General features: G+C 40.6%; 3 protein-coding genes and 1 pseudogene across 3 annotated transcripts; 3 read left to right on the forward strand and 1 right to left on the reverse strand.

Annotated features, from left to right (window-relative positions):
* Positions 1 to 61,680: 61,680 nt before the first annotated feature.
* LOC137501031 (uncharacterized) lies at positions 61,681 to 260,289 on the reverse strand. The gene is made up of 3 exons (XM_068227888.1): positions 258,808 to 260,289; positions 66,822 to 67,093; positions 61,681 to 61,745 (listed from the first exon to the last, which is right to left on the reverse strand). The coding sequence occupies exons 1-3, from the start codon at positions 260,271 to 260,273 to the stop codon at positions 61,681 to 61,683; spliced, it is 1,803 nt and encodes a 600-aa protein (XP_068083989.1). The 5' UTR covers positions 260,274 to 260,289.
* On the forward strand, positions 193,767 to 195,651 carry LOC136874625 (uncharacterized; annotated as a pseudogene).
* A 6,609-nt stretch (positions 260,290 to 266,898) lies between the features above and the next one.
* LOC136874626 (gastrula zinc finger protein xLCGF3.1) lies at positions 266,899 to 338,396 on the forward strand. Its single transcript, XM_067148253.2, has 6 exons — positions 266,899 to 266,939; positions 272,534 to 272,663; positions 290,468 to 290,563; positions 319,956 to 320,026; positions 334,126 to 334,333; positions 338,160 to 338,396. Exons 2-6 carry the CDS (start codon positions 272,586 to 272,588, stop codon positions 338,394 to 338,396), a joined length of 690 nt encoding a protein of 229 aa, XP_067004354.2. The 5' UTR covers positions 266,899 to 266,939; positions 272,534 to 272,585.
* Positions 338,397 to 398,348: 59,952 nt separating this feature from the next.
* LOC137501032 (zinc finger protein 737-like) lies at positions 398,349 to 487,612 on the forward strand (the record flags this gene model as incomplete). The annotated part of the gene is made up of 3 exons (XM_068227889.1): positions 398,349 to 398,399; positions 485,021 to 485,136; positions 486,713 to 487,612. Coding segments are annotated over 3 exons (795 nt in total), but the record flags the coding sequence as incomplete, so codon positions are not given.
* Between the last annotated feature and the right edge of the window lie 89,104 nt (positions 487,613 to 576,716).

Here is a 576,716-nt window from a genome sequence, read left to right on the forward strand (position 1 = left end):
ACCTCTACTTTCATCACCTCCCCTAACAGGTAAGCGTACATCTACCTCAGCCTCTACCTCTACTTTCATCACCTCCCCTAACAGGTAAGCGTACATCTACCTCAGCCTCTACCTCTACTTTCATCACCTCCCCTAACAGGTAAGCGTACATCTACCTCAGCCACTATCTTCATCACCTCTCCTAACAGGTAAGTTTACATCTACCTCAGCCTCTACCTCTACATTCATCACCTCCCCTAACAGGTAAGCGTACATCTACCTCAGCCTCTACCTCTACTTTCATCACCTCCACTAACAGGTAAGTGTGCATCTACCTCAGCCACTATCTTCATCATCTCTCCTAACAGGTAAGTTTACATCTACCTCAGCCTCTACCTCTACTTTCATCACATCCCCTAACAGGTAAGCGTACATCTACCTCAGCCTCTACCTCTACTTTCATCACCTCCCCTAACAGGTAAGCGTACATCTACCTCAGCCACTATCTTCATCACTTCTCCTAACAGGTAAGTTTACATCTACCTCAGCCACTATCTTCATCACCTCTCCTAACAGGTAAGTTTACATCTACCTCAGCCTCTACCTCTACATTCATCACCTCCCCTAACAGGTAAGCGTACATCTACCTCAGCCTCTACCTCTACTTTCATCACCTCCCCTAACAGGTAAGCGTACATCTACCTCAGCCTCTACCTCTACTTTCATCACCTCCCCTAACAGGTAAGCGTACATCTACCTCAGCCTCTACCTCTACTTTCATCACCTCCCCTAACAGGTAAGCGTACATCTACCTCAGCCACTATCTTCATCACCTCTCCTAACAGGTAAGTTTACATCTACCTCAGCCAATATCTTCATCACCTCTCCTAACAGGTAAGTTTACATCTACCTCAGCCTCTACCTCCACTTTCATCACCTCCCCTAACAGGTAAGCGTACATCTACCTCAGCCTCTACCTCTACTTTCATCACCTCCCCTAACAGGTAAGCGTACATCTACCTCAGCCACTATCTTCATCACCTCTCCTAACAGGTAAGTTTACATCTACCTCAGCCACTATCTTCATCACCTCTCCTAACAGGTAAGTTTACATCTACCTCAGCCTCTACCTCTACATTCATCACCTCCCCTAACAGGTAAGCGTACATCTACCTCAGCCTTTACCTCTACTTTCATCACCTCCCCTAACAGGTAAGCGTACATCTACCTCAGCCTCTACCTCTACTTTCATCACCTCCCCTAACAGGTAAGCGTACATCTACCTCAGCCTCTACCTCTACTTTCATCACCTCCCCTAACAGGTAAGCGTACATCTACCTCAGCCACTATCTTCATCACCTCTCCTAACAGGTAAGTTTACATCTACCTCAGCCACTATCTTCATAACCTCTCCTAACAGGTAAGTTTACATCTACCTCAGCCTCTACCACTACTTTCATCACCTCCCCTAACAGGTAAGCGTACATCTACCTCAGCCACTACCTCTACTTTTATCACCTCCACTAACAGGTAAGTGTGCATCTACCTCAGCCACTATCTTCATCAACTCTCCTAACAGGTAAGTTTACATCTACCTCAGCCTCTACCTCTACTTTCATCACCTTCCCTAACAGGTAAGCGTATATCTACCTCAGCCTCTACCTCTACTTTCATCACCTCCCCTAACAGGTAAGCGTACATCTACCTCAGCCTCTACCTCTACTTTCATCACCTCCCCTAACAGGTAAGCGTACATCTACCTCAGCCACTATCTTCATCACCTCTCCTAACAGGTATATTTACATCTACCTCAGCCTCTACCTCTACTTTCATCACCTCCCCTAACAGGTAAGCGTACATCTACCTCAGCCTCTACCTCTACTTTCATCACCTCCCCTCACAGGTAAGCGTACATCTACCTCAGCCTCTACCTCTACATTCATCACCTCCCCTAACAGGTAAGTGTGCATCTACCTCAGCCACTATCTTCATCACCTCTCCTAACAGGTAAGCGTACATCTACCTCAGCCTCCACCTCTACTTTCATCACCTCCCCTCACAGGTAAGCGTACATCTACCTCAGCCTCTACCTCTACATTCATCACCTCTCCTAACAGGTAAGTGTGCATCTACCGCAGCCTCTACCTCTACCTTCATCACCTCCCCTAACAGGTAAGTGTGCATCTACCTCAGCCACTATCTTCATCACCTCTCCTAACAGGTAAGTGTGCATCTACCTCAGCCTCTACCTCTACATTCATCACCTCCCTTAACAGGTAAGTGTGCATCTACCTCAGCCACTATCTTCATCACCTCTCCTAACTGGTAATTGTACATCTACCTCAGCCTCTACCTCTACCTTCACCACCTCCCCTAACTGGTAATTGTACATCTACCTCAGCCTCTACCTCTACTTTCATCACCTCCCCTAACAGGTAATTGTACATCTACCTCAGCCTCTACCTCTACTTTCATCACCTCCCCTAACAGGTAAGTGTGCATCTACCTCAGCCACTATCTTCATCACCTCTCCTAACAGGTAAGCGTACATCTACCTCAGCCTCTATCTCTACCTTCACCACCTCCCCTAACTGGTAATTGTACATCTACCTCAGCCTCTACCTCTACCTTCACCACCTCCCCTAACAGGTAAGCGTACATCTACCTCAGCCTCCACCTCCACCTCTACCTCAGCTTCCACCTTTACCCGAACTTAAGCCACTACCTCAATTTCCACGACCACGTCCATTTCCATCTCCATACTCCTTAATGCCTCCCACAACTAAATTCCCGACATCTGTCTCTGTCAGCCATTATTTTAACTCTTCAAAAACTATGAAATAACTTGGAAATGTCAACTGAAATAAAATAGTTATCCTATGAATAGAAGTAAGTATATATGTCTGAGAGAGGAAATCATGTATACTTCAAGACGATTTCACAGCAATAACGCAAGCAAGTACTAAATGATAAAATAACAACACTACCGTACAATTATTCTACTTAGATATATCTTAATTATACAATAATAGGAATGACAGGTTAACTATCGAAATGTGTAGTTACACCAAATACATATGTACACAGATTATTATTATTATTATTATTATTATTATTATTATTATTATTATTATTATTATTATTATTATTATTATGTGTATTACTACTGCACGCAAACATAAGCCTATTCTAATGACAATAGGTTAACTGAAACAAGAGAATTCTGTTAAGAGATAAATTCCTAGAGAAACTGCTTCCCCAGTACACAAAATTATGCAATAATAAACCAAGCACGATGTTTTATAATAAAATTCCTACATTAAAACAATTTTAAACGGCGCGGAGTTTAGTCCTATCCTAATTACCACAGGTTAACTGAAACAACTGAAATGTAGATAAAACTAAATACTTGTTGGAAATTTTTTCTTTTTTCATGCTAACCGAAATTAGAACTGCCTTTAAATACTGAAAGATTGAAGGTACAAAGTATAACGTTCACCGGAGACCTGAACAACTCAGGGCTACAAACAAGTTATCGGAATACAGGAATCAACTGATAATTATGTTTGTTTCCTCGACTAAGCTATACCATTTGTTCTTTACTTTTTATTTATGATATTATTCTTACTCACGTATTTGAATTGTTTTGGAAATTATACAGGATTTGCTTAATGATCATTTATTTGGTTGGCTATTAAATCGGTAATTTTCCGTTACCTATCTCATATTCCCGTGCCGTCAACAACATTCCTGGTAATGTATTATGATTATTGTTATTATTATTATTATTATTATTATTGTTATTGTGTATTAAATCAATCAATCAATCAATCAATCAATCAATCAATCAATATTGACCTGCATTTAGGCAGTCGACAAGGTGGCAGATTCCCTATCTGTTGTTTTCCCAGCCTTTTCTTAAATGATTTCAAAGAAATTGGAAATTTATTGAACATCTCCCTTGGTAAGTTATTCCAATCACTAACTCCTCTTCCTATAAATGAAATTTGCCCCAATTTTTTCCCTTGAATTCCAAGTTTACCTTTATATATCTTTCCTACTTTTAAAGACGCCACTCAAACTTATTCGTCTACTAATGCCATTCAACGCATCTATCCGCTGACAACTCGGAACATACCACTTAGTCGAGGAGCTCGTCTTCTTTCTCCCAATTCTTCCCAGCCCAAACTTTGCAACATTTTTGTAACGCTACACTTTTGTAGGAAATCACCCAGAACAAATCGAGCTGCTTTTCCTTGGATTTTTCCAGTTCTTGAATCAGGTAATCCTGCTGAGGGTCCCATACACTGGAACCATACTCTAGTTGGGTCTTACCAGAGACTTACATGCCCTCTCCTTTACACCCTTCATAACCATGTGCAGAGATCTGTACCCTTTATTTACAATCCCATTTATGTGATTACCCCAATGAAGATCTTTCCTTATATTAACATCTAGATACTTACAATGATCCCCAAAAGGAACTTCCACTCCCATCAACGCAGTAATTAAACTGAGAGAACTTTTCCTACTTGTGAAACTCACAACCTGACTTTTAACCTCGTTTATCAACATACCATTGCCTGCTGTCCATCTCACAACATTATCGAGGCCACGTCGCAGTTGCTCACAATCTTGTAACTTATTTATTACTCTATACAGAATAACATCATCTGCAAAAAGCCTTACCTCTGATTCCACTTCTTTACTCATATAATTTATATATATGAGAAAACATAAAGGTCCAATAATACTGCCCTGAGGAATTCCAATCTTAATTATTACAGGGTCAAATATAGCTTCGCCTACTCTAATTCTCTGAGATCTATTTTCTAGAAATATAGCAACCCATTCAGTCACTCTTTTGTCTAGTCCAATCGTACTCATTTTTTCCAGTAGTCTCCCATGATCCACCCTATGAAATGCATTAAACAGGTCAATCGCAATACAGTCCATTTGACCTCCCGAATCCAAGATATCTGCTATATCTTGCTGGAATCGTACAAGTTAAACTTCAGTGGAATAACCTTCCCTAAAACCGAACTGCCTTCTATCGAACCAGTTATTAATTCCATTTATTTATTTAGCGTATGATGAATACAATATTATTTACAATATATACAACTACCATCTCCAGCTCGTAACTAAAGTTCCATGTCAAAATTTAATAGCCAGAGAAGAGCTTCGTTTGAGACACAGTTTAAGTCCTCAATAGAGCCTCTGTAACTACGCAAAGGACACTCAAATGCAAGGTGTTCCACTGTCTGTTCCCCTTGTCCGCAGTCACATTGCGGTGATGTCTTCCATCCCCATTTGAAGAGAGTGGCTCCACATCTACCTTGGCCGGTCCTAATTCGATTTAGCATCCTCCACTGCCGTCTGGGAAGAGAAAAACCATCTGGGCACTTGCATGGGTTCTCAATGATGTGGTGATGTGGTAATGCGGATTGCTGTTGCCATTGTTCTTTCCAGGCGTCCGATACATTAAAGGAGGTGTCCTGTAAATTCATTGCAGTACGCCAAGAAGGGTGTCTGGATTTCAGTCGTTTAGCTGGGGAAGCTGCTATGTCAGAATGAATAGGAAGGTGAGGATTGTTTTCAATTTTCTTCCACAAGTTAAGCAGTGACTGTGATCTTCTTAGGGATGGAGGTGGTATGTGGCTTAGGGTGGGAAGCCAGTGTGTGTTAGTTGGTCGGATGCATCCTGTAATGATACGCATTGCTTGGTTCAGCTGGGTGTCTACTAATCCAGTGTGAGCACTGTTAAGCCAGGTAGAGCAGCAATATTCAGCGACGGAATAAGAGAGTGCAAGAGCAGTGGTTCTCAGGACTTGGGCATTAGCACCCCAGGATGTACCTGCCAGCTTTTGGAGGATGTTATTTCTGGTCTTGATCTTGGCTGACACATTATAGAGGTGATTCTTGTAGTTCAAGGACCTGTTGCTCAAGTTCGTAACATTAATTCCATAAACATGTATAATATAATCAAAAAGAATGCTTTCCCAAAGCTTACATGCAATGAATGTCAAACTTACTGGCCTGTAGTTTTCAGCTTTATGTCTATCACCCTTTCCTTTATACACAAGGGCTACTATAGCAACTCGCCATTCGTTTGGCATAGCTCTTTCAAGAAAACAATAACCTAATAAGTATTTCAGATATGGTGCTATATCCCAACCCATTGTCTTTAGTACATCCCCAGAAATCTTATCAATTCCAGCCGCTTTTCTAGTTTTTAACTTTTGTACCTTTCTGTAAATGTCATTGATGTTATAGGTAAATTTTAATTTTTTTTTGCTAGTTGCTTTACGTCGCACCGACACAGATAAGTCTTATGGCGACGATGGGACAGGGAAGGGCTAGGAGTAGGAAGGAAGCGATCGTGGCCTTAATTAAGGTACAGCCCCAGCATTTGCCTGGTGTTAAAATGGGAAACCACGGAAAACCATTTTCAGGGCTGCCGACAGTGGGGTTCGAACCTACTATCTCCCGAATACTGGATACTGGCCGCACTTAAGCGACTGCAGCTATCGAGCTCGGTGTAAATTTTAATACTTCTTTAGTATTAGTCACTTCCTCTATCTGGACATTATCCTTGTAACCAACAATCTTTACATACTGCTGACTGAATACTTCTGTCTTTTGAAGATCCTCACATACACACTTCCCTTGTTTATTAATTATTCGTGGAATGTCCTTCTTGGAACCTGTTTCTGCCTTAAAATACCTATACATACCCTTCCATTTCTCACTAATATTTGTATGACTGCCAATTATGGTTGCCATCATGTTATCCTTAGCTGCCTTCTTTGCTAGATTCAATTTCCTAGTAAGTTACTTCAATTTCTCCTTACTTCCGCAGCCATTTCTAACTCTATTTCTTTCCAATCTGCACCTCGTTCTTAGTCTCTTTTTTCCCTATTATAATAAGGTGGGTCTTTACCATTTCTCACCACTTTTAAAGGAACTTTAATGTTTAAATAGGAAGAGTGGCAATAATCGATAACAATATAACGACTGTTAACTATTTGACAGGTAAAATACAGCATATTCTCTTGAATTCATTTCTTTAACCAAAATTGAGAAGGGCACCATGTTATTTAATGAAATGTATTACCTTCGTGATAGATGGAGTCGGTGAACCAGCTCTTGCGCTGCGAAGTATCCTGTCTAGTCACTACACCAATATAAGAGCTGCGGAATCTATTGTTTCTTATAATATTCTGTCTTTGTACGACTTCTATCAACAAACCTACTGATATTTAAATAGGAATTTAACATTATTTCTTCTTTCTCCAACCCAATATCGATACAGAACAGACCTCACGTACTTAACCTACCAAACACCAACGCAGCCACTCAATGTAAAATTTAAACGAATAGCACTAATCTTAATTACTACCAACAAACACTGAACATCAATATGTATAGCATTAAATGGATCACACACAGCAAATTAAACCAAATTTCAACATGTAACATTAAACTTTTCAGTCTGTCTAACTGTAAGTATAACACTATAACATACCTGTAAAAACACACTATTAAAGGAAGAATTTGACATATTTCATTCTTGGAAGGTCATCAATTTCTATCAACAACAAGGAGTCCAACAAGGAGAGCAAGGTGGTGTCATTGGCATCAGGCCAGTTCCGTCATGTTCCTGTGATGTCACTGCCTACTTTCATTTCTACCTTTTATTTATGACATTATTATTACTCACGTATTTTAATTGTTTTGGAAATTATACAGGGTTTGTTTAATGAGCATTTATTTGGTTGGCTAGTATATCGGTAATTTTCCGTTATGTCATATTCCAGTGCCGCCAACAACATTCCTGGTAATGTATTATTATTATTATTATTATTATTATTATTATTATTATTATTATTATTATTATTATTATTATTTTGTATTAGATAGTAAAGGAACGTTAATGATTGCGATGAAATAAAAGTTTGAAGTTGAATTAAAGGTTATCTTGTAAGACATTCTACAAAAACGTGGCTAGGATGTTGCGTAAATTCAGAAAATTTACAACTGATAAAAATATTCTAACCCACGTTGTGTGTGTATGTGCCTATATCGGTCCCTCAATCCTGAGGATCGTGACCTCTGAAAATATTTCTCTGTACCCGTTTCCATCCTCCACGGTCTTCTGCTATACGGGTAGATTGTATGAACGATGTCTTTGTTGCATGTTTTATGCCATCTGTCCAGGATATAGGTGCTCGACCACGCTTCCTCTTTCCAGGCACGTTTCCCAAGATTATGTGCTTTTAAAGGCTTCCTGCTCCACGACGCATAATATGACCACAGAATTGGAGAATCCTCTGTTGACATTTTGCCGATAACCTGGTACTGATGTTCAGCTCCTTGAGGATGGATTCGTTGGTTCGAAATGCTGTCCAAGAAATACGAGGTATTCTTCTCATGCACCACATCTCGAATGAGTTCATCGTATTCAAATCTGAAGCTCGTAAAGTTCACGTGTCAGCACCATAAGAAAGATAGACAAAACCAGTGTCTGTACTAGTCTCAGCTTTGGATTTACAGAAATGGAGGGATCCTTCCAAATATGAGATAACTAAGACATGATATTCTTGGCCATGGCAATCCTTCTCCTGATTTCTATTTCACAGCTATTGTTGCTAGTTATAATGGCATCCAGGTACAACATTTCTGAAACCATTTCCATTTCGCTGAAGGCATTGAGTTCGTTCAGCTTGCCAGGTCTATCAACTACCATAATTTTTGTCTTTTGCATGTTGATCTGCAAACCCAAACTGACACGGTCTAAAAGCTCTGTCATTTCTGCCTCATCCATAGCAATCAATACAGTGTCATCTGCATATCGGAGATTTTATATCTTTCTGCCACCAATAGGAAATCCTCCAGTCCATCCAGCCAATGCTTGATGTATTCACCATAAATATTAAAAAGCTGGGGTGACAATGTACAGCCTTGACGAACGCCCCTTTGTGTCTTGAAGATTTCAGATATCTTGCCATTTATCCTAAGAACTGCTGTGCTACACTCATATAGATTCTTTATGAACCAGATAAGATGTTTTGTAACTCCAATTTCCAATAACACTTGCCAAAGATTCTCCCATTGAACACAGACAAAGGCTTTCCTATAGTCTAGAAAGCAAATGATCATAGGAAGCTGGAATTACAGACATTTAAATTCGAGTAACCTCTTGGGGGACTCATTAAACATTAATGCAAAAACTGTGAAATGTTGCTGAGATCAATTCAGTAGGGCGTATAGCAGGCAGGAGGGGGGGGGGGGGAGGTGGTGGTTAAATGCATGTAGTCATTGAAGTTGGTTTGTTTAATCAGCATTTAATGGGCTGGTTAATTCACCAGTAATTTTCCTGTGATGTCACAGCCATTTCTGTATTGCATTTGTAGCTTTATCACACTGCCTGACATAAAAATTGAAGTATCCAAAAGAAATGATCAGATGTCAATGTAACTTTTTACACGTACATAATCGGTGGGTATGTAAGTGATTAGACATGTAGAACGGCCACCAGAGTGCATTAGTGTTGTTCGTGTATAGTGTTATCACCAGGTCTGGTAAGATATAAATAAAGGACGTGAACAGTTGAGAGATCACTGTGAAGGATAAGGAGATAACCGCATACTCGTGTGAGACAGCGTTATCAGCATCTGACAGAATTTTAACGGGCCTGATTGTGGGTATAATTTGGATAGCAGACCAAATCGTACAATATCCAGATGTGTGGGGCATTCGGATGTGACAACGGCCCGATGTTTGGTTGCATGTGAACGTGAGGACAGGCATATTCAACGTCAAGGTTTCGCTCGATAACGCCTGACACCACAAGGGAGGCACATCGTAACCCCTTCACATCTGCGCCTGCCTTCCGAGAATAACTAATGGACTCCCTGCGACATTCTACGTCAGCCGGACTATGGAATTACCGTCCACGGCTGCGTTTAGAGTGGTGCCGTGACCGGAAAGCATGGACTGTTGATGATTTGTGTCGCATTGTGTTCAGCGATGAATTATGGTTCAGCAGTACCCCACATGACCATTGTCTGCGAGTATGGTGGCAACCTGAGTAGAGGTCCCATACTTCCTTTGTTTTGGAGAGGCACAACGATGTCGTCATGGTGTGCGGAGCCATCAGGTATCATTTCAGGTCACGGCTGCTAATAATTGAGGGAACTCTGATGGCACAACACTACGTAACGGACACACTGCGTCCTCATGTGTTTCCTCTCATGCGACAGTATCGTGGTGCCATTTTTCAACAGGACAATTCTCGTCCACAAACGGCACGGGTCTCTATGAATTGTCTGTGTGATATTGACGTACTCCCGTGGAGAACAAGATCCCAGATCAGTCCCAGATAGAACACGTGTGAAATCAGTTCGGTCGTTAGCTCCGTCGCAGTGCCAGTATGCTGGATATCGAGCACTAGTTACAACAATGTCACAACAATTGTGGACCAGCTAGCCTCAGAAGAGGATACAATGGCTTTATGACACCCTTCCCAAAAGAATCGGCGCATGCACCTAGGCCAGAATGGGGGCAGCATCATACTGATAAGTGGGCCCGTACTGCCAAGTTCTTTATAATTTTGACTCGATTTTGTAATCACTGAAATAACATCACATACCTTCTCAACACGAGAACTTTAATTTCGTTTCCTCCTCCCCTTCTAGGTTCTTCAATAATTGTTCCAGGCAGTGTACTATTGTTGTTGTTGTTGTTGTGTATTGAAGATGAGTGCATGTTAATGATTTTGATGAAATAAACATATGAGATTGAATTAAAGAGTACAGTATCTTGTAAGACGTTTTTAGTGGTGAATAATAATCCACTGAAGTTGGTGAGACGCTGCATAAATTCAGAGAATTTACTACAGACAAGAATACCTCACCCAACATTGTTTGTTTAATTTGTGTGTTTAAAAGTATGTTTCTTTACAGATGTGTTATAAAGAGTGTTCAAAACACTGAAAAACTTCAGTTGCATTAGCTGAATAGCTGCTGAAAAGTATAGCTTCCTTCTTAACACATTTCCATGAGTATGAACTACTTTATTTCTACGACAGTACAAAGCTCTTAGAACAGCCGACCATTCATTGGTGCATTGTGTATCCAACAATCAAATATAAAGTAAGGAAGCCACTTTTCCCTTTACGAAAATCAAATGATCACAAATATGCCTCCCAGTCGTGGCTGTTCATTTCAGATGGCAACATTCACTCATACATACCTTCCATCAATGGTTACTATGGTTATGCTTCCATCACACATTTTTGTCGCGTTAAGTTACACCAAGTCATAAGCCATATTTACGGTATGTCAACATATGATGAGGGATCTCTTATTCTGTAAATTATGTTTGTACCTTTGTCAAGAAGTTTGGCAGACTTTTTCTTAGAGAAACTTACCCCTGTCTCCGCACCAGTCAAAATCTACGTAGGTTTGCAAATTGCCTCTTGGAACATTAAAACCTCAAAAAGGAGAGACTGAAATCCGTCAGAGAAATGAGGCTTCCACTGACCAGCTGCCTGAGTGCAGGTAAGCAGGCATAAGTAGTCCATTAATAATAGAAATATAGCCTATTTTTATACAGTAAATTGAAGTCGATAAACAGTGAAAGAATGCATACAATTTACGTTTAATAATAATAATAATAATAATAATAATAATAATAATAATAATAATAATAATAATAAAATTTACATCATATGCTTTGATGGGATCAACATTTTGGTGAGCCGTGTTGAATCATAATTCATGTATGGTGTACCTTGAATACATAAAATGGTTGTAGAACACTGAGTTGGATGATCCCAAAGACATTTCAACAAAATGTACAGTACATAGTTTCAAGAACTAGAGTATAAAAATGAGTTCACTCTTGAGAATAATATTAGGTTCCCTTATACTGTAATTGTCATACACATAAGGCCTACGGTTTCAAACTGTTCACAGTAAATTGAGTGTTACCGTGAACCCTCATCACTTTCAGTTTTACAATTTACAGTTCAATATTATATTATATAATTAAACTTAGATATTTTACACATTTGTGAGTGTGATAAGTCACTTACGTCATCTGAAGAGACAATTCTTCAACGTCATGGAAAGCTTTAGCCATTCTTTCACCCGTCCACCAGTCCCATATTATTATTTCACAGTCAGGAGCTTGTGACACACTAATTATATAGTGTGTTTCCGTGAAAGCTATATTCACTATATGAGCTTTACGTTGTTCTGCGTAGGTAAATTCGTTGTCATCTAAGCAAAAAATACAGCAATGAGTGAGATTTTATATCTTTATATCATAACATTCTACTTTCCTACAATATGTTCAGGGAAGAAAATTAAATGCAATTTGTAAATTATATTTCTCGACACAGTTACATATATTCCTACCTACTCATATGTAATACTACTACGGCTAGTGCCTGGAGGCATCTCCGAGCCATGGGCATAGGAAGAACACAGAACAGCTTCGGGTACCTGACATTCCACTCGACGATTTAAATGAGTATTTCACGGAAGAGAGAGCTCAGTCTAATCCGCTTAATAGACCACACGTAAATAACGTCCCAACACCTGTCCCACAAAATCGCCCTGCTTTGCCTTTCGTATCGTCAGCACTAATGAAGTTAAGACAGTCTTGTATTCTATTAAGTCCAAAGCAAGCGGTATCGATGAAATTCCTATTACTTTCACACATAATATTATTGGCGCTATTCTACCCATTCTCACCCATATTTTTAATTACTGTCTCAAAACCGGCACATTACCGACAATTTGGAAGTACGCCAATGTAATTCCACTTCCTAAAAACCCAGGTTCGAAACTCCTATCCCATTACCGTCCCATTTCGATTCTTCCTGCTTTCTCCAAAGCGTTAGAACGGTTGGTACATGCGCAAATATTGGAATACCTTCAGGCTCACTCTCTTCTTGACCCCCTGCAATCTGGCTTCAAGAAGGGTCATAGCACAGCCACTGCCTTGCTCAAAGTGACTGAGGACATCAGACAAGGAATGGACGAAAGACAAGTGACTATATTCACACTCCTTGACTTCAGCAGTGCTTTGACACGATAAACATCCATACATTGCTGATGAAGCTCAAATCGTTTTTCGGTAATGTTGCTTTAAAAATTTTCACCGCATATCTTACAGATCGTATGCAACGTGTTACAGTACAAGATACTGCTTCTCAGTGGCGACTCTGGAAGGCAGGAACCCCCAAGGTTCTGTTCTTGGTCCCCTTTTGTTTGTCCTTTATATAAATGACATCTCTAAAATAAAGTGTAATACATATCACCTGTTTGCCGACGACCTCCAAATTTACTGCCACGTTAATATAAATGATATATCGATTGCAATAAGAGATATTAACTCCGACCTTCAACAACTCAGTGTGTACGCCAGTGAAAACTCTCTCTCCTCAACCCCCGAAAAACTCAAACAATTATTATCGGTTCTCAGGAATGATTAAACATCATGTATAAAAATTATGCTATTCCTCCGGTGACATTAAATGCCACCATAATTCCGTTCAGTAAGGAATTGAAGAACCTAGGTATGACCCTGACCGAAACTCTTGACTGGTCTGCACACGTAAGAAATACATGTAGAAAGATGTACGCGACGCTAAACCCTCTGAAACAACATAAGGACATTTTGCCACAAAACATAAAGATAAAAGCACTCCAAACTTTGACACTACCAATACTTGACTACTGAGACATTGTCCTCATGGATGCAACCCGTGAACAAACTATGAAACTTCAACGAGCATTGAACTCTGGTCTTCGATTTGTTTTTAACTTGAGTTACGATGCCCACATAACCCCTAGCTAAACATTTCTTTCCTGGCTGAAACCCGACGGGCGACGGTAATTCCATGTACTTACGTTGATATATCGTGTCACAGATGAACAATGTAGTGGAAGTGGGAAAAGTTTATTGAAAACTTTATTTGTAAAGTGTGGTAGTATGTTTTATTTGTAATGACCTAACCTGTACTGTGTAATATTTGTAACATATGGTATTTGTAAACAGTAGATTTCAGTTCTGTACTTACTGGAAGTATCCAGAAATGTTACATAAATTTTTGAGCAGGTTGTGTTGTATTTTGTTGCTTATGTCTTCTAAAATATATTTTCTGACTGTTCTGGAAATGGAAGGTTCGCGAGCGTGTGTATTCGAGAATGTTATTAAACGTTCGCGACGGGAGTAGGAATTGTGATTGGTAATCTGAGTGACGATGGGCGGGCTCATGCGTTTTGATTGGCTACTCCAAAGCCAGGGTTTACCTATATAGAGAGAGTGAGGCAGCGTTCGTGATAACTCGGTCTGTCTTGTCTTGTCTTGGCCTGGTCTGACTTAGTCTGTCTTGGTCTGTCTGAAGTTTTACGTCGTGTGCGACGCCTCGTTTCCGGGATTGGCCCCCTTCGGGTAAGCACTCTTGAATTCGGTTCCGGCTAAAATTTCCGTAATGTTCGGTTACTATTTCGTATAGGAGTCTGCCCTAGCCTAACCTAGATTCGCCAAATTAATTTTTTATGATGCCTTAGCTTTTCAGCTGGGCTTGCCGGTTTGTTTTCGAGGCATTCCCATTTCTTGTTTCACGAAATATGTAGATTGTAGTTTAATATATTTACCTTGGAGTTTGCCTCTGGTAGTTCAGTGTCACTTGATGTACGCTAGAGTTTTGGAGAGTATGTTTACTTCACTGTAAATTGCATTGTACAACTGCATTGGTAACTAGATGTATAGTTGGTTTGAAATTTTGAACTTGCAGAAGAGCATTATCAAAGAACCTCTAAGTTATGCGTATCACAGAGCTTATAGTTCGTAAGTTGCAAGTTGGTGGATTTTGTTTCGGAATGTATTTGTAAAATTTCATTTGTAAATAATATTTTTCAAATTTAAGGATCACGGCGAATTATTTCGGAAACCGCAACCGAAGCCATGTCCATACCCTCGGTAAAATCCTAGCTCCTTCCACCTTCCTGGTTTACTGTCTACTAGTTGGCTCTACTGATATTTACGTATTATGTTGTTGTTGGCGGAGATCTGCTGATGTATTCTGACATTGTGTAGTAGTTGCTCTTACTTCCCCCCGTTATTGTGTTTAGTGCTTTGTTTTGTGTAACCATTCTAGTAGCGGTAACATATCCAACTCAGAAGGAAAAACTACCCAAATACATCTCTTCAAAATTCCATTTATTATCCTCATTCCATAATTGTAACACTAGATCTGGCACTTCCCTCGCTATTCCCGTCAACCACTCTTTAATGTATAACAGATCCTTCGTTGTGGCTGGGTCACGACTTTGGAATTCACTCCCAGCTGCTGTCAGGAACTGAAACTCAATATCGAAATTTAAGACTGCATGTGGAGATTATCTGTTGAATACCGCTGATTGTTTCGTGTGTATGATGACGTATAATAGGTTGTGTGATTATTATTATTATTATTATTATTATTATTATTATTATTATTATTATTATTATTATTATTATACTGTAATGTACATAATATTTAGCTTCTTACTCATGTACATAGATCACTTTTATGGCCATACTTATATTTCCATTTACTTTATTACTTATTGTGTTCCCTTTATGCATTGCTAATCAGGTACAAAATGGCGTCAGCGAAGGATGTAAGTGAAGATAGCTCCCAGTTCTCTTGCGAAATAATAGGGAATAAGTGTGATGTAAATAAGAAGCGAGTGAAGAATGATATCCAGTGTGAAAAGTGTTTAATTTGGTGCCATTTTGAGTGTATATCTAGTGCTGGTTTCGCTAAAAAATGAAGATACTTGGACCTGTGTGAGCTGTGGGGAGATCAATTTGAATAGCGGTAACAAACCTAGGCCTACAACGGTCAACGAATCGCTGGCGTCTCATTCCTTGGAGGATAAGGTAATGATAATGTACTTGTAATTCTCTCCTTATTGCAACAGGATTTACAAGCATTAAAAGCGGAGAATGAGATTTTAAAGGAGAAGGTACGTTTACTGGAATCGAAAGTACCGGTACCAGTAAACACTCAGAACACAGGTGGCTCTGTAAATTCTAGCGCGTGGTGTCAAGTTGCTTCAGATTCTAGGAGGAAAAGTGTACAGTTAAATAAGGACAACTTTGTAATTGACACCAAAAATAGATTTTCAGCCCTGAGGGAAGTAAGCGATACGAAAGGTATCCGTATGGGAAGCAGTCAAACGTATAGCGCAAAATCCGTTACGAGAAGCGGCAAAGTTAGGCCTAAAATCCCACACAGTGCACCGGCGAAAGTGTCGAACATTCTTATATTTGGTGATAGCCAGGCGAGGGGAATTGCGGAGAAAATGAACAATGAAGTTATTGCAGCATCAGCCGTCATCTATCCTGGGGCCCCAATCAAGAAAGTATTGGAAAACACCGAACATGCAGCAAGAAATCTCGGAAGTCGTGTTGCAGTAATGATCATGGACGGGACGAACGACGTAGCTCACAACGACGCTAAGAATGTCATTTCTCAACTTAAATGTACATTAGGTAAGCTGACTCACACTAACATATTTGTAGTGAACGTGCCCCACAGGCATGATTTGATTAGAGCCTCGTGTGTGAACACTGAAGAGGACAAAGTTAATACAGATGGTATGGTTAAAATTTGTAAACATTTTCGTAATACACAGGTAATTGATAGCAGCAGTTTCGAGAGACACTGTTACACAAAGCATGGTCTTCATCTAAACAATTCAGGTAAACGAAAGATAGCAAATATTGTTCTAGATTTTATTAATCTTAAGATATGTACTCTATAAAAGGAAACTCCCTTGAGTTATAATACTGACCAGGAAAACTAGTAGAAAGAGCCAGCTGTGCTTCAAGCTGGCTCAGTCAACTAGAAAATAAAACTCAGAAAAATAAGGAATTTCAAATTACCCAATTGTAACAGTCAAGTTTGAAGGAGGAAGGGGGTCTGAGATTGCTCTTGCTAAACTGTCAGAGCATAGTAAATAAACAATTAAAACTCGGTACATTGATGGAATCATATGAGACTGATGTGGTGATAGGAGTGGAATCGAGTTTGAGAGAAGGGGTGGGTAATAGAGAAGTATTTCCAGAAGGGTACACAGTCTATCGTAGAGACCGAGGAGATAAAAATGGAGGGGTGTCTATTCTGGTGAAGGAAACTTATTGTTCACATGAATGGTTTACCGATGAAAGGGATGAAATATTAGGGATAAAATTAGTTTGTGATAATATGAAGGAGGTGGGAATTACAGGAACATACAGGCCTGGAAGAGAGGAAAGAGACATGGATATATTTGAGAAAATAATAGATTATACTCATAGAAACAATAATAATGATATGGTAATAATTGGGGGAACTCTAAACTTGCCTGAAGTTGAAACGAATGGAGCTGCAAGTGAAGCCCATGAACAGAAATTGGCAAATAATTTAATTTGGGAGGGATGATTTACACAGGTAGTACAAGAACTGACTCGTCTCAATAACTTACTAAATGTATTCTTGGTTAAACCATGGGAAATTGTTGATAAAACTGACGTAATTGAAGGAATAGGAAACCATAAAGCTGTAATAATGGATGTAGGACTGGTACCAAAAAGGCTTAATAAGAGGATCACACAAGACAAGAAATTGTACAGAAAAACTAAAGTTGATGAACTTGGGACTTACCTTAAATCACAATTCAGTTGTTGGATAAGTGAAGGGAGTAATGTGGATACACTTTTTGCTACATTTAAAGGAACTATTTGGGAAGGAGAGAAGAGATTTGTACCTGTTAAGAAGGGTAAAATGACCTTAGACCCTGTTTATTACACAAGGGAAATAAGAAAATTAAAAAGAAAATAAAGAATAGTAAACAGAAAAATCAAATAAGGTAGGGTGAGTAGAGAAACTAGCAAACAGCTAATGAGGAAACTGAATAGAGTGAAAAAGGAAGCAAAAGAGAATTATATGAATGGCATACTTCAAGAGGGTAATGACCACAAAGGGAAATGGGAAAAGCCGTATTCATATATCAGGAATCAAAAAGGAAAAGGTATCCAAATTCCTACAATGGTGGGAGAAGGGGTGAACACTATTTAACAGATACTGAGAAAGCAAACCTATTTAGTAGGGAATTCAGAGATTCAGTAGATGACTGTCAGGAGTTGGAAACCGAAACAGAAGATAGAGAGTGAGAGAAACAGAGGGAAACAAGAAGCTTCTCATTCACAGATGAAGATATTTTCAGAGAAATCCAACTGCTTCAGCAAGGAAAAGCAGCAGGAAGTTATCAAATTACTGGGAGGTGTTAAAGACAATGGGGTGGTACATAGTGACATTTAAAATTTCTCTTTGACTATGTCATAAATAATAGTGTAATACCAAAAGAATGGAAGGAATCTATAAAAAAAAACAATTTTTAAAGGAAAGGGTGATAAAAGGAAACCGGAAAACTACAGACCAATCAGCCTGACCAGTATAGTTTGTAAAATACTGGAGAGTTTAAAATCAAAGTACATCAGAGGGATATGCGATGATAAAAATTGGTTCATGGGGAGCCAGTATGGATTTAGAAAGAACTTTTCTTGTGAGGCACAACTGGTGGGATTTCAGCAGGACATATCAAATCAATTGGATTCAGGAGGCCAGTTAGATTGCATAGCCATAGATATTTCCAAGGCCTTTGATTGAGTGGAGCATGGAATATTATTAAAGAAATTGGAGGGAATAGGATTGGACGCAAGGGTTACACGTTGGATAAAATCATTTCTAAATTCAAGGGTTCAGAAAGTCAAAGTAGGAATAAATATATTGCAGGAAGAGAAAGTTTGTAAGGGAATTGCACAGGGTAGTATAATCGGTCCGTTCCTTTTCTTAACATACGTGCATGATTTAGGGAATAATATAACATCCAAAAATAAGATGGTATGCAGATGACATAATTGTATATAGGGAAATAAATAACATTGAGGATTGTTCAGAATTACAAAGGGAGCTTGAGAGTATCCAACAATGGGTTGAAAGGAATAATATGAAGGTTAATGGAGGCAAATCAACTGTTACAACATTTACAAACAGGAGTTTTAAAACTGAATTTGAATATACTTTGGATGAGGTAATTATCCCAAAAGATGGCAAGTGCAAATACTCAGGTGTGAGATTTGAAAGTAATTTGCGCTGGAAGAGTCAAGTGTATGGCATTGTTTGGGAAGCATACAGATTGTTATATGTTATAATCAGGCTACTTAAAGGATGCAACAAAGAATTAAAAGAGAAAAGTTACGTAAGTATGGTTCGTCCATTATTGGAATATAAAAACAGTATTGGGATCCTCACCAAGAATACCTAATAAAACAAATAGATAGTGTGCAGAGGAAAGCAGCAAGATTTGTAACAGGGGATTTCAGGAGAAAGAGGAGTGTATCAGAAATATTAAAGGAACTAGGGTGGGAAACTTAAAGTAAGAGAAGGGAGAAAACTAGACTTATAGGATTATATAGAGCCTATACTGATCCCTTGAACTTAACATTCCATCGTTGGTCGGCCACGGGTGCTACAGTAGAACAATATAGAACTCTTAAATCATGGGTCGTTGCGGGAATAAATTCGGTCACGATCTTAACCAAACGATGGGGTTCAGAAGAGAGCCTAACTACTTGAAATGAGGAGCAAATATGTGCTTACTAATTTTTATTAAAATCGAAATGACACGACAACATTGTTATTTAATATAAATCCTTGAGATAAAAAAATTATAAATTATTTATTATTGAATGTTTCAAACGCAGTCACATTGCATATCGTTGATTTATTTCTCACAATATCGAAGAGTTGCTTCGGAGAAATTAGTACATTAGTGGGCAGCGAAACTGAAAACTGAAAATGGAATGACCTGAAAACCGGGCACCTCTTACTCCACACGAGAACTGAGAATTAATCCACACGATCCGTGGAAAATCTGACTTTCAACAAGTAGAACGCCTGATTTCCTCTCAATTAAGGTTATCCACCAGTCGAATACCCTTTACGGATACGGAACACCCGCCGAATGAACCCTTAATCGAACCATATTGACTATCAGTTGCTTTGGATAGGTTGCGAAATATTATGGGAAAGCATGGTGTTCACTACAAGTTAACAGCATCATTCACAATTGAAATAAAATTCCACCATGTATTTGTCCTTCATGACACCCTTAAGTGATAAGGTAATCCCGATGCTAAATGTGCATCACCCAAACAGCTGTTCGGAAGGAACCAACAACAGCATGATCCGCGAGGATCTTACGTTACGTCGTTCTAAAGGAACAAAACTGCGAAATGCAGGAAACACTTATTCATCACGCATTTAGAAGAAATGCCAAACACTGAAGTTAATTAAAAAGTGGTAAATCACTTGAAAAGTATTATTATCAAACCGATTTTCAGGCTAGAAATGGTTGTTACGCTTAATGAAATTACCAGTCCACATTGAAAAATATTACAACTTTAAGGAATACTTTCCTTAAGAAAACAATGACTACCTTTACAGATCCGTCTACTTATTGTCTGTCCCAACACACTACCTAGAAAATGATTACTTAATCGAATTCAACTACGAATAAAATGAAAGTACGACAAAGATTGAAAATAAAATAATATTACTGGCTGACGAATCGAAACCGCATTCGCAACTCAAGTCTCACACTAATACACTGAGTGTCAATATGCACACTATCAAAACGAAACGGACGCCAGAACGACAAAACAATCTGGGATGTGATGATAAAAATTGGTTCATGAGGAGCCAGTATGGATTTAGAAAGAAATTTTCTTGTGAGGCACAACTGGTGGGATTTCAGCAGGACATATCAGATCAGTTGGATTCAGGAGGCCAGTTAGATTGCATAGCCATAGATCTTTCCAAAGCCTTTGATAGAGTGGAACATGGAATATTATTAAAGAAATTGGAGGGAATAGGATTGGACGTAAGGGTTATACACTGACTGACAGAGCAAATGCAACACCAAGAGGGAGTGGTTCGAAAGGGATGAAAGTTGGAGGAAAAACAGAGACGGCACGGAAGAATAATTGATGTTTATTTCAAACCGGTATGCAGGTTACACAATGAGCACGGCATCGACTCAGTAGGATGTAGGACCACCGCGAGCGGCGATGCACGCAGAAACACGTCGAGGTACAGAGTCAATAAGAGTGCGGATGGTGTCCTGAGGGATGGTTCTCCATTCTCTGTCAACCATTTGCCACAGTTGGTCGTCCGTACGAGGCTGGGGCAGAGTTTGCAAACGGCGTCCAATGAGATCCCACACGTGTTCGATTGGTGAGAGATCCGGAGAGTACGCTGGCCACGGAAGCATCTGTACACCTCGTAGAGCCTTTTGGGAGATGCGAGCAGTGTGTGGGCGGGCATTATCCTGCTGAAACAGAGCATTGGCAGCCCCTGAAGGTACGGGAGTGCCACCGGCCGCAGCACATGCTGCACGTAGCGGTGGGCATTTAACGTGCATTGAATACGCACTAGAGGTGACGTGGAATCACACGCAATAGCGCCCCAAACCATGATGCCGCGTTGTCTAGCGGTAGGGCGCTCCACAGTTACTGCCGGATTTGACCTTTCTCCACGCCGACGCCACACTCGTCTGCGGTGACTATCACTGACAGAACAGAAGCGTGACTCATCGGAGAACACGACGTTCCGCCATTCCCTCATCCAAGTCGCTCTAGCCCGGCAGCATGCTAGGCGTGCACGTCTATGCTGTGGAGTCAATGGTACTCTTCTGAGCGGAAGCCGGGAGTGCAGGCCTCCTTCAACCAATCGACGGGAAATTGTTCTGGTCGATATTGGAACAGCCAGGGTGTCTTGCACATGCTGAAGAATGGCGGTTGACGTGGCGTGCGGGGCTGCCACCGCTTGGCGGCGGAAGCGCCGATCCTCGCGTGCTGACGTCACTCGGGCTGCGCCTGGACCCCTCGCACGTGCCACATGTCCCTGCGCCAACCATCTTCGCCACAGGCGCTGCACCGTGGACACATCCCTATGGGTATCGGCTGCGATTTGACGAAGCGACCAACCTGCCCTTTTCAGCCCGATCACCATACCCCTCGTAAAGTCGTCTGTCTGCTGGAAATGCCTCCGTTGACGGCGGCCTGGCATTCTTAGCTATACACGTGTCCTGTGGCACACGACAACACGTTCTACAATGACTGTCGGCTGAGAAATCACGATACGAAGTGGGCCATTCGCCAACGCCGTGTCCCATTTATCGTTCGCTACGTGCGCAGCACAGCGGCGCATTTCACATCATGAGCATACCTCAGTGACGTCAGTCTACCCTGCAATTGGCATAAAGTTCTGACCACTCCTTCTTGGTGTTGCATTTGCTCTGTCAGTCAGTGTACGTTGGATAAGAACATTTCTAAATTCAAGGGTTCAGAAAGTCAAAGTAGGAAATAATATATCACAGGAAGAGAAAGTTTGGAAGGGAATTGCACAGGGTAGTATAATCGGTCCGTTACTTTTCTTAATATACGTACATGATTTAGGGAACAATATAACATCGAAAATAAGATTGTATGCAGATGACACAATTGTTTATAGGGAACTAAATAACATTGAGGATTGCTCAGAATTACAAAGGGACCTTGAGAGTATCCAAGAATGGGTTGAAGAAAATAATATGAAGATTAATGGAGGCAAATCAACTGTTACAACATTTACAAACAGGAGCTTTAAAACTGAATTTGAATATACTTTGGATGAGGTAGTTATCCCTAAAGCCGGCCCCGTGGTGTAGGGGTAGCGTGCCTGCCTCTTACCCGGAGGCCCCGGGTTCGATTTCCGGCCAGGGCAGGGATTTTTACCTGGACCTGTGGGCTGGTTCGAGATCCACTCAGCCTACGTGATTAGAATTGAGGAGCTATCTGACGGTGAGATGGCGGCCCCGGTCTAGAAAGCCAAGAATAACGGCCGAGAGGATTCATCGTGCTGACCACACGACACCTCGTAATCTGCAGGCCTTCGGGCTGAGCAGCGGTCGCTTGGTAGGCCAAGGCCCTTCAAGGGCTGTAGTGCCAAGGGGTTTGGTTTGGTTTGGTTTAGTTATCCCTAAAGATGGCAAGTGCAAATACTTAGGTGTGAGATTTGAAATTAATTCGCACCGAAAGGGTCATGTTGATGACATTGTTGGGAAAGCATACAGATCGTTACATGTCATAATGAGGCTACTTAAAGGATGCAACAAAGAATTAAAAGAAAAAGTTACTTAAGTATGGTTCGTCCATTATTGGAATATGCAAACTTTGTTTGGGATCCTCACCAATAATACCTAATAAAAGAACTAGATGGTGTGCAGGGGAAAGCAGCAAGGTTTGTAACCGGGGATTTCAGGAGAAAGAGTAGTGTATCAGAAATGTTAAAGGAACTTGGTTGGGAAACTTTAAGTAAGAGAAGGGAGAAAACTAGACGTATAGGATTATATAGAGCCTATACAGGAGAAGAAGCATGGAGAGATATCCGTGAGAGGCTTCAGTTGGAAAATAATTATATTGGTAGAACTGACCACAAGTACAAAATTAGAAGGAATTTTAGCAGAAGCGATTGGGGTAAATTTTCATTCATTGGGAAGGGCGTGAAGGAGTGGAACAGTTTACCAGGGGTAGTGTTTGATCCTTTTCCAAAATCTGTACAGATATTCAAGAAGAGAATAAACAACAACAGAGAAAATAAATGAAATGTTAGAGGGCATTCGACCAGTGCAGGATATTGTAAATAAAAATGTGTGTGATTAAATTAATTCCATCCCCTGGTCTAAGGAGTTTGGACAGCCCAATTAGGGGACTGCCTGTAGGGGTGAAGTACAGTGGGGACTTCGAGGGCCCTGGGACCGCTACGGTAGCTGTGAAGGCCCTTCAGGAACTCTGAAAAGTGGTGGCAAAAGGGGCTCTGGTTAAGACGCAGCAGGTCGTTATGCTACTTAGGTTCCAAAATGGGTAAAATATAAATATGTAAATAAATTCAATGTTAATTTTAATCTTATACCAGTTGTATATTATTATTAGAAGTAATTTCACATACTGTATATGAGTTGTCTATGTTTGTAAGATATTATATAAGTAGAATTTTGTAAACAATATAAATTTATTAAGAATGATTATTAGCGTAAATTGTATAATATTGTATTCTAGGAAAAATTTCTTCATCTCTTGTTAATTTAAAATTTAGTGCTTGACAATAATGTATTTTAGTGTACCATTTGCCACCGAGGTAGACACCTCATTTGCAAATAAAGAGATTTTGATTTTGAATTAAGTCCGTAAAATAAAATAACATATCGAAGTCATTAAAACTCAACACGCATGGATAATTACAGTAAAAATATTTAATCTCCATCAGGTCGATATCCAATATTTGGGCAACCCTCATTCACCGATAACGGCCCCGTTATCTCAAGGAACACCCTTCAGCTGTTGGAGCTACGCACTAGTTGGCCTCATTGTTGTCGATTTAACCCTCTTCATATTTCATATTTTACTGTAGAGGCTACCTTCGCCCAGGTCACTTCGCAAAAAAACAAAAGAAACATCTAATCTGAGACTTGAGTATGTACAGCTGACAACCCAGACCTATCGTCGGGCTCACTTAAAATCTGTACATCCTAACACTAATCTCTATGTACATGATACCTTCCAAATTCTATCGTCGGGCGTGAATTAGGACATCTCATCATCAATAACTCCACGGATAACATGTGACGTCCAAAATCTATGGTCGGGCGTCAAAATGGATCGTACTACGTATCCCCTAGCATATCAGGCGAACTAACAATTTCAAACCAACTCTGACATTTCAATACACATGGGATCACGTCTCTTACTATTAAACGAATGCAAGTCGAAAAATGCAGTAAGTCTCCATCTCGTTACAATATGTGAACTCGAAAATAAATATACGTGACGAACAATTCTCCAACTCAAACACAATCTCAGCTTGTGCCATGAAGTTTTTAGGGAAGCAATGATAACTCCCAACACACGTCTACCATTTAGTGGATGTATTCAAAATAATAATCATCACTACTGCATTAGAAACTCTCAAATCGCCTACCGTCAATTCCAAATATTTATATCAATGACATATCCAGTGAAACGAAATTCAATACAACACCAGCCATGTATTCGAAATGCTCTTTTATCCTTGAGGTCGCATTACCTTAATATTCATACGGGCTTTACGTAACTAGTCACTTGACTTTTACTACCGAGATTTTTAACCTTTTACTAGAGTCGTTTTCACTTGGGATCTTACTAGAAATCTACGATGCCTCACACAGTAGTCGTCTCAAATTGCAGATTGGTAGCGGAATACTCTACAGCCTGTCACAATACAGCCTGTTTCACAAATACTTCCTCGGCAAACATAGCCTGTCTCAAACTCATTCTCCTCGCCTTATCCCAGCGGTATCACTTAAAATCCAGGCTTCATTTCATCTTCAATATTCCTATCCCTCTCATCTCCACATATATAAATTCTTCGCTCTCAATCCATTTTTCTTATATTTCCAAGACCCTTTTCCTTTTTCAATCCTCTAGTGAAAACAACAGCCATTATGAAATACACCTCTTTATTTTACTATTACTACGACTTTCGGACCTCGAGAATCCAAGAACACACCGCGACTTTCCGTATCACTGATATACACGATGTCCCAAAATTTTTACTTCCCATGAATAAATATAACTCTATCGAATTTCACTGAAATATTCTAAGTGCCTGTGATCCTTGTAAAATATACAGGTTAAATGCACTTTTAACATAGACAAATTTCTTTATCCCGCGGTAGACATTATTATTATTATTATTATTATTATTATTATTATTATTATTATTATTATTATTATTATTATTATAGTTATTATTATTATTATTATTATCGACAAACATTTCTGAATTCAACTGATATTTGAAATTAAGACACTCTTCACGACTATTTTACAATTATAGCTTTCCTAAATTTTCTCGCTTTGGACAATATTTCATACAACATTAACACCAGATTTAAACGTCGCATTTTTACAGTTTCTTGACGTGAAATTTTTCAAACTAAAATTTTCACACGCTGACCAAAGTTATAACACTTTTCGCCTGATAATTACAAATATCAACCCGACAATCATCTTGAAAAATTTGTTGGGACAGAACAAAAAAATCTAACTACAACATAATACAAATATAGACAGACCTGCAAAATTGCGCCATCCTCGGTATTCTGGCTACATTGTCGCCAGATGACCTCGTGCCTTTAGCCGTACATTTGCACAAATAACATCATCATTTCCAACATATCACTCTTACAAACACTGCCTTTTTCGCACGATATTAAATTACAACACAAATCACGAACCTCCCTCGTTCTGCAATCAACTGCTACTGTCTGCTTTCGTCCCAGAGTTGTCTCTCTCTGTCACCCACACCACGACAGGTGTTCAACAGATAACGAAATCAGAACTACTCTGACTAGCTTCCCAAACTCTCTTACCACTTTCAAACGCACATGAGGTGATACAGTAACATTTGCTGTGTACTTTAACAGACGCCTATACTTTCACAGTTTGTCGGTAATAGTTCAAAAATTTTCTTACACCTTCCCTTTCTAACCGACTATGTGGACCTTAGCCACTAACATGTATTAAGTTGTTTGTAGATCAATCTGGTACAATTTTCTGCTGACGACGGGCGTAAGCTACCGCCGCTTCAAGAACCAGATCGACACTGAAAAATATGCAATGGGGGGTTCCTCTTATAGTCTTAGGAGGGACGCTACACACACTACTAAGCTTGATTGCGTGATCTGCTAATTTCGCGTCTAATAGATCGATTTTTATGAGACTTTTCCCAGACTTCCGGACAGACTTGTAATTATTTTAGATGTTAATCTCATAATTTTACCACACTCACAACAGGTGAAATAAATTATTTCTGCCCGAACGTTTCGCGCGTTTTCTTCATCCATTGACCTTGGCACGTTCACTGATCTGACGCTGACTTGTACTTAGGCTTAACTGCATTTATAATTTACCCTGGGGGCTCTGTCTTCACGTAGGGTTTAAGAATAATTTAGATAATTTATTTATTTACTGTATTGCCAAAATCCCTCGTTACGCAGAATTCCGTGAATTTAAAGAATTATCGGGCACTCGAAGACCGCCGAGGTGTCACGGTATTTCACGAGCTTGCCGCGGGTGAGATCCTTCCCACGCGACATCGAGTCTCTTAGGAGCGCAACATGGCTGCCCTGAAAAATAAAAGTAGCTTGTTGATTTGAAATAAATATTGAGAAAAAAATATTTTTCTCATCGTAGAATTATGGGTTCAATACAGGAGAAGAAGCATGGGGGGGTATCCGTGAGAGGCTTCAGTTGGAAAATAATTATATCGCCAGGACTGACCACAAATATAAAATTAGGAGGAATTTTAGCAGAAGCAATTGTGGTAAATTTTCATTCATTGGGAAGGGTGTGAAGGAGTGGAACAGTTTACCAGGGGTAGAGTTTGATCCTTTTCCAAAATCTGTACAGATATTCAAGAAGAGAATAAACAGGAGCAGAGAAAATAAATTAAAAGTTAGAGGGCATTCGGCCAGTGCAGGTTAATGTAAATAAAAAATGTGTGTGAATAAATTAATTCCATCCCTTGATTTAAGGAGTTTGGAGAGCCAAAGTAGGGGTGAAGTACAGTGGGGATTTGTAGGGCCCTGGGACCGCTACGGTAGCTGTGAAGGCCCTTCAGGAACTCTGAAAAGTTGTGACAAAAGGGGCTCTGGTTAAGACGCAGCAGGTCGTTACGCTACTTAATTCCAGAATGAGTTAAAAATAATAAATAAATAAATAAATGTAATGTAAATATTAATCTTATACCAGTTGTATAGTACTATTTGAAGTAATTCCACATAGTGTATATCAGTCGACTATATTTGTAAGTAGTACAGGAGATATTATAAGTAGAATTTTGCAAACAATATAAATTTATTAAGGATGAGCTGTGTGTTTAATAGAAAAAAATTGTTAGCGTAAATTGTATAATATTGTATTATAGGAAAATTTTCTTCTTGTTAATTTAACATTTAGTGCTTGACAATAATGTATTTTAGTGTACCATTTGCCACCGAGGTAGACACCTCATTTGCAAATAAAGGGATTTTGATTTGATTTGATTTTTTGCAGTTTGTATCTTACTTTTTCATTATGACTTTGCCTCTTTTTCATTATCCATACGCTCCGAATTTTATTCTATTTTATTTGTTGAATTCTGCTTTCTTTCTTCATTATATGTTGTCCAAATCTGTAATTTTTAGCTTATCTTTGATTTTATGGTAGAATAGTACATTTCTTTTACATATGTATTATCTGTAGATTAATTATGTGGTTAAGAGTAAGAGAGGGCCACGAGCCCTAACTTCTCCACTGCTAAAGTCAATAAATAAATAAATAAATAAATAAATAAATAAATAAATAAATAAATAAATAAATAAATAAATAAATAAATAAATAAATAAATAAATAAATAAATAAATAAATAAATAAATAAATAAATAAATAAATAAATAAATAAATAAATAAATAAATAAATAAATAAATAAATAACTTTGTTGCCCCTTCCGAAACCACACGTCTTTAAAGCATTCAGTTCCGAATCTGACCACCATTTTCTACTCTTATATACATTTCGAATTTTTTTGGGTGATGTCTATTAAAAACCTATCCTTTTCAATTTGTTTCACATGTCTATCTAAACCATTCCAAGTGTACAGATTAGTGCACTGTTTTCATTGTAAACTTTGCCTTTAATTCCATTTTATAGTGTCTTCTGCCATTGTTCCCACCCGTTTGCTCCAGGGACCATTATCGCTTCAATAATGACATTCAGCTCTAGTTTATGAATAAGATGACCAATTCCCATTGTTTCCTATGCAATATCACAGGGTTGGTCTAAAATTAGATCAATGTAAGGTAATTCAGCTTGTGGGTGCGATCTCCAGTTCTTAAATTGCATTGGTACATTCTCAAATTCTGAATTTTTAACACGGTACTATTGCAACGGATATACACATGTGTAATGAATATTTATTATGCATCGTATGTGCAAGTGCAATTGCTTTGACAGAGTTTGTGTTTCCTGCTTTGAGTTTGATTAGAGTAGTGAGACAAGAGTCACTGAACAGTGTTTCCTACGTGTACTTTCTACTTGTAAGTGTCCCGCATGCACTATAGGTCTTTTCTGCTCTGATGGCGGGCGGCCAACATACTGTGCGGTGCGGGCAGTATGTAACTGCCCAATCAGGCAAAAGATCGCCTGGCGGTAGCGCTGAGAACTACTCAGTCTCCCGGGGAATTCGCCGCGCTCCGAACTGCTGTGTTGCCGAGTAGCCTTGCATTGTGCGTGTGGGTATTACAAAGAGCTTGCTTGACGAGTTTTAGTATAATTCTTGTTTTATGAGTAATTCTTGCCGCGTCCTTTACTGCATTATTCGACTAGCGTGTTCGTGGCATGTGATGTGACGTTAGTTTTTTCTGTTTGCATTGCTCTATGTTGTTGTTGTTGATGTCCTATGTAATAACTGCACTATACATCTTACAATGGCGTAGTGGAAGGAGATAAGGAGCCAGGGTAGAAAAATGATCAGCAATGTTCATGAACATTTTCAAAAGGAACCAGAAAATAATGGCCCTTTAGTGAGTGTGCATAAAGTGCAGCAGAGAGTGTCGGAAGCTTGTCAAGTTAGTACGCGAATCGTTCAGGGTATAGAAAAGGAAGGTAAAGACCGTACCCAGTCATCTGGTTCCATCCCATTTCAATTACTGCGCAAACGAATCAAAATGAACTGTATAACAAAGGCAATTGACGAATTCCGTGAAGATGTAATAAAAAGAACTCTCCTCAGTTATTACGTAAAGGGTGAATACCCGACACTGAACAAATGTGTTGTGTAACTCTGTGAATATAAACGAATTATTTTCCGGTCTGTTGTCAATGCACTTTTTATATGCATTATTAATTAAACTCGTATCGTACTACATCGAAGATATAATAAAATATTAAAAGTAAATAAATACATAAATAAAAATAATAAAACTCATCCACAGGCCATACTCGAACTATATTTCAAACTGTATTTCAAAGTTATGTGGATTTCAACACAACTTTAACACGCGCGGGCGCTCCTGGCAACGTTGTAATAGCGGCCTCTCACGTCGTGCTGGATTGGTCGACCACATGCTCCCCGCTTCCCCTGACGGCATGTAGGCCGCCCACCATCAGAACAGAAAAGACCTATAGTGATGACTGGGATGTCTAATAACTGATTACTGCTTGCAGGCAGGTTACGTCACAATATGTAGAGATAACCACCGGTCGACCGTTCGCCGCATGTTCCTCAGCGGTACCCGTCAAATGTGCCCCCATTTCGTTACTGAGCCTCAGTAACAGGCTGGTAGTTTGTTCAGCAACAACGAACACACAGACATATGGAGAATCTGGTCGGAATGCAGCCGAAGCTTGCAGACGGTTTCCGCGGAGTTTACACATAACCGCCTGCCTTCTATACACGTATTTCACCCGACAGAGGTGCAATTGAGAACTAACGGATAGTTCAAGGCCCATACGACGTACAAGCAACTTTTTGGCGGAGTGGAATGTCTATATGTGTATACTTTAATGAGTTATTAAACTATATTTTCTGCATCTTTGGCGTGTTTACAAATGCAACCTGTTACAGAACGTGTGTTTTAAAATGACTGCTATTTGTTTCAAACATGGCTCGCTGTAGCGCTGCTTTCTAAACCAGTGGATAGGCATCCCGTTCATCACTAGTGTATGCGGGACACTTATAAATAACGGGGCTGGAGTGCCACAACTATGAACTCGTAGTCTGATAACATTCTATTCACTGTATCATCACTTTGACTTAAAGACAATCTAGTTGTTGAAATGTTCTACCAGTTCCAATTTCATGTTTCCTATTGAACGGTTAATTTCCTTAGATATACCAGGTGTGAGAAGTGTGGATAGAGATGAATAATCGATCGTTTACGAGGTAAAGATTGATGATAGCCAGTGATGGGAACTACACTTACCTGAGAAATATTTTACTCAACTACAAATGACTGTTTCTACAAGTAATCAGTAAAATTACAACAATTACTAGTTTTAAGGAAATCACTGACTGCTACCAGAGATACAGCATTCTAGAAATCTGAGATGACCCTAACGGACGACCTTAAAGAGTTGATAAAGAACTTCAGTTGTGGAGACTTACACCAAATGGCAATAAAACAGAAGTATGTTGCTTCCATCTAAACAACAAGATGGCTAATAATTGCGGGTATACATTGGAAATCCATTACTGGGACATAATGCATTCCCTAAACATTTATGAGTCACCATGGATAGAACACACTCCTTTAAACAACACCTTCGTTACATCCAATTCAAAGTAAGAACTCGCAACAAAGTAATCCAAAAATTATGTGGTACAACTTGGGGTTAAACGGCCACTTTAATTCGATGCACAGTTTTGCTCCTTGTATTTTTGACTGCTGAATACTGTGCTACTTTTAGGATGAATAGCCCTCACCCCAACCAAGCTAATAGATTTGCAGCTCAACACCACGGTGCGTATTATCATCGACACAATAAGGTCGACACCCACATACTGTCTATCTAATCTCAGCCATAACTCCCCACCAGATCTTTACCATAAAACACTCCCCTCAGGGAGTTCAAGAATGTAATTAAAATCCCCTATTACTAATACTGCGCGACATCGCTGATATCTATCTATATTGTCCAAGGTCTCGAAATCAACCAACAAGAAGTGCAATAGAATTAAAAAATACCAAATTCAATGTAACTAAAGAAGACGGAGAAGACAAGATACTACGCCTGAGTCAACTGTGTCACAAACAGGTTCGTTGCTGCTACCTAGCAACTTTAGGCCTAATTGCAATTTTCTTTTCTATTTGTGCTTAATAATAACCCATTATAATTAGGATACATCTGAACGTAGTTTAAAAACTGTTGTAGTGTATTGGAGTGACTTAGTAGGATTTAGAGTGCTTATTCTATTATTTTGAGTAGTCTTGCGTATTTCAAATTTTAATTGTAATTTCCATTTCAGTTTGGCTTAATAATAACCTGTTGTATTTTAGGATAGGTCTGAACGCAGTTTAAAATCACTGTAGTGTATTATAGTAGGTATCTTAAATTAGTATGGTTATTCTATTACTGTGAAATATTTGTGTAGTATATATAGTATCTGTGGTATCTGTATTACCTCTCTTACTAGAATAGTGTTGCAGTAATTAGGTCAGACTTAACTGCAGTTTAGAATTAATAATAATAATAATAATAATAATAATAATAATAATAATAATAATAATAATAATAATAATAATAATAATAATAATAATAATAATAATAATAATCGTACGGCCTCAGCTACCGTGTGCAGACACTTCAATTTGACGCCATCTGGCTGTCTGCTCGTCGATTTCGACGTTCCGTTTTACTCTAGGCCCCCACTAGATGGCAGACCGAGTAAACCGAAACTCTCTTGGGCGTCTATGGCTGAGATTTAATGAATTTTGTCGGGTAAACACCAAATGTGTCACCAGAGATCTTTTACATGCCGACATCGTACGACATGGAGTGTCTAATGGACTTTCGGTTTTCAGCAATTAACAGCAATTTTCATTCTGTTAGGGTGTTGTAGAAACAAATTCGTACAACTATAAAGTATTGTAGTGTAGCAGTAGCTTATATTAATTACCTTGTCGTTGTATGATTTTTGTGAACTATCCTAGACAATATTTCTTCTCTTTCATTTTTATGGGCAATAAATCTTTCCTTCATCTTTATTTGCACAGAATAACAAATTTTATTTTTCCTTTTCTTCCCATTATTCCGTAAATAATGGCTAAACAGTGCAACTGTAGGAAATGTGGGTGTGGACAGGCATTAAGGAGTATGGGGGAGGAGTTGGAGAGTTTGAGGGAGATAATTAGGAAGCTCTCAGAGGACAGGAAGGAAAGTAGCCCTCCCTCAAATAATGTACAGGATACAGTAGGTGTAAAGGAGGGATGTGAAGTAAATGGGGAAATTGTAGGAGACAGGTGGTCTAATGTTTAAAGGGGAAGGATATTGCAGCCTGAGGACTCGGTTCAGGATCAGAATTCAGGACAGGTGTCTGTTAGAAATCGGTACGAGTTACTGCAGGTAGAACAACCCAGGGAAGATCAGGAACAGAGAACTATTGCTGAGATGTGTGGAAGTAGGAGGAAAGGAAAAGATATGAGAGGGAAATGTAGTTTATTGGAAAGAAAAAGACAGGTGGAACAGGGTCATGGGAGGGAGAAAAGGAAGGAGGAAGGAGCTTCTGCAGTTATCAGGAAAGATAGGGCTGACCAGGAGGGGAGGGGATCAAATGAGGTGGGTACGGTTGAGGCTCTGGTCATGGGGGATTCCATCGTTGGACACGTTGGGAAAGTGTGTGGAGGAAAGGGAACCAGGGTAGAATGTTATCCAGGAATTAGGTTGAGGCAGATGTTGAGGAAAATAAAAGAGGAGGAGGAGGGGAAGGAGAAGGTGGTAGTGCTTCACGTTGGTACCAACAACGTAAGGCAAGCTGATATAAGTACCAACATAGTTGGAAATATGTGGGATCTGGTAAATTCAGCACGGGTGAAGTTTAAGAAAGCGGAGATTGTTATTAGTGGAATACTGTGTAGGAGGGATACTGACTGGAGGGTGATTCGGGATTTCAACGAGTCTATGGAGTGGACATGTGGGAAACTGGGAGTGAGATTTGTAAATCCTAATGGATGGGTAGGAGACAGGGATCTGCGCCCAGATGGCCTTCACTTAAACAGCAGTGGTACATATAAGTTAGGAAACTTGTTTTGAAGGGTTACAGGCAGGTATATTCAGAGAAATGGAGTGGCCTAGGGAGCGGTGTTAAGCGAACAGGGAACTGGAAATCAAGTACGGATGAGATAAAAATGTTAGTGCTCAACTGTAGAAGCATTGTAAACAAAGGAATCGAATTATGTAATTTAATAGATATATACTTACCAGATATTGTAATAGGAGTTGAATCATGGCTGAGAAATGATATAATGGATGCAGGAATATTCTCACAGAAATGGAGTGTGTATAGTAGAGATAGCATAGGAATGGTAGAGGGGAAGTATTCATTCCGGTGAAAGAAGAATTCGTAAGCTACGAAAATGTTAAGGATGAAAACATGAAATTCTAGGTGTAAGACTCTTCTCTAAGGATAACAGGAACTTGATGACTTTGGAGTGTACAGACAGGGAAAGGGTAACGCTAACGCTGATTCAGAATTATTTGATAAGATAATCAGCTATGTTGGAAATGATATGGAAAGGAATGTGATAGTAGCAGGTGATCTCAATTTACCAAATGTCAATTGGGAAGGTAATGCGAACGACAGGAAGCATGACAACAAATGGCAAATCAGTTAATATGGGAAGGGCAGCTGATTCAGAAAGTGATGGAACCAACTAGAGGAAAGAATATTTTTGATGTGGTGCTGATAAAACCAGATGAGCTCTGTAGAGAAACCGACGTAATAGATGGTATTAGTGATCACGAAGCTGTTTCTGTCGTAGTCAAAAATAAATGTGAAAGAAAGGAAGGTATTAAACTTAGGACTATTAGGCAGTACAATATGGCTGATAAAACAGGCATTAGGGAGTATAAAAGAAGTAACTATGATCGCTGGAAAATGGTAAATACAGATGTAAACAGACTCTGGGATGGGTTTGAAGCAGTTGTTGAGGAATGTGAAAACGGGTTTGTTCCTCTAAAGGTAGTAAGGAATGGTAAGGATCCACTATATTATAACAGAGAAGTAAAGAGACTAAGAGGAGGTGCAGACTGGAAAGAAATAGAGTTAGAAATGGTTACGGAAGTAAGGAGAAATGGAAGGAACTTACTAGGAAATTGAATCTAGCAAAGAAGTCAGCTAAGAATAACATGATGGCAAGCATAATTGGTGGTCATACACATTTTAGTGAAAAGTGGAAGGGTATGTACAGGTGCTTTTAAGGCAGAAATAGGTTCAAAGAAGGACATTCCACGAATAATTAATGAACAAGGGGAGTGTGTATGCAAGGATCTTCAAAAGGCAGAAGTATTCAATTAGCAGTAAAGATTGTTGGTTACAAGGATAATGTCCAGATAGGGGACATGAGTAATACTAAAGAAGTATTAAAATTTACCTACGATAATAATGGCATTTACAGTAAGATACAAAAGTTGAAAACTAGAAAAGCAGCTGGAATTGATAAGATTTCTGGGGATATACTAAAGGCAATGGGTTACGATATAGTATCATATCTGAAATACTTATTTGATTATTGTTTGGTTGAAGGAGCTATACCAAATGAATTGAGGGTTGCTATAGTAACCCCTGTGTATAAAGGAAATGGTGATAGACATAAAGCTGAAAATTACAGGCCAGTCAGTTTGACATGCATTGTATGTAAGCTTTGGGAAGGCATTCTTTCTGATTATACTAGTCATGTTTGCGAAATTAATAACTGGTTTGACAGAAGGCAGTTTGGGTTTAGGAAAGGTTATTCGACTGAAGCTCAGCTTGTAGGATTTTTGCGAGATATAGCAGATATCCTGGATTCAGGAGGCCAAATGGACTGTATTGCGATTGACCTATCTAAGGCACTTGATAGGGTAGATCATGGAAGACTAGTGGCAAAATTAAGTGCAGTTCGATTAGAAAAAAGAGTGACTGAATGGGTGGGTATATTTCCAGAAAATAGAACTCAGAGAATTAGAGAAGGCGAAGCTTTATCTGACCCTGTAATAATTAAGAGAGGAATTCCTGAAGGCAGTATTATTGGACATTTATATTTTCTAATATACGGAATATCAATGATATGAGTAAAGAAGTGGAATCAGTGATAAGGCTGTTTGCAGATGATGTTATTCTGTACAGAGTAATAAATAAGTTACAAGATTGTGAGCGGCTGCAGGGTGACCTCGATTGTGTTGTGAGATGGACAGTGGGCAATTGTATTATGATAAACGGGGTTAAAAGTTTGGTTGTGAGTTTCACAAATAGGAAAAGTCCTGTCATTTTTAATTACTGCATTGATGGGGTGAAAGTTCCTTTTGGGAATCATTGTAAGTACCTAAGTGTGGTAATCACATAAATATGATTGTTAATAAAGGATACAGATCTCTGCACATGGTTTTGTGGGTATTTAGGTGTTGTAGTAGGGATGTAAAGGAGAGGGCATATAAGTCTCTGGTAAGACTCCAACTGGAGTATGGTTCCAGTGTATGGGACCCTCACCAGAATTACTTGATTCAAGAACTGGAGAAAGTCCAAAGAAAAGCAGCTCGATTTGTTCTGGGTGATTTCCGACAAAAGAGTAGCGTTACAAAAATGTTGCAAAGTTTGGGCTGGGAAGATTTCGGAGTCAGGAGACGAACTGCTCGATTAAGTGGTATGTTCCGAGCTCTCAGTGGAGAGATGGCGTGGGAGGACATAAGTAGACGAATAAGCTTGAGTGGTGTCTATAAATGTAGGAAAGATCACAGTATGAAGATAAAGTTGGAATTCAAGAGGAAAAATTGGGGCAAATGTTCGTTTATAGGAAGGGGAGTTAGTGATTGGAATAACTTACCAAGAGAAATGTTCAATAATTTTCCAATGTCTTTGCGATCATGTAAGAAAAGGCTAGGAAAACTACAGATAGGGTATCTGCCACCTAGGCGAGTTCCATAACAGCAGATCAGTTGTGATTGATTGAACCTGCATTTGTGCTTTCTGTTCTAAACATAAAGAAACTGGACATAAAGATATAGGCTAAGTAAATAAACTGACATGGGGCTTTTTGCAAGGACAGTATGCTATTCATTTTGTGTAGTTTCTTAAGCATAGAGTGCATCGCTGGGTGAGACTACACGTGATACACTACAACTTTCGAAATTAGGTTTCCTCTACTCCTTGGCTGAATGGTCAGCGCATACGTGTTCGGATCAGAGAACTCCGGGTTCGAATGCCCGCCGCATAGGAGATTTTGAACCTTCAATGGTTAGTTCCCTTGACTCAGGATCAACACTATCCTCCACTTCAATAACACGCAGTTTCCCTCTTCCTTACGAGTTCATTTTTATTTTAGTTGATGACTTGCAGCGTGTCAAATAATTTTCCATTTGTTTTAAACATAAAATTATATGTTGCCATTGATGCTCTCACAGAGCGTACTTACAGACAAGATACTGTATAGGCTTTTGGGCTTATGCCGTGTCAAGAAAATAAGATAAAAATTATTTACGTTTCGCAGAGAACTGTGCTTTGCATCAACAGAAGGATATCTCGATTGTCCGCGAGAAAGCTTTCTTAAACCATGAACTATGCAAATTTAGACGTTATAATAGAAGTAGAAAAATGTACGTTCACTCGTCACCAGATGGCCTTACGTACGCGGCACAGCGCTAGCGTACGAAGCGAAAGCTGACCGAATCATCAGAATCAGTCTAAGAAGGTCACGTAACGTGTGCACGTAACATATGATATTGACAGTTGACAGTTGTATGACATTGACACAAGCCTGGAATGAAACATCTGGCGATGAGGAGCGCACGAATTTGGAAAACAATGGGAAGAAATAACAATAATGAAGGGATAGGGAAGGAAACTACCTGCGTAAAGGCTTAATGGCTGGCAACCAGGCATTACTTAATTGATAGCCAGTGTCCCTGTTGAAATTGTTAGGATTTCTACGTATTTCCACAGCTTACAGTATAATCCTCGACCTGTAGTGTCTAGTGCGGGTAAGAGCTCGAGCATCTTGGAACATGACATCATGACCCGACGATAGAGAGTGCTCAGCTATTGCCGATTTGTCTAGCTGGTTGAGACGAATATTGCGTTCATGTTCCTTTATACGGTTTCAATGGACCGGCATGTTGGGCCGATGTATACCTTACCGCAAGTACACGGAATTTCGTATAACCCAGGATGTAAACGTGGGTACAATCCTAAGGAGCCGTACTATTTCTTTCTTACTAGAACATTCATTCAAGAAAGGGAGGCGTCCGTCCGACTCCATCTCCATAGTGAACTTAATTGATGGATGTTGAAGATTTAGGTGGTTAAGAAATAGATGAAGTTCCTCAGGACCTTCTGTCCAGACCACAAATGCACCATCAATATTCCTCCACTATCATAGGTTTGATGGGCGCCGAAGCAATAGTCTCCTCCTCAAAATGCTCCATAAAGATATTAGTCACTATGGGCAAAAGTGGACATCCCCTAGTCACTCCATCCGTCTGTTCGTAAAAATTCCCACCCCACAAGAAATAGCTGGAAGTCATGCAGTGGTAAAGCTTAGTAATGTCCTCAGGGAACAGGTGTTCAATGAGAGACATGACCGAGTCAATCGGCACTTTAGTGAACAAGGACTCCACATCGAAACTCACGAAAAGTGCATTAGGTTGAAAAATTATGGTTGACAGCTTGTTAACGAAATACCGAGAGTCCCTGACGTGTGATTCAGTACGTCCTATGTGTGACTTAACTCCATGACCTGGTCGGCAATCGAACCTGAGCCCTCCGGGTAAGAGGCAGGCAGCTACACCTACATCGTGGGGCCGACGCTTGTTGTTCACAGGGTCCAACATTTAGGTCACCCGCCCCTCATAATTGCATTAAGCACAGGCAATGCAGGTCCATGGTGCTCCTCATGTAGTGGTAATATTCATAGGTAAAGCATTTCAGCGCGGCGCACGGCAGCTCCTCCCGCACACGATAGTACTAATCATAGACAACGCCCAAACCAATGGTGTTCGTCACATAATGGTTCTAATCGCAAGTAACGTCGAACCATGGTGTTTCTCTCTTAATGGTAGTAATCACAAGTAACCCCATGGTTCCAGTTCCTTCATCACTTGGTCGACTCTTTTACTCGCCTCTTACGACAGGCAGGAAATGCCGCGGATATATTCTCCGTCTACGTCCCACGTTCACAGGGGGTATTGGTAGATTTACTGGCATCTAAAAGAACTCTTGCGGAAGAAAATTCCGGCACCTCAGCGTCCCTGAAAACCGTAAAAGTAGTTAATGGGACGTGAAACATTATTTTCAAAAGTGCCGCGGAGTATTTCTAACGGAAGACTTATTATTGGCCAGGAATTGCCGATATGGAAACTGATGACTAATTGATGGAGTCTTACATAATGTGAAAGTAGGATTTCTGGGTTCAACTATCTACTGGATACTGATTAGCACTCCTAGAAATGACAAGAAACATGCAATGAGGTCACGAATACTAATTAATTCTGAATTGTGACATAAGAGGAACAACACTATTACCATAAATTCTCTGCATACGGAGGTAAAAGGCAAAGAAATAAGCAAATTACAATGAGTCGCCTGAGGGGAGTTCACTGACCTCGCGCAGCACAAACCTCATTTAGAAAAGGATATACTCGAGGTTTGGCTATTAACATCATCTATCTTTCCATCGTTAATTTCATTGCTTCGGTCGATCAGATCGTGAAATTAGAAATGATGACCCCTACATAATACATTATATTCTTAGAACGTAATTAACTGGTCCCTACGCTACATAATCGATACGTGAGAAAAATATTTACATAACACAAACAGGAAACACAGAACACTGAGCAAGACTCTCCGTACGATTCTCTATTCTCTCGCCAGGACAATAGCCTGGCACCAAGATAGACAACGTTGAACATCGGTTATCTTTGAACTCAAAGAAATACACAGTAAACACTGAACACAATCGTATGTACATTTCCATCCATAAATGGTGCTATTCCTAAAAGAATAACATGGATATAACTTTCCTCTGCCCCCCGGCGAAAGCTTAAGGCAGGCTTGCGCAGGCCGACTAGTAGTATAATTGGATGATTCGGCGGCCACCACCGCCACCGGGCTCCCAGGGGCCTCCTCCTCCTCCTCCACCACCACCACCACCACCACCCGGGAGGCCTTCCCAGCGGCCCGCTCCGCCACCGCCACCCCAGGGTCCTTCCCAGGGGCCTGCTCCTCCTCCCGCGGGAAATTTGAATTGGTAAACAAAGCCACGTGCGTTTTGACAGCTATCATCGACAACAACGCATCGCTAACCTCAGTACTGCAATCTTGACGGGCCTAAACCTTAGTGGTACCAACTTAACCTAACTAGCGCGAGATTTGTATCGGTAAACAAATCCACGTGCTTTTTGACAGCCACGTGCTTTTTGACAGAAAACAACGCATCGCTAACCTCAGTGCTGCCATCTTGACGGGTCTAAACCTTAGTGCTGCCAACTTAACCTTACTAGAGCGAGATTTGAATCGGTGAACATATCTACGTGCAGCTGTCATCCGCCATCTTTAATCTACAGAGCACCGTGCTGCCATATTTATGGCTACTACCTTAAGCACGTAGTAGCGGGCAATTTGAAAAGTTCCGTCAGCTGTCATCAACCATCTTTAATCAAGAGAGCACAGTGCTGCACTCTTCAGCTACTTACCTTTGAAATGTGGTGACAGCAAATTCCACATGCTCTTGTTTGGAAACAAACCCACATGCTTTTTTGACAGCTGTCATCCGCCATCTTTAATCAAGAGAGCACCGTGCTGCACTCTTCAGCTACGGTACTTACCTTTGAAATGTGGTGGTGGCAAATTCCACGTGCTCTTGTTTGGAAACAAATCCACGTGCTTTTTTGACAGCTGTCATCCGCCATCCTTAATCAACAGAGCACCATGCTGCTATCATGCGGGCAATTTCGTCAGCTGTCATCCGCCATCTTTAATCTACAGAGCACCGTGCTGCTCTCTTTATCGTAGTAGTAGGCAATTTCTACGTCACAGCTGTCATCCGATATCTTTAATCAACAGATCACCGTGCTGCAATCATGCGGGCAATTTCGTCAGCTGTCATCCGCCATCTTTGAACTACAGAACACCGTGCTGCCCTCTTTATGGCATGTAGTAGCGGGCAATTTCGTCAGTTGTCATCCGCCATCTTTAATCTACAGAGCACCTTGCTGCCCTCTTGCGGGTAATTTTTTTAGTTGTCATCCGCCATCATTAAACTACAGAGCACCGTGCCGCACTCTTTAGCTAGATACCTTTTAGCGGGCAATTCCGTCAGCTGTCATCCGCCATCTTTAATCAAGAGAGCGCAGTGCTCCACTCCTTAGTTGAAATGTGGTGGCGTCGATACAACATATGATCAGAACATCGATTGATGTGTTTAGAACATGTCTGGGGGTACACCTTCGTTCTAAAAGAAAAATAATAAGACTACAGTTCTGAACAGCTTGCGTAAGATATTGATTGTTTGCTTAGCATAACTTGCACCTAACATGCTTTTGTAAATTAGCGAAAAAATAAATTCTAGTCTTGTTACATCAGGAAGGGTAACTGGCTAAATCCTGGTCTTTCAGCGTCAGGAAGGGCATGTAGCCGTAACACAATAGTTCATGATGTAAAGCACTTGATACTGTGATTTAAAATCCTGAAAGGGTATCCGGCTGTAAAAACAGATTCTTGCGTTAGGAAGGGGCATCCGGCTGTAAAACATGTTCTTACGACTTAAAATCTCATGTCAGGAAGGGCATCCGGCTGTAAAAACAGGACTAGGAGTAGGAGAGCAGCAGCTAGCTGCTTCCTAGTGTAGTTCAGGCGTTATACCTCGCGAGTAGGTATGTACTAGCACCGGGTTTCGAATAAGCAGACTTTAGATTACCTGAACAGGAAACAATATCTGGGATGTGTGTTTTTAGATGGAGTTTGAAGCAAGCCGACACACAAGCTACATCAGGCTGGCGAGCTGCCGTTGGAATGTCATGCATCAGCAGAGTACGTAGTTCACCGCACACGTCTGCATCTCCTACATCCGCTTAGTAACAAGCTGCATATTTACTCGGTGCAGCCTGTGTGAAGCGCTCCTCGCAGTTCTCTGTGTACGTTAATTGTGTACGTATCCTTTACTTGCTCACCTACCGTCTAGTAGTAGAAAGGAAGGTAAGATTAATTCCTTTATTATTATTATTATTATTATTATTATTATTATTATTATTATTATTATTATTATTATTATTATTATTATTATTATTTACGATTTCTTTTTTCTTTTTTTAGAAAATCACTGTCTGCTGTAAATATTATTCTCCAGTTTGCAGCCTTCCACTTAACGTAAGCCAAAACTGTTAGTTAGTGATTGAATAAAGGTCTTTGACTTAAAGATAGCTAGGTTAGCTGTTAACAAACCAAGTAACTTATGCAACCTTCATTGTTTGTAGCATTTTACGATAGGAGGATTAGAAGGCGTAGACAAGGAAGAGGTTAATCTTGTAACTTCAAACTCACAACAATGTCTGACCTCTATAGGTTGAAACTTGGTTCCTTCTAAACTTTGCAACTCTAGGTTAGCTGACTTATCCCTTCATATCCTATTATTACATTTGCTTTTACGCTAGGCAATAAAGGTCTTTGAGTTAAAGATAGCTAGGTTATCTGTTAACAAACCAAGTAAATTTAGCAACCTTCATTGTTTTTAACATTTTACGATAGGAGGATTAGAAGGCGTAGACAAGGAAGAGGTTAATCTCATGACTTCAAACTCACGACAATGTCTGATCTCAATAGGTTGAAACTTGGTTTCTTCTAAACATCGCAACTCTAGGCTAGCTGACTTGTCCTTTCATATCGTATTATTACATCTGCTTTCACGCTAGGTAATAAAGGTCTTTGATTTAAAGATAACTAGGTTAGCTGTTAACAAACCAAGTAACTTTTGTAACCTTAATTGTTTTTAGTGCATTATTACATCTGCTTTCACGCTAGGTTATAAAGGTCTTTGATTTAAAGATAGCTGAGTTAGCTGCTAACAAACCAAATAACTTTTGTAACCTTCAAAGTTTTAGCCTAGGCCAGCTGTTATCAAACTAGTAACTTTTGTAGCCCTTTCATATCCGATCATCACTATCTGCGATGCAAGTGCTAACGCTACATTTATATATTTTTGTTCTTTTCTAGGTACATCAAGAGTTATCGTCGACACTTATTCGAGTTACAGGCTTGAACGTACACATTTTATTTATCCGAGTAACAGTTTGCAGGTCTGAAACTTGAACATTTTTAAGTATGTTTCGATCTTTTTTAATTGATCTTATATGTTTACATTGTTTTTTAAAAAATTAAAAAATAGTATTCCGCTCTTTTGTAGAAAAACCATGGAGAAGATTAACCAGATAGGTCATATTTCAACTCCAACTACTAAACCGCTGACAAGTCTACCGCTAAATGAGCAATTTAAAGTGATTTCACTACGAAGATTAAAAACGAAATTTGGAGAAAGGATTTTATGCGTCTGCAAAGACTTTCAAGTTTTTTACCTAATAGATTTAGTGTGCTAACTGATTTAGAAATAGAAGAACTAAATCAACGTTCTATTTGCATTATATATCGCGGAATAGAGAACAAATCTTGTGTTATTAGTTTTGTTGATGCGTAATAAATTAGGAACCTACACCTGTTACACCTTGCAAAGCTCTTAATGCATAAATTACACTAAGCACATCGAAGTATTTCTACATATTAGTTATATGCACATACAATTTTAATACAAACATACATCTGTACCCCTACCGTTGTTAAAATGCAATAACTTTAGCTAACTTACGCTCTTTAGTTAAAATGTTGTTCTATTGCAGCAGCTTTAAATTATTGTAGTGTCGGAATTTTATCCTGCAAGCGTTGTTTTCGATATTAAGCGTGTAAGGCTATCTTGTCTTGCGAATATTACACTACACTGCTCGCAGAATAACATAGTAGATGCCTGATGTTTTTGATTTCATATGACGCGTGAGTCTGTCTCGTCTTGCAAATGTTTCGTTACACTGCGAGCAGGGAAACATCTGAAAAGAGAACAACCATTTATCAATGGAGATTAGGCGAAAGTTGTGATGTTCGGAAGAAACCAAGTTTTAACCTATAGAGGTCAGACATGATCGCGAGTTCGGAAAAACTAAAGCACTCTTGCAGATAACGTTCAATGAGGGTGTTACTTAATGTCCTTCTCTCGAGTCGCAAGGTTAAAAACTGATTGATTTAATTAGTTAATTGATTTACTATCAAACAGTCTAAGTTTTGTATCGCTCGGTTTTTAGTTATAGCATTGTTTACTACAGCAGAACATCAACTAAAACTCATACATACAAGATTTGCATTATTAATTGTAAGATAAAGCACGTACATACAAGAATTACATCGAGAAGGGAAAAGTACGCAAACATCACTACAAGTAAAATCATTCATGATAAAACTTGTACATACGAGATGTAAATAAATACTGTAGAATTGGCATATTCTTATTTTAGATTAGGTATTACCTTCTCCTCCTACTCCTTCCTCTCGAAGAAGAATAAGAGCAAGAAAGAAGGTGTTCATTAAATTCGTAAGTATGTTATCGTCTAGCACAGTAAGTATGTTGAGAAGGTATTTTTTTCTAAACAGTACTTCATTCTAGTCTTGCAATGCCGTGTTCTACAGCATCGGACTATAGTATGTATGTTTTTGAACGGTAGTATGTGTTCAAGTTTAAACTTGCACACTCTCGCTTTTGCAATGCATGTTCGATAAAGATGTACCTTGGCAGAGTAAGTAAAGGTAAAGGAAGTTATAAGAGTTGCTATCTTGCGCAAGCTGTTCAGAACTGTAGTCTAATTTTTTTCTTAGAACAAAGGTATACCCCAGACATGTTGTAAACACATCAACCGATGTTCTGATCTTATGTGTTGTATCGAGTACAGTGTTCGATTCTAGTTTTGATCACTTATTTAGTGATCTGAATACCTCAATTAATGTTCTGATCACATGTTAAAGTTAACAACATCGAGTGCAGTGTTCGATTCTAGTCTTGTTACGTTTCAATATGATTTTCTTAGAACAAAGGTATCCCCTAACATGTTCTAAATACATGTTGTATCGAGTACAGTGTTCGAATCCAGTCTTGATCACATATCTAGTGTTTTGAACACATCAATTAATGTTCTGATCACATGTTAAAGTTAAGAACATCGAGTGCCGTGTTCGATTCTAGCCTTGTTATGTTCCAACTGATTTTCTTAGAACAAAGGTATCCCTTAACATGTTCTAAATACATGTTGTATCGAGTACAGTGTTCGAATCCAGTCTTGATCACTTATCTAGTGTTTTGAACACATCAATTATTGTTCTGATTACATGTTAATGTTATCAACATCGAGTGCAGTGTTCCATTCTAGTCTTGCTATGTTTTAATCTGATTTAATGTTCTAATCACATGTTGAAGTTAACAACATCGAGTGCAGTGTTCGATTCTAGTCTTGTTATGTTTTACAATCTTGCTTTTGCAATGCATGTTCGATAGAGATGTACGTTGATAGAGCAGGACGAGTTCGATTCTAGTCTTGCTATGTTTTAACCTGATTTAATGTTCTAATCACATGTTGAAGTTAACAACATCGAGTGCAGTGTTCGATTCTAGTCTTGTTATGTTTTACAATCTTGCTTTTGCAATGCATGTTCGATAGAGATGTACCTTGACAGAGCAGGAAGTGCAGCTCAGTAAGTATGTTGAGAAGATAAATTTTTTTTTCTAAACAGTGCTTGATTCTAGTCTTGCAGTGCTGTGTTCTACAACTATAGTACGCGATTCTAGTTGTAATAGGTTTTAAACAGCAGTATGTGTTCAAGTCTAAACACGCATCACTGCAATTACGCGATATGTATAAAGGTATTCTCAAACATGTCGTATCGTGTTCTATTCTAGTCTTGATCACTTATCTAGTGTTTTGGACACATCAATTAATGTTCTGATCACATATTAAGGTTAACAACATCGAGTGCACTGTTCGATTGTAGTCTTGCTATGTTTTAATCTGATTTAACGTTCTAATCACATGTTGAAGTTAACAACATCGAGTGCAGTGTTCGCTTCTAGTCTTGTTATGTTTTACAATCTTGCTTTTGCTATGCATGTTCGATAGAGATGTACCTTGACAGAGCAGGAAGAGTTTGATTCTAGTCTTGCCATGTTTTAATCTGATGTAATGTTTTAATCACATGTTGAAGTTAACAACATCGAGTGCAGTGTTCGATTCTAGTCTTGTTACGTTTTACAATCACAGAGCAGGAAGAGCAGCTCAGTAAGTATGTTGAGAAGATAATTTTTTTCTAAACAGTGCTTGATTCTAGTCTTGCAATGCTGTGTTCTACAACATCGAACTATAATATGCGATTCTAGTTGTAATAAGTTTTTAAACAGCAGTATGTGTTCACGTCTGAACATGCATCACTGCAGTTGCGCGATACGTGCGCTGTCTTATGCATAAGATCGCGTTGTATGTTCAATAAAGCTATGCCTTGACAGAGCAGGGAAAAAGGGAGGTTATGACAATCGCTATCTTACGCAAGCTGTTCAGAACTGTAGTCTTATTATTTTTTCTCTTAGAAGGAAGGTGTACCCCCAGACATGTTCTAAACACATCAATCGATGTTCTGATCATATGTTGTATCGACGCCACCACATTTCAACGAAAGAGTGCGGCACTGTGCTCTCTTGATTAAAGATGGCGGATGACAGCTGACGAAATTGCCCGCTAAAAGGTATCTAGCTAAAGAGTGCGGCACGGTGCTCTGTTGATTAAAGATGGCAGCTTCTCAAATTGTCTGCCACCACATTTCAACTAAAGAGTGTAGCACGGTGCTCTCTTGATTAAAGATGGCAGATGACAAAAAGCACGTGAATTAGTTTCCAGACAAGAGCACGTGGAATTAGCCGCCACCACATTTCAACTAAAGAGTGGGGCACTGCGCTCTCTTGATTACAGATGGCGGATGACAGCTAACGAAATTGCCCGCATGATAGCAGCACGGTGATCTGTTGATTAAAGATGGCGGATGACAGCTGTGACGTAGAAATTGCCTACTACTACGATAAAGAGGGCAGCACGGTGCTCTGTAGATTAAAGATGGCGGATGAAGCGGACGAAATTGCCCGCATGATAGCAGCATGGTGCTCTGTTGATTAAAGATGGCGGATGAAAGCTGTCAAAAAAGCACGTGGATTTGTTTCCAAACACGAGCACGTGGAATTTGCCGCCACCACATTTCAAAGGTAAGTAGCTGAAGAGTGCAGCACTGTGCTCTCTTGATTAAAGATGGTTGATGACAGCTGACGGAACTTTTCAAATTGCCCGCTACTACGTGCTTAAGGTAGTAGCCATAAATATGGCAGCACGGTGTCTGTAGATTAAAGATGGCGGATGACAGCTGACGAAATTACCTTCAAGAGGGCAGCACGGTGCTCTCTTGATTAAAGATGGCGGATGACAGCTGCACGTAGATTTGTTTACCGATTCAAATCTCGCGCTAGTAAGGTTAAGTTGGCAGCACTAAGGTTTAGACCCGTCAAGATGGCAGCACTGAGGTTAGCGATGCGTTGCTGTCTGTCAAAAAGCACGTGGCTGTCAAAAAGCACGTGGATTTGTTTACCGATTCAAATCTCGCGCTAGTTAGGTTAAGTTGGTACCACTAAGGTTTAGGCCCGTCAAGATGGCAGTACTAAGGTTAGCGATGCGTTGTTGTCGATGATAGCTGTCAAAAAGCACGTGGCTTTGTTTACCAATTCAAATTTCCCGCGGGAGGAGGAGCAGGCCCCTGGGAAGGATCCTGGGGAGGCGGTGGCGGCGCGGGCCCCTGGGAAGGCCTCCCGGGTGGTGGTGGTGGTGGTGGTGGTGGTGGTGGTGGAGGAGGCCCCTGGGAGCCCGGTGGCGGTGGTGGCCGCCGAACCATCCAATTATACTACTCCGACTCATTCTGACCTGGTCTCGAACCGGGCTCCTTCTGACTGAGAGATACATATCTGAAATTCCCTATATAATCCGTGTCCTAATACTACAGGGTACTGGGGGATATATAATTTTGTATTACTGTCATCTAAATAAACGTGATATTATTATTATTATTTAACACAAGTGTTCTTAGCCCGAACCATTGAAAAAAGACACAGTGTGAGATTCAAGGGTCAATAACTTTTAAATTCAATAACATGGTATGCTGCTGTGCACTTATGGAAGAGAAAACGAAAGGGAAGGTTACCCTTCCACTGTACGTGACACGGTCAGTAGACCGGTCACTCCAATTCAGTGGTTGCAAGGGCTCCACGACCCTTCTGAATTACAGCGGCCAGTTCTCCTCTCAAGGATACAAATTATTATCTCCCAAGTCATTTGTTTATTCCGCTTATTTCACATTACCGCAGAATTTCCTAGAAATATTATTCACTTATTCTCTACTCTCTCACCCTTAATGTCGATTATCTTGGAGCCATATAAGACTCGAATTCCTCATTTCATATCTCATCGTAGACTATTTTGTGCGATCGGCCTTCTTGTTACTTCTCATACCGCGTATCCTAGTTCCTTGGACATAGGACCATCATTATTCCTTTCTCAGCCCTTCATATTTCTCTACGCTCACCATTAAGAATTCTGACCACTAAGCCTCCGGCATCTCCGCATTCCACACTGGTTACGTACAAAAAGAAGACTCCAGACAGACTCTGGTAATATAATCAATAATCAAGGTAATTTTCATATTTTCCTTAACATAATTTACGTAAATAACACAATTTTGTATTTCTCTCAGTCAGAACTCTTCTTTCTTGATGTTCATGCCTTGATTGTACGTATCAGCTAAATGACTCGTGAGCTCCTCCCGTCTCTTGCGACCCCCATTTTGCACATCAATAGCAAACTTTGGACATGGTATCCCTTGTTCATCACTCACTATTGTCTCCAACCCACCTTAGTGAACTCAAAATACTCTTCTATCCTTGTTTCTCAAACTTAGTAGGATATTATTCATTACTGACAATAAACCACTCCTCATAAAAGACGAATCAAAAAGAAAGAGATGGTTTGTCCGGAGAGTTAGCTCCCTAAATTTACGTTGCCATGACAAATGGAAAAGGGAAATTCCATGTTAGGACATGCATTATTTTCAACATTTATGTATTAACAAAAGAAAGCCTACCTTTATTACTCCGGTTATGCCTTAACTTGCTAATAAATAAAATGACATCAACTGATCTGTATGGTGGTCGTTTTTCCTTCCACGGGAAATCCATGGTAGAGTTTTACTCGTCCATCCTCTCGGCGCTGGAGACGAGAGTTTTAGCCTTCGAACCTGATCTGCAACAGTCCAACATCCTGGTTGGCTCCTTCAACTGGTACAATCTTAAAGTAATCCCATTGGTATCAGCTCCAGAACTCGTCACACGTTCCTTTGTCTACAACGACACATACTAGAATTTTCACAATATTTTCCCTTATGCAGGCAGGTCTTTCTAACCATGGTCTACACGCAGTCACAGAGTGAGTCGGCTGACTCATAAGGATTGAAGAACCCGGACTCTGAATAGCGGATTTTTTGTCGACGCTACTCTACCATCAATTTATTGATAGCGCGTACGGTACTAATTTATGCCGTCATTGTTCATAACCGACTTCCACTATTCATTAACGAATGATTCTAGCGGTCTACGCAATTGATGCACAGCACTGAGACACTTTCCTAGGCTCGTTTGGCTATTGTTCGACTCACTACATACAACTCACAAGATTTTAAAGTTTCCGGTCGCGACGGACACAATCATTTCGTCTTTGTAAGCGATCAACAGACTGGAGACGCTTCATTAAGGAAATCGGCTCCGTTAACCCCTCAGCGCCGACCTCTATACGTGGTATAGACCCCCTTTTCTTCCGTAGCCGCCGACCTCCAAACGTGGTATAGACCCATACATGGTTTCGCATTTACGGCTATAGCGCCAAGAGTTTTGGTGTTATGGATATGCAAATTGTTTTGTTTCCAAGAAGATATTTTCGGGTTTATCAGTGTTCTAAATAGAAATTGAAAATCGTTAAAGTGTAGTTGCTTTTGCAAGGATAAGTATTTGTCAATTATGTCTGAGCACCAATCCCTGCTTTTTTAATAGTCCGTTTGCTTCATTCTTTCCCACAGAATAAAATAAAGAAATGATGATCTGAGAAGTTTGTCTTTTCGTGTGATGTTCTTTGCTCTAATTTTGTATTAAGAGTGCGGTTTATTTATTATATTTGTCTTTATTTCTCAGTTTGTAGTCTTTTCGTAACTCTCCACGAGTGCTCTGTGTAGGCATCAGTTAGTGCTGCTTTCTGTGATACGACACGAGAAGCAGTTGTGCATGGTATATATCTCGTTTGAAAGACGATGTATCGACCTTTTAATCTGAAATATGTATCGAGTTGGTTTGATTCGTCATAAATGTTATTCCCCTCATTCAGTTTCATCCTGCCGCTTTCGGTCCCGCTGCAGCTTTATCAGCTTGTGTGACGCACCGCGCTCAATGGCTAGCTCCTGCTGAGAGTAAAGTGCTTGAAATATTGTATAATTCAAATGAAAGTTTAGTCGGAAGTAGTAATGGCAGTATTAGCAGTAGTGATAATGAAATAGATGATGTGGCTGTAGCCGATGCAGTGGTAAATGATGAGAGTGACGATGAGGAGGAACCAGTACTTGGAAATTTCGTGTAGGAGACTATAGATACGCATACAGGTCAAAGGGAAGTTTTCAAGAGTGAATTATGTTTCCTAGATTCTCCAATAATATTTAGACAAGTCACAGGGACAAACATTGAGCAGTTATCTTATCAGTTTCAGCTGATGGAAGATTTGTTTACGTAGTACAAAATACGCTTCTCGGGTGGGAAACGAAATATTCAACGATGGCGCGCATCAGATAATACAGTTCTAAGGTTGCAGGAAATACGTTTTATCAGGAAATTAGCACCCAAGGGTGAGAAATCCAAACCTCAGAGACGGTGTATCGCGTGTTCAAAACACGGTGAAAAGAAGACATCGGTGTACTGCTTCCTGGAGTGTGCCTTGGGTGTCTGTCTCGAAGAGTGCTTCGAACACTATCACATGGAACTAAATTACTAAGGAAATGTGAAACAATTATGTAATTATCTTCATGTACATAGTTCTACCATAAGGAATTCCAAATTTCGTGAATATCGGGCTACTCTTATACTAGTAGTAACGCTTTACGTGAATCAATGTATTTCAGTCGCGCGTAGTTGAAATCTCATCCGGCCGCGGGGAAGGAATCTCTTTACACGGCTGCGACGCTGAGGGGTTAATCACGGGTATTCAAGACATTTAAAGGGTGCTTATTTTAGCTTCACTTGAGCAAAGTTAGCGGAATTCTTAATTGATGCACAGCACTGAGACCCTTGCCCAGGCTCGCTTGGCTATTTCCCGACTTACTACATACAGCTCATAAGATTTTTAAATTTCTGGTCGCGACGGACATAATAACTTCGTCTTTGTACGCGATCAATAGACTGGAGACTGTGGATCGTAAACTGTTGACTGTCCTCAGCGAGGGCCGGGCTAGTCTTACACTGTCTCCCCGCTGGACCTTGAGGTCGGAGGGTATTTCACGCTTCATTTAGGAAATCGGCTCCGTTAATCACGAGAATTCAAGACATTTATAGGTCGTGTGTTGTAGCCCTTGATAACCCCTTCACTTGAACTAAGTGTGATTGCAATCCGATCGGCAGTTCTTACGTAATCAAGCTCTCGACATTACTTATATCACTCGCGTTCCTTTAAGGGAGGAGCTACATTTGAGCTCAATTCTTGGCTTGGGAGACGCTCTACAATCACACGTGTTGGCAATACATTACAACTGGACATCCGGTGACCTCAATTCACCCCGTGAATAAAGTATTCCATATTTTAAGTCTGGGATACGCAGACAATTCAGCTCTATTCATTGGCGTGCCTCTCATATTTTGCTATGTATGGATCAAAATATTACATAATTCTTCACACTAAAATTCGACGTTGGCACCCGTGAAACGTGCATAAAAACCAGAAGTATCCTCTGTTAGTGTGGAGCCCAAAATTGACTATTTTTATGATTTCCATCTGACTTTTTTGGGCAATTAGTACCTACAGCGAGGGCTGCTAAATTTATTGGACTAATTATTGACGAAATCTAACGTGGAAAAATCATGTCGAATCTATCTGTGATAAACTGATTCCAGCTATTGGCATTCTAAATAGAGAGAAATACAAATTTTCTCATGATTTATTGAAAAGTGCTTTCCAAGCGCTAATTGAGAGCCATATTACTTATATGATCCATACATGGGCATGTTGTACTAAATAATTATTAACTAGAGTTGTTATATTGCATAAAAGAGCGCTGAAAATACTTTTAAACTGACTCTGTTCACTCCTACTGAACAATTTTACAGACTATGCAATGTGCTCTCACTTGATAGCCTACGACAGAAATCTTCATTGGTTACGATGTACAAAACTATTCGCAATTTGGCACACTCAAATACATCATGTAAAACAAATTTAATAATTCATAATTATAATACAACCAATGGTCATAATATCCACTGCACTGTTATCCATTCAATTAAATATGGAAGTAATTCCATATGGCATTATTCTCTTAGTCTCTACAATAAACTACCGGAAGATAAAAAGAACTCCTCTTCAACACAAATGTTCAAAAATATTGAAGAATTAAGTAGAAAACGGAGAATTAATACATTTTGAAGCTGTCTGTTACATTTTCCGTCTTGTATATTTAGCCGTTTATCTGCTTGTTTACTCTTACAGTGTATCATTATGAAATAATTCAATTATATAAAGAAAAAACACGTACATATGATTACCTTTCTATTATTATTTTATATACTTACGTAACTTATGTGTGATGTGTAGTACTTACATCTACTTTTGTAACCAAAATTATTATTAACTAATTTGATATAACAGAGTTATAGTGGCGGAGTGCATTAATTTAATTTATAAATACTCTGTAGCCATAATACTATTAGAATGTACTGCAACTCAGTGAAATTTAGCTCAGGTGCCTCGTCTAATACATAAATAAATACATAAAAAATTTACAAATAAGGCACATATATTTCGCTGCATGCACAATAAACAGTTGATAACTTTTTTAAATGTTATAACGGATAATTGCTACAGAGTTTGATATGCAGTCATTTTCGTGGCGAATTACTGAGAGAACCCTTAGCGCAACTAATCATGAACGTTTGAGATATTGATTAACGATACTGACGAACCAATTTTGAAAGTAATGATAGAGGAGGTGACTAATGCTAAAGAAGTATTAAAATTTACATATGATAACAATGGCATTTGCAAAAAGTTGCAACATTTGAAAACTAGGAAATCGGCTGGGATTGATAAGATTCCTGGGATATACTAAAGACAATGGATTGGGATGTAGTACGACATCTCAAGTACTTATTTGATAATTGTTTGCATAAGTAGCTATACCAGATGAATGGAGAGTTGTTATAGTAGCCCCTGTGTATAGAGGAAATGTTGATAGACATAAAGCTGAAAATTACAGGCCAGTAAGTTTGACGTGCGTTGCATGTAAGCTTTGGAAAGGCAATATTTCTGATTATAATAGACATGTTTGCGAAATTAATAAATGCAGTTCAGGTTTAGGACAGGTTATTCCACTGAAGCTTAACTTGTAGGATTTCAGAGAGATATAGCAGATATCCTGGAATCAGGTGGTCAAATGGTCTGTATCGCGATTGATCTGTCTAAAGCATTTGACAGGGTGGATCATGGGAGACTACTGGCAAAAATGAGTGCAATTGGACTAGAAAAAGTGACTAAATGGGTTGCTATATTTCCAGAAAATAGATCTCAGAGAATTAGAGTAGGCGAAGCTTTATCTGACCCTGTAATAATTAAGAGCGGAATTCCTCAAGACGGTATTATCGGACCTTTATGTTTACTTATATATAAATGATATGAGTGAAGAAATGGAATCAGAGATAAGGCTTTCTGAAGATGATGTTATTCTGTATAGAGTAGTAAACAGGTTAGAAGACAGTGAGCAACTGCAAAATGACATAGATAATATTGTGAGATATACAGCAGGCAATGGTATGTTGATAAACGGGGTTAAAAGTCAGGTTGTGAGTTTCACAAATAAGAAAAATCCTCTCTGTTTACATTACTGCGTTGTAGGGGTGAGAGTTCCTTTTGGGGATCATCGCAAGTATCTAGGTGTTAATATAAGGAAATATATTCATTGGAGTAATCACATAAATGGGATTGTAAATAAAGGGTACAGATCTCTGCACATGGTTATGAGGGTGTTTAGGGGTTGTAGTGAGGATGTAAAGGAGGGGGCATATAAGTCTCTGGTAAGACCCCAACTAGAGTAAGGTTCCAGTGTATGGAACCCTCAACAGGATTACTGGATTCATGAACTGAAAAAATCCAAAAAAAGCAGCTGGATTTGTTCTGGTGATTTCCGACAAAAGAGTAGTGTTACAAAAATGTTGAAAAATTTGGGCTGGGAAGGCTTGAGAGAAAGAAGACGAGCTGCTCGACTAACTGGTCCGTGCTGTCAGCGGAGAGATGGCGTGGAATGACATTTGTAGACGAATAACTTTGAGTGGTGTCTTAAAAGTAGGAAAAATCACAATATGAAGACAAAGTTGGAATTCAAGTGGACGAATCGGGGCAAATATCCGTTTATAGGAAGGGGAGTTAGGGATTGTAATAACTTACCAAGAGAGATGTTCAATAAATTTCCAATTTCTTGGGAATTATTTTGAAGAAATCTAGGAAACAACAGATTGGGAATATGCCACCAAGGCGACTGCCCTAAATGCAGATCAGTATTGATTGACTGACTGATTGATCATTGATTGATTGATTGATTGAATTGCATCAATATATTGTGTAGGTGAACTAACTATCGGGCTATGCGAGGTGTAACATAACAACGATACCAGATGTTAGTTAGAAGAATGTTTATTCAACATCCCAACATCTCTGTAAACGTTCACTCATCAACAACTGTACACATCCTAATATTGTATCTCTACTACAGGTAGAAATGGAACTGAAACTGCAAGATCTGGAACTGGTGCCTCGTACAAGTGGTCCATATTCATATAGGCACACAGCTGATTCATAGAGTCTATACACTCTCACTGATTAAATGCCTCAACCAAAGAGTATACAATATGAGTGAACATTGACCCTCAACATTCCCCCCTCAATGTTAAACTAATATTTACATTTGTACATAACCTTAACATGCCTGTAACCTGATCGGACATCAACCTCTGACTGAAAAAATAATGCAAATGGCAGATCTTCTTCTTCTTTTCCTTCAACCACCTTATCCACATCTGTGACATAATCATCATAGCACACTGGTTCCCTCCTAATTATTTTCTCTTCTACAATATGATCTGACCTCCCTGCATTTCCTTCAACTTATTATATTACTTTATTAATTAATTCCAACGAACCAAATGCTCATATACAAGAATTGTACAATACAATTTGTTTAGCGTCTAAAATTAATATGATACATATACATTGGCTGCAAATAAATACATAAATTTGATATAATGAACGTTACTCTTATATATTTCCTTTACGTTACCATTACACAAAGTCTTATCAAGAAAGTCATCTACTTGCTTAGGTACTGATTCCATAGCACTTTCTTTAATTTAATTTTGAAAGATGACAGATTGGAAACTGATTTTAAATCTCTTGGAAGATGATTATATGATTGAATGGGTGAGAACTTAAAGCTACAGTTGCCATACTTATATGAGTGTACTTCAAAGAGAGCTATGTCACCTGTTTCTCGTGTGTTATAATTATGAATGTCTGAATTCAGGTTGTAGTTACTATCGTGCAGTACACTGTTTAGTTTAATTTCGTGAATTAATATTGATGATCTAAACGCAGTGCACATAGATAAGGGCATAATTTTACTATTAGCGTATTGAACTCGAGTGGGTGTGTCAAAAGGACGATTATAGATATTTTTGATTGCTCTATTTTGTATTACCATAAGTTCATGGACTGTCTTTCTGCAAGGAGACCAAATTACGTTTAGGTATTGTAGGTGACTGTGGATGAATGAGTAACATACTCTTCTCAAAAGCCCAGATACTGGAGTTTTCTTTTTTGCTTATATGTTTATCTATTATTAGACCCAGATATTTAAAGTGATCGACCTCACCTATTCCCGTATTCCCGTGTTGTTAATATATATCTTTGAATGATTAATATTTTGTATACTCGGCTTAGTTATTATCAAATTTTTAGTTTTATTGACGTTAATAGTTAATTTATTGATACAGAGCCACTTGTTTATTGCGATGATATCTCCTTGCATATTATTGATCACCGAGTCCACTTTGTCACCAGTATAGAATACATTTGTGTCATCAGCGTAGAGCATGATTTTACCCTTTAAATTTAGAATATTTTTTATCATTTATGTATATCAGAAACAATGTAGAACCCAAGATAGACCCTTGTGGAAACCCACAATTCACCTCCTTGTCCTGCTCTGATAACCATTGACGGAAATAAATTGCTTTCTTCCGCTAAGGTAGCTGCGAAACCACTTTAATGCAACAACACGAATTCCAGCCTCTTCTGATTCAGATAACAGAATTTCGTGATTTACCGTATCGAAAGCTTTAGCGAGATCAATATACAATCCGGCTGCAATCTGGTTACCGCCAACGCTTTCCTGAAGCATCGACACAAGATCAGTAACTGCGAGTTCTGTGCTGGAATTCTCCCTGAAGCCATACTGGGATCGAAAACAAAATCTGTGTTTTTTAAGAAAAGCCATTAGTCTTACTTTTATAATGCTTTCTAATATTTTGGAAATGATGTGTAGTATGGATATAGGTCTATAGTCCCCTGCGTTACTAGTGTTCCCTCCTTTGAAAATGGGGATAACTTGGCAATTTTTGAAGCTTGCGGTACAACCTCAGTTGCCACGGATTCATTAAGTAATGTAACAAGCTTAGTTATTAGCTGTTCATCAAAACATTTGATCATCCACAACTTCTTTTACTTTATAAATTCTTAATTATACATTTGACTTCCGTGTTATCTGTTGGATATAAGAAAAGGGAATCAAGCTGGCGGTTACTATTCAGATCTATGATATCATGTGTGGTTATCTGAGATGCACAATTATCGGCTATGCATGTAAAATACTTATTGAATTCATTAGCAATTTCTTGTTTATAATTAATTACCACATTCCTTATTGATAGAGTTTTGCAAGTTTCTGAGCTGTGCTTATTGTTATATATAATTTCATTCAAAATTTCCCACTTTTTCGTAGGATTTTTATCATACACGTTTAATTTTTTCGAATAATAATTTGGAATGTTTAGGAATGTTACTGAATTTCTACATTTAATGTATTCCTCCCTCAAAGGAATATTATCTTTGTGTTGCCCAATCTTAAGTTTAGAGTGAAGAGTGTTCCGTCGCTTAACGAGTTTTATCGATTCAGATGTTATCCAAGGAGCTGTCACATCTATTTTGAATGCTTTTTTATGCTTTATGGTATGGTGATTGCCTCTATTTGTGTTGTTTTGGATTTGAGTAATAAGGGAGTTGTACATGTGGTTTATATTAATTTCCTGGGCAGAATGTCTTGCAGTCTCTGGTAGGAAATTAGTGTTATTTAAATGAATGTTATCCCTGCATTTTAAGGGTAAAGTCAAAGTGTTGTTTTGGATATAGGTTCTTTTATGTGGTCATACAGTATCTGTGATAAGGATGTTATGGTCACTTATGTCATTATCTACATTCGAAACTGCGAAATATATTTTATCTGTGTTAACTGCTACATGATCCAGAAGAGTTGATGTTTTGTCAGTCGTACGTGTTGCATAAATTTTGTTACGCAGTGTGAACGCATAGCATGAAAGGATATTTCTATACTGCTTTTTAAATAATCTTCAGTAAAAGTGTCATACACCAATAAAAAACAAGGAGTATTGTCAGTCTGAGAAAGGAAATTTTCCAAAGATGTTAAAATGACGTTGCATTACCCCTCACAGGATTATATCCTCCAATTATATGCAGACTATCGGGATTGGAATTACCAGCTGAGATGTCTCCCCAAATCTCAACCCAGATCAAGCTATGTTTCATTTCACATTGTGCAGTATTTTAAATTTCCCCCTTTTTATGGATAAATATCCCTGACCCACCACTCCCTTATGTATCTCTGTGAGCAAACAAACATGAGTAGTTACTTAAATTGTAATATTTAGCCTCGTTGCTTTTAACCCAGGTTTCGAATATAACCAATTCATCAACTTCACCTAAGATGTGGAGCAGTATTTCTAATTCGTCTAGCTTATTTTTAACACTTCTACTGTTAATATGCAATATTTTTAGCTTATTACAGTCAGGAAGAATGATATTACTATGAATAGTGTAGTCATGCACACTCACAAATTTTAATTCCCTACAGTCGTAGGGATTAGTGTAGATAGTGTGGTCTGTCGGTATCGTCCCTCTCGTCATCGGCGTTTTACCGCCAATGCTACCTTGAATGTCCACGGAGATGTTGTTTCTAGTTGCTGCTAATACGGCTTCCATTGTTTAGTTCGTTATTTCGGGTTGGAGTTTGTACATGTAATCTATACTGGTAATAGGCGTAGTCCTTCCAGTGTCGTCCTTTTTTAACATAAATTTTGCAGTCCTTCGTCCAAACATACTTAAATCCGTGCCGCCGAAGATCCCTTGCCTTTCTGTGCAGATATTTATTCTGGGATGTCAGTTGTTCGTTGATATATATATTCCGTGACTTAGCTTGAATCTCGGCATCAGTGGAGGTCATTCTTGGTTTGCTTCTCTTTGCTGTTAGAATTTCTTCTTTCTTCAAGCGACTGCAAAATTTTACCTACAGAGGGGGCGGTAGTTCTGTTTTATTCTGAGGAAGTCTGTGGCACGCGTCAATGTCATTGGTGTTTATGTCTACTCCTAGACACTTGGCAACATCTTTCACGATTTGGACAGGCTTCTCATTGATAACCACAGGCAGCCCATGCATTTCTATGTTATTTATGCGAACATATTGCTGGAGCTCGTTATTTTCAGATCTAAGCCGCTGTATCTCGCTGTTAGTTATCTCACGCTCGTTTTGAAGTGTTTCAACATGGTTTCGCAGAACAGTGATTTCCGTCATAGCTTTGTTGAAATTATCGCTCATTTTGATTGGTTCAGCTTTCATTTCGCCAAAACTTGCGACACAAAACGATACAGACTTTTGAATATCTTTCTGTTCACACTCGATAAATTCAATTTTAGTGAGTCTATTGTTGATTTGGTTAATCACACTAGCCAGGTCCCTGAGGTAGGGACAGTCACTATTGTTCTTGTTGCTAATACACTCACTGTCGTCACAATCACCACAAAACCACTTACTGGTTTTAGAGGAAATAAGTTTTTTAAATTCTCTTCTGTTAAGCTCGACACGAGTTCTATGATAAGACTTACCACAGCCGTCACATATGATAAAGTCCTCTTTAAGTTGAATATTTTCATTCCAGCTCCAGTACACCGAATTTTGTTTAGACGCCATTTTTATTTTCAATACTGACTTTAACCGATTGAACATTAATATTTTGAAGTTGAAACTGGACTGATACAGTTACTGTATTCTTGTTTCCTAATTTATGTTCATCAAAAACACATTGCGACCTGGAACAATCTTTCTGTTTTTAGTATCCCATAATCTCCAACTTCCTGCTGGAGCATAACCTACCGTAACTAGCTTTTCACTTGTTGGGTCTAGTTTTCTCCTGAACTGTCTAGGCACATGCTCAAAAGCAATACTACCAAAAACTCTAAGATTACATAAATTATGTTTTCTACCTTCCCATAGTTCACTAAGAGTTTTGTTACAAGAAACAGTTGGACTTCTATTGTTAAATAAGTTAAACAATAAATTGCTTCTCCCCACATTTCTTTGGGTAATTCAGATTCAATCAATAAAGTTCTCGTGGTTCTATTCATTCTTTTTGACACTGGATTCATTTCTGGATTGTCTGGAACAGTATATTTTTAGCTTTATAACCTTAATTCTGCAAAAACTTTTCATATTATTACTAATACGAGTATATTCACCACCATTATTTGCTCTAAGTTTTTTGAGCTTTCTTGAAGAATTAGGGTTTTTTAATAAATGATTTGTTGCATAATTATAATATTCAACAAATTTGGCAAGTACTTCATGTTATTTCTCAATAGATTATTCTTCAGTAATATGTGTGAAGTCATCGGGAAATGTTACAAAATATTAATACCCATCTCATCTTAAAGGTTAATCGGATCACACACATCAGTATGAACAAGCTATAAGGGCTTACTCGACTTTTCTCTTCTACTACTAAATGGTTTTCTAGTCATCTTTCTTCCAAAAATGCAATTTTCACAACTATAATTTTCAAACCTAACATCTTGTATGGTACTTAATTCATTAACTAGCTCTTTCTTTGCTAAAATACACATACTTTTGTAATTCAAGTGTCCTAACCATTTATGCCATAACCCTAATTCTTCAATGGGTTTACAATTCTTCAAAGATTTACCATAGCTTGCATCAGATTTTTCAACTTTCATCTTAACAGTGTACAGTGAACCATATTTCTGTCCTGAAAGAAATTATCTTTATTCAAGAAAGCTTTGACACTACTCCTATGAAATATCACATTGCAGCTAACCTGCTCCAACTTTGATACTGACAATAAATTTTTTCTGAGTTCTGGTACATAATATACATTTTTAACAGTGCAAGGAATAACTGTTCCATTTGCATACATTTTAGCTTTGATATTCCCTATACAATTACTTCAATGTCTATGCCATTTTTGGTTACACATATCTTCTTTAGAAGTCTTAATTTCACATAGGTATCAAAAAGATCTAATTCAGACACAAAATGATCAGAACAACTTGAATCCACACACCAGAATAGATCACTCTGAGTATTACCTTGCTTATTTTTCTACATTATTGTATGCGCACCTTTTAGTGATAGATGGATAACCTAGTGCTGAATCGGTCGACTTCGGTTATCTTGGAGATTCGTATTGGTAACCTTTAAAACACAAACTAAGAATCGCTTAGCCAACTCTGTGCGACATCTGGCGTACACTTTACGTACTCGCACTCTTGTTGTTTACACAGCAAAACCAAAGTAGAGAATTCATGCTAGGAACAAGATTCGCATCGAGAAATGTTATATAATGTTATATAATGCGTGTGTGATACAGTTGTTGGCTTAAATTAATAAAGTTTTAGAAAATTCATATCGGTCGATCATATTATCGATTCAATTCAGATTTCATTTCCATTCAGTTGGCGGTATTACCGGAACCGGCAGTACTCCCTCCTTACTCCTCACGCCCTAACAAAAATCTATCAATAAAAAGTGTGCGAATAATACACACAATGTTATCAGAGTTACATGAATTTAAATTTTGCCCTAAATCACTTTCACTTTGAACTTCATTCTCATCTTCTGCATAAAATGACACTGCCATCATCTTCAGTGTTGTAATTATTTCCCCTGCTGTCCATTTTCCATGAAGTATTTCCACGATTCATGGAAACTGGAGTACGAGACTATACTCGACAATGACCTATTGACCTTGAAGACCCTGTTCCTCTGTCTGGGGTGAACGTTCCTCTTCCTCTGTAGAAGCTTCTAGATGAAGAATTGGAATGCACTTTACACTGCTATTGTTTATGACCTGGTTTACCATATCGAAAGCATAGAAAAATGTGATAACTTCTGGTAACAGAATTTTGAAGTTTCTTCTGTTTTTCTTCTTCTCCTAACAGATGATTTTTCACAAAATATAATATTAAGTCTGGTTGAGTTTCTAGAGCTGTCACAACTGAATCATAACTACGAGGCATTGGGACTAACAAATAATTTTGTTATCCTCAGATAACTCACTATCACCGTCCTTCAGTTGTCAGAAATAGTCCTACAATTTCATAATAGGTTCCGCTAATGAACTATCATATAATGTATAAATACAGTCATCAGTCAGTAAACACAATGCACCGTCCTGAAGCACCACAGTAATGAATACACGGTTTCAAATCATTTATTTAAACTACAAATTCCGAATTAAAACACATCAATTCCCAATTAGAAACACATTTTCAGAGAGAGCTGATCCCTATCTATCAACACCAGCGGCTCGTAGTGAAGGAACACTGTACATTTCTATTCGTCCTGCTACCGACATGAGAAAGCATTCTTTGTGATTATGTTACACACGTTACTAACTGGTTTTGATAGAAGACATTTGGGTTTTAGATTCAAGTGAGACTCAACTTGCAGTAATCCAGTAATATATAGAAGATATTTTATATTCAGAAAGTCAAATGGATTGTATTGCCATTGACATATCCGAGGCTTTTGATGTGTATCAAGGGAGATTACTGACAAAAATAAGGGCTGTAGAAACCGAAGAATGGTTTAATTGGTGGCTAAATTCCTCGAAAATACATCTCGGAGAAACAGAGTAGATGAAATGTTATCTTATCCTGTGATGATAAAGAGCGGGTCCCAAGTGGCTGTATTTTTGATCCTTTTATGTGAGTAAAGAACTGGATGTTGTGTTATACTGCATAATAAGTTACAGGATTGCGAGTGGCTATGAAAGACGTAGAGACCGGGATGAAAAGTCAAACATATTAGTTTATAGGAAGATGAGTTAGTGATTGGAAAACTTACCAAGGGAGATGTTCAAAAAATTTCCAAATTAATTGCAATTATTTAAGAAAAGATTAAGTAAACAAAAGATAGGGAATCTGCCACCTGGGTGACTGCCTCAAATTGAGATCAGAGGTGATTCATTGATTGGTTCATCCAGAGGAAAAGTCCTGTGTTGATGGAGTGATAGTACCTCGTGAGGTGTATCTTTGGGGTAAGCACATTAGTGAGATTAGAGATCTATCAATGGTTGTGAAGGTACTTAGGCGTTGTATTAAGGATGTAAAGGAGAGGGCGTATAAATCTCTGGTAAGACCACAATTCGAGTAAGGTCGCAGTATATAGGAACCACACCATGATTACTCGATTTGAGAACTGGAGTAGATCCAAAGGAAAGCAGCACAATTTGTTCTGGGCGATTTCCGAGTAGTGTCACCAAAATGTTGCAAATGTTGGGCTGCGAAGATTTAGGAGTAAGGAGACAAGATGCCCGACTATGTGGTATGTTCCAAGCTGTCAATAGAGAGAGGGTATGGAATGACTTTAGTAGACGAATAAGCTTGAGTGGAGTTTCAAAAGTAAGAACTATGAAGTTAAAATTGGAATTTAAGAGGACAAATCTAATTCAAAATCAAATGAAATTTGTGGGAAATTCATAATTTACATATTTTGGATATTGTTATTTCTGACAGCTGTGGTCAAGGGATGCAACTAGATACCAACTATTCCTACTTATGCATGTTTCTCTAGATATTTTATAATTCTGCATAATTTTCTCTCTTTTCTTTTATCTGAAGTTGGGAACGGCATAATTTAATAGCTTTTTAAAATGTTCCAAAGAGGGAGAAATAGATTATTATTATTATTATTATTATTATTATTATTATTATTATTATTATTATTATTATTATTATTATTATGCATTTAATTTATATCACATAGGTCATATCATTAAAGAATGAATCCAAAATCGTAAGCAAGAATTAGAGAGCAGTATTTTAGAAATTGGCATAATATGTTTAAGGAAATAAATTTCAGCTATTTAAGTTAAGGTAATATTAGGACTGTGTTGCAGTCATCGGTCAGGTTTTGAGGTTTGCCAGTTGTCACTTCCACACAACCCTGACGAGACTAGCTCCAGTGGAGAGTTGCATGCGCTGTAAACCAATCTTACCATCAATGACACAAGAAAATGGAAGAGAAGAATACGATGGATAAATGAGAGTGCGACTGCCCTAAATGCAGATCAGTAGTGATTGATTGAATGTTTGATTGATTGATCGATTGATTGGTTGATTGATCGATCGATCGATCGATTGATTGATTGATTGATCGATCGATCGATTGATTGATCGATTGATTGGTTGATTGATCGATTGATTGATTGATTGATTGGTTGATTGATCGATCGATCGATTGATTGATCGATCGATCGATTGATTGATTGATTGATTGATTGATTGATTGATTGATTGATTGATTGATTGATTGATTGATTGATGAGTTATTTTACGTGTCAGTAAATACGAGTAAATCTATCAATATGAGGCTGACGTATTTGAACACTTGTAAACAGCCTCGGACTTGGACGGAATCGAACCCGCCAAATTCGACTCAGAAGGATAGCACTTCGACCATCTGAGCTAAACAGCACGGCATATCTTAAGTCACTGAAGGCGATAGCTGATCGTTTTTCGAATTACGAATTTATTTTCGCGTGTTACATCAAAACGAAATTTGTGTTCACTACTGGTGGATGGAGAGAAAACGGCTAATGTCGTATACAAGAATATTTTATAGGTCGTCGGCTGAAACTACTATCGCCTTAAATTAACAACTGCTCTCGTGCGAGACTGGGGTGAGTATTTATAGTTGTGGTTTGGATGTAATTATGTCGAAAGGCCCACGTGATATATGATCGGAAACTGGCTCCATTATTTAATGTTTTAACTTGCTGAGATAAGAGATGCTGAAACCCCATTGTGGCGTGAAAAGTTGAAACAGCGTCGGCTAAAGTTTTTAATAATTAGTAATGCTTGTGTCGGCCTGTGACTGATCCATCCGACAATTATAGGACAACATGTACAGAATAGTGCTCCAATTCCATTTTCGAGGTATATGGTGGCTTTATAGCAAATTAATTTTGTACGAATATACTGTACATCAAAATCGTATCTCATCAAACAATAATTATTTCCAGTACAGAACCTTTGCCTGCCCATACCCTTGCGTATAAGTATAACCGTTGCCTGCGAGATTAACTTTGGGCTGGGAAGACTTGGAGAAAGGAGACGAGTTGCTCGACAAGGTGGTATGTTCCGAGCTCTCAGTGGAGATATGGCGTGGAGTGACATTAGTAGACAAATTACTTTGTGTGCTGTCTTTAAAAGTAGGAAAGATTACAATATGAAGATAAAGTTGGAATTCGAGAGGACAAATCGGGGTAAATATTAATTTGTAGGAAGAGAAGTTAGGGATTGGAATAATTTACCACGGGAGCTGTTCAATCAATTTCCAATTTCCTTGAAATGATTTAAGGAAAAGCTAGGAAAACAACAGATGGGGAATCTGCCACCTGGACGACTACCCTGAATGCAGATCAGTATTGATTGATTGTGAGATTTAAATTGCAACCTCACTAAAATAGGGTGGATCATGGGAGACTACTGGCAAAAATGAGTGCAATTGGACTAGACAAAAGAGTGACTGAATGGGTTGCTATATTTCTAGAAAATAGATCTCAGAGAGTTAGAGTAGGTGAAGCTTTGTCTGACCCTGTAATAGTTGAGAGGGGAGTTCCTCAGGGCAGTGTTATCGGACCTTTATGTTTTCTTATATATATAAATGATATGAGTAAAGGAGTGGAATCGAAGTTAAGGCTTTTTGCGGATGATGTTATTCTCTATAGAGTGATAAATAAGTTACAAGATTGTGAGCAACTGCAACGTGACCTCGAAAATATTGTGAGATGGACAGCAGGCAATGGTATGTTGATAAACGGGGCTAAAAGTCAGGTTGTGAGTTTTACAAATAGGAAAAGTCCTCTCAGTTTTAATTACTGCGTTGATGGGGTGAAAGTTCCTTTTGGGGATCATTGTAAGTATCTAGGTGTTAATATAAGGAAAGATCTTCACTGGGGTAATCACATAAATGGGATTGTAAATAAAGGGTACCGATCTCTGCACATGGTTATGAGGGTGTTTAGGGGTTGTAGTAACGATGTAAAGGAGAGGGCATATAAGTCTCTGGTAAGACCCCAACTAGAGTATGGTTCCAGTGTATGGGACCCTCACCAGGATTACCTGATTCAAGAACTGGAAAAAATCCAAAGAAAAGCAGCTCGATTTGTTCTGGGTGATTTCCGACAAAAGAGTAGCGTTACAAAAATGTTGCAATGTTTGGGTTGGGAAGAACTGAGAGAAAGAAGAAGAGCTGCTCGACTAAGTGGTATGTTCCGAGCTGTCAGCGGAGAGATAGCGTGGAATGACATTAGTAGACGAATAGGTTTGAATGGCGTCTATAAAAGTAGGAAAGATCACAATATGAAGATAAAGTTGGAATTCAAGAGGACAAACTGGGGCAAATATTCATTTATAGGAAGGGGAGTTAGGGATTGGAATAACTTACCAAGGGAGATGTTCAATAAATTTCCAATTTCTTTGAAATCATTTCGGAAAAGGCTAGGAAAGCAACAGATAGGGAATCTGCCACCTGGGCGACTGCCCTAAATGCAGATCAGTATTGATTGATTAAAATGGATAGTATTTGTTCGCTTCTCTCCTATTTAATTAACTTACTTCCTCTAATTAACATCAGGTATGAAGTTTGAAATACATATTTAGAATGAAGCTGAGGTAGCTAACAGCTAGAGAGGAACTTCTTTATTGAAGAATACAAGCGTTAGCTTGATGTTATTCGTAATAAAAGACTTACACGAACAATCAGTTTAAAATATACTCCAAATTAAGAGCATTTGCAAAAGACATTAAAACACAAATTCCTAAACCAATATATTTTATGTACATAAAGATGTTAATGAAATGGGAAGCTTACCTTCTGGTAAAGTGATAATACCATTACAACTTGGAAAATCACGAACGTATATTAATGGTGCAGAACGTTTCTCAGCATAGGCAAATACATTGTGTTTTGGATGGCATGCTATGCATGCAACACCATATCCTTTATCAGGGTCATTAGCTTGATACACCATGGACCTCCCCAGTTCCACATTGTAGAATGTGATATGCATTTCAGAACCAAAAACCAAATACCTGTCATTGTCAATGGTATGTATGTCTTCGATGCAGCGATATTTCACCCACCTGCAAAAATGAATAACAGGAATACAGAGAAAAGTAATACCGAGCACAATCCAAAGAATATACAAGATAATAATAATAATAATAATAATAATAATAATAATAATAATAATAATAATAATAATAATAATAATAATAATAATAATAATAATAATAATAATAATAATAATAATAATTGTACCGGGAGATACACCTCAACGCCGCGCATTCAACATTAGCGCCTAAATAAACTCCCCTATCGAACAAAAGTGGAAACTACTACAACAGGAACTTAGAACTTTAATCAGAAGATGTCATCACTGCAAAATTAAGTACCGGTAATTGTTTAGTTGTAAAGTTTCCTAAACTGAGCGAATTTCTCTTTGTTTTGTTTGCCATTAATTAAGAAGTCTGGACATTCTTCCATAGGTGACACTACCAAGAAAACTATGATCATGCACCCTGGTGCGATGTGTAAGAAGTTATAATTGAAAGAAGTTTTGTATTTCTAGGTTTTTGTAACTGATTGATGTTCATTTATTTTTGGTTGGCAACCCTCCTTTTTTCCTTTCCGCCAGTTTTGAATCTGGCCAATCAAAACTTTCTGAAATTAATTTTCAACCTATCACAGGCTTCTTGTTCGATTCTGAGTGTAACTTTGTGATTAACCAATTAAATCGAGAGGGTGCAGCTGGTTTAGTCTTGAAAAATCTCGAACCTTCCCTTAGGCTTTATAAACTGCGGCTTTTCACGTTTCATGGCCAATTGATCGTCGTCTATCTGTGTGTGTGTGTCAAGCAGGAGGCGGGCGGCCTCTTTCGTCGGCAACCAGAACATCTATAAGGTAATGGCCACATAACTTTATTCTTTCTTGCTACCTTCGCAGTTTAATCCGAGGGAACGGTCCGACTCTTTAGTTAGGTAACAATTTTTCTAAAATGTGAATCTTCTTTCGGGTTTCTTTCGTAAACCCTTTAATTGTAAATCGGGGATAGAGAGTGACTTACGCTCTCGAGCTCCCCTTCATCTTGGTTTGAGGTGACTACGTTTTGTAACTCTTTTCCTTCGGTATGTGTTAAAGTAACTTCTATACGAGTCACCTCAGTAGTTTGGGAATAGTCCCTGTTTCCTCGGCCTAGAGCCCCTTAGGTTTTTAAGTGTTCATTATCTGTGTGTGCAGTGTGCCTCCCTTCACCTTGTGTTTAGGCCAGTCATTTTAGCCTATTCCTTTTCAATGAAGGCCCCATAGGTTGGGTATTAAATACCCCTGTCTAAATTATTTTCAATTTGTAAGTGGTGCCTTGAAAGGCCAGAGATTGTAAGTTGATGTTGCCTTGAGTAGGCTTGAGAAATTGAGAGCCTGTTAGCATTTTTCCAAAATGTTGTAAGTGTAACGAATGCCTCTTGAAGGCTAGATGTTGTAATTTTGGAGGCAAGTGCTTTTTGAATTAGGGGAATTCTGCCCTTGAATAAATTTGTGCTCTTTTGTAAATTTGAGCTAGGAGCTCAGGAATTGTAAAACGAGGGGCTTGAAGCCAGGAATCTGTCGAGTTCACTAATCTTGTATTTTCCTTGACTTGTTTTAAGATTGTCAATTTACCTGATGTTTCATTATTATGAAAAATTGTTTAGTTTGAAGTTCTGAAAATATAACCTTCAGTTTAAGTTTTAAAGTAATTTTGATATTGTAGTTAGTCTCATTCAAGCCCGCGCCATCTTTTACCTCTTTCTGCTCCACGGGTAACCCCGTAACAATAATAATAATATTAATAATTGTACCAGGAGTACACCTACCCCAGTTACTTAAACTGCGCGCCTTCTCTACGGCCATCTGTGTTAGTGAACACGAACTTTTAAAAATATCACAAACTTTCTTCTTTGACGGTTAGATGGCTCTGCCGTCTATTTCCTAGTGACATCTAATGACTAGATACAAACTAATTGCTGAAGATATTTTGTTTTTGTAGTCGGTAAACCTTTTTCCTGAGGATTGCTTTTTTAATGTACTGAAGTTCCAAACACTTCATCTGGTTCCTCCTTCGTTGTAATTTGCCTATCACACGCTTGTGACTATGGTCTCTAGCCAATAAAACCCGGGTATATGTATGGAGGTTTAGCCTACGAGCGTATTGTATTTTAATTTAATCTGGAACTTTCCCCTACGGGACTATTTAAGGAGAGTACTTTAGAGCCATCTTGTCTGATTTGTTTCAGTTATTGAGAGTGCGACTTGCGGAGGTTAGATTGGGCAGGAGGCAGGGCGTGGCCGGCTTGAAGAAGATCCAGAATGGCAGAATTTACCTAAACATGTGATTGTGCCTGCGGGTAGTTTGAGAGGAAGGTTTCAGCAGGTTTTTTTTGGGTTGGCATGTAGGATCTTATGCGCAGTCTTCGGACTCTATTTCTATTCCCTACCTGGAAAACATTTATTGGTGGTGGCCCTCAGATATCTCCCCTTCAACTTTTGAGCTGGGTGATTAAAGTTTTCAACCTTTACATTTTGGAGATCTTGTCTTGGCTTTTAATTTTCCCACTTTAGCCACCCTTTTTAGTATGGGATTAGCCCCTGCATCATTGGGCCTTAAGCCTACGTAGGTTCTCGTATCTTCCAGAATGTTCAATAAGGAGTTGTGGTGTTTCGCCTCCTTCCGTGTTGCTTGTGTGTAACCTTTCCCTTTTACCAGGTGTATGGATAAGTTTCTGCCGGCTTTTTGGTAAAGAAAACACGTAATTTTTTAGGGAAATTATTTTTTTGTTTATTCAAAATATTAGTCATCGGCTTCTACACACTTCGCCCATCTTTCAGGTAAGTTATGAATACCATGCCAGAAAACCTGCTTGTCTTTTGCGGCAAACCATTCGTCGAGTCATTTTACAACTTCCTCGAAATTGCTGAAGTGCTGCTCTGCGAGCGCGTGCCCCATTGATGCGAAACGATAATTGACAGATGGCGCCAGGTTGGGGCAGTACGGCGGGTGCGGAAGGATGTTTCATCCAAGCAATTTCAAAGTATCCTTCACCGGTTTTGCTGTGTGAGACGGCGTATCGTCGTGTGACAAAATAACCTTGCCATGTCTTCTGGCCCAATCCGGCCGTCTTTCGATCAATGCGTGATTTAAATTAATCATTAGTTGGCTATAGCGTTGTGCATTAACGGTTTCACCGGGATTCAAGAGTCTTCGCACTTTTGTGGTCTGCACATTGAAATCACCACGTTTAAATCGTCTCACGTGTCTCTACCAGCAAACGATGAGTTTCCGCAGCCTTTTAATTTTTATTAAATAAGAAAAGAAAAATAAGATCAAACATCACTGAACGATACAACAAAGATTAGCGGACTAAACTTGTGTGTGTTGGTAGGTTAATGTCAGACGAACAACCTGACGTATATGTCAAATTCATATGTTGCGTACTCTTCGCTGGCGCCTCTCCTAGCGAAACCGGCAAATACTTACGCATACACCTTGTAAGACCTTGTAGTATGGGTAATTATGTCCCTGTTTATTCTTTGTAGTTCTTAGGATCAACGTGTCTATGATTTGGTTCCCTTTGGGAACAATACTTAAACATATTGCTGAATTTGGTAATAGATAAGCCCACGGTGTATGAACACTATGAAGTGGGATCACCCTAGGGGTTGCCGACTGTAGCTAACATTGTGAAAAGCAACTGGTTGCCTAATTGAGTCTAGCCTCTTTTATCTTGGAGCTGAGATTCCTCTAATATTGTACTTGTCAGGAGCAATTATGCTCTTTCCAATGTAATTTAACGACTGGCAGGTTCTCCCAATTTATTTTGAACCTGATTTATCACTTTGTAAGTCCAATGAATTGTTAGGGCTGAAGAGCTCGTTGTTAATATTGTCAATTGTTCTTTGTTACGTTACTAAATTCGTCTCTCTAAATTTTAAGAAAGGAAAGAAATAAAATTACCAAATTTGTTAAAGTAAAAATTGCTCTAAGTAATCCGCTGTTCAGCCATTCAACTCAGGTGCTTCCTATTCCTCGGTGAGACTCGGAATATCAGTAATAATAATAATAATAATAATAATAATAATAATAATAATAATAATAATAATAATAATAATAATAATAATAATAATAATAATAATAATAATAATAGGAATTAAAGATAGACTATTAAAATCAATCAAAGTCATTTATGTTGACAATTGGGCTTCAGTGAGAATTGATGGTAGAATGAGTTCTTGGTTCAGGGTACTTACAGGAGTTAGACAAGGCTGTAATCTTTCGCCTTTGCTGTTCGTAGTTTACATGGATCATCTGCTGAAAGGTATAAAATGGCAGGGAGGGATTCAGTTAGGTGGAAATGTAGTAAGCAGTTTGGCCTATGCTGACGACTTGATCTTAATGACAGATGGTGCCGAAAGCATGCAGTGTAATATCTTGGAACTTGAAAATAGGTGCAATGAGTATGGTATGAAAATTAACCTCTCGAAGACTAAATTGATGTCAGTAGGTAATAAATTCAACAGAATTGAATGTCGGATTGGAGATTCAAAGCTAGAACAGGTCGATAATTTCAAGTATTTAGGTTGTGTGTTCTCCAAGGATGGTAATATAGTGAGATTGAATCAAGGCGTCGTAAAGATAATGCAGTGAGTTCGCAGTTGCGATCAGCAGTATTCTGTAAGAAGGAAGTCAGTTCCCAGACGAAACTACCTTTACATCGGTCTGTTTTCAGACCAAATTTGCTTTTCGGGAGCGAAAGCTGGGTGGACTCAGGATATCTTATTCATAAGTTAGAAATAACAGACATGAAAGTAGCAAGAATTTTTGCTGGTACAAACAGGTGGGAACAATGGCAGGATGGCACTCGGAATGAGGAGATAAAGGCTAAGTTAGGAATGAACTCGATGGATGAAGCTGTACGGTGGTGGAGTCATGTGAGGCGAATAGAGGAGGATAGGTTACTAGGAGAATAATGGACTCTGCTATGGAGGGTAAGAGAAGTAGAGGTAGACCAAGACGACAATGGTTAGACTCAGTTTCTTACGATTTAAAGATAAGAGGTATAGAACTAAATGAGGCCACAACACTAGTTGCAAATCGAGGATTGTGGCGACGTTTAGTAAATTCACAGAGGCTTGCAGACTGAACGCTGAAAGGCATAACAGTCTATAATGATAATGTATGTATGTATGTATGTATGTATGTATGTATGTATGTATGTATGTATGTATGTATGTATGTATGTATGTATGTATGTATGTATGAGTTTATTTGTAGCATAGAAAATCAGACCCTCCAGCATCTGTCATGTAGAGAAAACTGTTTGTTTATGTGGAGTTGTATATGGTGAAAAATCGGAGGAATGATGGAGACACCACATGTGCCCAGTCCCCATGTGCCAAGAAAATTAACAATTTAAGAGTAAAATCCCTCGACTTTGCTGGGAATCGAACCAGGGGACCCGAGAACCAAAGGTCAAGGCTTTGAGCATTTAGTAGTGCAGCCAAACAATATTCATGATGATACTTGGAGGGCAATGAGTGAATGCACTGAAGTAATATACCGGTACTCGTAAGTGGGAAGTTCCATTCCCCCTGCAGAATAGCTCCATTCCATGAGCATAAGAGTTTCCAACAAGGCAGTCTTGTGGTCGATTCCTTGCTCTGTGGCAAATTTCTGACAGGTTTAAGTATCTGCTAGTTGTTTTACGTCGCACCGACACAGATAGGTCTTATGGCGACGATGGGGCAGGAAAGGACTAGGAGTGGGAAGGAAGCGGCCGTGGCCTTAATTAAGGCACAGCCCCAGCATTTGCCTGGTGTGAAAATGGGAAACCACGGAAAACCATTTTCAGGGCTGCCGACAGTGGGGTTCGAACCTACTATCTTCCGAATACTCCCGAATACTGGATACTGGCCGCACTTAAGCGACTGCAGCTATCGAGCTTGGTTTTAAGTATCTGACATGTTATGTAATCAGCCTTGAAAGAACATTATTTTGAGATGAACAGTTGCTTGAATCCCACTCTTGGCCTTGCTAAATGTTGTGTATCAGGAATCCCGTAAGGAAAGCAATGGCAAACTACCTCACTCCTCATCTTGCCTAGTATGCCTCATTTTGGTGCTGCCATTGGTTTTTGGGGTTTCCTTATAACCGCATAACCTTTGGTGGTGTTATTTGAGGAACCAACCAGCCTCTGGGCAGATGACCTAACAGGAATCCCAACGTATTCTTACTTGAATGCTGAGATGGTAAATATAAACACCATGACCACATCCACCCTATCCCAGTATCAACTAAATAGGTGGGTGTAACCAAACATACAGGATACATTCCTCACATCTAGAAGAAGATGAGTTCGGGAACACTTTCATTGCTGTAATGCGGCACTGAGTCATACAGTGTTTTCGCACAGCATTTTCTGTACTTCATGAAGGTATTATGTATATAAACACATTCACATAATGAAAATGGCGTCGGAACAACTCAATGAGCGCTAAACACATGAACATTCGACTAAACTGAACCTTATGCATGGCTTTTATGCGGTGCACGGTTTTGCTTTAACTCAACCAAAAGGAAGAACAATCGGAGTGTCATGTGTGTTTAAATCGGAATTTTCTCCTTTCACAGTTGAAATTAAATAGTCAAACATTGTTGTTGTAAGAACGAAATTGTGTACTATTTTCGGCATTTATATTCAACCTGAATACAAAGAATGCGATATATTAGATCTCATTAATGAAGGTCTAAGTAAGACTAACCGTGATGAATGAGTAATTGTTGCAGGAGATCTTAATTGTCGTATAGATGTTATGTCCAACAAATCGGAAATGGTGCTTGAGTTCTTACAAGCAGAAGGTTTGACCTTAATAAACAAACAAGTCCCAACGGAAGCAGCACAATGGACCTGATGCTGTTTAATCTACACTCTGTTCACTCTGTCAACTAGCAACAACCGTTCTATTTAATCAGAAGCATATTACCCCTCGTAAGATAACCTCCAGATCCAGGGTGTTGGATACGGACCTTATGAATTCAGATAAAGAATGCGTCATTTCAATGAACAATCTATTAGGAGATGGTCATATTAATATAGCGACACAAGAAATGGAGACAATTATTCACAATGCAACGACGATAGTTAAAACTGACAGGAAGGCAAAGCCATGGCTCGATACTAGCTGCTACAGAACTCGACAGGAGGTCTTACACTATCTTCATGTTGTTAGATATTCCCCAACAGATGTTACTCTTCATGATTATGCTGAGAGACGAAAAGAATATAAGAATCTCATTAAACTCAAAAAGGCAGAATACTATTAGAAAATATGTAAGGAACAAACTGAAAAGGCTAAAAGTCAACCATATAGTGTACTCAGACCAAGAATACCGAAATTCCCTCGTGGAAACCTGGGTTGAACACTTATCCAAGGTCCTCGGACCTAACGATACAAGACCTGCTAAGAGATTTGACAAGTTATTGGAATTTGATAACTCTCCTAATCACACAAGACGAAGTAAAAGATAAAATCTACAAGCTGAATATGCAGAAAGCTTGAGGACCAGATAACATTTACAATGAACACATAAAGAGAGCTGCTCATGTTCTTCTGGAATCGTGGACACTTCTGTTCAATGAATGCCTACAACAGGGTTGTATTCCAGATTATTGGAGAACCTCTACTCTAAAGCTCTTGTACAAAGGGAAATGAGATCCTTGTGATCGTGATACTTACAGGGGTATCGCCTTGGAATGTACTCGTTTGAAACTATTAACCCAACTTATAACTCCAGTAGAAAGTCTTCTTCCTGAGGAGCAATTTGGCTTCAGCAAAGATCGATCGACTATTCTTGCAGTTCAGTGTTTACAATGTAATATTCACGAGGCTCTCCGGTTTAAAGGAAGTTCGTTATGTTGTTTGTGGACTACACTAAGGCTTTCGACTCAATTAACCGAGTAAGACTGATGGATACATTAACAAATTTATTGGGTGAGAACAACCCTTTAGTTCGTATAATTAATATCGGTACCATTTTGGCAGAAAACAGACTTCAGATTGACGACCCTTTATCCATATCTACAGGAATTGATCAGAAAATTGGGGTATTACAAGGGGATCCCTGAGTCGTATATTATTCAACATTGCGACCCATGATGTGATGCAAGCAATTAAGACGAATGGAGTACAAACTTACATCTATGCATTGCATCAGCTCCTAGAGATACACTTCAGCAAGCCTTCGACAAGTTACTAGTTTGGGCTCGAATCAACGAATCGAATATAAACAAAAAGAAAACAGTAATGGTGACATTGAAACGAGGTGGGAGACGCAGTGAGTCTGAGACCATTACGTACGAGGGTGAATAGATAGAAACAGTAAACATATTTAAATGTCTAAACATAACGTTTCAAACTCACGGAACAACTTTCATTATATATATTAAGGAGAGGTTGTCCGCAGCGATTCTTGCTATTCATGATATTCAGCACCTGCAAAAATTATCTCTGAGAACTACACTAGAGTTATTTCAGATTAAAGTAAAACCAATAATAACATATGGACTTCATTTAATATGGGAACATTTCACTATTTTTAAATCAAATTTGAAAAATATCGAGAAGCTTAAGGCTACTTTTCTGAAAAGGGTGCTTTGTTTTTCTAAGTGGACACCATCCAGAATGGTCTATGAATTATATCGAGAACCAATGTTCTTAGAAGACCTGAGATTCAGCCTGTCACTACCATCTACGACGCCTTATCACGAACTACTGCAAGAGCATTATCGGAAGAAAGCAGAGATTTGGAGTGACTTTTACTCTACTGACGCTATGATCAGCAGAAAATGGTCAGTTTCCATCTACGAATTACGTCCTCTTGTTAATAGATTCGCGGTACATGGTTTTGACCATAAAGTTTCCCGCACAACCAAGTTTCATACACCTAACGTGAACTGTGCATGCTCTCTCTGCGATAATACTTGTGATCGATACCATCTCGATAAGTGCCCGAAGAAGAAGTCCTTGAAAGAATTATGTGACTAGTTATTTATTCCTTATTTATTGTAACATGTGGTCATTGGCTGCAGTAAATTCTATATGCTGTTAAAACTCTCAATAGACCGTGAAGAAGTTGAAATTGTGGCGCCTAGAAGTGCATTACAGCAGCGTGCTTGGCGGGAGACAAGCTTGCAGCGCTCGTGGCCAGGCGAATGACAATCCCCAAGATAAAACATTGTTCCTGTATGTGCACTACTTCAGACATAAAAGTCATCCAAGTTATCATCCAGACTTTACATTCTCTTAATCTGTGGGGCAGATGACCATGGTATTTCTACTTCCCAAAAATAAACCAATAAGAAAACTTTCAAGGTACTTGGCAGCTTCTACAGAGTCCATGTTAGGTGCTGGTGTAAAACAAGGTTAAAATTTAGCACAACGGCATTAAAGCAAGTAACTTAAGTCCAACTCGACCCATGCATTGTTCGACAGCTGTATTATACATTTGTTGGGAGCCTGTGGGTCTTTCACAGAACTCAGTATATCTCTGATAACATCTTTACAGTAGCAACTGATCATCCAAACGACGTATGTAACAGCTCACTTTCGACTGGAACATTCTCTGGGAAAGCGAAACCCTGGCTAATGAAAGGGGAGGAAATATTTGCTTTCAAATTACAGACCAGTTTGATCTTGTTGAATCAAGAATGTAAACTGCAGTGTATGTAAAAAAAGGAAACTTAAGAAAGGTAGGAGAAATAGCAAACATTTACAAGAGCCACTTAGGTCATATCTTGTGTGTATCTTCACCTGGGTTTGAAGACCCTTTATGACTGCCTGTCTCTGTTTTTGTCACAGGCACTGTTTTGTTATAGTTCTTGTATTGGCAAGCATTTGTGGGTATAACCAACCAGATACATACAGCCTTGTTTTAATAAAGATAATTTCCAATGGAATATTATCTACTATAAAGATGAATGCAATTGTGTTGGAAGTTGAACAGTTCTCTAAGACTCTTCCAGTAAAACCAAGTTTAGTCACGAACTGCACAATCCTATTATCATACCGTACTACACAGTCTGTCTACTCATTGATGCCCTTGGTGGGTAATGAAGAGACTTTCCCTACTTGATGAAGATAATAAAATATCTACTTATTGAATCATTGTACTATACAATTCACAGGTTAATGTATTACGGTAATACATCACATAGTGCTTACTAGGTGGAAATTAGGACCCCATCTCACACATATTTATGACATGGCACTCTAGAGACACAAACTGGATATCATCCGAATCATCCTTATTCATGCGTATCGACTATATATCATTTAAAAATTCCCTTGTGAAAAGAGGAAGGAAACTTGAGTAGGTAAATTGATTCTCTTCTTGCGAATTCATATCACTCCCCTCCTCAATCGTTTGCCCTCGAGGGGATCAATCAATCAATCAATCAATCAATCAATCAATCAATCAATCAATCAATCAATCAATCAATCAATCAATCAATCAATCAATCAATCAATCAATCAATCAATCAATCAATCAATCAATCAATCAATCACTACTCATCTGCATTTAGGGCAGTCGCCCAGGTGGCAGATTCCCTATCCGTTGTTTTCCAAGCTTTTTCTTAAACGATTGCAAAGAAATTGGAAATTTATTGAACATCACCCTTGGTAAGTTATTCCAATCCCTAACTCCCCTTCCTATAAACGAATATTTGCCCCAATTTGTCGTCTTGAATTCCAACTTTATCTTCATATTGTGATCTTTCCTACTTTTAAAGACACCATCCAAACTTAATCGTCTACTGATGTCCTCCCACGCCATCTCTCCACTGACAGCTCGGAACATACCACTTAAAGATAAAAAGTTGATTGTTCCGTATTGAAAAGTATCACAGTTAAATTGAAATAAAAAATATGGTAGTTCTACCTATTCAATACAAGTAAATAAGAGATGTAGAGATTACATTCTCATTTAATTAAAAGTGGAAATGGTACCGGTTTCTACCCCAGTCTGGGTCATCATCAGCCGATTATAACTCGAAAAGCAATGCATAAGTAAGAAAGAAGTTAACGGTCAAGTCCACACAATATCAGTTGAAGAGACGATTTAATAAATGACGGGGGTAGGCACTGTAAAATTCAGACGAAGTGGAATATAAGTCACTTAAAAGAAGTAATACATAATCTTCCGAGCATCAGCACGGCACACGCAATGTGTGGCACTGTCTCACAATGTTCACGAAAAGCAGAGAACAGTTAAATGAGCCAGACTGCATACACCGTCAGGCACAAAGTCACAACACAATCCAAATATGAAGATCTAAAGTCATGAAGAAGCCGAAGACGAGCAGCTCAACCGAAGTAACTTGCAAGCTCCAGAAGATCGGCGCGGTGTTTACAACGTCAAGTGCTGTAGTTTCATACGCTGACGGAGATTGAAGGATAGATTCATGATCAAGTATTTGCTTAGTTCACGAAAATGTACCTATATATATATACCTATAATACGATTCAATATAATTGAATACGTAATTATGATCTTGAAGATGTTTAGAACAGTTGACGTGAAAAAACAATAGTGAATAGAAAAAAGGGTAAAAAGCGCAATACCGGAAACAAATGAAAACGTGTATGCACAGTGCGCTATTTCTTGAATATATAAAAAAAAATCAGGTCGTGATTGAAATAGTCAAAGTTGGCGGACGCAAGGCATGAGTTTAAATTTGAAAGTGAGGGCCCAAAATGAAGGTGGCAATGTAGTTTATATATATATATATATATATATATATATATATATATATATATATATATTTACTTGTATTGAATAGGTAGAACTACCATATTTATATATATATATATAGAGAGAGAGAAAGAGGTGAAAAGAAATATAGGATAAGTTAATATAGAAAGAAGATTAGTGGATAATAAAAGATTAAAAGGGTTTAAAGTTAAAAGGTTGTAAGAGAGGATAAGATAGGGATGAAGGAGGGGTAGTTTAGGGTGGGTTATGAGGGTGGGTTACTTGAGGTAGAAATTGTGGGTAGGAACTTTGTAAGGCATGGAAAATTGAATTCAGGTTTTGAAATTTAGAATTTTTGGGAAGAAGAATTAGGAAGTCAAATAGGATGTTGGGTTTTTCAGAAATGTCGTTTAAGTTGAAATTGGGGTTGAAGTATTGGTCAAGGTGAATAAAACAATTTTCAGTAGTGTTTAAGAGGGGGCCTTTGTTAATGATTTTAAGTATTTTCATGTCTTTTTCAATATTGGTGAAATTGTGCTTGGAGTCATGTATGTGTTGTCGTATGGTGGAGAATCTGTTGTATTTAATGGCGTTGATATGTTCCTTCATTTTGGGCCCTCACTTTCAAATTTAAACTCATACCTTGCGTCCGCCAACTTTGACTACTTCAATCAGGACTTTAATTTTTTTTTATATATTCAAGAAATAGCGCACTGTGCATACACGTTTTCATTTGTTTCCGGCATTGCGCTTTTTACCCTTTTTTCTATTCACTATTGTTTTTTCACGTCAACTGTTCTAAAAATCATCAAGATCATAATTATGTATTCAATTATATTGAATCGTATTATAGGTATATATATATAGATATATATAGGTACATTTTCGTGAACTAAGCAAATACTTGATCATGAATCTATCCTTCAATCTCCGTCAGCGTATGAAACTACAGCACTTGACGTTGTAAACACCGCGCCGATCTTCTGGAGCTTGCAAGTTACTTCGGTTGAGCTGCTCGTCTTCGGCTTCTTCATGACTTTAGATCTTCATATTTGGATTGTGTTATGACTTTGTGCCTGACGTTGTATGCAGTCTGGCTCATTTAACTGTTCTCTGCTTTTCGTGAACATCGTGAGATAGTGCCAAACATTGCGTGTGCCGAGCTGATGCTCGGAGGATTACGCATTAATTCTTTTAAGTGACTTATATTCCACTTCGTCTGAATTTTTCAGTGCCTACCCCCGTCATTTATTAAATCGTCTCTTCAACTGATATTGTGTGGACTTGACCGTTAACTTCTTTCTTACTAATGCATTGCTTTTCGAGTTATAATCGGCTGATGATGACCCAGAATGGAGTCGAAACCGGTACCATTTCCACTTTTAATTAAATGAGAATATAATCTCTACATCTCTTATTTACTTGTATTGAATAGGTAGAACTACCATATTTATTATTTCAATTTAACTGACATACCACTTAGTCGAGCAGCTCGTTTACTTTCTACCAAGTCTTCCCAGCCCAAACTTTGCAACATTTTTTGTAACGCTACTCTTTTTTCGGAAATCGCCCAGAACAAATCCAGCTACTTTTCTTTGGATTTTTTCCAGTTCCTGAATCAAGTAATCCTGGTAAGGGTCCCATACACTGGAACCATACTCAAGTTGAGGTCACACCAGGGACAAATATGCTCTCTCCTTTACATCTTTACTACAACCCTTAAATACTCTCATAACCACGTGCAGAGATCTGTACCCTCTATTTGCAATCATATTTATGTGATTACCCCAATGAAGATCTTTCCTTATATTTATACCTAGATATTTACAAAGATCCCCAAAGGGAACTTTCACCCCATCAACGCAGTAATTAAAACTGAGAGGATTTTTCCTATTTGTGAAACTCACCACCTGACTTTTATCCCCGTTTATCATCATACCATTGCCTACTGTCCATCTCACAACATTATCGAGGTCATTTTGCAGTTCCTGACAATCTTGTAACCTATTTATTACTCTGTACAGAATAACATCATCTGCAAAAAGCCTTATCTCTGATTCCACTTCTTTACACATATCATTGATATATATAAGAAAACATAAAGGTCCAGTAATACTGGCTTGAGGAATTCCCCTCTTAATTTTTACAGGGACAGATAAAGCTTCACCTACTCTAACTCTCTGAGTTCTATTTTCTAGAAACAGAGCCACCCATTCAGTCGCTCTTTTGTCAAGTCCAATTGCACTCATTTTCCAGTAGTTTCCCATGATCTACCCTATCAAATGCCTTAGATAAATCAATCGCAATACAGTCCAACTGACTTCCTGAATCCAGGATATCTACTATATCTTGCTGGAATCCTACAAGTTGGGCTTCAGTGGAATAACCTTTCCTAAACCGAAACTGCCTTCTGTCAAACCAATTATTAATTTTGCAAACATGTCTTATATAATCAAAAAGAATGTTTTTCCAAAGCTTACATACAATGCATGTCAAACTGACTGGCCTGTAATTTTAAGCTTTATGCCCATCACCCTTTCCTTTATATACAGGGGCTACTATAGCAACTCTCCATTCCTTTGGTAAAGTTCCTTCATGCGAACAATAATGAAAGAAGTACTTCAGATATGGTACTATATCCCAACCCATTGTCTTTAGTATATCCCCCGAAACCTTATCTATTCCAGCTGCTTTTCTAGTTTTCAACTTTTTTATCTTACTGTAAATGTCATTGCTGTCGTAGGTAAATTTTAATACTTCTTTACTTTTACTCACCTCTTCTATCTGGACATTATCCTTGTAACCAACAATCTTTACATACTGTTGACTGAATACTTCTGCCTTTTGAAGATACGTGCATAAATACTCCCCTTGTTCATTAATGATAGCGGGAATGTCCTTCTTGGAACCTGTTTCTGCCTTAAAATACCTATACGTAGTCTTCCATTTTTCAATAAAATTTGTATGACTGCCAATTATGCTTGGCATCATGTTATCCTTAGCTGCCTTCTTTGCTAGATTCAATTTCCTAAGAAGTTCCTTCAATTTCTCTTTACATCCACAGTCATTTCTAACTCTATTTCTTTCCAGCCTGCACCCCCTTCTTAGTCTCTTTACTTCTCTGTTATAATATAGTGGATCATTACCATTCCTTACCAACTTTAAAGGCACAAACCTATTTTCTCATTCCTCAACAATTTCTTTAAACCCATCCCAGAGTCTGTTTATATTTTTATTTACTGTTTTCCACCGATCATAATTACTTTTTTTAAACTCCCTCATGCCTGTTTTATCAGCCATATGGTTCTGCCTAACAGTCCTAATTTTAATCTCTTCCTTTCTTCATATTTATTTTTAATTACCACAAAAACAGCTTTGTGATCACTAATACCATCTATTAGTTCGGTTTCTCTATAGAGCTCATCTGCTTTTACCAGCACCACATCCAGAATATTCTTCCCTCTAGTTGGTTCCATCACTTTCTGAATCAGGTGCCCTTCCCATATTAACTTATTTGCCATTTGTTGGTAATGCTTCCTGTCGTTTGCATTACCTTCCCAATTGATATTTGGTAAATTGAAATCACCCGCTACGATCACGTTCCTTTCCTTATAGTTTCCCACATAGCTGATTATCTTATCAAATAATTCTGAATCAGCATCTGCTCTACCCTTTCCTGGTCTGTACACTCCAAAGACATCTAGTTGCCTATTATCTTTAGAAATGAGCCTTACCCCTAGAATTTCGTGCTTGTCATCTTTAACTTTTTCGTAGCTTATAAATTCTTCTTTCACGAGAATGAATACTCCCCCTCCTACCTTTCCTATCCTATCTCTACGATACACACTCCAGTTCCGTGAGAACATTTCTGCATCCATTATATAATTTCTCAGCCATGATTCAACTCCTATTACACTATCTGGTAAGTATATATCTAATAAATTTCTTAATTCTATTCCTTTCTTTACAATACTTCTACAGTTGAGCACTAACTGTTTTGTGTCATCCCTACTTGATTTCCAGTTCCCTGTTCCCTTAACACCGCTGCCTAGCGCACCCTGTTTCCCTGAATGTACCTCCCTATTTTTGCTTGCTCCAAGTCTAACTGTGTGTCTCTATACGTGTACCCTCCACACCAGGGGCTGCAGCTGGTCCTACCATCTGATTGGGGTTGCTTACCATTAAACTTTCCCTCCAATATAAGCTTCTCCAGGTTGCCTGTTCTTCTGGCAATGTGTCCAAAGTACCAATATGCTCACAAAGTCTAGTTCTTCCAGCACAGACATATTGGTATGATGTTCAGTCACAGAAATAATAATAATGTTACTGGGTTTACATCCCACTAACTAATTTTATGGTTTCTGCATGCGCCGAGGTTCCGGAAATTAGTCCTACAGGTATTCCCTTATGTGCCAGTAAATCTACCAACACAAGGATAACATATTTGAGCACCTTAAAATATCACCGGACCAAGGCAGGATTGAACCGGAGAAGGTGGGGTCAAAAGGACAGCACCTCAGCCATCTGAGCCACTCAGCCTGGTACAGAAATGCATATAATGAGCTAGTAACACACATCTCAAATGTCTCAGTTTTCTACTTATATATCTGTTTGACTGCTGAGCCCTCTGTCCTCCTCAGCTTTACACTGGTTGCTCTAGATATGGCCATTCTTCTCTTGATTTTGCCGGACTACTCTCCTGTACTGGATATCATGGAAACCAAGTTAGACAAATTTCTGGGTGAGCTGAAAACGAAGAGTCTTCCTCTCATTGAGTTAGTTGTCTTTCTATCTGCCAATAGTTGTTACATTTGTGTTCTTTGTGTTGATTTCCCAGGCCATACTCCCTGCTTCAGCATTATGATCTGTAGTTCCTGCAGCTCAGGTTGGTGATAATCTTACTTCTGCTAGAAATTGCTCCTTCCCATCCATCAAGCAATTTTCACATTATGTGCTTGGTGTAGATATTGAACAAGGTAGGTGACAGAATAATGCTCTGCCTTGTACAACCTTTCACACTGAAGTTTATGGACATTGCTGGGTTGACTTATGCAACCACTGCGTTGCTATGATAAATATTTTGCACAAGTGTCACCAGAGGCAGTGGAACTCCCATAACAGCTGTGTTGCTGTGGTAAAGCATCACTAGGTGCTATGGGACTCCCATAACCACTGCAACACTGTGGTGAACATACTGCACAAGTGTCATGAGATGCTGTGGGACTCCCATAACCACTGCAACACTGTGGTGAATATACTGCACAAGTGTCATGAGATGCTGAGGGACTCCCATAACCACTGCAACACTGTGGTGAATATACTGCACAAGTGTCATGAGATGCTGTGGGACTCCCATAACCACTGCAATACTGTGGCGAATATACTGCACAAGTGTCATGAGATGCTGTGGGACTCCCATAACCACTGTGTCACTCAGTTAAAGCATCACCAGGTGCTGTGGGACTCCCATAAATACTGTGTTACTCTGGTAAAGACACTGCACAAGTGTTACCAGATGCTGTAGGACTCCCATCACCACTGTGTTACTGTGGTAAAGCATCACCAGATGCTGTTTGACTCCCTTAACCAGTGTGATATTGTGGAAAATCATCACCAGATGCTGTGAGCCTCCCATAACTGGGGCCGATGACCTTCGATGTTAGGCCCCTTTAAACAACAAGCATTATCAAGCATTAGCTCCCATAACCAGTGTGTTACAATCAATCAATCAATCAATCAATCAATCAATCAATCAATCAATCAATCAATCAATCAATCAATCAATCAATCAATCAATCAATCAATCAATCAATCAATCAATCAATCAATCAATCAATCAATCAATCAATCAATCAATCAGTCAATCAATCAATCAATCAATCAATCAATCAATCAATCAATCAATCAATCAATCAATCAATCAATCAATCAATCAGTTAAATGATTGCAAAGAAATTGGAAATTTATTGAACATCTCCCTTGGTACGTTATTCCTATCCCTTACTCCCCTTCTTATAAACGAATATTTGCCCTAATTTGTCCTCTTGAATTCCAACTTTATCTTCATATTGTGATCTTACTTTTTTAAACACACCACTCAAACTTATTCGTCTCTCCACGACAACTCACATCATACCACTTGGCCAATAAGCTCGTCTGCTTTCTCCCAATCTTCCCAGCCAAACTTTGCAACATTTGTAACACTACTCTTTTGTCGGAAATCACCCAGAACCAATTGAGCTGCTTTTCTTGAATCAAGTAATCCTGGTGAGGGTCCCATACATTGGAACCACACTCTAGTTGGGGTCTTACTAGAGACATATATGCCCTCTCCTTTCCGTCCTTACTTTTCCAATCTGCACCTCCTTCTTAGACTCTTGAATACTCTATTATATTGAGGTGGGTCTTTAACCATTCCAAACCATCTTTAAAGGTACTGTGTTAAAGCATCACCAGATGCGTGGGACTCATATAACCAGTATGTTACTGTGATCAAGATACTGTGCAAGTGTCACCAGATGCTGTGGGACTCCCATAACCAGTATGTTACTGATATCAAGATACCAGGCAAGTGTCACTAGATGCTATGGGACTCACATAACCAGTGTGTTACTGCCATAAAGATACTGTACAAGTGTCACCAGATACTGTGGGACTCCCATAACCACTGTGTTACTTTGATAAAGATACCGTACAAGTGTCACCAGATACTGTGGGACTCCGATAACCACTGTGTTACTGTGGTAAAGCATCACCAGATGTTGTGGGACTCCCATAACCACTGTGTTACTGTGGCAAAGCATCACCAGATGTTGTGGGACTCCAATAACCACTGTGTTACTGTGGCAAAGCATCACCAGATACTGTGGGACTCCCATAACCACTGTGTTACTGTGGCAAAGCATCACCATATGTTGTGGGACTCCCATAACCACTGTGTTACTGTGGCAAAGCATCACCAGATACTGTGGGACTCCCATGACCACTGTGTTACTTTGATAAAGATACCGTAAAAGTGTCACCAGATACTGTGGAACTCCCATAACCACTGTGTTACTGTGGCAAAGCATCACCAGATATTGGGGGACTCCCATAACCACTGTGTTACTGTAGTAAAGCATCACCAGATACTGTGGAACTCCCATAACAACTGTGTTGCTGTGGTAGAGCATCACTAGATGTTGTAGGACTCCCATAACCATTGTGTTACTGTAGTAAAGCATCACAAGATACTGTGGGACTCCCATAACCACTGTGTTACTTTGATAAAGATACCGTACAAGTGTCACCAGATACTGTGGGACTCCCATACCCACTGTGTTACTGTGGCAAAGCATCACCAGATATTGGGGGACTCCCATAACCACTGTGTTACTGTAGTAAAGCATCACCAGATACTGTGGAACTCCCATAACCACTGTGTTGCTGTGGTAGAGCATCACTAGATGTTGTAGGACTCCCATAACCATTGTGTTACTGTAGTAAAGCATCACAAGATACTGTGGGACTCCCATAACCACTGTGTTACTTTGATAAAGATACCGTACAAGTGTCACCAGATACTGTGGGACTCCCATACCCACTGTGTTACTGTGGCAAAGCATCACCAGATATTGGGGGACTCCCATAACCACTGTGTTACTGTAGTAAAGCATCACCAGATACTGTGGAACTCCCATAACCACTGTGTTGCTGTGGTAGAGCATCACTAGATGTTGTAGGACTCCCATAACCATTGTGTTACTGTAGTAAAGCATCACCAGATACTGTGGGACTCCCATAACCACTGTGTTACTTTGATAAAGATACCGTACAAGTGTCACCAGAAACTGTGGAACTCCAATAACCACTGTGTTGCTGTGGTAGAGCATCACCAAATGTTGCAGGACTCCCATAATCATTGTGTTACTGTAGTAAAGCATCACCACATACTGTGGAACTCCCATAACCACTGTGTTACTTTGCTAAAGATACCGTACAAGTGTCACCAGATACTGTGGAACTCCCATAACCACTGTGTTACTTTGATAAAAATACCGTACAAGTGTCACCAGATACTGTGGAACTCCCATAACCACTGTGTTACTTTGATAAAGATACCGTACAAGTGTCACTAGATATCGGGGGACTCCCATAACCACTGTGTTACTGTGGTAAAGCATCACTAGATGTTGTGGGACTCCCATAACCATTGAGTTACTGTAGTAAAGCATCACCAGATAATGTGGGACTCCCATAGCCATTGTGTTGCTGTGGTAGAGCATCACTAGATGTTGTGGGACTCCCATAACCATTGAGTTACTGTAGTAAAGCATCACCAGATACTGTGGGACTCCCATAACCAATGTGTTGCTGTGGTAGAGCATCACTAGATGTTGTGGGACTCCCTTAACCACTGTCTTACTGTAGTAAAGCATCACCGGATACTGTGGGACTCCCATAACCACTGTGTTACTGTGGTAGAGCATCACCAGATGTTGTGGCACTCCCTTAACCACTGTGTAACTGTAGTGAAGCATCACCAGATACTGTGGAACTTCCATATCCACTGTGTTACTTTGATAAAGATACCGTACAAGTGTCACCAGATATCCGGGGACTCCCATAACCACTGTGTTACTGTAGTAAAGCATCACCAGATGTTGTGGGACTCCCATAACCACTATGTTACTGTGGTAAAGCATCACCAGATATTGTGGGACTCCCATAACCACTGTGTTACTGTAGTAAAGCATCACCAGATGTTGTGGGTCTCCCATAACCACTGTGTTACTGTAGTAAAGCATCACCAGATATTGTGGGACCCCCATAACCACTGTGTTGCTGTGGTAAAGCATCACTAGATGTTGTGGAACTCCCATAACCACTGTGTTACTGTAGTAAAGCAACACTAGATGTTGTGGGACTCCCATAACCACTGTGTTACTGTGGTAAAGCATCACTAGATGTTGTGGAACTCCCATAACCACTGTGTTACTGTAGTAAAGCATCACTAGATGTTGTGGAACTCCCATAACCACTGTGTTACTGTGGTAAAGCATCACTAGATGTTGTGGAACTCCCATAACCACTGTGTTACTTTGATAAAGGTACCGTACAAGTGTCACCAGATATTGTGGGACTCCCATAACCACTGTGTTACTGTGGTAAAGCATCACTAGATGTTGTGGAACTCCCATAAGCACTGTGTTGCTGTGGTAAAGCATCACTAGATATTGTGGGACTCCCATAACCACTGTGTTACTGTAGTAAAGCATCGCCAGATATTGTGAGAATCCCATAACCACTGTGTTACTGTGGTAAAGCATCACTAGATGTTGTGGAACTCCCATAACTACTGTGTTACTGTTGTAAAGCATCGCTAGATGTTGTGGAACTCCCATAACCACTGTGTTACTGTGGTAAGGCATCACTAGATGTTGTGGAACTCCCATAACCACTGTGTTACTGTGGTAAAGCATCACTAGATGTTGTGGAACTCCCATAACCATTTTGTTACTGTAGTAAAGCATCACTAGATGTTGTGGAACTCCCATAACCACTGTGTTACTGTGGTAAAGCATCACTAGATGTTGTGGAACTCACATAACCACTGTGTTACTGTAGTAAAGCATCACTAGATATTGTGGAACTCCCATAACCACTGTGTTACTGTGGTAAAGCATCACTAGATGTTGTGGAACTCCCATAACCACTGTGTTACTTTGATAAATATATCGTACAAGTGTCACCAGATATTGTGGGACTCCCATAACCACTGTGTTGCTGTGGTAAAGCATCACTAGATGTTGTGGAACTCCCATAACCACTGTGTTGCTGTGGTAAAGCATCACTAGATATTGTGGGGCTCCCATAACCACTGTGTTACTGTAGTAAAGCATCACCAGATATTGTGGGACTCCCATAACCACTGTGTTACTGTGGTAAAGCATCACTAGATGTTGTGGGACTCCCTTAAAATCTGTGTTACTGTAGTAAAGCATCACCAGATACTGTGGGACTCCCATAACCACTGTGTTACTTCGATAAAGATACCGTACAAGTGTCACCAGATATCGGGGGACTCCCATACCCACTGTGTTACTGTAGTAAAGCATCACCAGATATTGTGGGACTCCCATAACCACTGTGTTACTTTGATAAAGATACCGTACAAGTGTCACCAGATATCGGGGGACTCCCATAACCACTGTGTTACTGTAGTAAAGCATCACCAGATACTGTGGGACTCCCATAACCACTGTGTTACTGTAGTAAAGCATCACCAGATATTGTGGGACTCCCATAACCACTGTGTTACTGTAGTAAAGCATCACCAGATATTGTGGGACTCCCATAACCACTGTGTTACTGTAGCAAAGCATCACCAGATGTTGTGGGACTCCCATAACCACTGTGTTACTGTGGCAAAGCATCACCAGATACTGTGGGACTCCCATAACCACTGTGTTACTTTGATAAAGATACCGTACAAGTGTCACCAGATACTGTGGGACTCCCATAACCACTGTGTTACTGTGGTAAAGCATCACCAGATGTTGTGGGACTCCCATAACCACTGTGTTACTGTGGCAAAGCATCACCAGATGTTGTGGGACTCCCATAACCACTGTGTTACTGTGGCAAAGCATCACCAGATACTGTGGGACTCCCATAACCACTGTGTTACTGTGGCAAAGCATCACCATATGTTGTGGGACTCCCATAACCACTGTGTTACTGTGGCAAAGCATCACCAGATACTGTGGGACTCCCATGACCACTGTGTTACTTTGATAAAGATACCGTAAAAGTGTCACCAGATACTGTGGAACTCCCATAACCACTGTGTTACTGTGGCAAAGCATCACCAGATATTGGGGGACTCCCATAACCACTGTTTTACTGTAGTAGAGCATCACCAGATACTGTGGAACTCACATAACCACTGTGTTGCTGTGGTAGAGCATCACTAGATGTTGTAGGACTCCCATAACCATTGTGTTACTGTAGTAAAGCATCACAAGATACTGTGGGACTCCCATAACCACTGTGTTACTTTGATAAGGATACCGTACAAGTGTCACCAGATACTGTGGGACTCCCATACCCACTGTGTTACTGTGGCAAAGCATCACCAGATATTGGGGGACTCCCATAACCACTGTGTTACTGTAGTAAAGCATCACCAGATACTGTGGAACTCCCATAACCACTGTGTTGCTGTGGTAGAGCATCACTAGATGTTGTAGGACTCCCATAACCATTGTGTTACTGTAGTAAAGCATCACCAGATACTGTGGGACTCCCATAACCACTGTGTTACTTTGATAAAGATACCGTACAGGTGTCACCAGAAACTGTGGAACTCCAATAACCACTGTGTTGCTGTGGTAGAGCATCACCAAATGTTGCAGGACTCCCATAACCATTGTGTTACTGTAGTAAAGCATCACCACATACTGTGGAACTCCCATAACCACTGTGTTACTTTGCTAAAGATACCGTACAAGTGTCACCAGATACTGTGGAACTCCCATAACCACTGTGTTACTTTGATAAAAATACCGTACAAGTGTCACCAGATACTGTGGAACTCCCATAACCACTGTGTTACTTTGATAAAGATACCGTACAAGTGTCACTAGATATCGGGGGACTCCCATAACCACTGTGTTACTGTGGTAAAGCATCACTAGATGTTGTGGGACTCCCATAACCATTGAGTTACTGTAGTAAAGCATCACCAGATAATGTGGGACTCCCATAGCCATTGTGTTGCTGTGGTAGAGCATCACTAGATGTTGTGGGACTCCCATAACCATTGAGTTACTGTAGTAAAGCATCACCAGATACTGTGGGACTCCCATAACCAATGTGTTGCTGTGGTAGAGCATCACTAGATGTTGTGGGACTCCCTTAACCACTGTCTTACTGTAGTAAAGCATCACCAGATACTGTGCGACTCCCATAACCACTGTGTTACTGTGGTAGAGCATCACTAGATGTTGTGGCACTCCCTTAACCACTGTGTAACTGTAGTGAAGCATCACCAGATACTGTGGAACTTCCATATCCACTGTGTTACTTTGATAAAGATACCGTACAAGTGTCACCAGATATCCGGGGACTCCCATAACCATTGTGTTACTGTAGTAAAGCATCACCAGATATTGTGGGACTCCCATAACCACTATGTTACTGTGGTAAAGCATCACCAGATATTGTGGGACTCCCATAACCACTGTGTTACTGTAGTAAAGCATCACCAGATGTTGTGGGTCTCCCATAACCACTGTGTTACTGTAGTAAAGCATCACCAGATATTGTGGGACTCCCATAACCACTGTGTTGCTGTGGTAAAGCATCACTAGATGTTGTGGAACTCCCATAACCACTGTGTTACTGTAGTAAAGCATCACTAGATGTTGTGGGACTCCCATAACCACTGTGTTACTGTGGTAAAGCATCACTAGATGTTGTGGAACTCCCATAACCACTGTGTTACTGTAGTAAAGCATCACTAGGTGTTGTGGAACTCCCATAACCACTGTGTTACTGTGGTAAAGCATCACTGGATGTTGTGGAACTCCCATAACCACTGTGTTACTGTAGTAAAGCATCACTAGATGTTGTGGAACTCCCATAACCACTGTGTTACTGTGGTAAAGCATCACTAGATGTTGTGGAACTCCCATAACCATTGTGTTACTGTAGTAAAGCATCACTAGATGTTGTGGAACTCCCATAACCACTGTGTTACTGTGGTAAAGCATCACTAGATGTTGTGGAACTCACATAACCACTGTGTTACTGTAGTAAAGCATCACTAGATGTTGTGGAATTCCCATAACCACTGTGTTACTGTGGTAAAGCATCACTAGATGTTGTGGAACTCCCATAACCACTGTGTTACTTTGATAAAGATATCGTACAAGTGTCACCAGATATTGTGGGACTCCCATAACCAATGTGTTGCTGTGGTAGAGCATCACTAGGTATTGTGGGACTCCCATAACCACTGTGTTACTGTAGTAAAGCATCACCAGATATTGTGGGACTCCCATAACCACTGTGTTACTGTGGTAAAGCATCACTAGATGTTGTGGGACTCCCTTAAACTCTGTGTTACTGTAGTAAAGCATCACCAGATACTGTGGGACTCCCATAACCACTGTGTTACTTCGATAAAGATACCGTACAAGTGTCACCAGATATCGGGGGACTCCCATACCCACTGTGTTACTGTAGTAAAGCATCACCAGATATTGTGGGACTCCCATAACCACTGTGTTACTTTGATAAAGATACCGTACAAGTGTCACCAGATATCGGGGGACTCCCATAACCACTGTGTTACTGTAGTAAAGCATCACCAGATACTGTGGGACTCCCATAACCACTGTGTTACTGTAGTAAAGCATCACCAGATATTGTGGGACTCCCATAACCACTGTGTTACTGTAGTAAAGCATCACCAGATATTGTGGGACTCCCATAACCACTGTGTTACTGTAGTAAAGCATCACCAGATATTGTGGGACTCCCATAATCACTGTGTTACTTTGATAAAGATACCGTACAAGTGTCACCAGATATCGGGGGACTCCCATAACCACTGTGTTACTGTAGTAAAGCATCACCAGATATTGTGGGACTCCCATAACCACTGTGTTGCTGTGGTAAAGCATCACTAGATGTTGTGGGACTCCCATACCATTGAGTTACTGTAGTAAAGCATCACCAGATATTGGGGGACTCCCATAACCACTGTGTTTCTGTGGTAAAGCATCACTAGATTTTGTGGGACTCCCATAACCATTGAGTTACTGTAGTAAAGCATCACCAGATACTGTGGGACTCCCATAACCACTGTGTTGCTGTAGTAAAGCATCACTAGATGTTGGGGGACTCCCATAACCACTGTGTTGCTTTGATAAAGATACCGTACAAGTGTCACCAGATATCGGGGGACTCCCATAACCACTGTGCTACTTTGATAAAGATACCGTACAAGTGTCACCAGGTATCGGGGGACTCCCATGACCACTGTGTTACTTTGATAAAGATACCGTACAAGTGTCACCAGATATCGGGGGACTCCCATAACCATTGAGTTACTGTAGTAAAGCATCACTAGATGTTGTAGGACTCCCATAACCATTGTGTTACTGTAGTAAAGCATCACCAGATACTGTGGAACTCCCATAACCACTGTGTTACTTTGATAAAGATACCGTACAAGTGTCACCAGATATTAGGGGACTCCCATAACCACTGTGTTGCTGTGGTAGAGCATCACTAGATGTTGTGGGACTCCCATAACCATTGAGTTACTGTAGTAATGCATCACCAGATACTGTGGAACTCCCATAACCACTGTGTTACTTTGATAAAGATACCGTACAAGTGTCACCAGATACTGTGTGACTCCCATAACCACTGTGTTGCTGTAGTAAAGCATCACCAGATATGGGGGACTCCCATAACCATTGAGTTACTGTAGTAAAGCATCACCAGATACTGTGGGACTCCCATAGCCATTGTGTTGCTGTGGTAGAGCATCACTAGATGTTGTGGGACTCCCATAACCATTGAGTTACTGTAGTAAAGCATCACCAGATATTGTGGGACTCCCATAACCACTGTGTTGCTGTGGTAGAGCATCACTAGATGTTGTGGGACGCCCTTAACCACTGTGTTACTGTAGTAAAGCATCACCAGATACTGTGGAACTCCCATAACCACTGTGTTACTGTGATAAAGATACCATACAAGTGTCACCATATACTGTAGAACTCCCATAACTACTGTGTTACTGTAGTAAAGCATTACGAGATACTGAGGGACTCCCATAACCACTGTGTTATTGTGAGACTCCCATAACCACTGTGTTACTGTGATAAGGATACCGTACAAGTGTCATCAGGTACTGTAGGACTCCCATAAGCACTGTGTTTCTGTGGTAAAGGTAAAAAGGGCACTAGGAAAGGTTTGCAATACGCATAAACGTTTGGCTGGACACTATTGTTATGGTGAGGGGTGAAAACTGGTCTAGAAGACAGCAAGGCCCGACCTTCCCACCAGTTGTTTACCAAGCAGTGGGATTGAAAACAAGTTAAGATGTCAGTGTGGTCTAAACTGTTGACCAGTGCATGGAGGAAATGACTCCGGTGCTGGGGAAGGACTGTACACATCGAACAACAATGTTCCGATGATGCAAGGAGTTCCAGAGGGAAAATTTTGGGGTTGAAAACGATCCTCGTTCTGGGTGACCGTCTGAATCAGTGACTGAGGAATTCATTAAAGCTGCGAGGAAAATGTTGCAGCAAGAGAGGCGGTTGACATATCGGCAGATAGAAGAGACTCTCCACATCCCTCCACCAGCTTTTCATTCAATTCTACACGATCATCTCCATGTTAGAAAGGTTTGTTCCTTTTGGATGCCCCATTCACTTTCAGAGGAACAAAGGGCACATCGAGTGAAATGGTCCCTAAAAATTCCAAAAAAAAAAATTCAAAATGGGACTTCGCGTAACGTCAATAGCATCGTTACAGGTGACGAAACTTGGCTTTATTATTACGATATCCCAATAAAATCCAAGAACAAGGTGTGACTGTGCGAAAGTCAATGTCAGTGAAGAAAAGGATGATTGCAGTATTCTTCACTAAACGGGGCATCCTGACTCGGGTTGTGCTAGAAACACAAAGGACAGTTACTGCGAAGTGGTACAGTGAGACTTGTCTGCCTCAGGTCATCCAGGCTCTCAAGCAGCTCCGTCCAAGGCCACAGCTCAACACTTGGCTCTTGCATCTGAACCATGCTTGTTGCATGTTCATTTATTTGACACTTCTTAATGCAAATGGCTTCTATCAGCCTCATTTTTCCATATTTACCTATGTATTGTACAGTAGAGCGCAGCTGACAGGTCGATCGTTTTGCAAGAGCGGCGATTCTTCTCTGTGTATATGTGGCAGATAACAACAATGGAAGCCACGATGTTTGAAGTAACGTTTTTGTGTCATAAATATTCATTTAACGTCTTCAAGATTGGATTATTTACGCTTATCTTTTCTTATTTTATCTATTGATAACTGCAGGTATGTTGGTACCTTTTCCAACTGTCACGGTTGATTGACATGCAACATTTTTCGCTCCGTTGTATGATATGTTATTGACCATGTAAAACCTACAGATAACTGACGAATACCGAGGCAAGAGAAGCAAGGTTTATTTTTATTTCATGATGCAATTTGTATGCGGCACATGGAGACTTACAACATAAGTATACGATTCCGCTCTCGTGCAACGACTGTCAGTGGCAGTTTCTCACAGTTCAGAAAGCTGAAAAAGCCACTTGTGAGTGGGATTGCAAAATATAATGTTTCTAGCAATGTTGTAAATATTGTAGTCTAGTCATTCGGAAGGTAAAAACTAACTCATGATCCCCTCATGGCAACATTTCTGCAGGTAGAGGGCAGTTACGAATTAAAGTAAAGTACAAATTATTATTATTATTATTATTATTATTATCGAATACGCCGAGGATCCTATTCCCATACCGTGTTAAGGCCCTTCCTGTTTTATTTACGGCGAGTGCTGAGCTGACACATAGGCCTACTGACGAACAACCAAACGAGCAAACGTTTTTTATCACATAAATGTGGCATGCAGCTTAGTTCAGTGACATTTGTTTTGATTTCCTATTTAATTGTGTCCAGTTTCGTCAGCTTTAAAGCATTTCACAGGGAACTCAAGCGAAACAGCATCGCACACGTGTTGCTCACAACAATTGGCAGCCACTATTGCGAACAGTTTTCTCGGATCCATCTTCAACGTCGCAAATATTATGCGAACTTATCAGCAATGGAATGAACTCGAACAAAGCTTACTAAGTACACAGTGCAATAAGATATCAACCTCAAATTAAATGTTGCTACATACACCACTGAGAACAGTAACTATTCATAGCCATCTACGTATGAGATATAAGAGGTGGTAACGAACCCGAATAACATACAACCTGTGATATATTTTCCATATTTATACGGGGCAAAAGTTTTTAATTCGTCAAGTCAGTTCACCAGAATATCTAACCAAACTGAAGGAAGCTCCTGACTTCAGGAACAAATAACAAACCTAGGGCATTATTTAACGCTGCGGAAGCCTTTTCATGGACCAGAAGTCTGACTAACATCAAAGGGACCGCTTAGGTCATGAGTTGACTCTCAGCAGTTGCTATCTCAGTAAATAAGTTATTCGTTGATATGTCAATAAATTAGTTACTGGTTGCTGTCTAAGTAAATAAGTTATTCGTTGCTATGGTAATCGATAAAAACATAAATTCCAAAGTTTAGTGACGTGTTACATTAATCAGGCCAAATAACAAGGCAAAGAAAACGTGAAAAATGCGGGCATAGCACAAAACAGAGTATTAGACGAGGGAACTCCTCTCCATTTAGGTGTGTACAATTTTGCTACATTGTTTCTTCCATATATGCTAGACTTTGTTTATGTGTGAGTATGAAATATTTTTTCAGCATTCGTTTCCCCTGGACCAATAGGCCTATTCATTACAAGATTATGGCTATCCCTTGACCAACTCATTGTGTGTTATATATACGTTACACTTTGTTGACATGTGAGTATGAAATATTGTTTGAGCATTCGTTTCTCCTGGACCAATACTCCTACTTATTACTCCCTGTATCATTCAAACTGTTATTATTCTTAATACCAATGTAAATGATCCGTTATTGGACATTATAAATTTTCTAGCTAACTCATTCCTGGTTGCCAGCGTTTCGTGTGCTAACGGGGGAGAAACGCTGGCAACCAGGAATGAGTTAGCTGGAAAATTTATAATTTCCAGTAACGGACCATTTATATTGGTATTAAAATGTACTCATTCGGGACAGATATTTCTGGTTCCCTATGGGAATCAACATATATACATGTAATTATTTCTCCAGCAAAAATATATTATTGTTCTTATCATTTCTCTCGTGAGAATAGGGATGTAGGCAGAGAAAGTTCGCGCCAGATAGCGCTCGTGTACTACCGGGTAAGCGCAAGGCGATCGTCTTATTTTTCTCCCAGTCAGCTGCGAGTAATGTATAGAATGTGTTCGAGTTTTCTGAGCTAAAGCCGATTTTATCTTCTCTAATTTTACTCCAAGACTATATTAATTAATTGTATATGTATATCCCCAGTATATTACGTATGATTTTCAGCTTTTAAGCGTTAAACAGCTGCAATATGAGCTACGGACCAGTGACACTAAAACTAGCGGGAGGAAGGAAGAATTAGTACAGCGGTAATTAGAAAATTCTAACACGCTTTATTACCCAAATAATGAATAGGAGTCTTTTCGCAAAGATTACAATTACTTGAGTATTGTACATTGATAAATATATAAATATACCTCCGCAAGACTTAAATCATAAATAAAATTTAAATACGCACTTGCTCCCCTTGCTTATAGACTTCGATTCATGTATTTTCTTAAGGTTGATTGATTGCATGAAACTGCAGATACAGCCTTGTCCACCACCAAAGGCATGTGAATTTCTTGAGTTTTCCACTGCCGGTTCCTTTGAAGATTTGACTATCAGCCATAAGGTGAAGATCACTATCACAAATTTGCATTTCATGGATTGTTTCGTATTTAGAAAATCGGAAATAGATGGAGCACCTATTTCCATCTACAAATTATTGTGTTATGCTGCATACAGACTTTACAGTGAAAAGTTTGCTTTGTTTATAAAAGGTTAATTTCAATCGGACGAAATTCTAAAATGCAGTGCTGTGAAATCCGAGTACAGAAAATATTAGACCTATAATGTGAAGCTTATTTTAGGGGTACCTGGTGACATTATAGGAGGGGAATATGAATGTTTTGCTGGAGCAGGCCCCAAGGCATGTTGTAAGCATATTGCAGCTGTAAGCTATGCATTAGAGCACTTCTCCAAGACTGGTATTATTCAGTGTTCAGAAACATGCAGCCAAAATGTATAAACTTTTCAGCATTCCCCTACCGAACGGTTGAGGCCAGTTAGCCCTATGAAAGTGGAATGTTTGCCCTTGGAACAAGTTTTGCTACTATAATCTCAGTTGCACCAGTTATAATAATAGTCGAGGGGTATTTCTGTCTAAAAGCAGGGGGGCTGTTTTCAAGGACATTTTCTCTATCAGGCCAAATGTTCAACTCATTAAACTGACAGTACATGAAATTGATCCAAACATTAAATATTCTCCAAACAGCAGTTTTATGGATTCCGAAGTTAAGGCCTAGTTCCTTGTCAGATTTGTCGGTCCGTAGCCTCATAACTTTCAAGAAGAAACACAGTTTGGGTTCAAGAGGGAATATCTGTAAATTGTATCTATTTTCTCCCAGAACAGCAAACACCAAATTACAATGTTGGACGTCTACGAACCCTGTATAAAGCAGTATGGAATCAGGATTACGCAATGTTTGCTCAACGACCAAATTACCTGTAGTATTTGTTTGAGTACTGATGTCGTTGAAAATGGGAGTCACAAATTTTACATTAACTTCTTCGGGTATATTCATGATTTCTTCCCGTACTTCAAAGGAGGTGATTTCTTCATATTCCGATAGTGTAGGCTTATCGTGGTAATCCGAAAATTTACTGGTGTATGTCCTCTTCCTCGTTTTTGTTTTGTTCGTGGTCCACGAAAAAAGCGATGGAACAGTGCCCAGTTTTAATCTTGCTCTCACACTTTTAAATACAAACGCATAAATTCGATGGTTGTTATCGAAATGCCTAATAAGTTTATAGGTAGAAAATAGGAGTTATTTCCCTTCGTAAATCGCACTTACCCAACAAAATTTTCGTGAAGTCACCGGGTTGAAAGTAATGGGAACACACTTTAATATTTTCGGTCAGATTCTCCTCACCAAAATTTTTCCTTCTAATAGCATGTAACCATTTATTCCTTATTCCTTTATTTTGTGGAAACTGGTGAAGCGAAAACGGGCTTCCCTAATATTTACAAAGAAGAACATTGCAATAGCTCGGCATAGTCACGAAAATAACAATTTAAACAACTTAAATTCGTGGATATTTAGTGGCATGAGCACACAGGAGACATATGAAGAGCGCATTGCGCTTACCCAGTATAACAGCAGTCCGCTCTATCGGTGCTAGTTCTATACATCCCTATTATAAGGGTTACATCATCGCAATGTATGCTTCATAGCGTGAAGATTTTCAACTGCTCACACGCTTCGTTTCCCATGGACCAAACATTATGTTTCTCATTTACCTACTCATACACTTATACTTCCTGCCACCTAAAATGATGATTAGTCTGTCTGCCATATTGCCTCATCCCTTTTGTAATAATATCACGCTGTCTTGAATTACGGGAGTGACGTTACATTTTCAACCGATGGTAGGGCCCATTGGCACCAGCCATTATTAACACAGCCGGTAGGTATCACGCGCAGCCGGCCAGAAGCATGTGACGTCAGTGGACTCCAGCCTACCAGGCGCAGTGTGCTGAGCGCCACGATTGTCTTCCTTAACACGAATACGTTTACGTTCTAATATGATATTTTCATATGAAAACCACGAAGATATTGCATAAAACTATTCGTTTTATTATTTTGTTTGTGTGCTTTTGTAAATATTGCAGACCTACTTTGAAAGCTAGAATAGTGAAGGAAACCTTTTGCTAAATATCTTTTTGAGTATTACAATATACCGGAAATAGTTGTATTTACAGCTCCCAGTTACATGAAAGAGATTAAAATAAGTACCCTACGCACGTGTATTTATCTCTGAATTTTCTCTTGAATCAGAAAGTATGGTAATGTTTTGGGAATGAACTGTTCCTTTTTTCAACAAGTGCCTAACAGTTCATCTTTCTTTTCAAAATCAGAGGGAAGAAAATGTCTGGAGCATACACATGCGATTTCACAGTTTATAAACATCTTTTATTTTACAAAAATCTACCCACTGTTTGCGCAGAGTTGGGTTTGTACAGCCTGCAATCGCACAGCACGACATTTTAACAGCACAAACACGACATATATACTCAAATTCACTTCACTCACGAACGATATGCACGAGTTCACGACTTTCGCAAATTTCGAAGGTAAACAATTAAAGAAACAATGTACAGATCACAGCCGAACAGCAATGCAACGAACTGCACTGCTTAGAACGAAAACACTGATACCACGCCAGTCTCGTGATACCTACGTCCCTTTCCTAGTTACCGTGATTATTAACATGTGAGAGTTTCGTGAATCGACTGTACTGTATTGCAACTAATGTGACCAATGGTTCATAATGGGAGACTACTGAGAGTACTATTGGTAGTGCTTAGTAGTGACATACCGTATCGGTATTGTAATTAGCATACGTCTGAACATAGTTTAAAATTATTGTATAGTACTGTAGAGTAGTATACGAGTAATATCTTATTAGAATTTAGCGTGCTTATTTTATTGTAAAATATTTGTGTAGTATAGTAGAGGTATCCGTAGAAACTCTCTTACAAAAAATCTGTTGTAGTAATTGTTCTATAATTGTAATTAGGATAGCCTTAATTGCAGTTTAGAATTGTGTAATTCTTGTATATTCCTTTCAGTATTCAGTAATTAACAGCAGTTTTTTATCCTCTTAAGAGTGTTGTAGGGTAAAAATAGAGTACGACTAAGTAGTATTGTAGTAGTATATTAATTATCGTATTGTCGTGTGATCTTTGAGTACTATCCCAGACAATATTTCCCTCCGTTCACTGTTTTGCACAGAAGTTATTTTATTTTTCATTTTATTTACATTTTTCTGTAAAGAATGGCTAAGGAGTGCAAGTGTAGGAAATGTGGGTGTGGCGAGGCATTGAGGGGCATGAGGGAGGAGTTGGAGAGTTTGAGGGACATAATTAGGATTCTCACAGAAGACAGGAATGAAGATAGGCCTTCATCAAACAATGTACAGGTTACAGTAGGTGTAAAAGAGGGAGGGAAAGGAAAGGGGGTATGGTAGAAGACAGGTGGTCTAATGTTCTAAGGGAAAGGAGATTGCAGGCTAAGGGTTTTATTCAGGATCAGAATTCAGGTCACGTGTCTGTGAGAAATCGCTACGAGTCACTCCAGGTAGAACAACAGAGGGGAGATGAGGAACAGGGAACTGTTGCAGAGATGTGTGGAAGTAGGAGGAAGGGAAAAGGTTGGAAAGGGAAATGTGCAGTAGAGAATAGGAAGAGACAGGTGAATCAGGGTGAAGGGAAGAAGAAAAGGGAAGGAGGAAGTAACTTCTGAAGCTATCAGGAAAGATAGGGCTAACGAGGAGGGGAGGGATCAAGTAAGGTAGATAGGGTTGAGGCTCTGGTCATGGGGGATTCCATCGTTAGACATGTGAGGAAAGTGTGTGGAGGAAAGGGAACCAGGGTAGAGTGTTATCCAGGAATTAGGTTGAGGCTTATGTTGAGGAAAGTAGAAAAAAAGGAGGAGGGGAAGGAGAAGGTGGTAGTGTTTCACGTTGGTACCAACAACATAAGGCAAGCTGATATAAGTACCAACATACAGTAGTTGGAGATGTGTGGGATCTGGTAAATGCAACACGGGTGAAGTTTAAGGGAGCGGAGATTGTTATCAGTGGAATACTGTGTAGGAGGGATACTGACTTGGAGGGTGATTGGGGATTTTTATGCTATTTGCTTTACGTCGCACCGACACAGATAGCTCTTATGGCGATGATGGGAGAGGAAAGGCCTAGGAATGGGAAGGAAGCGGCCGTGGCCTTAATTAAAGTACAGCCCCAGAATGTGCCTGGTGTGAAAATGGGAAATCACGGAAAACCATCTTCAGGGCTGTCGAGCCAACAGTGGGGTTCGAACCACTATCACCCGGATGCGAGCTCACAGCTGCGCGCTCCTAACCGCACGGCCAACTCGCCGGGTGATTGGGGATTTAAATGGGACTATGGAGTGGGTATGTGGGAAACTGGGAGTGAAAATTATAGGTCCTAATGGGTGGGTAGGAGATAGGGATTTGCACTCAGATGGCCTCCACTTAAACCATAGGTATAAGTTGGGAAATGTCAATCAATCAATCAATCAATCAATCAATCAATCAATCAATCAATCAATCAATCAATCAATCAATCAATCAATCAATCAATCAATCAATCAATCAATCAATCAATCAATCAATCAATCAATCAATCAATCAATCAATCAATCAATCAATCAATCAATCAATCAATCAATCAATCCTGATCTGCATTTACGCCAGTCGCCCAGGTGGCATATTCCCTATCTGTTGTTTTCCTAGCCTTTTCTTAAATGATTTCAAAGAAATTGTAAATTTATTGAACATCTCCCTTGGTAAGTTAATCCAATCCCTAACGCCCCTTCCTATAAATGAATATTTGCCCCAAGTTTTCCTCTTGCATTCCAACTTTATCTTCATATTGTGATCTTTCCTACATTTAAGGATGCCAGGGAGGCACATTCAGGGAAACGAGGGGGCTAGGGAGCGGTGATAAGGGTACAGAGCTCTGGAAGTCAAGTAGGGATGACATAAAATGTTAGTGTTGAACTGTAGAAGTACTGTAAAGAAAGGAATAGAATTAAGTAATTTACCAGATATTGTAACAGGGGTTGAATCGTGGCTGGGAAATGATATAATGGATGCAGAAATTTTCTCACGGAACTGGAGTGTGTATCGTAGAGACAGGATAGGAATAGTGGGAGGGGGAGTATTCTTTCTGGTGAAAGAAGAATTTGTAAGCTACGAAAATGTTAAAGATGACAACATTAAATTCTAGGTGTTGTAGCAATCTTAAGTGAATAATAGCTCCCTGGTAAACCTTTTCGGTCTGGTATTATTACCACTGGAATTCGTATCAACGGGCTTTTGCCGATGAACACCTGTTATTTCTGATTTAGAGTGCAATATCTTGCCATCTTCGTACGGATTTTTCTATCTTATTTACTCGGTCTACGCGGTGCTGCGCTCTTGTGCCTAACTATTGAACTCTCGATGGTGCGTCAGGCAATCTGCGCCAGCGCGCTGTGAGCAGCAGAGTTAGCGAAGCTTGTCGGCGTCGGAACGCTCTAAGTCGTAGCCGAGCTGCCATGAAGAATGGGTGTGTGATAGAGATTTGCTGCACGATGGCGTGGGTTTGTAATGTAGATCCAGGTTGAAACCGTTCTTCGCTGGGCATTGTAGCCCATTGAGGATGTGAAGTTGTCCTTCCTTTTATTTATTTCATCAACGCTGGTATTCCTGCAAATTTCTTGTTTTCGTCAAGTGGAAAGTAGCGTCCTTCGGCCTCGTGTATGGTACATCCACTATTCTGCAAAAACTGTAAGTTTATCTGTTCTTTCCTTGTGAAATCCATCAAGAGTGTGTTTCTTGAAGAAGAAAAAAGGATTCGTTGTTCTGCCGAACTCTAAATTGAACCTCTGATACATCGCATGTCGACAATAATAATAATAATAATAATAATAATAATAATAATAATAATAATAATAATAATAATAATAATAATAATAATTTTGGTGTTGACATTGCTGTTGTTTGGCTAATAACTTAAAATGGTTTGACCAAGCAAACTTCATCTAGGCCTTTGGAAAATGATCTTTACCCACCGTTATTCAAAATTTTAAGTTCATTTTAATTAGTATAATTATAACATTTGTGCAAACTAATTGTTAAAATTTGAGTTGTGAATCAAGGATGGTTCACGCAAGGACCCGTTTTAATCTGCCTAACCTTTTCTAAATTTTCTTTTTCGTTGGGCTTTAAGGTTTAGTTTTTACGTTATTCTTCTCTGCTTATTTTTGGCATTTATATTTTTAACTTTGGGCCGGATCTGTTTCGCTTCGCCTTGGGAGGACATGTTGTTGGTTGTTGTTGCTATAGCAACGTGTTGTTGTTGGGATTGTTGTGGAACCTTGTAATGGATTGGGTTCGGAAGTTGTGATTTTACGTTCTTGCCTGTGAATTTTTTTGTGGATTTCTGGTTTTTCTGTTTTTATTTGTACTAATATTTTCCTGTTGCCCCCTACTTATCTTCGGTGCGATTTTTGGGGGGAATTTATGTTCTTGTCTGATTAATTATTTTACGTCCTTGCGCCGACCAGCTTGGTGGAATTAGTTGTCCAGCCACATAATGACTTAAGGAATCCGAATTGAGAGTTACTTTAAAAAGTTATACTTTGTAATTGTTGCTAATTAGGAGTAAGTTTGAAAATTAAATATTTTATGACAGATGACCGGTCATGTTTTTGAGAGTAACGTAGGTTGAATCTTATTAAGTAATTTCTTGGAGGACAACACAGTTTTTAATTTATTTGCTGTCCTTTTTAGTGAACCTAATTTAATTGAACATTAATTTATTTCTGTTTGCTAACTTCGGGTTACCGTAATTAATTGGACGATACATTTAGCAAATTATTTTATACCTTTGCGTTTCCCTAATTAACTTGATAAATTAAAATTTTTAAAATTTCTTCCTTTGAGTTGTGCCAACCAATTTATCCTTATGAATTAAAGTTACCTTGTGTTACAAGAATGATGTTGATTTCCATTTCATTGGATCAATGGAGCACTGTCACTGTTTCTTTTCTTGATTTTGACCATGACCTTAAGCTAAATCCTCCCGCTTCCCAAGGTATGTGTTTGTTTTCTCCTACTTGTTGGTTACTGTTGTTTGTTTTCACCTTTTGTGTCTTTTATCCCTCCCTTGCGTTCGCTTTAACTCCCTTCTGGGGCGAATACACCTGGTGGCCTCACCTATGGGTGTGTAAGGTTAATGCCCATCTTCTGAAGTGTTATTTGGGTTACTCTGAGGACGGTATCGGTTTGAGTGTAAGGCTCATTTCAAAAGATAATAGGCAACTTGATGTCCTTGGAGTGTACAGATCGGGAAAGGATAGCGCTGACACGGATTCAGAATTATTTGATAAGATAATCAGTTATGTGGGAAACGACATGGAAAGGAAGGTGATGTAGCGGGGGATCTGAATTTACCAAATGTCAATTGGGAAGGAAATGCGAACGACAGGAAACATGACCAACAAATGGCAAATAAGTTAATATGGGAAGGACAGCTGATTCAGAAAGCGATGGAAGCAACTGGAGGGAAAAATATCCCGGATGTGGTGCTGGTAAAACCAGATGAGCTATATAGAGAAACCGAAGTAATAGATGGCATTAGTAATCATGAAGCTGTTTTGTCGTAGTTGAAAATAAATGTGATAGAAAGGAAAGTCTTAAAAGTAGGACTATTAGGCAGTACCATATGGCTAATAAAGTAGGCATGAGGCAGTTTTCAAAAGTAACAATGATCTGTGGAAAACGGTAAATAAAAATGTAAACAGACTCTGGGATGGGTTTAAAGCAATTGTTGAGGAATGTGAAAAGAGGTTTGTACCTTTAAAGGCGGCAAGGAATGGTAAAGACCCACCTTATCGTAATAGAGATGTAGAGAGACTAAGAAGGAGTTGCAGATTGGAAAGAAATAGAGTTAGAAATGGCTGTGGAAGTAAGGAGAAATTGAGGAACTTAATAGGAAATTGAATCTAGCAAAGAAGGCAGCTAAAGATAACATGATGGCAAGCATAATTGGCAGTCATACAAATTTTAGTGAAAAATGGAAAGGCATATATAGGTACTTTAAGGGTGAATGAGGTTCCAAGAAGGACATTCCAGGAATAACTAATGAACAAGGGGAGTGTGTATGTAAGGGTCTTCAAAAGGCAGGAGTATTTAGTTAGCAGTATGTAAAGATTGTTGGTTACAAGGATAATGTCCACAGAAAAGGAGACTAATGCTAATGAAGTATTAAAACTTATATATGATAACAATGACATTTACAATAGGATATAAGAGTTGAAAACTAGAAAAGCAACTGGAATTTATAACATTTCTGGGTATATACTAAAGACAATGGGTTGGGATATAGTAGCATATCTGAAGTACTTATTTGATTATTGTTTGGTTGAAGGAGCTATACCAAATGAATGGAGAGTTGCTATAGTAGCCCCTGTGTATAAAGGAAAGCGTGATAGACATAAAGCTGAAAATTACAGGCCATTAAGTTTTACATGCATTGCATGAAAGCTTTGGGAAAGTATTCTTTCTGATTATATTACACATGTTTGCGAAATTAATAACTGGTTTGATAGAAGGCAATTCGGTTTTATGAAATGTTATTTAATTGAAACTCAACTTGTAGGATTCCAGCAAGATATAGCAGATATCCTGGATTCAGAAGGTTCAATGGACTGTATCGCGATTGACCTGTTTAAAGCACATGATTGGGTGGATCATGGGAGACTAATGGCAAAAATGAGTGCAATCGGACTAGACAAAAGACTGACTGAATGGGTTGGTATATTTGTAGAAAATGGATCTCAGAAAATTAGCATAGGCGAAGCTTTATCTGACCCTGTAATAATTAAGAGGGGAATTCTTCAAGGCAGTATTATTGGACCATTATATTTTCTTATATTTTAAATGATATGAGTAAAAAAGTGGAATCATAGGTAAGGCAAATTGCAGATGATGTTATTCTGATGAAAGGGATGAAATATTAGGGACAAAATTAATTTGTGATAATATGAAGGAGGTGGGAATTATAGGAACATACAGGCCAGGAAGAGAGGGAAGAGAGGTGGTGGTGGTGATTTTTGTTTTAAGAGGAAGTACAACGAGGTAATCATCCTCTCTGAACAAATAAGTGGAAAAGAAATTTAAAATATAAAACAAAATTATTTATTCATCAATGGAATTTGGAAACGCAGTACAAAATAAAACAAAAATAATTATAAAACTAGGCCAAAAGGATTACTGACGTATCAAAAGGGAACGTACGTTCCCTGAGTAACAGTACACTTGTAATTTACATACCCTTGATAAGTCCACTGTCGCACATAAAGCGGATGACGAGATCAGCAGTAGTCGCGTCATCGGCTAGTATGCGTTCGAGTGTTTCCTGCAGGCCGAGGCTCTGTCTTAGGCCAGAGAGATCGGCGCACTCTGTGAGGATGTGGGCCACGGTGAATTCGGCACCACAAGAACACACTGGGGGGTCTTCCCTCTTTAGGAGATAAGAGTGCGTGGATCGTAAATGACCTATCCTCAGCCTGCACAGTACTATGGCCTCTCTCCGTGAAGGTCGGAAAGAGGACCGCCACACGGTAGTTGCCTTATTAATTGCTCTCAGCTTGTTGGGAGTTCGGATATCTAGCCATTCCGATTCCCAGAACGCCAAGATGGTTCGACGTAGCTGAGAACAAATATCCTTAGCACGTACATTGACGGGTCTTGGAGGTAAAAGTGCAGCTTCCTTTGCTGCTTCATCCGCAAGTTCGTTTCCCGCAATCCCAGCGTGGCTTGGAAGCCACGCGAAAGTAATTCTGGTGCTAGCATCGCTTAACCTGGCTAGAAGGTCATGTATCTGCTGCACCAGTGGGTGTTGCGAGAAACAGGTTTCAATAGACTGCAGAGAGTTTAACGAATCGGTACACAACAGAATGTGGCTTCTTTCATCACGCAGTGCAAACTGCAGAGCCTCTAAGATGGCGTAAAGCTCTGCAGTATACACGCTACATACTTTAGGGAGCGAGATCTTCGTACTCATATCATCAGTGACAAAAGAGCAACCAATATTATCTCCGATTTTAGAACCATCCGTGAAGATAAGTCTCGCGTCCGGATATTGGTGAACAAAGTCCTGGAAATACCTCCGATGAACGGAGGAATCCGTGTTCACCTTGGGTCCACGGAGCAGATCTAGACGTATATCCGGTCGCGGAACCAACCACGGAGGTACCTCGCTATGAGTTCGTTCAAGACAACCACCGATATCAACATTCAAATCATGACACAAGCTATCAATCCGAAACCCAACCGGCCGTGTGGCATTCGGCCGGTCTTGGTACCGCTGGTGGTATTGGGTACGATAGATGCATTGATAGCTTGGATGTAGCGGCATTTCACGAATTTTGGCAGCGTACGTTAGGAGTAACTGCTGCCTCCTTATCCGTAAAGGTGGAACTCCCGCTTCAGCGAGCAGGCTGGGAATGGGGCTAGTACGGAAAGCACCCGTTGCCAGCCTTACTCCACTATGGTGAATACTGTCTAAAAGGCTCAGCGTAGATTTTGATGCTGAGCCATAAGCCGCACTTCCATAGTCAATCCGGGAGAGGACCGTCGCCGTGTAAAATCGTAGCAGTACCGCACGGTCAGCCCCCCACGAAGTGCCGCTGAGAAACTTAAGCATTAATGGTTATGAATTTCATGTTTTTGGTCCGTATTGAACTGAGAATAATATATAAGTAATAATAATAACAACGTAAACGTTTCCACCTTTTCAATACTAAAATATATTCACAAAATTATAAATTACACGGTACTAGTTTCGACCCATCTAGGGGTCATCATCAGCCGTATTGGAGCAAAGATCACTTTTGGCGAAATCCTAAGAAAATGTTATTTTAAAGAATAACAAGTGAAATGAGATATTATGGTAATAGTTAATAATACAAGGAATATACATACTAAGAGGTTTTTAACAAAGAATAAAGTATAAATGGGGTGTTGTAAAAATTATAATCATGGAAATCAGTAAGTTCTTGTGTTGAAATGACATATATAAAATTATATATGGCTTAGGAAGAGGGCTTAAACTCGGGCTGAAGGGTGCGGGAGAAAGTGTAATTGTCTTGGAAAAGTACCTTTGATTAAATTTAGGATTGAGTTTAGGTTGGCTGCATTATTGTTTCTGAGGAAAGTGATAAATAGGTCGAAGATTATGTTGGGTTTCTCTGAGATTTCATTGAGATTGTGACTGGCATTAAAGTATTGGTCTAGGTGTATGTAGTAATTTTCCATGATGTTGAGTAAAGGGCCCTTGTTTGCTAATGCGAGGATGTCCATGTCTTGTTCAATATTGGTGAAATTATGGTTATAATCTTGCATGTGTTGGCCGATGGCTGAAAACCTGTTGTATTTTATTGCGTTAGTGTGCTCGTGGTATCTGATAATGAAGTTTCTCCCGGTTTGCCCGATGTAGGTTTTTTTACAGGTGGTACATTTGATCCTATAAACTCCTGATTTAAAAATAAACTGCTGGTCTTGTTGATGTGTGAAGTATTGTATAAAACGTTCATGTTCTTATTGTTGGTTTTGAAGGCTATTTTAACGCCTTGTTTCTTAAAGATGTTGGTTAACTTGTAGATATCATTGTTGAACGTGAAGGTGGAAAATGTTAGAGGTTTGGTTATTTCTTTTTTGAGGGTAGTTTTTGGGCGATGTTTGTGTTTATTGATTATCCTTTCTATAAAATGATTGCTGAAGCCGTTGAATTTTGCGATTCCGCGGATTGTGTTGAGTTGGTTTTTTAGATCTTTATTGGACATAGGTATGCTGAAGGCTCGGTGAACTAGACTGTTGTATGTGGCTCGTTTGTGGGACTGGGGGTGCACTGAATCTTGGCGAATGGTGGAGGCTGTTTGAGTGGGTTTTCTGAAAATTTCATAACTGAAAGAATCTGAGTTTCTAGTGATGGTTAAATCTAGAAAGTTGATTTTTTGATTTGATTCGGATTCTAGTGTGAATTTGATATGAGGATCAATATTGTTGAGTATTAAGAGGGTGGTGGGTGCGTTAATTGATTTCTCATTCATGATTACAAAGACATCGTCGACATATCTGGCCCAAAAGAGAATGTTTTCGAATTCGTTGTCAATTTTGGTGTATTCGAGGAAGTCCAGGTATATTTCTGCTAAGATGCCTGAGGCCGGTGACCCCATTGCCAAACCATTTTGTTGATATATGATATTGTCAAAAGTGAAGAAGTTATTGTCGATGATAAGTTTTAATATTGTGATAAAGACTTGTATCTCTAGTTTGCTTAAGTGGCTGTTTTTGTTTAAATTGTTTATAATTATCGGAATTAATTTTGATACTTGTATGCTTGGGTACATGTTTAAAATATCGAAAGAGTGGATGGAGTGATCCGGTTGCAAATTGAACTTGTTTAGTTTTTCTACTAGCTCAGATGTGTTTTTAATAGACTTTTTGGATAAGAATTGATAATTTTTTCTTAAGAAAACCCACTCAAACAGCCTCCACCATTCGCCAAGATTCAGTGCACCCCCAGTCCCACAAACGAGCCACATACAACAGCCTAGTTCACCGAGCCTTCAGCATATCTATGTCCAATAAAGATCTAAAAAACGAACTCAACACAATCCGCGGAATCGCAAAATTCAACGGCTTCAGCAATCATTTTATAGAAAGGATAATCAATAAACACAAACATCGCCCAAAAACTACCCTCAAAAAAGAAATAACCAAACCTCTAACATTTTCCACCTTCACGTTCAACAATGATATCTACAAGTTAACCAACATCTTTAAGAAACAAGGCGTTAAAATAGCCTTCAAAACCAACAATAAGAACATGAACGTTTTATACAATACTTCACACATCAACAAGACCAGCAGTTTTTTTAAATCAGGAGTTTATAGGATCAAATGTACCACCTGTAAAAAAAACCTACATCGGGCAAACCGGGAGAAACTTCATTATCAGATACCACGAGCACACTAACGCAATAAAATACAACAGGTTTTCAGCCATCGGCCAACACATGCAAGATTATAACCATAATTTCACCAATATTGAACAAGACATGGACATCCTCGCATTAGCAAACAAGGGCCCTTTACTCAACATCATGGAAAATTACTACATACACCTAGACCAATACTTTAATGCCAGTCACAATCTCAATGAAATCTCAGAGAAACCCAACATACTCTTCGACCTATTTATCACTTTCCTCAGAAACAATAATGCAGCCAACCTAAACTCAATCCTAAATTTAATCAAAGGTACTTTTCCAAGACAATTACACTTTCTCCCGCACCCTTCAGCCCGACTTTAAGCCCCCTTCCTAAGCCATATATAATTTTATATATGTCATTTCAACACAAGAACTTACTGATTTCCATGATTATAATTTTTACAACACCCCATTTATACTTTATTCTTTGTTAAAAACCTCTTAGTATGTATATTCCTTGTATTATTAACTATTACCATAATATCTCATTTTACTTGTTATTCTTTAAAATAACATTTTCTTAGGATTTCGCCAAAAGTGATCTTTGCTCCAATACGGCTGATGATGACCCCTAGATGGGTCGAAACTAGTACCGTGTAATTTATAATTTTGTGAATATATTTTAGTATTGAATAGGTGGAAACGTTTACGTTGTTATTATTATTACTTATATATTAAACTTAAGCATGTTAAGTCTCTTCATGCAGGCAACCTTTAACTGACGGATGTGGGGCTGCCACGTAAGTCCCTTATCAAAATGGAGACCCAGGAATTTGCAGGTGTCAACCACTGGTAAGACACTGTTTCGCAAGCGGAGCTCTGGTTCGGGATGCACAGGCCGACGTCGACAGAAGTGTACAACTGAGGTTTTCGCTGCTGAAAATCGAAAACCATGTTGCAGGGCCCATCTGTCGACTCGGTTAATAGCTTGCTGTAGCTGTCTCTCTGCAAACGCCACCCTTCCGGAGCTGTAATGTAGAGCTAAGTCGTCTACATACAGCGATGGAACGACTGCGGGCCCAGCAGCGGCAACTATGCCGCTGATGGCGATTGCGAACAGCGTGACACTCAGTACCGATCCCTGAGGTACACCATTTTCCTGAACGTAGTATTGAGAAAATGCATTCCCTACTCGGACTCGAAAGAGACGGAGGGACATGAAGTTCTCAATAAACGTTGGCAAATTTCCCCGAAATCCCCACTGGTGTAGAGTGGAGAGAATCCCATATCGCCAGGTAATATCGTAAGCTTTTTCCAGCTCAAAAAACACGGCGACTAGGTGTTCCTTCCGGAGAAAGGCCTCCTGAATGGCGCTCTCCAGTCTGACCAGATGATCAGTGGCAGACCGATGAGAGCGAAAACCACACTGGTAGTTAGACAAGAGGCCCTCCCTTTCCATGGCCCACACAAGACGCCGGTTAACCATCCTTTCAAATAGCTTACAGAGGCCATTTGTAAGGCATATTGGCCTATAACTATCCAGAAGTTTTGGATCTTTACCTGGCTTGGGAATTGGTATTACTATTCCCTCGCGCCATAAAGATGGAAACACTCCCTCACTCCATATTCTGTTGAATAGAGTGAGGATATCCTTGAGACATCTGTCACTCAAATGCTTAAGCATTTGATTATGGATTTTGTCCGGTCCAGGAGCCGTATCTCTGCATAGCGCAAGTGCACTTCGCAACTCCCACTCCGTGAAGGGCACGTTGTAGGGATGCGAAGCACTAGAGGCAAGAGAGAGATGGTGGGCCTCTGCTTCGCGCTTAATTGGAAGAAATGCAGGGTCGTATCTCCTAGAGCTGGACGTATCTGCGAAATGTGACGCGATGTGGTCTGCAATGACTGAAGGAATCGTAACTATATCTCCATTAATGGAGATTCCGGGTACTGAGGGCACATTCTGTACTCCGACAATACGGCGGAGTTTTGTCCACACTTGTGATGACGGAGTATGTGCCGTGATGGATGACACATACTTTTCCCACGTAGCTTTCTTACTTTCTCGAATCAAAAAACGGGCCTTCGCGCGCAGACGCTTAAATGCGATATGATTGGCCATCGTAGGATTCCGACGATAATGCTTAAAAGCCCGTCGGCGATCACGTATGGCTGCTGCAATTTCGTCCGTCCACCATGGGACCTGTTTCCGGCGACGAATACCGGACGAGGAAGGAATTGTTTCCTCTGCAGCAGCCAAAATTCCAGTAGTAATGGAAGAGACGTGGTCGTCAACAGACTCCAGCATATCATCAGCCATCACTGTGCGTTTTTTAATTCTGGCCAATTTGCCCGCCGAAGTAACCAGCGCTTGGGTACTTCGGACTGTCTTTGAATCAAGAGAGACAGAATTATCGGGAAGTGGTCACTATCACCGACGTCGTCGTGAACATGCCACCGTAGCAGGGGAACTAGCGCACGGCTACACAAAGTGACATCCAGGTGTGAGAATGTGCCATGCGCGCTACTGAAATGTGTCGGTTCCCGTGTATTGAGCACACAAAGATCAAATAGGTTGATCATTCGCTCGAGCTTCCTCCCCCTAGAACAGGAAGACGGAGAACCCCATAAGTGTTACGGGCGTTCACATCCCCCAGCATGAGGAAAGGAGGAGGCAACTGAGCGATCAAATCTTGTAGTGCATGCATATCAAGGTTATAATCCGGTGGAAAGTACACGTTGCAAACCGTTGTCATTACTGGCAACGGAGTGCGAACTGCAACTGCATCTAGCTGAGTACGGAGCGGTACTTCTTCGCTGAAGATGTCGGAGCGAACTAGGGTACAAAGGCCCCCAGTTGCCGCGCCATCCACAGCTACTCTGTCTTTGGAATAAAGACGATATCCTCTCATAGTCGTGTCGTGTCCAGGTCTCAAACGAGATTCCTGTAGACAGACTATGGAGGCCGCATAGACGGATATCAGTTGACGTAACTCAGCTAGGCGACAGTGGTAACTACTGCAGTTCCACTGCAATAGTGCCATTGTGTGGATTGGTAGTGTTGCGAAATTAGGACAATTGCTTGCCCTTCTTTTTGTCAACTACCTGCGATTTTCCGCCGTTGTTGTCGGTATTGTCGTCAACATCCACGACAATGAGTGGTTCAGTCTCCATTGTCTCCTCAGAAGAAGGAGGCGCAGTGACTGGACCCTCCGCGGACGGTGATCTCATTGGTCTGGAACAGTGGGCCTTCTTCCTGGGAGAACTAGGTTCTCCAGAAAGTGATCGAACAAGAGGGCGTCGGGGCCTCTCGCTCTTGCCCACCGTTTCTCTCTTTTTGGGAGGAGAGCCGGCAGATGGCTTGCCGGATTTCTGCGGTGATCCTGTGGACCCCGACTGAGTTGGAGAAGGCTTCTTCTCCAATTTTTTGAGGGAGCTCTGTGGCTACACCTTCTCCTCCTTTATGATCTGGGCATTGGAAGGAGGGCTGGACTTTCCAGCCCTATTTGGGGAAGTCTTTCCCCCGCCCTGTTGGGGGAGGAATTCCTAGCCGAACGTTCTCGGGAAGGGCCCTTCCCAGGCAACGTCGACAGTAACGCTCTTTTCAGTGCTTCACATGCTGAATCTCCAGTTTCTTTAGTTACTGAATTTTGTTGCTGGCTTTGACTTTTCAATGCATTTTCAGTACCGGTGTTCTGTACAAAACTCTGTGGAGTGATCCGTACGTTTGCGACCTTTTCCGCGAATGAGATGGAGAACTCCGGAGCAGCCATGGATTTGAACTTCCTCCGGGCGTCTGGATAAGATAGCTTATCCAGCGTTTTTATCTCCTGGATCTTCTTCTCCCGCTTGAATATGGAGCACTCCTTGGAGATTGGAGCATGCGTACCCGGGTAGTTGACGCACACAGGTGGTGGTGTGCATTCAACCCCAGCATGCTCGCACTTCCCACATATTTTGCAGGTCGTCGAACCTGTACATCGCAATGAGGTGTGGCCAAACTTTTGACAGTTATAACACCTCATTGGTGCCGGAATGTACGGACGAACAGTCAGGCGATACATTGCTACCTTTATTCGTTCAGGTATGGTCTCAGCGTCGAAGGTAAGGATGAAAGCACCCGTATCGAGTAGCTTATCACCCACACGCCTCTTCAACCTCTTCACGTCGGTTACACCCCGACGTGCTAGGTACCGGATCATTGTATCATCGGAAGACTTAAACCAAATCCCTGTGGAATATAACTCCCTTGCAGGAGTTAAGGGTTTGGTGCTTCTCGATTTTCACCTCTACCTTACCGAATAACTTGGCTTTAAGTAGCCGTCTGGACTGTTCAGCCGTAGATGTCTTGATAAGTACGGATCCATCTCGGAGCTTGCGCATCTCGTCGACCTCACCAGCAACGATTTCTTCAATTGAATTACTTATCATAAAAGGACATTCGTCAAGGAAACTTTTACCATCGACCCTGGAAGCAACCAGGAATCGAGGAAGACGTTCGTCACTCATGTAGTCTACAGGAACTGGAGTACACCGCTTACGTTTTTTACCAAATTTGACGCTGTTTTTGAAGGGTGCCACCCTTTGTAAAAGAAGGAAGAGAAAGAGGTTCCGTCTTTTGTCCCACGAATACTCACGGAAATATGAGGTCGACCTCCGGCAGAGCCAAGGAGATTTACCGGAGGCAAGGCTATATAATCCAGAGGGCGCCCGGTATCTGGAGGGGGTCGCTTGGAACTACTCTCCCAGTAGCCATGCATCACCTCGCCACGACCCGAAACTTGTGATTGGGGGAGGATAAAACCTCCGTACTAACCTAATTATTTTTTAATTTTTTAATTTATTTTTTAATTTTTTAATTTTTATTTTTTTATTTTTCTGTAATGTCTAACCTAATCTACCCGAGGCAGAGAGGGTGGCCAGACAGGAAGAGGAATGAAATTAAAGATGGTGAGAATAGAAGGGTAGAAATAGTGATGAAGAATAAAGAGCACAGACACCTCTCAAGCAACTCGAGGGATACCTTGTTAGTCTGGCCCTACACCAAGGCCTATCCAGCATGGTAACCCTGAGCTGGCACAGCCCTCGGGATCAACAAGCACACAAGCCCCCACACCGACTTCAAGGTCATGGTGTCCCTAGAGGGGGAGAGGAAAGAGACATGGAAATATTTGAGAAAATAGTAGATTATACACATAAAAACAATAATAATGATGTGGTAATAAGTGGGGGAGGTCTAAACTTGCCTGAGGTTGAATAGAATGGAGCTGTAAGTGACGCCCATGAATAGAAACTGGCAAATAAGTTAATTTGGGAGGGAGGATTTATATAAGTAGTACAAGAACCGACTCGTCTCAATAACTTACTAGATGTATTCTTCGTTAAACCATGGGAAATTGTCGATAAAACTGAGGTAATTGAAGGAATAGGTGATCATAAGGTTGTAATAATGGATGTAGGACTGGTACCAAAAAGGCTTAATAAGAGGGTCACACAAGACAAGAAATGGTACAGAAAAACTAAAGTTGATGAATTTGGGACTTACCTTAAATCACAATTCAGTTGTTGGATAAGTGAAGGGGGTAACGTGGATACATTTTGGGCTAAATTTAAAGGAATCGTTTGGGAAGGAGAGAAGAGATTTGTACCTGTTTATTATACAAGGGAAATAAGAAAATTAAAAAGAAAATGTAGAATAGTAAACAGGAAAATCAAAGAAGGTAGGGAGAGTGGAGAAAGTAGAAAACAGCTAATGAGGGAACTGAATAGAGTAAAAAAGGAAGCAAAAGAGAATTATATGAATGGCATTCTTCAAGAGCATAATGACCACAAAAGGAAATGGAAAAAGCTGTATTCATATATCAGGAATCAAAAAGGAAAAGGAATCCAAATTCCTACAATGGTGGGAGAAGGGGGTGAACACTATTTAACAGACACTGAGAAAGCAAACCTCTTTAGTAGGGAATTTAGAGATTCAGTAGATGATTGTCAGGAGTTGGACACCGAAACAGAAGTTACAGAGGGACAGACACAGAGGGGAACAAGAAGCTTCTCGTTCACAAATCAAGATATTTTCAGAGAAATCCAACTGCTTCAGCAAGGAAAAGCAGCAGGAAGTGATCAAATTACTGGGGAGGTGATAAAGACAATGGGGTGGTACATAGTGCCTTATTTAAGATTTCTCTTTGACTATGTCATAAATAATAGTGTAATACCAAAAGAATGGAAGGAATCTGTAATAATAACAATTTATAAAGGAAAGGGTGATAAAAGGAAACCAGAGAACTACAGACCAATCAGCCTGGCCAGTATAGTTTGTAAAATACCGGAGAGTTTAATATCAAAGTACATCAGAGGGATATGTGATGATAAAAATTGGTTCATGTGGAGCCAGTATGGATTTAGAAAGAAATTTTCTTGTGAGGCACAACTGGTGGGATTTCAGCAGGACATATCAGATCAATTGGATTCAGGAGGCCAGTTAGATTGCATAGCCATATATCTTTCCAAAGCCTTTGATAGAGTGGAACATGGAATATTAATAAAGAAACTGGAGGGAATAGGATTGGACGTAAGGGTTACACATTGGGTAAAAACATTTCTAAATTCAAGGGTTCAGAAAGTCAAAGTAGGAATTAACGTATCGCAGGAAGAGAAAGTTTGGAAGGGAATTGCACAGGGTAGTATAATCGGTCCGTTACTTTTCTTAATATACGTAAATGATTTAGGGAACAATATAACATCAAAAATAAGATTGTATGCAGATGACATAATTGTTCATAGGGAAAAAAATACCACTGAGGATTGTTCAGAATTGCAAAGGGACCTTGAGAGTATCCAACAATGGGTTGAAGAGAATAACATGAAGGTTAATGGAAGCAAATCAACTGTTACAACATTTACAAACAGGAGTTTTAAAACTGAATTTGAATATACTTTGGATGGGGTAGTTATCCCAAAAGATGGCAAGTGCAAATACTTAGGTGTAAGATTTGAAAGTAATTTGCATTGGAAGGGTCATGTGGATTATATTGTTGGGAAAGCATACAGATCGTTACATGTCATAATGGGGCTACTTAAAGGATGCAACAAAGAATTAAAAGAGAAAAGTTACTTAAGTATGGTTCGTCCATTATTGGAATATGCAAAGAGTGTTTGGGATCCTCACCAAGAATACCTAATAAAAGAACTAGATGGTGTGCAGAGGAAAGCAGCAAGATTTGTAACAGGGGATTTCAGGAGAAAGAGTAGTGTATCAGAAATGTTAAAGAAAGTAGGGTGGGAAACTTTAAGTAAGGGAAGGGAGAAAACTAGACTTATAGGTTTATATAGAACCTATACAGGAGAAGCAGCATGGGGAGATATCCGTGAGAGGCTTCAGTTGGAAAATAATTATGTCGGCAGGACTGACCGCAAATATAAAATTAGAAGGAATTTTAGCAGAAGCGATTGGGGTAAATTTTCATTCATTGGGAAGGGTGTGAAGGAGTGGAACAGTTTAGCAGGGGTAGTGTTTGATCCTTTTCCAAAATCTGTACAGATATTCAAGAAGAGAATAAACAGCAACAGAGAAAATAAATGAAGTGTTAGAGGGCATTCGACCAGTGCAGGTTATTGTAAATAAAAAAATGTGTGTGAATAAATTAATTCCATCCCCTGGTCTACAGAGTTTGGACAGCCAAAGTAGGGGACTGCCTTAGGGGTGAAGTACAGTGGGGACTTCTAGGGCCCTGGGACTGCTACGGTAGCTGTGAAGGCCCTTCAGGAACTCTGAAAAGTGGTGGTAAAAGGGGCTCTGGTTAAGACGCAGCAGGTCGTTATGCTACTTAGGTTCCAGAATGGGTAAAGAAAAGAAAATTTAAATAAATGCAATGTAAATTTTAATCTTATACCAGTTGTACAGTATCATGTGAAGTAATTCCACATACTGTATATCAGATGACTATTTGTAAGTAGTACAGGATATATTATAAGTAGAATTTTGTAAACAATATAAATTTATTAAGGATGAGCTTTGTGTTTAATAGAAAAAATTGTTAGCGTAAATTATATAATATTGTATTATAGGAAAATTTTCTTCTCTTGTTAATTTAATATTTAGTGCTTGACAATAATGTATTTTAGTGTACCATTTGCCACCGAGGTAAACACCTCATTTGCAAATAAGGAAATTTTGATTTTTTTTTTGTATAGTGGAATAAATAAATTACAAGATTGTGAGCAACTAAGAAATGACATAGATAATGTTGTGAGATGGAGAGCAGGCTATAGTATGTTGATAAACGGGGTTGAAAGTCAGGTTGTGAATTTCACAAATATTAAATATCCTCTCAGTTTTAATTACTGCGTTGATGGGGTGAAAGTTCCTTTTGGGGATCATTGTAAGTATCTAGGTGTTAATATAAAGAAAGATCTTCATTGGGGGTAATCACATAAATGGGAATATAAATAAAGGGTATAGATCTCTGCACATGGTTATGAAGGTGTTTAGGGGTTGTAGTAAGGATGTATAAGAGGGAGTATATAAGTCTCTGGTAAGACCCCAAGTAGGGTATGGTTCCAGTGTATGGGACCTTTACCAGGAGTACTTGATTCAAGAACTGGAAAAATCGAAAGAAAAGCAGCTCGATTTGTTCTGGGTGATTTCCGACAAAAGAGTAGTGTTACAAAAATGTTACAGAGTTTGGGCTGGGAAGAACTGGGAGAAAGAAGACGAGCTGCTCGACTAAGTGGTATGTTCCCAGCTGTCAGCGGAGAGTTGGCGTGGAATGACATTAGTAGACATATAAAGTTTGAGTGGCGTGTTTAAAAGTGGGAATGATCACAATATGAAGTTAAAGTTGGAATTTAAGGGGACAAATTTGGGCAAATATTCGTTTATAGAATGGGGAGTTAGGGATTGGAATAACTTACCAAGGGTGACGTTCAATAAATTTCGATTTTCTTTGAAATCATTTTAAAAATTCTAGGAAAACAACAGATAGGGAATCTGCCACCTCGGCGACTGCCCTTAATGCAGATCAGTATTGATTGATTGATTGATTGATTGATTGATTGATCGATCGATCGATCGATTGATTGATTGATTGATTGATTGATTGATTGATTGATTGATTGATTGATTGATTGATTGATTGGACGTGACAAATGAGTGATTCAATCTGTGGCTAATTTTCTGGAAAATAGAACTCGGAGAATTAGAGTAGGTAGAGCTTTACCCTATCCAGTAGTCATTACAAGAGTGATGGGCGAGCGAGTGTCATACGACCTTTAGGTTTTCTTATATGATACGAGTAAAGAACTGGAATCACAGGAAAGGTGATGAGATACTGACAGGATAGTGTGCGACTGCATGGGCAGTAGACAATAGGGTGAAAATTTAGATCTTAAGTTTCATCAAGTCCCCTCACTGTGTTGACAGGGTAAATGTGGATCACTGAAAGTAGCAGTGGAGGGGGGGGGGGTTAGAACCCCCATGGAACTTCTGCAATAATATTAACAGAAACTTACCATAAAGTAAATAATAAACATTCAGAAACACTGAACATATTTTCTAAGAAGCCTCGAAAGTTGATTTTTAGATTCTAAACTGGACATACCATTCGCTGATCACATTGCTCTTGTTCTGTACGGCAATCTGAATATCAACATAGGAGCTTGTAGATCTCTTCATATGGTTAATGAGGGTATTTACGAGTTGAAGTAAGAATGTAAACGAGAGGGCATATAAATCACCGGTAAGACTCTAATTATGGTCGGTAAGATTCAAGCGTTTATTACCCTCACCAAGATTACTTGATTCAAGAACTAAAAGCAGTGAGATTTGTTATAAACAGCAGTGTTACGAAAATGTTGCAAACTTTTACTCTGGGAAGATTTGGGAGTAGGAGACGAGCAGTAGGCTATGTTCTGAGTCGTCAATGGAAAAATGGCAGGCGAATAAGCTTGAAAGGACTTTTTCAAAACTAGGAAAAATCATAGTGTGAAGATAAAGTTGGAATTCACTTACAGGAGGAGGAGTTAGGGAATAGGATAATTTACCAAATGAGATTTTTGATAAATTTCCAACTTCTTTTAAAACATTTTAAACCAGACTAGATAGAGAATTGACAGATATATATTAATTTACGATACGTAATTTTTTAATTACAGACATCTTCATTTTGTGTTGGAGGCAAAACATTTTATAAAAAGTGTTATGACATTCAATTTTGCTGGCGAGACCTAGTGTTTACAGTGGACTATGTCTTCTGGCACAGGCTAGAGCAATTGTGTTACCTTCATTGATCTATCTCAGTCTAATCCTTGGCTTTGACGATATGAAAGTGACCGAGGTATGAAAGATGCTAGCAACGCCAACTTCCTGCTATGAATGGTGTGAAAATGTTGATCATAAGATCGGTTGGTGCAAGCATTCCAATGGGCTTGACAGAGAGATGTGTAATAGCAACACCTGGTACAGTGAGGAAAGCACTTTGCATTACTTAGTATGCGTCTTCAGTGACGGCTAGGCTGCCTATGGCAGCTAATGGTGCAGCTGTTGAGGATCCAACCAGCCTTCGTCAGAGCACTGAATAAACAAACGTATTAGTGCCAAGTCAATGCCTGGCGACTGGATGTAGATCAAATTCGTACATGTATGGACAAAAAGGCGCACTGCACCCTCTGCGCAATTATAGCAACAAAATTCTACTTTCCTGTGAAATCTAGAATCAATCAATCAATCAATCAATCAATCAATCAATCAATCAATCAATCAATCAATCAATCAATCAATCAATCAATCAATCAATCAATCAATCAATCAATCAATCAATCAATCAATCAATCAATCAATCAACCAATCAATCAATCAATCAATCAATCAATCAATCAATCAATCAATCATTTAATCAATCAATCAATCAATCAATAAATCAATCAATCAATCAATCAATACTGATCTGCAATTAAGGCAGTCGCCCAGATGGCAGATTCCATATCTGTTGTTTTCCAAGCATTTTCCTAAATGATTTCAAAGAAATTGAAAATTTATTGAACGTTTCCCTTGGTAAGTTATTTCAATCCCTAACTCCCCTTCTTATAAATGAATATTTGCCCCACTTTGTCCTCTTGAATTCCAACTTTATCTTCATATTGTGATCTTTCCTATTTATATAAACGCCACTCAAATTTACTCGTCTGCTAAGTTAATTCCACGCCACCTCTTCGCTGACAGCTTGGAACATACCACTTAGTCATGCAGCTCTTCTTCTTTCTCTCAATTCTTCCCAACCCAAACATTGCAACATTTTTGTAACGCTAATATTTTCTCGGAAATCATCCAGAACAAATCGAGCTGCTTTTCTTTGGATTTTTCCAGTTCTTGAATCAGGTAATCCTGGTGAAGGTCCCATACACTGGAACCATACTCTAGTTGGGGTCTTACCAGAGACTTATATGCCCTCTCCTTTACATCCTTACTACAACCCCTAAACACCCTCATAACCATGTGCAGAGATCTATACCCTTTATTTATATTCCCATTTATGTGATTACCCCCAATGAAGATCTTTCTTTATATTAACACCTAGATACTTACAATGATCCCCAAAAGGAATTTTCACCCCCATCAACGCAGTAATTAAACTGAGAGGACTTTTCCTACTTGTGAAACTCACAACCTGACTTTTAACCCCGTTAATAACATACCATTGCCTGCTGTCCATCTCACAACATTATCGAGGTCACGTCGCAGTTGCTAACAATCTTGTAACTTATTTATTACTTTATACAGAATAACATCAACTGCAAAAAGCTTTACCTCCGATTCCACTTCTTTACTCGTATCATTTTTATATATAAGAAAACCTAAAGGTCCAGTAATACTGCCCTGAGGAATTCCAATCTTAATTATTACAGGGTCAGATAAAGCTTCGCCTATTCTAATTCTCTGAGATCTATTTTCGAGAAATATAGCAACCCATTCAGTCACTATTTTGTCTAGTCCAATTGCACTCATTTTTGCCAGTAGTCTCCCATGATACACCCTATGAAATGCTTTAAACAGGTCAATCGCAATACAGTCCATTTGACCATCCGAATGCAAGATATCTGCTATATCTTGCTGGAATCCTACAAGTTGAGCTGCGGTGGAATAACCTTTCCTAAAACCGAATTGCCTTCTATCGAACCAGTTATTAATTTCGTAAACATGTCCAATATAATCAGAAAGAATGCCTTCCCAAAGCTTACATACAATGCATGTCAAACTTACTGGCCTGTAATTTTCAGCTTTATGTCTATCACCCTTTCCTTTATACACAGGGGCAACTATAGCAACTCTCCATTCATCTGGTATAGCTCCTCCGACCAAACAATAATCAAATAAGAACTTCAGATATGGTACTATATCCCAACCCATTGTCTTTAGTATATCCCCAGAAATCTGATCAATTCCAGTCGCTTTTCTAGTTTTTAACTTTTGTATCTTATTGTAAATGTCATTGTTATCATATGTAAATTTTATTACTTCTTTGGCCTTGGTCTCCTCCTCCATCACGACATTATCCTTGTAACCAAAAATACATACTGCTGACTGAATACTTCTGCCTTTTGAAGATCCTCACATACACACTCCCCTTGTTCATTAATTATTCCTGGAATGTCCTTCTTGGAACCTCCTTCTGCCTTAAAATACCTATACATACCATTCCACTTTTCACTAAAATTTGTATTACAGCCAATTATGCTGGCCATCATGTTATTCCTAGCTGCCTTCTTTGCTAGATTCAATTTTCTAGTAAGTTCCTTCAATTTCTCCTTACTTCCACAGCCATTTCAAACTCAATTTCGGGGCCGATGACCTCGATGTAAAGCCCCTTTAAACAAGCATCATCAAAGTCTATTTCTTTCCAGTCTGCATCTCCTTCTTAGTATCTTTATTTCTATATTATAATAAGGTGGGTCATTACCATTCCTTACCACCCTTAGAGGTACAAACCTGTTTTCGCATTCCTCAACAATTTCTTTAAACCAATCCCAGAGTCTGTTTACATTTATATTTACCGTTTTCCACCGATCATAGTTACTTTTTAGAAACTGCCTCATGCCTGCTTTATCAGCCATATGGTACTGCCTAATAGTCCTACTTTTAAGACCTTCCTTTCTATCACATTTATTTTTAACTACGACAAAAACAGCTTCATGATCACTAATACCATCTATTACTTCAGTTTCCCTGGTTTCATCACCACCACATCCAGGATACTTTTCCCTCTGGTTGGTTCCATCACATTCTGAATCAGCTGTCTTTCCCATATTAAAGTATTTGCCATTTATTAGTCATGCTTTCTCTCGTTCGAATTTATCTCCCAGTTGACACCTGTCAAATTCAGATCTCCCGCTACAATCACATTTCTCTCCATGTCGTTTCCCACATAGCGGACTATCCTATCAAACAATTCCGAATAACCTGTGCCCTTATCACCGCTCCCTAGGTCACACCGTTTCCCTGAATGTACCTCCCTATTATCCTTACAAACAAATTTCATAACTTATACGTACCACTGCGGTTTAAGTGAAGGCCATCTGAGCGCAGATCCCTATCTCCTACCCACATATTAGGATCTAGAAATTTCACTCCCAGTTTCCCACATACCCACTCTATATTCTCATTTAAATCCCCAAGCCCCTTCCAGTCAGTATCCCTCCTACAGAGTATTCCAGTAACAACAATCTCCGCTTTTTTAAACCTTACCCGTGCTGCATTTATCAGATCCCACACATCTCCAACTATGTTGGTACTTATATCAGCTTGCCTTACGTTGTTGGTACCAACGTGAAACACTACCACCTTCTCCTTCCCCTCGTCCCTCTCTTTTACTTTCCTCAACATCTGCCTCAACCTAATTCCTGGATAACATCCTACCCCGGTTCCCTTTCCTCCACACACTTTCCCCACTTGTCTAACGATGGAATCCCCCATGACCAGAGCCTCAACCCTACCCACCTCATTTGATCCCCTCCCCTCCTGGTCAGCCCTATCTTTCCTGATAGCTGCAGAAGCTACTTCCTCCTTCCTTTCCTCCTTCCCATGACCCTGTTCCAGCTGTCTTTTCCTATCCTCAAGTCTACATTTCCATTTCCTACCTTTTCCCTTCCTCCTACTTCCACACATCTCAGCAACAGTTCCCTGTCCCTCATCTTCCCTCTGTTGTTCTACCTGGAGTGACTCGTACCGATTTCGCACAGACACCTGTCCTGAATTCTGATCCTGAGTAGAGCCCTTAGCCTGCAATCTCCTTCCCCTTAAAACATTAGACCACCTGTCTTCTACAACTCGCGCCTTTCCTTCCCGTCCCTCTTGTACACCTACTATAACCTGTACGTTGTTTGAGGGAGTCCTATCTTCCTTCCTGTCTTCTGTGAGAATCCTAATTATGTCCCTCAAACTCTCCAACTCCTCCCTCATGCCCCTCAATGCCTCGCCACACCCACAGTTCGTACACTCGCGCTCCTTAGCCATTCTGTACGGAAAAATGAAAATAAAATAACTTATTTGCAAAAAATAAATGAACGGAAGGATATGTTGTCTGGGATAGTACTCAAAGATCACACAACAATGAGGTAATTAGTTACGGCCACACTACAATACTACTTAGTCGTACTCTATTATTTATCCTACAACCCCTAACAGGATAAAAACTGCTGTTAATTACTGAATATCGAAAGTAATAGCCTACACAAGAACTACACAATTCCGAACTGCAATTAAGCCTATCCTAATTACAACCACAGAATTTTAGTAAGAGTTTCTACGGATACCTCTACTACACCAGTACTAGAAAATTATTTTACATAATAAAATAAGCACACTAAATTGTAATAGGATATTACTCGTATACTACTGTACAGTACACTACAGTAATTTTTAAACTACTTCCAGGCGTTTCCTAATTACGATACCGATACCGTATGCCACTACTAAGCTCAATGAAATTTGCAAGAACTGCTGTACCGGTACTCAAAGATTAACAACAAAGCTAATTGCTTAGACAAATTATTATTAGTACTACGCTCCTATAGATACACACGTAAGATAACACACGAATTTAGCAGGCAAGATACGGCACTATCTAAATAAGTAGTATAATGGGATGGTTCTGCGGCCACCGCCACCGCGGGCTCCCAGAGGCCACCTCCACCGCCACCACAGCCAGAGGCCTCCCAGATGCCTCCTCCACCACCACCACATCCAGGGGCCTCCCAGAGGTCTCCTCCACCACCCGCGGGAAATTTGAATTTGTAAACAAAGCCACGTGCTTTTGGACAGCTGTCATCGACAACAACGCATCGCTAACCTCAGTACTGCCATCTTGACGGGCCTAAACCTCAGTAGTACCAACTTAACCTAACTAGCGCGAGGTAAACAAAGCCACGTGTTTTTTGACAGCCACGTGCGTTTTGACAGACAACAACGCATCGCTAACCTCAGTACTGCCATCTTGACGGGCCTAAACCTCAGTAGTACCAACTTAACCTAACTAGCGCGTAGTAAAAAAAGCCACGTGCTTTTTGACAGCCACGTGCTTTTTTGACAGCTGTCATCCGCCATCTTTAAATCACAGAGCACTGTGCTGCCCTCTTTATCGCAGTAGCTGCAAATTCGTCACCTGTCATCAGCAGTGCTGCCATCTTGGCAGCCTAGGGGGTGCTCGCACAAGATGGCGGCTACTCTTATGAAGAAAGCTAGCTTAGAGGCTACTGCGCAAGATAACGGTTGCTGTTATGCATGCGGTGGAGAGCAAATTGAAATTCTATGTGCTTAATCAACAGAGCACCCTGCTACCCTCTTTAGCTGAAATGTGGTGGTGGATAATTTGAAAAATTCTTTTGACAGGTGTCATCTTTAAACAATGACGACTATACATAGGCTGTTAAGACCTTATCATTCTCCTCCTCCTCCTTCTCTACCTCCGCCTCTTATGTCAAGGCATAGCTTTACCTATCGAACAAGTTTAAACCTGCATCGCGAAGGCAAGCGTGTGCAGCGATAACATTATTGTACATGTTTAGACTTGCGAAACATAAGAAGAGTAGAATCAAACGCTGTACTCGATACAACATGTGATCAGAACATTGATTGATGTGTTCAGAGCACAAAATAAGTGATCAAGACTAGAATCGAACACTGTACTCGATGTCGTTAACAACATGTGATTAAAACATTGTTAGGTGTGTTCAGAACACTACATAAGTAGAATCGAACGCTGTACTTAATACAACATGTTAGGGGATTCCTTTGTTCTAAGAAGATCAGATTGAAACATAACAAGACTAGAATTGAACACTGCACTCGATGTCGTTAACCTTAACATGTGATCAGAAAATTGATTGATGTGTTCAGATCACTAAACAAGTAGAACCGAACACTGTACTCGATACAACATGTTAGGGGATACCTTTATTCTAAGAAAATTAGATTGAAACATAACAAGACTAGAATGGAACACTGCACTCGATGTCGTTAACCTTAACATGTGATCAGAACATTGATTGATGTGTTCAGATCACTAAACAAGTAGAACCGAACACTGTACAACATGTCTTTTTTTTGCTAGGGGCTTTACGTCGCACCGACACAGATAGGTCTTATGGTGACGATGGGATAGGAAAGGCCTAGGAATTGGAAGGAAGCGGCCGTGGCCTTAATTAAGGTACAGCCCCAGCATTTGCCTGGTGTGAAAATGGGAAACCACGGAAAACCATCTTCAGGGCTGCCGATAGTGGGATTCGAACCTACTATCTCCCGAATGCAAGCTCACAGCCACGCGCCTCTACGCGCACGGCCAACTCGCCCGGTGTACAACATGTCAGGGAATAACTTTGTTCTAAGAAAATTAGATTGAAACATAACAAGACTAGAACCGAACACTGTACTCGATACAACATGTTACGGGATACCTTTGTTCTAAGAAAATTAGATTGAAACATAACAAGACTAGAATCGAACACTGCACTCGATGTCGTTAACCTTAACATGTGATCAGAACATTGATTGATGTGTTCAGATCACTAAACAAGTAGAACCGAACACTGTACAACATGCTAGGGGATACCTTTGTTCTAAGAAAATTAGATTGAAACATAACAAGACTAGAATCGAACACTACACTCGATGTCGTTAACCTTAACATGTGATCCGATACAACATGTTAGGGGATACCTTTGTTCTAAGAAAATTAGATTGAAACATAACAAGACTAGAATCGAACACTGTAAGAACATTGTTTGATGTGTTCAGAGCAAAAGTACAACTTCAATGATTTACCTAGTGTAAAAATCAAAAACACACTCTGTGCACATATCGCATAGCTATCTCGCCTATCACTTGCCTAGTACGAAAATCAAAAACACACTGTGCGCATATCGCATAGCTAACCCGGCAACACTTCAAATGATTTGCTTAGTGCGAAAATTTAAAAAATATATACCGCGTAGCTAACTCGTTCACCGCAATGCTAAGACGCTTAGTAATTGCAAATACACTGATATATGTCATGCGACAATCAAGAAAGCACACTGCGTAGCCAACTCGCTCGGTCACTCGCTTAGTAATTGCAACAGGACTAGAACACTGATACACGTTACTCTTTTTTTCTCGAAACACACACACACGCACACGGATAAGAATGTTGTGAGATACTACATACTTACATGTTTTTTTTAAAAAAATAGGGGGGATGAAAGATCATAAATTATATGTACACATGTTGTCTCCTCCAAGTTGTAAGACGAAATAGACGCAGTACTGCGAGTTTCCGCTATAGCTGGCGAACGGAAGTAGCATGATATCTCAGCAAAAAAAAAAAAAAAAATACGCGTGAGCTTGCATACATGCAAGTCAGACACAATGATGGATACCGCGATTCAAATCCAGGCAACGTATGCCGTCAGGAAGGGCATCCGGCGAGCATCTAGCTGTAAATCCCCGATTCTCATGTTAGAAAGGGCAACTTGTTGCAAAACATTCTTAATCCCAGTTCTTTGACGTCAGGAAGGGCAACCGGTCGAAAACAATAGTGTATGATGTAAGAGGCTAGATACTGCCAGTTTTGCGTCAGGAAGGGTAACTAGTCTTAAAACAAATTCTTGCGATTTAAAATCTTAGTTTTGCGTCAGGAAGGGCATCCGGCTGTAAAACAATAGTTTGTGATACAGCGATTTAAAATCTTAGTTCCTGCACTAAGAAGAGCATCTAGCTGTAAATCCCCGATTCTCGTGTTAGAAAGGGTAACTAGTTGTAAAACAGATTCTTAATCCTAGTTCTTTGAAGTGAGGAAGGGCAACCGGTCGAAAACAATAGTGTATGATGTAAGAGGCTACATACTGCCAGTTTTGCGTCAGGGAGGGCAACTAGTCTTAAAACAAATTCTTGCGATTTAAAATCTTAGTTTTGCGTCAGGAAGGGCATCCGGCTGTAAAACAATAGTTCGTGGTACAGCGATTTAAAATCTTACTTCCTGCACTAAGAAGAGCATCTAGCTGTAAAACCCCGATTCTCGTGTTAGAAAGGGCAACTAGTTGTAAAACACATTCTTAATCCCAGTTCTTTGACGTTAGGAAGGACAACCGGTCGAAAACAATAGTGTATGATGTAAGAGGCTAGATACTGCTAGTTTTGTGTCAGGAACGGCAACCAGTCGTAAAACAGATTATTGTGATTTAAAATCTCGCGTCAGGAAGAGCAACCGGCCGTACCGTGAAACAATAGTGTATGATGTAAGAGGCTAGATACTGCTTTTTAAATTCTAAGAAGAGCATCTAGCTGTAAAACCCCGATTCTCGTGTTAGAAAGGGCAAATAGTTTTAAAACACATTCTTAATCCCTTTGACGTTAGGAAGGGCAACCGGTCGAAAACAATAGTGTATGATGTAAGAGGCTAGATACTGCCAGTTTTGCGTCAGGAAGGGCAACCAGTCGTAAAACAGATTCTTGTGATTTAGAATCTCGCGTCAGGAAGGGCAACCGGCCATACCGTGAAACAATAGTGTATGATGTAAGAGACTAGATACTGCTTTGAGCATCTAGCTGTAAAACCCCGATTCTCGTGTTAAAAAGAGCAACTCGTTGTAAAACAGATTCTAAATCCCAGTTATTTGACGTCAGGAAGGGCAACCGGTCGAAAACAATAGTGTATGATGTAAGAGGCTAGATACCGCTATTTAAAATCCTAGAAGGGCATTCAGTTGTAAAACAGATTCTTGTGATTTAAAATCTCACGTCAGGAAGGGCAACCGACCGTAAAACAATAGTGTATGATGTAAGAGGCTAGATACTGCTATTTAAAATCCTAGAAGGGCATCCTGTTGTAAAACAGATTCTTGTGATTTAAAATCTCGCGTCAGGAAGGGCAACCGGCCGTAAAACAGATACTTGCGATTTAAAATCTCATGTTATGGAAGGGGGTACTCGGCTGTAAAACATATTTTTAATCCCGGTCCTGTTATGTTAGGAATTACATCTAGCTGTAAAACAGGAGCTCCAAACATTTACAGTGTTAAGCTTTAGTAGCATGCTATGGGTTACATTTTTTGTTCTACCGCATAGAACACTATCTTTGAAGTTGTATCGGCGCAGTCATTCAGAGCGATGTGCGGAATGCATGTGTTGACTGAAATTGTACACGCATCTTCCGGCTGCACTAACCTTGAACGGGGACACTGCGTGCTGATAAGCTACTTGTAACTCACGGAACCTCTTCTTAGCTGAGTAGCATTTAGCCCGTGTAAGTTCCTAACATAAAATATTATGATTGTACGGAGAGGTTAAAACACAGTACCAGCATATAGCCTACCCCTATCGAAAGAGCCTGCACGGCGCCGGCATGTAGGCTTCTCCTGTTGAAGGAGCCTGTACAAGGTTTAACACCCGCCATCAACAGCCCTTACTTAATACTGGCTTTTTTGCACACCCTCGAAACTGCCTAAGAATGTAATATACTACCGTAGGGAGAGGGTAAAACTCGGTGCCAGCACATAGCCTACTCCTACCGAAGAAGCCTGCACAAGGCTTAACACCTCCATCCGACAGATGAATCACCCTCAACATCTTGTACTCACAATCAGTTTCGGGGAAGCCTGCACAAGGTTTAACACCCCCATCAACAGCTCTTACTTAATGCTGGCTTTTGTCACACCCCGCCTCTTAGATCATACACCATAGTTTTACAACCGGTTACCCTTTCTGACTAGGATTTTAAATCGCAGTATACGCGATAAATTTGTTATAACGGGTTTTATAACTAGATATCCCGGTACCGGCACATAGCCTACTCCTGCCGAAGAAGCCCACACAAGGCGTATTGCCTCCATCCGACAGATGAATCACCCTCAATGTCTTGTACTCACAATCAGTTTCGGGGAAGCCTGCACAAGGTTTAACGCCCCTTATCAACAGCCCTTACTTAATGCTGGCTTTTTTGCACACCCCGCCTCTTAGATCATACACCATAGTTTTACGACCGGTTACCCTTCCTGACTAGGATTTTAAATCGCAGTATACGCGACAAATCAGTTGTAGCGGGTTTTATAACTAGATGTCCCGGTACCGGCACATAGCCTACTCCTACCGAAGAAGCCTGCACAAGGCTTATCACCTCCATCCGACAAATGAATCACCCTCAACACTCTTGTACCCGCAATCATTTTCGAAGGAGTCTGCGCAAGGTTTAACGTCCACTTCTTGCGCTAGATTGTGCTGCTATCTTAGCATAACCTGTACGCATGAACTTCAAGTACAAAGAATAGCCTTGTTTCAAAGCGTGTACACATTACCTAATGATTTTGCATGAAACGACTTTCATATTAAACTTTTTCCACTAGATTGTGCTAAAATCGTGTAAGTGTGCTGCTATCTTAGCATAACCTATCGATTTTACATGCATCGACTACCGTACTAGACTTCTTCCGCTAGAACATGTAGCAATCGTTTTTGTGTATCCCTAACCCATGTGCACGAACTTAAAGCACAAAGAAGAGCTATGTTCCAAAGCGTGTACACATCACCTATCGATAATGTATGTATCGAATATCGTACTAAACTTCTCCTGCCAGAGCGTACGACTATCGCTTGTGTGTGCATGAACTTAAAGCGTAAAGAATAGTTATGTGTAAAAAATCTTGTGAACATAGCAGAATGTTTACTACGTAGGTGTAGACATTGAACTTTGCATGCTGAGGCAGCATACTACGTGACCGTGACGTCACGACCACGTGCTCTTGTTTGGTAAACATAGCCACCTGCTTTTTTGACAGCTGTCTTCTTGACGAACCCTAACCTCACTTTGAAGGACAATAGAGCGTCGTTAACCTCACTGCTGCCATCTTTACGGCAGTAAACCTCAAGGCTGCCACCTTATGCATGTTATAGCGCGGAATTTAAAATCCAACAACGGAACATAGTTAACCTCACTCTTGTCATCTTTACGGCAGTAAACATCAAGGCTGCCACCTTATGCATGTTGTAGCGCGGAATTTATAATCCAACAACTGAACATTGCTAAACTCTCTGCTATCATCTTGAAAAGTTCAGTGTTCCAAACACTAGTTCGAAAACGTAACTCATCGCACTTCGGGGATTTTATTAGGTAAGACGTAACCCCTAGGTTCCATTCCTTGTTCTGAACATGAAACCATTTACAAATAAAGATTAATTTTCTACACTTAACAAAGTACAAGCGTTCTTGCTGATAGCGATCGATGAGGTTCTTGCTCCTTTAGCCCTTTAGCCCATTAGCCCTTTAGCCCTTTAGCCCTTTTGCCCATTAGCCCTTTTGCCCATTAGCCCCTTAGCCTATTAGCCCTACAAGGAATGTGCGGTAAACTAATCTTCTTAGAACAAAGGTATCCCCTGACATGTTCTAAACACATGTTGTATCGAGTACAGTGTTCGGTTCTACTTATTTAGTGTTCTAAACACTTCAATCAATGTTCCGATCACATGATAAAGTTAACGGCATAGAGTGCAGTTTTCGATTCCAGCCTTGTTACGTTTCTTCTGTGATTTGCAAGTCTAAACATGCTTAATGACGTCATCACTGCAGCACGTGCTTACTCTAGCTATTCCGATGCAGGTTTAAAATTGTTCGATAGAGCTATACCTTGACATAAGAGGAGGCCTTAACAGCTTAAGAAAAAGCACGTCGAATTTTTCAAATTACCTGCCACCACATTTCAAAGGTATGAGGTTTAGTGCTGTAAAGATACCAGCACGATGCAAAGCTAGCTTTCTTCATCAGATCAGCCACCATCTTGTGTGAGCACCTCTAGGCCGTATCATAAGGAGCTGTGTATAGTCACCGTCTTGTCGCTGCTACCTTGCGCAAGCACCCCTAGGGGTCTCATAAGAGCAGCAGCCATCTTGTGCAAGCGCTCTTAAGCTGTCTCATAAGAAGCTATGTATAGCCGTCATCTTGTAGAATTAGATAGCTACCAATGCCAAAGGGCCTAAGTAGGGATCGAACCGTCGATCTCATCATTAGACTATGTTTTTCTTATTCCTGATACTGCAAACCTAGGTATCAGGTAGAAAACTTTTATCCGTTTTGCTCTACGATGCACCGTTTTCGAGATATTTAACATTTTGCATTTAAGCCCCAAATTTAATGAATCAAACCTGCACGGCACGTTATACTCTCTACCATAGCTAGACCTGATCATGTTACGAAGACTTGCTTCAATACAAGCTAAAACAGAGCGAATGTCAAAGGGCCTAAGTAGGAACCGAACAGTTGATCTCATCATTAGACTATGTTTTTCTTGTTCCTCATACTGCGAACCAAGGTATTGGGCAGAAAAATTTTGTCCGTTTTGCTCTACGGTGTACCGTTTTCGAGATATTTAACATTTTGCATTTAAGCCCCAAATTTAATGAATCGAACTAACACGACCTGTTAGCCTCTAAGCTAAGAGCAGCAGCCATCTTGCGCAAGCACCCTTAAGGCGTCTCATAAGGAGTCGTGTATAGCCGCCATCTTGCGTCCGCCATCTTGCGCAAGCATCCTTAGGGCATCTCTAGCTATCTTGTGCAAGGATCCTTAAGCCGCCTCATAAGAGCAGCAGCCATCTTGCGCAATCACCCTTAAGTCGTCTCATAAGGAGCTATGTATAGCCGCCATCTTGCGCAAGCATCCTTAGGGGGGCGTCTCTAGCCATCTTGTGCAAGGATCCTTAAGCCGCCTCATAAGAGCAACCACCATCTTGCGCAAGCATCCCTAGGGTGTCTCATAAGGAGCCTTGTATAACCGCCATCTTGCGCAAGCATCCCAAAGGGGTCTCATAAGAAACTATGTATAGCGATCATCTTGCATAAGCACCTTTAAGGAGTCATGTATAGCCACCATCTTGTGCAATTAGCGTCGAGAGATGGCTGCTGTAGAATTTTTCTTTTTAAATTATCCGCCACTATTTTTCAACTAAAGAGTGTAGCACTGAGGTTTGCGATGTAAGATGGCGGATGACAGCTGACAAAAAGCGCGTGAGTTTGTTTACTAAACAAGAGCACGTGGAATTTTTCAATTTGCCGCCACCACATTTCAAAGGTATCTAGCTAAAGATGGCAGCACGGTGCTCTCTTGATTAAAGATGGCGGATGACAGCTAATAGAACTTTTCAAATTGCCCGCTACTACAGAGAGCAACACGGTGCTCTGTAGATTAAAGATGGCGGATGACAGCTGACGAAATTGCCCGCATGATAGCAGCACAGTGCTCTATTGATTAAAGATGGTGGATGACAGCTGTCAAAAAAAGCACGTGGCTTTGTTTACTAAACAAGAGCACACAGAATTTGCCGCCACCACATTTCAGAGGTATCTAGCTAAAGAGTACAGCACTGAGGTTTGTGATGCAAGATAGCGGATGACAGCTGTCAAAAAGCACGTGGAATTTGCCACCGGCACAAAGAGGGCAGCACGGTGCTCTCTGGCGGTTGACAGCTGTCAGAAAAGCACATGGGTTTGTTTCCAAACAAGAGCGCGTAGAATTTACCACTCCCACATAGAGGGCAGCACGGTGCTCTCTGGATTAAAGATGGCGGATGATAGCTGTCAAACAAAGCGCATGAGTTTGTTTCCAAACAAGAGCATAAAGAATTTTTGAAATTGCCGCCACTACATTTCAAAGGTATCTAGCTAAAGAGTGCACCACTGAGGTTTGCGATGCAAGATGGCGGATGACAGCTGTGACGTACCACATTTCAAAGGTAAGTAGCTAAAGAGGGCAGCACGGTGCTCTCTGGATTAAAGATGGCGGATGACAGCTGCACGTGGCTTTGTTTCCAAACAAGAGCATAAAGAATTTCTCAAATTGCCGCCACTACATTTCAAAGGTATCTAGCTAAAGAGTGCAGCACTGAGGTTTGCAATGCAAGATGGCGGATGACAGCTGTGACGTACCACATTTCAAAGGTAAGTAGCTAAAGAGGGCAGCACGGTGCTCTATGGATTAAAGATGGCGGATGGCAGCTGCACGTGGATTTGTTTACAAACAAGAGCATAAAGAATTTCTCAAATTACCGCCACTACATTTCAAAGGTATCTAGCTAAAGAGTGCAGCACTGAGGTTTGCGATGCAAGATGGCGGATGACAGCTGTGACGTACCACATTTCAAAGGTAAGTAGCTAAAGAGGGCAGTACTGTGCTCTGTAGTTTAAAGATGGCGGGTGACAGCTGTCAAAAAAGCACGTGGCTTTGTTTACCATGCGCTAGTTAGGTTAAGTTGGTACTACTGAGGTTTAGGCCCGTCAAGATGGCAGTACTGAGGTTAGCGATGCGTTGTTGTCGATGACAGCTGTCAAAAAGCACGTGGCTTTGTTTACAAATTCAAATTTCCCGCGGGTGGTGGAGGAGACCTCTGGGAGGCCTCTGGCTGTGGTGGTGGTGGAGGAGGCATCTGGGAGGCCTCTGGCTGCGGTGGCGGTGGAGGTGGCCTCTGGGAGCCCGCGGTGGCGGTGGCCGCAGAACCATCCAATTATACTACTTAAATATACTGTATCTATACTACAATGTATCTACACTACAATTTTCAGTTGGTGTGTGGTTATATAAATTTTTACCGCTGGTGGATTAGTATTATTTTCCCTACTACGCGGGACGGAGAATAAAAGTGTCCTTAAATGCTGAGAATAAGAGGTTGTCTACTATAATTTCTGTCAAAACCACGCCGGGGGCTTGAAGTGCAATATTATTGGGATATAGGAATTTGATTATGAACTTTTACTTGATGAATAAACGAAGGTGGAAAGTAGAAAGTATGCAGGGAAGTAAGACTTACAAATTATCGGAATAATGAATCAGCTGACTTTGTATTTATTTACACTACTATCATGTGCATGTAACAACAATCGTCAAAACTCCAAAAAAATGTTGAGTACCGTAATTATCCAGTGAAATTTACCGTGAATTCTCTTTAACTTCTCTTTAAATCGATGTTTACTGGCTTATCGTGTTATTTAATGTAACCATGTGACCTTGCCGCGGTGGGGAGGCTTGCGTGTCCCAATGATGCAGATAGCCGAGCCGCAGGTGCAACCATATCGGATGGGTATCTGTTGAGGGACCAGACTAACGAATGGTTCATCGAAAGGGGGGTAGCAGCCTTTCGGTAGTTGCAGGGGCGGCAGTCTATGTGATTGACTGATACGGCCTTGTAATAATACTTAACATGGCTTAGCGGTGTTGATACTGCTACACGGCTGAAAGCAATGGGAAACTACAGCCATAACTACTTCCCGAGGACATGCAGCTCTCTCTGTATGAATGATGTACTGACGATGGCTTCCTCCAGGGTAAAATATTCCGGAGGTAAACTAGTCCCCCATTCGGATCTCCGGGTGGGAACTACACGAGAGGGGGCGATCATCAGGAAGATGGATACTGACATTCTGCGAGTCGGAGCGTGGAATGTTAGAAGTTTGAATCGTTGTGGTAGTTAGAGAATCTGAAAAGGGAGATGGATAGGCTAAAGTTAGATGTAGTTGGTATAAGTGAAGTACGTTGACAGGAAGAACAGGATTTTTGGTCAGGCGGTTACCGAATTATCAACACGAAATCAAACAGGGGAAATGCAGGAGTTGGTTTAATAATGAATAAGGAAATAGGGCAGCGGATAAGCTACTATGACCAGCACAGTGAAAGCATTATTGTTGTCAAAATAGACACCAAACCAATGCCCACCACAATAGTGCAGGTCTATATGCCTACTAGTTCAGCGGATGATGAAGAAATTGAAAGAATATATGAGGAGATAGAAGATTTAATACAATATGTAAAAGGTGACGAGAATCTAATTGTGATGGGAGACTGGAATGCAGTGGTAGGCCAAGGAAGAGAAGGTAGTACAGTAGGCGAATTTGGATTGGGACAAAGGAACGAAAGAGGAAGTCGGCTGGTTGAATTCTGCACTGATCATAATTTAGTCCTTGCCAATACTTGGTTCAAACACCACAAACGACGGCTGTATACGTGGACGAGATCTGGAGACACTGGAAGGTATCAAATAGACTTCATTATGATTAGGCAGAGATTCAGAAACCAGGTGTTGGATTGCAAAACTTTCCCAGGAGCAGACGTGGACTCTGACCACAACTTGTTGGTCATGAAATGCCATCTGAAGTTGAAGAAATTGAAGAAAGGAAAGAATGCAAAAAGATGGGATCTAGACAAGTTGAAATAAAAGAGTGTGAGGGATTGTTTCAAGGAACATGTTGCACAAGGACTAAATGAAGAGGCTGAAGGAAACACTACAGAGGAAGAGTGGAGAGTCGTGAAAAATGAAGTCAGTAGGGCTGCTGAAGAAATGTTAGGAAGGAATAAAAGATCAACTAAGAATCAGTGGATAACTCAGGAGATACTAGACCTGATTGATGAACGACGAAAATACAAGAATGCTAGAAATGAAGAGGGCAGAAAAGAATACAGGCGATTAAAGAATCAAGTGGATAGAAAGTACAAGGTAGCTAAGGAAGAATGGATGAAGGAGAAGTGCAAGGATGTCGAAGGCTGTATGGTCCTGGGAAAGGTAGATGCTGCATACAGGAAAATCAAGGAAACCTTTGGAGAAAGGAAATCTAGGTGCATGAATGTTAAGAGCTCAGATGGAAAGCCACTTCTAGGGAAAGAAGACAAAGCAGAAAGATGGCAGGAGCATATCCAACAGTTGTATCAAGGTAAAGATATAGATAATTTGGTTCTGGAACATGAAGAGGCTGTTGATGCTGATGAAATGGGAGACCCAATTTTGAGGTCAGAGTTTGACAGAGCTATGAGTGACCTAAATAGGAACAAGGCACCTGGAATTGATGATATTCCCTCTGAATTACTGACTGCCTTAGGAGAAACCAGCATGGCAAGGTTATTTCATTTAGTGTGCAAGATGTATGGGACAGGAAAAGTCCCATCCGATTTTCGTCAGTATGTTGTTATACCTTTTCCCAAGAAAGCCGGTGCTGACAGGTGTGAAAACTACCGCACCATTAGTTTAGTATCTCATGCCTACAAAATTTTAACACGTATTATTTACACAAGAATGGAAAAACAAGTTGAAGCTGAGTTGGGAGAAGATCAATTTGGCTTCAGAAGAAATGTAGGAACACGTGAAGCAATCCTGATTTTACGTCTGATCTTAGAGGATCGAATCAAGAAGGACAAGCCCACGTACATGGCATTCGTAGATCTAGAAAAGGCATTCGTTAATATTGATTGGACCAAGCTATTTATGATTCTGAAGATGATAGGGATCAGATACCGAGAACGAAGAATTATCTACAATCTGTATAAAAATCAGTCTGCAGTGATAAGAATCGAGGGCTTTGAAAAAGAAGCAGAAATCCAGAAAGGAGTGAGGCAAGGCTGCAGTTTGTCCCCTCTCCTTTTCAATGTTTACATAGAACAGGTAGTAAAGGAAATCAAAGAGAAATTTGGAAAGGGAATCACAGTCCAAGGAGAGGAAATCAAAACCTTGAGATTTGTCGATGTTATTGTTATTTTATCTGAGACTGCAGAAGGTCTCGAGAAGTTGCTGAATGGTATGGATGAAGTCTTGGGTAAGGAGTACAAGATGAATATAAATAAGTCCAAAACAAAAGTAATGGAGTACAGTCGAACGAAGGCAGGTGATGTAGGAAATATTAGATTAGGAAACGAAGTCTTAAAAGAAGTAGATGAATATTGCTACTTGGGTAGTAAAATAACTAACGATGGCAGAAGTAAGGAGGACATAAAATGCAGACTAGCACAAGCAAGGAAGAGCATTCTTAAGAAAAGAAATTTGCTCACTTCAAACATTGATATCGGAATTAGAAAGATGTTTTTGAAGACTTTCGTGTGGAGCGTGGCATTGTATGGAAGTGAAACATGGACGATAACTAGCTCAGAAAGAAAGAGAATAGAAGCTTTTGAAATGTGGTGTTACAGAAGAATGCTGAAGGTGAGATGGATAGATCGAATCACGAATGAAGGGATACTGAATCGAATTGGTGAGAGGAGATCGATTTGGCTAAATTTGAAGAGAAGAAGAGATAGAATGATAGGACACATCTTAAGACACCCAGGACTTGTTCAGTTGGTTTTTGAAGGAAGTGTAGGTGGTAAGAACAGTAGGGCTAGACCAATGTATGAATATGACAAGCAGATTAGAGCAGATGTAGGATGCAATAGTTACGTAGAAATGAAAAGGTTAACACAGGATAGGGTGGCATGGAGAGCTGCATCAAACCAGTGTATGGACTGATGACTCAATAAATTATTACCTTCGTGATAGTTTGAACGGATATCTGTACGAAATATCGGAAAAGTAGCGGCGGAAATTACAATGAATTACAACTCCTTATGATAATCTGCCTTTGTAAGTATAATACCAACGAACCTGTAGATATGTACAGATATTGCTTCAAAAGTTACTATTATTAACTAAAATATTTCCTAAACCTAAATTCAAAACAAAGTACACCTAGCTAGCCTACTTAACGTAGAAAAAGTAATCTACTGAACACCAAATGAATTACTTGTTATAAAATTCAAATAAATAACACTACTCTCAGTTTCTACCAACAAGCACTAAACACCAATATACAAATAGTACTAAATGGAACGCACACACACAAAATTCAAATAATTTCAATAGGTTTTAACTACTTTTTCACTACAATAATGCAGGAGTTCTCTCAACAGCCAACCGTTCAAAAGCGCATCCAACAATGATCCCCCTACCTACTCGTTTAGATAAGGACATCACTTATCCCAAGTAGAAGCCTTGCCACACCATCTAGCAGCCACTCACAAGATACATTCCCTTTGCTATGGACTGCCACAATGGATGAAAGACAAGAAATAAACATATATTGACAGATATAATTCCAAAGCAAAAAGTAGCTAAGTTACAGAAATAGATGAAAGGTCAAGGAAATCGAAATTATGTACATCATTATAGGCCTATGCTTGAATTTGAAAGCTTGGTTTTTAAAATGGATAATGGAACTATGGCATTATGACATTCCGAACTACAAGCGAAAATTGTATACAATTGTCTTGAATTACCTTTCCAGAATTATACCCGTCTTAACGATTACAATTCTGATTTAATATCCTCTAATTTATATATTAATTTAAATTTGTCCCGGGTTGCGTACGGCACGCTAAATGATCTCCTCGTCATCGAGAAATGAAAGCAGTCCTGTCTCCCGGCCTGTCGTAAGGGGCCCAAGGAGCTCTCAACTTGGCCACGGGGTCCTTAGCTGAGAACTGGCATTGCCTCTAATCACTTGTGCCAGGCTTCTCACTGTCACTTACCCTATCCGACCTCCCTTGGTCAATTCTTTTTTTTCGACCCGAACGATATTACGTATGAAGGCCTAGGGAGTATTTCATTTTCATGCCCTTTGTCATGGGCGTCCATACCCGGGGGCAAGGATGGGACGCGCCCCCCCCCCCCCCTAGCTCTCAGGGAAAGGTAAAAATCGAATATAGTCAGCTGTTTTTCTTTCAAGAAAATGGTTTAAAAATCGGTATTACGTAGAAGTGGTAGGGAATACCGTGTGTGGTATTCTACTGTGGAATACAAGTCGACATTCATCTTCCAAAATATTAAAAATACTATATTCCCCCAGGTCTAGCCCCCCCCACAAACTATCCTATGGGCGCCGATGCCCTTTGTAGCTCTTGTCTTTCTTTGGCCGATATCTTCATTTTCGAAGTGTCGGATCCCTTCCATTTTTTCTCTCTCATTAGTGTTAACAGAGGATGGTTGCCTAGTTGTACTTGCCCTTAAAACAATAATCAACACCACCATCACAACAACCACCACCACCACCACCACAACCACTACCGCCACTTTGATTTGTGAAAGCAGAGGATGGTTGTCTAGTTATACTTCCCCTTAAAAAAATCACCACCACCAATCTTATTTGTGTTAGCAGAGGATGGTTACCTAGTTGTACTTCCTCTTAAAAGAATTATCATTACCACCACCATCACTACTCTAATTTCACTAGTCAACAGCCATTTTGCATCTGGAATGTGATACATCAACTAGTATGTATTTTGGTGTGTAGAATCCGAATATACCTTTCAAAATGTTCTAGCACGTACCATTTTTGTGTTTTTAAAGGTTTTTGTATTTTTGTATTCAGTATTTCGCTTTTTGCTGTTCTTCTGTTTTGATGTCTAATTGTTTCGTATTGATTTGCAGAGGAGAGCTAGAAAATCTACAAATCGTCAGTAAATGGTTGGTGTGGTAATCCAGTGGTGTGAAAGAGATCCTCAGTGAGTGTTTCCTGTGAAAGATAGTGCAAACTTTTTGTGTTTAAAACTTACACTAAGAAAAATGCAGCACGGGCGAAGTTTAAGAAAGCGGAGATTGTTATTAGTGGAATACTGTGTAGGAGGGATACTGACTGGAGGGTGATTGGGGATTTAAATGAGACTATGGAGCGGGTATGTGGGAAACTGGGAGTGAAATTTCTAGATCCTAATGGGTGGGTAGGAGAAAGGGATCTGCGCTCGGATGGCCTTCATTTAAACCGCAGGGGTACGTATAAGTTAGGAAATTTGTTTGGAAGGGTAATAGGGAGGTACATTCAGGGAAACGGGATGGCCTAGGGAGCGGTGATAAGGGAACGGGGAACTGGAAATCAAGTAGGGATGACATAAAATTGTTAGTGTTGAACTGTAGAAGTATTGTAAAGAAAGGAATAGAATTAAGTAATTTAATAGATATATATTTACCAGATATTGTAATAGGAGTTGAATCATGGCTGAGAAATGATATAAAGGATGCAGAAATTTTCTCACGGCACTGGAGTGTGTATCGTAGAGATAGGATAGGAAAGGTGGGAGGGGGAGTTTTCATTCTGGTGAAAGAAGAATTTATAAGCTACGAAAAAGTTAAAGATGACAAGCACGAAATTCTAGGGGTAAGGCTCATTTCTAAAGGTAATAGGCAACTAGATGTCTTTGGAGTGTACAGACCAGGAAAGGGTAGAGCAGATGCTGATTCAGAATTATTTGATAAGATAATCAGCTATGTGGGAAACTATAAGGAAAGGAACGTGTTCGTAGCGGGTGATTTCAATTTACCAAATATCAATTGGGAAGGTAATGCGAACGACAGGAAGCATGACCAACAAATGGCAAATAAGTTAATATGGGAAGGACAGCTGATTCAGAAAGTGATGGAACCAATCAGAGGGAAAAAATATTTTGGATGTGGTGCTGATAAAACCAGATGAGCTCTATAGGGAAACTGAAGTAATAGATGGTATTAGTGATCATGAAGCTGTTTTTGTGGTAGTTAAAAATAAATGTGATAGAAAGGAAGGTCTTAAAGTAGGACTGTTAGGCAGTACCATATGGCTGATAAAGCAGGTATGAGGCAGTTTCTAAAAAGTAACTATGATCGGTGGAAAACGGTAAATAAAAATGTAAACAGACTCTGGGATGGGTTTAAAGAAATTGTTGAGGAATGCGAAAACAGGTTTGTACCTTTAAGGGTGGTAAGGAATGGTAAAGACCCACCTTATTATAATAGAGAAATAAAGAGACTAAGGAGGAGGTGCAGACTGGAAAGAAATAGAGTTAGAAATGGCTGTGGAAGTAAGGAGAAATTGAAGGAACTTACTAGAAAATTGAATCTAGCAAAGAAGGCAGCTAAGGATAACATGATGGCAAGCATAATTGGCAGTCATACAAATTTTAGTGAAAAATGGAATGGTATGTATAGGTATTTTAAGGCAGAAACAGGTTCCAAGAAGGACATTCCTGGAATAATTAATGAACAAGGGGAGTGTGTATGTGAGGATCTTCAAAAGGCAGAAGTATTCAGTCAGCAGTATGTATTGTTGGTTACAAGGATAATGTCGTGATGGAGGAGGAGACTAAGGCCAAAGAAGTAATAAAATTTACATATGATAACAATGACATTTACAATAAGATACAAAAGTTAAAAAATAGAAAAGCGACTGGAATTGATCAGATTTCTGGGGATATACTAAAGACAATGGGTTGGGATATAGTACCATATCTGAAGTTCTTATTTGATTATTGTTTGGTCGGAGGAGCTATACCAGATGAATGGAGAGTTGCTATAGTTGCCCCTGTATATAAAGGAAAGGGTGATAGACATAAAGCTGAAAATTACAGGCCAGTAAGTTTGACATGCATTGTATGTAAGCTTTGGGAAGGCATTCTTTCTGATTATATTGGACATGTTTGCGAAATTAATAACTGGTTCGATAGAAGGCAATTCGGTTTTAGGAAAGCTTATTCCACTGAAGCTCAACTTGTAGGATTCCAGCAAGATATAGCAGATATCTTGGATTCTGGAGGTCAAATGGACTGTATCGCGATTGACATGTCTAAAACATTTGATAGGGTGGATCATGGGAGACTACTGGCAAAAACGAGTGCAATTGGACTAGACAAAAGAGTGACTGAATGGGTTGCTATATTTCTAGAAAATAGATCTCAGAGAGTTAGAGTAGGTGAAGCTTTGTCTGACCCTGTAATAGTTGAGAGGGGAGTTCCTCAGGGCAGTGTTATCGGACCTTTATGTTTTCTTATATATATAAATGATATGAGTAAAGGAGTGGAATCGGAGGTAAGGCTTTTTGCGGATGATGTTATTCTCTATAGAGTGATAAATAAGTTACAAGATTGTGAGCAACTGCAACGGGACCTCGAAAATATTGTGAGATGGACAGCAGGCAATGGTATGTTGATAAACGGGGCTAAAAGTCAGGTTGTGAGTTTTACAAATAGGAAAAGTCCTCTCAGTTTTAATTACTGCGTTGATGGGGTGAAAGTTCCTTTTGGGGATCATTGTAAGTATCTAGGTGTTAATATAAGGAGATCTTCACTGGGGTAATCACATAAATGGGATTGTAAATAAAGGGTACCGATCTCTGCACATGGTTATGAGGGTGTTTAGGGGTTGTAGTAAGGATGTAATGGAGAGTGCATATAAGTCTCTGGTAAGACCCCAACTAGAGTATGGTTCCAGTGTATGGGACCCTCACCAGGATTACCTGATTCAATAACTGGAAAAAATCCAAAGAAAAGCAGCTCGATTTGTTCTGGGTGATTTCCGACAAAAGAGTAGCGTTACAAAAATGTTGCAATGTTTGGGTTGGGAAGAATTGAGAGAAAGAAGAAGAGCTGCTCAACTAGGTGGTATGTTCCGAGCTGTCAGCGGAGAAATGGCGTGGAATGACATTAGTAGACGAATAGGTTTGAATGGCGTCTATAAAAGTAGGAAAGATCACAATATGAAGATAAAGTTGGAATTCAAGAGGACAAACTGGGGCAAATATTCATTTATAGGAAGGGGAGTTAGGGATTGGAATAACTTACCAAGGGAGATGTTCAATAAATTTCCAATTTCTTTGAAATCATTTCGGAAAAGACTAGGAAAGCAACAGATAGGGAATCTGCCACCTGGGCGACTGCCCTAAATGCAGATCAGTATTGATTGATTGTTTGATTGATTGATTGATTGATTGATTGATTGATTGATTGATTGATTGATTGATTGATTGTTTGATTGAAAATGGCAACTAGTAAATCTCGTTGCTGTCTAAACCACCCCGACAACTTTTGTTATGTGTGTGGAAAATTCACTCCAAAAGCCCAAAGAAAACCAATCACTGATTTGGTTAAGAAGGCATATAAATTGTATTTTGATTGTCCTGTTGGTGATCAAGATAAAAATTTTGCACCTCATATTGCCTGCATAACCTGTACTACAACCTTAACCGAGTGGTTGAAAGGAAAACGCCGAGCCATGCCATTCGCTGTTCCGATGGTGTGGTGTGAGCCTAAAGACCGTTATTCAGTCTGTTACTTGGGTCTTACACATATTTCGGGATATTCAAGCAAAACTAGACATAAAATAAGGTATCCAAATGTATCTTCAGTGCATTTGCCTGTGCCCCATGATGAGGGGTTGCCTGTTCCTGTCTGTAACTTGAAATCCACGGAACCAGACACCATGTCAAGTGAATCAGAAAGTACTGAACATATAGAAGAGTACTTTCTTCAATATCATGACACTTCACCTCAGCTCTTTAATCAAGAGGAATTGAACGATTTGGCTCGCGATCTAAAACTTTCGAAACAGCAAGCTGAACTCTTGTGGTCGAGACTGCAGCAACGGAACCTTCTAGCTCCAGGGACAAAAATTTCCTGTTTCAGATCAAGAGGTGCTTCCTTCGCTCAATATTTCGATATGCAGAATTTAATGTGTGTATGTAGAGATGTCAATGGTCTGATGATGCAGCTAGGTGTACAACATAATCCACAGGAGTGGCGACTATTTATTGACTCCAGTAAAACCAGCTTGAAAGCAGTACTGCTGCATAATGGCAATGCATTTCCATCGGTACCTTTGGCTTACGCAGTAGACATGAAAGAAACTTATGAAGCCATGGCTTTGCTGCTAGAGGCAATCAAATATAAGGATCATGAATGGCAGCTTTGCTGTGATTTAAAAGTTGTTGCACTCCTTACAGGTTTACAGGCTGGATTCACGAAATACTGCTGCTTTTTGTGCCTTTGGGACAGCCGTGACACGAAGAACCACTATACAGTCAAGGAATGACCTATAAGGAAGTCATATGTTCCTGAAAACGTAAATGTGAACAATACCCCATTGGTTGAGCCCGATAAAATCATTTTGCCTCCCCTTCATATCAAGTTGGGCCTTATCAAGAATTTTGTAAAAGCTCTGGATAAAGAAGGTGAGGCCTTCAATCACTTAAAAGAAAAGTTTCCCAAATTAAGTGAGGCAAAGCTGAAAGAGGGTATATTTGTTGGACCACAAATAAGAAAATTGCTGAAAGACCCAACCTTTGATACCAAACTCACAGATATCCAATTAGCCGCTTAGTCTTCTTTTAAAGCAACTGTGAAGGGATTTTTGGGTAACAGGAAAGACAAAAACTATGTTACCATTGTGAATGATCTGTTGGACAACTATAAGTGTAGAATGTCGCTTAAAATTCACTTTTTACATTCTCACCTTGATTTCTTCCCGGAAAATTTGGGAGCCGTAAGCGATGAGCATGGTGAACGCTTTCACCAAGACATTCTTACCATGGAACACCGTTACCAAGGCCATTGGAACCCTTCGATGATGGGTGACTACTGCTGGGGTCTTGTTAGGGAGAGTGATGAAACGGCAGAAAAAAAGAAGAGCTCCGTCGTCGCATTTTTCAAAAACCAAAGACGATTAAAGGCGAAAATATCTTTGAACTAATTTGGACCTTTTATTGACATTATGCCCATATATACATACAAAACAGTATTGATTTCAAACGTTCTGAATGTGTATTTTTGTTTGACTTAATTGTGTCAATTTTCACTATTGCCGTTTTTTATTCTGCTGTATATATAGGAAATGTGACGTCATAGAGAAGAACTGATTTTATCAATGTATTCAGCACCCAAAAATTAGGTAAATCCACCCATTTACAAACCAGATGAAAAAAAAAAAATGTTTAGATTTGTTAACTAGTGTTTGTGTTAGCAGAGGATGGTTACTTACTGTAGTTGTACTTCCTCTTAAAACAATAATCATCCCCACCACCACCCTCACTCTGATTTGTGTTAGCAGAGGATGGTTTCTTAGTTGTACTTCCTCTTAAAAGAATTATCATCACCACCACCACCCTCACTCTAATTTGTGTTAGCAGAGGATGGTTAGTTAGTTGTACTTCCTCTTAAAACAATAATCATCACCACCACCACCAATACTCTAATTTGTGTTAGCAGAGGATGGTTAGTTAGTTGTACTTCCTCTTAAAACAATAATCATCACCACCACCACCACCACCACCACCACCACCACCACCACCACCACCACCACTACCACTCTGATTTGTGTTAGCAGAGGATGGTTACCTAGTTGTATGTTGGGTATTCAGCCCAAAGGCTGGTTTGATCCTCTACAGCTCCACCAACAGCTGTCATAGATAGCCTAGGTGTGACTGAAGAGGCATACTACGGAAATGAGGAGTGAGATAGTTTCCCGTTGCTTTCCTCACTAAGTCAGAAGTTGCTGTTACATATCAGTCCGCCATGCCCACTGAAATGCATGCACCAACCGACCCTATGAGCGATATATTCACACCATTCATTACAGGGACTGGCTGCATAAGGAACGGTGTTACTAGAATCGCTCATACCTCAGTCACTTTCATATTGTCAAAGCCAAGGATGAGACTGAGACAGATCAATGAAAGTAACAAATTTATTCTAGCCCATACCAGAAGACATAGTGCACTGTAAACACTACATCCTGCCAGCAAAGGCATCCCTAGTTGTACTTCCTCTTAAAACAATAATCACCACCACAAACACCCCAATTTGTGTTAAAGAGGATTTTTGCCTAGTTGTACTTCCTCTTAAAATAATAATTATCGACATCAACACTATGATTTGCGTTAACTGAGGATGGTTGTCTAGTTGTACTTCTGCTTAAAACAGTAATCACCACCACTACCACGCTGTTTTGTGTTAACAGAGGATGGTTGCCTAGTTGTACTTCCTCTTAAAACAATAATCATCACCAGCACCCATACTCATACTATACAATTTTATAGTGAGATATTTTGTCCAAACTCTCAGCGTTCATTGTCGAAGGTTGTTATCTACCATTGATTAAAGAATTGATTTCCGTACCATGACAACAAAATTCATCCGGGATACTTCGTCAGCACTCAATTTTGCAACAAAGTCGATATTGAATTGTTGATCACCGGTACCATGACAACAAAATCGATGAACCTGGCTAATGGTTGTCAGCTTGCATTCGAGAGACAGAGGATTCGAACTCCACTGTTGGCAGCCCTAACATGGTTTTCCGTGGTTTACCATCTTCACGCCAGAAAAATGCTGGGGGCTTTATCTCAATCAACGCCACGGTCGAGTCCACTCTCAGCCCTCTCCTATCCCGTCGTCGCCATAAGACCTGTCTGTGCCGGTGCGACGTAAAGCACAGTCGTGAAAGGATTCGATAGGCCTATATGCATATACGAATCAATACTTTGTGAGGACTCGAGAGACACGACAAATCCTCAGATTGTGCTGTAGAGCAATATTATTTCTACTAACACAAACATTTCTTGTTTAATCCTACGAGCTTTTTATTCTGGAGTAGTTGGTAGTTCCGCGTGAACGACTAAATACAGGTAAGAGTAGTCTGCATAACCATATGACCTTATAGTTCAACAACTCACTGGATTGAGATACGGTACTTACGGAACTGTGCCTTTTGGTTTACCCCTGTCTGCGGGATCATAAATCTCCTCGTCGTCGAGAAACGAAAGCAGTCCTGTATCAAGCTTCATTTCAATGTACGCAATGTTAAAAGACTCATTTCGAGATGATGTGCGTTCCTTGTCCAAGCTTGTTGATTGCCATGGTAACGAAGTCGATATGTGAATCGTCAGCACTCAAATATGCAAGTAAGTCGATACATGAGTTCTTGATTACCATCGGAAAAGCACGGAAAGGTTAGTTGCATACAGAGCCCTGTCAGCACTCAATTGAGGAAGGGAAATATTGAATGTGGAGACATGTCGGTCAAAAGACAGTTTTGAAATCAAAGGGTAGGCGACCTTTGAAAGGCTATCTAAATGATATACCTTTCATGAGGCGATAGCTAGGTAGGTACTACGTATTTACGAGTTGCTGATCAACACCAGTAATTAACAAATGAAACAATGTAAAATAGTACGAAAATAAATGATTTGCCCGTTACAGCGAGCTCAGTGGACATGATATCTACCGGTAGAAGAACTTTTGGTTTGCCCCTATCTGTGGAGTCATAAATGTCCTCGTAATCAATCACCCTGTGGATGGGGGTGGTGATATAACACGAGATGATGTGCGTTCCTTGTCCAAGCTTGTTGATTGCCATGGTAACGAAGTCGATCTGTGAATCGTCAGTACTCAAATATGCAAGTAAGTCGATACATGAGTTCGAGTCCCGTTGCCCGAAAACAGGCTTCCCCTGCCTGTCGTAAAAGGTGACTAAAAGGGGTTCCAGGGGGTCTGAATTTTGGAGCGTGGGTTGGCGACAACCCGACCCATAGCTGAGTACTGTCATTGGTTCCACCTACGTGTGCCAGGCTCCTCCTATCCGACCTCCCTTGGCCAACTCCGGTCCCGACGGTATTAGATTCGCGAATTGTAGGGAGTCTTTCATTTTCACGCCCTACTTGGCCCTTGTCTTAAGACAATAATCACCACCACACTTCCTCGTCGTCAAGGAAAGAAAGCACTCCTGTCACGGGCTTCATTTCAATCCATATTATAATGTTAACATGCATAATTTTATTCAAGCTATTGTTGATTACTATGGTAACAAAACTGTTACTTCGTCAACTTACTCCCAGCGAGAAATATTGTGACCGAAAAGGTGAGCCACGTGTCTGGCAAAGTAAATATCGATTTGCATTTCCACAAAACGCCACTACCTATGGAACGCTTCATCGTAGTCTGTAACTGCTCTCGAGGAAATCCCACCTGAATCACTTACACCGTAACGTAATTTGGTGCCCATCGGTGCAAAAATAGGCCCCCGTATACTGGATCCAAAAATAAATTTGCACGTTTTGGGTATTTTCAGATCTCACAGAAGTTCACTGTTTTGGAACGCCTGGTGGTCATGATCGTTAACGCGTCTGACACCGAGGTTAGTCGGTTCGAGTCCCGTTGCCCGAAAACATTTTCACCATCTGAATACATTTTTTTCTTTGCTAGTTGCTTTATGTCGCACTAACACAGATAGGTTTTATGGTGACGACGGGACAGGAAGGGGCTAGGAATTGGAAGGAAGCAGCGGTGGCCCTAATTAATGTACAACCCCAGCATTTGCCTGGTGTGAAAATGGGAAACCACGGAAAACCATCTTCAGGGCTGCCGACAGTGGGGTGTGTTACGGGGTATCTGTAGAACGCAGAGGTGAAAGAAAGTGCCGGCATGAATGGGTCTAACTACAAGGTTAAAGTTAATTAAAATTTTTTAACAAAGGTTATATTTTCAGAAAAAAACAACAAAATTATAACAACTTTTCACTGAGTGAAATAACAATTTGGAAACAAGACTTAGAAGGATCCAAGATTTCAGAATTTTAACACTCTTGGGCTACACGCCCCTAGTTTCACAATTTTGAGCTCCTAGCTCGACATTACAACACACTAATTTGTTCAAAGGGCAGAAATCCCCTAAAAAATGGAGTACTTGCTCCTAATTACAATATCGAGCCTCCCAGAGGCACTTTTACAACACTAGAAAAGAGCTCACCCGCTGTCAGTTTCTCAAGCTTATTCAAGGCAATTACAATTACTCGCCATCAAGGCATAACTTACAGAAATGAAACAGGGCTATCTTGTACCCAACCTACTGGACCGTAGCGAAAAAGAACAGGTTAAGTAAATGGCCCGAAACACCAAATTGAATGGAGGCGTGTACATGCACTCTCAGATCTGCATTCAAAAACCTAAAAGGCATTAGGCCGATGAAACAGGGGCTATTCCCAGACTATGGAGGTGAATCGTATCAGAATAATTTAAAACATTACGGAAGGGAGGAAAACCAGTTACAAAACGAAGTCACCTCAAACCAATATGAAGGGGAGCTCGAGAGGGTAAATCACTATCTATCCCCAAATTACAGTTGCAGATTTTAGGGAATTTTCCCATTAGCCGGCAGAAACTTACATTTTATAGAAGTAGGTTACATATTAAAGGTTTGAACCTAACCCTCGGGTTATACTGCGGAGCGAGCAAGAACAAAAGATGTTACACGGCCATTACGTTGCTGAAGGACTGCTGCCTGATAAAAGAGGCACCTCCCGCCTCCTGCTTCACGAACATTCACTTAGTTAGATGTTGATCAAGTGGCCATGAGACGTGAAAATCCGCAGTTTATAAACCCTCGGGGAACGTTCGAGACCTTTCATGAATAATCAAGCCACACCCTCTTACTTTTATTGGCTAGCGTAAAGTTACACACCAAATCGAAGAAGAAGCCTGTGATAGGCCGAAAATTAATTACAGAATTTAGGGATTGGCTGAATTCAAAGCTTGCGGAAAGAAAGATCAATATTGCCAACCCAAAAATGAATGAACATAATTTAGTAAAGAACAAACTTATGAATACAAAATTTCTTCAAATAAGGTTCCTTCACTTCGCACCAGGGTGCATGATCATAGTTTTTGTAGTGACATCTGTTGCAGAAAGTCCAAATTTCTTGATAAATGGTAAACAAAACACGTAGAATTTTATACAGTACTGGAAACTTCACAATCACAAAATTAAGCTGGTGACATCTTCTGAGTAAAAGTTTAAGTAGGTCTAATTTCAAGTTCAGTGTTTCTCCTGTAGAGGAGTTCTTTTAGGCGCAACATTTAAATGTGCGGCGTAGAGGTGTACCTCCCGGTACATCCCTCCCCCCCAAATGTCCTTCCAAGGGGTGACACAGAAGAATTTTGAGAAAAAAAACATTATTTAACTTGAAGAAAGAAAAAAGTTTCTAATTCTTGTTTTTGAAGTAGACAGGTGGAAGGTAGATTACCTCCAGCTTTAGAGTGTCTTTGTCGCTTTAGAATGTGGATTACATATGAATAAATTTGACGGTAAGTCCTGCCGCCGCTGCCGATATCCAGTTGAGGTCGCCCGGACCCCTCAATTACCCTCAGATACACCTCTCCCGCTACTATGAGTGGGGTAGTCGTCGCGAAGGACGCCGCAGATCAGAAGTGTATTAACAGTCCCCTGGTGAGTTGGCAGTTGGTGCGTCGCACTTCAACCTTTGCCGGGGCGCACCGTACACAGGAAGACATCATGGGAATGGAGTGGGCCCATACCCCACCTCAGTGGCGGTACGGCGACGAACGGCTGCGGGGCACTGAAACAGTAAGATCTCGGCGACAGAAAAGTGTTGCTGGAGACTTGAGAATAGAGGGTACGATCTTAATTGGTGATGCTGAGGACTAGGCGACGTGGAAAGCTTTTCGTGCCAAAGTGTGGATCTGCAGGAGGCGGGGGCTTGGTAATGGCCACTCAGGAATGAATAGCAGGTAAACCGGAGCGAAAGATCGTACATTTAGTATGCCTACAGATAAGACAATACAACCAAAGTGCAGAAGGCCTTAGATTTAAAGAATATAACCTTCTAAGCTCCTGGTAAAGTTTAGCGGCTATGAACAAGAAACGAATTTTAAAAGTTTTAATTGGGAGATGTGGACCCTAAAGATCTTCTCGGTTGCTGGATTGCTCACCAATAATGTAACAGGAGTCAGGAAATCTAAAATGACGCACGGACCATGAAATATGGGGGCAAGCTTACCCGCGGGAACGAAGTTTTTTACCATGACTTGATCTCCTACTTTTAAATTGGTGGGCCTCCGTCCACGATCATATCTTTCCCTAACCTTTTCATGAGAAGCTTTAAGATTGGCCTTAGCCTTCTTCCAAAGATCTCTAATATTATCGGGATCTATTGACTCAGGTAGAATATCACTAAGAGACCAAAGGTTAGAGAGTGGCGTGTTAGGCAAAAATTTAAACATCAAGGAAGCAGGAGTGAACTTTTGGGACTCATGAACACCCGAATTCAAAGCGAAGTCCAAACATTGCAGGGAAGTATCCCATCTGGAATGATCTTCATGATAATAGGCAATTAGAGCCGATCTCAGATTACGATTGACCCGCTACGCCAGACATGGTTGAGGATAATACGCCGAAGTAGTTACATGAGAGAAGGACAAATCAAAAGAGAATTTACGGAAGAGATTGGAAGTAAAGGCTTTAGTATTTTCAGAAACTAAATATTGACACGGACCAAAAGGAAGCAAAGATGGAATTTAAACAAGCAATGGTGGACTGAGTGGTAGCCTGCTTAGTCGGAAATAACCAAGAAAATCTGGTGAAACCATCTACACACACAAGAATGAATTTGTGGCATTCCCCTTTGATTGGGGGAAGGGTCCTACGTAGTCGATGTAGAGTCGTTCCATGGGGCGCGACGCTTGCTGAGAAGATAATAGCCCTAGCTTAGTGGACATGGTGGACTTACTAAGCCAACAAGATTTCAATCAATCAATCAATACTGATCTGCATTTAGGGCAGTCGCCCAGGTGGCAGATTCCATATTTGTTGTTTTCCTAGCATTTTCCTAAATGATTTCAAAGAAATTGGAAATTTATTGAACATCTCTCTTGGTAAGGTATTCCAATCCCTAACTCCCCTTCTTATAAATGAATATTTGCCCCAGTTTGTCCTCTTGAATTCCAACTTTATCTTCATAATGTGATCTTTCCCACTTTCATAAACGCCATTCAAACTTATTCGTCTACTAATGTCATTCCACGCCATCTCTCCTCTGACAGCCCGGAATATACCACTTAGTCGAGCAGCTCTTCTTCTTTCTCTCAATTCTTCCCAACCCAAACATTGCAACATTTTTGTAACGCTACTCTTTTGTCGGAAATCGCCCAGAACAAATCGAGCTGCTTTTCTTTGGATTTTTTCCAGTTATTGAATCAGGTAATCCTCGTGAGGGTCCCATCCACTGAAACCATACTCTAGTTGGGGTCTTACCAGAGACTTATATGCCCTCTCCTTTACATCCTTACTACAACCCCTAAACAACCTCATAACCATGTGCAGAGATCTGTACCCTTTATTTACAATCCCATTTATGTGATTATCCCAATGAAGATCTTTCCTTATATTAACATCTAGATGCTTACAATGATCCCCAAAAGGAACTTTCACCCCATCAACGCAGTAATTAAAACTGAGAGGACTTACTACTTGTAAAACTCACAACCTGACTTTTAACCCCGTTTATCAACATACCATTGCCTGCTGTCCATTTAACAATATTTTCGAGGTCACGTTGCAGTTGCTCACAATCTTGTAACTTATTTATCACTCTATAGAGAATAACATCATCCGCAAAAAGTCTTACCTCCGATTCCACTCCTTTACTCATATCATTTATATATATAAGAAAACATAAAGGTCCGATAATACTGCCTTGAGGAATTCCCCTCTTAATTATTACAGGGTCAGATAAAGCTTCACCTACTCTAATTCTCTGAGATCTATTTTCTAGAAATATAGCAACCCATTCAGTCACTCTTTTGTCTAGTCCAATTGCACTCATTTTTGCCAGTAGTCTCTCATGATCCACCCTATCAAATGCTTTAGACATGTCAATCGCGATACAGTCCATTCGACCTCCAGAATCCAAGATATCTGCTATATCTTGCTGGAATCCTACAAGTTGAGCTTCAGTGGAGTAACCTTTCCTAAAACCGAATTGCCTTCTATCGAACCAGTTATTAATTTCGCATACATGTCCAATATAATCAGAAAGAATGCCTTCCCAAAGCTTACATACAATGCATGTCAAACTTACTGGCCTGTAATTTTCAGATTTATGTCTATCACCCTTTCCTTTATACACAGGGGCAACTATAGCAACTCTCCATTCATCTGGTATAGCTCCTCCGACCAAACAATAATCAAATAAGAACTTCAGATATGGTACTATATCCCAACCCATTGCCTTTAGTATATCCCCAGAAATCTGATCAATTCCAGTCGCTTTTCTAGTTTTTAACTTTTGTATCTTATTGTAAATGTCATTGTTATCATATGTAAATTTTATTACTTCTTTGGCCTTAGCCTCCTCCTCCATCACGACATTATCCTTGTAACCAACAATACATACTGCTGACTGAATACTTCTGCCTTTTGAAGATCTTCACATACACACTCCCCTTGTTCATTAATTATTCCTGGAATGTCCTTCTTGGAACCTGTTTCTGCCTTAAAATACCTATACATACCATTCCATTTTTCACTAAAATTCGTATGACTGCCAATTATGCTTGCCAACATATTATCCTTAGCTGCCTTCTTTGCTAGATTCAATTTTCTAGTAAGTTCCTTCAATTTCTCCTTACTTCCACAGCCATTTCTAACTCTATTTCTTTCCAGCCTGCACCTCCTTCTTAGTCTCTTTATTTCTCTATTATAATAAGGTGGGTCTTTACCATTCCTTACCACCCTTAATGGTACAAACCTGTTTTCGCATTCCTCAACAATTTCTTTAAACCCATCCCAGAGTCTGTTTACATTTATATTTACCGTTTTCCACCGATCATCGTTACTTTATAGAAACTGCCTCATGCCTGCTTTATCAGCCATATGGTACTGCCTAACAGTCCTACTTTTAAGACCTTCCTTTCTATAACATTTATTTTTAACTGCCACAAAAACAGCTTCATGATCACTTTTAGTTTGTCCAACCCTTGTCCCGTTTCCCTACGGGGTCGGGTATGAGGTGAGATGAATTTGTCGTGGCGGTTTTTTTATGACCGGATGCCCTTCCTGACGTCAACCTCATCAGAGGAGTTAATGAGAGATGAAATGAATGACGTGATATATGATAGTAGGGAGAGGGTGAAACCCGGTGCCGGCACATAGCCTACTCCTGTCGAATAGCACCAAGGGGTCTGCTCAAGGCTTAACGTCCCCATCCGACGGACGAATCACCATCAACAGCGTCATATGCCCTCACTCCATATGAGCACTGCGGAGAGGTTTGGAATTTAATCCAGGCTTTTGGCACGCAATCTAGTGATTAGAAATTGTATACCACCACCTCCCCTACCCTGCCGGCCAACATTCTGATGGTGAAAATTTTTTCGACCAACGGGACTCGAACCGGCTAACCTCGGTGTTAGACCGTTTTTAGACTTCAGCGCCTTAACGATCATGGCCACCAGGCGGGCCAGCTTCATGATCACTAATACCATCTATTACTTCAGTTTCCCTATAGAGCTCATCTGGTTTTATCAGCACCACATCCAGGATATTTTTCCCTCTGGTTGGTTCCGTCACTTTCTGAATCAGCTGTCCTTCCCATATTAACTTATTTGCCATTTGTTGGTCATGCTTCCTGTCGTTCGCATTTCCTTCCCAATTGACAACTGGCAAATTCAGATCTCCCGCTACAATCACATTTCTTTCCATGTCGTTTCCCACATAGCTGACTATCCTATCAAATAATTCCGAATCCGCGTCAGTGCTACCCTTTCCCGATCTGTACACTCCAAATATATCAAGTTGCCTATTATCTTTAGAAATGAGACTTACACCTAGAATTTCATGTGTCTCATCTTTAACTTTTTCGTAGCTTACAAATTCTTCTTTCGCCAGAATGAACACTCCGCCTCCCACCCTTCCTATCCTATCTCTATGATACACACTACAGTGGCGTGAGAAAATTTCTGCATCCATTATATCATTTCTCAGCCATGATTCAACTCCTATTACAATATCTGGTGAATATATATCTATTAAATTACTTAATTCTATTCCTTTCCTTACAATACTTCTACAGTTCAACACTAACAATTTTATGTCATCCCTACTTCATTTCCAGTTCCCTGTTCCCTTATCACCGCTCCCTAGGCCATCCCGTTTCCCTGAATGTACCTCCCTATTACCCTTCCAAACAAATTTCCTAACTTATACGTACTGTTACCGTGGTTTGGTGGATTAGCAGAGGTGAAAGAAGGTGCGGGGGTGAACAGGTCTCAGGCTACGAAATTAAAGTTAATTTAAAATTTTAACAAGGTTATATTTTCTTTTAAAAATTGAGAAATAACAAGAATGGCAGGTACAGAGTAGCAAGGCAACAAAAGTACAAATACAGTATTTACAGGATTTGGGCTTCGAGCCCCGAACTCACAATTCTTGGGCAACTAGCCCAACTTTACCCCAAAACAAGATTTAACAGAGGGGCAGAAAACCCCATTCAGTCCCAGGAACACTTGCTCTAAATTACACAGAAAAGCCTCCTCAAGGCATACATACTCAATTTTCAAGAAAGAGCCACTCGCTCTCAACTTAAAGCCTATCAAAGGCCACACCAAACTCCACCTTCAAGTTGTCCTCTAAGGACATAGACACGGGGGTAAAATACCCAACCTACTGAGGTCTATTAAGTGAGAAAAAGGTTAATTACATGACCTCCAAAATAACAATTTGATAGGAGGCGATCTGCACTCCTAATACCTTTTGTTTAAAACCTAATCTGGCTCTAGGCCGCTAATGCAAGGGCTAATCCCATACTAAAGAGGTGACTTTAGAAGGAAACAATTTACATTACGTTAAGGAAGAATCGGTTATGACAAATAAGTTCACCTCAAAACAATATGAGTGGGAGCTCGAGAGGGTTAAGCACTCTCTATCCCAATATGTAGCTTTAAAAGAGAATAGATGCTAAGAGTCTTTACATTTTAGGGAAAGTTACATGGTGGAAACGCTTCGGACCCGCCCCGAGAGTTAAACTGCTGAGCTAGCAAGAAAAGAAGTTATTAAACGGCCATTACCTTGTTGTTGAACTGCTGCCCGAAGAAAGAGGCGCTTCCCGCCCCCTGCTACGTACTTTACACTTTGAAAATCAGCAGTTTATATACTCTCGTGGAAAGTTCGAGGCGTTTCGGAAATGAGAACACCCGCCCACAAAAACTTTATTGGCTAGGGTTAAGCAAGATATTCAAATTGGAGAAGATACATCTGATTGGTCAGAAATTAATTAAAGAAATTCGGGATTGGCTAAATTCAAAACAAGGGGAAGGAAAGGGTTATACAGCCAACTTAAACAATAACAGAAAGAAATTTAACAAAGAACAAACTTTTGAAATAAAATTTTCTCCAAAGAACAGTTATTTTTCTTCGCACTAGGGTGCACTATTGTAGTTCTTCAGTAGTGTCCTCTAGAAGAGAAAGTTCACACTTCTTACTACAGGTAAAACAAAAATACATCGAAAACGACCCAGTTCAGAAACTCCAACATTTCCAAGTAGTGACATCTTCTGAGAAACTTCAAAATTAACACAGTAGATTAAGTTCAGACTTCCTCCAGCAGAGGAGTTTCAACTGGCGCCAAGTTTGAATTAGCGGCGTGGAGGTGTACCGCCCGGTACACGTACCACTGCGGTTTAAATGAAGGCCATCTGAGCGCAGATCCCTATCTCCTACCCACCCATTTGGATCTAGAAATTTACAAGCTTTTACCAATTCACGAATTTCACCGTCCATACCTTTCCAAATGAACATCTCTCGGATCTTCTCTCGGGTTTTGTAGATGCCTAAATGCCCCCTAATGTGGTCTCATGGTAGTACTTGAAGATCATAGGTACATGAACAGCTGGAACCACAACTTTCATCTTTTGATCACGCCTCGACGGGCAACATAAAACTCCATTCCTCAACACATAAGGGACGACAGGTTCCCCAGAAGAAAGAGTTTCAATAATAGGGGCCAGCACAGGATCTTCACGTTGATATTTTTCAATATCTCTAAACAACATGGGGGCATCAGTTATAATGGCATTAATGCCCGAAGGTATGGGCGTGAGAAGGGAAGAACAATCTTCTAATTCAGAAGTCTCCCCATCATCAGAAAACATACGGCTTAGTCCGTCCGCCACAACATTTTCAGATCCTCTTATATGCTTAACATCGAACTGGAAGGCCAAAATCCTGATGGCCCATCGGGCTATACGACCAGTACGACGCGGTCAAGCTAAGACCCAACTTAAGGCTTGGTTATCTGTTTCCAAGTCGAACTTGACATGTTCCAGGTAGAGGCGGAACTTCTCTAGAGCAAATAAGACTGCCAATCCCTCAAGTTCGTAGATGGAATACTTGGCTTCTTGAGCCGATAGTGTCCTAGATGCATAGGCGATGGGTCGCCTTCCGAGTTCAGTCTCTTGAGGAAGCACTGCAGCCACTGCCGACGACGACGCGTCGGTTTGGACGATGAATTTCTTCGAGAAATTAGGCATAGCAAAAACAGGGGCATTATAAAGAGCTAATTTCAGGTCTTCGAAAGCGGCTTGTTGAGAAGGCCCCCACTCAAATTTGACGCCTTTCCTATGAAGTAAGTTCAGGGGCGCCGCTCTGTTATCGAAGTTAGGAATACATTTCCTGAAGAAATTCACCATGCCGATGAATCTGGCAATCCCTTTGATGCCCTTACGAGGTTTGAAATCACGGATGGCCTGTGTTCTAGAATGATCAACAGAAACACCATCGGGCGACACAATATGCCCTAGAAATGACATGGAAGGCTTAGCGAAAGCGACCTCAGATAACTTTACGGTTAACCCTGCCTTAAGAAGGCCATTAAGGACCTCTGTTAGATGATCTAGATGTTCTTCAAAGGTCTCAGAAAATACGACGGCATCATCAAGATAATGGTATAAGTATTCAAATTTGATGTCGGAGAAGACCCTATCTAGCAGTCTCGTTAGCACAGCTGCTCCCGTGGGGAGCCGAAAGGCACGCGGTTGTACTCATACAAGTTCCAATCCGTTGCACAAGCTGTTAGATGTTTGGATTCCTCGGCCAGAGGGATCTGATTATACGTCTGATTAAGGTCTATGATGGTGAAGAACTTAGCTTTCCAAAACCATGAAAAACAAGAGTGAAGGTCGGGAAGTGGCACAGATTGTAACACACCTTCCGATTTAAAACCCTACTGTCAATCACAGGTCTGAAGCCACCTTGGGGTTTCGGAACTAGGAAAATAGGCGATGAGTACGCCGACATGGAGGGTCGAATTATACCATCTTTTAGCATTTGATCGATGATCTCCTTCAGAGCCTTCATTTTAGGCGGAGATAACCTATAAGGTGGTAACCTAACGGGGATCGAATCCGTAACCTCAATCTTGTACTCAATAAGGTCAGTAACTCCAAGAGTATCAGAAAAGACATCAGGATACGACTGACATAACTTACGAATACTATCAGCCTGCTCCTCAGGTAGATGTCTAAGGTCTAACAACATCTCATCTTGAGTAGGCGAAACAGATGAACATGACACAGAATTACATTTAAGCAAGGGAATTTTAGTTACTAGCAAATTTGAAAGTGCACGATTTGCTCTGAATGTCGAGCACTACACCGGTGTGAGACATGATATCCGCTCCTAATACAATGGGGCAAGATAAGTGCTTTGCCACAAACAGTTTTATTTTCCAAGTGAATTTAGAAATCCGAATTTTGGCAAAGATGAAACCTAAAATTTCTAATGGAGAAGCGTTACCCGAGACGCACTGAACCGAAGACGAACAATAATTAGAAAATTTACAGACAGATTTTAATTTTGAGTACCATTCAGCCGAAATAACGGAACACACACTTCCAGAGTCTAATAGAGCAGTCATCGGTTCATTATTCAACTCAATTTTGAGAAAAGGTACAAGTGCGGGGGACTCCGCCGCAATCCTAAGACATTCTTTGGGGCATTCCAATACGGAGTTAGAAGAACTGCTACCCTGTTCCGAGCTTTCAGAGGCTTTAACCGGGGCTGAGCCTTGAAAAGATGAACACACTGACTCAGCCGATGCCACTAGTCACTTTCGATTATTTGCGTTGGTGGAAATTGCACCAGAAGTTGAACAGGAGAGGGTGCTATTGGAATCAGGGGCGAAGCGTCAGGGGAGACAGGGTAGACAGCGTGTACCCTTAACATTTTGTGAAAGAAATATTGTCTAGTTAATGCAATTCGTTTTTAGAACATTAATTATTTCCACATTCGTGACGTTATTGTATTCCCCGCTTTACTTATTTTCGTCTCATTTCGGCAATGCTAAAGCTCGTGTTAGTTACTCGAAACACGTAGGCGAAAGTAGACGCTGTCCATTCTGTGTATTTTCCCTTTGATTTTCAAAGCTTCAGATAGAGCAACACTAACGCTATCTGTAGGCACTGACTGTGGAACTATGACTTTCCTATAGCGAGATGTCTCCGCCCAGTAGACAGACTTACCAGCGTCTCTTCTTGCTCTCATTGGCTAGTACTTGGATCTCTCTTGTAAAGGTGCTCTTATTGGCTACCATCTCAGACATGCTTTTAATGTAATTAATTTGAATTTACTTTATTATAAGACACGTCTAAAATAAAATAATAATATTCAAATACAAAGTATAGTAAATTTACACCTAATAAATGAATGACAGCATCAAAACCCTTCACGTACGTGCATTTTCTTGCCCGCCAATATTAGTTGCGGTATTATAACCCCAACAGCTATTGGCTTCCAGTTTTAATAAGGTATTCTAGAGTACACATACGGAAAAAATTGCTTAACTTGATGCTGTATATTCCGTTAAAGTCAGTTTCTATTGAACGCGCTATGGGTGGCTTCCAACGAATTAAAACGTATTTAAGGAATAGGATGACCAACCAGAGACTGTCTAACTTGGGAACTCTAGCTATAGAGAAGGAATTTCTGTGGAATCTTAGCAAGACGCCCGACTTCAAAACGAAAGTAATAGATATATTTGCCGAAATGAAGTACAGGCGGATTAAACTCATTTACAAGAGTATTGTTTAAGGTGACTTGTACGAACAACTATGTATTTCTTATTTCTCTTATTAAATCTACACAACAATGAAATATATTGCTATTTATTATTTTAAAAGTATGTTGTTATTTGACAACTCCCGCGGCATATTTCGTCTATATTTAAAAATAAATCAAGTTCACGTAGGGTTATAGGTTGTTATAGGGTTTGTCTTATTTTCAGTCATTAATATACTACTGAATACAGATGTATGCGTCGAAAACAAAATTCCTTATTGTAATAATATGCTTGAGACAGATTAAATAAAATAAATCTCTGTCTACCCCCTTACTTAGTTCACGCTTCGCCACTGATTGGAATTAGGGCAATTCTTGGCAATGTGATTATATGAGCCACACTTGAAACAGCCTTGGGATGACCCTGCTCCGTTCTTTGTCCACAGGATTTAATCAAAGGGCACTTGTTCCGGAGATGATCTGCCGACCCACAAGCATAACATTTGCGGGTCGTGGAAGTTCGGCGAGGTGGAGGCCGAAAATTACTCGAAGACGGAGGGGGCTCCTTAGCGACACGTAATGTGTCGGCATACCTAAATCCTTCGGCTGAGACAGCCATTGCTTCTAACTCAGCAAAAGTTTGCGGGCGCGACGCAAACCACAAGTATGACCTGTAGGCTGGGGAAATGCCTTCCACAATAGCCTGCACAATTTGATCTTCTGGGAAATGAAGAGCAAATACCCTTGTGTAGAATTTAATGTCTTGGATGAAGTCGGCAAGATTTTCATCCAGTCGCTGTACTCTGTAATAATACTTTTGTATTAATGAAGACATTGCTCGAGCGAGAATGAAATTAGCTAGCAGATGGGCGTGGAAGTCTTCAGTAGATGATTGTTCCGCAATTGCTCTTACTATTTTGTCCGATAGGACACCTATGGAGTAAGGGTAAATAATTTGAAGAATTTGACAAGGAGAAAGAGAAAACACTAGCGCGTGATCTTGGAATTCAACTAAAAACCTTAAGAATGCAATTACATAATTAGTGGAATTAGTGGAAAACTTAGCAATACCCATAAGCAACATCGCCAAAGGATGAGGCAAACTACTGAACCCAGGTGACATAGTAGGCAACGGTCTAGGGGGTGAAGATGTTTCAGAGACAGCATTGTTCAAAAAGAGTGGTGGAATGGATGTACGACGCTCAGATTCATTTCCTAATGGGGCAGAAGTTTGTTGAGTAGCTACCGATTTTCCGCTTTCTGCATTCTTGGACGGGTCTTCTTCCCTTATGATGTTTACAACAGTGGCTTGATCGGTCTTGGGGGTAGCAGACCCCGTTAACAATTGACTAACTTTACTGGACATATTAGAAAGGTGTTCAACAAGATTACTTGCCTCCTTACCCTGAACTTCGTTTAACTTAAGAGACAACAGATCGCTAACTGTATGGTAAATATAGAACAGTCTAGCTTGCACTCTTTTAAGTTGATTGGGCGATGGATCACTTACTTCAAAAAACTAACTACAGATGCTAGCTCAGTAGTGTTGTCCGTGATCGTGGAGAAGGCCTCATCAATATCCTTCTCTCCCAAAGTTGGGATACTGATTGGCAATTCAAGGGATTCCTTAAGCTTGGTGGTATCGGCCGTAACCGTGCCTCCAGATTGAACATTTCTGATAGCTAATTCATAAATCAATTTCTCATTGCGCAAGTAGCCAGGATGGAGGACTTCACGAGGGCCGGACATGGTGACAGAAATTTACAAATTTAGAAAATAAGGGGGGGGGGGGAAATTTCCAGCGACTGAGAAAATTTCAAATCGAATCCAATGTTTAGCCGGCAAAAGGGGCTTAATTGAGAGCCATTCAACCACGCTCTGCAACCAGTTGTTCCGGGGTATATGTGGAACGCAGAGGTGAAAGAAGGTGCCGGGATGAATGGGTCTAACTACATGGTCAAAGTTAATTAAAAAATTTTAACAAAGGTTATATTTTCAGAAAAAACCAACAAAATTATAACAACTTTTCATTGAGTGAAATAACAATTTGGAAACAAGACTTAGAAGGATCCCAGATTTCAGAATTTTAACACTCTTGGGCTACAAGCCCCTAATTTTACAATTTTGAGCTCCTAGCTCGACATTACAACACACTAATTTGTTCAAAGGGCAGAAATCCCCTAAAAAATGGAGTACTTGCTCCTAATTACAATATCGAGCCTCCCAGAGGCACTTTTACAACACTAGAAAAGAGCTCACCCGCTGTCAGTTTCTCAAGCTTATTCAAGGCAATTACAATTACTCGCCATCAAGGCATAACTTACAGAAATGAAACAGGGCTATCTTGTACCCAACCTACTGGACCGTAGCGAAAAAGAACAGGTTAAGTAAATGGCCCGAAACACCAAATTGAATGGAGGCGTGTACATGCACTCCTAGATCTGCATTCTAAAACCTAAAAGGCATTAGGCCGATGAAACAGGGGCTATTCCCAGACTATGGAGGTGACTCGTATCAGAATAATTTAAGACATTACGGAAGGGAGGAAAACCAGTTACAAAACGAAGTCACCTCAAACCAATATGAAGGGGAGCTCGAGAGGGTAAATCACTATCTATCCCCAAATTACAGTTGCAGATTTTAGGGAATTTTCCCATTAGCCGGCAGAAACTTACATTTTATAGAAGTAGGTTACATATTAAAGGTTTGAACCTAACCCTCGGGTTATACTGCGGAGCGAGCAAGAACAAAAGATGTTACACGGCCATTACGTTGCTGAAGGACTGCTGCCTGATGAAAGAGGCACCTCCCGCCTCCTGCTTCACAAACATTCACTTAGTTAGATGTTGATCAAGTGGCCATGAGACGTGAAAATCCGCAGTTTATAAACCCTCGGGGAACGTTCGAGACCTTTCATGAATAATCAAGCCACACCCTCTTACTTTTATTGGCTAGCGTAAAGTTACACACCAAATCGAAGAAGAAGCCTGTGATAGGCCGAAAATTAATTACAGAAATTAGGGATTGGCTGAATTCAAAACTTGCGGAAAGAAAGATCAATATTGCCAACCCAAAAATGAATGAACATAATTTAGTAAAGAACAAACTTATGAATACAAAATTTCTTCAAATAAGGTTCCTTCACTTCGCACCAGGGTGCATGATCATAGTTTTTGTAGTGACATCTGTTGCAGAAAGTCCAAACTTCTTGATAAATGGTAAACCAAACCCGTCGAATTTTATACAGTACTGGAAACTTCACAGTCACAAAATTAAGCTGGTGACATCTTCTGAGTAAAAGTTTAAGTAGGTCTAATTTCAAGTTCAGTGTTTCTCCTGTAGAGGAGTTCTTTTAGGCGCAACATTTAAATGTGCGGCGTAGAGGTGTACCTCCCGGTACATGGTGAGTACTGGACACTGGCCGCACTGTAGCTATCAAGCTCGGTAATTTCTGAATGTTGACCGGCAGGGCAAGGTCAGTCTAGGAAGGTCAAGTCACGAATGAAACTTATAGAGCCGCCATATTGGGTCTTTAAGCGACCGTAACCAAAGGCAAATGTATTCGAATTTAGAGGATTTCGGTACCGTACATTGAAATAAAAACAAAATACCAACTATTTTCCATAAGTAACTTAATTCGGAATCTACTGTTCATGTATATATAACTGTATAACACTAGTATGATCAAATCAAATCAAATCAAATCAAATCAAATCAAGTCAAATCAAAATCTCTTTGTTTGCAAATGAGGTGTCTACCTCGGTGGCAAATGGTACACTAAAATACATTATTGTCAAGCACTAAATATTAAATTAACAAGAAGGAACCTTTCCTATAATACAATATTATACAATTCATGCTAACAATTTTTTCTATTAAACACACAGCTCATCCTTAATAAATTTATAATGTTTACAAAATTCTACATTTAATATCTCCTGTAGTACTTACACATATAGTCAACTGATATACAGTATGTGGAATTACTTCAAATGATACTATGCAACTGGTATAAGATTAAAATTTACATTGCATTTATGTACTTATTTATTATTTTTTATATATTTTTGCCCATTCTGGAACCTAAGTAGCATAACGACCTGCTGCATCTTAACCGGAGCCCATTTAGCCACCACTTTTCAGAGTTCCTGAAGGGCCTTCACAGTTACCGTAGCGGTCCCAGGGCTCTCGAAGTCCCCACTGTACTTCACCCCTACAGGCAGTCCCCTACTTTGGCTGTCCAAACTCCTTAGACCAGGGGATGGAATTAATTTATTCACACACATTTTTTTATTTACAATAACTTGCACTGGTCGAATGCCCTCTAACACTTCATTTATTTTCTCTGTTGCTGTTTATTCTCTTCTTGAATATCTGTACAGATTTTGGAAAAGGATCAAACACTACCCCTGGTAAACTGTTCCACTCCATCACACCCTTCCCAATGAATGAAAATTTACCCCAATCGCTTCTGCTAAAATTCCTTCTAATTTTATATTTGCGGTCAGTCCTGCCGACATAATTATTTTCCAACTGAAGTCTCTCACGGATATCTCCCCATGCTGCTTCTCCTGTATAGGTTCTATATAAACCTATAAGTCTAGTTTTCTCCCTTCCCTTACTTAAAGTTTCCCACCCTAGTTTCTTTAACTGATACACTACTCTTTCTCCTGAAATCCCCTGTTACAAATCTTGCTGCTTTCCTCCGCACACGATCTATTTCTTTTATTAGGTATTCTTGGTGAGGATCCCAAACACTGTTTGCATATTCCAAAAATGGACGAATCACAGTTAAGTAACTTTTCTCTTTTCATTCTTTGTTGCATCCTTTAAGTAGCCTCATTATGACATGTAACGATCTGTATGCTTTCCTAACAATGTCATCCACATGACCCTTCCAGTGCAAATTATTTTCAAATCTCACACCTAAGTATTTGCACTTGCCATCTTTTGGGATAACTACCTCAACCAAAGTATATTCAAATTCAGTTTTAAAACTCCTGTTTGTAAATGTTGTAACAGTTGATTTGCCTCCATTAACCTTTATATTATTTTCTTCAACCCATTGTTGGATACTCTCAAGCTCCCTTTGTAATTCTGAACAATCGTCAATGTTATTCATTTCCCTATAAACAATTATGTCATCTGCATACAATCTTATTTTGATGTTATATTATTCCCTAAATCATTTACGTATATTAAGAAAATAACGGACCGATTATACTACCCTGTGCAATTCCCTTCCAAACTTTCTCTTCCTGCGATACATTATTTCCTACTTTGACTTTCTGAACCCTTGAATTTAGAAATGTTTTTATCCAAAGCGTAACCCTTACGTCCAATCCTATTCTCTCCAATTTCTTTAATAATATTCCATGTTCCACTCTATCTAAAGCTTTGGAAAGATCTATGCCTATGTAATCTAACTGGCCTCCTGAATCCAATTGATCTGATATGTCCTGCTGAAATGCCACCAGTTATGCCTCACAAGAAAATTTCTTTCTAAATCAATACTGGCTCCTCATGAACCATTTTTTATCATCACATATTCCCCTGATATACTTTGATAGTAGTATAATTGGCTGGCTCTGCGGCCACCACCGCCACCGGGCTCCCATGGGCCTCCTCCACCACCACCACCTTGGAGGCCTTCCAGGGGCCCGCTCCACCACCACCACCCGGGAGGCCTTCCCAGGGGCCCGCTCCACCTCCCGCTGAAATTTGAATTGGTAAACAAAGCCACGTGCTTTTTGACAGACAACAACGCATCGCTAACCTCAGTACTGTCATCTTGACGAGCCTAAACCTTAGTGGTGCCAACTTAACATAAGTAGCGTGATATTTGAATGGGTAATCAAATCCACGTGCTTTTTGACAGCCACGTGCTTTTTGACAGAGAACAACGTATCGCAAACCTCAGTGCTGCCATCTTGACGGATCTAAACCTTAGTGCTTCCAACTTAACCTTAGTAGCGCGAGATTTGAATCGGTAAACAAATCCACGTGCAGCTGTCATCCGCCACCTTTAATCAAGAGAGCACCGTGCTGCCCTCTTGCAGGTAATTTCGTCAGCTCTCATCCGCCATCTTTAATCTACAGAGCACCGTGCTGCCCTCTTTATGGCTACTACCTTAAGCACGTAGTAGCGGGCAATTTGAAAAGTTTCGTCAGCTGTCATCAACCATCTTTAATCAAGAGAGCACAGTGCTGCACTCTTCAGCTACTTACCTTTGAAATGTGGTGGCGGAAAATTCCACGTGCTCTTGTTTGGAAACAAACCCACATGCTTTTTTGTACAGCTGTCATCCGCCATCTTTAATCAAGAGAGCACCGTGCTGCACTCTTCAGCTACTTACCTTTGAAATGTGGTGGCGGCAAATTCCACGTGCTCTTGTTTGGAAACAAATCCATGTGCTTTTTTGACAGCTGTCATCCGCCATCTTTAATCAACAGAGCACCATGCTGCTATCATGCGGGCAATTTCGTCAGCTGTCATCCGCCATCTTTAATCTACAGAGCACCGTGCTGCCCTCTTTATCGTAGTAGTGGGCAATTTCTACGTCACAGCTGTCATCCACCATCGTTTATCAATAGAGCACCGTGCTGCTATCGTACGGGCAATTTCGTCAGCTGTCATCCGCCATCTTTAAACTACAGAACACCGTGCTGCCCTCTTGCGAGCAATTTCATTGGCTGTAATCCGCCATCTTTAATCTACGGTGCACCGTGCTGCCCTCTTGCGGGTAATTTCGTTAGCTGTCATCCGCCATCTTTAATCCACAGAGCACCGTGCCGCACTCTTTAGCTAGATACCTTTTAGCGGGCAATTTCGTCAGCTGTCATCCGCCATCTTTAATCAAGAGAGTGAAGTGCCGCACTCTTTAGTTGAAATGTGGTGGCGGCAAATTCCACATCCGTCATCTTTAGTCTACAGAGCACCGTGCCGCACTCTTTAGTTGAAATGTGGTGGCGGACAATTTGACAAGCTGCTGGCTTTAATCAAGAGAGCATCGTGTTGCCATCTTTATTCTTTGATATGTGGTGCTAGGTAATATGCTTAGCAGCCATCTTTAATCAAGAGAGCACCGTGCTGCGCTCTTTATCGTAGTAGCGGACAATTTAAAACAACATATCAAGGAATACCTTTGTTCTAAGAGAAAAATAATAAGACTACAGTTCTGAACAGCTTGCGTAAGATAGCGATTGTTATAACCTCCTTTCCCCTGTTCTGTCAAGGCATAGCTTTATCGAACATACAACGCGATCTTATGCATAAGACAGCAGACATATCGCGTACCTGCAGTGATGCATGTTTAGACTTGAACACACATACTGCTGTTCAGAAAATCTGTAGTTCGATGTTGTTGAATACTGCATTGCATGACTAGAATCAAACACTGTTTAGAAAGAAAAAAAATTCTCTTCACAACATACTTACTAAGCTACTCTTCTTCCTCTGTCAAGGTACATCTCTACCGAACATGCATTGCAAAAGCAAGAGTGTGCAAGTTTAGGCTTGAACACATACTACCGTTCAAAAACATATATACATACTAGAGTTCGATGTTGTTGAACACTGCATTGCAAGACTAGAATCAAACGCTGTTCAGAAAAAGTAAAATTCTCTTCTCAACATACTTACTGAGCTAGACGATAACATACTTACGAATCTGCTCAACACCTTCTTCCTTGACATACTTACACTTCTTCCTTGAGTGACATAGTATTGAACAAAACTCTATCTTGCAAATAAGGAGCGGGAGGAAGGTAATATCTAATCTAAAATAAAATAATATGCCAATTCTATATTATTTATTTACATCTTGTATGTACAAGTTTTATCTCGAATAATTTTACCGTAGTGATGTTTGCGTACTTCTCCTATTCTCGATGCAATTCTCATATGTACAAGTTTCAACTTGAATCATTTGCTGTACTTCGCTCACGGCGTACCTCTCCCTAACTTTATACAATATGTACAGTAAATTGCGATGTAAGACAGCTTAGGGTATATATTACAAAGTACACACCTCTAGCATAATGTTTACACACACACACACATCTGCCTTATGTAAAGTAGTACCTATCAATACTACTATGCCCCCAATCAATCAATCAATACTGATCTGCATTTAGGGCAGTCGCCCAGGTGGCAGATTCCCTATCTGTTGCTTTTCTAGCCTTTTCCTAAATGATTTCAAAGAAATTGGAAATTTATTGAACGTCTCCCTTGGTAAGTTATTCCAATCCCTAACTCCCTTTCCTATAAATGAATATTTGCCCTAGTTTGTCCTCTTGAATTCCAACTTTATCTTCATATTTTGATCTTTCCTACTTTTATAAACGCCATCCAAACTTATTCGTCTACTAATGTCACTCCACGCCAACTCTCCGCTGACAGCTCGGAACATACCACTTAGTCGAGCAGCTCTTCTTCTTTCTCTCAATTTTTCCCAACCCAAACTTTGCAACATTTTTGTAACGCTACTCTTTTGTCGGAAATCACCCAGAACAAATCGAGCTGCTTTTCTTTGGATTTTTTCCAGTTCTTGAATGAGGTAATCCTGGTGAGGGTCCCATACACTGGAACCATACTCTAGTTGGGGTCTTACCAGAGACTTATATGCCCTCTCCTTTACATCCTTACTACAAACCCTAAACACCCTCATAACCATGTGCAGAGATCTGTACCCTTTATTTACAATCCCATTTATGTGATTACCCCAGTGAAGATCTTTCCTTATATTAACACCTAGATACTTACAATGATCCCCAAAAGGAACTTTCACCCCATCAACGCAGTAATTAAAACTGAGAGGACTTTTCCTATTTGTGAAACTCACAACCTGACTTTTAACCCCGTTTATCATCATACCATTGCCTGCTGTCCATCTCACAACATTTTCGAGGTCACGTTGCAGTTGCTCACAATCTTGTAACTTATTTATCACTCTATAGAGAATAACATCATCCGCAAAAAGCCTTACCTCCGATTCCACTCCTTTACTCATATCATTTATATATATAAGAAAACATAAAGGTCCGATAATACTACCTTGAGGAATTCCCCTCTTAATTATTACAGGGTCAGATAAAGCTTCACCTACCCTAATTCTCTGAGAGGCTAGAGTGTTGGTATAATTTGGAATGACAAACCGTTTGCAGTTATCATTGTTAAGGGCTACCTTACTAATAAAATGAGTGTACAATTGGTGCTTCTTGCTTCTAATGACAGGCATTTGCTTATGTAAAATAGGTGGATTACTTTTAATACAAGTGTTATAGTTTTCAAAACTTAGCTGATTCTGAACTACATTCTTTTTAACCCCTTCAATCTCTTTATTTGTAGTTCATTTAAGAGTTTTATGCAATATGACTTGGATTTAATACCTACAAATGAATCGATAATATTTCCAGCACATTCATCTTTCATTTTACCTAGAACCTTTTTTGTTTACTAGCGGTAAATGATATTGATTATTTTCAGGATAGTTACTAGTTTCAAACCTACACAAGTCAGGCTTTATATCATTGTAATAGTCATCAGTTTTGATTTGATAAATAAACGAATCGGTATCTGTGTATAGCAATTGCGTATTATGAGCGTACTTCTTCATCTTATAATCGTAATGGAATTCATACATGAGTGTTTTAGCCAATTCAAGTACTGCAAAGCCGACGTAGGTAGGTTTGTCGTACTTAACCTTAACACGATTCATCTGTATAATAACTAAATTCTCATGTATGATGGTGCAGCTGTGGAAATTTGGTTTACTTATTAAATAGTTAGCACCATACCTTTTCTTAATATTCTCCCAGTTTGTAATCAATTTTACATCAACGCGTTTGTCAACATTTTCCATAGTCTTACCAAACACACTGTTATTCATGAGCTTGTAGAAATCTTTCTCAAACTCGTTAACCGCATTTGTTCTTAAATTATTATTGAGATCGATATATGGCTTTAGCCATGGTGACTGATTAAATTCTAGTACGCGATGAATTTTGGATAACTTCAAACCATGCTGCAAACACTGTTTTAAATTTCGGTAATGAAAGATATACTTAGATTTATCGCACAAATTAGCAATTAGCATTTTTGTCGTTGATGTGATGTACGGGGGCTTAATATTTTCAGGGCAGAACGGTAAGTCATTTTGAGAAGTGTATAACTCTTTAGGATACTGTAAGTCAACTTCGAGGAAATAGCCTTTGTCAGCTTCATCGCCTAGGGCGTGCAGCTGTAAATCATCAATTTCGCATTGCGTTAGCCAGCGGAACCACTCACCGGTAGATGCTGACGTATCGCCCATCCATACTGATTGTTAGCATCGAGATAAACAATATACTGAGATTCCTGACTAGAATCGAAACTCGGCATGTACTTATTATTTGCCTTAGAATATCGCCCGCTACACTGACTTAGACCGCCTGGGATAGAAGATTGTACCATATCAATATCAGTTAGGAGTTCCAAATTCACCTGCGTGTATTTTAACATGGCATCCCAACTTAACCCAGGGGCTGTAAAATACTGACATGGGTCAAGGCTGTAGGTTTTCTTGCAAACACAGCGAAAATTTTCGAAAACATCAGCTAACAAAAGTACATCCGTCTTTAAATATAAGTCAGAGTATTCACCTAGCGTTTGAATGTGGAACTGCTCCCAGATATATTGCGCATGTAAATAGTCATCATCACTAATATCCGCTGAATTTAGCGAGCTGTAAAATGATTGTTCTGATGGTAAAGCACGTTCTTCGAGGCATTCTAAGCAGTCAAGATATTCATAACAAAAGACACCCTTACGCCGAAGTAAATTAAACTGCGCTTCTTCAGGAAAAACGCGTCGAATTTCTGTAAATTGTCCTAGCTGCAAATTGCTAGAAAGTGTATCGAGGCTACTCGCCATAAAGCGAAACGAGTCAAGGAATCTCAGTTTTATAGAATGCTCCTCATGTACTTTTACACACTTTGTAAATGCAATGTACCGCTCTTTGTTTTGAGGGATTATATCTACTTTTTCATCTGAAGCTCCAAATTGTGAAACGATAAAATGTGAGTCGTAACCAGATAAGTTATGAAAAATTACAGGGATAAATTTTGGAACTCTATACTTAAGATTACAGCTATTATGAGCGGGACATCTGTACAAACCAGTTAAATGACTATGATCGGAAACTTTAGGGTCATTTTCGGAAAATTCCCCATCACAAGTACTACACTTTGTAACATGTTCATGTTCATGCAACTGAATTTCGGTGAGCGGTTGCATAGGAGCATTAGTATTTAGAATACTACCAAGACGTACTGCATCACTTTCAAATGTTTCTAAAAATACTTTAGCAGCATCAGGTCCTCGATACAACTCTAACTTGTTAAGCGTACTATCATAACTACACTTGATGTAATACGCGAAGCTATACGGGACATGCATATGTGTAGTATTAGTGAAAGAGTTGTCAGGATTAGGCGAGCATGTGTTGCATGGCTTGAGGATGGCTTCAAAGTCTGCGTAAATCACGAAAGGTACCAACATCTGCTTGTTATAATTTGTAAATTTTAAAACATTATTGCCTGTAGTAGGTATCTCTTACGTACACGATTGCAGTCATTCTTGGAATGATTCGTTAACTGATCTTCAGTTCTAAAATACTGCAAGCATCCATCGCATAGCCGCTTTTTGTTACACATGTTTGACAACTGACTACCGACCAACAAGTCTACTCAAATTTTTAATCCAACAAAAGTGACTATTCTCACTGTTTTCGATATAGAGTAATTTAACATGTGTACTCTTCTTATGACATGTGTAATACAGAGGACCTACTACAGACTTTTTGTCTACACCATACACATTAATGCTAATATTATTTAGTTATTTAGTTCTTCAAAGCGTTTAATGTCCTTTAACTGCATAGGAAATTCTATACTATCTAAATTTAGTTGCGTTGAATAGTATGGATACGATGACGTTCTTTTAGCTACGTCTTATTTTGCAGGATTTAAAGCCGACATCACGGCCAATGCAAAACACGCCTCGTCATCGTTTTGGATGTTTACAATAGTTTTTCTTCGCTGAATCCATGTCGGCAGCTCGATGTACGAAGATCCTCGCATGGGATTATACTTATTGATGTTAACTTCTAGATATAACATTTCAACTAAAGCCCACCCTAATTCCCTTTCCCGAAATTCCTCGCTCTTAGTTGAAATAATGCTCGAGGCATCCCTAAGTACATCACCAAAATTAGTCGACTCACTTACTACAAAATTGTTCGTATTAAATTATTTAATATCAGTTATTTCGGATTTCGGATTCATCTGTGCTCTTAATATACAACGCAAAAAGTTCGAAATTAACTTTAAATAAATTATGATTAGACAAAGTTTTGTCAAGAAGCTGTTGCACATCCGGTTGAACACAATTTAGAAAGTTTTCAGTACTTTGAAACTTCTGACTAGCACGAATTCTGCAACTAGAAATCCTACTTTTAAATGCAGTATTAATTTCCTCGATGTTTGTATTACTACCATTTCTACAGGCATTATTTTATGCGCATTACTCCGTAAGTGTCCCTCAAAATGTAAAGATGGTACATCAATGTTACAGTGTTCGCAGTGAATAGTGTGAAGTTCTCGATTTTTCCTTCGTTTTTACTACTACTCTCTAAGGCTACAACCGTATTTACACGCTTTTTTCCTACTGCCTGAGTGTTATAGTTGTAAGTAGATACCTGATGTACCTCTACTAAGCATCTAGTCTTGTAAATGTTAAGTTACACTGCCCGCAGTGTAACGTATAGCAGTGTAACGAACCGGTTGCCTCGTGTTTGGTTTTAGATGGCGTGCGAGGCTATCCCGTCTTCCGAACGTTTTATCACACTGCGAGCAGGGGAACGTCGTATCTTCAAGTTCTGAAAAGAGAACAACGATTTATCAATGGAGATTATCTTAAAGTTGCAATGTTCGGAAGAAACCAAGTTTCAACCTATAGAGGTTAGACATTGTCGTGAGTTTTGAAAAGCAGACAGAGAGAGATGAATATTCTATACCTAACAAAGTAGATGCACTCTTGTTGTTAAAAATATAGTAACTCAATGTCCTTCTCTCGAGTCGCAAAGAAAGAACGAAAATTCAATTAATAACGATCAACCACCATGAAGGATTGAAGAGAACAACTATTTATCAATAGAGATTAGCCTATGTTCGGAAGAAACCAAGTTTCAACCTATAGAGGTCAGACATTGTCGTGAGTTTTGAAAAGCAGACAGAGGGAGATGAATGTTCTATACCTAAAAAGTACAAGCACTCTTATTGTTAAAATTATAGTAACTCAATATCCTTCCCTCGAGTCGCAAAGAAAAAATTGGAAATTCAATTAATAACGATCAACCACCATGAAGGATTGAAGAGAACAACTATTTATCAATAGAGATTAGCCTAAAGTTGCAATGTTCGGAAGAAACCAAGTTTCAACCTATAGAGGTCAGACATTGTCGTGAGTTTTGAAAAGCAGACAGAGAGAGATGAATGTTCTATACCTAACAAAGTAGATGCACTCTTGTTAAAAAATATAGTAACTCAATGTCCTTCTCTCGAGTCGCAAAGAAGGAACGAAAATTCAATTAATAACGATTAACCAGCATGAAGGATTGAAGAGAACAACTATTTATCAATAGAGATTAGCCTAAAGTTGCAATGTTCGGAAGAAACCAAGTTTCAACATATAGAGGTCAGACATTGTCGTGAGTTTTGAAAAGCAGACAGAGGGAGATGAATGTTCTATACCTAACAAAGTACAAGCACTCTTACTGTTAAAACTATAGTAACTCAATATCCTTCCCTCGAGCCGCAATGAAAAAACGAACATTCAATAAATGACGATCAGCCAGCATGAAGGATTGAAAAGAACAACTATTTATCAATAGAGATTAGCCTAAAGTTGCAATGTTCGGATCAACCTATAGAGGTCAGACATTGTCGTGAGTTTTGAAAAGCAGACAGAGAGAGATGAATGTTCTATACCTAACAAAGTAGATGCACTCTTGTTGTTAAAACTATAGTAACTCAATATCCTTCCCTAGAGTCGCAATGAAAAAACGAAAATTCAATTAATAACGATCAACCAGCATGAAGGATTCGAGAGAACAACTATTAATCAATAGAGATTAGCCTAAAGTTGTAATGTTCGGAAGAAACCAAGTTTCAACCTATAGAGGTCAGACATTGTCGTGAGTTTTGAAAAGCAGACAGAGAGAGATGAATGTTCTATGCCTAACAAAGTAGAAGCACTCTTGTTGTTAAAACTATAGTAACTCAATATCCTTCCCTAGAGTCGCAATGAAAAAACGAAAATTCAATTAATAACGATCAACCAGCATGAAGGATTCGAGAGAACAACTATTTATCAATAGAGATTAGCCTAAAGTTGTAATGTTCGGAAGAAACCAAGTTTCATCCTATAGAGGTCAGATATTGTCGTGAGTTTTGAAAAGCAGACAGAGAGAGATGAATGTTCTATATCTAACAAAGTAGAAGCACTCTTGTTGTTAGAACTATAGTAACTCAATATCCTTCCCACGAGTCGCAAAGAAAAAATTGGAAATTCAATTAATAACGACCAACCAGCATGGAGGATTGAAGAGAACAACTATTTATCAATAGAGATTAGCTTAAAGTTGCATTGTTCGGAAGAAACCAAGTTTTATCCTATAGATGTCGGACATTGTCGTGAGCTTAGAATTACAAGATTAACCTCTTCTATGTCTATGCCTTCTAATTCTCCTATTTTAGAATGCTAAAACAATGTAAACATATAAGATCGATAGAAAAAGTTCGAAACATACCTTAAAATGTACGTGCTGCAAACTGTTACTCGGATGAAATGCACGTTCAAGCCTGTACCCCGAACGATGATATTCTTGTTGTACCTAAAAAGAACAAAAATATATGAATGTAGTGTAGGGATATGAAATGGTAAATCTGCTAGCCTAGCTATCTTTAACTCAAAGATGTTTATTACCTAGCGTAGAAGTTGCTTTGCAAACACTAACTAACACTTTAGGCTTACTTTAAGTTGAAGGCTGCAAACTGAAGAATAATATTCACAGCAGTCAGTAATTAGACGGTAAGTGAGAAGGTAGAGGATGCGCAAACAATAAACGCACACGGAGAACTGTGAGCGCTTGACACAGGCCGCACTGAGTAAATATGCAGCTGGTTACTAAGCGGATATGGAAGTTGCAGACGTGTGCGGTGAAATACGTACTCTGCTAATGCATCATATTCCAACGGCAGCTCGCCAGCCTGATGTAGCTTGTGTGTAGGCTTGCTTCAAACTTCTTCTAAAAACACACATCCCTGATATTTTTTCTTGTTTAGGTACTCTAGAGTCTGCTTATTCGAAACCAAGTGCTAGTACATACCTACTCGCGAGGTATAACGCCTGAACTACACTAAGAAGCAGTTAGCTGCTGCTCTCCTACTCCTAGTCCTGTTTTAAGACCGGATGCCCTTCCCGACATGAGATTTTAAGTCGCAAGGACCTGTTTCACAGCCGGATGCCCCTCCCTAACGCAAGAATCTGTTTTTACAGCCGGATACCCTTTTAGTGTTTTACATCTTGAACTATTGTTTTACGGCTAGATGCCCTTCCTGACGTTGAAAGCCCAGGATTTAGCCAGTTACCCTTCCTGATGTAACACGACTAGAATTTATTTTTTTCGCTAATTTACAAAAGTATGTTAGGTGCAAGTTATGCTAAGCACACAATCAATATCTTACGCAAGCTGTTCAGAACTCTAGTCTTGTTAATTTTTCGCTTAGAACGAAGGTGTACCCCCAAACATATTCTAAACACATCAATCGACGTTCTGATCATATGTTGTATCGAGTACAGTGCTCGATTATATTCTTAATAATTTCTTTTGTAATATAATCTTCAGGTATTCCTTCAAACGTTCTTTTAAATTGTAAGCCACCACATTTCAACTAAAGAGTGCGGTACGCTGCTCTGTAGGTTAAAGATGGCGGATGTGGGATTTGCCACCATCACATTTCAACTAAAGAGTGCGTCACGGTGCTCTGTAGATTAAAGATGGCGTATGGGGAATTTGCCTCCACCACATTTCAACTAAAGAGTGCGGCACGGAGCTCTCTCGATTAAAGATGGCGGATGTGGAATTTGCCGCCACCACATTTCAACTAAAGAGTGCGGCACTGCGCTCTCTTGATTAAAGATGGCGGATGACAGCTGACGGAATTGCCCGCTAAAAGGTATCTAGCTAAAGCGTGCGGCGCGGTGCTCTGTGGATTAAAGATGGCGGATAACAGCTAACGAAATTACCCGCAAGAGGGCAGCACGGTGCTCTGTAGATTAAAAATGACGGATGTCAGCTGACGAAATTGTCTGCAGGAGTGCAGCACGGTGTTCTGTAGTTTAAGGATGGCGAATGACAGTTGACGAAATTGCCCGCATGATAGCTGCACGGTGCTCTGTTGATTAAAGATGGCGGATGACAGCTGTGACGTAGAAATTGCCCACTACTACGATAAAGAGGGCAGCACGGTGCTCTGTAGATTAAAGATGGCGGATGACAGCTGAAGAAATTGCCCGCATGATAGCAGCACGGTGCTCTGTTGATTAAAGATGGCGGATGACAGCTGTCAAAAAGCACATGGATTTGTTTCCAAGCAAGAGCACGTGGAATTTGCCGCCACCACATTTCAAAGGTAAGTAGCTGAAGAGTGCAGCACGGTGCTCTGTTGATTAAAGATGGCGGATGACAGCTGTCAAAAAAGCATGTGGGTTTGTTTCCAAACAAGAGCACGTGGAATTTTCCGCCACCACATTTCAAAGGTAAGTAGCTGAAGAGTACAGCACTGTGCTCTCTTGATTAAAGATAGTTGATGACAGCTGATGGAACTTTTCAAATAGCCCGCTACTACGTGCTTAAGGTAGTAGCCATAAAGAGGGCAGCACGGTGCTCTGTAGATTAAAGATGGCGGATGAGAGCTGACGAAATTACCTGCAAGAGGGCAGCACGGTGTTCTCTTGATTAAAGATGGCGGATGACAGCTGCACGTGGCTTTGTTTACCAATTCAAACTTCCCGCGGGAGGAGGAGCGGGTCCCTGGGAAGGCCTCCCGGGTGGTGGTGGTGTAGGAGACCTCTGGGAAGGCCTCCCGGGTGGTGGTGGTGGAGCGGGCCCCTGGGAAGGCCTCCCGGGTGGTGGTGGTGGAGGAGGCCCCTGGGAGCCCGGTGGCGGTGGTGGCCGCAAAACCATCCAATTATACTAATTTTGATATTAAACTGTCCAGTATTTTACGAACTATACTGGTCAGGCTGATTGGTCTGTAGTTCCCTGGTTTCCTTTTATCACCCATTCCTTTATAAATTGGTATTATTATAGATTCTGTCCATTCCTTTGGTATTACACTATTATTTATGACATAGTCAAAGAGAAATTTTAAATAAGGCACAATGTAGCACCCCAATGTCTTAAGACCTCCCCAGTAATTTGGTCACTTCCTGCTGCTTTTCCTTGCTGAAGCAGTTGGATTTCTCTGAAAATATCTTCATTTGTGAATGAGAAGTTTCTTGTTTCCCTCTGTGTCTCTCCCTCTCTATGTTCTGTTTTGGTTTCCAGCTCCTGACAATCATCTACTGAATCTCTGAATTCCCTACTAAATAGGTTTGCTTTCTCAGTATCTGTTAAGTAGTGTTCACCCCCTTCTCCCACCGTTGTAGAAATTTGGATTCCTTTTCCTTTTTGATTCCTGATATATGAATACAGCTTTTTCCATTTCCCTTTGTGGTCATTACCCTCTTGAAGTATGCCATTCATATAATTCTTTTTTGCTAACTTTTTCACTCTATTCAGTTCCCTCATTAGCTTTTTTCTAGTTTCTCTACTCTCCCTACCTTCTTTGATTTTCCCGTTTACCATTCTACATTTTCTTTTTAATTTTCTTATTTCTCTTGTATAATAAACAGGTTCTGAGGTCATTTTACCCTTCTTAACTAGTACAAATCTCTTCTCACCTTCCCAAATGATTCCTTTAAAATACTTTAGATCAATGTGTATTTACATTACTCCCTTCACTTACCAAGAACTGAATTGTGATTTAAGGTAAGTCCCAAATTCATCACCTTTAGTTTTCAGCACAATTTCTTGTCTTGTGTGACCCTCTTATTAAGCCTTTTTGGTACGAGTCCTACATCCATTATTACAGCCTTATGGTCACCTATTCCTTCAATTACCTCAGTTTTATCAACAATTTCCCATGGTTTAACCAAAAATACATCTAGTAAGTTATTGAGATGACATGGTTCTTGTACTACTTGTCCAAATCCTCCCTCCCAAATTAACTTATTTGCCAGTTTTTGTTCATGCGCTTCACTTGCAGCTCCATTCCATTCAACTTCAGGCAAGTTTAGATCTCCCCCAATTATTACCATATCATTATTGTTGTTATGAGTATAATCTATTATCTTCTCAAATATTTCCATATCTCTTTCCTCTCTTCCAGGCCTGTATGTTCCTATAATTCCCACCTCCTTCATATTATCACAAACTAATTTTATCACTAATATTTCATCCCTTTCATCAGTAAACCATTCATGTGAACAATAAGATTCCTTCACCAGAATAAACACGCCCCTCCCTCTAATCAAATCATGCCTGTGGGGCACGTTCACTACAAAGATGTTAGTGTGAGTCAGCTTACCTAGTGTAAATTTAAGTTGAGAAATGATATTCTTAGCGTCGTTGTGAGCTACGTCGTTCATCCCGTCGATGATCACTATTGCATCACGACTTCCGAGATTTCTTGCTGCATGTTCGGTGTTTTCCAATACTTTCTTGATTGGGGCCCCAGGATAGATGACGGCTGATGCTGCAATAACTTCATTGTTCATTTTCTCCGCAATTCCCCTCGCCTGGCTATCACCAAATATAAGAATGTTCGACACTTTCGCCGGTGCACTGTGTGGGATTTTAGGCCTAACTTTGCCGCTTCTCGTAACGGATTTTGTGCTATAGGTTTGACTGCTTCCCATACGGATACCTTGCGTATCGCTTACTTCCCTCAGGGCTGAAAATATATTTTTGGTGTCAATTACAAAGTTGTCCTTATTTAACTGTACACTTTTCCTCCTAGAATCTGAAGCAACTTGACACCACGCGCTAGAAATTACGGAGCCACCAGTGTTCTGAGTGTTTACTGGTACCGGTACTTTCGATTCCAGTAAACGTACCTTCTCCTTTAGAATCTCATTCTCCTCTTTTAATGCTTGTAAACCCTGTTGCAATAAAGATAGAATTACAAGTACATTATCATTACCTCAATCCTCAAAGGAATGTGACGCCAGCGATTAGTTGACCTATTGACCTATTGAAATAGCATAATTTTGTGTATATCTGATTCATTTAGTGCTGTTTATATAGTGGTGTTTAGTGCTTGTTGGTAGAAATTGGGAGTAGTAATAATTATTTAAATTTTGTAACAAGTAATTCAGTTGGTCTTCAGTAAATTACGTTTTCTAGGTTAAGTAGGCTAGCTAGGTGCACCTTGTTTCGAATTTAGGTTTAGGTAATACTTTAGGTAACAATATTAACTTTAAAAATATTTGTCAATATCTGTAGGTTCGTTGGTTGTAGTTACAAAGGCAGATTATCATAAGGAATAGTACCGTAACTTCTGCAGCAACTTCTCAGTATTTCGTATAGATAAACGTTCAAACTATCGCGAAGATAATAATTTACTACATTAAAAAACACGATACGCCTGTAAACTTCCATTTAAAAAGAAGTTAAAGAGATTACACGGTAATAGTTAACAGTCGTATTGTTAATGATTATTGTCGCTCCTCATATTCAAATATTGCATTGTTGGCTACAGTCTTGAACAAAGAGTGTAGTGTAGTCAAGTACATATAAATAAAAATCAGCTGACCTTGTATTCCATTATTTTTGTACTTCTGAGTAGGTAGTTAGTATCTGTAATTTATATTTCACTCCCTCGATCTTTCAGTATTTATGAGCGGTTAGCTAATAATAATAAAGTTCATATATCCCAGTAATTGCAGTTCAAGTCCCTGGAGTAGTAGTAGTAGTAGTAGTAGTTTTGACAGAAATATTTGAGAAATTATTGTAGACAACCTCGTATTTTTCAGTAGGCCTAATTAAGGACACTTTTTTTTTCTCTCCCGTGGAGTAGGGAAAATAATAGTAATCCACCAGCTGTAATAATCACATAACCACATTTCAGTAGAATTGTAGTGAAGATAAGGTACAATATATTAGAAAGTATCTTGCCAATTATATTCGTGTTTTTCTTCGTGTACGGCAATCCTTTTGATACTTAAGCATTTAACCAAACGCAGTATAGTGTTGTGTAGATACATTGTAGTATAGATACAGTACGGTACATTTAGATAGTGCCGTATCTTGCCTGCTATATTCGTGTGTTATCTTTCGTGTGTATCTATTAGACCCTAATACTAATAATAATTTTTCTAAGCATTTAGCTTCGTTGGTAATCTTTGAGTACAGTAGTTCTTACAAATTTCATTTCTGTTGTGCTTAGTAGTGACATACGGTACGGTACCGGTATCGTAATTAGGATACGTCTGAAAGTAGTTTAAAAATTACTGTAGTGTACTGTACAGTAGTATACGAGTAATATCCTATTAGAATTGAGTGTGCTTATTTTATTATTGTAAAATATTTGTGTAGTACTGGTGTAGTAGAGGTATCCGTAGAAACTCTTACTAAAACACTGTTGTAATTAGGATAGGATTAATTGCAGTTTGGAATTGTGTAGTTCTTGTGTAGACTATTACTTTCGATATTCAGTAATTAACAGCAGTTTTTATCCTGTTAGGGGTTGTATGATAAAAGAATAGAGCACGACTAAGTAGTATTGTAGTGTAGTCGTATATTAATTACCTTATTGTTGTGTACTATCCCAGACAATATATCCCTTCGTAAAGAATGGCTAAGGAGCGCGAGTGTACTTATTGTGGGTGTGGTGAGGCATTGAGGGGTATGAGGGAGGAGTTGGAAAGTTTGAGGGAGATAATTACGATTCTCACAGACGATAGGACTCTCTCAAACAATGTACAGGTTACAGTAGGTGTACAAGAGGGAGGGGAAGGAAAGGCGCGAGTTGTAGAAGACAGGTGGTCTAATGTTCTAAGGGGAAGGAGATTGCAGGCCAAGGGCTCTATTCAGGATCAGAATTCAGGACAGGTGTCTGTGCGAAATCGGTACGAGTCACTCCAGGTAGAACAACAGAGGGAAGATGAGGGTCAGGGAACTGTTGCTGAGATGCATGGAAGTAGGAGGAAGGGAAAAGGTAGGAAAGGGAAATGTAGACTAGAGGATAAGAAAAGACAGGTGGAACAGGGTCATGGGAAGGAGAAAAGGGAGGAGGAAGTAGCTTCTGCAGCTATCAGCAAAGATAGGGCTGACCAGGAGGGGAGGGGATCAAATGAGGTGGGTAGGGTTGAGGCTGTGGTCATGGGGGATTCCATCGTTAGACACGTGGGGAAAGTGTGTGGAGGAAAGAGAACCAGGGTAGAATGATATCCAGGAATTAGGTTGAGGCAGATGTTGAGGAAAGTAGAAGAGAGGGAGGAGGGGAAGGAGAAGGTGGTAGTGTTTCACGTTGGTACCAACAACGTAAGGCAAGGTGATATAAGTACCAACATAGTTGGAGATGTGTGGGATCTGGTAAATGCAGCACGGGTGAAGTTTAAGAAGGCAGAGATTGTTATTAGTGGAATACTGTGTAGGAGGGATACTGACTGGAGGGTGAATGGAGATTTAAATGAGACTATGGAGTGGGTATGTGGGAAACTGGGAGTGAAATTTCTAGATCCTAATGGGTGGGTAGGAGATAGGGATCTGCGCTCGGATGGCCTCCATTTAAACCGCAGTGGTACGTATAAGTTAGGAAATTTGTTTGGAAGGGTAATAGGGGGTACATTAAAAATAATTGCGATAGAAAGGAAGGTCTTAACAGTAGGACTGTTAGGCAGTACCATATGGCTGATAAAGCAGGTATGAGGCAGTTTCTAAAAAGTAACTATGATCGGTGGAAAACGGTAAATAAAAATTTAAACAGACTGGGATGGGTTTAAAGAAATTGTTGAGGAATGCGAAAACAGGTTTGTACCTTTAAGGGTGGTAAGGAATGGTAAAGACCCACCTTATTATAATAGAGAAATAAAGAGACTAAGAAGGAGGTGCAGACTGGAAAGAAATAGAGTTAGAAATGGCTGCAGAAGTAAGGAGAAATTGAAGGAACTTACTAGAAAATTGAACCTAGCAAAGAAGGCAGCTAAGGATAATATGATGGCAAGCATAATTGGCAGTCACACAAATATTAGTGAAAAATGGAAGGGTATGTATAGGTATTTTAAGGCAGAAACTGTTTGCAAGGACATTCCAGGAATAATTAATGAACAAGGGGAGTGTGTATGTGAGGATCTTCAAAAGGCAGAAGTATTCAGTCAGCAGTATGTAAAGATTGTTGGTTACAAGGATAATGTCGAGATAGAGGAAGAGACTAAGGCCAAAGAAGTAATAAAATTTACATATGATAACAATGACATTTACAATAAGATACAAAAGTTGAAAACTAGAGAAGCGGCTGGAATTGATCAGATTTCTGGGGATATACTAAGGACAATGGGTTGGAATATAGTACCATATCTGAAGTACTTATTTGATTATTGTTTGGTCGAAGGAGCTATACCAGATGAATGGAGAGTTGCTATAGTTGCCCCTGTGTATAAAGGAAAGGGTGATAGACATAAAGCTGAAAATTAGAGGCCAGTAAGTTTGACATGCATTGTATGTAAGCTTTGGGAAGGCTTTCTTTCTGATTATATTAGACATGTTTGTGAAATTAATAACTGGTTCGATAGAAGGTAATTCGATTTTACGAAAGGTTATTCGACTGAAGCTCAACTTGTAGATTTCCAGCAAGATATAGCAGATATCCTGGATTCTGGAGGTCAAATGGACTGTATCGCGATTGACCTGTTTAAAGCATTTGATAGGGTGGATAATGGGAGACTACTGGAAAAATGAGTGCAATTGGACTAGACAAACGAGTGACTGAATGGGTTGCTGTATTTCTAGAAAATAGATCTCAGAGAATTAAAGTAGGTGAAGCTTTATCTGACCCTGTAATAATTAAGAGGGGAATTCCTCAAGGCAGTATTATCGGACCTCTATGTTTTCTTATATATATAAATGATATGAGTAAAGGAGTGGAATCTGAGGTAAGGCTTTTTGCGGATGATGTTATTCTCTATAGAGTGATAAATAAGTTACAAGATTGTGAGCAACTGCAACGTGACCTCGAAAATGTTGTGAGATGGACAGCAGGCAATGGTATGTTGATAAACGGGGCTAAAAGTCAGGTTGTGAGTTTCACAAATAGGAAAAGTCCTCTCAGTTTTAATTATTGCGTTGATGGGGTGAAAGTTCCTTTTGGGGATCATTGTAAGTATCTAGGTGTTAATATAAGGAAAGATCTTCACTGAGGTAATCACATAAATGGGATTGTAAATAAAGGGTACCGATCTCTGCACATGGTTGTGAGGATGTTTAGGGTTTGTGGTAAGGATGTAAAGGAGAGTGCATATAAGTCTCTGGTAAGACCCCAACTAGAGTATGGTTCCAGTGTATGGGACCCTCACCAGGATTACCTCATTCAAGAACTGGAAAAAATCCAAAGAAAAGCAGCTCGATTTGTTCTGGGTGATTTCCGACAAAAGACGTTACAAAAATGTTGCAATGTTTGGGTTGGGAAGAATTGAGAGAAAGAAGAAGAGCTGCTCGACTAAGTGGTATGTTCCGAGCTGTCAGCGGAGAGATGGCGTGGAATGACATTAGTAGACGAATAGGTTTGAATGGCGTTTATAAAAGTAGGAAAGATCACAATATGAAGATAAAGTTGGAATTCAAGAGGACAAACTGGGGCAAATAATCATTTATAGGAAGGGGAGTTATGGATTGGAATAACTTACCAAGGGAGATGTTCAATAAACTTCCAATTTCTTTGAAATCATTTCGGAAAAGGCTAGGAAAGCAACAGATAGGGAATCTGCCACCTGGGCGACTGCCCTAAATGCAGATCAGTATTGATTGATTGATTGTGATTGATCAGTAGTATGCCTAGGTTTGTTACCGCTATTCAAATTGCTCTCGCCACAGCTCACACAGATCCAAGTATCTTCACTTTTAGCGAAAGCGGCACTACATATACACTCAAAATGGTACCTAATTAAACACTTTTCACACTGAATACCATTCTTCTGTCGCTTCTTATTTACACCACACTTATTCCCGATTATTTTGCAAGAGAACTGGGAGCTATCTTCACTTACATCCTTCGCTGACGCCATCTTGAAATCTTGATACATTCACAGCTATTTGAATAGGAAGATAATTAACAGAGCCTGATTTTTTTTTGAAACAAGAATCAAAGAAGAGCTTATGCCCTACTCTTTCACTTCCGTACAACTTGGTCTTACTGTGTTTCTTATTAATATCATCTGTTAAATACGTAATGTTATTGACAGAAACATAGAAATCTGTACAGTACCTGTGTCATATTGTGATTACCGGTACATGAAATACTGAACTGGAATTACTGTACTTAAAGCTCTAAAAGACAGTTGTAATAAATTACCTTCAACGTTTTCTTTATTAAAAAATAAATTGCCGATATTGCTTTTCCAAAAGGTTACCTCAGTATGTTGACAAACACTGAATGCCTCTTGAGCTGTGTGCATTAAATTATGCATGGTAACAGTTGTTATCCATTCGTGTGGTATTTCTTTGGGTTCTAAGGCAAAAAGAAATTGAGCCTCCGTGGCTCAGGCGGCAGCGCGCCGGCCTCTCACCGATGGGTTCCGCGGTTGAAATCCCGGTCACTCCATGTGAGATTTGTGCTGGACAAAGTGGAGGCGGGACAGGTTTTTCTCCGGGTACTCCGGTTTTCCCTGACATAGTTCATTCTAGCAATACTCACCAATATCATTTCATTTCATCTGTCATTCATTAATAATTGCCCCAGAGGAGTTCGACAGGCTTCGGCAGTCTGCACAATTCATATCCTTGCCGCTGGATGGAGCTTCATTCATTTCATTCCTGACCCGGTCGAATGACTGGAAACAGGCTGTGGATTTTCATTTTTCTAAGGCAAAAATACTCTGCACATACGCAACAAGAGTGATGTTCTTAGTTACTCTTAACTAGTTTATTGATAACCCATGCAGCTATATAGTACAAAGTGGTGGTGGTGATTATTGCTTTAAGAGGAAGTACTAGTAGGCAACCACCCCCTATAAACACTAATCAGAAGAAAACAAATGCAAGGGGTCCAACACTTCGAAAAATGGAGGTATTGGCAAAAGAAAGATGAAGGCCACAATGTGCGTGGGAATGAAAATTTTCCTAGGTCTCGAATGCGCTAATGCCGTCGCGGTCGGAGAAGAACAAGTGGTGACCATGGGAGTTCGGATGGGATAGAATAGGTGAGACACAAGTAAGTGAAAGCAATGTCAAGACTCAGCTAGGGGCCTTGTGGTCACAACCCAGAATAGGTTTCCCCTGTGGGTGGGGGTAATAGAATAACACTCACGGTATCCCCTGCCTGTCATAAGAGGTGGCTGAAAGGGGCGTCAGGAGCTCCTAACTAGGGAGCGTGGGTTGGCAACCACGGGGCTCTTAGCTGAGTCCTAACATTCATGCCTATAGGCCTAATAATAATAATAATAATAATAATAATAATAATAATAATAATAATAATAATAGTTAAGAAAATTAAAGCCATTGATAGACACAATTCCATAAGAAATAGAAATTCAGTCACTATTAAATTGAGTTAACCTAGGTTAGGTTATTTTAGGGATTACATTAGATATTATGTTCTGTTTTTTTGCAAGTTGCTTTACGTCGAACCTACACAGATAGATCTTATAGCGACGATGGGACAGGAAAGGGCTAGGAGTGGGAAGGAAGCGACCGTGGCCTTAATTAAGGTACAAACCCAGCATTTGCCTGGTGTGAAAATGGGGAAACCATGGAAAACCATCTTCAGGGCTGCCGACAGTGGGGTTCGAACCCACTATCTCCCGAATACTGGATACTGGCCGCACTTAAGCGACTGCAGCTATCGAGTTCGGTGATATTATGTTAGGCTACGGTACACAAAATTACAGTAGTTGGTTAGTGCGAGGGAAGCGAGTGATGTCTGTAAGTATTTGTCCAGCCATTGAATTCACTCTAGAGAGCATTTAAGATGAATGAAATATAGGTGTAAATAATAACTACAGTACCTCATAAGACTGCTATTAACAATTGTAATAATGGCAAGCTGGACACAAATTGTTGGTCTGAAATGATAGGCCTATTGTTTGTTGCGATTGTAATTGGTAAATGAACAGGAACAAGCATTTCAAATATCTGTGAAACATTTCTACATTGCATGTAGGGTTAGAAAGATACTGTCTGTAGGTTACATGAAAAGGAATGGAATGAAATGGCATATGGCTTTTAGTGCCGGGAGCGTCCGAGGACAAGTTCGCCAGGTGCAGGTCTTTTGATTTGACTCCCGTAGGCGACCTGCGTGTCGTGAGTAAGATGAAATTATGATGAACACGAAACACACACTCATTCCCCGTGAAAGCGAATTAACGAATTATGGTTAAAATTCCTGACCCTGCCGAGAATCGAACCCAGGACCCCTGTGACCAAAGGCCAGCACGTTAACCATTTAGCCATGGAGCCGGACACATGAAAAAGAAATTTTAATAATCATCAATTAATTCTCCGTCCCGTGTAGTAGGGAAAATAATACTAATCCATCAGCGGTAAAAGTTCATATAACCACACTTCAGCTGAAAATTGTAGTGTAGATACATTGTAGTATAGATACAGTACATTTAGATAGTGCCGTATCTTGCCTGCTGTATTCGTGTGTTATCTTACGTGTGCATCTATTAGAGCGTAGTACTAATAATAATTTGTCTAAGCATTTAGCTTCGTTGGTAATCTTTGAGTACAGTAGTTCTCGCAAATTTCATTTCTTTTTGTGCTTAGTAATGACATACGGTACCGGTATCGTAATTAGGATACGTCTGAAAGTAGTATAAAATTACTGTAGTGTACTGTACAGTAGTATACGAGTAATATCCTATTAGAATTTAATGTGCTTATTTTATTATTGTAAAATATTTGTGTAGTACAGGTGTAGTAGATGTATTCGTAGAAAATCTTACTAAAATACTGTTGTTGTAATTAGAATAGGCTTAATTGCAGTTTGGAATTGTGTAGTTCTTGTGTAGGCTATTACTTTCGATATTCAGTAATTAACAGCAGTTTTTATCCTGTTAGGGGTTGTAGGATAAAAAATAAGAGTACGACTAAGTAGTATTGTTGTGTAGTCGTATACTAATTACCTCATTGTTGTGTGATCTTTGAGTACTATCCCAGACAACATATCCTTCCGTTCATTTATTTTTTGCAAATAAGTTATTTTATTTTCATTTTTCCGTACAGAATGGCTAAGGAGCGCGAGTGTACGAACTGTGGGTGTGGCGAGGCATTGAGGGGCATGAGGGAGGAGTTGGAGAGTTTGAGGGACATAATTAGGATTCTCACAGAAGACAGGAAGGAAGATAGGACTCCCTCAAACAACGTACAGGTTACAGTAGGTGTACAAGAGGGACGGGAAGGAAAGGCGCGAGTTGTAGAAGACAGGTGGTCTAATGTTCTAAGGGGAAGGAGATTGCAGGCTAAGGGCTCTATTCAGGATCAGAATTCAGGACAGGTGTCTGTGCGAAATCGGTACGAGTCACTCCAGGTAGAACAACAGAGGGAAGATGAGGGACAGGGAACTGTTGCTGAGATGTGTGGAAGTAGGAGGAAGGGAAAAGGTAGGAAATGGAAATGTAGACTAGAGGATAGGAAAAGACAGCTGGAACAGGGTCATGGGAAGGAGGAAAGGAGGGAGGAAGTAGCTTCTGCAGCTATCAGGGAAGATAGGGCTGACCAGGACGGGAGGGGATCCAATGAGGTGGGTAGGGTTGAGGCTCTGGTCATGGGGGATTCCATCGTTAGACAAGTGGGGAAAGTGTGTGGAGGAAAGGGAACCAGGGTAGAATGTTATCCAGGAATTAGGTTGAGGCAGATGTTGAGGAAAGTAGAAGAGGGGGAGGAGGGGAAGGAGAAGGTGGTAGTGTTTCACGTTGGTAAAAACAACGTAAGGCAAGGTGATATAAGTACAAACATAGTTGGAGATGTGTGGGATCTGGTAAATGCAGCACGGGTGAAGTTTAAAAAAGCGGAGATTGTTATTAGTGGAATACTGTGTAGGAGGGATACTGACTGGAGGGTGATTGGGGATTTCAATGATACTATGGAGTGGGTATGTGGGAGACTGGGAGTGAAATTTCTAGATCCTAATGGGTGAGTAGGAGATAGGGATCTGCGCTCAGATGGCCTTCACTTAAACCGTAGCGATACGTATAATTTACGAAATTTGTTTGTAAGGATAATAGGGAGGTACATTCAGGGAAACGGCGTTGCCTAGGGAGCAGTGATAAGGGAACAGGGAACTGGAAATCAAGTAGGGAAGGCATAAAATTGTTAGTGTTGAACTGTAGAATTATTGTAAAGAAAGGAATAGAATTAAGTAATTTAATAGACATATATTTACCAGATATTGTAATAGGAGTTGAATCATGGCTAAGAAATGGTATAATGGATGTAGAAATTTTCCTACAGCACTGAAGGGTGTATCGTAGAGATATGATAGGAATAGTGGGAGGGGGGTATTCATTCTGGTGAAAGAAGGATTTGTAAGCTACGAAAATGTTAAAGATGAGGCACATGAAATTCTAGGTGTAAGTCTAATTTCTAAAGATAATAGGCAACTTGATATATTTGGAGTGTACAGACCTGGAAAGGATAGCAATGATGCGGATACAGAATTATTTGATAGGATAGTCGGCTATGTGGGAAACGACATGGAAAGAAATGTGATTGTAGCGGGAGATCTGAATTTGCCATATGTCAATTGGGAAGGAAATTCGAACGACAGGAAGCATGACCAACAAATGGCAAATAAGCTAATATGGGAAGGACAGCTGATTCAGAAAGTGATGGAACCAACCAGGGGGGAAAATATCCTGGATGTGGTGCTGATAAAACCAGGGAAACTGAAGTAATAGATGGTATTAGTGATCATGAAGCTGTTTTTGTCGTAGTTAAAAATAAACGTGATAGAAAAGGAAGGTCTTAAAAGTAGGACTATTAGGCGGTACCATATGGCTGATAAAGCAGGCATGAGGCAGTTTCTAAAAAGTAACTATGATCGGTGGAAAACGGTAAATAAAAATTTAAACAGACTCTGGGATGGGTTTAAAGAAATTGTTGAGGAATGCGAAAACAGGTTTGTACCTTTAAGGGAGGTAAGGAATGGTAAAGACCCACCTTATTATAATAGAGAAATAAGACTAAGAATGAGGTGCAGAATGAAAAGAAATAGAGTTAGAAATGGCTGGGAATATAAGGAGAAATTGAAGGAACCTACTAAAAATTGAATCTAGCAAAGAAGGCAGCTAAGGATAACATGATGGCAATCATAATTGGCAGTCATACAAATTTTAGTGAAAAATGGAAGGGTATGTATAGGTATTTTAAGGCAGAAACAGGTTCCAAGAAGGACATTCCAGGAATAATTAATGAACAAGAGGAGTGTGTATGTGAGGATCTTCAAAAGGCAGAAGTATTCAGTGAGCAATATGTAAAGATTGTTGGTTACAAGGATAATGTCCAGATAGAGGAGGAGACTCAGGCCAAGGAAGTATTAACATTTACATATGATAACAATGACGTTTACAATAAGATACAAAAGCTAAAAACTAGAAAAGCGGCTGGAATTGAGATCAGATTTCTGGGGATATACTAAAGACAATGGGTTGCGATATAGTACCATATCTGAAGTACTTATTTGATTATTGTTTGGTGGAGGAGCTATACCAGATGAATGGAGAGTTGCTATAGTTGCCCCTGTGTATAAAGGAAAGGGTGATAGACATAAAGCTGAAAATTACAGGCCAGTAAGTTTGACGTGCATTGTATGTAAGCTTTGGGAAGGCTTTCTTTCTGACTATATTAGACATGTTTGTGAAATTAATAACTGGTTCGATAGAAGGTAATTCGGTTTTACGAAAGGTTATTCGACTGAAGCTCAACTTGTAGGATTCCAGCAAGATATAGCAGATATCCTGGATTCTGGAGGTCAAATGGACTGTATCGCGATTGACCTGTTTAAAGCATTTGATAGGGTGGATAATGGGAGACTACTGGAAAAATGAGTGCAATTGGACTAGACAAACGAGTGACTGAATGGGTTGCTGTATTTCTAGAAAATAGATCTCAGAGAATTAAAGTAGGTGAAGCTTTATCTGACCCTGTAATAATTAAGAGGGGAATTCCTCAAGGCAGTATTATCGGACCTCTATGTTTTCTTATATATATAAATGATATGAGTAAAGGAGTGGAATCTGAGGTAAGGCTTTTTGCGGATGATGTTATTCTCTATAGAGTGATGAATAAATTACAAGATTGTGAGCAACTGCAGCGTGACCTCGAAAACGTTGTGAGATGGGTTTAATGCAATTGTTGTGGAATGTGAATATAAGTTTGTTCTTTTAAGGGTGGTAAGGAATGGTAGGATCCACTATATTATAACAGAGAAGTAAAGAGACTACGAAGGAGTTGCAGACTGGTTAGAAATAGAGTTAGAAGTGGTTATGGAAGTAAGGAGAAATTGAAGGGACTTACTAGGAAATTGAATCTAGCAAAGAAGTCAGCTAAGGATAACATGATGGCAAGCATAATTGGTGGTCATACAAATTTTAGTGAAAAATGGAAGAGTATGTATAGGTACTTTAAGGCAGAAATAGGTTGAAAGAAGGACATTCCAGGAATCATTAATGAACAAGGGAAGTGTGTATGCGAGGATCTTCAAAAGGCAGAAGTATTCAGTCAGCAATATGTAAAAGATTGTTGGTTAAAAGGGTAATGTCCAGATAGGGGATGTGAATAACACTAAAGAAGTATTAAAATTTACCTAAGATAACAATGACATTTACAGTAAGATACAAAATTTGAAAACTAGAAAAGCAGCTGGAATTGATAAGATTTCTGGGTATATACTAAAGGCAATGGGTTGGGATATCGTACCATATCTGAAATACTTATTTGTTTATTGTTTGGTTGAAGGAGCTATTCCAAATGAATGGAGAGTTGCTATAGTAGCCCCTGTGTATAAAAGAAAGGGCGATAAACATAAAGCTGAAAATTACAGGCCAGTCAGTTTGACATGCATTGTATGTAAGGTTTGGGAAAGCATTCTTTCTGATTATATTAGACATGTTTGCAAAATTAATAACTGGTTTGGCAGAAGGCAGTATGGGTTTAGGAAAGGTTATTCGACTGAAGTTCAGCTTGTAGGATTTCAGCAAGATATAGCAGAGATTTTGGATTCAGGAGGCCAAATGGACTGTATTGCGATTGACCTATCTAAGGCATTTGATAGGGTAGATCATGGAAGACTACTGGCAAAAATGAGTGCAATTGGACTAGAAAAAAAGAGTGACTGTATGGGTGGCTATATTTCTAGAAAACAGATCTCAGAGAATTAGAGTAGGCGAAGCTTTATCTGACCCTGTAATAATTAAGAGGGGAATTCCTCAAGGCAGTATTATTGGACATTTATGTTTTCTTATATATATAAATCATATGTGTAAAAAAGTGGAATCAGAGATAAGGCTGTTTGCAGATGATGTTATTCTGTACAGAGTAAAAAATAAGTTACAAGATTGTGAGCGGCTGCAGGGTCACCTCGATAGTGTTGTGAGATGGACGGTGGACAATGGTATGATGATAAACTGGGTTAAGGCTGATGACACACGGAGCGGTTTTTGCCGAGTCGGCAGCCGAGTCGGCGCATGTTTGTATTGTATTAGATGGGATGAAACTGACACAGCAGTGCTCGCCGACAGGCGGCAGATTTTCCGACTCGGTCTGTCGTTTAGCTGGCGGTGCAGCGAGCGTTTTGAAGACTTTGTGCGCGCTATAGCGCCATAGATTTAATACATTCAGCTGAATCACGTCCGACTTGATGCGTCGCTGTAGCTAGGGATCCAGTCGGGCGTGGCTGAATTTACGTGGCGATTGCATCATTAGTAGGTATTCCTGTATTAGATTTCATGAAGTATCTTGGAAATTCAATAATATACACGTAAAAGGACAAAAAGAGTAAGTAGACTTTTGGAATAAGAATAAGAACAATAATTTATTTTTATATAATGTTATTGTATTATTCTTGTTCACATACAATGCCAAAGGGATATACGAACATTCTTCTACGTTGTTCTATCTCTTCTTGACAGGATCATGGATATTAGGATTGACATAGAAAAATTAATCAGTGAGTTCCATGCCCGGCCAACAATATGGGATATGACTCATAGTGATTACATGGGCAAAACACAAAAGAAAATCTCTTGGGAAGAGATTGTGAATCAGTTTACGGGACATGACACGCCTGTAGAAGAAAAGAAGACCTTAGGTAAGTTTGTGGCTTAAGTACAAGATTCTGTTCGATTTCGTAGTCACGAATAAAATACAAAAATAACTTTAAATTTTCACATTCTGCCATTCAAATGGAGCAATTTCTGAAAAATACTGAGTGAACTTATCTCTAACATTTACAGCTCTCGGATTTCCTCTGCTTATTCTGTCGAACTTTAAGTTCTGCATATTACATTGTGGGAAAGTGTCTTCAGGTTTTCCATCCTTTTGTCTTACAAAATTATGTAGTACACAAGCAGCCTTAATTATAACTTCAGCAAAATCAATATCTACATTCAGTGGTCTGTGAAATATTCTCCACTTATTCGCTAAAATACCAAAGGAACATTCTATATGGCGCCTGACTCTAGACAGTCTGTAATTGAATATTTTCTTCGTATCAGTTAGATGCCTGCCACCATACGGTCTAAGTAAGTTTGTTGACAATGGGAAGGCCTCATCACCAACTATCACATACGGATAATGTGAAGATGAATCTGCAATTGGCGTTGGTGGAGGAATTCCCAACGAACCATCAGACAGCTGTACAAAGAGTTTTGAGTTTTTGAATATTCCAGAATCACTTGACTTTCCATATGATCCTACGTCTCCGTATGTAAATAAATAGTTAGCATCACACATGGCAAATAACACAACTGAGAAGTAGTTCTTATAGCTATAATACATAGAACCACTATTTGCAGGTTGTACAATTCTCACATGCTTTCCATCAATTGCACCTATACAATGAGGAAAGTTAGCACACTTTTCAAATCCGTCAGCTATTTCTAGCCATTTTTCTGTAGGTAATGCATGATTGGCTACACATGTCCATATTGCTGTTGATCTTCCCACTCGGAATGTGTAGTGCAAGTCCATCAGAGAGCATCCCGTTGCCAGATACCTGAAACTATTCGAAACACACCAATTAATGATATATGAATTTCTCCTGAATAATTCCGTTTAAAGTAACACAATTGTTTTATTATTTTCTTTTAGGTGAAATACTTCACAAGAAGTGAAAAAACGTGCGAGACAGATTTACCAGAGAAATGCAAGCAAGAAAAGGGAAATCTGGTAGTGGAGCTGGGAAGAAAATGGCATACATGTATGCGGAACAACTGTCTTTCAGGATACGGTATTACCAAGCAAAACTACCAGTTCCTTACATCTGGAAGTAGGAGATAGCAATTCTGAACCTTCCACTGAAGCTGAAACTCCTATTGAAACAGTTCCTTCACGACGTCCACAATTAGAGAAAACGAGGAAACTACATCCAGTGGAGGCCAAGATTTTCCAAGCTCTGGAGAAAAATCGAGAAAGCAGGGAGAGAATAGAAAAAGCTGAAGATGATGATAATCGTCATTTCTTATAATCACTCCTTCCCACCCTGAAAGCTTTACCCAGGGCTTTAAATATGAAAGCCAGAGTGTACATAATGCAATGCATTATGAAATATGCACATGAAAAGCTTGATGACCTTCCACAAAATCAACAGCGACAGCAGTATCTTCAAGTAAACGCGCAAATGCAGCACCCACGGCAAGAAATAATAGCACAGAATGTTCTGGTTCAATCACCACAACATCCAAGTTTTCGTCAACATCAACACTTTTATTCTTTGGATTCCTCGGTTCCTACACAACACGAGAAACAACAATACGAAAATAGCAGTCAAAACAGTCCCCATGTTGTTCACGCACAATAGCAGCAGCTCCGTCTCCGGAAAATTCCCTTTCTACATGTGTGTCCAGTTTCAGTCCAGATGGAGAAGACTCAGATATCAGTCTCTTTTAAATGTTGCAGTTCTTTAATTTTTCATGTGAAGTGATTGTGCTTGTTTTCTAAACAATTGAACATATGTATTCTAATAATAATATGCTATACTTACCTGAGAGTTATCACCAGTTTTTCTTCAGGTGGAATACCGCTCCTCATAGGAGTGTCTTGCTTTCTCAACTTTTCATTTAAGATGTTCAACAGTTCGTCGAAACATTCACTAGACATACGAACGAAGTTGTAAAGTTTTTCTTAATCCTGCCGTGCTTGATTAAATAAGGTGTAAAATAGGCCTTTTGAAGTTCTATCTGCAACTATTGGATGAATCCATATTCTCCGATGTTTCCTTCTCCGCCGCCACCGTAAGTAAATTAGTGACAAAAGTACTGCACGTTCCTCATGAAGATCCATCTCTGCTACGCTAGCTTCCTCACCTAACGTCGCACTCGCTCGTGTGTTTTGTCCACTGCCTGCTCGATACGCACCCGATGACTGCTTATAAGCAGCCGCTTTAGATGCAGATCGAGCAGGCAGTGGTTTCGTCACAGTCGGCAAAAACCGCTCTGTGTATCAATCACAGGCAGCGGCCGACTCGGCTGCCGACTCGGCAAAAACCGCTCCGTGTGTCATCAGCCTAAAAGTCAGGTTGGGAGTTTCACAAATAGGAAAAGTCCTCTCAGTTTCATTACTGCGTTGATGGGATAAACGTTCCTTTTGGAGATCATTGTAAGTACCTACGTGTTAATATAAGAAAAGACCTTCATTGGGGTAATCACATAAATATGATTGTTAATAAAGGGTACAGATCTCTGCACATGGTTATAAGGGTATTTAGGGGTTGTAGTAAGAATGTAAAGGAGAGGGCATATACGTCTCTGGTAAGACCCCAGCTAGAGTATGGTTCCAGTGTATGGGACCCTCAGCAGGATTACTTGATTCAAGAACTGGAAGAAAATCCAAAGAAAAGCAGCTCGATTTGTTCTGGGTGATTTCCGACAAAAGAGTAGCGTTACAAAAATGTTGCAAATTTTGGGCTGGGAAGATTTGTGAGAAATGAGACGAGCTGCTCGATTAAATGGTATGATCCGACTGTCAGAGGTGAGATGGCGTGGGAGGACATCAGTAGACGAATAAGTTTGAGTGGTGTCTTTAAAAGTAGGAAAGATCACAATATGAAGATAAAGTTGGAATTCAAGAGGACAAATTGGGGCAAACATTCGTTTATAGGAAGGGCAGTTAGGGATTGGAATAACCAAGGGAGATGTTCAATAATTTTCCAACTTCCTTGCGCTCATTTAAGAAAAGGCTAGGAGAACAACAGATAGGGAATCTGCCACCTGGGCGACTGCCCTAAATGCAGATCAGTATTGATTGATTGATACTATCACACATTTCCTATTACTTTTCTTGCTTGTTTTGAAAGACAATTATTTTCTTTCTTTGGGAGGTTTCTTATTATATGTCAAAGACTTGGGTGGATTGGGGACGTTGAAAATTGGTGGTATGGGATTCCACTTGAATAGTTTCCGTCCATTTGCCCTGTTTAGTTCAAATTGCGATTCTTCAAAATGATGCTAGAAGAAAATACATAATAAGACCTATTCATATAAAACATCGTTCATATAAACATATTATTATTATTCAGGAATAATACGAATGTATAACTTCACTAACATCGCACAAGACGGAATTATCTGTAGGTTGCCATTTGTCACGCCTACCGTTTTGTACCCACTGATCTCTCCTTTGCTTATCTCTCGGGAAGCGAAACACTCTAATTCAGTCACTTATCTTATTTTGACAATTTGGTGCGGCAAAGTATCCCACTTTCCTTCAAAATACAAGTAATAACTCACATCATTACATCGGGCACGCCCACATAACAACGATATTTAAGACCCAATATGGCCGCCAGCGCAAAGGATTGTGGTAGCGTGATCAGACCTCCCTAGACAGACCTTGCGGCAGGGTAGGAAAGGTGATGGTGTACTAACCACTCCGCAGTGCTCCTATGGGCATATGATGGCGACATAAAGGTTAGGTGTTATTTGATAGGAGAAGGCCACGTGCCTATCCTCCCCCTACATCATCCCGGGCGAGTCGAACATGTCCTCGGACACTCCTGGCACAAAAAGCCATACGATAAATAAATAAATAAATAAATAAATAAATAAATAAATAAATAAATAAATAAATAAATAAATAAATAAATAAATATTTAGAACCCGTGGCGGATCCAGGGGGAAGGGGACTTCGACATTGAATTCTGGTGGATGTAAACATTTGGTAGAAGTCAGGGCAATCGCAAAAAATAATTAACGTTACACTTTGAAGGCCTAGATACGTGAACGTAAACCAATCAATATACTTTATTTGCAAACCGTAGGGGTATTAGCCCCGATGGGAAATTTAGAAGAATAATTCATGGCCTCACCTACCAGGTGGAGCCATCTAGGCCACCTCTGACAGACTGGATTGGTGGTCAATCGCTGACAACAACGATCTTTTTAACATGCCGAAATCGTAAAACATTCGGTGGAGATCCTTCAAAAATCGACTACCACTGCCAGTTTTTGAACCCGTGGTGATGGGATCAAGAAGCTGACACAATGCACAAACAAAATGGACTCCGCAAAACAGAAGCTAAATATGTACGTTACATAATTTACTTTAAAAGTACATAGAAATAACTAATCTAGATCACAAAACTGGATAACTAATTTTAACAAGATAAAACATAAACCAGAGAAATATTAATGAACTAAGAATGAACCAAGAAATGAATGGCGTAAAGATCGTGAAAGCAGTGTCGACTTGTCGACTGTCTGATTTTCGTTTATCCAGTGTTCGTGGAAGATTCGTGACCAACTGAGATGCCCTGGATAAATCAAGTGTTTCTTTATGAAGTATAACACTTAGCGGAAATGTCGCTAATATAGATGCTTTCCCAGCGGGTATTTCATTTTTCCGTTCAGCATTCATGTTCAAAGCTAAGACCATGTCGGGAAAGAACTCCACCATGTCGTTCCAGAAAGAATAGAAATGAATAGTGTGACGACTCCCTCTGAATCACATGTTAACAGACACGGTGTACATCTCTCCGCCACCTAGAGCGCTGCCGTCGATAAAAGTCCAAGTACGTGCGCTTTTTGTTGGCTTAATGTGGAAGTGTGTGAACAGTTTGTGGTCTTTTTTCGGTAGTTTTATACGTTCAAAATATCTGGTGTTAACTTTTCGTGAACTGAAAAGTGAAAAAGATTAAGCATTTGAGAAGTAGGACGTATACTTTGGCATGTGCATCAATTTACTAACGCATGTGAATTTGCATACAACTTGCTACGTCCCGAGTTGCAAGTCGGGTTACGATAAACATTCGAATGAAAATCAGCATTTTCTTCACACAAAAAAGATCCCACTCTTTTCTCAAAGTGATTGAAGGCTATCCCACATCAAGATCTGCCTTCAAGTGATAGTACCCTTAACATCATTTTTCAATCAGATTAGAGCCATGGCAAAAGCTGGTGTCAAAGAGAATGCCAAAATGATAAATACAGCTCAGGAAAAAACTACAGCAAACTTACATTTGATGAGCCACTATTATCAAGTTGGGAAGTAGTTCCTTTCAGCAATTCAAAAATGAATGTTATTCATCACTTCTGTGCGAGTATTGTTAAACATGCAAGCAAAGTGGCAGATTTTACAGCATGTATTGTTACTCTGCACAATAATACAGAGGAGTCCGGCTCCATGGCTAAATGGTTAGCGTGCTGGCCTTTGGTTACAGGGGTCCCGGGTTCGATTCCCTGCAGGTAATTCACCAGAAGTGGTTAATTTCGCTGGCACGAGCTGGGTGTATGCGTCGTCTTTCATCATCATTACCACCACCACAACCACCACGACGGGCAGGTCGCCTACGGGAGTCAAATCAAACTACCTGCATCTGGCGAGCCAACTTGTCTTTGGACACTCCCGGCACTAAAAGCCATACGCCATTTTATTTAATACAGAGGAGGCAAAAGGCTGTCCGGTTTTAGACCGAACAAGTCTGCCAGAATATAATAAATCACCCAACTATCCCATTTATACATCGAATTAATTATTTATGTTTTCTCATGTAGAGGAAGTTGTGAGAAATGTTAGTGTTCAAGAAGCATTGTGGGGAGAAATATTTCAAGAATGCCTGGATAGTTTACCTCCAATTACTGTTTCTCATGGACGTGGGTGCTGTACTGAACACTGCTCAGGACTTGGTACCAAAATTAATTTTCCATTACAATACAATGCCGAATTTATTTCCGAATACAAGAAGTAAGGAAAGAAATGCAAGCTCGTACGACCTCAAAACATACCCGGAAAATGTCAAAGATGTTCAGTTAACTGACTGATGGGCTGAAGTGCTGGCAAGATTTATTAAGTGAAACATGTTAATATATTTTTAAGTAGTTACTTAGGAATTAAATGTGTATGCCATACCGGTACGTAACAATCATGTGCGTGCCTGCAGAGTTATAATATGTTTATATTATGTAGCATGGACACTAACAGTTGAACATGGGTTTTTATGGTTATAATTGATAATTTCAACTGGGTTTGATTTCGGAGTCAATTAATGAAAGATTACTTAGCTGTATAGAGACATACACGTTTGAGATATTCGTTAAGACACCGACGAACCAATTTCAGAAGTAATGTTATTAAATCATTAATAAAGGCAAAATACTTCATACGTATTTTTCACTTATTACTTTCAAAACAAGGAACACTATATCTTAATTTGAACGAAACACAGATCGCACATAAACACAGTCATCGCTCAGTAAACAGAATACACAGTCCTGAAACATCGCAATAATTAACACACGGTTTTAAATAATTTATTTAAACGATAAATTCCGAATTAAGTCACATCAGATCTCATTTAGAATCACATGTTCAGAGACAGCTGATCACTATCTATCTACACCAGCGCCGCGTAGTGTATGAACATATCAACCAACAGAAGTCGTCACACTATGCATTTCTATTCGTCCTGATCGTTCACTCCATCTTGTTTCACATAGATGAGAAACGAAATCACCTCTTTTAACACACCCATAGTTTTTCGATGAGGGTCGCTCTAGAATATTTTGTGGCTATAGCAAGGTGTCATAATCGTATTAGTTGCCACTTTTCTGAATTACTCGCACTGCCTCTCGTTCATCAAACATTACTCCGCACCCATCCTTTCCACAACCTACACACTGCGAAGGAGGCAAATTCAATTGATGAATTGTTCTCAGTATAATTTGGTCCAGAGGATTGCTATTTAAACATATCTCTTTCTAATACCAATATAGTTGGTCCGTTATTGGATATTATACATTTTCCAGCTGACTCATTCCTGGTTGCCAGCGTTTCACCCCATTGTGCCAAATTGGGCTCATCTGTCTGAACGTCATCACCTTCTTCTTAAAATACATCATCTGCTTGTTGAAGATCAGCTTTGAGCATGTCCGTGGAGGCATCTCTGAAGGTAATGGAGTCTTCCTTGATGCTGGGTTCTTCACCAAAGTGTGCATAACGAAGTGGGTCTTCTTCGAACAATCACTGTTTTCATAAAAAAATTGAACAAGTCACAGATGGAGATTATCTTCTGACAATCACATAAGTAATTTCTTTCTTACCGGAGTTTATGATTTCATTCTGGGTGAACTTACTCAGATATGTAGCCTGTCCTGAGGATGTAGCCTCTAGATGATTTTGAAAAACTATTTTCACATGCGTATCTCTGAAATTTCCTTCGTTGGAAGTTGCAGGACAGTTTGCATGAATGGGGCCACGCAGAGGTACGTTTTGTCTTCCAAGCATTACTGCTCCTTTCACAAGAGGGAAAAGCCTCTCTCGATTTAGTTGTGCTTGGAAAAGACGTTCTTCATTAATTAGATTTCGTATTTCCATTTTAGGAGTGTGGAAAGTCAGAAGGAAATGTTTCTATCACGAATGGCATCTTTAAGGTATTGGGTATTTATATGTACTTCCAGATCATCTGTAGATCCAGTGAGTCGGAGGTTCTGTGGCAACATCTTACATTATTACAAAATACTCTTTCATTTTAATTAATAAACCCAGGAGAAAAGAGCCTTTCTTGATATCTGACAGCACAATGATTCTGCAGATGACTTAACCTGACATAATTTTTAACGAATCTTCCCTATAGAGTTCTTGAGGAAAACAGGAAGCTGTAGTTAACGGGTGGAAACCAAGGTTCCTCTAGGGAAGTCAGCTTCGTTTGCTTTGGCCAGCTTAATATCCTATGTGAAGAAATGAAGAACTAACCGAGCTACGTGCTTCTGTTGGCCAAGCAGGTTGTAGATTGAGACCCCGTAGCTGCCAGTGCTGCAGAACACGAAGGAATTTGAAATACCGGTACTGATGTTTCAAACGGGCTGTGAGTGCTCAGTTACTTCCTAATTCTGATCTATACGACTGCCCAAAGAAAGAGGAGATCAAACTCTGACTGGGCCAACGAGGCTGGAAGCACAAAAGTATGTGACAGCTCGAAAATGTCCTGACCCCTGGTATCAGCCCACACTCCACCAGGACAGACCTCCATTCTCGTGAACGCAGGTAGACACCATGGACTGTGGGGCGTGATAGTTCGCCAATCTTACATGTTTTATAAGAGGGGTGGTATTTTAAATAACCCTACGTATTGGGATTACAAGGCCCCACAAGAGATATTTTATATAAATGAAGTCAAATCGTGATCATAAAATAAAATTGACACAGGTTTAGGTACTAATCGAGCGGCTTGGAGTGTAGTGGTTAGCATAGTGGTTTGAGTTAGAAAATTTCCTTCCAGTACATTCGAGAGAAAGACGTACAACATGTGGTGGTGACGTCACCCGCAGGTTCATTGCTCGTGACGTGTCTAGCTCGCCACGAGGAACTTCGTATCGCGCTCGCACAAGATGTCGGGCATAGGAACACATATTATTGCCATCCCTTTTCCACATATTCCGGCAAGTATAAAAATAATGTACCGGGCTGGAACAGTTCCTCGTACAATATGTGTATAAAATACATTTCCAATGACGTACACTCGAACATTATTTCGATTATATAACGTATATGTGATTCTTATGTATGTTAAAACATAACGATAGTTCATTAACGACGATGTTCAGGAATAGTTCCAAGCATGTCGAAGTGCATTCTTGATAATGGAACCGAGAATACCGACATTTTGCCTCTTCGGTAAAAGTTGACACCTCGTGTCCAGATGTTTCTGGCATTACAAAGAAGGAGAAATTCGTGAAATCTTACTTGGAATGATTGCTGGATGAGTAATGTGTTCATTGTGATGTCCAGGACCCCATCATCCCGTACACCTGCTCCGTACATTTAAACTGAGCGCCTTTTAGAAGGTTATCTATAATGTGAACCCTGAACTGTGTATTGGAAGGAGTTTAGACTTTAATATTCAGATGTCCCTACTATCTGGTGGGACGATGACCAATTGAACATCTCCCTTGGTAAGTTATTCCAATCCCTAATTCCCCTTCCTATAAATGAATATTTGCCGGAGTTTGTCCTCTTGAATTTCAACTTTATCTTCATATTGTGATCTTTCCTACTTTTATAAACGCCATTCAAACTTATTCGTCTACTAATGTCATTCCACGCCATCTCTCCGCTGACAGCTCGGAACATACCACTTAGTCGAGCAGCTCTTCTTCTTCCTCTCAATTCTTCCCAACCCAAACATTGCAACATTTTTGTAACGCTACTCTTTTCTCGGAAATCACCCAGAACGAATCGAGCTGCTTTTCTTTGGATTTTTCCAGTTCTTGAATCAGGTAATCCTGGTGAGGGTCCCATACACTGGAACCATACTCTAGTTGGGGTCTTACCAGAGACTTATATGCACTCTCCTTTACATCCTTACTACAAACCCTAAACACCCTCATAACCATGTGCAGAGATCTGTACCCTTTATTTACAATCTCATTTATGTGATTACCCCAATGAAGATCTTTCCTTATATTAACACCTAGATACTTACAATGATCCCCAAAAGGAACTTTCACCCCATCAACGCAGTAATTAAAACTGAGAGGACTTTTCCTATTTGTGAAACTCACAACCAGACTTTTAACCCCATTTATCAACATACCATTGCCTGCTGTCCATCTCACAACATTTTCGAGGTCACGTTGCAGTTGCTCACAATCTTGTAATTTATTCATCACTCTATAGAGAATAACATCATCCGCAAAAAGCCTTACCTCCGATTCCACTCCTTTACTCATATCATTTATATATATAAGAAAACATAAAGGTCCAATAATACTGCCTTGAGGAATTCCCCTCTTAATTATTAGAGGGTCAGATAAAGCTTTGCCTACTCTAATCCTCTGAGATCTATTTTCTTGAAATACAGCAACCCATTCAGTCACTCTTTTGTCTAGTCCAATTGCACTCATTTTTGCCAGTAGTCTCCCATGATCCACCCTATCAAATGCTTTAGACAGGTCAATCGCGATACAGTCCATTTGACCTCCAGAATCCAAGATATATGCTATATCTTGCTGGAATCCTACAAGTTGAGCTTCAGTGGAATAACCCTTCCTAAAACCGAATTGACTTCTATCGAACCAGTTATTAATTTCACAAACATGTCTAATATAATCAGAAGGAATGCCTTCCTAAAGCTTACATACAATGCATGTCAAACTTACTGGCCTGTAATTTTCAGCTTTAAGTCTATCACCCTTTCCTTTATACACAGGGGCTAATATGGCAACTCTCCATTCATCTGGTATAGCTCCTCCGACCAAACAATAATCAAATAAGTACTTCAGATATGGTACTATATCGCAACCCATTGTCTTTAGTATATCCCCAGAAATCTGATCAAATCCAGCCGCTTTTCTAGTTTTCAAGTTTTGTATCCTATTGTAAATGTCATTGTTATCATACGTAAATTTTATTACTTCTTTGGCCTTAGTCTCCTCCTCTATCTCGACATCATCCTTGTAACCAACACTCTTTACATACTGCTGACTGAATACTTCTGCCTTTTGAAGATCATCACATATACACTCCCCTTGTTCATTAATTATTCCTGGAATGTCCTTCTTGGAACCTGTTTCTGCCTTAAAATACCTATACATACCCTTCCATTTTTCACTAAAATTCGTATGACTGCCAATAATGCTTGCCATCATGTTATCCTTAGCTGCCTTCTTTGCTAGATTCAATTTTCTAGTAAGTTCCTTCAATTTCTCCTTACTTCCACAGCCATTTCTAACTCTATTTCTTTCCAGTCTGTACCTCCTTCTTAGTCTCTTTACTTCTCTATTATAATAAGGTGGGTCTTTACCGTTCCTTACCACCCTTAATGGTACAAACCTGTTTTCGCATTTCTCAGCAATTTCTTTAAACCCACCCCAGAGTCTGTTTACATTTTTATTTACCGTTTTCCACCGATCATAGTTACTTTTTAGAAACTGCCCCATGCCTGCTTTATCAGCCATATAGTACTGCCTAACAGTCCTACTTTTAAGACCTTCCTTTCTATCACATTTATTTTTAACTACCACAAAAACAGCTTCATGATCACTAATACCATCTATTACTTCAGTTTTCCTATAGAGCTCATCTGGTTTTATCAGCACCACATCCAGGATATTTTTCCCTCTGGTTGGTGCCACCTTTCTGAATCAGCTGTCCCTCCCATATTAACTTATTTGCCATTTGTTGGTCATGCTTCCTGTCGTTCGCATTTCCTTCCCAATTGACATCTGGCAAATTCAGATCTCCCGCTACAATCACATTTCTTTCCATGTCGTTTCCCACATAGCTGAGTATCCTATCAAATAATTCCGAATCCGCGTCAGTGCTACCCTTTCCCGATCTGTACACTCCAAATATATCAAGTTGCCTATTATTTTTAGAAATGAGCCATACACCTAGAATTTCATGTGTCTCATCTTTAACTTTTTCGTAGCTTACAAATTCTTCTTTCACCAGAATGAATAGTCCCCCTCCCACCCTCCCTATCCTATCTCTACGATACACACTCCAGTGCCGTGAAAAAATTTCTGCATCCATTAGATCATTTCTCAGCCATGATTCAACTCCTGTTACAATATCTGGTGAATATATATCTATTAAATTACTTAATTCTATTCCTTTCCTTACAATACTTCTACAGTTCAACACTAACAATTTTATGTCATCCCTACTCTATTTCCAGTTCCCTGTTCCCTTATCACCGCTCCCTAGGCTATCCCGTTTCCCTGAATGTACCTCCCTATTACCCTCCCAAACAAATTTCCTAACTTATACGTACCATTGCGGTTTAAATGAAGGCCATCTGAGCGCAGATCCCTATCTCCTACCCACCAATTAGGATCTAGAAATTTCACTCCCAGTTTCCCACATTCCCACTCCATAGTCTCATTTAAATTCCCAATCACGCTCCAGCCAGTATCCCTTCTATACAGTATTCCACTAATAACAATCTCCGCTTTCTTAAACTTCACCCGTGCTGCATTTACCAGATCCCACACATCTCCAACTATGTTGGTACTTATATCAGCTTGCCTTACGTTGTTGGTACCAACGTGAAACACTACCACCTTCTCCTTCCCCTCCTCCCTCTCTTCTACTTTCCTCAACATCTGCCTCAACCTAATTCCTGGATAACACTCTACCCTGGTACCCTTTCCTCCACACACTTTCCCCACGTGTCTAACGATGGAATCCCCCATGACCAGAGCCTCAACCCTACCCACCTCACTTGATCCCCTCCCCTCCTGGTCAGCCCTATCTTTCCTGATAGCTGCAGAAACTACTTCCTCCTCCCTTTTCTCCTTCCCATGACCATGTTCCACCTGTCTTTTCCTATCCTCTACTCTACATTTTCCTTTCCTACCTTTTCCCTTCCTCCTACTTCCACACATCTCAGCAACAGTTCCCTGTCCCTCATCTTCCCTCTGTTGTTCTACCTGGAGTGACTCGTACCGATTTCGCACAGACACCTGTCCTGAATTCTGATCCTGAATAGAGCCCTTAGTCTGCAATCTCCTTCCCCTTAGAACATTAGACCACCTGTCTTCTACAACTCGCGCCTTTCCTTCCCCTCCCTCTTGTACACCTACTGTAACCTGTACATTGTTTGAGGGAGTCCTATCTTCCTTCCTCTCTTCTGTGAGAATCCTAATTATGTCCCTCAAACTCTCCAACTCCTCCCTCATACCCCTCACTGCCTCGCCACATCCACAGTAAGTACACTCGCGCCCCTTAGCCATTCTTTACGGGAAAAGAATGAGATTTAAATAATAACTTATTTGCAAAAAATAAATGAACGGAGGGATATATTGTCTGGGATAGTACACAACAATAAGGTAATTAATATACGACTACACTACAATATTATTTAGTCGTGCTCTATTTTTATTTTTATCCTACAACCCCTGACAGGATAAAAACTCCTGTTTATTACTGAATATCGAAGGTAATAGCCTACACAAGAACTACATAATTCCAAACTGCAATTAAGCCTATTCTAATTACAACAACAGTATTTTAGTAAGATTTTCTACGGATACCTCTACTACACCAGTACTACACAAATATTTTACAATAATAAAATAATCACACTAATTAATTTTAAAAGAAATTATTGTAGTTTCTGGGTTCCCATAACTGAAATTTTTGTAGATTGGTTTTGTGTTCTAAAGTTACTATCACTGTTATCCCTTCCCTCTTCATGAAATTATCAACCAATCAGAAATTTTGGATGTTTATTAAATTAGCCAATCAGAATTGAGGGTGTGTACACGGCATCGGCCCTCCGTTATGAAAGCTGAGACCTTTTGGGCAATGTTGTCTTTTCCATCGCTCTAGTAAAGAGGTTTAGTGGAGGCAGAAAGGCTCACCAACTCAAGGTAATTGCAGACTTGAGGGGAAGGTTTCCTAATGTAAAGTTCAACATCATCTTTTAAATGTAAATTCTCAAACAAACTGAGGGAATAAAGATTGTTCTCCCTCTTTTAATTCCCATTCAAATTGCTACTGGGGTGGCTATGATTTTGTGAAACTTTGAAGTTTACCTCTTATTATTTTACTTAATTATTTTCCCCATCTGTCACCCTCCGTATTATGGGCTTAGCCTCTGTAACTTAGGGCCATAAGCCAAAATAAGGTTTTAAGTGTTTCAAAGTGTATTTTCAAACGCGTGGAAGTGTTCGCCTCCTAGCATTTTCGTTTACGGCCGATTTCTTGAACCTTCTCTTTGTGATCACCAAGGACATGTAGAATGGGCACTTGTTGCTTCTGTTAAACGTTAACTAATCATAGTTAAATGTAAATCAACCTGCCGAGTGGGTAAGGCAGTATAACTATTTTGTAATGATCTTTTTGTAAAATGTGGATTAGAAAATTGTGCCTTGGATAGGCTAGATTGTAATAAGTTTTGGAGGGCAGTCTCCTTGAGTATTAATTGAATGGAGCAATTGTGCTCTTTTGAATCATGTAACTTTGGAGGTACAAGCTCATTTCTACAATTTATTGTGTATCTACCTGAACTTTCATCTTTATTGTTATTTGAGCCAAGGAGCTCCTGATTTGTTGTTGTTTACCAAAGTTTAAAATCTGAAAGAAAAAAAGGGAAAGAAATAAAATTTCCAATTTTAGTGTTTTAAATTATGCCCTTATCTTTTCTCTGTCCACCCATTCACACCCGCACCTTCTAACACCTATCCGTTCCACAGAATCCCCGTAAAAATAATGAAAGAGTCCAACTCAATATTGAAGAGGAAGGAGACGAAAAAGAAGAAGAATGTAATTGTTTGACAAACATACGAAAAGAATGGTATATTGAAACAAATATGTTACAGTCATACACTTGCGTGTTTCACGTTATGTTCACTATTTACTTAGCTGTTTTGAAAGTACTTAATTATTGGCGTATTTATTCCGACTGCTCACCAACAGTTACGGATCGTGACGTCACCGTGCAGTAGTAAGCACATGTCAGTGTTCTGTAATATAATGTATTTCATGTCGGGGTGTCCGAACTCGAGTACTTCGCACGGGTTACTAGGAGATGCTCGGAATCACCAAGTTGAATGGGAATTAAAAGAGGATTAACATTCTTTATTCCCTAAGTTAGAACAAGTCCTTAGACTTGTTTGAAAATTTTAAATGACGTCTAAACAGAAGTCGGTGTATGGGAGCTGCAATGAAAGCATTCAACTTAAAAAGGACTTCATCATATGTGACGGCTGTGGTAAGTCTTATCACACAAGTTGTGTTGAACTTAACAGAAGGGATTAAAAAACTTATTTCCTCTAAAACCAGTAAGTGGTATTGTGGTCATTGTGACGACAGTGAGTGTGTTAGCAACAAAGACAATACCGGCAGTGCAAGTCCTAACCTCAAGGACCTGGCTAGTGTGATTAACCAAATCAACAACAGACACACTAAAACTGAATCATAGAGTATGAACAAAAAGATATTCAATAGTCTATATTGTTTTGTGCCACAAATTTTGACGAAATGAAAGCTGAACTAATCAAAATGAGCGATAATTTCAACAAAGCTATGACGGAAATCACTGTTCTGCATAACCACTTCAAAACGAGCGTGATGTACTGTAACTAACAACGAGATAAAGCGGCTCAAATAAATCACATAAATAACCTCGAAATTCATGGGCTGCCTTTGGTTATTGTTGTTGTTGTTGTTGTTGGAGAGGTTATGGGCTCTATTATTTCACCCAGCCACTACACTTATTATCGTGATATTACACTTATAATGCGAAATCACACGCAATTATTCACACTACAAAGGTCACACGCAATGAGTCTCACTACGAAGGTCACAAGAACAAAGTTGAGCATCATGTCTATGTACACATCCTAAGTAGCCCGTAACATAACAAAGGAAGTGCGTAGAAGTAAAAAACAGTGGAAGCAGGAGTATGTAACGGTGCGAACGATAAAAAGACAGTAATTTACAAATGAATATGAGAGTCATCCAAATATTGATTGACAGCATGTATTATAGCAGGAGACATATCGGTAAGCAAGCAGGAGACATTGGTGGGGAGAGCTTTCTGAAGACTGATAAGACGAGAAATAAAAGCCGGACGAAGAGAATCATACACAGGGCATTGGAATAATAAATGATTTACATCAGCACTCGGAGTACCACATAGACAGGAGGAGTGGGGGGAGAGGTTAAAACGATGTTTATACAGAGGAGTAAGAGCATGGTTAAAGCGAAGACGAATAATGTTGGTAATGTGGTTACCCTTCAAATACCAAGGATAGGGAGGAATACAAGGCTGGATATTGTAATAATAGCGACATTTATAAGAAGCTGATCGAGTCCAATCTTCTTGCCACTGACGATAAGCGGAATGTTTAAGAACAGGGTAAAAATCGGGTAGAGGAACTGCAAGTAGGGATTTTCCATCACGAGCGGCTCGCTTAGCGAATAAACCCACCTGTTCATTCCCATAGATACCTATATGACTAGGGATCCAGACAAAAGTGAGAACCACTCCATATTGATGCAAGGAATAAATTAGACTTTTAACATAATACAAATACCAGTTAAAAGAAAGATGAGAGGACATGGGCGACTGAACGGCACTGAGAGAATCCGTATAAATAGCTGCTTTAGTTATAGAATGGTGCTTAATGTACATGAGAGCTTGACGAATAGCAAAAATTTCCGCAGTGTAGATAGAAAAGTCACTAGGTAAACGATAGAGTTCAGCAACATTGGTATTGACAATATAGAACGCTGCTCCAACAAAAAAAAAGAGTTTTTTGAGCCGTCTGTATATATGTTGACGCCAGAATCACTTAGTTTTTTAAAAGGAGGGCCAGTCAACGAAGAACCAGGAATAGAAGAGGAAAAAGAAGATGTAGGGGAGATAATGATAGAAGGGACAAAAAGTAAACAGTCAAAATGTACTGAATAAAAGGGAGAAGCAGTGCGTAAGATAGTCGGTTATCAATGAGAAGCCTGTAAAAATCGTGAAAGATGTTGCCAAGTGTCTAGGAGTAGACATAAACACCAATAACATTAACGCGTGCCACAGAATTCCTCAAAATAATACAGAACTACCTGTTGGTAAAATTTGGCAGTGGCTTGAAGAAAGATGAAATACTAACAGCAAAGAGAAGCAAACAAAGAATGACCTCCACTGATGCCGGGATTAAAGCTAAGTCACGGAGTGTGTATATCAATATCAGTATCATGTGATTGTAAGATCTGCGGCCGTGAAAGCCATTTTTGATATTGTAACTCCATGGGGAGTAATATTTTTTTGGAAACGGAGAATGAACTTCTCCTTTAGCAGGTTAGCAATCCCTATTTGCTAACACGGCGGGACCATGCGCTTGGTCTGCCACTGCTAAGCAGAGTCCTGGAGGGGCGTGCCAATCCAGCTGATGAGCCCAAATGGCGTGTCTGGGCGAAACTCTGAAAAATGCACACGGCCTAACCACCCAAAAGCAGGTTCTATTCATGTGATTGTAAGATCAATATATCGCAGAATACATATCTGCACAAAAAGGCAAGGGACGTTCGATTGCACGGATTTAAGTATGTTTGGACGAAGGACTGCAAAAAGGATGACACTGGAAGGACTGCGCGAATGACATCTGCAAACTTTAATCTGAAATAACAAACAAGACATCTTACCAAGACCATGGAATCTTACCAAGACCTTGGAATCCCCGTGGACATTCAAGATGGCCTTGACGGTGAAACGCCCAAGGCACCACACCGCTGGCTGCACATAAGCGCGTGACTGGGGAAGACATGTCCATGCGCGTACCGCCATGTTGCGGGCGTTCCTCAGCTTGACAAGGATATCGTAGTATGCAATTCATGCATTAACTTACACTTCGCACATATCAAAACACCCGCCCTAGTAAATTAATGACAGCCTGCACCGACTACCGTGTAAACACGCAATAAATATACATACTATCTAGACTGTGGTAATATCAAAAGATAATTTTGTATTAAAACTGAACACACTTTGCATTGTACTAAGCAATCTACACAAATCCTTTGGATAGCCATAAAAAAGAACTTTAGCAGACTGAGTAAGAAGACTGAACAATACACTACTAAGGTAGGGTATACACTACTAACAAAAATAAATATAAATAAACGCATATTTGAAATTCAGTTTCCGAAAACAGATAAAAAGCAGTATATAGGCCTATACTGAGAGTCAACTCAAGACCTTAGCGGTCACTTTGATATTAGTCAGACTTCTGGTCGGTGAAAAGGCTTCCGCAGCGCCAAATAGTTCCCTAGGTGTTTTAATTGTTCCTGAAGTCAGGAGCTTTCTTCAGTATGGTTAGATTTTCCGGTGAACAAACTTGACGAATTAAAACTTTTGCCCTGTATAAATATGGAAAATATATCAAAGGTTGTATGTTTTTCGGGTTCATTACAACTCTTATATTCCATACGTAGATGGCTATGAATAGTAATTTTTCTCAGTGGTGTATGTAGCAAAATAATAATAATTAAATATGATATTGATATCTATTTGCACTGTGTACTTAGTAAGCTTTGTTCGAGTTCATTCCATTGCTGACAAGTTCGCATAATACGTGCGACGTTGAAGATCCAAGTAGAATGTTGGCAATACTGGCTGCAATAGCGTGTTCAGTATTCATAATGGCTGCCAGCTGTGAGCAAGACGTGTGTTATGCTGTGACGCTAGAATCCCGTGTGAAATACTTTAAAGCTAACAAAAGTGGAGAAAAATTAAGTAGGAAATCTAAACCAATTTGTTTTAAACGTTTAAAGTAGCCTACGAGATTAGAATCCGCTGTGGAAGACGTGAAAAAGACCGCGCAGCTGATCGGCATTTCTGTGTACAGTTGTTGGGAATGCACTTCGAAAACGATAAAACACGGGTACAATTCCACAAAAATCGAACACATTTATTTTAATACACATATATACATGGAAGCCATCTTGCGAACTACAAAAATGACACCAAACTAAAACTTGAAGTGTGTTTCTTTGCTTATTTCAAAGCTCTCGTAAACAAATCTCAAGAGTAACAAGAATCAAAGAGGTTACACTAACTGATCTCACACAACATCCTCCCACCTAAGTCAAATGAATGTTAACATGAATTGACTTACACCCTTTATGCACAAATTGCCACTTTCATAAAATAGTCCTGAAACAATTACAAAATGATGAAATTCAATAACATAAACACAAATAAATATGTTAATTGACACATATCACAAATTTAACTTTTCTGGCTTGTGAATCAATCATCCTAGACGAGTTATTTTCACTGTCTGCTTTGAAACTTGAGGACCATCTTCAGCAGGAGTAGAAGAGTCACGTGTTCCGGCCTCGTGATTATCCTTTATATTTTCCTCACTTGGAACAAAGTCTTTCCTTAGGTGGTTTCGGATTTCCTGGGTATCCTCAGGTGGTTGAAACTCGAGTTCTAGTGGGTATATTCTTTGAACTGGCCTTATAAGCTCGCCTGAAGCAGTGATGACACGAACTACTCTAACATTGCCATCCTTTCCCTTAACAAGCTCGACAACTCGTCCCAATGGCCAATCCATTCTTCTAGTGTCATCATTGCCAACCAAAACAATTTCTCCCAGTTTGAGATCATGTGGCTTATCCTTGCTGGCGAATAACTTCAACTGACCTAAATACTCAGTACGAAATCTTTCTCTAAGATTCTTTTTCAACTGAAGGCGATACTGCAGTCTTTTCCGAAGATCAGTTGCTTCGAACAGGTCATACTCAGGTACTCCTACTTCTTCTATGTCGTGTAGAAACATGTTTGGAGTTAGAGCAGCCAGATCTGATGGGTTGTCAGACAAATAGGTTAATGGCCGAGAATTTATAACGGTTTCGCAGTCACAGAGGATTGTCTGCATCTCTTCATAGTTGACAGATGATCGACCAAGCACTCGACGGAGAAGAGTTTTGAGCATTCCTACTAGTCGTTCCCACCAACCTCCCCACCATGGCGAAGCTGGAGGATTAAAACGCCAATCTATCTTCCGCGCTGAACTGTATTGTGAGATTGCATTCCAGTCCAGTTTGTGACAGGAGTTCTTAAACCCAACAAAATTGTTCCCTGGTCACTGTAGACAATGACAGGTCTTCCTTGTTTGCTGCAGAAACGTCTGAAAGCTTGTAGAAAGCTATCTGTTGATAACGAAGATACCAGTTCCAATCGAACTGCACGGTAAACTCCACAAGTGAATAAGCAAACCCATGCCTTCTTCGAGGTTCCATCATCGGCTTTGATGTAGAGAGGACCAGCAAAATCAACTCCAGTAACTTCAAAAATTCTTGCGTCACGCACTCTACTCTCAGGTAAAGGTGAAGGATGAGCTGCCAACTTCTTTGAACTATGACGTTTACAAACCATGCAGGAGTTAATAACAGCTCTAATTGTTTGTCTACCTCCTAGAATCCAATACTGTTGCCTCAGAATTGACAAAAGCATTTGCGTACCAGCATGACAGTTGCTAAGATGGGCGTCCATAATCAGACGCTGAACGACTGGGTGATCAGCCTTTGGGAGCACAATGGGATGACAAAAGTCCCTGACATCATCCCGGTTTGATATCTTGGTCATCAAACGAATCAATCCCTGTTCGTCAACAAACGGAAGTAAGCTCTTCAGTTTGGAATTGAAAACATCTATGAACACTTCCTCCTGCACCCACCGTAAAATCTTCCTTTCTGCCGTGACAAATTCCTCACTTGTCAGGTCACAATGTATGCGTTGAGCTTTGCTGATGCGACAGTTGTTCAGAAAGCGGAACATGCAGCCTACCATCCTTACAATTTTCTTGTACTGAGAAAAGTGTTGGTAATACCAATCTTTACCGATGTCTTCTGAATTACTTGATATCAATGAAACGACATTCTTCCTTCTCTCCGAATTTATCTCTTCCTCATTATAAGGAAAGTCAGTTTGTGGCCAGCAGTCTGGATTTTCTCTCAACCAACCAGGGCCTTCCCACCAACGGCATTGTATCAACTTCTTCACAGAACATCCGCGTGATGGAAGATCTGATGGGTTTTCTTTTCCAGGAATATGTCGCCATTCGCAACCAACTGACAGTTCTCGTATCTCTTTAATCCTGTTCATGACAAAAGCATCCCATGCTTCAGTTCACTGAATCCAAGCGAGAACAGTTGCAGCATCTGTCCAAAAAATTGCCTTAATATCGGGAATACAATAATCCTTTACAATCGATGCATATAATCTCGTTGCTATTGAAGCTGCTAAAAGTTCTAACCTGGGAATGGTCAATCCCTTGCCTGATTTTCCAGTTGGTGCAACTCTTGACTTGGCAGCCACCAAGTGAACACTCACTTCACCCCCTTGCTCAACACGCAGGAATACAGCTGCTGCATATGATGTCTGACAGGCATCTGAAAAAATGTGAAGTGTCCAGGAGTCGTCTGGGCTGTTGCAGTTAGACAACCAACGAGGAATCTTGACTTGAGCTAAAAGAGGAACTTCTTCAAGCCAACTCAAGAATTTCATTTTGATCTCTTCATTGACTTCTTCATCCCATGTCAAACCTTCTCTCCAAGTCTGTTGAAGCAACAATTTTCGTATTAATGCTACACTACATGTGACACCCACCGGATCAAAAATTCTATGGGCAGCACTCAAAATAACTTTCTTTGTTATTTTCTCGAAGCTAATCGAAAGAAGGTTATCTATGTTGATTGCTAGGGAATCGTCGGACTTGTTCCATAGGAGTCCTAACACATTGGTAGGTCCGGAAACATCATTACTTCCGGTCAACTCCCACCCTCGAAGACAAAATTGCCGTTCCCTCATGACACCTGAAGCTACATCAATAAACTGTTTAGCTTGTTCTTCATCGTCCAAACTGGCAAGGCAATTATCAACATAGAAGCTATGGGTAAGAAGTTCCACAAATGACTTGGGCCATGGTGACTTCCCTTCCTCACACAGTAGGCCTACTAATGTATTTTCAAGGTGAAGTTTGATGCATGATTCTAATAGAAAAGGACTTGGAGAGACTCCAAATACAACACGACAATGTCTGTATGTCTTGAGACTTCCATTTCTGTCTAACCACAAGAATCTCAAAAAATGTATGTCTCTCTCACGAATGCTGATCTGGAGAAAAGCTCTTCTTATGTCTCCATTAACTCCCACCTTCTTCAGTCGGAAACGAGCCAACACGGAAGGTATTTTCTCAATTAAATTAGGGCCTTTCTCAAGACATTGATTGAGGCTGGGCTGTTTATCTTCTTTAGACGAGGCATCGAACACGGGGCGCACTGGTGTTGTTGATCCAGGTTTCCCAACGTGACGATGAGGCAAATAGTGGCCATGAACATCCATTTCCTGAGGAGGCACTTCTTCTGTCACCCCTTCCCTCAGCCAATCATCTAGTACTTCCTGATAAGCATCATAGTAACCTTCAGTCTTCAATCTCTTAACAGTAGACATCAGTCTCTTCAGTGATAATTGGTAATTATCAGGCAGTGGAGGATGGTTCTCAACCCATGGGAGGTGAACTTCAAACCGCTCTTCTTCATTGACTGATACTGTATCAAGGAAATGTTGCTGTGTAGTAGACTCAATCTCAGATCCGCTGCGTTTCTCAGATGGATCGCTAATCCCTAAAGTATCTAGAGTCCACAAATCTGTGATGGTGGCTTCTCTTGTTAGCATAGCAGTCACCACCATAGCCATACTTTCCTCATTCCTATGTTCTGAAGGTACTCTGCCCATTAAAATCCATCCCAAACGAGTTTCCATGGCCACTAGTCCAGTACTTAGTATCTTGTGGCCTCCTGTAAACAATTTGCCTGCAACATCAGCTCCAATTAATATTTCTATTGGTCCATAAGATTCGATGTCACTCAAAACAATGTTCTGACTACTTAGTTCTTCAATCCAAGGACCTTGCTGTACTGAAGGTATGGCACCACAAATTCTTGTTTGGTCTAATGCTTCAAAGTGACAGTTGTAGCTACCATCCAGACTAGAGAGATAAATAGTGTACACACAATGATGGTATACTCCAGTGGTTGTACCTCCAAATAGCGAGTGTTGGATATTTTCCTGTCTGCCAGTTTGATATCCCATTTCCGTGGCTGTACTCTTCAAAATGTAGGAACGTTGTGATGCTGAATCAATTAATGCTCTTACAGTCCGCTCAACTCCTTGGCCCCGAACCTTGACAACTAGTGTTTGCATCAGCACCCCACAATGGTTCGACAAACTAGCTAAAGCTTCATCTTTCTGGACTTGCGCACTAGAAGCCATCTTGTCTCCTGTTGAGTTCAGTCTCACTACGGCTGAGTCTACCTGGGTTTGTGGCAACTTATCACACATAACCACAAAGTGTCCTCGACTACAAATGATGCACCTAGGCCTATTTCTACATTTCTTCGCTGGATGTCCGACCTTGAGACAAGAAAAACAGCATCTTTTAGTCTCAAGTGCAAGACGACGTTCTTGCAAAGTCATCTTCTGGGCCTTAATACAGTCTTGAGACTTGTGATTAGACGAACAAAAGACACACCCTGCTGTTTCTCTACCAGATGCAGTAAGGAGACCTGCTGCTGTGGGAATGTTCTCATTCGGATTAGTGGTGTAATTCAAGCTCTTTTCCTTCTTCTTTGGACCTCCCTTGACAGCTACCGAAGACAAAACACCAAACCCTGACATAGCCAAAGTAATCTTCTGTTCCTGTTCTACTTCACATCTAAGAAATTGCATCAAACTGTCTAAACGCTTCTTGGAATTCACACTCTGGTCACCGACACTAGCCCCCCGCCCCTGGTTCAACAGCTGAATTTGAAGAAGACTGGCCAATGAGCGCGATTGAAGAAGTTCTCTCCCAAGTTCTTAGAATGTCCTCAGGCAAACATGACTCTACTAGTGGTAAAAGCATGGAATTACACTTGTCCGTTGTGACACCTAAGGTTCCTAGGGCTCCTATATGGCTCTGAAGCTTATCATAGAGGGATGATAAACACACCTTATTAGGGCTCACAGCATTCTGTAAGATTAAACTTAACAACTCCCTAATGTACACTTCTACCAGCAAATCATCCTTCCCATAGCGTGCTTTGAGACTTGATATTGCTTTACAGTAATTTTCTCCGGTAGCAGGAAAACTCTCAACTAAATCTCTTGCTCTGGATCCAGAAGTGGTGGCCTGTACGAGGTATTGGAATTTATCACTAGGGTCTAAAAGAGGGTCCTCATCAATTTTCTTAAATTGTGACCAGAGAGGAAGCCAATCTTTTAGTTCACCTCCGAACTTTTTCAATTCCAACAAAGGTAGTTTGTATGAACGCTTAACTTGGAGTGACGAGTTAGAATTAACTGATACTGCAGTAGCTTCTGAGTTCCGGTCTTCATTTAATAATTTCGTAACAACAGTCTTAACCTTATAAAATTTGAACTTATACTCGTCAGCCATACTGATTTCTTTGTCTAACTCGTCATCCCTAACCTCCACGTTCTCAATCATATTAGTGAAGATAAGAGTATCCATACCTGTTAATTCATGAAATTTTGTTTCTAATAGATCCATATGTGCACTAATACTTTCCGTATCTTTCTCCGGCATCTGTAGTAACGCGTCGAGCTCATTGTAGATCTTGGTTATTGATCGCCGTAATACCGCTCTTGATTTCTTTGTCACAGCTATATTCACTTCCATGCTTGAAATACTACGTATGAAACTGTTTATATGATTATATAACTGTCTAATGTCCTGTCACGGTCGCCAAATGTTGGGAATGCACTTCGAAAACGATAAAACACGGGTACAATTCCACAAAAATCGAACACATTTATTTTAATACACATATATACATGGAAGCCATCTTGCGAACTACAAAAATGACACCAGACTAAAACTTGAAGTGTGTTTCTTTGCTTATTTCAAAGCTCTCGTAAACAAATCTCAAGAGTAACAAGAATCAAAGAGGTTACACTAACTGATCTCACACAACAACAGTGTTTACGCCGCTCGCGTGGAATTTAAACTCCACGGAAAATCCAAGTCTCCGGCGTAAGGTCGATGTGTCAGCTCAGTTCAAACTAGCCACTCGCCGTAAATAAAAAGGAAGGGCGTTAACACGGTATGAGAATAGGATCCTTGGCGTATTCGATAATAATAATAATAATAATAATAATAATAATAATAATAATTATTATTATTATTATTATTATTATTATTATTATTATTATTATTTGTACGTTACTTTAATTCGTAACCGCCCTCTACCTGCAGAAATTTTGTCATGAGGGGAACATGAGTTCGTTTTTACCTTCCGAATGACGAGACTACAATATTTACAACATTCCTGGAAAAATTGTATTTTGCAATCCCACTCACGGGTAGGTTTTTCAGCTTTCTGAACTGTGAGAAACTGTCACTGACAGTCGTTGCACGAGAGCGGAATCGTATACTTATGTTGTAAGTCCCCGTGTGCCGCATACAAATTGCATCATGAAATAAAAATAAACCTTGCTTCTCTTGCCTCGGTATTCGTCAGTTATCTGTAGGTTTTACATGGTCAATAAAGGAATAAATATGTATGGTACGTAATCAAAGTAGAGCTATGTGAAAGGAAGTGATTTCGTTTGATGCTTCACTATTTCAGAATGAAGTACTTGTGAGATAGACGCACGGCGGAGATGGAGAACGGAGACGGGAAGGACAGGGGACGTGCTCACATGCGGAAGGATACTTTTCCTAAGGTCTTGAGTTGAATTTCAGTATAGCGGTACCTCAAAAATAATCATGTTGCTCACTTTAATATAAGGGTCATTTTGTAACTGATATGTTTGAACATTCGGATTAGATATATGTAATTGAAACCTAGGATCTACACTTTAGCTTTATTGAAAATACGAAGACATGTTCAAATTAATGACAGCAGTCTACAATTTAAACATGATTACAGATCGTGAAATAAAAGTACCTGTCTACCAGTGGACTGGCGACAACCATAATTAATTAAATATTTTAAAACTTCTGTACCGATAGCAAGAATTTTCAAAATCAACAAAGAGAAAACCTGTGAAAAAAATCTTTCTATGACTTATCATTCCTCTTTGATAAGTCATTAGAGCTAATTTTACTCAATTCTGTGAGCAGATTGTTTAAAAATTAAATGACTGCATAAATATTTTTTTTAAATCTGATACATTTTTTATGACTTTATCCCTGGTCAAGTGAGAGATTTTTACCTGGAGCTGAGGGCTGTTTCGAGGTCCACTCAGCCTACAGGATTAAAATATTGCGGAGCTATCTGGCTGAGAGGACCACATGACACCTCGTAATCTGCAGGCGTTCAGGCTGAGAAATGGTCGCTTGATAGGCTATGACCTTTCGGGCCTCTTATGTCATCTTGTTTGGCTTGTTTTGGATATGAAATAACGTATTAGGGTGAGTAGAACTTAAGTGATCATTTCTGTGTGATTTGGATTTAGGTAAATGCTGCCTGACATTCATTATCTGATGTAGCCTGCCTCTATTGTGTATTTCTAAAAATGAAATGAATGTGTAGGGTTAGTTTGATTTTCTCTGAGCGGTTTAGGCTTAAGTACGAACGTTATAATTTAAGATGTAAAACCCTCCTCATAATATTATCATTTTAAATATTACTGCTTTTAAAAACTCAAACTGAATTAACATTATCTGAGCACACATAAAAATTGAAAGGGCGTTCTATTTTTTCCCTAATATGAGCACCATGATTTACGCCAGAAAGAGAATAAATTAAGTTGAATATAAAGCACTTGCAAAAAGATTAATATTATAGTTAAACAGTTATTTTGATTAGAATTTTCTAGGATTGGCAAGATTGTAATGAGCTTTATTCAAACTTTATATTGCCAGATGATTCCGGAATAGCGTATTAACAATTGTATTCTTTTATTATAAAGCAAGTGTGAACAAAATCGAGAACATAAGACGTACGATACCAATAAATCATAGTTTCAGATAATTGATAATAATTTGATGATGCTATAATTTGCTTTACGTCCCACTAACAACTTTTACGGCTTCCGGAGATGATAATAATTTGGAGCAAAACATTACCCTAATATTATCCTGCTCCATGGCTAAATGGTTAGCGTGCTGGCCTCTTGCCACAGGGGTCCCGGGTTCGATTCCCGGCAGGGTCGGGAATTTTAACCGTAATTGGTTAATATCGCTGACACGGGGGCTGGGTGTATGTGTCGTCTTCAGCATCATTTCGTCCTCATCATGACGCGCAGATCGCCTACGGGCGTCAAATAAAAAGACCTGCATCTGGTGAGTCGAACTTGTTCTCGGACACTCCCGGCACTAAAAGCCATACGCCATTTCATTTTAATTTCACTCCGTCATATAACAGATATTATTTGATTCGAAAACATGCACGGAACTGTAAACATTACCACGGGCTAGCCATGCACTCGAAGCTGAAGCGCCTACTACATGGCGATGCGTGAAAGTGTTCAATATTCCGCATAGCATGAGTGCGCTCTGTGGGTCTAGATAAGTAAAGTCTGTGGAAACGCCGATGACGACAGGGACGATATCGATAGATCCTGCTGTAGGGAATAGGAACTTGTGAGTGTGCGTGACTACAATATTCATAGTAATAACATCCTGCTGACTGTAATAAGCTACAGATATTGCATATTAACAGTAGAAGTGTCAAAAATAAGTCAGACGAATTAGAAATACTGCCCCATGTCTTAGGTGGAGTCGATGACTTGGTTCAATCAATCAATACTGATCTGCACTAGGGCAGTCACCCAGGTGGCAGATTCCCTATCGGTTGTTTTCCTAGCATTTTCTTATGTTATTGCAAAGTAACTGGAAATTTATTGAATATCTCCCTTGGTAAGTTATTCCAATCCCTAACTCCCCTTCCTATAAATGAATATTTGCCCTAATTTGTCCTCCTGAATTCCAACTTTATCTTCATATTGTGATCTTTTTTACTTTTAAAGACGCCACTCAAACTTATTCGTCTACTAATGTCATTCCATGCCATCTCTCCGCTGACAGCTCGGAACACACCACTTAGTCGAGCAGCCCGTCTTCTTTCTCCCAATTCTTCCAAGCCCAAACTCTGTAACATTGGTTATATCCGAAACCTGGGTTGAAAGTAACGAGGCCAAATATTACAATTTAAATAATTACTCATGTTTCTTTGCTCACAGATATACACAAGGCGTTGGTGGGTCAGGATTATTTATCCTTAAAAAGTGGACATTTAAAATACTTAATAAATGTGAAATGAAACAGCTTAATCTGGGTTGAGATTTGGCGATACATCTCAGCTGGTACAGTAATTCCAGTTCAGATAGTCTGCATATAATTGGAAGATATAACGACATTCTTAACATCTTGTAAAATTTCCTTTCTCACACTAACAATACTCCTTGTTTTTGATAGGATTACAAATATTGACACTTTTACTGAAGATCATTTAAGAAAGCAGTATATAAATATCCTATCATGCGATGTGTTCACACTTTGTAACAACATTTTTGCAACACGCACGACTGACAAAACATCAACTCTTCTGGATCATGTAGCAGTTAACACGAATAAAATCTATTTCACAATTTCGAATGCAGATAATGACATAAGTGATCATAACATCCTTTCACAGATACTGTATGGCCACATACGAGAACCTATATACAAAACAACACTTTGACTTTACCCTTAAATTGCACGGATAAAATAATTTAAATAACACTAATTTCCTGCCAGAGAACGCAAGACATTCTGACCAGGAAATGTACAGCTCCCTTACTGCTCAAGTTAAAGAAAACACAAAAAGAGGCAATCGCCATACCATAAAGCAGAAAAACGCTTTCAAAACAGGTGTTGCAACTCCATGGATAACACCTGAATTGATAATACTTGTTAAGCGACGTAACACTCTAAACTTAACATTGGTCAACCAAAAGATAATATTCCCTTGAGAGAAGAATATATTAAATGAAATTCAGTAATATTCCTAAAAAGAAAACTTAAGACAAATTATTATTCGGAAGTATTAAATGTGCATGATAAATATCCCATGGTTCATGGTGTGGATTATTGTAGTCACGTCCTAGTTCGTGAGCCATGGGACGGCTGAATAACCTAGTAAGTGGTCCTGAGTGTCGGGATACTAGTTGCTATGGAATGGGAGTGGACATCTCGGACACATTCTGAGTCATAGCCTTCCTTGTGCTCAGGCGGCTAGGTCTATACAATCCACTGGTGGTCCCTAACCCGTTAGAGGAGAGATCCTCACTTAGACTATGTGTAAGTAGGGTAGCATCCTGCTTCATTAATTTACTGAACTCGGAACATTTTAAGCAAGCCTCGGACCTATGGGAGTAACGGAGTCCCACTCCCATTTGACAGGCGAGGGACTCCTTGGAAATAACTTGACGTCCACCGGCAGAGCCTGTTTGAGTAATATTTAGAGGACGTACCTATCATCTTCTTCGGAACCTACGATAGAAGAACATACTAATGACGAGATTAATTTCTTCACCTGAGACACTACCGGGATTTTTCCATACTCCTACTTGGTCGCAGGTGGGGTGGAGTACATTCAAATTGAAGAAAAGCAGTAATTGCATCTATCTATAAGCAATGGAACAAGAAGGATTGCTACAACTATCGAGGTATCTCATTGATTAGTATACCAGGCAAAGTATTCGCTGGCATCTGGGAAGGGAGGGTGCGATCAGTGGTTGAGAGGAAGTTGGATGAAAACCAGTGTGATTTCAGACCACAGAGGGGCTGTCAGGACCAAATTTTCAGTACGCACCAGATAATTGAAAAATGCTACGAGAGGAATAGACAGTTGTGTTTATGTTTCGTAGATCTAGATAAAGCATATGACAGGGTACCGAGGTAAATGGTGTTCACCATACTGGGGGACTATGGGATTAAGACTAGATTGTGAAAATCGATCAATGGCATTTACTTTGACAATTGGGCTGCAGAGAATGGTTGGTAGAATGAGTTCTTGGTTCAGGGTACTTGCAGGTGTTGGACAAGGCTGTAATCTTTGACCTTTGTTGTTCGTAGTTTACATGGATCATCTGCTGAAAGATATACAGTGGCAGGGAGGGATTCAATTAGGTGGAAATGAAGTAATCAGTCTGGTTTATGCTGACGACTTGGTCTTAATGGCAGATTGTGCCGAAAGCCTGCAGTCCAATATCTTGAAAAAGGAAAATAGGTGCAATGAGTGAGGTATGAAAATTAGCCTTTCGAAAACTAAACTGATGTCAGTAGGTAAGAAATTCAACAGAATTGAATGTCAGATTGGTGATAGAAAGTTGGAACAGGTAGATAATTCCAAGTATTTAGGTTGTGTGTTCTCCCAGAATGGTAATATAGCAAGTGAGATTGAATCAAGGATCAGTTAAGCTAATGCAGTGAGCTCGCAGTTGCGATCAACAGTATTCTGTAAGAAGGTAGTCAGCTCCCGGACCAGTCTATCTTTACATCGGTCTGTTTTCAGACCAACTTTGCTTTACGGGAGCGATAGCTGGGTGGACTCAGGATATCTTATTCAGAAGTAACAGATATGAAAGTAGCGAGAATGATTGTTTCTACAACAGGTGGGAACAATGGCAGGAGGGTACACGGAATGAGGAGATAAATGCTTTCAATTTTAAATGTTATTTATTTGTGGCGTCGACATAAGACGATCTTTTGCTCCTTAAATGATAAGTTAGGAATGAAATCGATGGATGAAGCTGTGTGCATAAAAAAGCTTCAGTGGTGGGGTCATGTGAGGCGAATGGAGGAGATTAGACTACCTAGTATCATAATGGACTCTGTTATGGAGGGTAAGTGAAGTAGAGGTAAGCGAAGACGACTATGTTTAGACTCAATTTCTGACGATTTAAAGATAAGAGGTATAGAACTAAATGAGGCCTTAGCACTAGCTGCAAAATTGTGGCGATATTTAGTAAATTCACAGAGGCTTGTAGACTGAACGCTGCTAGGAATGACGGTCTATAATGACGTATGTATGTATGTATGTATGTATGTATGTATGTATGTATGTATGTATGTATGTATGTATGTATGTATGTATGTATGTATGTATGTATGTATGTAAGTATGTATGATAAACATCCCAAGAAAACGTGGGACATTTTGAATGGAATTATATATAAGCACAGCTCAGAAACTTGCAAACCTCTGTCAATAGGGAATGTGGTAATTAATGTTAAACACGAAATCACTAGTGAATTCACTTACTATTTTACATGCATAGCCGATAATCTTGGATCCCAGATAACCACACATGATTTCACAGAACTGATCGAATCACTCTTTAACAAGGAAGTCAAATGTATAATTAAGAATTTAAAAATGTAAAAATGATGTGGAGTAATGTGATTACAGCTACTTTGGTCAAAATGTTTGCTGAACAGTTAGTATCTAAGCTTGTTACATACATGGCAAGTGGGGTCCGGTACCGCAGGCTCTAAAATTGCTAAATTAATCCCGATTTTCAAAGGAGGGAACACAAGTAACTACCCATCATTATAAAGGTAAGACTAATGGCTTTTCTTCAAAAGAACAGATTCCTTTATTGAGCCCAGTATGGTTTCAGGGAGAAATCCAGTACAGAACTCGTAGTTACTGATCTTGTTTCGATGTTTCAGGAAAGCGTTGACAGTCACCAGATAGCGGCCGGATTATTTATTGTTCTCGCTAAAGCTTTCGATATGGTAAATCACGAAATTCTGTTATCTAAATTAGAAGCTGCTGGAATCCGCGATGTTGCATTAGAGTGGTTCCGCAACTACCGGTACCTTAGTGGAAGAAAATAATTCGTTTCCGCCAATGGTTATCAAAGCACGGAAAAAGGGGTGAATTGTGGGGTTCTACAAAGATCTATCTTGGGCCCTACATTGTTCTTGACATACATAAATTACGTCAATATTCTAAATTTAAAAAGTAAAATTATTCTTTACGCTGATGATACAAATGTATTCTACACTGGTGACAGAGTGGACTCGGTAATCAATAATATGCAAGAAGACATAATCGCAATAAACAAGTGGCTCGGTATCAATAAATTAACTATGAACGTCAATAAGAAAGACAGTCCTTCATGAACTTATGGTAATATAAAAATAGAGCAATCAAAAATATCTATGATCTTCCCCTTGACACACCCACTGGAGTTCTGTATGGTAATAGTAAAATTATGCCCTTTAGTATGGCAACTGTAGTTTTAAGATCTCAGCCGTTCAGTCACATAACGGTCTTCCAAGAGATTTAAAATCAAATTTCAATCTGTCATCCTTCAAAATGAAATTAAAGAAAGTACTATGGAATCAGTAAGTAGACGACTCTTTTTGAGAAGACTTTGTGTAATTATAACGTACAGAAATATTGGAATATTTAGAATAACGTTCATTATAACAGATTTATTTATTTGCAGCCAATGTATATGCATTATTGCGCCATGGTGGGGATGTGATAGGCGTCATTCAATTGTAATTAATTATTGTGGAATATATATTTCAGTTTCAGAGGCAAGAATATCTTACTTTATGTATTGTAAGTACGAGCCAGGCAGAAGGTGTTGTGAAACCTGCCACAAAATGTTGTCTCCACTAAGATTAAGAAATACAATGGCCAGCAGAATTAGAATTCTCAGAATTGGTGACGAAGGGGAAAGAGAGAGGCGAGAGTTGTTGACAACTTAGTGGAAAGATTCACCGCCGCGAGCGAAATTTACAGTGACAACCCCGCAAGAGCCGTGTGCAAAATTCATAGAAAAGACAAGGGAGCTCCAAGTTACTAGCAGGAGCTGAGCGCAAGGTTGACACTTGAAGAAAAACAATATGAAACTTCTCTGTCCCGCGCTAGCTTGGACCAATCGTGAAATTCGCAGGCCAGAAAGCAGGCACGACAACTTCGTATTGTAAAACGCACTAGCAACCTTAAATCCACGGATTAAATTTACAGAAGGAAGTGATTAATAAATTCGGAATAAGATGAATTTTAGAAGCCTAACCATATAATAAAAGTTATATTGCAGTCTTGAACAGTCTACTAGCAGGAAGAGTTCCAATATTTACATAACTAATTAAATTAAAACCTACGGATTGGAGTGTGAGATTCTACAAAAAGAAATTAGGAAGTACATGGCGTGAGAATGATCACGGGTGTTCGACGTATTTCATCCAGTAAACAGTCAATCATCAACTGATGCCTGATCAGCTGCGCGAACGTGTGACGGGAAATGGGGTGCGCACCCGGGCCGTTGTAAAGGGGATCCCGAGGTATCCCATGTTCCTAGTGTCCGGGAAAGGAACGAAGAATGTATATTTACATTACGTGGGCTAGATAAAAGGCCAGAAATGTAAAGTTTCAGTTCAATATTAGTGGGTGTAAAATTGTTAAAATTTTAAAACTTGAAATTTCATATGTGCAAATCTGAAAAGTGCATTGGATTACCTCTTCAAGCTGGCATGAAAACTAGTAGGATGCAGTGCTAAACTGGACGGGGCCTGTGCTTCTCGTCCGGTTTAGCAAACTACAGGCTGAGATGAGTACCCATTAATATATATTTGTAGATTGCTATCGTTAGCGGGAGGAAATCATATTCTTTCATTACGGTAACTTGATTGTGAAACGAACCGTTTCCGGCTCGTATAAATTCAGAGATAGATAGACAAAGGGACAAATTAATATGTACATAATTAGATCAAGCTCTCATCATAAATTTGATTAGTTAATAGAGTAGGGTGGATTTGTTTATTCAAGTGCTTGAATTGTTTGAAATTATATGGAGCAGGTTTCACTTAAAGATTAATATTCATTCTAGAAGTGCTCAACTGTGGTTTTCAGTTATCGGAAACTTTATAGATATTAAGGCATGTTGTAAGATTTTCCGGAAGTAGAGGGTTGCCAAGTGACTTTAATGGTTGTGGGACGGAATGATGTCCATTGAGTTGTCTGTAATTATCGATGATTATTTGTGCCGCGAAGTTTCGCCAGTGGACAGAAATAATAATAATCAGTAGAAGTGTCGGAGTAATCAATTAATTTGGGTAATGTGTAAATGCGTGTTTAATAATAATGCTTTCCGAATAATGGCACGGGCTTAAGTTGATGGGATGACTGCAAGTTAAAGTAATTTCAATGTCGAAATAACATATGGCGTGGAAGACTTTAATTCAGGCAGTAAATTTGATTTTGATCTTAATTGTAGATTTAACGTTTTTTGGACTCCATAATAAGGATAAATAATTTTGTAGAAACGATATAGAGGCAATTTCATAAGATGGTCACGCTATGTTGGAAGCCCAGAGTGATTTGAGCAAAAAGTTGAGGTCGGAAGTCGTGTGGGACAGAAATCCGGTACGAGATGAAAGTGAATTGTACTGATGTTGATGAAGAAATAGATGTATCTTAAGGCCGACATTGAGGTCGTATGGCGAGACCGGTGTTATGAGTGGCAGAATAGAGTCCATGAACCGAGGGTTAATTAATTAAATGTTTTGAACAGTTCCAGTGGAAAAAGGGCTTCAAAACGAAAATGGAAGGAATAATTTAGCACTTGCAGAGATTGGATGTATTTGCCCAACTGCGAGGTGCCATGGGATTTGAGATTTGTCTTGGGAGGATAAGGTGTTCCCGTAAATTAACGACAGTACGAAAATAAGGTTGCGGGTTCGAATACCGTTATTTTGTCCCAACCGATATGAAATCGGATCTTGGTGGTTCATATTTTGGAGTTAACATATGTGACTAAGTTCTAAAGATTGAAATTAAAATATACCTTTTCGAAATAATAATATTCCAAGTAAATCATGTTTTAATTGATTAAGTGCCAAACTAGACCGGAATTGTAAAAGGGGTTATGCTTTAAACCTAATAATAGTGGACTTCCGTGTAACAAGCGAAAATAATTTATTATAAAAATATAAATAATAATAATAATTGTTACCGTGTTTTTGTGGTAGTTATACGTGAAAGAAGGTGCGGGTGTGAACGGGTCTCAAACTACGAAAGTAAAATTAATTTAAAAATTTAACAAGGTTATATTTTCTTTTCAAAAACAAAGAAATAACAAGCATGGCAGGTACAAAGTAGCAAGTCAAAGGGGTAGTTACAATATTTACAGGATTTGGGCTTCGAGCCCTGAAAACACAATGCTTGGGCAATCAGCTCAGTTTTACCCCAAACACAAGTTTCAACAGAGGGGCAGAAAACCCCATTCATGCCTAGGAGCCCTAGCTCCAAATTACACTGAAAAGCCTCCACGAGGCATACAACACTCAATTTACAAAAGAGCCACTCGCTCTCAACTTTAAGCCTCTCAAAGGCCACACCGAACTCCACCTTCAAGTTGTCCTCACTGGACATAGACACAGGGGTAAAATACCCAACCTACTGAGGTCTATTAAATGAAAAGGGGTAATTACATGACCTCTAAAATAACAATTTGAGAGGAGGCGATCTGCACTCCCAATACACTTGTTTTTAAAACTTAATCCGGCTCTAGGCCACTAATGCAAGGGCTAATTCCATACTACAGAGGTGACTTCAGAAAAGAACAACTTGTTTTACGTTAACGAAGAATAGGTTGAGAAAATAAGTTCACCTCAAAACAATATGATTGGGAGCTCGAGAGGGTTAAGCACTCTCTATCCCGATATGCAGTTTAAAAGATGGGATAGATACCAGTTTCTTTACATTTTACGGAAGGTTACATAATGGAAAAACTTCGGACCCGCCCCGAGAGTTAAACTGCTGAGCTAGCAAAGAAAGAAGTTATTAATTGGCCATTACCTTGTTGTTGACCGCTGCCGAAGAAAGAGGCGCTTCCCGCCCCCTGCTAGGTACTTTACACACAGAAAGATGGAACAGAATTGGCGCAGAGACCCTAAAATCAGCAGTTTATATACTCTCGCGGAAGGTTCTAGGTGTTAGGGGAATGAAAACACCCTCCCACAAACTTTTTATTGGGTAGGATACAGCAACATATTCAAGTTGGGGGAAGATACCTATGATTGGTCAGAAATTAATAACGGAAATTCGGGATGGTTAAATGCAAAACAAGGGGAAAGAGAGGGGTATACAGCCAACTTAAACAATAACAGAAAGAAATTTAACAAAGAACAAACTTTTGAAATAAAATTTTCTCCAAAGAACAGTTATTTTTCTTCGCACTAGGGTGCACTATTGTAGTTCTTCAGTAGTGTCCTCTAGAAGAGAAAGTTCACACTTCTTACTTCAAGCAAAACAAAAACACATCAAAAATGACACAGTTCTAAAACTCCGAAATTTACAGGTAGTGACATCTTCTGTGAAAGTAGAAAATTAATACCGTCAATAAAGTTCAGACTTCCTCCAGCAGAGGAGTTTCAACTGGCGCACATTTTAAATTAGCGGCGTGGAGGTGTACCGCCCGGTACAGACCTCCCCCCCCCCCAAAAGTTCCTCCAGGGGTTACACATGAAATCTGTTTGAGACAAGGTCCAAGTTATGATGTGGATATGAAGATTAATTGCTGAAGAATTTATAAGATTTTCGTAATGAGGTTTGATTCAGTTTCAAAATTTTTGTTGTAACTGGAGAAGTACAGTTTTTATGTTTGTAGAAGTTGAATTCAGAAAGAAAACTTTAGTTTTTAAATTTGTGGAAAATTTTCTAAGTCCACCAAAAATTGCCGTAGAATACCCAAGAAAGGGTAGTAAAGTTGATCTGGGATGTCCATATAGTTGATGTTGATTAAGTTGGATGGCCAGACCGGCCATTGCAGCTTGCGTCCAGAGGAGGCCGCCCGGACCCCTCAAGTACCCTGAGATACCGCTCGCCCGCACTATGAGGGGAGCAGTGGTTTTGAAACACGCCGCGCCCGCGGTGAACATATACAGGCTGCGGGCAAGTAGCAGGTCGTGCGCCGCACATCAGCCTTGGCCGGGAGGAGAGCTCCGGCTCGCCGTGCACAAGTCGTCCTCGCTGGGGTCGAGGGGGCCCTTTCTCGAGCCCAGGCGCGGCACGGCGCCACGCGGCTGCGGGGGCACTGAAACATTAAAACTAGGCGGCAGAATTGTTGGACCATCATCATTTTTTGAGGGCACAGGCTTGGTGGAGAAGTTGAGGGGCCAGCGGCGTGCAGATATCCATGGCATTTAATATACGCAAGCCACAGTGTGTATAGCAGGAGACGGGAGCGTGGTAATGGCCGTGGTAAGGACAGAAGGGCAGTTTAACGGATCGGGGAAGGTCTTACAAAAACTTACATATAAAACAAAATATAATAGGAGGAGCAGAATGCCTTAAAAGTGAAACTCAAAAAAAAATAAAAATATAACCTTCATATTCCTTTCAAATTATATGAAGCAAGTTAACACAGAAATTACACCGGTTTCACCTGGGACAGGTGAACCCTAAATATCCTCTCGGTGGCTGGATTGCTTACTAACAATGTAACCGGCGTAAGAAAATCGAGAATGATACAAGGCCCATGAAATCTGGGGGCAAGCTTGCCCGCGGGAACAAAGTTCTTGACCATAACTTGGTCACCTACCTTCAAAGGGGTGGGTCTCCGTCCACGATCATACCTTTCCCTAACCTTTTCATGAGACACTTTAAGATTGGCTTTAGCCTTCTTCCAAAGATCTTTAATGTTGTCCGGATCTATTGTCTCGGGTAGAATGTCACTCAGAGACCAGAGGTTAGAGAGCGGCGTGTTGGGAACAAACTTGAACATCAACGAGGCTGGAGTAAATTTATGTGATTCATGAACCGCCGAATTCAAAGCAAAAGCTAACCAATGCAAGGACGTGTCCCACCTGGAATGATCTTCATGATGATAGGAAATAAGCGCGGACCTGAGATTACAGTTAACCCGTTCAGCCAGCGATGGTTGAGGGTAATAAGCAGAAGTAGTTACATGAGAAATAGACAAGTCAAAACAGAATTTACGAAAAAGGTTTGATGTGAACGCCTTAGCATTATCAGACACAACATATTGGCACGGACCAAAAGAAGCAAAAATAGAATTTAGGCAAGTAATGGTGGACTGAGCGGTAGCCAGCTTAGTCGGAAATAACCAGGAAAATCTTGTAAAACCATCTACACATACAAAGATGAATTTGTTGGCATTTCCCTTCGACTGGGGGAAGGGTCCTACATAATCGATATACAGGCGTTCCATGGGGCGCGACGCTTGATGCGAAGACAGAAGGCCTACCTTGGTGGACATGGTGGGTGTACTAAGCAAACAAGATTTACACGCTTTTACAAGTTCACGGATTTCACCGTCCATACCCTTCCAGATGAACATTTCACGAATCTTTTCACGAGTTTTAAATATTCCCAGATGCCCCCCCAATGGGATCTCATGATAGTATTTGAAGATCATAGGCACAAGAACAGCTGGAACGACAACCTTCATCATCTTGTCATGCCTCGAAGGGCAACATAAAACACCATTCCTCAGAACATAAGGGACGACATGTTCCCCAGAAGAAAGGGTTTCCATTATCGGAGCCAGCGTCGGATCTTCACGTTGGTATTTCTCAATATCCCTAAAAAGCATGGGAGCATCTGTTAAGATGGCATTAACAGCGGATAGTATGGACTCGGGAGGTGATGAACTGTCGACCGGTTCCTGGGTCTCGACGTCGTTAGAAAACATACGGCTGAGTCCATCAGCAACAACATTTTCGGTACCTCTGATATGCCTGACATCAAATTGGAAGGCAGAAATACGGATGGCCCAACGGGCTATACGACCAGTACGACGCGGCCTACCTAAGACCCAGCTTAAAGCTTGATTATCTGTCTCCAGGTCGAATTTGACGTGTTCCAGATAGAGACGGAACTTTTCTAAGGCGAATAAGACTGCCAAACCTTCGAGCTCATAGATGGAATACTTGGCTTCTTGAGCCGATAGAGTCCTAGATGCATAGGCGATGGGTCGCCTCCCTAGTTCAGTCTCTTGAAGAAGGACTGCCGCAACAGCTGACGACGACGCGTCGGTTTGGACGATGAATTTCTTCGAGAAATCAGGCATAGCAAGTACTGGGGCATTACAGAGAGCTAATTTTAGATCTTCAAAAGCGGCTTGTTGAGAAGGTCCCCACTCGAATTTGATGCCTTTCCTACGAAGAAGGTTTAAGGGCGCCGCTCTATTAGCGAAGTTAGGAATAAACTTCCTGAAGAAATTCACCATACCAATGAACCTGGCGATACCTTTAATGTCCTTGGGAGGTTTAAAATCACGGATGGCCTGTGTTCTAGAATGATCGACTGCTACACCATCAGGTGACACAATATGCCCTAGGAATGACATAGAGGGCTTAGCAAAGGCGACCTTGGACAACTTAACGGTTAACCCAGCCTTACGAAGGCGATTGAGAACTTCTCGCAGATGATCTAGATGTTCTTCAAAAGTCTCTGAAAATACGACGACATCATCCAAGTAGTGATATAAGTACTCAAATTTGATGTCGGAGAAGACCCTATCTAGTAGCCTAGTGAGTACAGCTGCTCCCGTGGGGAGCCCGAAAGGCACGCGGTTGTATTCGTATAAGTTCCAGTCCGTGGCAAACGCTGTAAGATGTTTAGACTCTTCGGCAAGGGGAATTTGATTATAGGCCTGATTCAAGTCCAAGATAGTAAAGAACTTGGCCTTACGAAACCATGAAAAGCAAGAATGAAGGTCAGGAAGGGGCACAGATTGCAACACCACCTTCCGATTGAGAGCCCTATAATCAATGACAGGCCTGAAGCCTCCTTGGGGTTTCGGGACTAGAAAAATAGGCGAAGAATACGCCGACTTAGAGGGCCTAATAATACCATCCTTCAACATTTGGTCGATGATTTCTTTCAATGCCTTCATTTTAGGTGGAGATAGCCTATATGGTGAAAAACGGACAGGAATCGAATCCGTGACCTCAATTTTGTATTCAATAAGGTCAGTAACACCAAGAGTATCAGAAAACACCTCTGGAAATGACTGACATAATTTACGAATACTATCAGCCTGCTCCTCAGGTAGATGTCTAAGGTCTAACAACATCTCATCCTGGGTAGGCGAAATAGATGAACATGACACAGAATTACACTTTAACAAGGGAATTTTACATTTGGACGCAAATTTGAATGTGCACGACTTACTCTGAAGATCGAGCACAAGACCAGTGTGAGAAATGAAGTCCGCTCCCAGTATGATGGGGCAAGACAAGTGCTTAGCCACAAACAGTTTGGTTTTCCATGTAAATTTAAAAATACGAATTTTGACCAGTAAGGAACCTAGAATTTCTAATGGGGATGAATTAGCCGAAACATATTGAACAGGAGAGGAGACATAGTCAGGTAGTTTACAAACAGACTTAAATTTTGAATACCATTGGTCCGAAATAATTGAACAAACACTACCTGAATCTAATAGAGCGGTTATAGGCTCGTTATTTAACTCAACCTTAAGAAAAGGAATAGGTGCGGGGGTATCCGCCGCAATCCTAAGACATTCTTTAGGGCATTCAAAAGATGAATTTGAAGACTGCTCGTTCCCTGAATTTACAACCTGTTTACCAGGGGCTGAGTCCCGGGAAGATGGATTAGTCGACTCAGCCGAAGCCACTAGTCACTTTTTATTATTGGCATAGGTGGAATTTGCACCAGAAGTTGAGCAAGAGGGGGTTCTATTTGAGTTTGGGCAATTCTTGGCGATATGTGAGAAAGCCCCACATTTAAAACAGCCTTGTGATGAACCAGCCCCATTCCTTGTCCCACTCGACTTGATCAGTGGACACTTATTGCGCAGGTGGTCAGGCGACCCACAAGCATAACATTTACGAGGGGTGACTGATCGGCGAGGTGGAGGCCGAGTATTACTAAAGGAAGGCGGGGGTTCTTTCGCTACACGCAAAGAATCGGCGTATCTAACTCCTTCTGCTGAGACGGCCAATGCTTCAAGTTCAGAGAAAGTTTGCGGGCACGCCGCGAAACACAAATATGACCTATAGGGAGGTGAAATTCCCTCTACAATAGCCTGTACAATCTGATCCTCCGGAAAGTGAAGAGCAAACACCCTAGTATAGAATTTAATATCTTGGATGAAGTCAGCCAGGTTTTCATCCAAACGCTGTACACGATAATAGTACTTCTGAATCAGAGATGACCTCGCGCGGGCGGGAATAAAATTTGCAAGCAGATGTGCATGAAAATCTTCAATAGATGACTGTTCGGCTATGGCTCTTACTATTTTGTCAGAGAGAATACCAATTGCATAAGGATAGATAATTTGCAAAATTTGACATGGAGAAAGAGAAAACACAAGGGCATGATCCTGAAATTCAACTAGAAATCAAAAAAATGAAATTACGTCACTGGTGGTGTTAACGGAAAATTTAGAGATACCTCTGAGCAACATTGCCAATGGATGAGGCAAGCTACTGAACCCGGGTGACATAGTAGGCAAAGGTTTCAATGGCAAGGAAGTTAATTCCGAATGGATGTTACTCAACGATGCACGGCGTTCAGATTCGTTGTCCAATGGGGCAGGGATAGTTTGAGCAGCAACGGTTATCCTATTGACTTCTCCCTTGGGAGGCGCTTCCTCACTACCTGCATTCACTGTGGTGGGTAGGTCGCTTTTGGGAGGAACTTCCCCAGTTAACAATTGAGTGACCTTGCTAGATAATTCAGACATATTTTCAAGCAGCGTACTAGCTTCCTTCTTCTGAACGTCATTCAACTTTAGAGACAACAGATCGTTAACTCTATTTGAAAAATGAAACAGCCTAGCTTGCAAACGCTTAATTTGATTGGGAGAAGGATCATTTTCATCAAAAAACTAACTACAGAAGCTAGCCCAGTAATATTCTCCGTGATCGTGGAAAGAGAGTCGTCAATTTCTTTCTCTCCCAAATTGGGGATGGAAATGGGCAAATCTAGGGACTCTCTAAGCTTGTTTGTGTCTACTGCAACCGTGCCTCCAGATTGTACATTTCTGATAGTTAACTCATAGATCAACTCCTCCTTGCGCAAATAATTAAGATGGAGAACATCGCGAGGTCCGGGCATGATGACAGAACAATTTTGAAAAACTCAAAAAAATTCCAGCAACTGAGAAAATTGTTAGAGTTCGGAACAAAACAATGTTTAGCCGTCAAAAGGGGCTAAATTGAGACCCATTCAACCACGCTCTGCTACCACTTGTTACCGTGTTTTTGTGGTAGTTATGCGTGAAAGAAGGTGCGGGTGTGAACGGGTCTCAAACTACGAAAGTAAAATTAATTTAAAAATTTAACAAGGTTATATTTTCTTTTCAAAAACAAAGAAATAACAAGCATGGCAGGTACAAAGTAGCAAGTCAAAGGGGTAGTTACAATATTTACAGGATTTGGGCTTCGAGCCCTGAAAACACAATGCTTGGGCAATCAGCTCAGTTTTACCTCAAACACAAGTTTCAACAGAGGGGCAGAAAACCCCATTCATGCCTAGGAGCCCTAGCTCCAAATTACACTGAAAAGCCTCCACGAGGCATACAACACTCAATTTACAAAAGAGCCACTCGCTCTCAACTTTAAGCCTCTCAAAGGCCACACCTCACTGGACATAGACACAGGGGTAAAATACCCAACCTACTGAGGTCTATTAAATGAAAAGGGGTAATTACATGACCTCTAAAATAACAATTTGAGAGGAGGCGATCTGCACTCCCAATACACTTGTTTTTAAAACTTAATCCGGCTCTAGGCCACTAATGCAAGGGCTAATTCCATACTACAGAGGTGACTTCAGAAAAGAACAACTTGTTTTACGTTAACGAAGAATAGGTTGAGAAAATAAGTTCACCTCAAAACAATATGATTGGGAGCTCGAGAGGGTTAAGCACTCTCTATCCCGATATGCAGTTTAAAAGATGGGATAGATACCAGTTTCTTTACATTTTACGGAAGGTTACATAATGGAAAAACTTCGGACCCGCCCCGAGAGTTAAACTGCTGAGCTAGCAAAGAAAGAAGTTATTAATTGGCCATTACCTTGTTGTTGACCGCTGCCGAAGAAAGAGGCGCTTCCCGCCCCCTGCTAGGTACTTTACACACAGAAAGATGGAACAGAAGTGGCGCAGAGACCCTAAAATCAGCAGTTTATATACTCTCGCGGAAGGTTCTAGGTGTTAGGGGAATGAAAACACCCTCCCACAAACTTTTTATTGGGTAGGATACAGCAACATATTCAAGTTGGGGGAAGATACCTATGATTGGTCAGAAATTAATAACGGAAATTCGGGATGGTTAAATGCAAAACAAGGGGAAAGAGAGGGGTATACAGCCAACTTAAACAATAACAGAAAGAAATTTAACAAAGAACAAACTTTTGAAATAAAATTTTCTCCAAAGAACAGTTATTTTTCTTCGCACTAGGGTGCACTATTGTAGTTCTTCAGTAGTGTCCTCTAGAAGAGAAAGTTCACACTTCTTACTTCAAGCAAAACAAAAACACATCAAAAATGACACAGTTCTAAAACTCCGAAATTTACAGGTAGTGACATCTTCTGTGAAAGTAGAAAATTAATACCGTCAATAAAGTTCAGACTTCCTCCAGCAGAGGAGTTTCAACTGGCGCACATTTTAAATTAGCGGCGTGGAGGTGTACCGCCCGGTACAATAATAATAATAATAATAATAATAATAATAATAATAATAATAATAATAATAATAATAATAATAATAATAATTTGATGTAGCAGAAGAAGAAGAATTTATTGTTTATATTTCTGAACATAATAATGATGGTGGGAGTTGAAATGAAAATACTGAAATTTCCAAACTACTATAAAATAATAATATTTGAGGAATCAGAAGAAGAAGAAGAAGAAGCAACTTTTTTACTTCAGATAATAATAATACGAGTGAGAAGTTGAAATATTAGAGCGAGGATGATTACGGGTTACGATAATCATGATCTCCACTATTAACGATAATGTTGATAATCATAATAATAATAATAATAATAATAATAATATAATCGTAATAATAATATTTTTTATTATTTCGGATGATGATGATGAATGATACTAGGGAAGTCAGCTGGCGAAATAACGTAATAATGTCAAGTTGTTGTAAATAATAAGTTAATATTTGTAATATGAAGCCAAATCCCTACATCTGGACCATTAGGTTGGAGACGCTTTGTCGATTCCTTCAGTTACGTAAATGTAAATGCCTATATATTCCTCCGATCTACAGCATTGAAGTCTTATTGATCTACTAAGGAGAAAAATAATAATGCCCAACCTAGGCAGCTTAATCTAACATACACATATAATAATTCCTGTAAAATAAACATATCTGACACCAAAGTAAGGAAAAAAGCCATATTGATATAAATGATAATAATCAAATGGCAACGAGGCAGAATGGTCCTTAGTATAAGACAGTATAGCAGAATGGCAATGAAAAACTATCTGGTAACATATTGCTATGTAGAGTACGATATTGTGTCAGATTTGCATCTGCACTTTAAACAAGACAGTATGACAGTATGGCAATGAGAAGCTAAACTGGTGACATATTGCTATGTAGAGTACGATGTTGTGTCAGATTTGCATCTGCACTTTAAACAAGACAGTATGACAGTATGGCAATGAGAAGCTAAACTGGTAACATATTGCTATGTAGAGTACGATGTTGTGTCAGATTTGCATCTGCACTTTAAACAAAGTGTATATCACTTCCGGCCGGGTTCACACTCAGCATATTCTTTCTTGAACACTGACCTCTCTGGTTTTCCACTTAAGTTGCAAACCTGGCTTCGTATTTCCTCCACTGTAATGCTGGTGTGCAATTATTCACCTTACGTTTCGTTACTGCTGACCAATATTTGATCTCTGTTGTCTCACTATATTTATTATCTTTAGAATCCAGACAAATCACCATCTTAACTGAAACCATATTCACTCACCATTAACTTGGACCCTCGGCTCATATACCAACCATCTCCACATATTAGCTTTATCCTTAACACCTATCCAATTTAAAATCACTCTCTTCCTCATTCACTGCACACTTTACCGCCTACGAATTCAACTATTTAATCACTCATGTCATAGTTACGAATAACGTAAAAACTCCGCTATTCTCATGTGTACACTAATTTACTTTCTACTGCAAATTGCCTTTTCTGCTTCTTGTCACTATGCCTTCGTCCAATTTGTTCTTCTTACCCCATATCTCCCTTAGGCTCAAACTTCTCCCTTTCACCAGGGTACCTCTTGCTTCTCCTTCCTGCCTCTCAGCCGTAATTTCACTTCCTTTGTGTGGTCTTGTCACATATTGTGTTTCCGCCCCCACAATCACTTCCTGTATCTTCTTTCTTCTCTCCCACAGTCCTTCGTCCTCAGCTCCTTAAATAATGCCCTGGTCTCGCTGGTTTCCTTCCTTATTTCCCTCCTCATCGCAGCTGTTACCTCTCTGGTTCCTTCTTCGATCGATTTGTAAATAGCTTCTCTCAAGTTAATTTCTTCTTGCCGCGAGCTTTGGTCCAGTGTCTTATTTTCTTTGGTTCTTTCTTTATCTCCAGGTCCGTATTCACCCACTTTACTGTCTCTGACTTGCCTTTCTTCCACTCTCCTCCCCACTACCCCTTCGTTCTTCCTATTCTCTTCCATTTCCTGTAATTTCTTCGCTGTCCACACTCTGGTCCATAGTCCGTTGGATACTACTAGTTGTTGCCCCTTAATGCAGGCTCTTAACCCTTGTATTTTAGCCCTAACTAAGTGTTTTTTCAGGGTGTTTATATTCTTTACCCCTTCTCTTCCCATGTCTCTTTTAATTCAAATTTTTGTGCTACGTATATTATCTGCGCCTCTTATCACTACTTCCGCCATCAGGGTGGAAACAAATTCAGTTTTATCGGCCTATCACCCCGTTTTTACCTATCCTTTCCACATCATCAATATCAACATCACTAAAGTTAATTTTCATCATTTTCTGAATAACTTCCACAACTTTGTAGGTTGTCAGCACTTTGTCTTCCCCTTTGTCTTCCGGCACTCCATAGGCTATATAAATAAGCATTTCTTCCTGCGTTCTTGGTTGCTGTCTTCAATTTCTGCTTTCAGCTTCACCACCTCTTCCTCCATCTCCTTTATTTTTGCCTTTAGTGATATCATTTCTCTCTCGGTGTTTTCCTCTTTGTTCATTGTCTCGTCTGTTTCTCCCTGTAACCAACGCCTCATATGTTCAAATTCCTTCATTTGTTCTTTCATCATATTTTTAATCTGCTCAAACGGACATACTTCTTCCACCACTTCTTTCACCACTCTTCTTATGACCTCCACGTCTTCCCAGTTCATGTTGCCACTGGAAGTCGGGCCGGAGTTCACCTCCACACCTCCTATGGCTAACAGTACCATAATCACCGCTGCCACCAGTATCAGCTCGCCCATCATTCTTGTTTCCACTTTACCTTCTTTATTACTATCTGTTTCCTTTTTCCATCTCCCCTGCCATCTTCCAATAGCTGCACGATATTGATCCACACCAATCATCTTCCTCTTCTCTCCCGTCTTACTTTTCCACTCACCGGTCACACTTCACACCGGCTCTACCGGCACCTCACTCAGCACGTGTGTCACCGAACGCTGACTAGGTTAGACTGCTTCAGTTAACGATTAGCATATCTTGGTTAGGAACCCGGAGAGAAATTGTGGTGTCCCGGGTTGGTCTCATCTCAATAAAAGTGGAGGCGATGACATGGGTCATGTGATCGCGCCCACTTGGCCAACAGGTAATTGGTCCATGACCAATAATGGTCATTGTGTTAACGAGGGTAAATCTGATACCTTCAGATATCAATGGTTCCACCACCCAAATTGATGGGTAGTCAAAAGTGTCAAATATTGTGTAAAAAATTTCAGGAATAATTTGCTAATACCGGCAAATTAAGGATCAACAGATTTTGGTTGTGTGTAAAAATTATTTAGTTTTACTTAAATAAAACGCTCCTTTAGCATTTGCAAGGAAACAGTTCCAGGTTTTTGTTCTTGTAGACTATCAAATTCCAAGTTCGCAGAATGTCGTACTTGCCTGCTAGCTATAACTTATCTCATGTTTGTTTGAGTCCGGTCTTATGCAAGATACGGTCCACAATACGCACAATGGGGTGATAATGTCGCTGGTTTACCTCTTAAAATATTACGAAGAAAATAAAAACGCGTTTACAGTCTGGCACTTTCGTCATTACTCCTTCTTATTACAATGTAGTATTAATAGAAATATTAAGGGAATTAGATTTTACAAAAGTTTACGAGCTTCTGATAAATTCACCTGCATACACCCTACCGTCAGTGGGTAGTGGTGGTGGTGATTATTGTTTTAAGAGGAAGTACAACTAGGCAACCACCCTCTATCTAACACTAATCAGAGGAAAAAAGGGGAAGGGGTCCGACACTTCGAAAAATGAAGATATCGGCCAAAAGGAGACAAGGGCCACGAAGGGCGTGAAATTGAAAGACTCCCTAGCCCTCGCAAACCTAATAGCGTCGGGGTCGGAAAAGAACAAGTTGACCAAGAGAGGTCGGATAGGATAGACGAAAGTGAGGAGCCTGGCACAAGTAAGTGGAAGCAATGCCACGACTCAGCTGAGGGCCCCGTGGTCGCCAGCCCACGCTCCAAAGTTCAGAGCCCCTGGGGCCCGTTTTAATCGCCTCTTACGACAGGCAGGGGATACCGTGGGTGTTATTCTAGCACCCCCACCCACAGGGGGACGTCAGTGGGTAGGGCCTGACACATCCCACTCTGATGAGTGTAGTGTCACGCGTAAGAAAAAACACTGCTTTTATAGAGTAAACACTTGAAAAGACTAACATTATAATATTAGTTAGTTAGCGTTCTATAATACACGAAAAGTTGTGGGAATTATACACGGGCACTGATATATAAATACTTTATCTACACACAAAATAAACAATGTCTACAACATAAGGCACAACGAATCACACGCACTTGGAGCGGAGTAGCAAAATCATGTCATCACATGGTACCGTAACCGACACGAGATTACGGTACTGTATTCAGTACGCATAGGACATCTTAAGATGAGATAACATATGCTAAAATTGTTCATACCACATACTGGAAAAGGCTCATAAATTTCAAGGTGCCCAAATACGACAGTCGCTTGTCAGAAGATTTCCTGTGCACTTAAAAGAACTCCTGCGGGATAGAATTTCGGCACCTCCACGTCCATGGAAACCGTAACAATAAATGAGGGCCGTTAAACAGTTATTACTGTTCAGAAATAATAGACGCTCAACCCTTTTTCCTGTGAGACACTTTCTATTCTCGGTCACTATCTGTCCTGTCCCATGTGTGTTGTCCCAAGTCTAAAATGAGATGTATTTAGTAGTGGTGAAAATTAAGTGGTGATCGATAGAAAACTATAGAAGTTCATAATTTCAGTCATTACTCCTTCTTATTACAATGTAATATTAATAGAAATATTAAGGGAATTAGATTTTACAAAAGTTTACGAGCTTCTGATAAATTCACCTGCATACATCCTACCGTCAGTGGGTAGGGCCTGACACATCGCACTCTGATGAGTGTAGTGTCACGCAAAAGGAAAACAATGCTTTTATAGAGTAAACACTTGAAAAGACTAACATTGTAATATTAGTTATTTATTCAGGAAATTCCTTATTAACAGGACGTTACCACAGGATTCGTCTTCTGCAGCTCTTTAACAGCTAAAAAGGACAATTATCATATTAGAGAAATATTTTCCCGTGGATAAAACCGGTAAATAGCTTCTCTCTCAAACTCAAACAGCTGATTCATACACCCCTCGAACCGCCGAGCTGTAAATAGCGTGGAGTGCGCTCGAAGTCTATTTGGTTTGCCGTTCATATTAAGGTAGGACAAAGACCTAAGCAAGCACCATCTATCGTAAAATGTACATACTAGTTCGCGCCGCTATGCTGTTGCTAAGATGCTCATAGGGCCGGTTACATAAAATTTAATCTGAGTTCAACCACCTGAAACTGATGTCCAGTCAAGCTAAACTTAGAATTTTGGATATACAAACATTGATCCAAGAACATGTCTTCTTGATGGAAGATCAAATACGACTGGCGAATTTTCTCAGATTAACCTGGTTGATCTAAGTTAAGCAGAAGGGACCTGGTAAATGCAGCACAGGTGAAGTTTAAGGAAGCGGAGATTGTTATCAGTGGAATACTGTGTAGGAGGGATACTGACTGGAAGGTGATTGGGGATTCAAATGAGACTATGGAGTGGGTATGTGGGAAACTGGGAGTGAAATTTCTAGACTCAACTGTAGAAGTATTGTAAAGAAAGGAATAGAATTAAATAATTTCATAGAAACATATTTACCAGATATTGTAGTAGGAGTTGAATAATGGCTGAGAAATGATATAATGAATGCAGAAATTTTCTCACGGAATTGGAGGGTGTATCGTAGAGATAGGATAGGAATGGTAGGAGGGGGAGTATTCATTCCGGCGAAAGTAGAATTTGTAAGCTACGAAAAAGTTAAAGATGACAAACACGAAATTCTAGGGGCAAGGCTCATCTCTAAAGACAATAGGCAACTTGATACCTTTGGAGTGTACAGAGCAGGAAAGGGTAGCGCAGGTGCTGATTCAGAATTATTTAATAAGATAATCAGCTATGTCGGAAACGATAAGGAAAGGAACGTGATTGTAGCGGGTGATCTCAATTTACCAAATGTCAATTGGGAAGGAAATGCGAACGACAAAAAGCATGACCAACAAATGGCAAATGAGTAAATATGGGTAGGGCACCTGATACACAAAGTGATGGAACCTACTAGAGGGAAGAATATTCTAAATGTGGTGCTGGTAAACCCAGATGAGCTCTATAGAGAAAACGAATAGATGGTATTAGTGATCACGAAGCTGTTTATGTGATAAATAAAACAACTGTGAAAGAAAGGAAGATATTAAAATTGGGACTATTAGGCAGTACCACATGGCTGATAAAACAGGCATGAGGGAGTTTATGTAACTCTGATCGGTGGAAAACGGTAAATAAAATGTAAACAGGTTCTGGGATGGGTTTAAAGCAATTGTTGTGGAATGTGAAAATAGGTTTGTACCTTTACAGGTGGTAATGAATGGTAAAGATCCACGATATTATAACAGAGAAGTAAAGGGACTAAGAAGGTGGTGCAGGTTGGAAAGAAATAGAGTTAGAAATGGCTGTGGAAGTAAGGAGAAATTGAAGGAACTTACTAGGAAATTAAATCTAGCAAAGAAGTCAGCTAATGATAACATGATGGGAAGCATAATTGGCGGTTATAAAACTTTTACTGAAAAATGGAATAGAATGTATAGGTACTTTAAGACAGAAACAGGTTCCACGAAGGACATTCCAAGAATCATTAATGGGACAAGGGGAGTGTGTATGCGAGGATCTTCAAAAGGCAGAAGTATTCAGCCAGCAGTATGTAAAGATTGTTGGTTACAAGGATAATATCCAGATAGAGGAGGTGACTAATACTAAAGAAGTATTAAACTTTACCTATGACAGCAATGATATTTACGGTAAGGTACAAAAGTTAAAAACTAGAAAAACAGCTGGAATTGATAAGGCCTCGGGGGATATGCTAAAGACAATGGGTGGGGATAGTGTACCATATCTGAAATACTTGTTTGATTAATGTTTGCATGAAGGAACTTTACCCAATGAATGGAGAGTTGCTATAGTAGCCCCTGTATATAAAGGAAAGGGTGATAGACATAAAGCTGAAAATTACAGGTCAGTCAATTTGACATGCATTGCATAGAAGCTTTGGGAAAGCATTCCTTCTGATTATGTAAGGCATGCTTGTGAAATAAATAACTGGTTTAGTAGAAGGCAGTTTGAGTTTAGGAAAGGTTATTACACTGAAGCCCAACTTATAGGACTCCAGCAAGATATAGCAGATATCCTGGATTTAGGAGGTCAATTGGACTGTATCGCGATTGATCGCGATGTATCGCATTTGATAGGGTGGATCATAGGAGACTACTGTGAAAAATGAGTGCAATTGAACTTGGCAAAAGTATGGCTGAATGAGGGGCTCTGTTTCTAGAAAATAGAACTCAGAGAATTAGAGTAGGTGAAGCTTTATCTGTCTCTGTAATAATTAAGAGGGAAATTCCTCAAGGCAGTGTTATTAGACCTTTATGTTTTCTTATATATATCAATGATATGTGTAAAGAAGTGGAATCAAAGGTAAGGCTTTTTGCAGATCTTCTGTACAGAGTAATAAATAAGTTAAAAGATTGTGAGCAACTGCAAAATGACCTCGATAATATTGTGAGATGGACAGTAGGCAATGGTATGATGATAAACGGGGATAAAAGTCAGGTTGTGAGTTTCACAAGTACGAAAAATCTTCTCAGTTTTAATTACTGCATTGATGGGGTGAATGTTCCCTTTGGGAGTCATTGTAAATACCTAGGTATTCATATAAGGAAAGATCTTCTTTGGTGTAATCACATAAATATGATTGTAAGTAAAGGGTACAGATCTCTCCACATGGTTATGAGGGTATTTAGGGGTTGTAGTAAGGATGTAAGGGAGAGAGCATATCTGTCTCTGGTGAGACCCCAACTAGAGTATGGTTCCAGTGTATGGGACCCTCACCAGGATTACTTGATTCAGGAACTGGAAAGAATCCAAAGAAATGCAGCTCGATTTGTTCTGGGCGATTTCCGACGAAAGAGTAGTGTTAAAAACTGTTGCAAAGTTTGGGCTGGGCAGCCTTGGGAGAAAGGAGACGAGCTATTCTACTAAGTAGTATGTTCCGAGCTATCAGTGGAGAGATGGCGTGGGAGGACATCAGTAGACGAATAAGTTTGAGTTGTGTCTTTAATGGTAGGAAAGATCACAATATGAAGATAAAGTCTGAATTCAAGAGGACAAATTGGGGCAAATATTCGTTTATAGGAAGAGGAGTTAGGGATTGGAATAACTTACCAAGGGCGATGTTCAATAAATATCCAATTTCTTTGCAATCATTTAAGAAATGGCTAGGAAAACAACAGAAAGGAAATCTGCCACCTGGGTGACTGCCCTAAATGCAGATGAGTAGTGATTGATTGAATTATTATTTTTGTGAGAAATAAATCTGTTTAGGTGTCTATAACATAATAACAAAGAAAAAGAGTACATAGGCCTACTCTTGATTAAAATAAAATGGTAAGTAATGCTATTTGTCATTATTTGAACAATAATCCTACTATTAACAAGTTGTTTGTTGTGCACTGTTTTATGCTTAGTTCCTATAGGTTACGTTATTTTCATATTTCAGAATACTCTGATGTTTCATCCGAGAATGCAGGGTATGAACTCCAAAGACCTTCTCGCGTATTTCAACATAGAAGGAATCCCTTTTTAGAAATAAATGATTGACAATTTAAAATACGGTTTCGATTAGGAAAACGTTTAGTTGAAGAACTAGAACAAAGATTACATCTACAATTAAGAACACAAACCAAACTAAATCATGCACTGAGTCCAATGTTCATGATACTTCTCACACTAAGATTTTACGCAACTGGAAGCTTCCAAATAGTAATTGGAGATGTATTCAATATAAATAAAGGAACTGCATGTAGGACTATATACAAAGTCACTAGAGAGATAGCAGCTCTAAATCCTCATTCATCAAGATGTATACTGAGGAGGGTGAAGTAAGAAGGGTAATGCGAAACTTCTATAACATTTGCAACTTTCCTGGAATTGTAGGTGCAATAGACTGTACACATATACTAATCATATCACCTGGTGGCAGAAATGCAGAAATATACAGAAATCGCCATGGTTGGTTTTCCTTAAATGTACAAGCTGTCTGCGATTCAAAACGTCGTTTTCAAAATATTGTTGCCAGGTGGCTAGGTTCAGCACATGACAGCAATATTTTTAGAAATTCTAGAATTCATGGTAATAGAGAAGTATTTCCAGAAGGGTACACAGTCTATCGTAGAGACCGAGGAGATAAAAAGGGAGGTGTTTTATTCTGGTGAAGGAAACTTATTGTTCAAATGAATGGTTTACCGATGAGAGGGATGAAATATTGGGGATAAAATTAGTTTGCGATAATATTAAGAAGGTGGGAATTATAGGAACATACAGGCCTGGAAGAGAGGAAAGAGACATGGAAGTATTTGAGTAAATAATAGATTATACTCATAAAATGAATAATAATGATATGGTAATAATTGGGGGAGATCTAAATTTGCCTGAAGTTGAATGGAATGGTGCTGCAAGTGAAGCCCATGAACAGAAACTGGCAAATAAGTTAATTTGGGAGGGAGGATTTGCACAAGTAGTACAAGAACAGACTCGTCTCAATAACTTACTAGATGTATTCTTGGTTAAACTATGGGAAATTGTTGATAAAACTGAGGTAATTGAAGGAATAGGAGACCATAAGGCTGTAATAATGGATGTAGGACTCGTACCAAAAAGACTTAATAAGAGGGTTACACAAGACAAGAAATTGTACAGAAAAACTAAAGTTGATGAATTTGGGACTTACCTTAAATCACAATTCAGTTGCTGGATAAGTGAAGGCAGTAATGTGGATACACTTTGGGCTAAATTTAAAGGAATCATTTGGGAAGGAGAGAAGAGATTTGTACCTGTTAAGAAGGGTAAAATGACCTCAGAACCTGTTTATTATACAAGGGAAATAAGAAAATTAATGTAGAATAGTAAACAGGAAAATCAAAGGGGGTAGGGAGAGTAGAGAAACTAGAAAACAGCTAATGAGGAAACTGAATAGAGTGAAAAAGGTAGCAAAAGAGAATTATATGAATGGTATACTTCAAGAGGGTAATGACCACAAAGGGAAATGGAAAAAAGCTGTATTCATATATCAGGTATCAAAAAGGAAAAGGAATCCAAATTCCTACCATGGAGGGAGAAGGGGGTGAACACTATTTAACAGATACTGAAAAAGCAAACCTATTTAGTAGGGAATTCAGAGATTCAGTAGATGATTGTCAGGAGTTGGAAACTGAAACAGAAGATAGAGAGGGAGAGACACAGAGGGAAACAAGAAGCTTCTCATTCACAAATGAAGATATTTTCAGAGAAATCCAACTGCTTTAGCAAGGAAAAGCAGCAGGAAGTGATCAAATTACAGGGGAGGCATTAAAGACAATGGGGTGGTACATATTGCCTTATTTAAAATTACTCTTTGACTATGTCATAAGTAATAGTGAAATACCAAAGGAATGGAAGGAATCTATAATAATACTAATTTATAAGGGAAAGGGTGATAAAAGGAAACCAGTGAACTACAGACCTATCAGCCTGACCAGTATAGTTTGTAAAATACTGGAGATTTTAATATCAAAGTACATCAGAGGGATATGTGACGATAAGAATTGGTTCATGAGGAGCCAGTATGGATTTAGAAAGAAATTATCTTGTGAGGCACAACTGGTGGGATTTCAGCAGGACATATCCGATCAATTGGATTCAGGAGGTCAGTTAGATTGCATAGCCATAGATCTTTCCAAAGCCTTTGATAGAGTGGAACATGGAATATTATTAAAGAAATTGGAGGGAATAGGATTGGACGTAAGGGTTACACTTTGGATAAAAACATTTCTAAATTCAAGGGTTCGGAAAGTCAAAGTAGGAAATAATGTATCGCAGGAAGAGAAAGTTTTGGAAGGGAATTGCCCAGTGTAGTATAATCGGTCCGTTACTTTCCTTAATATACGCAAATGATTTATGGAATAATATAACATCAAAAATAAGATTGTATGCAGATGACATAATTGTATATAGGGAAGTAAATAACATTGAGAATTGTTCAGAATTACAAAGTGACCTTGAATGTATCCAACAGTGGGTTGAAGAAAATAATATAAAGGTTAATGGTGGCAAATCAACTGTTACAACTTTTGCAAACAGGAGCTTTAAAACTGAATTTGAATATACTTTGGATGAGGTACTTATCCCAAAAGATGGCAAGTGCAAATATTTAGGTGTGAGATTTGAAAGTAATTTGCACTGGAAGGGTCATGTGGATGACATTGTTGGGAAAGCATACAGATCGTTACATGTCATAATGAGGCTACTTAAATGATGCAATAAAGAATTAAAAGAAAAAAGTTACTTAAGTATGGTTCATCCATTGTTGGAATATGCAAACAGTGTTTGGGATCCTCACCAAGAATACCTAATAAAAGAAATAGATAGTGTGCAGAGGAAAGCAGCAAGATTTTTAACAGGGTATTTCAGGAGAAAGGGTAGTGTATCAGAAATTTTAAAAGAACTTGGGTAGGAATCTTTAAGTAAGAGAAGGGAGAAAACTAGACTTATAGGATTATATAGAGCCTATACAAGAGAAGAAGCATGGGGATATATCTGTGAGAGGCTTCAGTTGGAAAATAATTATATCGGCAGGATTGACCACAAATATAAAATTAGAAGGAATTTTAGCAGAAGCGATTGGGGTAAATTTTAATTCATTGGGGAGGGTGTGAAAGAGTGGAACAGTTTACCAGGGGCAGTGTTTGATCCTTTTCCAAAATCGGTACAGATATTCAAGAAGAGAATAAACAGCAACAGGGAATATAAATGAAGTGTTAGAGGGTATTCGACCAGTGCAGGTTATTGTAAATAAAAAAATGTGTGTGAATAAATTAATTCCATCCCCTGGTCTAAGGAGTTTGGACAGCCAAAGTAGGGGACTGCCTGTAGGGTGAAGTACAGTGGGGACTTCGACGGCCCTGGGACCACGACGGTAGCTGTGATGGCCCTTCAGGAACTCTGGAAAGTGGTGGCAAAAGGGCTCTGGTTAAGACGCAGTAGGTCGTTATGCTACTTAGGTTCCAGAATGGGTAAAAAAAGTAAATAAATGCAATGTAATGTTTAATCTTCTACCAGTTGTATAGTATCATTTGAAGTACTGTAATTCCACATACTGTATATCAGTTGACTATATTTGTACGTAGTACAGGATACATTATAGGTAAGTAAGTAAGTAAGTAAGTAAGTAAGTAAGTAAGTAATACGTAATACGTTTTATTTATCCTGGCAAAGTTAGGGATGTACTCCCTTTCTTACACTTAACCAGTCTTAACCTAGAAGACTTAATAATAACTACTGATGACAATAATATGATAATATGGACAATAGTAACAGTAATACCATTAACAAAAGTAACCACACTTTAAAAAAAAAGATCATATCATCTATACAATATAAATCGTACGTAAAGTAGAGTTTTGTAAACAATGTAAATTTATTAAGGATGAGCTGTGTTTTTAATAGAAAAAAATGTTAGCGTAAATTGTATACTATTGTATTATAGGAAAATTTTCTTTTCTTGTTAATTTAATATTTAGTGCTTGACAATAATGTATTTTAGTGTACCACTTGCCACCGAGGTAGACACCTCATTTACAAATAAAGAGATTTTGATTGGAATTTGAAAATGGAGAATTTCCCCAAGATGTGCTCTTGGGAGAGAGTGCATACCGCTGTTGTCACTATTGACTTACGCCTACAATGCACGAAGAAAGCCGTGCAGAACCAGCATATAAGAGGGCACACAGGAAGACAAGATTAGTAATTGAATGGTCTTGCGGTGTTGTCAAAAGGTGATTTCTATGTTTAAGAATGAAACTAGCAGTATAGTTAATTCGAGTTCCACCTATCACAGTGGCAACATTTGTATTGCATACATTGGCCATTAATGCAGATGATGACACTCCTGATATTGATGATGCTGTTTTCAGAGAAAGGATGATTTATCAGAAACTGTCTGAACATGCTGTAAATCAGGGAAATGAAAAATAAAACACATCACTTAGAACTGCACTGATTAACAACACTTTCAGGTATTTCTGAACTTTTAATTACACTATAATTTGTTATTAACCCTTTCTGAACTTTTAATTACACTTGAACTTGTTATTAACACATACATTTTTTCTGAATTTCTTTAATTTTTATTTCTAGCTCCAAGTTCAATATCATTATCACTGCATGCTCTTCCTCAAAACACTCGAGCCTCCTCTCATAAAAACTCTTCCTTATGTCTTCTTTCTTCCTCTTTTCAGGCAGTGAAGTTGAAGGCCCTGGATTGGAACTACACACGGCCTCTCCATTTCGCTCATCTACTTGAAATTCATCACCTTCAGTTATCACTAAAAAACTTAAAGGATATTCGGGATCTGCAGTGATGACTTCCATATCCTTAACTTCGGTGATAACTTCCGCATGGAAGCCAACATCATCGTCGAACTCGCTGACGATAGGATGAAACTGCGGCTTAAGTGCAGCAATAAGTTTTTGCCCACTTTCGTCTAACGAAGGCGCCACATAGTGACCGACCCCCGTTTTGTGCAACTGTGTCATATCTTCGGCATTAGCCTCTTTTGCCGTCTTCTTCAAGTTCTTATAACATAATTTGAGACACTTGCATTCCTGCTGGACCACGTTCCTGGAATTGTACTCCAATGTTATTCGTTTCCAGGCTTCCTCCTTAGACTTCGTAGTGGAGCTGTCGGTCTTTTTATTTTCTATAATTTCCTTGTGTTCTAACGCAATATCAATTAACATATCGTTCTCCTCTTTCTTAAAATTTGCAGTACGCGTCTTCTTACTACACTCTTGTTTATCCATTTTGCAGCTTTGTTTACGTATCGCAGACAAATGAACGTCGAATGGCGTAGAGAATTATCGATCGTTTCTATCTAAATCGCAATTTCGATACAACTCGATTCGATATAATCGCAATTATCTCTCTCATTTAGCGATGTTGTCAACTCTGTTTCGTCGACCTTAGTTCAACACTGAACTTGGTTCAGTGATCTGACATTAGTGCTATACAACTCACACAGAGAAAATAACGAAGTTCATTTCTGATCTTCGATAAAAACTGTACTACAGTTAGCGATTTTTATGGAACCGGCCCATAATACACTACCCCATTCATTTGAACAGCTTCAGTGCCGTGTGAGCTGTTTCCATGTAAACAGCACAAATGAACTACGTCGTTCATTTGAACGACTTCGTTCGAGTGTCACAACAGCTGTTTCCATGAAGACAGCACAAATGAACTACCTCGTTCATTTGAACGACAAAATAAGCTCGCACATACATGGCCAATGGTGTGCCGTGTTAATGGTCACGTGACAGCACATCTCTCATGCTTCTCAACAGGGGGGGGAGTTATACTAAATTAGGAAGCTTATCTGTCTCTCCCTCCTCTGCGAACCATGTGACCTTGCCGCGGTGGGGAGGCTTGCGTGTCCCAATGATGCAGATAGCCGAGCCGCAGGTGCAACCATTTCGGATGGGTATCTGTTGAGAGACCAGACTAACGAATGGTTCATCGAAAGGGGGGTAGCAGCCTTTCGATAGTTGCAAGGGCGGCAGTCTAGATGATTGACAGATACGGCCTTGTAATAATACTCAACATGGCTTAGCTGTGTTGATACTGCTACACGGCTGAAAGCAACGGGAAACTACAGCCGTACCTAACTCCCGAGGACATGCAGCTCTCTCTGTATGAATGATATACTGATGATGGCTTCCTCCCGGGTAAAATATTCCGGAGGTAAACTAGTCCCCCATTCGGATCTCCGGGTGGGGACTACACGAGAGGGGGCGATCATCAGGAAGATGGATACTGACATTCTGCGAGTCGGAGCGTGGAATGTTAGAAGTTTGAATCGTTGTGGTAGGTTAGAGAACCTGAAAAGGGAGATGGATAGGCTAAAGTTAGATGTAGTTGGTATAAGTGAAGTACGTTGGCAGGAAGAATAAGATTTTTGGTCAGGCGACTACCGAATTATCAACACAAAATCAAACAGGGGAAATGCAGGAGTTGGTTTAATAATGAATAAGAAAATAGGGCAGCGGGTAAGCTACTACGACCAGCATAGTGAAAGAATTATTGTCGTCAAGATAGACACCAAACCAATGCCCACCACAATAGTACAGGTCTATATGCCTACTAGTTCAGCGGATGATGAAGAAATCGAAAGAATATATGAGGAGATAGAAGATTTAATACAATATGTAAAAGGTGACGAGAATCTAATTGTGATGGGAGACTGGAATGCAGTGGTAGGCCAAGGAAGAGAAGGTAATACAGTAGGAGAATTTGGATTGGGACAAAGGAACGAAAGAGGAATTCGGCTGGTTGAATTCTGCACTGATCATAATTTAGTCCTTGCCAATACTTGGTTCAAACACCACAAACGACGGCTGTATACGTGGACGAGACCTGGAGACACTGGAAGGTATCAAATAGACTTCATTATGATTAGGCAGAGATTCAGAAACCAGGTGTTGGATTGCAAAACTTTCCCAGGAGCAGACGTGGACTCTGACCATAACTTGTTGGTCATGAAATGCCATCTGAAGTTGAAGAAATTGAAGAAAGGAAAGAATGCAAAAAGATTGGATCTAGACAAGTTGAAAGAAAAGAGTGTGAGGGATTGTTTCAGGGAACATGTTGCACAAGGACTAAATGAAAAGGCTGAAGGAAACACTATAGTGGAAGAGTGGAGAGTCATGAAGAATGAAGTCAGTAGGGCTGCTGAAGAAATGTTAGGAAGGAAGAAAAGATCCACTAAGAATCAGTGGATAACTCAGGAGATACTAGACCTGATTGATGAACGACGAAACTACAAGAATGCTAGAAATGAACAGGGCAGAAAAGAATACAGGCGATTAAAGAATCAAGTGGATAGAAAGTGCAAGGTAGCTAAGGAAGAATGGCTGAAGGAGAAGTGCAAGGATGTCGAAGGCTGTATGGTCCTGGGTAAGGTAGATGCTGCATACAGGAAAATCAAGGAAACCTTTGGAGAAAGGAAATTTAGGTGTATGAATATTAAGAGCTCAGATGGAAAGCCACTTCTAGGGAAAGAAGACAAAGCAGAAAGATGGCAGGAGCATATCCAACAGTTGTATCAAGGTAAAGATGTAAATAATTTGGTTCTGGAACAAGAAGAGGCTGTTGATGCTGATGAAATGGGAGACCCAATTTTGAGGTCAGAGTTTGACAGAGCTGTGAGTGACCTCAATAGGAACAAGGCACCTGGAATTGATGACATTCCCTCTGAATTACTGACTGCCTTAGGAGAAACCAGCATGGCAAGGTTATTTCATTTAGTGTGCAAGATGTATGAGACAGGAGAAGTCCCATCCGATTTTCGGAAGAATGTTGTTATACCTATTCCCAAGAAAGCCGGTGCTGACAGGTGTGAAAACTACCGCACCATTAGTTTAGTATCTCATGCCTGCAAAATTTTAACACGTATTATTTACAGAGGAATGGAAAAACAAGTAGAAGCTGAGTTGGGAGAAGATCAATTTGGCTTCAGAAGAAATGTAGGCACACGTGAAGCAATACTGACTTTACGTCTGATCTTAGAGGATCGAATCAAGAAGGACAAGCCCACGTACATGGCATTCGTAGATCTAGAAAAGGCATTCGATAATGTTGATTGGACCAAGCTATTTATGATTCTGAAGATGATAGGGATCAGATACCGAGAACGAGGAATTATCTACAATCTGTATAAAAATCAGTCTGCAGTGATAAGAATCGAGGGCTTTGAAAAAGAAGCAGCAATCCAGAAAGGAGTGAGGCAAGGCTGCAGTTTGTCCCCTCTCCTTTTCAATGTTTACATAGAACAGGCAGTAAAGGAAATCAAAGAGAAATTTGGAAATGGAATCACAGTCCAAGGAGAGGAAATCAAAACCTTGAGATTTGCCGATGATATTGTTATTTTATCTGAGACTGCAGAAGATCTCGAGAAGTTGCTGAATGGTATGGATGAAGTCTTGGGTAGGGAGTACAAGATGAAAATAAATAAGTCCAAAACAAAAGTAATGGAGTGCAGTCGAACGAAGGCAGGTGATGTAGGAAATATTAGATTAGGAAATGAAGCCTTAAAGGAAGTAGATGAATATTGTTACTTGGGTAGTAAAATAACTAACGATGGCAGAAGTAAGGAGGACATAAAATGCAGACTAGCACAAGCAAGGAAGAGCTTTCTTAAGAAAAGAAATTTGCTCACTTCAAACATTGATATCGGAATTAGAAAGATGTTTTTGAAGACTTTCGTGTGGAGTGTGGCATTGTATGGAAGTGAAACATGGACGATAACTAGCTCAGAAAGAAAGAGAATAGAAGCTTTTGAAATGTGGTGTTACAGAAGAATGCTGAAGGTGAGATGGATAGATCGAATCACGAATGAAGAGATACTGAATCGAATTGGTGAGAGGAGATCGATTTGGCTAAATTTGACGAAAAGAAGAGATAGAATGATAGGACACATCTTAAGACACCCAGGACTTGTTCAGTTGGTTTTTGAAGGAAGTGTAGGTGGTAAGAACGGTAAGGGTAGACCAAGGTATGAATATGACAAGCAGATTAGAGCAGATGTGGGATGCAATAGTTACGTAGAAATGAAAAGGTTAGCGCAGGATAGAGTGGCATGGAGAGCTGCATCAAACCAGTCTATGGACTGATGACTCAAACAACAACAACATCTGTCTCTCCGTCTCTCGTAGATACCATTTCTTTACTTAGGCAGACTGGCGGCAGCATTATGTAGCAGTTTTCTGTTCGTGCTCATGAACTAACTCGTTAATTTGAACGAAGTACCGCGAGGGCTGTTTCTAAGACATCACCTCATGAACTAGTTCATTTGAACAACTCAGGGCTATGAACGTTATATAATGAACTAGTTCAACCAAATGAACTAACTTGATCCATCCCTGCAGGCTTTCAAACATAGACAACTCTTCTTCTTCCTCCGCCTCCACCATCAACAAATTGAGAAGCGTGACATGTGACCACTACAAGGCACGCCATTGGCTAGTTTTGTATTGTATTGTATTGTATTGTATTGTATTTCGTCCAACTGATCATACAGTGATATGGGACACGTCAATAATCATATTTACAGTAACAAAGGATAAAACAGTAATATACATGCCATGATAAATAAAGAGAAATATACAATGTGGTAAAGAGGCACAGATTTAAAAAAAAAAGTGATACATAAGTTAATTTTCAAGAGCTAAGTATTCTTCAATAGAATAAAAACAATGGTTAGAAACAAATTTGAATAATTCTTTCTTAAATTTTGAACATGGTTTTATCTGCTTAATGTAGTCTGGTAATTTATTAAATAAATGTACTCCTGCATAACTCAAACTTGATTCATATAGCTTAGTTTTGTGTGGTTCTATGTGGAGACTGTGTTTATTTCTAGTATTATACCTATGTACATCAGAGTTTATGGTGTAGCTGTTTACATTCTCCTTCATATATACAAGTGTATGGAAGATATAAAGGCTAGGCAATGGTAAAATAAAATAAAGTTTAAAGTATTTCTTGCAGCTTGTCCTCCTGCCGACACCGGCCATTCCTCTAATTATTTTCTTTTGTAACTTAAAGATGACTTCGCTATATCGTGAATTCCCCCAGTAAATGATTCCATAGGTTAGTATGGGATGGACATATGCAAAATACATAATTTGGCAAGCCTTTAAATTAAAACTATTTTTCAAAGATATTAACATGAAATAAATTCTACTAAGCTTTTTCCCTATAAACTCTGTATGTTTATCCCAGGTTAATGATTCATCCATCCACAAGCCAAGAAACTTTGTTGATGATGAGTACTCAATTATGGTCTCTCCAAATGATATTGGACTAACTTCCATATTGAAATTAATCTTATGGTGAAATCTAATCACAGAAGTTTTCTGTTTACTTAAAATTAATTTATTATCTTCAAGCCAGCTCAGGATATTACTCACTATATTGCCTGCCTTCAATTCCAACCCTTCAGAACTTTCATCAGCTACAAAAACAGTAATATCATCTGCAAACAAAGTTAATTGCACTCCTTGAATTTCATCAACAATTTGGACGATATCATTAATAAATACTAAAAATAATAATGGTCCTAAAACTGACCCCTGTGGAACACTATGATCTATGTTTCTGGCACAGGAATACACATTCTTAATTACATTTTTGCTCAAATCAGTACCGGTATATGATATTTCAACAATCTGTCTTCTATCCCCTAAAAATGATTTGAACCAGTCATAAGCCATTCCCCGAACTCCATACATGTATAACTTTTCTAAAAGCAAGCTGTGGTCAATTATATCAAAAGCTTTTGTTAAGTCCAAGAAAATACCTAAACATGCACCCTTCCCATCTAGTGTGTCATATATCCGTTCAATAAAGTTAATGAATGCTGTGGTAGTTGATCTATTTTTACGAAAGCCATTCTGGCAACCAGCTAATATATTATGCTGCTCTAAGAATGATAACAGTCTATCGTACATAATTCTTTCCAGTATTTTGGAGAATACAGAGGGGAGGCAGACAGGCCTATAGTTACCAGAATCTTCTTCACTACCCTTTTTATGTATCGGAACAACTTTGGTTACCTTGAATTTGTCTGGAAATTTACCAGTGGTTAGTGACAAATTTATCAAGTAACAGAGAGGCTTGACTATGTATTGGTAACAGCATTTAATAAGGTAGTTTGAATAACCATCTAATCCAGAAGACTTCTTTTTACCCATCTGTTTTATTACCTTATCTATCTCTTGCTCAGTCACAGGAGTAAGAAACATGGATGATACATTCCTGTGAACTGTATTCAAGTTTGTTCTTGTCACTGATGTTTGAAAATTTTCTGTTAACCTCAGAACTGCTTCTATAAAATAGTTACTAAATATTTCTGCAACTTCTTCTGGATCACTGATTTCTTTCCCTGCATCTGTAAGAGTAATATTATTTTTTAATGGAACTAGAGTACCTTTCTCCCTTTTTATAATGTTCCACATACATTTAGACCTGTTTTTAGAATTTTTTAGCTCATTTTCATTATGCAATCTTTTGGCAGCCTTCAAAACTTCTTGATATATGTTCTTATATTTCTTATAATAATCCTTCAGTTCAGATGAGGTGTTACTCCCTTTCACACATTTGCTTAAAAACCTTAATCGTCTACTTGAATTTCTAATTCCTGTTGTAATCCACCCATTCCTATAATTCTTTACAATTACCCTTTTGACTGGTATTGCCACTTGATAATAATAATCGAACAAACCCAAAAACTCATTGAAGGCCTCATTAGTTGAGTTATTTCTATATACACTCTCCCAAGTTTCCTTGGCCAATAACTGGTTAAAATATGAAATATTTTCCTTGTTGCACATTCTAGTTTCCCTGTAAATTACATTGTTATTTTTTAAATTATGGTTTCCTGTTACCCTAAAATTTAGATGCACAATTTGAGCAGAATGATCTGAAAAACCTGTATCATAAACTTCTATTTCATAGTTCCACATTTCCTCATTCAATACAACTTGATCTACTGCTGACTTTGTATCCCCAGATATTCTAGTTGGTTGATTTACAACTGCCTTTAGACCGTACAAGGAAAACAACATTTCTAGCCTTTACTTATCTCGCCCACCATTATTCCCTAAAAAATCTACATTGAAGTCACCCATGATTATTACATTTTTGTTATGATTCTGTAGGTCATCTAAAATAATTTCAATATTATTATAAAAAGTTTCAAGATTACTAGAAGGATTTCTATAAATGCATATAAGTATTAACTTATAATCCACTAGTTCAACAAAGCTAGCCTCGAAATGCTCCTCTACATTCAGATATTCAAATTTATCCAACTGCTTACATTTGATATTATTATTCACATATATACATGAACCTCCACATTTCATTTTCTTTCTACAAAACTTACTTGCAAGAGCATAACCTTCTAATACAAAATTTGAAATCTCATCCTCTATCAACCAATGTTCAGTTAAGCATAAAACATCATACCCTTGTAGGTTATCTGCCAACAGAACCTCCATACTTAGAATTTTATTTCTTAAAGATTGAACATTCTGGTGGAACAAATTTAGCTCTCCCTTTAGATTATAACTATTGCTACCTTTTACCGTAAAAAATCCTGCTCTAGTAATACTGGTCGTTTCCTTGTCCTACTTGACGTTCTTATTTCTGGTTGTTTAGCTTGCCCTCCTTCAGTTCGTCCTGATGGTGCTCCAACATCCAACTTCTCCAGTAACTCCTCTCCTCGTTCATCCAACTGACTGCTACTGACGATCTCAATGGTTTCCTCACAAGTTTTCCCTGAGTACTCAGTGCTTTCTGGTATTGCTGTCTCTGATGATTGTGGTAGAAGCACATTAATCCCTTTCAGCTGATTTTCTTCTCCTAGGCATCCTTCTTTAGTGGTAGCACTCACCTCAACTACTTCCTCAACTCTTCTTACTTTCATTACCTGCAAATGTTCTGCAACTTCCTCATCTTTATCGAACAGCAGTGGTATGGCATTAGTTGTGATATTTGTTCCTGAAGTCTGTTGTATTTTCTTTCTTATCATATTACATTGCTGCTTTTTCCCTCTTCTGCTAAGATGCATGCCATGATTTGTGAAATATCCTCGATCCATATTGCTCATATCAATTATTTCTGTATTTTGAAAGCATTTGACAGTTTTCTGTAGCCGCCTGTTTGTATCATCAACTAACTTATTTACACAAGACCATTCAATTAAATCATGTCGATGTGGAATATTACATAATATTACATTGGTGGTCTTTAATTTGCAAAGTGCTTTCTTCACCCCAGAAATCACATTTGATGCTTCATTTCTGGCAATATCATTCGCCCCTGCTATAATAACCACGTAGTCATTCTCATTAAGTGTTCCCATCTCTTCCATATCTGACTGAAGAACCTCTTTGAACAGAGCACCTGGCTTGACAAAACCTACAACTTCAGTCTCCGGTAGCATATCACCAAGTTCGACAGCAATACCCCGACCATGGCTATCCCCGTACACAACTACCTTACATTCTTTCTTCTTCAACCCCAGTGCAGGCTTCCTTGTAATGGCTGGAATGTTATTAATCTTTACACATTCTTCTTCACTAGAGGTAATTGATTCAAGGACCTGGAACTTATTCCTTAATTCAATACCTAGGCCTACGCCCCGATCATGATTAGTTTTAGGCCTACTGTTACAACACCTCGTACTTACTTCCGACCATGCCTCAGTTTGCACTTCAGTCACACCATTTAAACTAAGTCTATTACGTTTAATACTTTCAATGTCTTCCCTTAACATTCGAATAATTTCATCCCTTGAGGCCAATTCGGATAATAAAGTAACACAGTCAACACACTTTCCCGCTTCCGCATGCACGATGCGTGCGTCACATACACAAACACTTCGCGAATTATTTTTCCTTTGGCCTATGACCTGATCCACACTTCCACTGGTATTTGACACCTTCTTCTTCCCGTTGTTAAATTTTATGCACTCACTACTTTCCATTACACTATTACGTTTCTGAAAATTCTCAACAGCTTGAGGAGCAACACGACCGGCAGGCGCCATTTTGCGAATTAAGTTTGTCGTTGTATGTGCTGCTTTCATGTTTCGTCTGTGCTGCGTGCTCTCGTGAACGACCAGTTCGAAATATTTGAACGAACTCGTATCAACTCTTGTAATGAACTAGTTCGTTCATGAACGATTCACCTCTACTGCCACTGTTTTATGAATCGAACCTTCGAACGCTTTCTGGTAGTCGACGTAGGCATTGCGGGATATTGCGCTTTTCCTTCTTCTTTTTTTTTTTTCCAACAAGTTTCCGTATACTCTGAAGGTGATCAATGGTGTCTTACTGGCTGATAGATGTCAAATTTGTTCGTCAAGTGATTTGTTTAAGCGACAGAAGATTTTAACGGATACTAACCTACATATCTAATACCGGTGGTTTGGTTTCGAAGTGGTGAGTTTGTTGTTAGTTGATATTGTTTTGTAAGATTGGTATTAGATATAGTGCATACCAGTCTTGATTGTACACCAACTTATTGCAACGAAATAACGGTTAAAGTTTTGTATACAATTATTGTGTTGTATTTTATTGCCCATATCGTAATAGATACACTAATAAACAACGTAAATAATAAAAAAGAAGATCTGTGGTCTTAAAATTTAATAAAAATACAAGCAATGTGCCAAAACCGGGAGTTTCATCCTGCAACAATCTTGTTTGTACACTTACAGAAGAAAATGAAAAGTTCATTCCAAAACACGTGTTACCTTGGATTATCCTGATGAGTATCCTCTGGCCTTGAGAACTGCCTTGTACCTTCGCTGCATGGAATGAACCAGTTTCTCACATCGTTTGGGTCTGTTTTACCTCATTCTTCGTTGAATATCGGCCTACTTCTTAACTGTTCAAGTGATTGAGGTTTCCCTGCATGAACCCTTATTTTTAGATCTTCCCCTAAATGTATTGAGCAGGAGTTCGCAGTTGCGTTGGTACGTTACATATCAGCCACTGCTTGCAAATGTCATCCGTGTGCTTGGGGTAATTGTCCTGCTGAAAGATGTACCGAGACCCCAAACCCCATTTTTACTACACTCTGACGTAGTTTTCTAAAAATGTTTAAATAACCCCATCTGTCCATGATGCCATTGATGTTTTTGATATTTCTCACTCCAGATGACAATGTGCACCCCCAAATCATTACTGATCCACCTCCATATTTTACGGTGTGTAGCGTATTTGCAGGTTAATTGTTAACTGTTTCCATCCGAACCCTATATAGATATTTTGATGTAAGATATCAAATAACTTTGTTCCTGTACGTAAAATCCGTGTTTTCATACAAGTGTGCAAAATTTCATTCTGGCTTGTCGATTTTTCTTAGTAACAAAGATCCGTGGTCGTCTATTGTGATAATCATATTTCCATAATACCCTACGAATTGTCTGACTTGACATTTTCTTCTTCGTACTTTCTTCCAGCATTACGCGGATCTTAGGCGCACTTAATTGAGGATTCTGTTTTTCTTGTTTCACATTATAACGTTCATCTCGTTTATTCAGTATATTTTCTTTTGCTTTTTTTGGCAAACTCTTTGTGGTTCCTCTATATCTTAACTCTTTCAACACACAGTGTATTGTGGAATGCGGTTTATTTACTTTGCGTCCGATTTCACACAGAGACTACCCTTGCAATCCGAGAGATACAATTACATTTTTTAGTTTGTCACTTAACTCTGTTCATTTACCCATTATGTAACACACGGCCTGGTGCACTAACAGCGAAACTATACACACTAGCACAGCACATATACACACCATCTAACTAGGAGTGCTCCCGAGAGAATACACGGTAGTGAACGTGTACAAACAAGACTGGTGCAAACAAATAGGCCACTACACAACATACTTCACTCCTTTTCTTTTAAAATGATGTACCGAGAATTTTGATCGCTAATATCAAGTTCTCAACACCTTGTGCAATACCTTATCCAAGTCTTGTGCATTGGTTATGTACTATTTTGAAATTATAAAGACATTATATCTGCTAATTAGGGTGTACAAACAAGACTGTTATGCTCTGTATATTGCGATAAATTGTACACCGTTTATTCCCTTAACTATGTTACTTCTGTAAAATGTTCTTCATAAAGCAAAAGCAATTGTGTTTTCTATTATTTTATCAATTTCTTGTGAATTATTGGAATCCGAAAGAACTTCCTCACAACTAAATTCTGGCTCTGGAAATCGTGGTACCGGTAGGTAGTTATTTATGTGTATAACAGATTATATATAAATATATTTAAATATATAAATCTGGTACAGTTACACTTTTGTAAAGCCTCCCCCACGGTGAAATATAAGTCATTCCGGTGTCTTATAAATCTTACCTCATATTACAGGTGGGAGAAACTGAAGAGCTGGGGACCAGTACCCGTGCTTCACTGTGGAATTCTGTGTTTTATAGGGTACAGAGTTCTAGGTGCACAATGGGGAGATTTCCATGTGTTGTTTCCCACATGCAGACCGTGTTAGAGAGTTGCCTCTGTAATGGCAGGCCCCCTTGCCTACTGCCAGTGACAGTTGAGTAGGGGCATTTTCATTATGATGGCAGGCCTCGTTGTCTACTGCCAGTCATAATAAAGTTAGGATGTTTCCATTAAAATGGAGCTATCCACCTGCCTGTTGATATCGTCAGAAAGACTGCCTGTGTCAATCAATCAATCAATCAATCAATCAATCAATCAATCAATCAAGCAATCAATCAATCACTACTGATCTGTATTTAGGGCAGTATCCCAGGTGGCAGATTCTCTACCTGTTGTTGTCCTAGCCTTTTCTTAAATGATTGCAAAGAAATTGGAAATTTATTGAACATCTCCCTTGGTAAGTTATTCCAATCCCTAACTCCCCTTCCTATAAACGAATATTTGCCCCAATTTGTCCTCTCGAATTCCAACTTTATCTTCATATTGTGATGTTTCCTACTTTTAAAGACACCATCCAAACTTATTCGTCTACTGATGTCCTCCCACGCCATCTCTCCACTGACAGCTCGGAACATACCACTTATAGTCACACCTTCGCAAACAGTTCCACCTCCAACTCAAACATATAGTTACAACACTCGCAGTAAGAAGCAAACAGATGACAACAACGTTCAGTTAATAACGTAACAAACTACCCTCTTTTAGTCTAATGGTAAGTGTATACAATCTTCATTTCAACATTTCTTTACGATCTTTCACTCAATTAATACCACGTTTTGTTTCCTTTTACAGATACAACTGTAACACTTCTGTTTCAACTTGAATGTCAATCATCCACATATTCTTAACAACATTGCAGCATTTGCAACAAATTGAGATGGTCCATAAATCGGCCCTATTTAAACATCGTTATTCAACTTTGTATTTTATTAACTGAACCATGTCACCATATGTCATTGACTTTCAATTTATCTCTAGTCAACAAATATTGACAGTCACATGACTATATTTCACCTTTATTTTATACTACATTTTTAAAAAATACGATTATCATTGTTATTTTTGTTGTAACCGCTGGTCGGCTAACGTAATTTTTAGCAATCCTATCACTCGTTTATGACAGACTGTTGCTTTATTTTTATTTTTAATTATAGTAGAAGCCTTCTAATGTCATATCACCATTACTTTCACCAATTGTAATTTTACTCACTCATTGTAATATCTTTATAACCAACTTAACTTTAATTCTTTTACTATACGTTAATTGTAACTCTAGTCTCTCCAAGGTTTTTTGTTTTATTTCATGTATATATAAATCAGGTGCCTGATTCCATTTTAAAGTTAAGATAATGGCTGATGATGCCTGAATTCAAGGTGAAACATGTACCATTTTAGTTAATATGCCAAAGTAAACCAACTAAAATAAGACATTTTGTATTGATTAGGTGGTAAATTCAATAAATTAACTTACTGATATTATTCCATTACATACCACTTAGTCGAGCAGCTCGTCTCCTTTCTCCCAAGTCTTCCTTGCCCAAACTTTGCAACATTTTTGTAACGCTACTCTTTTGTCGGAAATCACCCAGAACAAATCGAGCTGCTTTTCTTTGGATTTTTTCCAGTTCCTGAATCAAGTAATCCTGGTAAGGGTCCCCATACACTTGAACCATACTCAAGTTGAGGTCTCACAAGAGACAAATATGCTCTCTCCTTTACAACATTACTACAACCCCTAAATACTCTCATAACCATGTGCAGAGATCTGTACCCTTTATTTACAATCCCATTTATGTGATTACCCCAATGAAGATCTTTTTTTATATTTATACCTAGGTATTTACAATGATCCCCAAAGGGAACTTTCACCCCATCAACGCAGTAATTAAAACTGAGAGGACTTTTCCTATTTGTGAAACTCACAACCTGACTTTTATCCCCGTTTATGATCATACCATTGCCTACTGTCCATCTCACAACATTATCGAGGTCATTTTGCAGTTGCTCACAATCTTGTAACTTATTTATTACTCTGTACAGAATAACATCATCTTCGAAAAGCCTTATCTCTGATTCCACTTCTTTACACATAACATTGATATATATATATATAAGAAAACATAAAGGTCCAATAACACTGCCTTGAGGAATTCCCCTCTTAATTTTTACAGGGACAGATAAGGCTTCACCTACTTTAATACTCTGAGTTCTATTTTCTAGAAACCGAGCCACCCATTCAGTCACTCTTTTGTCAAGTCCAATTGCACTCATTTTAGCCAGTAGTCTCCCATGATCTACCCTATCAAATGCCTTAGATAAGTCAATCGCAATACAGCCCAGTTGACCTCCTGAATCCAGGATATCTGCTATATCTTGCTGGAATCCTACAAGTTGGGCTTCAGTGGAATAACCTTTCCTAAACCCAAACTGCCTTCTGTCAAACCATTTATTAATTTTGCAAACATGTCTTATATAATCAGAAACAATGCTCTCCCAAAGCTTACATACAATGCATGTCAAACTGACTGGCCTGTAATTTTCAGCTTTATGTCTATTACCCTTTCCTTTATATATAGGGGCTACTATAGCAACTCTCCATTCATTTGGTAAAGTTTCTTCATGCAAACAAAAATCAAACAAGTAGGCCTACTTCAGATATGGTACTATATCCCAACCCATTGTCTTTAATATATCCCCCGAAACCTTATCTATTCCAGCTGCTTTTCTAGTTTTCAACTTTTTTATCTTACTGTAAATGTCATTGCTGTCGTAGGTAAATTTTAATACTTCTTTACTTTTACTCACCTCTTCTATCTGGACATTATCCTTGTAACCAACAATCTTTACATACTGCTGACTGAATACTTCTGCCTTTTGAAGATCCTTGCATACACACTCCCCTTGTTCATAAATTATTCCTGGAATATCCTTCTTGGAACCTGTTTCTGCCTTAAAGTACCTGTACACACTCTTCCATTTTTCACTAAAATTAGTGTGGCCACCAATTATGCTTGCCATCATGTTATCCTTTGCTGACTTCTTTGCTAGATTCAATTTCCTAGTAAGTTCCTTCAATTTCTCTTTACTTCCACAGCCATTTCTAACTCTATTTCTTTCCAACCTGCATCTCCTTCTTAGTCTCGTTACTTCCCTGTTATAATATAGTGGATCTTTACCATTCCTTACCACCTTTAAAGATACGAACCTATTTTCACATTCCTCAACAATTGCTTTAAACCCATCCTAGAGTCTGTTACATTTTTATTTACCGTTTTCCACCGATCATAGTTGCTTATTAAAAACTCCTTCATGCCTGTTTTATCAGCCATATGGTACTGCCTAACAGTCCTAATTTTAATCTCATCCTTTCTTTCACATTTGCCAGGCTGAGTGGCTCAGACGGTTAAGGCGCTGCCCTTCTGACCCCAACTTGGCAGGTTCGATCCTGGCTCAGTCCGGTGGTATTTGAAGGTGCTCAAATACGTCAGCTTCGTGTTGGTAGATTTACTGGCATGTAAAAGAACTCCTGCTGGACTAAATTCCGGAACCTCGGCGTCTCCGAAAACCGTAAAAGAGTAGTTAGTGGGACGTAAAACAAATAACATTATTATTATTATTATTATTATGATTATTATTATTATTATTATTATTATTATTTTCTTTCACAATTATTTTTAATCACCACAAGAACAGCTTCGTGATCACTAAAACCGTCTATTACTTCGGTTTCTCTATAGAGCTCATCTGGTTTTACCAGCACCACATCCAGAATATTCTTCCCTCTAGTTGGTTCCATCACTTTCTGAATCAGGTGACCTTCCCATATTAACCTATTTGCCATTTGTTGGTCATGCTTCCTGTCGTTTGCATTACCTTACCAATTGACATTTGGTAAATTGAGATCACCCGCTACGATCATGTTCCTTCCCTTATTTTTCCCACATAGCTGATAATCTTATCAAATAATTCTGAATCAGCATCTGCGCTACCCTTTCCTGGTCTGTACACTCCAAAGACATCTAGTTGCCTATTATCTTTAGAAATGAGCCTTACTCCTAGAATTTCGTGCTTGTCATCTTTAACTTTTCGTAGCTTACAAATTCTTCTTTCACGAGAATGAATACTCCCCCTCCTACCTTTCCTATCCTATCTCTACGATACACCCTTCAGTTCCGTGAGAAAATTTCTGCATCCATTATATCATTTCTCAGCCATGATTCAACTCCTGTTACAATATCTGGTAAGTATATATCTATTAAATTACTTAATTCTATTCCTTTCTTTACAATACTTCTACAGTTGAGCACTAACAGTTTTGTGTCATCCCTACTTGATTTCCAGTTCCCTGTTCCTTTAACACCGCTGCCTAGCGCACCGTTTCCCTGAATAGTTTTCTGAAAGTCTTAAAGGATCTGAAAGTGGTTAGAAGACCAACATGACAGCATTGTTAATGCGAAAAAGTGGTTTTTAATATGTACCTGCATTGGTACAAAATAAAAACAACTATTGATGATTAGTATTAATGTTTCATTATTGGAATACATAAGTGATAATCAGCCTGCACACCAATATTGTGTAAAACTGTTCCCTAAAGGACATCATGTTTCCAAGGCATATCAGTAAAATTTGTTATAATAACTCGGAGAATGATAAGAATCAGGTAGGCTGTGACTGTGCGCGAGGTGAAACTATCTTTGTTATATTAGTGGAGCATATTGCAGTGAACCTCCATGCAGGTATAGCTGACCAAATGTGTTCCTGTTTTTGTTATGTCACTTTTTTTAGGCCTAAACCCTTCATGTTCCTTGCCAATTAGCGGCATTTAACATAAGATAGACTCACACATGGTGCTAGTTTTTGGTCCTCAAATTGAAGTGGATGCAGTTGTGTATGGTTTGTAATTGGTTACTGCAGAAAGTAAAGAATAGGTGAGAGCGTGAGTGGGCGCTGGAATCACGCATGAATGTGTGTAACTCTTCTTGAATTAACTGGGGCAGCTTTCACCACTCTGTGATTTATTATATTCACTCCAACTATCAATTAGCTAATCATGTCATAATTGTGTAAATAATCATCTTCCTCATCATCACCACCACCATCATCATCATTCTCCTATTTTTTCCTATTTTTATTTCTTATCATAAATATTGTATTGTCTAGTAGTTGCAAGATGTTTCAATGTAAGTGTATTTATTTCAACTTTGCACATGTAGAAACTGTATTTTCTGGTTAGATGGAAGAGAGGGTCTGATGGCCTTAATCTTGCCTGACAAAATAAATCTATTGTATTGTAAGTGTATGTTAAAACACATATTTCTCTTTTATTAAAAATGATTACTTACAAAGAAAATTCATATATTTTTTGCTGAAAAATCATATTTTAAATACACATGCTCCACTTTAGTGTTTAATAGGACTAACTGTTCAGACAGCTTGTTCACTTTGAAGTACATCTGCTCCACTCTAGTGTGTAATAGGACTAACTGTTCAGACAGCTTGTTCACTTTGAAGTACATCTGCTCCACTCAAGTGTGTAATAGGACTAACTGTTCAGACAGCTTGTTCACTTTGAAGTACATCTGCTCCACTCTAGTGTGTAATAGGACTAACTGTTCAGACAGCTTGTTCACTTTGAAGTACATCTGCTCCACTCTAGTGTGTAATAGGACTAACTGTTCAGACAGCTTGTTCACTTTTATGTACATCTGCTCTGCTCAAGTGTTTAATAGGACTAACTGTTTAGGCAGCTTGTTCACTTTTAAGTAAACCTGATTCTCTCCAGTATTTAATAGGACTAACCGTTCAGACAGCTTGCTCACTTTGAAGTACATCTGCTCCACTCTAGTGTGTAATAGGACTAACTGTTCAGACAGCTGACCAATGTATGGCTTCCGTTTGAGATAGCTAAAAATAAAATTCAGGAAACTCAGTCGTCTCTCCCCTAGTACGTTGGCACTGCATTGTACTTATCATATGTATGGCTTGCAGTGGTGTCGCTACTGGCGTACTAGCCAGCCAGTGTCTTGGAAAAGGTGCGGTATCCAACTGATGAGCCCATGCCACACTCTGGGCGAAACACTGGTAATTTTTGACGGTTGAGGTTCCTGAATTTAATTTTTGTTCAGACAGTGTTCACTTTGAAGTACATCTGCTCCACTGTAATGTTTTTTTTTTTTTTGCTAGGGGCTTTACGTCGCACCGACATGCTGTAATGTTTAATAGGACTAACTGTTCAGACAGCTGTTTACTTTGAAGTACATTTGCTCCACTTTAGTGTTTAATAGAACTAACTGTTCAGACAGCTGTTCACTTTGAAGTACACTTGCTTCTCTCAAGTGTTTAATGGGACTAACCGTTGAGACAGCTTGTTCACTTTTGCTCCACTCTAGTGTTCAATAGGACTAACCATTCAGACAGTTTGTTCACTTTTAAGTACATCTGCTCTGCTAAAGTGTTTAATAGGATAAACTGTTGAGACAGCTTGTTGACTCTTACGTACATCTCCATCTCTCCAGTGTTTAATAGGACTAACCATTCAGGCAGGTTGTTCACTCTTAAGGGTCCCAAGCATACGTTTTCCTCTTACGTGCTAAATTTTCTGTAGCTACATATCCCACTTAAAATATAGTATGATTGTAATTAGTCTTTGTTTTAGCCAAGGGTATCAGCTATAAGCTTGCCAAATTTGAGTTCCATTAGTCAAGTAGATTTTACATGAAGTAACACAGAGAGGCAAATATTCAAACTTTCAGATTCATTATTGCTGCCATTTTGTCCTTAAATCACTGTTCTTGCAGGAACCCTTTGATATTCTGGGATGGTACATAGCCTGTATGATATAGATGTTGATTCCCACAGGGAATCTGAAATATTTGTCCCAAATGAGTAAATTTATAATACCAATATAAATGGTCTGTTATTGGACATAATCAATTTTCCAGCTAACTCATTCCTGGTTGCCAGCATTTTGCCCTTGTGTGCTAGGTTGGGCTCATCAGTTGGTACCTAGCACACCTACCAATACGCTGGCTAGTGCATACCGTGGAGGCCACTGTGTAGGCTACTTGGAGCCACCGGCAGTGCCAATGCACTATGAGAGACTGTCTCTTTACCAAAAATTGATGCCTGCTTGGCTCTCAGATGATATAGATGTTGATTCCCATAGGGAATCTGAAATATATATTTGTCCCGAATGAGTAAATTTATAATACCAATGTAAATGGTCCGTTATTGGACATTATAAATTTTCTAGCTAACTCATTCCTGGTTGCCAACGTTTTGCCCTCGTATGCTAGGTTGGGTTAATCAGTTGTTACCTAGCATACCTACCAAGATGCTGGTTAGTGCATACCGTGGAGGTCACTACGTAGGCTACTTGGAGCCACCGGCAGTGCCAAGCAGGCATCAAATTTTGGTAAAGAGGCATGCCTAGGTTGAGTCACTTGAGATATGCACAGTCCAACAAAGGAGTGCATCAGTAAATGTTAGTAGCATTGTCAGTGCAGGTGAGCAAGGCATCGTACATTCTGCACTGTACTCTCGCATTGTAAGCCTTTCATAAAGAAAAACATTCTCACTTAAGAAATATTGTTTTAAAACAGTTAATGAGGCCTGATAATTTGTAAGGCTGAACATATGAGACAACACTCAGACAGATGTGGGAGTAACAAACGAGCTATCTGCATGCATAAAGTTGAAATAACCTGATACCGGGCGAGCTGGCCATGCGGTTAGGGGCGGGCAGCTGTTAGCTTGGATCCAGGAGATAGTGGATTCAAAACCCACTTTCGGCAGCCCTGAAGATGGTTTTCTGTGATTTCCCATTTTCACACCAGCCATATGCTGGGACTGTAGCTTGATTAAGGCCACAGCTCCTTTCTTTTCACTCCTTGGCCTTTCCTATCCTGTCATTGCCATAAGACCTATCCGTGTTGGTGCAACATAAAGCAAAATTGTAGAAATAAGCTGATAGCATTTTATACATTTTAATGTTAATTATTTGTACACAGACTGTGGAGTATGTAAGTGAAACATGGTGCCGAGGAAAGCAGAATTACCCCCTGCGGGTGGGGGATGCATATGTAGAATACACCCACGGTATCCCCTGCCTGTCATAAGAGGTGACTAAAAGGGGTCCAAGAGGCTCTCAACTTGGGAGTGTGGATTGGCGACCATGGGGCCCTTAGCCGAGTCTTGGCATTACTTCCACTTACTTGTGCCAGGCTCCTCACTTTCGTCTATCCTGTCCGACTTCCCGTTGTCAAATCTTGTTCTTTTCCGACCTCGACGGTATTAGGGCATTCGAGGCCTAGGGAGTCTTTCACTTTCACGCCCTTCGTGACCCTTGCCTTTCTTCATCCGTTACTTCATTCTTCGAAGTGACAGATCCCTTCTTTTTATTCCTTTTTCACTCTCTCTACCCCCTGTGGGTGGGGACGCAGAAGGAAAATACACCCACGGTATCCCCTGCCTGTTGTGAGAGGCGACTAAATGGGGCAACCAAGGGATGATTGTCTTAGAACCATGAAACTACTTTTGATTAGTACCATCATGCGGGTAATACCATGGGTCGCCTTTACTTGTGAGTAGTACCACTATATTAGGTACAAAATAGGTTTGTGCTTAGTAGCAGCAATGGGTGTGGACTGTGGGTTTCCAGTACCCGTGAGTCGTACCCATGTGAGCAACACCACGGGTCTGGGCATTGCCTGTGATTAGTACCACTATATGAGCGACACTGTGGGTCTGCATAGCCTGTGATTAGTACCTACTGTGTGAGGAACACCATAGGTCAGCGTTACCTGTACGACGTACAATTGTTGTGTGTAGTACCATCATGTGTTGAACACCGTGAGTCTTCACTCCTTTTGATTAGTACCCCAACATGACACATACCATGATTGTACTTTACTAGTGATAAGTACCATTCTGAGGGTCCTTTGACCTGGATTTTGGACCTCTTTCAACATCAAGCATCCCCAATTCAGGATTGTGCTTTAGAAGTGTTCCCTTGGTCAGTAATACTATTAGTTATGATAGTTTTTTGAGTCGGATCCACTGATTGTTTTAAATTCATGTACATCCATTCATTCTTTATGTCATTTTTTATTTTGGTCAGTGGATGATTTTGAACTTTTACTTTGTCACTTCATTTCGTACCATCAGGGGCCGATGACCTTGATGTTAGGCCCCTTTAAACAACAAGCATTATCATCATCATCAGAAAACAGAATTGAAAACTTTGAAATGTGGTGTTGTCCAAATTGTTTAAGCTCAGATGGCTAGCAAATAAAAGAGTGAATAGGAAAACAATTTGATCCTAGGAAGGGATAGGTTGATAGATCACATCTCAAATCACTGGTTTTGAAGGGAAGTGAATAGGATGTTGTAGTAATGTGGAAATGGCGATATTGGCACAGAGTAGAATGTCATGGACCTGGGTGTTCATGTAGTCTAGTCACTGGCTCTTCATCAAGTTTGCTACAGTTCACTGCTGATCAGTGTTCATGGGATTTTTAAATGAAAAATCGTGCCTCTGTGTTTTTAGTTCTATGTAAAACTGGACATCTTGTGGCTGTAACCATGATATCAACTGTCATGTAAAATTAGAGGTCCTATGACTGATACTGGCATCAGCAGTAAAAGGCTTTATATCCTAAAGCTATGATCATGATATTGACAGTCACATAAAACTTTGGGTCCTTTTGCTGTGATCTTGATATTGACAGCCATATAAAACTACAAGCTTGTTGCTTAGTCTATGGAGTAATGACGTAAACAACAACAACAACGAGAAGGATAAAAGTAATATATATTTTCTGGCTCATGTTTCAGAGCAAGTTCATTGGAAGTAATTTACAACCCTAGCACCTTCTAACAACTACAAATGCAGTGTGAAATGGATCTGGAAGTAGAGGTCAAGGAGGAACCAGTCTGGTTCGAAGGAACAGCAGATGCTTCACTTGTAAGTGTCAGTTGAGATAACTTTATAGTAATTAAAATTTCATCTCTCAGCGATGGGGAACATTTGAGTGCTGCTTTGCCCAGGAGATGGCGGTAATTCATACGTGAGCACTAAAAATTGCGGTGATCTGTTTATAAATTCACTGTTACAGCAGTTTTGCTCAGATCATTTTAAATGTTTTCATTATAGAACTCAAAAGAATGTAGTTTACATTCATTAACTTGTAGTTTAGTAATGGAGGAGAATCCTTCCACATTTTGTATGGAATGAAAGAGACGTTCTTGTATTTGCCTGGGTTGTTTCACAATGCAATGAAAACTAGGGTAATCATTGCCTTGGGAACTTTGAACGGAAGGACCAGGAACAGGTTAATGGGATGATTAGTTTATGGGGCAGAGGGGTGGCGTGTTTCGTCGTCCATTACTCAGCCTTGCATGTGGTATACGTCCACTCTCGCTTTGCTCACTTCAGTCTGGTGTAGTGCTGTTATCATCTGATTTATTAAAATTGCACCATGCCATGCTTCTGCGTCATGCAATATTGTATTTCAAAGACAGCATGCCAAGTAATTATGAGTCATAAGAGGTTACAAGGCATTGAAAGAATTATAGTAATCCTCACCAGATCATGTCAACATTCATATCAGATTTATACTGTCAATCTACATAAGCAAACATTATGTACTACAACATACATCCGCTAGAATGCAGCAGAAATTTAACCCTATGTGTTCTCAAGCGGAAAGAGGTAAGACTACTTCAAATATTTTAGAAAGAAAAAGAAAACTCTGATTTGGGCTGATTCATACATACAAGGAAGGCAGAAATCTTCATCTTTAAAGATATACCATTTCCATCTCGACAAGTTTAAAACTTTTCAAGCTAGAACAAAATGAAGTTAGGCTTACAAGGTCTATACAATGCATGGAGATCAGCAGCATGTGAAGGAAAGGAAGACTATATGACGTATGGAGTTTGGCAAGTTTCTGTCAGTATAGCATATCTCAAAGCAAACTGATGAAGGCTGAGATTCAGGGAAGGTTTGCTCTGTCTGTTGCTACACTTAGTACAGTCTTTTGATTGAGCAGTTTGCAGTTCAGTGGCTTTTCATCTTGACGGGCAAGATGTGAGTTCAAGTAGTTCACATGGTGAACTGATGGCTTCCTAATTTTATGGTGGTGAGTTTGATCAAGGTTCAGTCAAATGATATTTGAAGATGCTGAAATATCCCAACACCTGTCAGTTGTTACATTGGCATGGAAGTGGACTTCAACTAGACAATGTTGTGGCTCCTCAGTGTGTTTGGCGACCCTAAAATTTGGTAGAGGAATGTTAAACTAATAACTATGACTTTACAGTAATAATCTATTTCAAAGTCAGTGAACTGCCTCTTTACAAATGTGATATTCCTCAAGAATTGCTAAAAACTAAAGTTCTGCAATTCATTTATTCTATTCTCAGAATATATGTTTACTGGACGAGTTCCAAGGAGAGAATGGTGTTTGAATATATCTGACATACAAGCATGCTCTTGTTTAACAACTCTAGGTCTGATATTTCATATTGTAATACTTGTCAAAATTCAACAAATATCAAACGAAATCAAAGAAATTATTTCCAGTATCTGAATTGAAATCCTATGTCGTAATGGTACGTATAAGTTAGGAAATTTGTTTAGAAGGGTTATGGGGAGGTACATTCAGGGAAACGGGGTGGTCTGGGGAGCGGTAATAAGGGTACAGGACCGGGCGAGTTGGCCATGTGGTTAGAGTCGCGCAGCTGTGAGCTTGTATCTGGTAGATAGTGGGCTCAAATCCCACTGTCAGCAGCCCTGAAGATGGTTTTCCTGGTTTCCCATTTTTACACCAGGCAAATGCTAGGGCTGTACCTTAATTAAGGCCATGGCTGCTTTCTTCCCCACTCCTAGGCCTTCCCTATCCCATCGTTGCCTTAAGACCTATCTGTGTCGTTGGACATAAAGCGCAAAGCAAAAAAAATAAGGGTACAGGGATCTAGAAGTCAAGTAGGGATGACAAAAAATGTTAGTGTTGAACTGTAGAAGTACAGTAAAACTTCATTGATTCAAAGTCGTTGGGACTCAGAAATCAGACTTCGAATAACGTGATTTTGAATTAACCGCAAATTCGTAATTCAGAAGTGCCAACCCTTGCGCGTTACAAAATATTCTAAGGCCCATTACTGGATGCAGTTAACCTTGATTCACAGTTTAAACCTTTCAAATACTATGAAAAAAACCTACTTCCAAAATGCATCCAAGAAAGTGCATTTAGAGTATTATAACAATGCACTTGGATAACTCACTGACAAACATAACCTCCCGCAATGAAAGAAAGAAAGCAAGAAAAAATGCACGATTCAAAGATGAGGAAAAATTTATGCTGGCTCCCATGTGCAAGTGCTTTATTCCTTGGATTACTTTACTGTATGCATTTTAGATGCCCTGTACTTGCACAGAAAGTTGCCATTCAGTACTATGGTTCTCAGGTATCAAGAAAAGGTTCACGTACTATACCCGGTGCCCTTGAAACATCATGACTAATCAAACTTTCCTGTGACGAGGGGTGAACAACACAATAGCCACTCTATCCTTGCACGATTTCCCGCCATGGCACTTCTCTCATACTTCAGAAATGTAAACGCTTGCCATGTCTCAAAGTATTCTAAAACCCATTAATGCATGCATTCATCTTGATTAACAGTTTAAAACTTTCAAATGACATGGAAAAACCTTCCGAAATGTATCCAACAAGGTGCATTTACAATGTTCAAATAATGCACTTCGTTAAATCAGTAACAAACATAACCTCACACAACAAAATCCCATGATTCAAAGACGAGGATAAACAATGCTGGTTCCTGTACTGTTTGCATTTTTAGATGTGTTGCACTTGCTCGGAAAGTGTCCGATGCCCTTAAAACATTGTGGCTTATCAAATTTTCCTATGATGAGGGGAGGAATTCTCTCTCTTCTGTGTGCATTGCAATACAGTATAATGACCCCCACCCCCACCTTTATACGATTTCCTGGCTGGCACTTCTCCTTTAAAACCATAAGACCGCTTGGGCTTGGCATTAAAAGAAAGCAATGCAGTTTCATCGGCAATGACAATATTGTTCAGTGCCTATGAATTGATTACATCAGACACTTTTTCGTCAACTGTTGGATTCTGTTTCTCCGCACACTGCCTGCTGCATTCCTTAAAACGTTGAATACATAAGAATTCCGATTTCACTCAAACTTGGCAATTATGAAGCACACTGTAGACACACCGAAGTGAAAGCTACCCCTGCACGTTCCGGAAGATGTGTTCTATCAAGATGCAGATAAATTTTGAATTTAAATAACTCTGTAACTTACTATTGTTTTAAAATATATAGGCAGTTTTGAATTAAAAGACTGAATTTCGGTAATGGGGTCGACATTGTACTTCGAATTACGAATTATCCCTATTTCGAATTAAACAATTTAAATAACAAACTAAACCGTATCTCATGTTTCTAGGAACGTGAGCTTCTTGGAATTAAGCAGCATTTTGAATTAACCGATTTCGAATTATCGAGGTTCTACTATATTGTAAAGAAAGGAATAGAATTAAGTAATTTAATAAATATATACTTACCAGATGTAATAGGAGTTGAAACATGGCAGAGAAATGATATAATGGATGCAGAAACTTTCTCATGGAACTGGAGTGTGTATCATAGAAGTAGATTAGGAATGGTAGGAGGGGAAGTATTCGTTCTGATGAAAGAAGAATTTGTAAGCTATGTAATAGGTAGAGGTCAAATATGAAATTCTAGGTGTAAGGCTGATCTCTGAAGTTAACATGCAGCTTGATGTCTTTGGAGTGTACAGACCGGGAAAGGGTAGTGCCGATGCTGATTTGAAATTATTTGATAAGATAATCAGGAACGATGTGGAAAGGAAGGTGATGCACACGCGAGATGCTGTCACTTGTGTACACTGTTTATTTACACACACGTTAATGAAACACCACCTTGAATTCAACTGTATCAAAGAAGAAGAAGACTGCCACATTAGAATTATAACCAACTACAGAACACTACCAACACGAAATGATTTTACATACTCGACTAACGACTTTCACTAACAACTCCACACAACAACCAAGACTGCCTATTTATATACCTTGCCTGGCCAGGCTTCTAGAAAAGTATGACACAACATGCTTTCTCGTGTCTTATCGCATCTGCAATAACTTATGTACAAATGAATAGAACATTCTGTAAAACTCGAGTGACAAAGGCACGTTAATCTGGAATGTTACCCTGTGTTGCACAACGTTACATTGGATTTATACATCGTATTTACAGGTAATAATTATATACTATTAATTACATGTTCTTACAGTAAGTAAAGTTGTATTATTATACATACAGCAGAAGTACCGTGGCATAACCTCACATGTTTTGTCACTCAAGACAGATCATACATACAACACACAAATAATAAATGATACGATTACGATTTATACCAAATAAAGTTTGCACTAACAACCTGTCGTACATAACTACATAGATAATAATAATAATAATAATAATAATACATGTAAACAACTTCATAACCACACCTCGCAAGTCATAGTGATGATAATACTAATAACACCTACTAATTGAGCTCAATATTTTCACATTTACCCATGGATTTAGGGAATTGTTTCCAAATTATATTAGTCAATTACACATTTGTATCAATATCCCCCCTATAACTTGAAACAATTTCAACAGTCTATCACACTCATCGACTTTTGTCTTGGTCGTAGTTTATATCTTCTTTCTTCCTTGATGTCACTAGACATCCTCTTCTCCTCTTGACATGTTGGGGGTTGGTGTTGCCTCGCTGCCAGTCTCTCCTTGGTGGTAGTCGATGCGTTCTCGCCCTCATGGCCAGATTGTGGTGTGTCATCAGTAGCCTCTCCTCCAGATGGACCTGTGGCAGTATCAGGCTTACTCTGTATGCGCAGCGTTTGGGTGATTCGCCGCAATTCTGACACTTGGACCTTGACAGGAGGGTTGGTCTTTAGTAAGTTGACACCATGGCCCAGCCGCTTATCAACCTCGATGGGACCAACCCACTTAGGTGCGAGACCTTTGTAAAACCCTCCAATCTTATTACTAACTTGGTGGTTATGTCGCAGTACTTGTTGGTCTGGTAGAAAGATCTGGGTCTCTTCGACACCTTGAGCCTTGCCCTGGGTAAGGGATCTCTGCTCGGCCAATGCTTGCTTTTCCTTGATGTCCTGCTGCTGCTTATGCTGCCACTCTGCTAGGGAAACAGCTGCATCATCTTGACCAGAAGTGAGTGGTCGACGAATCTCCCCTCCCCCGTGCCGTATAGTTGTCGACCAAGGAACAGCTCCACAGGGGAATAGCCAGTGATACGGTTGATGCATCATCACGGGGCAAAGAGTGACTGCAGTATCTGACGGTCCCATAGTTGATGTTCCTTGTCTATTAGGTGGACCCGTAGCATCCTTTTTAGCTCTTGGTTCCATTGGATTGGCCCTTGGGTTGTAGATAGTGGTGGTCCAGTGCTCCACACCCCGTTCGTTCATCATTTGCTACCACTTCCTTCATGTGAAATGACTCCCGTTGTCTGATAAAATGCACCGTGGATAACCTTAGCGGCTAAATACCTCATCCTGTAGAAGACTGGTGATGCATCCTGTTGTTGCTTCTGGTATCAGAGAGACTTCAATCCATCTGATGAAGAGGTCGGTGAATACTAGGAGTCCTGTTTTACCCCTTGATGTTCTAGGGTATGGACCCATCAAGTCCACGGCTATGACCTCCCAAGGGTGTTACAGCCTTCTTCCTCGCTGACTGGAATCTGCCTTCCTGTTGGTCACCTTGGTGCAGATGTAGCACTCTTTCACATAGTCAAGGATGTCATTTCACGTGTTGACCCAGAAGAATCTTTGTTAGATAGGCTGATATGTCTCTTTACCTCCTGGATGTCCAGTTTCAGTACTGTCATGAAACATCTCAAGGATGTCCGTCATGTGATGTTTAGGGATCACCACTACTGCAGGCGTGTCGGAGAGGTGAGATCTGTACATAAAGAATCCTCCGTCAATGCGGAAGTTCTTGTAGCAAATCTTGAATTCCCTCTGGACAAGTCGACTATCGGTGTTCTTTCTCCTAATTCACTGCGTCATGGTCCTACATGGCTTGTGTTGTTCTTGCCATTGCTTGATTACTCCCAGATCAAGTTCCTTCTTGATGATCATAAGAACAGGTTCATTGGTTTCGCTCTGGTGTTTTTGTGGAAACTCCACCACAACAATGGTGCTTCTAGCTTCAGGTTCCATCGCCGGGTGCCTAGATAAATTGTCTGCTCCTATGTTCGTCAAACCTGGGATGAGACACACATCAGTATCAGATTCTGCGATTAACAGAGCACATCACGTCAGTTTAGATTTTGAGCCAGAGACGGAGTTCAACCATTTGAGAGCTGCATTCTTGGTGTAGAATTGGAACTTCCTTCCCTCCAAGTAGCCTCTTAATTTGCCCATGGCCCACACCATGGCTGAGGCTTCCCTCTTGGCAGTGCAGTAGTGTTGTTTGGTGGGAGATACCTTTCTGCTGGCATACTTGATGATATCCCTTCCGCCATCACTCCTCTCCAGGAGTAACACTGGATTCGCTGGTGTCTGTCTTCAGGCACATCTTCCATTGTGAGTCGGATGGGCTAGACCAGGAGTGTTGCACATAGCAGCCTTAATGCCTCGGAATGCTGTCTCTTCCTTGCTGGTTCATCGGAACAGCTAGTTGTTGTTGAGTAGATCGCTGAGTGGTATTGCCTTCTCTTCTAAGTGTGGCACAAATCCTCTATACCATCTACACGAGCCAAGGAAATGATGTGCTTGTTGCTTGGTCCACGGACATTCAGCTTCTTCAGAAGCTCGATTCTTCTCCGGTTGCCTCTCTAAATCTTCAGATGTCAGGACATGGCCAAGATATTCTATGCAGGGCTGGACGAAGTGCACTTCTCAAGTTGGCAAGTTAGTCCATAAATTTTTAGATATACAAGGTGTTCTTTGAAATTCTTGCTATGGATTAAGATGTCATCAAAATACACTTGGCAGAAATCTCCAACATATCCTGACAATACCTTATCCATCAGTTGCAGGAGCATTCTTCAATCCGAAAGGCATTACTGTAAACTGGTATAGTCCTCTCAGTGTCATTGAAGGTTGTCAGTGGCCTATAACTTTCCTTCACTTGCCAGTATGCAGTGTTTAGGTCCAGTTTGCTGAAAATCCTAGATCTACTTACTTGTTTCAGTGAGTCCTTCAGGTCAGGCACGGGGTAGGTGTCACTTACAATCTTCTCATTCGACTTGTGGAAGTCCGCACACAGTCGATACTCCTAATTCTTCTTCAATAGGACGATAGGCAAAGCCCAACAGGACATAGAGGGTTCGATGTGACCTTGCCTTTCCATCTCTTGTTTTGTCTGAATGACGAAGTTTCGCTTATCCGGGTTTATTTGATATGGGCGTTGCTTGATGGGTGAGGGAGTGCTGCATTCAGTGCTGTGCGTTACAGTGGTAGTTGTCCTATTTTATTGATGATGACTTCTGTAAAGTCCTTTAAGGCATGTCTCAGCTCCTCTTCTTCGCTTGGTTGAAGATGCGTTAACTGGGTACCGCCCAGGTCGACGTTGACTTCCACATCATTGTGAGTCTGGAGATTTCCATCGTCTCAGGCAGCCCTCAGACGTCTGTCTTTTCCGAAAATGCCTTCATGAGCTGCATAGTCTAGGATCCCCTTGTTTTCTACCAAACAGTCATGAGCTAATATGGTGTCAAGTATTAGTTTCTGAATCACTGCAACGTTAACTACAGTAGGCAGATCCATGCATTTAGCGGTTAAGTTAGTCTGTCCTTGGATGAAATAGGTTTTTTTTTTTTTTTTTTGCTATTTGCTTTACATCGCATTGGCACAGATAGGTCTTATGGCGACGATGGGACAGGAAAGGCCTAGGAATGGGAAGGAAGTAGCCGTGGCCTTAATTAAGGTACAGCCCCAGCATTTGTCTGGTGTGAAAATGGGAAACCATGGAAAACCATCTTCAGGGCTGCCGACAGTGGGGTTCGAACCCACTATCTCCTGGATGCAAGATGACAGCTGCGCGCCCCTAACTGCATGGCCAACTCGCCCAGTATGAAATAGGTTACCTCGTCTGCTGCTCCCACTACACTTCAGAGATGGTGAGACTTCATGGGTGGTAGTAATCTGGCAACCATCCCATTTACAAATGAGTGGTTTGCTTGGCTGTCGAGTATGGCTGAAAAATTCTCATTGCCTATCCTTAAGATGATAGCTGGGCGAAGTTGGCGTGTTCTGTTCACAATCTGACCAATCCCTTTCCTACTTGTCCAGGGCTGCTTTTCTGTTTTGTCTTGAGGCGTATTCCCATTCGTGGTCCCTTCCCCCCCACTATCCAGAATGGGCCGGACCTAGTTTTCTGATGCCAAAGTTGGGCATTTGTTCTTCAGTTGTCCTGTTCTTCCACACTGGTAGTATTTTCTAACCGAGCTGGTCTCTTCCATGTTCTTCTTGCAACTGGGTGATGATTCTATGCTGATCTTCAAAGGATCCCAGTTGCAATACCTTCACTAGGGGTCTAATCTTATCGTGGACTAGCTCTGCATTGTCTGGTAAGATCTCCTTCTCATTTCCTTCATGATGCAGCCAATTGAAGAGCTGGTACTTTTGGAGGGCAAACGCGGTTGATCTCATGCCGATGGGTTATGCGTCAGTCAATGGCTTCCTTTTTCAGAACTTTTCACCTCTTTGGAATTAAACTTAGCAATGAATTCCATCTTGAAGTCAGTCCAGTTTAAGTTTAAGCCCTTCAGGTTATTCCACCAAGTATCAGCTTGTCCCCTCAACTGAGCTGTGACGAGTTGAACGAAGATGTCCTCCCATAGATTATACCTTCCTTAGTAGACTGACTGATCCCTCATTGAAGCTAGTCAGGTTGTCTTCCAGTCTCACATGGAATTCTAGAAGGTTCTCTTTAATCACCTTCGGGTATAGGTGTCCTGTATTGCTGGTTAGGTTTGAGTGGGTTGAAGGCAAGGTGATAGGACCTGTTCGATTTAATCTATCTTCCACCACATGAAGGATGGTCTCTCTCATATTCTGAACAACTCCCTTGGTGCTTGAAATCCGGTTTCCTAACGTTCCTTCAATGGCCGAAATATGGCTCCCAAAATTTCCCTTGGCGGTAGAAGTTCTCCCCTTAACGTGTTGTTTGATGCAGGAAACCGGGATTTCCACCTCCTCCTTGAGGTTTGAAATGTCACCTCCAGCTGGTTTACCCTATTATCGATCTGCTCAACCTGCCCGAATTTCAACCTGATATCCGCTATCTGCTGTGCTAATTGATTAAATGTAACAAAGGCATTTAACTATGTCAACACTGGAAAACATGGCTTCGTTCTTAACAAAAATAAACGTTAATTGATTGGCGACGTTGCTAATTTGGGAGTTGATCTGGAAAATTTTATCATCTACGGTTGAAATTGAAATTTTTTATTCCAGGCACTGTTCTACTTTGTAAACCTGCTTGTACACTTGAGATATTTGTCTGGTTAAAACTGCATTAGCTTGGGAAATCTTGTCATCCACCTTCAAAATGTTGTCGGAAATCTACTCCATTAAGGCGGAATTGACGTCTAAAATTTTGACATTTGCTTTCGAAATGTGGTTGGAAGTGTGTCCCTTTAAGGCGGAATTAACTTTTGAAATCTGTTCTGTTAAGGTGGAATTGAGTGTCCATATCATGCTCAATATTTTGGAAAACATTGTAGTCATATTTACCTCATCTTCTGATGATGAATCCGGTTGTTCGTCCAATTCAACGGAAAACCTTTCAGGATCATCGCACTGTTCTTAATGAGGTTTTCTTCTAGCCTTGTCTTCAGTGTTCTCTTACAGCTGTTCGTCGTAAGATTTCGTTTCGCGAGTTCGTCTTGAAGTTGTTTTACAAGCATATTTTCCAGTATCTCTTTAATTTCCTCCTGATTTCCACTTACACTCTTATTCACTACCGAAAATGTTTCTTCAGTCCTGTCACACGGTTGCCACTTATTGAATTCACAAAGACACACACATGAGATGCTGTCAGTTGTGTACACTGTTTTATTTACAAATTATATACACATTATATACTTAAACAAACCACCATCTTGAATTCGACTGTATTGAAGAAGAATAAGAAGAAGATGACTGCCACATTAGAATGTCCAGCAATTACAGAACACTACCAACATGAGTTCACATACTCGATTAGTGATTTTCACTAACAACTCCACTCATTAACCCAAGACTGTCTCATTATATACCTTGCCTGGCCAGGCTTCTAGAAAAGTACAACACAACCTGCTTTCTTGTATCTTCTCGAGTCTCCAGTTACCTATGCATACCTGCCAACTTTCCCGATTTAGGCGGGAGACTCCCGATTTTCGACACTTTTTCCCGCCTACTGATTATTCTATTATTTCTCCCGATTTTAGCTTTTTTGGTGAACTTTAAACATTTGTTTTCAAATCCTGCAATTTCAGATTTTTACGCAAGTGACCGGAAGTCCTCGGCTCATTGGCTACTTTCAAATTAAATATCAACGTTTATTAATTCGAGAAATGCGCGCGAATGTGCGATGTTTATTGATACCTGTATATCGCGACGCGTATATCGATTGTCATCTCTCGTTCTCACGTGCTATGTTTGTGTTCGTTCACATCAGTCTAGTCGATTCTAGAGACTAGTCGCTAGATTTGGAGTCCTTTTAAGTAATTTAGTGGCAGAATTTCAAAGATAGCAACTAGTGACTTTTCTAGAGATTTTAGGAGCCATTTGGAGACAATTCTGGCGAATTTTAATTTATTACTTGATAAAAATAACATTGCGCTCGCATAATCGCGCGGGCGCTTGATGCAATATATTAATGTATGAATTTGCTAAGTAATGGCATCTGTGTGCATGTCTGATTCACACATGTGAGCATGAGTTCATACTATTTTCAGAAGACTTATCAGACATGATTATCTCACATACTTCCTGTGAGGGAATAGAGAAGTGTAATTTTTAAGCCTTGTAGCCTCGTATGGAAACCGTCGTGTTTTGAGACAATAAGTGTTATAATAGAGTCTACCACAGTACTCCTGTATTGCGCAAGACATGTAGAATAATCATTTTTGACCAGTTGTATCTCCTGATTCCTCCCGATTTTCCCTGATTTTCGAATCTAAATCTCCTGATTTTTGGTTTTGTAAAGTTGGCAGGTATGCCTATGTAGAAATGAATAAAACATTCTGTAAAACTCGAATGACAAAGGTGTGTTGTTCTACAATTTTACCCTGTATTACACAACATATGGTTCATGTTTGTGGGTTACTGTAGTCACGTCCTAGTTCGTGAACCACGGGCAACGGCTGAGTGGCCTAGTAAGTGGTCCTGAGAGTCGGGATACCAGTTGCTATGGAATGGGAGTGGGCATCTCGGACATATTCTGAGTCGTGGCCCTCCTTGTGCCCAGGCGGCTAGGACTACACAATTCACCGGTGGTCCATAACCCGTTAAAGGAGAGATCCTCACTTGGACTATGTGCAAGTAGGGCAGCATCCTGCTTCATGAATTTACCGAGCTCAGAACACTTTAAGCAAGCCTCGGACCTATGGGAGTAACGGAGTCCCACTCCCATTTGACAGGCGAGGGACTCCTTGGAAACAACTTGGCGAACGAAATGGAATTCGATGGGGAGCTATCAATATTAATGGGGCTTATGGAAGAAAGAAGGTAGAACTTGCTGAGTCAGCGAAGAGGATGCATCTGGATGTGCTAGGAGTAAGTGATATTCGGGTAAGGGGAGATAAGGAGGAAGAGATAGGAGATTATAAAGTGTACTTGACGGGTGTTAGAAAGGGAAGTGAGCGAATGATGTGGGTAGATTTGTCAGTGGGAGGAATTAGGACAAGAATTGTCCGTGTATTCACCATGTGAGGGTGCAGATGAGGATGAAGTTGACAAGTTTTGTGAAGCATTGAGTGACATCGTGGTCAGGGTCAACAGCAAGGATAGAATAGTGCTAATGGGCGATTTCAATGCGAGAGTTGGGAATAGAACTGAAGGATACGAAAGGGTGATTGGTAAATGTGGGGAAGATATGGAAGCTAATGGGAATGTGATGCGTTTGCTGGACTTCTGTGCTAGTATGGGTTTAGCTGTTACGAAGACATTCTTCAAGCATAAGGCTATTCACCGCTACACATGGGAGGCTAGGGGTACCAGATCCATAATAGACTATATCTTAACAGACTTTGAATTCAGGAAATCTTTTAGGAATGTACGAGTTTTTCGGGGATTTTTCGATGATACAGACCATTATCTGATCTGTAGTGAACTAAGTATCTCTAGGCCTAGGGTAGAGAAAGTGAAATCTGTCTGCAAACGAATAAGGGTAGAAAATCTCCCGGACGAGGAAATTAGACAGAAGTACATGGATATGATTAGTGAGAAGTTTCGAACAGTAGACAGTAAGTAGGTTCAGGATATAGAAAGTGAATGGGTGGCATACAGGGATGCTGTAGTAGAAACAGCAAGGGAATGCCTAGGAACAACTGTGTGTAAAGATGGGAAAAGGCGAACATCTTGGTGGAATGATGAAGTGAGAGCAGCCTGTAAACGTAAAAAGAAGGCTTATCAGAAATGGCTCCAAACAAAGGCCGAGGCAGACAGGGAATTGTACGTAGATGAAAGAAACAGAGCGAAACAAATAGTTGTTGAATCCAAAAAGAAGTCATGGGAAGATTTTGGTAATAACCTGGAAAGGCTAGGTCAAGCAGCAGGGAAACCTTTCTGGACAGTAATAAAGAATCTTAGGAAGGGAGGGAAAAAGGAAATGAACAGTGTTTTGAGTAATTCAGGTGAACTCATAACAGATCCCAGGGAATCACTGGAGAGGTGGAGGGAATATTTTGAACATCTTCTCAATGCAAAAGGAAATCATCATGGTGGTGTTGCAAACAGTCAAGCTCATGGGGAGGAGGAAAATGATGTTGGTGAAATTATGCTTGAGGAAGTGGAAAGGATAGTAAATAAACTCCATTGTCATAAGGCAGCAGGAATAGATGAAATTAGACCTGAAATGGTAAAGTATAGTGGGAAGGCAGGGATGAAATGGCTTCATAGAGTAGTAAAATTAGCGTGGAGTGTTGGTAAGGTACCTTCAGATTGGACAAAAGCAGTAATTGCACCTATCTATAAGCAAGGGAACAGGAAGGATTGCAACAACTATCGAGGTATCTCATTGATTAGTATACCAGGCAAAGTATTCAAAGGCATCTTGGAAGGGAGGGTGCGATCAGTCGTTGAGAGGAAGTTGGATGAAAACCAGTGTGGTTTCAGACCACAGAGAGGCTGTCAGGATCAGATTTTCAGTATGCGCCAGGTAATTGAAAAATGCTACGAGAGGAATAGGCAGTTGTGTTTATGTCTTGTAGATCTAGAGAAAGCATATGACAGGGTACCGAGGGAAAAGATGTTCGCTATACTGGGGGACTATGAAATTAAAGGTAGATTATTAAAATCAATCAAAGGCATTTATGTTGACAATTGGGCTTCAGTGAGAATTGATGGTAGAATGAGTTCTTGGTTCAGGGTACTTACAGGAGTTAGACAAGGCTGTAATCTTTCACCTTTGCTGTTTGTAGTTTACATGGATCATATGCTGAAAGGTATAAAATGGCAGGGTGGGATTCAGTTAGGTGGAAATGTAGTAAGCAGCCTGGCCTATGCTGACGACTTGGTCTTAATGGCAGACTGTGCCGAAAGCCTGCAGTCTAACATCTTGGAACTTGAAAATAGGTGCAATGAGTATGGTATGAAAATTAGCCTCTTGAAGACTAAATTGATGTCAGTAGGTAAGAAATCCAACAGAATTGAATGTCAGATTGGTCATACAAAGCTAGAACAGGTCGATAATTTCAAGTATTTAGGTTGTGTGTTTTCCCAGGATGGTAATATAGTAAGTGAGATTGAATCAAGGTGTAGTAAAGCTAATGCAGGGAGCTCGCAGTTGCGATCAGCAGTATTCTGTAAGAAGGAAGTCAGCTCCCAGACGAAACTATCTTTACATCGGTCTGTTTTCAGACCAACTTTGCTTTATGGGAGCGAAAGCTGGGTGGACTCAGGATATCTTATTCATAAGTTAGAAGTAACAGACATGAAAGTAGCAAGAATGATTGCTGGTACAAGCAGGTGGGAACAATGGCAGAAGGAAACTCGGAATGAGGAGATAAAGGCTAATTTAGGAATGAACTTGATGGATGAAGCTGTACGCATAAACCGGCTTCAGTGGTGGGGTCATGTGAGGTGAATGGAGGAGGATGGGTTACCTAGGAGAATAATGGACTCTGTTATGGAGGGTAAGAGAAGTAGAGGGAGACCAAGACAACGATGGTTAGACTCTGTTTCTAACGATTTAAAGATAAGAGGTATAGAACTAAATGAGGCCACAACACTAGTTGCAAATCGAGGATTGTGGCGACGTTTAGTAAATTCTCAGAGGCTTGCAGACTGAACGCTGAAAGGCATAACAGTCTATAATGATAATGTATGTAATGTATATATGTATGTTACACAACATTACATTGGATTTATACATCATATTTACAGGGAATAATAAATTACTTACCATTAATTATGTGTTTTTACATTAAGTAAAGTTGTATTAATATACATTCAGCAGAAGTATCGTGACATAACCTCACATGTTTTGTTACACAAGACAGATCATACATACAACACACAAATAATAAATGATATGAGTATGATTTATACCAAATAAAGTCCGTACGGACTACCTGTTGTACATAACTATGTAGATAATAATAATAATAATAATAATAATAATAATTGTGGAATTATGGTGGACTCAGGCTGAAGTTACTTTGGTAGAGCTTAAGCCCTAGTGAACCTCAAATGTTTTCTTTAGATTTTTCTTTCTCGCCTGGAATTTGTAGTATATTTTAAGGATTTCCTCTACTATATGATATGATGCTGGAGCGACCTCACATGCTAATCTGTAAGTGTTTATCCAACTCATCTTATACCGATTCTATGTGGCGAACTGAACACGATGTTGTTTTGCGTCATCTAAAACCTACGTTTTTGTCTTGTGGTATTTGAATATTTTTCGGGTTATTAAAAGGAACTTACAGTATATGTAAATGACGTTTGTTTACTTGGAACTTGCGTGTACTGTAAACGAACAATTGTGGTTTTCTTATTCTTCGAGATTGTAAATTCAAAACTTTATGTTTGATTATGCTTCGAGGCCTAATAAGTAGGTGGTAAACGCAATGTTTTAGCTGGATTACTAACCAAGCGAGTTGCTACAAGGGTGTGGGGATTACGTGTGTATTCTGTTTCCGTTCTAACTTTATTTCCGACTTCTTTTTTTTTTTTGCCTATTTGCTTGGTATTTGGGTGGTATTTCAGCGTCCTGTTTTTCTCTTGTCTCTTAAGATGTTTTCGCCTATTGTTGATTTGCAGCCTGTGATTGGCCCTTTCCCTCGACTGACCTATCATGGTTTTGTTGCTATGGAAATGCAAAAGATGTTGATATTGTTGATGAATGTTGATGAAGATGAATTGAGGTCCCTGTTACGAATTTTGCTTTGTGGGCAGTTTAACCTGTTTCCCTTTAGTTGATTTTGGCATTTTTCTCTCCCTACGAGCATATTTTTCTACCCGGTGTTGCGGATCTTATTATTATTACTACTATTTTGGGTATTCTTGGAAACTTGATCGTAATTTCCCACCCATCCTTGTAGGAGCTCCTTTGGAAATACCTTAAAGAACATTTCAGTATCAACAAAATAACTGTTTAATTCAAATTGATGCTAGGTTGAATAAGATGTGTGATAGAACTAAGTACTTGTCAAGGTCATTTATTGGTATTTAAAAGATACCTTCAAGTTGAAGAGGCGTTTCAGAATTGTATGTAGTCTGGTTAATTTTCTCATTCCTTAATTAATTAATTAATTAATTCATTTTTTTCTTTTATGAGCGGTTGACCGTAGGTTTTTTTGATCTTTGAGCAGTAAGTTTTCAAAATTTAATTTTCCAGCGAGGATATACCTTTATTAATTTGTAAGTTACATAGTTTGTCATTAAATCTCTCTTTGTTTCCAAGTAAGTGTTGGTGTTTCTTTTAAGGGGGTAATTTTGAGAAGACCAGGTCTATATTTAATCCACCCCTCTGGTGTCACCGGTTGATTAAGTGGTGAGCGTTTTTTTTTACTTCATAAGTGTTGGTCTCGCACATTTCCATGACTCTGATCTGTGCCTTGGCTGCATGGTCAGAGCATTTGTGCTGTCACTTGGGGTGATTGTGTCATTAATTGCTCTAAGTGCTACAATGTCCACGATAGGCTGGAATCTCAGTCGCTGACAGTGTGGAGCCCCGCAGTGTAATGCACCTTGCACCTGACAACATGTGCAGGTGTACTTGTGTTACTACTTGCCATTCTCTTGGCAACCGCATCAGCAGCCTCGTGCAGATTTGGATGGTGTGATTGTGGCCTCTTGAGATTTAAAAGTGGCAGGTCCCTGTGTACGGATAGACAAGAATTCGTAGAGACCTTATGGGAAGTAGACCTGCACAAATCAGGTGGCAGTGGAAGCCATTGAACTGGAGTTGATTGGTGTTATTGCACCAAGTAATGGGCCACTTACTCCTTCAGCATTTCCTTCTTGGTGATACCTAGGTTCCCTGTGGCAGCTCTTTCAGCTCGGGACTTAAAATACATCAGGTGAGGTGGAAGAAGTATATTTCATGCTGCGCTGTACTTGTCACTGTGAAATTAAGTTTGGTTCTGTGAAATTTGAAGTTATTTTGTTTAGGATGAGAAATAACTTAATTGTCAGATTTCTGTACATTTTCCTGTAACAGTAATACGAGGTGTGCTTTTTAAGTAAGGGCTGTGTTATTGTAGACACTAATAGCTTTCTCGCATGCGTGCGCTGTGTGCCGGCATATCTCGGGAACAACGGTGCTTTGTTGCAGCTCTGTAGCTAACCTGTACAGTTCTCTTCTGTGCTTGCTCAAATGTTCAAGATTATCGACTCGCCTGCCCCGTGCGTGGTCCGGTCAGTGATATGGTTTTGGTCAGTGAGCAACCTGTCTGCTGCAGGCATTCACCGACAGATTCGCGAAGTGTATGTAAGTGAGTACGAGACTTTAAAGATGGCGGTGACAGTATCCATGACGAGGCCCCCTCCGGTCACACGATTTGGTGGCTTCAGTTGACAGAAAGTTCACAATAACAGCTCTCTCAAGCACCTAGGCCGTGAACTCTTGGTTATCAGAGCAGGTGGCAAGTTTCTATGAAGAGGGTGTTCAGGACTTAGTTGTAAGGAATGATTAGTGTTTAAACAAACTTGGTGGCTGTGTTGAAAAATGGATAAAGTAGGTGGTATTTGAAAATAATTTTTCATTGTGTAGTTATTTTCAAACGGCCCTTACTTAAAAAAACACGCCTCATATTTTAATGTGATATCAGCTCCACAACAAAAAAGTATGCTGAATATTCAAACAGAATGCTTTTCTTCTCCTGACATACACTCTGTGAGTTTAAGTATCCCTTATGTGTAGAAATTGTCCCTAAACATTAGTGAAACTTTTGAAATTTACTCCAGTAATGACAGGTAATGGATTATCATACTTAATGTATATTCTTTTCCACAGGAAAACTTTGAACTTGTATCAGAAATGATACCTCTGAAACAAGAAATAAAATTAGAGTTAACGGAGCCAGGACCAACACAGGAAAACACATTTGAGGTAATGTACTTAATTTGATAAGCTACAGTATTTCATGAAATTAGTAAGAAAGTACCTGAACAGATTTCAGTTGGAAACCTTTCTTTACAATGCATACAATTTGGAGGTCCTTCGAAAATATACATTTTTATATGTTTGAAAGTTTTCTTACCTAATTTTCAGTTTTCATTCAGGTACCTGCTTCAATGATGTTGCACTAGAAGTCATGATTTAGCTGATATAGTTCCAAAGCCCTCCACTACATTGCCCTGCTCGATTAGCACTGGGAGCACTCTACACTCAGGGTCTTAACAGGTTCTTCTTGTTGTGGGGCTATTTCAGAGAATCGCAGGACTTTGGGTGTGCCGCAGCTAGCTAATGTGTTCAGATGAATACGTGTCGCGTCTGTGGTGTAAGATAGGATTTGGAATCCTATTGGGTGACCTAGTTTCTGAATCTCTGCATTGAGGTTCTCAGTCCGTCGCTGTTCGTTCTGCGTTATCTATTTTTGTGATTTGTACCATGCATGTAACGACCATGACTTTGTTTTGGGTTAAAATTACTCATATTTCAATATGACCTTGAGGTTTGAATTAAGTTTACAGATAAGGTTGTTTACATCAGTGTTATAATGAAAGGATGGAGATATTCTGGATTGAATTCTGTTTATTGATTTAAATGATCCTACCTAACTAAGACGAAACCAAAGCGCGATCTTAAGTTTAGATATTTGAAATCATTGATAATGACACTAAGGCGGCTGATGTAATTCAATTAATTTAGACCTATTTCAACATAATGCAGTGATCTTGAGTTAATTAATCTTCATTTTCCAAGAGCTATTCGAAATTACGAACACATGTTTACATTTATTCATTAACCCTCTCCCGCCCATAGCGTAGTAATGCGTAGCGTGAAAGCTTAGGGCCTCCCGCCCATAGTGTAGTAAAGCGTACTTGTACTTCTAGTCGCATGTATGAGCCATCTATCGGCCGATAGACAAATATAACTTACTGTTACTAGCATGTGCACTTCCTAGAGACCAAAGATATTGGTTATTTTCTTTTAAAATCTTAGCCGGCGTATTAGAACACGAAATACGGAAGGCAGTGACATATAGTAAACAAACACATCGAAGTTTAATTCGCGTGAAAATATTTTATGCTATAATGACATTGAACGTTTGGTGAACGATAATTCTGACTGTGAAACTGTTAGTAGTGGCTCAAGTGAACTCAGTGAAGTGGAAAGTGAAAATGAAAGTGACTATATTTCAGGAAATGACGACGTACACATGTGTGATGACATAGATTGCAGGCCTAACTTTCAGTGGACAAATACATTGTCTTACATCGAACTGGCGGACTTTACTGAAGAGGCAGGACCTTGCCATTCTCTTCCTATGGTTAGTACAGCATTAGAGTATTTCTCCCTTATATTTGATGAAAACATTTTCGATTTAATTGTTCATTAGTTTTTGTACAATATACATTTTTATAAATATCTGCATTATCATAATGATGGCTGAAAAGAATTGCTTTAATTCTGGGGAAAACATGCATTTTAATATGGGCAGGAAAGGGTTAATATACCTGAACCTTGAAATTAATAATTATTTTTCGAGATCTCGTTTCTAACCTGTTCTGTTTGCATGTATCACCTATCTGATCATACTGCTTGTTTACTTTCATTGTTTTGGGTACCCCTTTTTGTTTTACTTTCATACAATGTTTACATTACGAGAAGTTCAATCTTACTCTCGTCGAACAAGTCCAGCTAATAATAATGCCTTTTTATGTGATACCTATCCTATCTAAAATCAATAATCATCTCCATCCTAACTAACTTCTGCTGTCCTGATGAGGCTTGTCTCGACGCAACAATAGTTACACGCCCAGCCTCGCACATACCTTCGAGGATTGTATTAACTCAATACTACTGCATAAAATGAATAATAAGAAACAACACATGTAAGAACAAGAAATATGTACACTCAAATGTCAACAAAGCGTCACATGATATCTCTACTACTTAAACTTAACTACTATGTCCATGACGTAAAACACCTAACCTAACCGATATCATGGCATGTGTCCTCGTAGTTATCTGCATAACAAGCTTTCTACACGCCGCAAGCGTATCGCTATCATACCAACTGAAAATCCTAGTAACCGAACGTAAATTCCGAATATGGCATCTGTGATGTCGTGGTAATCGATTGAATAACCGTGGCTGACATCGCATTGCAATTAATAATCATCAACATCACCATCTTAGCCTACACTTACATATGAACATTACAATCTTAGCATTCACTCATGTATGAATATTACAACCTTAACATTCACTTACACATGGGTATTACAATCTCAGCATTAGCATGTACATGAACATCACAACTCCATTTGCATGATCTAACTTCACAGTAACATAACACAGTTAAATAGCACGTTTTACATAACATATTTAGGATGAATTTTCACTGTCACATCTCAGCTTATTGTATAATTCTCATGGCGCAGCACTTTTCACTATTTCAATAACTAAACCTCACGTGAGCTCGCCCACGCATCAATAGCATATCACGATATCACCCTACACTATATTATTTAAACACAATAACTATCACCATCGCAGGCACTCAGTACACTTGGCACTCACATTATTATTATTATTATTGTTATTATTATATTTATTTCACTTCGACTCACATTAGTATCATCACTCGTAACTTCATTACATTTGTATCACTTACCTGCAGAACATCTTCATTGATACCTCGATATGCTGTTGCTTCATGACCATTCTCGTAATTATAGTAAACCTGCTGCAATTATCATTCGAAGAACAACGTACCCTTGAACTTACAACGTTCGTTGTCTGCGTACTTGTATTAAATCACGTATCCACTTACCTGCGTTACCTGTGTTAACTTCACAATAAATATGCTCAGATTCTATGCTAACGCATGTTACATATGCATACATAAGCTCGTGCCTTTCAGTAATCACGATACCACAACATAATATAAACAATGCCGAAGTCGCCTACTGACATAACTAGTCGTTCGCTTACATGATACCATAGAATTTTGAATACCGTGTCGCCAAACGCGTATATGAATTACTGCAGGCCAAATTAACATATCACGTCACTCATTGTGCAAGTACTATTACGTTTTGACGAACTACTTCAGGACATGTACTGTATATACACTACTATCTACATTGAGGATACTATTAAGTAAAATAGAATGCAAATAAATGCTGCATAAAATAAAATGCAGAAGGCATTATTATTATTATTAAAGAGAGTGTAAAAGTACTGACTTGGATGGCCGGGGTATTGGAAAGCGCATGGCCTATGTTATTCTTCCTCGTAACCAGGCCATCGTCTCAGCTGGACGTGCTTGTGTCTGTTTAGCTCTCCATACTCTCTTGTGTACTTGTACTTCCTGGATATCTTTCTGATATTGTTATTTTACTTTCGTGCAGATTATACGTGAAAAACGGCTAAGAAGATGTACAATATTCAATATGGGACGATCATGAAGTTTTTAACTTTAAATGAAAAACGGCTAACGTTAGATTATTCAATACACACACAATCACTATTGAACCAACAATGCATATACTTTCAATTATACGTAGATGTTTGCAAGATACCGACAATTTCTATTATGTATCGCGTTGCTTTCCTTGTAATGGCTTTGCCTTGTATGACTGTAAGTATTTCGTTGTTATTTCACACTATTTGCATTCATTTACTGCATACATATCACCTAATAACTTCTTTTCATATTCAATTTACATTCACTAATAGTATGCTCATTTAGCAACAACTTTTCTTAAGCTTCCGTGTATCAATTTCACACTACCATTACTTCGACACCAACAGTGAACAATGACCAGGGTTTGTATATCCTCTTTTCGGTTTTTTAAAACAAGACATGGAATAACAGAATTACACACTAGATGTTGCCACCATCCTTATTAACAGCTATCGATGTTTTACATTGCATAACATTACCCTTGTATGTACGATATTTGGTTTTGTCTTATTTTATACATTTTATATTTAAGTTAATTTTAACGTTATTTACATATATTTACACTACTTTCCACTCAAAGATGAAAGCAAAGTCTCTCTCTTCACGAACACTTCTTCGCTTATTAAACGCATGTACTTGAGTTCTCGCCTAGACTGTTCCGGTACCATGTTTCCGGACCTCATGCTGGCTGTTTTCACTCGCGCTGTGGTGCATGTTCCACATGGAAACGGCACAACATATCATGTGGCAGCTGGTATAGTAATAATATAATAAATGTAAGAAATGTATTTTACTTCCACCTATTCAATACAGTTCAAAATGTTGACATTTGAGTGAAAACATAATTAAAATAAGAGTTGGGACATGTTTCGCCCTTTCCTATTGGGGCATCATCAGCCATATCAATACCTCAAATCCTACCAGGTACCTGGTTGAAAATTGTTCTAAAATCTGCTGTGAAATTGAATATATTAAAAAACTTACAAACCATAACTTTAGTTATGTATAAAATTGTAAGAATGATTTTCATTACTTGTAATGTTAACGCCAACCAGTCTAATACAAATAAAAATAAGTATCAGAACCTCAAAACAAAAATCAGCAAAATCTCGAAGGATATCCAATTCTTAAAAGAATGTTTAAGGCTTGGTCTAATACCTAAGTTTTAAAAATCAACTCAAACGAAAAACATTCCAAAACACAAATCTAGAGACATCCAAAACAAAGTCAATAACATCTGGCTCAGAAATGAAATAAAACTATTGTATAGGAAAAAATCACTATTAAACCTGCAACTTCACCGAGAGCTTTTCACCATCACACAATTATTATCACTTCTTGAATGAAACTCATATCAAAGACACACTACATATAAATTACAGATTATACTAGACAGAAAGCAAAAAACCTTAAATCACAAGTTAACATACCTAAAGGAAGAGAAAGCTAAATCATTAAACCAGAATAGAAACACGGATACATCTACCTCCTCATGGAACTTATCCGACACCACATTTTCAGATAATGAAATACATTTATTCAACCAAGGCCTAAAATACAATTGGCCTAACCCACGGAAAGCGGAGGACATAATTACCACAATAGCTACCGTATTTCCCAGCTTAATCGTCGCCCTTTTTATACCAACATTTTCGAAAAAATAGTAGGGTGTGACCATTATACGGAGAATTTTCAATACCAGTATTTGTATTACTCAAAAAATGTATTTATAACTAAATTGTATTTGATACAAATTTAAGATGCACGTAATACTCGCGTTTATACATCAAACTAATTAAAATAGTATAAAACAAAATTCATAATTATTCGCAACAATTCGGCAAACATTTCCCCAACCTGAAAATAAAAATGAACATATTAAGTCAATTGTCATTAATTTGAGTATTAAAGTTAAAATATTACACTTGCAAAAATTTATTGCTTGTTGTGAAATACGGACTTACCGGTACACAATTTGTTCCAAATCTTCTTTGTCGCTATCACAGGTTTTGGTATCTGATACGCCGTCCTCACCGCTGTTAATACCAGTATCAGATTCGTCTCTCTGCCACACTGCGACATCTTCGGATCCATCTAGTGCATTCGAAATCCCAGTTCTTTTGAAGCTCTTGGAGACTAGTTCAGGTGGTATAAGATCGCAACTCTTCATCACTCACGAGCATAACCAGTCCAAGGGTGGACGCCTGATATTTCTAGCGGGTGTCAATTGCTGATTGCCGCTCATCATCCACTCATTGAAAAATCGACATAAGTGGTCTTAAAAGGGTTTATTAATATATACGCCTAGTGGCTGCAAAGCAGACATTAGGCCACCAGGAATGACTATCTGTCGTGTCTTATTTTTAAGTTGCTTAGTAGTGCACCGGGTCTTCTATCCCACACAGTTTTATCCCAGTCCAGCATGAGTTCTACATCCATCCAACCCTTTGGTTGCACTCGTACATGAATTCCACGGGGAAACTATATTCTTAGGCATCGTTTTCCTCTTGAAAATGATGTAAGGCGGCAACTTTCTTCTGTCAGCTGTAATGGCTAGCATTGCCGTGCATCGCAACTTCTTACAACCGCTGGTTTTCATTAATACACTCCGTGATCCTTTTAGCGCAATAGTGCTGTTGTGAGGCATATCAAAAAAGATTGGAGTCTGATCGGCATTACCGATTTGAGAAAGCAGGTACAAAGTTTCCTTGCGCAAGCGTATGACAAATCGATGAAAATTTACAATCTTGTCCATGTAATCAGCAGGCAACTTTTGGCTAGTGTTGTTCTTCTTCGCACTGACAGATAGTGTCATCGCATGAACCCCTTAATCCACCCACGACTCGCCTTAAACTGAGTTATGTTGTGTTTACGCGCTACCTCCCGTCCCTTAATTTGTAACATTTCATATGATACACCGCAGCCATTGCTACATATTTCATTGACGTACATAAACACTTCTTTGTCAATTATAAGAAACTTCCCTGTTTTAGGGCCTCTAAACGTACGTCTAGAAGGGTTTGTGCTTTTTAGCTTTTTTTTTTAACTTCCACCAGTCACGCACCAACTTTTCCCTCACTGAAAATTTTCTTTCTGCAGCTCTGTTCCCGTAGTGTTCAGCGAAGGCAATTACGCTTAGCTTGAAGCCCGCAGAATAGTTTCTATATTTGCCCATAATCGCTTATAAATGCTTCACACGTTAATGTTTTGCAATATAAATGACTTTCCGTAATTGTTCACTATTAAAACAAATTATTTCTACAAACACCCCAAACACAAATTAAAAACTTAAATTCTCATGCACACATGTCTACAGTAATCACGTCAGTCACAAACAAATAAATGCATCTGTGATCTGTCCATTCCACAGCAGCCAATACTGTTAGGCAGCAGGAAAGCATGCAGCAATTTGTTATCAGTTAAGCTCGTTGGTTGCGACACACTAGTGCGCTTGCGCAAAGCTCGCGAACCTGAGCACGGACGTCTTCATACCTACATCGCTCTAGCTGGCGCGGTGTAGATCTACTGTAGTTGACCGTGTTCCAAGACGTCAGTAACAAACATTCACTTTTGCAATTTCTTTTAAACATACGGTAATTAGGTTAATATTTCTTCCCAGTTATTGGTGATTTTACATTACATTACTGACAAGTTTATAAAATAAACTTTAATACCATTGGATAATAATTATCTTGACTGCTTGGGTAAAATGCCCGGACACTTATGACGTAGTAGTAAGATAAGAGTCTAGCGATGACAACTGAGACATTGTAAATAATTCGGCTGACTGTGAGCTGAATAATTCCGTGGAAATCTGCGTTATCGTCTTGGATTTCACTTTGTGCGCAATAACGCAGGAGCCGGCTCCATGGTGTAGGGGTAGCGTGCCTGCCTCTTATACGGAGGCCCCGGATTCAATTCACGACCGGGTCAGGGAATTTTACCTGCAGCTGAGGGCTGGTTCGAGGTCCACCCAACTTACGTGATTACAATTGAGGAGCTATCTGATGGTGAGATGGCGGCCCCGGTCTAGAGAGCCAAGAATAACGGCCATGAGGATTCGGCGTGCTGACCATATGACACCTCGTAATCTGCAGGCCTTCGGGCTGAGCAGGGGTCGCTTGCTAGGCCAAGGTCCTTCGTGACTGTTGCGCCGGGGGGTGGGTGGTTGTAATAATGCAGAATTCTATCAGACCTCTTGTCTACTAGAATACAAGTGTGTTGGCACCGGTATTTCCTGGCGACGTTGCTGATAAGCGATAACTTAGAGCCTTACGTATTTCAAATGAGAACTCATAATATGTAGGTGAGGCGACCACGTTGTCAAACTGCCGATAGCCTACCGGTAAGCCATGCGTTGTACATATACCGGTATTATTTATTTATAAGTTGAGCAACATCTCACAAGTGTGACTGTATTGCCAAATTGCTCATAAACCATACACGTATTTGCAGTTCCATTTACCTTTTAACCAGATTGGTGAACAAAATTTGGACATGGGACGATGATACGATTAAATGTTTAAAGTCTGATTTTTGTATTGAAAATAAAGGACGCGACGATTACGCGGTGGCGACAATTATGCCAGGAAATATGGTAAAGCCGAGTCAAACATAAACAAACAAAATCCCTTTAGATAGACAGAATGACATGAGATATGAAATTAAAAAGAAATTACCCACTCTTGTAAAAGAAGTTTGTAACAATAATAATTTCACCTCGCTAAAATAGACCCAAGAATTAAGAAAAAAATTGTGGACACCAATAATGTCATAGTAACTAAAGCCGACAAAGGCAGCACCATAGTCCTAATGAATAAACAAGATTACATTAAAAAACAGAAGAGTTCTTTTCCACTAAAACTCGCTCAATAAAATGGATATTGCATATGGCTTTTAGTGCCGGGATATCCCAGGATGGGTTCGGCTCGCCAGGTGCAGGTCTTTCTATTTGACACTCATAGGCGACCTGCGCGTTGTGATGAGGATGAAATGATGATGAAGACAACACATACACCCAGCCCCGTGCCATTGGAATTAACCAATTAAGGTTAAAATCCCCGATCCGGCCGTGAATCGAACCCGGGACCCTCTGAACCGAAGGCCAGTACGCTGACCCTTCAGCCAAAGAGTCAGAGACTCACTCAATGATCTCTAAAGATCCCACTACAAAAACTCAACTTAGTTTAAAACCACTCCTAAAAGTCTTACCATTCTTATTCAGTGAACACGAATATCAAAAACTCATCAATATGAATCCCGAACTACCCACCGCCAGATCATTGCCAAAGATGTTCCTATTTGACCTGTATAAAACTTCACAATTCCTTCAAAAATTTCTCAAGAAACACTTTAAATTCCATAACACACACCCCATAAAAAACTCAATAGAACTATACGAAACCTTAAATAAATTTAATTTACAACCTAATTACACAAGTGCTCATTTGACATCACCATCATATACTCGAACATTCCCGCGAAAGAAACTATAGAAATTATATTATTATTATTATTATTATTATTATTATTATTATTATTATTATTATTATTATTATTATTATTTTAAAAACTTGAATGTATGAATAGTAAGGATTGGTGCAGGGTGATTATTAGTGTTACAATGATTAGTTAAAAAGGAGGAATTTTCTGGGGGAAATATTTTTTTGATAAAGTGCACATTTTATTATTATTATTATTATTATTATTATTATTATTATTATTATTATTATTATTATTATACAATACAACTGCAGGTTGCCCAAAGACAAAGAGTACCTTAACTACAATAATGGACACAGTAGATAATGTGATTGTATGATGTTAAGTGTAGGCAGGCGAGTGAGGCACTTCACGTTCAATAGAAATAGAAGAATTCTTAAAATTACTAAATTTTGTCCTGCATAAGAATTATTTCACTTTCAACAACAAGATATACAAACAGGTTGGTCTAGCCATTGGAAACCCCATCTCAGGAATACTCTTCAAAATTTACATGGATAACCTTGAAAATAGTAAAATAATAAAAAAACATTAATGGATTATGTCTTTGGCTACGCTATGTCAGTGACACATTAGCAGTAATCAACTAAAGTTGTAACAATAGTGAAAACATACTAACCTATTTAAACAGCCTAGACAAATGCATCACTAAAGAGGACGAGGACCATAATTCAATTAATATTCTCGATATTACAATCACAAGTACTTCAAAATTAATTTGATTTTCAAATCTATTGAAAAGCTTCTTTTACTCCCACAACCATAAAACAAAATTCTCTACACCCACAGTCACATACACAAGCTTTATTTTACAGTTTAGTGTACAGAGCGCTAAAAATTCCTCTTTCAACTGCCAATCTAATGAAGGAAATAAATACCATAAAAGAAATAGCCAGCTTATAATCCCTCAATCATACATAAAGTAATTAGCAAAGTGAAATTAAAACTAGCCACAAACCTCTCCCCAATAGAAGTAAACAAATCAAAGCATGGAACCTTTACCTATACCAATCCGATCATACATCAGATTGCCAATCCTTTAAAGAAACATGAAACGAAAATAGCCTATAAGACCCAAAACTCAAATCAAAAGTTCGTTTTCAATGACAATACGATAAATTCTGATAACAATAAATTTTCTGGTTCCGGCATTTAAAGACCTAAATGCACCGAGTGCAGTAGTTCGTATATCTGTCAAACCGGAAGAAGATTTACAACCAGATATGCCGAATATTTCAATGCTCAGAAGCATAACAAACACTCAGCAAGGAGTAATCACATGAAGGATACAGGACATAGCTTCACTATAATTGAACAACATCTTCAAATTTAAAAAAGAATTAAAAACCAAGCTCGATAGCTGCAGTCGCTTAAGTGCGGCCAGTATCCAGTATTCGGGAGATAGTGGGTTCGAACCCCACTGTCGACAGTCCTGAAGATGGTTTTCTGTGGTTTCCCATTTTCACACCAGGCAAATGCTGGGGCTGAACCTTAATTAAGGCTACGGCCGCTTCCTTCCCAGTCCTAGCCCTTTCCTGTCCCATCGTCACCATAAGACCTACTGTGTCGGTGCGACGTAAAGCCAGTAGCAGAAAGAATTAAAAAAGGCAGACTCATGACCGAGTTTGAGAATTTGTACATTTTCTTGGGTCAAAAATACAACATAAGTAAAAACCTAAATTATCCAATAGACAACAAAAGCCCTCTATATGATGAAATAATAATTTTGTTTAATAAGTTAAATCTTGAAGGAAAAAAATCTTGGAGGTTTTTAAGACAATATCAATAAGCACCCCCACTAAGCCGATAAACATATCACGCCCCTCCTTCTCTCCCATTAAACACAACTTCCTCCCATGCGCCAGCCACAAACCCACAGCCCTGCCTTCTCAGGTCCACACTCCCTTCCACCAAGATGTCACACGTACAATGTGAGGAGCAGAACGTTATTGACTGCCAGTGTTCCAAAAACCAGTTAAGTAACAAGATAACAGCCCAACAACGCTAAAGGTAAGCGTTAACATCACAGACTCAAAATTTAAGTGTAAACCTCCTCTCTTTTCCTTCATTCTTTCAACTCACTTAATTATGGATTACTCCTTCCTTTCGGAGCTCATATACGAGCTTAAATCGTACCACAACTCGACAGCCCCTTTCAACTAATAAACCATCATCCGAATACTCCAACAACAGAAGCACACTATCAACATTAAAATATTAGTGAACAGAAGAAGATATTAATGACACTTCAGCAGTCCTCATCAAGTTATTAACTTAATAATTCAACATAGGTTCGATTTGAATTATGACATGAAACCATCCTCTTTCTGCGCTAGGCACATCACTAATACAGAGAATGCTCAGCGGAGGTGAATAGTCTAACGTCATTTCGGCAAACTCTTTTGGTTGGTCTACAATAGAGTTGCTCAACACAACTGCTCGGGTAGAATTGCAATGTGAAATTAACGTCTTTCTGGGCTAGTCACAAACTAAAAAATAAATGTTATAACTTGTTCGCTATTCTTGAATAGACTGCAGCAAGTATGACGTGCCAAGGTCAAACAATACAGAAATTCGCACAGTTTTGGAATGCTTTTCCACATCATCTCGTACATAAATATTTGCAATGTTCTATACCTATTTCCACTATTTTGTAATAATATTTTTAAACTTCCATTAATATTTAGTATATCAATTTGATACATAGGTTTGTAATTTTTTAATGTATTCAATTTTGTAGCAGATTTTAGAACTGTTTTCAAGCAGGTACCTGGTAGGATTTGAGGTATTGATATGGCTGATGATGTCTCAACTCTCATTTTAATACTGTTTTAACTCGAACATCAACATTTTGAATTGTATTGAATTGGTGGAAGTGAAATAAATTTCTTACGTTTATTATAAGTTACTTTCAATAGGGATTTGCAATGATTTTCATTGCTTGTAAAGCAAGCTGCTTTACGTCGCGCCGACACAGATAGGTTTTATGGCAACGATGGGGCAGGAAAGGGCTAGGAGTGGGAAGGAAGTGTCCATGGCCTTAAGTAAGGTACAGCCCCAGCATTTGCCTGGTGTGAAAATGGGAGACCACGGAAAACCATCTTCTGGGCTGCCGACAGTGGAGTTTGAACCCGCTTGTAAAGCTGGTATACTTCCAAAGATCTCTACTACATATCATGTGGTATATTTCCACATACCTCTACTACATATCATGTGGCAGCTGGTATACACTGCTGTTTGTAGAAAGTAAAACACCAAGACCGAGAGCTGTGATCACAATGCAATTTATTTCACATATTAGGGACATGACCAGACACAAATTGTGTCAGTGCGACGTAAAGCCCCTAGCAAAAAAAAAATACACGAATGATTACAATTAGAGGACTGTATATGCACGGCGACCATCGGAATGCAGAATGGCGTAGCATCACAACGTGCAGCAATCAGAGCCACTAGATGTCGTGGCATGGAATCAAAGAGCACCTGAATATGCTGCTGGGGAATACTCTGCCATGCGGTTTCTAGGTGCGTCCATAAATCATCAACAGTGGCTGCAGGAGGACCTGACCGAACAAGGTGTCGACCGAATATCCCAGACATGTTCGATGGGTGACATATCTGGCGAACGGGCAGACCAGGGAAGCAGTGGTGTTCATCGTTCTTCCAAGAGGGCTTGCACATTCCTTGCCGCATGCGGCCGGGCATTGTCCTGCCGGAATATGGCGTCTGGAATGGCCTGCAGCAGGGGTAATGCCTCGGGCTGTATAAACTCCCTGATGTAGTGGTAGTTATTCAGATTGCCTTCAAGACGTAGGAGGCGAGATCGCATGTTATAGGCAATTGCGCCCGAAACATCACACTTGGCGTTTGTCCGCTATCCTCCTCAACAATACAGTCTGCACGGAGGTGTTAATCACAGCGACGTCTAACGCGTATGCAGCCATCACTGTACGACAAGTTGAAGCGGGGCTTGTCCGAAAACACTACATTTTGCCACTCAGCACTCAGCATGCCAGTGTCGGTGGTCACATTGTCCATTGCAGTCTGCAGCGTTGGTGGTTGCTGCTCAATGGAAGCCGGCGCAATGACATGCATGCCATCAGTCCGGCCCTACGAAGATGGCATCGAACCAGCGATGCAGACATCCCAACACCCGTTGCAGTGCTCCAACGTCGAGCCAACACCGTGGACGAAGCTGTTCTGTACGTTGCAGCCAAGATGGAGGATATCTCGTGCTGTGGTCGCATTATATCGTCCAGTACCCTCTCGGCACTGTGTACGGCCCTCTTCACTCCACTGGTTACACATACGCCTCACTGTTGAAGCAGCGTACCCTGTATGAGCCGCAATGTCACGGAACGCCAAACACATCTACTGGAGCCCTATCATTCTGCCCCGTTCGAACGCATTCATATGCTGATATTCCCTCCTGTGATGTTGGCGAGGCATAGTGTCACTTAGGGACATGTTTCCACTTCCTATGATGGCAACACACTGACTGAGCAGTGCGTAACACTGCCCTGGCCAGTTACACACAAAAGGGCACTGCTGGGCCTAGGTGCACGCTATCTCTCTGCAATTTAAAACCCTTATTATGGTTCCACTGTTCTACACGCCCTCTGATTTTGGCATGTTTCAGACCATGGCTTCTGAGTGTTTCACTTTCTACAAACTGCAGTGTATTCCAAAGTCCTCCAGTACATGTCATGCGGTATAGTTCCAAAGACCACCACATTCTATCATGTGGCAGGTGGTATAGTTCCGAAGACTTCCATTATATATCAAGTGGTATAGTTCTACAGACCTTCACTACATACCATCTGGCAGCTGGTATTGCTCCAAAGACCTCCACTACATATCATGTGGCAGCTGGGATTGCTCCAAAGACCTCCACTACATATCATATGGTATAGTTCGAAATACCTCCGTTACATATCAGGTGCTATAGTTCCACAGACCTTTACTACATATCATGCGGCAGGTGGTAAAGTTCCAAACACCTTCATTACATATCATGTGGAATCAGGTACAGTTCCAAGGACCTCCACTATATATCATGTGGCATCTGATATAGTTCCAAATACCTCCACTACATAATATGTGGTATAGTTCCAAATACCTCCACTACATAATATGTGGTATAGTTTCAAAGACCTCCACTACAAATAATGTGGTATAGTTCCAGAGAACTCCACTACATAACATGTGGCATAGTTCCAGAGAACTCCACTACATATCATGTGCTATAGTTCCTGAGAACTCCACTACATAACATGTGGTATTGTTCCGGAGAACTCCACTACATATCATGAGGTAAAGTTCTGGAGAACTCCACTACATATCATGTGGTATAGTTCCAGAGAACTCCACCACATAACATGTGGTATAGTTCCAGAGAACTCCACTACATATCATGTGGTATAGTTCCAGAGAACTCCACTACATATCATGTGGTATAGTTCCAGAGATCTCCACTATATATCATGTGGTATAGTTCCAGAGAATGCCTCTACATATGATGTGGTATTGTTCCAGGCAACTCCACTACATATCATGTGGTCTTGTTCCAGAGAACTCCACTGAATATCATGTGGTATAGTTCCAGAGAACTTCACTATATATCATGTGGTATAGTTCCAGAGAACTCCACTACATATCATGTGGTATAGTTCCAGAGAACTCCACTACATATCATGTGGTTTTGTTCCAGAGAACTCCACTACTGTTATGGTAGATGAGGCATTCCTGAGTGTCATTGGTCCGAGTGTATTCCAAGACGAAAATAACCCTCGTGTACCTTCACCAACTGTCCCCAACCCTCAGCCTACTGAACTGCTATTGAAACAATCTCTGTCTCAGTTCTCACGAAGTCTACAGTGTTGCCATATCAATTCTCTCTCACTCCTCAGTGACATAGATGAAGTTTTTTCGTTAATATCAACCTGTAACATGCATATTATGTGTATTACTGAAACCTGGTTATCCGATAAAATTAGCTCTAACCTTGTAAATCTAGAAGGATATACTCTCTGTCGGCATGATCGCACTGCCAGACGTGGTGGTGGTGTAGCAGTTTATTGTAGAGATGATATTAAATGTAGAATAATTATCAGATCATCATCTGGCATCACTCCACATGCAGAATATATGTTTGCTGAGACCATAATTAACCGTCAAAAAGTATTGATAGGAATTGTCTATAAACCACCGAATGTTACTAATATCTCTGATTTTGAATTTGACCTTCTCAAACTAGTACCAACCTAGGAGCATATAATACTTCTTGGTGACTTTAACTCAAATATCTCAGCCCCGACTGGCTTATCAGAACGAATCAGCAACCTACTTACCTCCGTCGACATGACGATCTTACCGCTTGATGCAACGAATCATGTTCATACACTTAAATACACAAGCCATACTGGAATTGACCTCTTAGTTACAAATAACCCGCAAAATGTTCTGAAGTACGGTCAATTTCCTGTACCTGGCATATCAACTCATGACTTAATTTACCTGTGCAACTCTCTACGTGTACCAAAATACAGAGCTAAATACATTAGTTATAGGGATCTGAAAAATATCGATCTACAACAACTCCAAAATGATGCGTACAGTTTACCTTGGGAAGATATAAAGCAGGTGCAGGACACAGACATGAAAGTGAGAAGATTTAACTCTCTACTCATAGGACTATATGACAAACATGCTCCAGTTAGGCAAGCTAGAGTCACTCGCTCGCCTGCACCTTGGAACAAGTGATATAAAAGCAACAATGGCTCGCCGTGACGCAATGTATCGCCGATACAAGGAAACAAATAATGAATTAGATTTTGAACAGCATCGTCTTTTACGTAACAGAACAAAGCAATTAATTCGCAATAGCAAATTTAATCACATTAAGAATGTAACACGGAACGTAAATGCACGTGAAACCTGGAACGAACTTCGAGCTATGGGTGTTGGAAAATGCAAAGAACCACATATGCCAACTATACCTCTCGATACACTTAACTCTGACTTTGTAACTAACCCAATAAAGGAATCCCAACCTCAAAATCATATCAATCTAAATAAAATAATGAGTGACTTTACAGAAAACGAAAATAATTTATTTTTTCACTCTGTCAGTGTAAATGATGTAAAGCGTATTTTAAATTCAGTTAAGTCACAAAGACAGGGCGCCCCACAGTTGAAAGTACAGCAGACGACCTTCAACGAAAGACTTCAGCAACTGGAAGCATACGACGAGTCGGACCCCACACACGAGACGACTGTTATGGAACACCAGCACTTCGAAGAGCTGCCTCTGTGGATCAGCGGTAGAGTGTCGGCCTCCGGATCCCAAGATAGCGGGTTCAAACCCGGCAGAGGTAGTCGGATTTTTGAAGGGCGGAAGAAAGTCCGTTCGACACTCCATGTCGTACGATGTCGGCATGTAAAAGATCTCTGGTGACACATTTGGTGTTTACCCGACAAAATTAATTAAATCTCAGCCATAGACGCCCAAGAGAGTTTCGGTTTACTCGATCTGCCATCTAGTGGGAGCCTAGAGTAAAACGGAACGTCGAAATTGACGAGCAGACAGCCAGATGGCGTCAAATTGAAATGTCTGCACACGGTAGCTGAGGCCATACGATTATTATTATTTAGCACTTCGAAGACCCAGCTCACCGTGCAAATACTCCGCAGCACCCAGCTCCAGCATCCCCATGGAGACAACTTCGTCCAGCCGATTTGACCACCGGTTCGACTACCCCGGATCCGAACAAAGACCTCCAATTGGCTCGATTTCTCCAGCAGCACCTGTTACTGATGCCCGCCGGAAGGGACAAACACGACATAGACTCGGTCCTCTGGGGGCTATCCGCCTGAGACCATCTCGACGACGCCCAGAAAGTGTACTTTGCTACCCGCGCCAACTTACTCTACATAGCAGTCAACAAAGGATGGGCGCAAGCGATTCAGCTCGACCAGGCTAGATCAGAGACGCTGGCCTGGGTCCCAGAAGGCTTTAGATTTCAACCAGTGGCACGCCCAGCTACGGTCAGTCGTGGTCGGACTCGAGGACGGGGCCGCGGCGCACGTGGGGCGAAAGCCACCACAGCTACAACATGACTCCGAAGGGATTGGAGAGAGAGCGCCGCAGCGAGCACAGGAGCCCGTTCCCTTCGCCAGCCGGTCCTCTCCACAGGTCTCTAACAGGACTCCTTCCATTAGGGACCACCATTCCTCCGGAGATGAGCAGGGAGAAAGTGAGCGAGGCACCCTCAGCACCAGTCAACCAGGCTCACGTGTTCGAGACAATGCAAGCTATAGCAGCATGGCATATATCAACCTAGGATGTTTTCTTGTATTCTTTGTAATTTCTGTAACTGTGTCTTTTGTTATGCTTATTCTTGCCTTTAGGCCTCGCCATTAACTGTTTATACATGTAACCACTTGTAATATATATATAAAGTACAGGCTGGAATGAGCCTCACTCACCCTGTCGCCTTTTCTCCCACGCTGGCTTGCGGGCTGCGCCCGGTGCTCTCCCTATTACACGCGCGCCATCGATAGCTATAAAAGGCGTGGGGTAGGGGAGCTCCGGGACAGTCTTCGTGTTTAGTTGCCTTCTCCCTCCCTGGCTCGAGACTGTCCCGGAGCTCCCCTACCCCACGCCCTTTATAGCCATCGATGGTGCGCGTTGTTAGTTGTGACGACTTGTCTCCTCCATCCGTCCAATCCTACTGAGCCCCGTCCCTTGGGCGCACCCCGCTTATATAGCCAACTGCGGGTGTGCGTGTAAAGAAGTCAGAATTGCCCGGGACGGGGCGTCAGCCGGATTGTTGGCGGAGGCGACAGGTCGCCACGAGAGGGAGATGCCCCTCTCTATAGCTGTTTTTATTAAATAAAGATACATACAGAGCAAATAGTTATGTACATGTAACACTGGTCCGCGCCCTGTGCGCAGAGTCCACAGGGCGACAGCACTATCGGTATATACAACAATGGTTCGATACATAGGTTCCAAGTCCTCCATGGCCCATGTAGCGGCAATGACCGCTGCTGTAGTTTCCGCTGCGTGAATAGGCGCAGGGATGCCATATGCCTGCGCCCATCCTTGGTTAGCCTGAGGGGCTAGAGCAGCAATGGATCTGGGGGTTGCGTCTGAATTCACTATCACTTCTGGAAGTTGAGTTCCCATGCGATGAGGAGTAGCGATGATGTTGGGGTCTAGAAGTCGAACCCAGAACATTTCCCTAGATAAGATGTGTTTCGGGATGAAGCGTGGCCAGTTCATCACGTAAACTACCCAGCTGAGGTAACCGGCGATCTGCGACAATTCGTCGCCCGTAGCCTGTGGCACCAGGCGGAGAAGCTGCTGCACCCGTTGTTGAGCGGAATAGTGTAGCGTTAATTCTTGCAGAGGAATGTCAATGGTCAAGATAGACGTCGGTGTCAGTAGGGATTTCTGGTGGTTAATAGTAATCCCTAGAATCACATCCAGATACAAGAGGATGTCGTCCACGAGGTCCTGGGAAAGCTGAGGTCCATGGAGCAGCCAATCATCTAAGTAAGTGATTATACTGATGTTGAACTCTTGATGTAGAAGTTCCGCTAAAGCGTCCGCCCACCGGTGCAATACCGACGGGGCCAAAGCGTGGCCCATCGATAAACGTGTCCAAAGATACGCCTTGCGGCGGTATCGAACTCCATAGTGAAACATTGAGTGACGATTGAGCGGGAGTTGATAGAAACCGCTGCAAAGGTCAATCTTGATCGCTAGATGGTGTTCCAGTATTCTGGCAAGTGCTTCGCTGGTCCTTGGAGATGGAATCGTGGCTTCTTGATAAACGGAGTCCAAGGCGAGAGGTTGTAAATGACCCGAGCCGACCCATTTTCTTTTGGAACCAAGAAAAGTGAGTAAGTTGCCTTCTCCCTCCCTGGCTCGATACTGTCCCGGAGCTCCCCTACCCCACGCCTTTTACAGGCATCGATGGCGCGCGTGTAATAGGGAGAGCACCGGGCGCAGCCCGCAAGCCAGCGAGGGAGAAAAGGCGACAGGGTGAGTGAGGCTCATCCCTGCCTGTACTCTTTATTTAATATATATATATATATACACACAAGTGGTTACATGTATAAACAGTTAATGGCGAGGCCTAAAGGCAAGAATAAGCATAACAAAAGACACAGTTACAGACATTACAAAGAATACAAGAAAACATCCTAGGTTGATATATGCCATGCTGCTGTAGCTTGCGTTGTCTCGAACACGTGAGCCTGGTTGACTGGTGCTGAGGGTGCCTCGCTCACTTTCTCCCTGCTCATCTCCGGAGGAATGGTGGTCCCTAATGGAAGGAGTCCTGTTAGAGACCTGTGGAGAGGACCGGCTGGCGAAGGGAACGGGCTCCTGTGCTCGCTGCGGCGCTCTCTCTCCAATCCCTTCGGAGTCATGTTGTAGCTGTGGTGGCTTTCGCCCCACGTGCGCCGCGGCCCCGTCCTCGAGTCCGACCACGACTGACCGTAGCTGGGCGTGCCACTGGTTGAAATCTAAAGCCTTCTGGGACCCAGGCCAGCGTCTCTGATCTAGCCTGGTCGAGCTGAATCGCTTGCGCCCATCCTTTGTTGACTGCTATGTAGAGTAAGTTGGCGCGGGTAGCAAAGTACACTTTCTGGGCGTCGTCGAGATGGTCTCAGGCGGATAGCCCCCAGAGGACCGAGTCTATGTCGTGTTTGTCCCTTCCGGCGGGCATCAGTAACAGGTGCTGCTGGAGAAATCGAGCCAATTGGAGGACTTTGTTCGGATCCGGGGTAGTCGAACCGGTGGTCAACTCGGCTGGACGAAGTTGTCTCCATGGGGATGCTGGAGCTGGCTGCTGCGGAGTATTTGCACGGTGAGCTGGGCGCCCCACAGGGTAGGCAACTGTGAGCACTCTTCGAAGCCCTAGGATTTAGAGAAAAATATAACCTTTTGTGGTTCTTACAAGATGTTAAATATCCAAAGAGCAAGTAATTTACACAGGTTTCACCTGGGACAGGTGAACCCTAAAGATTTTCTCGGTGGCTGGATTGCTCACTAACAATGTCACCGGCGTTAAAAAAAATCCAAGACGGTGCACGGCCCATGAAATCTGGGGGCAAGCTTGGCCGCGGGAACAGAATTCTTGACCACAACTTGGTCTCCTAGCTTTAAGTTGGTGGGCCTCCGTCCACGATCATATCTTTCCCTAACCTCTTCATGAGAAATTTTAAGATTGGTCTTGGCCTTCTTCCTAAGATCTCTAATATTATCTGGATCTATTGCCTCAGGTAGAATATCGCTAAGAGACCACAGGCTAGAGAGCGGGGTTTTGGGTACAAACCTGAACATCAATGAAGCAGGGGTGAATTTATGAGATTCGTGAACCGCCGAGTTCAAAGCGAAGGCTAACCAATGCGGGGACGTGTCCCACCTGGAATGATCGTCGTGATGATAGGCAGTAAGAGCCGACCTCAGATTACGATTGACCCGTTCAGCCAGAGATGGTTGAGGATAGTAAGCAGAAGTTGTTACATGTGAGATAGATAGATCAAAACAGAATTTACGAAAGAGATTAGAGGTAAGGGCTTTAGCATTATCAGATACAATATATTGACACGGACCAAAAGAAGCAAAGATAGAACTTAAACAAGAAATGGTGGACTGAACGGTAGCCAGCTTATTCGGAAATAACCAAGAAAATCTTGTAAAACCATCTACACACACACAAGGATGAATTTATTTGCATTCCCCTTCGACTGGGGGAAGGGTCCGACGTAGTCGATATAGAGTCGTTCCATGGGGCGCGACGCTTGGTGGGAAGACAAGAGCCCTTGGTTAGTGGACATGTGGGTTTACTGAGCCAACAAGTTTGACAAGCTTTTACCAATTCTCGAATTTCACCGTCCATACCCTTCCAGATGAACATTTCACGGATCTTTTCACGCGTTTTGAAGATGCCTAAATGCCCCCCCCACCTAGTGGGGTCTCATGGTAATACTTGAAGATCATAGGTACGAGAACAGCTGGAACCACAACTTTCATCTTCTTATAATGCCCCGACGGGCAACATAAAACACCATTCCTCAATACATAAGGGACTACATGTTCCCCCGAAGAAAGGGTTTCCATGATAAGGGCCAGCGTCGGATCTTCACGTTGATATTTTTCAATATCCCTAAAGAGCATGGGAGCATCAATTAGAATGGCATTAACCTTAGGAGGTATGGACTCGGGAAATGAAGAACTATCAACCTGTTCAGGGGTCTCTATATCATTGGCATACATACGGCTTAGACCATCTGCCACAACATTTTCCGTTCCTCTTATATGCCTGACATCAAATTGGAAGGCAGAAATTCTGATGGCCCAGCGGGCTATGCGACCAGTACGACGCGGCCTGGCTAAGACCCAGCTTAAGGCTTGGTTATCAGTCTCCAAGTCGAACTTGACATGTTCCAGATAGAGGCGGAACTTTTCTAGAGCAAACAAGACAGCCAAACCCTGAAGTTCATAGATGGAATACTTGGATTCTTGGGCCGATAATGTCCTAGATGCATAGGCGATGGTTCGCCTTCCTAGTTCAGTCTCTTGAAGAAGGACTGCTGCCACCGCCGACGACGACGCGTCGGTTTGGACGATGAATTTCTTCGAGAAATCAGGCATCGCAAGAACAGGGGCATTACACAGAGCTAATTTGAGATCTTCAAAAGCGGCTTGTTGAGAAGGTCCTCACTCAAATTTGACGCCTTTCCTACGAAGTAAGTTCAAGGGCGCCGCTCTGTTGGCGAAATTTGGAATAAATTTCCTGAAGAAATTCACCATACCAATGAACCTAGCAGTACCTTTGATGTCCTTGGGAGGTTTGAAATCACGGATGGCCTGTGTTCTAGAATGATCTACAGCGACACCATCGGGCGACACAATGTGCCCTAGAAATGACATATAAGGCTTAGCAAGAGCGACTTTGGACAGCTTAACTGTTAACCCTGCCTTACGAAGACGATTAAGGACCTCTTTCAGATGATCAAGGTGTTCTTCAAAGGTCCCAGAAAATACGACGACATCATCAAGATAATGGTATAGGTACTCGAATTTGATGTCGGAGAAGACCTTATCCAGCAATCTCGTCCGAAAGGCACGCGGTTGTACTCATACAAGTTCCAATCCGTGGCAAACGCTGTAAGATGCTCAGATTCTTCAGCCAGAGGTATCTGATGATAAGCCTGATTAAGATCTAAGATGGTGAAGAACTTAGCTTTACGAAACCATGAAAATCAAGAGTGAAGGTCTGGAAGGGGCACTGATTGTAACACCATCTTCCGATTGAGAGCCCTATAATCAATCACAGGCCGGAAGCAGGAAAATAGGCGATGAATACGCCGACTTAGAGGGCCGAATTATACCATCCTTCAACATTTGATCTATGATTTCCTTCAAAGCCTTCATTTTAGGTGGAGACAGCCTATAAGGTGGAAATCGGACCGGAATCGAATCAGTCACCTCAATCTTGTATACGATAAGGTCAGTAACACCAAGAGTATCAGAGAACACCTCTGGAAACGACTGACACAACTTACGAATACTGTCAGCCTGCTCCTCAGGTAGATGTCTAAGGTCTAACAACATCTCATCCTGGGTAGGCGAAACCGATGAACATGACACAGAGCTACATTTCAATAAGGGGATTTTACAATTAGCAGCAAATTTGAACGTGCACGACTTGCTCTGAATGTCGAGCACTAGACCAGTAAAAGACATGAAATCCGCTCCCAAAATAATGGGGCAAGACAAGTGTTCAGTCACCAACAGTTGAACCTTCCAAGTAAATCTAGGAATTCTAATTCTGACATACAGAAAACCTAAAATTTCTAATGGGGATGAGTTCGCCGAAACATATTGAACCGAAGTCGAACAAAAATCAGGAAGTTTACAAACAGTTTTCAATTTGGAGTACCACTCGGCCGAAATAATGGAACACACGCTGCCAGAATCTAAAAGAACAGTTACCGGTTCATTATTCAATTCAATCTTGAGAAATGGAACAGGTGCGGGGGTATCCGCCGCAATCCTAAGATATTCTTTGGGACATACAAATGGGAATGTAGAACAGTTCTGATTTTCCCCTGAATTTTCGTCGGATTTAACCTGGGCTGAGCCTTGAAAAGATGAATCTGCCGACTCAGCCGGAGCCACTAGTCACTTATGATTGTTGGTGGAAGTTGCACCCGAAGTTGAGCGGGAGGGGGTGCTGTTAGCATTAGGGCAGTTCTTGGCAATATGTGAAAACGCGCCGCATTTAAAACAGCCTTGTGATGACCCTGCTCCATTCCTGGTCCCATTGGGTTTAATCAAGGGGCACTTGTTCCGAAGATGGTCAGGTGACCCACAAGCATAACATTTGCGGGGTGTTACGGTTCGGCGAGGTGGAGGCCGAAAATTACTAGAAGACGGAGGGGGTTCTTTCGCGACACGTAAGTTGTCGGCGTATCTAACTCCTTCCGCTGAGACAACCATAGCCTCTAATTCGGCAAACGTTTGAGGACGCGACGCAAAGCACAAGTATGACCTGTATGATGGAGAAATGCCTTCCACAATGGCCTGTACAATCTGATCTTCAGGGAAGTGAAGAGCAAACACCCTGGTATAGAATTTAATATCTTGGATGAAGTCGGCAAGGTTTTCATCCAGACGTTGTACACGGTAATAGTACTTCTGAATTAGTGATAACCTAGCCCTAGCCGGGATGAAGTTTGCTAATAAATGGGTGTGGAAGTCTTCTATTGATGATTGTTCAGCAATTGCCCTAACTATCTTGTCTGAGAGGACACCAATGGAATAAGGGTAAATTGTCTGAAGGATTTGACACGGAGAAAGAGAAAATACAAGAGCATGATCTTGGAATTCAACTAAAAACCTTAAGAATGAAATAACGTCACTGGTAGAGTTAACAGAAAATTCAGAACGTGCATTATTCAAAGGGGTACGGTGTTCAGACTCATTGTCTAATGGGCAAGAGGTTTGTTGCGCTCCGACTGATTTCCTATTTTTTTTTCTCCTTTAGGAGAGTCTTCCTCGCTAACTACGTTTACCGTAGCGGGTTGGTCGGTTTAGGGAGGGACTGCCACAGTTAACAATAGGCTAACCTTACCGGACAAATCAGAAAGGTCTTCGAGAACAACACTAGCTTCCTTTTTTTGAATGTCATTCAACTTTAGAGACAACAGATCGTTAACTCTATTAGAAAAATTAAACAATCTAGCTTGCACACGTTTAAGTTGATTAGGTGATGGATCATTTTCTTAAAAAAAACTAACTACAGATGCTAGCTCAGTAGTAGTATCAGTGATCGTGGAGAGAGCATCGTCAATCTCTTTTTCTCCCAAAATGGGGATGGAAATAGGCAAATCAAGGGAATCTTTAAGCTTGTTAGTATCTACCGCAACCGTGCCTCCAGATTGCTCATTTCTAATTGTTAATTCATAGATTAATTTCTCCTTGCGCAAATAGCCGTGATGGAGGACATCTCGAGGGCCGGGCATGATGACTGACACTTTAAAAATTTAGAACAATGGAAAAATTCCAGCGACGGAGAAAATTGTTAGAGTTCAAATCAAAAGCAATATTTAGCCGTCAAAAGGGGATAAGTTGAGACCCATTCAACCACGCTCTGCTACCACTTGTTACCGTGTTTTAGTGGATCAGTAGAGGTGAAGGAAGGTGCGGGCTGGAATGGGTCTAACTACAAGTTCGAAAGATGAATTAAAATTTCAACAAGGGTTATATTTTCAAAACTTAACAATGGTAACATAGAATTTGAAAACTTAACAAGTCAACAACAAGCCAGAATCAGATACAAAGAAATTACAAGTGTTAGGGGATTATTACAAGGTCTGGGCTTCGAGCCCCACAATCACAATCGTTGAGCTATTAGCCCAACTTTACCAAGGTACAAAATCGAACAAAGGGGCAGAAAACCCCCTCATGCCAAGGAGCACTTGCTCCAAATTACAATGTTAAGCCTCCTAGAGGCACACAGAAATCAAATTTAGGAAAGAGCAGACCTGCTCTCAAAGTTCAAGCCTATCAAAGGCCACAACGTATTTCACTTCTATCTGCCCTCAAGGCACACAAGGAAACAGGGGTATTTAATACCCAACCTACAGGGCCTTCGCAATGAAAATAAAACATCAGGTTAAGTTACTGGCCCAAAGTACAGAGAGGACTGGAGGCGTGAACTTGCACTTCGAATACACCTTTTAAAACCTAAATGGTTCTAGGCCGATACACAGGGGCTAATCCCAAGCTAGGGAGGTGACCCGTATGAGAAAACTTTAGTACGTTAAGGAAGCGTAGAAATGGTTATGAAAACGTAGTCACCTCAATTTCAAAATGAAGGGGAGCTCGAGAGGGAAAAGCACTCTCTATCCCCGCTTTACAGTTAAAGAGATTTGTAGTGTTTACATAGACACAAGAGGAATTTACATTTTAAAAGTGGTAGGTTACATATTAAAGGTTTCGAACCTTCCCCGGGAGTTAAACTGCTGAGCTAGCAAGAAATAAAGATGTTAAAAGGCCATTACCTTGTTGAAGATCTGCTGCTTGAAGAAAGAGGCGCTTCCTGCCCTCTGCTACATATCCACACACAGAGTTAGATGTTATACGAGTGGCCCCGAGACAAGAAAATCAGCAGTTTTTATACCCTCGTGGAAGATTCGAGACCTTTCAAGAATGAGTAGACACACCCCCTAAATTTAATTGGGTCGCTAAAAGTTATACATCAACATCGAAGAAGAAGAAGAAAGACACTATTGGTCAAAAATTAATTAAAGAAATTCGGGATTGGCTGAGTTCAAAACTGGCGGACAGAAAGATTAATATTGCCAACCCAAAAAATAAAAGAACAAAATTTAGTAAAGACGAAACTTAAAGAATACAAAATGTCTTCAAGAGAGTTCATTCCATTGCGCCAGAGTGTATTACCATAGTTTTTTTGGTAGAGACGTCTGTTAGAGAATGTTCACACTTCTTGATCAATGAGAAACAAAAGCAAATCAAAAACACTCAGTGACCTTTTCTGATAACTAGTAGAGTTAGTTCAGTGGTTAAAGTTCCGGGTTTCTCCAGTAGAGAAGTTTCAATTGGCGCAAGATTTGAACTTGCGTCGCGTAGAGGTGTACCGCCCGGTACAATTAGTATTATTATTATGGCCTCAACGTACCAGTGACAATCTTTCAAGATCTTAAGTAACACACATATACCATCAATGAACTAATAACATATCGTCGTTGCCAGGACGAAACCCCCTATGTGATAATATTTTTGGAGATATACTGACCGACAGCACTTACATTATGAAAAGCGAGAATGCCTTGACTATATTCACACAATATTGCACCTCAGATGACTGAAACTTACCGGCGAAAGTTCTAAGCTAGAATATTTCACATAAGAGGCTTTGTCCTGGCAGCGACGATATGCTCTACTCAACCAACACTATAGTGAAAGAAATTCAAATCTAACTAATAGCAGAGAAATTAATCAATCAAGAATACAATCTTGGGAAAATCTACAGAAAGATATAATAAGGTTTAATGGGAACTCATGGTTTTCATGTAGACTGATTCATCTGTGACGTGTAGACATGAGGACAGGTCTCTTCTCTCGATTACGGTAGATCGTACATGATCATTGTGCTGGCGCACACAATTTCAGCTTAGAAGTCCATGATGTCATGCAATACGAAGTTGTGGCGATAATTCCTTGAGGTTCTCGTGGAAATCCTCCTTTGTTGATCCATAACTGAAGGTCTGGCTCTCGTAGTCAGGCTGAAATTAAAATTTAAATTAAAGGTTTGCTCCACTTGTATCACCTCACTAAATTGTGCACTGTCATACTTGTCTAACACTCGATGCAGCGATTTATAACATTAGATGTCCTACAGTTGCTCAAACACATCACTTGACTCACACCCTGTATTAGTCTATGTCGTACGTTTCACAAGTTCACTCGTTAAATAAGGTTCTCTTCTCAATGGCTTAAATTGTTCCAAGTGTACTTCGGAATGAAATAGTCCACATGAAGTGCTGGAAAATTCTGAAATTCAAAGACAAAGCACAAACTCATTAGGATATTCCAGGAAGTACTAGAATATGTGACCTAACAAGAAGAATACTGTGTTCTCGCTCTCTTATACTGCTTCGCTCCTTTACGTCACTCGACCAACGAACAAGTAAATGTGACATAATCTACAGATTATGATTTCTTTTTGTCGAAAATAATGCCTAAATGTGATTCGTCCTCTCTTGTGAGTGTACGGATGATTCCAGAACTCTCTTACCCCTTCTCCAACTTTCCGCTGCATTATGAGCGCACCGCTGTGACATAGCTCAAGTGTCTTTGACCCCTCGACCCGGTTCTGTCTCTCTGCTCGCAACGAAACTCCCTGTCTATCAGCTGATACCTGGTCCGTGCGTATGCATGAAAATTCGTGCATATTAAAGCAAATTTTCATTTATTCCTATATGGTACCATTTCGACGGGTACACTACCAATTGTAACGTACGAACTAGAAGCATTGGTAACTAATAAGAGACAAGATAGTAAGATCCAAGCAACAGAAATGAAATTTCTAAGAACATCAGATAAAAAGACAAGAAGAGATAGAATTCAAAATATTAAAATCAGAGAAGAGCTATTTTTTTTTGCTATGGGCTTTACGTCGCACCGACACAGATAGGTCTTATGGCGACGATGGGATAGGAAAGGCCTAGGAGTTGGAAGGAAGCGGCCGTGGCCTTAATTAAGGTCCTCAGTATTTGCCTGGTGTGAAAATAGGAAACCACGGAAAACCATTTTTTGGGCTGCCGATAGTAGGATTCGAACCTACTATCTCCCGGATGCAAGCTCACAGCCACGAGCCTCTACGCGCACGCCAAACTCGCCCGGTCAGAGAAGAGCTAAATATAGAACTGTTAGTACAGAAGATACAGAAAGCAAGATTGAGATGGTTTGGACATGTAAAAAAGAATGGGAAAGAAACTGCTAGCAAGAAGGGAATTGGAATTAGAAGTTAAGGGAAAGAGACCAGTTGGAAGACCAAGAAGAAAGTGAATGTATCAGATTTGGAAGAACATTAGAGAAGCTGGATTGGATGTGGGAGAAGTAATGGAGCAGGAAAAGTGGAAGGACAGAAAGGAGTGGAGGAGGCTTGTTAACCACACCCAGGCGACTGGAGTGGAACGTTCATGATGATGATGATGATGATGATGGCAGTGATCAGTAAGGAAGGTGATAAAAAAGGAGTTGTTTTGGGTTGCTGACGTGAACAGTGCTGAAAACTGTTTGGAAAAGTTACAGAGTGCCACTGTTAGGAGCTTTCAGTATAGTGTAGCTTTTAAATTGGCAATGACAGAACATACCAACAGGACAGCGGAAAGACACCTTGGGCCACCTTCTAGAGAAAATTTGATTTTCCAGTAACAAAAAGAAGACTGTTAGGTGTAGGGAAGTGAAAATCTGGACAGCAAGATGAGTAATATGTAGGACTAAAAATGAGTTTGTCTGGTTTCATTTTGCAATGTTATATTTTGTGTCCTTGCTTTAAGTGTAACATTCTGTGATAAATTTGTAGGTGAGAAATTCATATAAATATTTTTTCCTTAAATTTCCTTCCTAAAATCAAGGCATGTTTTATGGTCTGGAGTAACTTCTGGTCCAAAAAATATGGTACATTTTATTCCAGTACAACTGATTTGAGGCTTGGGATTTTATTGGCTGTGCAAGGGATACCTGTGTCACTTTGTTCTTTTTGGAATATTGCCTTAATGTGGTGTGAAGAGTAATGCTCAGTAATGTCCACTTCTTGATAAAAAGTACTGTGGTATTAACTAGTAGTACAGTAATGCATTTTGGGGAAGAAAGTCTGGGAAAATATTATAATGGAGACATTGTCTTTGGAAAAGAATCATTAGGAAAACTGTTTGAGAATGATTGCATCAACCAGCAGAGCATGTTCAGAATGAGGAGAATGTTTATGATGGAAAAGAACAAACAGATCATAGGGACAGGGAAAAGTGCACATAATAGAAGAAAGGGAGCAACAGAAAGAGAGAACAAGGGATGTGGCGATTGTCTTTATCCTTTCAAGTTTCTCTTTTCCTGTTGCTACTTCTTCTAGTGCTATCCCATCATTGTGTGTTCCTGTCTGTCTGTATAATTATGACTTGTTCCTTTCCATTCTTGTATTTTTACGTTGGAAGAAAAATGTGTCAATGTGAAATTTATTTTCTCAATTGTTTCTTATATATTTTTGTTCTTCACCTCTTTACTTTAATTTTGTTATTTCTTACTTACAGCCTTCTGCAGACATTAAGGAAGAAATATTCAGAGAACAACGTACAGTTGATCAGGTGCTCCCGCATATCAAGTAAGCACTCCACAAACCCTACACAGTATGGAAAATGTTTTTTACCTACTCACTGTCATCTTGATGAACTGACCATTTTCGTCAATTTACTCCTTTCTCTACTAGATTACATTTAAACTTTAATATCTTTAAAAATATTAAGTGTTCATGAACTTTAGTCACATTTTTAATCTGTTTCTTGCGTTTGGTTTTATTGAATACAAATCAGAAAAAATATTGGAGGCAGATTGCTGAATTGGATTCATGATAATACCTTTGAACAACCGTGAAAGATTTCTTGATTTTTTTCACTGTCACTGGAGCTACTATATTTTGCCGCATAATTGTCGCACTTATTATATCAACATTAATAAAAAAATATTAAGTGCAACCTGTATGTGAATAATTTTTAATACAATATTTGTATTACACAAAAAATAATTTATAACTAAATTGTATTTGATACAAGTGTAAGGTGCATGTAATGCTCACTTATATGCATCAAAATAATTAAAATGGTCCAAATCAAATGTATAAATAAATCTATATATATATATATATATATATATAAAGTAAGAGTTTTGTCTGTACATTGTTCAGAATTGGAAGAGAATGGTATTTCTGTATCGGTTGTGTCCACAGTAGCAAGAAAATGCACTTTTTACTTTTCCATAATTTCCGTCTGTATGTATGTACACATTACGAGAAAACGATTGAAGAGAATTTAATGAAAATCTGTTTGTAAAGTATAGGGATGAGCTACTACAATCTAGGCTATAAATAATTTTATTCACGCTGACGACATTTCAACACTGCAATTTACAAATGTTCTTCGCCTCCCGGCATGTGCTGTGATACAGCCAATCAAAGAGCATGCACACATGGCATGAAGACTTTAAATGTTTCTCCACTATGCTTCTTGTGAAGAGTTTTAAATGATGGACATCCTAATTAATGCATGTCCATAATTTCACATGTTCATGATAGATACGCAACCATTCCTTCTTTGTACAATCCTTTAAAAACAAGATCTGCTCTTAACAAATGAGTGTTGATGATCGTAGCTAGAAAGCGATGTGGTATTTCCTTTTCTTCCTACTGCACACTTAATTTTTTCTAACCATTGTGTCTGCTTTTTGGCTTCATCTGTTTGCATACAGTAGGGGAAAGGTATCTGGAACAAATGCTCGTGATCTAAATCCAACCCAGAAAATGATTGGATTCGACCTCCCAAGAAAACTATGGTGTCGCCTCAACAGACTGAGAGCTGGGCATGGACGCTGCAATTTCTTATACCATAAGTGGGGTTGGATGGATTCTCCAATGTGTGAATGCAGTGAAGAGGAGCAGACCATGGACCATGTCATCCTGCGCTGCCCTCTTCAGGCCTACTCCGGAAGCCCCAGCGACCTGTTTCATCTTTCAGAAAGTGCTGTAGAGTGGCTGAAACACTTGGACACTTTGTAGTTATAATCACCATAAGATTAAATAAATAAATAGGGGAAAGGTGGGCTAAATACTAAACTGGCGAGATTTAGCGACCACAACACAGTGCAATCCAACACAGCCACCTCTTTAAAATCAAATTTGTTCCCGTTCACTTTAAAGCCTTGTACATCAACTATTAATGTTCGTGTCACGATGGAATAAAGCGCTCTACTCTCTATCACAGCATCTTATACACTGTAGCATATATATAATGACTTGAGTTTACTAGAGAGTGACCTTGATAACGAAAAAGTCTAAACATGCATAACCATGTCGACGTAATCGCTGCTTGTTAAAACGGAATTTTTAAATCGCCCATGCTTATTACGTCACAGCTCTGTCACTACTCCAAGGGGTGGATTAAGCCAGATGGGGAGGAGGTGGGAAGGACACCTGATCGTAAAACTGGGCGCAAGGTGGCGGCTGTATAGTTAGGTCCCTCCAAAATGGCGTCTGTAAGGAGGGAAGGGCATCTGTCCGTAAAACAAAGCCCAAGATCGTGACGATGTAGTTAAGCCCCTCCAAAAATAGCGTCTGTGTGAAGGGAAGGGCATCTATCCGTAAAACTGGGCCCGAGATGTCGACTGTAGTTAGGCCCTCCAAAACGTCGTCTGTGAGGAGAGAAGGGCATCTGACCCTAAAGCTGAGCCCAAGATGGTGATGTGTAGTTAGACCCTCCCAAAATGCCGACGGGAAGGGCATCTGTCCGTAAAACTGGGTTCTGTGTAGTTAGGCCCTCCAGAATGGCGACGAGGAGGGCATGTGACCTTAAAAGTAGGTCAAGACGGCGACGGTGTAGTTCGGCCCCTCCAAAATGGTGACGGGGAGTGCATTTGACCGTAAAACTGGGCAAGTTTTACGGTCATATGCCATTCTCGTCGCCATTTTGATCTCCCCACCCATGATGGCGACGCTGTAGTTAGGCCCCTCCAAAATTGCGTAGGGAGGGGCATCTGACTGTAAAATTAGGTTCTGTGTAGTTAGGCCCCTTCATGAAGTTAGTCATGCTTTCTTACGCGAATCCCCATTGCTGTACTAAAGATGGCGACAGCACAATCCGCTAATCCCCATTGTCCTACTGTACAAAATGGCGTCGGAAAGTGCAACTGGACGTAAAAGTGAGGTTGGGCCCCTCCATGAGGTTAGGCTTGCTCCCTTACGTGAATCCCCATTGCTCTATTACTCAATATGGCGTCGGCACAATCCGCGAATCCCCATTGTCCTACTTTTCAATTTTATGTTGTAAGTCCCCATTGCCCTACTAAGGATTGCGTCGGGAAGGGCAGCTGGCCATAAAAGTGAGGTTAGGCCCCTTCAAGATGGCGACTGTTGCCGTCGGGAAGGGCATGTGACCGTAAAAGTGAGGTTAATTCCCTCCAAGAAGGCGACTGTGAGGTTAGGCTTACTCTGTTATGCAAAATACGTGTCGGTAAGGGCATCTGGCCGTAAAGGTGAGGTTAGGCCCCTCCAAGATAGTGACTGATGTTAGGCTTTGTCTTTTATGCAAAATCCGGCAGTGAAAGTATGTATGTATGCTAGGGTTTAATAACCTTGCCAGGGGTCAATGACCATGTGGGAAAATGCTGATTCAGCACCCATTGTTTCTGAATCCCCCTTGCTACACTACTGAGGGGATTGAAATTGGCCGATTATATGTAAAAAAAGATGTGTGTGTTCGTATATTTGTCTTTGCAGCCACAACTACCCACCGCAATCCGTTGGTGTTTCTGTATGGTATTAGCCTCGAGTCTTCCGTCGTGCACTATAGTCGTTGCATGTCTGTAGATTTGGGGTTGAAAATGGCCAACTATATATAAATTATATGTTTGTATATTTCACCTTGCAGCCACAACTTCCCACTACAGACCACTGATTTTTCTCTTTGGTAGTAGCCTCGAGTCTCCCGTCATGCACAATAGTAGTTGTGTGTAGGTGGTTGTAATGATGTGGGGGTTGGAAGTGACCGACTATGTATAAAAATAGTCGTGTGTATTCTTATAAGTCACCTTTCATCCATAACTACTTATCTCAGACTACCGGTATTTAAATGGATAGTAGCACCGAGTCTTCCATTCTTCACTATAGCGGTTGAGCGTCGGTACCTATGGTGGTGTGATCAGTGTGGGGGTTGGAAGTGACTGACTATATTTAAAAATAGACGTGTATGTTCTTATATTTCACCTTGCAGCCACAACAATCCATCGCAGTCCACTGATGTTTGTGTGTGGTAGTAGCCCTTAGTTTCCTATTGTGCACTAAAGTAGTTGCGTGTCTGTAGCCGTGATGGTGTGGGAGATGTGGGGCTTGAAATGGCTGACTCTGTCATTGAATTTATAAACCCATTGGGTAGGCGATGCGGCGAGATCCGTGGCTACAAGTCGCTTGCTCGGCGGGGTATGCGGATATATCCGCCAATCCTAATTATATTTTTTTGCTCATTTGCCTTCCAGCAGAGGTTTATTTATTTTACACCAGCGTATTCTGGATGTGTCTGCCCTCCCAACGTCAATGTGTCATCCACGAGTTACATCATAAAGAACGCAACTTATGTCCGGGCAAGAACGACCTAAAGCCCTATAGCCTTGCGCTGAAGCTTTAGTTCATCGCTTCATCGTCCCTCGGATGCAATAATATTGCTGTAGAAGGGATTTCTGGATATTGTGATACTAAACAGACCTCTCTGATGACATATTAGAACTGTGACCTGATTTATTATCCCCAGTCTTGAGTTCTTCCTTCACGACTGGAGTGTGCGTTTACCGCTAGTTACACAACATTTATTATCGCACAAATGTGTTCTGTAATACGGGCACAATTCATGGTTCTCTTCCACACTGCAGAGACCATGGTTCTATTCCATTCTATTTCTTACATTTTTTCCGCTAGAATGTCTAAAAGCAGTTACCGGCCCCCACCGTTAGAGGAAGATAATTTACGGGTCATAACAAACGAAATGGAGTTTAGTGGAGAGCATAGTGATATTTATTATTATTGCTATTGGCTTTACGTCGCACCGACACAGATATGTTTTATGGTGACGATGGGACAGGAAAGGGCTAGGACTGGGAAGGAAGCGGCCGTGGCCTTAATTGAGGTACATCTCCAGCATTTGCCTGGTGTGAAAATGGGAAACCACGGAAAACCATCTTCAGGGCTGCCGACAGTGGGGTTCGAACCCACTATCTCCCAAATACTGGATACTGGCCGCACTTAAGCGACTGCAGCTATCGAGCTCGGTCATAGTGATATTAGTGAAGTAAATTTTGCCGGAGGGAAATTAGTAAGTGACAGGAATTTACCTAGAAAAAGTACTGCTGGCTGGAATGTACAGGGTTCGGGCCCAGCAGATGCGAATGTTCAGCAGCCGCGAAAGAGACAACACGTGTTCGATTCCGGTTCAAGTAGTGATCATGACAGTGACAATGGTGACGATAATACTGATAATATTCCAACCAGTACAACTTCTTCGTCAACTTAGACTAAAAATGGACAAAGAAGGTCCTGCTTTGATCCAGATTTCCGTCATGATGTAAAGGGAGGGTTTTTAGGGAAAACAAAACCGAGCAAAATATATTAGTTATTTTTTGATGACGAGATATGCCAGAACATAGCTGAACAGGCAAAGATGCCAGCAGAAAATCGCACATAAAACCCATGTTAGTAAGATGAAAGGAGTCGAAATCAAGAACGGGTCTGGTAAATAAAGACGAAATAAAGCTTCTTATGGGCATACTGTTGCCGCAGGGGATTCTACAGAAAGCTAAGTTAAGATATTTCTTGCAATTGCTTGTTTACTACGCCTATTTTCTATGAGCTGATGACGCATTTATCCTTGCCTGGCTGATTGGCTCAGACGGCTGATGCGCTGGCAGGCCTTCTGACCCCAAATTGGCAGGTTCGATCCTGGCTCAGTCCGGTGGTATTAGAAAGTGCTCGAATACATCAGTCTTGTGGCAGTAGATTTAAAAGAACTCATGTGGGACTAAATTTCGGCACCTCGGCATCTCTGAAAACCGTAAAAGTAGTTAGTGGGACATAAAGCCAGTATTATTATTATTAGTTTTTCCTCCACTGCTTTTATCATTTCTCAGTCAATGAGGCATATAATGGACAAATTCCTCCCAAAATATTCAAGATTAAGTCAGTATTTGACCACTTGGTAGCGAAATTTTCGGAAGCTTATAACCCTGATGGCAAAGTGTCAATTTATGTGAATCTCTTTTCACGGTGGCTAGGGTGGAAAGCTTACGTACCAAGAAAACGATCGCGTTTTGGAATGGAATCGTACAAATTATGTGAAGCCAGGTCTGGGTATGTAACGCGATCTGCTTTCGTGTGTTTCATAATGGACAGCTCCGAAAGACATAACACTGTGAAGACTGTAAATACTGTAAATATTACCTGTAGTGTAGTATAATATAGTCCATCTTTGTCACCTGTGAATTGTAGGTGTATAAACTGGATCCCTCAAAAGCGCAGAACATTTAGTGAGCATTATAATTGATTCCATTATAAATCGTTTAAGTACATGTAAACTTCGTAAATCTACAATTTACATGTACAGAAAAATTCATTTCCATGCATAGATTGTTAGTATACTGCACAAAATATTTAGGTTTAAAACTAGAGCTATGTTATTAGGAAGAAACAAGCTCGGTATCACAGTGTGAAAGCACTTAGTACGTTCTTGCACAAAGTATTGAAAAAATTAAAATAACAGGATTTTTCAACAATTAAATACACTGTATTCAAGTAAACATTTCTCTTAGGGCCCTGGTATAGTTTATTTTAGTCTACGATTGTTTTAAGCAAGTAATTAAACGTTTTCCTCAATCAGGGAAATCGCTCCCCACCCGGGAGTGAGCTGGTGTGTACCGAGCTCCCGTTTAAGGGGTCAAAATCAATGTAATTGTATTCTGGAAGGCTGTGATTGATACTGCTTTGTTATATACCATCTATGATTCATCTGGCAGGAGTCTGTTGATCTCAGATCCATAACAGTCTGCTGGTTGAGTACAGCTGTGACTATTTTCTGTAGTTCTGGACTATAAATGAGATACTTACTGAAACAGGTCCAGTCCCAACCAGCAAAGAAAGAGGAAAATCGGTCTTCATGCCAGGAATTCCATTAATATAGAATGATGTGTCATTTTGCTTCAAATGATTACAATTTCCGGTGAGATTAGCTTATAGTTTGACTGTCAATAATGCTTGGGGTTGAACGTTCCACTAATGCGGAGTTAATTTGAAAGATTCCTGTTTCTCACATGGTCAGCTTTCTCACATGTCGGACAAGCAGAAAATCGGTTTGTGCATGTGCCAGACACAAAGACATGAAATGCAGTGTCTACGAATGTATTTTAGGGAAATTAGTTAGGATATAAGATAATAATGTACCCCCAAAAGAATAAAAATGAAAGAAGAAACAGAGTGGTCTTCTAATGCATGTCTTCTGTATTATATTGAGAAAACTGTACAGATGTACAAAAGAATCCAGCTAAGCGGCTTGTCTTCAGCTAGTAATCTATATAAATTGCATCTATGTGTGGATTTATTAGGAACAGGATATGAAAATAATGGAAAATGTGTTGAATCAATAGATAATGGAATCGCTGAGATGAATAGTGACACTCCATGTTCAGTCCTCCCTAGCGTGAAGGGTAACAAGGGGGTGAAAAGGAACATGTACGAAATGACCGAGATTATGGACATACATTGCTCAACACATATGATTTACTAACTCTGGGGATGAGACACCGCTAGGGAGGGGGTGACACGTTAAACGGCCCATATTAATGTTGAATCCATAGTTTTGGGGTCACTGAGATGAATTGTGACATTCTGGATGCCGTTTAAGTGCTAGTTCAGCCTCCAACATCAGGAGAGTTGAGAAGGGGTGAAAGAGGAAATGTCAAAATGACTGACTTTGATGTTGAGTCCATAGTTCTTGGGGTAGCTAAGCGGATTGGTGACAGTTGGAATTGTGTGCGTATCTATAACACAGTTATAACTTACTTTTGTCATTTATTCGAAAGGACCAACTATGTACTTTCCAGACTATCTGGCTACCACAGGGTTAAAGTGTAATGCAGAACTATGTTATCTCAAAATTTAACTTATATTGAACACACAACAATTACTGTATATCTACCAAAGAGTTCCTCAAATGTCCTTCAGTGGGCGAGTTGGCCATGCGGTTAGGGGTACGCAGATGTGAGATTGCATCCAGGAGATAGTGGTTTGGAACCTCACTGTCGGCAGCCATGAAAATGGTTTCTAGTTGTTTCCCATTTTCACACCAGGCAAATGCCAGGCCTGTACTTTAATTAAGGCCATGACCGCTTCCTTCCCACTCCCACTCCCAGTTCTTTCCTATCCCATCGTCGCCATAAGACCTATCTGTGTTGGTGCGACGTAAAAGCAGGTTGCAAAAAATGTCGATCAACATCACAATAAAGAAGGTGTATGAAATTCACTTCAAGCAGGTAATGATGCAACTGTCACCCTACCCCTCAGTGATCTCAGGCATTTTCGTCAAGGTGATATCCTGGATTATATGGACTGGAAGGTCTAGATTGTGTATAAAAACTTAAGGCCCATGTAAAGGTCAGGAAACGGGTAGCATGTACTACTCCTGGTGATGATGGGAAATGAAACAAGGATAAATAACACTAACTGGAATTAACATAGGCCTACAAATATTAACATGTTCGCCAGACCTTCATCACAAGGTTTCTTCTTCAGAATGGAGTTCATTAACCTTTATTTTAGGTAGTTGTGAGTTCATTTTGTTAGAAAGCTAAAGCAAGATGAAGTTTACTGCAGTAACTATGTACACAATACACATCATTTAAATAGTTCCATAAACACTGCAACTATATTACATAAACCCGTTTTAAATAATGCCATCTGAAGACACAGGAAAACTCAAAAATATCCTGGTTCGGACTTGAACCCAGTTCACACATTATTTAAAAACACAAACAGAACGTGCGTCACCGATCAACCCACAAATCTACATGCATCACACAGCAATACACATATAATAGAATGAATCCAGTTGAACATACAACCACTCTGTGTTTATGGCTTCTTCGAACAGGTAATATCCCGCACTGAAAATGGTTCCTGAAAACCCTACTATCATGGAAATACGTGTAGGCACCCAAATTACTATGTTAATAAAAAGTTTATTCCTTATCCGACATAGAAACAAACTACACCAAAGTTAAGCTTATTTTATTCTACATGTAATTATGTTGAGTTGAAATGTTTATCGTACGCAGTTTAATGCAGGTTGAAAATAAGTGTCGGTATTTTTTCCATTTCCAACAGAGCGCTCATTTAGAAAATTCATGACTTTAAAAGTATTGAGCTGGTGGTTACCAAACTTAAATACATCTTAAAGTAATTCTTAATACTTATACCAAGTTTTAATTTCATAGGGATGATAGGAATTGCCTCTTATAATCTTCAAACTCCAATAAATAAAGGAATCAAAGTCTGTAAGTTCTAGTCTACCGCCAACCTTGTATGCTTTATCCTGTGTATGCTTATGCTCTCATTGCATGTTCACGGGCTGCATTAGAATCACTAAATTATGTGTTTGTATATATTAGTAATAGAATTACTGAGCTTCTTTTTCTCAATTTTATTAATTGGTGCCTTAATAAATACATGTGACCAAATCTTATCATTTCTGTCATGTAGACTAGTTTATTGATGCTTTGCGTAGGTCCTAAGAGCCTGGGTCCGGACGATTTTTGGTCCGTTCTGAACCATAATCACGGCCATTTTATCTAACAATTTAGGTATTTGGGTACACTCCAAGTTACTAATGTACAAGTTCCAAAGTCTCAACCTTAAACATCCAATATTTTTTTGCTGCTACCTCGCGGATTGCTAGCAACGTGTATCGATAGAAAAGATGTACTGAACATTCATAAACAATCAGTGGGTGCCCACAGTGATCTGTTCTGGGTCCACTTTTATTTGTTAATAGGGTGAATGATATAGAGTTTTCATTAAATTATAGTTGGTATCACATCAATGCTGATTGCCTTGATATTTATTATAACGTTTATTCACAAGACATACATTTAGCCCTTCATAGATTCAGTTTTGACTTACTACAACCCAGTGATTATGCTAAAGATAACAGTGTATTAATAAATCCTAACAAATCTCATATTACAATATTTGGTATCAGAAGAAACATGAACAAAGTGGACATGTATCACATTTATTATAAATAATTGTGTATTCAGTAAGGAACTCAAGTGTTAAAATGACTGAGACATTAAATTATATTGAACAAGTGACAAATACAAGTACCAACATTCAGAAATCTGTTTTGTTTACCAAACTCTACTGTACTATTTTTCTAAATCACCTTAAAATACAAGTGATTACCTTACTGTTGTTATAACTGCACTTGCAGTAACATAACTTTCTAATCACGGCCACAGTATTCAGAGCTTGAGCACAACAGTGTCACACTCTTCACTGTTCCTTGCTGATCCCACGTTGACCTCTCACAGACTGTCTCCTCAAGTCAAGCTGTCACTGTTCACAGCAGCACACACTCTTACACTGAACTGACTACTCTTACAGACTGTCTCCTCAAGTCCACAGCAGCACACACTCTTACACTGAACTGACTACTCTTACAGACTGTCTCCTCAAGTCCACAGCAGCACACACTCTTACACTGAACTGACTACTCTCAAAGCCTGTCTCCTCAAGTCCACAGCAGCACACACTCTCACACTGAACTGACTACTCTTACAGACTGTCTCCTCAAGTCCACAGCAGCACACACTCTCACACTGAACTGACTGCTCTTACAGACTGTCTCCTCAAGTCCACAGCAGCACACACTCTCACACTGAACTGACTGCTCTCACAGACTGTCTCCTCAAGTCCACAGCAGCACACACTCTCACACTGAACTGACTGCTCTTACAGACTGTCTCCTCAAGTCCACAGCAGCACACACTCTTACACCGAACTGACTGCTCTTACAGACTGTCTGCTCAAGTCCACAGCAGCACACACTCTTACACTGAACTGACTACTCTTACAGACTGTCTCCTCAAGTCCACAGCAGCACACACTCTCACACTGAACTGACTACTCTTACAGACTGTCTCCTCAAGTCCACAGCAGCACACACTCTCACACTGAACTGACTGCTCTTACAGACTGTCTCCTCAAGTCCACAGCAGCACACACTCTCACACTGAACTGACTGCTCTTACAGACTGTCTCCTCAAGTCCACAGCAGCACACACTCTCACACTGAACTGACTGCTCTTACAGACCCTCTCCTCAAGTCCACAGCAGCACACACTCTCACATCGATCAGACTGCTCTTACAGACTGTCTCCTCAAGTCCACAGCAGCACACACTCTTACACTGAACTGACTACTCTTACAGACTGTCTCCTCAAGTCCACAGCAGCACACACTCTTACACTGAACTGACTACTCTCACAGACTGTCTCCTCAAGTCCACAGCAGCACACACTCTCACACTGAACTGACTGCTCTTACAGACTGTCTCCTCAAGTCCACAGCAGCACACACTCTCACACTGAACTGACTGCTCTCACAGCCTGTCTATGCAGCTCGAGCTGTCACTGTCCACAGCAGCACACACTCTCACACTGAACTGACTACTCTTACAGACTGTCTCCTCAAGTCCACAGCAGCACACACTCTCACACTGAACTGACTGCTCTCACAGCCTGTCTGCTCAAGTCCACGGCAGCACACACTCTCACACTGAACTGACTGCTCTCACAGCCTGTCTATGCAGCTCGAGCTGTCACTGCCCACAGAAACACACACTCTCATTGAACTGACTGCTCTCACAGCCTGTCTATGCAGCTCGAGCTGTCACTGTCCACAGCAACACGCTCTCACATTGAGCTGACTGCTCTCACAGCCTGTCTATGCAGCTCGAGCTGTCACTGTCCACAGCAACACGCTCTCACATTGAGCTGACTGCTCTCACAGCCTGTCTATGCAGCTCGAGCTGTTACTGTCCACAGCAACACACTCTCACATTGAGCTGACTGCTCTCACAGCCTGTCTATGCAGCTCAAGCTGTCACTTTCCACAGCAACACACACTCTAATTGAACTGACTGCTCTCACAGCCTGTCTATGCAGCTCGAGCTGTCACTGTCCACAGCAACACGCTCTCACATTGAGCTGACTGCTCTCACAGCCTGTCTATGCAGCTCGAGCTGTCACTGTCCACAGCAACACACACTCACATTGAGCTGACTGCTCTCACAGCCTGTCTATGCAGCTCGAGCTGTCACTGTCCACAGCAACACGCTCTCACATTGAGCTGACTGCTCTCACAGCCTGTCTACTCAGTTCGAGCTGTTACTGTCCACAGCAACACACTCTCACATTGAGCTGACTGCTCTCACAGCCTGTCTATGCAGCTCGAGCTGTTACTGTCCACAGCAACACGCTCTCACATTGAGCTGACTGCTCTCACAGCCTGTCTACTCAGCTCGAGCTGTTACTGTCCACAGCAACACGCTCTCACATTGAGCTGACTGCTCTCACAGCCTGTCTATGCAGCTCGAGCTGTCACTGCCCACAGAAACACACACTCTCATTGAACTGACTGCTCTCACAGCCTGTCTATGCAGCTCGAGCTGTTACTGTCCACAGCAACACACTCTCACATTGAGCTGACTGCTCTCACAGCCTGTCTATGCAGCTCGAGCTGTCACTGTCCACAGCAACACGCTCTCACATTGAGCTGACTGCTCTCACAGCCTGTCTATGCAGCTCGAGCTGTCACTGTCCACAGCAACACACTCTCACATTGAGCTGACTGCTCTCACAGCCTGTCTATGCAGCTCGAGCTGTCACTTTCCACAGCAACACGCTCTCACATTGAACTGACTGCTCTCACAGCCTGTCTATGCAGCTCGAGCTGTCACTGTCCACAGCAACACACTCTCACATTGAGCTGACTGCTCTCACAGCCTGTCTATGCAGCTCGAGCTGTCACTGTCCACAGCAACACACTCTCACATTGAGCTGACTGCTCTCACAGCCTGTCTATGCAGCTCGAGCTGTCACTGTCCACAGCAACACACTCTCACATTGAGCTGACTGCTCTCACAGCCTGTCTATGCAGCTCGAGCTGTCACTGTCCACAGCAACACACTCTCACATTGAGCTGACTGCTCTCACAGCCTGTCTATGCAGCTCGAGCTGTTACTGTCCACAGCAACACGCTCTCACATTGAGCTGACTGCTCTCACAGCCTGTCTATGCAGCTCGAGCTGTCACTGTCCACAGCAACACACACTCTAATTGAACTGACTGCTCTCACAGCCTGTCTATGCAGCTCGAGCTGTCACTGTCCACAGCAACACACACTCTAATTGAACTGACTGCTCTCACAGCCTGTCTATGCAGCTCGAGCTGTCACTGTCCACAGAAACACACACTCTCACATTGAGCTGACTGCTCTCACAGCCTGTCTATGCAGCTCGAGCTGTCACTGTCCACAGAAACACACACTCTCACATTGAGCTGACTGCTCTCACAGCCTGTCTATGCAGCTCGAGCTGTCACTGTCCACAGCAACACACACTCTCATTGAACTGACTGCTCTCACAGCCTGTCTATGCAGCTCGAGCTGTCACTGTCCACAGAAACACACACTCTCATTGAACTGACTGCTCTCACAGCCTGTCTATGCAGCTCGAGCTGTCACTGTCCACAGCAACACACTCTCACATTGAGCTGACTGCTCTCACAGCCTGTCTATGCAGCTCGAGCTGTCACTGTCCACAGCAACACGCTCTCACATTGAACTGACTGCTCTCACAGCCTGTCTATGCAGCTCGAGCTGTCACTGTCCACAGCAACACACACTCACATTGAGCTGACTGCTCTCACAGCCTGTCTATGCAGCTCGAGCTGTCACTGTCCACAGAAACACACACTCTCATTGAACTGACTGCTCTCACAGCCTGTCTACTCAACTCGAGCTGTCACTGTCCACAGCAACACACTCTCACATTGAGCTGACTGCTCTCACAGCCTGTCTACGCAGCTCGAGCTGTCACTGTCCACAGCAACACACTCTCACATTGAGCTGACTGCTCTCACAGCCTGTCTATGCAGCTCGAGCTGTCACTGTCCACAGCAACACACTCTCACATTGAGCTGACTGCTCTCACAGCCTGTCTACGCAGCTCGAGCTGTCACTGTCCACAGCAACACACTCTCACATTGAGCTGACTGCTCTCACAGCCTGTCTATGCAGCTTGAGCTGTTACTGTCCACAGCAACACGCTCTCACATTGAGCTGACTGCTCTCACAGCCTGTCTATGCAGCTCGAGCTGTCACTGTCCACAGCAACACACACTCACATTGAGCTGACTGCTCTCACAGCCTGTCTACGCAGCTCGAGCTGTCACTGCCCACAGAAACACACTCTCATACTGAAGTGACTGCTCTCACAACTAAACTGCTTCCAGATCCTTCAAGAGGAAATTCCTCCAGAGCCGTCTTGAAGGCGAATACAGTGCCACTGTATTGTGTTTGTGTTCCATTATTCTTGACAGACGTATCCGCTTTCGTTACAGGGTGGAGAATCCTGCTGTATCCGGGCAATTTTCATGTTCGATCTGTGAAAGGAGTTTTGAAACTAAGGCCAGTTTAGGAAAACACAGTACTACACACAGTGATGTTCGTCCATTTCGGTGCGTAATTTGTGACATGACATTCAAAACAAAACGTGATATTAAACTGCATAGCATTACGCATACTGAAATTAGGCCATTTCAATGTTCAGTTTGTAAAAAGTCTTTCAAAAGAGCTAGAAACCTTTCAGAACATAATATCACACACAGTGATAGTAGGCGCTATTCTTGTTCAATTTGTGGATTAAGTTGTAAAACGGCGAGGACTCTGCAAAGGCATATTTGGGGACACAATGAACACCGGCCATTCCCTTGTTCTATCTGTGAAAAGAAGTTTAAAACTGCCTTTAATCTTAGTAAACATCAGAGTGTTCATACGAATGATCGGCCATTCTGTTGTTCTCTCTGTGGAATGAATTTTAAAACAGCTAGGGATCTTAAAACCCACACCGTTAAACATAGAGATGATAGGCCATTTTGTTGTTCTATTTGCCCAATGACTTTTAGAAGAGCAAGGAATCTTCGGGAACACAATATCACTCACAGTGATGATAGGCGCTTTTGTTGTTCTGTTTGTGGAATGAGCTTTAAAACAAAGAAAACAATGGACCAACATTGTAGTAGACACAGTGATGTTCGGCCTTTCTCCTGTTCGATTTGTGGAAATACTTTCAAGACCTCGTCTAATCTAAGCTCACACCGATTGACACATAATGATGATCGGCCATTCAGTTGTTCTATTTGTGGTATAAGTGTTAAATCTATGGCTAACCTTAGATCGCACAACCTTCGGCATAGTAATGGTGATGGCTCTTTCTGTTGTTCTATTTGTGGAATGACTTTTAAAAACGCTGGGAACCTCACGCAACACAGTGTTATACATAGTGGTACAGTGTGTTGACCATGACTCTCGCCAGCAATTGGCGCGGCTGCATTAAGTTCTAGTGAACGCCTCGAGGGTTTAATATTCCTATGGTATTGTATTACACAGAAATGGTCTACACAAAGCAACTTGAAAAGATGTGAAATGTATGCCTACTGATTGTTCACAGTAACTTTATACATATTAAGGTTCACTTTACTTCTCGGTGTTCTACGTGCTGTAAAGACAGATACGCCAATTTGCTGTGCTTAGTTTAGACGCATTCTTAAGGAGCTTATCGGAAATATCCAAACGTTTCTCTTCCGTTAAATTACGGCACATTAGCTACAAAATTTACTTATCAGTATGCGATAAAATGGTGTCCGGAAACCGTTAGCAAAATCATCTTTTCAATGCGTCCTGTTTGTGGCACCTTCCCGTAAAACCTACTTCACTATAAACTCCTCTGTCGTAAACATGTTTGGTCACGCACGCTACCGACCTTCAGTTGAACAGCATTGCATCCCGCTCAGCTGGACCGTTTCAAATATACCCTGCCAAGATTACTGCAGGGACCCATTTCCTTTGTAGGCCATTTCCTTGTTCGAAACGGCTTTAGAAAACCGCCAGAACTGATATTACATGAAAGTATACTCGGTTAAATGAACTTTCTCTTGTTCGTTGTGTTGGCTTGGTCTAACGAACGCTCAGATATAGGAAGTTCACATCACAATGCACACACGGGTTGTATACTGTAAAATCGTTCTTCTTGAGTGGGTGCATTGTCAAGTTTGTCTAGTTTTACTTGGTCTTGGCGAAAGCTGATTCTTCTCTTGAAACACCTGAAATGTGCCCCCACTTAAATTAATATACTTCATTGTTTGTCCGTTTTGAACCAAGATTACAACTTTTATTATAATTTGGGCCCACCTTATTCATTACATAAAAATTGTTGTATAGATTTAATTAGGTACAACATATATTTCAATCAGTACTTGTTTCATCTCCCCTCTGCGTCATCATCAGCTGATAGAAGTTTGTAGAAAAATTGACAGTCACATAAGTTTATCAACATCAAATTGAACGCAATTTAAAACCATATTAAGAACATGAGACTGTAAGAAATATACTGTCTCTAATTTCATAATTTCTGCAAGTCCAAGACTTACAAGTTTTATGCCATAAACTGATAAAAACCTATGCAAACCGGTTTGCTCACTTATGATATAAAGTGGATTTAAAAGAACAACAAAGTAAAATAGAGTAGTCTTGAAGCACTGTGCTTAATTTATCGCATTTCTTAAATTTGACGTAGTATCGTAGTAGAAATAATTCAATAAAACTACAGTGTCCCTTTAATAGAGCAATCCTAATGAGGTGGAAATGAGCCATAAGTCCTTTGAGATGTTATCAAGAACAACGTTCCCAGTTCAGTGCGGACCTGTAATAATAAGAATGTAATAAACTATCACTTTACCGAAGAGGCAAGATATAAAATTGCGTCTTATAACGTAATTGTTTTTACGTGACTCACCTCAAAAGGTCGCTGTCCTTGCAAAGTGCAATGAAGCACATCAAGCAGTGTTATGATAAAAATCAAGTGTCCAAGGTTGGTTGGGACTGAAGAGGGGAAATTGTGAGGAGCAACTGAGGTACGGCAATTTGCTGGAGCTCTGGAGGGCGTGGTCGTAAGAAGCAACTAGCAAAGCTATTACGCATATTATGAAACACCGAACTATTGACCGGGACATGTACGTTTTTAAAAATCACAATAAGGAAATCAAATAGAATATTTGGTTTTTCAGAAATCTCATTTAAATTAAGGTTTGGATTAAAATACTGTTCCAGGTGTACATAGCAACACTCCGTAACATCCAGCAAACTTCCTTTTTCTAAGTTTGCCAAGACCTCGCTGTCCTGCTCTATAGATGTGAATTTATGCTTTAGATTGTGCACATGCTGGCCTATCGCAGAAAACCTGTTATATTTTATGGCATTAGCATGTTCCGTATATCTAATTTTTTAGTTTCGTCCTGTTTAACCTGGATATATGCACCCATAGTCGTTACATTCAAATCTATACATACCCGATTTGGATTATGGGTTCGATCTATTGACTGAGGCTGAATTATGTAATACAACTGTATTATTATTATCGGTACGAAACGAAACCCTGACATTATGCTTGTTGAAAATATTAGTAAACTTATATCCTTATTGTAAGTAAATATCAGGAACGCCTTTTGATTAGGTTTGTCTTTGAGCAAAGTGGTTTATAAACGGCACGTAATTTTGTTGATCATACGTCCAATAAAGCAATCGCTAAACCCATTAACCTTAGCCATTGAATGGATTATGTTAAGTTCTTTATTCAAATTAGCATTTTTCATGGGGATCCTAAAAGCCCGTTCTACTAAACTATTTATAATTTGTTTATTCTGTTGGTGCTTTGAGTCTTGTCTAATAGTAACTGACCTTTGTGTAGGCTTTCTAAAAGTACTGTAAGCAAGAGAGGAATCAGATCTGTTGATTTTTAAGTCTAGAAAATTAAATGATTTATTACTTTCTCTTTCCAAGGTAAATTTTATCTGTGGGTCAGTGTTATTAAGTAGATCGAGAGTAGCTGTTGCGTCCCTACCATGTTTGTCTAAAATTACTAATGTGTCTTCTACATATCTAGACCAAAACAGAATGTTGTCAAATTCCCTAATGCTCTCCATCATATATGTTTCTAAAGAGTCCAAGTAGATCTCCGCCAAGATTCTCGAGGCCGGAGACCCCATTGCCAATCCAACCTGTTTATAAATAACCTTGTCAAAGACAAAGTAGTTATTATTTATAAGTAACTGAGTAATTTTCATGAAATCTTGTATCTCAATTTCACTTAGTTGACTGTAGTACCTTAGATCTTGAAAATAATAGGAAGCAGCTTATTGGTTCTAATGATCGGAAACATGTTGACGATGTCAAATGAATGTAAGGTATGGTGAGCTTGCAATTTAAAATTGTTTAATTTATTAACCAATTCTGTGGAGTATATTATGGACTTATTTGCAGTAAACCTATCGCGTTGTTTAAGAAAATTCAAATTGCAACCTTCCTCTTTACCGAACAGGAGAAGCAGAAACTAGTAAATATGAACCCGGGCTTTCCAACAGCGAGGGCACTCCCCAAGGCCGGAGTCCCCATACGACCCACAATAAATTACAGACCCAGTCCTCTATACAAATTGGCTAAGTTTATTAAAAAATTTGACCACTTTTTCCACATCCCTGGAGTCCATGCGGACCACAAGGCGGACACCCTTCTTCTCCTCCTTGCGGTCGTAAATTCTCCAGCTACTGGGGTTTAGACCATGGTTTTTCTCGAAAGGACATCGTCCTTTGGTTTTCCTGGTATCCAGACCATAACTCTCTTGTAGAAGAGAAGTTTATCCATGCCCACAATCGTGAGCCTGGCTCCCTCCCATGGATGCATATCTGTAACAAGACTAGAGAGCCATGCTACAGTCTCGTCGTTCTCTGCAATGATGATGGCCGCACCTCTCGACAGATTGCTGTCCAAGAACTGAGGCTTAATGGGCCCCTTCTCCGGAAGCTTATCTATCAGATTGGTGACAGCCTCCTCTTCAGACTCCACCTGTTTTTCAGTTAGCTGCTGGTCAGGTTATCCTTCAGGCTCTATGGCCCTCCTGATCCTAGCTTTAGCTATCCTGGCATACTCAACCTTAGGTCTTTTGTGGGCTTGCCGACCTTCTTCTGGGGTTGCCCCCGACAGGAGTCGTTTTCCCACTGTCGTCTTGGTGGGAGGAGTCCTGTGTGCCCTGGAAGCAGAGCCCTTTTTGAGGGTCCCGTCCCGCATTCGTCGTTGCCATGGCAGTAAAGGGCCTCTCAGCTCCAGGAATTAGGCCCACTTTGGCCTGCTCCCCGGCCTTTAAAGCCTTCTTGTACCTTTTCTTCTCAGCGCCGGAACGCTGTTTCTTCTTCTTCCTCTGAACTAGAAGATTGCCCACCTCTAGAGTGGGCTCTATTACAGTCGATGGTATCTCCGAAGAGTCCACATCGGTTGTCGTCGATCTAGAGTTTCAGAGGCCCCAGAGGAGCTCTCCGGTTTTGGGATTGCTACAGTACTCATGTAGGTCCCACGTATAGCTAGAGAAATATGATGTCCGCCCAGGCAGAGCCCCGCATACCCGGGTAGGGCTACTTATTTCGAGAGGGCGCCAGGTATCTCGAAGACACTTCTCCCATATGCCATGCGCCCCATCGGCACGGGTCGCGTTACACCTTAGGGTTGGGTGGTGTTTTAGCTTCCTCGTTGTATACCGAATGGTTACCCAACAGGGCTCCATTCAGCATCTCAAGAAAGGAGCTACTAGTCCCCCTCACCACGCAGGCGAGGGTTACCAAGGTTAGCCCCTACAATGGTAGAAGCACACACGAGGGATGTTCGTGCCGTACTTAGCACCCTAATTACTTCCTGGTTTGTTATCTCCTCATCTAGTATCTGGGTTCCTACTTCTAGTTCTCTTACGATATATGTCTTGCCCATTTCCCCATGCCAGTTTTCTCCTCCTAAAAGCCCTATAAAGTATCACCCACTCATTTCCCCCCCATTTATTTGTCTCCTTCCCCATTGGTTTCGCTCTCCTTATCTTATTTATAGATTCCCAAATCCTCTCAAATCTCTTCTCTTTGCAATATCCGTTTATTCTTTCTGCTCCCGCCTCTTTCTAGCCTTTTTCTGTCATTCAATAACTTCTTGTAATCTCGTCTTAATTCACAATATTCCTCCCTCTTTTATTGTTTCCCCTCTCTTCTTAAACTCCACTAGAGCTGTCATTACAACCTCTCGTTTCCTCCTACAGTCTTCATCAAACCACCCCATGACTCTGTTCTTATTTCTCCCTTCTCTTATCTTCACTCTCTTTCCCACACTCCATACTGGGAGTTCAATTAATTTTAGAACCTGATCCGTGTCATTTCCTTCCAACGCCCTTTCAATATCTACCCCTAAAATATCTCCCCACTCTTTTAGCTCTAATCTCATTTTTTTTCTCTCGTAGTTTCGTTCCAGATATACTTCCATTCCTCCTTCTTATTCCTCTAACTTTTTCCTACCCCTCTCCTCTCTTCATCGTCCTCACCTCTTAGTTTTATCTTAATGAGCATGTGTTCTGTTGCCCCACATTCTGCCACCTCTAAAGTTATTCTCTTTAACGCTCTCTCCGTGATTACTCCTATATCTACTACACTCCCTCCATTCGATGTGATGTAAGTCCGTTCTCCCTTACTATCTCCCTTCATCTACCCCTTTGAAATATATACATTTTCTATACCAACCTTACTCCATAACTATTTATACCTTTGTCTTTACTCCATCTTCTGTACCCTCTCACCTCAGTATCCTCTCTCCCATAATCTGGTACTCTGTTGCTCACTCTTGCATTTCAATCTCCCATTAAAATCATTCCATCTTCCACATGAAGCCCCTTAATTGTGTTTATTTCTTCAATCAGTTCCTCAAAATGTTTTATTTGTGTAAACTGAATGGATCTTTAGGATGCTTATATAATAGTGCCAGACTAATTGCCTCCTGTGCGGCTCTTCCGATTTTAATTCTAAAGGACACTACCTCCTCTACCTCACTCTGTATCCTCTCTACCCTCCCCGCTATCCCATTTTTATTAAAACTGCTACACCCCTGTGGTTCTTCCCATCTTCCCCATTTTTTCTTATCACGTTGACTACTCTATATACCCGTCCCATTCAAGTTCTACTCCTTTTCCTATCGACGTCTCCACTAAGGCAGTATCTCAAAATCCTTTACTAATTCCACAGTTTCTTTGTTCCCGAGCTTCCCCATCAACCCCTCAATATTCCACAGCCCTATCGCCATATCTAGTTATTTATTCCCTTCCCCTCCCCCTCTCTGCTTCTGTGTTTCTCCACTTTCAGCCCTACTTTTTGTCACTCCTCCTTGCAAGCCTTCCCCATCTTTCTTATTCTCATCCTCATTTCCTTTCGTCGTACCAGAACTTTTTTCCCTCCCCATAAATCTTTCAAACTTATCAATCTTCCCTTATTTAGCGCCTGTCTCCTCTCCATTTTACTTTCTGCATTCCTTTACTCGGTGAGGGTGAATCAGTACCCCCATATCCTATTGCCTTCACTCGCCCCTTTTCACTTCACTCTGCACCACTTGTGATATATTTCTTGCTTCATTCACCTCTGCACTGTCCTCGTTCACCAAGGTTTCTATATTCCCGATCGTCTGGTTGCTGACACTGCTCAGCAGTTCTCTACTTCCCGAACTTGGTGTGCTGTGGACTTCGCTCACTTCTGTAATATCACTCCTCTACGTCATTGCTACTTCTCCTTGTGCTCTTCCTGACTTCTGCCTCTGCCGTCGGGATCGCCTTCTGCTGATGTTGATGTTCTTGATCTAATTCCTTTAGCCGGCCCACCGCCCATATACGTGACCATCTGCCGTGTCCAACAACCAGCTGCTGCCCTCTAACATATGCTTTACGGTATTCATATACGTTTGAAATGACGTATTTGGACGGAATTTTCGCTTTTTCATTTTTATTTCCTGATGAAAGCTTAATTCTTCTACTTTAAGAAAATGTACATGTTTCGTGCATAAATATGCTCAGAAAATTGATTTAAAGGGAACAGTGCACCCGTGTCTCAGTCTGAGGTGGGCGTGGCTTCGCTGCACGGAGAATTTCATGGTTCCTTTCGATGTTTTAATTCAAGTTTGGCGCTCGTTGTTACAGAATAGCTCTCCGTAGATGGCTCCACGTGCGTATTCTTTGTATACAGCAGTAATACTCTCTGGTAATGACAGCTTCCATCGTTTCCATAACTGCGTGTTTTGAGTGAAAATATTGTCTCGTTGCCTGCTTACCTGTGCGCATTTGGATGTATATTCGTTGTTGAAATAAAGCTCAGAAACTGTATTGGATGTAAGAAACATTCAAATGATAAGGATTCCCCATCCTATTTAGGTTGGAAGGCTGATCATGCTGCTTTCTGTGCCAAAAATTACAGTGGGTCTTCGCCTAATATGGAACAGTAAAAGTATTTTCTCGCTCAAGCGAGAGTAGAGGTCTGGAGTATGTAGATTTCTATGGGGATGGGAATTCCAAAAGTTACAAGGCAGTGTGTGATTCCAATCCATACAATGGTAAAGAAGTCAATAAACTGGAATGCGTAGGCCACTACCAAAAGCGTTCAGGAACAGCTCTTAGAAACATTGTACAACATAACAAAAGGAAGGGTGGTAGAGGCAAATTAACTGGAGCACTGAGAGAAAAGTGTCAGAATTATTTTGGAATTCTTTGCGTTCCAACTACAGTTTCATAAAAGAAATGACAAATGGTATATGGGCAACATTGTATCATTTGACTGCCCATAAACACAGGCCTTCCCATCACAGGTGCCCTATAGGAACAGACAGTTGGTGTTCATACCAACGAGCCAAAACTGGCAATCTACTTGACAATTATAAGCAACCACTAGAAGTCCTACATGCAATGAAGCCTGTGTATGAAAGGCTCTGTAATCCAAAAATGTTATCAAAATTTCTTCATGGCTTGACTCAAAATACCAATGAGTCATTCAACGGTACGGTATGAAGAGGTGTAGAAAAGATACAATGTGGGGCTGTCCACTCTCAAACTGGGTGTCATGGATGGAGTTTTACACTTTAATTGTGGAAACAAGATTGAAACAGAGGTTCTAAGAAGAATGAAGGTTGTGCCTGACATGTACTCAGCATCAGGAGTGTCACAAGCTGATGAGGCACGTGTACGCGGAAGTCTGTTTCAGAGCACTGCTGAACAAAGACAGCGAAGGAGGTATCTCAGGGGAAGAAGATAGCTGAAAGAGGACAAGAAACTTGAAGAGGAAGGTTGCACCTATGCAGCGGGAGAATTCTAATACTTTAGGTAAAAGGAAAGAGGTCTAATCATAATACAAAAACTTTAAACTTAATTTATTCAAAACTAAAAATTATGTTTTCTTTTCAGGTTTGAACGACAATAAGTCGAGTTCTAATTCAGGTATCTACCTCAAAAAGGTCTCAAATTGAAGATAATTAATTTAGGAATGTCCTGTACTAGAACTGAGAAAAAATATATCCCTGTTCAAAAACTGAGTACGAAGAAATGAAAAATTATTTTTGAAATTTTGAATTTTTTAAAGATTGTGCTATAATTCTTTGTGTAATCGTGATAAACTAATACATTTAGTAGGGGACATCAAGAACACTAACGATAATAGTTCGGCGAAAGAAATATTAAAATAAATGCATGTTTGTAGTTGCCAGGTAGTCTCAAAAAGTGCAATTTTTGTTAACAAAAAATTCTTGGACAGCCCTTACATGATAAATTGGACAATTTTATAGCACAACAGCCTTTATTTACCTTCCTGTTAACTACTAACAAAATTTTAAGTTTTGGTGTAAAATTATGAATTACGGATCCTTTAATGAAACGTATATGAATACCTTAAGGCTTTGCTGTTTTGTTTCCATTAAATGCCTGCTCAGGACTCTGTTCTCCTTGATGGCTTCACTGCTCATTTGCCGTCTTATCCACACTTTCTCGCCTTTTAAATTACTCGCATTCCTTATCACAATGTCCGCCATCAATATAGATAATAATTTCACACTGATGGGCCTCCTTCCCTTAACTTTCCCCACACGGTGCACATCGTCTATATCAACTTCACTAAAATTAATCTTCATCCTATTCCGAACCACTTCCACCACTTTATACACTAGTTCCACTTTAGTCTCGTTTTTACTCTTCTTGCACACCATATACGGAAATATTCTTCCTCAAACTTTTTTCCTCACCCCTCACTACTAATCGCTTCGTCTCTCTCAGATCTTGCTCCAAACTTCTTACCTTCTGCTTCAATAGATCCAGCTCACCTTTATTACACCCTTCCTCCTCCTATATGTTCCTCAAATCTTCCTTAATACTTATCTTTACGTCCTTAAACTCCTTAGATAACTCTCGAAACATTTCTCTTATTTGCTCCGTCTTACACGCCTCTCTTATCATCTCTCTTATCGCTTCGAACTCTTCCCATCCAATGGAACCCACTGGACCTGGACCAGGATTAACTTCAACTGCTCATATTATCAACAGCACAGCAACCACCGCCACCACCAGCAGAGCTGCCAACATCCCCCTTTTTTCACCATTTACCTTCATTCTTCTCTCCCTTGTACTTTCCATTCCACAGTGCCAGCTCCCAATCGCTATCCTGTATTGTTGCCCATTGCTCCGCACTCCTTGCTGACTCAAACACGACTGCAGATTTAGTTGCCCAGCATGAACACAGAGCCAAGGTTGCTGTGTTCGAGTGGGTTTGCCTGTAATGGTGGTACATTGTGAATTTTTGTAGTGTTCCTCTTAGATTACAGGCGAAGGTTTTGCGAGTTCTGTGGCATTCTCGTAAGGTATATTTTCCCTGTACTTACGCCCAGTATGCGAGTCAAACTGTAAAACTTCGGAGACGGTAACATACACTTAAGAAAATGCAAATTGCAACACCATGAAGACATTGATCGTTTGTGTTGATTTTCAAGATATGGAACGATGCCATGTAGATATGTAAACGATCAAAGTTTCTGGCCCATTGGATTGTTGCTACAGGTCTCCCCACGTGATTGCTCGCGGAGGAATCAACTCTAGTATACGGACTCTGGTGTAGCGTAGTTGACTTGCAGTCTGTGCAGTGAAGTGTTCCCCATCAAACATGCCTCGACGACAGAGAAGAGCATGCTATCAACAACTTTCGCCGTTTGAGGGGACTCGGATAATTGGGCTGTGTGAGGCTTGATTATCGCTAAGAACTGTCGCTGCACGTGTTGGCCGACAGGCATCTACGTACAGCGTGTATAGCAGCAGTGGTCAAATGAAGGTACCCACACTCGTAGACCTGGCACAGGCCCAGCGCGACAGACAACTGCGAGAAAGGATCGCCGCATCATTCGGATCGGATGGCCCGGATGGAACCCTATGCAACAGCAGCGCAAATTCGAGCTGCTGTGGCACCCCACGTTACACAACAAACAGTTGGTAATCGCCTGCGTGCAGCTGGCTTACGAGCCCGTGTCCCTGCAGAAGGTGTTCCATTGACCCCAAAACAACGACGTGTAAGGCTGGCCTGGAGTCGAGAAAGATCGACGTGGGTCGACGAATGGCATAGGGTCGTCTTTAGTGATGAATCGCGCTTCTGTCTTGCCCGCAGTGATCACCGGAATCGTGGGCGCCGACGTACCGGGGAGAGGGGCCGCCCAGATCTTATTGTCGAGAGGCACACAGGGCCAACACCAAGCATTGAGCATGTGTGGGACATGATGGGTCGACAACTGGCCAACCGTCCTCAGCCACCCACAACTCTGGAACAACTGACCCGTGCAGTGCAGCAAGCATGGGCCACAATTCCTCAGGAAGCGATCCAGGGCCTTATTGACTCCATGTCTCGACGAATTCATCAATGTATTGCAACTCGTGGTGGGCACATCCTGTATTGATTGTTGTCTAAACTTGCTGTCATAGGGATCTAAAAGTGTAATCATCGAATCACAACCGGACACTCGTCCTGCATATTCAATTGCAGCAATGTAGCACCACTGCTTCTGGGTGTTGCAGTTTCCATTTTCTTCAGTGTACCTGCTATATTTTGCTCATTAAGTTTGGTTAAGCTTTTTAAGGTGAAAACCAAAAAGTTAATCCAGGTATATTTCTGTGAAAACAATGACTGTATTACTAAATGTGCCATCACTGCCGTGCGAGTGCGTTACAGTTTTATAAGTTATTTAATACCCAAGTTATATTATTTATTTATTTATGAATTTACCTATAGTGTGGTCTGTTTGCTTGTTGTATTTCCACTTCTTTATCGAGTGAGAATATAAAATAATAATGTTGGTGGGGCTGCGATTGCTTTTTGTTCCTTAAATTTTTGCAGCTGGGCTAATGAATATATTCACCGCACTCCACTGATCTCATCCCTTAACCCACAGTATTGTGAGGGCCAGGGACTCTGAAAGAGAGGTAAAAGAATACGCCGTACCCTTGGCACCGAAGAAATCCCACTACTTGGAAACAGGTGCAAAAATATTAGCGGAAGAAGCAAAATTGGACCCCTTCCTGCCAATCATAAAGAAAATTGCTGTAAGACCAAAGGAAATTCCGATGGACAGATGGGAGACACACTTCAAAAAGGTATTGAACCACGAGAACAAAACATGTGCATTTGAAATAGACGAAAGTCCTCAATACAACAGTCGGTGCAGATAATGCCAATCACACCCACAGAAATCGCAGGGACGATAAGTAAGTCGAAAAACAAAAAGGCTTCCAACCACAAGACATAATGATACCGATATGGACAACATTACTCAGATCTGGAACAATACCAGAGTGCTGGAGGAATTCATCCGTCAGGATACTATACAAAGGGAAAGGGGACACAGACGACCCAAAATCATACAGGGGAATCGCACTGGTAAATAACCTCTTGAAGATATACTGAAAAATACTAGCGTGAAAACTGGAGACTTTAGCTATTCCTGAATGCCAGTTTGGTTTTGTACGTGGTAGAAATACAATACAAGCCATCAAATACTTAATGGAGGAAATAGAAGAAGCTCTGAGGCACCTAAACGGAATATACTTCGCTATCTTTATTGATTACACAAAGGTGTTCAATTAACTAAACAGGAAATATATTGATTATAAACATAAGAATACATGATTGGATGATCACATCCACTTGTTAGAGCAATAGGAAACATCTTATCAGTTAATTTTGTGCAGATTGAGGACACAGTCGACGTATCTGAGTCTTTCGAACAAATAAACGGAGTCCCGCAGTGGGATCCAATGAGCCCTCTATTGTTACTACAGCCGATATTACAGACATCCTTCAGAGCACAGCGGATACAAAACTTATCTTATACGCGAATGACATGGTGCTTGGGTCACCCAATAGAAAAGACCTACAAGGTACTTTAATAGAGTTGGAGAAGACAGTCCAAATGACATTGCGAAAGAGGGGAACTAATCTCATGTAGAGACTATTTTACTCTCAATGGAGAACCGCTGAAAATAGTCAACGACTTTAGATATCTTGGAATTATTCTACAAACTACTACAATGTCGTTTAGATACCAAGACCACGAAAGAACCGCAGGAGCTGCAAGAACAATTCGAGCCATATAAATCCTCCCAGCTCTGTCCTTAGCTGCGGCTATGAGACTTTTTAACACTACCATATCCCCTATAATATCTTATGGATTAGAACTCATCTGGGAACGTCTTAAACTTAGGGACTTACAAAAAATGAAGGTGTCGAAGCACGCTTCTGTAAGAATGCACTGAGAGTGGGTAAATCAGCACCTACAAGAATGGTTTATATACTAACCAAGGAGACCTTCTATGTTGTGAGGACCTGAGCAACCAATTGTTTCTGCCATCTGCTGAACTATATGCAAAACATCTGGAGAGAAGAGTGGCTAAGAGTAAAGAGACAGACATAGATTTCTACGCTACAAGTGCCATGTTAGAAAGAAACTGGATGAAGGAAAACCAGGAACTCAGACACGTTGTGACCCGATACGCCATCCACGATTTTCATCACAAAATATGCGCGACCAGATCGTATCAAGCGAAAATTGTATATGTGAGCTGTGTAATGAAGAATGTGACAGATATCACTTAACAATGCGCACTAAAAGAACGATGTACTTAGCACATTGTAGTAATATGCAATAAGGGTTATGTAGATGTTATTATTTTTCTCTCGTCTTTCGGCTGCAGCACATTCTTAGTATATTGTGTGGAGCTTTGTGTCCTGTTCGACTGTGGAGGAGCAGGTAATTTCGTCAATGAACGACCTATGGCAAAGCCCAGCTGTGTTATGGCCTATCTAGACACCAGCTAGGCACAGGGGGCCCTTGTTTACATGTCTACTTAAGCCCCCCCCCCCTCTAAGAACCTCTTTCACTTTTACTGAACATTACTCGTAGTGACACAGAATTTGGCAGACCAACAGTGCTTGCGGTTCCTGGGGGGGAAGGAGGCAGTGCCTGGCATCACTTATGGTACAATTAAAATTACCAGTGTTTTGTTAGTTCAGACAGGTTCAGTGTAATGACATGTCAGGACAAGGTAGCGCATAACTTGGTCCTCTTCATGTAAGCAAGTAAGTGGAGTGAGTGAGTTTCTTCACCATTTTCTGCCTGCAACAGGCCGTCACAATACTTCAGAACACATGGCAGGCTTCTCGAATCATGAGATGCGTGCTATATTATTAACTTAACGTGAAGCAAGATCTAACGTTGGAAAGGTAGAGAACAATTTATTAATTGAAAGCGTCCATATGACCGGACTTCTGTTATGGGACACTGGAGTACTATGGAGTGGGACTATTCATGATATCAGTATGTGTTGGCAGCTGAGGATGAGCTGCTGGACCAGGGGAGGAAGGTGTGTCTCATTGCATGGTATGCCCAACACCAAGCAGCAGATCTTCTCCGTAGGCTACAATGTTTATCAACGGTTCTTGAGAAGACTAGATTTATATTTACATGCTGATGAGTCATGTTTCACACATCATGGATTTCTAAATATTCTTAACACTGATATGTGGAGTGAAGAAAATCCTCACGATCGTGATCAGAATCACATTCAACATATGTTCTCATTGAACGAGTAGGTAGAAATCAGGCCCTTTCATACTCCCACTGCATTTAACAGGCCAGCAGTATTTGTAGTTCCTGACTGAAAATTTGCCAGGAGCTCTAGATGAAATTCCTCTGCACATACAAAGAGAATATTGTGCTTTCATGACGGTGCACCCCCTCACATTTCTCAGTCGTGTGGGAATACTTAGACATAATATTATCTATCCACTTAATTGGTTAAAATTATCCATTTTACTGGCCAGCCTGAAGTCATGAACTAAACCCACTGGATTTTTATATCTGGGGCCAAATGAAGAGTGATGTGCACAATCCCGAAGACTACCAGAGATGTGTATTTGGTGCTGTAACCTAATTACGAAACTGCATGAACATGTACGACGTAGCCGGCTGGCTTCCTCCTAACACATTTTGTAAATCGAGGACCTGATTTCTATGTTGAATTAGTGAGGCAGTCGTGCATTTTTTCATTTCGGATTCCTACTAATGTAGTATGATTTTAAATTATCTTCAGCAAACAGTAGTAACATCAAATACATTGTAGACAATACGCGACACTTCCGGACTTACTCTGGTTAAAATGGGAGACAATTCGCAAGTGGCATGACCTGGAAATTCGCACTAAATTCAAATATCAATTGAAATGGATAAATAAATTACGTCTAGAAATACAGTGTTATTAAGATATTAACTTCAAAGTTGCTGAAGGAATTCTGGATAAATGAATGAAGAATTATTTAACAGGTTATTACTTAAAGACTGAAATTAGACATATAATCAAGATGTGAAATGGACTGTTGTGAAAGGGCTTGATCCTTCATTTATGCACTGCTTTTTTAGCTTCAGTATTCCTGCTTGAACTTCCACGGCCAGATTTGTCTTTTTTCTCATTAAAAACATAGTATCATCACATTAAGACACTTGTCAATAAAAATATCGGCACAATCCTTAGAAACATGATTTAGTGAATTAACATTTAAGAGATGAACAATTTTCCTCTTCACTTGAAGCCTAGTAACAGATAGAAAATGTATAAACTTAGCCTCCAAAACATTCAAAATATCCCTACGAGTAATACTTGGCATTACATTAGGATAAAGCAAATTTGCATAATATTGTTTCAACAAAACATGTACGGTACATTTCTTAAGTCACCCATATTTTATTCAGTGCTTGACAACGCATTGCGGCATTCCAAATGGGGTAACTTGGAACACAACCAGCCACATACATATGCATTTTCCTGAATTAAATCGAAACCCACGGATCACACCTACAACAACACATTGGTATTGAAGGTTAACTGCTGCACTATACAATAAAATAAAATTATTATACTTTATTTTAAGCCAGTTAAAATATTTGTTTCGCAGGTCATAAGTTTAGGAAATACTATAAATATCTCTTTCTCACTGGAAGAATATATATGCAAACATAATATTTACTTACTTTTTCTTGTCAAGACGGAAACGGAAGAAAGACAGAGAACCCTTCTGCACTTCATAATTATTGCAGCCAAACACAGCACATATCATTTCACTCATGTTGAGAGGGGATATAAAGGAATGACACACGCTACTATTTACTTATATAGACTTACCACAAACGCATAAATAACGCCAAAAACTTCACAAACAAACACACGTGCTCTTATGACAGAATCAGTAACTCCAGGTCACTCCGCTAGACAGAGCTCTAATCGCTGTCCCTCGAAATCTCGCAGACTGTCGTGTATTGTCTCTACTGTGTTTGGTAACATTTACTCATGAAAAATAAGTACCTAATCTTTTAAAGTATTTGTATGTTTATTTTTTTTAAATCACTTGAATGGAACTTTTTGTAAAGCATAACTGTTTTTATACTCACCAATTTTTATGCAATAAAATGTAAGTCTACGATATTAGACTGCAGGCTTTTGGCACAATCTGTCACTAAGACTAAGTTGTCAGCACAGGTGAAACTGCTTATTACATTCTCACTTAGCTGAATCCGTCCCTGCCACTTAATAACTTTCAGCACATGATCCATCCAAACTATGAACAATAAGGGTGAAAGACTGTAGTCTAGGCTAAGTCCTGTAAATACCTTGAACCAAGAACTCACTCCACTATCAATTCTCACTGCAGCCGAGTTGTTCACGTAACTTACGTTCTATCCTCTCATTACAAATACCCTCCTGCCATTATTTCCAACCTGATTGTTACTCCATTCTTCCCAATATGTGATGTGTTACTCTGGCATGAAAACGACTTCATCAGTCCAGGCATCTTTCACTCCCGTACAATATAGCCAGTCTCAAATGAGATCAGTGTAAAGGCAGCAGTTGATGGGCAGATTTTGCATGTAAGTCATGGATTCGCCATTGGCACTGCTGCAAACGCTGTTCATCTTGTCTGAATGTTTACCAGAGGGACCATTCTTGAACTTCTGTAATCCTTAAGGACTTGTAATGACCTTCATGAACGAAACTGAAGTAACAATGTTCAGCGCTTCAGTCTGCAAGGTTAGGAACTGTGCTTATCCTTCATCTCATTGGCGCACCCAGATCGTGATAAGATTGTATTTCTGAATGCTCTACCTAAAACAGCTAAAAGTACAGCTTAACTCGATGACAACCTGCAAGTGCTACAGAATTATTTCAACTCTGAAATGATTTCGTAGCAGGGGGACAGGTGATACTCCCACGTGACGCGTCCCAGCTGGCGGATAGGGGGTCCTAACCGGCTTGCCGGAGGACTTGAGGGAAATAAAGTACCTTTCGCGGACCTAACACACAACCCCTGTGGGTGGGGGACGCAGAGGAAGAATACACTCACGGTACCCCCTGCCTGTCGTAAGAGGTGACTAAAAGGGACGAACCATGAAACTCCTAGTGATTAGTACCACCACGGGGGACCACCATGGGTCGCTTTCTATTGCTCGTAGTACCACTTGTTGCGAACCGCGAAACAACATATCGGCCGCACATAACAAAGTTCAGTTCTGTAGGCGCACAAATACAATTTTGAAACAAATCAAATGGAGGACCAGACTGCCCCAAACGAGCAGACACAAACACATCACTCACAAGGTGATTCAAACATTTATTACACATGAATAAACACTGCATATTTACACATATGTACAAGAAATTCGGAGGTACACCAAAACACGTGTACTGCTGCCGGTCGCTTTGTTCAGTGTCTGAGTACAAAACAAAAACGCAGCAGCACATTGCCAACTGTTACAAAACGAAATGCGGCAGACGAGTACCAACACAAAAGCCGCAACATACTCCCCCCTTTGAGGGATCTCAACACTCAAAATCAAAGTCAAGTGTTCATGTTCATCACAGACAAATGAATAAAAAAGAAAACTCAAATACAACATATACAAATATACAATTATACAACATTCTTGGGCAATGGACACAATTTCACTATGGCACGGCGCAAAAGACCAGTTTTAGTCTTTACACTGACCGCACGAGTAATATTGTCACAACCAGGATGGAGCTCCTGGATTATACCAGTTTTCCAAACCAGAGGAGGAAGGTTATCTTCCCTTAGAAGCACTAAATCTCCCACAGTTGGAGTTCACTTTCCTACAGAAGACCATTCACGTCTTTGTTGAAGTAATTGTATGTATTCTTTCGACCACCTCTGCCAAAAATCGTGATACAGCTGTTGCACCAAGTTCCATTTAGTTAGACAGGAGCGGGAGCTGTTGGATATGTCTGGAGAGGGGATAGAGGTCAATCGTCTCCCTACTAGAAAATGTCCAGGTGTCAAATAGCATTGATCATTGGGGTCGTCAGTCATTGAACAGAGAGGTCTCGAGTTCAAAACAGACTCAATTTGATACAAAAGAGTACTCTGCTCTTCAAAATTAAGAATGCATTTTCCTAGGGTCCGCTTTAAGAGTGATTTTGTGGACTTTATTCCAGCTTCCCAAAGCCCACCGAAATGAGGACTGGAGGGTGGAATAAACTTCCAATTCACATTCAAATTAGATGAATATTCCTCTATTTCAGTAGAGTTATCCTTAAATAAATCTTAATAACTCATTGTTGGCTCCAACAAAATTTGTGCCATTATCACTCAAGATGAGATTTGGAAATCCTCTACGCGCCGTGAATCTTCTAAATGCGGCGAGGAAGTCCTGAGTCGTTAGACTCTTCACAGTTTCAAGGTGTATTGCTTTAGTGACAAGACAAACAAAGAGAGCAGTGTACGCTTTAAACTTTATCTTACTCCTCGGGTTATCACCTTTTATGATGACTGGGCCACCATAATCAAGACCAACCTTAACAAAGGGTAACGATGGTTCAACTCTATACGAGGGTAACTGACCCATTATGTGAGTGGTGAGTGGAGGTTTGCTCTTGAAGCACTTGTAACATGAATGGATCACACCACGAACAACTGTCTTCCCACGTGGAATCCAAAATCTGTTACGCAAGGAAAACAATACAGCGTGAGGGCCGGAATGCAATAGCATCTCATGTTCATGTTTAACAATCAATTTAGTAACAAAGTGTTTCGGAGGAAGAATGATGGGGTGTTATTCATTGTATTCCAACTGAGAATTCATGAGTCGACCACCGACTCTCAACAACCCGTAATCATCGAGGAATGGATTCAAAGTTTTCAATGAGCTCGAAGAGGCAGCTACGTTATTAGACTTCAAGTCATGAAGTTCCTTTCCATACTCACTAGCTTGCATCAGACTTATTATTTTCATTTCACTAATCCTCAATTCTTCAGGGGTGAGTGGACCAATGACACGAGCATCCTTAGTGGAGCGAACATTGGTAATAAATCTCAAAACATAGCTATAAACTCGCTTAAGTTTGAGAAAGGACGAAAACTTCTCAAACTCAGGTGGGTGCATGTTAACTAGCAGGACTCTCAAAGAGGGTTTCGATTCTGCATTCACAGCAGATGGTGTATTACTGGCAACAAAATCAGGGTACACTGGGGACAATTCGTGCAACCAGGAGGGACCATGCCACCATACATCAAGAGAAAACATTTGTGAGGGTAAAACACATCGATACAAGTGGTCAGCTGGATTGCTGTGGGTAGGTACGTGTCTCCAGTCTGAGACTGAAGTTGGGGATTGAATTTCAGCAACTCTATTAGCGACAAAGGTTTTCCAACAATTGGCGGGTTTCTGTAACCAACACAGAACTATCATGCTCTCAGTCCAGCAGTATGTGGAGAAAGGAATGTGCAATTTCAGCGATTCAGTGACCTTACTCATTAGGCGAGAAAGCAATAGAGCAGCACAAAGCTCTAAACGGGCAATAGATTGCTGTTTTAATGGAGCAACTCTCGATTTAGAAGTCAACAGGATCACTGATACATCATCATCATCAGATACTGTCCTAATATACACACAAGCACCATAGGCAGCTTCTGAATCGTCAGAAAAGCCGTGGATTTCAATAACCTTGTTCTTAGCAAAGGGCATTACATTTCTTTGCACTCTGAGTTCCTTAAGTAAGGGGAGCTCACTGTAGATAGCATTCCAGATGTCAATAATTTCAGATGAAGGTTCTAACACATCATCCCAATCAATTTTCAACTGCCAAAGAGACTGCAGGATAAGTTTACACTTAACTACGGCACATCGTAACAATGCAAGGGGATCAAATATGGAAGCAATGATAGTGAGAATGCTTCTCTTAGTGACTTCCTTAGGTGCTTTCTTCAAATTTATTTGAAACTGAAACTCATCACATTTAGGATGCCACACGATACCTAATGTTTTAATAGCTTCATCCTTAGTGAGGTTACAAGGTGACAACTTTTCTCTATCCTCTACAGGGACATTGGCAAGAGCTTCTGGACAATTTGACGTCCACTTTCTAAGATGAAAATGTGCACTATCAAGCACAGAAGAAATTTCTGATTGAAGCTCCTTAGCTTCTTCAACTCAGCTAGTACCTGTCAGCAGGTCGTCAACATAAGAACAAGAGCGAATGATTTCTGATGCAGTGGGGTGAGATTCCTTGTGTTCATCAGCAAGTTGAACTAGACATTTCGTAGCAAAGAAAGGGGCGGAACTTGTATCGTATGTGACAGTAGTAAGACGGTAGTCCTTGATTTCTTCATCAGTAGATTCACGCCAGGCAATTTTCTGAAGATTTCTGTGGTCAGGATGAATTAGCACACATCTATACATCTTATCAATGTCAGCCGTAAGAGCAACAAAATAGGTTCTGAACCTTAAAACAATGGACAGCAAGTCAGGCTGAATAGTAGGACCAACCATTAACATAGAATTCAATGCTATCCCATTTGATGATTCACAACTTCCGTCAAAAACAACTCTCAGCTTGGTTGTAGTGCTAGAATCCTTGAGCACACAATGATGGGGCAAGTAAAAGCTTAAAGAGTTAGAGGTCTCTGGAGGTGCAATTTCCATGTGACCCATTTCACTGTATTCACGCATGAAATCTATATACTTCCCTTTCAAGTCTGGAAGCTTAGCAAATTTATTTTCCATCTATTTGAGCCTTCTAACTGCATTATGCTTAGACTCAGCCACAGGTGGCACTTCCGCACGAATAGGAAGTTTGACAACAAACTTACCAGAATCATCTCTTTGAACACTATTCACAAAGTGTTCTTCACAAGCCCTTTCTTCAGGAGTAAGAACTGGTTGATGAAGTTCTTCAAGCTCCCAGAACCTTTGGAGTTTTGTGTCAATAGAATCAAGTTTTACAAGATTGGCACGACGAGCCTTGGCATTATTCTTAATGCACGACTCAGGGAAAGTGCCTGATAGCACCCAACCAAATTCGGTGTCTAATAAGGCGGGATAACCCTTCTTATGCAAAATATTAGAAGACACAATTTCATAGTAGACATCAGCACCTAGCAAAATATCAATAGTAGAGGGCTGATTAAAATTCCTATCACTCAAAATAATATCACGAGGAATAACCCAATTGGAACAATCAATTTCCTGCGCAGGGAGTGGACTTGTGATTGTGTTCACGACTGCACAGTTCAACTTCAATGTATAATCTGATACATTTGAGAATAAAACAAGGTTACATGTGGAACTTACAGGAGACACATTCGAATTGCCTATACCAACAATAGGTAGACGACAAAACCTAGTACGGATACCAAGCTTCTTGACAAGATCAGAAGTCACAAAGGATAATTGACTCGCAGAGTCTAACATAGCTTTAACTAGTATAATCTCTCCTGAGCTATTTTTTATTCCTACACACGCTGTGCTCAGCAAAACATTAGAATCTAGTCCTGAAACAACCTTCATGGCAGTGGGTGAAACAATTGCAGAACTTGTAGCATTCATGTTATTATTGTTATTATTGGGACTTGCTTGTTCCTTGTGAACCAATAAGTTGTGGGGCCCATTACACTGGGAGCATTTGTTTTGCTTACAATGTTTAGAAACATGAGAAGCGGAAAACAAAGATAACAAAGTTTATTTTCCCTCACAAACTTGCGACGGTGGTCAATGTTTGCTTGTTTGAACTTTCTACAATCAGAAATGCTGTGATTATCAAGTTCGCAAAACCTACAATTCAAGAAAGTGCTATTGTTGGCAATGTGAAGGGCTTTTAGGTTGGATTTTAAGTCTCGTTTTTGCTCAATAACAGGTTTCTTGCATTCTGTTAGCTCTGGTGTTTGACATTTTCTTTCCAAGAAATCAATCAAATTATTTAGTGTGGGAATATCAGTAGAGGAAAATTTGTTTTCCCATTCACTTCTATGGTTGGACTTGATCTTACTTAGAATCAATTCCTGTAGCAAAATTTCATGTAGTGGAACCTGACCCTCTAAATTGTCAACAGCACTAAGATTAGATTTACTTGGTTTATCAATTTGCGATATTCAACGGAAGATCCACTAGTACAATTATGGAGATTGAGCAAATGTTTTACGTGCTGTGAAACAATCAAGCGTTTGTTATTGTACCTTTCATCAATTAAATTCCAAGCAACAGTGAAATTATCAGCACATATGGATAGGTTATCTAACAAATCCCTGGGTTCACCCTGAAGAGACGACAATAGGTAGTGTAGTCATTGCACATTGTCAATGCGGCTATTGTTAATAATTAAGCTTTGAAAGGTGTTCCTGAAACTCAAGTATTTTGTCAAATCTCCTTTAAAAATAGGTAATTCAATGGGAGGGAGCTTCAAGCTACACTTGGACCGAGTAGAGTTATCAGAAATAATGGATGCATTGCTTGGACTTGTGGGTCCCTCAAATGAGCAAAGCAATTCTTGAATCCTAGCAACTATTGCATGATATCTGTTTTCAAATTCATCATGCTCTCCAAAGTGAGTTTCGCTAGATTTGGAGTCTAATTCACATTCTAGATACTCCCTAACAATGCTGAATTCCTTCCAAATTTCTGGCAGCCTATTTTGCCTAGAAATTAGTTCGTGATGGTTGATGTTATCTTGCTTTAAGTAATTTTCAAGGTGAGTTAATGACCTTTTAAGTAAACCACGTTTTTGAACAGCCTTTGCTTCGGATTCAAACACCATGATGAATAGTTCAGGTAATCAATTATTGACAAGATAATAATAGAAATCAATCTTACAACTATGGTGACTATACAAACAATAAGCTCTATATTCAGTGCGCTGCATTCATTTTGCATTGTTGAAATGAGTGACAGTCTTTGAATGGAACCAACAATGTAGGTAGATGAACAAAAGCATAAAATAACGTATAATAAACCACGTACGTTCTAAAATATACAAAATACACAAAGCGGCCCAACTAATTATTAGCACGAAATCGTATAATGCCCATGAGAAGTCAAGACAAATCTGTTATTCTATACACGTAAAGTGCTAGCAGTAGGGTTAGGATATCAGGCAGGATGTCCACCCTAGTCAAGATAGGAACAATAAAGACGAATGGAACAGACTTACAGTACATGGCGGTGCTGTATCATCAATCATCACTAGGTACCACTGGAAACACTCCATGACTGGAATCACATGGCCAAAGTGACTGAAAAGTCCAAAGGATGACGTCTGCGATGTAGTGTTCACTGGAGTCCAAATTCCAAGCAGCATTTAACATCTCGAACATCAGGGTATCAGATACAAGCTGGAGTAAATAGCTCACAAGAACAAATGCGTTAGCACGTGGTAACTTCCACATATTGTTAACGTGCGATATCAAAACAGTTCCAAAACAATGTAGAATTCGTTGAAATCTCAATATGACGAATTCAAACATTCGTAGTAATTAGCCTTAAGCGCGACATCCAGGTGCTTTTATACAATAACTGTTCACGATGCTTTTCGCACCAAATCCGTTGCTATGTTCAAATGGCGGTTGCAGGCAGCAATTCATGACGATAACAATTTTATGGTAACTAGTATGACTAGCACAATGTTCAGAGTTGACAATGATTCTCATCGCGGCCCGGAAGGACAAAATTTTTATGTTGCGAACGACGAAACAACATATCGGCCGCACATAACAAAGTTCAGTTCCATAGGTGCACAAATACAATTTTGAAACAAATCAAATGGAGGACCAGACTGCCCCAAACGAGCAGACACAAACACATCACTCACAAGGTGATTCAAACATTTATTACACATGAATAAAACACTGCATATTTACACATTATGTACAACAAATTCGGAGGTACACCAAAACACGTGTACTGCTGCCGGTCGCCATGTTCAGTGTCTGTGTACAAAACAAAAACGCAGCAGCACATTGCCAACTGTTACAAAATGAAATGCGGCAGACGAGTACCAACACAAAAGCCGCAACACCACTATTTTAGGTACCAAATAGGTTTGTGATTAGTAACCACTATATGAGGAACACCACGGGATAGTACGAGTCCCTGTAGTTAGCGCACTTAGGTGATGAACACCATAGCTTTGCGTTGCCTGTCAGTGGTGCCGCAATATGCGAAACAGCGTAGGTCTGCAATACATGTGCGAGTAGTACCATAATGTGTGGAATACCGCGAGTCTACGCTACTCTTGATTAGTACCGCAACATGACAAATACCATGGTTCTACTTTTCTAGCGAAAAGTGTCAGTATGAGGGGCCGATGACTTGGATTTTGGACTCCTTTCGACTACAAGCATCATCGATTCAGTATCGTGCCATAGAAGCAGTCCCTTGGTTAGTAATACTATTGTTTTACGCCAGCTTCTCTGCATGTGAGGCACTGTGGGTAAGTTCCACTGATCGTTTTACATTCCCATCCATCCGTCCGTCCGTCCGTCCGTCCGTCCGTCCGTCCGTCCGTCCGTCCGTCCATCCATCCACGATTCTGGATTGTTTAATTTTTTATTTCTTTTCGTCTCATTGCGTACCATTAGGGGGCGGTGACCTGGATGTCAGGCCCCTTTAAACAACATGCATCAATCAATCAATCAATCAATCAATCAATCAATCAATCAATCAATCATCGATACTCGTATCTCATTTTGTTCAAGTAAGGGTAATGCATCAGAAATATATTTTTAAAATGTGATTAGTTCAAAACCAGTATACAAGTCTTATCATACATGTGGTACAAAACTGTACAATTAGCAGCAGTGTGTATTTCCAGACTTCACCCCTGATGGCTTGCCCACGCTTATGTATTTTATCAGATAAGGGACGTACTAATTGGCATGAAATCACTTGAAGCGAAATACTGTTAATTAATGCTGCACTAACGATTCAGTCGGCGAGGTACACGTAAATGTGCACATCGGTAAATTTGGAAATCAGAAATTTAAATACTCAACTGTCACGAGAACATATGTTGTGCCATTTCACTGTTCCCAGTGAGATCTAATTGGAACGAAAATGGAGTTTAAGTCGTGAGAACGTCAGAGTACTACTGTAAGTTAAAGGAGTCATGTTTTCGCCAGTCACTTGATCAGAAAGGAGCACAGAAGGCGGTGGTAAAGAAAGACGCGGGAAGATTGTTAAGAATTATTATTAAAAATAATATTCGATTTGCACTAAAGGTTCAGAAGGAGGACATCACTCAGAGCTACTTAAAAGAAAGAATAACATCGTCTAAACGGAATTCTAGACATCAAACGGATAAGAACCTGTGTCCACGAGCTATTGTGTGAGATATCGGCATTGAATAATATTTCATTCGTAAAGTTAAAACTGTCCGTACAGAATAAAATCTTCCGCACTATTACGTCACGATACCTTCCATAAGACGACGTGTTAGCCGATATAATTTACTTCGAGAGGCTACGTAACAATAATATCTGCAGAACGAAAGAGAAGAAACGTGTACTAACATGATTCAATTGAAATATTCATAGACATTGCAAGTTCTAAAGTAATTCAAAGATCAAATTTTAAAGAGCAGAATTCTCTCATATGTATATATATTGTGACAGTGTCAATAGGCCGGATGGCTTGAATATGTGGATGAAGTGGCATGTCTTCGAACTAGTACTCTTTGGAGTCTCAATGAATTCACCTGTGAGCATAATGATTTTCGAATTAATGGTTTAAGCTATAAAACTGTATTTTGATGTTAACGACTAGGAGTAACCGTCCAAGAAAGAAAAGAAAAGAAGAAAGAAAGAAAAGAAAAGAAAAGAAAGAAAAACAGAGCGCGCATCGCTAGCATTCGAGAAGCTTACAGTTTCACACCTGTCATAACCAACCATATGAACGATTTGTGATACTATCAGAATAGCATGATAGAAAATTAATGTGTATGTCAAAACTAACGATTATAATAATAATGATAACAACACTCCTGAACATTATTTTACAAATGAAACCAGTGTGGAAAATTATTACTGTTGCTAACTTGACTAGAGTTCCGGCTCGAACGCGCGTGCGTGGAGTATCAAGGATTCCAACCGGTCAGCTGAGAAGAGAATTGAGTTATTGGGTTAGTGTGTCTGCCAGTCGCCGGACTTCAGTGGAACTCGACACGCTGTTGTGATAAGTCTTTGGTTCGAGAGCGGACGGCGATAATTAAAGATTGAATTGTGGAAGTTGGACTGTATTAACTTAGTTGGACTATTCAAATATACTACTTAGAATATTATTCTTGTCAACGTACGTAACATAGCGGACGTCAAGTTAAGTTGAGCCGCCTACCGTGTGTAATATTTGAATGATATCTACAGGAAGTGTTGTGTGGCAAATTTACTAATCTTTCTTGTACTAGTTTCAGCCTGAAATTCAAGAGGATAGTGATGAATATCATCATGGTGTTGTCACATACTACTATATGTGTTGGTGCTAAAATGGAAGCTTAAACCCATGTGACCAGCTGACAGGCAACAGGATGAGAGGAAGGCACCCATGACTATATTATTCCTGAGGACGACCAGTCATTCGACATCGTGAAGACGCCTTAAAGCTAAGTCGACACAATTGTTTAATATAATCTCTTTGGTAGAAGTGTAGTTACGTAGTAGTAATTAGTAAATGGTCTGGCAGTATATTTTAGTTATGTAGTCGTAGTACTTTGCCATATTATAAAGACAGTAGAAGATCGTCACATATTTATTTTTGTTAGGTAATAAGGTGATATTGGAACGGCGTACATGGCTTGTGTTAAACTAAGCGTATCAGGCAGTGACAATTCTCGGAGTGTATCTTATAGCTTTATTATAGCCACGATTGGTGGGAATAATGTTAGAGCATTCGTTTATGTAGAATAGATGTTTCTGGATGTACAGTCAACGTACAGAGGCGAGACATAACCGTTCATGGTATCTATCGGGTGTATAATCGTAAAATTTTGGAACTTAAAGTCTTAAAAGAGAAATGATTCCGTCATTTTGGATCAGAACCCGTGTAGATAATCCTGCGGAACAGAGATAGTTGAATCCAGATATGAGAACCGGTAGGTGGATTGAATCTTCGAGAATTATACACGCGTAGGACTTGTTATGTGATGTTAGATTGAGTTTGTGATATCCCAGGGTGGATCACAAATGTATAATTGTATGGTAGGAATCATTATTGGAGATTTTGCTACGGTTAATGTCATAATTTAGTCTTCGAGAGAAGCGATATTATCATGAATAAGCGAAGTAATTCTTCGAGAGTAGAATCACGCCATATAGTTATTGAGGCAAGTGATAAGTTGATAGTGGATTATGATAGATACTTGCGTGATTTAGGATATGGAACCTACGTCTGTTTGAATTTGTGTACGTTTTCGAAGAAGTAATCTTAATTAGATTTATCCCGAGTTGTCTATAATTCACGACTTTAATGTTCACGATAATTTACAATGGTTTTAGAACACCATTCGAGACTTTGCCTGAACTCGAGATTTTGCCAGAATATTCGAGGATTTTCATCCAGGTCATCGGATTAAACTTTAGAAATTTCACGATACCTTCTGCTATGATAAACTTATGTAATATTCCGACAATATGATCGTCTTTATGTAGCCACATGTGTAGATAGTGTAAAATAGGGTGTAAATAGTAGTGTAATTTTGTATTATCGTATGGTTATGGTGTTTTGGAGTTGATTTTCTTTTGTCTCAGATATTGTTACACGATGCGGATGATGTTAATTTCTTCGTTATTGGCATTTAGAAGTTGTGATATGGCATTGAAGAAATTGAATTTTGAGTTAGGCAGACCATTTTAAATGTGTATTACATTTCCAGACTTTAGTAATTCATCTATTTAATTTTGTTGATCCAGTAAGCGACTGGTAATGGAACAGATTATTATTTCATTGAGCCGACTCAGTTTTAAACAGAAATTGAAGCATCAAATTATGTAATTGTAAAGAATCGTAAATTTTTGAATCGATAAGTGGAAATTTAATGGGATTTTGAGCAAAAGTTAATTCAATTTTTTTCTTTTAATATTTCAGAGCTGATCGTCTGAATCCAGAACTTTCAATAAATCAAACGGAATCTGTTTATCTGATCAAAATATTAAATGAATATGTAATTATGATTTGCTAGGACAAGATAGGGTGTGAAATCATGTACCATCCCATTTGATTATTTCTCTTGTACTTCAAGAGATACATTTTTAATTCGTTAACGATCATTCACATCATCACAAGTTAGGAGGATGACAATTTGAGAGTATTTTGTTATTAATAAACCATTCCATATATTAATTTTATTCTGTATTTTATTTGTTATATGCCACAATTGTCATATTTCCTATGCATGCCACATCCATCGATGTGTTATATGTGCGTCTAATTTATGAACTGAGCACACCTGAGGTGTCTCGGTGTTCTCCGACTGTAGCTTACGGTTGCAATATATATCCAAAAGATGACGAAATTAACCATGCTGACGTCTTGTTCTGTTCCGAGTGCGCAAGAAACCAAAGTCAACATGCACTAAGGAAGTGGCGGCGGAGGTACCTAGATTCTGGCGACACGAGATGACGAGCCCAACCCATGATGACCGATAACCGGCCGAGACCACCCCCGAGGTTTCCAAATAAATGAGGGAAATGTCATCAACCAAGCCTGAAGGTCTAGCCACAGGACATGTGATGACGGCGAGGGAATACAGTCCTTTGAGTCATTATTATAAATGAAATTTTTTTCTTCTTGAAAGTTCTATCTGAATTAATACCAGTGAAGTGATGATATATGAGAGGACAATTTCTATAGTTAGGTTGTAGGTCGATAGGTAATCATCAACCATAAACGTCAGGAAGCAGTTAACCGGTGATAATTAGTTATTCTGTTCGTAATGCTGTCAATGTTGAGTGTAAGGAGGTTAAGTTATTTCTCTAAGTGAATTCTGTACGACGTTGCGAAAACACTAGACTTATGTGAGAACTTGTAACATGAAATTGAGTGGAAATGAGATCGTATATAGGATTTTTATGGCCTAATGGAAAAATATGGTGATATTTTATGGAATCGTTGAAGGATTGAGACTACAACGGAATAATTAGATGAATGATTAATGATGACAGTATAGTATACGTCAAGTTGGAATGAAATAATGTATTTATTGTAACGTAAAGTGTTATATGAGTTGAATGATGTGAAGTGGTGGTTTTATAATAATGACAAGAGGTTATGGTAATTAATGTCCGACTCGTTGGCTGAACGGTCAGCGTACTAGCCTTTGGTTCAGAGGGTACCGGGTTCGATTCCCGGCCGGGTCGGGGATTTTAACCTTAATTGGTTAATTCCAATGGCATGGGGGCAGGGTGTATGTATTGTCTTCATCATCATTTCATCCTCATCACGACGCGCAGGTCGCCTACAGGAATCAATTAGAAAGACCTGCACATGGCGAGCCGAACCCGTCCTGGGATATCCCGGCACTAAAAGCCATACGCCATTTCATTTCATTTCATGGTAATTAATGTTGGTGATGATTATTGTTTCATTGCAAGTGAAGTCATAGTTTATTTTAACGATGATATTTATTTCCATTTACGTACTTTTGAGATGATGGATGAATATAATTTGCCTTCAATCGACCATTAATCCTAAAATAAGCCATGTATAGCGTAGGATACGGTCTCAGTAACGTTTACACTCAATTTGTAGATCATCAAATAATTCTTGATGAGTGAGATAACATAAAATTAGCCTAGATCCATGTGTTTCTTCTAACCCCAAGCATTCACAGTCAGATTGAGAAAGTTAGGAAGCTTATTCTACTGCGTTATCCAATATCACTGGTGACGTTTCTTCACAATTGAAAGTTGTTAATAATCAATAGCCTCCTCTGCGAACCATGTGACCTTGCCGCGGTGGGGAGGCTTGCGTGTCCCAATGATGCAGACAGCCGAGCCGCAGGTGCAACCATATCGGATGGGTATCTGTTGAGAGACCAGACTAACGAATGGTTCATCGAAAGGGGGGTAGCACCCTTTCGGTAGTTTCAAGGGCGGCAGTCTATATGATTGACAGATACGGCCTTGTAATAATACTCAACATGGCTTAGCTGTGTTGATACTGATACACGGCTGAAAGCAACGGGAAACTACAGCCGTAACCACCTCCCGAGGACATGCAGCTCTCTCTGTATGAATGGTGTACTGATGATGGCTTCCTCCCGGTTAAAATATTCCGGAGGGAAACTAGTCCCCCATTCGGATCTCCGGGTGGGGACTACACGAGAGGGGGCGATCATCAGGAAGATGGATACTGACATTTTGCGAGTCGGAGCGTGGAATGTTAGAAGTTTGAATCGTTGTGGTAGGTTAGAAAACCTGAAAAGGGAGATGGATAGGCTAAAGTTAGATGTAGTTGGTATAAGTGAAGTACGTTGGCAGGAAGAACAAGATTTTTGGTCAGGTGACTACCGAATTATCAACACAAAATCAAGCGGGGGAAATGCAGGAGTTGGTATAACAATGGATAAGAAAATAGGGCAGCGGGTCAAGATAGACACCAAATCAATGCCCACCACAATAGTGCAGGTTTATATGCCTACTAGTTCAGCGGATGATGAAGAAATAGAAAGAATATATGAGGAGATAGAAGATTTAATACAGTATGTAAAAGGTGACGAGAATCTAATTGTGATGGGAGACTGGAATGTAGTGGTAGGCCAAGGAAGTGAAGGTAGTACAGTAGGAGAATTTGGATTGGGAAGAAGGAAGGAAAGAGGAAGTCGGCTGGTTGAATTCTGCACTGATCATAATTTAATCCTTGCCAATACTTGGTTCAAACACCACAAACGACGGCTGTATACGTGGACGAGACCTGGAGACACTGGAAGGTATCAAATAGACTTCATTATGATTAGGCAGAGGTTCAGAAACCAGGTGTTGGATTGCAAAACTTTCCCAGGAGCACACGTGGACTCTGACCACAACTTGTTGGTCATGAAATGCCATTTGAAGTTGAAGAAATTGAAGAAAGGAAAGAATGCAAAAAGATGGGATCTAGACAAGTTGAAAGAAAAGAGAGTGAGGGATTGTTTCAAGGAACGTGTTGCACAAGGACTAAATGAAAAGGCTGAAGGAAACACTGTAGAGGAAGAGTGGAGAGTCATGAAAAATGAAGTCAGTAGGGCTGCGGAAGAAATGTTAGGAAGGAAGAAAAGATCCACTAAGAATCAGTGGATAACTCAGCAGATACTAGACCTGATTGATGAACGACGAAAATACAAGAATGCTAGAAATGAAGAGGGCAGAAAAAAATACAGGCGATTAAAGAATCAAGTGGATAGAAAGTGCAAGGTAGCTAAGGAAGAATGGCTGAAGAAGAAGTGCAAGGATGTCGAAGGCTGTATGGTCCTGGGAAAGGTAGATGCTGCATACAGGAAAATCAAGGAAACCTTTGAAGAAAGGAAATCTAGGTGTATGAATATTAAGAGCTCAGATGGAAGCCACTTCTAGGGAAAGAAGACAAATCAGAAAGATGGCATGAGCATATCCAACAGTTGTATCAAGGTAAAGATGTAGACAATTTGGTTCTGGAACGTGAAGTGGCTGTTGATGTTGATGAAATGGGAGACCCAATTTTGAGGTCAGAGTTTGACCGAGCTGTGAGTGACCTAAATAGGAACAAGGCACCTAGAATTGATGACATTCCCTCTGAATCACTGACTGCCTTAGGAGAAACCACCATGGCAAGGCTATTTCATTTAGTGTGCAAGATGTATGAGACAGGAGAAGTCCCATCCGATTTTCGGCAGAATGTTGTTATACCTATTCCCAAGAAAGCCGGTGCTGACAGGTGTGAAAACTACCGCACCGTTAGTTTAGTATCTCATGCTTGCAAAATTTTAACACGTGTTATTTACAGAAGAATGGAAAAACAAGTTGAAGCTGAGTTGGGAGAGGATCAATTTGGCTTCAGATGAAATGTAGGAACACGTGAAGCAATCCTGACTTTACGTCTGATCTTAGAGGATCGAATCAAGAAGGACAAGCCCACGTACATGGCATTCGTAGATCTAGAAAAGGCATTCGTTAATATTGATTGGACCAAGCTATTTATGATTCTGAAGATGATAGGGATCAGATACCGAGAACGAAGAATTATCTACAGTCTGTATAAAAATCAGTCTGCAGTGATAAGAATCGAGGGCTTTGAAAAAGAAGCAACAATCCAGAAAGGAGTGAGGCAAGGCTGCAGTTTGACCCCTCTCCTTTTCAATGTTTACATAGAACAGGCAATTTCATTAGGTTATGATGGTAAATAATTGGTGAAGGCTGAGATGTGGTAATGGTGAAGTGATATATTTATTGTGATATTTGGAGTTGGAGGAGTGGTGGTAAATGTGGTGTTGGAAAAGTGTTATATCGTTGGAATGTAGTGTGGGAGAAGTGGTGATATAAGTAGAGGTGGTATATAATGTGGAGTTGGTGCTGTATTGCTGAAATGTGGTGTGGGAAGTATTGAAGGTTTAGTATTTAGGTGATGTATGGTTTGGTACTGAGATGGTTTATTTATGGTTGACTTCGTGGGAGTTGGGAGGTGGTATTATTGTATTGATGTCTGGTATAAGTATTTAATTTCTGGAGCTGGATAGAGGTGAGTTTATTGTCATTTTGTAAATTTTGGTTTGTTTGTATGGAGAGGAGGAAGAAATATGATGTTGGAGAGGTGTTGGTATGTGTTGTATTGCTGAGATATGGTGTCGGAAGCATTGGAGGCTTAGTATGTATGATTGGGTGATGTATGGTATGGTATTGAGATGGTGTATTTACGGCCGAATTCGTGGAAGTTGGGAGAGAGTATTATTGTATTGGTGTCTGGTATGAGTATTGAATTTTTGGAGCTGGAGGGAGGTGATTTTATTACAATTTTGTAAATTGTGGTTTGTTTGTATGGAGAGGAGGAAGGAGTATGATGTTGGAGAGGTGTTGGTATAGGCGTGATTGGTATTTGTTATGCATGGTCGAAATTTTTGGGAGATGGAGAGGTAATTTTATTATGGAGTGTTATGGCGGATTGAAATGATATGAAGCAATGTTAACGCTGATTGGTAAAAGCTGTGGTATGATGGATTGGAATGTTATGACGGAATATTGTTGTTATTATTTAGACTTGTACTATAGGAGGTGGAATCTGAAAGATTGAATGCAATGTTAGTGTCATGGCTGGTTTGGTATGCAATAGTGTAATGTTGCTGGTGTAGCTTATTTTGGAGTAGGTCAGGGAACAATAGAGGTGATGGAATTGCTGAAGCAAGAAGGTCGCGTGATGAGTGGGTACGTGTGAGTGATAACAAGCAGCAAGTTGCAACACCAGCAGCAGATTGTAAACATAGAACAGGCTGATGAGGTGTTCATTTCATTTTATTTTGTATGTGGTGAAGGGTGGTGGCTTGGGTTGGACTGCGTTTATTATTAGTTATTTATTTATTTATTTATTATTATTGTGAACGTGTATTCGGGGCTGAACGCCTGTTTTGTTCATTAATAAATACTAATACTAATACATAGAACAGGCAGTAAAGGGAATCAAAGGGAAATTTGGAAAGGGAATCACAGTCCAAGGTGAGGAAATCAAAACCTTGAGATTTGCCGATGTTATTGTTATTTTATCTGAGACTGCAGAAGATCTCTAGAAGTTGCTGAATGGTATGGATGAATTCTTGGGTAAGGAGTACCAGATGAAAATAAATAAGTCCAAAACAAAAGTAATGGAGTGCAGTCGAATGAAGGCAGGTGATGTAGGAAACATTATATTAGGAAATGAAGTCTTAAAGGAAGTAGATGAATATTGTTACTTGGGTAGTAAAATAACTAACGATGGCAGAAGTAAGGAGGACATAAAATGCAGACTAGCACAAGGAGGAAGAGCTTTCTTAAGAAGAGAAATTTGCTCACTTCAAACAATGATATCGGAATCAGAAAGATGTTTTTGAATCAATCAATCAATACTGATCTGCATTTAGGGCAGTCGCCCAAGTGGCAGATTCCCTATCTGTTGCTTTCCTAGCCTTTTCCTAAACGATTTCAAAGAAATTGGAAATTTATTGAATATCTCTCTTGGTAAGTTATTCCAATCCCTAACTCCCCTTCCTATAAATAAATATTTGCCCCAGTTTGTCCTCTTGAATTCCAACTTTATCTTCATATTGCGATCTTTTCTACTTTTATAAACGCCATTCATACTTATTCGTCTACTAATGTCATTCCACGCCATGTCTCCGCTGACAGCTCGGAACATACCACTTAGTCGAGCAGCTCTTCTTCTTTCTCTCAATTCTTCCCAACCCAAACATTGCAACATTTTTGTAACGCTACTCTTTCGTCGGAAATCACCCAGAACAAATCGAGCTGCTTTTCTTTGGATTTTTTCCAGTTCTTGAATCAGGTAATCCTGGTGAGGGTCCCATACACTGGAACCATACTCTAGTTGGGGTATTACCAGAGACTTATATGCACTCTCCTTTACATCCTTACTACAACCCCTAAACACCCTCATAACCATGTGCAGAGATCTGTACCCTTTATTTACAATCCCATTTATGTGATTACCCCAATGAAGATCTTTCCTTATATTAACACCTAGATACACTGACTGACACAGCAAATGCAACACCAAGAGGGAGTGGTTCGAAAGGGATAAAAGTTGGGGAAAAAACAGAGACGGCACGGACGAATAATTTATGTTTATTTCAAATCGATATGCAGGTTACACAATGCGCACGGCATCGACTCAGTAGGATGTAGGACCACCGCGAGCGGCGATGCACGCAGAAACACGTCGAGGTACAGAGTCAATAAGAGTGCGGATGGTGTCCTGAGGGATGGTTCTCCATTCTCTGTCAACCATTTGCCACAGTTGGTCGTCCGTACGAGGCTGGGGCAGAGTTTGCAAACGGCGTCCAATGAGATCCCACACGTGTTCGATTGGTGAGAGATCCGGAGAGTACGCTGGCCACGGAAGCATCTGTACACCTCGTAGAGCCTGTTGGGAGATGCGAGCAGTGTGTGGGCGGGCATTTTCCTGCTGAAACAGAGCATTGGGCAGCCCCTGAAGGTACGGGAGTGCCACCGGCCGCAGCACATGCTGCACGTAGCGGTGGGCATTTAACGTGCCTTGAATACGCACTAGAGGTGACGTGGAATCATACGCAATAGCGCCCCAAACCATGATGCCGCGTTGTCTAGCGGTAGGGCGCTCCACAGTTACTGCCGGATTTGACCTTTCTCCACGCCGACGCCACGCTCGTCTGCCGTGACTATCACTGACAGAACAGAAGCGTGACTCATCGGAGAACACGACGTTCCGCCATTCCTTCATCCAAGTCGCTCTAGCCCGGCACCATGCCAGGCGTGCACGTCTATGCTGTGGAGTCAATGGTAGTCTTCTGAGCGGACGCCGGGAGTGCAGGCCTCCTTCAACCAATCGACGGGAAATTGTTCTGGTCGATTTTGGAACAGCCAGGGTGTCTTGCACATGCTGAAGAATGGCGGTTGACGTGGCGTGCGGGGCTGCCACCGCTTGGCGGCGGATGCGCCGATCCTCGCGTGCTGACGTCACTCGGGCTGCGCCTGGGCCCCTTGCACGTGCCACATGTCTCTGCGCCAACCATCTTCGCCACAGGCGCTGCACCGTGGACACATCCCTATGGTTATCGGCTGCGATTTGACGAAGCGACCAACCTGCCCTTCTCAGCCCGATCACCATACCCCTCGTAAAGTCGTCTGTCTGCTGGAAATGCCTGCGTTGACGGCGGCCTGGCATTCTTAGCTATACACGTGTCCTGTGGCACACGACAACACGTTCTACAATGACTGTCGGCTTAGAAATCACGGTATGAAGTGGGCCATTCGCCAACGCCGTGTCCCATTTATCGTTCGCTACGTGCGCAGCACAGCGGCGCATTTCACATCATGAGCATACTTCAGTGACGTCAGTCTACCCTGCAATTGGCATAAAGTTCTGACCACTCCTTCTTGGTGTTGCATTTGCTCTGTCAGTCAGTGTACTTACAATGATCCCCAAAAGGAACTTTCACCCCATCAACGCAGTAATTAAAATTGAGAGGACTTTTCATATTTGTGAAGCTCACAACCTGACATTTAACCCCGTTTATCAACATACCATTGCCTGCTGTCCATCTCACAACATTTTCGAGGTCACGTTGCAGTTGCTCACAATCTTGTAACTTATTTATCACTAGCGTGACATAGTATGGAAGTGAAACATGGACGATAACTAGCTCAGAAAGAAAGAGAATAGAAGCTTTTGAAATGTGGTGTTACAGAAGAATGTTGAAGGTGAGATGGATAGATCGAATCACGAATGAAGAGATACTGAATCGAATTGGTGAGAGGAGATCGATTTGGCTAACTTTGACGAGAAGAAGAGATAGAATGATAAGACACATCTTAAGACACCCAGGACTTGTTCAGTTGGTTTTTTAAGGAAGTGGTAAGAAGGGTAGGGGTAGACCACGGTATGAATATGACAAGCAGATTAGAGCAGATGTAGGATGCAATACTTACGTAGAAATGAAAAGGTTAGCACAGGATAGGGTGGCATGGAGAGCTGCATCAAACCAGCCTATGGACTGATGACTCAAATACATAATAATCAATAGAGTCGTCTTACGAATTAGATCACCTGAATACGGTATAATTTGACCAAATGATTGTCAGATATACATGATAGCACAATATGATGACATAGGTGCATAGTCACATTACTTCTTACAAATAAGAGAATAATCTGTATAATGTTTAGACATGAGATCTGATCATATTATTCTGGAAGATATAATGACTTAACGGGTTATCTTGTTCTCTACAATAAGAAATTACCAAGAATTTTGGAAAGAACTTTGGAAAGTGTGATATATGTTAAATATTTTAAAAGGTTTCTGAGGACATTTTCTCATGACCAACCTGTTGTTTGTGTTTGAACGTGAATAGCTTCAATCAAACGAATTTACCGAATATTAGATGAAAGCGAGAAGGGTTCTAGGAACTTTTTCGCACAAGAATTAATGAGATAAAAAAATGTGGTTCTAATTTTTGTTGCTGTTTGTAATCAAGTTATGGAAGCTGCGTCCGACGTTTGATAGCTCTCGATCAACGACGTTGTAAATGATGTAATGTGGTATATTTTTCTTTCATTCAGTTAGACGCATCTATCGTTTTCAATCCCATATTTTTTTCAATTTTATAATTTCAAGATATTTGAAGATATTTTTCAAGTTTAACTTAAATAACACTAAATCGTTTATTTATTATTTACTTTTCTAAGGAAGAATTCGTAGCACTACTACTATTTTCTTCAAACTTTCCTTGATTATTAAATAAATAAATGCGTAATGACTCTTGTATTTAGGTATTTAGATATAAGTGGTAGTTATTCTATATTCTTGTGAGCCGAATGAGGAAACTAGGAGACGTCCACTACGCAAGTTAGCATAAACCGATGACCTTTTCTCGAATGCGGAACCCACAGCCCATAAGTATTGAATAGCGAGGAAACATGATTACATTCGAGATAGACTGGATCTCATGCGGCTTGACCTGGACGCGGGTTAGATCTCATTGAGAACAGTGAAATGGCACAATATAGTGCGAACCTCAGGCGAGTTTCCGGTTATTCCGTGAACCATGTCTGAGTCAGTGGATGATACCGTAGCTGCATGACCCATAGAGCTCGCCCAGTGACGTCATAGTCTCAGCTGATTTGCAGTAAGTTTTTCGTAGAGCGGGATTGCTTCCTATAGAAAAGTGTTCGACTGATTTAGTCCATTTCATGGATTATGAAGAAGTGTTGGTCAATTTATTTTCAAGTGATGTAGCTTTTTAAATGTAATTCACAAAAAAATATTGAAGATTGATGAGGCGGAACTGCAGAGAGTGAACTGAACATGTTCTTGTTTCAGTGTAGAGCTATAAACAAATTTATTATTATCAGTGATTTAAGGTCACCATGAAGTGTTTATGACTATTTTTGAGGTTTGTTTTAGTTCCAAATTTCTGTTGAGCGAAAGTGATTATTTTCCCTTCTCTCCTATGAGAGTGCTTTTCAGGTGGTAGGGACCAGCAATGAACCATACCACAGAAATTGAAATGATCTAGGAGGTAAACGTAAGGATTCCAGCCTTGCTGCCTTTCAGCAGTGAGAAGATCTTGTTAAGCATTGAAAGGTTCGCATGTTGGTGTTAGTCAGTATAGTTCAGAGTTTGGTTTCCTGTAGGAGTTCTCTGGGCCTTTGAATTTTCTAGAGAATGCATTTTTAATTTTTCTATGTCGTCCATAGTATATTTCCTGCTGATTGCATAGTCTCTGCCTATAGTTCTGTAGTGATGGATCTTGACATTCTTTGAAATGCTCTTGCCGGTAGTTTATTTGCTGCGTTGGGTTTCGTACATCTGTCTTTGAGGGAGGTGCCATCTCTAACATCGGGGTGAACCATCGCTTTCTGCTGTTCACTACACGCCTTTCCACTCCGGCTGAGAGCGCGTATATTGAACTAGTGTACAATTTCTCCACTACTCACCTCTCAACGCTACTAGGATGTCGGTCCGTCAGCGCGCTTGCAAGCCGTTTTCCTACTAGTCGGCTTCATCTTTAGAACTTAAGGGACCGGGCGAGTTGGCCGTGCGGTTAGGAGCGCGCAGCTGTGAGATCGCATCCGGGAGATGGTGGATTCGAACCCCACTGTCGGCAGCCCTGAAGATGGCTTTCCATGGTTTCCCATTTTTACACCAGACAAATGCTGGGGCTGTACCTCAATTAAGGCCACGGCCGCTTCCTTACCATTCCTAGGCCTTTCCTCTCCCATCGTGCGACGTGTCCGTGCGACGTAAAGCAACTAGCAAAAAAAAAAAAAAAAAAAAAAAAAAAAAAAAAAAAAAAAAAAAAACCTGAAACCGCTCAAACTGTTCAGTTCTCCAGAAAGAAGGGTAAGTTTATAACATGTTTGTAAGTTCAATATTTCCGCATGGCTGTTATCTAAGAGACGAGGCATTTGCGGACTGGACACAATTCAACTTCATTTACAGTTTCACATGTCCCTGGAAATATGAACTTCGTAGATTGAACAAAGGGGCTACTGTGAGTCAGATCACCGCAGGGAGTCTGGAGGCAACTGCACCGCATAAGCTTCACCCCTTTGCTGACACCTCGACACAGAACTAATGGGCCCGTAAACATCGGCAATGGTGGCGTGTGGTCTGTATCTGGCTGATGGGCGCGTGAGAGTGTGGCGTATGCCCCACGAAGCTATGCGTCCTGCGTCCTTCTTACAGAACACTGTTAATCGCAACTGCGAGCTCACTGCATTAGCTTTACTACACTGATTCAATCTCACTATATTACCATCCTGGGAGAACACACAACCTAAATACTTAAAATTATCTGCCTGTTCCAGCTTTGTATTATCAATCTGACATTCAATTCTATTGAATTTCTTACCTACTGACATCAATTTACAGGCTAATTTTCATACCATACTCATTGCACCTATTTTCAAGTTTCAAGATATTGGACTGCAGGCTTTCGGCACAATCTGCCATTAAGACCAAGTTGTCAGCATAGGCCAGACTGCTTACTACATTTCCACCTAACTGAATCTCCCCTGCTACTTTAAACCTTTCAGCAGATGATCCATGTAAACTACGAACAACAAAGGGGAAAGATTACAGCCTTGTCTAATATTTAAGTACCCTGAACCAAGAACTCATTCTGCCATCAATTCTCACTGCAGCCCAATTTTCATCATAATTGGCTTTCTTGATTTTAATAATCTACCCTTAATTCCATAATCCCCCAGTATGGCGAACATCTTTTCCGTCGGTACGCTGTCATATGCTTCTCTAGATCTACGAAACATAAACACAACTGTCTATTCCTCTCGTAACATTTTTTCAAATACCTGGCGCGTTCTGAAAATCTGATCCTGACAGCCCGTCTGTGGTCTGAAACCACACTGGTTTTGATCCAACTTCCTCTCAACCACTGATCGCATCCTCCTTTCCAAGATGCCAGTGAATACTTTGCTTGGTATGCTAATCAATGAGATACCTCGATAGTTGTTGCAAACCTTCCTGTTCCCTTGCTTATAGATAGGTGCATTTGCTGCTTTTTTCCCTGCCTGCCCACAATACTTCACTATTTAAGTTCCAATTACATCTATTCCTGCTGCTTTATGAAAATAGTGTTTATTTATCATCCTTTCCACTTCCTCAAGCGTAATTACACCATCATTTTCTTCCTCCCCATGAGCTTGGTTGTTCGCGACACAACCAGGGAAGTTTCCTTTTACATTAAGAAGATGTTCAAAATATTCCCTCCACCTCTCCAGCGATTCCCTGGGATCAATTATGAATTCATCTGAATTACCCAAAACAAATTTCATTTCCTTTTTCCCTCCGTTCCTGAGATTCTTTATTACTGTCCGGAAAGGTTTCCCTGCTGCTTGACCAAGCCTTTCTAGGTTATTACCAAAATCTTCCCACGACTTATTTTTGGATTCAACAACTATTTGTTTTGATCTGTTTCTTTCCTCTACACACAATTCCCTGTCTGCATCGGCCCTTGTTTGGAGCCATTTCTAATAAGCTTTCTACATTTACAAGCTGTTCTCACTTCATCATTCCACCAAGGTGCTCGCCTTTGCCCATCTTTACACACAGTCGTTCCTAGGCATTCCCTTGTTTCTACTACAGCATTCCTTTATGCCACCTATTCTCTTTTTTATATCCTGAACCTTTTTACTCTCCACTGTTGGAAACTTTTCACTACTCATATCCATGTACTTCTGTCCAACTTCCTCGTCCTGGAGATTTTCTACCCTTGTTCTTTGCAGAAAGATTTCACTTTCTCTATCCTAGGCCTAGAGATACTTAGTTCACTACAGATCAGATAGTGGTCTGTATCATCGAAAAATCCTCGAAAAACCCGTACATTCCTAACAGACTTTCTGAATTCGAAGTCGGTTACGACATAGTCCGTTATGGACCTAGTACCCCTAGCCTCCCGTGTGTAGAGGTGAATAGCCTTATGCTTGATTAATACATTCGTAACTGCTAAACCCATACTAGCATAGAATTCCAGCAAACGCCTCCCATTCCCATTAGCTTCCATATCTTCCCCATATTTACCAACCACCCTTTCGTATCCTTCAGTTCTATTTCCAACTCTCGCATTGAAATCACCCATTAGCACTATTTTATCCTTGCTGTTGACCCTGTCTACGATGACACTCAATGCTTGAACTGACACTAGGAACATGACGAAGACCCTGTGCGGTGGATTTGGTCAAAACTAGCAAAAAACTGCCAGGAACTGGACCCGGGCCTCTTACAGACAACAGACATATAAGAGACGCAAAGAAATAAAAATATACCAGTAATAAGGGCAAGAACTTAAATTTTTTATGGAAAGGAAATAAATAAAAGGTTGGATAGGTAAAACAAGAGGGCCAAAAATCAAATGGCTAATATTAATAATATGTGGCCCATAATTACAATACACTAGACTCATTGATTACAGCACCTTCACACACGCTTACCTTCATAAAAGACGTGACGAAAATTTTGAAATAAGGACTTGGCGTGTATATTAATTAATTGAGGAATATGAATTCAGGAGGGTACAAAACGTTTCTTTGTAGCACATCGGGTCTAAACAGTCATAAGTTTAGGGAGTAACAGCACCTAATCATAACATTCTCCCTTTCAATTCCTCAGATAAGACAAAACTCTCAACAATCAAAAATCACGTCTCCTGAGAATACAATATCATTAAGTAATAGAGCTTAAACCGGGAGAAGAGGGAAGGGTGCACCGAGCTCATTTATACTCATAAAATAAATGCAAAGAGAAAAGGGGAAGTTACCATGGTTTCACGCCAAACAACAAAATATGGAAAGACAACCCGCAAAGAATATAACATATTAAACAAGAAAATAGGTAAAGAAAGCCAATGACGGCAATGTGAAACGAACAATAAATTAGTAAATTAGACGCAAAAGGTTTCACGGACTCAAACGTCAGAACCACCCACGCTCACACATAGACCAAGAGGTTAGGTCGCCGAATAAAGGGACATATAAGAACGTCAACACACAGCACATAACAAAACAAACAACCGCTCTCATGCTCAGGCAGTATGAACCAGAAAGTGGTCCGTCTTAAAGAGACGGAGTGTCTCCAACACCAAAACACACAGAAGCAGGCAAATCGCGTAGTTAGCTTGTATTCATACAACACCTATATTGGTGGACATGAAATATACAGAACACGCGATAAAATAATACAACATTAGCTCAAGCGGTATGTTAATGAAGCGACATGCGTGAAAGGTATCGGCTGGCACACAGCAAACAATCTCATACGCACACACATGAGTCCGTGTCACCTTCAGTTCTCAAAACAAACCTAGTGAATCGGTAAAGGAAAATCTAAGTTAAAGCACGAATAAATTAGAAAAACACGTAATGAGGGAAACCTTTCTAACCCAACCATGGTGAGCACAAAACGAAGCAATAATAAAACCAAATACAGTACAGATAATAAGTGACACTGAGCGAGATATCGAGGGACAGCTATTGGAGCTCACTCTAGCGGGTAGACCTGAACAGTACTAATTCTCTCATAACAGCACGTGTATTTTTGTGTGAAGTTTTTGGTGTTATTTATGCGTTTTCATTGAGTTGACATAATTAAATAGTAGCGTGTGTCATTCCTTGATATCTCCTCTCAACATGAGGGGAAAGGTATGTGCTGTGTTTGGCTGCAGTAATTACGAAGTAGAGAAAAATGCGCGGTCGTTCTTTAGGTTCCCTCGTGACAAGAACATGTAAGTAATGTTGTGTTTACATATATATTCTTCCAATGACAGAGATTTTTATAGTACTTCATAATCTTCTGACCTGCTCGACCCATATTTTAACTGGCATAAAATGTAATACGCATATTTTATTCTACAGTGCAGCAGTTAACCTTCAATACCGATGTGTTGTTGTAGGTGTGATCTGTGGGTTTTGAAATGTCACAGAAGCGATTTGGATAAGGTGTACAAGAAAGAAGGGACGTTACGCTTATATAAGAATTATAAAATCTGTTCAGATCATTTCCAGGCCAGTGACTTTAGAAATCCTCGACAATACAGCCAAGGGTATGTTACATTTTTGCTCTAATTGTACGTAAATATTCCTTAAAGTATCACTATCGACAACATTTTCATACTTTTCTTTCTTTATCCCTCTTCTCAGATTAAAGCCGGGATTTTATAGATTATCTTTCTGTTAGTAGGCTTCATGTTAGGAGGAAAATTGTCCAGCTATTAAATGTTAATTCACCGGGCTGAGTGGCTTAGAAGGTTAAGGCGCTGGCCTTCTGACCCCAACTTGGCAGGTTCAATCCTGGCTCAGTCCGGTGGTATTTGAAGGTGCTCAAATACGTCAGCCTCGTGTCAGTAGATTTATTGGCACGTAAGAGAACTCCTGCGGGACTAAATTCCGGCACCTCGGCGTCTCCGAAAACCGTAAAAGAGTAGTTAGTTGGACGTAAAACAAAAAACATTATTATTATTATTATTATTATTATTATTATTATTATTATTATTATTATTATTATTATTATTATTATTAAATGTTAATTCATTGCATCATATGTGTAAGGAATATCTTTCTGTTAGTTGGCTTCATGTTAAGAGGAAAATTGTCCAGCTATTCAATGTTGATTCATTGCATCATATGTGTAAGGAATGTGCCGATATTTTTTATTGACAAGTGTCTTAATGTGATGATACAATGTTTTTAAATGAGAAAAAAGACAAATCCAACCGTAAGAGTTCAGGCAGGAATGCTAAAGCTAAAAAAGTAATGCATAAATGAAAGATCAAGCCATTTCACACCAGTCCATTTCACTTCTTGTTTATATGTCTAATTTCAGTCTTTGAATAATAACCTTTAAATAATTCTTCATTCATTTATCCGGAATTGCTTTAGCAACTTCGAAGTTAATATCTCAGTAACACTTTCTTTCCAGACGTAATTTATTTATCCATTTCCGTATATAAATTTCCATTGATATTCGAATTTAGCGCGATTTGTTCAGGTCAAGTCACTAGGAGCGCCACCGTCGGATTGTCTCCCATTTTAACAAGGTGAAATCCGTAAGTGTCGCGTATTATCTCCACTGTATTTGATAAAACCAAGAGAAGATTAAAGAAAACTAAATACCTCAATTATATAAGCAATTCACATTCTCGAAAGGCCGAGATATGTGCAAAGACATCTTGAATCTATTAAAATATCTTTTATATGCCACAAAGGCGACTTGGAAATCCAATCCTTCCATCTTCTCAAATAAAAAACTCTACACTACCCACCCAGAAAGATAACCCAACAAAACGGGGTAGAAAAGAAATGCTTTGACCTATCCTAACGTATGAGATGCCATCTACCGGAATAAGGATTACATAGTGGTAACAACACATGATGGGAAAGAGTAATAGTTCATAGATACAAGAGTTCGCTAGGAACGTGAAGACTTCAGAAAAGGCAAACGTACCATAAAATGATATGGTGCGGTTGAAATATTCTAAGTGCCCTCTCGAAAATGAATTCTGACTTGCTGATCAGACAAGAAGAATTCATTTTACTTGAAGGCTGTAACTTAAACTACACGTGCGCGCACGACTACAACTAAACTTAAAGCTAAGGTAATACATGAGTACAATACAAAGATGGGTACATATTTAAGAATGTACGTTTTCCTTCAGGAAACACGTGTAGACGTAAGTGTCCTGTCACCAAGGTCAACACAAGGAAACGATGAAGAGCAGAGTCTTTTAATACCTGAAGTGTGTCGCAGTCCAGTAAAGCGCATAAACATGTGCAGATCGAATACGATCATACTTCATTTTCTCCATATATTACGATTCGACTCCTGGTTTTCCTTTTGTCGTTATTAATCTGTGTTATTCATCTGATTTCATAAAGAAGATAACAGTTTTCTATTCCTGAAACAGAAAGAGGTCTGATTATACCGTTTTCTCGCTAATATATAATCCAAGTTTACATGGTAGATGCAGAAAATAATAATATATGATTACTCAGTAAAAATGAAGTAAAATGTATGTTACGGTTTCCTTGGGTAATATGGTTTTAACAAGGATACATGGGCTTTGGAGAAGTCATGCGTAGCGACGTCCTCCAGCTCGACCATCACAGGTCCCCCTATTTTAGCCCTGCTCTTAATATCATTCGTAAATGGAACTTGAAATTTTCCGGGGAAAAAAGGGACTCCCTGTTATTGAGTTTTTAGAAAAGGTCGAGGATATAGCGGCATGCAACTTTTTTAAATTTCTTCTCCATAATAAATTTAAGTTCTTGCCCTTATTACTGGTATAGTTTTATTTCTTTGCGTCTCTTATATGTTTGGTGTCTGTAAGAGGCCCGGGTTCAGTTCCTGGCAGTTTTTTGCTAGTATTGACCAAATCCACCGCACTGGGTCTTCGTCGTGTTCCTAGTGTCAGTTCATGCTTCATAAAACTTGTCAACTTCATCCTCATCTACACCCTCACATAGTGAATACACTGAGGGAATTATCGTCCTAATTCCTCCAAATGCCAAATCTACCTACATCATTCGCTCATTCACGTGCCTAGCAGAAACTACGTTGCGTGCAATAGTATTCCTGATTAACAGCCCTGCCCCACATTCTGCCTTTCCCTTTTTAACACCTGTCAATTACACTGCATAACCTCTTACCTCTTCATCCTTCACTCCCCTTACCCAAACATCATTAACTCCTAACATATTCAGATGCATCCTCCTGGTTGACTCGGCCAGTTCTACTTTCTTTCTTCCATAATCCCCATTAATATTGAAAGCTCCCCATCGAATTCCATTTCGTTCGCCAAGTTGTTTCCCAGGAGTCCCTCGCTTGTCAAATCAGAGTGGGAGTCCGTTACGCCCACAGGTCCGAGGCTTGTTTAAAATGTTCTGAGCTCGGTAAATTCATGAAGGAGGATGTTACCCAACTTACACATAGTCAAGTGAGGATCTCTCCTCTAACGGGTTAGGGACCACCGATGGATTGTGTAGTCCTGGCCATCTGAGAACAAGGAGGGCCATGTCTCAGAATATGTCCGAGATGCCATCTCTCATTCCATAGTAACTGGTATCCCGACACTCAGGACCAATTACTACACCATTCAGCCGTTGCCCATGGTTGACGAACTAGGACGTGACTATAGTAACCCACACCATGAAACTAATTACGTAAAATAAGTACGTATAACCTATGTATTCTATGTAAAGTATATTGTACATTTGCTTCATAGAAATACAATAGTTACTAAATCGATACACGAAAACGTCGTTAGGAACGGTCCATGTGGTGGATATTCTCCTACGTTATAACTGGAAGAACCTAACGTAGCAGTTGCTAAATAAACACTAGAAGGCTTCCATACGACTCTATCCAGGTAACTACCTGCATACCGCGTTACGTTAAGCTAAGTTCTTAATGTTGGCTTTGTTATAGAAATACAATAGTTGATGAATACACGAAAATATCGATAGGAAATTGTGAGACTTCCATACGTCTTTTGAAGGAAATGATTCCTGTAACGATATATGATTAGAAATAGGAAGTTTCAATGGTTATTTTTTCGGGACGAAATATATTTTCCCGAAAAAATGTAATAATTTAGTTGAAACCGGTTTGTCATCCACTTCTAAGCAGCTTTTGAATTAAACTGTTCCTTTGAATGATTCGAATGTTATGCGGAGAAATAGAATTAAATTGTTTATTTTTAACAACTTCATATTAAAGAAAGAAAATTCTTTACAAATTTCCGAAACAAATTACATTTTTAGCCTTCTTTGCCCTTTTATAAGGATGAAAACAGGCTTTAAGGCTTTGCACTAATAGTTCAGAAGTTATGAGCTTTTTCGGGGCGGGTAAGGAATCAATTGTGAAACAACTACCAAATTTGCATAAAATTCCTAAAATGCTAAAAACACGCAATATATATACACCCATAGAGTACATTAAGGTACAGAAATATACAGTATATAACTACATCAAAATAATAATAATATTTGTTACGGTAGAATAGGAGGCCCCTGGGCAGAATGGCTGGACGGGGCATTGTTAGAGCAACTGTTACTTTAAAAATATGGAAGTTGTATTTCCGTTCTTAAAATTCAGAGCAGCTTGCATCCGGGAGATAGTAGGTTCGAATCCCACTATCGGCAGCCCTGAAGATGGTTTTCCGTGGTTTCCCATTTTCACACCAGGCAAATGCTGGGGCTGTACCTTAATTAAGGCCACGGCCGCTTCCTTCCAACTCCTAGGCCTTTCCTATCCCATCGTCGCCATAAGACCTATCTGTGTCGGTGCGACGTAAAGCCCCAAGCAAAAAAAAAAAATTCAGAGCGAGAAATTTAATGGTAAAACAAAGAACAACTGAAAATTTTAACAGCAAGCTCGTCAGCTCCAACAATGCATTGGACTTGGAAGTACTAAATCAGGTACAACACAAATTGGGAGGAAATCCCTGTCATTAAATTACTTGCTCAGAACAGGTACATTTTATAGGGGTTTCAGCTCTAAGATACAAGAGGCTGTCAGTTGCTTCTCACAGTTCTAGTTACACTCGGCAACCCCTCGGGTGATCCCATGTTATCAAGTACCACAATTAGTTGAAGTACTGGTCGCAAAGGCTACCCTAAGTACTCATCATCATCATTCCGTGTCCGGTCAGCATTTCCGAAATGTAGCGACTCCGATGGCCTTGTTGTTCGCCTCGATCAGGTCCTGTGTAGTGCAGGGATGTTCTAGTAGGGGGCAGATGAGCAGGTGGTTCGGATCTTGTGTTACACCACACTCGCAGGATGCGTCTCCATCAGCTGGAAGTATGGCCCATTTTTGCATGTTGGTCTTGCAAAGAGGTACGCCCACCCTAAGACGATTAAGTGATCTCCAAATAGGGTAGGGCAGGTCATTTCCTGGAGCTAGCTCTTCCTTTGCAGGAGTATCAGGCGGCAGCACGCTCTTCCACCTGGTGATGCGCTTAGACTCAGGTGTTCCTACCAGTGGTTGAGTCCTGGTGATGAAGCTCTTTCTCGACTTCAGTCGACAGACTACAGCCTGGTGATCATGCAGTGGGTGGCGAGAATCATTAGTCTGCTTTGCCCTCTCTGCATCAGCAGCAACAGCCCTTCTGATAGCGGTGGGAGCTATTCCAACAATCGGGTAGAGTTTGTCAACTGGGGTTGGCTTCAGATATCCCGACAAGATACTGTACCGGTTACGACCTGTACATAAGTATTTTTTGAGCATAAGTTACGTTTATTTACCACGCGTAATGTTCCGAGCGCGCCTGGTTTGTTTACCAGCAGCGAGGACCAGCTAGCGAGTGTATGACGACTGTGAGCTGTGACGTAGCCACAGGGGCTAGCTAGACCGCCCGCTCGTCTCAACACGTGTTACCAGCCTTGACTGGTATTTTCTGGATTCCACGTCACTTGTTCTAGAGAGTTCGATGGAGAAAATTTTGAAATTTCTATAATAATGATGCTAGCGAATCGAGCGATATGTCATCTTGTTTGGGATCACCTAAACGCCCCAATGCTCGAGTTTCAAGCAAATCCATCGAGGGATTCGGGAGATATTCAATCAAACCGTATTATGATGTAGACATCCCGGATTAATAAAAGGAGGACCTACTGTAGCCTATTCACACAGTCTCAGCTGAGTAGTCAGCGGGGACACTCTTGCTGCTACTATCATCGTGGAACTCTGTCATTCTAAAAGTGTGAAAGACGATTCTTCCAAGTACTATAAGTGGACTCATAAGACTTCGAGTGTTGTAGAAAATTTTCTAAGTCTTCGTAAATGAACTTAGAATATTTACAAGTGTTAATTATATGGACTTGTATTATTTACGTGCCTTCGAGACTGAAACTTTTCTAAGTGTTTGGACTTGTATTATTTACGTGTCTTCGAAGCTGGAATTTTTCTAAGTGTTCGTGAAATGGACTTGTATTATTTACATGGGTTCGAGACCAGAATTCTTCTACGTGTTCATTGAATGGACTTGTATTATTTACGTGTCTTCGAAGCTGGAATTTTTCTAAGTGTTCGTGAAATGGACTTGTATTATTTACATGGGTTCGAGACCAGAATTCTTCTAAGTGTTCATTGATTGGACTTGTGTTATTTACACTGACTGACAGAGCAAATGCAACACCAAGAAGGAGTGGTCAGAACTTTATGCCAATTGCAGGGTAGACTGACGTCACTGAGGTATGCTCATGATGTGAAATGCGCCGCTGTGCTGCGCACGTAGCGAACGATAAATGGGACACGGCGCTGGCGAATGGCCCACTTCGTACCGTGATTTCTCAGCCGACAGTCATTGTAGAACGTGTTGTCGTGTGCCACAGGACACGTGTATAGCTAAGAATGCCAGGCCGCCGTCAACGGAGGCATTTCCAGCAGACAGACGACTTTACGAGGGGTATGGTGATCGAGCTGAGAAGGGCAGGTTGGTCGCTTCGTCAAATCGCAGCCGATACCCATAGGAATGTGTCCACGGTGCAGCGCCTGTGGCGAAGATGGTTGGCGCAGGGACATGTGGCACGTGCGAGGGGTCCAGGCGCAGCCCGAGTGACGTCAGCACGCGAGGATCGGCGCATCCGCCGCCAAGCGGTGGAAGCCCCGCACGCCACGTCAACCGCCATTCTTCAGCATGTGCAAGACACCCTGGCTGTTCCAATATCGACCAGAACACTTTCCCGTCGATTGGTTGAAGGAGGCCTGCACTCCCGGCGTCCGCTCAGAAGACTACCATTGACTCCACAGCGTAGACGTGCACGCCTGGCATGGTGCCGGGCTAGAGCGACTTGGATGAGGGAATGGCGGAACGTCGTGTTCTCCGATGAGTCACGCTTCTGTTCTGTCAGTGATAGTCACCGCAGACGAGTGTGGCGTCGGCGTGGAGAAAGGTAAAATCCGGCAGTAACTGTGGAGCGCCCTACCGCTAGACAACGTGGCATCATGGTTTGGGGCGCTATTGCGTATGATTCCACGTCACCTCTAGTGCGTATTCAAGGCACGTTAAATGCCCACCGCTACGTGCAGCATCTGCTGCGGCCGGTGGCACTCCCGTACCTTCAGGGGCTGCCCAATGCTCTGTTTCAGCAGGATAATGCCCGCCCACACACTGCTCGCATCTCCCAACAGGCTCTACGAGGTGTACAGATGCTTCCGTGGCCAGCGTACTCTCCGGATCTCTCACCAATCGAACACGTGTGGGATCTCATTGGACGCCGTTTGCAAACTCTGCCCCAGCCTCGTACGGACGACCAACTGTGGCAAATGGTTGACAGAGAATGGAGAACCATCCCTCAGGACACCATCCGCACTCTTATTGACACTGTACCTCGACGTGTTTCTACGTGCATCGCCGCTCGCGGTGGTCCTACATCCTACTGAGTCGATGCCGTGCGCATTGTGTAACCTGCATATCGGTTTGAAATAAACATCAATTATTCGTCCGTGCCGTCTCTGTTTTTTCCCCAACTTTCATCCCTTTCGAACCACTCCTTCTTGGTGTTGCATTTGCTCTGTCAGTCAGTGTACATGCCTTCGAGACTGAAACTTTTCTAAGTGTTCACTAAATGGACTTGTATTATTTACGCGTCTTCGAAGCTGGAATTTTTCTAAGTGTTCACTGAATGGACTTGTATTATTTTCATGTGTTCGAGACCAGAACTTTACTACGTGATCATTGAATGGACTTGTATTATTTACGAGTATTCGAGATTGGAATTTTTCTAAGTGTTCGTGAAATGGACTTGTATTATTTACGTGGAATATTTGCGACTGTTGAGGATCTCATCCTTCTAATAAGCAGTGATTGATTAACATTGCTAGTGATGAACTTTAACTTTCCAACGGCTCTAAACAAAATTAGGATTTCACTTGCATTTACTCAAAGACTTGTACATTTGCCAGTGTTGGTTTAAAAGACTTATAAATTTCGTCAGTGAATTTATTTATGTGGAAGGACTTGTGTTTCCGTCAGTGGTCACTCAAAGACTTTATGAATTTCACCAGTGATTAACTTTAAATATATTCAAACTTCCAAGTGAATGGACTTGTGTTTTCATTCGAGTTTAGGCAAAGACTTGCACCTTCGCCAGTAATGAACTTTGAGTTTAACTATAATTTCACTAGAAGGGACTTGTGTTTTTCGTTTCCAAAGTTATTCAGGGAAGGGGATTTTCCTAGTGATGAACTCTAAAATTATTACCACCCATATCGTTTTAGGAGTGTTGGAAGTCTTGATGTACAATTATCAAGAACTCTGCTTATAAGTTGATCATCCAAGGTTTTCATGGACTCAGTGCTACTAGTGACCTTGGGAACATCAATCCTCTAAGTCTCATTGCCTCATCGCCTGGATCACCGGGGTTCGACCCGGGCCTCAGAGTTCGAGACATCTCTTCTTGCCGTCAATCCAGACAGTCCATCTGCCTCTGTCTGGAGTATCTGGAGTCCCTGGAATCCCTGGAGTCTTCTGGAACGTGCTTCAACTAGTTTGGCTTGGTGAGCTGGGGAACCCGAGCCATACTATTGGAATACGAGGAAGACAGTCCATTTCTACTTAGAGGTGATGTGCCAATTCATGACTTATTTGAATAAACTCTTGTGCAATCAGAGTCAAAGTTTTTCTGTAGATAGGACCTACCTCCTGTACCGAGCCCTAGCTACAATTAATCCAGTTTTTCGCCCTGAGAACTATAGTCATGCTACTTTAACATTTAATCTGAGAGTCGGGCTCTTTTATCGGTACAATACGTACAGTCTCGTTGATTGCAATGTCAACCTCCTTGGTGTGAGTGGATGCACTCCACACAGGTGAAGCGAACTCTGCAGCGGACACACACAAAGCAAGAGCAGAGGTTCTCAGGACGTGAGGGCTTGCTCCCCAGGTGGTGGCTGTGAGCTTTCTCAAAATATTGTTCCGTGAACTAACTTTCAGCCTGGTGTTGTGGCAATGTTTCTTGAAGGACAGTGTTCGGTCAAGAGTAACACGTAGATACACAGGTGTTGGACAATGTTCTAGTCGTTTGCCTTGCCATATAATGTCCAGTTCCCGCCGAGCTTCTCTATTCCTTAAGTGAAATGTGCACACCTGAGTCTTGTTGGGATTTGGCTTTAGATGACTGCCTTCATAGTAAGAGCCAAGAGTATCTAGTGCAGAAGTCAACTTTTCCTCCACCTCTTCAAATGTCTTTCCTTGGGCAGCCACTGCAGTATCGTCGGCATAGATGAAAAGCCTGGTATGTTCCATTATGGGCTGATCATTAGTGTAAATGTTAAAGAGCACAGGGGCTAGCACACTGCCTTGAGGTAAACCGTTCTTTTGTACGCGCCATCTGCTCTTCTTACCATGGAGAGAGACTTGGAATCTTCTATTCTGCAGGAGAATGCCAATAAGAGATGTTAGTTGATAATCATTAGTGAGCTGGTAAATTTTTCTCATTAACTTCCTGTGGTTGATGGTGTCATAGGCAGCTGTTAAATCAACAAAGGCAACTCCAGTTACCTTACGCTGTTCGAAACCATCCTCGATGTGTTGAGTAAGGTTCAGGATTTGACTGCAGCATGACTTTCCAGGTCGAAAACCAGCTTGTTGAGGAATGAACTTTCCTTCGAGGATGCCACTAATTCGGTTAAGGATAAGGCGCTCGAAGATCTTGAAACAATGACATAACAATGATACTGGGCGAAAGTTTTTACGATCGTTTGGCTCCTTACCAGGCTTAAGTAGTGCAACCACTCGAGCTTTCCTCCAGAGCTTGGGAATATAACGCTTATATACACACTCATTAATCATTGTAAGCAGCCATTGCAGAGTAGTCCTGCCGAATTTCTTGATCTGTTCTACTCTGATATCATCGATGCCAGCAGCCTTATTTAATTTCAAGGTGGAGATGACAGACTCTAGTTCATTCAAGGTGAAGGGTTCTTGGAGATTATGGTTCTCACTTCCTGGGGTTCGTTCCAGTTGCTCCCGTGTACTCCGACCTTTAATCTTCCCGTTCATGAGTAACTGGGTTGCAATCTGGTCTGCTATAAAAATAAAAGGAAAAATTACACCTAACAGGCCATTAACAAAAGGCAAGTAGGCGAAACACCAACACTCCTTGAATCAATTTCTGGCAAGACGAAAATCTAAGTAGGCTTAAGGCCCAATGACAGAGGCTAATTCCATAATAAAAAGAGTGACTAAAGGGGGAGAATTAAAAGGCAAGGCAAGATTTTCAAAATTTAGGGGTTGAAAACTTCAGTCATCCAACTCAAAAGATGAAGGGGATATAATTGAGATTCACCACTCGTGCTCTCCTGCATTAAATGTTTTCCCAGCAGGGAGTAGAAAGAGCATCTGAACACAATCAGTCAATCAATCAATCAATCAATCAATCAATCAATCAATCAATCCTGATCTGCATTTAGGGCAGTCGCCCAGGTGGCAGATTCCCTATCTGTTGTTTCCTAGCCTTTCCTTAAATGATTGCAAAGACATTGGAAATTTATTGAACATCTCCTTTGGTAAGTTATTCCAATCCCTAACTCCTCTTCCTATGAACGAATATTTGCCCCAATTTGTGCTCATAATTTCCAAATTTATCTTCATACTGTGATCTTTCCTACTTTTAAAGACGCGACTCAAACTTATTCGAATACTGATGTCATTCCACGCCATTTCTCCACTGACAGCTCGGAACATATCACTTATTACATGTAATAAATATAATTTTTGATCCGTATTGACGATATTTGCTTGAAATAGTAAAAATAAGTTATTTTATTAATTTGACCACTGTTGGAGTGACGAACTGAATGCTGTAGCACACATGTTGTATTACTAAACAGCGATGATTACTCTGGAAGTGGACTGTAGTTTGGTTAAGCACGTGGGAAGACCATAGGGCCGAGTCATTCACCAATATTACACGTAATAAAACTTTTATTACAATTGTACATGATTAACAAAATGCATAGAAACTATTTACACGTTAAACAATAAACTGAAATGCCTGGATGGCTATTGATTAAGTTGGAGGCCATGTGGCCGTGAATGCATGTCTCGCCGACATGTTGTCGTTTTCTTTTTAATGTCTTCTCTCGTTGCCGGAAACCAGATGCATTCTGGTCACTCACGGCCAAGAGCGCGCTCTGTATAAATTTTCTAAGAGGACGAAACAACCTCCTAATCAATACAATAAATCGTGTCTTTGTTGAATTACACTGACATGTTAAATAAAATGGTACATCAGCCATGAGTTTAACCTTGAAGTAAAATCAGGCACCTGATTTGCATATAAAAAATGAAACTAATTTATAGAAAGCCTTGAAGAGACTTGAAGTAAAATTAACATATGGTAAAAGACTAGTACAATGTTCGTTTTAAAGACTATGCTATGAGTGAGAAGTTTACATTTGGTGAAAGCATTTGCAATAGTGACATTCGAAAACTACTATTATAAGTAAAATGAATAAAGCAACAGTTTGTTATAGACAAGTGGTAAATGGGTATAAAATTATGTTGAGCGACTAGCGGTAAGAACTAGATAATAATGAGAATGATCGTATTTTTAAAAACATGATGTTGAATAAAATAATATTGAAAGATGGCTAGGTGTCCTGTAATTATTTGTTTACGTAAGATAAAAGTCAATAGCATATGGTGATGTTGTGGTTCACTTTGACGAAGAAGTACGAGGTTGTAGTTGAAGGTTAACACACAATGTTGATATTGGACCTCCATGGACCATCTCATAATGATATGATGCTAAGAAGTTGTAGGTTTGTTGACATGCTGGTCGAAAAGTTGAATGTAGCTAACGTGTGCGACTACTTTCATGGCACGTTATTGTATTCTGGTTCGTACTCGTATATCTGTTTTTCTTATGCTTGATTCAGTCACTTTACAAAAGTCAATGTTTGCTAGTTTTGTGGTCAGATAGCAGTGTTACGCCATCTTTAATTTCGAGGTCTTGCTTGCTGTCGTGATGATGTATTGATAGTTATTCCTTGTGTTTTCATTGAAATCGAGAAGTAAAAACAACAAGACGGACTCCACACTAAACGAGGCCGCTTTTCTGACCTGTCAGAAGGTTTTCAGCAGATTTAAAATATGATTATCCCTATCTGACTATTTTAATTTTTCCTTTATATTTCTCAGGTACGTACATTTCATTCTATCTTTTTAGTATGTTCATTATTATTTTACCCTTTGGTGCGTGCTGTTCTGTCCTTGAGCGCACGGTTGTGTGTGTGTGTAAATGTGCCGGGCGAGTTATTTGCCTATTTGATGTACGGTCCCTCTGCTTTGAATTTATGTACCTCTACATTTATTCTTCGATTACATGAGCATTGATCATTCGTGTCAGAACGTACATGATTGAATCTGTACAGACTGTGACCTCGTACACCTCGTGTGTCTTGGTTTGCCTATTGCATGAACCTCGTGTTTCGATTCTTCTCCTTTCTACGGAATACTGTCCCTTATATTGAGGTGGTCTGTTTTGGTAACCTGGCTTGATGGGGAGACCGTTGCGTATGTAATTGCCCTTTGGACAGGCCGATGGCCTCGCGCCACATATTTATGTGTTCGGGTGGATGCTTGTGCGTGCGTGGGTGTTGTGAGTATGGATTGGACGGAGCAGAAGCCGCACTATATTAGTATATTTTGCCCTTATTAATTCATGTGATGTTTTTTATATTGCTCTTCCATTTTTGCTCGTACCTGACCGGGCCTTATGTCTGACTTATTTTTGATGGCCGGCATTTTATTTCTCATTCCCGGTTTTCTGTTTCTTATTCTTCTGCTTACTTAACTGTTGATGTGCGCAATCACGTGGTTTCTAGCCTCGGAGGTTCATAGCTGATTTTCTCGGTCCCCTTTGTCCCTTTTGACGCATGTTTTTTCTCCTCTCTGATGGGACATCTAATGAATGTTATAATGAACTAAGAGTAAGAACATCGACCGTCCGGGCGTCTTGGGAGAGGAGCATGATAGTGCTGTGGAATTGAACGTTTTAATTTGAGCTTTATTACCGTTCGCTATTTGGTGGAAGGCTCGGCCGAGATAAACTTGGATGTTATGCTCTGTGTGTATGTATTTCTTTTTAACATTTTCTATTCAATATCCTACTTGCATGTTCCATTGATTCATTTTCTCCTCTTAATTTACTCTTTCAATAAACTGGGAATTTGTATGCTAATTTGCATTTGATTTACAGTAGCGTTAGTCTTTTAGTATTATTACTATTATTAAGGGACTGATCTCCAGTTCAAGGCTGATACGTTGTCGCCTTTTCCTATCGCGATCACCGGTCCTCATGTTATTGAGTGCACTCGTTTCCTCGCGTTCTCCCATATTAACTCTCTGTTTTGTCCTCTTTTTTCGGGATACGAGTGCAGGTATTTGCTCGCATGTTGAATGTTGGATCAAAAGTAGAATCTGTAAAAGGAAACCAGAAGCGTGGTGTTAATTATATGAAAAATTCGTAATAAATTTTAGGTGGAAATCCTGCGCACTTACAGTACCATTTGACGATGGTGAGGGTAACTTGTTATGTTAGGTGCTAAAAGTTGTTGACAACTGTCGAGCTCTTACTACGTGTGTTATAGCTGTAGGTTTGTATTGGAGGTAGAGCTGTTGCTCCTATGATTGCAATCGGTAGTGCGAGTGCAGCGCTCCCTCCGGTATTCTCCGGTAGTCAACTGTTGCTTGGAAACCAATCGGTGGTTTCGGAGGACGGAGCAACAGTACTGAATGTGTGCTCGCTTGCACCTCCAGTAGTGGAGCGCAACGGATGTGGTAGCGACGTAGTAAATACTGCTTTATAAGTATGAAGAAGGCGAATATATGAAACATATACATTAGCATTTATCGTTAACGTTTAATAATATATATATATATATTTCCGATAAAAGTCCATGCAAATAGAATAGACCTTTTTCATTATATTACCTTTGAAGTGTAATATATATGATAGACTATACGTGCTCTCGTACGTCCCAGCGGTGTTGGGGCCAACGCGCCTGCCTGTCGTCAGGTGGCCTCGGGTTCGATTCCCAGCCGGGCCGGATTTTTTAAATTGTAATGAATACTATCCCAGTCCTGGGGACTGGGTGTTTGTGACGTCCTTAATCTTCCTTTCCTCACACACAACATTCCACACTACCGCCATTCCAATTACACGCAGGTTCATAAAATATGGTGCCTGTAGGGGCAAAAGATCCACATGGGTCGACGCCTCGAACAATAGCATTTTGAAGAAAATAAGCAGTGTTGAAAAACAATGCGAGAAGCGGGACTCGATCCAGTGAACCAGCGCTTTCGTAGCTTGAACGCTAACCACTCGATCACCGCCGTTTCGTGTTCGTGAACCCAAAGCACCGGTACATATTCGACGCGAAAAGTTATCTTGCGATTTTCTCGAGAACGCCTTAGTAGTACGCCGTACTACTTGCACATTATGTTGTCCTAATGGACTACTAAATGTGTACAAAGTTGGAAGGTAGTCCGTGATCCCCTTGTACCTGTATTCAGTCTGTGCATATTAAATTTGCGTCTATATTTCCTCTGCTTGTTGTGTTGTGTAGGTAATGCAAAGTATATTAGAAAATAATCGTGGTATTGGTCATCATCATCATCTGTTTACCCTCCAGGGTCGGTTTTTCCCTCGGACTCAGCGAGGGATCCCACCTCTACCGCCTCAAGGGCAGTGTCCTGGAGCTTCAGACTCTCGGTCGGGGGATACAACTGGGGAGTATGACCAGTACCTCGCCCAGGCGGCCTCACCTGCTATGGTGAACAGGGGCCTTGTAGGGGGATGGGAAGATTGGAGGGGATTGGCAAGGATGAGGGAAGGAAGCGGCCGTGGCCTTAAGTTAGGTACCATCCCGGCATTCGCCTGGAGGTGAAGTGGGAAACCACGGAAAACCACTTCGAGGATGGCTGAGGTGGGAATCGAACCCACCTCTACTCAGTTGACCTCCCGAGGCTGAGTGGACCCCGTTCCAGCCCTCGTACCACTTTTCAAATTTCGTGGCAGAGCCGGGAATCGAACCCGGACCTCCGGGGGTGGCAGCTAATAACGCTAACCACTACACCACAGAGGCGGCTTGTGGTATTGGTTTGATATTTAATTCCGTTTTTAGATGGTATTCGTGTTTTAGAATATTTAAAGGCATTTAATAAATTTGTACAGAAATTTGTACCTTAAATGCCACGAAGGCATGGCATTTCTTTGAAATTACCGATGGTAAACATCAGCAAATTGCTGTATTAAGCGAAACAGTTATGTTGTGAGAAAAGGGCATTGAATATACGGGTGAAATACCTTTACGTTGTCATGCCGCTACAGTACATTCACTCGGTAGTTTACTCGGTACAACCGGAAGATGACGTCACAACAACTGCACCGCTCCGTCCCAGCCACTAGCCAGCTCTCTACCGTCTGAACTACTCAACCCGGTACAACATATAAACATTCTCTTCAGTAATAAATGAGCTTTCTTTCTTTCTTTCTTTCTTAATCTGCTACCCACCAGGGTTGGTTTTCCCTCGGACTCATCGAGGGATCCCACCTCTACCGCCCCAAGGGCAGTCTCCTGGAGCTTCAGACTCTGGGTCGGGGATACAACTGGGGAGGATGACCAGTACCTCGCCAGGCGGCCTCACCTGCTATGCTGAACAGGGGCCTTACGGGGGGATGGGAAGATCGGAAGGGAAGGAAGCGGTCGTGGCCTTAACTTAGGTATCATCCCGGCATTTGCCTGGAGACGAACTGGGAAACCACGGAAAACCACGTCCAGGATGGCTGAGGTGGGAATCGAACCCACCTCTACTCAGTTGACCTCCCGAGGCTGAGCGGACCCCGTTCCAGCCCTCGTACCACTTTTCACATTTCGTGGCAGACCCGGGAATCGAACCCGGGCCTCCGGGGGTAGCAGCTAATCACACTAACCAATACACCACAGAGGCGGACGCAAACTGAATTTCAACAGATCAAAATCTGTTATTCACAGCGTAACAAAATAATGAGGCAATCTTGAAACGACTGCAGCATTTGAATGACAAACGTAGAAAGACACATGCATCTGTGGAATTGATACTGTAGCCTAAACTGTAATTCCACCCAAGATCACCATTACTACATTGCCCACATTAAAGTATTTGAATTTTCCGCCAGTGAATTCAATCGGAGGACTATCGGAGGTCTCCAGAGGAAGGGCGAAAACAATTGCTCCGCTCCGCTCCTACCGTTCTCAGCTCTAGGCAGTCTGTCTTCGTCTTAGCTATGTCATGTTCCACAGTTTCATCTGAGATTGCATCGGTTCGTCATTGGACGTAGAGCTGGGAACGGAGCAGTTGCTCCTATGATTGCAGTCAGTAGTGCGAGTGCAGCGCTCCCTCCGGTATTCTTTGGTAGTACACTGTTGCTTGGAAACCAATCGCTGGTTCGGTCGGCGAGCGGAGGGCGAGCGGAGGACGGAGGAACAGTACTGAATGTGTGCTCGCTTGCACCTCCAGTAGTGGAGCGCAACGGATGTGGTAGCGACGTAGTAAATACTGCTTTATAAGTATGACGAAGGAGAATACAGGAAATATATACATTCTCATTTATCGTTCGTGTTTCATTTGTCGATTACTTTTGTAACAATTTGCTTTACGTCATGCCGTCTTATGGCGACGATGTGATAGGAACTATTAAGGAGGGCAATTTCTAGACGTGAAAATGGAAAACGACGTAAAACCATCTTCAGGGGTGCCGACAGTGGGGTCCGAACCCACTTTCAACCGGGAGATAGTGGGTTCGAATCCCACTGTCGGCAGCCCTGAAGTTGGTTTTCCGTGCTTTCCCATTTTCACACCAGGTATATGCTGGGGATGTACCTTAGTTAAGGCCACGGGCGCTTCCTTCCCACTCCCAGACCTTCCCTATCCCATCGTCGCCATGAGACCTATCTGTGTCGGTGCGACGTAAAACAAAACACAAAAGTATGCCCGACCGAAAGTCTCACGCTCCAGGACACTGTCCTTGAGGCGGTATAGGTGGGATCCTCTCTGCAAACGAGGGAACACCCAACCCTGGAGGGTAAATTGATAGAACGATTATTATTATTATTATTATTATTATTATTATTATTATTATTATTATTATTATTATTATTATTGTTACCGTGTTTTGGTGGTAGTTATGCATGAAAGAAGGTGCTGGGTGGTGAATAGGTCTCAAGCTACTAAAGTGAAATTAATTTTAAAATTTAACAAGGTTATATTTTCTTTTTCAAAATTAGGTAACAACAAATAGAACAGGTACTTAGTAGCCGAAACACGATTGAAAAAAAATACATTTACATAGGTACCCCATTTGGGGCTTCAAAAGTCAGAAACATAATTATTGGGCAATCAGCTCAGTTTTACCCCGAACACAATTTTAACAGAGGGGCAGAAAACCCCATTCATACCTAGGAGCCCTTGCTCCAAATTACACTGAAAAGCCTCCTCGAGACATACAATATACAATTTTCAAAAGAGCCACTCGCTCTCAATTTTAAGCCTCTCCCAGGCCACACCAAACTCCACCTTTAAGCTGTCCTCAAAGGACATATATACAGGGGTAAAATACCCAACCTACTGAGGTCTATTAAATGACAAGAAGGTTAATACATGACCTCTAAAATACAATTTGAGGGGAGGCGAACTTGCACTCCCAATACACTTTGTTTAAGACCTACTTGGCCTTAGGCCGTTAGCGCAAGGGCTAATCCCATACTACAGAGGTGACTTAAGAAAATAACAATTTACATTACATTACGGAAGAATTGGTTGAGAAAATAAGTTCACCTCAAGACAATGTGAGTGGGAGCTCGAGAGGGTTAGCACTCTCTATCCCAGTATGTAGCTTTACAAGAGAATAGATGAAAAGAGAAGTTACATTTTAGGAAAAGGTTACATAGTGGAACGCTTAGAACCCGCCCCGAAAGTTAAACTGCTGAGCTAGCAAAGAAAGAATTTATTAATCGGCCATTACCTTGTTGTTGACCGCTGCCGAGGAAAGAGGCGCTTCCCGCCTCCTGCTAAGTACTTAATACACTGAAAGATGGAACAGAAGTGGCGCAGAGACCCAAAAATTAGCAGTTTATATCCTCTCGTGGAAGGTTCTAGGCGTTAGGGGAAAGAAAACATCCTCCCACAAACTCTTTATTGGGTAGGACACAGCAACATATTCAAGTTGGGGGAAGATACATCTGATTGGATAGAAATTAATTTAAGAAATTCGGGATTGGTTAGGTTCAACACAAGGGGAAAGAAGGGGTGAATATTGCCAACTTAAACAATGACTGAAAGAAATTTAACAAAGAACAAACTCTTGAAATTAAATTTTCTCCAAAAAACAGCTCTTTCACTTCGCACTAGAGTGCACCGTTGTTGATCTTCAGTAGTGTCCTCTAGAAGAGAAAGTTCACACTTCTAACTACAAGTGAAACAAAAAAACATCAAAAATGACACAGTTCAAAAACTCAAAATTTTCCACATGGTGACATCTTCTGAGAAGGTAAAGAATTAACAGCGTAGATAAAGTTCAGACTTCCTCCAGCAGAGGAGTTTCACCTGGCGCAATTTTTAAATTAGCGGCGTGGAGGTGTACCGCCCGGTACAGACCTCCCCCCCCCCAAAGTTCCTCCCGGGGTGACACATGAAATGGTTTGCAAACATGGTCCAAGTTTTGATGTAGATATGGAGATTAATTGCCAAAAAAATTTATAAGATTTTCATGATTTGGTTTGTTTCAGTTTCAAAATTTTGTTGTTGCAGGAGAAGTATAGTCTTTAAGTTTGTAGAAGTAGAATTCTGAAGAAAAACTTTTAATACTTAAAAGTGATGAAGAATTTTGCAATGTCCACCAACTATTGCTTGTTGGTTTCCCAAGTGTAGTCATTACTTATAGTAACTGTTCATGTAGTTGAGGTTAATGAAGTTGGATGGCCAGACCGGCCGTTGCAGCTTGCGTCCAACGGAGGCCGCTCGGACCCCTCAAGTACCCTGAGATACCGCTCGACCGCACTATGAGGGGAGCAGAGGAGTTGAAGCACGCCGCGCCCGCGGTGAACATATACAGACTGCGGGCAAGTAGCAGGTCGTGTGCCGCACATCAGCCTTGGCCGGGAGGAGAGCTCCGGCTCGCCGTGCACATGTCGTCCTCGCTGGGGCCGAGGGGGCCCGTCCTCGAACCCAGCCGCGGCACAGCGCCGCGCGGCTGCGGGGGCACTGAAACATAAAGCTAGGCGGCAGAATTGTGTTGGACCATCATCTTTTTTGAGGGCACAGGCATTATGGAGAGGTTGAGGGGCCAGCGGCGTGTAGATATCCATGGCATTTAATATTATGAAGCCACAGTGTGTATTGGAGCAGGAGACGGGAGCGTGGTAATGGCCGTGGCAAGGACAGGATGGCAGTTTAACAGTCGGGGGAGGTTTACAAGAAATGCTTACATATAAAACAAAATATTATAGAAGGAGCAGAATGCCTTAAGTGTGGAACTCAAAAAAAATATAACCATTATATTCCTATCAAATTATATGAAGCAAGTTAACACAAAATTTACACCGGTTTCACCTGGGACAGGTGAACCCTAAATATCCTCTCGGTGGCTGGATTACTTACTAACAATGTAACCGGGGTGAGAAAATCGAGAATGATGCATGGCCCATGAAATCTGGGGGCAAGCTTGCCCGCGGGAACAAAATTTTTGACCATAACCTGGTCACCTACCTTCAAAGGGGTGGGTCTCCGTCCACGATCATACTTTTCTCTAACCTTTTCATGAGATACCTTAAGATTGGCTTTAGCCTTCTTCCAAAGATCTTTAATGTTATCCGGATCTATTGTCTCGGGTAGAATGTCATTCAGAGACCAGAGGTTAGAGAGCGGCGAGTTGGGAACAAACTTGAACATCAAAGAAGCTGGAGTAAACTTGTGAGATTCATGAACCGCCGAATTCAAAGCAAAAGCTATCCAATGCAGGGACGTGTCCCACCTGGAATGATCTTCATGATGATAGGCAATAAGTGCGGACCTGAGATTACGGTTAACCCGTTCAGCCAGGGATGGTTGAGGGTAATAAGCAGAAGTAGTTACATGAGAGATGGACAAGTCAAAACAGAATTTACGAAAAAGATTAGATGTAAAAGCCTTAGCATTATCAGATACAACATATTGGCACGGACCAAAAGAAGCAAAAATAGAATTTAAGCAAGTAATTGTAGACTGAGCGGTAGCCAGCTTAGTCGGAAATAACCACGAAAATCTTGTAAAACCATCTACGCATACAAAGATGAACTTGTTGGCATTACCCTTTGACTGGGGGAAGGGTCCTACATAATCGATATACAGGCGTTCCATGGGGCGCGACGCTTGATGCGAAGACAAAAGGCCTACCTTGGTGGACATGGTGGGTTTACTGAGTAAACAAGATTTACAAGCTTTTACAAGTTCACGAATTTCGCCGTCCATACCTTTCCAGATGAACATTTCACGAATCTTTTCACGGGTTTTAAAGATTCCAAGATGCCCTCCTAATGGGGTCTCATGATAATACTTGAAGATCATAGGTACAAGAACCGCTGGAACAACAACTTTCATCAACTTATCATGCCTCGAAGGGCAACATAGAACACCATTCCTCAGAACATAAGGGACAGCATGTTCCCCAGAAGAAAGGGTTTCCATTATCGGAGCCAGCGTCGGATCTTCACGTTGGTATTTCTCAATATCCCTAAAAAGCATGGGAGCATCTGTTAAGATGGCATTAACACCAGATAGTATGGACTCGGAAGGTGATGAACTGTCGACCGGTTCGTGGGTCTCGACGTCGTTATGAAACATACGGCTGAGTCCATCAGCAACAACATTTTCGGTACCTCTGATATGTCTAACATCAAACTGGAAGGCGGAAATACGAATAGCCCAGCGGGCTATACGACCAGTACGACGCGGCCTACCTAAGACCCAGCTTAAGGCTTGATTATCTGTCTCCAGGTCGAATTTGACATGTTCCAGATAGAGACGGAACTTTTCTAAGGCAAATAAGACTGCCAACCCTTCGAGCTCATAGATGGAATACTTGGCTTCTTGAGCCGATAGAGCCCTAGATGCATAGGCGATGGGTCGCCTCCCTAGTTCAGTCTCTTGAAGAAGGACTGCAGCTACAGCTGACGATGACGCGTCCGTTTGGACGATGAATTTCTTTGAGAAATCAGGCATAGCAAGGACAGGGGCATTACAGAGAGCTAATTTCAGATCTTCAAAAGCGGCTTGTTGAGAAGGTCCCCACTCGAATTTGATGCCTTTCCTACGAAGAAGGTTTAAGGGCGCCGCTCTATTAGCAAAGTTAGGAATGAACTTTCTGAAGAAATTCACCATACCAATGAACCTGGCGATACCTTTAATGTCCTTGGGAGGTTTAAAATCACGGATGGCCTGTGTTCTAGAATGATCGACTGCTACACCATCGGGTGACACAATATGCCCTACGAATGACATAGAGGGCTTAGCAAAGGCAACCTTGGACAACTTAACAGTTAACCCAGCCTTACGAAGGCGATCGAGAACTTCTCGCAGATGATCTAGATGTTCTTCAAAAGTCTCTGAAAATACGACGACATCATCCAAGTAGTGATATAAGTACTCAAATTTGATGTCGGAGAAGACCCTATCTAGTAGCCTAGTGAGCACAGCTGCCCCCGTGGGGAGCCCGAAAGGCACGCGGTTGTATTCGTATAAATTCCAGTCCGTGGCAAACGCTGTAAGGTGTTTAGACTCTTCGGCAAGGGGAATTTGATTATAGGCCTGATTCAAGTCCAAGATAGTGAAGAACTTGGCCTTACGAAACCATGAAAAGCAAGAATGAAGGTCAGGAAGGGGCACAGATTGCAACACCACCTTCCGATTGAGAGCCCTGTAATCAATGACAGGCCTGAAGCCTCCTTGGGGTTTCGGGACTAGAAACATAGGCGATGAATACGCCGACTTAGAGGGCCTAATAATACCATCCTTCAACATCTGATCGATAATTTCTTTCAGAGCCTTCATTTTAGGTGGAGATAGCCTATAAGGTGGAAAACGGAAGGGAATCGAATCCGTGACCTCAATTTTGTATTCAATAAGGTCAGTAACACCAAGAGTATCAGAGAACACCTCGGGAAACGACTGACACATTTTGCGAATACTATCAGCCTGCTCCTCAGGTAGATGTCTAAGGTCTAACAACATCTCATCCTGGGTAGGCGAAATAGAAGAACATGACACAGAATTACACTTTAATAGTGGTATTTTACAACTAGAAGCAAATTTGAATGTGCACGACCTAGACTGGAGATCGAGCACAAGACCAGTGTGAGAAATAAAGTCAGCTCCCAATATAATGGGGCAAGACAATTGCTTGGCCACAAACAATTTAATTTTCCATGTAAACTTAAAAATACGAATCTTGACCAGTAAGGAACCTAGAATTTCTAATGGAGATGAATTAGCCGAAACGTATTGAACAGGAGAAGAGACATAGTCAGAAAGTTTACAAACCGATTTCAATTTAGAATACCATTCAGCCGAAATAATCGAACAAACACTGCCTGAATCTAAGAGAGCTGTTATAGGCTCGTTATTTAACTCAATCTTAAGAAAAGGAACAGGTGCGGGGGTATCCGCCGCAATCCTAAGACATTCTTTAGGGCATTCAAAAGATGAATTTGAAGGCTGATCGTTCTCTGCATTTACAACCTGTTTACTAGGGGCTGGGTCTCGGGAAGATGGATTAGTCGACTCAGCCGAAGCCACTAGTCACTTTTTATTATTGGCATAGGTGGAATTTGCACCAGAAGTTGAGCAGGAGGGGGTGCTATTTGAGTTTGGACAATTCTTGGCGATATGTGAGAAGGCCCCACACTTAAAACGGCCTTGTGATGACCCGGCTCCATTCCTTGTCCCACTTGACTTGATCAGTGGACACTTGTCGCGCAGATGGTCAGGCGACCCGCAAGCATAACATTTACGGGGATTGACTGGTCGGCGAGGTGGAGGCCGAGTGTTACTAAAGGAAGGCGGGGGTTCTTTCGCGACACGCAAAGAATCGGCGTATCTAACTCCTTCCGCTGAGACGGCCAATGCTTCAAGTTCCGAGAAAGTTTGCGGGCACGCCGCGAAACACAAATATGACCTATAGGGAGGTGAAATTCCCTCTACAATAGCCTGTACAATCTGATCTTCAGGAAAATGAAGGGCAAACACCCTAGTATAAAACTTAATGTCCTGTATGAAATCAGCCAAGTTTTCATCCAAGCGCTGTACACGATAATAGTACTTCTGAATAAGAGAGGACCTGGCCCTAGCAGGGATGAAGTTAGCTAGCAAGTGGGCATGGAAATCCTCAATAGATGATTGCTCGGCAATGGCTCTTACGATTTTATCAGAGAGAATACCAATAGCATACGGATAGATAATTTGCAAAATTTGACATGGAGACAGAGAAAACACCAGGGCATGATCCTGAAATTCCACTAAAAATCTTAAAAATGAAATTACGTCACTGGTGGTATTAACGGAAAACTTAGAAATACCTCTGAGCAACATTGCCAATGGATGAGGCAAGCTGCTAAACCCGGGTGACATAGTAGGTAAAGGCTTCAATGGCAAAGAAGTTAATTCAGAACGGATGTTACTCAATGATGCACGACGTTCAGATTCGTTGTCCAATGGGGCAGGGATAGTTTGAGCAGCAACGGTTATTCTATTAACTTCTCCCTTGGGAGGCGCTTCCTCACTACCTGCATTCACTATGGTGGGTTGATCAGATTTGGGAGGAACTTCCCCAGTTAACAATTGAGTGACCTTACTAGATAATTCGGAAATATTTTCCAGGAGCATACTAGCTTCCTTCCTCTGAACGTCATTCAGTTTTAGAGACAACAGATCGTTAACCCTATTCGAAAAATTATATAGCCTGCCTTGCACACGCTTAATTTGATTAGGAGACGGATCATTTTCATCAAAAAAACTAACTACAGAAGCTAGCCCAGTAACGTTCTCCGTGATCGTGGAAAGAGAATCGTCAATTTCTTTCTCTCCCAAATTGGGGATGGAAATGGGCAAATCAAGGGACTCTCTAAGCTTGTTAGTGTCTACTGCAACCGTGCCTCCAGATTGCACATTTCTGATAGTTAATTCATAGATCAACTCCTCCTTGCGCAAGTAGTTAAGAAGGAGAACATCGCGAGGGCCGGGCATGATGACCGAACAATTTTGAAAAGTCAAAAAAAAATTCCAGCAACTGAGAAAATGGTTAGAGTTCGGATCTAAACAATGTCTAGCCGTCAAAAGAGGCTAAATTGAGACCCATTCAACCACGCTCTGCTACCACTTGTTACCGTGTTTTGGTGGTAGTTATGCATGAAAGAAGGTGCTGGGTGGTGAATAGGTCTCAAGCTACTAAAGTGAAATTAATTTTAAAATTTAACAAGGTTATATTTTCTTTTTCAAAATTAGGTAACAACAAATAGAACAGGTACTTAGTAGCCGAAACACGATTGAAAAAAATACATTTACATAGGTACCCCATTTGGGGCTTCAAAAGTCAGAAACATAATTCTTGGGCAATCAGCTCAGTTTTACCCCGAACACAATTTTAACAGAGGGGCAGAAAACCCCATTCATACCTAGGAGCCCTTGCTCCAAATTACACTGAAAAGCCTCCTCGAGGCATACAATATACAATTTTCAAAAGAGCCACTCGCTCTCAATTTTAAGCCTCTCCCAGGCCACACCAAACTCCACCTTTAAGCTGTCCTCAAAGGACATATATACAGGGGTAAAATACCCAACCTACTGAGGTCTATTAAATGACAAGAAGGTTAATACATGACCTCTAAAATACAATTTGAGGGGAGGCGAACTTGCACTCCCAATACACTTTGTTTAAGACCTACTTGGCCTTAGGCCGTTAGTGCAAGGGCTAATCCCATACTACAGAGGTGACTTAAGAAAATAACAATTTACATTACATTACGGAAGAATTGGTTGAGAAAATAAGTTCACCTCAAGACAATGTGAGTGGGAGCTCGAGAGGGTTAGCACTCTCTATCCCAGTATGTAGCTTTACAAGAGAATAGATGAAAAGAGAAGTTACATTTTAGGAAAAGGTTACATAGTGGAACGCTTAGAACCCGCCCCGAAAGTTAAACTGCTGAGCTAGCAAAGAAAGAATTTATTAATCGGCCATTACCTTGTTGTTGACCGCTGCCGAGGAAAGAGGCGCTTCCCGCCTCCTGCTAAGTACTTAATACACTGAAAGATGGAACAGAAGTGGCGCAGAGACCCAAAAATTAGCAGTTTATATCCTCTCGTGGAAGGTTCTAGGCGTTAGGGGAAAGAAAACACCCTCCCACAAACTCTTTATTGGGTAGGACACAGCAACATATTCAAGTTGGGGGAAGATACATCTGATTGGATAGAAATTAATTTAAGAAATTCGGGATTGGTTAGGTTCAACACAAGGGGAAAGAAGGGGTGAATATTGCCAACTTAAACAATGACTGAAAGAAATTTAACAAAGAACAAACTCTTGAAATTAAATTTTCTCCAAAAAACAGCTCTTTCACTTCGCACTAGAGTGCACCGTTGTTGATCTTCAGTAGTGTCCTCTAGAAGAGAAAGTTCACACTTCTAACTACAAGTGAAACAAAAACACATCAAAAATGACACAGTTCAAAAACTCAAAATTTTCCACGTGGTGACATCTTCTGAGAAGGTAAAGAATTAACAGCGTAGATAAAGTTCAGACTTCCTCCAGCAGAGGAGTTTCACCTGGCGCAATTTTTAAATTAGCGGCGTGGAGGTGTACCGCCCGGTACAATTATTATTATTGTATTCCCATAACCACTTATGTGGTTTTCTGCGAAGTTAAGGTGCCGGTATTTTGTCCCACAGGAGTTCTTTCATGTGCCGGTACACCTGCCGACATGCGACTCTCGTATGTCAGCATCTTCAAGTACCGCCGAGCAAAGTCGGAATTGAAACCGCAGACTTGAGCTCAGAAGGCCAGAGCTTTACCGTCTGAACTACTCAGCCCGGTACAGCATACAACCAATACCAATCAGTTCGTACTCTTCATTAAAAAATGAAATGGCGTATGGCTTTTAGTGCCGGGAGTGTCCGAGGACAAGTTCGGCTCACCAGATGTAGGTCTTTTGATTTGACACTCTTAGGCGACCTGCGCGTCGTGATGAGGATGAAATGATTATGAAGACGACACATACACCCTGCTCCAGTACCAGCGAAATTAATCAATTAAAATGAAAATTCTCGATCCTGTCGGGAATCGAACCTGGGACCCCTGTGACCAAAGGCCAGCACGGTAACCATTTAGTCATGGAGCCGAACGTACTCTTCTGTAATAAATGAGCTACACGTATAACACAATGTAAGAGCATCGTATATAATACATGTTTACATGCACTGGAATATACTTATTGCTTAAACTGTTTTACTATTAATAAAATTGTAAATGCATTTGCAATGGTATAATATGTGACAATATTCAATCTACAGTAATCTATCCACCTGCACCTATTGCGAACTGAATGTCAGCAGATCAAAATCTGGTGTTCATAGCGTAACAAATAATGCGGCGATCTTGAAACGACTACAGCGTTTGAATGACAAACGTGGGGGAGCACATGCATCTGTGGAATTAGTAATGAAATTTAAATTGTAATTCCTCCTAAGATCACCGTTACAACATTGCCCACATTAAAGCATTTGAATTTTCCGCCCGTGAATTCAATCGGAGGACTACCGGAGGTCTCCGGAGGACGAGCGAAAACAACTGCTCTGCTCCGCTCCTACCGTTCCCAGCTCTAATTGGAGGGGAACTGTTTGCGAAGGTGTGACTATAGGATTGTTTCTAATACTTGGTGGGGAGCTACTAGCGGTGGAGGAGAAGGAAGAAAGTGTATTGCAGCGTGTATTGTAGCGGTGGAATGCCGTTTGAGGGAGCGGTATTAAAGTGGGTTGGCTATGGGTCTATTGGTTGTACTTGAATGGGCGGTATTAGCGGTAGGAGAAGGGAGGGGAGTGTATTAGTTATAGAGGAGGTGGGGGCTTATTAAATTAAGGTTGAAAATTTTAAAGAATATATAGGTGAGAGGAATTGATTCTTGTAATAGTAATAAAATCTGTTCGTACAAGGGGCTTTTTAAAAATCAATGATATCGTTTTAAATTCTTATCTTTCTTAAACTGCTGGTCGAGCAATATGGATATATTTTCTTATTCTGTCACGAGTTTACTTTTTTCGATTCTTTTGAGAATATGAAAGTCCTGTACTATTGTAGTGAATTTATACCCTGTGTCCCTCATGTGGTTGGCCAAGTAAACGTAAAGAAGATTATAAAAAGAACTAAGTAATATGTTTTCACCATTTTTATAATTATCATTACTTTTACCGGGATTACGTGGCTCACAGAGAGCAAATATATTTACTTTCACAGAATTTGGAAATTTTATTTGTTTCATTTCTTAAAATTCAGGTAGATTAATTCAATTATATAATAAGAAACAGTTGGAATATTACTTGAGGATATTCACATTAAATAACGAGTTCGTCAGCTCCAAGAATACATTGGATTTAGAAGTTCTTAATCAGGTACAAGAGTAATTAGGAGAAACTCCCAGGTGTTAACCTACATATGAAAGAGCTTACTTGCTGCAAACATGTGTTATATTATGGAGTCGGAGCTCCAAGATACACAGAGGCTAGCCTCAATCACGCAGTCAGTTGCTATGTAGAATTTCAATTACGCTGGTAACACCCACTTCATAGTGATCATACATAGGTTGCCCCATTGTAGGCTTATCGACTACAAGGTTTCACAATCAGGTTAAGTACTGTTCCTCAAGGGAACCTAAACGTAGACATGCTTACCGGAAGAACCATAAAGAATATGCAAGGACATCATTGCCCTATTACAAGGCCTTAAAAAGGGAAAGAAAAAGTTACATAAAACAGACCTTAAACAAAAACAAGGAGATGAAACTCCAACACTCCTTAACGAACACTGAGGAAAAGACAGGAACCTAAGTGGGCTTAAGGTCTAATGATGCAGAGGCTAATCCCATATCAAAGAGGGTGACTAGAAGAGGAAATTTAAAGGCCGAGACAGGATTTCCAAAATTGAGTGGTTGAAAACTTTAGTCACCAGCTCAAAAGTAGAAGTTTCAATCGTGCTCCCTTAAATTCACAGTAGGGAGTGCAAAAGACTGCACAGAAGCAGTGGCGTACGCTGAGGCTGAGTACAAGACGTGGGCTACCACTAGACTTAGGTAGCCACTTTTCGATGCTTGATTTAGTGAATGTGAGCCTTTTAAGAGATTTTTGCTGTAGCCAATAGCCAACGTAGCAGCCTGCTGCGTTGTAAAGGCTGTTTCAGAAGTCACTGTTCTGACCTCTGTTACTGTCAATACTCAAAACCTTATCAGTGGAGACGGTAGCCTAAGATTTAGCAAATTAAAGTCCGGCTTTGTTGTTAAATGTATAGAATGCTTGCCTTTGGTCCGATGGCCCCGGTTCAGTTCTCAGAATCGAACCCCTCGTACTGTTAATTTCCCTGGCATGGGGACTGGGTGTTTATGACGTCTTCGCCGTTCATTTCATCCTCATTAGGTCACCACCGAAACCTGTACAGATGCCACGCACAATTATTATTATTATTATTATTATTATTATTATTATTATTATTATTATTATTACTATTATTAACTAAAATTTTGAATTTTACAGCATTAGCAGAGGTCGTTTATTAGCTTCCTCGGGAGATCAGCGGTGGTGTCCGATCCATGACCACGGGTTCGATCCCAACCAACAAAAGAGAACACTACACCTGAAAATTTCATTTCATTTTATCAGATCTACCTATAAAAATTAAACTATATTACTCTTATAACAGCAGCTCTGTAGTGTCTTCCTACAAGGATATAGTAGTAACGGAAGTGAAATGTCAGCACTCTATTATCTACGAGTATAAGGTGAGGAAGTATATACGACGATGAACGCAGTTAGCAGTGGCGATCTGATAGACCGAAGCCTAGCATACCTATCCACCCGGTCCCCGCACCAATCGAGCATACATAAGCAAGCCCCGCGAGGCGGGTCGAGGAGAGAGGGATGCAGAGTCTGGGCCGATGCCCTGCTCTCAGAAATACGTGCGACGTTCTTTCTCACTGCTTTCAAGTTTTATAAATGGAACAATGTGCCAGATGGTTATATTATAATGCGCTTTTGACTTCCATCATTCTCATCTGAGGTTTGGGCTTCACCGATAGCCTTGGTAGCCCTCAGCATACGCCACTGCACAAGGTCCTACATTTCAGCCCAAAGAAGAAAAATATTACATACTAGATTTTAAGAAAACTGCTGACATCTGTCCCCCGAAACACATGCAGGCACAATCACGTGACGAGATAAATTCTGCCATTGCCTGTTAGCGCTGGATCTTCTTCAAGCGGGAAGCGCCCTGCCTCCTGGGCCGCTCTGACCTCCGTCAAGTCGCCTCTCAATAACCGGAGCAAATCTGACAAGACGGCCTTAATCAATCAAAATCAATCAATACTGATCTGCATTTAGGGCAGTCGCCCAGGTGGCAGATTCCCTATCTGTTGCTTTCCTAGCCTTTTCCGAAATGATTTCAAAGAAATTGGAAATTTATTGAACATCTCCCTTGGTAAGTTATTCCAATCCCTAACTCCCCTTCCTATAAATGAATATTTGCCCCAGTTTGTCCTCTTGAATTCCAACTTTATCTTCATATCGTGATCTTTCCTACTTTTATAAACGCCATTCAAACCTATTCGCCTACTAATGTCATTCCACGCCATCTCTCCGCTGACAGCTCGGAACATACCACTTAGTCTAGCAGCTCTTCTTCTTTCTCTCAATTCTTCCCAACCCAAACATTGCAACATTTTTGTAACGCTACTCTTTTGTCGGAAATCACCCAGAACAAATCGAGCTGCTTTTCTTTGGATTTTTTCCAGTTCTTGAATCAGGTAATCCTGGTGAGGGTCCCATACACTGGAACCATACTCTAGTTGGGGTCTTACCAGAGACTTATATGCACTCTCCTTTACATCCTTACTACAACCCCTAAACACCCTCATAACCATGTGTAGAGATCGGTACGCTTTATTTACAATCCCATTTATGTGATTACCCCAGTGAAGATCTTTCCTTATATTAACACCTAGATACTTACAATGATCCCCAAAAGGAACTTTCACCCCATCAACGCAGTAATTAAAACTGAGAGGACTTTTCCTATTTGTGAAACTCACAACCTGACTTTTAGCCCCGTTTATCAACATACCATTGCCTGCTGTCCATCTCACAACATTTTCAAGGTCACATTGCAGTTGCTCACAATCTTGTAACTTATCTATCACTCTATAGAGAATAACATCATCCGCAAAAAGCCTTACCTCCGATTCCACTCCTTTACTCATATCATTTATATACACTGACTGACAGAGCAAATGCAACACCAAGAAGGAGTGGTTCGAAAGGGATGAAAGTTGGGGAAAAAACAGAGACGGCACGGGCGAATAATTGATGCTTATTTCAAACCTATATGCAGGTTACACAATGCGCACGGCATCGACTCAGTAGGATGTAGGACCACCACGAGCGGCGATGCACGCAGAAACACGTCGAGGTACAGAGTCAATAAGAGTGCGGATGGTGTCCTGAGGGATGGTTCTCCATTCTCTGTCGACCATTTGCCACATTTGGTCGTCCGTACGAGGCCGGGGCAGAGTTTGCAAACGGCGTCCAATGAGATCCCACACGTGTTCGATTGGTGAGAGATCCGGAGAGTACGCTGGCCACGGAAGCATCTGTACACCTCGTAGAGCCTGTTGGGAGATGCGAGCAGTGTGTGGGCGGGCATTATCCTGCTGAAACAGAGCATTGGGCAGCCCCTGAAGGCACGGGAGTGCCACCGGCCGCAGCACATGCTGCACGTAGCGGTGGGCATTTAACGTGCCTTGAATACGCACTAGAGGTGACGTGGAATCATACGCAATAGCGCCCCAAACCATGATGCCGCGTTGTCTAGCGGTAGGGCGCTCCACAGTTACTGCCGGATATGACCTTTCTCCACGCCGAAGCCACACTCGTCTGCGGTGACTATCACTGACAGAACAGAAGCGTGACTCATCGGAGAACACGACGTTCCGCCATTCCCTCATCCAAGTCGCTCTAGCCCGGCACCATGCCAGGCGTGCACGTCTATGCTGTGGAGTCAATGGTAGTCTTCTGAGCGGACGCCGGGAGTGCAGGCCTCCTTCAACCAATCGACGGGAAATTGTTCTGGTCGATATTGGAACAGCCAGGGTGTCTTGCACATGCTGAAGAATGGCAGTTGACTAGGCGTGCGGGGCTGCCACCGCTTGGCGGCGGATGCGGCGATCCTCGCGTGCTGACGTCACTCGGGCTGCGCCAGGACCCCTCGCACGTGCCACATGTCCCTGCGCCAACCATCTTCGCCACAGGCGCTGCACCGTGGACACATCCCTATGGGTATCGACTGCGATTTGACGAAGCGACCAACCTGCCCTTCTTAGCCCGATCACCATACCCCTCGTAAAGTCGTCTGTCTGCTGGAAATGCCTCCGTTGACGGCGGCCTGGCATTCTTAGCTATACACGTGTCCTGTGGCACACGACAACACGTTCTACAATGACTGTCGGCTGAGAAATCACGGTACGAAGTGGGCCATTCGCCAACGCCGTGTCCCATTTATCGTTCGCTACGTGCGCAGCACAGCGGCGCATTTCACATCATGAGCATACCTCAGTGACGTCAGTCTACCCTGCAATTGGTATAAAGTTCTGACCACTCCTTCTTGGTGTTGCATTTGCTCTGTCAGTCAGTGTATATAAGAAAACATAAAGGTCCGATAACACTGCCCTGAGGAACTCCCCTCTCAACTATTACAGGGTCAGACAAAGCTTCACCTACTCTAACTCTCTGAGATCTATTTTCTAGAAATATAGCAACCCATTCAGTCACTCTTTTGTCTAGTCCAATTGCACTCATTTTTGCCAGTAGTCTCCCATGATCCACCCTATCAAATGCTTTAGACATGTCAATCGCGATACAGTCCATTTGACCTCCAGAATCCAAGATATCTGCTATATCTTGCTGGAATCCTACAAGTTGAGCTTCAGTGGAATAACCTTTCCTAAAACCGAATTTCCTTCTATCGAACCAGTTATTAATTTCACAAACATGTCTAATATAATCAGAAAGAATGCCTTCCCAAAGCTTACATACAATGCATGTCAAACTTACTGGCCTGTAATTTTCAGCTTTATGTCTATCACCCTTTCCTTTATACACAGGGGCTACTATAGCAACTCTCCATTCATCTGGTATAGCTCCTTCGACCAAACAATAATCAAGTAAGTACTTCAGATATGGTACTACATTCCAACCCATTGTCTTTAGTATATCCCCAGAAATCTGATCAATTCCAGTCGCTTTTCTAGTTTTCAACTTTTGTATCTTATTGTAAATGTCATTGTTATCATATGTAAATTTTATTACTTCTTTGGCCTTAGTCTCTTCCTCTATCTCGACATTATCCTTGTAACCAACAATCTTTACATACTGCTGACTGAATACTTCTGCCTTTTGAAGATCCTCACATTCACACTCCCCTTGTTCATTAATTATTCCTGGAATGTCCTTGTTGGAACCCGTTTCTGCCTTAAAATACCTATACATACCCTTCCATTTTTCACTAAAATTTGTATGACTGCCAATTATGCTTGCCATCATGTTATCCTTAGCTGCCTTCTTTGCTAGATTCAATTTTCTAGTAAATTCCTTCAATTTCTCCTTACTTCCACGGCCATTCCTAACTCTATTTCTTTCCAGTCTGCACTTCCTTCTTAGTCTCTTTATTTCTTTATTATAATAAGGTGGGACTTTACCATTCCTTACCACCCTTGAAGGTACAAACCTGTTTTCGCATTCCTCAACAATTTCTTTAAACCCATCCCAGAGTCTGTTTACATTTTTATTTACCGTTTTCCACCGATCATAGTTACTTTTTAGAAACTGCCTCATACCTGCTTTATCAGCCATATGGTACTGCCTAACAGTCCTACTTTTAAGACCTTCCTTTCTATCGCATTTATTTTTAACTGCCACAAAAACAGCTTCATGATCACTAATACCATCTATTACTTCAGTTTCCCTATAGAGCTCATCTGGTTTTATCAGCACCACATCCAGGATATTTTTCCCTCTGGTTGGTTCCATCACTTTCTGAATCAGCTGTCCTTCCCATAGTAACTTATTTGCCATTTGTTGGTCATGCTTCCTGTCGTTCGCATTTCCTTCCCAATTTACATCTGGCAAATTCAGATCTCCCGCTACAATCACATTTCTTTCCATGTCGTTTCCCACATAGCTGACTATCCTATCAAATAATTCCGAATCCGCATCAGTGCTACCCTTTCCCGATCTGTACACTCCAAATATATCAAGTTGCGTATTATCTTTAGAAATGAGCCTTACACCTAGAATTGCATGTGTATCATCTTTAACTTTTTCGTAGCTTACAAATTCTTCTTTCACCAGAATGAAAACTCCCCCTCCCACCTTTCCTATCCTATCTCCACGATACACACTCCAGTGCCGTGAGAAAATTTCTGCATCCATTATATCATTTCTCAGCCATGATTCAACTCCTATTACAATATCTGGTAAATATATATCTATTAAATTACTTAATTCTATTCCTTCTTTACAATACTTCTACAGTTCAACACTAACAATTTTATGTCATCCCTACTTGATTTCCAGTTCCCTGTTCCCTTATCACCGCTCCCTAGGCCATCCCGTTTCCCTGAATGTACCTCCCTATTACCCTTCCAAACAAATTTCCTAACTTATACGTACCACTGCGGTTTAAATGAAGGCCATCCGAGCGCAGATCCCTATCTCCTACCCACCAATTAGGATCTAGAAATTTCACTCCCAGTTTCCCACATACCCACTCCATAGTCTCATTGAAATCCCCAATCACCCTCCAGTCAGTATCCCTCCTACACATTATTCCACTAATAACAATCTCCGCTTTCTTAAACTTCACCCGTGCTGCATTTACCAGATCCCACACATCACCAACTATGTTGGTACTTATATCAGCTTGCCTTACGTTGTTGGTACCAACGTGAAACACTACCACCTTCTCCTTCCCCTCCTCCCTCTCTACTACTTTCCTCAACATGTGCCTCAACCTAATTCCTGGATAACATTCTACCCTGGTTCCCTTTCCTCCACACACTTTCCCCACGTGTCTAACGATGGAATCCCCCATGACCAGAGTCTCAACCCTACCCACCTCATTTGATCCCCTCCCCTCCTGGTCAGCCCTATCTTTCCTGATAGCTGCAGAAGCTACTTCCTCCTCCCTTTTCTCCTTCCCATGACCCTGTTCCACCTGTCTTTTCCTATCCTCCACTCTACATTTCCCTTTCCTACCTTTTCCCTTCCTCCTACTTCCATGCATCTCAGCAACAGTTCCCTGTCCCTCATCTTCCCTCTGTTGTTCTACCTGGAGTGACTCGTACCGATTTCGCACAGGCACCTGTCCTGAATTCTGATCCTGAATAGAGCCCTTGGCCTGCAATCTCCTTCCCCTTGGAACATTAGACCACCTGTCTTCTACAACTCCTCCCTTTCCTTCCCCTCCCTCTTGTACACCTTCTGTAACCTGTACATTGTTTGAGGGAGTCCTATCTTCCTTCCTGTCTTCTGTGAGAATCCTAATTATCTCCCTCAAACTTTCCAACTCCTCCCTCATACCCCTCAACGCCTCACCACACCCACAATAAGTACACTCGCGCACCTTAGGCATTCTTTACGGGGGAAAAATTATAAATTAAAAAAATAAAGTAACTTATTTGCAAAAAAATAAATGAACGGAGGGATATATTGTCTGGGATAGTACCCAACAATAAGGTAATTAATATACGACTACACTACAATACTACTTAGTCGTGCTCTATTTTTTTATCCTACAACCCCTAACAGGATAAAAACTGCTGTTAATTACTGAATATCGAAAGTAATACACAAGAACTACACAATTCCAAACTGCAATTAAGCCTATCTTAATTTCAACAATATTTTAGTAAGAGTTTCTACGGATACCTCTACTACATCAGTACTACACAAATATTTTACAATAATAAAATAAGCACACTAAATTCTAATAGGATATTACTCGTATACTACTGTACAGTACACTACAGTAATTTTTAAACTACTTTCAGACGTATCCTAATTATGATACCGGTACCGTACCGTATGTCACTACTAAGCACAACAGAAATGAAATTTGCAAGAACTACTGTACTCAAAGATTACCAACGAAGCTAAATGCTTAGACAAATTATTATTAGTATTAGGGTCTAATAGATACACACGAAAGATAACACACGAATATAGCAGGCAAGATACGGCACTATCTAAATGTACCGCACTGTATCTACACTACACTATACTGCGTTTGGTTAAATGCTTAAGTATCAAAAGGATTGCCGTACACGAAGAAAAACACGAATATAACTGGCAAGATACTATCAAATATATTATACCTTATCTTCACTACAATTCTACTGAAATGTGGTTATGTGATTATTACAGCTGGTGGATTACTATTATTTTCCCTACTCCACGGGACGGAGAAAAAAAAGTGTCCTTAATTAGGCCTACTGAATAATACGAGGTTGTCTACAATAATTTCTCAAATATTTCTGTCAAAACTACTACTACTATTACTCCAGGGACTTGAACTGAAATTACTGGGATATATGAAATTTATTATTATTAGCTAACCGCTCATAAATACTGAAAGATCGAGGGAGAGAAATATAAATTACGGATACTAACTACCTACTCAGAAGTACAAATGAATGGAATACACGGTCAGCTGATTTTTATTTATATTTACTTGACTACACTACACCCTTTGTTCACGACTGTAGCCAACAATGCAATATTTGAATATGAGGAGCGACAATAATCAATAACAATACGACTGTTAACTATTACCGTGTAATCTCTTTAACTTCTTTTTAAATGGAAGTTTACAGGCGTATCGTGTTTTTTAATGTAGTAAATTATTACCTTCGCGATAGTTTGAACGTATATCTATACGAAATACCGGAGAAGTTGCTGCAGAAGTTACGGTACTATTCCTTATGATAATCTGCCTTTGTAAGTACAACCAACGAACCTATACATATACCGGTATTTACAAATATTTTTAAAGTTAATATTGTTACCTAAAGTATTACCTAAACCTAAATTCGAAACAAGGTGCACCTAGCTAGCCTACTTAACCTAGAAAACGTAATTTACTGAAGACCAACTGAATTACTTGTTACAAAATTTAAATAATTATTACTACTCCCAATTTCTACCAACAAGCACTAAACACCACTATATAAACAGCACTACATGAATCAGATATACACAAAATTAAGCTATTTCAATAGGTTTTCACTACTTTATCACTACAATAATGCAAGAGCTCTCTCAACAGCCAACCGTTCTCAAGCGCATCCAACAATGCAACCTCAAAGCCTTAAAGAGCTCCGAAGGGGAAAGTTCCAGATTAAATTAAAATCCATATCACTGATATGCTAAACTTCCATACACTTCCCCAGGTTTGATTGGCTAGAGAACTTAGTTACAGGCAGATTATATTAGAGGAGAAACCTAGAGAATTGTTGTCAACTTCGGCACATCAAAGAAAAATAAAACAATAACCAGAAAGAATGATTTACCAACTACATACATATATTATCATTAAAGACTGTTATGCCTTTCAGCGTTCAGTCTGCAAGTCTCTGTGAATTTACTATACGTCGCCACAATCCTCTATTTGCAACTAGTGTTGTGGCCTCATTTAGTTCTATACCTCTTATCTTTAAATCGTTAGAAATTGAGTCTAACCATCGTCGTCTTGGTCTCCCTCTACTTCTCTTACCCTCCATAATAGAGTCCATTATTCTCCTACCTAACCTATCCTCCTCCATTCGCCTCACATGACCCCACCACCGAAGCTGGTTTATGCGTACAGCTTCATCCATCGAGTTCATTCATTAGACTTTATCTCCTCATTCCGAGTATCCACCTGCCATTGTTCCCACCTGTTTGTACCAGCAATCATTCTCGCTAATTTCAAGGTCTTTTACTTCTAATTTATGAATAAGATCCTGGGTCCACCTAGATTTCGCTCCCGTAAAGCAAAGTTGGTCTGAACAGACCGATGTAAGGATAGTTTCGTCTGGGAGCTGACTTCCTTCTTACAGAATACTGTTGATCGCAACTGCGAGCTCACTGCATTAGCTTTACTACACCTTGATTCTATTTCAGTTACCATCCTGGGAGAACACACAAACTAAATAATTGAAATTATCTACCTGTTCTAGGTTTGTATCACCAATCTGACATTCAGTTCTGTTAAATTTCCTACCTACTGTACTGAAATCAATTTAGTCTTCGAAAGGCTAATTTTCATACCTAACTCATTGCATATATTTTCAAGTTCCAAGATATTAGACTGCAGGCTTTCAGCACAATCTGCCATTAAAACAAAGTCGTCAGCATAGGCCAGACTGCTTACTACATTTCCGCCTAACTGAATCCCTCCCTGCCATTTTATACCCCGCAGCAGATGATCCATGTAAACTACGAACAGCAAAGGTGAAAGATTACAGTCTTGTCTAACCCCTGTAAGTACCCTGAACCAAGAACTCATTCTACCATCAATTCTCACTGAAGCCCAATTGTCAACATAAATGCGTTTGATTGATTTTAATAATCTACCTTTAATTCCATAGTCCCCCAAATGGCGAACATATTTTCCCTCGGTACCCTGTCATATGCTTTCTCTAGATCTACGAAACACAAGCACAACTTCCTATTCCTCTCGTAGCATTTTTCAATTACCTGCGCATTCTGAAAATCTGATCCTGACAGCCTCTCTGTGGTCTGAAACCACACTGGTTTTCATCCAACTTCCTCTCAACAACTTATCGCACCCTCCCTTCCAAGATGCCAGTGAATACTTTGCCTGGTATACTAATCAATAAGATACCTCGATAGTTGTTGTAATCCTTCCCGTTCCCTTGCTTATAGATAGGTGCAATTACTGCTTTTGTCCAAACTGAAGGTAACTGACCAACACTCAATGCTAATCTTACTACTGTATGAAGCCATTTCATCCCTGCCTTCGCACTTTACTTCACCATTTCAGGTCTGATATCATCTTTCCCTGCTGCTTCTTGACAATGGGGTTTATTTACCATCCTTTCCACTTCCTCAAGCGTAATTTCATCAACACCATTTTCCTCCTCCCCATGACCTTGGCTGTTCGCAGCACCACCAGGAAGATTTTCTTTTACGTTGAGAAGATATTCAAAATATTCCCTCCACCTCTCCAGTGATTCCCTGGGATCTATTATGAGTTCACCTGAATTACTCAAAACACTGTTCATTTCCTTTTTCCCTCCCTTCCTAAGGTTATTACTGTCCAGAAAGGTTTCCCTGCTGCTTGACCTAGCCTTTCCAGGTTATTACCAAAATCTTCCCACGACTTCTTGTTGGATTCAACAACTATTTGTTTCGCTCTGTTTCTTTCATCTACGTACAAATCTTTGCTTACGCTATTACACAAGGCTAGGAAATGAGCCATGAGAAGTGGGATCACCGAATTTAGTTTTCAGTTCTCCCGCTAGGATCGCCTTTCTTAGACACAAGTTTTGAATATCTTCCTATGTTTAGCAATGATTTTGTGACAAGTGCTTGTGGAAATTTGCTAATATATGGCCAATTATGATACTTACGGAGAAACCACGTGTTTTAATGTTGCTCGTGATCCATTTTTGTCGTAGTGCAAATAGTAACGTGTCCTGTTGGAATCTTATTTACATCAGTACCTTGAGGTTATGAGTCGTCGTAGTATGGACCCCCAGTCAACACGAATTTATACATATTTACAAAGGTGTTTTCAAGTGTTTGGGAAATATATAGTCAGTTTATACTCACGTAAAAGCTATTACTTAAAATGTAATATTTATAATGGGTCTCCATTTCTGAGTCACCATTTGAATCCTACGTCACTGCCTATACTAATTTAACTTTAACACTTTTCTGTTCAAAGGTTTTCGGTCCAGATTCGAAATATTTTGGCACTTTGATGAAATATTCCTTGCAATATTGTCCAACAAAAGCTTGAGTCATTTCTGCAGCAACAATAGTGGCAATGTTTCGTTATTACAGGTCCTGCACACGAGTTCCCTTAAAGCCCTGTCTTTCAGGTAGTGGGTATTAATACAGATCGGTAGATAGTCTTGAGAGATAGTGTATTGCTTCAATAACAAAACTGTAACACATTTGTATCAAAGCCCTGAAGAAAGCGTTAGGGTACCTTAACCCTCCCCTGTCTTGAAAACGGATTAAGCATAATGCAGGACTATCAGTTGCAGGTAAGGATATTATCTGTAGACAATTGTCACAGCTAGTTTCTTCTTCTGCTACATGTATCAAACATCTTGCTATCATTGCCAGTGATACTAATGACAGAGTAACTACAGATTCTGAAAACAGAAAAAAAGTAATTATCACTGCTGAGTTAAGGATCAAATAATTTGTAAGCACTTTAAAAATGTTTGTTAAATTAGCCTGTGGATGATCTGTCGGACAGTAATATGCAGACCTTTATAGTGTTCTCTCAGAATGTACACTCCTATCACGTCTATAGGTATGGGCCGTGAAAGCATCAATGGCAAAATTTACACTTTTGTTTATAAAAAGCCTGAATCTGCTCAATCAAGAAATTTGCTTTCAAATCACCTTGTTCCGCTAGTCCTGTCATTTTATTTAGTTGACTGTCAAGTCCATGTTTTTTATTTATTTTTGGGTTAATGCACCCTTTCTTTTAAAGTTGTAATAATATGTTTCTGCTTTGCTGTAAGTGCTCTTTGTTTCTTACATTTCCTGGCTATTCTTTTCAGTTTCAAACCTAATTTAGTACAGTATAGTTTATATTTTATAGAACACTGTGTGGCTGTGGTTTTATTTAACGGTTCACTGATAAGTACAGATGGAGGGCCATTCTCTTCACTGGCTGTAGATGTGCTTGGTTCCACATGAAGTTCAATTTTCTTGTAGGGTTTATCTTCATTTCCCACTTCTAAAGCCTTCCTCTTATGTGGTCTTCCTGTATGTGGTTGTGTTTGTATGCGGGAAAGTCTTGAAATACGGATGGAATGTCGTTCGGAAGTAGCATTTTTAGTGCTGTGCTCACACTGTAATCTGAGTTCTTAAAATGCCTACTGCAAACAGTGGAATGTACACTAGGTCCCCACAGAGATCCTAGTCTATTTCCCTGATGAGAAATTGCCAAACACCATTTAGATTTAAGTTCCTCGTCTTCCGGAAATCTATGAAATGAAATATCACACCCTTTTGAGATCTTTGATTTGCAATAAGAAACACTACAGCACACCATGTTTTTTTTAAGTGTACCCGATGTTCACGTTACGTAAATATGGTCATTAATTTCAATCACTCAATTATAATCACCTGCACTAGCACAAGAAAGCTCATAAAATACAAAAATACGTCTTGACATGCTCGTGAATGTTTGCATGAGTACCTCGCCCATGTAATTTTATGTCTAAGAAGCGCGCACCTAGCGGCTAAACGATGCGTTTGGCAAGCCCGAGCGGGAACCAGTTTCACTACCAGGGAGGCCTTGTATCTCCCAGCCTTGTATAATAGCGTAAGCAACGGTACAAATCCCTGTCTGCATCGGCCCTTGTTTGGAGCCATTTCTGATAAGCTTTCTACGTTTACAAGCTGCTCTCAATTCATCATTCCACCAAGATGTTCGTCTTTTCCCATCTTTACACACAGTTGTTCCTAGGTATCCCCTTGCTGTTCTTACTACAGAATCCCTGTAGGCCACCCATTCTCTTTCTATGTCCAGAACTTGCTTACTATCTATTGCTCGAAACATCTCACTAATCATATCCATGTACTTCCGTCTAATTTCCTCGTCCTGCAGATTTTCTACCCTTATTCGTTTGCAGACAGATTTCACTTTCCCTACCCTATGGCTAGAGATACTTAGTTCACTACAGATCAGATAGTGGTCTGTATCATCGAAAAATCCCCGGAAAACTCGAACATTTCTAACAGATTTCCTGAATTCGAAGTCGGTTAGGATATAGTCTATTATGGATCTGGTACCTCTAGCCTCGCATGTGTAGCTGTGAATAGCCTTATGCTTGAAGAATGTATCCGTAACTGCTAAACCCATGCTAGTACAGAAGTCAATCAATCAATATCAATCAATATTGATCTGCATTTAGGGCAGTCGCCCAGGTGGCAGATTCCCTATCTGTTGCTTTCCTAGCCTTTTCCGAAATGATTTCAAAGAAATTGGAAATTTATTGAACGTCTCCCTTGGTAAGTTATTCCAATCCCTAACTCCCCTTCCTATAAATGAATATATGCCCCAGTTTGTCCTCTTGAATTCCAACTTTATCTTCATATTGTGATCTTTCCTACTTTTATAAACGTCACTCAAACTTATTCGTCTAGTAATGTCATTCCACGCCATCTCTCCGCTGACAGCTCGAAACATACCACTTAGTCGAGCAGCTTTTCTTCTTTCTCTCAGTTCTTCCCAACCCAAACATTGCAACATTTTTGTAACACTGCTCTTTTGTCGGAAATCACCCAGAATGAATCGAGCTGCTTTTCTTTGAATTTTTTTCCAGTTCTTGAATCAGGTAATCCTGGTGAGAGTCCCATACACTGGAACCATACTCTAGTTGGGGTCTTACCAGAGAACTATATGCCCTCTCCTTTACATCCTTACTACAACCCCTAAACACCCTCATAACCATGTGCAGAGATCTGTACCCTTTATTTACAATCCCATTTATGTGATTACCCCAATGAAGATCTTTCCTTGTATTAACACCTAGATACTTACAATGATCCCCAAAAGGAACTTTCACCCCATCAACACAGTAATTAAAACTGAGAGGACTTTTCCTATTTGTGGAACTCACAACCTGACATTTAACCCCGTTTATCAACATACCATTGCCAGCTGTCCATCTCACAACATTTTCAAGGTCACGTTGCAGTTGCTCACAATCTTGTAACTTATTTATCCCTCTATAGAGAATAACATCATCCGCAAAAAGCCCTACCTCCGATTCCACTCCTTTACTCATATCATTTAAAAAACATAAAGGTCTGATAATACTGCCTTGAGGAATTCCCCTCTTAATTATTACAGGGTCAGATAAAGCTTCACCTATTCTAATTCTCTGAGATCTATTTTCTATTTTCTCTTTTCTAGTCCAGGAAACGCTTCCCATTCCTGTTAGCTACCATATCTTCCCCACATTTACCAATCACCCTTTCGTATCCTGCAGTTCTATTCCCAACCATCGCATTGAAATCGCCCATTAGCACTATTCTATCCTTGCTATTGAGCCTGACCACGATGTCACTCAATGCTTCATAAAACTTGTCAACTTCATCCTCATCTGCACCCTCACATGGTGAATATACTGAGACAATTCTCGTTCTAATTTCTCCAATTGACAAATCTACGCACATCATTCGCTCATTTACGTGCCTAACAGAAACTATGTTGCGTGCAATAGTATTCCTGATACACAGCCCTACCCCATCCTCTGCCCTTCCCGTTCTGACACCCGTCAAGTACACTTTATAATCTCCTATCTCTTCATCGGTATCTCCCCTTACCCGAATATCACTTACTCCTGGCACATCCAGGTGCATCCTCTTTGCTGACTCGGCCAGTTCTACTTTCTTTCTTCCATAAGCCCCATTAATATTGATAGGTAGCTCCCCATCGAATTCCATTTCGTTCGCCAAGGTTTTTCCGAAGAGTCCCTCTCCTGTCAAATGGGAGTGGGACTCTGTTACTCCCCTAGGTCCGAGGCATGATTAAAATGTTCTGAGCTCGGTAAATTCATGAAGCAGGATGATACCCTACTTACACATAGTCCACGTGAGGAACTATATCCACCCCTCCGTCGTTCCACTGCCCTCTCCTGCTTATCCCTTATATGTTGGCCCGGTGTGTATGTTTTGTAGAAGTCGCTGAGACGGCCACTCTAGCGTGAAGATTAGTATACATTGTGTCCCTGTGCTTTTCCTATATCTCCTAGTCTTGCATACGTATTTCCTCACTCTCAGTTGTCTAGGTGATTCGTCTTTTCCTGAACTACTTCAAGTGCTTTGAACCCATTTTGTGAGTGCGCTGCATGGTCTACTTCCCTCAATCTTCAAGTACTTCGTACTCAGAAAACATTGTAAACTGCATTGGTGTACTACTTTATTGAAATTGTGTGCGCGTGTAGAACTAGTACAAATATAATGCAGTATTGTGTCTGGGTGAAATAACGAGCCCAAATCAAATTCACGAACAGAACAGAACAGAACAGAACAGAACAGAACAGAACAGAACAGAACAGAACACGTGAGGAACTCTCCTCTAACGGGTTATGGACCAAATTCAATTTCTCTGCAGCGCCGCCTCGATCCTCTTATACTGCCTGCTCTATGCGAGCCTTTTTGCGACTACGCTGCGACAAAATTTCTCCGCTAGATGGCAGACACAGACGCACAATGTTCTAAACATATTCTCATGACGACAGCCTACAAAACACTACGCTGTATGGTCATATGTTCAATGAAGCTCGTAAATTACATCAGTAATACCAAATATCGGCAATATTACCTGTATGAAGTCGCAGTTGGCCTCTTCATGCACAATTTAATGATTTTCCTGGACGAAGGCTTGGAGTGGTACCGTACTTTTTGTGTTCTTGCCACCGCAATATCAAATAATAGAGATTTACGAACTTTGTTAGGATAATATCACTAAGAGTTTGCTGATGTTCTTTCACCTCACACTGTAACAAAACACATTCTGCAAGGTTTCTTCTTTGCTATTTGTTTTACGTCGCACCGACACAGATAGGTATTTTGGCGACGGTGGGGTAGGAAAGGCCTAGGAATGGGAAGGAAGCGGCCGTGGCCTTAATTAAGGTAAAGCCCTAGCATTTGCCTGGTGTGAAAAAGGGAAACCTCGGAAAACCATCTTCAGGGCTGCCGACAGTGCGGTTCGAACCCACTATCTCCCGGATGCAAGCTCACAGCTGCGCGCTCCTAACCGCACGGCCAACTCGCCCGGTATTCTGAAAGGGACGACGTCGCAAGTACTCGTATTACGCTCGTACGTTTGAAGGACTTAGACAATAGGGTAGCTTAAACGAACTCTTGCAGATTGTTCACCAGAGCAAAAAACAAGTTTTTGGGTATCGAACTCCTCCTCTGTCCTGATGTATTTAGCGGTGTCGAAGCTCTAGGCAGTGAGATGTTGCTGACACAAATGTCACACTCCATTCTCTCTTTAACACACGGACCTAGTACCCGAAAATTACGATTTGATTTCCTGTTTCTAGTTTGATGGCATGTTATCGTCTGGATATCTGAATTTGTCCAAAATGTTTAAACATGCAGATGTTTGTTTTGTGATTGTCCGTCACAATTCTTATCACAAGGAATCCACTATCCTCCACGGTCTTAATTACCTTCTGAAAAAAAATCCGCATCCTGTTTCCAGTCAGTTGACCAGGTCAGGAATGGAATGAATGAAGCCTCAATCTAGCAGCGAGGATAGGAATTGTGCCGGCTGCCGAAGCCTGTCGCACTCCTCCGGGGCAATTATTAATGAATGACGGATGAAATGAAATGATGTTCGATAGTGTTGCTGGAACGAAATATGACAGGGAAAACCAGAGTAGGCCTATCCAGAGAAAAACCTTTCCCACCTACACTTTGTTCAGCATTAATCTCACATGGTGTGACCGGGATTTGAACCACAGAACCTTACGGTGAGTGGCCGGGCGCTGCCGCCTGAGTTGCGGAGGCTCCATGACCTTCTGAAATAAGGTGTAAAGGCACAGATGCAAGAGTAATCTCAGGTCCTTGCCTAGATAAAGCCGACAGCCGCTTTTCTCTTAATTCCCTTCCAGAAGGTATTTTATGGAGTCGTATATTTTCTGGCTGCGAAGCACCTTACCAAGATTGGCAAAATGGTACACAACAGTTGAATATTTCGGGGAAAGAATCTGAAGTTTCAGTTCTACAAAAAATATACCTTGCAGAAACGGAAAGAAACAAGTACCAACACCTTAAAATCACTTTTGAAATATCTATAAGCATGACATGATTAATTCATTTCACAGTTCTATACAAAATATATCTTGTACGAACGGAAGTGACCAGGCACGTTTACTCATTGTACGAAATAACTCGGGTTTTCACAGACATTCATGCACCCACACTGACAGCTAAGATTGTGCGTCTACTGCTGCACTCTTATGGCGACATGGAGAAATACTGGTACTCGCGCCTTCCTGTGTTAAACTAGTGGCATAGACCAGGCAGTATAAGAGGATCAAGACGGTGGTGTTTCTCTGGCTATTAACTGGAACTTAGGCCACCACAGATCGTTAGAAAATAGATGCCAGAACCATCTAACCATCGGAGAAGAAAGTACTGGGAAGTCTAAAAAGTTGTGAATGACTACCGGTATCAGAGATACTTGCGTCTAGCCGCTGACAAGTGTGGTGCCTGCAACGTTGAAAATCGGCTATATTCGGTCACACTCGTTAGAGGCCTCGCTCGCACTACTGTACGAGCAACATCAGGAGCGGACACGCGCGAGCAACGTGGCATTTGAAAGGAAGGCAGGAGCGGGAAATATTTCAGATATTTAAATGTAAAATAACATTATTGTACTCACCAAAATACTGAAGTTGTTCAAGGCTTGCGGATATATTCTCACAGTAGAATACACCGTTATTCAAAACAGAGTTTAGGCACCTCTTTTTCATGGAATAATACATCAATTAGTCACTCAAGAAATGAGAACGGTCTCCCAATACACTAAATTACACATAATATGACGGTAAAATCACAGTCTGATCACTTGATTCTCACGGCAGAGTACTGTCAGTCGCTCAAGAAAAGAGAACAGTCTCGTAACGCACTAAATTAAACGTAGGCTATTATTTAAAAAGTTGCACTTCAGAAATTACACAATATTACGTTAAAATCACACATTTTAGTCACTTCATTCTCACGATAGAGTACAGCAACTGTCAGGGAAGAAAAGAGAGCAGTCTCCTAACGCACTAAATTAAACGTAATATTAAAAACAGTTCCACTTCAGAAATAAAACGGTGCGTATAAAAAGTAATACAATAATGTCACTAACATGTAAATGTAAAATGTCTCGTGATTAGAGATTTACAGCAACGTTCAACTGAGTTTCCGGAAGTATCAACAACTGTGCTGCAATATTATCCTGTTCATCGTTTGTAGGTCTAGAAAGAGATAAACATGTCTTCTTTTGAACTTTCTTGGTTGAAAATAGCCTCCTTTGAGGTTCAAATTTAGTGATTTTTGCTGCAGTAGACTCTGGCGTAGATAGAAACGTTAATTTTGATTTTCGGGCCTGAAGAGTTTGAATAATAGGCTTAATTTGTCTCTGAATAATATCTATGTCTTCTTCGCAGTCGGCTTGGTCGAGAATTTCTTTGAATGCATGTAGAAGTTTCGCCTTACTTTGCTCTATTTTTGTACATTTTCTCGTGACATCTGTAGTTTGTAACTGTCTGAGAATAATATCTTGCTCCTCAGTGTGTGGCTGTTCTTGAATAATTAGGCTACTTTCTGAAGACTCGTCTCCTCCCTCTGTAGTTGTCGGTATCATTCTGCAGACAAGGTGAATATGTTTACACATATTGAATTTAATAGATGAATCAAGGCAGCCGCAGATGTATTGATGAACACATGCTTTGCATTCAGTACATTGTAAACTACAGCTGCAGCTCGGTTTGTCCGTCTTCCTCACTTCGTAAATTTCGTTCCTGTTTCGTGATGAAACCCTCCATATTTCTCCCTCGCAGACAGCACTTTCCTCAGATAGCAGCAGTGAGCTTTGGTGCCGTTGTCTGATCGCCGACAATTTGCTGGTAATTTTACCTTTGTGTATGTGAATCAGTCTATCATAGAGTTTATCTCTCACAAAAGTCATAAGCGTATTAATTGCTATATCCAACCTCTTAGGTTTTTTTCCACCCATGTAAATGTGTTTCAATACACCATGCATTCGTTCAAGATGCATATTTGTATTTATTCCGGAATGCAGGCGGTGACAGTAGGCCCAATTCGAAACACACGGTTTGTACTCATTTTCGAAATACAAACCAAAAGCTCTGGTGTTTGGGTCATTTTTCAACATGATTAAGACTTGTCCTGTCATTTTTGAAAATGCTACCTCGTCCCTCTCTTCTAGTAAAGTACGCAGCAGTTTGTACACTTCAACCTGTTTCTCGCGACCGTTCACTTTTGAAAGATTTTTTCGCCAGGCGTGATCAACATGCCACGTACAAAATAGGCGAAATTCAGGAGGTAGCATTACCGCAGACCAAGCATTATAATACATTTCTGCCATATCTGACATAAATACTCTTGGTTGCAGGGCTTCTGACAGTGCATTTCTTATAACAGATAAGAACAGTGTCATAACACATGTCACTTCTACTTGAAAACATAAAAGCACATGGAAATCCCTGAGAAAGATCATCTAGAACGAGAAGAGTTGTAAGTTCAAATCCGTTATTGCTGAGGCCATGAGTACCATCAAAACATACAGAATCGTTGCCATACTGCCGAAGCATTTCCCTCTGTGCTTCATTCATCATAATAAGAATGAAGTCATCAGCTTGCAGTTGAGGATGGGTTTCTAGAAGAATGCCCTGCGGTTTGTAAAACATCACGACATCACCAGCAATCTCCATCTCATTAATCCACGATTCGACAGATGTACAGTCATTTTTATGTCGAACTGCGGGTGATTTTAAACTGTACTGCTGCTCTACGTTAGAAAGATCCTTTCTAGTGAGTAGGTGGATTCGTTCTAGCCCTGAGCCACCCAAGGAATCTCTAATATCATCTAGTATTTTATTGAATGGAACTTGCATTGCAATCTTGGCTGCAATGTCAGTTTTTTCGGCTTGTGATAGTCTTAGACGACCTAACTCTGGTTGATGACCTACGTGAGTTTTACAGTACAAAACTGTTACTTCGCCTGACGAATGAAAGCTTACATCAATTTTTGCGGGACAATGTCCATTAATCTTGTTGCTCCCTAACATTTTACAGTGGCGTATATTTTTGCTTTCAGTCTTAAAGACACCATCTCGATGACATCTAAATGACATTTTTGCACACCTTTCTTTCTTATTAACATATTTTGATCGCCATATTACAAACTCACAGACTTCTTCTTCTTCGGTTTCATTTTTCCATTTATAGAACTCCTCTTCACTCGAAAACTTGATAGTTGTATTCACGATAGATACCTCGTGTTCTGATGTGTAGTGCTGTATAATATCATGTTTTGTAGCGCGAGTCTCGTTACACAGTGGACACTTGACATTACAATTACTTCCTGACCTTGATGATGAGTGTTTCCCTTTCAAATGACGCGCCAAGGAAAATTTCGAGTCGGTTCTAAAATCGCATAAATTGCAGATAAACTGTGTACTCGAACCTGAATGCTTCAGCTTTATATGCTTCACCAAAGTTTTATTGTGTCTAAAAGTCTTAGCGCAATGACTGCATGCAAAGCGATCCATATTTTCATTAAATATGTTGTTTAAACAGGATATCTACACTATAATATAAGCGCAAATAGTATGTTAATATTCACACAAGGCAAATACACAATAGCACAAATAGCAGCAGTATTACTCTAATTACATCTTCACTCACACAACACAGGCAAAAACTAACTAATCAACTGTACATGTTATACGTAGCAGAAAACAGCAACGTAACCCACACATGAGGTACAAGAGAAAACTATCCACTACACATGAGAGACAAAACTCAGAAAACTATGTAACAATATTATTGGCGCGAATGCAGCTGATACACGGAACACCCACTTACGCAGTCGAAACTAGCATCGGGGCTCCGAATATTGCCGATTTTGAAAGATGCAAGCACCACACTTGTCAGCCGAACTTACCCGACCGCAGCCGAAACTATCATCGTTGATCACCACAAAGAAAGCGCGGGGCCGGTAACGAGTGTGGCCGAATGTACCCGATTTCCAACGATGCAAGCACCACACTTGTCAGCGGCTAGTCGTAAGTATCAGAGATGGCCAGTGGAGAAGGCGCAGCCTGGAAAACTGTACGTTTGGTATTATTATTATTATTATTATTATTATTATTATTATTATTATTATTATTATTATTATTATTATTATTATTATTATTTGTGGTACCGGTACGCAAAGTATAATACCAGTACACACTAAATGGAGTATCGATGTTCACTATGGCTCCTGGGTACACATTCAATTCGTTATCCCTTTGTTTCTATAAACATTTGGATCATAATCTACAGCTGATTTCAAAATCCTCATCAAAATCCAGCTGTTCTGGTGACTGACAGAAGTCTAGTTTGTTCATCAACCTTTTGTTTATAGTAATTCATATCACGATTACTGCATACGTCACAATAACTGTTTTGGTTTCTAAGTGGCAGGCATGTTGCTGTAGTGTTTGATAGGAATTGTGAATATCGTGATGTGTTGTAGTTTTATTCCATTAATTGTGTTACTTCTCCGATCATTTTTCATTAAGCCATTGTGGTTTCTATCATTTCACACTGTGACCACAACCTCGAACACATTGTCGGTAAATTTGTAGGTCAAACACTACTTTCTGCTGATCTTCTAGATCTCAATAGTTCATATAGTCCATTGTAAGAAATCTTCCTCAATCACTGATCAGGCAAAACTGTTTCCGAAATCGAAGTACCGTATATTGCGCTAGCGCTATTTTTTTTAAATGTAGAACTTAAGCAGTTTATACCAATGCAACTAGATTTCTTTCTTTGAAAAATGGGTACGCTTTTGTGTAACGATTGCCGTGAAGTCTTTCCCTCGTGTGTTGTAACAATGTGTATATGAGTTTCACTGCATCGGATATCTATATTTAATATATTTAATAGCGCACAAATGTGCATTAAAATACATTAATCTTTCGCATATTCTAGTAAAGATTTTGTTCTTTTGTTGCACTTGCTGAAGTGATAGCGATCGCAATGTTTGTCACACAACATACACACGCAATGTAGAGATGGTTCATGGAAGCCTGATCGCCGGCATAGACGATGGTGAAACCCATGTACCGCCAGCCTATTCAAGGCACTTCTCATGCCATTATTTGGACCGGTCCAGCTGCGGTCAATCATAGCATCAGTTGAGTAAAAGTCCAGGCTGATTTCTGCTTGTTTCCTCTTTCGCTCTTGGAGAACTTCCTTTTCTTGCTGCGTATGTGGAAGCTGCATTCTCATTTTCAAATCTTCGAGTAAAAACGTTTCCTTGGATAATTCATACGCAAGTCGTGATGGTGACATTTTGGAGATGCCCAGTGTTCGTTTCAGAAATCTGGCCTTTACATTTTCAATAGTCCGAAGGTCGGACACCGTTAGTCTTTCCCAAATAAGTTCCATACCATATGTGAGAACTGGGAGGACCTTGGCGTAAAATAAGGCCATGGCTGTGTCTAGCGATAGTCTACTCGGGTTTGTAATGTCATATATGCTTCTGATGGCAGCTAAAGATCTTTCTCTTACGTGAATTCTAAATGAGGTGACCGTAGGTTGTAAAGTGACACCCAGATATGAGAACGAGTTCACTATGTCTAGGTCCACCCCTCCACATTGTATTCTGTCACTAGATGCGATTTTCCCCCCTTTCCGGAAAACCATCTGAACTGTTTTATTCTTATTTATCACAAGGCTGTTTTTGACTGCGTACTCTTCAAGTTTGTTCATTGATCTTTGTAGCTCTTCCCTGCTACTCGAACCCATAACAATATCGTCTGCATATTGATAAAGTACAACTGAACTGTTGTCAGTGACCTGCATGATATCTGCTAAGGTTATGTTGAAGAGGAGGGGGCTTAAAGGGTCGCCCTGCAATACTCCGTTTCCCTGAGTTATGTTGTTCGATGATGATTTCCCATCTTGTACTGTGATCTGATTGAAGGCTAGGATATTGTTGACTGCTATGGTTAGTGGATTATCTTGTCCAATCATATTGGCCAGTTTTGTAATTATAATTTTTCTGTCAAGTAGATCGAATGCCTTTTTGAAGTCAACAAAGACTGCAAAGAATTTACCATTTTGATGTCTGATTGTGTCATGTATGCTCTCGATGAGGTTTGCTACTGCATGTAGTGTTCCTCTTCCTTTCATAAAGCCGAACTGCTGTTCTGGAATATTTGTGTAGGTCTCTGCGACGAGCCTGTTCTCTAAAATTCTTGAATACACTTTGTAGATGTTATTTTCTAGAGCAATTCCTCTATATGAATCAGGATCATCTTTGTCTCCCTTTCCTTTGTACAACATTTTTAAGTTTGATTGTCTCCAAATTTCCGGAATTTTCCCTGAAGTGAGACATTTGTTAAACAGAGTGGTCCATATATCTAGTAGTACATCGATAGTGTCTTTCAGATTTTCATTGAATATGCCGTCTGGTCCCACAGCCTTTTTATCCTTTGAGCTGAGTATTGCTGCTTTAACTTCGTCCTGTGTTATCGGCTCGGACACTGCTTCCGTGTTCTCACGAAGTGGTAGAGCTATTTGAACATTTTTTGCGTTTAGAGTCTTAGAGAAATGCTGTTCCCATGATGCTATTGGGAAGTCTGGGGTGATATAATCCTTTCTCTTCTTTAAAGCGATGAAGGGGTCCCTCTGAGCATCCCTAGCTTGCGTGAGAGCTTGGTTTTCAAAGAATATAGCTTTTTTCTTCCTGATTGTTATTTTATATACTTTTCTCTTCGCCGCATATTCTGCCAGTATGTCATTACTGTCCGACTGTCTTGCTTTGTGCAGAAGTTCTAAAGTCTCTTTTCTAAGGTCGTAACATTCCTTATCGAACCATATCTTTGCAGTTTTGGGAGGTCTTTTTAGTTGGGCTTCCTTAATGAGATTCAGCGTCATGTCCAGCGCTAGGTCAGTGAGGCCCTCCTCAATCATTTCTGGGATTTTCTCTAGGCTGCTCATCTTCCTTTCAAGGACTTCAAGATCTGTGTTCCTTGTGGTGAGCATTTGAAAATTATTCTTAAGATTTCCTCTTGTTTTACCGAAGTCAACAGATACTGAAATTGGAATGTGCTTTCTTAATGTGGCCACTGGGTCTTGGTACATAACTTTTCGAGCAAGTATTTTATAGCATTCGCCTTTAACAAAAGCTAGGTCAATAGTACTTTTCCCATTGGGACTAATGTAGGTAACTTCTTCCGTTCTATTAATCAATGTGTATCCTTCATCATATAGAAGGTCAAGGATAAGTCTGGATTTGTGATCGAGTCTATCAATTCTACAGTTGATATCACCGCCCAGGACCACGTTTTGGTCTTCTTTTGATAATGTAATGGCTTTCACTATATGCTCAATTACATCATCTACCTTTCTAGCCGGGCTTATGTAGATACCTATAACAGTAATTTTGTTTGTTCTGATAAGTATCATGTTTTCTTCTGTGTGAACTTCCTTTACAGCACCTATGTTGTTTTTGTGGAATATGCTGACTCCACCTTCCGGTCTTCCTCTTTCTTTTGGAGTGGCTAAGGCATGCTTGCTGTACAGATATGGTATGCTGATTTGCTCTGTAAGGAAGGTTTCAGTTGCTATGATTATATTAAATTTGCACCAAAAGCTATCTGGAATTAGCGAGATAAGTGACTTAAGTCCTTCCGTATTCCAAATTAGAATGTCCAAATGAAGTTCTTCTTCCAAAGATTTACTTGGGATTAATGTTGTTTTAAGGTCTTCAGTATCACACGATATTACGTTTATATTTCGTTGATCGATCCTCTTCGTTTTGTTCGTCGTCGTCTTTTTATTCGAGGTTGACTCCACTGTATTGTTGCCTTCTCCGAAAAATAAACTGTCGTACTATGACTCCTTTTGGCCAGAACTCTGGCTTTTCAATTTCTTCTAATATCTGAAATGGAATTCCTAACTTAAATGCTTTGTTGCTACCAAGGGTCTTTAGTTCTTCACATTCGATTTTGCAATCGGAACACTTTTTCTTTATATATGATTTGATGCTGTCAGTGGTCGTGGTGTCCTTAAGTTTCCCAATGTATAGCCAAGCTTGTTTTACCGCTGCCTGTAATCCATTCTCCTCTGCATTTGTTCCTGTTATTATGTTTCTTCTCTTCTTGACTGCCTCTGTCCACTTTGGTTCTACATGCCTGTCATTTCCGTGCCCTTTCATATCTTGGGTATTAGTGTTCATAGAGTTATCTAGATTGTCTGTGTATGTTGTAACTTCTTTTTCCTCTTGGCCTTGTGGTCTTGATATTAGTGGTGCATTGTGTGTTCGGGTTTGGGTCACCTCCGAATACAATGGTTGATGCTCCTCTGTGTTTTGGATGGTTTTATCTGTTTGGTTATCTGTGCTGCGTTTCATCTGATCTGTCAGAATTTCTGATTGTTTTACTTGTACTTCAAGCATGAGAGCTAGTTTATTTAATATAGTTTCGCTGAGTGAGTCGATAGTAGTCTTTAGTTCGGTCACATCGTTCCTTATTTCTAAGCATGTTTCCTTGTTTTCTAAGATAGCGGGTCTTGTTTCGTCTTCGGGTGCTGTTTTTATGCCGTATGTAACGAGTTGGTGCCTACATTTAGGGCAGAACCAGAAAAAGTTGTTCTTTTTGGTTTTCAGCACATTACAAGTTGACACAGAAATACCCATGCATTCCACGTGGTATCGTGTCTTGCAGTTACCATCGCATGTGATTATCTTGTCTTCTTCCCTCAGTTGTGAGTTGCATTCCTCACATGTGTAGTTATCGGTCTTGTTCGGCATAGCGAATTCTTGTATGTTTTTCCGCGTTTGTTTGTTGAAAGTCTTTGCGCAGAGCACGTAGTAGTGGTTAGCTTTCCCCTTGTGAGTATATCAACGCCAGTTCACTCTCTCTGCATCTATTCTTTATCTTTCCGGTGTGAGTCAAACTTTCTTTCGCCTTCAAGGCAAGAATGCGGACTCTTCCCCTTGTGATTCGCTATTTGCAAATATGCTTTCTCTCTCCGCTGTGAGTCAAATCCTCGTGTGATTCACTATGTGCATCTACGTTTTCTCTTTCCTGTGTGCATTAAAATCTTCCACCACCCTCGAAACACTTATGAGTTTTCTCCCCCGAGTGATTCACTAAGATTTTCTCTTCATGTGGGCGATCTGTTTGTTTCTCCTCCGAGTGTTTCACTAACGTTTGGTCTTCAGGTGGATGATCTGTTTCTCGTCTTACTTAACCTCACTACTTTCACCCTGACCGTCTCTAGATTTTGATCTTGTATTTTACTTTATACACTGTTATTTACTATTAATAGATGATTTGCATTTGCAATATGCTCCTTTATTATGTTTATTATGATAATGAAACGACACAAAAATATAAATGAACATTTATGCTCATAATATTTCACTATCCGACTTTTCTCACTCTTTTTAAAGGAACTTTCACTTATCCCGAGTATCTGCTACCAAGGAGCTATGCTCGGACGTTAGTGTTAGATTAATATTACATAATTTCTGTATTTACAATGTGTTCATAAATACTACCACTATTAATATCTCATTCCAATTTGTTCTGACAGTGTTTATAATTCACAAACGGGCAAACGAAACATATAGTAGATACTCGTATGTTCGGACATATTCACACTCTGAATTTATGCTTAAAAATGGTTTATGGTAACTATGACTAAGACTAATGTTTTATAATATACCTCGTATATGAAAATTGCACGTCCAGCGCTGAACTGTGCTTCTTATCTGATATAGCAATTTAATGGTATGGTAATTTTTCCGAAGTGCTACGTAGTTGAAGGTCTGAGGATTATAACTTTAGAAAGAAATGTCGTTTAGTGTATAATTGTAATTGGTGTATTGCCGTATTATTTAGCTCATTGTGTGCGATTTGAGACGGATGCACTGAATGCTGATGCGTCCATTTCTTTGTATGTTACATATGTTGGTAGTAATAGTGATGGGAATATCGAATGTTTTAAACTATCGGTAGACTACCGATTGTGAGGCTTGACTATCGAATGAAAACATTCGATAGTTTTCATTCGGTTTGAAATCGGTAGTACTAGTAACTAGTAATAAGTCATATGCTAGTAACTACCGAAATGTGGATTGTTGTATTATACTACCGATTTGTATAGATGTTTGTTTTGTTAATATAAGCGGAAATATAGATACTACGACTAGTAACCAACGTTACACAATGTTCGAGTAAAGTAATTGGAAACTGAAATACGTTGTTCTATAAAATAAGATAAAATGTCCCGATTAAAGTAATTGTGGTCATTATGTTTCATTTTATATAAAATGCATTTTTGTGTCCCTAACCACAAGTTAATGAATGTAAGATCGTCTGTTCATAACAAATGCTAGGTAATTTCAGACGAAGGTTATGTCCTTATTGTAACGACACCACATATTAAAGTAATATGAATACAGCAAACTAAACTAAATGAAAAGACAACATATTTTCCTAGGAACAAATATAGTGGATATAATAATTTTAAAATAATTTCATTCATGTAAGGTTAATGTTCAATCATTAGAGGTTCATGGTTCGTATATGGGAAGTATTTATATAAACTATAACATGATTATCTATTGATAAAGTGCACAATATTAGAATTGCATTTATCATTATATAACTTTGAGTCAGATTAGTGCTTCTCTTTCATCTTCACCAACGAAGTAAATCTGCAAAAATTCAGGATCTTGATGAGCATTTGGCAATAGACTGCCTATGGAATGATAAATTTGAGCTTGTACTTTGAAAGTTGTCCGCCTCTGTGGTGTACTGGTTAGTGTGATTAGCTGCCACTCCCGGAGGCCCGGGTTCGATTCCCGGCTCTGCCACGAAATTTGAAAAGTGGTACGAGGGCTGGAACGGGGTCCATTCAACCTCGGGAGGTCAACTGAGTAGAGGTGGGTTCGATTCCCACCTCAGCCATCCTCGAAGTGGTTTTTCGTGGTTTACCACTTCTCCTCCAGGAAAATGCCGGGATGGTACCCAAGTTAAGGCCACGGCCGCTTCCTTCCCATCCCACCACAAAGCCCCTGTTCAGCATAGCAGGTGAGGTCGCCTGGGCGAGGTACTGGTCATCCTCCCAGTTGTATCCCGCGACTCAGAGTCTGAAGCTCCATGACACTGCCCTTGAAGCGGTAGAGGTGGGTTCGTTCGCTGAGTCCGAGGGAAAAACCGACCCTGGAGGGTAAACAGATTACGATACGATACCTTGAAAGTTGGCATAAAGCCGTGTTGGATGACTTGTTTAGCACCAAAAGATTGCTAATGACGCATGCGCGCCGGTCATAATGAGGGATGAACTGGTTACCAGTTGTACGGAATAAATAATTCCTTGAAACGGCTGCATAACTCACTAACGAAATATAAAACGGTAATAATTCTCCTTGATAAAACAATACTCCTATGTTAAGAACAGTCGCCAAGAGGAAGATTCGAACCTCAATCCCCACTGTTTGCAACTCGTTGATTTACCCGTTGCGCTATCAGTGTTGCTCGAAGTAAGTGCTCATTAATTTACTGATAAACCTTCGTATAAGTAGGCCTAATATACTGGTAATTGCATTTTATTTTCATTAGAGATTTGGTTGATTACCGTCTTGAAATACACAGATGCGGAGTGAATTGGCGCGTACACTTATATGTTGAAAACTACCGCAGCCATTTTTATAATAAATGACTGACCACACCGTGACGAACGAGGTGGTGATTTCAGCGCTAACTAGCGGAAACAATTGGAATTTGCGATCCGAATGAAAAACCGAATGCAAACGGAAACAATCGGTTGTAACGGTAGTTGACAACTATCGAATAATTCGGTAGTTTTCATTCGATAGTCCCATCACTAGGTAGTAATGCTCCAGGTTATATATCATGTGAGTTGTTCTGTTTAGGTTATCTGTAAGATTATATGTATTTCTGTAGCATTTCTTGGTCTGGATCATATCAATATTGCACAGCAGCTATATACCTTACAGTCGATATTATTTACTCTTGACGTTTTCTTTGTGCATGCTAACATAAAAGTAGGCTACCATTATCACTTTTTATAAGATATTTTCTAAGAATTATCAGTGAATGAAATGACTACTTCAGGACATAATACTGGCACTGGATACTGTAACAGGTAATTATTTGCAAGTAAAACCAGTAATATGTCAACAAAATAACCAGTGATGGCCAAAACAAGTAAACTGTTTTTCCCCTTAGTAATGTCATCTATAGGCCTACTGAAATATAAAATTAACAATAGAAGTTTTAGCTCGTATTACATGAGGGGAGAAATTGAAGTATCCATTGTCAGTGCCAGTGCATATGCAGTAATAAGTACTGTATTGTCCCCGTTAAAATTGGCGATATTGTGCACATTTTCAACAAGTGGAAATTAAAAGTTTTATTGTCTGCTTGGAACTGCAATGTGTCATTGGGGAAGTAGTGGCGAGCTAAGAACGAGGTTTTTTTTTTCATCATTCAGAGGGGTGATACATGGCTCGGACCGTGCCAAGGTCGAGGCAAATGACGTGACTACCGCCGCACGCGCGCAACTCACATTCTGAATCTGGAATAGTCTGAGCCAATTAAATGAGACCCATCAGCCAATTATCGTTCTCGTTGCAGATCACACCTCCCAGGCCGATAAGATAAAAAGGCCTTGTTACGAGTAAATTGCTCTCTGAATATCCTTCGCTGTATTGCTCTCTCACCCCGAATATTCTTCGCTATGCTGCTATTCTGAACTCTAGACTTGGATGTGCGACGCTACGTTATCCGACCACGTGGAGAAATGATTTCCAGTTCAGTTGACGCCCGTTCTGCCATAATTTAGTGAGATAATTAGCGAATTCCTATGGAGTAAAACACGCATTAAGAACTAAGTTAAGTGTGACTGTGTAGACGAGTTATTAACGTTCGACGAGTGCTTGTGCAAATACTTAATCTTGTCATCTCAGTTACAGCTTGTGACCGGAATTCTACAGGTCGTCTTAGAAGCTGAACACCTCAAGATGGACAATTCCACAACCACCTATAACACAACTTCATCGAGGGACACCTGCTACAAAGCCTCCATGGAGCTGTAAAATGTGAGGCGTATCTGGTAACTGGAAGGAGAATGACCGGAGGAAAATGCTGGAATAATTGACTGTCGACGGGGACCGAACTCCATCTAAAACTTGAGTACCTTTTAATTTAATTTATCTGTCTCGCCTTTTGTACAACTAGAGGTCTTTCTTCTTTAAGTCGTAGATCTATTAGTTTGTTGTAGTTAGAAACATTTCATTTTTCCACTTCTTAAGGTGTCGTGGTAGACTGGGTACGTGTGAATGAAATTTTGAATCTGTTAGAGTAGACATGTAGGTTGTCTTTGAATGATTTCCCATGCTTAGGAGCTTAATATTTAAAAATCACTGACCACACGATAAATCTACTTCCCTTGTAATGTTGAAAGTTATTGGACTGAAATTTACGTGTACATTTTGAGTGAATAGGGTCGAACCTAGTGTCTTTCAAGATCACTGGCTGTATTTATGATGAAGTCAGCTAATTTTATGATATTCCACGAGGATCAGTGGATGTAATAATCACTTAAATAATAATAATATTGACTAAAGATCGGGTAAAACAGAATTAAACGCTCGTGAGCCATAAATTTACAGTAGAATCCTTATATGTGAGATTGACTTATTCTTGTGTATTGGGAGCGCAAGACAGATTATAAATATTGGAGTACGTGTTGCGAGTGTATTTCACAGGTAGGGAATAAATATAATACGATTAAGGCTCACGCTCGCGATAGTTTCAACCTGTAGCCCAAGCAATGGTAGTGCTTATGGATTTTACTAGAATCTTCCATTATAATTTCAAGAGTTAGATGAACTCACATCAATATGTGAAATGTGTTTCTACCAAGTGATACCCATGACTTCGATCACTAGTCACCATTAATGAAGAATAATTTCAGTACACAGATTATTTCTGCTAGATATTACGTGACCTGACCACTCGTAAAAATCATGAATAAACTTGCCAAAACAGGATTCGATATAAATAATGTACATAAAATACGTGTTTCCTAGTGTTAATGTGTGTGTATATGTAAATACGTATATTTCTCTTGTATCATGTTGGTCGAATTTAATTTGATTTGCCGGGCAGAGTGGCTCAGACAGTTAAGGCGCTGGCCTTCTAACCCCAAAATGACAGGTTCGATCCTGGCTCAGTCCGGTGGTATTTGAAGGTGCTCAAATACGACAGCCCCATGTCGGTAGATTTACTGGCACGTAAAAGAACTCCTGCGGGACTAAATTCCGGCACCTCGGCGTCTCCAAAGACCTTAAAAAAAGTAGTTAGTGGGACGTAAAGCAAATAACATTATTATTTATTAATTTGATCTGGTCGTGCACTTACTGCGACGCAGATTACATTCATCGTTGTGTGCTGCCTTAAGAAGTAATTTTCATGCCCTTAAGGGAAAATATGATCAAATTAAGTAGAGGAAGATTAGAAAAGGGTTTATTTTTTTCATTAGCGAGATTTAAAAGGAAAGATCATCTCGTTATCTTACGAAGGCACTCGATTTGTAAATAAAATGTATTTAACTAGCTCATACGTGGATAACGTAAATTTCTGACACATTTATAGTTGAACTTGAAAGATTTTAAGATTAATTTGAATGGAAATGCAATACAAAGATCAGAAGTAGAAGTTTGTTAGCCGTGTGATCACTTTGAGTTATGGTGAAAATAAGTCAATAATTAATTGGAAAATAGTTATTCTGGAATGTTAATGACAATCGTTAGGTAAATGATGCAGTGGAAAATTAATGAGAACATGATCATGTGACAGTGAAGCATAGGTTAATTAAATTATGAGAGATTAATGATAATAATAATCAGAATAATAATTAATTAATTTTGAGAATTTTGAAATCAATTTTCATTTTCTACTGAAGTTCATGTTGGTGTCTCTTACCGAGTTTTGGTGGTAGGTAGAGGTGTAAGAAGGTGCGGGCGTGAATGGGTCTCAAACTACGGAATCAAAGTTAATGTAAAAGTTAACAAGGTTATATTTCCTTTTCAATATTAAGTAATAACAAAGAACAGGTACTTAGTAGCCGAAACACAATTTGAAATGTACAATTACAGGGATTACAGAGTTTGGGCTTCGAGCCCTGAGTTCACAATTTTTGAGCAACTAGCCCAACTTTCCGATATACAAATTTTAACAAAGGGGCAGAAGACCCCAATCAAACCCTGGAGCACTTGCTCCAAATTACACAGTAAAGCCTCCTCGAGGCATACAACACTCCGTTTCCAAAAGAGCCACACGCTCTTTAATTTAAGCCTCTCCTAGGCCACACCAAACTCCACCTTCAAGTTGTCCTCAACGGACATAAACACAGGGGTAAAATACCCAATCTACTGAGGTCTATTAAATGAAAAGCAGGTTAATTGAATGACCTCTAAAACAATTTGAGAGGAGGCGAACTTGCACTCCTAATACACTTTGATTTTAAAACCTACTTTGGCACTAGGCCGTTATTACAAGGGCTAATCCCATACTACAGATGTGACTTAATAGCAATTTACATTACATTACGGAAGAATTGGTTGAGAGAATAAGTTCACCTCAAGACGATGTGAGTGGGAGCTCGAGAGGGTTAAGCACTCTCTATCCCGATATGTCGTTTTAAAATAGAATAGATACCAGTTGTTTTTACATTTTAGGAAAAGGTTACATGGTTGAACGCTTAGAACCCGCCCCGAAAGTTAAACTGCTGAGCAAGAAAAGAAAGAATTTATTAATCGGCCATTACCTTATTGTTGACCGCCGCCGAGGAAAGAGGCGCTTCCCGCCTCCTGCTATGTACTTAATACACTGAAAGATGGAACAGAAGTGGCCCGGAGACCCTAAAATCAGCAGTTTATATACTCTCGCGGAAGTTTCTAGGCGTTAGGGGAATGAAAACACCCGCCCACAATGTTTTTATTGGATAGGACCCCGCAACAGATACAAGTTGGGGGAAGATACACCAGATTGGTCAGAAATTACTAAAAGAAATTCGGGATTGGATAAATCTAAAACAAGGGGAAAAAGAGGGGTATACAGCCAACAATAACAGAAAGAAATTTAACAAGAAACAAACTTTTGAAATAAAATTTTCTCCAACAAAATAGTTCTTTGACTCCGCACTAGGGTGCGCTATTGTTGATCTTCAGTAGTGTCCTCTAGAAGAGAAAGTTCACACTTCTTACTTCAAGCGAAACAAAAACACATCAAAAGTGACACAGTTCAAAAACTCAAAATTTTCCACGTGGTGACATCTTCTGAGAAAGTAGAGAATTAATAGAGTAGATAAAGTTCAACCTTCCTCCAGAAGAGGAGTTTCAACTGGCGCAACTTTTAAATAAACGGTGTAGAGGTGTACCGCCCGGTACAGACCTCCCCCCCCAAAAGTTCCTCCAGGGGTGACACATGAAATCAGTTTGAAACAAAGTCCAAGTAATGATGTTGATACGAAGATAGATAGCAGAAGCATTTACAAGATTTCTTAATTCAGTTTCAAAATGTTGTTGTTGCAGGTGAATGAAAGTCTTTAAGTTGTAGAATTTGAATTTCTGAAGATAAACTTTTAATACTTAGAAGTGAAGAAAAATTTTTTTTTGCACGGTCCACCAAATATTGCTGTTGAATTCCCAAATGTAGTTATCTCTTATAGTAACTGTCCATGTAGTTGATGTTGATGAAGTTGGATGGCCGGACCGGCCGTTGCAGCTTGCGTCCAAAAGGAGGCCGCTCGGACCCCTCAAGTACCCTGAGATACCGCTCGCCCGCACTATGAGGGGAGCAGAGGTGTTGAAGCACGCCGCGCCCGCGGTGAACATATACAGGCTGCGGGCCAGTAGCAGGTCGTGCGCCGCACATCAGCCTTGGCCGGGAGGAGAGTTCCGGCTCGCCGTGCACATGTCGTCCTCGCTGGAGAGGAGGGGGCCATCCCCCTCCCCAGTCGCTGCACGGCGCTGCGCGGCTGCGGGGGCGCTGAAACATTAAAGCTAGGCGGCAGAATTGTGTTGGACTATCATCTTCTTTGAGGGTACAGGCTTGTGGAGAGGTTGAGGGGCCAGCGGCGTGTAGATATCCATGGCATTTACTATTATGAAGCCACAGTGTAAGGTGGAGCAGGAGACGGGAGCGTGGTAATGGCCGTGGCAAGAACAGGATGGCAGTTTAACGGGTCGGGGCAGATTTTACACAAGGCTTACATCTAAAACCAAAATATTACAGAAGGGGCAGAATGCTTTAAAAGTGAAACTCAAAAAAAAAAATATAACATTCATATCCTTTCAAAATGATATGAAGCAAGTTAACACAGAAATTACACCGGTTTCACCTGGGACAGGTGAACCCTAAATATCCTCTCGGTGGCTGGATTGCTTAGTAACAATGTAACCGGTGTGAGAAAATCGAGAATGATGCATGGCCCATGGAATCTGGGGGCAAGCTTGCCCGCGGGAACAAAATTCTTGACCATAACCTGGTCACCTACCTTCAAAGGGGTGGGTCTCCGTCCACGATCATACCTTTCCCTAACCTTTTCATGAGACACTTTAAGATTGGCTTTAGCCTTCTTCCAAAGATCTTTAATATTGTCCGGATCTATTGTCTCGGGTAGAATGTCATTCAGAGACCAGAGGTTAGAGAGCGGCGAGTTGGGAACAAACTTGAACATTAAAGAAGCTGGAGTGAACTTGTGAGATTCATGAACCGCCGAATTCAAAGCAAAAGCTATCCAATGCAAGGACGTGTCCCACCTGGAAGGATCTTCATGATGATAGGCAATGAGTGCGGACCTGAGATTACGGTTAACCCGTTCAGCCAGAGATGGTTGAGGGTAATAAGCAGAAGTGGTTACATGAGAGATGGACAAGTCAAAACAGAATTTACGAAAAAGATTTGATGTGAACGCCTTAGCATTATCAGATACAATATATTGGCACGGACCAAACGAAGCAAAAATAGAATTTAGACAGGTAATGGTGGACTGAGCGGTAGCCAGCTTAGTCGGAAATAACCAAGAAAATCTGGTAAACCCATCTACACATACAAAGATGAATTTGTTGGCATTTCCCTTCGACTGGGGGAAGGGTCCTACATAATCAATATACAGGCGTTCCATGGGGCGCGACGCTTGATGAGAAGACAAAAGGCCTACTTTAGTGGACATGGTGGGTTTACTGATCAAACAAGATTTACAAGCTTTTAAAAGTTCCCGAATTTCGCCGTCCATACCTTTCCATATGAACATTTCACGAATCTTTTCACGAGTTTTAAAGATTCCAAGATGCCCCCCCAATGGGGTCTCATGATAGTATTTGAAGATCATAGGTACAAGAACCGCTGGAACAACAACTTTCATCAACTTATCATGCCTCGAAGGGCAACATAGAACACCATTCCTCAGAACATAAGGGACAGCATGTTCCCCAGAAGAAAGGGTTTCCATTATCGGAGCCAGCGTCGGATCTTCACGTTGGTATTTCTCAATATCCCTAAAAAGCATGGGAGCATCTGTTAAGATGGCATTAACACCAGATAGTATGGACTCGGAAGGTGATGAACTGTCGACCGGTTCGTGGGTCTCTACGTCGTTATGAAACATACGGCTGAGTCCATCAGCAACAACATTTTCGGTACCTCTGATATGTCTAACATCAAACTGGAAGGCGGAAATACGAATAGCCCAGCGGGCTATACGACCAGTACGACGCGGCCTACCTAAGACCCAGCTTAAGGCTTGATTATCTGTCTCCAGGTCGAATTTAACGTGTTCCAGATAGAGACGGAACTTTTCTAAGGCAAATAAGACTGCCAAACCTTCGAGCTCATAGATGGAATACTTGGCTTCTTGAGCCGACAATGTCCTAGACGCATAGGCGATGGGTCGCCTCCCTAGTTCAGTCTCTTGAAGAAGGACTGCAGCTACTGCTGACGACGACGCGTCGGTTTGGACGATGAATTTCTTCGAGAAATCAGGCATAGCAAGTACAGGGGCATTACAAAGAGCTAATTTAAGGTCTTCAAAAGCGGCTTGTTGAGAAGGTCCCCACTCGAATTTGATGCCTTTCCTACGAAGAAGGTTTAAGGGCGCCGCTCTATTAGCAAAGTTAGGAATGAACTTTCTGAAGAAATTCACCATACCAATGAACCTGGCGATACCTTTAATGTCCTTGGGAGGTTTAAAATCACGGATGGCCTGTGTTCTAGAATGATCGACTGCTGCACCATCGGGTGACACAATATGCCCTAGGAAAGACATAGAGGGCTTAGCGAAGGCAACCTTGGACAACTTAACAGTTAACCCAGCCTTACGAAGGCGATCGAGAACTTCTCGCAGATGATCTAGGTGTTCTTCAAAAGTCTCTGAAAATACTACGACATCATCTAAGTAGTGATATAAGTACTCGAATTTGATGTCGGAGAAGACCCTATCTAGTAGCCTAGTGAGCACAGCTGCCCCCGTGGGGAGCCCGAAAGGCACGCGGTTGTATTCGTATAAATTCCAGTCCGTGGCAAACGCTGTAAGGTGTTTAGACTCTTCGGCAAGGGGAATTTGATTATAGGCCTGATTTAAGTCCAAGATGGTGAAGAACTTGGCCTTACGAAACCATGAAAAACAAGAATGAAGGTCGGGAAGGGGCACAGATTGTAACACCACCTTCCGATTGAGAGCCCTGTAATCAATGACAGGCCTGAAACCTCCTTGGGGTTTCGGTACTAGAAAAATAGGCGAAGAATACGCTGACTTAGAGGGCCTAATAATACCGTCCTTCAACATCTGATCGATGATTTCCTTCAGAGCCTTCATTTTAGGTGGAGATAGCCTATACGGTGGAAAACGGACAGGAATCGAATCCGTAACCTCAATTTTGTATTCAATAAGGTCAGTGACACCAAGAGTATCAGAGAACACCTCGGGAAACGACTGACACAGTTTGCGAATACTATCAGCCTGCTCCTCAGGTAGATGTCTAAGGTCTAACAACATCTCATCCTGGATAGGCGAAATAGAAGAACATGACACAGAATTACACTTTAATAGTGGTATTTTACAACTAGAAGCAAATTTGAATGTGCACGACCTAGACTGCAGATCGAGCACAAGACCAGTGTGAGAAATAAAGTCAGCTCCCAATATAATGGGGCAAGACAATTGCTTGGCCACAAACAATTTAACTTTCCATGTAAACTTAAAAACACGAATTTTGACCAGTAAGGAACCTAGAATTTCTAATGGAGATGAATTAGCCGAAACGTATTGAACAGGAGAAGAGACATAGTCAGGAAGTTTACAAACCGTTTTCAATTTAGAATACCATTCAGCCGCAATAATCGAACAAACACTACCTGAATCTAAGAGAGCTGTTATAGGCTCGTTATTTACCTCAATCTTAAGAAAAGGAACAGGTGCGGGGGTATCCGCCGCAATCCTAAGACATTCTTTAGGGCATTCAAAAGATGAACTTGAAGGCTGATCGTTCTCTGCATTTACAATCTGTTTACTAGGGGCTGAGTCTCAGGAAGATGGATTAGTCGACTCAGCCGAAGCCACTAGTCACTTTTTATTATTGGCATAGCTGGAATTTGCACCAGAAGTTGAGCAGGAGGGGGTGCTATTTGAGTTTGGGCAATTCTTGGCGATATGTGAGAAGGCCCCACATTTAAAACAGCCTTGTGCTGAACCAGCTCCATTATTTGCCCTACTACTTTTGACTAATGGACATTTATTGCGAAGATGGTCAGGCGACCCGCAAGCATAACATTTATGGGGCGTGACTGGTCGGCGAGGTGGAGGCCGAGTGTTACTAAAGGAAGGCGGGGGTTCTTTCGCTACACGCAAAGAATCGGCGTATCTAACTCCTTCCGCTGAGACGGCCAACGCTTCAAGTTCAGAGAAAGTTTGCGGGCACGCCGCAAAACACAAGTATGACCTATAAGATGGTGAAATGCCTTCCACAATAGCTTGTACAATTTGATCCTCAGGGAAGTGAAGAGCAAACACCCTGGTATAAAACTTAGTCTTGTATGAAATCAGCCAAGTTTTCATCCAACCTCTGTACTCGATAATAGTACTTTTGAATCAGAGATGACCTCGCGCGGGCGGGAATAAAGTTTGCAAGCAAGTGTGCATGAAAATCTTCAATAGATGACTGTTCAGCTATGGCTCTTACTATTTTGTCGGAGAGAATACCAATAGCATACGGATAGATAATTTGCAAGATTTGACATGGAGACAGAGAAAAAACAAGGGCATGATCCTGAAATTCCACTAGAAATCTTAAAAATGAAATTACGTCACTGGTGGTATTAACAGAAAACTTGGATATACCTCTGAGCTACATTGCCAATGGATGAGGCAAGCTACTAAATCCGGGTGACATAGTAGGTAAAGGTTTCAATGGCAAGGAAGTCAATTAAGAACGGATGTTACTCAATGATGCACGACGTTCAGATTCGTTGTCCAATGGGGCAGGGATAGTTTGAGCAGCAACGGTTATCCTATTAACTTCTCCCTTGGGAGGCGCTTCCTCACTACCTGGATTCACTATGGTGGGTTGATCAGATTTGGGAGGAACTTCCCCAGTTAACAATTGAGTGACCTTACTAGATAACTCGGAAATATTTTCCAGGAGCGTACTAGCTTCCTTCCTCTGAACGTCATTCAGTTTTAGAGACAACAGATCGTTAACCCTATTCGAAAAATGATATAGCCTGCCTTGCACACGCTTAATTTGATTTGGAGACGGATCATTTTCATCAAAAAAACTAACTACAGAAGCTAGCCCAGTAATATTCTCCGTGATCGTGGAAAGAGAGTCGTCAATTTCTTTCTCTCCCAAATTGGGGATGGAAATGGGCAAATCAAGGGACTCTCTAAGCTTGTTAGTGTCTACTGCAACCGTGCCTCCAGATTGTACATTTCTAATAGTCAATTCATAGATCAACTCCTCCTTGCGCAAATAGTTAAGAAGGAGAACATCGCGAGGGCCGGGCATGATGACAGAACAACTTAAAAAAAAATCAAAAAATTCCAGCAACTGAGAAAATGGTTAGAGTTCGGAACAAACAATGTTTAGCCGTCAAAAGGGGCTAAATTGAGACCCATTCAACCACGCTCTGCTACCACTTGTTACCGAGTTTTGGTGGTAGGTAGAGGTGTAAGAAGGTGCGGGCGTGAATGGGTCTCAAACTACGGAATCAAAGTTAATGTAAAAGTTAACAAGGTTATATTTCCTTTTCAATATTAAGTAATAACAAAGAACAGGTACTTAGTAGCCGAAACACAATTTGAAATGTACAATTACAGGGATTACAGAGTTTGGGCATCGAGCCCTGAGTTCACAATTTTTGAGCAACTAGCCCAACTTTCCGATATACAAATTTTAACAAAGGGGCAGAAGACCCCAATCAAACCCTGGAGCACTTGCTCCAAATTACACAGTAAAGCCTCCTCGAGGCATACAACACTCCGTTTCCAAAAGAGCCACACGCTCTTTAATTTAAGCCTCTCCTAGGCCACACCAAACTCCACCTTCAAGTTGTCCTCAACGGACATAAACACAGGGGTAAAATACCCAATCTACTGAGGTCTATTAAATGAAAAGCAGGTTAATTGAATGACCTCTAAAACAATTTGAGAGGAGGCGAACTTGCACTCCTAATACACTTTGATTTTAAAACCTACTTTGGCACTAGGCCGTTATTACAAGGGCTAATCCCATACTACAGAGGTGACTTAATAGCAATTTACACCTCAAGACGATGTGAGTGGGAGCTCGAGAGGGTTAAGCACTCTCTATCCCGTTATGTCGTTTTAAAATAGAATAGATACCAGTTGTTTTTACATTTTAGGAAAAGGTTACATGGTTGAACGCTTAGAACCCGCCCCGAAAGTTAAACTGCTGAGCAAGAAAAGAAAGAATTTATTAATCGGCCATTACCTTATTGTTGACCGCCGCCGAGGAAAGAGGCGCTTCCCGCCTCCTGCTATGTACTTAATACACTGAAAGATGGAACAGAAGTGGCCCGGAGACCCTAAAATCAGCAGTTTATATACTCTCGCGGAAGTTTCTAGGCGTTAGGGGAATGAAAACACCCGCCCACAATGTTTTTATTGGATAGGACCCCGCAACAGATACAAGTTGGGGGAAGATACACCAGATTGGTCAGAAATTACTAAAAGAAATTCGGGATTGGATAAATCTAAAACAAGGGGAAAAAGAGGGGTATACAGCCAACAATAACAGAAAGAAATTTAACAAGAAACAAACTTTTGAAATAAAATTTTCTCCAACAAAATAGTTCTTTGACTCCGCACTAGGGTGCGCTATTGTTGATCTTCAGTAGTGTCCTCTAGAAGAGAAAGTTCACACTTCTTACTTCAAGCGAAACAAAAACACATCAAAAGTGACACAGTTCAAAAACTCAAAATTTTCCACGTGGTGACATCTTCTGAGAAAGTAGAGAATTAATAGAGTAGATAAAGTTCAACCTTCCTCCAGAAGAGGAGTTTCAACTGGCGCAACTTTTAAATAAACGGTGTAGAGGTGTACCGCCCGGTACAGTGTCATTGACTAATATTAAATACTGTAAATGATAAATTTAGTTGAGTTCATCTTAAAACCATGTGTTGAGACCACTCTGAATTGGTAAAGCTTTGAACACATTTATTGTAAAACCCTCGTTAGCAAGACAGTTGTTTAATTATTTTATGAACCTCTATGTTCATTTTTTTATTTCTTTCAATCAAATATTTTGATTGGGAAAGGCAAGAGGCCTAACTTTTCTTTGGTTTTCATTACAGCACAGTAAGGCTGGAGATTAAGAACACGTGTCACTCAAAATCGAGGAAGAAATAAAATATTATGGAAGTTCAATGTAAAAAAAAAAAAAAAAAAAAAGAATATCATCAAGTATATTTTCATTTATTATTTGCTTATGTGAATAAATGTCAGAGTGTTGTTTTAACATTTATTTTTATCCTGCTTGGTCATCAACCCTTAACTTCCCTTAAATGCCTCTAGAAAGTGATAGCCAACGATCGAACGGTCCACCTCGGGATCTCTCGCTCGCTGGCTGGGCTTAGCTCAGGAAAAATGGGGGCAGTATGTTCACCATTGTAGTATAATATCACAAAATGAGTGACATTTTCCAATGTTACCAGCTGAATGAAGACAGCCATTGGCTGAAACACTCACAGAATTCTACACAGACAGGTTTCATGACCACCTGGTGAACTCTGAAACATTTAGACAACTTCTCTGACACAAAATTCCCTTCATGAAGCTGTCTGCTCAACATCCCCAGCTAGTGCCATTCTTCAGGACATGCAAGGGCACTTCATCAGAGATTGATAGTATTGTCCCAGCAAGTGAGGAAGTCATGAAAAATAAGAGAACATTGTCATTTGTACTTCATACACTGTGCTCTCACATTGCTAACTGTGGAGCATAAGAAGTTGTACATAGCGCTTTCTTACAGAAAATATTCTCACTTCTGTCATAAATATCCTTATTAGAAAGATATTTTAAAAGACAAATGTGTCTTGATAACATGAAAGGCTTGCTTTTCTGTGTTGACTTGGTTAAGTTTTTCAGTCTGTTGAATGTTCATGAAACACTAGTGCATAGCCATGCCTCTGGCTGGTGCAGCATTATGTAGTGATAGCGTCTGAATGAATGAACAAACTTGACAATTTATGGCCGTATATTGGTCCATATTGACTGTGACAATCAATTAATGCAAAGGGTTCTTAATGGGTCAACCCTGTTAATACTAATTATAATATTATATGTAATAACATAAGTATAATATTTATTATTGTTATGATTGACAAGGTGGACCCAATATGAACCCTTTGTGCTAACTGGTAGACTGTGAATGATTTAGAAGATAATGGAGTAGCCTATTGTCTTTGTTACTCTCTTAACACTTGGACAAATGTGGTAGTAAGAAACCAGCTATCTGTACGTAAGCCTACGTAGATGGAATGAGCTGAGAGCAGTGCTTTGTGAATTTGTATCTGGACTTCAATAGATTGAAAAACTGAAGAAAAATTACAGTGAGAGGGGAGAAAATTGAAGCCTTAGAAATGTGGTGTTGTTGAAGTTCCGATGGATAGGACGAGTCACGAATGAAGAGAGCTAGGTGAGAGGAGAATGATTAGAGACAATTTGATCTTAAGAGGGAAAAGATTGACAGAACACATTTCAATATACTGGGAACTTGTTTTGTATATTTTGAAGGAAAGTGTAGAGGAAGGAATGGTAGGAAGATACCAGGCAAAATATAACAGACAGATTAAAGTATATGTAGCATGTTATAGTAATGTCGGCAGAGAATTGTTCTGGAGAGCTACATTATATATGGACTCAGGTATTCAGGATAATAAACAGGTGTCCTAGTCACTGGAATTCCATGGAGTTTGCTGCAATTTGATCCTGATTCATGCACATAAGACTTTTTAATGAAAAGGTATGTACCAGCCATTTTAATTTTATATAAAACTGTGCATCCTGTGGCCACAATTATGATGTTGATGGTCATGTAAGGCTGTAAGTCATGATGTTGATGGTGTTGTAAAGCTGGTGGTTGTATGATTTTGACCACGGTATTGACAGGCACATAAAACTCGAGGTCCTAATGCTGTGATCGTGGTTATCAACAGTCATGTAAAACTACAAGCTTGTTGCTTAATCAATGGACTATAATCTAGTTAATGACAATAATAATAATAAATCATAGTAACTTTCTGGATCATGTTTCATTGCAGATATTTTGGAAAAAAATTTACAACCTCAGGATCTTTGAACTACTTCAATTTTAGTTGGAAATGGACCCGGAAGTAGAGATCAAAGAGGAACCAGTCTGGGTTGAAGGAACAACAAATACTTCACATGTGAGTGTCATAGTGTTTATCCATACAGTGTTTATAGTGGTTAGAATTTAACCCCTAGTAGCTGAAAGAGTTTCTCAGGTCTCAAAGCAAGTATCTAAATATTAAGGCCAAAATTCATTGAAAGTTGTGGGAGAAGAGGTTAGAGTTAGAATAAGAAGTTATTATATTAATAAAACCAGCTTTCCATTACACAATAGTCCTTTATATTTAGGATAAAACCATTTAATTACAAGTAGGACATGTTTCACTCAATCTTAGTGAGCATCATCAGCTGTAGATAACATAATCCATGGTGGGTCAGGGCCCCGATCCTGGTATATATAAAGAAAAAACGTCTAATATACATTGATAAAATATGAATTTTAACTATTTAAAAATAATCAATAAGATTATATTATGTCTATTAAAACAAATATTGATCATTAAAATTGCATAAAATGTAAGTGGAATGAATGACATGAAATGTTACTATAGTATGTAGTGATAAAATGTTCGTATAAATCAATGACCATAATAATCTTCACTCAATTGCATTAGACTGTTTATGATTAAAAACAGTTATTCACAAGGGTGAGCTCTGGTAATGAACTATGATGTTGTTTTTAAAAATAAACACGATAAGGAATGCTAAAATCATGTATATTGGTTGAAAAACGAACTGCACTGATGATGAAACGTCGTCTGGATCGGCGTAAATAACCTTGTGGGACTTCCTCCTATTGTGTTTCAAACATTATTATATTTTGTGTAGTAGTGATAATACTGGGCTTCGAATGGAGAACTACTGATCTCCTAGGTGAAATATTATAAATCGGGTGTATCCTGTAAAAAAGAAGAAGGAAGAATAGTATGTGTGTCAGTTGCTGGAATTTTAATATTTAAATATAATAATATATAATAATAATAATAATGTAATATTATATATACCACCACCGTAACCTTTAACCTAATGTACTCACAAAATAATAAAAAAATATTTATTCTGAAACTTTACACCTAATACGTTGCCGAAAATTGAATTACACAATCACACTGTGAATTAATAATTAAAGTTGAGTAATTACAATGATCCCCTCATGATTTCTTGTAAAATGTAACTAAATTAACTCGCTCAAAATCTTCTTATACTAAATACGTAAATAAGGTAAATATACATCCTAATCTAAAAAATTAATTATTTACAAACTACGCATTCATAATGACTTATAATGGGATTATGGACTTATCTGAATAGTACTGCATTGTGCCTTTTGTTTGAGCCTTGGGCAGGCCCATGCTGGGAAGACTTAAAACCCCATTCCAGAAATGATCATCATTGGGATATCTGGGGTCCAGATCTGAGGAGCTGCTTCTTGGAACATGGTTTATATCTCACTCTCCACTGAAAAAAGCTGTTGCATTAACACAGAATCTTAGCCACATGATCACGTAATTTTGAATCAAATTCCACAGTGGTATCAGGGCTATCATCCTGCACTGAAATTATGCCTGATTATAGAGTGTGTGATGATATTATTAGGGCCACTTGGTAAAAATTGAAGAATTTATATTTGGATCATTATTATCGTGTAAGTATTTACTTATTGCTTAATTTTATGATTGGATATTATTAAGTACATATTTATGTAGTTAAATTCAACAATCAGCCCTACATTAAGAAGCCTAATAATGAAAACTCTGGTCAAGTATTGAGAAAGGTGCCAATTATGTTACAGTTCCTTGCATCTCTTGTACAAATTTTGCTATGTGATACAGTGAAGTGACATGAGCAGAATACAGTTAATTATAGTATATACTTAAAAATACTGGTATTTAGAAAAGAAACATGGGGAAAGCTAAACACGTTTCTTCCAGTTCAGAAATAAAAACACTTTTAAAGAATACCGATTATTTTCATAGGAAAATAGCATCTATCACTTCTGTTTCAAAGTCAACAGAATTAAGAAAAAACTTGACCAAGACACGAATTTGACACCTAAACTGGTGTGTAAATATTTAATACCAATATAAATGGTCCATTATTGGACATTGTAAATTTTCCAGCTAATTCATATTTCCTCATCCACCGAGCTCGATAGCTGCAGTCGCTTAAGTGCGGCCAGTATCCAGTATTTGGGAGATAGTGGGTTCGAACCCCACGGTCGGCAGCCTTGAAGATTGTTTTCCGTGATTTCCCATTTTCATACCAGGCAAATGCTGGGGCTGTGCCTTAATTAAGTCCACAGCTGCTTCCTTCCCAGTCCTAGCCCTTTCCTGCCCCATTGTCGCCGTAAGACCTATCTGTGTCGGTGCGACGTAAAGCCAATAGCAAAAAAAGAAATTTCCTCATCCGGGACAAATCTTTCAGGTTCCTTATGGGAATCCACATCTATATGATGGGTAAATATAGCTGCAAAAGAATCGCTTCTCCACAGGCAGAGTGCCAGTTAAGAAATATTGTCATTAAACCCAGAAAGCCTTCAATGAAAGTCATTTCAACAAAGATTTGAGAAGCGGGGATCAACTTATCTTCAGTGACAGCAGCGCTGGTTCTCGCTTGTCAGTGTCCAGCAAAGAAACCATTACCGACACCAACCATGATGAAGAAATGACTATTTTTGGCAAACAACATCAAAATTGGACTGCTGATGAATAGAAAATTGTAATTTGTTTACTTCCTCCCTGTTATGCTCAACTCCACTTGACATAACTAGGTTTTAATAAAAAACTAAATTTTTTTCCAAGTTTGCTTTTTGGATGCATCATCAGTACACATCCTTGATGACAGATGTGTATTTGTGAGGAGGTGCAAGGGTGAGAAATACATTGGTGAGTTCAGTATCAAGACCGTTGAGCACCCGTTAAGCGTCATGGTGTGGTCCGTCATCGGTAGTAATGGAACTGGCCGCCTGTATATTGTTGGAGGAACCATGAACCAACGCCAGTACATTAAGATTCTAGAGAAATGGCTACTTCCTTAAGTTCACGAATGGTTCCCAGATGGCAAATATGTGTTTATGCATGACTCCACCTTTTCACAAGGCTAAAACTGTGACAAAATTCCTTGTGGACAACAAAGTGAATGTTCTGGACTGGCCTGGCAATTCTAGTGACCTCAACCCGATAGAGAACTTTTGGGGGTTAATGAAGAGTAAAATTTGTGCTCATAATATCAGAAATAAGATCCAACTGATCGGAAGACTAATCAGTGTGTGGCTCATGATGATGAAATTAAAAATAACTGCCTCAGATGCATTTGTAGTGTGCCAGATGGAGTCCAAGCTTTAATTGCTGCGAAGGAAGTAGGTACAAAATATTAGATTTTCGTAGTTTCCTTGGTTTTTTCATGATTTTTACTAATATTTCAAATGGAAAATTGTGTAATATGTTTGTCAAAAGTCAGTTTTAGATTAATTAAATATATATCAGTGAAGTTTAATTACGTATGTCTCATCAAGTTTAAAAAATACAACTTTCACATTGTGGTCCTAATAATACGATCAACCACTGTATATTAAAATAATTATTACAAATCCGTTTCTAAATGTTACAGGATTTATTGTAAATGTGGGGCCAATGACCTGAGATGTTAGGCCCCTTTATACAACAAATATCATCATCATCTATTCTAAGTGTGTGTGTGCTATCAAACAAATACATCGTGAACTGTTTCTGAATAAAACTTTATATATCTAAACTTATTGTCTCAGCCGCATAAAGGGACTAATTTTTGTGACGAGTCACGTGGTGCAAACCCTGTGACAATTCCCAGACTGGCTGGGCTGCGCGTCTCTACGGTCTATTTATTTAAGACTGGCACAAGATGGCTGACCCTAGAAACCTCCCAGAGAGGATATCAATCTATTCCATAGATATTATGAATGTCAGTGAAGCAGTGAATTTGAGAGGAAGCTAAGATGATCTCATGAGTCTTGATTGTATGCGGAAACGAATTGGGTCGTAAACACCTTGCAGTTACCCAAAGTGTCATCCCTACCTTTGAGGCAGTCTGGGGAATTCCCGTAGTAGGCCATGTGTTGTGTGTATCCTGTGGGGAAGCTCACTTTATGTGATAGAATCAGAATTGCGTAATTTACATTCCTCGGGAATATATAGCATATCCCTTCCAGTCAATTTTTCTTCTTAATTCTGCAGAGGCATAGGGTGTCATTAGTTATCCTAATTAGTGTAAATCGAGGTGCAAATTTAATTTAACTCCACCTTTTCATCGTGTTAAGCTGGCTATCCACATAAAATTTCTATGTGTAATATTGGCCCTCCGTGATTTTCACCCCCACGGTATTATCACATGGTGCGCGCTCGAGACCTGCCCTCTTCTGTTTTTGTCACACAATTATCTCTCTCGCACTCGCTCCTTGGGTGGAAATTTCCATGGCTTCAGTGCTCATATGTTCCCCTCTTGGATCCGCGCATGCCAGATACAGAATATGCTGAATAAAATTTTGAATATATGTGCTGGGATCACTTATTCATGGCTCTGATACGGCACAATACGTAGTAGTCTAATACACGCAGTACAATTTTGCTGTAAATGACCATCAGGGCAGCAGAGGTGCAATCCTGGAGGTCATCATTGTTGCTAGAAATTGTGGGTAGTTACTGACTTTGGAACATTGATATCATACATTTTCCGTCTTATATATACCTGACTTGACTGTTCTCTTCCCAGTGTGTTGGTGGCCAATGGTTTTACATACTTCGATTTGTAATAAATGTGCTGGGTTCTAACTGTCCTGTGTCCGAACATTATTAATATTCATGTTACCTTCAAGTGGTGGTGCTACGGCTCCTTCAATGATCCCCGATGGCAACTACTTGTAGAGAATCAGGTTAGAGTTTGTTAATGTGAACCTTTTACTATCGGTATCAAAATTACACAGCCAGTTGTTAGGTTGAAGGATAGAGAGCTTTCCTGTTACGTAGACTCTTCGGGTTTGATATTCGTAGTTGTGCATTTTTCATCTGAATCTGAGATCCACTCGTTCTACGTGAGAACATTTCAGGGGCTATCTGATGGCAAGATATGGGTGCTGGTGTGGAGAGTGAAGTATATTGGCCAGGAGGCTGAAGACCTTGTAACCTGCTGCCCTCAGGCTGAATGGCAGTCGCTTGCCATGGCTGTAGCACAGTGTATTAACCAGGAGGCAGAACACCTTGTAACCTGCTGCCCTCAGGCTGAATGACAAAGGCTTGCCATGACTGTAGCACAGTGTATTAACCAGGAGGCCGAAGACCTTATAACCTGCTGCCCTCAGGCTGAATGGCAGTCGCTTGCCATGACTGTAGCACATTGTATTAACCAGGAGGCTGAAGACCTTGTAACCTGCTGGCCTCAGGCTGAATGACAAAGGCTTGCCATTACTGTAGCACAGTGTATTAACCAGGAGGCTGAAGACCTTGTAACCTGCTGGCTTCAGGCTGAATGGCAGTCGCTTGCCATGATTGTAGCACAGTGTATTAACCAGAAGGCTGAAGACCTTGTAACCTGCTGGCCTCAGGCTGAACGACAAAGGCTTGCCATGACTGTAGCACAGTGTATTAACCAGGAGGCTGAACACCTTGTAACCTGCAGGCCTCAGGTTGAATGACAAAGGCTTGCCATGACTGTAGCACAGTGTATTAACCAGGAGGCTGAACACCTTGTAACCTGCTGGCCTCAGGCTGAATGGCAGTCGTTTGCCATGATTGTAGCACAGTGTATTAACCAGGAGGCTGAAGACCTTGTAACCTGCTGGCCTCAGGCTGAATGGCAGTCGCTTGCCATGACTGTAGCACAGTGTATTAACCAGGAGACTGAAGACCTTGTAACCTGCTGCCCTCAGGCTGAATGGCAGTTGCTTGCCATGATTGTAGCACAGTGTATTAACCAGGATGCTGAAGACCTTGTAACCTGCTGGCCTCAGGCTGAATGACAAAGGCTTGCCATGACTGTAGCACAGTGTATTAACCAGGAGGCTGAACACCTTGTAACCTGCTGGCCTCAGGCTGAATGGCAGTCGCTTGCCATGGCTGTAGCACAGTGTATTAACCAGGAGGCTGAATGACAAAGGCTTGCCATGACTGTAGCACAGTGTATTAACCAGGAGGCTGAAGACCTTGTAACCTGCTGCCCTCAGGCTGAATGGCAGTCGCCTGTCATGACTGTAGCACTGTGTATTAACCAGGAGGCTGAACACCTTGTAACCTGCTGGCCTCAGGCTGAATGGCAGTCGCTTGCCATGGCTGTAGCACAGTGTATTAACCAGGAGGCTGAATGACAAAGGCTTGCCATGACTGTAGCACTGTGTATTAACCAGGAGGCTGAAGACCTTGTAACCTGCTGGCCTCAGGCTGAATGACAAAGGCCTGCCATGACTGTAGCACAGTGTATTAACCAGGAGGCTGAAGACCTTGTAACCTGCTGCACTCAGGCTGAATGACAAAGGCTTGCCATGGCTGTAGCACAGTGTATTAACCAGGAGGCTGAACACCTTGTAACCTGCTGCCCTCAGGCTGAATGACAAAGGCTTGCCATGACTGTAGCACAGTGTATTAACCAGGAGGCTGAACACCTTGTAACCTGCAGGCCTCAGGCTGAATGACAAAGGCTTGCCATGACTGTAGCACAGTGTATTAACCAGGAGGCTGAAGACCTTGTAACCTGCTGGCCTCAGGCTGAATGGCAGTCGCTTGCCATGACTGTAGCACAGTGTATTAACCAGGAGACTGAAGACCTTGTAACCTGCTGCCCTCAGGCTGAATGGCAGTTGCTTGCCATGATTGTAGCACAGTGTATTAACCAGGAGGCTGAAGACCTTGTAACCTGCTGGCCTCAGGCTGAATGATAAAGGCTTGCCATGACTGTAGCACAGTGTATTAACCAGGAGGCTGAACACCTTGTAACCTGCTGGCCTCAGGCTGAATGGCAGTCGCTTGCCATGGCTGTAGCACAGTGTATTAACCAGGAGGCTGAATGACAAAGGCTTGCCATGACTGTAGCACAGTGTATTAACCAGGAGGCTGAAGACCTTGTAACCTGCTGGCCTCAGGCTGAATGACAAAGGCTTGCCATGGCTGTAGCACAGTGTATTAACCAGGAGGCTGAACACCTTGTAACCTGCTGCCCTCAGGCTGAATGACAAAGGCTTGCCATGACTGTAGCACAGTGTATTAACCAGGAGGCTGAACACCTTGTAACCTGCTGGCCTCAGGCTGAATGACAAAGGCTTGCCATGACTGTAGCACAGTGTATTAACCAGGAGGCTGAAGACCTTGTAACCTGCTGGCCTCAGGCTGAATGGCAGTCGCTTGCCATGACTGTAGCACAGTGTATTAACCAGGAGGCTGAAGACCTTGTAACCTGCTGGCCTCAGGCTGAATGGCAGTCGCTTGCCATGACTGTAGCACAGTGTATTAACCAGGAGGCTGAACACCTTGTAACCTGCTGGCCTCAGGCTGAATGACAAAAGCTTGCCATGGCTGTAGCACAGTGTATTAACCAGGAGGCTGAACACCTTGTAACCTGTTGCCCTCAGGCTGAATGACAAAGGCTTGCCATGGCCGTAGCACAGTGTATTAACCAGGAGGCTGAACACCTTGTAACCTGCTGCCCTCAGGCTGAATGACAAAGGCTTGCCATGGCTGTAGCACAGTGTATTAACCAGGAGGCTGAAGACCTTGTAACCTGCTGGCCTCAAGCTGAATGGCAGTCGCTTGCCATGACTGTAGCACAGTGTATTAACCAGGAGGCTGAAGACCTTGTAACCTGCTGGCCTCAGGCTGAATGACAAAGGCTTGCCATGACTGTAGCACAGTGTATTAACCAGGAGGCTGAACACCTTGTAACCTGCTGGCCTCAGGCTGAATGGCAGTCGCTTGCCATGGCTGTAGCACAGTGTATTAACCAGGAGGCTGAAGACCTTGTAACCTGCTGGCCTCAGGCTGAATGACAAAGGCTTGCCATGACTGTAGCACAGTGTATTAACCAGGAGGCTGAAGACCTTGTAACCTGCTGCCCTCAGACTGAATGACAAAGGCTTGCCATGGCTGTAGCACAGTGTATTATCCAGGAGGCTGAAGACCTTGTAACCTGCTGGCCTCAGGCTGAATGGCAGTCACTTGCCATGATTGTAGCACAGTATTAACCAGGAGGCTGAACACCTTGTAACCTGCTGCCCTCAGGCTGAATGACAAAGGCTTGCCATGGCTGTAGCACAGTGTATTAACCAGGACACTGAACACCTTGTAACCTGCTGCCCTCAGGCTGAATGGCAGTCGCTTGCCATGACTGTAGCACATTGTATTAACCAGGAGGCTGAAGACCTTGTAACCTGCTGCCCTCACGCTGAATGACAAAGGCGTGCCATGACTGTAGCACAGTGTATTAACCAGGAGGCTGAACACCTTGTAACCTGCTGGCCTCAGGCTGAATGACAAAAGCTTGCCATGACTGTAGCACAGTGTATTAACCAGGAGGCTGAACACCTTGTAACCTGCTGCCCTCAGGCTGAATGACAAAGGCTTGCCATGGCTGTAGCACAGTGTATTAACCAGGAGGCTGAACACCTTGTAACCTCCTGGCCTCAGGCTGAATGACAAAGGCTTGCCATGACTGTAGCACAGTGTATTAACCAGGAGGCTGAACACCTTGTAACCTGCTGGCCTCAGGCTGAATGACAAAGGCTTGCCATGGCTGTAGCACAGTGTATTAACCAGGAGGCTGAGCACCTTGTAACCTGCTGCCCTCAGGCTGAATGGCAAAGGCTTGCCATGGCTGTAGCACAGTGTATTAACCAGGAGGCTGAAGACCTTGTAACCTGCTGGCCTCAGGCTGAATGGCAGTCGCTTGCCATGAGTGTAGCACAGTGTATTAACCAGGAGGCTGAACACCTTGTAACCTGCTGCCCTCAGGCTGAAAGACAAAGGCTTGCCATGGCTGTAGCACAGTGTATTAACCAGGAGGCTGAACACTTGTAACCTGCTGGCCTCAGGCTGAATGACAAAGGCTTGTCATGACTGTAGCACAGTGTATTAACCAGGAGGCTTAACACCTTGTAACCTGCTGGCCTCAGGCTGAATGGCAGTCGCTTGCCATGGCTGTAGCACAGTGTATTAACCATGAGGCTGAAGACCTTGTAACCTGCTGGCCTCAGGCTGAATGACAAAGGCTTGCCATGGCTGTAGCACAGTGTATTAACCAGGAGGCTGAACACCATGTAACCTGCTGGCCTCAGGCTGAATGACAAAGGCTTGCCATGGCTGTAGCACAGTGTATTAACCAGGAGGCTGAACACCTTGTAACCTGCTGGCCTCAGGCTGAATGACAAAGGCTTGCCATGACTGTAGCACAGTGTATTAACCAGGAGGCTGAAGACCTTGTAACCTGCTGGCCTCAGGCTGAATGGCAGTTGCTTGCCATGACTGTAGCACAGTGTATTAACCAGGAGGCTGAACACCTTGTAACCTGCTGGCCTCAGGCTGAATGGCAGTCGCTTGCCATGATTGTAGCACAGTGTATTAACCAGGAGGCTGAAGACCTTGTAACCTGCTGGCCTCAGGCTGAATGGCAGTCGCTTGCCATGACTGTAGCACAGTGTATTAACCAGGAGACTGAAGACCTTGTAACCTGCTGGCCTCAGGCTGAATGGCAGTTGCTTGCCATGATTGTAGCACAGTGTATTAACCAGGAGGCTGAAGACCTTGTAACCTGCTGGCCTCAGGCTGAATGACAAAGGCTTGCCATGACTGTAGCACAGTGTATTAACCAGGAGGCTGAACACCTTGTAACCTGCTGGCCTCAGGCTGAATGGCAGTCGCTTGCCATGGCTGTAGCACAGTGTATTAACCAGGAGGCTGAATGACAAAGGCTTGCCATGACTAGAGCACAGTGTATTAACCAGGAGGCTGAAGACCTTGTAACCTGCTGCCCTCAGGCTGAATGGCAGTCGCCTGTCATGACTGTAGCACTGTGTATTAACCAGGAGGCTGAACACCTTGTAACCTGCTGGCCTCAGGCTGAATGGCAGTCGCTTGCCATGGCTGTAGCACAGTGTATTAACCAGGAGGCTGAATGACAAAGGCTTGCCATGACTGTAGCACTGTGTATTAACCAGGAGGCTGAAGACCTTGTAACCTGCTGGCCTCAGGCTGAATGACAAAGGCTTGCCATGACTGTAGCACAGTGTATTAACCAGGAGGCTGAACACCTTGTAACCTGCTGCCCTCAGGCTGAATGACAAAGGCTTGCCATGACTGGAGCACAGTGTATTAACCAGGAGGCTGAACACCTTGTAACCTGCAGGCCTCAGGCTGAATGACAAAGGCTTGCCATGACTGTAGCACAGTGTATTAACCAGGAGGCTGAACACCTTGTAACCTGCTGGCCTCAGGCTGAATGGCAGTCGCTTGCCATGACTGTAGCACAGTGTATTAACCAGGAGACTGAAGACCTTGTAACCTGCTGCCCTCAGGCTGAATGGCAGTTGCTTGCCATGATTGTAGCACAGTGTATTAACCAGGAGGCTGAAGACCTTGTAACCTGCTGGCCTCAGGCTGAATGATAAAGGCTTGCCATGACTGTAGCACAGTGTATTAACCAGGAGGCTGAACACCTTGTAACCTGCTGGCCTCAGGCTGAATGGCAGTCGCTTGCCATGGCTGTAGGACAGTGTATTAACCAGGAGGCTGAATGACAAAGGCTTGCCATGACTGTAGCACAGTGTATTAACCAGGAGGCTGAACACCTTGTAACCTGCTGGCCTCAGGCTGAATGCCAGTCGCTTGCCATGGCTGTAGCACAGTGTATTAACCAGGAGGCTGAATGACAAAGGCTTGCCATGACTGTAGCACTGTGTATTAACCAGGAGGCTGAAGACCTTGTAACCTGCTGGCCTCAGGCTGAATGACAAAGGCTTGCCATGGCTGTAGCACAGTGTATTAACCAGGAGGCTGAACACCTTGTAACCTGCTGCCCTCAGGCTGAATGACAAAGGCTTGCCATGACTGTAGCACAGTGTATTAACCAGGAGGCTGAACACCTTGTAACCTGCTGGCCTCAGGCTGAATGACAAAGGCTTGCCATGACTGTAGCACAGTGTATTAACCAGGAGGCTGAAGACCTTGTAACCTGCTGGCCTCAGGCTGAATGGCAGTCGCTTGCCATGACTGTAGCACAGTGTATTAACCAGGAGGCTGAAGACCTTGTAACCTGCTGGCCTCAGGCTGAATGGCAGTCGCTTGCCATGACTGTAGCACAGTGTATTAACCAGGAGGCTGAACACCTTGTAACCTGCTGGCCTCAGGCTGAATGACAAAAGCTTGCCATGGCTGTAGCACAGTGTATTAACCAGGAGGCTGAACACCTTGTAACCTGTTGCCCTCAGGCTGAATGACAAAGGCTTGCCATGGCCGTAGCACAGTGTATTAACCAGGAGGCTGAACACCTTGTAACCTGCTGCCCTCAGGCTGAATGACAAAGGCTTGCCATGGCTGTAGCACAGTGTATTAACCAGGAGGCTGAAGACCTTGTAACCTGCTGGCCTCAAGCTGAATGGCAGTCGCTTGCCATGACTGTAGCACAGTGTATTAACCAGGAGGCTGAAGACCTTGTAACCTGCTGGCCTCAGGCTGAATGACAAAGGCTTGCCATGACTGTAGCACAGTGTATTAACCAGGAGGCTGAACACCTTGTAACCTGCTGGCCTCAGGCTGAATGGCAGTCGCTTGCCATGGCTGTAGCACAGTGTATTAACCAGGAGGCTGAAGACCTTGTAACCTGCTGGCCTCAGGCTGAATGACAAAGGCTTGCCATGACTGTAGCACAGTGTATTAACCAGGAGGCTGAAGACCTTGTAACCTGCTGCCCTCAGACTGAATGACAAAGGCTTGCCATGGCTGTAGCACAGTGTATTAACCAGGAGGCTGAAGACCTTGTAACCTGCTGGCCTCAGGCTGAATGGCAGTCACTTGCCATGATTGTAGCACAGTATTAACCAGGAGGCTGAACACCTTGTAACCTGCTGCCCTCAGGCTGAATGACAAAGGCTTGCCATGGCTGTAGCACAGTGTATTAACCAGGACACTGAACACCTTGTAACCTGCTGCCCTCAGGCTGAATGGCAGTCGCTTGCCATGACTGTAGCACATTGTATTAACCAGGAGGCTGAAGACCTTGTAACCTGCTGCCCTCGCGCTGAATGACAAAGGCTTGCCATGACTGTAGCACAGTGTATTAACCAGGAGGCTGAACACCTTGTAACCTGCTGGCCTCAGGCTGAATGACAAAAGCTTGCCATGACTGTAGCACAGTGTATTAACCAGGAGGCTGAACACCTTGTAACCTGCTGCCCTCAGGCTGAATGACAAAGGCTTGCCATGGCTGTAGCACAGTGTATTAACCAGGAGGCTGAAGACCTTGTAACCTGCTGGCCTCAGGCTGAATGGCAGTCGCTTGCCATGACTGTAGCACAGTGTATTAACGAGGAGGCTGAACACCTTGTAACCTCCTGGCCTCAGGCTGAATGACAAAGGCTTGCCATGACTGTAGCACAGTGTATTAACCAGGAGGCTGAACACCTTGTAACCTGCTGGCCTCAGGCTGAATGACAAAGGCTTGCCATGGCTGTAGCACAGTGTATTAACCAGGAGGCTGAGCACCTTGTAACCTGCTGCCCTCAGGCTGAATGGCAAAGGCTTGCCATGGCTGTAGCACAGTGTATTAACCAGGAGGCTGAAGACCTTGTAACCTGCTGGCCTCAGGCTGAATGGCAGTCGCTTGCCATGACTGTAGCACAGTGTATTAACCAGGAGGCTGAACACCTTGTAACCTGCTGCCCTCAGGCTGAATGACAAAGGCTTGCCATGGCTGTAGCACAGTGTATTAACCAGGAGGCTGAACACTTGTAACCTGCTGGCCTCAGGCTGAATGACAAAGGCTTGTCATTACTGTAGCACAGTGTATTAACCAGGAGGCTTAACACCTTGTAACCTGCTGGCCTCAGGCTGAATGGCAGTCGCTTGCCATGGCTGTAGCACAGTGTATTAACCATGAGGCTGAAGACCTTGTAACCTGCTGGCCTCAGGCTGAATGACAAAGGCTTGCCATGGCTGTAGCACAGTGTATTAACCAGGAGGCTGAACACCATGTAACCTGCTGGCCTCAGGCTGAATGACAAAGGCTTGCCATGGCTGTAGCACAGTGTATTAACCAGGAGGTTGAACACCTTGTAACCTGCTGGCCTCAGGCTGAATGACAAAGGCTTGCCATGACTGTAGCACAGTGTATTAACCAGGAGGCTGAAGACCTTGTAACCTGCTGGCCTCAGGCTGAATGACAAAGGCTTGCCATGGCTGTAGCACAGTGTATTAAACAGGAGGCTTAAGACCTTGTAACCTGCTGGCCTCAGGCTGAATGACAAAGGCTTGCCATGGCTGTAGCACAGAGTATTAACCAGGAGGCTGAACACCTTGTAACCTGCTGGCCTCAGTCTGAATGACAAAGGCTTGCCATGGCTGTAGCACAGTGTATTAACCAGGAGGCTGAAGACCTTGTAACCTGCTGGCCTCAGGCTGAATGACAAAGGCTTTCCATGGCTGTAGCACAGTGTATTAACCAGGAGGCTGAAGACCTTGTAACCTGCTGCCCTCAGGCTGAATGGCAGTTGCTTGCCATGACTGTAGCACAGTGTATTAACCAGGAGGCTGAACACCTTGTAACCTGCTGCCCTCAGGCTGAATGGCAGTTGCTTGCCATGGCTGTAGCACAGTGTATTAACCAGGACACTGAACACCTTGTAACCTGCTGGCCTCAGGTTGTTGGGCAGTCACTTGCTGTGGTTTTGGTTAGTATATATTCCTTCTAGTGATATTAATATCACTGTTTTTGACTGCTAAGCAATTTTTGTTGATTTGATAGGGATCAAGCGAGTTGCTTTGCTGTTTGGATCACATAGCTGTCATGTTGCTTTCGGGAGGTAGTGGGTTTGAAAATCTTCTGTCAGCAGTGCTGTAGATGGTTTTCTTTGTTTTCCCTATTTCCATACCTTAATTAACGCTACGGTGTCTTCCTGCCAGTCACAGCTGTTTCGTATCCTGTTGTTGCCATAAGGCGTTTCGGTGTTGGTGTAATGTAAAACAAAGAGTATTAAACAAATCAGTCGTCTTGGCAGACTAATGTGTAACAGCACACTCTGACTAGGAAAGGAAAGTAATGGGACACTAACTTACTCCTCATTTCTTTAGTATAGCTCCTTGGTGATACCTAAACTCTCTATGGCAGTTGATTATAGTTTGTTTGGGGATCAATCTAGTCTTTTAGCTCCTGACTTAACATACAAGAGGTTAGGTAAACAAAATATATTTCATGCTGAGCTGTACTTGCTGGCATAAAGTAAAGTTCGGTGGTCTGAATTTTTAAGAATTAATCCTTTGTGACGAGTAGAATAATTATCAGTATTATGAATAGTTTTTTGTATGATATAATTGGATCCTTGACATTGACTTGTTGGAAAATTTTAACCCAACATGAATGAATGTTTTATCTCATCATTTGTTGGTGGCTGTATTAGTAGACGCTGTGAAGAGCATGCGTAATATATATTCATTTCCACAGGAAAATTTTGAACTTGTATCAGAAATGATACCTCTGAAACAAGAAACCAAATCAGAATTGACAGAGCTTGGGCCAACACAGGAAACCACATTCAGGGTAATGTATATAATTTGGTAAGCCATTGTCTGATAATGGAAATAGTGAAGAAATGGCCTAACAGCTTTTATTTGGTGACTCTTCATCTCAGTGCAGTGTTCTCCCTAGGACCCTTTTAATGGGTGCACCGCCCTGCTGTTTTTACCGACTGCCGGGCTAACATAACAGATATGTGCTAGTTACATAATATTAATACATATATTGAATCATTGGCTGCTCCAAATTAAAACTTAAATACAGTAAAACTGTTCACTTAACTGATAAATCTTCATTACTGTCAGCATATTTGCAACAATTACATCAAAGTTTAAATGTTTAGCTTGACTAACACATAGTGTCATGCGCAAATGGTGTCTGGCTTTGCATCCAAGCACTCAATTCCTCATGATGTCACAAACCTGTATGGCACTCCACAGCAACTGAGTGGTAAGCCCCAGTGATTCATGATTATGAATGAGTGGCAGAACACTAGAAGTTCAAAATACTCCGTTATATCTTGTTTGTGATATTAATACTTAAATTTTGCAGTAAATATTTTGTTATTTGGTTTGTTATTTGATATCATTGTTAATGCCCTCTGTGGATTTGTGGTAGAGTATCAGCCTCTGAATTCCAAGATATCAAGTTCAAACCCAACAGATGTAATCAGATTTTTGAAGGACAGAACAAATTCCATTTGACATTCCATGTCGTACGGTGTTGACATGTGAAAAATGTATGGTGACATTTGGTGTTCACCTGATAAAATTAAAAAACTCAGCCATAGACACCCAAGAGAAATTTGGTTTACTCTGACATCTAGTAGGCCTAGTGTAAAAAGGAATGTTCACATTCACAAGCAGACAACTATATGGCTTCAGATAAAATTGCTTGTACACGGTACCTGATGATGATTATTGCCCTGAGGGGAATACATTGAAATTTTATCATAATCTTATTTTGCATAGTATTCCCCACCTGGCTACTCATTCTTGCCACATTTCTGGGGAGAACACTGCAGTACATATAATTTGTCTCTCCTAGGGAAAAATTCAAATGTTCATATTTCCTTTTACTGGTTCCAAGATCTCTCACTAGGTATCTTGTGGCAGGCGATGTTGCTACTAATTCTTTTAAGAGTGTAAATATCTTTGAATATCATTTCTATCAGTTATTCTTTTCTTACTTTGTAGAGAGAATACTCTTGATCTGATTTCAATGAAGAACTCCTTTATTGTGAAGCATTAGTCTGGAAACCCTCTTAAAAATAGTAGTTTTTGCAGGCTTATTAGGCTTATTAATTTTTATCAAGTAGTTCCAAGGTTGTTCACTGGGTACTATAATGCACAGTTAGGCATTGTGTGACAGCCAGCATTGGTCGAAGGCACTCTGCTCCGTACTGTACAACAGCTGTCACTTCTATTCATGCCAACGAATCATTGCCCAGAATGTCCCTATAAATACTGGTAATCTTAGACCTTATGAATCTGTCCGGGTCTTGAATTGTGCATCATCAAGTGACGTTCTCTTCATAGGAGACTACAGTGAGATGGGCTGCAGTTAAGGTAAGTCGCAACACTTATTGTGTAATATATGAACTGTTCCATGTGGAACAGCATGGATTTAGATCTCGTAGATCAATTATAGACCTCATTTCTGCCACCAGAATGCTCTATGAGAAGTATTGGGAGAAAGGTAGAACACTTACAAATGCTTTTCTGGACATTGAGAAAGCATATGACCATGTACCATGCAAGCATATATGGGAAAGCTTGAGACTTAAGAAAGTGCCCGATGACATCATAGCATGGGTACAATGATTATATGATGAAATCAAGAGTTGTGCCCAGGTCCAGCATGGAAGGTTAGGTTGGTTCGAAACGAAGACTGGAGTCCAGCAAGGAAGTTAGTTATCTTTCCCCACTCCTCTTCATAATCATAATGGATGAAGTTTTAAAAGCAGTTGAAAGGATCCAACAACTAATTCCCTGGTGTTTGCTGATGATATAATGGTATGTGGTGAGACAGGACCAGAAGTACAAGCTAGACTCTATCTTTGGCATGAAGCTTTTACAACCCTAGGTCTTAAAATCAACAAAATCAAGATAGTTGGCTTGGATTTGAGTAGAAACTCTCCAACTGTTCGTCTAAGAATTGGAGATGAGATGAATATTGTAGCCAACTTCCAGTACTTAGATAGTGTTCTGTCCTCAGACAATACCATACATAGAGATTAGCAACAGAATTATTGTCTGTGTCACCAGACCTGTCCCATTAGGTCTTATCTCAAGTCATGTCGCGGAATTGTGTGAGTGGGTTCAACATCTCAGCATATTTTGTTTTCGGTCTTTTATAATTGTTAGTTTTGGTTTTGTAGTATGAGCTTCTGCTCCTGCTTTCCTGGATCCTTCCGATTCCATATTTGATGTGTTGCTTCCCACTGGAGTCTCACATGGTTTAAAAGATGACAAGCTTGTAACATCAAAGATTCAAGCAACAAGTTATTCAAAATTCACACTGCTGTCCTAATAACAAGGTAACATGCCACTGCCTGAAATAGGCGATTCCTGCAATATGCTGCTAGTAGCAATGTTGCCAGCTACTACACACGACGCTCTGCGGGAAGAATCTTTGAACTAAGGTAGCTGCTAAGATTTTAAGTGTAATAAGAGGCATCCTGATATCAATTCTTGGCCTGTTCGGCTGTGGAATGTTGAAGTTCAGGATTTGATACCCATCCGATATGTAACTATTGAGAGTTGAGGGTTTGATTCCCCTTTGATATTTATTTTTCATTTTGAATGCCACGTAGGGATGTGGATTATATTTTGCTTAATAGGTAATTGTGCCTGTTAGTGGGTGGCACTTAATAACTTAATTCGCTTGTTTCTAAGTTTATAATATTGTTTAGATTGAAAGATAAATTAACAGTAATTATACACCGAGCTCGATAGCTGTAGTCGCTTAAGTGCGGCCAGTATCCAGTATTCGGGAGATAATAGGTTCGAACCCCACTGTCGGCAGCCCTGAAAATGGTTTTCCGTGGTTTCCCATTTTCACACCAGGCAAATGCTGGGGCTGTACCTTAATTAAAGCCACGGCCGCTTCCTTACCACTCCTAGCCCTTCCCTGTCCCATTGTCGCCATAAGACCTATCTGTGTCGGTGCGACGTAAAGCAACTACCAAAAAAAAAAAAACAGTAATTATGTTGTGCCAATATGTTTATATACTTTGATTCACTTCTTTATCCCTCTTTACTTATCTCTTACTTATAGCCCTCTGCAGACATCAAGGAGGAAATATTGATAGAAGAACATCAAGTGGTACTGAACAGCAAAGAAGAAAAAAGGTGAGAACAACACTAAACATACACAATATGAAATATCTTGTTTACCTATTTACTCTCATGCTCAGTGGCGGGTAATTTTATCTCTATGAACTGGCCATTTTTGTCACCTTAATCAATCAATCGATCAATCAATCAATCAATCAATCAATCAAACAATCAATATTTATCTGCATATAGGGCACTCACCCAGGTGGCAGATTCTCTATCTCTTGTTTTCCTAGCCTATTCCTAAATGATTTCAAAGAGATTGGAAATTTATTGAACATCTCCCTTGGTAAGTTATTCCAACCCCTAACTCCCCTTCCTATAAACAAATATTTTCCCCAATATGTCCTCTTGAATTCCAGCTTTATCTTCATATTGTGACCTTTCATACTTTTAAAAACACCACTAAAATTTGTTCCCTGATGTCATTCCACACCATCTCTCCACTGACAGCTCAGAACATACCACATAATCAATCAGCTCGTCCCCTTTCTCCAAAGTCTTCCCAGCCCAAACTTTGCAACGCTACTCTTTTGTTGGAAATCACCCAGAACAAATCAAGCTGTTTTTCTTTAGATTTTTCCAGTTCTTCAATCAAGTAATTCTGGTTAGGGTCCCATGCACTGGAACCATAATCTAGTTAGTCTCTTACCAGAGACTTGTATGCCCCTTCCTTTACATCCTGACTACAACCCCTATATACTCTCATAACCATGTGCAGAGATCTGTACCCATTATTTACAATCATATTTATGTGACTACCCCAATGAAAATCTATGATTATATTAATACCTTGGTACTTACAATGATCCCCAACAGGAACTTTCACCCCATCAATGCAGTAATAACAAATGCTGGGGCTGTACCTTAATTAAGGCCACGGCCGCTTCCTTCCAACTCCTAGGCCTTTCCTATCCCATCGTCGCCATAAGACCTATCTGTGTCGGTGCGACGTAAAGCCCCTAGCAAAAAAAATGCAGTAATAAAAAATAAGAGAAGTTTTCCTATTTGTGTAACTCACAACCTGAGGAATTACCCTCTTAATTATTACTGGGACAGATAAAGCTTTGCTTGCTCTAATTCTCTGAGTTCTGTTTTCTAGAAATATAGCCACCCATTCAGTCACTCTTTTTTTCTAGTCCAATTGAACTCATTTTTGCCAGTAGCCTGCCATGATGTACACTATCAAATGCAATAGATAGGTGAATAGTAATACAGTACATTTGACCTCCTGAATCTGGGATATCTGCTATATCTTGCTGGAATCCTACAAGTTGAGCTTCAGTGGAATGACCTTTCCTAAACCCAAACTCCCTTTAATCAAACTTGTTATTAATTTTGAAAACATATCTAATATAATCAGAAAGACTGCTTTCCCATAGATTACATGCTGTGCATGTCAAACTGGCTGGCCTGTAATTTTCAGTTTTATGTCGATCACCCTTTCCTTTACCCACAGGGGCTACTATAGCAACTCTTCATTCATTTGGTATAGCTCCTTCATGCAAACAAGAATCAAATAAGTACTTCAGATATGGTAGTATATCACAACCCATTGTCTTTAATATATACCCAGAAATCGTATCAGTTCCAGCTGAATTTCAACTTTTCTATCTTACTGTAATTGTCATTGTTATCATATGTAAGTATTTATACTACTTTAGTATTAGCCACCTCCTCTATCTGGACATTATCCTTGTAACCAACAATCTTTACATACTGCTGACTGAATAATTCTGCCTTATGAAAATCCTCGCATACGCACTCCCCTTGTTCATTAATGATTCCTGGAATGTCCTTTTTGGAACCTTTTTCTGCTGGAATGTACCTATAAATACTCTTCCATTTTTCACTAAAATTTGTATGACTGCCCATTATGCTTGCCATCTTGTTGTTATTAGCTGACTTCTTTGCTAGATTCAGTTTCCTAGTAAGTTCCTTCAATTTCTCCTTACTTCCACAGCCATGTCTGTGTCTATTTCTTTCCAGCCTGCACCTCCTTCTTAGTCTCTTTACTTGTCTCTTATAATATATTGGATTTTTACCAATCCATACCACCTTTAAAGGTAGAAACCAATTGTCACATTCCTCAACAATTGCTTTAAACCCATCCCAGAGTCTGTTTCATTTTTATTTACCGTTCTCCACCAATCATAGTTACTTTGTAAAATACTTTCTCATGCCTGATTTATCAGCCATAAGGTACTGCCTAATAGTCCTAATTATAATACCTTCCTTTCTTTCACATTTATTTTTAACTACGACAAAAACAGCTTCGTGATCACTAATACCATCTATTACTAGTGTGTCTCTATAGAGCTCATCTGGTTTTACCAGCACCACATCCAGGATATTCCCTCCTCTAGTTGGTTCCATCACTTTATGAATCAGCTGCCCTTCCCATATTAACTTATTTGTAATTTGTTGGTCATGCTTCCTCGTTTGCATTACCTTCCCGATTGTCGTTTGGTAAATTGAGATCACCCACTACTATCACGTTCCTTTCCATATTGTTTCCCACACAGCTGATTATCTTATCAAATAATACTGAATCAGTGTCAGCGTTACACTTTCGCGGTCTGTACACTCCAAAGACATCAATTTGCCTATTATCTTTAATGATGAGCCTTACGCCCAGAATTTCATGTTTCTCATCTTTAAGTTTTTCATAGCTAGCAAATTCATCTTTCACCAGAATTAATACTCCCCCTCCCACCATTCCTATCCTATCTCTACCATACACACTGCAGTTCCATCAGAATATTTCTGCATCCATTATATCATTTCTCAGCCATTTATTTAACTCTTATTACAATATCTTTTATATATATCTATTATATTACTTCATTCTATTCTTTTCTTTACAATACTTCTACAGTTGGGCACTAACGTTCTTATATCATCCCTACTTGCCTTCCAGTTCACTGTACCCTTACCACCGCTCCCTAGGCTACCCCATTTCCCTGAATGTACCTCCCTATATCCCTTCTAAATAAATTTCCTAACTTATACGTACCACTGCAGTTTATATGGAAGCCATCTGAGTGCAGATTGCTATCTCCTGTCCACCCATTAGGATCTGGATATCTCACTCCCAGTTTCCCACATACCCACTCCATAGTCTCATTTAAATCCCCAATCAGTTAAAGTTCCCTGTGTTGTCTCTACTACTCGTATTTTAAATATGAATTTTTATCTTATATGACCTGTATTCTTCTTTCACCATTTTGGAGATAGCACTTGCTTTTATTCGATGTGTTTAGGCTATGCACATTTACAGCAAGCTATACTGGAGCAAATAAAAGCAATATGTGCAATTTAAGAGAAATTATTTTGCATCATTATTATCATCATTATCGCGTAGCGATTGGTTTTGTTAATAATTTCACAGAACAAAGTATCGGTAAAAAGCAATTGATAAGGTCTTTGGTTCCATACCTCGTGGTAGCTTGTAGACTGAAACCGCTGTAAATGGCGATTTGTTGAAATTGGGATCCATTGATTTATAATTGTGCCAGCCGTCAACCTTAGATATATTAATTAGCATACAAGGAAGGAGTAGAGGTGCGAAAATATTGTGGTTTTGTGTGTTACCTGACATATACAACATTGAACAGTAAACTAAATAATGACTAGAAGAGCACATGGCGACCATGTTTGTTTACTACCGTGTGTGTGAGTCAACAGCTGACGACTACACTGCCATCTAAATAATACATTTTTTACTGACTGTCAAATAATATTTGGAATCTACAAAGTTCCATGCTGAACCAAAAGATGGCAGTACAGTATAGCATCATGTATTTTGTCGGCTAGGAGACGGCAGACTAGCGGTGGGCAATACAATGTGATGTCGGGTCTTGCGCGACATGCGACTGCAACAGGAGTATCGTAATGTTGGGTCTAACCCGACAGATGAGGGGTAAGGTTTAATGCCTGGCCACACCCACCTTTCCTACACTTGTAATCCTTAGCCATTCTTTATGGAATAATGAAAATAAAATAAAAATAAAATAACTTATTCTGTGCAAAATGAAAATGAAGGAAAGAAATATTGTCTAAAATAGTTCACAAAGATCACATGACAGTAAAGTAATTAATGTAGGCTACTGCTACACTACAATTCTACTTACTTGTCCGACTTTTTGTTTCCTACAACTCCCTAACAGAATGAAAATTGCTCTTAATTACTGAAAACCAAAAGTAATACACAATTACACAATTCTAAACTGCCGTTAAGTCTACCCTGATTACTACAACTGAATTCTAGTAAGAAAGTTACTACAGATACCACAGATATTACACAAATATTTTGCAGTAATAGGATAAACACACTATCTAATAAGATACTATAATACACTACAATAATTTTGAACTAAAATCAGGCTTTGTTCAGATACTATGATACACTACAATCATTTTAAACTACATTCAGACGTATCCTAATTACAATGGGTTATTACTAAGCACAAACAGAAATGGAAATTACAATAAAAGTTTGAAATTTGGAAGACCACTTGAAATAATAGAATAAGCACTTTAATTTCTAATAAGTTACTACAATACACTACAATAATTTTTAAACTATGTTCAGACATATCCTAAGTACAATAGGTTATTACTAAGCACGAATAGAACTGAAAGTTGCAATTAGGCCTAATGTTTGTAATTTGCAAGAACTACGTAAGGATTACCAACAAAGTTAAATGCATAAACATATTATTACTACTTTATCTGACTATTGACTTACTTTGACTTATTTCCTGTTGCTCCCTCTGGAGCATAGGGCCTTAGCAAAATTTCTCCACTGTACGGTTCCTGGCCGTTCTCTTCACTTTGCTCCAGGTCTTTTCAACCTCTGTGATTTCCTTTTCGATCGTCCTCTTCCAGGTCTTCTTTGGCCGACCTCGCTTTCTGGCGCCTTTAGGGTTCCAGTCCAGCACTGCCCTCTCAACACCTCCATCCGGCTTCCTTAATGTGTGGCCGATCCAACGCCATTTCCTCTCCTTGATCTGGATGTCAATCGGCTGCTGATTGGTCATGGTCCAAAGATCTTCATTAGAGATTATGTCTGGCCACCTCACATTTGTTATGCGATGCAGACATCTATTTATGAACACCTGTAGCTGGTTATTGATCTGTTTTGTAACTCTCCATGTTTCACAGCTGTATAGCAGAATCGACTTTACATTGCTGTTGAAGAGGTGAAGCTTAGTCTTCCTGGAGATGTTTCTATTCTTCCACATGGGATAGAGCTGGACAAATGCACCATTTGCCTTCCGGATACGGCTTCGTACATCTTCCTCTGCTCCCCCATCCGTTGTAACTATACTTCCAAGGTAGAGGAAGGATTCAACTCGCTCAATTTCCTTTCCATTTACTGTCAAGCTGGTCATGATATCCGAATTAATCCTCATCTCTTTGGTCCTGTTTGTGTTGATCATGAGACCTGCACATTCTGCTTCCTTCTGCAACCTACTCAGTTTATCTTCTATGTCCCGGTACCGCTGCGCCATAAGGCAAATGTCGTCTGCGAAGTCAAGATCTTCAAGCCTGTCTCTTATCCCCCATTGAACACCCCTCTTCTGTCTTCCTATTACCTTCTTCATCACACTGTCTAAGACCAGCAGGAACAGAGTGGGAGAAAGAACACACCCTTGTCTCACTCCAGACTTGACGTTTATCTTTTCTGTTAGTTTCCCTTCATGAAGAACCTGACACTCATACCCCTCGTACATCTCTTTCATGATGTTGATAATCTTTGATGGAATTCTGTATTCCTTGAGGGTCTTCAACATAATTCTTTGATTTACAGAATCAAAGGCTTTCTCAAAATTCACGAATGCGAGGTAGAGGATACTCTGCCATTCCACACTATGATAATCCGAAGTGTATTGATGAGATCCACACAGCTGCGATGTTGTCGAAATCCCGCCTGTTCATTTCAAAGTCTTCTTTCTATTGAATCCTTTATGCGATTCAGGATGACTCGCGACAGCACTTTGCTTGGAATGGAGAGCAAGGTGATACCCCTCCAGTTGTTGCAGTTTGTTGTGTCCCCTTTTTTCGGTAACTTGACTATCAGCCCCTTCTTCCAGTCGGTCGGTATTTTTTCCTCTTTCCATACCTTCTCCAGCAATGGGTGCAGCAATTTGATTGTAGTATCAAGGTCTGCTTTCAGTATTTCCGCTGGAATGTTGTCCAGACCTGGTGCCTTCCCATTTTTCATTTGCTTCAATGCTGTCCGTATCTCACCCTGGGTTGGAGAGTCAAGGCCGATGCCTGGATCACCTTCTGCTTCTTCCTCACCTTCTTCTCCTTTCTGCTCATTTTCCAGTCCCACATCTCTATTAAAAACCTCCGCAAAATGTTCCCTCCATCTACTCAGCTGCTGTTCGCATGTAGTGAGGATCTCGCCTGTGTTGCTCATCACAGGCCTAGTTTTATTGAAACCTTTCTTCGAAAGCATCTTTGTGATACCATAAAGCTCCTTTATATCACCCCTTTTTGCCGCCTGTTCAGCTTTCTCTGCCTTCTTATCAATCCACTTCCTGTGATCCTTTCGCACACTCCTCTTTACTTCCTTATCTGCTACTGAATACTCAGCTTGTGTTTGAGCCTTCTGCTGTCTAGTTTTGCATATATTTAGTTTGGCCTTTATCTCCTTCCTATAATTTATCTTGTCCCAGGTCTGATCAGATATCCATTCCTTCTGCAGGTAGTTTTTGTACCCGAGCTGCTTCTCACTTGTTTCCACAAAGATGTTCTTCACCTCGCTCCATACAGTCTCCACATCCTTCTCTATCTCGGAATCCAACACCTGGAATCTGTTGCTAAGTTCCAGTTGAAATTGTTCCAACGTCTGCTGATTCTTTAGCTTACCAACATCAAACTTCTTGTGCCGAATGTTGAACTTCTGGTGGACTGCCACGATCTTTATACGGAAGTTGGCGACAACATTCATCTAGACCAACTTGTAAAGAAAAATGATAACCTTAATGAGGCTGTAGAATTTAAGAATCCATTATATTATCAAATTCTAGTATATTTGAAAATGCTTGAGAAGGATCACGAAAAAAGAATTGGAATTTCTCCACCTACAGATAGCCCTACAGCTTATTCCTCCTCAGTTGAAGCTATAGGTGACAGCAAGGAAGTTCTTGACACACCTATATCCCCCGCTCCTCCACCTCCTCAGGTGCAAGAGCAAGGAAGAACGCATCACCAATATTACACCCGGCGCAAAACTGTGAAAGAATGACAGGAGTTACTGTTCCAAAGGAAAGCAGGCTTAATAAGATTTGACAAATAGGAATTAGTTATATTTTCATCTACATTAATAATAAGAGCCACACTGTGATATCAGGATTTCTTAATTTCGATAATTACTTATAAACTGTATAATTTTTAATTTATAAATTGATCTTGTTTCATGAATTATTAAGAAAAGAATATTTATTAGGACAATTTCTCTATGGAATATTGTACAAGTGTTTCCTTGACGACTGCTTTCTATTGTAGAAATAATTTATATATTTTCTCTTGAGTTATTTGTTTGTTTTAGTCTTGTCAATCTTATGTTAATTTTAAGGACACTTCCTCTAAAGCATTACTTTGTCAATTTTATATATTTTTCATCTAAACAGTGTTATGTGGCTGAAGATGTTGATAATATACGAAACATGTACCACTTTTGACCATTAAAAATTGCCTTAAGCAATCATTGTATCGACTAGGTGGAAAATAAATAAATACTTAATTGTGAATCTATTGAAGTGCGATACGGACCATGAAGCTGATTTTATGTAACAAGATGATGGTCACTGCCAATGTCCGCCCCTCTCTTGTTCCTAACATCTTCCAAACTCTTTCTGAACCTCCTGCTCACCGCAATGTGATCAATTTGATTTTCCGTGACTTGATCAGGAGACACCTACATGACCTTATGACACCGCCTATGCGGGAACACTGTGCCACCTATCACCAAGTCTTGGCTGGCGCAATATTCCGTAAACTTTTCCCCATTTTCATTCATCTCGCCAAGACCGTGTATACCCATGATATGTTCCAATCCTTCATTTTTTGAGCCAACCTTCGGATTGAAGTCTTCCATAACTATGAGAATATCCTTCTTACTTTTTTCATTGTTGCATCTCGCAACATTTGGTAGAATTCTTCCTTTCTTTCCAACACGGATTGCTCTGTAGGTGCATAGCATTGGATAATGGTCATATTCCTGATCTTGGTCTTGAATCTAGCAGTCAATAGCCTACTGGAAATTGGCTTCCACTCCATAAGACTTCTCATTGCATTTCTACTGAGCAGCAACCCCACTCCATCCCTGTGCTCTTCGTCCTCAACACCAGAATATAGAAATGTAATTCCATCTGTTTTCTGCATCTCGCCAAATCCTGGCCACCTCACCTCACTCAATCCCAGAATGTTCAGCCCGTAATTCTTCATTTCCCGTGTCACTTGTTTTAACCTGCTTTTCTCTCTCAAGGTCCTCACATTTCAGAAACTAATTTTCGTTATCCTCTTCATGCCAAAGGTCATCGTCAGATTATCCGTCCGGTTTTGTAATTTCGCTTCGATTTCTATAATCAGATTATTTAAGAAGAGCGAGTGATTAACCCACTGCTTCCGAGTGCCTTGATGGGGCTGCCATCTTAAGCCTGAGGCACCAGGCTGATTTTCTGTCGAGGTTTCTTCCCTTAGCCTTTGAAGTTCCGACTTCTACTGCAAGGCAGCAGTTCCTATTTTATTTACCCCAGAATAGGAGGGTTGCCCCTTCCGCCAATTCCACCGTTCTGAAGTCCCTCTTCTCCGCCTTCACTGCCGTTGAGGTCTTCGCCGTAACCCTGGCAAGGGACCCTTATATGGGACTACCAGCCAGGTCAGCTGGACCTAGGTTTTTTAAAGAGGTGTTACTCCTCTATCACTCGCCCTTTGTCCTGAGTTGTGACAGGCAGAACCTGGCTTCCCAAACATTGGGTCCAGGTTGGTGGGGTTTTATCCGACTATGCTCTAATAAAAATGAAACCTGCTGTTTGGTTAAATGCTAAAGTATTGAAAGGGTTACCTTACACAAAGATACGAATATAACTGGCAAGATACTATCTAATATACCATATCTACACTAGAATTCTCAATTGAAATGTGGTTATGTGATTATTACAGCTGGTGGATTACTATTATTTTTCCCTACTCCATGGGATGGAGAATAAAAGTGTCCTTAAATGCTAAAAAATATGAGGTTGTCTGCAATAATTTCACAAAAATACTTTCAAAACTATGCCAGGGACTTGAGTTGCAATTATTTGGATATAGGAACTTGGCTTTTATTAGTTAACCACTGACTTGTGACAGGCAGAACCTGGCTTCCCAAACATTGGGTCCAGGTTGGTGGGGTTTTATCCGACTATGCTCTAATAAAAATGAAACTTGCTGTTTGGTTAAATGCTAAAGTATTGAAAGGGTTACCTTACACAAAGATACGAATATAACAAATATAACCAACTGAACTACTTGTTATAAAATTCAAATAAATATCACTGCTCCCACTTCCCACTTTCTACCAACAAGTACTAAACACATCTATGTAAACAGCTCTCACACACACACATACACAATGTTACACAATTTCAAAAGGGTTTAATAACTTTATATAAAATGTTACGCAAGATACTATCTAATATACCATATCTACACTACAATTCTCAATTGAAATTGAGGCTGCAAAATATAAGTTATGGATACTTTAACTACGTAGTTACTCGGAACTACAAATGATCGGAATACAAGAGTCAGCTGATTTCTATTTTCTTGACTACACTACACCATTTATTCATGACTGTAGCCAACAATGCAATATTTGATCATGAAGAGTGACAATAATCGATAACAATACGACTTTTAACTGTTAACCTATAGATGTTTAAAAATAATTTTTAAAAAGTGTGAATATTTTTAACTAAACCTAAATTCAAAACAAAGTACACCTAGCTGGCCTTCTTAACCTAGAAAATGTAATCTACTGAGCACCAACTGAACTACTTGTTATAAAATTCAAATAAATATCACTGCTCCCACTTCCCACTTTCTACCAACAAGTACTAAACACATCTATGTAAACAGCTCTCACACACACACATACACAATGTTAAACAATTTCAAAAGGGTTTAATAACTTTATATAAAATGTTACGCATTCACTCCCAGCTCCTTCCATGCAACTCAGTGACTCGCTAGGTAACATGTAGCACATGGCTTAAACTTATTATCACTCATATACTATAAACACTAAAAATCTGAAAATTTGCACATACCTGTACAAGATGATCTAGTATGATTTTCTACCTGCCATGACTATTCTTTACATCAATCACTCATTTCAACCATGCACTCGGAGACCTTGGGATTGACTTGTGGTTTATTTAGATCACACTTCTCACAATGCGGGAAATTATCCCAAACTATAATAAAATGTTCATCTGCCCGCTATCTACCAATAAACTGATGTACCTCATCATCTAACAAACATTTTAGTGTATAAAAGGTTGACATGAATTCAGATCCGACTAAGGTCAAATATGGTATTTTACACATGTGAAACCTAATCTGTCGATGACCAGAAATGGGGACCACTGTGTTAATATCTTGAAAAGCTTGCAGTTGGAATTAAGTGAAATGTTTAGGAACTTTATGAATGTGTTTAATCTGTTTCTAGATATAGTTTTATCGAATACTAGCAAATGTACTCATGCTTCACTATAATATTCTATGATGTATATTGATTTGTAGATAAATTACTGTACACCCAGTAGGAAAAAATGTATTTAATGAGATGTCTTTTATTGGGATGTGGAAACACCACAGGGAGGTTCCTATACGTTGTTTCTGGTGTAAGGTTTATTTTGGGGAGCTTTGATGATAATGGCAGGCAACGTTTCTTACTGCCGTTCACAGTTAGGTTTGGGAGTTTTTACTAAAATGGCAGGTTCACAATAGTTTTGAGGAAATATTATTATATTGACAGGTCACTTTTCCTGTGTTAGTTATAATTGAGTTGGGGAGTTTTAATTATAATGGCAGTCACAATTAAGATTGTGAGTTTTGATTACAATGACCTGCCTCTTTGCAACTATAAAATATACATATACAAATTTAAAACTTTACCTATAATAGAGAAATGCAGCTCCATCTCATGTATAAGGGATCAACATATGACAAAAAGTCATAGGACCAAAGTTGTAGATCTCTCCAAATAGAACTGCAATTATACTGTCTGTTTCATGATATGACTTATTATTCAGCCACCAATTACCAAAAAATGAAGGTATCCACTATCATTGAGATTGCTTCCATATGTTTTGGTGCCAAAAATTGACCCATTTGGACATCTTGGAATTATTCTGTCATTTACAGGCTAGAGCAAGGGTGGCCACTAACCTTACTTCTGGGAGCTGCAAATTTAGGAGACAAAAAATTGGGAGCATGTTCAGAAAATTGTTTATAAAATGAAGACACATTTTTCATTTTATAACAAATGAAGGAACATTTATTTACTACACTACATAGAACATTATTTTTCAGGTAGACATCAAGGAATGAGATTTTACTTTTGAGAAGTGCTTTGTTGAGTGTTCATATTTGCTGTTTTTTGAAATCTGGCTGATAATTGGTAAGCGCAGTTCGTACAAGTTCACTTAAATGTTCGTCCGTTCATTCAGATCGATATGTAGATTTAATGAATTTAATCGTTGAGTACAGTGATTCACACACATAAGTAGTCCCAAAGATTGAAACTAGTCTTTTGGCACACTGATTTGTTAGTGTGTATTTTTTTTTCTGGAACATTCTTCCAAAATTATATGGTAGAAATGCCACTTCGTTTGAGTCCTTTTAGTCCTTCGTCCTCTTGCAGTTCTTGTAGCTCCAACTGTACAGCTGCCGTATCCTTTGTTATTGGTGATGAAACAGGACAGCCATCGCCCACAGCATCAACAGCAAAAGGATTTTCCAGGAATGAAAATGAAGGTTTAAGTGATCTCAAATCATTAAATCTGCCATTGATTTCTTCAGCAAGGCCCGACATTTTACTCATATAATCTTCAGTTTCCACCTGAATGTCAGGAAGGTGACTGGCTTCACCTCACGACACTGGCTCACTGACACACTCTCCCGCTGAAAGCACTATCTTCCTTGTAAAGATATGTTTAGCGTTTTTAAATGCTAGACCACATCTGTAAAAAAAAAAAAAAAAAAGCCGAAGATAACAACCACTGGGGGTCATTAAGTTCAGGGAAAGATTTTCCTTCCATAAACTGTTTGATTGGATCAAGTAATTCAAAAAATCTGTCAAGAACATTGCTTACTGATAGCCATCTTACTAAGCAGTACCAAGATACATCATCAGGAAGCTCATCATTGTTCATATCTTCTATAAAAGATTTTAACTGTCGGTATGTTTTGGCACATGAGTGAATACAGTTCACAATTTTTAGAACTACCTGCATAATATGCGGCTACTGAAAGTATTTTGCTGCTAAATGTTCTCTGTGAATAATACAATGTACAGGTAGGAAATCAGGAATTGATGTGTCAGCATTTAAAAGCCCAATAAGCCCTTGTTTCGTGGCAGTCATAGATGGTGCACCATCGGTAGCAGTGCTGATAATATTACCAATAGGCATTGAGTTTTTCTGTAAAACATCATCCAGGGCTTCTTTAATGTCACAACCGTGAGTAGTATCCTTCAAAGTAACCAGTGAACGCGACTGGCTTCACCTCATAACACTGGCTCCTTGTAAAGATATTTCTGAATTGGCCCAGACTGTGTTTAGCTTTCATAGCAAGTTGAAGCTTTTTGGGAAAGATCTTCAGACTAAAACATTTTCTCACTTCAAATGTTTGAAGAAAATTACTGAAAGCCTTCCTGAAACAGGCCAGCCATCACCAACAACATCAACAGCAAAAGGATTTTCCAGGAATGAAAATGAAGGTTTAAGTGATTTCAAATCATTAAATCTGCCATTGATTTCTTCAGTTTCCACCTGAACCAGGTCTGAAAGTTCTTCCACCACCTGCAAGTCCTTTGACACATACCTAACAAATATAGCTAGTTGAGGTTTATCTTTGATATCAGGAGACTCGTCCGGAGCCAGACTTACTGCTGAGCACTCGCTTAGATTTTTTTGTAAATTATTTAAAATACCCGCACTAATAATAGAAACTCGCCTCTCTATTGTGTGTCTATCAGCAAGCATTTCTTTGATCAGTTTCTGCAGTTTCTTATTTTTGAGTTCTAAAACAGAAATGACTTCTGCCATGTTCTTCTTAATAAACTCCCCCTCTATACAAGGCTTTTTTGCTTTTGCAATATTAAAAGCCAAGATGAAGCCAGCTTTGGTTGTCAAATCTGCTTTCTTGGTAAAAATTGACATGACCCTACTCTGTCCAAGAAGTTTTTCCTTTAGTGATTTCAGTTTGGTTTTCCTTAACAGAGAGCAAACGGGAAAAATATTTGTTGAAATCGCTATGGTTAGTGTCACAATGGCGTTTTAGATTACTGGCCTTACCAGTCAGTATTAAAAGCTCGATTCTCCTCTTCATATTTATGCTTCTTAGACAGCATTGCAACTGTTCGGACACCGAGCCTCAACTGTACTGAAACAGCACACTACTGCACACAGAAAAGTATCGACACTTGCTCCTGCCTACACGTGAACACGACTGGCTTCACCTCACGACACTGGCTCACTGACACCTCTCCCGCTCAAAGCGCTATCAAATGGAAGGCGCCGGAACTATCTTCCCCTCCTATGTTTTACCACTGACGAACAGCGCTAATAACGTTAAGCCACACATCACTGTTACTGACTGCTGCCAGCCGCGAGATGTCGTTAGATTCTATTAATTATATCATTTATTTTTACTCTAAGGTTGATGTCAAGAGCCGCACAAGACTGACTCAAGAGCCGCATGTGGCTCGTGAGCCTCGTTGTGGCCAGCCCTGGGTTAGAGGAAGCAGACAGGCCATAGAAACAAAGGAGTGGAGGGCATGTCAGTGTTTGTTCTACATCAGACATTAGATATAGGCTGTACAGGTTTACTTCAATGCCTGAGGTCCTAACCCAAGTTAAAGACATCATATTATGACAAGATCACAACCATAATTTTTGTTATTATGTGTATTTTAATGTTATAATTATTCCTGCAATATTGTCTTTATCTTTTATATATATGATTTAGTTATCACATGATCTGTTTAGTTTTTATTATGGCTGAAAATGGTCACTAAGTGGCTGAAACTTGTCCCAAAAGTTTATTTCTTATAATTGCACTTCAATATGGAACAAAAATGAAATATATCTTACAATTCTTCTACATCAGTTAAAGATAAACCATTCCTAACTGTACCTCTTCCTGATAGTTTCTTCTTCTTTATTTTTCTGTTATAAGATACTGCGTCTTTACCATTCATTACCACCATTAAAGGTACATACCTCTCTCAAGAATTGCTGGGTGACAGTTGATCAGTGGTGAGTGACTGATTGAGACAGGAATAGGGTGCTTGTGCTAATTGGCTATAAGCAGAAGCTAGAGTGTAGCATGAATAAGAAACAAAAAGTCTTTTCCTTGCATTGCTGGTAACTGTAGCAACTGCTTAGGTACTAGGAGTGGCAGACTATGAAACATCTGCCAATTATGTTTTGTTCAGTAATGATGTAGGCTAATTTCATTTTTCCATGCTTACTAGCACTTTAATTTAATTCAACAGTGTAAACTAGCATCTTCGCCATGAGACCTATCTGTGCTATCTGTGTCGGAGCGACGTAAAGCCCCTAGCAAAAAAAAAAAAAAAAAAAAAAAAAAAACCTAGCATCTTTGGAGAAGAAGGAATTTGATAACAAGTCTAAATGTATTGCGATAAAGCAAAACAAGATCATTTTAGTAGATCTCAGTTCCCCACATCAAAAATTCGTTTTCTATAAGTTTTTCTTAAATATGCTAAATTTGGAGAGGCATATAATGCAAACACAAATTTGGCTTGAATGGAGAAGAATTTTTTAGAAGCACATATAGGCATTCATCGGAGCACAAGGTCATCAAAGATATTAGTGATAAAGTTATAGGCATATCAGCTAAATGGATGACATTTACAAGTTGTGTAATATTTAAATTTTCTACTTTCTTGAGCACCTTTGTCATTACGGATCCATGCTGGTGAGGTTTTCATTTCCATTGCGAGTTTCCTCTACATGTTTTTAACATTTGCAATCGCTGAAACTAAATTATGGTTTCTTTCTGGGAACTTAAATTTTGATATAAAGGCCAAAGGCAGGTATTTTACAAGTGGAGGTGCTTGGTTCCTCTTGTGCTCCGTCACTGCATTGTCCTGCATCAGAGACTTGCAGTGGTGTCTCAAGGGGCACTAGCCGCCATTGTCTTGGAGGGGTGTAGCAATCCAACTGATGACCCCACTGATACACTGGGGCGAAACACTGTTAATTTCAAGATAAAAAAGGGCTAAAGGTCTTAAATGTTTTTAACATTTGCAGTGGATGAAATTAAATTGTGGTTTCATTCTGGGAACTAATTTTTTATCATAATTGTTTTCACAATTGTATGCTTTCTGTGGTGTGGTGAATCTTTGTTTGTCAGCTATACTAATGCATGTAACTTACAAGGCTATTTCATATAATTCCCATGAAGTGAAGGATTCGTGCAATGCCCAGAATAATCATCTCTGCCCAGATGAGATTGTATTTCCTTTACCAGTTGTATCAGCCTGTATTTCTCATTTCAGAAAATGTGACTCTAAGAGGCTGCTTGCCATTGTCTGTTAAGTCTACCCAGTGGCTGGTTGGATACTCAAATGGCAACACCAAATTCTCTGCAGTTAGTCGGTAACCCAAAAAACCAAAGGTGGTGCCAAAATGAGGCAAACTGGGCTAGAAAGTGCTATTGCACCATGACTGACTCTGTGGGCAACACCTTGCATAACACTCGGACACAATATTCATGTTCCAAATGTCATTATTCAGCACCACCCGAATTGTCACAGCCATGGATGAGACTAGTGTGGAAGCTACATTTTGCTCTGGCCTGTGTCAAAAGACAGATGCATATCCATCAACAAATGGCAACAGGCAGAGAAGTAGTTAGTGGGTCATAACACCAATAAAATTATCATTACATTCCTGCATTTTGTGATAGGATAAGGCCTGATGTGATTTATTGGCTTGTTGGAGTACCCCGTCATTTGTATAATTTCGTTCATGACATTCCAAGACCGTCCTAATTTCTCAGTGAGCTCCAGAAGAAGAAAGAATGAAAAATTTTCACTTCTAAAATCATTGTTTTTCCATTTGTATAATATTTTAGTATAGTTTTTGCACTTTGAGTCAATTTTGCATGTTGTATCTTTTTGAAAACAAAAGAGTAAAATTTTTTATATGATCATTTTGTGGTGTATTGCACCACCCCTACTTATATCTTTCTAAATTGTTAGTTAAATAGATATATTGGAATAAATTTAACACTTGTGTTGTTAGTGAATAAATTTGAGATTGAGTATGTTGTCCTTGTATTTTGGGTCAGTTTATTATAGCTTTTGTTATTCATGATCGACTGTGTAATTCTTGGTTCCTATCCTCTGATGCACAGACTGGATGTCCGTTTATAGATACTTTTTCTAGCGGGACATTAATTCAATGTGGGTTAGTTTTATTGGTTACTGTTTATGTCTTACTTTTGGGTTTGTTGTGTAACCTGTCTGGGTAAAAATTAGCAACCTGGGTTTATGGCGAGTTAAACCCTTAGTTCAAATTATAGTTTCTTAACATTGGGGAAAAATGAATACCTCCATGAAATGATGAACTGAGGGCAACTGGTAAACATAAACAGAAAGTGAATTGCAAAGAAGGACTGATGCAGACAGACCAAACAAGATGTCATCGGACGATTTTGGTAATAACCAGTGGAGGCTTGGTCAAGCAGCAGGGAAATAATCTTGGAAAGAGATGGGAAAGGAAATAAATAGTGTTTTGTGTAAATCAGCTGAAGTCATAATAGATAACAGGAAATCCACAGACAGGTGGAACTGATTTTTTGAATTTCTTCACAGCGTAAGAGGTAATATTTTTTTGTAATGTCATGAATAATTGAGCACATGCAGAGGATGCCAGGGATGTTGCTGAAAATATGTTGGACATCCAAATGATGGTAAGTCAATACGGACAAGATTATGGTCAAGATTATTAATAATAATAAACTCCATTGTCATAAGGCAGCAGGAATGGATGAAATAAGACCTGAAGTGCTAAAATATAGTGGGAAGGGAGGAATGAATTGGCTTCATAGAGTAATACAATTAACATGGAATATTTCTAATGTACCTTCTGAGTGGACAAAAATAGTAATTGCACTTGTCTACAAGCAACGGGCAGAAAGGGCTGCAACACCTACCGCATTATTTTGTTGATCAGTAGGGCTATACTGGGCAATGTGTACACTCATTTTGGAAGAGAGGGTGTGATCAGTGGTTGAGAGTATTTTGGACGATGACCAACAGAGATACTGTCAGAACGAAATATTCAGTGCGCGCCAGGTAACTGAGAAATGCTACAAGAGGAATATGTTTCATGAAATGTGTTAGCCGAACTGTGGGATGATGGGTTTCAGTGTTGATTATTAAAAACAGTCACAATCAATGTTTAATGATGGGCTGCAGGGAGATTTGCTGCTAGAATGACTTCTTGGTTGCAACGTACTTACAGAACGTACAAAGGGCTGTAATATTTCATCTTTGTTGCTCGTAGTTTACATGCGTCACCTACTCAAATGCATAAAGCAGCAAGGAGATACTCAGTTAGGCAGAAATGTAGTAAGCAATTTACCCTATGGTGACGACTTGGTGTTAATAACAGTTTGTGTGGATATCCTGCAGTCTAATATCCTGGAACTTGAAAGTAGATGCAGTGAATATAATGTGATGTCTGAAGTGACGTCAATAGGTAAGAAGCCTAAGAGAATGGAATGTCAGGCTGGAAATATACAGGTGAAGTAGGTAAATAATTTCAAGTATTTAGGATGTATATTATTCCAGGAAGGTAGTACAGTAAGTGAGATTGAGTCAGGTTTCAGCTAAGCTAATGAAGTTATTTTGCAGTTGTGATTAACTGTATTTAGTAAGAAAAAATTCATCACCTGGATTAAACTGTCTTTATACCAGTCTGTTTTAGACCAAATCTGCTTTATGGGAGTGAAAACTAGGTGGATTCAGGATATCCAAATTCATAGCATAGAAGTAAGAGCCATGAAGGTAGTGAGAATGATTGCTGGTAGAAACAGGAGGGAACATGACAGGACGGTATTTGGAATGGGGTGGTAAGGGTTCGGTTATGGATTAACTTGATCGATGAAGCCATACATATAAAACGCCAATCATTGTTGGAGTCACATGATGTGAATGGAAGATGATAGGCTTCCCAGGAGAATAATGGACTTGGTAATGAGGAGAATAGATACTGAGGGAGATGAAGGTGGTGATGTTTGGACTCAGTTTCTAATATTTTCAAGATAACAGGTGTAGAACCAAAAAAAGAGGATTGTGGTGACGCATTGTAAATTCACGTGGACCGGCAGACTGAACCCTGAAAGACTTAATATACCGGGTCTTTTGGCCATGCGGTTAGGGGCGCCTGTCTGTGAGCTTGCATCCAGGAGATAGTGGGTTCGAATCCCACTGTCAGCAGCCCTGAAAATGGTTTTCTGTGGTTTTCAATTTTCACACCAGGCAAATGCTAGGTCTGTACTTTAATTAAGGCCATGGCTGCTTCATTCCAAATCCTAGGCCTTCCCTATCCCATTGTCGCCATACCTATCTGTGTCAGTGCGACGTAAAGCCACTAGCAAAAAAAAGACATAATATATATATGTATGAATCTTACTTTTTCATTTCAAAGGAGTCATTCTGAGTGCCTAAGACTGTTGGGGTGCTGGTTTTCTGACCAAAACTTTGCAAATTTGATCTTGGTTCAGTCTGGTGGTATTTGAGGGTTGGCCTTGTGTCGGTAGATTTACTGGCAGGTAACTGAACTCATGCGGAACAAAATTCTGGAACTTGACATTCCCTAAAACCATCTATATTTATTTAGTGGAACGTCAAACAAGACACTACTATTACTTTACATTACTATTTCAGGAAAATACATATTAACATTTTTAATTGCAGTGTCATTATTTGAGGATTGACTTTAAACACACTTGTGGAATTGGCTACAGTGGCCTTTAACGTGGTTTACCAGTAGGAAATGTTAGTGAATGCTCTGTGGTAAACAACATTTAATTCAGAATGCCCCTTCACTATGTAAAGTGTTTGCTTCACTCCATATAATTGGCATGAAAATATTACTAATTATTTTGAAGCTGATATTGCCTGGGGTGTTGATCTCCAAGTTGGGAGCAAATGCATGCATTTGAACTCCTGATGCGCAAATAACAATATTGGATTGGAGTGTTTAGGTATTAAAAACAGTGTGTTGAAAAATGTGATTGTTAACGCGTTATTTATATTGATCTTCCTAATAGTATTGTGATTATGTTTTCCTCTGAAATTGTAGGTTTGATTTAATTTCAGTATGGAGAAAGTTGCTGCATCAATCGTGCACCCTGATGACAAGCTGTATCATTGCGATGAATGCAATGGTACGTTCACACACAGAGGTTCTCTTCAAACCCATATGCTAATTCACACTGGTGAGAGGCCCTTTCGGTGTAATGAATGCAATAGTACGTTTAAGCGGGGTAGCTACCTCCGGATCCACATGCTAACTCACTCTGAAGAAAGGCCATTACAATGTAAGGAATGCGATAAGACGTTTAAGCACAAAAGTAGTTTACGAACCCACATGCTAAATCACTCTGGAGAGAGGCGTTTTAGCTGTAGAGTCTGTAATAATTCTTTTAAACAGGCTACGCACCTTCGATCCCATATGCTAATTCATTCACTTACAAGGCCATTTTCTTGTAAAGAATGTGATAGTACGTTTAAGCGGGCTACCACCCTGCGAAAACACATGTTAAGTCATTCTCAAGAAAGGTTGTTTCAGTGCGGGGAATGCATTCGTACGTTTATTCATCAAAGTTCTCTTCGAAGGCATATGATAGCTCACTCTGACGAGAGGCTGTTTCAATGTACAGGATGCGATATTGCGTTTAAGAATCTTTCCCTTCTTCGAACCCACATGGAAATTCACTCTGCATAATTCACCTTTGTAAAGTACGCCCATTCAACGATGGACTCGTCGTACACACGTAGAGTAATTTTATTCGCACGCTGTGTATGAAGAAGAATTGGAAGTGAAGCATGGAGTAGTTGTGAGCATATGCTTTAGTTCAGTTGCAGTTAGACCATCTCTCTCAGAGCACTGGAATTCGGTTTGCAAGGTGTGCTTAAAGACATGCAAAAACTAATTAATTGGTATCACAATATTTCACTAAGTGTCTTTGATAATCCTTGCTACTTATTCTGCTTATTTGTGACAAAAGCGTTCATCTATTTTGGCAAATTTGACACTTGTCAACCCCAGAGTTTAAAGTTAATGAGTATAAGTTGATACTTGATAAATGATGAAAGTTTTATTTTTGATACTAAGTTATTAAGATTTGTAAAGTTAGAATTAGAAATACTTTCAAAGTTGATATAAGGCAAAGCATTAAAGCATGCACTTTAACAGTTTATTCACAATAGCGCTCTTGATGTAGATTTACTTGACCTGAGCTTTTAGTTTTTAATAATACATTTGTATTTTTATTCATGCAAGAAGTTTGAAACATTTGTCACATTATATATTTCCGTAACTAGGCATTCTGGTGCACTTGACTTGCTTGTTGTGCAGGCCTTTGATCCCAATGATTTAAAAAGTTAATGACAACATATCTCCACTGCCAGAAAGTTATGTTTTAATCCTGGACATTCTTAATTCTGTTATTGTCATATAAAATTCTAATCATGATTTTATAATTGTAAAAGTACATATAAAACTCAACAAAACTTCATTGTACTAATCCATCATTCATTCTGTTTTCTTCCCTGTTGATAAATTCTGAACATACCTTGTACTGTCATCTTTGTGTAACTACACAGTAGCAGACTATGTCAAATGATGTTACTTGATATAACTTGTTTGTATTCAATAATTTATTTTATTTATTTCATTTAGCAACAAGTAAGTTTTAGTAAAATATTTGTGGCCTCGATCTCTTACTTTATTTTATATAGTGATGTTCTTTCTTGATTGTCTATTCATTGTTTCTTCATGTATTCTAGTTGCTAGGTGATCACATATGATAATTACTTATGTAGATTTGTAACTCTAGTAAGGTTGGTTTCAGTACATTCCAATTACTTAGAATACCTACTCAGGTCTTAAATTTATAATTACGTGGTATTCTACTGGCGACCATGTCAGGACAACAATGTGTAAATTGAGGAATGAGTGAGCACATGTATGACGTTGCTCCATGACAAATTAGAAATGGATCCTCCATTGAAAGAATAGATAATTCCATCCTTTAAATTATTGGAAAACAGAGCAGCTTGTCTATTGAAGATTGAAGAGGATAGAATACTGTAAGAGTACACTTTCCTGTCCTGATAACTGTTTATAACCGATATATTGGTGGCATGGACTTGTTAGTCAGCTTGATTAGACAGTATAAAATCATCATGAGGACCAGAAAATGGTACATCAGATTGTTCCACCACTTAATTGATCTTATGGTAGTCAATGCCTGGCTCTTGTACAAAAGAGTGTGTAAGGAGAAAAATGTTTCTGAAGTGGTGCATCTGGCTGACTTCAAAGCTGAAATTCCGTTCTGCCTCTGCAACTACGGGCAATCACGTGGACGGAAGTGGGGTCGTCATTCCCTGGTTGAGGTGGCAATTGAAGAGAAGAAGAAGAAGAAGAAGAAGAAGAAGAAGAAGAGGGGTTCACCAGCATATGTTCCTCCCTCTGATGTTAGAACTGATAATGTTGCCCACAAAAGTGTAAAATGCCGAACTGCAAGAGCTTCACGTTCATCAAATGCTCCAAATGTGCTGTTCACCTCTGTCTCAACAAAACAACTGTTTTAAAAAATTTCATTGTTAGAACAGCTATTGTAAGGCCAGAGTGATTTCAAAACTGAATTGGTTGGTGATGTATGAAAAGTGGCACTGATGTGCATTGTATCAGATATGCTACAAACTGAAAATTTAAAACATTTCTTGTGTTTTTGTACATAGGTTTTTAAATGAATTCTTACAGTTTTTAAGAACAATTTTTAAGAATAATTCCAAAAAGTGAGCATTGTAGGGATAAACCCGGAATGTGGAGACAGCGCAATGTCTTCCACCAGTTGTTTGTGATGCCGATTTGTTTCATCTACAACCAGCTGCACCAACTCTACTGGCAGAATATTTTTAATGAATCAATGATTATGAGGTTGTCATGAAAGACTACTTGGCTCCTATAGTTACTTGAAAGTCTAGTGGAGAAAAGTCATCTGTTCGCCCTGAAAATAGTGATGAAATACTGGTAGCTTTTGAACTCCCCGTGTTTTTCTTCCCTCTTTTAGATGGAGGCTCTGTTTCTTTCTCATTTACAATATTTTCATCAATCTCTGTATCACTGTCACTGTCAGAATCACATAAAAATTCACTACAATCATCATCTTTATTATCATTTCCCTCTGTGGGTAATAATTGAAAGATTCTTTGATCCGAAATAACATCGCTGCGAGAGCAACTAGCTTTCTGTTCTGCCATGCTTGTTTACATAACAGATGAACTCCACAGACGTCTACGGAAGTCTCTGAAATTTACTTCCCGAAGCCATAGCCATGATCAGTTTGTTCTACATAATTCCCAACAAATGGCAGAACATGCCGGAGATCGAACTGACACTCGAGAGTGAAACAGGAAGCTCAAACAAACACAGTTCTCGTCATTGGGTCTTTTAGGCTGCCTAATAATGATGAAATCTTCATATTTATCTGTGTTCTCAACGAGATTTTCAATTCAAAAAGTAAGACAAAACGATCGAATTAATGGTAACAATATTAAATTATGTACAATATTCTGTATCTACACGATTCTGAAATTCATATATGAACGTACAGTGATTCCCGTGATAGCAGTAAGGTGCTATCTTCTGTAAGCCACGGAAAACAGCAGAAATGTTATTCACTTCCTAAAGAGATGCACTGGAATGGTGTACACACGATTGGTTAATCCCAGTCCATGAGATGCCCTGACTCATCCCGAGGTCTAGCTGATCCACGCTGTATTCATGCATGATCTGAATTTAGTTTCGGCTGAAAATACTGAGGATAGCGTGGTTGGTGTGTTGGTTGCTAATGGTGAGGCCCAGCTGTAGCCATTTTTCAGCCGGTCTGAATTTCTTTAAAATCAGTAATTGGAAATAAGGTGCAAACTTTGGGTAAATTAGTATTGGATTATTATGTATCATAGTGCCTTCTTGACAATTGGTGTCCATGGATTCATAGAGCTGCGCCATATCCGAACCCTACCATCAGCTCGGAGCAATTGGAGGAGTGACATATCACCTGCTAATTAAAAACGCCCCTGTGAAACGCTGTAGCCGGTATCGTGGTGTTAAGAAGAGAATATTCCACTGACCTGCTGGATATGAGCCTGGAACCTCCTGCAATGATTGTAGATGCAATTTCAACCAATGTGGCTGTTCCCACGGAAAATTCTAGCCAGTCGCCGCGAATAGCTAATGGCGGTCATTAAAATCCGTGGTCAGCACTGCACTGTTGACTGTTGCCTTCCACGAGGTGAAAACACGTGACACCGTCGATCGAGGAATGTTAAATATCTGCTCAACTTCGGCAGTGGCATGTTCCATTAATCTGCCCCACCATCACGACTTGCCACGACCAGTACTCAATTTCGAGATGTCATATCACACTTGATGCAAGTCTGACGTTACAGTACGGTGGTGACCTTCAAATACTGCTAGCACGTGACTTCTGTCTGTATTATCGGCACACTTTATCTGGGTGCATTCGTGTACGGGATGAGGAGTAAGGAGGGAGCTAACCCGGTTCCGCTAATGCTGCCAACTGAATGAAAATGAAATCTGAATTGAATCGAGAATATGATCGATCGATATCAAGTTTCTAAACCGGTATCATCTTAAGCCAGCAACTGTGTCACATACATATTATATATGCGAATCTTGTTCCTAGCATGAATTCTATAGTTTGGCTTTGCTGTGTAAACAACATCGGTACTAGTACGCCAGATGTCGCACAACGATAGTTTGTGTTTCAAAGGTTGCCAGTACGAATCTCGAAGATTGCCGACGTCGACCGATTCAGCACTAGGGTGTAAATACGTCCAGATAAAGTGTGGTGATAATGTATGGACACGACTTTATGCTTGGTTCGATCGACATGAGATGTCCGGTTCAAAATGTAAAAAAGAACCGTGGACGGGGATAACCTTTGATACGAGAAAGCTGAGATGATGTTCACATTACCGCTACGAGATTCATGTTGAAAACGTTCATGACATAATTCACTTCAAACTCAAACAATTCCTCCTTAAACTAGGAGCTGTTCTCTAGCGATTTGAAGGTAACATTTGCCGCCAGAACGAAATTGTAATTCGGAGAATAAAAGACTACGGAGCTTCAGACACAATATTATAACTGACAACAGAACAGATCGAGTCTTCATAGTAAAACCAGTAGAACGTACTCGTGTTATTATTAAGCTGCAACACTCAGGTGTACACAACCTTGTGGGTGCTCTGAAATGCGCACTCTATTGCGTTAGTGTTATAAAGAAAATGCGTATGACTTTGGACTTTCTTCTAGAAATCGAATACTAAGCCCACTTGCTGACAGGACAAACCATTTAACCATTATCTTGGTTTTTAGCGGTTAAAACAAGCGCACGTTTAGTAAATATCTACGTAGTAATGCCACGAACCTACTACGCTGGCGTAGCAGGGGGAAAGGTGATACTCCCACGTGGCGCGTCCCAGGTGGGGGATAGGCGGGTCCTAACCGGCTTGCCGGCGGACTTGAGGGAAATAAAATACCTCTCGCGGTCCAAACACACTACCCCCTGCGGGTGGAGGACGCACATGTCGAATACACCCGCGATATCCCCTGCCTGTCGTAAGAGGCGACTAAAAGGGGCGACCGAGGGCTGATTGAATTAGAACCATGAAACTACTTTTGATTCGTACCATCATGCGGGGAACACCATGGGTTGCCTGTACTTGCGAGTAGTACCACTATAGTAGGTATGAAATAGGTTTGTGATTCGTAGCAGTTAAGAGGCTGGCCTGGGGGTTTCCAGTACCCGTGCGTCGTACCCATGTGAGGAATACCACGGGAATACCGGCGCCCGTGATTAGTACACCTAGGTGAGGAGCCTAATCGGTTTGCGTTGGCTGTGAGTGGCGCCATTGTGTGAGAAACACCATAGCTCTGCGGTCCCTGTACGAAGTACAATACTTGTGAGTAGTACCATCTTGTGTGGAACACCGTGAGTCTTCGCTACTTTTGATTAGTACCCCAACATGACAAATACCATGGTTCTACTTTACCCGCGACATGTACCATTCTGTGGGGCCTTAGACATGGATTTTGCACCCCTTTGGACATCAAGCATCATTGTGCTTTATAAGTGGTCCCTTGGTCAGTAATACTATTATTTACGACCGTTTTTGATTCTGATCCACCGTTTCTGTTTGTTTTTGTTTATGTTGAGTTCATGTCCATCCATTCATTCTTCATGACATTTTTATTTTATTTTGGTCAATGGATGAATTTGTACTTTTTGTTATTTCATTTCGTACCATTAGGGGCCGATGACCTCGATGTTAGGCCCCTTTAAACAACAAGCATCATCATCATCACGTAGTAATGGCCACCATTTAGAAAGGTTAAGGAGTGAAACATTGTAAATATCTCGTATTTGAACTGAATATCTGGGTATGTGCAGCTCAACTTGTCCGGAAATTTAGGCGGAATTGAGTGGGAAATGAAGAGACACCAACGCGGCTCTTAAAATAATTTTGCAAATGTTATATCCAAATGGAACATAGCAGAATGTAACGCCCTTCAGTTTTAGATCACTTAAATTCATAAAAAAATAATTTAATCGTTACTGCATTGGTCTCCACTTTTTCTCTCTCCCAGCAACGAAATATATCCTCGTCCATAAACCCCACATTACCGAACCACAGATACAACTAAATACATTGAGATTATCCCTAAGTAGGCTTTATCTTCTCATGTCGAGTATTGTCCTGCCGATCTTTCTACTTGCTTTACTGGCAACCATTCTCACTACTTTCATGTGTGTTTCTTCTAACTTATAAAAAAGGTATGTTGAGTCCACTCAGCTTTCACTCCCGTGCAACGACACGATGTGAAGATAGTTTCTACCAGATTCTACACAAAACTATGTACATTTGAAAGCTTATATTAGTAGTGTTTTAATTAAAACATACTTTACATAAGGAACGTTACAGATCTTGTCTTACATTTTCATTAAGCGAAATAGTAACGCATTATTACTACGGTTCGAATATCAAATTGCTGATGTCGTTAGAAATGACAAAATTAATATATCAGAAGTCGTTAATTTTAATTTCATTTCTCCAGAATTTTTGAATAAGTCTGGAGCTTTTAGCGCTCTTGAATTTGCTATGTTTGAAATATAGGGTCAGTTAGGAAGGATAATTTATTTAGGAGTATTTTCGATGTATGAAACGTCTGCACTAGCTGAAGCACTTTCGCTACGGCTGGCAAACCTCAGACCACCAACATGTCACGTATCACCTTCATATGAATAAACTCATGCCCTTGTTATGGTAGACAAACATGGTGGGCCTTCGGAGGAAGGCCAATGGCGCTTTCGTGCAGCTGTGTCCATTGTAGAACTACAGTACCGTATCTAAACAAACGAAATTCACGATCTTCCGCAGTAACGTGAAGTCTGTCCTCTTTTATGCATGCGAAACCTGGAAAGTTACTTCAGGGCTCACTAAGATGCCACAAACCTTCGTAAACCGTTATCTGTACATTCATTGGAAGGAGGTGAAGATCTATCTGATGTGACTGGAGAAATACATATTGGAAACCAGACTTAACAATGGAAGTAGAGATGGATAGGACACACGTAGAGGAAGCAGAATTTATTATTATTATTAGTTGTTAAAAATACATCGCAATTGGCAAATATCCCGATGGCATTGGTCACTTACAGTGGTGTGATAAGTTAAAACATACCCCACTACTACTACAAGAGTACAACAAGCAATTCAATGGAAAGAAAATATTACAAGAAATACTACTAGTTTAACATTCACCATCTTAATATACGAGGATTGGGGCAAAAGTCAAGGCAACTATTTTTTTCTTGTAGATATGTGATCGGATCACAAACGTATATGTGTGATGAAGAAGTTCTGCAGGCATAGTGTGTATGCAGAACAACAGATGGCTCTGTGATAGCTGGTGTTAGCGCAGCGAGGGCTGTGAAATCAGTCAGTTGGTGAGTGTCGTGTGAGATGGACGTAACCCGTGTTGAGCAGCGCGCTTACATCAGAACAGCCGTTCTCCGAGAGTGAAATGCGATGGAATGTCGCAGTGAATTAGTGGAAGCCCCACGGTGGGTAGGAAAGTTTCAGCATGGGCGTGTGTCAACAAGTGATGAGCAACATTCTGGGACGACCTATCAGTGTGCGGACCGACGTGGCACGTGCCGTTATCGAGCAGCTCCTGGATGAAGACAGACGATGGACGCTACTGGAGTTAGAGGGGGCAAGTGGCATCGAGAAACGCACCGTCCTCAGGATGTTGCGTAATGAGCTGCAGCTGCGCAAAATCGCATCGTGGTGGGTACCGCATGACGGAAGTTCAAATGTGGATGCGCTATGCAATATGCTCCGACCACCTTGCACGCTGGCAACAGGACGGCGGTCAATTCTTGTCACGAATAATCGCCATCGATGAATTTTGGGCCAGGGCATACGGACCAGAACTGAAACGTCAGTCCGCGGAGTGGAGACATGCTGGATCACCAAGCAGGCAAAAGGTCCGTCAGAATCCTTCCCCAGTCAAATTGATGGTGATCGTCGCGTATGACGCCAGGGGTGTCACTGTCTCACCGCTCACCACCCTCTAGGTCCCCGGAACCACCTAGGAGTGATGAGGTGAATAACCTTACCCACCAGGGTGAGAGAAGAAGAGAGAGGAAGAGAGAGAGAGAGAGAGATATATAGATAGAGACCCTGGCGAGAAGGTTGTTAGCGTGCCCGCCCCAAAATGGGAGTTATAGCGAACACGAGGAAGGGTGATGGGCACAAGAAGAACAACAACAAGTACAGTCACAAAATTAAAAAAAACAAGAAACCATGGAAAAACTTACCGGAAGCAGCGAGGAAGACAACTAAAGGCCGTGGAAATTAATGCACAAGAAGATCAATGGCAGTGCTCCACCGAACGTGGCGAATGAAAACCAGCATTTACATGAAGTAAAAAAAATTTAATGGAAGGGCAAAAGGTAGGTAACAAACCAAGTTATTAAGATGATAAAGCCTAAGTTTATTTTTAAAACATAATGGCAAAATGTAAATAAAATCAACATAAGGTTGAAAAATGGAAAGGAAATTAACAATAAGTAAAATAATTAGAATATACCCAGGTGGGGTTTTAAAGAAAATTAATTCATAACTAAATAACAATTAATGAAAAATAAATACTCTTTAACAGATAATAAATGGGGAGCTTTATGAAAACAACAAAGAAGGAAAGGGGTGACCTCCGTACCAAATAAAATGTAATCAGAAAACCACGGAAAACCAATAGACTCTCTTACATAAGTACAACTTGAAATAAAATGTGATCGATCACGGATAGTTATTTAATAAAAAAACTAAGTTAACAATTATTCAATAAACTGGATCTTCAACGCGGTCGCTTCTAATAATTACCAGATTTGAAAACGTTCAGTTTACACCAAGGACAGTTTCCAAGGCAAACAGAATTTTACGTAAAAATACCTCCTCACGCGGGGCAAGGAAATGGTAACACAACATTTAAGGAGGAGAAAATAAATAAATTAATTTAAACAGTAAACGATACACTCAACCCCGAAATATATATAATTCAAGATCCACACAGGCTCAACACGCCAGACAACTCTTAACCCGACAACAATCCACACACGAACCGTCGCCAAGGTAACCACCAAAAAACAAGCAAGGCCTCCTAATACACGGAGGAAAAATAGGCCAGAGAAAAAAATTAAATTCACCCAAACCCCAGAAGGGGGGGGGAGAAGAAAACCTACCAAACGAATTAGAAAACAAAACACAGGAAAGCAAACAGAAAGCCGAAAGAGGTAAGGTTCGGTACCTTGGAGACTGTACCTTGGTTTACAAAGAAAGTTACAATTTAAAATGCCAAAGTAGATCAGTAAAATTTTAAATTAATAATTCCAATTTAGTTCATGGTGAACCTTCCACATTACTGTGATTAGTTGCCGAAACAGTTTTCCAGATTTTCGATACCACACACGCAAATAGGAATAAATTTAACGGCGAAGTCCAAATATTTATTATTATTATTATTATTATTATTATTTTTCCAGAAATCTTCGAAAATATCAAAATCCTCTTCAGGACGACGTTTAAAGTGTGTCAAACACTGGTACATACCTTAGGTGATGAAGAAATGAGAAGAATTTTTAACCTGACATTGTTGACGAAGAAATACAGTCAAGCCACCGGGATCCAGACCTCGTTGTGAAGTATCCAGACGAAAAATAAATCCAAAAAACGCTCAGAAGAAAAGGCAGGAGGTCTCCAATTAGTTCATCTGGGGCAAATCCCCGTTATCGCGAGATTACGGTGGTTTCCAGCTACTCCACGACTCCATGACGCCGGACACAAAACCACACGAGCACGCTATCATGGCTGACTCAAGCGAACTGCCTCTCGCGTCGGCAAGCCAGCGAGGAGGAGGCCAGTTTTGCCTGGTAGCAGGTCTGCGCATGCGCAACCAAACAGAGCTAGGAGATACTGCGCGCGGCCTACATTAGTTTAAAACGGTATGTCGAGCAGTCCATTGACACAGATATTCTAGGGCTCACAGGCCAGTTCAAAATGTTTATAAGGGGGAGGCTCACATTATTTAATATCGTCACAGCCCTCCCGCCCCGAATCGACGACAAAACCACATGCATATGCCATCAATGATGTGGTGGTCACACATATACTAAATTTGGGCGAAGTTGTCCAACAGAAAACGACCACCAAGATTAACTAATTTTAGTTAGGAGTTCACATGACCAGGTTAATAGTCCAAGACACAGTTCCATATCACATAGTTTTTAGAAATAATTGGCGGGCTGCGATCAACATCAGTGTCCAGAAACGTTAACCGAGCACTCGGAAAATCACCAGAGTAATGTTTGTCATCAAATAGAGAGCACAATGACCAGAGTTCGCCAAATAATCAGTTTCACCCAATACACATAGTTTCAATGCATCACACAATGATATAGTTTATGACAAATGACGCAGTTCACCTTGAGGTTTGGCAACTCTCACACTAATCACAGATGTACTGACCCAAAATTAAACGAAAACCACATGACTATAAGTCCACGCATCCAGGTTATTTTCTCAAGCACGGTGGTAAATTAATTTTTAATGCATGAATACCTTTACAAGTCTCCTTTGAAATTAAGGAAACGCATGATCTTGTGTTGCAAAGGGAGACTACAGGGGAAAGAAACGCACAACGGGATCAGGGGAGGACCAAAGAAGGCGCAATTGGTGAATGTAATCTTCAAAATAAGTGAACCGCAAATTTAGATCAATACAGTTTTGTTACGCTTGATTGAGTCAGGGCCGCTGTACACCACTCAAACATAGAAGTGGGTAGTCAAGGAGGTAAGCACCAGATAGTACACGGAGTATCCATAATACCAGAATGGAACGAGCAACCACACCCATCACCATAGCCAAACAAGACCTCAAACTTCAACACTCGGTTCGGTTAGCAATTAAATACCCAGAATTAAAATCATCGCAAAAACAACAACCCATAATCAAGAGCATCAACCACAACATAAGGTGCCATCACCGCAGTGCCAAATAGCGATTTTCCACAGGAGCTCAAATTAGAAGCCCAGAGTGAAAGAACACCTACCCCTACAAGTACCATCACAACAGTACAACGGCTTACCATCACTAGTTAAACGTAATGAAATATGACATAGGTCAAGAAGGTTTTTCATCTAGACAAAGGTCATTACACAGGCATACTCCAAAGAAAGCAAGTTAAGTCCAAGATTTAGAATTTAGTAGATACAGGGCTACGACACAGTGAAGAATCGACCACTAACAGATTCCAAGATCCACTGACAAGAGCATTAGGGCAAAAAAAGAATTTCAAATACAGGTTCAACTTCCCACATCAAAATACACCACCTAGTTGAATAAGAGAGAGGACAAGCAACCAAAACGCAATAGGTAAATCCAGCTTCAAGAAGTCAGAGTTAGGATATTAAATATGGAAAATCCAAGGCTTAAAAGGGTAAACATGTTTAGAGCAAGGGAAGGATTGACTGGACCTGTTGGAGACTTCTTAAGGTATCGAGATGGAGGGTTCGCGAACAGTCTGTCATCGACAACAAAACAGCCAAGCAACACCAAGCAACCGCACACATCATTAGTCACAAATAAGCATCCTGGAACTAACGGAACAGAAATAGGGATAGAAGAATCACAGGAGGGAACACAATCTGGAATCAGTAACCAACCTACTACACAGAACCTTAAATACACATTAATTTCACAATGGCCAGCCAATCAAATTAAAAGGCAAAGTGAAACCTCAGATCGGAAGACCAAAATGGAAAATTTCGAGCAATGACGCACACAACGTACACCACCGGATACCCAATAGGGTCTCGGCATTACCCGGTCTACAAATACGTGACTTTCCCATCACACTGTCGCTCTACAGCCAACAGGTACTTTCTCCTATCCACCAGGAGAACAAGCAAATAAAACATAAGTGGCGGAATACGAGGCGAGTCCATGGAAAATGCTCACAGTAGCGTGAAGAAGGCAGTACTCTACAAGAAGACCCCATAATCTACTCGCAGGAAGATTCCAGTACCGACCAAGGGAGCACTACTCCGTCCCATACCAGAGTAGCAAACCCAGAGCACGGTAAGATGACAAACACCAAAGTCAACAGACACAAGAGATCCACTGTGAAGAATGAAACACCATAGAGTGGCAGATAAAATTAAAATGAGCATTACAGTAGAAGAAGTTACAGACACGACAACGTCAGATCAATAGGAAATGCATGGGAGACAGGGAAAGAAAAACCCGAGCATACCAAACAGACACATTACTGAAAACCAACAAGCTAATTCTGAGAGTAGTAGATTCATGTAGAAGAAATGGCCATATCCACAGAACACGGAGGTAAATTAAAGACAGACACGAACACTGCCCATACCAAGGTGCCAACATCACCAAATAATACAACACAAAAGAATAACCCAACCATGACAAACCACACCGGACATGTGTCAGCTCCACAAAGGGATTAAAGGAACACAAACATCCTCAACAACATGCCGTGAAGTTCTCATGCCACCCCAAAATAATTCCCCAAAAATAATCCACGGTACCGTTACAACACAACCACCTTACATATGTCCAAAGCCATCCCAATGAAGGTTCAAAAGGGCATATACCACCCCTCAGGCAGAGGATCATCAACAACAACACAAGACCCGACAAGTAGATATGGTAGGAATACTTGAACCCACAACTCAAAGGAATTAGATAAGTACCAAAAGGTTAACAAAATTTTGACAACACATATTCTAGGCCAATAATTACCACGGTAGTGCACGATACCAAAATGGAGTGAATAATCGGGCATAAGAAACACTAAACCACCAAGTAATGTTTACAGCAGGATGAAATCCAAAGCAGTAGTTCAGAAAAGGTCAGTAGATTACTTAATACACAGCAAGACAAGTTACGAGTAGCAAAACTTGAAGTGGCCCAGACACCAGATAAATATGCTTGAACTAGTTGATAGGTTACACGAGGAAGATGGTTCACGACACACCAGAAATAGCTAAACCCGTCCTACCAATAATCAGGAAGGAATAAACCAGTTAAAACTATAATAGCTCAGGCACAAGGCCATCCAGTTATCCCAACCTAATACCGGCCAACATGGCCCAACCATAACTGATGACTGCCTCACAACCAGTTGACCAAAGGATAACTCCCAATCACCAACCAAGACCAGACATACATAGACATATTCACGGGTGGGATGATGAAATGAAAAGACACTCAAGCCAACAACACACAGCGCACAGCCAAGGCACAAACACACAAAGCTCGGTAAAGATCGAAGCACATCATATAGGCAGATTCAATATACCAAATTCCACACAAGGATGGGAACACGTCTCTAGTAACAGGTCAAATAAACCAAACATGATCTCACAAGGGTGCATATTTAACGGCACACTAAAAGCCAACTACACTTCAGATAACAGAAACTTGAACCAAATTTGAAGAAATAACAAAGGCAAGTAAGGTTAAGCAATTTCCAAATTAAAAACCAACCAAAGAGAACAGAAACATTACAGGCTTGATAAGTTTCAAAATACCATGATGTTGCCCACTAGATTATCAGCTACTAACAGCCACGAACGGTTACTGGCATAGAAACAACGGAGGTTAGCCATAAGTTAGTAGGGGCAAATAACTTACCCACACAACCCCAATTAAATGAAAAGCACATACAACCATCAATGCCAAAACACCGGGTCACATTTCAAAACCATGAAAGGGCATAACACAACACCGTACACTACAGCACATAACCGTTTACACATATAAGTAGGCATATTTGGACATGCTTAGTGGCCAGGTCAATTTATAATCAGAATCACACACCAGAGTAAACGCAGTAAGAAGGTATTAAATTTAGAAGACAAATAAACTGTTAGCATGTACACCACCGAGGTACCATACAGGAAAAATGCTAGAAATGATAATAACAACATTAAGTCTCGGAGCCCAAAGCAAGGCCAGAGCAGGTAACACAACAAGGTGATCCCAGGACACACAATGTCACACTGCAAAAGCAACCGAGCGACCTTCACATAACATAATGATCAGAAAAGCTCTCCACGAATAAACCAGATTAATTCCCACCGAAATCGCAACCACAGTATGCAGGTAGGCAGCAAAGATACAAGGTTGACAGCCAGTACACATATTACAGGACATGTACTAAGTGGTAGTACACCAGTAGCCCTGAGTCAACCAAGTCATACTCCATTACAAGTTGTTCAATTTTTACAACTTCCACCAACCCAGAATAATTAATTACATGCAATCACTCACCAAATCCGCTAGGAAAAGGAAGAAAACATTTACAGGTCACCTCGAAACAGCAAGGCAGAAGCAGAATTCACAGCACAGGTACCCAAAGGGTTTCAAAATCATAGTCAGCAAGTAGGTAAGTCCATACAGCTCAGCATAAACACAGTTGAAAGCAACAGGGAACTCCAAAACACAGGTACATGAAACAAATAACATAGGGAATTACACGAGATCCTTGCATTTCCTTTTACAATAGTTATTGACAATAACACTTTCAGTTTTTTAATTTTTGATTTCCATCCGCCAACATTCGCCACAGCACTGCACCAAGCAAGGGTAGGGGGGAGGAAAGTTAGGCTGCACAAGGCAGAAACAACAGAGATTAGGCAGCAGAGTAACAACAGTGGAACAACAAACAACCACCGCTCTGATACCACTCTCACCGCTCACCACCCTCTAGGTCCCCGGAACCACCTAGGAGTGATGAGGTGAATAACCTTACCCACCAGGGTGAGAGAAGAAGAGAGAGGAAGAGAGAGAGAGAGAGAGATATATAGATAGAGACCCTGGCGAGAAGGTTGTTAGCGTGCCCGCCCCAAAATGGGAGTTATAGCGAACACGAGGAAGGGTGATGGGCACAAGAAGAACAACAACAAGTACAGTCACAAAATTAAAAAAAAACAAGAAACCATGGAAAAACTTACCGGAAGCAGCGAGGAAGACAACTAAAGGCCGTGGAAATTAATGCACAAGAAGATCAATGGCAGTGCTCCACCGAACGTGGCGAATGAAAACCAGCATTTACATGAAGTAAAAAAAATTTAATGGAAGGGCAAAAGGTAGGTAACAAACCAAGTTATTAAGATGATAAAGCCTAAGTTTATTTTTAAAACATAATGGCAAAATGTAAATAAAATCAACATAAGGTTGAAAAATGGAAAGGAAATTAACAATAAGTAAAATAATTAGAATATACCCAGGTGGGGTTTTAAAGAAAATTAATTCATAACTAAATAACAATTAATGAAAAATAAATACTCTTTAACAGATAATAAATGGGGAGCTTTATGAAAACAACAAAGAAGGAAAGGGGTGACCTCCGTACCAAATAAAATGTAATCAGAAAACCACGGAAAACCAATAGACTCTCTTACATAAGTACAACTTGAAATAAAATGTGATCGATCACGGATAGTTATTTAATAAAAAAACTAAGTTAACAATTATTCAATAAACTGGATCTTCAACGCGGTCGCTTCTAATAATTACCAGATTTGAAAACGTTCAGTTTACACCAAGGACAGTTTCCAAGGCAAACAGAATTTTACGTAAAAATACCTCCTCACGCGGGGCAAGGAAATGGTAACACAACATTTAAGGAGGAGAAAATAAATAAATTAATTTAAACAGTAAACGATACACTCAACCCCGAAATATATATAATTCAAGATCCACACAGGCTCAACACGCCAGACAACTCTTAACCCGACAACAATCCACACACGAACCGTCGCCAAGGTAACCACCAAAAAACAAGCAAGGCCTCCTAATACACGGAGGAAAAATAGGCCAGAGAAAAAAATTAAATTCACCCAAACCCCAGAAGGGGGGGGGAGAAGAAAACCTACCAAACGAATTAGAAAACAAAACACAGGAAAGCAAACAGAAAGCCGAAAGAGGTAAGGTTCGGTACCTTGGAGACTGTACCTTGGTTTACAAAGAAAGTTACAATTTAAAATGCCAAAGTAGATCAGTAAAATTTTAAATTAATAATTCCAATTTAGTTCATGGTGAACCTTCCACATTACTGTGATTAGTTGCCGAAACAGTTTTCCAGATTTTCGATACCACACACGCAAATAGGAATAAATTTAACGGCGAAGTCCAAATATTTATTATTATTATTATTATTATTATTATTTTTCCAGAAATCTTCGAAAATATCAAAATCCTCTTCAGGACGACGTTTAAAGTGTGTCAAACACTGGTACATACCTTAGGTGATGAAGAAATGAGAAGAATTTTTAACCTGACATTGTTGACGAAGAAATACAGTCAAGCCACCGGGATCCAGACCTCGTTGTGAAGTATCCAGACGAAAAATAAATCCAAAAAACGCTCAGAAGAAAAGGCAGGAGGTCTCCAATTAGTTCATCTGGGGCAAATCCCCGTTATCGCGAGATTACGGTGGTTTCCAGCTACTCCACGACTCCATGACGCCGGACACAAAACCACACGAGCACGCTATCATGGCTGACTCAAGCGAACTGCCTCTCGCGTCGGCAAGCCAGCGAGGAGGAGGCCAGTTTTGCCTGGTAGCAGGTCTGCGCATGCGCAACCAAACAGAGCTAGGAGATACTGCGCGCGGCCTACATTAGTTTAAAACGGTATGTCGAGCAGTCCATTGACACAGATATTCTAGGGCTCACAGGCCAGTTCAAAATGTTTATAAGGGGGAGGCTCACATTATTTAATATCGTCACAACTGTTTGCCATTTTGTTCAACATGGCAGACCAGTGACCGCACAGAACTACAGGTACGACCGGTACGACTTGGCGTTCGGGAGAAACGTCTGGATCTCGTGGACATTGATATAATCCTGCACGACAATGCAAAACCATATAAAGCAGAGTGTGTAGGACAGCTACTGCGACGTTGGCGATGGGAAGAATTGGAGCACCCACTCTACTCTCCCGACATTTCGCCTTGTGACTTTGATCTCATTCGAAAGATTAAGGAACCACTACGTGGTAGGCGGTTTGCAACACGAGAAGACGTTGCGAAAGCTGTGCGCCAACAGGTGACCCGATTCACACATGGTGCGGCAAATGCTGAGGCAGGTAGTATTCAGCGCCTCCCACATCGTTGGCAGCGTGTGGTGTCAGTAGCAGGGGACTACTTTGAGGGTCTTCAGGCCGAGGTGTGTCATGTCAACTTTATGTGTACTGTACTGAGTTGTCATGCGTTTGCACCGGGAAGGCCATATTGCCCTGTACACTACCGTAATAAATTAGTACGTTACCATATTTCAGTGCTATTCATAGTCTACACCTTATCATTTCGTGTGTATATGTCACATTTTCCAACCGGACTGGTATCTTCAAGAAAAAAAATAATTTGCCCCAACATATATATACTGCACCCATATGCCGAATTAGCATTTAAAAAAGAGGAATTTCAATTGATGTTTGTGAATACGATATAGCCACTGCAGTAGATATTTCGGCAGGCGGCATGGGGTGTCAAATAAGAATTGGCGACAGAGAGTCGAGCCCTGTTACTTTGTTTAAGGCACGTTCTAGGGTGCAGCCTAAGATAATTGCGCTCTCTACCATCCTCAAATAAAACTTTCCGTCGACAGCTAAGTGCTCGGGTCAGCGCTTCCTCACGGTGCCAGTACGATACCGCCATAAAATTTCACCAGTAACTGAACAAATGCGGCAGAAAGAGGGAGAGACCACAGGTTCTGTGCGAGTTAGACGGTATGATGACAGGCATCCCTCAAACAGAGATGGTTCGCCCCATACAGAAGAAAGCCATGTACCGCTAGGCAAAATTTAGCCAATCAGGGAGCTCAAAATTACTCGTTTCAAAAGGGCGCCTATGATAATTTAGTTGATTCGGGACATCGGAACAGCTCCTGACAATAGGCGAAAATAGTATATTTTCAGTGTGATTTTATTAATTATTATTTGTAGGTGACATGGCTTTAAATGTGAAAGTGCGTCGTTGTAATACAAATCCCGCGTGGCCAACCACGTGCTGAGAGTTTTCACCCACATACAACGCATCGTCGGCAGAAAATAGTACCTCCCACGCATTCTAATTAAGTGAAAAACCTACTACCGCAGTGGAATGGAACATCAGTTAGAGGAATGGCTAGGAATGTCGTGATCCAACTTGTAGGGAATAAATGGAATAGGGGACACGTGTGATAAAACTAATTGTGCGAGGGAAACCCACCCCCACAGCCCACGAACACCTGTGACGCCGAAGCCCTCAGGGTACCGCGCCAAGCCCAGCGTACCCAGGAACACATAAATTAAGCCCGCCTACCATACCCGGAGAGGAGTGTTCTGTATGTTCTCAGTGAGGGAAAATCAGTTCGTCTTACTGACTTGCGAAGTTCAATCTTTGTGTCCAGTGAACTCTAATGATGTGGAGAGTAATTCCTAAAGTAATTTGTTCGCCAGTGACAACCATCGCTAAAGTAAGTTACTCATGAATTGCGAACTTTTATTGTATTTACTCACGAACGATGATTAAGAACGTTTATTTAAAGCTGTTATCCCTAAGTAATTATAAACTATATGAGTGCTTTGCCCAAGGAGAAGTGATAGACTTTTCAAGTTAAGGATCCCAATGGGATAAGGAACTAGATAACCGTGGCATATCGGGCTAATAAATGCATATTTCTGTAGCAGGGACTATGATTTGTGCAAGCGCGGCAGCATCTCGTATTTCCGATTTATTATTCTTGAAGTAATGATCAGCTATTCAAATTAATAGACATTACGACTAGGATCTGCTAACAAAGACAGATGGTAATTGTTTAGTGTTGGGGACATGCAGCAATTGCCCAAGGAATGTCCTGTTGCAGTCATTCAAACCAGGAGAATTCTTAGAACTGACAGGTGTACGACCTCGAACGTAAACACAGCACGGAAGCACAACCAGGGGAAGGTAATCCCATGGTCCCGTTACAAGGAGGGAGATACAAGACCAGCAGTCTAACAGTCTACGGAGGTGAGGTTCAATATTATAAGAAGATCCGAATCGTGTGTAAAGTCCACCTATATAATTAATGTATTAGAGTAGGGTATAGTTGTTTTTAGGCGTGTGCGTCAATATTAGTATAACAGCAAGAGCAATGTACACGTGTGTATAATCATGTGGAATACGCAAGCAACCATATCAGGATACTGCAAGTTAACCCCGTCATATGTCTCGACCATGATGGCGTAAGCTGAATAGCTATCGGGACTATGGAGGAGCGGCAGCCGAACCATCAGTATGACTAAGTGAAATTTAATCTAAGATGTTGTTTGTTGTAAATAATGTAAATATTAATGTGTACAGGACGCAAGCTGTCGGTAATGATAACTCAGTAGTTTAATTTTAATCACTGATTATTCATGTTAGGGCTACACCACAGTCATCACTTTGTATATAATTTGTTTTGCAGTCACGCAGTTTGATTTGATTTAATAATGTTGTTACGCATGCATTGAGGCAGATTTGAGTAAATTGGTCAGGTAGCGGCTGTATTCATGGTATTTCGCGCAGGCAGAGTTCTGTCGAACCGATTCCCATGGTTCAGGCTTTCTTTTTGAGACCATTTGGTATTGTTTAATTCTTTCTTTAATATTCGTTAAATCAGTCTATGTGGCTAGTGATATGATTGATAATGTAGTTGTGTGAGAATTATGGTAACGCTGAGCAGTCCATTACGACAAGGAGTCTAGAGCATTAATTACGAATTGTATCTAGTGAGTAAGGGGGAAGACATTCATAGGTCAGTCTAGCTGACGGACGTGTTATATGAAATAAGAATACTGATGTAGAGAACTCAATCTCAGCGGGGAAGCTGTGAGATCATTAAGGGCATGAATACGGATGTTTGGAAGTGTGCCAAACTTTTTATACATAATAATAATGTACTTGAGGTTAAGAGTACAATTACGAATCTACGATGATATAATAAAGAATAAATATTGATAAGCAAGGTAAAATCGAATTCAGAAGATACTCATAAGGGTGATATTAATGGACGTAACTTCAACTAAAGACCCACACAATTCATTATCAAGCATTTATATGTGTAACGATTACATAAGGCATGCGAACGTATCCAGCATGGCTAGGACCATATGATTCATAGTAATAATAATATCAAATGGTGTTTTCTTTTTTCTTTTCTTGTCTGAAACACGATGTCGCAGACTGCACTGCATTAAACATTGTGAGTAGGTAATAACCTGATTTTGGTTAGCTATTTATGCGCCATGGTTGTTTTAATTATTATTATGTGAATCAAAATAGGGAGAGAGCAGCCACGATAAACGTTAATCTTGGTCATGGTCACCTGTTATTTCAACGATAAATATCCTAGGACGTTGAAATCAACATGCGGCATTGTAATTAAGGATTTGATTACTCAGTAAAAGTTTTGATATTGCTTAAATTATGCGTGATATGTGTGTATATTAATTAGGGTATTTTTCTCAGTATAGATTCACTTCCCTTGATTTTTTCTATGCGTAGCTTAGGCAGTGATTGACGGTGGTGAATAGTGTAGATATTCTTTTGCGGTGTGGTAAACGGAAGATTTTCCGCTGTGTAAAAAGAGTAATGTATGACAACGAAAGCTTGCGTCAAACAACCCAAACATCATCTTAGAATTCATTTCTTGGTTGTAGAACGGCAAACATAATCAGTTTATATCTTCACTGAGCAGCAAACCCTGTAGTTATTTAGAATTTGTCTGGTCAAAGGTTGGGTAATGATCCTGTATTTGTGAACAGGTATTGATAGTCGTCATGTTTGTAAGGTCAGTTAGGTTCAGTTGAGACCGCTTATAATCAACACTTATTATGGTATAAATTTGACAGCTGTTCAGTTGATTAATCATTCAATTTATTCTGAGGTAAATGATGTACCACATTATGGTTTGACACAGTGATTCGTTATTTTATCGGTAAAATTTGATCTAAAAATCATTTTAGTTTACATCTATTATTCCTAGTACAAATTACCTGTCAGATGGAGATAATTAGCCGTCACCGATCTATAATTGAAATAACGGAAAATGATAATGTTATTATAGTTTAATAGGTGTAATATGGGAGGAAATGAATCCCCGTGATCATGGAATATTCTGAGTTATTTATAATTCTTTTCATTTTTTTATTTAGTATTGTGAATCCTTACCTAATTAATTTCATTCTCAACTCATTGTCTTGATCATAATACTGGAAGGTGATATAATTGGAGTAATGGCAACTCCTATATAATGTAATCGAAAGTGAAATTAACGCAGATTTGTTATTAGGATGTTTTTCATTGAGTTAACTAATTGGTACATTCTATTTTGGAGATTATTCAGTAGTCCTTTAAAATCTCATTCAATGAAAACCGATTACATTCACTTACGCATGTGTTTGAATTAATGATTTAATATTATTGTAATCATATTTTAATAACATCTTTTTTCAGTCATATTATCATTCAGTTTCTTACTTTAATAAAACTTATTTAAATTCAGTCTGGGCCAAATCATATTTATTTCGGTAGGTTAGTTAGCCTGTACCCTAGTAACCTTGCATCCCTATCGTGAGAGCACCCCGACAGTCCAGAGAACGTCACCGCGCACTGAGGAAGAGGATCATCAACGGTGAGTATTTTTATTTCAGTGCAGTCGAGCCAGAACCTAGGAGAAGAAGTCATCGACTAGGTCATATGAAAAGGGTGCAATACGAATTCACGCACAACTTAGATATTTCCAATGCTTAACTCTACGGCTCACAATACTATTGGTTGATCATACTGCTAGCTTAACATTACAAGTGATAATAAAGTAAGGTTAAAAGCATAGGTAATTACCAAATAACTATAACAATATGGGTACAAATGGAGCCATCGAGAAGCAAGCCCTGGAGCGGAACATACAGGGACAACGAAAGCGAGGTTGACTACGACAGACCTGGAAGCGGTTTGTACTAGAGGCAAGCGAGGCGGGGAACATCTGGAGAGTCTTCGTTGGATGGCCCGCAGCAGAGATCGTTGGAGATAATTCATCGAAGTTCTATGCCCCTAAGGGAGTCACAGGAAGTAAGTCAAGTGTTGTTGCGTTCACGTAACGGGGATACCTGGTCTGATATTACGCAATTTCTTGAGAAAAATTTTGATAATTATACATTGTCAGGTCTACATTTGGAAAGAAAGCACAGTCAAGTGAGACATCTCTCTGAGAACGTACGTGCAAAGTTTTATTAATTCTGCTCAGCGATTTAGGTGTATTTTTATGTGTAGAGATTGCATTCTGTTCCCTGCACTGCAAGACATGTTAGTATACGCTGGGTAGAAGTATAGATATGTAACAATGGTTTCGACAATATTCTTCACTGTGTACTTCACGTTGGAATTAACCAATACGAGGAGCAAGCTCGTGAAGGAGCACGTCTGCTGCATTCCATGGCCCGTTGAATTCAGACTGCTGTCGCTAGAGTAATAGCAGTTTAAAATTATAGAAATATATTTCGAATGTGCTGTATTACATCTGTTTAAAGGTTCTGAATGAAATAATGGTGTAGAATAAAGAAATAGAACTTCCCCCTACAGTTAGCGTATTAGTGTCTTATCTGCATCCTCACAGTAAGTTTTATACACCGGTCATGAAAAGAAAGCGAAGCTAGTAACAGTGACACATTACATAATAATTATATAAATAATACTAGGTACTTATATTAATATGCCTTTGCTGGCAGAACCTAGTGTTTACAGTGCACTATGTCTTCTGGTATAGGCTAGAGAAATTTTGTTACTTTCATAGATCTGTCTCTGTCTTACCCTTGGCTTTGACAATATGAAAATGACTGAGGTATGCGCGATGCTAGAAATGCCAATCCTTATGCAGCCAGTTCCTGCTATGAATTGTGTGGAAATGTTGTTCATAGGGTCGGTTGGTATACGCATTTCACTGGGCTTGGCAGACTGATATGTAATAGCAACTCCGGCTCGATGAGGAAGGCAACGGTAAACTACCTCACTCCTCATTACCCTAGTACGCCTCTTCAGTGATGTCCAGGCCATCTATGACAGCTGATGGCAGAGCTGTAGAGGATCCCACCAGCGTAATCGCCGACGGACTGAACATACATACATACGTACTTATATTAATACCTTCCCAAAAGATAGTTGGAAGGGGATCAAAAGGCCAGACCTTTGAGTGATTACAAACCGCAGAAAACGGATATAAAAGATATGATAAGGTTGATTTTAAGAAAAGAAGTTTAAGGTACTGAGCCATGTTAGAATGGCAAATTCATAAAAGTGACCTTCCTGTTGTTGTTAATGACCTCTACCGGCTTCTCATTGAATGACTTTTTCCATGATTGTACAAGAGAGGGAGCCTCCCTCGGTTGTGAACTCGGAAGTTTATTCTTTCCGATGAGACTAATTTTATCTTCTTGGGTCGAATCTTTGCTTTGTTTTCGAGAGAAGAATGTAAAATGGACTCCAAGCAGATCGGAGTGGCTTTTCTGAGCTACAGAAGGGTTTTTAACATTCAAACTTAACCTATACTGGCATCCTTCTTCTTACTTTGATGGTTAATATTCCAGGTATGTTAATTCTTTCATATTATTATTTGTTTTACGGTTCTTGTGTGATGTCTGCACTATTATTCATAGCTGATTGATATATATCTTTGCACTCCGCAGTATGAATGGGATGCGTGTTCTCTTGTGGATATTGTGATTAAGTTATGATATGTTGATAATTGGGTCTCATGTTGCTCCTTTTTATGTGCTCTGTATTCTAATGTGTTTCGCCGTCAAATGACTGTTTGCCCTTCGTGTCGATGCGAGCTTCCACTCGTTTCGTACGAGGTGCGAACTCTGATGGGTTTGTGCATGGCCACGGGATTTTTCTGATCACTCAGCTGATTCGTTTGTGTTATGCACGCTACTTCTGATATCGATGAGACTTCGTTTATGACCTGGGAGTCATTCTATATGAATTTGAGTCCGCCGTCTTAACTGGAGCTGGTGCTCGTTTTGGTTGCCGATACCGGCAATGTTTGAAAGTGTGCACGAATATTGGTATGAGAGCGGAGTGAAAGGATGACGTATCGGTCAGATAAATTTACATTTTTAATCTTGTTTCAGTATCTTATTCTTGCATTTTCGTACGGTGCTTTTTATTTTGCCTTTGCACCTATCCTGGCCGGTCGCTTATCCGTGGGGCCGCCATGTTTGTTTTCTTATATTTAGGCTATGTGTGTGCCTGAGATTCTCCTTCGGGTTATTTATATTGTTTCCTTAGTCCAGAGATGTTTCTCTCTCTGCCATGCTGTTATCTAACATATTTTATTTTTCTTCATGCTCGGGTTTTTTTCTCCTTGATGCGTGGGAGTTTGACGATCTATGGTGATTGTTGATACGATGGTGGAGTGGAAATGCGTATGTAAAGATGATATTGAACTCGTGGAAAGAACGACCTGTCACATATATTGATACTGGCATATTTAATTATGATTCACCATTTAGTTGAGTGAGCTCGTCGTAAGGTTAATTTAACCTTGGAGTTTGATAACGCCATGCTCACGCAATAATGTTACGACAAACGACTGAACAAAGTCTACTCATGTATGTACCTTTTCCTTATATCTTTAATTGGTTGCTTTATTCTTTCTTTCTGTTTTTATTTTTCGATAAATATAAACCCTCATTAAATTCACTTGAATTGTATTGCTTGTAGTATTAGTCTCTTAGTATTCTTAATGGTAATGAGGGTCTTTTTCAGTTCAAGGTTGTGTTCTTTGGCCTTTCCTAGTCGCGACCTACGCCTCAAATCACCCGCAGTATTTATTAGTGTTGGGATTGTGTACGCGAAGGGAGACGGTGTGGTTCAAATGGTAGCAGATGCGAGGTTCGACTAGAATATCTCCTCCGAAAAAGGGTCGGACGAGGTAGAACTGGAAATGATGATTTATGTTGCGTATATTAAGTTAGTGCTAATTGTCCCTCGATTTAGTTTTGCGAAGCCATTATGTTCTGATTTTAATCCTGTGTGTTATTGATACCTTATATATTCTTATGACCATTTGTACTTATGTCGTGTTTGCTTCCGTTGAAATTTAGCCTTGAATATAGAAAGACAGAAAGCTTTACACATGAGTAACGAAAACGAAGTATTTACCTGGAAAATCTCCAAGCTTGAAAAAGAAAAGAGGCAAGGTCTTGATGATGTAAATGCGTCGCTCGTATCTGGTAGCGTTAGTGGTTGATGCCCTGACGGTAGGAATGCTATTGTCTGTAGGAATTGTGCCCTCGCTGAGAACTATGTCGACCCATTTTCCGCCAGTTCTAGACCCGCTAGTGACCGTATCCCAAACATTAACCCTGTTTTTGATATCGTCAGGAAATGGAAATTAATTTTTCTGGAGAAGGAAATTGCTCCAGTGTCATTGAATTTCTTGAAAGAGTGGAAGACATCGCCGAATGCAGCTCCCTATCCCTTGACCCCTTCACTCTTGTCATACCCGGGATGCTAGAAGGGCCAGTGTTGAAATCGTTCAGGCTAATCAAAGCTAACATTCGATCCTGGGACGACTTTGCTATTCGTATCAAACAGCGTTTTGGGTTGTCCGACATGGACTACTGTTTAAAACAAGAAATTTTCCGAAGAACCCAGGGAGTAGGGGAAGGGATTGATAATTACGCCGCGGGTATTTTACCTCCCTCAACCGTTTCCTTGTCAAGGTTCCGGAATCTGAAATTTTCGACCAGTTTTACAGAAATCTAGCCCCTGATTATAAAGTGTATATAAAAAGATCTCAGGTTGAATGCGTTGAGGATGTCATAAATTTAGGTCGCGAATTCAAGTCAACAGTCTGTCAGAATAAATTGTACCGTCTGCCTCCTACTCCATCTGATTGTTCATTTTCCGACGTTGCCTGTCGTGCACCCGTGAAGTCGGTCTCTTTTGGTGCAGCTCCTTCTCCATCTCGCCCTTTGGTAGTCCCGATCGCAGGTCCAACGTTGTATCTCCGCCTCGACGCTGCATTAATGCCGTCCAATCTTCTAACTCGGCCATGATAAGCGACACTGCAGTTAGGAAGTGCTGGGATTGCGGGAAACTAGGGCATATTTCTAAGAACTGTTGGTCGAAGTCCCCTCTGAAATGCTCGAAGTGTGGTCTTAATGGTGTCACCCAGCACGTGTGTCCTCGGTGCAACTCTCGACAGGGAAACTAAATCGCTGCAGGCGTGATGGCCCGTTGTTCGTGCCAGGTTTAGGTGTTAATAAAAGGATTTGGGGCCTACCCTCATCTACACCCTGGGCCAAGATGTTTTTGTGGATCGCGCGTACTATATGCCGTATTAGATACCGGTTCCTGCGGTTCGTTCGTCAACCACTCCCTTGTGTCTTCCATGAATTTAAAATATCTCCAAGACTGTGACAGCTAGGGACAGTTCATATCTGCTGATGGCCGTCAGGTATGTCTCGTGAGTCGAATCAAATGCCATATTAAAATTCATAACCTTTCATGGTGAAAGGCAAACGAGGAAGAGGAAGGAAAAAATATCAAATGTTGGACAATATCCAAGGAAATAAATATTCGGACATGAAAAACTTGGCGCAGGACAGGCAACAGTGGAAGAGGTTCATCCCATTACAAGACCTGCCATAAGGCAGAATACCTAGATAGATGGATAGATAGATAGATAGATAGATAGATAGATCATGGGATTGGACATTCAATGTTGTACCCGATCTATCCGTCCCGGTCATTTTAGGAACCGATTTTATGCTAGCTACTGCTCTATCCATTAATTTCATCACCCGTACCTTTGCTTTCGATTCAAATCTGACGTATGTAACCCTTTTGAAGCCCCTTTCCAACGTGCTACTGTATGCGCCCTTTCGAAATCCCAACTTCCAAACGCTTCATGTGATCTAACTAATAACCAAAACTTAATGATAAACAGTTTATTGGAAGAATTTTCTGATGTCATAACTGCTGATTTAGGTTGTGCTAAAAATTTCTCCTATTCCATCTAACTGAAAGATGATACCCCTGTTAGATCCCCGCCATTCGGTTGCTTCCCCCCAAACTGTGCGCTATGAGAGAATGTGTTAACGACCTCCAAGTCTCCTTTCAGTAGTCCCGCCTTCCTTGTCCACAAAAGGACGGTAGATTTAGGTTCATCGTAGACTATAGGAAGGTCAATAAGAAAATAGTCTTCGACAGTTTCCCCTTGCCCACCATTGAGAGTGCCTTTCAACATTTTCATGGTGCTAAATTCTTCACCGTTTTTGACTTTAATTCTGCGTACTACCATTTTCCCTTGGACCCCAACAGTCGCCCTTGCAGTGCCTTCGCCACTCCCTTTGGCCTGTTTGAATTCAATAAATTACCGATGGGCATCTCTCTTGGTGGACAAGCGCTCAGCCGCGAAATGGATTCGATCTTTGGAGAGCTGAAATTTTCTTATGTTTTCAACTTTCTTGACGACCTTCTCACTTTTTCTCCAAGCTTCGACGAGCACATTGCTCATCTTCGAGAGGTTCTTATTCGTTTGCGCAAGCACGGTTTTACTATAAACCCCAATAAGGTGTCTCTTTGCTCCAAGCGCTTAAATTTCCTTGGTCATATCATATCCGATTCCGGAATCGCTGTAAACCCCGACAGGGTCAAATGCATTAAAGAGTTTCCTCGGCCAAAGAATGTCCACGGTGTGAGAAGGTTCCTGGGTATGGTCGGTTTCTACAGCCGCTTCATCAAAAACTTCTCCCTAATTTCGGCCCCCTTAAACCTTCTGAAAAAAACTGCCGTTTCGTCTGGGGGAAGACAAAGCCCGGGCCTTCAATCAACTGAAGAACGCCCTTTGCCAAGCCCCTGTCTTCCACAGTCCTGATTTTTCCCGTGACTTTGTCCTGCAGTGAGTCTCCAGCGAGCTCACTGTTTCGGCTGTGCTGAACCAATCCGACGAGAACGGGAATCTGGTCCCACTTGCGTATTTCAGCAAGTTGTTGCATGGGGCTGAATTGCGATATTCTATTTATGAAAAGGAATGCCTGGCCGTGGTTTTAGGTGTTGAGAAATTCCGTTCTTATTTGGAGCACCGTCATTTCTTCGTCCATACGGACAATCAAGTCCTATCGTCGATGAGTGCCAACGACAAGCGATTTGGGAGGACAGCTAAGTGGATCCTCCGATTATCGGCCTATAAATTCACAGTTGTGCACATTATGGAAAAGAGAATGGTGTGGCCGACTGCTTGTCGCGAATGTCCGACGGGGTCAAAGATTGTGAGGTCGAGTCTGAGGAACAAAGTCATCAGAATGAAAGTGTCAATATCCTACAAAATTATCCTTGGTCCTTCACGGACATTTTCGTGCACCAAAAGGAAGACAGTGAGTGTCAGGAACTGATGAAAGGAGTCGCTGATGGGTCTTTTCGAGACAAATCGTTTGGTATCAAACGAGGCTTGCTGGTTCGTCGTAACCGTAAAAATGGTAAAGACAAAATTTTTGTTCCTGTAAAATTAAGGTCCATGATGTCACACTGTTATCATGATTCTTACTTGAGCGTTCATCTAGGTCAGTACGAAACCTTGCATCGTGACTCTCGTGATTGTTTGGCCGAATCTCAAAAAGGATGTATTAGAGTATGTGAAGCGCTGCGACGTTTGCCAACGGTGTAAACCTGCGCAAACCTCTCAAATTGGGTTCCATTCCGCTGACGTCGCGTCGTACCCGGGAGAAAAGTTGTTTGTTGATTATTTTGGTCCTCTCATGAAATCAAAAACAACAACGTTGGAATCCTATCCATTGTCGATGCTTTTTCTAAATTCGTATGGCTGTTCCCGGTCCGCAAAATAAACTCGAACAGCGCCGTCTACATTCTAACCCGGCACATTTTTGAAGTTTATGGGCCCCAAAGGTCTAATGCCCGAGTGCACCAACCTCGGTAAAGAGAATACCGCGGTAAACTTCACAATTTTACCAGGGTAAAGTCGTATTTCTGTTGCACCAAGCTCGGTTTCGAGTTTACCGACATTTTACCGCGGTATAATGTTTACCGCCCGCGAGCGAGCGGTTAAATAAGAAAACCGCGGTAAAGTTGTATTTGTGCTCTGTGGTTAAAGATTCCAAGATGGAGCTTAACAACTATAGGTTATATCTCCAGTATCTTAATCAGTTTGAAAGAAATGTAGGGAGAATTATAGAATAGAGACGCGATTTATTTGAAGAATTACGCGATGTTTCGTTCCAGAGAAGATTTAGATTGCGTAAGGAAACAGTGAATTGCATTTTAGATTTAAATGGTGAACAATTGGAATGCCCGACTGGGAGAAACTGTCCTATATCGCCTAGAAATCGTCTTTTAATAGCGCTGCGGTTCTATGCAACTGGAACATCTCAAGGAGTGATCGCTGGCGTCTGTGATCTTGACACAACAACTGTATGCCGCATAATACATAAGGTTTCTGATCTACTTGCGTCGTTATCGCCACAGTTCATTCAACTTCCACTTACGCAGCGAGAACAAAGAGAGATTATGGAAGGGTTTCATACAATAGCTGGGTTCCTTGGTGTATTGGGTGCGCTGGACTGCACTCATATGCGAATACAGTCTCCCGAAGGTGAAAATGGGGAGGTATTAAAAATAGCAAAGGTTATTTCTCGCTAAACGTGCAAACTGTGAGCGATTCGAACCTCACGATACGAGATATTGTAGCAAAATGGCCAGGGTCGACTCATGATAGCACAATATTTCACAATTCTCGGCTGAGAGCGCGTCTCGAGACGAGAGAAATAGTTAATGGCTATCTTTTGGGTGATGGAGGTTACCCATGTAAATCCTTCCTCCATACACCTGTTCAGAATCCCACCTCCCCAGCAGAACAACGATATAACAGAGCCCATATTGCCACAAGGAATGTTGTCGAGAGACAATATTGTGTGTGGAAAAGGAGGTTCCCTTCCATGTCTTTAGGACTTCGGTGTAACATTCAAAACATGTCGAGCATTATTTTCCATTTTAAGGAGTCGATGACTTGCTTGCGCTGTCACAAAATGTAATCACGAGGGACAAGTGACTGTCGAAACGATCACTGCCGGCTGGATAAACTAAAGACAAGTGACTATCGAAATGATCACTGCTTCCTGAATACTACTTCGAATTTCTTCCGAGGAGAATAATAGCGAGAAAATCAAGCGTCAAGAAACCGCGGTAACGAAACCGGGCGATAGTAATGGTGCACTGCTTTTACGACAATACCACGGTAAAAGTTTTACCACGGTTTCGTAAAGGCTGACAATTACCGAGGTTGGTGCACTCGGGCATTAGTCTCGGAAAATGCGTCTACCTTCAGCTGCAATAAATTTCGTCACCTGTGTTTCGGGTGGGGATTGAAGCATGTTTTCCTGAGCTCTCACTACCCTAAACCGTCTCATGTAGAAAGATTCCACCCTAATCTAAAATCCTGATCAGCGCCGTTGGGATGATAATTTAGCATTTTTTGTTTTAGCCTGCAACAACGCATGTGCATGAATCTCCCGACGAACACGCCAGCTGACTTGTTTCTAGGGAGAAGTCCTGCTGACCCGCTCCAGTTGAAGTGGGACATTGGGTACCTGTCCGAGTCATCAAGGAATATGAATATCGAGGCAAAATGGAAGGAAGCCGTCGCGCCCCTGATCAGAGCCCGCGACCGCGTGGCAAAAAGATTAAACCAAGGGAGGAAAAAGGTCACCCTGGAAGTTGGAGATCTGGTCGTAGTAAAAATGTTTCCTGTCAGCTCGGCAGCGAACCAAATCGCAGCAAAACTTTGCCGTAAATGGCCCAATCCCAAGAGAATTGTGAGGTTCCTGGGACCTGTTACTGTTGAATTGGAGGATCTTACGAGTAAGAGGTTATCTAAGGCTCATGTATCATGATTGAAGCCTTGCCGTCTCCGGCGCACGTAAAACCTTGTGTCTATATCATTGAATCTTGATGCTAACATATGTTTATCTTGCTTGTTATGTAATTACCACAATTCTAAAATTCTTTCCTTTTCATGGAATATATATGAAAAGGAAAGGAAGGGATATCGCTGTTACTCACTGAAGATGGGACGAAATAAATTGCGAATCCTTTGATTACGTGACGATGTTATGCTTAATCACGACGTTTCCCTCGGCTACCTGACTCCTAATTCGTAAACGTGTTCAACGAATTGTTTGAAATAGACTGATTGATTCACTGAGATATTGTTCAAGAGAGTACGGGCCTCAGATCGAGGTAGACTGTGCATTGTCGTAACTCACTTTTGTCATTATGTGTGCTGTATATTGGTAGTTTTTGTTAAATTTTAGATCCGTAGTTTTTACAGTGCGCGCACTTTAGGTTTAAGGTTTTCAACCTCACTTCAAAATGTGTCTCCTTGCCTGATCAACAGAAAAGACACGTTTTAAAAAGGGGGCGGTGTGATGATGGGCCATGTTAGAATGGCAAATTCATAAAAGTGATCTTTCTGTTGTTGCCAATGGCCTCTTCCAGCTTCTCATTGAATGACTTAACTATTTCCGTGATTGAACAAGAGAAAGCAGCTCCCTCGGTTGTGAACACGGAAGATCATTCTTTCCGACGAGACTGTAATTTTACTACATTGGATCGAATCTTTGCTTTGTTTTCGAGAGAAGAATATAAAATGGACGCCACGCAGATCGGAGTGGCTTTTCTGAGCTACAGAAGGGTTTTTAACATTCAAACTTAGCCTATACTGGCATTCTTCTTCTTACTTTGATAGTTAATATTCCAGGTATGTTAATTCTTTCATATTGTTATTTGTTTTACGGTTCTTGTGTGATGTCTGCACTATTATTCATAGCTGATTGATATGTATCTTTGCACTCCGCAGTATGAATGGGATGCGTGTTCTCTTGTGGATATTGTGATTAAGTTATGATATGTTGATAATTGGGTCTCATGTTGCTCCTTTTTATGTGCTCTGTATTCTAATGTGTTTCGCCGTCAAATGACTGTTTGCCCTTCGTGTCGATGCGAGCTTCCACTCGTTTCGTACGAGGTGCGAACTCTGATGGGTTTGTGCATGGCCACGGGATTTTTCTGATCACTCAGCTGATTCGTTTGTGTTATGCACCCTACTTCTGATATCGATGAGACTTCGTTTATGACCTGGGAGTCATTCTATATGAATTTGAGTCCGCCGTCTTAACTGAGCTGGTGCTCGTTTTGGTTGCCGATACCGGCAATGTTTGAAAGTGTGCACGAATGTTGGTATGAGAGCGGAGTGAAAGGATGACGTATCGGTCAGATAAATTTACATTTTTAATCTTCTTTCAGTATCTTATTCTTGCATTTTCGTACGGTGCTTTTTATTTTGCCTTTGCACCTATCCTGGCCGGTCGCTTATCCGTGGGGCCGCCATGTTTGTTTTCTTATATTTAGGCTATGTGTGTGCCTGAGATTCTCCTTCGGGTTATTTATATTGTTTCCTTAGTCCAGAGATGTTTCTCTCTCTGCCATGCTGTTATCTAACATATTTTATTTTTCTTCATGCTCGGGTTTTTTTCTCCTTGATGCGTGGGAGTTTGACGATCTATGGTGATTGTTGATACGATGGTGGAGTGGAAATGCGTATGTAAAGATGATATTGAACTCGTGGAAAGAACGACCTGTCACATATATTGATACTGGCATATTTAATTATGATTCACCATTTAGTTGAGTGAGCTCGTCGTAAGGTTAATTTAACCTTGGAGTTTGATAACGCCATGCTCACGCAATAATGTTACGACAAACGACTGAACAAAGTCTACTCATGTATGTACCTTTTCCTTATATCTTTAATTGGTTGCTTTATTCTTTCTTTCTGTTTTTATTTTTCGATAAATATAAACCCTCATTAAATTCACTTGAATTTTATTGCTTGTAGTATTAGAGTCTCGTAGTATTCTTATTGGTAATGAGGAGTCTCTTTTCCAGTTCAAGGTTGTGTTCTTTGGCCTTTCCTAGTCGCGATCTACGCCTCAAATCTTCCGCAGTATTTATTAGTGTTGGGATTGTGTACGCGAAGGAAGACGGTGTGGCTCAGTATACGAATGCACTTAAATAGAGGAACATTTTAAAAGAGCAGTTAAATGACAAAACACACCTAAAGCTACCGGTGTATTCACCTAATTACTCCTAGTCGTAGTGATTTTAATGGTCTAAAATAATTGCAGTTGTCTACATTTTATGTTGATTAGGGGAAGCATAATTACATACATGTAAATTATCAAACCACGTGGCGATGAAAGCTCCTGTATCGTTCATATATTTGGGGTGGTCCCTGGGTATTGAAATCTTAAGAAGTTGTAAGGATGTAGAAAAATATCTAGCATAAATCTGCAGGGATACTACATTTTATATGTACAAATCCATGTGTACTACTGATTCGCTATCCAGATAGACACATACTTTAATTTCAAACATGCTATTACAAAGAAAATTAGTATAAGGAGCCATAAACCAAACCAAAACTGATGGCGCAAGAGCCCCGAAGTGCCATGGTCTACCAAGTAACCGCAGCTCAGCCCGAAGGCCTGCAGATTAGGAGGTGTCATGTGGTCAGCGTGATGAAGACTCTCAACCGCTCTTCTTAGCTTTATAGACCGGGACCGCTATCCCACCGGTTGATACCTACTTTATTGTAATCACGTAGGCTGAGCGGACCTCGAACCAGCCTTCAGATCCAGGTAAATATCATTCCTGACCTGGCCGGGAAACAAACTCGGGGCAGGCATGCTACACCCTACACCTCGGGTCGGATTAAAGGAGCCATAAAGTTACCTTAATAATCAATGAATTCCAAAAAGGATATTGAAGGTGATAAACATTTACATTTGGAATAAAATGAGGATCAGATACAGGCAATGGCGGACAACAATCTCGAAGTCCAGACGGACTATTATGGAAACGGAGGAACGCAGCACTACACATAATCATAAGGCATGAACACAAAACAGAGAATTATTCATCCCACTTTCTGCTCACATAGGGACATGATATTTCAATGTAACATAAAAGATTTCCATTCGTGATATATCGGTGCATCACTTAGCAGTCGAGAGCGACTCTTAAGGAAGCTGGAAGGAAGGATTTGGAGTTAACATGGTCGTTACGGCGCTCTGGGTTGTGCCAAGGCGAATTAGCAACGCCATAATTTAAGCGCCATCCATATACACACAGTCACTACTGAACTGCATTTAGGGCAGTCTACCAGGTGGCAGATTCCCCATCTATTGTTTTCGTAGCCTTTCTTAAATGATTTCAAAGTAATTGCAAATTTATTGAACATCTACCAAGGTACGTTATTCCAATACCCATCTACCCTCCCTATAAACAAATATTTGCCCCAATTTGTCCTCTTGAATTCCAACTTTATCTTCATACTGCGATCTTTCCTGCTTTTAAAGACACCACTCAACCTTATTATTCTACTAATGTCATTCCACGCCACCTCTCCTCTGACAGCTCGGAACATACCACTTAGTCGAGCAGTTCGCCTTCTATCTCCCAAGTCTTCCCTGTTCAAAATTTTTGCAACAGTTTTGTAACGCTACTCTTTTGTCGGAAATCACCCAGTACAAATCGAGCTACTTTTCTCTGGATTGTATCCATAATCCTGGTGAGGGTCCCATACCCTGGAAACACACTCTACTTGGGGTCTTACCAGGGACTTATATGCCCTCTCCTTTACATCCCTAGTACAAACCCTAAACACCCTGAAAACCATGTGCAGAGATCTGTACCTTTTATTTACAATCCCATTTATGTGATTACCAAACTGAAGACCTTTCCTTATATTAACACCTAGGTAATTACTATGATCCCCATAAGGAAGTTTCACCCCTTCAACGCAGTATTAAAAGTGAGAGGACTCTTCCTATTTGTGAAATTCGCAGCCTGACTTTTAACCCCGTTTATCATTATACCATTGCCTGCTGTCCATCACACAACATTATTGAAGTCATTTTGTAGTTGCTCATGTTCTTTCTCTATTCAGAATAACGTCATCCACAAGAGGCCTTATCTCTGATTCCACTTCTTTACACAAATCATTGATATATACAGTGTGTTAGGGCTATACGTGCAGATATTTCCTGTAGCAATAGAGAACGATGTTACGAACCACTATACATCATACTTTTATTAATCCTAGGAAGTTATTTCCGAGAGCAAAGGGATGCGATGTTTCTAGAATAGCTAATATGCCTTGTTCTTGTTTTCCTTCGATAACAGGCAAGTTACGCGCCATCCGTGCCAAACTGGTTTCTGTTTATGTTTAAGAGCAAATGTACTACCGTAACAGCTGAACGATACCTTGCAATGCTACGAGGTGTTACGTAAGATACTTGCCAAACTGGTTTTATGTTTAAGAGCAACTGAACTACGGTAACAGCTGAAGGCTGCTATTAGGGCATGCCATGTTCCGTAAAATTATGACCAGACTGCTTTTGTGGTTGTTAGTATTTTGTTTCCGTCTTCGGGGCTTCAGACAACCCTGGTCATCGGTTTCGGACCCTGGAGATGTATCGAATTGTCAGCGTTAATACTGGTTCTTTTGCTGTTATGTCCTTTAGGGGATTGGGATATCTTTGGTCATCATCCCCAAGGTCTAATGAGTATGGAAATGACCTGAAAACATATGTCACTGCGGGATCTGTACGATCGTGTGGTATAATTACTGGAGCGTAAGTTTAAGATAGGCGCACTGAGACGTGAAATACGGCAAAGGTCCCCGTTGTGCATTGCGTAAAAGTAGAAGAAAGAAGGCAAAATCGTGTTGACGTCTATGTAAACAAAGTTCCTTACATCAACGAAAGCATGCATGGGATAGGGTGTCCAAATGAGTAGTATCGGAATTGAATTATAGAAGCACATCGAACGTTTTGTTTCGAACGACTAATGGACATGTTATACACCTAAATAAATTAAACGTACGTACATTTCGTCCTTCCTGCCAGGCTGAGTGGCTCAGATGGTTGAGGTGCTGGCCTTTTGACTCCAACTTCGCAGGTTCGAACCTGGCCCAGTCCGGTGGTATTTGAAGGTGTTCAAATACGTCAGCCCCTTATCGGTAGATTTACTGGCACGAAAGAAGAATTCCTGCGGGACTTAATTTCGGCACCTCAGCGTCTCCGAAGACCGTGCAATGTATTAGTGGGACGCAAATAAAATTATTATTATTATTATTATTAAGTCATTAAGAGCTGAAAAACATAGAAGAAACCAGTAAAATATGCGTGGTTTAGGAGAAAACAGGATGAAATGTACGTCGGACGAGGCAACATCGGTCACATTAGTTAAGTACAGATTACTATGCGTAAGACCAGAACCAGGTAAAGCTCTTGGGGATTAGTCAGCTGTTCTCGCATTGGGTTAGCACGAGAGGACGAAGTGTGACAAACAGTTTTTTTGTATAAACATCAAACATACACATCAGCAACTCTGAGAAACATAAACAAGGTTACACGTGAGAGACATGTAGCTATTAACTTTACTTCAGACCGATGGTCACTTTCATGAGTACCAGATGAGATACCATATTTTACACATTTCACAGAAGTAGAATGTATCTAAGAGGATTCTGCCACAACATCATCCTCCAGGGGAAGAAAAAGAAGGTAATGGGAGCCACATAGTCGAACAAGGCGTGCATTAGTGACACAGACATGAGTGGCGTTATCGTAGGAACTACAGTTGAAATAGTAACACTTTGTTGTAGAAAAGAATGAACCAACATATAGTAGGAGCTCCGTGGACGTAACAAGGCTATCTCGAATAGAAAAAATCGGATTTACGAACGTACACGAAAAATTTACTTATGTTAAACACTACAGCACAATAGTTTAGAAAACAAAAACATACAGACTGCCTTACACTAAAAGAAATTTTAAATTTCCTTTTGTAAATTAAGGAAACGCTCTATGCAACCTTATTATGTTAAAAGTTAACGTACAGTTCCTATTTCAGTAATGATGGATATAAAACACGCATTTTATTGAACGTTTTTACATGTGATGCTGATGATTGCGGTTTTAAATTCATAGGCCCTTAATAACGTAATATGTCTTCTGTTTTAACTCATAGTTAATAAAACTGCTCGAACGCACGTGCAGGGCGCGATTGAGGACCTACCACGCACTTGTCGATTTGTAATCTCTACTTTAATTTCTCTGCTCGGATTTTTGAGAATAACGAACTGTCGAGGATCAAAATACTGCATCGATTCTGTAGTGCACTCCCAAGTCAATACGTTGCAGAAATAGCGTAACATCTGACATACCAAAGTGAAACTCATAGCAATTGCTCAAAGTGACCACCCTGGCCTTCTCTGCAGGCTTCACTTCTCCGAGTCCAGTTGCGACGGATTCGAGCCAAAACACCAGAGTTCTTCATAATATCCTCTGCTGCTTAAAAATACGTTCACGGAGGTCATCCGAAATGGTTACTTCTGTCCGATATACTCTGTTTTTCATGTCCCCCAGACTTAAAATTCCACTGGAATAAGGTCTGGAGAACTGTCTGGAAAGTTGACTCTTCCCATCGTCTTGTCCACCGTTGAGAAAATGTCTGTACCATCGTGTAAAATCCACGTGGTTCTGCGTAGTCGAAGCGACGCGACCTCTGAAAGCTCCAGTAACGTTCTGTATATGTGAGCAAGATAACATCAATAAAAACATGATTAGTTCAAGTAACCGACCTCCTACTACACCTATCCAGATATTAATTTAGAACCGGTGCTGGAAGTTGCCTTGTCCTACTGAGTGGGATTGTCCACAGCCATTGAGTGGGATATAGTGGGTTCGAACAGCTCTATCGACAGCCTTAAAGGTGGTTTTCCGTGGTTTCCCATTTTCACACCAGGCCAATGCTTGGGCTGTACCTTCATGAACGCCACGGTCGCTTCCGTCCCGATCCTAGCACTTTCCTCTCCCATCGACGCCATAAAGAAAGCTACACCGATGAAATACGCAAGTAAGGTGATTGGTACCATTCTGAGTGTCTCAGACGGTTGAGGCACTGACCGATCTTTTCTCAGTCCAATGGTATTTGGAGGTGCCCGAATGCGTCAGCCTCGTATTGTAGATATACTGGCACGTAAAGGAACTCCTGCGGTATTAAATTTCGGCACCTCGGCGTCTCACAAAACGGTAAAAATTTTTAGTTGGACGTAAACCAAAATAACGCTAATAAAAGGATGATTGGTCCAAGTAACCGACCTCCCACTGCTTCCATCCAGATATTCATTGAGAACCGGAGCTGTAAGTTGCTTTTACATACTGAGAGGGGATGTTCCACAGCCCATGAGTGAGTTATTTACATATTAAACACTCCTTGTCTTGTAAAAGTTGCCTTATGTGTCACTAATACATTTGACAGAAATTCTGGATTGTGTGCTTGATCAATTAACCAGTGGCAGAAATCCGTTCACAATCATCACCGATCTTGATAGCAGCAGTCGCCAAAGTTCGGCCAGTCCACTATTCGGGATACAGTGTGTTCGAACCCCTCTGTCAGCAGCCATGAAGATGGTTTTCCGTGGTTTCCCATTTTCACACATGTAAATACTGTGGCTGTACCTTAATTAAGGCCACGGTTGCTTCTTTTCCTGTCTCGTCGTCGCCGTAAGACCTATCTATGTCGTGGTGACGTACATCAACTTGTAAAACGGTTGGTAATCAGCTGGTGAAATACACTGCACCCGTTGAATGTGGTCAGGATGCATTCGCTCTTCATGCAGTGTTCTTCGTATGTTCCAAGTTGGTACACCAGCGCCACGTGTTATGCTACGCGTACGCCGCCCGGGATTATCGTTTACCATTGTCAGGATGTCTGCTTCCGCGTCTAGGATTACACGTGGCCGTTGAGGCCCTCGCTTTTCATAGCGTGATGTAAGACAACCTGTATCGCGAACACGCTGCACTAGAGCAGGTATCGTTGCTGGATTCGGCACCCGTCTGTTGGGAATCCTTTCGCGATAGATTCGTTGAGCGCGACCCGCATTCTGTTCTGGCTTACGATACATTAGCAGCATATCATGGTATTCGTGGTTTCCATACACTGGCATTATTCAAATACTACGACGTAACTCACGAACGATTAGTAAGGACGATCGGACAGCTGTTATTCAGGCAGCTCATACCTCTAGTCCGGTTTCATGGAGGGGATAGGAACCCGCCTAACCACATCCACGTCGCCAGGAAAAGCAGACAACCGAACCGGCACGTCTAGTTCTTTTGTCGAACTGCTTACGTTGAATGTTCTCCCACAGAGTGATTTCATTATGGATGTTTAGGAGAACTACTCGCCGTATGCAGAAACACCACGGACTTCATTTTTCCCGCTAGACCACAGACATTTTACAATGCGATTTGCGCGTATTTCACCTCTTACTGACCTGGAGCATCGTGTTTTCGCGGCTGCCTGGTTTGTAAGTGGTCATCAGCCCCATGCTGTTGTGAGTGTGAAAATGGCCTGACAATACGTTATGCTGTGGGATATGTACGATTGTGCGGTAAGGTTGGGATTTGCGTTCCGAGACGTTAAATACGGTACGATGAACGTTTTGCATTGCGTAAAGGAAAGAAGGCAAAATCGTGTTGACGCGTACGTAACAAAGTATCTTACGTCAACTAAAGAATGACGGGATAGGATGTCCAAATGAGTAGTATCGGAATTGTTTCATACCAATAAGGGACATGTTATTAAAGTAAATAAAATTAAAGGTACCTTCAATTCGTGCTTCCAAACGAAAAGCACATGTGCAATGGTAAAATAAAGCATTATGGCTTACTGCTGCTTATTAAAGTTGCCAGACTGACTGGCTCAGTCCGGTGGTATTTGAATGTGGTCAAATACGTCCGCTTCTGATCGATAGATTCATAGGCACGTTAGAGAATACATGAGTCGTATGGCAATGTATGTTCTTAAACAATGCGTGTTGAATCAGCATTTTCCCACTAGGTCATTGAGCCCCCAGTAGTGTACCTAGAGCGTTCTGACCCGAGGTCATTGACCCCTACTTGAGTAGTAGGGCTATGGGGATTCGCAGATTTTGCGTACAAAAGCAAGTCTAAGCTCACATACGCTATCTTGGAGGGGCCTAACCTCACAGACGCCATCTTGGGGCGTAACCTCACAGACGCAATTTTTTAGTGGGCCCAGTTTTACCGTTAGGTGCCCTTCCCTCCTCCTCATTTCGCTCAGCCTCCGGGTATGTGGAATCATAATTTAATAAATTATCGTTACATGTTATCCTTACTTCCATGTCACCCCCATTTAGCAACAGAATTAGGCGATGAGTTCAAGAAATATTCATTCAACTCATGGATAAATGCAGTATGTCCTTCCCTCCTCTTCATCATCCTAGTACTGTCTTCCTCCTAATTTGGCCCAGTTTTACGGTCAGATGCACTTCCCTCCTCATCTAGCATAGCTTTTCGGCTTTGAAAATGCTCCAATATCAATTTATTCTGTATCTTACGGCGTCAAGACGTTGCCGCCAACCAGCGCTCACAAGTTTTAAGCGCTGCGTGCCCCCTTTTAGTCACCTCTTACGACAGACAGGGGTTTCTGCGTATGCAACAGTAGACTAACTGTAGATAAATTCGTTGTGGTGTATGATTTGAATAAGACTGGGCAGAGGGTACGAAAGTAGCGATTGTAGCCTTAATTATACGACACATGCCTAACATTGGCCTGATTTGAAAATAATGGGAAACCAATTTACAAGGCAGGGAATGATGAGATTCGATTCCCGTGAGCCGCCATCTCACTGTCATGCTGCTAACCCACGCTTCTAAGTTGTGAGTCCCTGGGTGACCCTTATAGTCACCTCTTACGACAGGCAGGGGTTACCGCATGGTACAACAGCCCCCCGAAGGGCCATGGTCTATATCAGCCCCTAGCGCCCCTTTTAGTTACCTCATACGACAGACAGGGGTATCGTGTGTGTTATGCTGCAACAGTCCCCGAAGGTCCGCAGTTAGCTGAACTGTTCTTTCTTCGCTGATATGGCCCCGTGGCTGGTTCGTGCTTCTAGTGTGTAATTTTGTATCGTTTGCTTCCACGCATCTCGCTCGCTGGGTGAAAGGGGTATACAAATGTTGCATCTTGACAGATTATTCTTATGAAAATTATTCACAGTAGATGGAAGTTTCATTCTAAACCTATGCGTTTGTACCCTATTTTAATTTCGTTTGCCAGCGGATATACAACTACCGTTCAGCTATCAGCGATAGCGGGTTCAAACCCCATATCGGCAGCCCTGAAGTTTTCACACCAGCCAAATACTGGGGCTGTACCTTAATTAAGACTACGGCTGCTTTCTTCTCATTCCTAGTCTTTTCTTATTTAATCGTCGCCATATGACCTACCCTTGTTGGCGCTGGGTGTCTCTTCTTACGACAGGCAGGGGATACCGTGCGTTATATTCTACTGCTCCCTACTTGTGCATCAGCCTCGAAGGGCTATAGTCTTACCATGTGACCGCTGGTCAGCCCGAAGGTCCGCAGATTACGAGGTGACGTACGATCAGTCCGACGGATCTTCTCGGTCGGTATTCTTCGCTGTCTAGACCGAGGCCGCTATCTTACTATCATATAACACCTCAATTGAAGACATGTAGGCTGTGTAGACCACGAAATAGCCCCCATGTGCAGGTAAAAATCTCTGACCTGGCCGGGAATCAGTCCTCCGATGCAGGCAAAAATCGAACTCAAAGCCTCTAGGTAAGAGGCAGGAATGCAACCCCTACACCGCGCGACCGGTCCAACATTTTATGTAGTATCTGTTAATTATTTTATTATTTAATTGTAATTCTGTTCTACCAGTACTGTATGTAAGACTGTAACAGCGATGAGCTGTCTCAATGAAATTTGAAACACCCGTTTTTCGGTTGTACTGTCAGGCAGACACACTCATTTTCTAAGATAACTCACTGCAGTCCAAATATAAAATTGTAATCGTCTTTACTTCCCTTATTTTACAAATGTAAGTATATTATAGTAATCTGTGGCAAGCAATTAAATACTGAAAAGTGATTGAAGTGTGTGCAGAATGAAACACGTTAATGCTACTGTAAATACGTCGTTTTCCAGAGAAGGCTATTTCATATCAGTATTTTACGCCTAATAGGTCGTTTCACATTGTTGTGCGGTAACCTAGCAAAGTCTAGCTAATTCTGGCATACTGCAATCCGTGTGTAGCTTTCCTCGCTAAGCTCAGCTTTACAGTCAGCAGTCTCCTCTAGCAATACCTTCGTAGTTGCGATAGCATATCACACACGGTATCCCTTGGCTGTCGTAGGGGCTCCAAACTTGGGAGCGCGTTGTGCGTGTGTTCTATACCTCTTAAAATCATCAAAGAAAAGACGTATTCATCCATTTCTTTTCTTCACAGTTTATATTACGTTAACTGAGGTAAGTGTAGTGTGTATGATCTACGTCATTACCACATACAGTACATGCATAATATCCGTTATATTTACATTCATTTCACCCCTTCCCAACCTCTATACTGATTGCGGCTGATGTATGACTTATCCATCCAGTGTGTCACAGTTCAACTCTGTGACCTCGTAAAGAATGTATTCGACATTAATATAAGTCAAATTAATTTATTTTTATACTTCACCATCTCCCCTAGGAGTGCTAGGGGTGTTTTGCCCCAACAGTATTTTTTTCAGATAGTAAGTCATACGTGTACCATTTTTATATGAGGGCAATGATGGATGAAAAACACGTACCTCCGTAATTTCGGTCATTTTGAACATTTCCCATTCCACCCCTTCTAATATCCATGCCGATAGGGACTGAACAACGACATCCGGAGTGTCATTATTCATCACAGCGACCTCGAAAACTATGAACTGTACATTAATATTTTGTTGTTATCTATTATTTATTATATTTCACCCGTCTTTCTGTGTTCTTTATAATTCACCCTCGCCCCTAGGGGTGCTAGGTGTATCTGACCCCCACAGTAATGTTTTCTATATAGTAAGTCATGTGTATACCAAGTTTGGTTGAGACGCATGCTAGAACATACGCACATACGTCTTTAAACTGTGTCCCTCTGGACATTTTCTTTTCTTTACCAGTTCTCACCCGCCTGCCGATTAAGACTGAACTTTACCTTGAACGGCAACCAGAGTGTCACAATTCATCTCACCGATCCAGAAAACTATGGATTAGACACAGGTATCGGTCGTTTACGGTTAATGTTTACATTTTACCTCTACTTTAAAGGCTAGGGGTCCCTTACCCCAAAGGTATTTTTTTTAGACAGTAGGTCCAATTTTCGTTGTTGAGAGTTATGCTGGAAAATACACATTCTCGGTCATTTTGGAAATGTTTTTCACTTCTTCTCAGCGCTATGCGAAAGGAGGCTGAACTTGGACTTCTAAAGAATTCAGAGCGTTATTATTCATCTCAGCGACCCCGAAAAGAATGTATTCGACACCATTTTCGATTATTTCTACATCTCACTCACTTGTACGTGTGCCAGGGTTGTGATAATAAGTCATAAGTGACAAAATTTGTTTGAAATCGCTCCCGTAGTCGCGAAAAGTATGGATTCAACACTAATATCGGTCGTTTTTAGTCATAATTATATTTCTTCCCCTTGTCTAAGGCTTCTAGGGGTGTCTTTCCCCCACAGTATTCTTTTTATCTAGATGTTGTTGTTTGAGTCATCAGTCCATAGACTGGTTTGATGCAGCGCTCCATGCCACCCTATCCTGTGCTAACCTTTTCATTTCTACGTAACTATTGCATCCTACATCTGCTCTAATCTGCTTGTCATATTCATACCTTGGTCTACCCCTACCGTTCTTGCCACCTACACTTCCTTCAAAAACCAACTGAACAAGTCCTGGGTGTCTTAAGATGTGTCCTATCATTCTATCTCTTCTTCTCGTCAAATTTAGCCAAATCGATCTCCTCTCACCAATTCGATTCAGTATCTCTTCATTCGTGATTCGATCTATCCATCTCACCATCAGCATTCTTCTGTAACACCACATTTCAAAAACTTCTATTCTCTTTCTTTCTGTGCTAGTTATCGTCCATGTTTCACTTCCATACAATGCCACGCTGCACACGAAAGTCTTCAAAAACATCTTTCCAATTCCGATATCGATGTTTGAAGTAAGCAAATTTCTTTTCTTAAGAAAGCTCTTCCTTGCTTGTGCTAGTCTGCATTTTTAGTCCTCCTTACTTCTGCCATCATTAGTTATTTTACTGCCCAAGTAACAATATTCATCTACTTCCTTTAAGACTTCGTTTCCTAATTTAATATTTCCTACATCACCTGCCTTCGTTCGACTGCACTCCATTACTTTTGTTTTGCACTTATTTATTTTCATCCTGTAAGATAGTAGGTAGTTCAGCTGCCAGTTACACACAAACATCCTTAATCTCGGTCATTTGGATGTTTTCTTGTCTTCACTCCTTCTCACCCGCCTTCCAATTGGGGATCAACTTGGATGTGACCCTATTTTCGATTATTTTTATATCTCACCCTCTCCAACACCTTTCTCTAGGAATGCTAATGTGTCATAATCCCACGCAGTTTATCTGCTGACAGTAAGTCATGAATGTTAGAGGTTCCAGGGGTGTCTTAATGTTAACCGTACTTTCTCCAGGTAGTAAGTCGTCATACTTCTGTCAATTTTGGTTGAAAGCTACGCTGTAACATACATAGGCTACGTCCATTATTTCGGTCATTTTTGACAATTTCTGTTTTACCCCTTCTCCCCCTACGCCAAAGGGGGATGAAATAGGATTTATAAAAAAAATCTGCATTGTCATAATCTCAGCGACCCCGAAAACTGTGGATTCGACTCTATTTTCGATGAATTTCTGTATCCCTCAGCCCTCGTCCTCCACCCCAAAAGGAGCTGAACTTGGACTTATAAGAAATCCGGAGTGTCACTATTCATCTCAGTGACACGGAAAAATATGGATTCGACTCCATTTTCGACTTTTATATATCTGTCCTCCCTGCACCCCCCCCCCCCCCCCCCAAGGTGGCTAACCTTGGTCTATAACATTCTGGAGTGTCACTGTTCATACCAGTGACGCCGAAAAGTATAGATTCGACAATACTTTCGATGATTTTTATATCTCACCCTCTCTCCACCCCCACCCTAAAGGGTGTTTGGGTTGTCTTACCCGCACGCGGTTTGTCAAAGAAATCCGGAGTGTCACTATTCGATGGATTGGACACTATTTTCTATTATTTTAATATATCATTCCCCCCTCGCCCGCACACCAAACGAGCTGAACTTTGACTTATAAAAATTCCGGAGTCTCACTATTCATCTCAGCGACCCCGAAAAGTATGGATTCGACACTATTTTTGATGATATTTATAACTCATCCTCTCGCCACCCGCCCCTAAAGTTCCTGAGGTGCCTTACCCCCACGTGGTTTTTCTCCTGATACTAAAAATCCGGAGTGCCACTATTCATCTTGGCGACCCCGAAAAGGATGAATTCGACACTATTTTCTAATATTCTGATATATCATTCCCCCTCGCCCCCACCCAAAAGGGTGCTGAATTTGGACTTTTAAAAATCCCCGAGTATCACTATTCATCTCAGCGATTCCGAAAAGTATGGATTCGATACTATTTTCGAATATTTTTGTATGTCACCTCCCTCGCTCCCCCGCCCCTGAGGGTACTTGGGGTGTCTTACCCCCGCGCAGTTTGTCTCCTGATACTAAGTCGCGCAGTTTGTCTCCTGATACTAAGTCGTAAGTGTACCAAGTTTGGTTGAAGTCGCTGCAGTGGTTAAGGAGGAGATGTAATACATACATACATACATACATACATACATACATACATACATACATACATACATACATACATACATACATACATACATACATACATACATACATACATACATACATACATACATACATACATACATACATACATACATACATACATACATACATACATACATACATACATACATACATACATACATACATACATACATACATACATACATACATACATACATACATACATACATACATACATACATACATACATACATACATACATACATACATACATACATACATACATACATACATACATACATACATACATACATACATACATACATACATACATACATACATACATACATACATACATACATACATACATACATACATACATACATACATACATACATACATACATACATACATACATACATACATACATACATACATACATACATACATACATACATACATACATACATACATACATACATACATACATACATACATACATACATACATACATACATACATACATACATACATACATACATACATACATACATACATACATACATACATACATACATACATACATACATACATACATACATACATACATACATACATACATACATACATACATACATACATACATACATACATACATACAATGGCATTTGTATATATACTAAGCATGTACCCGCGACTTTGCCCGCATTATTAATTTTACTGTTTTATATAATAAAAAAGCTATTTTTTCCTTATAGAGCTTCCGGTTGAACTATATTAGTGTCCTTCCAAATGAAGGTAAGATATATAACGCGTTTGCCTTTCCAACTCTTGAACAGTTGGCAATGGGAGAAGCAGCCTTTTCGAAGATGGAGTTCTACAACTTTAAGAGACTGCTCTTGCGCTTTGTTGATGTTCATAGCGAAACTGAAACAAACGGGGAACTGCAGACATCTAAACTTAAACTGTATATCCGAAGAAATTATTCGAATCTTAGGAATGGATATGACTTCGCTCGCGGAATGCCCAATCATGAGAATGGCTTCAATAATATTAGTCATCAGCTTCAGAGTCGTGTTCATTACAGAGGGCAGGATTCTTATTCTTAAGAAGGATAATCGGTGCCACAATCGTCCGCTCTAAGATGTTCGAAGGTACTCCAGGTGACTCCAAGTCTTTAAAAAACTCTGCCGTGTAGTCGACAAACTTGTAACTTTGTAGAACATCGGGTAATTCTTGTAAAAGTTGCTTCTTGATGACGATGACAGCATCATGTCTGGGTACAAGAATTGCTCTTAGACACAGCCATGCCTCTTAGGTGAAAACCTGTGCCCACCTATGACAAACATTTCAGATCTTTGTTTGCCTTAGATTTGGCTGGGCATCGCACACATGCACACAGACAGACAGACAGACAAACAGACAGACAGACAGACAGACAGACAGACAGACAGACAGACAGACAGACAGACAGACAGACAGACAGACAGACAGACAGACAGACAGACATCATGGACCGAAGGAAAATGGCTTTCTATTCCACGAACTTGTGTCCTATATATTTCCTCTAAATGTATACATTTCCATCCCTCGTCCCCTTTCTCCACGCGGTTTGGGTATGAAGTGAGGTGAATCTTCCTAGCGAGTTTCTACGACCGGATATCTTTCATGACGTCAACCTAATTAGATGAGTTAATGAGATGAAATGAATGACATGATAGTAAGAATTAAGAGGATAGAAACCCGGCGCCGGCACATAGCCCACTCCTCTCGAATAGCTCAAGACTTAACGTCCCCATCCGACGGACGAATCACCATCAACAATGTCATGTGCCCTCACACCATATAAGACCAAAAACGGCTTCCTACGCCCTGGCTCCTTGAATTGTGTTCTCTACCTACCTCATGTACGTTGCCTAGCGACAGTGACTCTAAATCTTGGTGACAGCACGTTGGATTGTCATATCCAATACATGTTTTGCGATGATTTTTCATTCATAACTCACCAACGAAAGCGAAAATGAAAATTCCGGCTTCGAGGTGCATTCGGACCTCCTTCCATCTACTTATGTTCAAAATTTGAGATCTCTGCGTGCTGTGCATTTTGCTGGGCATTGCGCACAGACAGACAAACACTTCCTTTTATTATTATATTATATACATAGATTACAGCAGTGCAGTATAGTTTCTCGTCTGTATTATGTGTCTGCATGTGTATCGATTGTGCATCATATTGTCACGTCTGCATATTGTACAACGGCACAATCTCTGCTTCCTTATACCGACAATTTCCATTCACATCATCTTCTATGATATTCTGTCGAAAGGATATGCATACGAGACAATCTATGTAAAATGTGTGCGTTCAAGTGTAGTTAGACATTTACATGTACAAAACTATCGTAATGTACTGTAATCTAAAAAACTGCTGCTTTTGTAGACTTACACGCAGACATGTTTTCACTATTGAATAGAATGCATGTTCATTAATTGACGACCAGAGGCCAGGGTTCGATCCCCCAACTTATACCATCACATAGCGTATCCATTTTAAGGTCAATTACTAAATATTATGATTCCGATTATTCAATAATAATAATAATAATAATAATAATAATAATAATAATAATAATAATAATAATAATAATTGTTACCGTTTTTTGTGGTAGGTAGAGGTGAAAGAAGGTGCGGGGGTGAACGGGTCTCAAACTACGAAATTAAAGTTAATGTAAAATTCAACAAGGTTATATTTTTCTTTCCAAAATTCAGAAATAACACGAATGGCAGGTACAGAGTAGCAAGGCAACAAAAGTACAATTACAGTATTTACAGGATTTGGGCTTCGAGCCCCGAACTCGTAATTCTTGGGCAACTAGCCCAACTTTACCTCAAAACAAGCTTTAACAGAGGGGCAGAAAACCCCATTCATGCCCAGGAGCACTTGCTCTAAATTACACAGAAAACCTCCTCGAGGCATACAACATTCAATTTTCGATAAAGAGCCACTCGCTCTCAACTTTAAGCCTATCAAAGGCCACACCAAACTCCACCTTCAAGTTGTCCTCTAAGGACATAGACACAGGGGTAAAATACCCAACCTACTGAGGCCTATTAAGTGAGAAAAGTTTAGTTACATGACCTCTAAAATAACAATTTGAGAGGAGGCGATCTGCACTCCTAATACATTTGTTTAAAACCTAATCTGGCTCTAGGCCGCTAATGCAAGGGCTAATCCCATACTACAGAGGTGACTTTAGAAAAGAACAATTTACATTACATTAAGGAAGAATCGGTTGTGAGAAATAAGTTCACCTCAAAACAATATGAGTGGGAGCTCGAGAGGGTTAAGGACTCTCTATCCCAATACGTAGCTTAAAAGAGAATAGATACTAAGAGTCTTTACATTTAGGGAAAGGTTACATGGTGAAAAAGCTTCGGACCCGCCCCGAGAGTTAAACTGCTGAGCTAGCAAGAAAAGAAGTTATTATACGGCCATTACCTGGTTGTTGAACTGCTGTCCGAAGAAAGAGGCGCTTCCCGCCCCCTGCTATGTACTTTACACACTGAAAGATGGTAGAGAAGTGGCACAGAGACCCTAAAATCAGCAGTTTATATACTCTCGCGGAAAGTTCGAGGCGTTTCAGGAAAGAAAACACCCGCCCACAATCATTTATTGGTTAGGGTTAAGCAGCATATCCAATTTGAAGAAGAAACCCCTTATTGGTCGTAAATTAATTAAAGAAATTCGGGATTGGCTAAATTCAAAACAAGGGGAAAGAAAGGGGAATACAGCCAACTTAAACAATACCAGAAAAAAATTTAACAAGAAACAAACTTTTGAAATAAAAATTTCTCCAAAAAACAGTTCTTTCACCTTGCACTAGGGTGCACTATTGTAGTTCTTCAGTAGTGTCCTCTAGAAGAGAAAGTTCACACTTCTTACTACAAGCAAAACAAAAATACGTCGAAAACGACCCAGTTCAGAAACTTCAAAATTTCCAAGTAGTGACATCTTCTGGGTAACTTGAAAATTAATACATTAAATAAAGTTCGGACTTCCTCCAGCAGAGGATTTTCAACTGGCGCAAAGTTTGAATTAGCGGCGTGGAGGTGTACCGCCCGGTACAATAATAATAATAATAATAATAATAATAATAATAATAATAATAATAATAATAATAATAATAATAATAATAATAATAATAATAATAATAATATTTGTGACTATACGATTATTTTTTCCAACACTGTGGTGTAGCGGTTAATGTGATCTGTGACATCTGACCGTAAAACTGGGCCACCCACCAAAATGGTGTCTGTGAGCGGGGAAGGGTATCTAGCCGTAAAGCTAAGCCCAAATGAGAGGGAGGGAAGGGGACTAGCCGTAAAAATAGGTCAGTTGAGGAGGGAAGGGCATATGACCGTAAAACTGGCCCCTGTTAGGTTAGGCCCCTCCAAATGGCGTTTGTGACCATAAAACTGGGCCCAAGGAGGGAAGGGCATCCGGAAGGAAAACTAGGTCGAGAAAGATATCTGACCGTAAAACTAGGTCGGGAAAGACATCTGGCTGTAAAACTGGGCTCCATCCAAAATGGCGTCTGCCAGATTAGGCCCCTCCACACATGCAAAATCCGCTAAGAGGGAAGGACATCCTACCGTAAAACTAGGCCCGAGGAGGTAAAGCATTTAGCTATAAATCAAGGTCGAGAGGGGCAGCTGGCCGTAAAACTGGCCCGTTCAAATAGGCGTCTGCGAGGTTAGACCCCTCCAAGATGGTGACAGTGGCAGGTGAGGAGGGAAGGGCAACTGCCGTAAAACAGGGCCCCTCGGGAGGTTAGACCCCTCCAAGATGGCGATTATGTTAGGTGAGGAGGGAAGGGCAACTGCCGTAAAACAGGGCCCCTCGGAGTTAAGACACCTCTAAGATGGTGACAGTATCATATGAGGACGGAAGTGTATCTGCCGTAAAACAGGGCCCCCTCGGAGTTTAGACACCTCTAAGATGGTGACAGTATCATATGAGGAGGGAAGGGTATCTGCCGTAAAACAGGACCCCCTCGGAGTTTAGACACCTCTAAGATGGTGACAGTATCATATGAGGAGGGAAGGGTATCTGCCGTAAAACAGGGCCCCCTCGGAGTTTAGACACCTCTAAGATGGTGACAGTATCATATGAGGAGGGAAGGGTATCTGCCGTAAAACAGGGCCCCCTCGGGAGGTTAGACCCCTCCAAGATGGCGATTATGTCAGGTGAGGAGGGAAGGGCAACTGCCGTAAAACAGGACCCCCTCGGAGTTTAGACACCTCTAAGATGGTGACAGTATCATATGAGGAGGGAAGGGTATCTGCCGTAAAACAGGGCCCCCTCGGAGTTTAGACACCTCTAAGATGGTGACAGTATCATATGAGGAGGGAAGGGTATCTGCCGTAAAACAGGACCCCCTCGGAGTTTAGACACCTCTAAGATGGTGACAGTATCATATGAGGAGGGAAGGGTATCTGCCGTAAAACAGGGCCCCCTCGGAGTTTAGACACCTCTAAGATGGTGACAGTATCATATGAGGAGGGAAGGGTACCTGCCGTAAAACAGGGCCCCCTCGGAGTTTAGACACCTCTAAGATGGTGACAGTATCAGATGAGGAGGGAAGGGTATCTGCCGTAAAACAGGGCCCCCTCGGAGGTTAGACCCCTCTAAGATGGTGACAGTATCAGATGAGGAGGGAAGGGTATCTGCCGTAAAACAGGGCCCCCTCGGAGGTTAGACACCTCTAAGATGGTGACAGTATCAGATGAGGAGGGAAGGGTATCTGCCGTAAAACAGGGCCCCCTCGGAGGTTAGACCCCTGCAAGATGGCGATTGTGTCAGATGAGGAGGGAAGACTCTCTGCCGTAAAACAGGGCCCCTTCGGAGGTTAGACCCCTCCAAGATGGCGATTGTGTCAGATGAGGAGGGAAGACTCTCTGCCGTAAAACAGGGCCCCTTCGGAGGTTAGACCCCTGCAAGATGGCGATTGTGTCAGATGAGGAGGGAAGACTCTCTGCCGTAAAACAGGGCCCCCTCGGAGGTTAGACCCCTCCAAGATGGCGATTGTGTCAGATGAGGAGGGAGTGGTATCTGCCGTAAAACAGGCCCCCCTCGGAGGTTAGACCGCTCCAAGATGGCGATTGTGTCAGATGAGGAGGGAAGGGCATCTAGCCGTAAAGAAAGCCACTTGAGCTGGGAAGGGAATCACACCGAAAAACTGGGCCCACTCCAAAATGGCATCTGTGAGGTTAGGCCCCTCTAAGATGGCATGTGTGACTTTAGGGCCCCTTCAAATTGGTGTGTGATGTTAGGCTTGCTCTCGTACACAAAATCCGCGGATCCCCATAGCGCTACTACTCAACTAGGGGTCAATGACCTCGGGTCAGATCCCCCTAAGTACACTACTAGGGGTCAGTGACCTGGTGGGAAGATGCTGATTCAACACCCATTGTTTTGGAACATACATTGCCATACTACTTTCCTGCGGGCAGAACTCCGACACCGCGCGTCTCCAATGGGACGGAAACATCACCATTATTATTATTTATACTATAACTGTGTTAGACTATTACTACTAAGTATTATGAAAATAAAAGTTAATCGTCACACTCAAACTTCGTAGCTCGTAATCTGTCAGAAAATCCTAAAGTTCGATAGGTGCAGTCGTTTAAGTGTGGCCAGTGTCCAGTATTCGGGAGATAGTGGGTTCGACCCCCTTTGTCGTCAGCTCTGAAGATGGTTTTCCGCGGTTTCCCATTTTCTCACCTGGCAACTGCTGGGGCTTACCTTAATTAAGGCCACGGCCGCTTTCTTCCAACTCCCAGCCCCTTCCCCTCCCATCGTCGCCATAAGACCTAACTGTGTCGATGCGACGTAAAGCAACTTATAACAAAAATAGTGAACTGTCAACAAGTCCGAATCTATATAAATAAAATCGTAACGGTCGTTTGTCTGTACATTGACTATTTTGGCGAATTTTCCGTACAGTTTCCATTTCAGGTGTAATAATGACTATCTGCGTATTGTTTAGCTTTGATGTCTCTTTGCCTATTTGTTTGTCTATTTCTTTATACGTTGAAAGCTACTTGATGTTGTACCCGTCCAAATGGGACGTTATAAGAATAGATGAGGATTTGCTTTAATTCGTGTGAATTTTTCATGCATACGAACTGATCAGGTGTCTGCTGATGGACCGGCCGTCCCGTTGTGAGCCAAGAGCAGGAACTGGGTCGAGCGGTCAAGGACACGTGAGTTACGACGCAGTGGTGCGTTCATGATGCAGCGGAAAGTTAGAGAAGGGGTGAGAGAAAGCTGGAATTATCCGTACACTTTCAAGAAAAGACGAATCCCATTTAAGGATTATTTTCGACCAATAGAAATCATAATCTTTACTTGTTTGCTGGTCGAGGGATGAGCGACGAGTAAGAAAGTCGAGTTAAGTGAGGGAGCACACACAGTCTTCTAGCACTTTCTGGAGACGAAGATGTCAAAGATGAGAGCGTACGTGAACAATATGTCTGGAAACTTCGAGTACATTAATCTAATATTGTGGCCTTAGCTTGAAACATATCCTAATGACTTCGTATTTTGACTTTGAATTCGAGAATTATTTCACGATTTCCTGTGAGCTATTTCATTTCGAAGTACGCGTGGAACAGTTTAAGCCGTCGAGAAGAGAAAATTTTCCCGAGTGAACTTGTGAAGACGTACTACATAGACAACTAGAGCCTGTGAGTGTAAAGGCAACTTGACTAGTTAACGACGTGTTAAGCAACTGTAGGACACCTAATCCAAGGATTAATGGGAAGTAGATGTATGGTACATTATTCTATGGTCAGATGTAAGGCTGTGCACTCGTTTGCTCTATTAACCAGCGTTTCGTCTTAGGTCTGACACTAGACTCATCAGAGTGGGATGTGTCAGACCCTACCCACTGACGCCGAGTCTAGTGTCAGACCTAAGACGAAACGCTGGTTAATAGAGCAAACGCCTGAAAAGCCTTACATCTCATCTGTTTGACATGCTCTATTGGTGGAAAAATATCTAATTCCCTCCATGGAACTTCGAATTTCCATTATTCCATGGTGCCAGAGAAATAGGACATTGAATTTCATACATCGTAGCATCGAATGTGAGACAAGTTAAATATGATAGTGCAGAATTTATGGAGGTAATACAAGTGGAGCAAACCTCTAATTGTAACTTTAGTTTCGGCTTGACTACGAGGACCAGATCTTCAGTTATGGATCAACAAGGGAGGATTTCTATGATAAGCTCAAGGAATTAACGCCGAAACTTCATATTGCCTGACTGCGCCGACATCATGGACTTCTAAGGTTAAATTGTGTGCGCCAGCACAATGAACAGGTACGATCCGCCGTAATCGAGAGGAGACCTGTCTTCAAGTTTACATCCCAGATGAATTTGTCTACATCGAAACCGTGAGTACTATTTAAAATATATTCTTTCTTTCTGTAGATTTGTCGTAAGACCGTATTCTTGATTGATTAATTTCTGTGTTATTAGTTAGAGTTAAATTTCTTTGATTATGGTGTTGGATTTTTCATCAGTTTGTGGCGGAGTCATGTCATCCCTCCGCCACAGGAACTTAGAGAGCAGCAGCTGGACCTCGCCACACTAGGCAACGCCGATGAAAGCGGTAGACTGCCCGTCTTCTTTATGATTTCCATGGCAGCATCCTTAAAACAAGATATATTAAACAAATATATCGAGTGCCTTTTTCCATATTGTTATCTATGGACGGTATTGTAGGATACAACAATGTAAAGTTTGAACCATGCCTAGTGGCATGTTCATAAATGTGACGTTTTTCAAATATGTAAATGGCTTCCTATGGCCTCAATTCGAATAACTTGTGCGTTTCTGATGAGGTAGTAGAGAGGGCAGCACTGTCTGATATAAACACGGAAGATCGTTCCTTTTGCGAGACGAGGAGTATTATCTCCTTATGGGAATCTTTGCTTTGTTTATGAGAGATTAATTAACAATGGAGCCCGCACAGAGCAGAGCTGCATTCCTATCTTACAAATTGATGTTTAATATATTTAAACCGAGCTCATACTGACATGCATCTTAATACTTGGATTATTCATATTGGAGGTACGTTAATTCTTGTTTCTTTGTAGTACTATTCACCCCATTGAATGTAGCTGATTGATACGCGTCTTCCGCCCCATGCAGCACGAATGGGACGTGTGTCTGTTAGTGTGCTTGTAACTATGCCATGTTAATAACTGGGTCTCAAAATTTGGTTCAATTTATGTGCACTGCATCGTGTGGTATTTCGCCATCATATATGTGTAATGCTCTGCGTGTCGACTGGAAGCTTCATTCTTTTTATTTTTATACATACATATCTTTATTGCCCACCCTAGTGTACACCATCGGCTTACAGGGAATAAAGACAGACAGAGCGAAACAAAGGAAAACAAGCAATAATAGCAACTACATATCTCTTAAAACTACTTAACTACATTTACTACTTCTACATCTACTCAGTATCATCCCACACGTACGCGGATAGCCAGCACACATGCAGGACGATACCGCACTACTAATTACCCAAAGCCCAACCCCTGACTACCACCTAAAAAAATAATTAATTAGACTGGTCGCTGCAACAGCCCTGGCATGGAACACACGCCCACCAACCCGTCTACAGCAGCCACCAGCCTTGCCACGTGAGAACTGGTATCGTATCTCACCGACCCTCGCTGACAAACACTGTGTTCCTTTCCTTATCATGTGTTACAAGCCACCCTGGCTGAAACCAGACCCAACAGGTGGCCTGCAACACACTTCCGCTATGTACGTCACACATACTCTTGTCTATTGTCAGCACACTACCTTCCCTATCCTTTTCATTTCCGTGCAGACATGCTCAAGTCTAACTTCTTTGGAGTGGGGTCAAGTCCCCCACCCCTCCCTCTTCCCTTGATACGTCACCCTCACCTCTCACGCAATACTCCCGCTATCTACATCTCACCTTATAAAACTTAAGACTTAAACATCAGCTAACAACCATTTAAAATCCCTCATCAACGCACCTAAAACAATTAACACTTTTTTTTACACAGACAGACTTATTTCATTCGAAGTCCATTAGTTCACTCAGTCTTCTCCACCTACCGCACCACACTTCATATATCAAACCGACTCACCTTATTAAGCTTCAGACTTAAACATCAACTAACAATCATTTTATATCGCACTTAAAACAATTTAACTTTTTTTATTAACATTTCACTTACACACAAACAAACAGTTTCCATTCCAAATCCATTAGTTTACTCCGACTTCTCAGTCTACAACACCTCATTTACATCAAACTGTTAGATCCCATTTCTTCCATCCTATTAAACTTAATACATAAACATCAAGAATCCCTCAATTTTACACCCCTCATCAAGGCATCTACACCATTTAAATTTTTAAAATTTTTTTTTCATATGCCCTACTTTCATAATTTCCATACTGCCAACATTTTCTCCTTAACTACATTCCCACTTAATCTATCACAATTCTATCACATATACCTTCTTTATACTCCCTCCTCACACAAATACACTTAAACAATCCATTTTTTTTCACTCCTCATTTACACACCAACAGACAGTACTCCATTCCAAGTCCATTAGTTCACTCAGTCAACTCGCTTTTTTTTTTACTTCCACCTAAGATTTACACTACCCTCAAACCTACTCAACCTCCCCTTTTCTCAACGCTTACCTAATTTTCTCAGGCTTTCCCTTTGCCCCAGGCGGATCACCTTTCCACAGGGCAAGGTGTTCTCCCCCTTTCCCCTAACACTACAGCCCCCTCTTCTGATATCATGATTACCATGATACCCTTCCCGCATTTGCTCAGGGCGGATATCCATTCCTCTGAGCAGAATGCCTTCCCCCTTTCTCCCTCAGCACGAACCACATTATCTGCACAACCCCTGTTACTCCCTCAATTTCTTTATAAATATAGCTCTGGCCACATTTAAGAATTTCGCTATATTCGTTCCTTTCTCCCACTCTCTACATAACCAAGATGTTATCTTATAGCTTTCCCCTACCATATGCAGCTCCTTCTTACTTAGTAGTTTGATCTTTATCTCCGCCAAAGGTCGGCATTGATTAAAAATATGCAGGTCCTCCCACTTCTCTCCACATAACACACATCTATCCCTATTCTCACTACCTACCCACCCCCTATTCCTCGGAAGACCCAATATCCACCAATACAAACCTCTCTTATCCCTTCTACCCTCAAACTCCGTTTTCGGGTTTATTACTTCCACCAATTTATTTAATACTGATAAAGAGACTCTCTCTCTACATTCCCCTATTAAGCTCTGTCTTTCAATATCTAGTAGTCTTCCCTTTATCCTTTCCCATACCCATTTATTCCTACCATCCCCCCAGACCTCTCCATATACCCCAATCCAATCGTTTGTAACCATTTTTGCACTTATTCACCCAGTAACCGTCATTCGTCATACCTTTCTGAAAATTAAACGTTTCTTGTACTAACGCCCCACCCTTCCCTTCCTCCAATCTAATCCAGTACTTGAACACCCTCTTAGCTATTTCAACCTCTATCGTTTCTTTACAGACTAATCTGGCCCCGGCATTGGCTGTACAATTCGGTAGGTCCATCATGATCTTGCTAAATTTCGCCACCACCTGGTTTAGTTCACTCCTGTCTTCCTCCATTCCCCATACTTCAACCCCAAATAGCATTTAGCCCATTACCAGTGATTTAAACACCGTTTTCTGAATTTTGTATTTAACGTCTGGAAATTTCTTTTCTAATACTCCTACTACCGCAAGCGCTCCTCTTCCTTTAAGTTTTGCCTTCTTACACTGATTTTTCCAAGAAGAATTCTTACTAATTATTACACCTAGGTACTCAATTTTCTCCCTGGTTTAATTTCTTCTTGCTCCAGCCTCCAGACTTCCTTATTCTTTTTCCCACCCCTTTTCCTACACACCATTATCTGAGTCTTTCTTACATTTACTCTGAGAGACCATTTCCTAGTATATTCAACTACCTTGTCCAACCCTTTTTGCAACCCATTTGCCGTCAAAGCCAAAATCAATAGGTCATCAGCGAATAGCAACCCCGGAACCTCCATTTTCCCTACCCAAGGGCATTGCCATGCGTCTCCACCATGACCCTCTAAAATATTGTTTATAAATAATATAAATAATATCGGGGATAGCTTACATCCCTGTCTCACCCCGCTTTTCGATTCAAAACACTTACTCAACCTTCCATCCTGCAATTTAATCATCACAAACACTTCCTCATAAATAGTTTCAATTGCCACCCTCATTTTTTTCGACATTCCAACCTCCTCTAATCTCAAAAATAGCGCCTCCCTACTGACCGTATCAAAGGCTTTTTCTAAGTCAATCGCTGCTATAAATAATTTACGCCCTGCTATCCTCACATACTTTGTAATCAAAGTGTCCAGAATCCAAACATTATCAACTGTATTACGTCCTTTCCTAAATCCAGTTTGGAACTCAGATATCCTACCGTACTGTTCCGCCCAATTTGTTATCCTATTCGCCAAAACCCCTGTGTACACCTTTGACAGCGAGTCTAGGAGTGTAATTCCTCTATAGTTGTTTGGATCACTACTAGCTCCTTTATTTTTATAAATAGGGCATAATACCCCCTTCCTCCATTCTCTAGGAAATTTCCCCGTTTCCAGCAACCTATTAAAGAATTTCACAATCCCTCTCAACATCGGTTCATTTGCCCCTACCTCTTTCCATACACTATTGGAAATACCATTCACACCTCCTGCAGCCTTGGGTCTATCATTTTTTAATACTGTAATTACCTCCTGCCTTGTTATCTCCCCATCCAATATTGTAATGCCTACTTCCAGTTCCCTTCCAATTTGTGACTTGTCTATTTCTCTACCCAATTTCCTCTCCCCTTCTAAAAGCCTTTTAAAATGCCTAACCCACTCGTTTTCTCCTATTTTATCCCCCTTCCCCTCCGGTTTCGTTCTTCTGATCTTGTTTATTGACTCCCAAATCCTCTCAAATTTCTTCTCTCTACAATATATATTTATTTTTTCAGCTTCCACCTCCTTCCATCCTCTTTTCTTCTCATCCAATACCTCCTTATATTCCCTTCTCAATTTACAATATTCCTTCCTTTTATCTTGCACACCCTCCTTCCTAAACTCCGCCAGGGCTCTCATTACAACCTCACGTTTTCTCCTACAGTCTTCATCAAACCATCCATTCATTTTATTCTTTTTTCCCTCTACCCTTCTCCTCACTTTCTTCCCCACCCTCCATACAGAGAGTTCAATTAATTTTAGCACGTTATCCATATCATTCCCTTCTACTGCCCTTTCAATTCCTAACCTTAATATATCTCCCTCCTCTTTCAAATGCCGTCTTAATTTCTCTTTAGTATTATCATCCCATACATACTTCCATCCTCCATTCCTATACCTCTCCTTACTTTCCTCCATCTTTCCCTTCTCATCAGCGACCAACGATCTCAATTTTATTTTGATAGGCATATGTTCTGTCAACCCATATTCTAACACCTCAAAACTTATTATTCTCCTTAACGCTATCTCTGAGCGTATTCCTATGTCCACCACACTCCCTCCATTTGTTGTAATATACGTCAAATCTCCCACACTATCCCCCTTCATCCACCCATTTAAAATAAATAAATGTTCTAGAGCACATAACTCTAATAACCTTTCTCCATAACTATTTACAACATTATCCTTACTCTTCCTTTGCAGTACCCCGTCCACTTTTACTTCTTTCCCGTATACCGGTACTCTATTGCTCACTCTCGCATTCCAATCCCCCAATAAAATCATCCCATCTTCTACATACATTCCTTTAATTGTGTTTATTTCTTCAATCAGTTCGTCAAAAAAATGTTTATTTGCATACACTGAATCGCTCGGATGGTTATAAAGCAGTGCCAGACAAATTGCTTCCGCTGCCCCCTTCCCCATTTTTACTCTCAACCACACTACCCCTTCTACCCTAGTCTGTAACGTCTCCACCCATTCAGCTATCTCATTTCTTATTAAAACTACTATGCCCCCTGGGTTTCAGCCCCTCTTCCCTATTTTTTCCTTAACACGTTAACTACTCTATAACCGTCCCATGTAATTTCAACCCCCTTCCCTAACCACGTCTCTACTAGAGCAAAATCTCAAAATATTTCACTAAATCCACAATTTCCTTATTCCCTAACTTCCCCATCAACCCCTCAATATTCAGCATCCCTATCACCATATCTAGTTATTTATTTCCTCCCCCCTCCTTCCCTATACTTCTGCATTTCACCACTTCCCCCCTTACGTCTTGTGATTCTTCCTTTTGGCTCCACCCCATCCCTCTCTTTCTTCTCACCCCCATCCTTCCCCTTTTCCGTGCCAGAGCCTTTTTCCCACCCCTTAGATCCTTTAAACTTAAGGATCTCGCCTTATTTAACGCCTGCTTTCTCTCCAGGTTTATTTCTGCATTATTCCTATTCGGGGAGGTTGAGTCACTACCCTGACTCCTTTCCCTTCCCGTCACCTCTTCACTACCTGTATCCACTTCACTTCGGTCTAGTGTCCTACTTGTTGATTCACTCCTTCCTGGGCTGTTCTGACTCACCAAGGACTCTGCTGTCTTCGCTACCTGCCCACTGACACCGCAGTCCCCTCTTCTCTCTCTTCTCCGTACTGATGTCGCCCTGCTCTCGATTTCTGCAACTCATTTCCTCCTCACATTTTTCCATCCTCAGCAGTTCCTCCTGTGTCCACGATAGCGACCAATTTCTGCCTGAAGTAACCAGACACCTCCCCACTATCTTGACTCGCAATCCCTGCGCTCTAGCACGCCACATATGCCGCTTATAGACATCCGACCGCATCCTGTCTTCTTTCTCTATCTCAGCCTTCAAATAAATGTTCGATCCTTTCAAATTTCCAGCATTCCTCAGAAGTATATCAGCCATCAGGGTTGATATTAATCTTAACTTCACCGGCCTATGTCCCTTGTTCCTTCCCACTCTACATATATCATCTATATCAACTTCAGAAAAGTTTATCTTCATTTTGTTCGAAACTATGTCCACCACTTTCAATACTAATTCCACTTTTGATTCTGTTCCTTCCTCAGGTACACCATACACAAACACATTTTTTCTTGCTGATTCGTTCCTCGCTAACCTCACTTCTCTCTTCATTGCTGTTAATTCCTCTTCCAGTACCACCACCTTCTTTTTCAAGCTCCCTACCTCATCTTCTATCCCCGCTAACTTGTCATTTACACCTCCAATTTCTTCTTTTATAAAACTTTTTAAGTCCTTCATCTCCTTCATTTGGGTTGCCTGGTGTTCCTGCATCATTTCCTTAATTTCTTCTCCTTTGCTTGCTTCCTTCACCACTCTCTTGATCTCTTCAAGCTCCTCCCAGCCGAACGGTCCCTGGTTTGGACCCGGATTTTTTTCTATACCTCCTACCACCAGCAGCGTCGCAATAACCGTCGCACACAACATAATCTCCAACAGTCCTTTATAACCACTAATTTCTCTTCCTCTCTCAACTCCACCTTCCTTCCAACACTGCCTTGCACCATGCCATCTTCCAATTCTTAGCCTGTATTGCTGTATCGTTATTCCCATATTGCGCGCCTCAGCTCATTCACACGTCCGCACTTCCCGATGTCTCGCTCGTGACTGGGAAGCTTCATTCTCGTTGTACGAGGTGCGTGACATGATCGTTATGGGCACGGGATCCCTCCGACCCCTTTGTATTATTGTTTGCGTCGTGCACACTGCTGTCTGGCGAATGCGAGACCTGTAGTTCGTGACCAGGTGAGTCACCCTATATGAATTGCTGTTCTGCTTTATTAATTGGAGCTACCGCTCCTATTGCCTGCCGCGCTGGCATGTACATGTGTATGAGCGAGGGGAGTGGAAAGGCGATGTATCGGTCGTTTGTGATTTTGTTCCCGTACCTTTTGTTTGTCCTGGGTACAGTACTGCTTATTCTATCCTGGTCTCTGTCTCGGACCCTTGCAGCCATGATTGTTTACTTTTATTCAGTTGGGCTATACGCATGCCTGTGTTTGCTCCTTTTGATTTACTTCACTTCTTTGGTCCAGAGACGTTTCTCTCTCTGGCGTGTTATTATGTAACGTTTTGGTTTTTCCTTTTTGCCCCTCCATTATGCATGGAGCTCTTTTTTGATGGGCTGTGACTGTTGTTGTGTTGATAATGAGAGGAAGGAGGGATCTGCTGTGATTGAAGTAAATCTCGTAGAAAGAACGACCTAGTTGGGCCCTGTGAGCTGCACATGATGTAACCTGGTTATATTGGATGCGGCAACCTTGTGGTAATATTTATTCCTATCTTGGAGTGCAAAAATGCCGTACTAACGCTATAATGTTCAGACATTCATTGAACGAGGTATGCTTATGATGCAATCTTTTGCCCTTTTTTATGTTATTAACATCACAATTTTACCTTTCTGCTTCAATCTTATTTTATCAATAAGCTTCCATTTAAATTTTACTTTGATTTTATTGCTGTAGTTTAGACTGATATCCTTATTCATCAATAATAAGGATCGTCTCCAGCTCAAGGCTATTCTCTGCTGGCCTTTTCTAGTTGCGATTCACGCCTCGTTTTTCCCTACGTGCGCATGATTCTACCTCTTAGACTATCGCTAGGGAAGGGGTGGGTTGCAAGTTCCGTACAGAATACACAGGCAGTTCTATTCAAATGTTTTGTTTACTGTAGCTGGCAAGTCAGTAAGTGCAATGTCCCCCACATTTGGTGACCCCGACGTGATTAATATAGTGTGATACAGTTTTCTACACAAAGTCGGTGCTATTCACACGCTAGTTACCGCCGTCGCTACGGACCAATTACAACAGCAGGCACAGCAATTACAAGAGCTAAATCACCTCTTACAACAGCAACTTCAACAGCAAACGCCACAATCACCACCCTCAGATTTTAGTACTGTAGTGAATCCTGTTGGTGTTAATTTACCTTTTCCTGGCCAGACAACCCGGCGCTATGGTTCGCTCAGGGAGAAGCGCAGTTCAACTTATCCGGTATCACGCAAGACGCAACAAAATAGGCGTACATTGTTTCCCAGCTGGACAGCTGCTCTGCCGCGGGAGTTGAAGGTATTATTACCAACCCTCCGGCGCAAAATGCATACGCGTATCTGCGTACCGAACTAACTCGGCATATTTCTCTATCAGAAGAGCAACGCGTTCGTCAACTGCTCATGGAAGATGAGCTCTGTGACCGAAAACCATCCCAGCTATTACAACAACTTAGGTCTCTCGCGGGCAGCACACAAGTACAAGACAACCTCCTAAGACAGTTATGGATACAGCGTCTGCCATCACAAGTGCAGGCCATTTTACAAACACAGAGTGAGATGCCGCTAGATAAAGTTGCCGTCCTTGGTGACAAAATTCTTGAGGTTTCACCCGAATCATTTCCCGCCACTGTTCACGCCGTAAGCACACCACCAGTTAGTGATGTGAGCCAGGTCACGAAGAGGATAGATGAACTCTCACACCAGATGGCAGCACTACAAACTTCCTTCCACGTACGCTCTCGTTCCCGAAATCGGCCAAGCCGTCCTATCAACAGCCGCAGGTCTTCTCCGAAAGCCGGTGCACAAGGTGTCTTCTGGTACCATCGCCGCTTCCGCGAAAAGGTACAGAAATGCGAATCACCTTGTAGCTTCCCGTCAGACTCCAACTGCAACCTGTAACGGTGGTAAATGGTTGCCCAACAGATGGAAACCGCATTTTTATCACGGATAATAGCAGTAAACGTCAATTTCTGATCGATACTGGGTCGGATTTGTGTTGCTTCCCGCATAAATTCTTGAAGGGGCGTCGCCATCAGACCAGTAATGAACTCGCAACTGCCAATAATTTCACAATGCATACATACTGAACTCTGCACATGAAACTGAACCTCGGACTCCGACGAGAACTTTCATGGAAATTTGTTGTTGCCAACGTCGCACTTCCCATCATAGGATCAGACTTCCTCGCCTATTACCATCATCTGCAAGACTGTTGTAACCAACGCTTGGTCGAAGGCATCACAGGCTTATCAGAGAACGTCCAAATTGCTAACACTCTACAACCCAGTGTGAAGGCCCTCAATGTACCGACTACGATTCATGAAATTTTAAAAGAATTTCCTGAACTCACTCGTCCATCTGGAGTCCCGCGAGAAGTACGCCATTCTACGGTACATTTCACCCGCACTACACCAGGATCACCTGTCTCATGCCGAGCTCGTCGTCTCGCTCCGGATCGTCTACAGATCGCTTAGAAAGAGTTTGATTCCATGCTTCTGGAAGGTACAGCACGACGCTCTGAGGGTCCTTGGTCATCACCGCTCCATTTGGTACCGAAGAAGGACGAAGGCTGGCAGCCCTGCGGAGTTTATCGTGTCTTAAACTCACGGACCATTCCTGACAAGTATCCACCTCGGCATCTCCATGATTTCAGCCATCAGCTCCGCGGGTGCAGTGTTTTCTCCGTTATCGACCTAAAGAAGGCATACACCCAGATTCCCGTGAACCCAAGAGACATTCCAAAGACCGCAATCATAACGCCCTTCGGACTCTTTGTGTTTCCTTTCATGACCTTCGGACTAAGCAATGTTGGTCAAACACAGGCGCCACCTGCAAGCTCTCTTCCACCGTTTCCTGGGAATGATCAATTTCTATCGCCGGTTCCTTCCCTCAGCATCGCAGTACCAGGCTCCACTCCACACAGCTGTATCCAGTTCAGGCGGGTTTCAACAGGTACCCTGGACACCAGAAATGGAACGCATATTTGCCCCCTGTAAAGACCGCCTCGCTCAATCTACCCTCCTAGCGCATCCCGATCCGCATGCACCATTGGGATTGTTCACAGATGCATCCAACAGCGCTATTGGAGCAAGCCTACAGCAATACGTGGACGATGCCTGGCAGCCTCTAGCCTTCTTTTCTAGGAAACTGTCTCCGAAGCAAACCGAATGACCAGGCTACTACCGAGAGTTACTTGCAGTTTATGAAGTAGTGCAGCACTACAGATACGTTTTGGAAGCTCCGCAGTTCACAATCTATACAGACCACATGCCCCTGACTTACGCCTTCCAGCAAAGTCAAACTTCCACCCGTGCATCTGAACCAGTTATCGTTCATCGCTCAGTTCACAACGGACATTCAACACATTGAAGGCTCCTCCAACGTAGTCGCAGATGCACTGCTCGCATCAACGGAATTGCCAGTAGGATCTTGGACTTCTGCGCTTTGGCACGATCATAGGAAGGGGGTGCAGAACACCTTGATCTGTTGAACCACGAATCAGCACTTCGGTTGCAGCAAGTCCGTATACCAGGAATCAACATCACTTTGTTCTGCGACACTTCAACGCGTCGACCCAGACCATTTATCACTGCACCTTTTCGCAGGCAAGCTTTTGACTCTCTTCACGGTCTAAGTCATCCTGGTGCCAGAGCGACTGCCCGTTTAGCATCAGAACGCTTTGTTGGGACTCACATGCAAAGAGACTGCCGTATATGGGCACGAGTCTGCCAGGTAGGTTAACGCTCGAAGGTCACGCGCCATAACAGCGCTCCAATTGGAAACTTTACTCCAGGGCCTGCTCGCTTCCTGCATGTCCATATGGATATCATCGGCACACTTCCTCCTGCTGGAAATTACCGATACTGTCTGACAGCAGTGGATCGATTCACCCGCTGGCCAGAAGTCTGGTCACTGGAACGCATCACAGCCGAAGACGTCGTTGAAGCTTTTGTAGCATGCTGGATCTCTCGCTTTGGATCACCACACCGTATCACGACCGAACAAGGCAGACAGTTCGAATCTTAGCTGTTCCGAGACCTGGGGATTCTCACCGGATCCTCACGCTCCCGAACAACCAGCTAGCATCCTTTTGTCAATGGAATGGTTGAACGTTTCCACCGTCAAATGAAGGCAGCCATCATGTGCCATCCTGATATGTCTTGGCTGCAAGCCTTACCAATTGTCTTGCTTGGCATCCGAAGTGCGCATAAAGAAGATCTTGGCGCTGCTAGTCTACGGAGAACCAATTCGACTTCCAGGAGAAATGCTTTGTGCCACGACAGACAACCGCCTTGAGGACACTTCAAGCTTCGTAGTCAGACTCCGCCAACAAATGAGTTAACTACGTCCTTTGCCAGCATCACGGCTGATGAACATTCCGCCTTCATCTTCAGGGACTTGAACACTTGTACTCAATTCTACCTACGTGATGACACGGTCCGCGGTGCGCTACAGCCGCCATACACTGGCCCACATCGAGTGTTAGATCGAAGTTATAGGTCATTGACTGTGCAGATAAGAGGCAAGCCTGTCCGCGTCAGCATTGATCGCATAAAACCTGCTTTCCTCCTGGCTGATAACACACCATTACCTGGACAAAATACCACTCAGGATCATTGAATCAGCCCTGAGAACACTCTCCACAATGACACAGCCGCAGCATCACCAGCACCTAAAAGTGCTCCACTATCCCGCGACTTAGCACCTAGAACTCGCTCCGGCCGAAGAGTTAGGTTCCCCGACTATTTTCAGCCGCGACTACCTCGACTCCGTGGGGGGATAGTGTGGCGAAACTACGTCGCCACTCCGCCACAGGAACCTAGAGGACAGCAGCTGGATCTCACCACACTAGGCAACGCCGATGAAAGCGGTAGACTACCCGTCTTCTTTATGATTTCCATGGCAGCATAATTAAAACAAGATATACTAAACAAATACATGGATTTTCTTTTTTAAATCAATTCAATTACTACTGATCTGCATTTAGCGCAGTCGCCCAGGTGGCAGATTCCCTATCTGTTGTTTTCCTAGCCTTTCCTTAAATGATTGCAAAGAAATTGTAAATTTATTGAACATCTCCCTTGGTAAGTTATTCCAATCCCTAACTCCCCTTCCTGTAAACGAATATTTGCCCCAATTTGTCCTCTTGAATTCCAACTTTATCTTCATATTGTGATCTTTCCTAATTTTAAAGACACCATCCAAACTTATTCGTCTACTGATGTCCTCCCACGCCATCTCTCCACTGACAGCTCGGAACATACCACTTAGTCGAGCAGCTTGCTTCCTTTCTTCCAAGTCTTCCCAGCCCAAACTTTGCAACATTTTTGTTACCCTACTCTTTTGTCAGAAATCGCCCAGAACAAATCGAGCTGCTTTTCTTTGGATTTTTTCCAGTTCCTCAATCACGTAATCCTGGTAAGGGTCCCATACACTGGAACCATACTCAGGTTGAGGTCTCACCAGAGACAAATATGCTTTCTCCTCTACATCCTTACTACAATCCCTAAATACTCTCATAACCATGTGCAGAGATCTGTACCCTTTATTTACAATCATATTTATGTGGTTTCCCCAATGAAGATCTTTCCTTGTATTTATACCTAGGTATTTACAATGATCCCCAAAGGGAACTTTCACCCCATCAACGCAGTAATTACAACTGAGAGGACTTTTCCTATTTGTGAAACTCTCAACCTGACTTTTATCCCTAATTATCATCATACCATTGCCTACTGTCCATCTCACAACATTATCGAGGTCATTTTGCAGTTGCTCACAATCTTCTAACTTATTTATTACTCTGTACACAATAACATCATCTGCGAAAAGCCTTATCTCTGATTCCACTTCTTTACACATATCATCTGCAAAAAGCCTTATCTGTGATTCAACTTCTTTACACATATCATTGATATATATATAAGAAAGCATTAAGGTCCAAGAATACTACCTTGAGGAATTCCCCTCTTAATTTTTACAGGGACAGATAAAGCTTCACCTACTCTAATTCTCTGAGTTCTATTTTCTAGAAACAGAGCCACCCATTCCGTCACTCTTTTGTCAAGTCCAATTGCACTCATTTTTGCCAGTAGTCTCCCATGATCTACCCTATCAAATGCCTTAGATATGTCAATCGCAATACAGTCCAATTGACCTCCTGAATCCAAGATATCTGCTATATCTAGCTGGAAATCTACAAGTTGGGCTTCAGTGGAATAACCTTTCCTAAACCCAAACTGCCTTTTATCAAACCATATATTAATCGAGTGCCTTTCTACGTATTGTTATCTATGGACGGTGTGTCGTAACTCAACCGGCAGGACGACCCAAAGGAGAGCGGGCCAGGGATCTGGATATAAATGTAAGGTCCAACCCAGAGGTAATGTCAAGACCCAATTCCAAACAGCTTGACAAGGACATTTATTCACAGACAATGGAAAACAAACAAATTTGGAAGCGCTTGGAAATCAACATAACTAAAAGAGGGTTTTGACCCGTTTCCATTTCTCATCCTCGTAAAACATAGAGGAATTCCTCTCCTCCTATAAATGGTCTAACATAACATAACCTGCGCGCCTTGGTACAAAATAAATGTCTGACTAATCACTACAGCGCTGCTGCAACGTATATACAGCTCACCAGTTACAAGGTAAAGAAAAATCTTCTAACAGTGAAGATACAATGAACAGCTCATTCGGGCACAATGACACGCATACTTCTTAAACTACACGTCCAGAATATTCTGGCAACTTTCTCTCATTTTCGTGAGCTTTTTCCTCATGATACAAGAAACATAGAACACTTTAAGTTACTTTCACAAAATATCTCGGCACTAAGCCTTCCCTTCTCAAATTACAACCAGATGCATGGCGTACATATCCGTACAAGTTCCTAGTTCCAAGTTCCATCATCCTACTAACACATAGCAAGCCAGTAGATCTTATCTCCCATGCCCCCCTCACGGTCCTTAGTTCAATGAAAGAGTAGTGCTCTACTCCAAGAGCAGCAGGTAAGTGAGACTGTCCACCGCCCGGCGACCCGCACAGACTCGCCGTGAGGGGGGAGGACTCCCTACCAACGTCAGCACGTCCCCTCTCTCGGAGAAGCCGGGAGGGGGTAAGCGGCCGCGAGCAGGGCATGACAGATACGACAAAAGAGAGCAGAGGGGCGCTCCAGGACGGAATGAAATTCCTTGCCCATGGACCCATCAGTGAGGAACAGGGAGAGACACATTTATTACAAAATATCAATGCCTAGGACATTCAGAAATACGCACAATTAATAGTAGAACATTTCAATGAGCTCACTAGGAGCACTGCACAGGTATCAAGTCCTTTAAGGCGGGAGGAGACCAAACACATGGTTCAGACGGTATTGTAGGAAGCAACGATGTAAAGTTGCGTACAGAATAAAAAAGCAGTTCTATTCAAATGTTGTGTTTACTGTAGCTGGCAAGTCAGTAAGTGTAATGTCCCCCACAAGTTCATTGATGGTATGTGAGTTATTTAAGACCTTCAAAGATTGTCACTGGTATATCGAGGCCATATAATAATAATAATAATAATAATAATAATAATAATAATAATAATAATAATAATAATAATAATAATAATAATAATAATAATAATAATAATAATAATAATAATAATAATAAAATATTGAATTGACAACCAAGATGATGATAGTAACGTGTTCAGCAGCCGAGTTTAAAGCGATGATCTAAACTGGAATATTTATAGAATTTGGGATGTATCCTCATTATTTAAATAGGAACAAAAAATGTAGTTCATTCGCTTGTCAGCCAAGGGATTTATTTCTTCGGAATATTTCTTGATCGAGAATAATAATCGTGGGAATAAAAGTAAAGATTCGGACGGACGAAGTAAAAAATGTTGTTGAGACATAAATGTTGTTGGAAGTGATAATTGTACTGCCGAAGACGCCCACTTCGACTGAGATGATGATAGATTTGAATCCATCCGGCGAATATGGTGCGTGATGGCTTATTAAAATACGGAGCGTATTAACCATGCGGTGACTACTAGGGTACACGTTGGTCATAGTTATTGTTATGATAATAATACTTTCATGAATAACTCAACAAAAGAATTGAAATGTGTGGCTATAATGTAGGATTTGATTCCATGAGACTGTGTTCTCCAAATTGCACGTGGTTGAAATGATTAAACTTCGTCTGATCGTGATCATTTATCATCTCATTCAATTTTTTTTTTCATTGCTACGCGTCGTGTATGTCATTATTGTAGGGTCATCTACAGAATCCTAGGGCTCGTGAATAAAATAATAATAAAACCCATACGACAGTAAAATTTATTTCCGTAAAAATTTGATACTTTTGCATCTGTGTACTTGGTTTTTTCTTGTGATTTTCAGAGCTCTATGTACATTCCCGTCGTAAGTGATTCTGATATGGTCGAACCTATGACATTTGTTTGTGATAGTTATGCTCTATTTTCCCAATTAAAGATTTAATTCTCTAAATGTAACGCTTATTGGTGATTAACCAGGTGAATACAATCAAGCGAGGTCTGAGGAAGGAGAGAATAAGCCAAAGAATCTGAAAATAATTTGAAAATAATCCGAAGGAATGTAAAGAGTATGGAAACCTGATATGTAAAAATCTGAAATTTAGAAACTTAAAAGAAGTGTAGAATTTGAAATATAACAATTGAAATAAACTATTGAGTAAGCTGAAATAATTAGTTATTGGTTCATGAGTGATTTGTGATATAGAAATTGAGGTATAGGAAATTACCAGTTAATTTATTCAAGGGAATAGGATAAAGTGTCGTAATAAATTATTATAATAATACAAGGAGTAGGGTTAAAATGGTAATATAAAATGAGAATAGAAGTAAATATTGCCCATAATTAGCTAGGAACTAGAGAAGTTAACCTAGGACTTAAAATGAAAAATAATTAAGAAGCTTATGTAATACTTAAGCATTGAAATCATTGCTGATTTAACGCAAACTTCCTAAAATGTATAATACTAGTATAGGCATAGTTTAGAATCTAAATAAAAATAAATATAATTAAATTAAATTTAATTTCATAATGACAATGAGATTGAACTGGAACTCTAATTGGTAAAGTGAACTACTCTAATGTTAGAATACTCAATTTCAGGAGTAATGTGTCATTGACAAAATGGATTTGATGTGAATACACCATTATTTATTGAGTATTACGCATCTATCACTAGTGTCTATTTTGGATTTTACAATCATAATGATTCAACATCGATAATTTGAATAATGAATACAAAATATGTTCAAAATATAATTCAGGAAAATCAAGAAGCACATACTTTCTATATAGATGTCCAGATTTTATGTTGTTAATAAATGTTCATTGTTGTATTGTTGTGAATTTCCTGTCACCAAATCCCTACGAATTATAAATTGTAAAAGAAAATGTCACCATATAGCAAATTCGGTTCTGCGAAAGTTTCACCCGTGGGACTCGTGCAGCCGGCTGAGCGACCCGGGAAAAGGGGACATTATACAGTATTTCTACCAAACTTCATATATAGACTCCACCTGTCCTTGGGTAGGTTTTACGGCCAATATTCTTTATACATACGTGAATTAACTGGGGGTTTATACGAAACCGAAACCGTGATTTTGCACTCCCACAACATATACACAAAATAACTTAATGGAATTCGACCTGCTTTAATACAAATCAATTTCTAAACCTTTTTTCTCATATGTATTATTTCGATACGATGATTAATAAGGGAGTTATCATTTACGGGCCGGTTTTCGGTAAAAGTTCCACGAGACTTAAGAGCGGCTGCGTGTAAAACCTATTTCAGTAGTATAGCAAGGAGGGGTTCAAAACAATAGGAGCTGAATCAGCATTTTCCCACGAGGTCATTGACCCCGGCCAAGGTATTTGACCCCATGACGTCATGACAACGTGGCCGTGACGTGACGGCCACGTGCTATTGTTTACAGACATGGCCACGCGCTTTAGACAGCTGTCATTTTGACAGATCCTAAACCCACTTTTTAAGCACGTGGGAATGGCTAACCTCACTGTTGCCATCTTGACAAACCCTAACCCTACTTTTTGGGCACGTGAGGACATAGAATTTGAACAAGTGAACGTGGCTAACCTCACTGCTGCCATCTTGACAAATTCAAACCATGTGCACTTGTTATTGCAGGGAAATTTTGAAAACGTGATCGATCCCATAACCTCAGTGGTATTATCTTGACGGGACATCGCCACATGGTTTTGTGTGCCGCGGAATTTTCGAACAAGGGAACGATCCTAACCTTACTGGTATTATCTTGACAGGACATAGCCAGGGGGCCTAACCTCAGAGGATTAATTTGTTAAGGCTAGCTGCCTTTCTCGACATCCCCTTCCACAACACCACATTTGAGGGGGGGGGCCTGACCTCAGAGGATTATAGTTTTAAGGCTAGCTGCCCTTCTTGACATGCCACTGGGGCTTAAAGGGCCAAGTTTTAAGGCAAGATACCTTTCTTGACACCATCTTAGAGTAGGGGCATAAATTCTCTATGGATAAGTCTATAGCTGTGTAGGCACTGTTAAGTACTCCTGCGCGACAACATTCCGACACCTCGGATAATAATAATACTACCATGTAGTCTCTGCTGTTCGAACCCGGGATCCTCTAAACCGGAGGCCACAATGCAGCTGCATGACCAATACAATTATTATTTTGCAAGTAACGTAAAGCCTAACACACCGGAGGCCTGCACATTACGAGGTGTTATGTAGTTAGTATGATAAATTCTCTTACCCCATCCCGATTGTATGTAAGTTTTTAGCGCATAAATTTGATCTTTACAACATTAATTTTGTCTAAAACCTGCCTGCCTGTTCGACTGGAAGGATGACAGAATTTGAGGACAGTTCCTATTATAAAGGTAACGTGCGAGATCCACCATGTGCTTTGTTCGCTGACGTCACCGGAAGTGATAACTGAGCAATACATAGGTAGTACCTGACCTTGTTAGGACACTACCAATGCAGACCCCTCTATTATTATTATTATTATTATTATTATTACTATTATTATTATTATTATTACTATTATTATTATTACTATTATTATTATTATTTAGAAATCGCTCTTATCGTTATAATTGTTTTTATATTATGTTTGCAGTAAAAGTAGCACATGACCTACTAGTCTGGTGTAAAATCATCTTCAGCAGCTGACGACAGTAACCCCTTACGACATGCAGGCTGTTGTCTTAAAGGCATTTTAGGTAATAATCTCAACCCCCACCAGCACTACATGGTCGGTGCAACATTTTTATCTGTTATTATAATATTCTCCTTTCTACTCTCTTAGCCATTTCATAGAGCGTGCAGGGAAGGCGCAGTGCAGTACACAGAATGTGTCATTTTGATAAGCTCGGTTCCGGACTCTGTTAAGGGATGTCAGTAGTATAATAGGACAGTTCGGGCGCCACCACCACCACCGGGCACCCAGAGGCCTCCTCCATCACCACCACAGCCAGAGGCCTCCCAGAGGCCTCCTCCGCCTCCCGCGGGAAATTTGAATTGGTAAACAAAGCCACATGCTTTTTGACAGCTATCAACGACAACAACCCATCGCTAACCTCAGTACTGCCACCTTGACGGGCCTAAACATCAGTGGTACCAACTTAACCTAACTAGCGCGAGATTTGAATAGGTAAACAAAGCCACGTGCTTTTTGACAGCCACGTGCTTTTTGACAGACAACAACGTATCGCTAACCTCAGTACTACCATCTTGACGGTCCTAAACCTTAGTAGTACCAACTTAACCCCACTAGCGCGAGATTTGAATCGGTAAACAAATCCACGTGCTTTTTGACAGCTGTCATCCGCCATCTTTAAACTACAGAGCACCGTGCTGCCCTCTTTATCGCAGTAGCTGCAAATTCGTCACCTGTCATCCGCAGTGCTGCCATCTTAACGGGCCTAAACCTCAGTGGTACCAACTTGACCTAACTAGCGCGAGATTTGAATAGGTAAACAAAGCCACGTGCTTTTTGACAGTCACGTGCTTTTTGACAGAAAACAACGTATCGCTAACCTCAGTACTACCATCTTGACGGTCCTAAAACTTAGTAGTACCAATTTAACCCCACTAGCGCGAGATTTGAATCGGTAAACAAATCCACGTGCTTTTTGACAGCTGTCATCCGCCATCTTTAAACTACAGAGCACCGTGCTGCCCTCTTTATCGCAGTAGCTGCAAATTCGAGGCCTGTCATCGGCAGTGCTGCCATCTTAACGGACCTAAACCTTAGTGCTACCAACTTAACCTTACTAGCGCGAGATTTGAATCGGTAAACAAATCCACGTGCTTTTTTGACAGCTGTCATCTACCATCTTTAATCCATAGAGCACAGTGGTGCCCTCTTTAGCTACTTACCTTTGAAATGTGGTGGCGGATAATTTGAAAAATGCTTTTTGATAGCAGCCATCTTTGAGCACCGTGCTGCCCTCTTTAGCTAGATACCTGTGGTGGCAGGCAATTCCACGTGACAGCAGCCATCTTTAATCAAGAGGGCACCGTGCTGCCCTCTTTGTGGCGGTGGAAAATTCCACGTACTCTTGTTTGGAAACAAACTCACGTGCTTTTTTCTGACAGTTGTCATCCGCCATCTTGCATCACAAACCTCAGTGCTGCACTCTTTAGCTAGATACCTTTGAAATGTGGTGGCGGCAAATTCCACATGCTCTTGTTTGGAAACAAAGCCACGTGCTTTTTTGACAGCTGACATCCGCCATCTTTAATCAATAGAGCACTGTGCTGCTATCATGCGGGCAATTTCGTCAGCTGTCATCCGCCATCTTTAATCCACAGAGCACCGTGCCGCCCTCTGTAGTAGCGGGCAATTTCGTTAGCTGTCATCCGCCATCTTTAATCAAGAGAGCACCGTGCTGCCATCTTTAGCTAGATACCTTTGAAATGTGGTGGCGGCAAATTGAAAAATTCCACGTGCTCTTGTTTAGTAAACAAACTCACGCGCTTTTTGTCAGCTGTCATCCGCCATCTTACATCGCAAACCTCAGTGCTACACTCCTTAGTTGAAATATGGTGGCGGATAATTTAAAAAGAAAAATTCTACAGCAGCCATCTTTCGACGCTAATTGCACAATATGGTGGCTATACATGACTCCTTAAAGGTGCTTATGCAAGATGGCCGCTATACATAGGTTCTTATGAGACGCCCTTGGGATGCTTGCGCAAGATGGCGGTTATACAAGGCTCCTTATGAGACGCCCTAGGGATGCTTGCGTAAGATGGCGGTTGCTCTTATGAGGTGGCTTAAGGGTCCTTGCACAAGATGACTAGAGACGCCTTAAGGATGCTTGCGCAAGATGGCGGTCATACTAGGCTCCTTATGACACGCCCTAGGGATGCTTGCGCAAGATGGCGGTTGCTCTTATGAGGTGGCTTAAGGGTCCTTGCACAAGATGACTAGATACGCCCTAAGGATGCTTGCGCAAGATGGCGGACGCAAGATGGCGGCTATACACGACCCCTTATGAGACGCCTTAAGGGTGCTTGCGCAAGATGGCTGCTGCTCTTATGAAGAAAGCTAGCTTAGAGGTTAACGTGTCATGCTAGTTCGATTCATTAAATTTGGGGCTTAAATGCAAAATGTTAAATATCTCGAAAACGGTGCATCGTAGAGCAAAACGGACAAATATCTTTCTGCCCAATACCTCGGTCCGCAGTACGAGGAACAAGAAAAAACATAGTCTAATGATGAGATCAACGGTTCGGTTCCTACTTAGGCCCTTTGACATTCGCTCTGTTTTAGCTTGTATTGAAGCAAGTCTTCGTAACATGATCAGGTCTAGCTATGGTAGAGAGTATAACGTGCCGTGCAGATTCGATTCATTAAATTTGGGGCTTAAATGCAAAATGTTAAATATCTCGAAAACGGACAAAATTTTTTCCACCTGATACCTAGGTTTGCAGTATCAGGAACATGATAGCATAAGAAAAACATAGTCTAATGATGAGATCGACGGTTCGATCCCTACTTAGGCCCTTTGGCATTGGCAGCTATCTAATTCTACAAGATGGCGGCTATACATAGCTTCTTATGAGGCAGCTTAGGAGCGCTTGCACAAGATGGCTGCTGCTCTTATGAGACCCCCTAGGGGTGCTTGCGCAAGGTAGCAGCGACAAGACGGTGAATATACACAGCTCCTTATGATACGGCCTAGAGGTGCTCACACAAGATGGTGGCTGCTCTGATGAAGAAAGCTAGCTTTGCATCGTGCAGGTATCTTTACAGCACTAAACCTCATACCTTTGAAATGTGGTGGCGGTTAATTTGAAAAATTCTACGGGCTTTTTCTTAACAGCAGCTATCTTTAAACAATAGCGGCTATACATAAGCTGTTAAGGCCTCCTCTTATGACAAGGCATAGCTCTATCGGGATAGCTAGAGTAAGCACGTGCTGCAGTGATGACGTCATTATGCATGTTTAGACTTGCAAATCACTAAAGAAACATAACAAGACTAGAATCGAACACCGCACTCTATGTCGTGAACTTTATCATGTGAACGGAACATTGATTGATGTGTTTAGAACACTAAATAAGTGATCAAGACTAAAATAGAACACTGTACTCGATACAACATGTGTTTAGAACATGTCAGGGGATACCTTTGTTCTAAGAAGATTAGGTTACCGCACATTCCTTGTAGGGCTAATAGGCTAAAGGGCTAATGGGCTAAAGGGCTAAAGGGCTAATGGGCTAAAGGGCTAAAGGGCTAGGGTGCCTCTCCTCTCTTTATCCGGGCTTGAGACCGGCTCTACAACTAGAGGCGGAGTTAACACCCTAAGGAAGGAAGAATGTTGGGAAATAATCTATACGAATATAGCTACTCGATCGACTATATACTACAGATGGATGACTTAGGTGAGGGTAAGCGCTTACTTAATAATACCTATACGACGTAATTCATGCTCTATTTCAAAAATATCTTCTTTGTACTGTGTGTAACCAGCATCATGATAGGCTCTTAGCAGTTGTAAACGTTTTACGAGTACGTTGGGGTCTTTACAGTATCTTATATCTACATAGGGTAACAGAGGCTTGTTGTGAACTTTGAGTCTATATGCAGACAGTTGATGTGTAGGGACTTGTTTTGATGTAATACGTGCTTCAGCAGTAGCGTTTCTAGGTACAAACTTAACTTGTTTCGATAGCGATGAAGCGTTGAAATTTCCTTCTTCTTTACCTTGCATCTCTTCTTGAGATGTTTGCACTGCGACAGAACGTGTAGTAGGCTTAGGAAATGAAGTAAAATCATCAAGCTGTAATGGCAATGAAACATTATGATTTTCTTCTTCTTCTTCTTCTACTTTCCCTTTACTACTGTTTTGATCAACATCATTATCCTTATTATCATATTCATGATCTTGCCTCTCTTTATCTTGAAGTTTGTGCTTAGTAACAGAACTTGCAGCAGGCCTAGACAACAAGGGAGAATTAAAAATCTCTCGCAGAGGTGTACTTTTTAAACATAAATCAGTGTTCGCTTGAATATGGTTGAGCTCTTTGTATTTTGTTCCCGATGAGGCTACATTACACGCGGCTTCATGACGTTGAGCGTTGTAAGCCTTCTTGAACTCTCTTCTACAATGTTTGCATTGAAAAATTGTCCTACATGATATCTCATGACGTCTCTTGTGATAGCTCCGGGAAAATGTTTTTCCACACTCTTCGCAAACATACCTAAAAATAGGTTTTTCCATGACGAACTTTTATCTTCTGCTAACAGATTCTTCTTTAAATCTACTTGACATTTGATACTCTCTACTTCGATGATGCGAACAGCTTAGCGATTAACAGTAAACTAACACAAAAGCGTATAACCAAGGTAGCAACAGTAAGGTTTAAGCCCATCAAGATGGCAAAAGTGAGGTTAGCGACGTTCTGTTGTTGGATTATAAATTCCACGCTATAACATGCATAAGGTGGCAGCCTTGAGGTTTACCGCCGTAAAGATGGCAGCAGTGAGGTTAGCGACGCTCTATTGTCCTTCAATGTGAGGTTATGGTCCGTCAAGAAGACAGCTGTCAAAAAAAGCACGTGGCTTGGTTTACCAAACAAGAGCACGTGGCAGTGACGTCACGGTCACCTAATCAATCCTTAGCTCTACGTCGTTAAGAGCAGCATTAGGATTAGCTATGTTTAAAAATCTTGGGAACAGAGCAGCAGCATCAATAGCCATGTTTTAAAGTGTGTACACATCACCTATCGATTTTACATGCATCAAATATCGCACTAATCTTCTTCTGCTAGATCGTGCTGCTATCTTAGCATAACCTATACGTATGAACTTAAAGTATAAAGAATAGCCATGTTTCAAAGCGTGTACGCATTACCTATCGATTTTGCAAGCATCGACTATCATACTAAACTTCTTCCGCTAGATTGCGCTGCTATCTTAGCATAGTTTATACACATGAACTTAAGGTACAGAGAATAGCCATGTTTCAAAGCGTGTACACATTATCTATCGATTTTGCATGCATCCGATATCGCACTAAACTTCTTCCGCTATCATAGCATAACCTATACACATGAAATTAAAGTACAAGGAATAGCCATGTTTAAAAGCGTGTACACATCACCTATCGATTTTGCATAGTCAACTATCACACTAAACTTCTTCTACTAGATTGTGCTGCTATCTTAGCATAACCTATACGCACGAACTTAAAGTACAAAGAATAGCCATGTTTCATAGCGTGTACACATCATCTATCGATTTTGCATGCATCAGCTATCGTACTAAACTTCTTCCGCTAGATTGTACTGCTATCTTAGCATAACCTATACGCATGAACTTAAAGTACAAGGAATAGCCATGTTTAAAAGCGTGTACACATCACCTATCGATTTTTCATGCACCGACTATCGTACTAAACTTCTGCCGCTAGAGTGTACAACATTCGCAATTGTGTGCTGCTACCTATGTGCGTGAACTTAAAGCACAAAGAATAGCGTGTACACAACACCTGTCAATTTTGCACGCATTAACTCTTGTACTAAACTTCTTCCACAACAGCGTGCGATCATTGCTTGTGTGTGCTCCAATCTTAACATAACCTATGTGCACGAACTTAAAGCACAAAGAATAGCCAAGTTCAAAGCGTGTACACATCACCTATCGATTTTGCATGCATCGTCTTTCGTACTAAACTTTTTCCACTAGAGCGTGCAACAACCTTATAAGTATGCTGCTAACTTAGTATAACTTATACGCATGAACTTAAAGCATAAAGAATAGCGAAGTATAAAAATCTTGTGAACATAGCAGCAGCAGTAAGAATAGCAATGTTTTAAAAGCGTGTACGCATTGCCTATCGATTATACACGCATCACCTAGAGTACTACACTTCTCCCGCTAGAGTGTACTGCTATCTTACTATAACCCATGTGCACGGATTTAAAACACGAAGAATAGTTAAGTTTCAAAGCGTGTACACATCACCTATCGATTTTGCATGCATCAACTATCGTACTAAACACATCCCGCTAGAATGTACAACGTTCACATGTGATTGCGCTGCTACTTTAACATGACCTATGCGCACGAACTTAAAGCACAAAGAATAGCGATGTTCGAAAATCTTGCGAATATAGTAGCAGTAAGAATAGCAAGGTTTAAAAGCGAGTACATATCACCTTTTGCTAATGCATACATCAACTATCGTACTAAACAACTTCTACGCGAGCGTGCGACCATCGCTTGTGCATGTGCTGCTATCTTAACGTAACGTATGTGCACGAACTTAAAGCATAAAAATAGTTATGAGTAAAAATTTTGTGAACATAGCAGAGTGTTTACTACGTAGGTGTAGACATTGAACTTTGCATGCTGAGGCTGCATACTACGTGACCGTGACGTCACTGCCACGTGCTCTTGTTTGGTAAACCAAGCCACGTGCTTTTTTGACAGCTGTCTTCTTTACGGACCATAACCTCACATTGAAGGACAATAGAGCGTCGCTAACCTCACTGCTGCCATCTTTACGGCGGTAAACCTCAAGGCTGCCACCTTATGCATGTTATAGCGTGGAATTTAAAATCTAACAACAGAACGTCGCTAACCTCACTCTTGCCATCTTGATGGGCTTAAACCTTACTGTTGCTACCTTGGTTATACGCTTTTGTGTTAGTTTACTGTTAATCGCTAAGCTGTTCGCATCATCGAAGTAGAGAGTATCAAATGTCAAGTAGATTTAAAGAAGAATCTGTTAGCAGAAGATAAAAGTTCGTCATGGAAAAACCTATTTTAGGTATGTTTGCGAAGAGTGTGGAAAAACATTTTCCCGGAGCTATCACAAGAGACGTCATGAGATATCATGTAGGACAATTTTTCAATGCAAACATTGTAGAAGAGAGTTCAAGAAGGCTTACAACGCTCAACGTCATGAAGCCGCGTGTAATGTAGCCTCATCGGGAACAAAATACAAAGAGCTCAACCATATTCAAGCGAACACTGATTTATGTTTAAAAAGTACACCTCTGCGAGAGATTTTTAATTCTCCCTTGTTGTCTAGGCCTGCTGCAAGTTCTGTTACTAAGCACAAACTTCAAGATAAAGAGAGGCAAGATCATGAATATGATAATAAGGATAATGATGTTGATCAAAACAGTAGTAAAGGGAAAGTAGAAGAAGAAGAAGAAGAAAATCATAATGTTTCATTGCCATTACAGCTTGATGATTTTACTTCATTTCCTAAGCCTACTACACGTTCTGTCGCAGTGCAAACATCTCAAGAAGAGATGCAAGGTAAAGAAGAAGGAAATTTCAACGCTTCATCGCTATCGAAACAAGTTAAGTTTGTACCTAGAAACGCTACTGCTGAAGCACGTATTACATCAAAACAAGTCCCTACACATCAACTGTCTGCATATAGACTCAAAGTTCACAACAAGCCTCTGTTACCCTATGTAGATATAAGATACTGTAAAGACCCCAACGTACTCGTAAAACGTTTACAACTGCTAAGAGCCTATCATGATGCTGGTTACACACAGTACAAAGAAGATATTTTTGAAATAGAGCATGAATTACGTCGTATAGGTATTATTAAGTAAGCGCTTACCCTCACCTAAGTCATCCATCTGTAGTATATAGTCGATCGAGTAGCTATATTCGTATAGATTATTTCCCAACATTCTTCCTTCCTTAGGGTGTTAACTCCGCCTCTAGTTGTAGAGCCGGTCTCAAGCCCGGATAAAGAGAGGAGAGGCACCCTAGCCCTTTAGCCCTTTAGCCCATTAGCCCTTTAGCCCTTTAGCCCATTAGCCCTTTAGCCTATTAGCCCTACAAGGAATGTGCGGTAACCTAATCTTCTTAGAACAAAGGTATCCCCTGACATGTTCTAAACACATGTTGTATCGAGTACAGTGTTCTATTTTAGTCTTGATCACTTATTTAGTGTTCTAAACACATCAATCAATGTTCCGTTCACATGATAAAGTTCACGACATAGAGTGCGGTGTTCGATTCTAGTCTTGTTATGTTTCTTTAGTGATTTGCAAGTCTAAACATGCATAATGACGTCATCACTGCAGCACGTGCTTACTCTAGCTATCCCGATAGAGCTATGCCTTGTCATAAGAGGAGGCCTTAACAGCTTATGTATAGCCGCTATTGTTTAAAGATAGCTGCTGTTAAGAAAAAGCCCGTAGAATTTTTCAAATTAACCGCCACCACATTTCAAAGGTATGAGGTTTAGTGCTGTAAAGATACCTGCACGATGCAAAGCTAGCTTTCTTCATCAGAGCAGCCACCATCTTGTGTGAGCACCTCTAGGCCGTATCATAAGGAGCTGTGTATATTCACCGTCTTGTCGCTGCTACCTTGCGCAAGCACCCCTAGGGGGTCTCATAAGAGCAGCAGCCATCTTGTGCAAGCGCTCCTAAGCTGCCTCATAAGAAGCTATGTATAGCCGCCATCTTGTAGAATTAGATAGCTGCCAATGCCAAAGGGCCTAAGTAGGGATCGAACCGTCGATCTCATCATTAGACTATGTTTTTCTTATGCTATCATGTTCCTGATACTGCAAACCTAGGTATCAGGTGGAAAAAATTTTGTCCGTTTTCGAGATATTTAACATTTTGCATTTAAGCCCCAAATTTAATGAATCGAATCTGCACGGCACGTTATACTCTCTACCATAGCTAGACCTGATCATGTTACGAAGACTTGCTTCAATACAAGCTAAAACAGAGCGAATGTCAAAGGGCCTAAGTAGGAACCGAACCGTTGATCTCATCATTAGACTATGTTTTTTCTTGTTCCTCGTACTGCGGACCGAGGTATTGGGCAGAAGGATATTTGTCCGTTTTGCTCTACGATGCACCGTTTTCGAGATATTTAACATTTTGCATTTAAGCCCCAAATTTAATGAATCGAACTAGCATGACACGTTAACCTCTAAGCTAGCTTTCTTCATAAGAGCAGCAGCCATCTTGCGCAAGCACCCTTAAGGCGTCTCATAAGGGGTCGTGTATAGCCGCCATCTTGCGTCCGCCATCTTGCGCAAGCATCCTTAGGGCGTATCTAGTCATCTTGTGCAAGGACCCTTAAGCCACCTCATAAGAGCAACCGCCATCTTGCGCAAGCATCCCTAGGGCGTGTCATAAGGAGCCTAGTATGACCGCCATCTTGCGCAAGCATCCTTAGGGCGTCTCTAGTCATCTTGTGCAAGGACCCTTAAGCCACCTCATAAGAGCAACCGCCATCTTACGCAAGCATCCCTAGGGCGTCTCATAAGGAGCCTTGTATAACCGCCATCTTGCGCAAGCATCCCAAGGGCGTCTCATAAGAACCTATGTATAGCGGCCATCTTGCATAAGCACCTTTAAGGAGTCATGTATAGCCACCATATTGTGCAATTAGCGTCGAAAGATGGCTGCTGTAGAATTTTTCTTTTTAAATTATCCGCCACCATATTTCAACTAAAGAGCGTAGCACTGAGGTTTGCGATGTAAGATGGCGGATGACAGCTGACAAAAAGCGCGTGAGTTTGTTTACTAAACAAGAGCACGTGGAATTTTTCAATTTGCCGCCACCACATTTCAAAGGTATCTAGCTAAAGATGGCAGCACGGTGCTCTCTTGATTAAAGATGGCGGATGACAGCTAACGAAATTGCCCGCTACTACAGAGGGCAGCACGGTGCTCTGTGGATTAAAGATGGCGGATGACAGCTGACGAAATTGCCCGCATGATAGCAGCACAGTGCTCTATTGATTAAAGATGGCGGATGACAGCTGTCAAAAAAGCACGTGGCTTTGTTTCCAAACAAGAGCATGTGGAATTTGCCGCCACCACATTTCAAAAGTATCTAGCTAAAGAGTGCAGCACTGAGGTTTGTGATGCAAGATGGCGGATGACAACTGTCAGAAAAAAGCACGTGAGTTTGTTTCCAAACAAGAGTACGTGGAATTTGCCACCGCCACAAAGAGGGCAGCACGGTGCCCTCTTGATTAAAGATGGCTGCTGTCACGTGGAATTGCCTGCCACCACAGGTATCTAGCTAAAGAGGGCAGCACGGTGCTCAAAGATGGCTGCTATCAAAAAGCATTTTTCAAATTATCCGCCACCACATTTCAAAGGTAAGTAGCTAAAGAGGGCACCACTGTGTTCTATGGATTAAAGATGGTGGATGACAGCTGGCAAAAATGCACGTGGATTTGTTTACCGATTCAAATCTCGCGCTAGTAAGGTTAAGTTGGTAGCACTAAGGTTTAGACCCGTTAAGATGGCAGCACTGCCGATGACAGGCCTCGAATTTGCAGCTACTGCGATAAAGAGGGCAGCACGGTGCTCTGTAGTTTAAAGATGGCGGATGACAGCTGTCAAAAAGCACGTGGATTTGTTTACCGATTCAAATCTCGCGCTAGTGGGGTTAAGTTGGTACTACTAATGTTTAGGCCCGTCAAGATGGTAGTACTGAGGTTAGCGATACGTTGTTGTCTGTCAAAAAGCACGTGGCTGTCAAAAAGCACGTGGCTTTGTTTACCGATTCAAATCTCGCGCTAGTAAGGTTAAGTTGGTAGCACTAAGGTTTAGGCCCGTTAAGATGGCAGCACTGCGGATGACAGGTGACGAATTTGCAGCTACTGCGATAAAGAGGGCAGCACGGTGCTCTGTAGTTTAAAGATGGCGGATGAGAGCTGTCAAAAAGCACGTGGATTTGTTTACCGATTCAAAGCTCGCGCTAGTTAGGTTAAGTTGGTACCACAGAGGTTTAGGCTCGTCAAGATGGCAGTACTGAGGTTAGCGATACGTTGTTGTCTGTCAAAAAGCACGTGGCTGTCAAAAAGCACGTGGCTTTGTTTACCGATTCAAATCTCGCTCTAGTAAGGTTAAGTTGGTAGCACTAAGGTTTAGGCCCGTTAAGATGGCAGCACTGCGGATGACAGGTGACGAATTTGCAGCTACTGCGATAAAGAGGGCAGGACGGTGCTCTGTAGTTTAAGGATGGCGGATGACAGCTGTCAAAAAGCACGTGGATTTGTTTACCGATTCAAATTTCCCGCGGGAGGCGGAGGAGGCCTCTGGGAGGTCTCTGGCTGTTGTGGTGGTGGAGGAGGCCTTTGGGAGCCGGATGAGGTGGTGGCGCCCGAACTGTCCTATTATACTAATGATGTCCATGACTACACTAAACTGTCCCCATCATCTGCATTGGACCTACCTAGTTGACTAAAGTAGAAGAAAACAATCGTATAGCCACACCATTCAAACCATCGGGCTGCATGCTTTGTCGATTGCAACGTTATGTTTTTGTCTGTGTAGTTGGGGGCACACAGCTATGGGCTTGCATCCGGAATATAGTAGGTTTGAATCCCACTGTCGTCAGCCGCTGAAATAGGCAAATGCTGGGGATGTACCTTCGTACTCTTAGACTTTCCTGTCCCCATTGTCGTTATAAGACCTATCTAGTTAGAAAATAAATAAGCTGCCGTGTGCAGGCATTTTTTAATTTTACACTAACATCGTATCGAATAGAGTTTTTTCTACCCTTCAAAATATCCAACTGCCTCTGTCGAGTTTGAACTCGCTATCTTGGGATCAGGAGGCTGCCACTCTACTGCTGCTCCACAGTCAGGTACGTGGCTAAGAGCGCCGTCGTCCGAAGTTAAGATCCCTGGGGAAACTGAAGAAAGACGCGGTGTATAGAAGGAACTAAACCGACCGGGCGAGTAGGCCGTGCGGTTAGGGACGGTAAGCTTGCCTATGTCGTGGCATACAATCTTTACTGCCGACCTCTGTCTATGCCGTATCGTGTGAACAAAAGACTAGAGTTCAGCAGTACCTGTGCGCAGTGTAGTTACTGCTTAGTTACTCGCTCTGTGCAGATGTGTTTTTATCAGTGCATTTTTATATTATCGTAAAACTGAATAATTATTATTGGTTATTCGTTAACGGCAGTGAACAAATATCTCTGTGTGTGTGTGTAAACATAGAGATGGTCACAAACCAATGTACTTACCTATCAGCTACTGAAAATGGCTTTCCGTTGTTTCACATTTTCATGCCAGCCAAATGCTAGTCGCCAGCCCTGAAGATTGTTTTTCCAAGAACAGTTACGCCAAGACACTTGCTCTGTTTAGCTATGTTTATCAGCACATTTATATTTTATCGTAAAATTGACTAATTATTATTGGATATTCGTTAACAGCAGTGAATAAACGTAATATCTATGCGTGTGTAAACGTGAAGGCAGCCCGCAATCCAATGTGCACATCGTTGTATAAAAAGATGCTATCTTTGATCGATACGTGGACAATCAATTCTCCCCGCTCCCTTACTTTTATCGCAGCAGCTTTCGCGACAAGTTGAACTAAGGTAAGCACACGTGTACTGTTTGTAAAAAGTAGATATATTTAAAATTGAAATGAATTATGTATTTACGATTTTTCTTCGTAGAAAATCATCATTATTGCCATCATTATCGGTGATTATTATCTGCTGTCTACTCCATCATCATCATCGGTGATTGTTATCTATTGTCTAATCTTATTAACAAAGTATCTTGCGGCTTGATTTTCTACATTAATCTGGAAAAGTAAGTTGGTATTATTAAATGTACAAAACAGTATTATTAGTTTTTGATTCTGTTTTCTTTTCAGATATTATCTTCATTTGTAAAAAGAGAACGCATAATATCAGAGCGACAAAGGCCGTATAAAAACCTTTACTGATCCACATCGCTGAAAGGAATAGGGTATTTTGCTGTATCCAGTTTCAACAATCGCAGAAAGGACTGGGGAGGTGCTTTGCTGTATCCACTTTCAACGCGTACATCATTTAGGTTTTAAAGTATGTTATTATCCTTTTATAATTCGTTATGCTATTGTTAATAAAATAGTCCAATAACAGTACTTGATTTTTAGAAAAATGGAAGGAATTAACAATCTGGAGCGGATTACATGGACACCCTCATGATGAGTAAATGATCTTCCTGTTAATGAACAATTTAGAGTTATTTCACTTCAGAGATTAACTACAAGATTTGGTGATAGAATATGTGTGAAGACTTTAAAGTATTTCTACCTATTAGATTTAATGCGACCGGGCGAGTTGGCCGTGCGCGTAGAGGTGCGCGGCTATGAGCTTGCATCCGGGAGATAGTAGGTTCGAATCCCACTATCGGCAGCCCTGAAAATGGTTTTCCGTGGTTTCCCATTTTCACACCAGGCAAATGCTGGGGCTGTACCTTAATTAAGGCCACGGCCGCTTCCTTCCAACTCGTAGGCCTTTCCCATCCCATCGTCGCCATAAGACCTATCTGTGTCGGTGCGACGTAAAGCCCCTAGCAAAAAAAAAAGATTTAATGCGTTAACAGATTTGGAATTACAAAATATAAATCAACGAACAATTGCCTGGTCATATCACGGAATAGAAAACAACACATGTATTCTTAGTTTTGTTGATATTAACCCACACATATCATGAATTAATTTTATTATTTTTAATGTCATGGCATCTAATTGCGAAACTATTAATACATGTCATTCATCACGTATAATAAGTGGTATTATAGAAAATTCGTTGAATATTTTAGATACAAATTCTTCTTTTAATATCATGCTATAATATCTTTGAAGAAAAAGTGTCTTATTTGCTATTTACACATCCTGCACTTAAGCTAAATGCCTCGCTTAAATGTTCATTTATTCATTTTTAAGATAATGATGACATTCATAAAAATGACATCGGAAATGACAAAACGGTTATATTCTGATAATATTTCAGAACGGTTTCGTGAACACGTTGTAGACGAATTGCTTGCAAAATTTGAAAAGTTTGAAGAGGGTGCGAGCAATTAAGCTTTACAAAGTATTTCTCATCTTCAGATTTATGTCTAAATTTGATCCATTAAATTCATATTGACACTATATCGAACTTCCAAAAGCCATTGCAGATCAAAAAAACTGTTATCAATATTCAGAATAGTGATGACTGTTGCTTTCTATTGAGCCCTTATTGAATTGCTCATTTATTTAGTCATGTATTCGAATGAACAGAGAATATTTCATTTTTATCAAACGCTAGTAACTGGCAGGAAACCTGTACATTCTGCAGCACATGTCGCAATTTCTGCAGGGGGCTTGGAGCTCGGGTTTGTTTGCTCACCAGCTAAGTTTGCAAGGTGGAATTTCGACATGACGTACCCAAAGCAGAACAGGGAAACAATAGAACTCCAACGGACAACATTTCGGATGCCCAGCGAGAGGCTAGGGAAACCGGGGAAAGTTGTTTGAAGTAAGCGTCAGTTACGCGATGTGTTGAGCCAATGAAATGATAGAGCCACAGTCGATATGGCTAGGCATTGGTCTAGGGAAGTGATGTCCCCGATCGAAGATACAACAGCGTCTTAGAGGACAAGTTAATTATAACGATGACCGCGTCAGTTAGTTAACCTTTTATTCGGCGAGATACCGTGCAAGTAACACCGTGAGGAGTAGTTTTCATTTCGCGTGTGATCTTGTGGTGACTTAAATTTTGTTGGAAGACACTCAGTCTGCATTTAATCTACCCAGGTTCATAACACTGGGAGAATGGCATTTAACTTTCAATTTCCTGAGGGAGGGAACAGATTCATTTAATCATTTTGAATGCATAGTAGCCTGCGTGTGTAAGTAGTTTCCCGAGGGCATAAAGTTCACAATTTCAGTCTTGCATATACATGGGAAATATCTGACCTCGTTACTGTGAGATAAGATGAGTTGTTCCACTAGGCATAATGAGAACTTGTTTCACGGTCAGTGGAAATTACCCCCGGCCGTAGTACTATACGTAGTAACCGGCAGGTTAATCTTGACCTAGTTTCTACATCGTGAACGAGGGGATGTTTAAGACGACTTCCAGAATCAGAAGCAGCGACGGAAAATACAGCACCTTTTCGGCGCTGGAATGTAGCCAAAAGGACTGATCTATGTCCTTTCTGAAGGCATCATCATTGAAATGGTTGGCTAAAACAAGATGGGGCCGGCTGTTCCAAAGGCTGGCGACGATAAGTCAACGAAATAGATGAGTACAGAATTCCCAACGTAATTATGTGAGTGTGAACGTGTTTAATGCTGCAAAAGGGGATAGGTTAGTTTTGATATTTATTTTCACTAAATTTTGCTTTGTTTGTAAGGACTACGTCCTACTTACATGATAGGAAGCTTGTTACCGGTAATGTAAATGTAATTGTAACGTAAATGTGGACCGTTTGCATGAAGTCGCAGCTTGCTTTCTTACATTTTATTCTGATATATTTAGCTGAGTGGTTAGCGTCATTTCTTTTACGAGTCAGCTTCTTATTTTAGCCTTATATATATTTTGATTTGTTTTGCTTTAATGTTTGAGACGCAGTGTACGTCTTGGGGCTTAAATATAAATAAGGATTCAAATTAAAGTCAGGAAGGACTAGATTAACTGTGAGTTTTGTCAATATTAATGGTCGCACCGGGTCTCTCAGACCCATTTTTTCTCAGAGTTTTACCATTAGATTTTTATATTTTATTTCCAATTACAGTATTGTAGGACATTATTTCGTTTATTTTAATGCAGTTTGCATGACTACAATATTTACCTATCCCGTTTCTTAACCAAAAATGTATTTTAATTATTACACTGAAAAACTGATTGTTTTCTGTTAACTTGTGAAAGATAAAACATGGTAACAGAAAAATGTATTTCACATCATTTTTTTCACTTTTTCCTGCATCTACATGCATAAAGCAACACTTTCATCTATTTTCTACACAGTTTTAATAAAACATATATTTTGAGAATTTCACACTTGAACTATTGGTACAAAAATATGGATTTTTTTAGGTATGTGTGAATTACGTATCATAATTCATAACATTAAAATCAAATTAGTTTTAGAAACACATATAGGTACATGGAAAAATCACCTTAATCAATTTCTATGCACATTCTGCAGACAAATTGTCCATGTTCTCCGCAAATGAAATTTTGGCCCTCGGGGCAGATGAAGGAAGTCCTCCTCTTTGTTTGTCGGGCAGAAATGACTAAGAGCTTCTTCATCTTCAGATTTCTTCAACATGGAACGAATCCAGG

The sequence above is a fragment of the Anabrus simplex genome, chromosome 5 (assembly GCF_040414725.1).
Source record: "Anabrus simplex isolate iqAnaSimp1 chromosome 5, ASM4041472v1, whole genome shotgun sequence".
In the NCBI taxonomy this organism is placed as follows: Eukaryota; Metazoa; Arthropoda; class Insecta; order Orthoptera; family Tettigoniidae; genus Anabrus; species Anabrus simplex.

Excerpts from the sequence above, each read along its gene's own strand:
- LOC137501031 (XM_068227888.1), bottom strand. The coding sequence starts at position 260,273 with ATGGCGCCTGCCGGTCGTGTTGCTCCTCAAGCTGTTGAGAATTTTCAG. Across the intron at positions 67,094-258,807 it reads CTAGAGCAGGATTTTTTACG|GTGGGTGAAATATCGCTGCA; the intron begins GTAAAAGGTAGC and ends TCATTTTTGCAG. Across the intron at positions 61,746-66,821 it reads TATTATCACTTTACCAGAAG|AAGCTTCTACAGAGGAAGAG; the intron begins GTAAGCTTCCCA and ends TTCTTCATCTAG.
- LOC136874626 (XM_067148253.2), top strand. The coding sequence starts at position 272,586 with ATGCAGTGTGAAATGGATCTGGAAGTAGAGGTCAAGGAGGAACCAGTC. Across the intron at positions 272,664-290,467 it reads GAACAGCAGATGCTTCACTT|GAAAACTTTGAACTTGTATC; the intron begins GTAAGTGTCAGT and ends TCTTTTCCACAG. Across the intron at positions 290,564-319,955 it reads CACAGGAAAACACATTTGAG|CCTTCTGCAGACATTAAGGA; the intron begins GTAATGTACTTA and ends TCTTACTTACAG.